The sequence below is a fragment of the Phocoena sinus genome, chromosome 17, assembly GCF_008692025.1.
Source record: "Phocoena sinus isolate mPhoSin1 chromosome 17, mPhoSin1.pri, whole genome shotgun sequence".
In the NCBI taxonomy this organism is placed as follows: Eukaryota; Metazoa; Chordata; class Mammalia; order Artiodactyla; family Phocoenidae; genus Phocoena; species Phocoena sinus.
In genome coordinates, this window is record NC_045779.1 from 60,079,798 (window position 1) to 60,567,384 (window position 487,587).

A 487,587-nucleotide genomic window follows, 5' to 3' on the forward strand; every position below is an offset into this window, starting at 1 on the left:
TCTTTGTTTGAATTACTTCACTTAGTATGATAATCTCTAAGTCCATCCATGTTGTTGCAAATGGCATTACTTCATTCTTTTTTATGGCTAATTCCATTATAGATATACACCACAGCTTCTTTATCCATTCATCTGTCTATGGACACTTAGCTTGCTTCCGTGTCTTGGCTATTGTAAATTGCGCTGCTATGAACATTGGGGTGCATGTATCTTTTCAAATTAGAGTTTTCATCCTTTTTGGATATATGCCCAAGAGCAGGATTGCTGGATCACATGGTAACTCTATTTTTAGTTTTTTAAGGAACCTTCTTACCACTCTCCATAGTGGCTGAATCCATGTATATCCCCACCAACAGTGTAGGAGTGTTCCCTTTGCTCCACACCCTCTCCAGCATTTATTGTTTGTAGACTTCTTGATGATGGCCATTCTGACTGGTGTGAGGTGATACCTCAATGTAGTTTTGCTTTGCATTTCTCTAATAATTAGTGATATTGAGCATCTTTTCATGTGCCTATTGGCTATCTGTATGTCTTCTTTGAAGAAATGTCTATTTAGGTCTTCTGCCCATTCTTTGTTTGGATTGTTTGTTTTTCTTCATATTGAGCTGTAAGAGCTGTTTGTACATTTTGGAAATTAAGCTCTTGTCAGTCACATCATTTGCAATTATTTTCTCCTATTCCGTAGGTTGTCTTTTCGTCTTTCAAAAGCTTTTGAATGTAACCCCTGTTGTATGTATTCTTTGTGGTGATAAGAAGGTGAAGCGTTCCATGATCAATGCCTCTCTCAATCCTGATTCAACTTAACAAGACAATATTTACTAAGTAAGTGGAGTACATAAGGGCATTCTCATGAAGATGATATGCAAAACACCCCACAATTTTGATGTCTGGAATCTCCAAATTTAGTTCCACGAAGACATGGTACATCATTATGTGAGAAATAATTCATCTAACATTTTCTGAGCACTTATGAAACTCACACTGCAAGATCCTTCTTTTCGACCACAGGAGATATTTATTGCTAGCTTATGAAGGGTACATAATCCAATTTTATTTTCTCTCCAGCCTGGTAGGAACAGTTCTGCTGCTATTTCCAGACTCTGGGTCTCTGACCTGCTGCCATCATCCCAATAATTGTAATAGCTTTATTTGATCATCTACAGTGGGGTAAGGGATAAGACAGGAGAAATCTGTTCTCCCAATTATATCACCACAAGAGTCCACAAGGTGAGTGGGAGACTAATACCTTCTCTTTCCTGAGAGCCACCTTACCTCTCTTCCTCATGCCAAATATCTACTGGACTATTATGGGAGCATATAAAGGGATAAGTAGGGTAGATCTCAAAACAACAGTACAGGGTAATAGGAGGAAAGATGAACTTTGTCCAACTTATGCATTCCTTTGTGCCTCAGTAGCAAAGGATATTCCTGAAAGAAGTGTGCTCCAGATGAATTCTCTATATTTCCTTAGCATTCTCTTTTTTATTTTTTCACAGCTCTCTCTCAAATCCTCTACTCCAACGTCCAATCTGATCTCTCAGCTAATTCTACCCCTTCCAAGTAAAGTTCCTCCATCTCTATTTAACTTTGACAAACTCAAGTGCCTGAGGTATTAGCCTGAGGCTAACGAAGGCTCTTCTCTACTTTTTCCTTTTTGACTTATGATGACAGGGCGGGATCAGAGTCCTGTGAATGAGGCAAAAAACGAATGTTCTGAGTTTCATTTTCCGTCATCAAGGGGTTCCACTGATGTCCTCATGAATTTACCTGAAAAAGGAGAGTACCTTGCGGGCAAGGACTGATTTTGCCTCAAAAACAAAACAAATCAAAACCAAAAAAAAAAAAAGCAAGTGTATTGTGATATCATGAAAATTGGTATGTCTCCTTTCAGCATGGCTTTAACCTCACCCTTTGTGGGAACAATGACCCTAGAATTGTGAAGGGAGGAGACTTTGACTCTTTCTTAGATCCAATTTATACTCCAGCATCTTAATGGAGTAGCTCCAGGTCTAATTAGATTGATTTCCTTTCCAAATAACCTTACACGCATTATCTCGTTCAATACTCGTAACTACCCACTGAGGTACTGGGTTGTTGCCCATTTTACTTGTGAAGTTCCCTTAGAGTGCTAGCACTCTCACATTTGCATTAATGAGTCTGGCATTTGGGAGAAAAATATGCAGTCTATAAATTCAAATGAAATAACGTGTAATAAGTTCATTTGAACCATCAGTCATGTTTCCCACAAATGATGTAAGCCTTTAATTGCCTAACTTTTCCAAGGGAATAGTAAAGCATCCCACAGGTTTTGTGGCTTTCAGTCTTCTCTAGATAGTTCTTAAGCAGTATCCATTAGGGAACTTGGAGAAGACAATCTTCACTAAGTGTACATCACCCCATCATCATAGACCGGGAGTTTCCTATTTCTCCGTATTGCAAGGCATAGCAAAATATGCTATAAGACACACTTTTATAGACTTTATAAATCATAACTCATTATGCAGATGACAGACCTACCCAAGAAAAACTGAAGAAAAATGTGAGCGAGATTTCTATTCTTCATAAATCATGCTTCATTCCAATGTATCCTATATCAGAGAAGGATAGCATTCTATTTGGATGAGCTCATCTAAACATGTCAAACTCTTTTCACAAAGATTAATTAAAATATGTCAGCTATGTTGGTGGCAAAGCCATCTTGTTTAAAATCTTCAAGAAGTAATATACAAAGCAGGATTACAACTGTTCAATCTTTAGCATGACATGCATAAAATCAATATTTAAGCTCTTTGGGGAGTTACAGCCCAACATGTTCCTTATGAATCGTCATAATGACCTCACCCAGCCCCTCCTGTCCAGTGGGAAATGGGATTACCCAGCATTCAAGGAGTGACTGAAAGACCAGGCAGCTCCTAGGAGTTGTGGATAGGCTGATGGTTTTCTAGAAGACAAATGTCAGATGTACAAGTTTCCTAGATGCCATGCCATAATCAGTCCCAGCTGCTCCAAACTCAGAGAGCCAAACTCAGTCACTGGAAAGGCTTTGAGGACAGCAGAGCAGGGGTATAATCAAAGCCCATCCCGAATGACTTCTCACTGTCCAAGAGTTCACAATAGCAGGACTTCTATATATTCCAGAAAGAAAGGGACCTCAAAATTTCTTCTGGGAGAGCTTTGTTTTTTGAGACCTTATCTTGTATCTCACTGAATGAAAGAAGTTCTTTTCTTGTTGATTGATCTCTCTGGGCTTATCATCAATGTTTTAATTTCTATATTTTTTAACTTTGTGAAAAACTGAGGTTCTCCTTTGCAGTTTGGATGATCTAAGATTTCTACCATTTTTTGCACTGCGTTTTGAAACTTCAGCTCTCCTTGAGGATGCTTTAAGGATAATCTAAGGAAGATGTGGTTGGAGTTACCAGCACAATGTTTTTAGCTGGGATGATTTTGCTCCCCAACTGGTAATATCTGAGGACATTTTTGATCCTGACAGCTGGGGAGCCGCTACTGGCATCTAATGGATAGAGACCAGGGTTACTTCTAAACATCCTACAATGTGCAACACAGCCCTCGCAACAAGGAATTATCCAGCCCAAGTTGCCAATGACACCACTGTGAAGAAGCCTTGTACTAGCATAATGGCAAAAGCTTAAGTTTAATCGGTGGAAACAGCTCAAGGTTAACCACAGATTAAATACTCTCTCTTACCATGTTTCAGGAGGCAAAGAAAATGGCAGGGCAATGATTCCAACGTTGATTAATAAGAAATCTCTGAGAAGAGATGTTGCACAAACCACTTCGGTGACAAGATAGGCAAGCCAGCAAAAATACGTGTGGCCTTATGGCTGGCCATTAGAACACAATTTGGAACAGTAAACTCCAGGGATAACTGGAAAAAAGAATTGATAACCAAAGAGATTTCCCTCTTGTGACATATTTTAGCTGACTTAAGGACCCTCAAAGTGTTAATTTCCAGAGAAACTGAAAGAGGAATTAAGATAAACATCATCTGTGAGTTGTTCTTAAGCCAGGGTTGAAGAGAGTTCGTGAAAAATATTTTTCATTCATGTTCTGTCTCTCCCCTATGTGAGAAACATGGCAGGCACAATTGGCGCCTATATTATCCTTTGACCAATACTTTATCCCAGTTGCCTTAGCAACTGTCAATATTTGTCTGGTATGTCACAGCCCCAAGTTGGCCGATGTCTGAGTCAACATTTACTTTTACAGTTTAGGGAAGAGCGACACCCAGTGGTCTAAATGAACTGAGCTGCAGAAAACCACCTCCTGCTTCATTTTACTTTCACTTGAGAATGTTTATCAACCTTTCAATCTGATCCTCTGTTAAAGATCAGCAATACCCACAGTTAAAATTATGAAAAAAGAGAAGAACAAGGGTTGGAACGCCTACTTTTTCTGTAAAGGAGCAAACAGCAAACATTTTAAGATTTGTGAGCCATATGGTCTCTGTTGCAACTTCTCAACTCTGCCATTATAGCACAAAAGCAGCATTAGACAATAGATAAACAAATGAGCATATCTGTATTGCAATAAAATTTTATTTACAAAAGGAAGCAGCAGACCAGATGTGTCCCACAGGCAATAGCTTGCCAACCTCTGCAAAAGAAAATAGAATCTGTACGCTCTTTCAAGCTACACAGGCAAATGCCCCTTCATTCTCCCGAATTTCCAGAGACCTGGAAGAATCGACATTCAGTCAATAAAATTTATATAACAACTATGTATTGTGTGTGTACTATGTTCCAGGCGCTCTTCTAAATACCAGCGTAACAACAAGGTACAAGACAGTTAAAACTCCCTGCCATATAGAGCTTATATTTACAGTCAGTAATATAGCATATAAATCAAGTGTCCTATGAGCCAAACAATAATAAGCGCTATGTGAAAATTTCAAAGTGGGAACAGGACAGGAAATATTGAGTCAAGGAAATGTTACAGGTTGAACTGTGTTCCCCAGAAAGATATGTTGAAGTCCTAACCTGGTCCTTGTGAATGTGATCTTATTTGGAAATAGGATCTTTGTAGATATAACCAAGTTAAGGTGAAGTCATTAGGGTGAGTCCTAATCCAACATGACTGATGTCCTTGTAAGAAGGGGAAATGCCACGTGAAGGCAGAGACACACCGGGAGGCCCCCAAATGCAACAGAGGAAGAGGTTGGAATGAGGCAGCTGCAAACTAAAGAATGCTAAGGATTGCTGGCCACAACCAGAGCTAAGAAGAAGCAAGAAAGGATTCTACCCAGACTTTCAGAGGGAGCATGACCCTGAAGACAACTTGATGTCAGACATCTAGGCTCCAGAACTGTGATAGAGTAAACTTCTATTGTTTTCAGCCACACAGCTTGTAGTCCTTTGTTCCAGCAGCCCTAAGAAACCAATACAAGAAGGAAGGGAATTGCCTTTGGAGAAAGGATGGTAAGGAAAACTTCAAAGAGAGGGTGAAGGAGGGGGGGACAGTGAAAGTAATCCAAGTAGTGGAAACAGCAAGTGTTAAAACCCTGGGGCACATAAAGCAACTACACTCCAGTAAAAATTGATTAAAAAAAAAAAAAGAAAGACCCTGGGGCAGGAGAGATCACAAGGGTGCCCGTGCACCTGGGGCACAGCGAACAATGGGAAGAAAAGGAGGTGAGAACATCAGAAAGGTAAATGGAGCAGGTTGACTGGCAGGCCTGTGGTCACTGCATGGAATGTGGATTTTATATTGAGTGGGATATGATATTAAAGGACTTTGAACAGAAGAGTGACATATAATGTGACTTATTTGTGAAAAGGATTGCTTTGACTACTCTATTGAGAATATAGCCTATGGAAGCAAAGATGGAAGTAGGAAGGTCTATGATGAGGCTACTGCAATCATCCAGGTGAGAGATACCTGTGGAAAGGGTGGGGATGGTGAGAAGTATAAAACTTGTTGTTAGAACAAACAGGATCTGATGACATGCTGGAGGTAAGAGCAACTGAAGGTCAAAGATAACATCAAGGTGTTTGCTTCCTACAAACTGTAGTTGGTACTTATGATGGAGAGGACTGGAATAAGAGAAAAATTTTGATGTGGGAGATGTCAAGTGTTCACTTTTGAATATGTTATGATTGGGATGCTATTAGACAGATAGTTTGGATATATGAGTCTGTACTTCAAGGGAAAATTTTAGGATAAAGCTTTAAATGTAGGTATAATTAGTAAATGAATGGTATTTAAAGTCATGAGACCAGAGATTAACAAAGGAATGAATACAGCTGGGGTAGAGAAGAAGAGAATTCAGTTGATTAAGCCCTCGGGCACTGCAACCCTCACTACTTGGGGACATGAGGAGGAACAAGGTGAAAAAACTGACAAGCTGCTAGAAAGATGATAGGAGAACCAGAATGTGAGATCCCAGAAGACAAGTGAAGAAAGAAAGATGTGATAAGATGTGTTAAATACTAGTAGCTCCAGTACGATGAGCACTGAGAGCTCATCTAGCTGGATTTCGTTGGATTTATCAATGTGGAGATCATAACCAATGTGAACATATAATTTATCATCCAAACCAAGACACTTTGAAAGCGAAAAAGCACTCCTGGAGAACAGGCAGAGGCCTGGACTATCTGTACAAACAGAGATGTGCTATCATCCTAGTCACGGAAATATTGACAAGAGCAGTTTCATGGGTGTGATGGGTGATTGCCTGAATGGCTTGGGTTCAACAGAGAGTGGGGTGGATATGAATTAGTGAGAGTGACTCCAGAGAACATTTCAAGGCATTTGCAATAAAAGGAAATAAAGAGAATGATATAGGGTAAAGAGGCTTTTTCTTTAGTTTTTAATATGGTGGGTGTTATAGAATTTTTGTGTAGTGATGGAAATGATCTAGGCAAAAAGGGAAAAAAAAATTTTCTTAGTCAAGGGGTGGAGAGAAGAGAATTGCTGGAGCCATGGGTTCTAAGGCACAAACAGAAAAATTGGTTTTAGATATGCATATAGGTATTTTTTCCATAATAACAGGAGGCAAGGCAGAGAAAATAAGCACAGATTCAGGTAGATGGATAGATGGTATGATGGCATCTTGTAGAACTTCTCTCATTACTTAAACTTTCTTATCCTAATGAGTGTGAGGAGGGGGGAAGAAGGAAGAGGAGGAGATGGACATATAGTCGATGGAGTTGGATAATACAACAGGACCTGTGGACAGCACCAACACTGGCTGGATTAGAGAGGGCATTGAGGCTGTGGTGGACTCCATGAATGACGTGTGGGAAAGCGCTGATTCCCTGAGGAAAATCTGAAATCGAAGTAATATTAAGTGAACGTGGAATGAATGTTGGCACAAGCTCAGTAGACCATAGGTTCTGGTTCCAGCTCTTCCATTTATCGTCTGTGCTACTTTGAACAAGTTCCTTAATGTCTTTGGGTCTCTGTACCTTCACACACAAAATGCAGATCATAATACCTACCTCACCATCTGTCCATGAGGACTGAATGAGACAGTGTGTGGAAACACAAGAAATACTGTTTTCAGTAAGGTCTTTTGAATTTGAAAGATCACCTAATTCTGTTGCTTCATAATGATAATAATAAATTAGGCGATCTTTTTGGGGGGCAATAAAGTATTCTGCTATTAATAAAGAAATCACCAACAATATATCTAAGAATCACTGAAAAATATCATTAACTTGTGAAGTCCACCATGATTTATAATGTAGTTACACATACGTTACTTCATTAGGTTCCCAGTAGGTGATCTTTTAGATTCGAAAGACCTTACTGAAAGCAGTATTTGATGTTATGATAATAACATCAACATGTGATTATTTCATAATCAAATTATGAAATTGTTATCATAACTATTATTATTATATTATTGTTATGCTTCCGAAATATTAGGCCACTATCTATAGACTGAGTCTTTGACCTCGAACTCCAGTTAGTATCAGATAAATGTGTGAGAAGTGTTCATAGAACGTTTCCATTCTGTAGGAAAGCTGAATTTTTAAGTAAACATAGAATATAAGTTTTCATTATTCTGAGGCCAGTGTGAGGAAAATGACTGACATTTCTACCAAGATGTGTTCACATTTACGGCCGAGGGCTAAAGTATATGACCTCTAAGAGTCCTTCCAGCTCTAAGCTTCTGTATTGACATCTACTCAGATTTCTTCAGATCAATGGCTTGTCAGTTCTGCACAAATTACTCCCTGGATCCAGCACTGCTGGAACTCAAAGTCACCAGATCCTTCTTGTCTGCAAATACAAATTAAGTGACTTTTACATCTATAAGTCAAAATTAAGTGACCTCTACATCTGCTGAATCCCTCACTGTCTCCCCAAATCCCCCCCTTAAGGATTTTGAGAATCCTATGAAGTAGAGGTTCATATATCCTCACATCCAGGCCGTTAGCTACTGACACCATGTACAAATCCTCTATATTCTTTGTGTCTGTTTCATTTTCCTAAGTCTATACTTGTCCATAAAATTGCTTGGGGTAGGTTTTCCATTGTCATTGTCAACCTCCCTCCTAAGAAGGCCAACATAACATCCAAGGGAGCTGTCTTCGGAAGTTCCCAAAGCTGGCCAGCTGGGAAGTGTCAGAGGTGCTGAGTTCTAAGCAGAGGCAGAGAGAGAGGGGCCAAAATTGTAATCCCTTGACTCATTCATTCATTTGTTCAACATTAATTGAGCACCGGCTGTATACGGTAACAGAGCTTAGGGGTTAAGAGGGAGAACTTTGGTGTTAGACACACATGGGTTCAAATCCTACTCTGACACTTACAAGCTTTGTGTCTTCGTCAAGTTCCTTGTTCCCTCTGAGCCTCAGTTTACTTCTCTGAAAGAAGACTCATGATGGACCTCTCTCATGGGTTGCAGTGAGAATTAAATGAGACAATACGTGTCATGTTGAAACCTGGATCAAACATAGCAGCTTTCATCCTCACTTAGGTTCCAGCCTTTGGTTTGGCTCTGGGGACACAAATTTGCATTACATCCGCTGCAACTGATTGCTTTAAGCACACCCAGCAGACCACTCAGATCAAAACAACCACGGAGGTCTGTGGGGAGATTTGAGAATCACTCTGGGCCAAGGTCTTTCCCGTTTGCCTTAAACCATTTCACACACTGTCTTCCAAAAGTCTTTGTCTTCATCCTTTGGCCTCTTCTCTTTGCCTAGGACACTTTCTGAGAATGGTGAAAAGTTTTAATCCTCTCTTTTGTTCTCTTATTGTTACTATTTCCAAAATCCAGTTTGAGTGTTCCCAAATCTGTCTCCCCATTGCCTTCACCCTGGTTCCCAACAAAAACAGCTCCTGCCTGAACTACTTCAAAAGCTTTCTAATGATCTTCCCATTTCCTCTCTAACTTTTCTCTCTGTTTTTGTAACAAAGCAATTGAATAATCCATTCCTCTGTCCACGCATCAGCTTCCCATGGTATTTTTAACAAAATCCAAACTAATTACCATAGGGTGGAGAAGATAACTTGCTTTCTACTGAAATCCATTCTCTCCTCCATAGCAGCCGAGTTATAGCAGAGAAGCAGCTGCCGAGCCAGGGAAGCCATCCTCCTTGTACTGAGGCAGGAGATAGGTGGGCCCCCCGAGGCAAACAGTTGGAATTTGTTCTCTGCGGACCGACATTCCAAGATGAAAATAGCAGGAAAATCGAGAGAGGAGGCTGGGCCCTGCTCAAATAGAAGATAAGAGAGCACGTATTTTTCATTCTCGAAGTCAGGAGACCTCCCCGACTACACATGCACAGAAAAGCTCTTTGGAGATCAAAAAAGGAGGAGGTACCATCCCATAGCTACCCATAGGCCTCTTTGGTACAATCCATCTTGGCTAAGAGATGCACACGCACACATGGGAGGATCCTGAGATATACCAAATATGGACTCTGAACCAGGCAAGTCAAAATGATTGGCCAAAGGAAACCCAGAAGAAATGCCCCATAAAAGTGATGCAAACTTCCACGAGGGCACGACTCACTCACTCTGAGCCTCCCATGGGTCTATCCAAATGTACTGTATTTGCTTTCCTCCTAATAAACCCTTTACTTGCTTCACTACTTTCCATCTTTGTGGGAATTCTTTTTCTGCAAAGCCGAAGAGCCAGGGCCTTGTCACTGACCAGTGGTCTAGTGGCTAGGATTTGGTGCTCTCACTGCCACGACCTGACCTCAGTCACTGGCCAGGAACTGAAAGCCTGTTTTAAGCCACTGCAAGGCTGAGGCCACCCGAGATCAGTACCTGTGTGTGGCCTTTTGTGTTGGTTATCTATTGCGCATAACACATTATCCCCAAACCTCGTAGCTTAAAACAATACATATTTATTACTGCACAGTTTCTGTGGATCAGGAATCCAGGGGCAGCTTAGCTGGGGGTTCTGTCTCAGGGTCTTTCATGAGCTTGCAGTCAAGATGTTGAACAGGGCTGCAATCATGTCAAAGTTTGATTGGGGCTGAAAGATCCTCTTCAGTCTCACTAGTGGGCTGTTGGCAGAAGGCTTCAGTTCCTTGCTGTCTGATGGCAGAGGATTTACTTCTTTCCCATGTGGATCTCTTTCTAGGTGAATGTCCTCGTCATATGGCAACTGGCTTCCCCCGAGAACAAGTGAACCAGAAGAGAAAGCAAGCAGGAATCCACAGCGCCTTTTATTTCTTTATTTTTTTTAAGATTTACATTTATTATATATTTATTTATTTTTGGCCACCCCACGGGGATACAGGATCTTAGTTCCCCAACCAGGGATCAAACCTGCACCCCCTGCAGTGGAAGCACTGAGTCTTAACCACTGGACTGCCAGGGAAGTCTCCACAGTGCCTTTTATAACCTAGTCCTCAAGTCATCTCTATCACTTCCATTCTTTTCTATTCATTAGATGTGAATCTCTAAATCAACCACACTCAAAGGGTGGGGAATTCCCTGAATATGTAGCATTATTCTAGAATTCTCTCTCTTGAGCTCCAGACTCATACTTCCAAATGCCTAGTAAAATCTCTCTCAATGTGTTGTATATATCTCATGCTGAACGTACCCCCAAATAAACTCAACCCCTGCCCCAGTCTGCTCCTCCTCTTATATTTTTTTCTCTTGGTTAATAGTATTCTATCCAGGCAGACAAGTAATATTTTTTACCCTCCTATTCTCCCCACTTGCTACATTCACTTGGTCACCAATTGTGTTCAAGTGTATCAGAAAGTCTCTCTGGAATTTTTCTCCCAATCTCCGTCTCCACTGGTACCTGGATAGGCACCTCCTGAATTCTTACAATAGACTTGAACCGTGAATGCCCCCTCCAGTCTCTCCTCCACACTATTACCAGAGATCTCTCACTTAAAATCTAATCACTCTCCAGATTAAAGTCTACCTGTGATCCCTCCTTTCCAACACACAAGCCCAAATTCCTTATATGATGCCCATGTCTTCACACTGTTTGACTCCTGTACTCGTCTCCTTTCAATTTTTTTATGCCAAGCCCCACATGTAGCCTATGACCAAGCCACTATCAGAAAGTACCTAATTAGGCCATGTCCTTCCCCCTCTAAGATTTTGTACCCTATTCTTCATCTGCCTGGAATGTCCTTCTCCTCCTACCCACCCAAAATATGTGTATCCACCCTCCAAAGCATAAATCAAAGGTCACTTCATCTCTATACTATCTTTGACTTACCTTCTCTTCTCCTTTTGGATTTTGTGTAAACCCATATTATTGAATTTATCTCAGTGAGGAATAGTTTTTGTCTGTATGTCTGTATCCTCATAATATTCTGAGCTCTTTGGGGCCAAGGATCATGAGTAAGTCAACTTTCTGACTGTCAAGCAGCAAATATCAATATTTTGGAGGGGAAAAAGACACGTTTTAGTATGTATAAATTTTTTTTTAAAGGGAATTGCTTTTATTTCTTCAGCCAATGTTATGTTCTTTTATGAGTGATTAGAATGTTTTCTGGAGAAAGGGAAACCTTTTTGGATTTCTGAGTGGATAACTTTGACTTAAAAAATACTGTAGTATCTGCATCTTAGAATATCCAGCCTATTGGTTGAATACCACCTCCATTCTGTTCTTTGAGCTGGCAGAAAATGGCCACTAGGGGGCATCACAGTTACGTATACTTTATACAATTTGAAGTGATTAACTTCAGGGCAAAGCTAGTTTTGAAAACAAAAAGCTCTTTATGCCTCACATTTGTTTAGCTCTGCATGATTTTTCAAAGAAAATTAACATGTAAACTTCCTACTCCTTATTTCTATTCTTCATACCACTCAGAAATCCTTCCACAAATGGTCATATTTGGAATATTTGCTAAGAAAACTCAACTCCCCACTTTCTCTCTACCTCCAGCAAATTCTTCATTAAACAAACACTATTTCCAAATCTCCAACTATGCGTAAACCACTTTGACAGAAAATATAGAAGATAGAAAATCTTCAACCAACAGTTACTAGGAGTCAGGCATTGTACTGGAGTGTACACAGGCACGGGAAAGTAGGAGGTGGTATATACTACTTACTGTTAGTATTTTATAACCTATGTTTTTGATAACTAACTTCTTACATTTTAAAGAGGCAACATAACAGAAGAATAAATATGAAAATAAAGCAGCAAAGAAGGAACTTGGAAACTGGTTTGAGTCCCTAGAGTTAGCTAGGCTTAAGAGAGAAGAAAGCCAATTTAGGAAGAGCTTATATAAAGAAATTTTTTTTAATTCTCAGACTACAGCAGAGAGAAAATGAGAGATCAATAACAGAAATTTTTGGATATTAACAAATAGATGAAAATTAAATAACACATGCTTTTTAAAATATTTTATTTTATTTATTTTTGGCTGTGTTGGGTCTTCGTTGCAACGTGCAGGCTTCTCATTTTGGTGGCTTCTCTTGTTGCGGAGCACAGGCTGTAGGCGTGTGGTCTTCAGTAATTGTGGCTCACAGGCTTAGTTAGTCTGCAACATGTGGGATCTTCCCGGACCAGGGCTCAAACCCGTGTCCCCTGCATTGGCAGGCAGATTCTTAACCACTGCGCCACCAGGCAAGCCCTAAACAACACATTTTTAAATATCCAGTGGGTCAAAAAAGAAACCACAAGGGAAATCAGAAAAATACTTCAAGATGAACGAAAATGAAGACACAACATAGCAAAAATTGTGGGATGCACTAAAACAATGCCTAGAGGAAAATGTCCTGCTGTAAATGCCTACCTTAAAAGAAAACAACAACAACTCATATCAAAACCCTAAATTTTACCTTAAGACACCGGAGAAAGAACTGCAAACAAAATTCAAATCGAGCAGAAAAAAAACCAATGAAGAGTAGAGTATAAATAATGAAATACAGAATAGATATAAGGGAATACAAACAACTGACTCAAGAATAAATAGAAACCATTAACAGACTTACAACAAATAAAGACATTAAATTATTAATTAAAGAAAAAAAATCTACATTCAAAGAAAAGCTCAGGCCCAGATGACCTCACTGGGAAATTCTATAAAACATTCAAAGAAAAATTAACACCAATTTCAAGGAATCTCCAAAAATCTCCTAGAATTAATGAGTTCAGTAAAGTTCTAGGATATAACACAAACATACAAAAATCAATTTCATTTCTATGTGCTAGCAATGAATACATGGAAACCAAAACTAAAAATGCAATGCTATTTACAATCTCTAGGAGAAAAAAATAAATACTAAGGTGTGAATCTAACAAAACATGTATAGAATCTATGTTATAAAATAAATGAAGAGACATATCATGTTCATGGATTGAAAGACTCGGCATAGTGAAGGTGTCAGTTCTCCCCAAACTGATACAAAGGCTTAATGTATTTGCTATCAAAATCCTAGCAAGATTTTTTTGTAGATATAGTCAACAGTACTCTAAAAGTTATATAGGGAGGCAAAGGAAATAGAGTAGCTAGAACAGTTTTTGAAAAACCAGAACATTATCTAGACTGTGTAGTACTGGCAGAGGAACAGACATATAAAAGTGATTTTTCACAAAGGTACAAAAGCAATTTAATGGGGGAAAGATAGCCTTTTTAACAATGGCACTGAACCAAGTGGACATCAGTGGACAAAAAATAAACCCCAACCCAAATTTCACACCTTACAAAAAAATTAGACCACAAACTAAGATGTAAATATAAAACTATAAAATTTTTAGAAAACTATAGGAGAACATCTTCAAGATCTAAGGCTAGACAGAGTTCTTAAACGTGACAGTAAAAGCATGACCCACAAAAGGAAAAACCAATAAATTGGACCTTTTCAAAATTACAGTTTGCTCTGCAAAAGATCCTGACAAGGGCTTCCCTGGTGGTGCAGTGGTTGAGAGTCCGCCTGCCGGTGCAGGGGACACGGGTTCATGCCCTGGTCCAGGAAGATCCCACATGCCCCAGAGCGGCTGGGCCTGTGAGCCATGGCCGCTGAGCCTGCGCGTCCGGAGCCTGTGCTCCGCAACGGGAGAGGCCACAACAGTGAGAGGCCTGCGTATCGCAAAAAACAAAAAACAAAAGATCCTGACAAGAGGATAAAAAGACAAGCTATAGAGTGAGTAAAATTTTAACAAACCACAAATCTGACAAAGAACTATTATCTGGAATATATAAAGAATTCTAAAAACTCAACATTAAAAAGCCAACAATTCAATTAGAAATTAGGCAAAAGATATGAAAAGACTTTTCACTAAAGAGAGCATACAGTTGGAAAATTAAGCACATGAAAAGATGCTCAACAACATTAACCATAAGGGAAATTTAAATTAAAACCATAATGGGATATTGCTACACACCTATCAGAATCACTCATAAAAAGTAGTGACAACACCAAATGCTGAAAAGATGTGGAGAAATGATCACTTGTACGTTGCTGGTAGAAATGTGATATGGTACGGTAACTCTGTAAAATAAGGTGGAAATTTTTCTTAACAATTAAATAGGTAACAACCATACAACCCAGTAATTGCACTCCTATTCATTTATCCCAGAGTAATGAAAACATGCTCGTATAGAAACCTGCACACAAATGTTTACAGATGCTTTATACATAATGGAAACTGGAAACAACCAAGATGTCCTTCAACAAGTGCATGGTTAACACACTCTGGTACATCCATACCATATATGATAATGGGCTCTCAAACACATCCATGCCCTAACTCCACAACAATATATGAATATGACAAGTGACTTTGCAGGTGTGGTTAAGGGTATGGGCTAATAGCCATGAAAGCATGTTCAACATCACTAGCCAGCAGGAAATGCAACTTAAAACCACATGAGATAGTCCTTTAATTTTAGAATGGCTAAAATTAAAAACGTATAGCACAAAATGATGATAATGTGGAGGAACTGGAATGCCCATTCATCGTCCCTAGTTAGCATAAAATTGTACAACCACATTGGAAAAGATTTTAGTAGGTCTTTTAAAAAAATAAACATTCTCTTTCCTTATGATCTGGCAACTCCACTTCTAGGTATCTAACCAAGATTAATAAAAACCTGTGTCCACAAAAAGGCTTGCATAAGAATTCCACTGCAGCCATATCTATAAGAGCCAAGCCTGGAAAGAATCCTAATATCTAGCAACAAGTAAATGAATAAATAAATTATGGTTTATTTTTTCAATGGAATACTGCTAAAAAATAATGAATTACTAGGATGATGTAACTGCTAGGATGAGGTTACTGTGGTGGTGGACACACAACTCTGCACTTTTTAAAACTCATAGGACTCGACCAACAAAGGGTGAATTTTACCATTCGCAAAATGTAAACACTCAACCAGGACAGCAGGGAGAAAGATTAAATGTAGACTATAACGAATGAATCTAAATTTATTACAAATTAATGACACAACCCAACTGGAGGGGATGGGGAAGAAATAAGCTGGCCTAAATATCTTTGTAAAAAAGTGTTTGGGGCTGGGAGGAATCACTTCTTGACACACCTGTAGAAAAAGAAAATGTTTTGACTATATACAGTACGGTTAAAGATAAAAACTGTATGCAAACTCTGTACTCTAGTTGGAAATGTTGTTTCTTACAGGGGTATGGATAACTATTCTGAAGTGACTTTACACATAGACTAGGATTGAACAATTTAGTAAATAAACTGTAGATTATGAGAACCAGGTTTCTCACTGTCAGAGAAAGAAGTTGCAAATTAACAAAGGGGAGATGTTAGAATGAACCCTGTGAGACTGCTGGATTGCAGTCAGAGACACCAATATGACCTCATGCTTCTTCTAATCTGTGTGTATATTAGACTCTGTATTTCTACCTATATTTATGTAAATACAGATTGATAGATACAGTAATAAATATAGAGATATGTGTATACATGGATTAGTAGAAATACATATATTTCCTAGATGTTAACATAAGGAGAAGCTGGATGTAATGTTTTGGCCAATTTTCAGTAAGTCTGAATTATTTCAAAATTTAAAAAATTTTAATAAATTATGTAAACTTTAAGTTATATTAGACTCACAGACATAGAGAATAAACTTGTGGTTGCTAAGGAGGAGGAGAGATAGGGGAGGGATCGAGTGGGAGTTTGGGGTTAACAGATGCAAACTCATATATAGAATGGATATACAACAAGGTCCTACTGTATAGCACAAGGAACTATATTCAATATCCTGTGATAAACCATAATGGAAAAGAATATTAAAAAAGAATGTATATATATGTTAACTGAAACACTTTGCTATAGAGCAGAAGCTAACACAACATTGTAAATCAACTATACTTCAATTTTTAAAATTGTTATATTAAAGACAGGAAAAGAATAATAATGAACTACTGACAGATGCAAAACTATGGATGGATCTCAGTAAAATTATGCTAAGCAAAAGAAACTAGACCTAAGAGTATATAACGTATGATTCTATTTACATCAACTCTTGAAAACAGGCAAAAGTAATGGTAATAGAAATTTTATCATTGAGTGCCCCTGGATAGGGAGGAAATGACTGCAAAAGAATATAAGAGAACTTTCTGGGCTAGTAGAAATATCCCGTATCTTAACTGACGTTATGGCTACATGGATGTTTACATTTCTAAAATCTCATCAAACTGCATTTTAAAGGTGCATTTATTGTATGTAAATTATACCCCAGTTAAGTTGCTTTTTAAAAAAGATTATAGAGTAGAAAAATGAATTGAAAACATTTATAAAATATATAAATGTTTTATAAACATTTATAAAATACACAAATGTTTTATAAACATTTATAAAATATACGAGACATAAATAAAATAACACTAATTTGATCAAGGAAAAGACCCAAGAACAAGCTCAGGTCTGTTTAAAGCTTTGAAAATAAGCATATACTCCAGGTTGACCCTAAACTTCTGAGCACTAAGACTGGGAAATGTTCTAACTTTCCAGGAAACAAGGGTGAAAGCAGGCTGTCCCCGCATCTCCAACTAGTCTTGGCCTCCATGTATGTCTGAGATTAATTGACAACTATTAAAGTACTAATAAACGATCAGTACACGTGGCACACGCACTATGCAAGAGCTCACTTTGAAGTTCATGCCATTTCCTCCCTTTGCTTGGAAGCACCTGAGGCCAAATACCGCTGTGTTATCCAAAGAGCCTGTTAAACTGACCTGGGCAGTACATCCAAAGAGTTAATCCAAGCACACCCTGGTGTTGCCATCACCCACACCTCTAGCTCCAAACAAGTGTGCCCTAGGGAGCTGCTGAGTCCAGTGAGCCACTGACAGGGGAAAAAAATGGAAAAAAGACATGAAAAAAACTGACTTTGAGACCTTTTTCTCGGGTCATTATAGGAGTAGGGGTATGGGGAAGAGATGAATCTGACATGGAGAAAGGAGCCTGGGTTTAGGTGTCAGAGGGGCCAGAAATCTGGAAAATGCATTCTTGGGAAGCTTATTTAAGCCATCTGGGGTTAAGTTTCCTCATCTAGAAAAAAATGAGCATATTCATGTCATAAGGTGAACCCACATTATGTTAGTAGCCTTGCCTGGAGGTCCGTTGAATATGACGAATCTAAGCAAAAGGCTAGGATTTTCACCTCTTAATTCATATGACGAATCTAAGAAAAGGCTAGGATTTTCATGCCTCCTAATTCATTCTGTGTGTAAATGGGTTTGATCTGCACATCTATCTCTGACTGATGGCTTCCTTTTTGTTTGCATTATTTATTCCACCATTTTTCAAAGTACTGCACTCTTGTTTGCATTAAACTTTTCCAGGAACTTATTAAAGTAGACAGTTCTTAGAAGCTCTTGTAGACTTCCTGAAGAATCTCTGTTGGTGACAGAGAGGAATGTTCTTTTTAAAAATCTATTATTTTAGCAACAATGAGATATCACTACACAGCCATTTGAGTGGCCAAAATCCAGAACACAGACAGCGCCAAATGCTGACAAGCACATGGAGCAACAGGAATTCCCATTCATTGTTGGTAGGAATGCAAAATGGTACAATCACTTTGGAAGACAGTTTGGTGATTTCTTACAAAAGTAAACATACTCTTGTCATACAATCCAGCAATCGTGCTCCTTGGTATTTACCCAAAGAAGTCGAAAACGTATGTCCACGCAAAAACCTGCACATGGATGTTTATAGCAGTTTTATTTATAATTGCCAAGACCTGGAAGCAACCAAGATGTCCTTCTGTAGGTGAATGGATAAAGTGTGGTACATCCAGATGATGAAATATTATGCCGCTAAAAAGAAATGGGCTATCAAGCCATAAAAAGACATAGGGGTAACTTAAATATATATTACTGAGTGAAAGAAGGCAATCTGAAAAGGGTACATACTATATGATTATAACTACATGACATTCTGGAAAAGGCAAAACTACGGAGGCAGTAAAAAGATTAGTAGTTGTCAAGGGTTGGAATGCGGAAAGGGATGAATAGGCAGAGGACAGAGAAATTTTAAGGTAGTGAAAATACTCTATATGATATCATAATGATGAATACACGTCATTATACATTTGTCCAAACCCATAGAATGTACAACACCAAGAGTGAACCATAATGTAAACCGTGAACCTCGGGTGATAATGATGTGTCTGTCAACGTAGGTTCATCTATTATAACAAATGTACCACTACGGTGGGGGATATTGATAACGGGGAAAACCGTGCATATGTGGGCGCAGGAGGTAAGTGGGAAATCTCTGTACCATCTCCTCAATCTTTCTGTGAACTGTAAACTGCCCTAAAAAATTATATATATATATATATATATATAGTCTTTATTTTGGAATAATCACAAATTTACAGAAAAATACAGTGCAAAGAACTCTTCGATGAACCATCTAAGATTCAGTTAGAAGCATGATTCTCCAACCTCCCAAGTGTCATGTCCTACAAACAAGGACATCTCCTGCAAAGCCACAAAGCAACCATCAAAATCTGGAAGTTAGCACCGATCCATACCTTCCATCAATCTTCAGGCTTCATTTAACTTTCATCGACTGTCCCAGTAATATCATTGCTGATCATAGTCACTTTGTCACTTATTTTAGATGGTGTCTTCTAGTTTTCTCTACTGCTAAGTAACTCTTTTCCCATTGAAATCAATAAATATTTGAGGGCAAGGTGGTTTGAAACTATGTAAATAATCCCATTCCTCACCAAACTTTCAATCTATTCATATATTAATTTATGTCTATATGAAATCTAGTTTTTTATTTTACACAAATGTATACATTACCACTTATTTATACAAATGTATACATTTCCACCTATTACTATCATTCCCATTTTCCCAGCAAGAGGCAATTCAAACTGGCTGCTCAGTCCCTTTGACAAGTCTCCATCCTTCTTTGAGCATTCCCTTGTTTCCTGGAGAAGATGTTCTGGGCTCCTGTTGCATTTTCCCTGCCCCAGACTTGGAATCAGCCATTTTTTCTGAGAAGCCCTGAGAGTTTTGGCACTTGTAGCAGTTGAAACTTTTTAGCATAAAATCAACCAAAACAGAGCTCCTGAGCTATGTGAATGCCAGCTATAAAAAATCAAGATGGAGGTTGGTGAATCAGCTCTCAATCCTTCACCAGATCATGAGCTTCTCTGCTTTCTTCCTTTAGAGAATCCTGGCCACTTAGAAAAATGGGGCACAAAATTTACAGTTCAATTTGCAAGTTAATTAAAGTAATAATGGCAGCCAAGGGGCACATGTACTGCTACACTTGCCAGGTTATCAGGAGCCAAGGACCACATCTCTAACTGCTTTTATTGACTTTGTCTCTGCAAAAATTAGAACGTTCTTAGTATTCTTTTATTAAAAGGTATAAAAATTAACTTTCTGTAGATCCTGTTTGTTCTTGGTTTATAAGTCACAGTCCCGTGTACAGAAATGTAAGAGTGGTGTCTGCCTTCCTGGTCCTTGTAAGCCACTCCCAGACACCACCACAACCAGAGAAATTGCCTGAAGATACCAGTAAACATGTCATGAGAACCAAAGAGGACAAGAACCAGAGGCTGAGAGAAAAGCACAAAGCAAGGTGACCAAAACACAAGAGGGACAATAGACTGAGGGTGAAACGTGGCACACGACAACCTGGTCACCCATCTTGCACTGCTCTCTGTACCAATCATCCATCTCTCTTCAGCAGCTGCGCTCCCCATTTGTATCAGCTCTTTTGTGTCGACACACAAGTATTTCTAAGCCTTTTTCATGTTTAAAAATTACTACTCCCTTTACCATATACAGTCCTTTCACTATCACCCTTTACTTCTCATCCCCTTTATAACCAAACTAGTTTACAAAGGGTATTCAATACTCACTGTTTCCACTGTTTCACCTCCATCGCCTTCTTCAGTTTACAGCCAGGTTCTTCCCCCACCACCCCTAACACTGCCATTGCCAAGATCAACTATGACCGTCCTAATGCTAAATTCAATAGACAAATATTTATCAACCTCTGTGTATCAGCCTTTTCAACAGCATTTGGCTGTGTACACCACTTCCTCCCTGAGTCTCTGTAGTCCATTAGCAGAGTATCACTCCCCCGGTTTTCCTACTACCTCTATGGCTGCTTCTTTTAGATGTCTCCACTTTGACCCACCATCCCCAGCTGAGGTGTTCACTAGGGTCCAACCCTCCATCTTCGGGGTGATCACACGCACTCACTCCCCTGCCTTTATTAATAAACGGAGCCGAGAAACCCAAACCTACATCACCTGCCAGGAGCTCCGGTCCAAAACGAAACTGCTTAGCTTCAAAGTCAAAACGTACTACTCCTCCTGCACCCCTCCCCTTCTTTTGGGCACCATCAACTCAGTCCCCCAAGCCAGAAGGTTGGGAGACTTTCTGGACTCATTACTCTCTCTCACTTTCCTCATCGAGTCCCATTGAAACTAACTCCTATACCTCCTAAATATTGCTCGAATCTCTCTTGTATATTTCTGTTGCCACTGTTATGATTCAAACACTCATTACTTCTCACTCAAACACTGAAAGAGCCTCTAAAGAAACACCAGACTTACCGTGCTTTTGTCCTTTTTCCATCAGCAGAGTCTTTCTACATCTCAAGTCTGATGATGTTAATCCTTTGCTTAAATTTACTCAAAAGCAACCTAATGCTACAGAACGCAAGGCAAAACCCTTAGCAGGACGTTCAAGGCTCTTTGTGATCTGGCACCAACTTAATTCTCAAGCTTCTTTCCTCAGCACTTCCTAGATGTGTGCGGTGCTTCAGTCCCTCTCAATAACTTCCAGTTACCCCAGCAACTCCTGCTTCATGCACATCCCTGCCTCTGGACATGTAGGCTCCTTAGCCAAGAACTCACCCTCTCCTACACATCCCTCTAACAGCCAGTACGGAGCAGACACAATTCACACACGTCACCTCCTCCAGAAAGCCTATTGTGACTTCCCTTATCTAGACTAGTGCCTTGCCTTTGCTTGCAAAGCCTCCAGACCTCCCCTGTCTGAACACCCACCAAATTGCTTTACGGCCACTCTTTCTCTTATCTGTCTCCTCCCCTGTCTTAACAACCCACCAAATTGCTTTACGGTCACTCTTTCTCTTATCTGTCTCCCCTTGGAAGTCACACAGTAATTTCCCACAGGCTGTATCCACCCCCTATGTGTCTTTTATTTTTACCCAAACAATGCTTTAAAATAACACTTTAGTTGACAAAAAAAAAAAAAAAAAAAAAACAACTGGAGATTTTTCCATAATAAAAAATAGTAATCCTGGATTTCTGGTATCTCTTGAAACATCAGGCCATACTGTTTCATCCTCCTGCAGAGCAAGAACTTTCCGGAATTGACTTGTGGATGCCCCTTTACAAAGAGGAATTGCTCTCCAAAATATACCACAGTTCCCATGTGGACTTCTTCCCTCACTGACCTCACCCGCCTGGTCCCCGTGTGGGCATTTGACTTTGTAGCTTCCCTCCCAGACTGCGTGCTCCCTAAGAAGAAGGACGGTATTTTGTCTAGTTTTCTATCCTTAGCGCACCTTCATAATTTCACTTCGTTTGCTCCCACTTGGTAGGCCCAACAGAGCACTCTGCATTCAGTGGGTACTAACAGACGTTGTTGATCCCTTCAACCACAACTCCGTGAGGTGACCAAGATGGCGGGGCCTGGGCCTCTGTACAGACCGGCCAAGTGGGAAAGAGGGTGGAGCTGGGACGTTTTGGAGGACCGTAAAGTAGAAAGTTGGTAAGCTAACGCATGCCTGCCACTGTGGCTCTGGCATCCTGCTCTGGTAACATTGGGTATTTGGTGAATGAAAGGTTGGCCCACACTTTCTAAACACAATCTGGAGGACAATACATCTCACGTCCCCCATTCCAAGGAGATGACATTTTTCTTTCTCTTTGGAGAACGGACCAAAATGCAAGATCAGTTTCCTCCAAGATCTGAAGTCTTTTTTGTAACTGTTTCATACTGAATCTGTAACAGCTGTCTGTCTTTTTCCATTGCCAAGTTGGTCTGTATTATTGAAGCAATACTCAAGGCTGTGGCTTTCTGGGAGAGAAAAGAACTCCGAAGAATAATAGAACAGCAGTTGAAGGGGAACAAATGTTATTTCAAAAGGGTTCCACAGGGCTTCCCTGGTGGCTCAGTGGTTGAGAGTCCGCCTGCCGATGCAGGGGACAACGGGTTCGTGCCCCGGTGCGGGAAGATCCCACATGCTGCGGAGCGGCTGGGCCCGTGAGCCATGGCGGCTGAGTCTGCGCGTCCGGAGCCTGTGCTCTGCAACGGGAGGGGCCACAGTAGTGAGAGGCCCGCGTACCGCATCACCAACCGCACAGCCCCGGTGAGCGTGTGGCTCTCTGGACCAGCCCTGGCATGAACAAGCCAGCATCCCTTCTTATTTGTCAAAGGGGATGCTCCCTAGATCTTGAGCTAAAGATGCCTGAAGACTTGATTCTAAAATGCAGCTGCGGAGGACCTTGAAGATGGCGGAAGAGTAAGACGCGGAGATCGCCTTCCTCCCCACGGATACACCAGAAATACATCCACACGTGGAACAACTCCTACAGAACTCCTACTGAAGGCTGGCAGAAGACCTCAGACCTCCCAAAAGGCAAGAAACTCCCCACGTAACTGGGTAGGGCAAAAGAAAAAAGAAAAAACAGAGACAAAAGAATAAGGACGGCACCTGCACCAGTGGGAGGGAGCTGTGAAGGAGGAAAAGTTTCCACACACGAGGAAGCCCCTCCGCGGGCGGAGACTGCGGGAGGCAGAGGGGGGAGTTTCGGGACCGCGGAGTAGTGCACAGCGACGGGTGCGGAGGGCAAAGCGGGGAGATTCCTGCACAGACGATCGGTGCCGACCAGCACTCACCAACCCGAGAGGCTTGTCTGCTCACCCGCCGGGGCGGGCGGGGCTGCGAGCTGAGGCTCGGGTTTTGGTTTTGGACGGAGCTCAGGGAGAGGACTGGGGTTGGCGGCTTGAACATAGCCTGAAGGGGTTAGTGCACCACGACTAGCCGGGAGGGAGTTCGGGGAAAAGCCTGCACCGGCCGAAGAGGCAAGAGACTTTTTCTTCCCTCTTTGTTTCCTGGTGCGCGAGGAGAGGGGTTTAAGAGCGCTGCTTAAAGGATCTCCAGAGACGGGCGCGAGCCGCGGCTAAAACCGCGGACCCCAGAGACGGGCGGGAGACGCTAAGGCTGCTGCTGCCGCCACCAAGGGGCCTGTGTGCGAGCACAGGTCACTCTCCACACCCCTCTTCCGCGGAGCCTGTGCAGCCCGCCACTGCCAGGTTCCCGGAATCCAGGGACAACTTCCCCGGGACAGCGCACGGCGGGCCTCAGGCTGGTGCAACGTCACGCCGGCCTCTGCCGCAACGTCACGCTGCCTCTGCCGCCGCAGGCCGGCCCCGCACGCAGTGCCCCTCCTTCCCCCATCCCCCAACCCCCGGCCTGAGTGAGCCGGAGGCCCCGAATCAGCGGCTCCTTTAACCCCGTCCTGTCTGAGCGAAAAAACAGACGCCCTCCAGCGACCTACACGCAGAGGCAGGGCCAAATCCAAAGCTGAGCTCCTGTGAGCTGTGAGAACAAAGAAGAGAAAGGGAAATCTCTACCAGCAGCCACAGAAGCAGCGGATTAAAGCTCCACAATCAACTTGATATACCCTGCATCTGTGGAATACCTGAATAGACAAGGAATGATCCCAAATTGAAGAGGTGGAATTTAGGAGCGAGATCTATGATTTTTTTCCCTTTTCCTCTTTTTGTGAAGGTGTACGTGTATGCTTCTGTGTGACATCTAGTCTGTATACTCTAGCTTCCACCATTTGTCCTAGGGCTCTATCCGTCCATGACTTTTTTTTAAAAAATTCTTTTTCTTAATAATTAAGTTTAATTGTAATAACTTTATTATACTTTACCTTCGTTCTTTCTTTCTTTCCTTCCTTCCCTCCCTCCTTTAGACAACGAATCACCCCAAATTGAGGAGGTGGTCTCAGGGAGCAGGATTTATGATTTTTCCCCCTTTACCTCTTTTTGTGAAGGTGTATGTGTATGCTTCTGTGTAAGATTTTCTCTGTATAGCTTTGCTTCCAACATTTGTCCTAAGGTTCTATCCGTCCCTTTTTTTTTTCTAAATATTTTTTAATTCAATAACTATATTATACTTTATTTTATTTTTACTGTATCATCTTTCTTTCTGTCTTTTTTTCCTTCTTTCCCTCCTTCCTTCCTTCCTCCCTCCCTCCCTCCTTTCTTTCCTTCTTTGCTTCTTTCTTCCTTCCTTCCTTTCCTCCTTTCCCTCTTTCTTTACTCATACTTCTACTAATTCTCCCTACTTTTTCTCCCTTTTATTCTGAGCTGTGTGGATGAAAGGCTCTTGGTGCTCCAGCCAGGAGTCAGGGCTCTGCCTCTGAGGTAGGAGAGCCAACTTCAGGACACTGGTCAACAAGAGACCTCCCAGCTCCACATAATATTAAACGGTGGAAATATCCCAGAGACCTCCATCTTAACACCAGCACCCAGCTTCACTCAACGACCAGCAAGCCACAGTGCTGGACAACCTATGCCAAACAACTAGCAAAACAGGAACACAACCCCACCCATTAGCAGAGAGGCTGCCTAAAATCATAATAAGGCCACAGACACCCCAAAACACATCACCAGACGTGAACCTGCCCACTAGAGAGACAAGATCCAGCCTCATCCAGCACAACACAGGCACTAGTCCCCTCCACCAGGAAGCCTACACAACCCACTGAAACAACCTTAGCCACTGGAGACAGACATCAAAAACAACGGGAACTACGAAAGTGCAGCCTGCAAAAAGGAGACCCCAAACACAGTAAGATAAGCAAAATGAGAAGACAGAAAAACACACAGCAGATGAAGGAGCAAGATAAAAACCCACCAGACCTAACAAATGAAGAGGAAATAGGCAATCTACCTGAAAAAGAATTCAGAATAATGATAGTAAGGATGATCCGAAATCTTGGAAGTAGAATGGACAAAATGCAAGAAACAGTTAACAAGGACCTACAAGAACTAAAGATGAAACAAGCAACGATGAACAATGCAATAAATGAAATTAAAATCACTCTAGATAGGATCAATAGCAGAATAACTGAGGCAGAAGAACGGATAAGTGACCTGGAAGATAAAGTAGTGGAAATAACTACTGCAGAGCAGAATAAAGAAAAAAGAATGAAAAGAACTGAGGACAGTCTCAGAGACCTCTGGGACAACATGAAACGCACCAACATTCGAATTATAGGGGTTCCAGAAGAAGAAGAAAGAAAGAAAGGGACTGAGAAAATATTTGAAGAGATTATAGTTGAAAACGTCCCTAATATGGGAAAGGAAATAGTTAATCAAGTCCAGGAAGCACAGAGGGTCCCATACAGGATAAATACAAGGAGAAACACGCCAAGACACATATTAATCAAACTGTCAAAAATTAAATACAAAGAAAGCATATTAAAAGCAGCAAGGGAAAAACAACAAATAACACACAAGGGAATCCCCATAAGGTTAACAGCTGATCTCTCAGCAGAAACCCTACAAGCCAGAAGGGAGTGGCAGGACATACTGAAAGTGATGAAGGAGAATAGCCTGAAACCAAGACTACTCTACCCAGCAAGGATCTCATTCACATTTGATGGAGAAATTAAAACCTTTACAGACAAGCAAAAGCTGAGAGAGTTCAGCACCACCAAACCAGCTTTACAACAAATGCTAAAGGAACTTCTCTAGACACGAAACACAAGAGAAGGAAATGACCTATAGTAGCGAACCCAAAACAATATATAAAATGGAAATAGGAACATACATATCAATAATTACCTTAAATGTAAATGGACTAAATGCTCCCACCAAAAGACACAGATTGGCTGAATGGATACAAAAACAAGACCCTTATATATGCTGTCTACAAGAGACCCACTTCAGAACTAGAGACACATACAGACTGAAAGTAAGGGGATGGAAAAAGATATTCCATGCAAATGGAAACCAAAAGAAAGCTGGAGTAGCAATTCTCATATCAGACAAAATAGACTTTAAAATAAGGACTATTAAAAGGGACAAAGAAGGACACTACATAATGATCAAGGGATCGATCCAAGAAGAAGATATAACAATTGTAAATATTTATGCACCCAACATAGGAGCACCTCAATACATAAGGCAAATACTAACAACCATAAAAGGGGAGATCAACAGTAACACATTCATAGTAGGGAACTTTAACACCCCACTTTCACCCATGGACAGATCATCCAAAATGAAAATAAATAAGGAAACACAAGCTTTAAATGATACATTAAACAAGATGGACTTAATTGATATTTATAGGACACTCCATCCAAAAACAACAGAATACACATTTTTCTCAAGTGCTCATGGAACATTCTCCAGGATAGATCATATCTTGGGTCACAAATCAAGCCTTGGTAAATTTAAGAAAACTGAAATTGTATCAAGTATCTTTTCCGACCACAACGCCATGAGACTAGATATCAATTACAGGAAAAGATCTGTAAAAAATACAAACACATGGAGGCTAAACAATACACTACTTAATAATGAAGTGATCACTGAAGAAATCAAAGAGGAAATAAAAAAATACCTAGAAACAAATGACAATGGAGACACAACGACCCAAAACCTATGGGATGCAGCAAAAGCAGTTCTAAGGGGGAAGTTTATAGCAATACAAGCCCACCTTAAGAAGCAGGAAACATCTCGAATAAACAACCTAACCTTGCACCTCAAGCAATTAGAGAAAGAAGAACAAAAAAACCCCAAAGCTAGCAGAAGGAAAGAAATCATAAAAATCAGATCAGAAATAAATGAAAAAGAAATGAAGGAAACAATAGCAAAGATCAATAAAACTAAAAGCTGGTTCTTTGAGAAGATAAACAAAATAGATAAACCACTAGCCAGACTCATCAAGAAAAAAAGGGAGAAGACTCAAATCAATAGAATTAGAAATGAAAAAGGAGAAGTAACAACTGACACTGCAGAAATAAAAAAAATCATGAGAGATTACTACAAGCAACTCTATGCCAATAAAATGGACAATCTGGAAGAAATGGACAAATTCTTAGAAATGCACAACCTGCCAAGACTGAATCAGGAAGAAATAGAAAATATGAACAGACCAATCACAAGCACTGAAATTGAAACTGTGATTAAAAACCTTCCAACAAACAAAAGCCCAGGACCAGATGGCTTCACAGGTGAATTCTATCAAACGTTTAGAGAAGAGCTAACACCTATCCTTCTCAAACTCTTCCAAAATATAGCAGAGGGAGGAACACTCCCAAATTCCTTCTACGAAGCCACCATCACCTTGATACCAAAACCAGACAAGGATGTCACAAAGAAAGAAAACTACAGGCCAATATCACTGATGAACATAGATGCAAAAATCCTCAACAAAATACTAGCAAACAGAATCCAACAGCACATTAAAAGGATCATACACCATGATCAAGTGGGGTTTATTCCAGGAATGCAAGGATTCTTCAATATACGCAAATCTATCAATGTGATAAACCATATTAACAAATTGAAGGAGAAAAACCATATGATCATCTCAATAGATGCAGAGAAAGCTTTCGACAAAATTCAACACCCATTTATGATAAAAACCCTCCAGAAAGTAGGTATAGAGGGAACTTTCCTAAACATAATAAAAGCCATATATGACAAGCCCACAGCAAACATCATCCTCAATGGTGAAAAACTGAAAGCATTTCCACTAAGATCAGGAACAAGACAAGGTTGCCCACTCTCACCACTCTTATTCAACATAGTTTTGGAAGTTTTAGCCACAGCAATCAGAGAAGAAAAGGAAATAAAAGGAATCCAAATTGGAAAAGAAGAAGTAAAGCTGTCACTGTTTGCAGATGACATGATACTATACATAGAGAATCCTAAAGATGCTACCAGAAAACTACTAGAGCTAATCAATGAATTTGGTAAAGTAGCAGGATACAAAATTAATGCACAGAAATCTCTGGCATTCCTATATACTAATGATGAAAAATCTGAAAGTGAAATCAAGAAAACACTCCCATTTACCATTGCAACAAAAAGAATAAAATATCTAGGAATAAACCTACCTAAGGATACGAAAGACCTGTATGCAGAAAATTATAAGACACTGATGAAAGAAATTAAAGATGATACAAATAGATGGAGAGATATACCATGTTCTTGGATGGGAAGAATCAACATTGTGAAAATGACTCTACTACCCAAAGCAATCTACAGATTCAATGCAATCCCTATCAAACTACCACTGGCATTTTTCACAGAACTAGAACAAAAAATTTCGCAATTTGTATGGAAACACAAAAGACCCCGAATAGCCAAAGCAATCTTTAGAACGAAAAAAGGAGCTGGAGGAATAAGGCTCCCTGACTTTAGACTATATTACAAAGCAACAGTAATCAAGACAGTATGGTACTGGCACAAAAACCGAAAGATAGATCAGTGGAACAGGATAGAAAGCCCAGAGATAAACCCACGCACATATGGACACCTTATCTTTGATAAAGGAGGCAGGAATGTACAGTGGAGAAAGGACAGCCTCTTCAATAAATGGTGCTGGGTAAACTGGACAGGTACATGTAAAAGTATGAGATTAGATCACTCCCTAACACCATACACAAAAATAAGCTCAAAATGGATTAAAGACCTAAATGTAAGGCCAGAAACTATCAAACTCTTAGAAGAAAACATAGGAAGAACACTCTATGACATAAATCACAGCAAGATCCTTTCTGACCCACCTCCTAGAGTAATGGAAATAAAAACAAAAATAAACAAATGGGACCTAATGAAACTTCAAAGCTTTTGCACAGCAAAGGAAACCATAACCAAGACCAAAAGACAACCCTCAGAATGGGAGAAAACATTTGCAAATGAAGCAACTGACAAAGGATTAATCTCCAAAATTTACAAGCAGCTCATGCAGCTCAATAACAAAAAAACAAACAACCCCATCCAAAAATGGGCAGAAGACCTAAATAGACATTTCTCCAAAGAAGATATACAGAATGCCAACAAACACATGAAAGAATGCTCAACATCATTAATCATTAGAGAAATGCAAATCAAAACTACAATGAGATATCATCTCACACCAGTCAGAATGGCCATCATCAAAAAATCTAGAAACAATAAATGCTGGAGAGGGTGTGGAGAAAAGGGGACACTCTTGCACTGCTGGTGGGAATGTGAATTGGTTCAGCCACTGTGGAGAACAGTATGGAGGTTCCTTAAAAAACTACAAATAGAATTACCATATGACCCAGCAATCCCACTACTTGGCATATACCCTGAGAAAACTAAAATTCAAAGAGAGTCATGTACCAAAATGTTCATTGCAGCTCTATTTACAATAGCCAGGACATGGAAACAACCTAAGCGCCCATCATCGGATGAATGGATAAAGAAGATGTGGCACATATACACAATGGAATATTACTCAGCCTTAAAAAGAAATGAAATTGAGCTATTTGTAATGAGATGGATAGACCTAGAATCTGTCATACAGAGTGAAGTAAGTCAGAAAGAAAAAGACAAATACCGTATGCTAACACATATATATGGAATTTAAGGGAAAAAAATGTCATGAAGAACCTAGGGGTAAGATAGGAATAAAGACGCAGACCTACTGGAGAACGGACTTAAGGATATGGGGAGGGGGAAGGGTGAGTTTTGACAGGGCGAGAGAGAGTCATGGACATATACACACTAACAAACGTAGTAAGGTAGATAGCTGGGGGGAAGCAGCCGCAAGGCACAGGGATATTAGCTCGGTGCTTTGTGACAGCCTGGAAGGGTGGGATGGGGAGAGTGGGAGGGAGGGAGACGCAAGAGGGAAGACATATGGGAACATATGTATATGTATAGCTGATTCACTTTGTTGTAAAGCAGAAACTAACACACCATTGTAAAGCAATTATACCCCAATAAAGATGTTTAAAAAAAAAAAATAAATAAAATGCAGCTGCACCTTGTCCCTTTTCCCTTGGGCATCTGGTCCAAGGAAGAACTTATGTTTATACTTTTAATTTTTTCCCATACACAATGCACACACACACACATACACACACTTACACAATCCTCCTTCTTTCCCTAGCTGAGAACGTTGAGAGTTTCAGATTTATGCCCTATCCTTGCAGAGTTATCTTTCATTCCTTATTTTCCTTATGAGGTTTTGAATAAATACAGCAGTTATTTCCATTTCTAGGGAATATTGTATTAATCACATAAACTTTGAGGTCAAAGAGAACTGTGTTCATATCGTGGTGCCAACACTTCCTGGGTGATCTAAGTCAAATCACTTAAATCCACATCCTGAATGACTTACAATACATCAGTTTGGTAGAATATTGGGCATTAGACAGAATAGCTATGAGAATTATGAAATAAAAAAAGAATTACAGTCTATATGAACACGGAATTTCTTCCATTATTAGTAAAACTAGCATTCGTGGTATGATTTTTAGTTTACAAAATTCTTTACACATATATTATCTAAATAAGATTAAAAAAATAATACCTCATAATGACCTTAATAGAATGATATTATCATAAGTCTTATTTTACAGATCAAGAAACCCAGACTGCCAACAGTTAGGTAACTTGCCAAGGGTCATACACTTAGTAAATAACAGAATTAAAACTTACTTTCTAGAACCCATATGATAGCTTTCATTTTAAGATAGTTCTAAAAGTCAGAAAATAATATAGCATCATTACAGAAAGTTTAGAAGTTTCAGAGAAATTATCTCAAGTTCTGCACTCTTAGAAACAATAAATGGTAGTTTCTCCCACTTACCTCCCCCCCACCCATCTTATTTCACGGAGTAGAAAGCAATTCTGCTATTCTCCCACCATTGCCTAACAACCCCACTATTGGTAAATTTATACCACCTTTCTGAACCGTTCTCTTTCTTCTGGGCATCAACCCCAGGATTTTATCTCATTTTCATTAGGGAATAAATCTTTATTGGAGCAAGTGATGATAATGTGATGAGAGATGAATAAATGCTGTGTAATTCTGGCTCCTGATTTTTTCATTACCTCATTATTTGCCCAGATATCACCATCTACAGATCAACAGGTTTTACATTTGTCCTTTTTTTCTAATTTTAGTGAGCTATGTGCCATTCCATTGTAGTTACGCACATACAAGACTGTTACTCCTTAAAATAAGTTCTCATTTGGAGCTGTTCCATTGTGGAGCAGCAGAAAACTCGGAGCCACAGAGTCTGGCAAATTTGAGTATTATCACTTGCTAATATTGTGACAGGGGCAAGTCAGCTAATAGCTGTGATCTTCAGTTTGCATATGCAAATTGGGAGGTGATTATAGGTAATATTTGATCCTCATGGGCCAATTTAAAGTTATATTCAATGATAGATCTTCTGTATCCTGAATAAATCTCAAGATTAATGTGACCCAGTCTCAACTAAATGTGGCAATCAAAGAAAGAATTCAGTTATAACAATCATTACTAAAATAATTCAGTGTATTACTTTTATCCCCTAGGAAAAATGTAGTCAATAATGCAGGGCAAAACTTTTTTAAATCCCCTTTTTCTTCTTTTCCATTCTCCCACCTTATAGTTGTTCCAAAAGAGATGTCCCCTTCCTTCTCTCTCTCTCTCTCTTTCTGTCATTTTGCCAGATTTTTTTTCTTTCATGTGTGTCTCTCTCAGCTCTTTAATATGTAGATTGTCCTAGCTTCACTGATATTTTCCTTTTTTTTAAAAACATCTTTATTGGAGTATAATTGCTTTACAATGGTGTGTTAGTTTCTGCTGTATAACAAAGTGAATCAGCCATGCATATATGTATATCCCCATATTTCCTCCCTCTTGCATCTCCCTCCCACCCTCCCTATCTCACCCCTCTAGGTGGACACAAAGCACAGCTGGAGCTGATCTCCCTGTGCTATGCGGCTGCTTCCCACTAGCTATCTATTTTACATTTGGTAGTGTATATATGGCCATGCCACTCTCACTTCATCCCAGCTTACCCTTCTCACTCCCCATGTCCTCAAGTCCATTCTCTACGTCTGCGTCTTTATTCCTGTCCTGCCCCTAGGCTCTTCAGAACCTTTTTTTTTTTTTTAGATTCCATATATATGTGTTAGTATACAGTATTTGTTTTCCTCTTTCTGACTTACTTCACTCTGTATGACAGACTCTAAGTCCATCCACCTCACTACAAATAACTCAATTTCGTTTCTTTTTATGGCTGAGTAATATTCAATTGTACATATGTGCCACATCTTCTTTATCCATTCATATGTCGATGGACACTTAGGTTGCTTCCATGTCCTGGCTATTGTAAATAGAGCTGCAATGAACATTGTGGTACATGACTCTTTTTGAATTATGGTTTTCTCAGGGTATATGCCCAGTAGTGGGATTGCTGGGTTGTATGGTAGTTCTATTTTTAGTTTTTTAAGGAAACTCTACAACATAAATCACAGCAAGATCCTTTTTGACCCACCTCCTAGAGAAATGGAAATAAAAACAAAAATAAACAAATGGGACCTAATGAAACTTAAAAGCTTCTGCACAGCAAAGGAAACCACAAACAAGACGAAAAGACAACCTTCAGAATGGGAGAAAATATTTGCAAATGAAGCAACTGACAAAGGATTAATCTCTAAAATATACAAGCAGCTCATCTGCTCAATATCAAAAAAAACAAACAACCCAATCCAAAAATGGGCAGAAGACTTACATAGCCATTTCTCTAAAGAAGATATACAGACTGCCAACAAACACATGAAAGGATGCTCAACATCACTAATCATTAGAGAAATGATCTTTTCTTTTGAGTTTCGCTCTCTGCCTTATCTAGTCCTCAGATTCTTGATAACAGTAGAGAGCGTGAAGAACGACTCTTTCCCATTTCCTCCCATGCCTCAAGTCCTCTCTCCCTTTTTTATTTTCCCAATTATGCTTTTAGAAAAAAAAAAAAATTAGATTGACCAGGATAGAGTGTAATGCCTACTGAGCAGGGGAGGGTGAAGTTGATCAGCGCATACAAAATTCTGTATGTATGGGGTAGAGGAAGAAAAAGTTTAAGAAAATACGTATTCCCCAAACGAGAGCTTCCTAAACTTTAATCATCCATGTTCAGGGCAGCAAACTGTGAAATCATCCTCTGTCCCTAACTCCCTCTATTGGCACCTCTCCCTGCTCTGTGCTCAGTGCGACTTACAACCCTCAGCTTCTTTTCATTTTCTCCATATTTTAACTTTCTCCTAGCTTCACAAGTTTTCTAACCCAAGCTCTTCCGAGAACCTTAGAATCCTTCTTCCCTCAAGTTTTCATTTAGCTTTCTTGTTAAATCCAAGATCAAGATGCTCCTGGGTTCCATTTTTCTTTTCAATTGTGGTAAGAATACATAACATGAGATCAAACCTCTTAACGAATTTTTAAGTGTAAGCACAGTATCGTTATCTACGAGCACAATGTTGTATGCAGATCCCTAGAATTTATTTTTCTTGCATAACTAAAACTTCACACCCATTAAACCACATCTCTCCATTTTTCCCAACCCCAGCCCCTGGCAACCATCATTCTGCTTTCTGCTTCTATGAGTCTGACTATTTTAGACACCTCACATAAGTGGAAACAACCTAAATGTCCACTGATGGATGAATGGGTAACAAAATGTGTGTATGCATAAATGGGATATTAATCAGCCATAAAAAAGGAGGGAAGTCCTGCCATATGTAACAACATGCATGAAGTCTGAGAACGTTATGCTAAGTGAAATAAGCCTGGATCCATTCTTATAGCTGGCCTTTGAGTGTGGAAACCTCCCTAAGGGTTATTACTCATCTTTGTGTACCCAGTACATAGAACACACTTAATATCGTTGAATGCATACATGACGGAATGAATGAATTTGGCTTTACTAAAATTCTTACCACCAGATTTCTACTAGATGCTACCTGCTTGCTGATAATCCCTGTATCTATCAGTAAACAGTTCCTTATGAAATGTCCACAGCAACTGCTCCAAATCTTTTACACATTCCTCACACCCTGTGCCATTTAAGTCCGCTTTTAGTCAACCTGTTCTCTCCTCTGAGGCTCCCCAGAGAGAACAATCCTTGCATGTAACCATTTAAGGTTATTCCTCACAACCTCCAGCTCCTCCCTGGAGTTTTCTGCTGACAGAAACCTTTTCCAAATCACACTATTATGATTAAGTCCACACTTTTTCTACCGAATGTCTAAAACATATTTTGAACCACATGGAGCCATTTTTAAACCCAATGTTTTTTCACAGAGGTCTTTATTCCCCTTCATTGTACCAGCCTCTAGAACTTGCTTTATGAAAAGCCAAAGAAAAAAGAAAAATCTATGTAGATATATCAACCAGTTTTAGTCTGAAAAGATTTGCTTCTAGAAGCCTATCAATTTCAAAACCAGGCTATCCCACATCAAGAAATCTCACACATTCTTTCCGGACTCTAGATAACCTCCACTTTCCTAACAAACTGTAGAAGGACAGAGGTAAGATGGCGTCCACAGAGAGACACAGGGGTATCAACCCTGCTGAGCTCAGGTCAAGTATAAGACTGGCTTTCTCTGGGTGAAGGATCTCTGGTAATCAAGCAAGTTCCCTGGGGCCGTGTCAGAATGGAGGCATTCTGAACTGACTTGAGATAGAAAAAGGCATTTTGTCAGTTTCTGTAGGAATTATTGTTGAAAGATTTTGAGGAGTATTATTTGAGCTTGGGCCCTTTGTTAAGTATCTCATGTCTGGTTCTCTAGAAACAGGAATTGGTGTGGTCAGTAAAGGTGATTTATTTATTTATTTTGCGGTACGCGGGCCTCTCACTGTTGTGGTCTCTCCCGTTGTGGAGCACAGGCTCCGGACGCGCAGGCCCAGCGGCCATGGCTCACGGGCCCAGCCGCTCCGCGGCATGTGGGATCTTCCCGGACCGGGGCACGAACCCGTGTCCCCTGCATCGGCAGGCGGACTCTCAACCACTGCGCCACCAGGGGAGCCCAAAGGTGACTTATTGAAGGAATGCTTTTCAGGAAGAACCTATAAGGAAACAAAGGAAGAAGGAAGGCACCAAGAAAGAATATTAAGGTAAAGTCTAGTCTTGGCTTTACCCACAGGGTCCCTCTGGAACATCAGAGAGATCCCACATTAAAGCCAAAGTCAGTCTTTTGTCCTCCTGTGTCAATTAGTCATTGGCTCCATGGTGTGTACCTTCCTGGGCTAGGTGTCTTTCCTTGCCTGAGACGGGGACAGGCAGCTGTGAGCTGCTAACAGTGAATGCTCACAGCAGCTGGGGACAGGTACACAGGAGAACAGAAGCTAATGTGTTCCGACAACCTTCTGCCAGGCACTCCCCTAGGTACTTTGCATATGTGGTCTTGTGGAATCTTTCTAAACCTATTATATCCCTATTCTATAAATAAGTTAAATGAGGCTCACATTTCTTCTATGTTCTGTAGTTGATGACCACAACCCAAATTTATGTTTTGTTATCTTTTACTGAGTGCAAAGCCATTTGTGTCAAAAATATAGTCAATATATTGAGAATATGTTCCCAACATATCATTAAAGATGCATCGGTAATCAAAAATCTAAAATCTGTAGATAGTATGTCTGCTTCTTCAGTTTTCAAATGATTCTTTCCCAAGTTCCTCCACAGGAGTCTTTCTTCAAACAAATTAACCTGCCAGCATATTGAAACTGTCTTCTATGTCTTGTCCTGCAAAAGAGCCCAGAGTTTACAAAAAGAAAAGCAAATGATTCCCCACACTAGTGGCACTCGGTCTCTCACGGCAGGTTGTAGCTTATTCCAAAGTCATGTTGATCTTTTTAGAACCTCAAGAAGTATTCATATATCACAATTAAAATAAGGTACTGTATCCTTTTGGGCAAAGTCTGAATCTGACTTTTAGATTTCAGTATAGATAAGTGAAGTCATCATCTAGGAAAATTTTATGAGAGAAAAAACTAAAACATAGAAAATTCTATCCATTAATTTTACCTTTTCTGGGATTTAGGAAACAACTATCATTTTTAATTATAGTGGTTGAAGCATATCTGGGTAAGGGGATCCCATTGCTTTTAGGAGCATGGCTCTTGAAACTCTGCTAAAGTGGGAGAAGAAAAATGTTAGGAACATTTTTGGGGGGGTGTGTGTGTAACATACAAAATACCTATGCATGGCCTCTCCCAGCGACTTGGGTTTCTCACAGTATGGTGCCTGGGTTTCCAAAAGAAGTGTCCCAAGAGTTGCAGAAAGCAAGATGGGGAATCTGCCAGACCAGATGAAACTGGGCTATATCTAAAGCTAGCTAGTTGAGAGTGTTACTCTCACCATATTCTGTTGCTTAAAGCAATCCCAGGATGTCCTCAAATTCAAGGGGGTAGTAAACTTAATTCCACCTTTGATGGGAGGAAGGGGAGACAAGGTCACATTGCATGTGGGATGGGCATTATGGCTGTGGCCGTTTTTGGAAGGTGTAATCCACCATGGTTATTATTATACATGTAAAGTTAAGTAACTTGCTTAAGGCCACAGAGGTAGTAGGTGGTGGAACCAGTCCGGAAACACAAGCCCTACACTCAAATGCCCATTTATGGCTCCAACACTCAATTCACACAACCGCAGTCACCTGCTTACCTGTCTCTTCCAGGAGATGGCTCTTCCTTGAGACCTCTGTCTAATTCCTCTTTGTGTTTTCCCCAGTGTCTGGTACAAGTCCTGTCACAGAGCGGTTACTTAATACATGCTTTGCTGACAAAATAAGTGAATCATACGTCACTCATCACTAGTTCCACCAAGCTCGGATGGAGTCATTTTCTGGAATGACTTGTTTTCTAGCCCCTCTGGACATAAATGATGCTGATGCCAAGGAAATTCCTGAAACAGATCAGCTCTGAACTAATCACTGCAGAGTGCAGACATGACCCTATACTGAAGAGTTATCATCGTTTTATTGTTTCTCATTGCAAGTGTTGATGGTAAAATTGAAGAGTTAAGAAAGGGGTGTCTGTGCTGGAGAACAGCCTTGCAAACTACTCTAGTCCGTGTGTATTAAATTTATACCTGAAATTACTATTTCCATTTTTTATTCACAAGTCCTGATCTCTTAAGAGGTGAATTATATGCTAGAGGACCGTGCTGCCTACTCTCCACTCTCTTTTTCCATCCTGCCCCGGGGGCCAAAAACATTGACCTTCATCAGCAGAATCACTGAGTCTTCTTTCTCTCCAGTTAGTTTTGGCCAATGGGAGTAACAACGGGAGATGCAAAAACAGGAGAAGAATGAGGTGGGGCATTTATCCTCCCAGAATTACTCCTCACAGATCATGCGTGGGTAGGGGCTAGGTTCCTCTAGTGAAGTCACTTCAGTTTTTGGGGCAGGCAGCCCTCTCACCCAGCTGGACCTCCCTTTCTAGATTCCAGTGTGACCCAGTCCTGTGCCTTCAGGCTTAGGGGTAAGATGAGGGCTCCTGCTAGCCTACTGCACTCTTCTACAGGATGGTTTCCAGTAATCAGCTCTTACCCTCATAATTAGTCCATTCATTAAACTCACCTCAATGACCTTGTTTGAGTGGATTTTCTGTCAGAACCTGACTGATAAAAATGGTATTAAGAACTTGAAGATTTGTAAATGCCTTGGAATAAACCCTCTCATGAATCGCTCATTACTTTGGTTAATGTTCTAAATCTGTGTTACAAAGAGAAATTAATTGAACAAATATTTTCTTAGTTGATACTATGTGCCAAGCATAGGATCAGGCTCTGAGGATGGATTTATTGATTAAACACACACACACACACACACACACACACACACACACACACACACGTTATAACAGCGTTATTGAAGTATAATTCACAGACCATACAATTCACCCATTTTAAGTGTAAAATACACCATAGTTTAGTCTAGTGAAAAAAAGCCTATTTTGCTGAGTTAAATAATGTGAAATAGCATTGCCTTCCACAGCAAAGAAAAGAGAATAATTTGAATGTCCATCAATAACAGAATAGAGTAATACAATAGTTGGAAAATTTTGAAGTGCATTCATATTTAGGGTCTACTGAAAAATAAGTTATATCTACAGCTCTTAATATGGAAATATATCAGTGATGTATTGTTAAGCGAGAAAGGACATTTGTAGAGTAATGTGCATGATATATTCTCACTTTTTATAAAAAGACACACAGCCAGGACAACTCTAGACATGTGTTTGTACTCTTTGTCTATAAACAAGAAAAAAAGTGTAGAAAACGTTGAAGTGTTAACATTATCTCTGGAGTAATTGGGATGGAGAAGAGATGTATTAATATTTACATAACTTTGGATTGATGCATTGAATGTGGTAGGAGCATTTTCTGTAGGGTGTTCTTTTTTTAACAAGAGAAAGAGAAATTTAGCAAGAAAAATTTAGAGGAAAAACAAGACACATCCCCAAATCTAGAGCTCCTCCTGAAATGTTTTGATCAGTAACAGTGACTCTACCAGCTTACATTACCTGCTTTGATGTTATACGGAACATGAGGGAAGAAACTCGAATCTATTTTCGTAAGTAGGGGAAGTCAGCATGCAAATAGGGTTCAATTGGTTTAAAAGAACGTAACCAACTTTCTCACATATAAACATTTCTCTTGATGAGCGAAAAATTAATAGCACTGACTGGATGACCGTATTTTGATCTTGCCTCCTGAAGAGGAAGGTGTAGCTGCATGTCCCTGTCCTCATCCATCACAAAACAACCACTGTTGCCAAAGATACCCATCTCCAGCTTGGCTTATGTACCAGCTGCATGTCCAATCCTGAACCAGTCACTATGGGAAGGGAGATGGAATTATGCTGATTGATGAAGCCAATCTGGAGCCACTCCTGGAGCTGCTGGAGTCAATCTCTTCTGATTCACGTGGCAACAACAGTGATTCATGGATGTATTCATGCCTAAGTTGGTCATAGTCAGGCAAAGGACTTCAGTGTGATGGTGAAGAGATTTCCTCTCTCTCTCTGGGATGTAAACAAGAAGACATTAGCTTGAGTTGCTGCCAGCAGGCATCTTAAACCATGAGGGGACTTTATAATGACGTTAAGCCCTTGGAAGGCAAAGCAGAGCAACAGAAAGAAACTGACGCCTTGGTTCCATCGTTGAGCCACTGGATCAAACCTAGCCTGAAGTACACAGTAACACTGGATTTATAGTTATGTAAATCAATACATTTTCTTTGTTGAGTACATCTGTTTGAGTTTATTTTTCTGCTTCGTGCAACCAAAACACCCTAAAAAGTATCCCCCCACACACACCATCTGCATAGGTCAGATCTGTAAAAAATGTCCAAGTTGTATTTCCCTCCCTATGTTTTGTTACTGAGAAAACTGGCATTTTCTAAAGCACCTTAATGAAAGCACTCCACTACAGGAAAGCAAAGAAACCCAGACCATCAAAAGACCATGATGGTTTTTCTTGGTGATGACCCCCACAGAGGGCATCAGAAGAGCCGGGACGTGCTCTACACCCGATTTTTTATTTTATTCACTCATATCCTGTTGCCTGGCGTTTGCTTTTCTCAGAAGTTGACCACAGACACAGTTCTTTGTATGTTGTAAAACTCTTCAGCAAAGCAGACCCTTGTCTCCACTGCTAATAAACATGATAGCCTTTAGCCAGCCACACCACTCAGAGGGAGGGAAAGTCTGTGTTGGTTAAAGTCATCTTCCTTTTGGCTTCCCAGTTCACTAAGCTTCACCCTATGTTTAGTCTCAAAAGAAGAGAGAGACCTACCCAGCTCTCCTGAGAGACATGGAGGTCACTGCTGCACAGCTGGAACTTGGAGATCATTTGGAAAGTTCTCCTCAGCAAGCAAGTACCTTCAGCAGCTTCTTGGTAAAGACAGTTTGGTTTAATGGTTAGAAGCGTGGTCTCTGGAGCCAGACACTCCTGGGTTTGAATACAGCCTTTGAGTCTTACGAGTTCTGGGACATTGGACACATTTCTTAACCCAGACATACTTCTACATCCTCCTGTGTAAAATGGAGATGATAACTAATACCCACCTCTCAGGGTTGTAAGGCTTGGCAGAGCTATCCCCATAAATCACTTAACACGGTGCCCAGCAGGCAGTGAGCACTAAAGAGATATTAGCTACAAAGAGGTAAGGCAAGCAACAGGAACAACTCAAGCAGCTCCACTGAAATGGTTAAAAATCTGGGTAAGGGTGATTTTCAGATGATGAATGAGGGAGCGGGGAGCACAGATGTCCAGGAAGTATTATCGGGACCTCCTCAGGCGTCTATACTGACTATTGCATTTTCTTGCCTAATGCTTTGCCAATTCTTCCACATTATCAATAATGAGTTTGCCTATCACATCTGTGAATAATCAGACCAGGGCAAAACCTTTCAGGCGCTTTGCTTCCCCATCAATAAGTTGAAATTGCTTTTCCAGTCCCCAAACACCACACACACACACAACACACACACAGCTTAGCAGCGTATTGAGGTATATTTTGTGTATGACAGTGGGCAAAAAGAAAAAAGAAAGTATTCCTTAAGATCAAACATTGTTTTCAAGTCTAGGTTAGCCTTCCTGGAAAATCCATCCACAGTAGTTTTCAGGCAGGTTAAAATGTCTGAGCTGTGATCACACGGTTTGCCAAGAACATGGTTGGCACATGAGGCTTGGAAAGACAGAGAGGCTTGGAAAACTGGAAAGGAAGATTTGTTTCCAAAAGAAAAGTGTAGCATAGTCACAGCTGGCATTCCGGCATGAAGGGCTCTTTGGGTAAGACCATGCTCTGGAGAGAAATAAAGGAGTTTTGAGCCTGGGGTCAGATCACTATCAGGGTGCAGCTTGCTTCTTCTCTTAAGAAGGACTCACTCCTCTCGCCTTCCTCCATTTTAAAGAAATAGCTTCATTATGGGACTTTTGCAATCACAGAAGTTTGTTAAATTTTTCAAATTTGAATCTGTAGAGGTAGCACATAAAAGCCTAAAAGCTTTGTGTTATTCGGTTTTGCTATTTCTCCCTTAGTTGACTGTTGGATTCACATGACAGATGTTGTCCCTAAAGCCTATGAATTGGATGTACCCTCCAAACGAATATAGGCTTCTATTTCATCCAGGAGTTCTTTCAGAAAAGGTTAGACAGCTAGACAGAGGGACTGAGGACCTTTTATCTTCCGAGAAGAGAGGACCTTTTCTCTTCCATCCCAGAAAGGAACGAGGGTTCAGATTCAGTAAACAGGTCAGGTCTTACCAACAAGAGGCATCAGCTAGAACTGGACCAATCCTCCCCGCTACCTGGCAAACCAAAGGAGCCTGAAATTCTAGGTTTTAACTTCAACAACATCAAATAAAAAATAGAGCGTGCCATTTACAACTAAACAAACAAGAATTCAACTCCTGGTTCTTCATTTACTAGCTGCGTATTTTTGGGTGGGAAGGTTACATTCCCTGAGTTTCAGTTCCATCGATTATAAATTGGAAATAATAGGACTGTATATATCAAACGAGATCATGTAGGTGGTTCTCCTTTGCAAAGCCAAACAAAATAAGCACAGTTAACATTAAAATGGTTATAATTAGTATTCACTACACCTCTACTTTGTATTACTGGTATCTGTTAAAACAGCTTTTCCCTTTGAGAATAACACTTCAGCCACACTGATTATTTACACTTAAATGTGAGTGAAAATAAAAGTCAGGAGGCAAGAGATGACTGAGGAAAGGCTCTAAGAAACAACAATGCTAGAATATACCACAAAAATAAAACAAGGGTCATCTAGGAGCCTTAGCATAAACCTTCTCTTCAAAACTTCTTCCACGTTGCTCCTGGTTTAACTCTTTTCCCCAACAGAAAAATGTAGAAGACATGGATTTTCAGTCAGTAAACTAGGATGTATTGAATGCCTGCTAAGTGCCAAGCACGGTGACAGGTGTTGGGAATGTAACAGACAAACAGACTTGTCAACCACCCTTCGGAGCCTCCAATCCATGTTGGTGGTTGACATCACCTAGAGAAGAAAGCCCAAGACAAAGCCTTGAGATACTCCCATGTCTAAGAATTGGGGTTACGTAAGAAACTTGGGAAAGAAGGAGAAGAAAGGTCTTTAGAGAAGCAAGAGGAGGTGAAAAGAGATGAGACCCAGAGCAGAAGTGGAGATCAATTTTAGGCAAAAGAAAGGTAGCCTTTCCATCTATAAAATATGTATAGATATATATTGGCACTTACTATTTCTTAGCAACTGGGCTAGGTCCCGACAATTCAGTTACCTAAAGGTTATTACAGATCGTGTTTCCCAGCAAGCAGACTCTGAGGTGGAGATCAACATGTAGGAGGTTTTATGAGGAATTTATCAAGATCAACACCTGATAAAGGGAGAGGATGGATGCAGGATTGGGCAGAGGGGGGAGTCAAGCTCCAATTCATGTTCAGTGTTGGCCTCAGCAAACGACATGGGGGCTCTGGAGCTAGATGGGCTCTTCAGAGTTGTCCCCAGTTGGGCTGAGACGGCCACATCCACCGTCAGTGGATGGGAACCATACTGGGTTGTGGCCTTGGGCAAGGCATCTCTCTACTGATGGGCAGCCACTGAGGGAACTGACAGCTAAAGGTTACTCCCAGCATCTGGGGAAACAAGTCCTTCGTGGGTGAGAGGTTTGGGGAGCACACAGAGTGCTCACTGCAAAGAATAGTACAGTTTCTGCTTCCTGGAAGTCATGGCGTCACTCAAGCTTACAAAAATGAAACAACTATCCAGCAGGTGGCAGCAGTATGATTCAGGTTGATGGGGCTAGATCAAAGGGTTTGTTGAGTCAAGGTTCTTGGATGCAAATAACCAAAACTGCGGTTAACTAAAGCACAAAAGGATTTATGGAAGGGCATGGATTAGCTCAGGGAATTGATGGGAAGTACCAAGAAACAAGCTCCAAAATGGAAAGGAATAGCAAAGAGAAGGTGGGAGTCTAGAATCTCAACCGAGGTCCTCTCATAGGAGCAGTGTGAATTGGGTGCCTCTTCTGTTGCCAGTGCGCATGGGTGCCACTACCTCTGCCTCTGGAATGAATTCTGAGTGTTCTCTGCTACTCTCCATCACTGGCTGCAAGTTCAGAGACTCAGCAGAAGCATCAGTTTGGCCAAGTCTAGACAGGTGCTCACATTCTAGCTGCAGGGGCTGAAGGTGAGGAAGCGTCTGGCTTTGCAGGCATCCTTAGCCAGAGGTAAGGACCCGTCTCCCACCTCAACTTGTGAACAAAACTATCCTCAGACATCAGAACCTCAGAGGGGCTTCAGACACTGGACTGATTTTTTAAAAAATTATAGATAGTGATAGATGATAGATCGATCGATAGAGAGATAGATAGATAAGCCATGCAAAGCACTGACCCATCAATTTAACTCTGCACTCATGAGAAGGGGTAAATAAGGGTTATGCAGATGTTAGGCCCCCCGAAACATATGATGGGGGCAGACAATGGACTGATGAAACAAAACAGAAAAACACTAAAGACTATTCCATCACTTGGGCTCAGTATTCGTGAGAAGGAGTTAGAGTGATGCAGATGTTGGGTCCAGCTGGATAGATGTAGTGTTGACAGAAGGCCTCAGTCTCAGCATAATGGAAATGCACTCAGGAAACCAAGGCCGAGTCACGGTCAGAAAACAGAGATTAGAGAGAACTGAAGCTCAGAGAATGGGCAGACACCCATGGCCCATCCCCAGCACAATACTGGCAACAAGACTCATTCCAGGTTCTTTCCAGTGGTAAGAGGAGGACCCTTAAAATATGGTCACATTTGGCCAGAACTGGCTCAGGCCCCAAGGCAAGGCTGAGAGTCTTTGAGTTGAAAGTTTTCTGTTGCAGAAAATGAGTGGGGCCGGAGAGGGCGATGCTAAGAAGAGAAATGACCCAGAAAGAGACTTGAATAGCTTTCGTCTCTTTATCTACTCCTCCAGAGCCCTCCCCCAAACAAAGGAAAGGCAAGTAAACTTATTTATTGCCAACTATACTAAGCCCGTGCTAAGGGTTTTCATAAACATTCTCTCTTGAAAACCTCACAAAGGCTGTTATCCTCATTTTTACCAATGCAGAAGCTGAATATTATAGATGTTAAATAACATGAACCAACTCTCAGAGATCAGGATTCATACTGTAGTCTACCCCAAAACAGAACACACCCATTTTCTATGAGCTACACGCTCTCTGACCCCTACTTTATTTTAGATCCTTCATTCCTCACCTGACCCTGATAGGCACTTTGTACTTCTTAGAGTCATGCTTCAAACGGGCATTTATATTCTCATTAATATAACACGTCTGAGGGTATCTGAGGTCACAGACTTAGAATGAGCACATTCCTACAATGACAATTTTACTTGAGGATTTTGCAGGGCTGGGATTACAGGTTGGGGGAGTGTGCAAAGTGGAATTTTTTTTTTTTCAAAGTGGAATATTTTAATTGGTTAGTGTTTAAAATATTTTTTATGAAAGCAAGCACAGATGCAGGTAAGATATGAATATTTAAGACAAAATAAGCCATGTTGAAGAAATCACAAGCCACTTCGGGTAGATCCCTCTGAGATATGCATTCACATTACTCTGTCATTAAAGATATATTAATAGCAACTTTTAAGAAACACTAGTTATGAGGTTAAGAATCCGCCTGCCAATGAAGGGGACACGGGTTCAAGCCCTCGTCCGGGAAGATCCCACATGCGATGGAGCAACTAAGCCCGTGCATCACAACTACTGAGCCTGCGCTCTAGAGCCCGTGAGCCACAATTACTGAGCCCATGCACCACAACTACTGAAGCCCACGTACCTAGAGCCCATGCGCCACGACAAGAGAAGCCACCGTGGTGAGAAGCCCGCGCACTGCGATGAAGAGCAGCCCCCGCTCGCCACAACCCGAGAAAGCTCGCACGCAGAAATGAAGACCCAAGGCAGCCAAAACAAAACAAATTTTTTTAAATAAATAAATTTTTTTTAAAATTAAAAAGAAACACTGGTTATGAGGAGAAGACCTGGGGGACACTCGGTTAAGCTCACCACCACCTCCCAAGCCCACCTGTGTGCAAACAATCTCCAGGTTTCATGCTGGAGTTTCCCTATATTGGGAGAAGGTAAAGAGCTGATGTCCATCTGGAGAAGCCAAGGCCCTGAGGAAACTCCCTGAGAGTGCCATGTCAGCCTCTGGAAAGCATGGAAACTTCTAGAAACAAAAGAATGAGTCAGAGGCCCATGAGTATAATGGAGGAACAATGAGATGAAATGAAACAAAGGCAAGCTTTGGCTTGGGGTCAGGACAATTTCCAAGCAGTAAGAACAGTTAGGTGGCCAACTCATAGAGGAAGAAAATGAGATTCCCCCAACACTTAACTCATCAAACCCAACAGGACTAACTCAGGCTGCCTTGTCTACAGGGAACCATCTGTACTGACTCCGGAAGGGCAGGATGGCCAAGCAGGTCATTTTCAGCTCCTATTTCTGTTACTCTATGGAACGGGGGTGATTCAAACCGTATGTCTTTTAAACCACTCTTCATTTTGGTGGTTTGGTTGTTTGGGTTCTTTTAAAGTACCACGTGACCAAGGCCCTTGTGACAAAACAAAGCACTTTCACAAACAAAGTTTGTTTCAAACCTAACTCACTTATCTTCTCTTCCCTGTGCATGTAAAGTAATGTGCTTTCTTTTAGAACTTGTTCCAGGCTAAACTGGATTGATGTTGTGCTTTATGTAAACCGTGAGGCCAAAGAACAGAAGAATATGAAAGATCCCACACTGGCTAGGATCAAATTTCAGGGCAGCCTGGGGTTCTGAATCTGTCAGTGGTACCCAGGGACATGTGGTTTAAAAAAAAAACAACAACAAAAAAAAACACGCTGGTTGTTGTTAACCTCAGAAAGACAGGGATGAGCCCTAAGCAGACAAACATGCCTATCTTGTGGGCAGATGTTTTATGACTGTCTTGTTCTAACTCTAGTCAAAACAGTAAAAACAGCCTGGCCTTCAGAATCAGATAAAACTGGATTCTGACATCCTGGCACACAGAGAAAGAGACTTTGAAGGGTGACTTTATCTTCTCTGAGCCTCATCTGTAAAATGGACACAATAAAAACTACCACAGAGCTGCTGAGAGAATAAAATGAGAAAATGTATGTGCCGTGGCTGGCATATAGCAGGTGCTCAATAAATTTTAACAAGTCATATGACGGAGGTTCTGTCTAAAACTCTCTTAAGACTATATGTTTTCTGAAATTGAGTTATTTGTAGTGAGGTGGATGGACCTAGAGTCTGTCATACAGAGTGAAGCAAGTCAGAAAGAAAAACAAATACCATATGCTAACACATATATATAGAATCTAAAAAAAAAAAAAAATTGGTCATGAAGAACCTAGGGGCAGGATGGGAATAAAGACACAGACCTACTAGAGAATGGACTTGAGGACACAGGGAGGGGGAAGGGTAAGCTGGGACGAAGTGAGAGAGTGGCATGGACATATATACACTACGAAATGTAAAACCGATAGCTAGTGGGAAGCAGCTGCATAGCACAGGGAGATCAGCTCAGTGTTTTGTGACCACCTAGAGGGGTGGGATAGGGAGGGTGGGAGGGAGGGAGACGCAAGAGGGAGGAGATATGGGGATATATGTATATGTATAACTAATTCACTTTGTTATAAAGCAGAAACTAACACACCATTGTAAAGCAATTATACTCCAATAAAGATGTTAAGAAAAAAAAAAGACTATATGTTTTCTCAATTTCTGGTGCATATGAGGCCCAAGCCATTATTATAATTACATTCCTCTAATGAATGATTTCCTACCTCACCGAGAGATACCAGCTGCCTTCCTAGCTGGAAATTGTCTTACTCTTTGTCTGCTCAGGCTGCTGTAACAGAATAACACAGACTGGACGATGTAATTAACAAACATTTATTTCTTACAGTTCTAGAGGCTAGAAAATCCAAGAGTGAGGTGCTGGCTAATTTGATTCTTGGTAAAAGCCCTTTTCCTGGTTTGCAGGTGACCATCTTCTGGCTGTCTCCTTACATGGCAAAGAGAGAGCAAGGTCTCTCAAGCCTAGGGCACTAATCTCATTTGTGAGGACTCCACCATCATGATCTGATTACCTTACAAGTTTCCCACCTCCACCTACCATCACATTGGGGATGAGGATATCAACATGTGAATCTGGAAAGGGCGGTGAAGGGGACACAAATCTTCAGTCCATCGCAGAAGGGAATGTTGGTATTTTGCTAACAGTGCCCCAAATTCAGACTACAGGGAGAGCTCTGCTCTGTTAATCCTTGGTCGCTAGGGTGGTCTTTACTGCTCAGACTTCCTTTCTCAGTCCCTTCCTGAATCCTAAGGGATTAACCTCTGCCTTACTTTCCAGATGCTGTGAGTTAACTTCCCCCTTTATAGGTTTACCTAAACGAATATAACGCTCTCTAACATGTGCCATTTAAATAAGAGGAGATTTATTACTTACTTGTTGCAATGAGAATGTCATAAGAGTCAAGAAGAAATCTGTAACAGCTTGTGGTTGCCTTGCAGCTTGACCGGGTTTACCAAGCAACCTCTTTTCTTGCCATTGTTATGGTAGCCACAGGTCAGGCATAGAGCTTTGAGAAAGCATCTGAATGAATGAATTAGGGGACCGCTCTGATGGGAGAAGGTCTACGTTCTAAAGTTTCTGACTGCAGGATCCAACACATTTCTTTGTTCCTGCCAGTTTTTTAGCTGCTACAGAACTAGAAAGGGGACCTTTAAGCTGGCCCCGGGCCACTTGCTCAGAGATCAGCCCAAGTCCATGAAACAGCTATTCTTCAATTTGCTGGTAATCACTTATAAATAAACTCAGCGTTTTGTTCATTTTTAGGCAGTGGGGGTATCTGAGATGTATCCTTGCCAATGCAAAATGCCCTAGTGTCATAGATAATCATGGAAAACAGAGAGCAAAGAGTACAAGGAACAGAGTCAAGGCCAGTAGGTCCCTCTTGCTTTTATTTTCTGGGTTATCGCAGAGTCATTTCCTTCACTGTACAGACCCAGGCTGCTTAGGGCAAAGAACAGGAAAGTTGTTTCATCCAAGGATGTCAGTAGTGGAGACGTGCTTGTTTTCCCCTATTCCCATCTACTTTGCACTGATTTGCAGTGCAGGTCAAGTGCCTGAACTCCTCAACTCCATTAGGTATCTGTGCTCCTAGGACTTATGAGTGCCCTGGGATATTCAGATACTAGTTAGAGTTTGGGATGTAAATTACAGAGACAGATTCTGGCTAAGTGACACAGAAAAGGAATTGACTGTACAGGTGTTGGACACCTTACAGAAATGGCAAGAAGATGAGAGAACCAGGTATGGCAAGAACCAAGGGAAACGGCCTAGAGATAGTCTGCCTATATTGCCACTGTTCTACATAGAATATCCCTCAGCCACCAAATTCTTGCTGTAGTGACACTGGACTCATGAATCTGCCACAGCCTGCAGGAATAATTGTGAACTGACCATGTTACTTGCTTGCATAGTTTCCTCGGCATTCAAAGTTGGATGCTGGAGAATCTGATTGGCTACACGTGGGTCACATAAAAATGCCCAGCGACTAGAGCAAAGCTAAGGAGAGAATAGCCCTTCCCTTTCAGTTCTGTGGGAGAATAACCTCCCACCTCTCTTAGGACTTTCCCCAAAATACAAAGGACATTTTAAGTTCTGGGGAGCCAAAATGACTAACATCCATCACAGTCCTCCACTCTGGCTAACATCTCCCTAGATCCTTTTTTGCTTCGTAATATTTTCAAAAGCAGTGCTCCTGTCTAAACACAATGAAATGCCCCCCAGGACAACCAAACTCTCAGTCTTCTGATGGGAGCAAAACAATGTCTCATTTGGTACTGTAGCAAGCCCCAGTTTCAGGACCTTGCTCCTTCCTGATATTCTTCCACTTTGACTAAACTAAAAGTCATTCCCCAATAATACATGATATGTATGTCCATATAAAATGGGATAGAAAAAGCAGAAAGGAAGGAAAGTATATGCACATACACACACACCAAGGAACGAAATATGGGTTGAGGCTATATTCCTCATTTTTGTAATTGAGGTGAGGCTATAGCTGATGTTTCAGATTGGGTTCTTTGGGAAGAAGACTCTGAGGTGGCATTTAAATTTCAGGATATTTATTTAGGAGAGCCCTTGGGATCAACGCCTCTGGAAAGGTGGGGAAGGAAGCCGCGTAGACAAAGGGCAGAGTTAAGCTGCAAAGTGGGCCATTTGGAAGACCATGGTTAAGCAATGAGTGGGTGAGTCATAATTAATCCATTTCAACCCTCCTATCTCAAAAGTCTTTGGTTTCTGTCTCTACAATGAAATTGGCATCTTTTTCATGTAGGTCCAGATTTCAGTCAGCCAAGTGAAAAAACAATTAGAACCACTCCCAGATGTTCAAATGTGTACAATGAATCCAAAATAACCTGAAAATATACCAATATCAATAAATTGGGCCTGAAATAAAATGATCTTCTTCCATCCTTAATCCAACACCCTCAGAATCCATTCCTGAACACATAGCTCAGATTTTTGTTCCCATAAATTAGTAAATTCTTGAAATATTTCTAGAGTACAAAATTTCTCTTCTCAGATTTAATTTTTTAAATGTCCCCAACCCACATTTTCTAGGAGCAAACTTTTTTTTATGGACAGAGAGTCAGTGAGGTTGGTGGAGAGAGGACAACAGGAGAACTGCCTTTCGCCTGCAAGACTTAGGGAGTTGGTTACAAAGACTTCCAGTAATCTTGGAAAGGGGTGAGCTATTTCAACTGGCCATGGAGGCTCACTGCAGTTGCAAGTGTAGACATTAAATTCTCTCACATGGTCCCATTCTAATTTATGGGGTCTCATCCTATTTCATTGTCTTTTTTTTTTTAAACATCTTTATTGGATTATAATTGCTCTACAATGGTGTGTTAGCTTCTGCTATATAACAAAGTGAATCTGCCATACATATACACATATCCCCGTAACCCCTCTCTCTTGTGTCTCCCTCCCACCCTCCTTATCCCAACCGTCTAGGTGGTCACAAAGCAGCTAGCTGATCTCCCTGTGCTATGTAGCTGCTTCCCACTAGCTATCTATTTTACATTTGGTAGTGTATATATGTCCATGCCACTCTCTCACTTCGTCCCAGCTTACCCTTCCCTCTCCCTGTGTCCTCAAGTCCATTCTCTATGTCTGCATCTTTATTCCTGCTCTGCCCCTTCATAGGTTCTTCATAACCATTTTTTAAAAAATATATATTCCATATATACATGTTAGCATACGGTATTTGTTTTTCTCTTTCTGACTTACTTCACTCTGTTGGACAGACTCTAGGTCCATCCCCCTCACTACAAATAACTCAGTTTCGTTCCTTTTTATAGCTGAGTAATATTCAATCATACATATGCACCACATCTTCTGTATCTATTCATCTATTGATGGACATTAAGATTGCTTCCAAGTCCTGGCTATTGTAAATAGTGCTGCAATGAACATTATGGTACATGTCTCTTTATGAATTATGGTTTTCTCAGGGTATCCTCATTGTAGTTTTGATTTGCATTTCTCTAATGATTAGTGATGCTGAGCATCCTTTCACGTGTTTGTTGGCAATCTGTATATCTTCTTTGGAGAAATGTCTATTTAGGTCTTCTGCCCATTTTTGGATTGGGTTGTTTGTTATTTTGATATTGAGCTGCATGGGCTGCTTGTATATTTTGGAGATTAATCCTTTATCAGTTGATTCATTTGAAAATATTTTCTCCCATTCTGAGACATGCCTTTTCATTTTGTTTATGGTTTCCTTTGCTGTGCAAAAGCTTTTAAGTTTCATTAGGTCCCATTTGTTTATATTTGTTTTTATTTCCCTTTCTCTAGGAGGTGGGTCAGAAAGGATCTTGCTGTGATTTATGTCATAGAGTGTGCTATCTATGTTTTCCTCCAAGAGTTTTATAGTGTCTGATGTTACATTTAGGTCTTTAATCCATTTCGAGTTTATTTTTGTGTATGGTGTTAGGAAGTGTTCTAATTTCATTCTTTTACATGTAGCTGTCCAGTTTTCCCAGCACTGCTTATTTCATGTCTTAACTTTAGAAAAAGTCTAATAAAACTTTGAATTGAACTGATTTTGTAATATGGCAAAGCCCAGAACCAAACTATTTGTTTGGTCTTGAGCCATCTCTGTCCTAAGCCTCCAAGAGATAAGATACTCTTTTTCCATAGTCATAGAAAATACCTCTCTTTCAGGCCATTCCTTGAGCCAAGAATGTTGTAGGAATTTGAGTTGGTCAATCTCTTGAAAGCTATCTAGTGTCATTAGAAGTAGCTGCCCTGTGAAAAATAGTCTCCATTTTCCCACCCTGACCTACACTCCATTATTTTTTTCCTTGCTTTTTGCCCCAAAAGAGTGATCTCCATGTACTGCATCAACAAGGTGAAATTAACCTTCCAGCTTCAGGTTGAGTCCAGCCAATGGGATGTGTGAGGGGGAGAATCAGATTGAAAAAGATAAGGGGAAATTTATTTCCTGGTCCCCAGACTGCCAGGCCATGAGATAGCAGTGGCTGGATTCTTTTACCAAAGTCCATAGTTCCTGTCGGAAAGCCTCATTATACAGCTACAGCTGCAACTACAGCTGTCTCTAGGTTCTGCTAACTACTCCTTCCCCTCGCTCTTTCAGGCATAGGGAGCAGTAAGGGATCTTGCAGTTCAAGTCCCTAAGCTGCTTCACCATCTTTTGTTGATTTCCCTTAGCCCTGCTCACAGTATTGTAAATAAACCCTTTGTTAAACTTTCCTCAAACACCCCATTCGATTGTACCATCACTTTCCTGCTGACACCCCAAGTAATACACACCCCAACCAATAGCTCTCAGATCCTAGGGGTCTTTATTCCATTCTAGGGCATTAAATGACTCAGTCCACCAAATCCTTGCCTTATATATGCATTTTATTCCAGACTGACAGGGGTGATAGCTTCATTAGCAGACTCTCAACCGTGTGCCATGAGCTTCTGGATTGTCAAGCCTGAAGTTGAGCTGCACTTCCATTGCTTTTCATTCTAATTGATTCAAGAAGCCTCACATTTCTCACATTTTCCTGAGATACACCTGCATATACTACAGCTCCCAGTATCTGCACTAGTCAAGTTCTTGTTTACAAATGACAGAAAGTAACACTGAATACATTAAGCAAAAACAGTGATTTCTTGGAAGAAAATTAGCAGCTCACAGAATTAACAGGAGAGCTGGAAAATGATGTTCCACGTGGAATAAAAGAAGATAAAATGTAATCAGAACACCACCACAGCTACCACTGAGGTCAAAGCCATAGAATTCTCACTGCCATCCTTGATGACACCAAAGCCACTGGACTTGAACCCCTCTGCCTTTGGCTACTCAACTCTACTGCAGCTGTCCCGATAAACTCTAACTTCATGGCAGTTCTTTCTTTAGTCCATTGGCTTCAACATTTTCACATCAGCCACAGTCCAACCCTGAAATTAGTGTCAGCGTGTAGTTTGGCTTTTTTATCCTTCTTGGACTCAGAGCTCTGCCACCTCGGCTTTGTCTGTTTCTCCTCCTATTATGCATTCTAATATAAGACATTTTCCTCCCTTTCTCTGAAAATAAACTGAAATGTAGCTTGAGTAGAGATTCACAAGTCAGATGTTCATAAATTTATTATTCCTATATAATTTCTTAGACTTCTTTCTTAGATCCATTCAGTATTCAAATGTCAGGGCAAAGTCCTGTTTCCGTACAGAAGGCTTATCTAAATATTTGTATCACACAAGGCTTTCAACTTTTTCAGTAGTCTGGGACACTTATATCAAGTTGCCTTGATAGGAAAACATGAATAAGTTCTTGGTTTCGCTGTGAAAATATGTTGAGGATATATCCTTTTGACTTCTCGTTTCCACAAAGAATCATTCAAAATGCCTCTCTTAAATATGTAAAGGTAAGGCAAGAGTTAATTGGAATCATTTTGGGGTATTTACTGAAACCCCCTCCTGAAACTCTTCGTTGTGGCAAAGACATTCCTGTGATTAGACGGCAAAGTTTGCATAGAGGTTAAGGAACTTTTGGATACCTAGGTGGTAGAGGCTTCAACAACTTCCATTCTGATATTCAACATTAAACCCTCTCTGATAGATTGGGATGATGTCAACATAAGTCCACCAAAGGCCTTCGAAAGGGGGCTCACAAAGTTGGAGCATAGACAGAATATCTAGTTTCAAGGCCAAGGTCTACTGTTTACAGGAAGAGAATGGATTCTAGCTGAGCTGGCCACTGATGTTGAAGTTCTTCCTGATCCAACAGCCATTGTGAGCACTTTGAGAATAATACCTTTACATGGGAAGAAACCAAAAAACTATAACAGTGGTAAGTTCTCTGGCAGCAGATCACAATGGGGAAGTCAGATTACTGTCCCTTGAAGAATCACTGTGGCAGGTGCAGAAATCTGGACCAGCAGTGTCTTCTACCAAAGCAACTTCAGATGCAATTAATTTGAATATCAAAAAAGTTAAAGTACCACTAAGCTGGTGATGCAGATCGTCATAGCTAAATGGAATTTCTACCCACAAAAGATTCCTGTTATAATCTCTCCCTATTCTTTGTAGAGCCTTCTTTGTATGTCTCAGGAGGAGGCACCTGGTATATGTATGATGATTTGGACTAGTGAATCAGCAAGACCACCATTGTGCTGACACAAAGATGCACCAAAGTCCAAGCCTTGAAGAGCAAAGCTATGGTCTTTAGTACCTTTTCTATCTTCATTATGCCTGCCTACCTAAACCTATGGTATGGACATTATCTGATGCAAAGACTGAATTATCACTCATTCATTGAGCGTGTTTAACAATCTTACCAAGTAAAACCACGTTGTTAAGTATATTAAGCACTAGACTGGGAATGAGCAGACAAGCTGATTCCAAGACCTCACAAACATTTAATTATCTGTGCAAATGTGAACAAACGAGTTACTCTCTTTTTTTTTTTTTTTTTTTTTTTGCGGTACGCAGGCCTTTCACTGCTGTGGCCTCTCCCGTTGCGGAGCACAGGCTCCGGACGCGCAGGCTCAGCGGCCATGGTCCACGGGCCCAGCCGTTCCACGGCACGTGGGATCTTCCCGGACCGGGGCACGAACCCGCGTCCCCTGCATCGGCAGGCGGACTCTCAACCACTGAGTCACCAGGGAAGCGCCACCAGAGAAGCCCAAGCTACTCTCTTTAAACCCAGTCCTCATCTGTAAAATCCATAAAACGGAAAAAAGTAAGACTGCTCTTGACTACAACCCAGAGTTAAAATGAAGATCCAGTGAGATAAAGTAGTGACACTGTATTGCAAATTGGATTAAACAATGCCGAAATGTGAGAGATGACTTAATTCATCTTCCAGTTTTAACTGGTACATTTGGAATTGGCAAGTACTCTTCTGAAACAACATTTCTCAGAGGAGTTCAGGGCCTCTCCATCATCAACTCCCCAAGGCTTTTAAAGAGAGGCTGAATCTCCACTGCCACATTCAGAGTATGAAAAGCCCATTTAGCTGTCATCCCCTGCTCTTGGCAAACTCTCAGGGAATGCCAGCAAAACGTCTGAAATTGGAATGGCAACCCACCAAGTACATCCAAATCTTTCATCAAACTGTGCCTAGTTTAGAAGCAATATTATATTAACATTACCCCCACTGTGGATTATTTCTAATGAAACCAATCTGCCAAGGTGAAATGAGAGTATGTGTCACAGAGAAGCATAATTGGATTGACCTGAAGACTGGCTTGAAAAGTAAATCTCCTTTCAATTAAAGATGAGCAAACAGATTCCAGAAAATATCAAGATTTCTGACCCCTTTAAATCTGTGGCCTGTCCCTTAGACCAAAATATAATCAAATCTTTTAAAGTTTCTGAATGGAATTAGAATAGAAATTTGTAATTCTGTTTATTGAGTCAGATTCTCCTGATGGCTAAACTCTCTTAATTGTAGCTTAGCAAACGTCAAAGGCAGAATCAACTCTTTCAAGCTGACATGGCACCATCCAGGATGCAGAAGGTACCAAAACAGTCTTTAAGTTCAACCTCTGCATGGTCATCATTTCCTTCTTCTCTTTCATGGCTTCATCATCGTCTACCTCCCTTTGTAGCCATCTCCTGCTACACCCCAGAATTCTGTGGTCGTTCTATTTTCTGGACACCATAATGGGCTCTAGGAATATAGAGATGAGTAAGACATGAGCCTTGACGTTGAATACTCTGTTTTCACCCCAATCACTTTCTTAGTTCATTCTTTCACTCTCAGATCAAAGACCTCCTTTATGATGTTTACTTATTCATCCAGGAAGACTTAAAAATTCCTTCTTTATGATTTCACTGCTCTTTGAACATATGTCCATTCTAATTTATATGGTATCCTTTATAATTATTAATTTATATATTTCCTTGAAATCAATGATCAAGTCTTTTCATCTTTGTACCCCAATACCCCACATTGTATCTGGCACAAAATAAGTGTGAAAATATTTATTGAATAAGTGATTCCCCAATCCAATCATTCCCCAGACACCAAACACTTTCATTTCTACCCTCTTAGTGGTTCTTCTCTCCAAGTCCCTTTTCTTCACTACTTTTATTGCCCAACTTTGGCCGTTCATCACCTTTTACTATATCTGTTTCAAATAAGTTTTTCATATACTATTCTTACACATCTCAGATGCATTTTAAGTTCCTACGAAAGTTATCTAAAGTCTGTGTCCTACCATCTTACTCCATTCATCAAATATTCTCTCCTGGGCTTCCCTGGTGGTGCAGTGGTTGAGAGTCCGCCTGCCAATGCAGGGGACACGGGTTCGTGCCCTGGTCCGGGAAGATCCCACATGCTGCGGAGCGGCTGGGCCTGTGAGCCATGGTCGCTGAGCCTGCGTGTCCAGAACCTGTGCTCTGCAACGGGAGAGGCCAATTCTTTCCTAGATATACAGTAAAAATGTACTGTTCTAATTCTGCCCTGTCCCACCAAGTTCCTTTTGCTCCTAAATAATTTATGTACTTTTGATATCTCTGTGACATTGCTCATGTATCCCTTAAGCTAAGAGGGCCCTGCTACTCATGTCTTCCCATTGAAAATTTAACCTATCTTTAATGTTTTAGCTTAAAGATCACACACAAAAAATCACAAAATCACAGGCTAATAAGAATCTAGCCCTTCAAACCTACTCAAGTAACTTGCAACAATCACATCTAAAGGCAGAACTAAAGCAAAAACCTAAACTCCTAATTCCAGACCTCTTTACACTGGCCCTGCTGCCTCACCTGTAAACAGGATGCTCAGATCATGTATGGATCAATGTGGAACACCTCTGAGAGTTAAAGAGGGTACTAGTAATAATTGCACCATTCATAATTACACCTTGACAAAAAGCGTGAATGAGGACATATGGTCAACCTGCGTAAATCGAATCCCCCTTAAACTATGGTCAAATTACATGGACCCTGTTCAACAAAGTGCTCAGCTAGATCTTTCTCCTAGTGACAGCTCATCGATAATTAAGACGATTTGAGCCTTTAACAAGTGATTTTGCACTCTGGTTCCCTATTTTAAAACAATAGCAACAATAAACACACACACACGCAGTGTGACTTGTGTTCTTTCCTTAGTAATTGCACAGCTGTTCTATACCAGGTATTTCTTGGATTCTAGAGTCAGACATACCTGTGAGAGCCACACAGCTCCATCCTTTATTGTATAGGCCTCATAGTGAAGACAAAATGAAGATAATGGGGCCTTTCTAATGGGATTTTTTTTTTTTTTTTTTTTTTTTTTTTTTTTGCTGTACGCGGGCCTCTCACCGTCGTGGCCTCTCCCGTTGCAGAGCACAGGCTCCGGACGCGCAGGCTCAGCGGCCATGGCTCACGGGCCCAGCCGCTCCGCGGCATGTGGGATCCTCCCGGACCGGGGCACGAACCCATGTCCCCTGCATCGGCAGGCGGACTCTCAACCACTGCGCCACCAGGGAAGCCCTCTAATGGGATTTTTGATTCATTCATTCAACAAATATTTGCTGAGTGCTTCCCAAGCATGAGATATCGTGCTGGATACTGGGGATACCATGAGCAGATCACTAATCTCCATTACAGTCTAGTCAGCTAGGAAGATATTAAGCCCAAATGAACATACTATCCCAAGCAAAGACGAGTGCTGTGAAACTACCCTACCACAAGACAACCCGAACTGCATTATGAAGCCATGAGATGCTTGAGGACGTGATGTTTATCTTGATACCTTAAGAGTATGTGCAAGGTAACTAGGCAGAAGAAGAAAGGAAGTTTATTCCAGGAATAGGGAATAGCATGTGAAAAAGCCTTGTGTCCATGTGGAACCCGGCCTAATCAAGGATCCCAAGAAGCGCCTGGGTGACAGGAGCAGACACAGTGAGGGAGAAAATGGTGGCAGATGAGCTGGAGAGGGAAGCAGGGACCAGGACAAGAAATGACTCCATCGGCTGTGTTAAGTAAGGGTCTCTGTTTCTTTGCAAAGAGCAATGGAGCGTTAAAAATCTTAAGTAGGTAGGTGACTGGTGGAAAAGATTGGTACCCACAATTAAATTTGCATTTGGAAAAGCCACTCTTATAGAATAAAGAGTGGATTAAAAAGAGGGTCCGAACTCATGCAGGGAGAACAAACAGGAAGCTCTTACCTTAGTGAGAAGCAAGAGTGGTTTAGACCAGGATGAAGACAGACAAGGTGTGAGAAGAAAAAAATAAAGAGTTGAAATTGAAAGATTTAGTGATGGTAAAGCAAATTGAAGATAACGGCCAAAAGTGTTAAATTTCTGGCTGGATGGTGATGCCATTCACTGAAACAGAGAACACTAGAAGAAAAGTGGGTTTAGGGCAAGTTTATACATTATCCTGGGTATGACGAGTCTGAGGTGGCCTTGCAACATGCAAGTGGTGACACTGAATAGAAATTTGGATACACAAGTGTGAGGCTCTCAGGGGAGATCTGGACTAGAGACTGAGTTTAAAGTCATCTTTGACTTGGTGGTAATGACAGCCATGTACATCAAAGGGATTCCTGAGATAAAATACAGAAAGGAAGAAAATGGAAGAGAAGGGGGTCTAACACCAAGCCTTGAGAAGCGTTACTATTTAATGGCAGGTTAGGGGGGAAATAACATTGCAAAGAGAAAGAAGACTTAGCCAAAGATGGAGGAAGAAATCCAAGAAGGTGTGGCATTTTGGAGTGATCATGAAGGAGGCAGGTATCGGTGGTATAAAATACTGCTGAGAGGTCGAGAACTAAAAAGTGGCCTTTAGATTAAGTGGCATGAAGGTCATGCGTGATCTTAGTGAGCGATTTTGGAGGAGTGAGAAGGCAGAAGCCAGTTAGGGGTGGAGAGGAAATAGAGGCCCCACGTGTAGACAGGTCTTTTGAGAATTGGCTCTGAAAATTGGAAAGGATGAGAAGACTGTTTGGAAGAAAAATAGTTAGAAGCAGCTATAAGAGGACACAGGTATAATGTAGGGGAATTTTTTTCACAGACTGAAGAGAGATTAAATATTTATGGAAAGATCCAGTTGAGGGGAGTCATTGATAATGGAAGGTCCCTGTGAAGACAGAAAAATGTAGAAACTAGAGCACAAGGAAGGAGAGGTTGATCTTAGGAGGAGAGACCTGCCAGCCCCCCAATAATGTAATAGGAGGTAAAGATGGGTTTTGCTATAGGGACAGGTATACACTTGCTAGTCTGCGTTTGAAGAACTTCTGGTCTGATGGCTTCATTTCCCTCAGCAAGAAAGAGGAGAAGTCAGCTGCTCACAGCAAGGGGACATGTACCATGATCAGATGTCGGGACAGAGTGATGGTTGTTACTGTGGAGGGTGGTGAGACAGCTGATGGGCCATATGGGTGTGACCATGAACTTATTGTGATACCACTGTGTCCTACTGTGTGGCTTTCTCCAGTATCACCACGCTATTCAGATAAAAATCTAGAAAAGCAGAAAATAAGGTTAGGGTTTTGCCATATGAATGTAAGAACGAGATAGACAGAGAAGCAAGTGGTAAGTAGAGATGAGCAGGTCTGAGGACTGACACCGAAGCTCTCTCTTCACAAGTAGGTGTTACAGGCTATGGAATGACCCTTTCCCTGGCATCCCGGAGTTGCAGCTGAGGCCAAAAGCTGACGGCCAAGTTGCCACGTACAAGCCACATTCTAAAGGGAGCCTCCAATGCTGGCTGCCTACAATTAAAGCCTGTGCTCACTCCCTTTCCCTTACTTCTACCACCAGGATTTACTAAGATGTAGAACAGGCCTTCTGACCACAGAACTTCACTCCAAAACCCCCATCACTACCATCAATTGTACACAAGCATCTACAAACACCTCATCATCATTTTAAAAAAGAAAAGACTGAACAGCAGGGGCATCTGGAGGATGCAGAAGTGGTCAGAGATATAGTCTTTGCTCAAGACCCGAAAGGGAAGGAAGAAGGGAAAGAGTCACTATGTGTTTCTTGCCCTGCGTGTTATCTCCGCCTTACACATCAGTTACTTTCACCTCACAGGTGACCTGTGACATGCAGTTACCATGAGTTCACATGGAGAAAGTGTTGTCTAAGGACCTGCGGCGTTCGCTGAACAGCTCCGTCCGTTGTTTTTTTTCCATCTCTGTGCTGGCACCCCTCTCTCATGCTTCTCAATCAATAATTGGGCTTTCTCACTTCCCAAACTCAGCAAGTGGAGGAGAGATAAGGGCCTAGGGTGGGAAAGTCTGGCCAGATTCCCTCTGACAGCTGCTTTTCTGCTCCAGCTCACATTTGCCCAGACTAATCAGGAGACAGACACTACTCCCACCTCACTCTTGCCAACGTCCTGGGACAGAAGGCCAGGCTTGTCTCCTCTCTGTCCTCAGGGAATCAAGACTTCACTTCAAGGGCACAGCACCCTGGTCCTTGGAGACACAGAAAGTGTTACCATGGGGAGGCTCAGGCTAAATATTTTCTGACTGCAAGTGCGTCACCCTGCCCCTGAAATCTGGGAGACATGGCACCTCTCCCAGGCTCAGAAAAGAGCAAGGGATTCCTGCCAACGTTTCAGTCCCACTGGTGCAATGAGATCTTACCTTGGTGCAAATCCATTCCTGAGCTCCAAAGCAGTGACTTCCTCTCCCTTTTCCAAAACCAACACTTGACTGTTTGATGAGTCATTGGTTCCCTGACATTTGTAGAATACGCTTGAAATGCTCCCAGAGGGAGGAAAATTATACTGTAATCAAACCACACGCTTTCTCTCCTTTGCCCTCTCCAGCCTCTACAAGTGAGGAACCCACAAGCTTAACAGTGGAGGCCTCTGGAATTATGTCCCTTTCTCATCTAGTTCAGCTGAATGAGCTGGTTTGTGGGTTTTCAAAAAAAGAAATAAACTAGGTCTCCCCAGCCTCACACAGGATCAGGACACTTGAATTTATCCTTGTAACTGAGAAAGCTCGGAAGGGATAAGACAGGAACAGCTGTGAGGTGAATATCGGTTATGTATTTGTTCTTTGCAGCACTTAAGAGGTGCTGGTAGCCAGCTTAGAGTCTGTCAAAGACCAGCAGACGTTAACAAGGGAGCCAGGCACTGGGAGGGAGCTAGTGAGGAGAGTGTGGGGACCAGGTGGGCAGGTAGGTTTGCGACCAGGTGGGACATAAAGGAGATGAATTAATGGAGGTGCTTGTGTGGCAAAAAGAAGTTGAAGCAAGACCTTTGAAACAATAAGGCTGATGATGGGAGGGGTGGGAGGGGTATGTGTGGCTAAGATTGTTTTCTAGGTTGTGAATGGGTTCATAGCCCTTAATCTGCAGAAGGAAGAAATGACCAGCTCTTGTGCAAGTCAGCATTCTGTCAATTATGTGCCAAATTCAAGCCCAAACTAACTGAAGCACAAAAGACATTTGCTGGCCCATGTTACCGAAAAGCTTGGTTGAAGTGTCTACCTACATGCTTGGCTGAGGCAGGGGACCCAATCTCTCTTTACCTTGTTCTGAGTCCACTGTAATACCCTAGACGTGGAGTAATTTTCCCTCCTGGAAGAAAGAAGAATATCATGGTCCAGCTTTACATCCTCCTGGGGTCCAGTCTAGTGGGAAGAAACATCTCCTTTCAGGACATTCCAGCCAAAGTCCCACTGTGTCTGGTTGGTCCTGATGAGGTCACATGCCATTCAGAGTCACTCACTACACCCAGGGAAAAGCAAGTCTATAATTGGTCAGATCTGAGTAGCCCTCCTGTAAAACTGGGGTGGATCTATATCACTCAGATTGCATGAACTCAGAGAAGGGTAAAGAAAGGTGACTTTTTTTTTTTTTGGCTGAGCCGTGCGGCATGAGGGACCTTAGTTCCCCAACCAGGGATCAAACCGTTGCCCCCTGCAGTGGAAGCTCTGAGTCTTAACCACTGGACCACCAAGGAAGTCCTGAAAGGTGATTTCTTAGAAGGAAATTGGAGTGCTGCTACCAAAAGAGGGGTGCAGTGAACCCCAGTGGCCAAACACACTGCAAATGTCCTTCACAGTTTACTGAGACTTTGTGATAATCTCTATATTCTGATGGCTTCAAAGAAGATCAACAAAATTAAATTAAATCTGATTTATGAAACAGTGTGAATTTTTCTGCAATAAACATTGCTAACCTTCATGCCAGGTTTATCTGAATTATCTTATATTATTCTCACAATGATTCTATGAAGTCCGTGCTTTATTACCATATTTTACAGACAGGAAAGTGAGACTCAGTGAAGTTATGTGACTTTTGCAAGGTGTCCTTTCTAATCAGCACATGAGTCAATAGTCACAGCCAGGCAGACTTAGGCCAGAGAGGCTGCTTGAAAGTTTTAAAGTATTATAAAAACTGGCAGAGAGTTTTCACTTTAGAGATGATTAAGAAAAAAAAAAAAATCCCTGATGAACAAAATATCTTGCCCATCGTCAGCTAGGGAAGATGCTTATAAGAATTTATATAAACTAAAATCACATACAGGAGCTGTGGTGCCCAGCTCACTTCTAAGAAGGCCTTAAATTTATTTTCTTTTGAAGTTAAATGAAAGCAAAGTTCAAAGGAAAATGTCACTGAGGTCTAGAATTCAGCCCATCTTGCTGGGTTATTCAAGTCTCTTCAAACAGCCAACCAGGGAAGGAGAAAGGCCAGAAGAGTAGAGATCAAGGGGAAGTGTGAAGAGAGATGGGTTTAGAAATGCCCAGCCATTGGCAATGGCCCTGGGCAGCATAAAACCCAAAAGCCGCTTATGTTATTTTTGGTTAAGTAAGGTAATTTGATGTTCCTTCCCTCCCTCCGAGAATCATTTAAAACTCCGTGTTCTTATATTCATCTAGTCTTCTGACATTATCAAATTCTTGGTAGACATTAGGAATACACCAATGCATAACAGAGATTATGGGCCAAATATTTTATAACCCAGCCAGAGAGGAACCAGTGGCAATCAACTAACTAAAGAATATAGAGATAAATGTTATCTCTTCCTTGGTTAGACAGCAATGGGAGTACAAAGATGGGAGTAAATAATCTTGACTTTGGAACAAACTATTGGTGAAGGGCACAAGAAGAATTCTGCGTTTGAACTGAGTAGACAGATTTAGAAATTAGGAGCAGAGTGGGAGGGAAAGTTTAGAAATTCAAAATTACAAGATTCTAATGATTGCATTAATCCAGAGATCATCCAACTCACTCTCATTTTGCATGTGAGAAAATTGAGGAACAAACTGAGCAAGGTCCCTCCAAAAATTATTGACAGTGCGAGACCAGAACCCTGATTTTCAAATTCCTGATTTTACCTGGAGCTCGTCTTGCCGCTTAGTCCAATACTACTCAGTTAGTATGCTCTGCGTATCTACTGAGGTTCAAACATGGTGTTGAGACCTGACGGTGGAAGTGTCAACTTAGAAGCGGTATCATATGCTATTTGTCTTTCTCTGTCTGGCTTACTTCATTTTGTATGATAATCTCTAGGTCCATCCATGTTGCTGCAAATGGCATTATTTCATTCTTTTTTATGGCTGAGTAATAGTCTATTGTATATATACCACACACCAAAAAATGAACTTGTTTACAAAACAGAAATAGACCCACAGACATAGAAAACAAACTTATGGTTACCAAAGGGGAAGGTGCAGGGGGGAGGGATAAATTAGGAGGATGGGATTAAAATAGACACACTACTATATATAAAATAAATAACCAACAAGGACCTACCATATAGCACAGGGAATTATACTCACTATTTTATAATAACCTATAAGGGAAAAGAATGTGAAAAAGAATATATATATATATATATATATATATATATGTATAACTGAATCACTGTGCTGTATACCCGAAACTAACAAGACATTGTAAACCAACTATACTTCAATTTTTTAAAAAAAGAACTTAAAAGTGTTGACTAAAGCACAGTCCATGTTCCTGAGGAGCTTTAGAGTAGAGGCTACCCCAGAAAAAGATCAGTAAATATAGCTACCAGGGGGTGAAGAGAACCTGAGAAGGGAGTAGCAGCCAGCTACCTCTAGAGGAGGTGCTCCATTGAAAATTAGCCTGGGAAAGAAGAGACATAAGGATACTCCATGGAGAGATCAAAGACACACCTTCATCGCTGGAAATTCTGCTCTACGTCCTCTGTTTGCCCCTGTGTCTCCACTCTCCACTATTCTTCCTGTTTGGTTCAACAGGAGCTGTGGACTTATCAACCGGCTCCCTCGTCCTCCAGTGTTCAGTAGGGTCTGACCAATGGGAGACAGCAGGAGAGATACAGATTCACTGCGTTTATCTCTTTGGTCTCTCCCTTCCAGGCAATGGTTTGACATGGCTGCATCCCTCTTCTAAAGGTCACAGCTACCACTCGAGGACCATCTCTACAACCACAGCTCTTTCTCCAGGTTCCAATAACCTCTTCTTTCCTTGGCTTGTCAGACCAAAAGGCAGTAATTCCCCTTTGCTACCACAAGAGAGCTTCACTACCTCTAGCTGGTTTGCCTCAACCCTTGCAAACTGTGCCTTCATTTAACTCTCTTCCATCACCCTCTTTGAACGTGCCTTCTGTTTCCTACCAGACGAATAACAGAAACGAGTAATCCCCTCCTCCTCCCCAGGGAGAAATCGCAAAGGAAGACCTCAAGAAGACAAGAAGAGAAAGAAAAGAATGCAAACCTGGAGGTGACTTTCTTCAGTTAAACAAAATGCTGGCTTTCCATTTAGAAGTCAGCAATGGTTTATTTTGACATGTGGAACGTAGTATGACAGCTCAGGTATCATAAAATAAAAGCAGTCCTGAATCTTCCTCATACATTCTTGACTACAAAGATCTTACTGGTCACCCCAAGTAGAAATCCACCTTGGGTGAGACAGGAAGGAGTGTTATTGCCCCATCACTTATGGAAACCAAGGCCTAACCTAAACTAACCCAAGTCCAGCTCAGCTTGTGGAAGGATGGGTTAATTGGAACAGAAGCAAGGATTTTCCTGTCAACACATTCTCAAACATAGTTTTTAATAATATTTTAAAGGTAATGTATTATAACCAACAAGGATCTACTGTATAGCACAGGGAACTGTACTCAATATCCTATGATAATCTATAAGGAAAAGATCCAGAAAAAGAATATATATATATATATATATATATATATATATATATATATATATGAATCACTTTGCTGTACACCTGAAATTAACACAACATTGTAAACCAACTATACTTCAATTAAAAAATTAATAAATTAAGGTAATGTATTGATGTAATTATTGGTAAAGACAACAGAAGAAGCAGTGTAAAAGCAAGACGTGGAGACATAGAAAATGTAATGGAAGAGAGCAGCTTTTTCATGAGAGATTTTACTTGATACCAAAGTATAGGCCACTGTCCCCCACCCAGCCACACTCCAGGCTCCGGTCCCCAGGTGGCTTTGCTTTTTGGTACTCTGGAGAAAACGCCATGAAGATTCGATCTGCTTCCTGCTTCTCCAGATGCTGCAACTCTTTGGAGCTCTCCCCAAAGTCACTCTTGTTTGGCCTGTCTCAGGTCCAACACATGAATGAAAGGCACATCTTATATTAGGGAATCCCAAGTATTACCCACCCATGGAGCATCTCCATTCACGGGCCTATGACAGCTGCCTTTTCATTAGTATTATTGTTAATAAATATTGCTCAGGAACAAAATACTGTTGAATTCAGGAAGGTTCATTTTACCCTCAAATACTTGGACTTTTGTCATGATGAGTGTGGATGCCACGTATACGTGTTGTCAGAGACGAACTGACATTTTTATATTCAGATCCTGTAAAACTATTTACATCTCTCTGGATAAGACTTCTGACTTGTAAATGAAGAGGAAAGTATTCTTTCCCCACATTTAGAGCAACAGAACTCCTTATTATGTCAGCAGATGTATGTGATGTGGATTTGTACAAGCCGCAGAGAGCTGTTTACTGTGACCTTGACAGAACGGAGCTTATTTTGCGCTTTTACTAAAAGTGTAAAAAAGAAAAGAGATCAGACTCCACCTCTGCTCTCACGCCCCACCCCCAGTTCAAAATGATTTCCCACCAGGAAAACAAATGTTTTCCTTTTGGTGTTAAATAAGGAATAGAACTCAAACCAGCCTTCCTTCAACCATCCCCCACCCCACCCCCCCAAAAAAAATCCCAGGCTTCTATGAAACCGAGTGCTCAGCCAAATTCCTACTGAGAACTGACAGCTTAACTCTCTTACATCCAGTAGAACTGGAGGAAAGGAGAAAGAGCCTTGGGTCACGATGGAGAACTCTGGACTGGACCTTGTACAGCTGTGGCTCAGGATCCCAGCTCTGCCACAGATGTACCATCTTCAGCAAGTTCCTTAAGCTTCAGCTTCTACATCTATAAAATGGGCCCACTAATACACTTAACTGATGGGCTTTTGGGTGACCGATTTGTCCCAGCGTGCCTGCGGCTGTTCCAAATGTTAGAGCTAAAAGTCCTGTGTCCCAGGAACACCATCATTCCCAGGACGGTAGATCATGTTATTTTTGTAAGGATTAAATACAATAAATCCTGTGAAATGCTGCACGCGGTGTCTGAAACACGGTACGTTTTCAATATATTAATATGATTAGTATAGATCCCCATTGTCACATCTCTGGGTTCTTCTTTTTTTTCCCATGGAGATACTAAATATTCATTGAACTAGACATAACGCTAGGGGTTGCACATTCATTATGTGGATGAAGAATATCACCTGCCATATCAGTAGAAAAAGGATCTACTGATAGATCCATCAAGCCAGCAGTCGCTGTGGCGGCCCCCAGCTGTGCACTCAGGAAATCTGGGATGAAAAAAAACCAAAACAAAACAGGATACCAGTCTTAGACTTAGATAGTTAAGGTGCATATCAAAGGAATGATTTCAATGAGCCAGACTCTTGAATCTTCCCATACATAGAAAAGCACTGAATTCCTTAACTTGAGATGCCTGGTTTTCTTTAATGAACAGTGATCTTTGATGTTCCCACTACCTGGTTTTTGTTGCAAAATCTCCTCTACATCCTGGCTCCTCCTGCCTCTTCAGAGCAGTCCCCCAGAGGGATCTGAGAGGCTGGCCTCTTGTCTTAAGTCCTCAGAAAATCCACCGAATAACACATAATTCTCAACGTTGAGGTTGTGCATTTTTTTTCAGTCCACAATTATCTCTGATTTTCTTAAATATCCAAAGAGGTACATATAAGCATTCTTATTTTACACGTGAGCTGGCCACAGGTGAGAAACATGACCAAGAACTAGTACATGACAGAGTCCATGCTTGAACCTACATCTGATTTCAATGCCCCAAGGTTTTTCCTTCATGTTGCAGATTCAAGCTCTTTATGTGAAAGGGCACAGCAGAGGGATGGGCGTCATTTGACCAGGTGGGCAACTGAGTTTTACCAAAGTGGAAAAACAGGACAAAAACTGTAAGTCTCTGGCTGGGGTGTTATCATAGCCCAGGGTGAATGCTATCAACACAGAGAAGAAACACAGTTTTCATCTCAGGAGATGTGGGCCTCCGGATTACCATTTTATCTTCATCTCGTCCTAGGGTTTCTCAGCCACAGTGACATTATCTCAGAGGGCTGAAGAGAGAGGAAGCCCCATCAGTCACTCAACTATCGCTTAATGATAATCAAATCTATATGAGGCACTAGGCAAATGTCTCTGAATATAATGATGAACAAGACAAGATCCCCTACTTTTGAGGTAGAGGAGATAAATATATTAAAGTACAACACTGGTTGGAGTTACTACTGAAATGGCAAACAAAGCCCTAGAGGAGAAAGAGATAAAAGATTATTAAGATTTTTAGATCAGTTAAGGAAACTGACAATGCATTTTCTGTGACAAAGTAGGTAATAGAAATGTAAAGTAATGTAAACATAGGGATATCTGACCAGCTCATCATGGTTTGCCCAAGGCTTTCAGGTTTTAGCACTAAGTCTGTCAGTCCAAGGCATCTGGTCACCCTACATGGGGGTCAAAATCAAATGCCTAAGGACAAGCAAAGTAAATCAATGCAGTAGGACAAGTACCAGCGCAATAAAACAAAATGGCAACTTGTACTACACCTGGGGTGGAAAGAAGGACAGTAAGAGAGGTATTAAAGAAAGTAGAGCCCATTCATTTATGTAGTGCCTATGGTTGCTTTCACTCTACAATGGCAGAATTGAGTAATTAGAGGCTGTATGGCAAAGCCTTTTACAGAGAACCTTTGCCAACCCTGTTCTAGAGAATGCTTGCCCTGTCTAAAGGCAACCAAATAGGCTTCCGCTGATGGTTGACAGGAACTATAGCCTATAAACAATGACTCAGTAAAAAACGCTTAATGTTTTAAGAGAGGTCAAAAATCTGCAATCCGTTGATTCTAAATTTTGGCATCTAATGTTTGTTTTTTTTTTTAAGAAGATGTTGGGGGAAGGAGTTTATTAATTAATTTATTTATTTATTTTTGCTGTGTTGGGTCTTCATTTCTGTGCGAGGGCTTTCTCTAGTTGTGACAAGCGGGGGCCCCTCTTCATCGCGGTGCGCGGGCCTCTCACTATCGCGGCCTCTCGTTGCGGAGCACAGGCTTCAGACGCGCAGGCTCAGTAGTTGTGGCTCACGGGCCTAGTTGCTCCGTGGCACGTGGGATCCTCCCAGACCAGGGTTCGAACCCGTGTCCCCTGCATTAGCAGGCAGATTCTCAACCACTGCACCACCAGGGAAGCCCCTAATGTATTTTTTAAATATCACGTGGGCACAACAAAGCAATCTGTGATCTGTATCCAGCCTGTAGGCCACCATTTTGCAAAGTACAATGTACACCATATGTTTTAAGCTAACACTTATCCCAAGAGGAAATTATATTAGTTCCTTAATTCGAAGGCAAATCTATGACAGAGGACTCTATTCATTCATTGCTTTCAATTTCAAATTTGTTTATAATTCAGTTGCTTTACCCATGAGGGCCTTTCTAGGGTTATCAAATCTTCTCAACAGCCTATAAAAGCTTTCTTCCACCCTAAATAGCATGAAGTCCTCCCTCAACTCTACCCACCTCTTGCAATTATTGTCTATTTCTCCTACTTCCTATCTTCAAAGGGCAGTCTCCACTCACTGCCTCTCGTGTGGTTTCCCATTCTCTCCTCGTCCCAGTACAGTTTGGCTCTTTCTCAGTACATTCATGGAAGGTGCTTCCAGGAAGGTCATGGATGACCACCTTATTGCAAAATTCAATGGATTCCTTCAAATTCCTGTCTAATTTAACTTCTTTCTGGCAGCTGACATCACTGACCACTTCCTCCATCTTGAAAGTGTCTCTATCCTTGCGCTTCACGATACTCACTCTTTCCCCGTTCTCTCCCTACCTCTCAAGCTGCTCCTTCTATTAAAAGGAAAAACTTTTTTCCTGGCTCATTTTTATTTAGACAATATTCTTAAACACCTGACATGTACCAGGCATGGTGCTAAGCATTTTCCAAATGTAGCTGGTATGTATCTCACTCCCTAACTTTATTTCCCTAAAATAAATTTCATTTCTAATCTAAGATCCCAGCTAACATGGCTTACATGATGTTTTTTGTTTTTGTTTTGTTTGTGGTATGCGGGTCTCTCACTGTCGTGACCTCTCCCGTTGCGGAGCACAGGCTCCGGACGCGCAGGCTCAGCGGCCATGGCTCACGGGCCCAGCCACTCCGCGGCATGTGGGATCTTCCTGGACCAGGGCACGAACCCGTGTCCCCTGCATCGGCAGGCAGACTCTCAACCATTGTGCCACCAGGGAAGTCCTACATGATGTTTTAATTCAGTCTTTACGGAGAGATCCATCTTCCCCTCCAGGTTACACCAGAATCTAGTAAATGGAGAACAACAGGAGAAATATTGGGTTGGCCAAATTGTTGGTTCAGGTTTTTCCGTAGGATGTTATGGAAAAAAACAAACAAATTGTTTGGCCAAACCAATACAACAGGCATGGATATCTTCACTGTGTATATCCCCAGGTCCCTTGAGGTTTGCCCATCTTCTGTTTCCAAGCCACAGCCAGGACCTCCAGGACCAAGGGCTCCACCGCCCTAAAAGGATCATACAGCACATCCTAGAGTGTAACCACCGCTCAGATCCACAGACTTCTCTCTGTCCTGAATCCCAGGAAAGTTCCCTTTCTCTCTTGGAACTCTAAAGACTATTTCTTTCCACATCTTCAGTGGGTTTAGGTTTTCACAAAAGAGTATACCTGCAAATCTCCAGCATTTATCCCACTGCCTAATATGGTCTTGTCTTCTCTCCTCTGCCCTGAAATGCTGGCATCCTTCCTCTATCTTGGTTTTTCTCACTCTGCATACCTTACAAGGATAGTGGGGCCCACATGTATTGTATTAACTGACACCTACATACCAGGTGTGCAGATTTTTCCTTATACTGAGTCTCCTACTTTGCTTGCTTCCTGGTCACTTTCGCCAAGATGACTTGTTCACACCTCCATTTCAGCCCTAATAAATGAATGACTTAATTTATTGTCTCCTTGTTACTCTAGCATCTTTCCACCTGTTCCTTTTCCTAGAATTTTTGGGTAATGGCCCCATCATTTCCCCAACTGCCCAAATTAAAAGCCTCTGAATTATGCTTATCCTCCCTCTTTCTGTCTATTGAACCTCCTATTTATCTGTCAGATTTTTCCCTGCTTCCCATCCCCCAAACTACTGAAACTGTCTGGGCCTTCACCCGTATACAGTAACAATAAGACTCTTTACTAGATGCCTACCCAAATTATGCTATGCGTTGAAGGAAGATGGAGCTTCCTAAGTCACAATCTTGAGTGGATTGGTCTTCACAGTAAACAGGTTCCATCAGGATGAAGCCTAAATCCTTTCAGCAAGCTCCTTTATTACTTGAACTCAGCCTTACCAGTCTAACTTTTAGTCTCCACACCCCAGTTCCAAAGCCAGCACAAGCGTATGCTCCATGAAACTAATTTCCACTCCCTGACAGGGTCACAATCGATCTTTCAGAATTCCTACTTTCGCAAATGTTTGCTAGAACTGCCTTCTTCCGTTTTCTCCCTGAAAGACATTTACTAATTCTTCAGGTGTCTTACTGCTTGAATGTCATCACTTCTCAATGTCTTTCCTGATCTGCTCTTCCCCTCTTCCTACCTGAAAGGCATTTTGGCATGCAGGAATAGCATGGCTCTTGGAGTGAGAGAGGGATTCAAACACTGCCTTTCTCCTCTTCACCTATGTGGCCATGGACAACTCGTTTTTCAGCAGTTAGCCTAATTTTTCTCAGCTATGAAATGTGGGGCTTTGTACGTACCTCAGGGCTGTTAATAGCAGTGAAAAACATAACATAGGTAAGATAACCAGCTCAGAGTCTGGCATATCGTAGGTGCTTAATAAATGCTAATTTCCACATCAAGGTAGAGTGATTCTTCCTTTCTGTTCTCACTAAATGTATGTTGCATTGTAACTATATTTTAACATATATATGATCCACTGTACTGTAAGACTTTTAAAGTTAAAACTATTTCTCATGCATTTTTGTATAAAGAACACTGCCAAGGGTCTCAAATGTTCGGCTGAACATTAATCAGCACCTGAGTTTCCACTGAAAGGCAGGAAAAGAACCACCTGGAGGAATTAGAGGGAACAGAGTCCAGGGGGAGTTAGAGGCAACAGAGTCCAGGCGGAATTAGAGGCAACAGGGATTGGAGTTTTGCCTGTTCCCAGGAACCAGAGTGCAAACTTTCATAGGACAGGGACACAATTTCCACTTTCATATTCCAGCCCAAACTGGACATCCCTGCCAGGAGTGGGGACAAGAGGGATCAAGGACATGCGCTTCCTAGAAGTGCAGCCCAAACAGGAACCACTGCCGCTCTTGGCTGAGCCTCTAGCGGCGCTCTGTTTACCCCAGCCTACAAACTCAAACAGCTAAATCTTGTTCCTCACCATCCCATACAATCCCTCTCCTCCTGGGAGAATTCCCGTTGCCTTTACCACTTCCCACCCGCAGGGCAGCCCCAGCCTGACTCGGCAAAGAGATAGGGAGAGACAGCTGAAGTCAGAGGAACACAAACAGGAGGGATGAAGACCTCATCCACAGCCCCCCTCTCCCCAGCCACCGCAAGGAGTAATGGGCACTGGAATCTGGGGCAAACCCGATTGACACCAAACACTGCTTTTGCTTAGATTTTTTTTTTTTTAAGTCAACACTCCTAAAAACAATTCAGAATGTTTTTACCCTTGAGAAACTATGTGGCTGCTTTCCTGATTTATTTACAATGAGCTCGTGTTAGAGAGTCACCTTCTGAATCCATCCACTAGAACAGGACCACCGTGCTAGCAAGCAGTTGGCAATGTGCTCAATGAAAGCATGAATGGACCAAGGTCTCAATTAAAAAAACAAAAAAACAACCCCAACTTAAAATAGTCTTCCAGACCTCATTTTAATAGAGTTCCTGTCCATTCAGAGACTTTCACGAATAACCCCACAATTAATGACATGTGTTTATCGGCAAAACCACTCACTTGAAATATACGGTGGTCGGTATGGAGTTTATTTATGAGAAAGAAAGACTTGACCTAAGGATTAAAAATAGAGTAACGGTACTCAACTAAAATTGCAGCTGCTTTCCCCAAAAGCCTCAGGTATAGCCTATTTTTAGAAGAGTTCAATCTGAGGTGATGTGCAAATCTAGCTAAGCAAGGAGCTTGCAAATATTTTTAAAAAGTAGAATTAACACTTCTCTCTTGTAATGCTACTTTTGGGAGTATTAGTGCAGAATTACTGCACCTAATAGGTGTACCCTCTCATATCAGACATATTTTATGTGGAATTACATTTAGAGCATACTATGTAATTATTGCATATCCATGCCAATACACTGAAATCTTAAACTGAATGTTGTCATACCTTGGCTTGAAACTTCTCAATTATTTTCCGCTGCAGTTAGAATAGGATCCTCAGCAGGGCCCATTAGTATCTGCTGACCTATTCCCAACCAACCCCACCTTTGTGTTTGGCCACACCTATTTTCTTTCAGACCCTCGCGCATCCCAAGATTTTTCCCCACCCCTAATCCTTGGCCCTGCTCTACCTTCTCATCCTTGTTCTTGAGGCCATTTCTTCTCATCCCTCAAGTGTTGGCTGTAACGTCGTCGAAGGCTCTTCTCTTTCCACCCCCTTGTCCCTCAGCACCTATTATCCTCTCACAGTACACATCACAACTAAACCCTGGGGTTTTTTAAGTGGTCTCGTTCTCCCGCTAAAGTGTAAGTTCTGCGACAGCAGGAACCATGTTTATCTTATTTAGTTTTAACCTCAACAGCAAGTATAGGTACTGGCATGCAGTAGATGCTCAATCAATCATTACTGAATATTAAATCAATGACGAGTGATATCCCAATTCATTTCTACCATACTTTTGTTACCAAACCAGGTTTGTTTTGCCTGACTTGCAGCAGACCAAAACACTGAGACGCTGAGTTTTGCAGCAGAGAGAGGATTTATTTGAAAGGCAGCCAAGTGAGGAGGCATCTCAGAGCCGCCTCCCAGATGGCAAGGAGCTCGGGGTATTTATGGGATTAAAAAATAAAGAAGCAGGGCGGTCTGAGGCTTGGGGAGCACAAGGATTGTAGGGAAAGGTGACTGGAAAAAGGTGCAGTAGTCAGTCATCATTCTGTGCAGGGGTAACTAAGCCACAGGCCTCTGCACATTAAAAAGTGGAGGCACTTAGCACGATCTGAAGGCGGAGTTTTTGGCCCTGTGATGTCAGAAGGTCGCCGAGAGTGGACACTCGCGCGTGCCCAGTTGGAGGCTTGGTGGTCCTATCCAGTCTTAACCAGCTCAGCTCAAACTAGACAAAGCTGACTCCAGGTTCCTGGAAAACAACTTGGGCAAGCATCCTATTGTTTAGGCTACATGCCACTTGGAGGACACGCAAGTATTTTTGATTCATGAAGGCAGGTGAAATGAATTTGACTAACGATCGCCCACGCTTTCACTTCCACACTACCTACCCCAAACTACAAAGCCCAGTTCAAGCCTTCTCCATTCCCAGCTTCATGCTTCCCCTTTCCATAAAATCTTCTCTGAGCTCCTCACTTTTCAATATTTACAGACAAAGCATATGAAGTGCCAGAGACATGCCTGGACTATAGCAGCTGCTGGATAAATACAGATGTCAACAGTATTACCATGTTCATTTCTTCCAGCGTATTCCCGTATCTGTGTTTCCCAAACATCGGTTTTTCTCATACCACCTTCATGATTTTTCGCATATCCCCAATACCATCTGTCCTACTTTTGTTATTATGTATTTTTTATTTAACACAATGTTTTCCCTCTTGTTTTAAAATAAAATTGTTTATTTATTTATTTTTGGCTGTGTTGGGTCTTCATTGCTGCGCACAGACTTTTCTCTAGTTGCGGTGAGCAGGGGCTACTCTTCGTTGCCGTGTGCAGGCTTCTCATTGTGGTGGCTTCTCTTGTCGAGGAGCATGGGCTCTAGGCACATGGGCTTCAGTAGTTGTGGTTCACGGACTCAGTAGTTGTGGCTTGCGGGCTCAGTAGTTGTGCCTCGTGGGCTCTAGAGCGCAGGTTCAGTAGTTATGACAAACGGGCTTAGTTGCTCCACGGCATGTGGGATCTTCCCGGACCAGGGCTCAAACCCGTGTCCCCTGCATTGGCAGGCAGATTCTCAACCGCTGTGCCACCAGGAAGTCCCCACAATGTCTTCCTTCTTACGCAGATTTACTTTTAAAGGAGAATTTATAGAAATTAAAAACCCATTTCACTGACCATAAAACGTGGCTACTGTAAAAATTAACATGATGAAAAAAAAGTGCTGTTCTTTTTTTTTCTTATGGGAGATTACTAACTGTTAAAGACATGGCAATACTAAGATGCAGCTTTCTCCCTGACACAATCAGAAGGACTGAAAATCTCTGAATGATTCCTCACTTTGTGCTTCATTATTACTTAAAGCCACAACTGGGTCAATCAAAAATCACCCCACCTATCATTCAGACCCTTCTGTCATATTGCATGATTACTAACACTTTTCACTTGGCATTTATTATGCTCAACTTTGATTGGTTAATTACACATTTATGTCTATATTTCATCCCAGTGTCTTATTTCTCTTTATATCCTCCCTGGTTTTTACATTGATACTTATACAGAATATAGCCTTAATATAGTCTCTTGTTGAGTCTAATAAAAGCTTTTTTTTTTTTTTTTTTTTTTTTTGCGGTACGGGGGCCTCTCACTATTGTGGCCTCTCCCCTTGCAGAGCACAGACTCTGGACGCGCAGGCTCAGCGGCCATGGCTCACGGGCCCAGCCGCTCTGCGGCATGTGAGATCTTCCCGGACCGGGGCACGAACCCGCGTCCCCTGCATCGGCAGGCAGACTCTCAACCACTGCGCCACCAGGGAAGCCCTAATAAAAGCTTTGAAACAACTTGATCAGAAGAACCTGTTCCTCCAGACTTCAAGATATTTTTAAAATAGATAGGTGAGAGAGGATATTCAGGAGTTCTTCTGGTTCCTCTTTTCCTCAGCCCTTCTGATTTCCCATAGATATGTACCTCATCTATCTCATCCAGGCCACCACAGCTGAATATTAAGGATGTCCTTTTTTCTATGTGAACTACATCCAACTAAGAAGAGGGCCCAATACAAGAAATGTGTACATTTTATGCATGAACTATACCAGAAGCAAACACTCTAATTTATGTGAAATAAAGACCAAATAAAACCAGAAGAAAACTGAATGTGTGATTTATTATATTTAAGATTGGTCTATAAGGCTTAAATATGTCTGTCATAATTAACAGTAAGTGAATGCAACTTTACAAAATCAGTATTTCAATACAGTACAGGACTAAATGTAGCAACTGTGCATTGAAAACTTGATATTTCCTCAATGCAAATATCAAATGTGCAGCACCATTTAGAAGCTTCCACTAAAAATGCAAAAGCCGCAGTAATTATTACAAGCTCTACTCAGAACACAAGACTACCTATATCAAGCGTTAGGGGAAAACAGTGGAGTCATTCAGGCGTAATATGTCGGATTTGGTACAGGATTAAAATACTAACTTTTTTTAATGTCCTGGTTTCAAATTAATAAATACAAAAATAATATAAAAATATACACCAGTTGATAAGCCTGCACCTCAGAGGATCAGAAGGTTAAATCTCGCTCTCATATGTGTGCAGGTATGTCTTTAGTGTCAGAATTTCTGGATAGCTGCGGCTGGTCTTGCGGAAGAAATCCAGACTGGTAAGATGTTCAATGTCCCGCACCCGAGCCGTGTGCATCTTTATAAGCTCTTCTACCCATTTTGACTCATCCTCTGAGCTCTGCAACGGAAAGGGAGTACAGAGTCAGAATTTTCCAAAGGAGTTTCTCTACACGGTCCGTTTGCTCCACGTCCACAAATGACCTCTACATACTCCTGCACCCAAAGCCAAGGCGTGTTATTCCTTCCTGGCCTCCCCGCCTCTCTCCCTCAGTGCTGCTGGCAATGGGCCACAAATACTGGCCCTTGGCTGTGAACATTTTCAACAGCAATTAGCTGTACCAAATAAACCAGATGTGTGGTACGAAACGGCATTTGATGCAATATGTTCTCCTAACATAAATCAAAATTGGGAAAACCAAAGGCCCCGGAGAATTCAGTGATGTGTTTCTTTCCCCTGCTGTCAAATTGCAATGAGAAGTACAGAGCATGAGGAATTAGGAATGCTCCTCTGCCTCCCAAGGAAAGGAAAGAGCTTGTGCCCAATGCACAAAATGATGTGTGTGAATTTCTAGTCCTTCAGAAGAATGTGCTAGATCAAGGACATCATCTGTTGGACGGCAGTGAATCGATATTTGAATGAGTTCGACTCTGCGCAGCTCAGCTGATACACCTGCACTTTGGGGCCCAAGAGGCCTGAGTTGGAATCACAACTCTTCCACTGCCTGGCTGTGAGACCTTGCTGAAGCTGCTTGACCTCTCTAGGCCTCAGTTTCTTCATTCGTTCATAAGAATAATAATGCTTACTTCAGCTCCCTGGGAAGGAGGAAGGAGAGGAAGGAAGAAGGGGAGAAAAATGAGTAAAGTAAGGAAACAACATCATGGGTTTTCCCATGATGGGAAGGAAGGAAATCACTTTCTGTCTTAACTACTTGCCAAAAATTGCCTCACTGGCACAAATTCGAGATGAAAGACATTTAAATGTCCCACACTAAGCAATTTATTTCACATCTAAGTAGAAACAAAAAGGCAGTGCAGATAAAGCAGTCCTTTACATTTAAAAAATACCTTCTTTCACTTTTGAGGGAACTTGAGAGAAGGAACGAGATCCGAGAACCTTGAGAATATGGAGAAACGTCTACCTTCGTCAGTAGACATGGGGCAGGAGGGTCTTGGCCAATAATTTTATTCCCAAATGCCTCCGGAATTGCAATGGCTTCCAAAAGTCTTTCTACAAGTCGAAGGGTAGCTGTGAGTCCCAGGGCTGAGAATGTTCAGGCATGCCCTTGCCCAAGTCTTTGACTGCAAGTGGTCTCAATGAACGACCCATCAAAGCCCAAGAACCTGCACTGGGTTTTCTCAGAAAGCTCCAACCCACACGGACCTGGACAGGGCGCTCCAGCAGCTTGTGCCAGTGCTAAATATGTACAGGAGGGTGTTGGTTCAGAAAACTGATGCCTGGCCATCCCAGGCAAAATGAAGAAACAGGAAGAAATTGCTTTGCAGGCTGGGGGAAATAAGGATTTTAACCCTCCACGCCCCACCCTCCTAACCCAAGCTAACCAAGATCTCTGCGAGTCATAGGAAAGAACAGGCCTAAATATAACTCTACCCACAACGGTACTGACCACTCCTCAGTGTGACCATATAATTAACGAAGTAGGAGGTCTCCAAATGGGTCGGGACCCCCTCAGAGTAAGCAGAGTAAGCATGAAGTGATATTTTCGGGAGAATTTTCATATTCGACTCATTTATTTGATTTTTCAATGGTCAGTAAATCTAATGTTTCCTTTGTAAATGTAAGTCATTTGAATGTGTGAACAAGAGATGAAAAGATTTTTCCTAATTTAAATAATGGCTAGCCGGGATTATACGAATTTGGGGGAAAATCTGTCTTTGGCTATTTCTTTCCTTGGGAAGTGATTTGCCAATTTCATTTGAGGGGCATTCTCTTCTGGTTCTCACAGGCTAAAATCCAGCCTCCAGTTAGTCAAAATACTGGGCTATGTTACACATGAAGAAAATGCCTTCTGCCTCTTGCTAGCAATCCACAGAAGTATTTGCGGCAGGAGACTCTAGTACAAAATGCAAAACTAATAAAAGTCGAATAAAAGTTCATGTGCTCCAAGAGAGGAAAAGAAAAACTTTAAAAATAAATTTAAAAAATAAATAACTTTACACATTAATGCAAACGAAAGCACAGTCCAGGAACTTGCTTAGTGTTTTTCTTGCTATGGACATTTATCCTTCACCTGCCTTTTCTCCCTAACTTCCTCCCAAGTGAATTTGTGAATTCAAGTCCCAGAAGTCTTAAGGTGGACTTTAAGGCAAGGACAGGTGTCTGCGTAGGCAGGGGGTTCTTCAATAAGAGGCATGCTGGCCTTGAACTCTATAAGAAATACCCCTAAGCTCTGTGCAAAGAGGAAGATGTATGAGGACATCAGTGGATTTCGTCAGCTGTAACATCGGGGTGAATAAAGAACTGCCTCTGAGCTGAGTTCAGAACAACGTTTTTCAAACTCCTGCATCACCAAATTCCCCTAATGACAGGGAAACGTGACCATACATCCCCCAGGAACTGAGGTGTCTCTTAAATGGCCTACTTTAAGTCTGAAATGTCTTTGTAGTCTCTGCCTTATCTTAAACATGTATGGCAATTTTGAATTTAACTCCATAAAATATGTGTTTCCTTTTTTACAAAAATTTTACCTCCCCACAACAAGATTTTAGTAAAACTGAAGTTCAAAAAAGTACATCATGCTATCCAGAGGCATTACATCCCTCTCGGGTATGCCATTACCTAGTCTCGTGGGCTGCGAACAATCAAAATTGAGAGAGTCGAGCCAATTAATTGAGGACAGCTCCTCTCTCACTTGAAGTTCCCTTGCTTCTCCACCTCCCATCCAATTATTTCTAAGATCTTATTTATCCTTCCAGTACAGTACTGCTGCCTTCCACCTTCCTTTAGAAATTTCCAAGACCACACCCAGTTCAAATTCTGTTCCCTCAATCCTGGGAATCTTGCCAAAGACCTTTGAGGACCATGCTTGATCCCCTCCAATTCAAATTTATGTCCCCAAAACAGAGTCTACAATGTTGTTCTTATGCGTAAACATTTTCCGTGGTTATCTAATGTCTGTGCAATGAGAAAAAAGTCTTAAGGCCCCAAGCTTCCACTATAGAAATCTGATAAATTTGAAAAAGGATGGGCTTTTGGAATCAGAGGCCTTGAATCTAAAGTTCTACTTTTCTACTGACGAACCAGTAACCGTGTTACATACTTTTTCTTTATGAGCTACAGGTTTCTCAAGAGTTAATAAAAGGGGAGGGGGAGGAACTCATATATATCTGCCTAATAGGGTAATGAGATGTTCAGAAGTAATGAATGAGAGGACCTGCACAGTACTTGGATAGTAACATGGACTCAATCAATGATAACTACTACTACTATGGCCACCATGACTACTACCACGACTACTTTTACTTTAAATCTGATTCCGTGCAAACTTGAAAACCTTACCTCCCACTATGATCCTCATTTCCAATATTCTAGCCAACTTAATTAGCTTTTTCAGCCATATTTCAATTTTTTGTCTGCACCTGTTATTTTGTTTTGGATGGTCATAGCTTCAATCTTCACCTGTAATTGAAGCCATAGCCCCAAAGCTGCCTTGTCCGCGAAGCTGAAAATCTCTGTTGAAGCTATTCTTAAGGGTCTTTGCCTTTTAGTGAAGCAATTTCTGTGCTTGTTTCATTTACTTTCCCCCTTGAAGGCTGCCTGGAGTGTGACTATGTTAAACACGCCATCATTCTTCCCAGGGTACCTTACATAATTAAGGAATTTGAGTACTGCTTCTTGACTAAAAATCTTCCTCTGTAGATTTTATCTCCTATTCTATTACATAAACAAAAGCATAGACACTATTACTTCTAAAATCAACCTTGGAGCACAGGATTTCCATCACATTAAAGAAACCTGGAGTAATCATGTGATTTGTCCCTGAGTGCAGCATTACTACAGAGCCAGGAGCACAGAGCACGGATCCTGTCTGCCTTCCTGAGGCTTTTTTGCCGCGCCATCCTCCTTTCACGTTGGAATAAGTGAATCAAGAGTCATCTGTGCTATTTAAGAATGGGGTGACCTGTTACATCTGCCCTCATAACTAGTAGCAAATGAAACTCTGATTTGTAAAGTATATATTCCTGTGTGTATGTCTTTTTTAAAAAGTTTTTATGAATGAAATTTTCAAACATCCACAAAAGTGGAGCGAATGATACAATGAGCTCCTGAGAACTCTTCCCTCATTTCAGTAATTACCAAAATTGTGTTACTTTTCACTTTTTACAAAATATCTATGTCTTTTGCAAATTGGAAAACATGTGGGCACTTCTATCATTTGCCAAAATCAAACACAGAAATAGAACAACATTAAATGCACACACATCCCACACACCCCTATGCTGAAAAATAAAAAGCCATTAGAGCACAAAGTTCCCAAGTGTTATGCAAAGTTTCCTTTGGGTCCTTTCTAAAGATCCAATTTGTATACCCATTTGTGTAGTGCAAATGTTTTATGATAAGTATGTCCTAGTTCAAGGCTGGGAATATAAATTAAGACACCAAGATGAATTCTGTCAGCAAATCCTAAAGGACACTGTTCTTGAACTCACATTGCAGCTTTCATCATTGTCTGGTCTGTGAGGAAGGATGAATGAGGAGACAGAGAGGGGGCCGTCACACTTGTCGGCGGGCTGGGTGAAATCCAGGCAGCTGGTGATGATGCTGTAGTAGTGAGTTGGAACAGGAATAGAACTGCCTTCCACATACCTGAAACAGGAAGGCAAAATCAAACTATAGCCGAGGTAGTAGCTTTCTTTTTTGAATGGTGGCCAGAGAATATTGCCCAAGTCACTAAAATTAAATTTCACTCAATGGAGTCATTTTTCACTTACAGGTGTTAACCCACTTCTGTATCTTTGAATACCATGTTTTCAATGCCTGGAATCTCCTCTTTCTCTCAACCTGGTAGACTGAAAAAGATACTCCAGACAAAGAAAACAGCTTGAACCAATTCTCAGAGGTGGGACATAATGCATAGGTCAGTGGAGTAGAAATGTAAGTCTGGAAGAGTCGATAAAAGCCAAAGTAAGGGGGGCTCTGAGTGCCAAAGTTGTAGAGTTTGGGCATTATTTTTCAGGCAGTAATGCTCCACTGAAGGTTTCTGTGCTAGGAAGTGCCATTATGAGATCCATGTTTCAGGAAAATAACTTTCATAGACTTGTATAAAATGGACCAGAGGCAGAAAACACAGGAGCTAGGAGAGTGATAGCCCTTCCAGCCACAGTGAGATCCTGAACTTGGTACGGTTGGTACAGAGAATTCATTTACTAAAGAAAATTCTAAGAACTGAGTGCTACTGATGAGTTACAAAAGTAGAAAAAGTTATTTTGAGTAGAGCATAGTATAGAAATTCATAATTCCTTACCTGGTTTTCTATTACCTTAATTTTAATCATTTCAAAAGATTGAAATTATAATTGAACTAACAGTATAACTTGGGCTAAAAACTATGACAATAGTCAGCAATAAAATAAATGTACAAGTAGGATAAAATTTCTCTTATGGATGACTGGAAAGGGGGTAGGATAACACCTATTTTATTAGTTATATATATGGAAAAAATTAGCATTTTATGTCTGTCGATCACAATGAAACCCTCTCATATTTTGTGTTGCTCTCTAATTGTTTCATGCATGTATAAAATTAAATGAAGAGGGCTTCCCTGGTGGTGCCGTGGTTAAGAATCTGCCTGCCAATGCAGGGGACACGGGTTGGAGTCCTGGTCCGGGAAGGTCCCACGTGCCGCAGAGCAACTAAGCCCATGTGCCACAACTACTGAGCCTGCGCTCTAGAGCCCGCAAGCCACAACTACTGAGCCCGTGTGCCACAACTACTGAAGCCCGCGTGCCTAGAGCCCGTGCTCCGCCACAAGAGAAGGCACCACAATGAGAAGCTCTCACACCGAAACGAAGAGTAGCTCCCGCTTGCCACAACTAGAGAAAGCCTGCATGCAGCAACGAAGATCCAACGCAGCCAAAAATAAAATTTTTTAAAAATTTTAAAAGAGTTCTTCAAATATTAGGTATATCAGCTCCTTTAAAAAAATTAAATGATGACCTATTATGAATTTGTTGTATTTATATCTTCTTACTTTCTCCACCAGACTGTAAGTTCCTTATAAACAGAGTATGCCTCATCCTTTTATATCCCTAATAGCACCACAGAGAGGGATAGAAATGAGATTTGACCAAAGTTTATATGTAATTTCCTATTGAAATGTACTGACTCAGAAAACCTAAGGAATGCTAAAAGTCCCCCCCAAATAGTGAACACAAGTGAAAATTATCATCTTCCCACTAAAGAGTTGTTGAAGAATAAAGTTAAAAAATTTCTAATCTTTTGATACATTTTCTTTCATGAAAATGAAAAGTGCATTTATTTATCACAAATCCTAATTCCTTTCCAACCACCAATGCCTCGTTTAATCACAGGTCCAAAAGAACTGAAGAAATCACAAGGAGATTCGAAGAGCAACAGGTTTAAGAGGTATCAGCTCTTCTCTAGTACGTGAATATTTGAAAAATATTCTTGAGTGAGATCTTGGAATTTAAAAGCACACGTTGCGTGGGAATGAAAAGCTTACTGTTTGATTTTGTCTTGTGTGTCATGTAAGCCATCGTAGTCATAGTCAAAAATTGGTCCACTTATCACATTAACTCCATTTCTTTCTGAAGCATATTTCTTCACCAGAACCCTTTGGAAATAATTCCAGACTCCTGTACAAAAACAAAATCAGTTCTCCGTAAACAAAACTCCTTGCTTTGGCCAAATTCTCTCTTGGATGCATTAAACAAGCCAAATGTCACAAGCCAAGAAACAGTAGATCTGTTGTGATTCTTAAGAGCAATCCATCCTAAAGCATTAGCTGTGGGTGTGTCATTTATGAACCGGCCAAGAGAAAGATACGGAGACAATGGTAGAGGAGTTTAACGTAGCCCAACCAGTCAGGGAAGGATTTACAGGTGAAATGGTTACTAGGCTGAGATCTGAAGGACAAGTGGGTGTTTCTGAGGCAAAGAGGTGGAGACAACATTCCAGGCAGAGAATAGTATGTGCAACAGGGGAAGTATGGTGTTTGTGGGAAATTGAAAAAAGGCTTTAATCTACTTTCTCTTCTTTCACATGTCATAGATGCGCTAATTCTCAAGTTTATGTCTCTAGCCCTAACCTTTCCAGGCAACTCCAGACATGCTACCCAACCAGCCCTCTCATGGTACATTTGAAAACCTAATAATCATATCTAACAAAAAATTATCCAAACAGAATTCTTGACTTTTCTTCCACTCCTGATCCAACTCTTGGCTTCTCCATCATAGCCAGTGGCACTCGCATTCACCCCGATGTTCAGGTCAAAATCTTAGGATTCATCCCTGACTTCTCTCCTTACTTCATATGCATGTGAACAAGTCCTGTTAGTGCTACCTCTAAAATACATCCCAGTCTTCCAAATCTGACCACTCCTCACAATTTTCACTGCATCCACCCTGGTCCAAGTCACTATCCTCTTTGCAATGAACTACCACAAAAGACTACTTGGCACCTTGGGAGAAACTCTTCCTTCCCCGTAGCCCATTCTCTTTGGAGTAGCCAAATGGATCCTTTTACACTATAAATGTGATTGTATCACATTTCCACAACACCCACCTCTAACACTCCAGATGATTTCTCACTGTAATTAAAATAAAATCCCAACTTTCCACCATGGCCCTTGCCTCCCTCCATGACTTTTCCTCCTATTCCTTTCCCCCTCAGGTACATGCCTTTCTTCCTGTCCCCCAACTCACTAAACTTGTTTCAGAGTAAGATTTTGCATATGCTTTTCCCTTCATCTGGAAAACACGTCCCCTGACTAGGCATGCCTAGTTTCTCCTCCGCTATTCATTTCTCACTTTCATGGTCATCCTCTAGAGAGGATTTCCTTGGCCTCGCTAGCTCCAATTTACACGATAGTCAATCACAGGGGAAGGAGAGGGGCAGAATGGAAAAGGGAAAAGGCAAAAGAAGGGAATAACAGAAGAGGACAGGAAAGGCAAACCAAAGAAGTTGGCTCTAACATGTTAGATTTAACTTACCATGCTCTATTCTACATCGGGGTTTTGAGGTTCAGGCTGTTATCATTTTTTACCTCCCCTTATTAGAAAATGCTTGGGCATTTTTCCCATAGTGCTTCAACTGCTGATCCTCTATTCTAAATGAGAAAGACAGAGCAGCCCACCAGAGCCAAAATACCATGGATAATTATTTGCAATAAAGAAATGAGGACAGTGGGGAAGAAGTTCAAATGTTAACTTAAGCGTAAAAATTGGAGAGCCATAGAGGGAAAGAAATAACAATGAGAACAGTCAAAAGGCCAAACCCGCAGAAATGTGGCATGCAAGAAAACCATTCCCCTAGTGAAGAAGGACAGTGGGCCCTCTGTGAAAGGCCTTTGGCCACACCAGCCTCAGGGTGGTACCGTGTGCTTCCTTCATTGCTGCTTGGTCAAAAAGGCATCAGTAAAGGATAAAGAAATCCAGGAAACCCTGATTTGTGGAAATTCAATGAAGCTGCATTCCATGTAATATTAGGACAAATGGATCTACGGGGGTTTGTGAAACCTTTCTCAGCTGGGGCTGAGAACAAACGAGGAAACCTCCTTTTAAAAGCATACTTTAATTTTTCACTCATAGGCAAGAGATTCTACCTTTGAATAAGCCTTTATTTACTAAATTAGGACATCAAATAAACATTTTTTTTTTCTCTAAACCGTGTTGGCCATTTCACCAATGTCAAGTTGAGGAGGCTCGGCTCTGTAGATGACATTCCACCATCTCGTGTCCTATTTTGAGACTTTATTTCAGCCCTGAGAGTCATGTAACACAGCCCAATACTCCTTTAGAAAGTGGAGTTATGTAGAAGTGTTTCCTTTTCCTACCTTTCCTATAAGCATATATGTCTGCTCACTGTAAATAAACTAAAGGGAGGTCAAAGCTACTCTATAATGCTTTCTCTGTCTTTGAATACATGGATGGTTGGATGGATGGAGGGATGCATGGATGGATGGAATATGGATGGATAGGCAAATGAATGAACTCTTTGTTAGCAGAAATAGAAAATGGATTGTTTTTGTCATTGGACAGTTAAGTTACAAATCCATATAAGCCATAGAAGTCATGCAATCAAATCTCATAATTTTATAAATGACAAGCTAAATGGCATTTCTATGATCACATAGCCAGTGTTCACACTCCAGAGATCAGAACTCAGTTTTGGGGCTGGGGCTCACTGTGCCTATACCATTCATTTCATCACTATCATCCACAAATATTTATGTCATATACAAAGAAATTATGAGTGTATATAATTTGCACAGCCCTAAAACCTACTGAACTTAATTCTCTGATGATTCAGGAGACCCTTTAAGCTCTTGCTGGGTTTCGGGGTCAACATTCAGAATACATCACCATCCCACTAAAGGAAAAAGGTGTTAGTGGCTTTTACTGTAACATTCTATAAATAAATACAGATGCTGTTAAATGTCAGGTAGCCTCCAAAATACAGAGAAGACTCTTTTAAACCACTGAGCATTGAAATAGAGAGAACACCGGATTAGAAGGAAAGCACAAACTTGGTTTAGCTCAGCTTCTGCCATTCATGGGTCACTTCTTGTGACTTCAATTTCTTAATTATAAACAAGGGATAAAAAAACCCTGCCAAGCTCCCTCACTCACAGATTCATATTTTGGCTTAGCAGTAGAGAATTTACATTAAAGTTCTTCAAAAATTATAAAGGCTAAACACATGAAAGGTATTATTATTATTAAAATGAATAGAGAGGTAGGAAAGGTAAGTGGTAAATTTAGAAACATTTCTTTCCACAAATAATAGTCTACTAGGTAAATATTAGACTTACGTTTGAAAGCAGGATACATTGGAACCATATTGGTTACGAGGAATGCATCATATTTAGTTTCTGGCAGAGAGCTCAGATCTAAACATTGGGAAAACAAATAGTGCCCATTACATAATAAAATCGACATCAATTAAAAAAAGGAATCTTCTAAAATGGTCCAAACAGCATGAAATGCGTGGATCTACCCTTTTATTCCTACTTATCCCATTCTTTATATACCATTTCCTACTTCCCTTCCCACTCAATCTCTTTTCTTCACTCAATAGTTCTCCTTAAAAACATTTTTATGATTCTTTTTCTTCCTACTTAGTCTTGCGTCTACTAAGTATTTTATAAAAGAATTCTTTGATTTTACTGGCATAATTTGGACTTTTAAAAAAATGTCATCAAGGTAATGAGAGAGAATTAAAGGGCTTCATGTATTCTTAAGAGATCACCTCTATAGTATTATGTAAAAGATTTATGTCAATAATTTCCTATTTCACTTTCAGATGCTCATTTAGTGATGTCAGGTGACACACAGAATATTCCCTTGCATTTTAGAATTCCCCGAGAATAGGATTTGTGAAAGCTGGTCTCTTTTCTGGCTGCTTTTGGAAGGCTCCCAGAGAAGTTCATCTCCTCAATCTCTTGAGCGCCCCTCTGGCTTTTAGGTTTTTTAGAAAACCTAAAAACCACTGAAATCCTAAATACCAAGTTGCACACGCCAGACTCCACAAAATAACATCCCTCTAGAATGGTCAGATCCTGCTATCTGTAACTTACAAGGAGGAAAGAGGAATCCATAGGACATCTGTTTATCATTTTTGTAGGCCAAACAGCTCTGACTGAAACTCGGAGAAACACGGACATCAGGCCGGACGCAATTGGTCAGGTGTTCAGGGATGCCAGAGACCTCAGCCTGTATGGTAGTCACAGGTAGTCAGCAATGCCATGGCAGAGACAACACCAAACCAACAGGGAAATGCTGAAGCCAGATTGTTTGGTTCCAGACAGCCAGAATCAAAGCCCCATTAGCTTTTACTATAGCTCATATTCTGATATTGACTCTTTTTTTTTTTTTTAAGGACCTCAGTTTTAAATGTAGTAAGCTAGTAACTTTTTAACTCTTATGTTTTTAGTAGCAGGACTCTCTTATCAGTCCTAGGTGAAACAATAATACGCAAGGCAGAAATCTCACTGTTGATATAACGAATGAGATTCCACATAAGACAGCTTAAAAAATAAAATTCTGAGAAATAATATAGACATATCTCCTATTTTTAAAAAAAAGACTATATATGTATTGTATGTGCCTGAGAACAAATTAATAAGAAGCTGTGTTTGGGGCAGTAGAAGTAGTCATTTGTATTCAGAGTTTAAAAACATAGTTCAACTGCCCAATGAATTTTTCTAATTCCTGAAATAAACTTTCTTACCTCATCTTTACCAAAACTGAAACCCCAACATAAAACCTTCATTAAAAAAGAACAGGATAAAAAAAAAAAAAAAAAAAAGAACAGGATGTTGATATGTGGGGCAGGCTATACATGTGTGGAGCCGTGGGTATATGGGAAATTTCTGTCTCTCCCATTCAGTTTTGCTCTGAACCTAAAACTGCTCTAAAAAATAAAGTCTATTAAAACAAATGGCCAGATACTGGTGGCTTCTGTAACTAGTGGACCATGTCGAGCAGAGTAAGAAAAACTAAAAGAATTAGTATGCTATGCTCTTCCACCTATTACCATGAAGTTTTTAGAACACTGCAGAAAGTCTAATTCAAAATATTTTACAACAGATCCAATATAGGATTTCTTTCATCAGGAAAACTTAAAATCTTGTCTAAGACAATTCTGTTCAGCAAACAATCATTATATTAAGGCAAGGAGCGTAATGACATGAAGAACATGAAACCCAGTTTTCTCAATGACCTGTTTGGAAACAGTGTACGATGTCCAGAGTGGCATTAGGAATATTTCACTATAACTGCTTTCAAAGTCAGTGTGGTACAAGATATCATATCTAGTCCGATAAAGCACCGCAGGCCGTCCATAGAGGAGGTGTCTCTCTAGGAAAGAAAAAAATAAACTGTCTTAAACACATATTAAACTGTACATCAAATGTTAAAGAAATATTGGAAGAGAGTCAAATTGTCCACAATTTGCTTGCTTACTTATTAATAATGTAGCTCCTTCTTCTTAATTTAATCAGGTTAGTTTTCCTAACACTTCTGTGGTTTATTTGATCACCTAAGCGTGGGTCAAGGCTTACAGTTATCAAAACTGTAAAGTAAATACCATATTTATTTTAATGGTTTTTTTCAGTTATAAAGAATTTTAATCTCTATGGGTAAGACAATTATTTATTAAATTTCGAAATGATTCAGCTGACTGGGAAGTCAAGACAATTAGATTTTTATAGAATTAATTCATTTGACCCTGGAAAGGCTCATCAAATTAACCAAAGATTTAATTAAGGGGAAGGTACTCTTTGATCATTATTTGTAAACTGCAACTCAAATATGCATTATTTCAGCATAAAAAGTGAGTACTAATGAGCATTTAAAGTAAGTAGCTTTGTGACATGGAGGAAAACTCTTTAGGTAAGAACTTAAAGGAACATGTATAGATAAAATAAGTGGCATTCAAGGGGGTCCTTTAAATACAAAAGGGAGGTCATCGGTTACCAAAGAACTCAGTTAAAACCCCAGAATGTAGATTCAGACCCCTAAGAGGAAGCTCTCCTCTTAGGAAAAAATAAAGGTTTGAAACTTTATTCTTCTAAGAAGAAGACATGGGAGATTAATGTGCAAACCTTCATTCTACGCCCACAATAAATGCCTCAAGCTTGATCTGCCCATTTTAGACAGGCTAAAGTCAGAACTGCCATAGATTCATAGAAATTGGGGTCCTGCAGACCAAAATATTGAGAGACTGAGGCTTTGGCAATTCACGATCCCCTAAGTGATGATCCAAAAAAATTGTTTTACTATGATTTCTATTAGAAAAAAGTCAGTTCTGGCACTTACTAAATTATGTATACATGTTGCTTTAATTAAAGTATTACCATTCTACACAAGTAACAGAGAAAACCCTTTGTAGATTACTTTGCAAGACCCTCCCAAGTAGAACTGCTGATTTGAGGCAAAACAGCCCACAGTTCACAGCACAAGCCTGTTCTGGGTAGCTGGGCTTTGTCAGCATTGCAGTAAATGTAGAAGTCTTGATAAAGCTACCAAATTTGGGGACCCACCCCTAAGAATTAGAACATAATATGCTAATATCGTATAAATGAAATATAATGAAAAGCCAGCAAATCATAACAGTAGTACTTGGGGGCAGTTTACCAGGTCAGACTTTCCTTCAAAACTCAAACCAAACCTTTTCTAGGTTCAAAATTTCCATTAACGTTTTCCTTGATTTCATTTTTGCTGCCTCTGAATTTCCTGGTTTCAGCTGGAAGCAGAAGTATCAAGATTCTTTGAGAAGCTATTCTCTTTTTATCATTCAAGTTTTAATGCTTACCCAACACATTCCTCCAAGCTCAGATGCAAACCTGGCATATTATCCAATCTATCCCATTAAGAGGACAACAAAACAGCAGCCATATTCCTCTATGCAACACCCCTCTTTAGAGCAGCCATCAATCAACACTCTTAGACAATTTATAGACTCCACCAACTCTGGTTCCTCCTTATTTCTCACCATTCCTCAACATAGCACTCCATTCCATGAAGGCTGATTGATTTGTAATACTGCTCATAATCATTGTCAACAACTCTATGCTATTATATATATGACTCCTTTTCTCTCTACTGGGAATGACTTCTCCACCAGTCCTGTCACTTATCTCCCTCCAAATTTTTCATTAATGTATTCCCCCCTCATCAAACATATACTGAGTACCTTCTTTGTGTCAGGCCTTGGGCTATGGAATAGAGATACTTGGTAAAGACAATTAAGATAGAGCTTTTGGGCTTCCCAGGTGGCGCATTGGTTGAGAGACCGTCTGCTGATGCAGGGGACACGGGTCCATGCCCCGGTCTGGGAAGATCCCACATGCCGCAGAGCGGCTGGGACCATGAGGCATGGCCACTGAGCCTGCGCGTCCGGAGCCTGTGCTCCACAATGGGAGAGGCCACGACAGTGAGAGGCCCGCATACCGCAAAAAAAAAAAGAGAGAGCTTTTACCCTCAAGAAGCTCACAGTTCAATGAGAGAGACAAACATGGCATAAATAACTAAAATGCAATATGCTGCTCACTATATCAGAGATATCTACATAGTGGAACAGGAAAACAGAGCATGAGGCATGCCACAGATGGGGATGAGGTGGCATCAGTATGGACCTTACAGAACTTATGAAGCTAAGCCAGAGTGACCCCACATCCCATTTATGCCTGTTGCCCTGGCATAATTGTCCTTCTCACCTTCAAAAGGGGATGACAAATAATATGGTCACATAGCTCAGCACCCATGAAAGAGACATGGGGGGAGAGGGAGGAAAGGACAAGAGGGGAAGAGACATCTTAAGAGTCACTTTCTCCTGAAAGATTTCTCCAGTTAAGCTTCTCCATCTCTACTCATACTTCTGCTCTGAGTTTCTGTAGAAACTCAATTTTCTTTTGAAATGTAGGTGTCATAGCTCCCAAGATATGCACAACTGCAGTTTTTGGCACACAGTTGGACCCCAAATATATCATTATCTGACTGACTTTTTCTCAATTGTTAACTGAGCATGTATGACATGAAGAAAAATAATGTAGTGGCTTTGGCAGTCTCCTAATATCCAACCAAGTCCCCCAACTGACCCAAAGAATCTACTTGGGTCTTCCTGTTGCATAATAGCTTCATCTAAGAAAGAGGTGAAATCATCTTTGCAGTAAGAAACATCTTAAGGTCCAGAAGCAAAATTTAGATTTCCCTTTTTCAGTTTATCAGGGTATCAAACAATCACAGGTTCTTGGTCACAGCCTGCTATCCCCTATGACATCTTAGACAAGTCACCCATTGCATTTCTGTTTAGCAAAAAGTCCCTTGTTGAGCCACAAGAGTGTACTTGAAGCTCACTCTTTGGACACATAAGTGCTTCATCTAGAGACCAGCCACCCTGGAGATGAGCCTGCAAGCTTCTGCTTTTGAAATATGTTCCTCGTGATTTCTTGATACGGATCTAGTATAGCTTGTGTCTTCCCAGGCTGGGTTCCTACTCCGTGAAATTCCAGACAGAGCCTCCATTCCACACCCTAGCTCCTTGTTTACAATAGTGGCTGGCATTTTTGGTACATGCCACGGTTCTCCTCCAGATACCACGTCGGCAAAATACTGTGAGGCAAATCTTTTTAAGTGGTGTGGACTTCCCCAGCGCTCATTCTTTTTGTCTTCCAAAACTTGGTCATCCAGACTTGAGTGTGTGTTTCTTTTCCCTCTTCAGCTTCCTGATTCATATTCCCACAGATTAGCTGGCTGACTTGAGAGCCACATGAAATCTCTCCTCTTTTTTGTTTTTGTTTTAAACATCTACTCCCAGAATAATATGCTCTTACATTTTACCACAAAGTCTCTACCCAAGTTCTTCCCTTTTCCTACATCCTTTCTCCTCCTTTGCCTTAGAAGTGTCTACTAGCATTTACTGCCATGTCAACCTCCTCTGGGATTAGATTTGATGCCTCTGGTAGGGTCCTGTTCTTTCTTACCTCAACCCTTAAAACACTACGCTGGGGCTTCCCTGGTGGCACAGTGGTTGAGAGTCCGCCTGCCGATGCAGGGGACGCGGGTTCATGCCCCGGTCTGGGAAGATCCCACATGCCGCGGAGCGTCTGGGCCCGTGAGCCATGGCCACTGAGCCTGCACGTCCGGATCCTGTGCTCCACAATGGGAGAGGCCACAACAGTGAGAGGCCCGAGTACCGCAAAAAAAAAAAAAAAGTATACCACAATAATCCCAGGGGGAGGTGATTATTCACCTTCTTTATCCTCAAGAGGTCCTTCAGAACAAAACTGAAGGTTATGCATTTCTGTACAAAATCTAAAATGGGTTTTCTTCTGCCCAAAAGAAAAAGATGTTGGTTTTGTTTTAAAGGTTACCCTTAAACCAAACTTGAAAACAGTATATCTACAATCTCTCATTTGGAGGCTATAAACAAAAGGTAAAGAGGATCTTAAAAGTCAGGCTGTAAAGTTTGATGTTATTTTGTGTAGTGAGGATTTTTTCCAAGGAGTTTCTGCATTCTAGGACCACAGCTACTAAGTAAGTGACTTTAAGAGAATCCAAGGGAAACCCTAAGGAACAATCAAAGATAATACCCGAAGATTGGGTGACTTGGGCAGATCTGTGAGTGTTATCACTAACAGACAAGAAATATTTACCAAATTGATGAATCACTGCAACAAGCATACTAACATGCATACTTAATTTTTAAAATAGACTAAGATTTTTAGAAACCATAACTTTCAGGTGGCAATGGTGTCAAGAAACAGCACTCTCGGGGCTTTCCTTGTGGCGCAGTGGTTGAGAGTCCGCCTGCCGATGCAGGGGACGCGGGTTCGTGCTCCGGCCCGGGAAGATCCCACATGCCGCGGAGCGGCTGGGCCCGTGAGCCATGGCCGCTGAGCCTGCATGTCCGGAGCCTGTGCTCCGCAACGGGAGAGACCACAACAGTGAGAGGCCTGCGTACTGGAAAAAAAAAAAAAAAAACACTACGCTGTAATTCATCAACTGGCTAAATCTCACAATAAAATAATAACTTAATGAGGACACGGATTTTATCTATTTTGTTTACCATTGTAACTCTACCTCCAACAATGCCAAATATCTATGTGGATAAATAAATGATTGTTTTATTTTATTTTATTTTATTTTATTTTGCGGTACGCGGGCCTCTCACTGTTGTGGCCTCTCCCATTGCGGAGCACAGGCTCCGGACGCGCAGGCCCAGCGGCCATGGCTCACGGGCCCAGCCGCTCCGCGCATGTGAGATCTTCCCGGACCGGGGCACGAACTCGTCTCCCCTGCACCGGCAGGCAGACTCTCAACCACTGCACCACCAGGGAAGCCCTGATTGTTTTATTTTTTAAAAAATACTGTTCTTTATGACTTTCAAGAACTGGCTTTCTATGTATAACCTGCCTAATATTCCCCCTCTAGCTATTCAGGACTGCTTTAAAGTTAACAAGAATTACTAGTGTTGAAGTCATTTTTCTAACCAAACTAATTTCTCATGGCGTGTGATAAGGAGCCAAACACATAGGTGTTAAGATGATGTTTAATTCCCTGTCTCACAAAGATGATAGTGAATGCCAACCTGACTAAGAAAATACAAAACATGGTTTAGCAATGCTAGTAGAGAAAAGACTAAAGTGAAAATAATAGTGCAATTATTCTCACAGTAAAAATTATACCTGGCTCAAGTGCCAGAATTGCTTGCTGTGAGAAATTTAAATATTTCCATTTCATTCATTCATTTATCCATTGATTCATGGATTACAAAATAAAAATTCAGTAAGTTTGCCAAGACATTACATACATGTGATCCAGAAAAGCAGCCATGCAATTAAGATCCGGAATTCACTACAAATGTAGAAATAGTAAAGCTTTAGCAAGCAGTTTAGATCCCAGTTTTTGAAGCTCATATCTGTTCTTCCCTTCATTTTAGTACAGGACTTGATTCTGTAAGTTTAGTATTCATAATAAAATAAAGCCTAAGATTAATTTAATATACCACTGTTTTGTTACCTCAAATTTACCCTGGGTTGTTTCACTGTTGGAATGCATAGCTTTTACATGTGTGTTTGGTACAGATGTATGAGTGGTTTTATGTCATATGACATTAAAACAGTTACATATGAATGTTACAAATGGAATGGGCAGGGCCTGTGGTTTATTCTGAAAAAATCAGCTACCTATAGGTGTATTTTTTTAAAAAACTAGGCAGGAAAATAATACAACTTTACATTTGTATAGAACTTTAGGTCTACAAAATGGTTTAAAAGCCTCAATATATATTAAAGATAGCCAGAAAGGGGAAGTGATTGCTCTGAGCATAACACATACAGCGCCTCGAATTCACGAGGTTCTACTCCAGCAGAGCAGACGTTGACTATTTCCAGTGGGGGACTAGACTTATGACCCAGGACTCACCATAAAGGCCTGAAAGAACTCAGACCAAGAAAATGTCACTTTGCAGCTGAAGAAATGACTGAGACAAGACGCTTAAGGAGACAGACACCAAGAGACAGAGAGAGAAAGAGACAGGAGAGAGAACACCGAGGCTTACACGTATCCTAGAATCTAAATGAGCAAATGCTTTGCACATAATAAGGCAATGATATATAATTATTTGAACTTCATGTAATAGTTTTAAAGTCTATCTTGTATCACTCCAGCTATTGGCAATTGCAAATAGCCATTATTATGCATACATACAAAACAATACTGTATAAACTTAAACAACCTTACCAAAAGCCTATTGAATATTAAACTGTTAATTATAATAAAAATAAATAAAGTCTCTCTTGTATCATTAGAGACTATCCCATCAGGCCATAAGCAGACCAAGAAGGTGTGCTACCATGATCCTCCCCTAACATTTTATGTTACCATTGTGAAGTTACATGCTGGAAACTATTGGTGACACAGCTGACAGAACCAGACGTCTCAGAGAAATCAGCTCCCAGCCCAGGGTAGGCGCTCAACAAAAACACGTGAGGGTCCATTTCCATGAAAGTATATAAACTTTAAGCCTCAGTGACATAAAATCATCTAGAGATAAGACACATATTCAACTCTGAGCAGAGCAATGGTGCGGTGAGGTCAATAACTATGGCTCTTTCCAGCCCTGAGAGTCAGTGATTCACCTAGAAGATGCCTCTTATTTTCAAGCTCAGAAGTTTGAGGCCACTGTCTACGCTGACTTGTGGGACTGGTTTTGTCCTATGAGCACACTGCCACGAAAAAACTAAATGAAAGATTTTTTTCCCAGATGGAAATGTTTTAGGACCACGAATAGTCAGAGCTTGAATCAGCAAAAACATTAGAGTCCATTCAAAGTTATCATAATTAACTATTTCATTAGTGACTTTTAGAAGAGAAACATCTCAGTAATATTTCTCTGCCTTGGTGAGTGAATATTTAAAAAACTCAAGTCATGAGACTCCATCCTCCTCGATCCTGGTGGCATTGTAATTTTTCCAATTCTAATGACACCGCAGTCCACTAGAGGTTTGATGTCAAACACTTCAAATCACTTCTAGATTTGTGAAGGATTTGTGTACCTTCCATCAACTAAGTCCTATCTCAAAAGCCGTGTTCATCCAATTACATGCCAAAGAGTCTGTGTGTTCTATCATCAAAGAGAGAAGCGGGAGGGTGGTGATGTAGGAAGAGAAGAAGAAAAAACATGAAGATCTTTATAAAGAGGGGAAATAAGTCAAGTAAATAAAATATTCCACTGGTTTCCTCAACCTTTACTTAATCAGATTGGAAATCGCACGTACGATAAATAGAACCATATGTAAGCTAATAACTCATGTAATGCTCTCCAGAGAATTTGACTACGTGCATCTTTACTGCATGACTTGGGCTGCTGTGCTTGATTTCTGTCTTCTTTTTAATACACTTTTGGTCATTCCCTTGCTGTTACAAGGTGCTATCCCACCTGCTGTAGTAACCTGTGTAGGAGCCTTTCCGTCTTCTTCTAATCTCTTCTAATTTTCCTGGGATTTCAAAACCAGAAGGAAGAGCTTATGTGGTAGATTGCATTATTGTTCCTAATTATTTACTGCTCTTTTGTAAAGGATTATATACTTCTACCCATTGCCCAGTGACTTGTAGGACAGTGTCCTTGTGGAAAGAATATACTTCCCTACTCCACTGGTTTCATGTGCCCTACTTTCACCAATGAACTGGGAATGGAAGTGACAGATGCCTCATCAAAGCAGAAGTGTTGAGACCCATTGCCTGGTTCTGCCATTCCTCTTTTCCCTCTGCCACGAGAAGGGCATGTCCCAGCTAGGGGCTGCTCCTTCAGCCTAGATTCCAGAATAAAAAGTACACATGGGGCAGAGCCACACTTGGCCTATAGTCAGCATCCTGAAACATGAACAAGAAATGCACAGCCCACTGAGATTCTCTTTTTTCATCACAAGCTTGCAAAAGTTGACTAATACAGGAGGGTTATTATTGTACATAAAATAAGAGGAGAATGAGTTAGGGCTCAAGATAATCCTTCTTTGAAGAGAGATATCTGATTTGGTTCCTTCTGTGCATCCCTTCCCGTAAAATACACACTGACTCTGCAGGTAAGCTTCAGTAGAGGAGCCAGCTGTTACCATTTATAATTGTGACTTCCATTCCCTTCATTGAAGTCCCCATAAGCACCTTAACTTATGACCCATCAGATGCACAATGGTATATTTAATCCCTCTGCTTTTCAGAGGGCTTAAAAGCTATTGAGGGAAAAAAAAAGGTAATGGAAATTTTCTGACTTATTACACAGCTGGCATCCTGTGTACATAGAATAAACTAATACCTTTTGCCAGATGGTATAAAAATCACTTTGCAATCCAAATTCGAATTTTAAAAAATATTGTGCTTACACTATGAAGTAAATAAGAAGTCTCTCCAATTTTTGGAAGCTAGAAAACAAAACTTATCTGGTTGTTTTTTCCATCAACTCCTTACCTTCTGTAGACCCTTTTATATGAAGGCGTTTGTTGAGTTCATCCAATTTGTTCTTCATGTGTGAAAACCAAAAAAAAAAAAAAAAAAAGAAAAAGAAAAGAGAAGAGAAAGCAAATCAGAAACGTTTTTTCTTTCCAGAACCCTTCTCTCTATTTAGTACCCAGCTAAATTCAAAACAGGATCCTAAACTTCATCAATACCATAAACTCTGCAGAGTATTTACTACTTTATCTCAAAATGAAATTTTGGGCTCCATTTCCTAGTGATTTATGGTCACGAATATGTTATTTAATTTCTCCATGATTTTGTTTCCTTTCCTTAAAAGTGTGGATAATCACGGTACCAACCTCCCATGTCGGCAACGATGATTAGGGCGTATATATGTAAATTAATTCGAATATTGCCTCAATATTTCAGATTAATCTCTAGGTACACTAAAGTGATTCCCAAACCAAGTTATGAAATTGCTTTTCCTAAAGTTAAAACATAATGACTCAGCAGTTCTGAAAAGTCACGGCTCAGCAACTCCATCTTCCACTATATATTCTAGAGACACTCTAGCATACGTGTACAAAAAGACATTTGCGGTAATGTCTACTGCAGCATTGTTTGGAAGAACTAACAATTGGAAATTACCAAATGTTCTCAAATAGGAAAATGAATAGAATCGTGATGGTATAATTATATAATTAAATATTAATTATTAGTGGTAAAAATGAATGAGCTAAAACTTCACATATTAATATGCATAAATCTCAAAAATACAAGAATGAACAACTAAATGCAGGATACATATAGTATAACAGCATTTACATAAAAATATAAGATATCCAAAGCTATCCCATAGGTTATTTTAGGGAACTATATACTAAAAATTAGTTAATACATTATTTAAGAGATACATATGTATGGAGTGAAAGTATAGAGGCCTACACGACAATTATATACACTATACTCAGGATATTAGTTACCTTTGGGGTAGAAAGGAAGTGGGATTGGGGTGTGGGATGTCACATGGAGCTTCCATTCAATCTGTACTGTTTTCTTTCTCACAATGTGTGTATTGAAGTATTCATTTTTTTAATCTCTATACCTTTTCAGTATGTCTGTATTTATTTTTTAAGAAAAGGAAAATAGTCTTTTGGAGAAACCCATTGAGAAAGTAAAGATGATCTAGAACCCCTCTAAAACGGTTTAAGATGAAATAACCAAAATACTTCTTGCTTCCCAGAAGAAACGTAATTCAGAAAACAAGATACAGCTAATAGATGCCTCTAAAAATATAACTAGAATTCACTTCAAAGACCACTTCCTGTTGACTTTGGCAACTCAACTCCTCCAGCTGAGGTCTTAGAATTACCTACTTTATACTAATAAGCCCTGTTAGTTCTTATCAGGAGCTAAAGTAGGAAGGATTAATAAAGGGAAGGAGGTAGGGAAGAAGAGCAAACTTCCTCCCATGGTGGGCCTCCCACACTGTGGCTCTGAGGCCCCAAGGAATCCTAGAAGGTAGCAAATGGTAGGGGAGGGGGATAGACCAGTGGGAAAATTATTTTCCATTTTTATGAGGTCTAATAGAAAGATCACACATTTGCCTGTAATAAAACCACACAGGCAGGGCTCCCCTGGTGGCGCAGTGGTTGAGAGTCCGCCTGCCGATGCAGGGGACACGGGTTCGTGCCCCAGTCTGGGAAGATCCCACATGCTGCAGAGCGGCTGGGCCCGTGAGCCATGGCCACTGAGCCTGTGCATCCGGAGCCTGTGCTCCGCAACGGGAGAGGCCACAGCAGTGAGAGAAAACCACACACGCAAAAATAAAATTGCCTTGCTTTGTGTTGGAACCCTCTCAACCACTAACCAGTGTTAGTGGTAACACTGGTTGTATCTTGCTGTCAGAAGCACTGATGGGCAACTCTAAAAGGTCTTTGATCAATATAAAATTCAGTAAGCAAACCATTACTGAACATGTGTAGTTTGCTTGTTTCAATAACTGTCCAAACACGAGGTGCTGGGTGGTCCCTATCTGCACCCCCAACGCCTGCCCTGCCACACCCTTCCTTACCCTGCTCTGTGCCCTGGGAGACTGATCTCTAGGGACTCATCAGAGAGCAAGCTTGCCCTCTAGCCGGGCTCCAACAATGAGAGGTACCAGCGGGGGATTGGGAGGGGTGGATTTACTCCCCCAGCTTCCCCTCTACCAGGTTGCGTTAGCTGCACCCATCTACCAAATTCCGTTGTTCCTTCCTATATAGCTCTTTCTCCATGTGCCAGTAACTGCTCCCTCCCTTTATTGCTGAGACCTAGAATTGGCACCCTATTAGCCCCAGGGTACTTCAGCATCCCTCACTGATTTCCCTCTACCCTGCCAGCCTTTGAAACAGTCTTCTCATTAAATGTGATTGAAACAATCTCTTTAAGCCTTCTTTAAAAACCTCTTCTGCATGGGCCATCTGTTTCTTATTGGGACCATGACTGATACACATGTGATCCAGGTTGAAAAAAAAAGAAAAAAACATTTTGGTTGGGAATTGTGATTCCACAGAATAGCATTATGAATTGTATTATTTTTTTTTTTTTCTTTTTGCGGTACGCGGGCCTCTCACTGTTGTGGCCTCTCCCGTTGCGGAGCACAGGCTCTGGACGCGCAGGCTCAGCGGCCATGGCTCACGGGCCCAGCCGCTCCGCAGCATGTGGGATCTTCGCGGACCGGGGCACGAACCCATGTCCCCTGCCTCGGCAGGCGGACTCTCAACCACTGCGCCACCAGGGAAGCCCTGCATTTTACTTTTTGTTCTTCATTATCTATCCCTGGGCTGTCCAACATGGTAGCCATGAGCCACATATGGCTCTTTAAATTTAAAGTCACTAAACGAAATTAAAAACTTAGTTCCAGTGTTCAAAAGCTCCATCTGACCAGTGACTACCATTCTGGACAGTACAGATATACCATTCATATCATCACAGAAAGTTCTATTGGACAGCACTGCCCTACACCCAATAGGCTCCTCCATGATAAACACTAAAAATTATTTCTACCTTTGGCTCTACCTTATCATCACAGGTACAGCCCAGGTCAAAATCAGACTGAAGGTACATAATCCCTGGGTAATTGGGTCTGGTAACTTCCTCTGGCATGGTTGGTCTGAAAGTGTTAGTACGCAGGAGATGGTTCAAACTTCCATGAGTCCCATTATTAGGAGCTGGTTTCAATCCCAGGAGATCTGACGAGAAGAAAGAAAGGAGCCAGGTACTTTGTAAATATTTTTGATGAGGTATAGGGAGAGTCAAAGCCATTCACCTTCCAAGGGCCTGAAAACTTGGAACACAAATTAGAATAGCATAAAACCAAATTTAGACTGTAGGCTCACTTCTTACTTCCAAAATCATTCTTGCCTGATCATGTCTTGGCAACAGCTTTCTGAAATAGTATGTTCATTGCTTGATTATAAAGAGAGACATTTCCAAAAAGACAGAGTGAAGAGATAGGGCCTTACTTAGCTACTGCGTATGTCTGTGATAGTTACAACCCCAGGACCATCAGCCTCAGTACCATTGCCTTTCTGCTTCTCTAGAAGTCTAAGGAGACTTTTCATCCCGAATTTTGAAGTGGGACTTATAATCAATAAATAACCTCTAGTCTGCCCTCTCATGCACTCCACAGAAGTACGGGGACAAGAGGAGGTTTTGGCCTTGTGCCCTAAAGTGCCGCTGTGAAATGAACAGGCTGATTTCACAGCAAGTGAAATGGTTGCCAAGCGAGCATACAGTGACTTGCCTAAGCTGGGAGGTGGGGCAGGGGAGAGCCAGCAGCCAAGATGGGAAAAGAACCCAGGAGACCCGACTTTCAGACTCCCCCTCTAACCACCAGACTGGCACTCCCTTACTAAATAGGAAAAGTTGTCCTCATTCAGCAACTAGAAACTCAAGGAAGAAAAATAATTAGGCGTACATAAATAGCTGGCCAGGATACAAGCTGGCGAAATTTTAACTGGGCGGCAATGGGAGAGATGGAGGTGGGAGAAAGCTCTGTGTCGAACTCTTGCTTTACCCAGCCTCTGACCATTGGTGTCAAACTGTAATGCTATGTTAGATCAGCCAGAGACTGCCAACAGCAACACTATGAAAACTCCCCGTTAGTCAACTGTTGAAGGAAGACAAAGAAGCCTTAGAAGGGGATGATATTCTGTCTCTTGAACCACTGGGCAAATTACAACATTTTTTGTGTGTGAAAAGATGAGGTGATCCCAGAAAACAGACACCTCATTTCTTTCTCCGACATTGAAAGAAGTTCATACGTTAACTCAAGATTGTTTTCTTGGTTTTGATGAAATAAATGACTTACCACACATAACATTGTAAAGTTCAATGTTTTCAAATGGAGGCACTTTAGTCTTGTACTTAAATGTTGGGCCATAACCTACGAAAACAGTCTTCGAAAAGAAAAGAAAACAAACAAAACAATTAGGCATTGCTAATATCCAGTAGCAACCCTTCCTTGATTTATAAATGCTTTGCAAGCTTCACTCACACCACCATTCCCATCCCTTCCTGGAGTCACTAAAACACACTTCCAGGAGCATACCTGCATACTGTTGACCTTGTTATCAAATCCATGGTCTCCCTGGAAAAAACATTTTCCCGATGGTTTCTTATAAACATCCAAAGGTTTCCTAGAGTGAAACAATTGTACAATCAGTCAGGATTTCTCATGAAATCATTCTGATTAAACAAAGAAAAACCAGAAAAACAATGCACAAAAAATATCTCTAAGGAGTGGATCTTACAAGTATCTTCTTCTCATTGTAATTGCATCACTCCTGTGGTGACGAAAACATGATGCTGTTCTTTTGCCCCAAGTGCTTTTGCTTTGACAATCAGCCCAGGACAAATTGGGACCTGAAGTCCTGGTCCCCTCCTCATGCCTCGTGCTTGCACTGAGCAAAGCCCTGGTCACAGGTATAGACACACCTTGTAGATACTGCACGTTCGATTCCAGACCACCACAATAAAGAGAACATCACAGTAAACTGAGTCACATGAAGTCTTTGGTTTCCCAGTGCATAGAAAATGTATGTTTACACTCTACTATATTAAGTATGCAATAGCATTATGTCTAAAACAACAACGCGCATACCTTAATTTAAAAATAGTGCTGTCAGAAAAATGTTACCTATAGACTCTCGATGCAGGGTTGCCACAAAGCTTCAACTGTCTGCCTATGTGCTTCACTAGCTCCAGGACTGTAAGACTCTCCACTCTGGGGCCGTGTTTGTCTGGTTCATTTCTACATACCCATCACTATGCTCCATGCTAAGCACACAGTTGGCACTTTAAAAATATGTGATTTTAATCAATGAATGGAGATCTGTATTCTATAAAAATGTTTGCATACAAATTTACCTGTCAACAGATTTACCTAGTAATACCACTAGAGAACATAACTGAGTCATAAGCTTAACATATGTAATAGTGGCATAGCTAAGAAGAGCCAAGCCTCACCTAGACAGTACCTCTATTTAGAAACAGAAAACGGAAACCCTGCTCTCTAGACATCAAAAGCATCTGAGCTTCCTTGTTGAGACAGGAAGATGCCTTTTGCCTAGAGTCGTGCTGCACTTTTCCAAAACACTTTCATGTGTATTAAGACAAATATTTCCTAAGTACCTATAGGTACATTGCACTGAAGTAAAGTGCTTGGGGGAAAACAAAGAAATTAAACTTTGGGGTCTTTGCTCTTAGGAAAAGTACTTTCCGCTTGGGATAATAAGATATGTGCATATAATAACTCAACGGTGCAAGACATAAGTTGAAAAAAATTACTGCTGATTAAAATGGCTGGCTTTGGTCTACACTAATTTGCTCAACTATCTTCATCTTTTACTTAACTCCTACTCAACTCCCAAGTTTTCTTCATTGAAACCTACAAACGGTACAAATTTGCTCATTCTTCCAAGCCATCCCATACTCAGCCAAGCCATTTTGGTCACAGTTTTGTAACTTTTCCTTGAAGACTCCCCATGTCTGTTCTAAATGATCTCAATAATTTCTAGTTTACATACATATCTCTTCACAATCCTACATATTTCACTTTATGCACCCCCTGACAATTACAGTAGGATATTCGTGTATTTGTCACATGTGTCTCTCTAGATGTTCCATACTGATGCAATCTCTTAGAGGACACACGTTTTCTTGTTATCTTCTCTCCCTTGTAAATTCATTCAAGTTCCAAGCCAGAGTACATCTAGTAGTTGTTCAATTATTACTAAGTTAATTAAGACTGAGTCTCAGCACTTTTTTTTTTTTTGCGGTACGTGGGCCCCTCACTGTTGTGGCCTCTCCTGTTGCGGAGCAAGCCTCCGGACACACAGGATCAGCGGCCTTGGCTCACGGGGCCAGCCGCTCTGCGGCATGTGGGATCCTCCCAGACCGGGGCACGAACCCATGTCTCCTGCATCAGCAGGCGGACTCTCAACCACTGTGCCACCAGGGAAGCCCTCAGCACTTTTTTAAAGGAGAAAGTCAGAGCAAGAGTGAGTGGGGGACTTCCCTGGTGGCACAATGGTTAAGAATCCGCCTGCCAGTTCAGGGGACACGGGTTCGATCCCTGGTCCGGGAAGATCCCACATGCCGCAGAGCAACTAAGCCCGTGCGCCACAACTACTGAGCCTGCGCTCTAGAGCCCGTGAGCCACAACTACTGAAGCCCACATGCCCTAGAGCCCGTGCCACAAATACTGAGCCCGTGTGCTGCAACCACTGAAGACCCCGCCTAGAGCCCGTGCTCCGCAACAAGAGAAGCCACCGCAATGAGAAGCCCGCGCACCGCAACAAAGAGTAGCCCCCGCTCACCTCAACTAGAGAAAGCGCAGGCGCAGCAACGAAGACCCAGCACAGCCAAAAGAAAGAAGAAAAAAAAAAGAGTGAGTAGGAAAGGGCTACCCCCAGGTCTGTGTGAAAGTGATTAAGCTTTGGATAATTAACTCTTTGGAACTGGTCAGAGCTTCCAGACACATCCTACATCAGATTCAAGAGCAAGGAATAGTCTCTTCCATATTGGAGAGTCTTTTGTAGTTCAAAACAAGGCAAACATCTGAAATATTTAAGGCAATGTAAAACACGCCTCTGTTCAGTAACAGAGTAACAGAGGTTTTAAGATTAACAACATTTTCTGAACTCTTCTATAAATGTCACTACAAGCTGAGTTTCATCAACGGAGGCCAAACCTGTCCAGTGTGGTAAGGCGATGTCCCAGGCGTATGTTTGATTTACTCAAGTAATAAGAATAGAATGTAAATTTGAAAAACAAAACAGAGAGACAAAGATGCACTGAGAGGCTACAAAGAGCCACCAAGATGCTGAGACCAGGAACACAGAGATGTATTGTCTCGGGGCTAATTGTTTATCCAGCACACAAACTCTTTGCAAACGATGAGATTTCCAACTGAGATTTCTTTTTATAATGGCTAAGGACCTTAAAGCACTCCAGCTGCCAGAGGGGTGGTTATGAAGATGAGAATCAGGGACAGCCTATCCCCAAGTTACCTTGCGACGTGCCATCTTCGGTCCACCAGTAAATGGATCTCCTCAATTCTTCTGTTGTTGGCATAGTGCAAACGTTTGGGAAGGTGCTGTTTCATGTAAGGCTTAAAGTGCTGATCTGGTTTTTTACACTGAAATAGAAATGGATATTGAACTTCAGATGGAGTGTCTTCTAGAAGAGTCCAAGACACTCTCTCTAGAAAGAGGAAGGAGGTTTTAAGTCAAACGAAAGGCTAATTACTGAATAAATGGCATCGGTCACCCCTATCAAATGACAAAAGCTGAAAACAAATAGATTCAAAGGGGATTAGATAATGTTGAAGAAGACATAGAAGGTTGTCAGAGGGGAGTTAGTAATTGTTAAGATACATTCCTGACTCGCGAGACCATCATGAAGAGCAACTCAAACTCCAAGGCTTTTCCCAAATGCTTCAAATCAAGGGATGGGGAGGTGGGGTGGGAAGGGAGGAGAAGGCATGTTCAGGACCATGTGATTACAGTCTCATGTGCCTTTAAGGTCTCTATCCCGGATGGGAAAACTATGGAACAGGGTGGTGGGCAGATCTGGTTCAGAAAGAGTAAGGATCTGTTTAATCATGAATGAATACTTTTCAGCCCTAATGGCAAAGGTCAAATACTCTCATTTTGTTTTGTTACCAAGACCATTAGGGAGCCTGCAGCTGTCCACGGGCCAGAAAGCTCTTAGGGAAACAAATATACAGGATGGCAGGGCAGTGAGGAAAATGTTCCTCTCAGCCTACGGGGGAGTTGAATACAGGAGATGAGTGTGTGGAAGCTACTCCAAGGGCAGAGGCCTGGTGACATGCAATACTTACCGTGAGATTAGCAATAATGACTTTAGGGTCATCTGTTCAAAGAGAGAAGGAGAAAGATTTCAAAAGAGTTGACAGTAATCACTGAGAGAAATCATTTTTGCAGCGAGAGACTCGATTCTTTTTTTTTTCTCCTAGAAGACCTATCACTTTAGATTTTGTGTAAAATATATGTAAAACTGTGTGTGGGTATTTAAAATTTCAGTAAGTGAAATGTATCTAAATGAGAGGAACAATTCCTATGGTAAATGTCCCTGCTAGGTCCAAGTCAACCTTTCCGGAAGGGAATTCCTCCTTCCAGAGCACCGGGGTATTGCTGGGTAAATTGCTTTTTTAAAATTCTCCCAAATGGTCCCTCTGGAACCTGGATTGAGTTTATTTGAAATTTAACATCAGGAACTACACTGGGCATTTGGGGCTTTTAATGTAACTTCCTATGTATCTGCAGATCTTTCAAACAAGCGATCAACCACTTTTAAGATGAATCTTCTAATCCATTATTTTTTCCTCAGTAATATCACAGGTCTAATTACATAGGTGGCTGCCCCTTTCCAGTTACAGACACACACATGTATGTACCTTCTTTACTTTCACTACCAGCAAACAAAGGATATTTTAGTCAATACCCTGAACTAGCTAAAAGCAAAACTATGTAAATGATGGCTGTGTATAAACTGTGGACAGGATTATATTATCTGAAGGTCCCTTTTTGGCGGGGGTGGGGGGAGAAAGAGGAGATTGTAGGTTGGTTGCATTTTGTTTTGTTTTCCAAAAATTTGCTTCAGCATGTCATTATAGAATCAGCAGAAAAGGAAAGCAGCGTTCAGAAGAGATACCGACAGCCATGAGGCAACCGTCCCTGGACTATAAACATCAGTGGAGCAGGTCATGTCTCTGTCATTTCCTGCTGCGTCCCCAGGGCCTGGTAAGCACTCAATAAACATTTGTTAATAAATATAAATAAATATTTGTTCATGTTTGGTGCAAATGCATGAATAAGCTTTCCTTGCAGCATAAATATACACTCTTCAAAGACAATGTTCAGCATCTTAGTTCTAAAGCTATGAAATTCGAAGATAAAAAAATGTGGATTCCCTTCTCCTTAAATTGGGGTTAAAACTGAGTTGCATCTTTCAATGACAAGAAAATAAGTAATAATGGTAGCGGTAATAATTAACCCAAATTGTGTCCATACCACGTTCGGTCTCTGTAAGGGCTTTGCAGGCACTGTCTCCCTGGTCATTCACAACTAGTCTGCTGGAATGTAGGTGCGATCAGAAACCTCACTGAGCCAATTGGCATTTAGAAGGTGGAGGCGGGGGACGAGGGGAACGTGCACACTGGGGCCCTGCTGGCAATCTGACTGAGCAAAGCCATGCTGTGAACCTCTACATTCAGTGACCTCATCAACCACAGTCCTCAAAGGGACCAAACAGAATGAGTTCATGTTCTTTGATAATGAAGAAAAATAAATAGGACAGGGCAGTCTTGTGCTCAGATAAATCCCGGAGAACTTCTAGGAAATAACAAATGCCTGAGTCCACGTGTGGGACACCAATCCTTCAATTCTGAAATACTCAGCCCTCTCATGCTAACAGCTCCCAGAGAGCAGGGGAGGCCCCCAGGACAGGGTAGTGGTTAAGAGTCAGTTAGGCATCTGGGTTTAAATCCCCGCTCTGCCGCTCACTGACTGTCGTCCTCTTAGCCGGTTACTTCACCTCTCTCTGAGCCTTGATTGCCACTGTTTATAAGAGGAGAGGATAATACCTAACACACAGGCCATTGGAAGGATTCAATAAAATGTGTATACATCTGGCTGAAAGAGTGATGTGACGAAAACATCATCGTCATAACTACCATTTATATAGCTTTGACTACGTGCTAAACACTCATCTAAGTGAGATGTAGAGAATCTCTCATTTAATCTTCCCCCAAATCCTTACGTTACAGATGGCAAATATTTGAACCCACACATCCTGCCACCGTTGTTTTTGCTCTTAAACACCTCGCTCTCCCATCTCTCATAAAATGTATGAACGTGTTTTTTAAAATACAAGACATTTAATTATTGGTAGTTATCATTTCATTAGCCTTAGGAAAGTTTTCTTTCCACCCCTAAAGCAACCTCCCCATTACTTTTACTGATGTTTTGAAATACTTTTCAAAATAGACAAAAACTTTCTTGCATAAGCCCTAGAATGCAAATACTAAATCAAGAGGTACCGTAGTGACTCTGCAGGCCACTCTGGCAAGGGCCTGCCTCGCTCAAGGGAACAGAGAAGACAGGACACGGAAGATAGAAAAGGCATGGAAAAGAGAAGGCAGAGACACCAACGTTTTGTTTATTTCACAGCGTTGCCTGGAGCTGACCTTGGAACAGTTCCCATTTCTGTTGACTCAGTAACATCGTTTGGGGAAAACTTAATTTTCCAAAGCTTTATGCTTGGTGCCAATGGTTTCTTATTCCCAAGGCTAAAAATGCGAAAGGATTTTTTTCTTCCCCAAAATGCAGCATGCCTCCGATAAAACTATACACTTCTCCAAAGCTAGGTGGTTGGGCAGCATGTAAAACATCTTAGCCCATAAATCAAAGTTCTCGTCAGTGGCATATCATAACCCAAATGTGTAAAACAGAAGTGATAAGATTATTCCTGTTTATTTCATTTCTAATCTTTCAAAACAGCTGCCACTTTCCAAGGACTTAAGAGTTTCTCCTGCTGCTTTCTGTCAATCACCTTTCTAAAGGTAAAGAGTTCCCTTCAACCAGGCTCCTAGGAAGGTTTAGGGTCTGAGGGCACTTTTGCCAACCCTGTCATGGACTCCCTCACTTGAGCTAAAGAGTAAACCTGAACCTCTTGTTGGAAAGTTTGTCTCTTGTAAGCAGAAGTTTATGGTTATACACGTGACTCAAATTAAGTGTATTTTTCACATGATAAAAACAAGAGCAAATATTTACATGATGCTACCAGGGGCCAGGAACTATTCTAAGTGATATACATAGATTCATTTTCACAACAACCCTATGAGCTCGTTGTTATTTATCATCCCTTTTTTCAGATGAAAAAAACTGAGGTTTAGAATTTCAGTGACTCATTCAAGTTCACTCAGCTGAGCAGCAGAGCTAGGATTTCCACCCAAGTAGTCTAGCTTCAGAAAATAAGCCCTTTCTCACTCCACTAAGTTACCCTTCTAACAATTTAGTATTTTAAGAGTCAACTTACATTTAGCATTATTGCTAAATTTGGGTCGAATTCTTCCTAGAGTTCCTGGCACTAAAGTAATGTCATCCACATTAGTTAGGTAATTGCTCAAGAATTCGGTTCTATCACATGTGACATCTTCCATTCCTATGGGGAGGGAAAAGAAAGTATTTTCAGGCAACTGTAAAATTAAAATCTCCACACAGACACTAAAGGTAACATTCAGGCCTCTCCTTAATTCGTTTTTCACAACTTAACATGAGGATCCCTCTCTTTTGAGGTTTCTTAACTTGACTTTGAATTGTTGAATGTTTCATTATATAATCTTTTCATCAGACATTGCTTTAGTCATATCATCTTGCAGCACTAGAAGGCTGAAAATGCATCATCTCAATTATACTTTAAGTCATTCAGCAAGACCAACAAGATAAAGGAAGTAACTGTGATCTTAAAAAAAAAATCTATTTACACTGTCATTATGTAAAAGAGCTATTCTTTAAAAAAAAAAAAAAAATCCCAGATTGCTTTAAACCCTTCCCAGCTAGGGGTGGTGTAAATAGCTGTGTCCCTTTTACAAAATGTCATTTTCCAACTCTCTAATGTATCTAGCGACTTGAGTACATAATCACCAGTCCTCACCCTGCCTTCACTGGTGGCCTTGGATGTTACTGACAAAACAATACTGGCAACAAGAGAGAGAAAGAAAAATGTCAGCCCCAGTGACCACCCAAACTGAAAAACAAAATAACGCTGAAAACAAGCTGTAAACAATATAATCAGTTAAAACTGAAAGCTAGCAACTAGAATATAAAAAGGGTCTTGGTAGGGAATTTTTTCACCAACAAATATTGCCCCCTCCCACCCATGATTTGTTTCCTGCCTCCCATCAAGGAGAATTTCTTGATCAATATTAAAAAAATAAATAAAAACAAACTCAAATCTTAGAATCACAAGTTATGGAGGCTGGAAGAGAACTTTATTGTCATTTCAGAATTTATGAGATGAGATGAAGCTATAAAGGTTTAATATATTGCTTTGTATAATCCAGTATCCAAATATTTTTTAAGTGGGGAAACTTAAATGATTCTGTAAAGGATTCCCTAAGGTTTTGGAACAAAGAAATATAACTCAGAGTGGCCCAGATATGGTGAAATTCAAATTATCACCTTCTGGGATCCCAGATTCAGACCCCTCTTTTTAAAATATAAATTGGAAGGAAGAGAGAGAAAAACATATCCCAACATAGCACAAGGGTTATAGATCTTGCCTTTTAACATTTAAAATCTCAGGAGGAGTAACTGAAGCAATAAACAGCTGTTACGTTCGAGTACAGTGTGAATCCAGGAAGGGGAAGTCTCTAAATACATGTTAATGGAAGACTAGAAGACTCTTCCATTTGCTGCCTTCCTAAGTCACTTAAGCCACCCCAGTGGTGAACCATCTCTTTTGCTTTCAAAGTGCTTCTCAAGCATCATCACCCTTCACCCTCCAGACCAACTCTGTGTTGGTGGTATTAGTGTTCTCATTCTACAGACCAGGAGGCTGAGACTTGGAGAGGCTTTTAAGTGGCACAGTGCAATTTGAACTCCATTGCAACTCATTCTTTCTCCCAAACCCAGGCTCTGGAACACTAGACAATGCTACCTTTTAAGAAAGAGATGCTGTGCCATCTATTCATCTCAGAAGCCTGTACACTGGCAAGACCAGACTGGAATCCAGCCAAGACTTTTACAGTGCTCCAGCATGTGAGTCACTGGAGCCCATCTACTTCTTAGACATATGGCTCCACCATGTAAGCAAGTGTTCTTGACACCTCTGGGCAACTTAAATCAAATCAGCTGTGTCACAGGCCCCCCATTCTCTGTCTTATCTGCAGCTCTCCACCAAGTCAAACTCATGGAACGTGATTTTGCAGATGGTTACATTTAGTCCCTGCAAAAGAGCATATTAGTTCTAGGGTTTTCTTTGTTTTGTTCTTGTTTTAATTTCTTATAGATCTTCTAGAAAATTCTATAAAGAAAACTTCAGGCCCAGAGCAGAGTTTTGATTAGGGAGAGTTATCTGCCCTTCTTAACAGAACTACCAAGTCAACTAATTTTCTTCTTCCAAACCCTCTCCTAGAAGGGAGCAGCCCCATATTCCAGAGCCATGATTTCAATTTGCTGGTTCTGGAAGGCAGAAGGCACTCTCAGTCTGCACACCTGTGAAATAAGAATGCTCTCTGCTGCACCCTCCCACCCCAGCTCTACAGACATATATGTTTATAATGCTCTTAATCCATACATTTTTCTACTTTATACAGTGATTTAGAAAACAGCTTCCTAAACTGCTTCTTCCTCTCTTAACAGTCTTCTCTACTGAACCAGGGTCCTCTGATTTGGGTCTTGAATTCGCTCAATGAACGCATGGAAATCACTTTTCTCATATGCCACTTCTTTGACAAGAAGCCCGTGTCTCCACCTTTTTTAAAATCATATTTAGATTTATTTTTTAGCCACATGAACTCTGTGGGCTCCTTTTGGGGATGTGGCTAGGAGGGATATGTCACATTCACAGAGGAAGCTCTTAATATCACAAGGGAATTGTCTGCAATCTTTTTTTTTTTTTTGTCATGCTGTACAGCATGAGGGATATCAGTTCCCCCGCCAGGGACTGAGCTCAGGCCCCAGCAGTGAAAGCGCCGAATCCTAACCACTGGACCGCCAGGGAATTCCCTGCAACTTTTTAATATGGGACAGATTTTTGTAGGAAGGCTTTTCCTGCGAAGAATAGGAAGATACAGGAATTCCCTGGTTTTGATCAAAATGTATGCAGGGTCATCTCAGGTCGTCTCATAATTTTGAGTCACGGCTCGATTTCTTTCTCCATCCTGAAGAAAGGCGGAAGGAGGAAGAAGAATACAACCTGGGATTCTGAGAGCAAGGGTTTCCCCAGCACATCAGAAACGTTATCTATCTGGATAAAGAAACAAAGCTTTACCATGGTCTCCAACAAAGATGACATTTACACAGCGATGCAGCTTTAGTTGTTTCAGTCCATCCATTAATTGCCCCACTGTTTTGTCAATATCCCTCAGAGGATTTGTCATCTGGAAAAAGGAGCAAATTAGTCCCTGAAGGTTTCTTTTTTTTTTTTTTCTTCCTTTCAGTATCTCATAGATCTTCTACCCCTAAAACATTCTGGAAAGAAAACTTCAGGCCCAGAGGCAGAGCTTTGTCTAGGGAGATTTTCCTGCCTTTCTAAATGGAAACATGGTCTAAGCATTTTTATTTATATTCTTTTAGGAATGTAAAACCTCTCCTCATTCAATCCCTTTCAAGATTCTTTGATATAAAAATAGAAAAATTAAGGGCACTTCTTTTTTTAGAGATAAAATGGCCTTTCTAAAATGTAACCATGTTCTTTAAGTCCAAGAATTTTGACAGTGAGTCAGATGGACAGTTTAAGCCTCTTGTTCCCTACGTGAAATCACCTAGGCTTTGAACCATGGCAAGAAGATGGAGGCTAAGTGAATCAAAAGCAGTTCTGAGGTTAAACGCTAACCTTCCACTGGATGCCAAATTAGAGCATCATTAATACAAAGAGATCCATCTAGTGTTCCAAAAAACTTACTGTCAATTTCTGACAACAATAGATTCTTAATAGAAGGACCACTGCTAAGAAGCAAGCTACTACTTCTCAGTTTAGTCCCTTTCAAGCTGATTTTGAGTAAAATAAAAATCTACAAGAGATCAAACTTCAATAGAAGTGAATCATTGAGCTTGTTCTAGAACGTTTCTTATTTAGCCTAACGAAAACTGAAAACTCAGTTCTCTGAAGAACATTTCCAAAGCATAAGAATCATAATCCATCTCTCATGTTCTTGTTTCAAATGGAAGTTTCTGATAGCAGGAATGCCACCACCTACTAGAGATTTCCTTCTCCCTCTCATCTCTGTGCAACGGAAAGATTTTCAAGAAACATCCCATCAGACAAACACTTGACAGAACTTTAGCTGAATTTGACAGCTTAGCTACAATCACACATATCCACTCAAAATGACAGAGATAAGAACGGAAGGGATCGGCATATCTTTTTCCCTCAGACACATAATCTTATCTTCCATTAGCATCTTCTCAGATGACTCTTGACCTTTCCTCATATCATGTCATCAGTAAAATCAGGTGTAAATTTGTTTTTCTTCATGACAGGAGTCAATATTTCAAATTCTGTCCCAAGGAGTAAGTCACAAGTGAAAGTTTCATAATGATGTGTGCGGCATAATCTGAAGAGACTAACAGAGGGCAGACTTAGCGGTATTTGCTTCTGAGTAAACTGTGCTCTCCTCTAAGACCTTCACCTGGACAAAGAAATACCAAATGCACAACCTATGTCAACCCTTGGCAACAAATTCATTCTCTTCAGTCAGAAAGATGACTCAGGTTAAAATCCAGAACCTATTTCTTAGTGATTAGTTCAAACAATCATAAATAAGATAGTCCCTCGGAGGTCTCCGGAGGTTTCAAGAAAAGTAACAACCTATAGGCTATTCTGAATGTAATGAAAAGAGTACACATTGCTCGTATCTCTATAAGAAAACACACCCAACTCTATCTACCCCTTGTTTTCTCTCTCCTTCTGTCTCGGCTCTTCCCTTGCCTATCATCTAAGACCTCTTCTGAACTTGGAAGGTACAGACCACTAATCTAGTCCAAAATACTATTGAGTTCTAATCTATACCGTCTCTCAGGATTTCCCCGACTACCTTGCTGGGTTGTTCTCAAGAACCAAGGCTACAAGAAACTGTGACAAATTCTGTGAAAAAGTGCAAGCAAAACCAATAGCTTTCTTAACACTCATTCAAGCCTAAATATTCATACTAGTCTGGGGCAACTAACTTTAAAGAAAGTAGAAGTTGTTTTTTGTTTTTTTTTTTCTGGCTGAAAGATCAAGAAGTCTTCACATCAGTGTTAACCTCTGAAGGAGCAGATTCTTCTGGACTCAAAGCCAAGGATGACACACCAGACTTTTTCTTTAACATATTCAGCTGATTTTCAAACCAAGGCACTGAAGGAAACCTTCAACTCAGACCTGCCCGCCACAAAGCTTTGGAACAACAGATAAACTTACTTTGTCCTGACGAGTCTCCGCAGCATAATGCTCCATCCTATGTAATTTTCTTCTTCTTTTCTTTGGAGGAGTAACTGGTCTTTCCTGTCTCCTCTTAGGGGTAACCTTCCTCTTAGGTCTCTTAGCCGGAGTAAAAGGTGAACCATAACTACTGTCCTGTACTGGCGGATAGAGATGTCTGGACTCAGAAGTCGTCTGTCCCTCTGGGTCAGATCATAAAGCTCACACTTTGCCATCTGGGGTCAGCAGAGTCTTAGTTAAAAAAAAAAAACTGACTCCTTAAGTGAGAAAAAGTTGGTATGAGGGATGATTTGGGGAACTCTACAGAGAGAAGCCTCCTAGATTGATCTTGATGTTGCTGTTACAGCTTCTTCACTGAGAACAAGAATATAATTTAAGAGAATCTGGTCGTGTGGGTCTCTTTTGGCTGAGGGGCCTACTGTGGATAGACCTGAAGGTGACACAGAATTCTGCATTCCATAACTCCTGCCTTACAGAGAGACTGGTCCTTGGCTATGAAAAGCTCTCCATGTATAAAGTACTAGCTGAAAACTAAATGGAATGCTAGTCACTTGGTCGTTTCAAGGTGCTAAAGGATTCACGGAGGTGGCTCCAATTCAGATTCTAACAGGTATGTGTTCAGAACACCAACTATATCCAAGCAACTGTCACCTTCATCGGAAAGGATCAGGAAAAGAAATTTTAAACCAGGGATGGAATGAAACATAAATACTAAGCAGTCCTCCTTGGTCATGAATGTACTTCCACAAATCAGCAGAGAGAACTTCCCACTGATAATTTAGGTTTCTGGTAGAGAAGAACTCGGAGCTAAGAGGTAACCATAAATAGAACTGTCTTTTTAAAAATCCTCTTGTAAAATTAGGTCAAATGTAAAAAGTCATCGAGACCTCTTCATCTTGGTATACATATATATATCAAGAAAGATTCTACTTATACTCTTTCTGTTAGACATTCCCCTTTTAGCGGTGGTTGGGGGGTAGTGGCTGTACTATGCATTTGTTTTGAAAATCTAACGAGCAGTAAAGGCTGACACGTAAACTGTAGATGAGGAAGGTAACCTTTTGGGACTTCCAAATGCTGGAGAAAAACAGGCCCCTGATTTGCTGATGGTGCAAAGGTGAATTAAAGCAGCAAGCCCTGCTGTCTACCTAGCTGATTTCTCTCGGTGGGACTGTTCCGAGACTCATTCAAACGCAAGAAGGGCCAGGAGGAGGAGCGATGTTAGTGTATCCAAAAAGGAGGCCATCTGCCATGCGATTTCACTGTTTCCAGAGCAAGCCACTGCAAAGGCATCGCCACAGCTGTCTCATCCTCTCTCTCCGGCAGAGCGATGGAAAGACAGCCCCACGGACTCTGGTTTGGTTTGGTTTTTTTTTAATGCCTCTAGTTTTAGCCAATTCCCCATGAGATGAGAAGCAAAAGGAAAAAGGAGGGTTTACCATTTCATGGTCACCAAATTCATTCAGCTAGTGCTCGAGTCTGCCCATCAGACACTCGGCCATTTGCAAGAGACCTCAACATTCCGAAGGCTCCAAAGGTAGCCCTTCTGATTGCAGCAGGTTAGAGGGGCGGCAGGAGAAACAGGATTTTAGTCAAAATGAGTTTTCATCCAGGGATTATATTGCATGGATTTCCTTCTTTGAATGTTAGAGGTTGACAATAGCTAAGTTTTCACTGACCAGCCATACTTTAGTCTGACTTTAGAAGATTTAGCCTGAGGTTATTAAAAGGATGGGAAGGAGAGGGGCAACTTTCCCTGCTTTTCAGGATACTTTGCCATCTGGAGGTAGTAACTAGCCAGCCAAAGCTCTGCCTCTAGGCCTGAAGAGCAGCTGAACGGAGAGTCACAGGGAAAGCATAGAAGCTCAGAGAGAAAAAGGTTGCGCCAGTAACCAAAAGCAAGCATATTTTCTGAACATTCACCATTACACTGTGAAACCAGGAGCAATACGCCATTTCTTGAAGCTATTAGCCCAATGTTTGCGAATCGTCCTGAAAAAAGTATACTCAGGTATCAAGCGGATACAGCACAGACTTCGAGTGTGTTGGAGCACACAACATTTTGCCAGATTGAATCATTTCGATTAAATTTCAAATGCAAGGTGTAAAAGATAACATGTTACCGATTTTAAAAATACTATTTCAGCTACATGCACAGTAAGTGTAGATGAGGGATATATAGGTAGATAAACCAATTTGTCTACCACAAAAAATAGGTTTTGCTGGCTTTGGATTCATGTTTTAAACTGTTTTGTTTTTCTTTCAGTAAAAAATAAGATTCCTAGAACCAAATGAGAAATCGTTGAAATCTGAAAACATCCCTTGCTTTTGCGGGAGAAAGTGACCAAGTTCTCAGGTTATCATAACTGAAGATACATCGTAAGTGTTTTACCCCGTAGATATATGAGAATATCCCAGTTATAAGAAGCATTAACACTAAAAAGAACATAGCACGAATACTTCCAACTCTTAATTCAAAAATACTCAGGAAAAAATGTTTGTATATTTATGAGAGTCCTGAACGTAGAACCATCATTACAGCAAATTAAAGTGTCCTATGTTATGCTTCCTTTATCACTGCTCAGGACTTTAAAAGAACCTTTTAGTTTATTTCTCGATCAAAAACACACTTTCAAGTAAGTAATTATAACTGACCTACACATATTAGAAATCCAGAGATGTTAATGAGTAAAGAAGATTCATTGCTAAGCCATATAACTTTTAAGGAAATGAAAATTATAAGAATTATACCTCCTCTGTGTTGTAAAAAGCCAACTTTTGACATAAAGAAAACGTTCTGTGTGGTTTGAACATAGTTATTAATGGACCGCTTTGCTTAACTCCTGGACTAAAGGAGAGTTAAATTATTTCCTAGTCTGGGAGTCAGAAGTTCTGTCTCCAAGGTCGCTTACCAGCTGAGCAACTGGAGTACCTCCTAACCTCTTAAAGTACCAGCCTCTGGCTTTTAAAAGAGCGGCTATAACAAGCGCTGTTGGCCTATGCCACAGGGTCTTTTAGGGGATACTATTATCCAAGCAAAATTGAACCTTTAAATAGGGTACATGGAACTGCTTAGGGTTTGGGTTTTTTTTTTTTAACACCTTAATAAAATGAGGTTCCTACTGTTCGCTTTAGATTAATCTCAAATAAAAACATCCTAAAGATAAAACAGCCACGCTTGCTCTGGCAAGAATAAGATTTGTGTTTCATGTATGCAGATGTCTATCTCATTTTATCATTTGTGTTTCATAATCATGCACCAGTGGTTAAACATCAAAGGAATAGGAAAAAGAGCATGAGACTTATATGACTTCAATGATTTAAGGTAAACTAGGAATGGGTTCACACAGCCTCTAGTTTCCAGTGCTTAAGGAAATCACCGCTGAATTGATGTTAAAGCATTCAGAAGTATTTATGTCTCCTTAGTATTTACTGTCTTTGTTTAAACATGCTGCATTTTGGTCAGAAATACTTAAACCAAGACACACTTATCTGGATTTCCTTAGCCATCCTTATGCTGAACATAACAAACTGAATTATAGCCAACAGTGTTGCCATCGGCTATCAGAGAATAAGAGGTAGTTCCCATCATCAAAGAGTTTATGAAACAATTTCTCATCCAAAATCAAGTTTTATTATGTTGATGTAGACCTCACCACCCTAGTAAGAAAGAGAGGTGGAAAACGTTTCACAGGTTAAAAGATTTAGATTTGCAAATCCCAGCATATTTTAAAATGATCTATGCTGAAGCACTGGGAAAATTTCCATCTCTCGATAAAAGAGGAACATAATAAAATATCTCCTTCCCTTTCCCACCTCCTGAATTTGAAGTTATACTGGATGCTACCTTATAGACAGATTGTTTTCTACTAAGATCCCCGAGTGATACAAGGCTGTCACATTGCTCTGCTAAACAGATTCATTCAACAGTGTATTTCTCCCAATTAAGAATTTGTTTCACTTCGGGGCGTGATGGATATGTTCATACTCTTGATCGTGGTGATGGTCTCACAGGTATATACCTATGTCAAGATTTATCAAATAAAAAATGTCCAATGCCATCAAATATTCCAGGTTGCTTGTACCTGCTAAGGTTAGTGAGCTGACCTACCCTCTCTGAACAGCATAACCATTTTAAGGGAGCTGAAATTCAGTTGCAATGTTTTATATTGCAGGTTTCATCTCCAGATTCTTTTCTACTCCTATCCCAGTGGTGGCAAATGCCAACCATTCCCGATCCTTCATCTTTTGACTGATGCCTGCAGGGCTGGAATACATTCCTTCCTATGAACACCAAGTTTAGGATATGTTTGAATGGCAAATCAATCTGAAATGAAGTTCCTGTAAGAAAACCAGGCATGTTTAAGATTCTTTTAAATGTTTTTACTCTTGTAGTTCTTTGACTCTGTATCCACTTGGCACATACAAACACCCTAAGAGACTTTGTACAAATCCTGAAATAAGGTCAGTAGATTAGGCGGCCCAGGGACACAGGTTCTTCTCAGGCAGAAGATAAGCTACTAACCTCAGGGCCAAAAGGGCCATATTTGTGTCCAGAGAAATCAGGTTGTTCGGAATAGAAGGCATAGACTGAAGGCCTACGGGAAAATTGGAAGGTTCAGAATCTCCCCCAAACCACACATGACAAAGAACATCAAATATCCCTACACATTACCAAAAAATCCTCTCAAATCAAGTTAATTCATCGCCCAACCACTGTTAGTCTTAGCATGAAAAAAAGTCTCTTTCTTGTTTTTTTCTACAAGAAATAAAACCACCCACCACCCCCTACACCATCCCCGCTGGGGTAACTGCCTGGTTACTACCTTCAGGAATAAAAAGTCATGAGGAAAATCTGAACGCAAACTCTGGTCTTGGATCCCCAAAATAATAGAGCCCAGTGATAATTCACAGGGGCCATGCAATCTGCAGCCTGAAAGAACAACTCCATTCAAGTGAAAAGTCAATCTTCTGGACTGGGAGCTTGGGATTAGCAGATGCAAACTATTATATATTGGGTTTATAAACAATAAGGTCCTACTGTATAGCACAGGGAACTATATTCCACACCCTGTGATACACCATAATGGAAAAGAATACGAAAAAGAATGTATATATACGCATAACTGAATCACTTTGCTGTACAGTAGAAACTAACACAACATTGTAAATCAACTGTACTTCAATAGAATAAAATCTTTTTTAAAAGTCAGTCTTCATGCTTCCCCAATCCTTGGGATGCTGCTGGTTTATTTATCAAAGCCGGGAACTCCCTCCAGCTCTGCTGCGGTGACCAGGATTGATAGCTGGAGTAATTCATGTAATTAAATGGTCCTCAATAACCTACGTCCATTGTAACCTAAGTCCTTCTTAGGGAAGCCACGTTTAAGGCTCAGAACCACAAAACTTGTAATAATACAAACAGTGGCTGTGCTTCTATTGCATAGTCCGTCTGGTTATTCACCCAATTCCGACCTAAAGTGGAAATGTACTAAAGAAAGAAGAGGGAGAGCCAGGTGGGATGGGGGGAAGCAAATACCTTTCGTTGTCTGGCAGAGTGAGCCACTGCAGGATGGTTAATATCCTCCGCTCATGAGGGATCATCCTGTAGGGTAGCAACCGGCAAAGCGTGAGGTTAGGTTGCATTTCTACCATCTCCAGCCTGATGAGCTCTTACTCCTGCACCCAGGCCAAGGGCTCTCTATTTACCACCATGTGTTTTCACTTTGTCGTAGTAAAAGATCCCTTTTCCAATTAGTGTTTAAACGTCCATTTCTATTTGCCACATGTCATGCTGCTCGGCCTCTGCTACAGAAGACAACACTGGAAACGCTGATTCACAGTCAAATGAAGAATCTGCCATGCGTATCAGAGGCTCAGCTACAGGCGGAAAGGACCCCACACTCAGAATCATTGCTATTTAGTGGGTAAAGCCATTCGTTGTAGCCACCGAGGGGCCAGGACTTATATCCCCAATCTGCCTCTTGCTGGTGTGACCTCTCTTGACCTCTATGCCTCTTGACCTCTCTCAGCTTCAGTTTGCTCATCAGTAAAATAAAGATGATAGCAAAGCACACTGAACAGCTTGCTTGTAAGGAGGAAATGAGACAAGAAAGGCAAAAGGCACGTACAGTGCCTAGCACATAGTGAGTGCTAAAAATAATCCCTATTTTCATTAACGATCATGATTAGTTATCATTCGATCTCTAAGTAGCTATATGACTTAAGAAACATTATTTAATCTGAAACTTTAAGTTCCTCGTGTATAAAATCAGGGTTTAGGAAAGGTATTCTTGAAATTCTCTTCTAGCTCTATAAAAATCTATCAAGAATAGGCACATATAATTATGAGACTGACAAAAAGGGTATAATCTTCATCCACAATGACTCTTGTGTTTAAGTCTCATTCCTCTGTTGAAATATAATTACCCTCAATCTGGCACTCATTTCAAGAGCTCTCGGCTAACATGATAGCCTTGTATCATGGGCTGAGTTACATTAAGATGCTCACAAGCTGAGTGATGTCTTTATTTGTGGGGAAATTTGCTTATTTTTTCCTAACAAGGAACACAACATACTTTTCTGCTTCCCCATCCAAGACCAAGTATTAGAGCATGTTTATGATGAACTTAAACTGAAGCAAGCCTAAGTTTATTTGTAGATAGTAAAAATTACTGTGGCCAAGAGTGAACCCTAATATAAACTATAAAAATTACTGTGGCCAAGAGTGAACCCTAATATAAACTATGGTCTCTGGGTGATAATGATGTGTCAATGGAGGGTCATCATTTGTAACAAAGGTACCACTCTGGTGGGGATGTTGATACTGGGAGAGGCTGTGCGTGTTTGGGGGCAGGAGGTAGACGGGAACTCTCTGTACCCACTGCTCAGTTTTGCTGTGAACCTAAAACTGCTCTAAAAAATCAACTACTAAAAATTTATTGTGGGATGTTGGGTGAGCCATTTCAGCTTTTACTTTTGGTAGACATGAGCATGAGAGAGGTAGGAGGAAAGACAAACCTTCAGAGCCATGGTAGATGGCTAGATTTGGCAGGGACTCTAATCAGGCAGCCTCCCCCTATTTCCAATAGGTAAGGGATTTGTCATTTTTCTCTCTGGGGCCTTCTCTGTCTAGAACTATCCTACCAGCCCCAAAAAAGTCATGTTTACCATAAAACAAGTTCTCATTTAAACAAATTCCAATGCTATTGAATAAATGCGATCCTGTCTATTATAACCTATAATTGAATTTGAAGTAGGCATAGCAAAGCCAGGTTAATCGCTGAAGGTATTTAATTCTTCAGCCTTAGAAATCCCCTGTATCTGAACAAAATAATTACATATTTTGAATTCTTTCCTAACTTAAAAAAAAGTGAATGTTGTAGCCTTTTCATTTTACCTTACTTCACTACCTACCTACAAGCTGCTTTATTTTATGTAATTGGTGTTAAGTCACAAGAATGGATTCTGATGGACTCACTTGACGCTAATGGAAAAATACAAATTAATAGAATTTGTTTCAAGCTCAAAATGTTCACCCTTTAATGCCTTCTTTGGATGGGGTACTTGACAAGTAGGGAGCAGGGAAAAAAAGCATCAGCTCTGAGGCCAGATGCCTGGGTTTGTGTTGGATGAGACTTTGACAAGTGACTTAACCTTTTAGTGCCTCTATAAAATGAGGAGAATAATCGTCCCTATCTCATAAGGTTGTTGTATGGATTAAAAGAGACAATACTTAGAATAGTGCCTGACAACATTGAAAAATGTTAGCTTTATGGGAGTTCCCTGGTGGCCTAGTGGTTAGGATTCCGGACTTTCACTGCTGTGGCCAGGGTTCCAACCCTGGTAAGGGAACTGAGATTCCACAAGCCACGTGGCATCCCCACCCCCCAAAAAAGTTAGCTTTTATCATTATGTACTGGATTCACAGGCCCACAGATATAGTACACTCATTCACGAAATATTTGTTAAAAGCGTATTACGCTCAAGGCATTTCTGTGAATACAAAAAAAGGTACAAGATACTCCTACCAAAAGAAAAAAAAAAGCTATTACGGGGAAGTCACCATTCTCTGCTTGGAACGAGAAGCAGGTAATTGCCATTTTCTGGGCAGGGGATGAATACGTGTGTGTGGTAAGAGCATGAGTACTTTGGAGGCCTGAGTATCCACTGTAACTGTGGCCTTGGGTACATTTTACCTCTCTAAGCCTTGGCACTCTGATCTCAAACGTGAGGAGTCAGACACAGTGGTCTCTAAGTTTCCTACTCATTTTAGATTATCTTTATGAAATAACCTCAGAGACCAAAAAAGACATGGCCCTTAGCCATTAATGTTTAAAATTTGAAGCAGACATGGCACAAACAGATCTGACAAAGGAAGAATGTATTCCAAACAGAAAGGGAAACGGGATTCATGCTGTTGCCTTTACCATTATTGATTGATATAGAATTTCTCATGACACCAAGTACATTAGACATGTTTTAGAAAAAGAAAAGGAAGTAGGAAAAATGGAAAATAAACTCGATGAGTTTCAATAAACCAGATGAGTGATTTAGTGCTAAAGGGGAACAAATTACCTTAGGTCATATATAGCCATTGTCTGGTCATTGTTGAAAGAGGTGATGTGAATAAGAAAACAGGTACCATTTATTGGCTGTTCTCTATGTACTAAGTACCCTACGAAGTACTTTAAAGAAGTTAACTCATTCTACCTTCACGATACCCTATGATGAAGACACTATCATTCCTATTTGAAGATAAGGACATTCATTTATCGAGAGATTAAATCACCTGTCCAAGGTCAGCACTCTACTACGTGACAGAGCTGGGATTGGACTCAATCTAGACACCCATATATAAAGGGAGTTACTGCCTTTGAACATGAATTGACGTAAAAGAATGTAATGGAGACTCAGCTGAGGATGATTTTGAAATGAAATGCTATCCTTTGAAAAGCTAGACTAATTCTAGGTTGCAATATGGAACCAGGTTAAAAAGATGACCTTTAAAGTCTAAGTCTATGGCTGAATCTGGTTTTAAATTTTAAAATTTTCACAATCTATGACGTGTAGATTTCCTTGACATATATTCCATTAAATACCTGGAAGTATGACAAGTTTTTTTAAGTTCTAAAGAGATTTTTAAAAAAGAAAGAAAGAAAATGAATCCAAGTCACTTCCGGGATATAGAAATAAAAGAATAGTCTGAGAAGCAAAGCAAACTATAGACATCTTTGGAGCAAAAAAGCTACCTTCTTATAAGGTTTGAAATGGGTGGAAAAAATTGCCATTCAAAACCGGAACACTAAGCCTTTTCAATGAAGCTCTGCGGCAGTTTCGGGGGGTAAGGGTGGGGACTAGGTATTAATTATGCTTTTGGCACCTCTCCATTCTACCAGCCAAATATGTTGTGGAGCAGAAGAAATCACTTCTATAAGCATCAATGACAATCAAAGGCTAAAAAATGTAATGCATAAGATTAAATTGGTAAATCTACATGGCATTTCTAACATATACTTATTTCTCAACAGAGAAAAATCTCTTTTTAAAAAGGGGGGGGAGACTTTTAAGGGACACTCTGTGTTAGCTTCAAATCACCAAACCCAATTTCAATTTAGCCCTTCAAATCTGAAGAAGCTACCTTTATTCCTGAATTTGGAGAATATACATGGTACCATTCTGTGTTAATCTGAACCTGTGATTGCTCTCAGCACACTACTATTACAGAATAGTCATATTTTTGTTACGGCATAAGAGGCAAATATGGAAACAGCTTTGGGTGGTTAAAAAAAATAAAGATGGAAAGAACATCTCAGTGGGAACAAAATCCCCATGAAAGTTGAAACAGATTCCTTTTCTTACTAAGGAGCCTCAAAAATAATCAGCATGTTGACACTTTTATTAGGTAAGTTTCATCTTAAGGCTATTTTATGAACATTAACTACTAATCCCCCCATCACCTCTGCGGGGAAGAGAAGTAGTTCCTTTTTTCTTATTAGGGAAATCCTGGAGCTCAGTGGGAAAATGGGGTGGAAACAGAGACTTCCTCTTGTCTCCTGTCTGGAGTTTCCAGTCTCTAGCCCACTACATCAGCTGTCTGAGACCATATTCGATTTTTAAAGTTGTAAACCAAAATAAATATAGAATATTGTAATATATTTATAGAAAATGATAATTCAAATCACAGCAATAAATAGCCTGAGAAATATACATTCCCTAGGTGCCAAGTTACCAAAAACCTATAAACAGGGACAGAAAATTCTAAAGGGTGACTAGATGTAGGAGAGAAAATCTTCCTTACATTCTATTAAGAAAAGATGGGGGAAAAGAGAGAGAGAAGAGGAAAAGACAATGGAGATGGAAAAAGACAGAGAGGATCTCTTAAAAAAAAATGGAGGGTTATTTTGAATCAGAAAATATTCATACGTTGGAGTATGTTAACATTTAACTGAAGTGAAATCAAATTGAATGAATGTTTCTTAAATGGAATCATAATTGTAATTTTACATTGACAAAATAGAGGTAACTTACACAGACCAGAAGAATGTCCCAGCTTTCACCCCTTGCTTGGTGGCTGTAATCCATAGCTAATGAGGAAAATATAAGAGGCTTAGAACATATTCTGGGTTTGGGTCAAAGAAGAAAAAGGTTTTAAAATATATTAGCTCAGATATGTTATACTTTACCATACCCCACCATAAATTTCCCAATATTTGCAACCTTTTTTTTTTCACATCTGGAAGTCAGAATTATTCTTTCCATAAATGTTATTCAATACATTCTCTGCAAAAGCTTTCAAGCTCTGCTATGATTATAGTGGCTCTTTTTAAAAAAACTTTTATTTCATCTCAAGAGTCTCTTCTGTACCTGTCTTTTCTGATCATTGTTTTGAACATTTCACTTACATGGCAGAATTCTGCTCATCAAAGGACCCCGAGTGACCATATGTTTCCTTGACTGTTGAAAGCCTACAGAGGAAAACCCCAATTTGGCACACAGATGCCAGGATCTCGGAACCTAGCTTTGTCTTGTTTTGTTTTAAATGAGGTGAATGAAATGGGGAAAAGGGGCTATTTTTTATTCTGGTTTTCCCCTTATACCTTTTACTTAGCTTTTTTGTAAGTGGAATTTTAGGAATAAATTCCTGGGATAAGTTAGGTGAACCAAGCATGTCATTAAGGCTTTTAAAATATTCTTTCCAGGGACTTCCCTGGCTGTCCAGTGGTTAAGACTCTGCGTTTCCACTGCAAGGGGCATGGGCTCGATCCCTGGTTGGGGAACTAAGATCCCCCATGCCCCGTGGCCAATATATGTATATTCTTTCCAGCTCATGCTGTTGGGAGGTAGAAGATACGGCAGTTAAGAACCTGAGCCCAGCGACCAGCTAGCTGCATTTTCAGCCTTGCCTCTGTCACTTACCAAGCCATGTGATCCTTCAGCTAGTTATTTAAGGTCTCTACATTCCTTTAAAATATAGATAATATTACCTAGCGCATAGGATTATTCTGAGCTTTAATGAGTTAATACATGTAAAGTCCTTAAAAACAGTGTTTTAGCATTTGGTAAACACTAGATCAATTTTCATCTTAATTATTATGCATTAATGGAAATAAATATCATCCAGTTATTTTCAGGACACTAAAAACAACTTAGAATGGCCAGTGTCCCATTGAATAGAAGTCCGTGAGAAGAAACCCCTTAGCTTTAGGAGGCAAACAGGAAAAAGAAGTGTAGCTTGGTTTTTTACAAAACAAAAATGGTCTACGAGTTGCAACCAACCTCCTTTCTGGTTTCTTTGTCTCCAGAATTTGATAGTGCTTTACTTACTCCAGTTAAAATCTTTGTTTTTTGAGGAAAGGGGCAATTTGGAGGTGTGGGGCATTCAGGAGCTTGGCCATGGCCTCAGAAAGGTCTGGAACGCCTGGCCTGGGAGAATTCTGCAAGGATTCCCAGGCCCCTGGGGAGGACTGGAAACCCCCAGCTCCAAAATCACAGCTGCTGCAGCTGGCAAGTGAGGGATGGGGCAGGAGAGCATACAGCACCTTCCCAGATTCCTGGAGGTCTGAGCTGCCAGCGGATGTCATTAGCATGGGAAAGGTGGAGTCCTTGTCCCATTAGGATGGACCAGAGAGATCAGGACCTCAGATTGCTCTAAGCATCCTACCAGGGTTTGGTCCAAAGTATCCTTCTGCTTTACAGATAAACTCTGGCATTTCTGGGTATCCTCAAGCCAAGGAGGACTCAAATGGGTCCTGGAGTTTCATACAGTCTTGTGTCAGCACCTCCTTTAGCAAGAAGGTGAACTCAAACCGAGCCCTGGATACCCTGCAGGTGCCTCAAAGCCACCTCAGATCTCAGAGAGATCAGTTTCTTATATTAAGTGATCTATTTGCATACTTATTTTAGTTTCAGAGACACAACCTTGGTGCATGCATAGCCAAACAACTTCCTAGAAACTGTGGTGCCTTGACATTTCCAAGCAAGTTGTATTAGGCAATATTTGGCAGATATGAAATGTAAAATCAATCTGGGGTTTTCTAATGGAAAAATTTTTAATACAATTTTGTCAAATGATGACCCTACATTTTCAAAAGTTATATTGTGGAATACATGCTGATGTTGGCATTATCAGAGCAACAGGAAGCCCTATAAGTAACTTTTAGCTTACTAACCCTCAGGGGGAATGATCACCAAAGGAGTCTTTGCAATGGTATAAGGAAAGAGCACTAGGGGATACGACAGATGTGAGGGTGCTAAAATTATCCCAGTGGCAAAATCAGAATCATTGTTTTTTTGTACTTGTCTGTACTTCCCCAAAATTTTGTAGTGACAATTAACATCTTGGTAATCAGAAAAAAAGAAAAATTAACCAGTTGTAAAAAGCAATGTGAACTATGAAGACAAACTAAAGGTAAAATTTTTTTATTTATTTCTTCCAAAAAAGATGCAAAAAATTTCTCCCTGCTTCTTGGTACAAGTCGTGTTGGCCGCATTTTCTAAAAGAAAATTGGGAGCATGGTCAGAAAAGTGCAAAGAATGAACAAATAAGAGAGAATACTTGGAATTAGAAAAAACATTTTAAAATCTCAAAGGAAAGGACCCTAGCAGTAATGAAACTGGTCAGTCAAAGGTTTGGCAAATGGTATGAAACTGAAGCATGAAGAAAGATTCTTAAGTTAAATCAGATCATGAGCAGTTATAAAAGTTCCTTTGCAAGTTATATATTATATTTCAGAACTCTAAAGTTAAATCTAGTAATTACAGAGAAAAAAAATGCAGTAAAATATTGGTCCAAAGGAAGATAAATGAAAAGGAGCATCTTGGTCTATAAAGTGGAGGAGGCGCAGGGGAGGGAGAATCATAAAACAGAAATCATAAAACTAGTTTCTTGTTAATTCAGAGAAATAGGAATTATAATTTCCCATTTCCCATTCTGAATTTGAATGTAATCTGTATTTCCTCAGCGATGGGCCAAACAACACAGCTAAAAAATAATTAGCTAAGAAGACACTGAGTCTGGCCTTCCCACCTTTAATCCCAGTATTTCGTCCATTGCTTTCCTTTATCTAGAGGCAGAGTTTTCAACATTTGTGTCCTAGATGCTACATTTTGAAAAGGGGACAAATGGAAATAATATTGTACCTTCTTGATATGTTATCAGGAATAAAAAAAAAAGAAAAGAAAACTCCCACTGGGACCAGGAACATTTAAATGCGAAATCCAACACTTTCTCAAATTCAGGAGAATGTGCAGCTGTGGGAGAAGGGGAGATGTTTTAAAAAGGAAAACATGCAAAAGAACATTTTTGAAAACCATGAACTACTATTGTAGTCTTCCTAGCAGTTCTCTGCAGGGAAATTATTCCTTTGCATTGTAAAGCACAGAGGTAGAAGAAATAGAATTCTGGGACACCAGAGGAATGCGCGGGGCCCTAGTATCAGCAGGAGTAAATCAATCACTGAGATTCAAGAGTAGGAACACACTAAAGATGTGAGGGTTCGGGGATGCAGCAGAATAGATCGTGAACCAGTGTGGCTCTTTCCAGGTGATTAGGGCCAGAAGAAAGTGAGTGATGAAATCCAGGAGGAAGTCCAGGCAAACACGCCTCAGATGGAGCTGTAGAACAGTTCAATCCAAAACATAATAAATGGACACCTAAATGTGTTAGGCTGTGGGTTAGGTCCTGAGAATAAAGAGATAAATAAATCAAGTCTCTACCCTCATGGGGCCCATAGACGAAAGCAGATTATGTGAATAATTTCAAATGACATGGTCACAATTATGATAGAAATAACAAGAAAACCCAAAAGTGGGTCCCTGAGCTTAGCGAGGGCTGAGGGAGCTTAGTGAAATCTACTTAGAAAAGGTTGCTTACAGTGAAATTTGAAAGAGAAGTGAGCCTGGCAGCAAAGGGACCAGGAGAGTAGAGTCTATCCTAAGTACACTATGATACAGTAAAATGAGAAAGAAATATAGATTTATCGCAGTATATGGAAAAGAAACACAATAAAGAAAAGGTAAAATTTTCCTGGGAAAAAAAAAAAGAAAGTCACCTGTTAGACAAAGTGGTAAGCAAAGACTAACATTTTCCATCAGGCCAATCCCTTTGGCCTGGAAGTTCACTCCTACTCTAATGTCATTCTTCTTCTCTTTGCTATCTCTTTCTTGAACCTGCCATCTTTCTTGTGTTCTTACACTACAGTAATTCACAGGGATGGTCTCAGGACCAACTCACTGCATCACCAATGCTGGCCGAAAACCACCATAGGCCCAGCAACTTGAGAAGTAATAGGAATGCAACAAACTAGTAAATAAAACAAAAAAGAAGCAGACTCACAGATATAAAGAACAAACTAGTGGTTACCAGTGAGGAGAGGGAAGGGGAAGGGGGCAATATAAAGGTACGGGAAAGAAGGGGGGTTATTATGGGATTATCTGATATCATGTGTGTGAAACTTTTGAAAATTGTAAAGCACTATAGAGTTTAAAGAATCTTTCATTCAATTAAAATTTTTTTTTAATTTTTAAAAAGAATCCTCCTTCCTCCAGAAACTATGGCTCCAGAGGACTTGCACCATGGTAGGGTGCTGGACTCATCTCTCAAATCGCCACACGTAGTGGGCCCTGTGGAGTCTCATTCGCTCTCCACCTCTCTGAGTCCAGCTTTGAACGGAACAGGTAATTTCCTCACTGAGTTATCTTAGTATTAGAAATTGCAGGATTAGAATGGAGAGATTTTTCAAAGAAACAAACACACTTATGGCACTCTGTTAAGAGTATGGAACATACTTTTGTAATGAGAAAAAAGTAAATAGCTTCAAAACAACAACATGAAAAGGAATCCCATTATAATATGTAGGAGAAATGTAGGGTCGCACAGTGAATTCTGAAGATTAACAAATTAAAAGCAGACTCAACTTTGCTAAAGTGGCTATATCAGGATTTTAAAAAATAAAATTAAATTATAGAAATTATTTTTGGAAGTTGAATGGTGCAATTCAAATTGAATGGACACTACAAATGCCTCATGTCATATATAAGATTTCAAACTAGAATAAGAATGGTTCTTTTTCACCACTTAATAGGACTCATATATTATTTAGCCAAATGTCTTTCATGGTTTAATCACTCAGTAAAAAATAAGTTGTTTGACTTAATTACCTGTTTAAGACTTTTATAAATATTTTCTCTACTCCAATTATTTTTTCACTGTGAATTATACAAGCCTCTTATGCTTAAGGAGTATTTATTAAGGCTCATCTTTTCTTATAGCACTTTTATAATTTCTTATACTCATACTGTAGTTTCTTATAGTTCCTGTCCATATATTATTCCTATGTGCCAAGTTTCTATAAAACATGTTTTTAAATGATATCTACTGTGCTCCTTGGATTTCTTATGGTGGCATCTCGTTCAAGAAGATAGACAGAAACACAAATCAGTTTCAGTGCAAATCTCCGTCAGCACTAGGGAATTACTAAACTTAGTGAAATGTGTCGACTTAGAGAGTTAGTGAGGAAACAGGCAAACAGGGTTAAAACAGACTTCACTTCATCGAGCAGGTTCACAGCTTTCCGTCTGCTCTGTTTCTGCAGGAGTTAATGAATATGTGGACTCATCTTCTGAGTCATGCCAACCCAGAGGAAGCCTAATAACCACACCCATTGGAAGTTGATCCAATTTGATAAAATTACTATTTATATCCTTTGTGGTTCTTCAAGCAAGTTTGCTTCCATGACAAAATTAATATAAAACACCAACTAGCAACAGCTCTTGACAGAACTCAAATTTCAATTATTTTATTTATACCTAAAATCTTCCTCTATCATAAACTTTGTTTGGGAAATCCACATTGTAAACAAATTTCACTTTGCTTACAATGTAAGACATCACAGACTTCTGGGAGTCTAGCCTGAATAAAGACGGCAGAATCAGAACCTCTGACAGAAAGAAACACTTCGACAGATATACAAGTCTTCCAACTTTTTTTTAAATGAAAAGCCCATATTTAACCATGCATACTGATTATGCAGTATGAATTTTTTTGTCATAGATGACCTTTTCTCAAAGAGCAATACCATTTTTTTCATACTTTATATTCTCTATTTAGCTCATAGACTGAAGCAAACATTTCCAGGTAGGAGATCATTTGGAGATGGTAGGTACATGGATATGTGCAGACTGCCCACTCTTCATGCCATGGCAGATTGCACAAAAGCCTCCCAGCCCCTCTTCCCACTGGTGTTCCAGGGAGCCGTGGCCCCCAGTCAGAGTAGACATGAGATGGAACCATTGGCCATCCTTCTTCTACGTGTTTCTGATTGACTGTGTGTACTGGGATGTGTTCCTACGGGGATTCGGATCCTTCTACCCAGGGTCACGTGCACTTAGTTCAGTTCTGCACATTAAACAGCTGTGGATTTATGTTGCTGCTTTGCTCACCTCTGACCGTACACATACACACAGTCACAGGAAAAATATTGTGCAGAAAGCCACCTATATCCCTTTTTACTTTCTGCCCAGCCATTTGATCTGAAGTAAATAGGATGATTTCTTTCAAAGTATCAATCTGCTGGTCCAGAACCAAGGTAGATTCCACTTATACGTAACTTCCAAGATTTTTTTAAAAATGGATTAAACAGAAGAATTCATAAATTTACTGTGGGTTTCATTGAGATTTTTTTTTTCCCAGCAAGTTTCCCTGTTCCTGATCATATGGCGCTTGGGCTAAATTTTTGTGGCAGTCATGTCATTCACTTCTTTTTCATTGTGTCCACAAATCTAGTAAATCAATAAGATCTGAGTATTCCTTCTTCAAAATATTTCTGAAAGTTACCCCTATGTCACCATTTCTACCACTGTCACCCTAATGGAGATCCTTATCATCGCACACTTTTATAATAATAACCTCACATACACATACACACATGTATAAACATAGACACATAAACATATGTATATACAGTATATATACATTGCATACACACATATGTTAACACATACGTATATATATACATAATACACATGCACATACATATTATATGCACATATAGATACACATACATTATGTACACACATACACACATATATATATACAATATCAAAAGACAGAAACATTGCCAAGTATGAGGAAATTAAATGCATCTTTTCAACAGGTAACAAATTTGGGGGTGGGTGAAATGTTTCAAGGCACAGACACACAAAAAAATGCAAAACTCACCGGTTGACCTCCCCACCACCTATGATTAAATTTCTCTCGCCCTCGAAGATGGAAAGTGGCATCAAATACAGGATCATACATTGAATTGCCAACAATTCCATGTGATTCTGGATATAGCCCCTTTGTGGAAAAGCAAATTTATTGTCAAAATAATCCACACATAATAGTTCTATCATAAATTTTCTTATCATAGAAGGTTTTATAACAATATTTAATTTCCAATTTTATATAAGACATATATAACCTCTATACGTGTCTGTCTTAGCAAACAGGAATATTATCTATGGACTAATTATAAGCCATCTGTGAAACTTGACATGATTATAAGAAATTTAATATTGGGATGTTTTTTAACTGTTGCATTTAATAAGATGACAATAATTTTTATTACAATAAATTACCCCTTAGAATGAAATTTACTTATGTGCCTCCAAAGTTTCTAAATACACTATTCCTTTTTCCTAGGTTCTATTTCTACTCCAAACCAAAAATAAATAAATAAATTATATTTTTTAAAGAAGAAAGCAAGGTAGAATTGGGAGTATCTGAAAATTTAAACACAGCAGCTCTGAAGTCAACATTTTTTATTTGAAAATTCAGAAAATAAAGAATAGCTCCTGTGGTATTTGAGAGGTTGAATGTATATATGCAGACAGAACTGCAGCTGAAAAAAAAAAAAGGTTTTAAAATTGCAAAGAAGTTCAGTCATCCACAAAGTTGTAAAAGGCATTTACTATAAACAACTGATACAGGTAAGATGAAAAAGAGAAAGATTTTCTTTGAACACTAAGGAACATGTTTTTTAAATCTCTCTAAGTCATTTCAGGATGAAATCAGCGCTTTGAATCTACACCACTTGAAAAAATACTTACAGTGGCCAAAGTGTATAAGTTAGGGAAAGTTTTTGTTGGGTACACGGGCCTCATGTAGGGAGAGTGAGTGCCACAAGACCCTAGAAACAGAATTCAGGTATTAGAGCAAGAGAACAACCAGGAATCACCTCATGTACGCAAATCCATTCTATAAATGAGCAAAGACATGTGCTACCTTCACTTTTGAACTTCAAATGGTAAAGTCATGTGTCCATACATCTCAAAAGCGACAGCTAAGTGGCTACTGGGCCGATCATGGATTACAGATAAGAACACAGTATGAAAATGACTTACTTAGTTTTTCAATGTTAGGCATGACCTTGCTGCCTTTCTTCATGTACGATGCACGGAAACCATCCACAGAGAAGATGATTAATGGAGGGCGAACAAACCTTAAACAGTAACACATTAAGCTTTAGAAAAATTATTGTCACAGCTTTGCTTCATGCCTAGTCATTCTCAATAATTGGAACCAAGGGTTTCCAAGATGAAACTTCAAGTGAGGATATCTGTACAAGCCTGGGCTTCTAGCCACATAACATTTGTGGCAACTTAAGTGCAGAGTTAAATGACCAGGGAACGGACTGGACTCCAGATTTCCCCTAATGTACTTTCTCCACTGCTGCCTCTTGCACTGCAAACAAGGTTTTTCACAATGTAAAAAGCTGCTGTATTTGCCTGGAATATTGATTCTCCCGTTTGCTACCTGAAAAACTCCTATTCATTCTTTAAAATTCAGCTTAAGATTTCCTCTTTCATAGTATTAGGTGTCATGCTTCTAAATCCTTTTAAGATATTAATTAATACCTCTTTTATCATTCGTATATACATTATACTATATTATATTGCTATATTAACATGTTTACCTTCCTCACTCGTTTCAAAGCACAGTTTGTGTCTTATTCATCTTTTTATTTTGTGGACCCATAGTAGGGCTTCAACAAATATTTATCACATACAAGAAAAAAGGAAGGAAGGAAGGGAGGGAGGGAGGGAGGGAGGGAGGAAGGGAGGGAGATGAAATTAATAGCAGTAGTACTCCTGTCACTAGAACTAAATACTTATACAAAAATTATTTTAAGTTTAATTACAAAATAATTTCAAAAATAATTAAAACTGTTGAAGATCTAAAAATCAATCAATAAAGGATTAGACTATCCACCTAACTAGGGCAGGACTGATGAAATAGGCCTTTTGTTATATTCTAAAGATACAGTTGTTTGATCAGACTTGAGAACGCTAAACTATGTGCAAAACTGTTTCTAATAGTTGGAAGATAATTCAGCAAGCACGGGCTTGAATTTACTTGAAGCTACATTTCTTATGAGGCATTTTAAAAACTATTTATTTATTTATTTGGCTGCGCTGGGTCCTAGCTGCGGCACGCAGGATCTTCATTGCGGCATGCGGGATCTTTTTAGTTGCGGCATGCAGAATCTTTAGTTGCAGCATGCGGGATCTAGTTCCCTGACCAGGGATCGAACCCAGGCCCCCTGCATTGGGAGCATAGAATCTTAACCACTGGACCACCAGGGAAGTCCCAAATGAGGCATATTTTAAACAACTCATTTAAAATAGAGTCACATATAAAGAACTTAGAACAATACTATATGAGTTCATTATTATCATAACTATTATAATTTAACGCTTCTACCACATAGACTGCTTTCACCTCCAAAATAACTGAACACATTTTAAACATTCAGAAACTATTGCCATCCCATTCTAAAAGTCCAAAGAAGTTCAAGTAGCTCATGAAAGTTAAAAAGGAGACAAAAATAAAAATATTTAAATTCTTAGATTTTGTGTCCCAGGCTGTGCTGCCTAAAACAAAAAGACACTCGATCAAATACATTCATGAAAACACATTTGTAGAACATTTTATTTTCTGCCAGGCATTTTAAGGGTCCATGAATTTGCAACAGTTTCCTGGAAGGCGTAATAAGTGTCTTATGCTGGTCCCACTTGAGCTGTGGGGTGTCACTCAAGTTTGGCTGTAGCCCAGCAAAGCAGGGCTGTAGTGGTTTGTCAAGTTTCTGTAGCATCTGGTAGGAGTTACCATCGTGGATAATATTTTCGAGACATTCTGTAGTCCTCCCCTCAGCCACCCCACCACCACTACCGTCACCAAAAAAAACAAAAAGCAAAAGCAGCACTTCAGGAAAAAGCACAGGAAAACAAACCAAATCACTGCCAGAAATGTTTCTTTTCTTCTTCAGCATTATTTATATATACTTCGTAAAATCTTCAGCTAAGGTGAGATACAGAGGATATTCAGTCTCTGATATGTGCAGGTGATAGGAGAAAAAAAATTTTTTTAATTCCCTACTTCAAGATGTACATTCCAGCATTCGACTGGTAAATTACTCAGAAGTACTCATAAGTTTGCCTATATAAGAGGATTTCAGTTTTACATTGTTTTTAACCATTTACCCATCCATAGCCTGTGATATTTTATCAATAAATATTTAAAACTGTATAATATTCATAAAATGCACTCACCCTGCAGGACATTCTGGGGCCTTTATTTCCTCACAGTCATCATCTACCCAATGTGACTCTCCTGTAAGGAAAAATGGGTAGACTTTTTGATGAATCTAATTATAAATATCATCCAGAGCCTTGAAGTGTCTAATTGCAGGACCTGTGTCCCGTTTGATACTCACTGTTTATGGGACGCCATCTAAAAAGAACTTCTGAAATAAAGCCTAGTGTCTGTTTTGGCTTACTAAACTACACCCATACATGATGGGAAAGTCTAGATTTAATAACCCCAAGTGGTGTTTATTTGAGCCTTCCGAGTCTAAATGGTTTGTAGATAAAAACACCAGTGGCGTCAGTGAACAAAATTCCATGTTTGTTTCCCTCCAGAAATAAACTGTTTGGTCATTAGACAGAACATTTTTTCCTAGGCCACCAAACATCTCATAGCCGTAGAAAACATGGCCCAACTTCCCTTTAGTTGGGGAAAAAGATTTAGGCTACTCAGAGATGATAGATGGAATATTGCAATAGAGAGGTTATTTGCCAATGGATCCGTGTACAGCCCTTGCACTTAGGAATAAAAACCAATGCTATCTTTCACTTTTATCTTCCACTAAGATCTGGAAGCATAAAGCTATGTCTTTCTTGAGTTACTCCCACCAAGAACAGAGAACAGAAAAGAGCTTAGATACAAAATGAAGCTTACTTTGCAGAAAATGAAAATTATCAAAAAGCATTTGCTTTAAGTTCTCCTAAAACAAAAAAAAGCATATGTCTTGGACATAAGTAACATTTGTGACCAAGACTTTGGAGAAATTGCTCCCATGTAAAGAGCACTGGAGATCTCCCTGGTCAATAAGAATCTAACTATTGACAATTGTTTAAGTACCATGCTCCTTAAAATAGGGAAGCTTTACCACACGTGTAATAACCCAGGCGTACACATGGGCCCTACAAAAGTACTGCAACTAGAATTTTAAACCAGCAAAAGCCAGCATTTCATGATTCAACGACCAGTGATACTTAGGACTTTATTTTCTCTTCTAATAGCCTTTGTGGCTTATTGGTACATTTACTAGGGAAATAAAAGGGAAAAGGAAATAAATTCTCAACGAGTTTTATGCTTTATCAACAGTTCGAATAATCATCTGGGGCAGGAAAAATTTTCAAACTCAGCATTCAAGCAGTATGTCTTGCCATAAATAAACACTATGCATATTTCAGAACTGATTTGCTTTTCCCTCAAAATATTTGAACAGAAACTCTATTTAAATGTTCCATGTCACAGCTAGGAAGAGGACTTAATTTAGACACTAAAAAATGACTTGCAAACTTTACACAAAGATCCTTGGATCCTTCCATTAACTTTAGAAGTGGGTGCCATGGTGACTTAAAAATCCTTAAAGACAGAAACTGCATATTTTTATATGTTTGGCAGTCCATTGAGTAGTATTTATTATTGGAATAAAACCATCATATTTGACACTCAGCCACACAAAGTCAGCACATATGCATGTATGGCTTTGGGGTATAGCAGGAGCCATTGGTGTCCCATCCCCTTTAGCAGCTAGTACCCCCATCCCCATGCTGCTGCTGGTGCTCTGCCTTACAGCTTACAGCCAGTGAGTACAAAAGCCATGCCCCTTGCCTCAAAGGTAAGGACTCTGGGATTTACTTTCCAGAGCCTGCAGTAGAGCAGACCAAGGTGAGACCTCCCCTGAGGCCACATCCTTGCTTGCTTTCCCCTCTCCCACATCCCCTGCTCCCTTATATGGTTTTCTTGCAGGGCACTCTTCCAATAAATTCCGTACACAGAATTCCTGTCTCAGGCTCTGCTTCTAGGAAACCTGACCTAGGACCAAGGCAGGAACTCTTTTAGAAATCTCCTCATTATTCCGGCTGTATCTAATTATGGAACTTGGGGTTATTTCCTTGTTATTTCAGATCAGTGAAATGCAGAGAAGCAAAACTAAGAAAGAAGCATGAGAAATTAGGAAGGACAACTCATTCCTGCCTCCCAAGCCCATATCCAAGGTGATATATCCGCAATATCCAAGGTCTCTTCAAACATCTCCAGTTTTTATTCTTTTAAAGATCAAGCCAACCCAAGGAAACATGTACCTTTGCAAACCACTTGGTAATTAGTACAGCAGTCTCCCCTGGCCAAGCAGTCCTCTGAGCAGTGACAAGCATTGTCTTCATTTCTTACTTCTCCGCATCTGTCCTTAGTACACTCCCAGCCGCCAGCTGAAATCGGCACAACAGAACACTCACTGCTTCACACAAACCAGATAAAAGAGGCCACAATTGCTTACAACATTTGCCAAGAAAAAGAGCTAAAATCCCACATCATTTAATCTGCTTGTGAAATTAGAGTTGGCCTGAGGCCTAGATGATATTTGGAGGACTTACAGATAGGATGGAGTTTTAATTTTTCAAATCAGAGTACAAAGCCAAATGCCACTGGGCTCCTTTGGAAAAATGAAACCCTTAACCATTTGCCAACTGTCCTAAATAACCCAGTACAATGTATAGTGCGTAAGGTATGTGATAGAGATACCTACCATTGTAGGCATAGTTGCTATAGCTGGACTCTTATTTTCCCAAGTAGCTTTATTTAAACTTTAATCAGCTTGATTTAAATACAAATGATAGTGCAACAAGGACCTACTGTAAAGCACAGGGAACTCTGCTCAAATTATGTGACAACCTAAATGGGAAAAGAATTTGAAAAAGAATAGATACATGCATATGTATAGTTGAATCACTTTGCTGTACACCTGAAACTAACACAACATTGTAAATCAACTACACTCTAATACAAAATTAAAAGGTTAAAAAAAAATAATAGTGCAACTAAATGGCCTCTACCTGCTATAAGATGCACTTGGGGGTTAAAGTCCTAAACAGATATGACGAGTATAAAGGTATACTAAAAACGTTCACAGCTCTAAGCATTGACCAAACTGTGGCCCTACCCACAATCAGAGGTCAGAGCCCTTTTTTCAAGGAGGTCAATCGCTAGGTTACAGATTTCTATCTGAGCATACTTGATTGGGAGCTCACACTCAACTCTACCAAGAAAATATCTTCGGAAAAGTAATATTTTTATTTTAAAGAGTGTGCTGTACTTTTTGTGTGACTTTTCACCTGCTAGACTGTAAGCCCCATGGAAGGAAAAATCACATCTCTCCTTTCACCGCTATATCCCCAGTACCTGAGTCTATCTACCTGGCACACGCCAGGTAGTCCATGAACATTTATTCAATCTAATTGAGAATTACCATGAAAATAAAATATGACTCTTTAAATTTGGGGTTGCTGTATTGAGAAAATTCAGAGTTAATTCATTTATTCAATAAATACATCTACTATATTTTCCGTGTTCTAGGTGCTGGGGAGGTAGTGAAGAACAAGGTCTTGTCTTCATGGAGCTTCCATTCCAATTGGGAAAGACAGACCATAAGCAAGTAAACTAGTCGATGAGATGATTTCAGCGTGTGCTAAGTGCTGTGAAGGAAATAACAGGATGGCGTGGATAGTGAGTGACAGGGGTGGGCCCGGTCTACTTGACATAGAATGGTCAAGAAATGCTTCTCTGAGCTAAAGGACACTTCAGGTCTTCACCTCTTAAAACATGTCATAAGTGGAAAGCAATGATTTTAGAAAGCAGTGCTGACTGACATCTATACACTAATATGTATAAAATAGATAACTAATAAGAACCTGCTGGGGCTTCCCTGGTGCTGCAGTGGTTGAGAGTCCGCCTGCCGATGCAGGGGACACGGGTTCGTGCCCCGGTCCGGGAAGATCCCACATGCCGCAGAGCGGCTGGGCCTGTGAGCCATGGCCGCTGAGCCTGCGTGTCCAGAGCCTGTGCTCCGCAACGGGAGAGGCCACAGCAGTGAGAGGCCCGTGTACCGCAAAAAAAAAAAAAAAAAAAAAGAACCTGCTGTATACAAAGTAAATTAAATTTAATTTAAAAAAAGAAAAGAAAGCAGTGCTGCTCCTTAATAATATTCTACCTAGAGATACTACAGCTATGTGAATAAATGGATAAGGGGATAATAGCTGCCATACTAGAAAACAACACAACTACTGTCTAGTTTCCATTCTTTTAGAATTACCTTTGCATCCTGATTCCATTCTCTGATCTTTTTTTAATATCCCCTATTTCCACTGCCTTCTCTTCCCAACCAGAATAAATGCTTGGAATTCTCTCGCCCAGGGTATGCTATTCCCAATGGTTAGCAATTTTCCAAGGTTACTTTGACTGATAGAGGTCATGCGAGTCCTTTTCCTCAATTCAGAGATAACTCTATCAAACAGTATTCCTCTCCTAGCTTATTCCTCCCTAGTTCCATAAGAAAATCCCTTTGCTCACAAAACAGCATCACTATTAACAAGCTAGGTTTATTGAGAAATTACTAACTTTGGATAAGAATGAAATTTTTAAAAATTCAGTGAACTACAAGTAAGGTATGATTCAGTCAGCTGTATAATTTTCAAAGCAAATATGGGAATAAACACAAAAAACACTGAACTTTATTGGATAACAAGAAAGCTACCTATCAGAAAAATATTATTTAAAATGAGAACATGCTGAAAAGGGAGTGCTGAAAAGCTCTTGTGCCCTTTGAGAGAAATATCAACTTTGAGAAGTGTAATTCTGTAATATATATTTAAATTTTAAAAATGCATATATGCTTTGATCCCCAAATCCCATTCCTCAGAATTTATCTCAAGGAAAATAGGCAAAAATACGAATATGTATGAAAAATATTCATTGATACATTGTTCATAATAGCAAAAATTACCAGACCATAAATGCTGATCAGTTACTCAATGAAGTAGGCTGCATCTGTCCAATAGAATACAATGTAGGCATTCAAAAGGGGGATGTGTACAAAGGTACACAAATACAGATACACCTCACACAGGCATAAATACACACATGTATAAATGTGTACACACATTCTAAACACACACCCAGTCTCAGAGTTTACATTGAAACATTGATTGTGCTTATCTCTAGAGAGTGCTGTGTCAGCATAGTAGAATCTCAGAGATTTCTGTTTGCTCCTTCAACCTTTTGTTATTATTTTATATTTTATTCTTCCACATTTGGCCTTGTTCATTTCCACAGGGAAACGAACTACTTTAAAGTGTTATTATAACCCATATTTATTAAACTTGGGAAGAAAGGCATGAGCTACATTCAGAGAGAGCTAACCTAAAGGCAGGAGATCCATTAAACTTTGCAAGGAGCTCCAAGATCAGGAATCTGGAGGGCTGAGATGACGTGTCGGGGACAAGATACTCAAGGTAGAGAGGAAACACACAACATTAGTTAGTTCCTCAGTGCCAAGCAAATACAGACCGCTTGTTTGAAATAACACTTTAGAGCCAAAAACTCTCCTGGAACATCTGTTCCATCCATATATTCAGGTTACAAGCTTCTCAGCATTTAAGTTTACAAACCCACAACTAAGGAAGCTGGGAGAAGTTCCAAAGGAAAGTAACCCAAAAAATGGCCAAATGTTTGGAAAATGTATTATGCAAAAAAACAGCCTAATAAAATTCTTATTATCTGGGGCGGAAAACAAACAAATCAGAACTAGTAAGGGGGTTGACGTAGGTTTTCATGTAAATCAGCGGCTATTTCTTTAGTAAAGGAGAGTAATGTCTCTGTTTCTCATGATGTCATTAGAAAACTCAGACTAATGTTAATGATAATATAAGTCAGATTTTTGAAAGAATCATCTAACCATAAATGTCTGCAAACAGGTAATAATTTATCAAGAGAGCTGTAGAATCATTGTATCTAATGGTGTTAAGAGCAGGGTTGCTCATCACCTTTCCCAGAAAGTTTGAACGTGATGTTGCCCAGAGGCATGATGGATAGCCTATAAGGTATCTCAAAAGTCCCCTCTAAAGTGTTAGGCTTCGGAAACAGAGCAGGTAGAATGGCAGGAGTCTCCAAAGTGCTTCTTCTCAACTCATGTACATTCACTCAGAGGCCTGTATATTCTACTGACTCTTCCAATAGGGAAGAAATGTAAAGAAAGGTCAGGAACCTGTAGAGGAAGATCTGAGAGCTGCCTTGAGCACGCGACCCTGAGTAGAATTCCATAACAATTTTCTACTTGCACTGAGAACAGGGAATGACATCAAAGTAGTATAGTAGTAGACTATAAGATGAAATAAAACAAACGTTAGAAACTGGGCAGGCAAACGAAAAAATTAAAGTTGAAACAACAACAACAAAAAAACCCCAACACTTTAAGAATGTGCACAGTTTCAGCCCAGGTATCCTCGCAGTGAATGAGGGAATTGACAGCAAGAGACAGAAATGATAAAGATGAAAAAAAAAAAAAGCCGGCCACAAATACTTCCAAAACTAGCAAATAATGACTGCAGCTGCAAAGAACCATCATTGGGTGGGCGTTATGTGGACACAACAGTCACATAGGGTGTGCTCATAATAAAACTGATAATCATTCAAGAAACAAAACTAAAACTCACGGTTTGGTTTGGCCAAAGCAGAATGGCAATGGCAGGGTGTACAACAGCAGGGGGTCTTAAGCCATCTAATCAAGGCTAGAGAAGACTCAAAAGTTACACACCTGTCTTCAGACAAAGCTCATCAAAGTCATGGCAGCAACTGCTGTAGCTCTTACACAGGTTGTCACACCGACAATCAGGGGGTCCAACCTCTTGAAGTTCAAAGCATCTGCCCTTGCAAGATCCAGAGGTGTTGGTCCAGGGGGAGTCTGATAACACTACAAGATACAAGAGACAAAGGCAATGGGATTAGGGAATGGGTTATGTTGCTATGGAGGGGTGACCCTGTGTAGCAATACAATGCGGTGATGCAGTCAGGCTCTGACTGAGCAGCCGGATCCATCACCTGCCGTCTATGTACCTTCAGCAGGTTCCTTGTTCCAGTTTCTTCATCTGTAGAGTGGAGGATTAATAGAAGCAACTCGAGGTTACAATGAGAATTAAATGAAACAAACCATGCAAAACACTGAGCAGGGTGTCAGCCATGTAGAAAGTAACAAATGTTGGCTATTGGTTTTACTACTGTTTACAATGATTATTACCACAAACATGAGGGTTAGTTTCTCTGTGGATGCTGTGATGCCAACAGAGAACAGAACTTTGAAGTATATACTTAGAAAGAAGAGTTCGTTCCCCTATTCAAATATCCATAGCTTTTGTAAGGAAAATTGAGCCTAAATGTTCTGAGAACAGTCTGAACAGATGGGATTGGAATAGAAGACTCTTAAGATCTCTTCCAGCCATAAAATCTACACCTATTACTAGGGTTACACAAACACAAACTCTACAGTCTCGGCTTTTCAAACATAAATCCTCCTACATTATCTTCATATGATATGATTGTATATCTAGAAATCTCAAGAACCGACTAAAAATTTTAGGAAAAAATAATTCAATGAGATAAAAATTCCACAAATTTGTAAAATACAGGCAATATAAGTTCAAAAATTAAATGGAAGTTCCATTCATCATAGTACCTAAAAGGTAAAATATCTAGGTATAAATTTAATAGGATGTTTAGAACCTACATGAAGAACACAGTAAAACTCTACAAAAAAAGATATTTTAAAAGATTTAATTAAATGGTAAAACATACCATCTTGGAGGTAAAAATATCAATATTACAAAAATGTCGGGAATTCCCTGGTGGTCCAGTGGTTAGGACTCTGTGCTTTCACTGCTGAGGACCCAGGTTCAATTCCTGCTCAGGGAACTAAGATCCCAGAAGCCATGGCACAGCCGAAAAAAACAAAAACAAAACAACAACAACAACAAAATGTCAGTTCTTCCTAAATAAACTTAAAGATTCAATGCAATCACAATAAAAATACAGAAAGGAATTCTTGAAACTTGAGAGGATATTAAATGCTTATCAAAAATAAATCTATGAAAACAAAAAACACTGAAAAGAAAGTAAAATATATTCTGAAGTTAAATAATTAAAACAGATTGGTTACAGAAAATAAGTAGATCAGTGCTGGGCACGAGGATGAGAAATAGGACCAAATATAAGAGAAGTGATTTTATAATGAAAATAACATTTTAAATCAGAGAAAGAAAGAAGGATTAATCAAGAAGTGAAAAAAAGATTTATCAGTAAGTAGTGCTGGGCTGACTGGAAAAATTAATCTGGATCCTCATCCTAGCTTACAAAATAATTAATTTCTGACGAATGGAAAGTATAAGCAGTGTCATACCTGTTGCTAGGAATGAAAATTTTTATTAAAAATTTTATACAATTTGGAAGTATCTATCAACACTATTAAATGCATATGAATCTTTCACCCAGAAATTCCACTACTAGGAATTTATCTCTCACATATATTTGCAAAAGTTTGCCAAGATACACGTACAAGAAAGAATCACTATCTCCATAAATGGAATATTGCCCAGCCCTTATAAAGAACGAGTCAGATCTGCATAGGCTAATATGGAAAGATCTACAAAACTGATAAACACATTTTTTTAACCAGCAAAGTACAGAAAACTGTTATAGTAGTAAATAGTACATATAATTGATATATTTTGTGTTAAAAATAGAGCCAATAAGGATAAAGATAAATATAAAATAAAAACAGAGGCCAGAGCTCGAGATGAGACAGAGGGTGAGAACAGAGGCATTGAGACACGGTGCCAGTATGAATAACCATGTTATCTTCACTGTAAGAAACTCCTACAGGAATTACCTTTGGGGAAAATGAGAAAGAGAGAAGAAGGAGACTTCTTACTTTTCTGCAGTTTGAAACGTCTAACATTTTACAAATGTCCTTTCGGGTTTTTGCTTGCTTACTTCTCTCTCTCATGTAGATATGTATACATGCATGTGAACATATGTGTATAAAGTATATGTTATATAATATTGATATATAAATATCCTAACAAATGTTATTTAAAACATGATATTTGTAATTTTATTTCCTTATTTACATTTACAAATTTTTCATTTTTTTATGATTAGTATTCATTACTTATAAAATCAAAACACCAGAGGCAGGGAGAGAACAGATGTTAAATGACATTTCTAGGTTCACCGAAGCCATTTATCTGAACATCCTGTTCATCCCTTAGTTCTTTGTCCTCTTTAAAGACAGAGTCACCCAATCCTCACCCGTATGGCATTAGATCAGTTCAACTAAAGCAAACAGATTCACTAGACCATGAGATGTGAAACGCTTTTGCATGGTTCATTCTGGGATCTTGAAATACATACAAAGCACACCAGTTCGGTTTAAGAAATAACGTCAGGTTTCCAATGCAATGCCTTACCTCTGGTTCCTAAACCACATTTTTCTATTGACTTTGGCCAACGAATCAACAGTGCATGCTGGACCCTAAGAAACTATGAGGGGAGGAGGGTTGAGAAGTGGAAAAAGGAAAAATAGAGAAATCCTATAGTAGAGATAAGAAAAAAGATAAAGATAAGAAAAATGCTTATAATTGAATTATTCCTTTTTTAAGGGTACTGCTTAGACAGAATCATTCCAACAGCCATCTAATAAATTCTGAGTAGTATTCATGCCTATGAGCTGCATACATAAATATGCTTGGCTACACTTATAGCTGAGATAATCAGAAGAGATCCAAAGGCACATTGTTTGTAGTTGTTTACTTGTCCTGGCTCCTCTTCTTCATAGCATCCCAGCCTGCATGTGAAATTTTCCTCCATTCATGCCCTTTGCTTTCCCCTCATCGTAATCTCTTTCTTCTTTCTTTCTTTCCTTTCAAAATATCTGTACAAAATTTTAGCCATTTTAAACCTTTCTTCATCCATTCTATCAACGTGATTTTTACTCTTTTCTTACAAAGTTGGTTATTCTCTAAGTTTATCCCTTACTTTGTCTTTGAAAATAATTGAATTTCCCTCAATAGCTTGCCCCTGTCAATTATAATCTTCCTTGCCAACCCTTAAACTGAAGACAGCTTTGTTAAGAAAGATTTGCCCTTACACTCATAATGCAAAGATACATCTCATAAAAGTACTCAAGATTGGGTTACCAACAGCTTTCAGATGAGAGTGAATTCCTGGGCCTATGTGGATTAGGGATACATATGACAAAATTCATTCTTGGCTGACTTGGATTCAGCTGACAATGGCAGGAAGAGAAATAGGAAGATAAACAATTGAGCCGTATACTTCTTCAAGTCCGATGAGCCCAAGAACTGAACTGCCGCAACTTTTCTAAGAAAATAAAGGGATAGAGTAGAACAAAGTTCGCTTTGCCTTTCCAGGGTCTATTCCGTCCCTGCCATCTTCTATCATAACAAGTTCTAGCGCTGCTTCTTTCTGTAGTTCTGTAATTCTTCCCCATGTGCTGGCTTTTTCATTTCATGCCGAGGTCCCATGTCCTTCTCCCACACCAGGCTAAGCACAGATTTTAGGACTTCTCTTTTTATTATACCTGATTGAATGATCAAATATGGAAAGATTCTCTGACTTACTTTGCCTGAATTCTAAAATCTGTAAAGCCTTCCTTTTCCAGACCTAATAAGCTCAAAACTAACAAGAAAGATAATGACAACATGAAACAAACAAACAAACAAAAAACTTGAAAACGATCAAGTCAGAAATCTGTGCTAGGTGCAATGGGGGTTTGAAATTTTGTATGAGGCATTTGCCAATTTAATAACATACTTAAATGGTGTTATTTTACTTCAAAGAAACTAGTCTGTTCCAGAATTTAAAAAATAAATGTTACAGATCTACACAGATGGAAGTTTTTTAAAAAATAGGGACTTTAAATTTTAAAATATGTGTGTAATGTACATGTATGATACGCATAAAACAATGTTATACATTTCTTTTTTTCACAGAAGCATAATTTCATGATTTAGGAAAAAAACACCAATATAAAACCTGATTTATTTCATTCAAATTCATAATTCTGAGAGAAACAAGTGAAATTATTTTTATTTCTTTAAGTAAAACCTTATTTCTAAACCATTCCATCTTACCGTATCAACACAGAGGTAGCATTGTGGAATTCTGGTGTCATTTATATACAGAAGAAATACTATTGATAATTTGATTAGACTATTGGAAAGAACCTAATTCATGACAAGAGTTGTGACCTAAACATTACTTCATCCTGGAGTCCCAATCATATTTCCCTTCTACTCTCTCTGCAAAATGGAAATTTTCAGATTTGGATGATGGCCAGTGAAGGAGGCTGTATTTAAGTTTGAAAACATTTAGCTCAGCATAAAGCTGGATGATTCTTCTAAGTTTTGTCTGCTCCTGCATTCAGAGTTTGTGATATGACACCCTCTCTGTTCCTCCCATCCTCCATGGTTCCCAGCCCTAGTATTTCCTGACAGTGAGAATAAAAGCTTGAAATGAAACAGACTGGTTATGTCGCCTCCTTTTCAAGGGCATTGAAACAGATCTGGTTCTCCTGTGTCTTCCTGCCCTGTCTGAAATATAAAATGCAAGGAAAGGAGGCAGACAACGTGAATGACACTCAAGATACCACCCAACTCCAGGATTTAATACTGTCTGATGCCTCTTCTGGAGTATATGATTCGTTCTTTCTGGTCATACCTTCCTGTACTGAAGTCATTTTTTCTTTTTGTTGTTTGTTTGTTTCTCTTTTTTTTTAATTTTTATTGGAGTATAGTTGCTTTACAATGTTGTGTTAGTTTCTGCCGTACAGCAAAGTGAACCAGCTATGTTATACATATATCCCCTCCTTTTTGTATTTCCTTCCCATTTAAGTCACCACAGAGCAGCGAGTAGAGTTCCCTGTGCTATACAGTAGGTTCTCATTAGTTATCTATTTTCTATGTAGTAGTGTATATAGGTCAATCCCAATCTTCCCAGTTCATCCCACCCACCCCTTCCCCCCTTGGTGTCCATACATTTTGACCTTATCCCTTAGAAAGCAGCACTTACAAACAGGCCTACATGTCTGCATCTCTTCTTCCTAAATACATCACTTTCTATAAATACCTATTACTTAGGCATCACTATTCTCTCCTCTTCACAGCTTCCGAACCAGATTTCATAGACAAGTTTTTAAATAAATAGGTCCACCTGGGAAGTTTTCAAACACCCGTACTTTCAATGTGTTTTTAAATACAACATCCTCATGTAGAAAGACCTCATAAACTACAAGAAGACAGATTTCTAGATGACTTGAATGAAATTTAAGACTTTAATTTCACTTATAAACCACTCAAATAGCATTTATGAGAGTAGTCAGTAGTGTAAGTCTGAATGATTTACAAATCTGCTACCAAACAATGAAACATCATTTTATATAGCAGGTATTGTCAACTTGATAGGGTAAAAATTTAGACACTGACCTTCAAACAAAAGTGGAGGTAAATTAAGTGTATCATCATATACTTAACACTTTATATTCTCATCAGTCTTAGCATGGCATTTTGTTCTAAAAAATCTTTTCGGATAAAGAGGCAACATTACCCCCATTTTCCTGGTTGGAAGAGAAGAGCTCTAGGCCTAACTTGAGTTAGCAAAGGCCTAGCTGCAATTTCAGATCATCTGACTATAACTACAATGCCATTTTCATTAACAAAGGATTTTTCAAATTATGTACATAAGTTCTGAATTGTAGATGTTCTTTTTAAGACATGATCTTGGAAGATATATTCTATTTGAATTCTATTGAAGATGGAGATTTCAGGTTAATGCAACAAGATAGAAGATTCCGTATCGTTTTTAAGATAAATGAAAAACCACTGCACCAAAGCACCAATTAACAATGAACTGAAAAATCCATGCCCTCCTTAAATTCTAATTCAAATTATTTCATTCCATTGACTTAAACTCCCTCTGATTTCTACACTAGATTTAACATAAAATCCCATGACGTGATAGTCCCCTTAATTTTCCTTGCAGAGTAATGACTGATATATCTGTCAGCTTTGCAGTTCCTACATGCTGCCACCCTATCATTTAAGTGACTTTTCATTGTAGAATGAGGACTGAGCTTCCCAGTCCGTATTAGCCAGTTATTCACAAGCTTATAAACTTCCCTTTGTCTTTCAAGTATTAACTTGCTTCTCTCAGAGGATATCCCATTTCCACCTGGAGACTGGAAGAGTACGTATCACCAACTTCAGTGAAATAGACTCTACCACCACACCACAAACATACACATATGCACATTACATGAGTGCGCACACACTTGTATACACATAAATTCGCTTGCAATTTTAAAGGTAAATCAAGCCGGCTACATCAGATGTATGTGACAAGGATGTCAAACTGAATTGTGCATATTCTTTACATTCTCTTTGAAAAGTTATTCCAGCCATCTCATTTACCTGATGGCCCATTACATTTACCCAACAGAATTATAATTACCTCTGCTCATTTCATATCTTCTAATAAATCTATAGATCTTCTATGATCTGGTAGAAGAAATCCTATTCTACCATGATTTCCAGTAGATCCCAACATCCTAACAAAAAATCCAGCTAACAAGTGTGCTAGTTAATTAATTATAACAGTTGGCACTGCCACAGCCTTGAAACTTAACACCTCAGTCTGTAGTACGGCAGCGAGGGTGTGTGTGAATGTAAAATATTCTCAGTTACGGCTGAGGATTCTGAGGACCTACATTTGCTCAACAAAAAACTGAACGCTTGTGAATGAGAGGTCTTGCTCCGGTCAGTCTGAAGCTGGCCGTATGTCAATACCCTTTATGTTCCTTCTTTTTGGTGGAAAGATCTCGAAGCATCTAGCTTCCCAGGATTTCTCTGGAACATGAAAGCATTGTTGAAGATAAGCGTAGCAGCCTTTCCTCCTAGTACCTTGTTCTAATACATAAGTAATCGTTCACCCAGTGTTTTCCGATGTGTAGGCTTTGCTGACAGAATAACCAACTATATGTGTCATTTCAGGCACATATAACATTTAAAAAGATGAAAATGCTTAAATTCTCTGCACTATGCTCTCACTCAGTTTCCAAAGTACATCTTGGTCTTTATTCAGGAGAAATCATCCACAGTGCCTAGACAGCCGGTAAGCTATATCAACAGAAAATTTAAAATAAAAAGTGTCAGGTACACCAAAATCCCAAAACTCAGACTTAAATGGCATTGTGTCCCAAGACTAATACTTCTTAGCCGTAGAATTTTCACTAATAAATTTTTTTAGAAGATACCATAAAGGCTGAAAATAATCAATGATTTAATTAAATAATTCAAGAAGCAAATATTTTGTAGTATGTTTAAGATCACTTCGATTTATAGATGATAATTTAGATTATATTATTTTTCCAGAAGTAGCATTGACTCATTAGTTCTTATAGTTGTTCTTAATACTATATGGAGATAATTTATTATACACAAAATATATTCAAGGATTAGTAAATCTGGTCTATATTTTTCAAGTTCTCCTGAAGAGAGCACACACATTCAAAAGGCAATGAAACAGAGTGGACAGAATCATGGGCTTTTTTTTTTTCAAATCCAGAATGAAAATTAAAAATCATCTAGGCCTGTGCCTTGTCGTACAACTAAGGAAGCAGAATTCATAAGTGACTTCCCCAAGACGGCCCAGCAAGTGATACAGATCCGGGGTGCCAGTCCAGGACTTTCATGACCATTTTCCAAAGAAGTCAACTTTGAAAATAATGGGTGACTTGATTTTACAACGTTCATCAGGGAAATCACTTTTAATATCAGTTTTAGCCAAAGTAATATATTAATGCAATACAGGAAAAAAGTTCCTTTAGGGTCCATTGGAAAGAACCAGCAGTGGGCTCTCAAGATGTTAGCTTGCCCACGTGACCAAACTAAGGATCCAGTTCCCCCCTTCCAGTCTGAACAGTTACAGTCAGTGTGAATGGGAGTTATACTTGTCTGGAAAAGAAGTCTTTGAAGAGAGCATTTGCTATCAATCAAAACAGAATTCTCCAGCCTAGTGATCTACTTTCCTCCCCTTCCCCAACAGAAGACAACTCATTCTGTCCATTTGGCTCCCTGGGGGTGCAAGTTTTTTTTTCCGGTACGTGGGCCTCTCACTGTTGTGGCCTCTCCCGTTGCGGAGCACAGGCTCCGGACGCGCAGGCTCAGCGGCCATGGCTCACGGGCCCAGCCGCTCCGCGGCATGTGGGATCTTCCCGGACCGGGGCACGAACCCGTGTCCCCTGCATCGGCAGGCGGACTCTCAACCACTGCGCCACCAGGGAAGCCCAGGGGTGCAATTTTTTATGATCTATTTTCTCACTTTTCACCCCAAGCACACCCCACTTGGACTCACTAAACTACTTCTAATATAATTTTTTCACCCTTACTCAAAAGTTACTTGCTTGATGTAAGGAAGACTCAGTATTCCATCAATGTATGGATCACGACTTGGCTAATAAGTGCTCATGCTGGCTAAACAGAGACAGGTGAGAGTCTCTTATGAGTCAGGTCAAGAAATACAGTGCAGAGAAACACAAAATGCACAGGAGGGCCGACGAACCTGCTGAGATGTCAGGAAGAGTCAAGAAAAGATTGCCCCATAGAGTACCCATGACTTCATATGTGATTTTTATTCATAAAACCATCGGCAGCTCCAACTTCCAGGAAATTAACCAACTCATTACTTAAGACCTGGTCAGTTGAGCCCCTCCATCTGCACAAGGAGCTCCGTCATAAGAATTCCCACACTGCTTATGGCACAGTGTATTGTGAAAGAGAACTCTCTCACTTCAGCTCTATTACTTAAGTCAAGGCACACTATTAAAACTTACCCCTCCTCAGTCCAAAAGAAAAATCAGTGAGTGCAACTCAATCTTGTAAGCTCTTCTAGGCACCTCCTCTCTTTTATATTTTTCCTGTTCTAGGTAAATCTTAATCTCATAGCCCTGAAGTTTCACAAAGAGAGTTCCCTGCCTTTTTTACTTCCATTCCTATTTTTCTCTAGGTTAGAACTTTCTGGAAGCAAATACTACATCTCATACCACATGACGATCAATCAAATTCCTGTATCTTTAATATTAAGCCAGCACCTGTTCTCACCACTTCTGTTTCAGCCTTGTCAATTCACAAGAGCTTTAATATTATCTCAACATTTAGAAATTTCAGAGGACAGAGATTTAAACAGCCAGTGATCTAGCATGAAGAGATCATAAGTGTTCTCTCATTGAACCACATTATCCTATCTGAATTACACACAGAGCTGCTTTTATTCCAGAGACATCTAGGACTAAAGTAGTTACACTTCAAGATCAGTTTAAAGATGAATTTCTTAATGAGCTGACATCGATGACCCAATGTATAAAATTTTTTAAAGACTGAAAATGGGAATAGTTGCTACACTTACCTGTAGGAGGGCCTTCATCCCATCCTTCTGCCCTCTTAATTCGATTTGCTGTGAATCCTAAGCAGAGATTGACCCCAACAGCAAAAGTGAACAGGGATATTGCCTAAGGGAATAAAGAGCTCAAATTGTCAATGCAGCCAGAGAAGCCTAAATCAGATTCCAGGAAGGCAAAATGCAAATGCCTTCAACATCACCACCCAATCTCACAACTTCCCAAAGGCACCATACAGCGCTGTCTTCATTTTAGAAACAAAAAGAAAATTCAAAATCAGGAAGCAGCTCTGAAAACCAAGGCTTGCCCGTGGCATTCTGTCATTCTCCTACCTGATACAGCTTGCAGGAGTTTCTCCTGGCCATGGCAGAGGGTTCTTGGAAAGCCTTTTGCAGTGTGTTCTGTTTGCCTACACTGAATGCACTGCTTTTTGGGGCTCTGAGTCCAGTCTATTAACTACAAGTAATCCCACCTGGGAGGTTGACAGGCTCCTCTGATTTGTCCACAGCTTGATTTCATCACAGTTTGTTCACAAATCGCAGCTCTGAGCATAAGAAGCTTGAAATATCCCTCTCCTTCTCTCCACCCCCTATCTGTCCCTCCCCTGACACACAGATACTTTCATGTGGTTTCCTCCGGTAACATAAGGGTTTCTTATGTCGCTGTAGCCAATAACACTGCATGTTCATTTTTCTTCCCTCCTAAAAGCATGGTTTTAAAAAAAGAAACCAAATGCATTTTATCCGATAAAAATGAAACAGAGCCATAAAAGGGTTTCTACACGCCGTAAGCTTTTAAGGTTTACAATGTAGTCAACCCCACGACTTCATTTTTTTAAGGAACGTTTTATAATTTATAAACCTAACTTCCTCTGTCTTGCCTATTTATTTATTTTTCTGGCCGTTTAAACGACCCTGTCCCTTTTGCCACATTCTCAGCTCCTCCCGACTCCTCAAATATTTCCCACGATGACATCTCCCACGATTGTAACTAAACACAAGAGATAGCACTGTTTCCCCATGCCGTTGTTAGAGTTTAGAGAAGTCACTTTTATCAAAATACTGGGAGTGTCAAACTAAGCAACACAGTTCTTCTGCCCGGTGAGGAGGGACAATATAACTTCACGTCTCTCTGCCTCTTCCTCCCGAAAAAACTGTCAGCTTGGGTTTGGGGTTTTTTTTTTTGGTTTTTCTGCTTTTGTTTTTGTGTGTTTGGAGGGGTGTGGGAGCAGCAGGGGTGGGATGGGAAAGCTTTATTAATGATTGAATTGAGGAAGGAAATCTCAATGGCAACAAGAATTTAGCTTTAAAGAATTGCTTCCCTAGGCTTTTCCCAGATAAATTATCATCTAGCCACCAAACACTGTGCCCTTTGATGCTATCGTGAGCATTAAAGTCTCTTTACTAACCTAGTTGGCAATCAGGAGACTCCTAAAAGAAATCAAGGCCTCAAAAGCTGAGAGCTCTTTAAATACTGTACACTTTTAGGATTCAAATGAGGGAGGAAAGCTTATCTTTGGATTTTCTCTGGCCGGACCCGGTGACCATGGTTCTTACACACAGCATATGTGCGTATGTAAACAAATACGGCGCTTACCATGCAACAAATTACTGAGGAAGCAGTGGCTCAGCTCAAATAAAACCTGATAGCACAAAAGCCAGAACTTGTTTATGGTGGATTGCACACTGGTCCTGGGTTTCATTAGATATTCTAGAATTTAGTAACAGCTAATTGAGCAAAAGAAAAAAAACACAGTGCCAAACTTTCAGCTGCCTTTCTAACGTCCTTTTCATTTCGCAGTCTTGCAGAGATGGCAGGCTTATGAATTTTTCTATAGAAGTCTCTTGCTTTGGTCTGTGTGCCATACTGAAATGATTTGGGGTCCTGCATTTAGCAAGGCTTATGAAAGATGTTAACCCCACGTAAGATGTTTTTTACTCCTTATGTTCAATTTCAAGATGCAGGCTTGCTTTTACAGAGGACAACTCTAAAGCTAAAAGGAAGATTTCAAGGCAGCCCTGTGACTGCGCTGTATGGCACAGCGTTCCAAAGGCGCTCCCCTGCCCTCGCCAATTTCCCCAGCCCTCACCGGAGTCCAGCAGATTTAGAATCTGTCTGACATTTGAGGGTAGAAATCCAGCATGAGGACAGTGAAGGCTCCCCTTGAAAAAAAAAATTAGACTCAGAAGCTGAACATTATCCATTAATTTTTTTTGACATGCAGAGTAGCTGTGCAGGGGGGGAAAAGTCTGAAGTGTAATAGCCAGGGTGATCCAGAATTGGCTTCTGTACAGCACTTGTTACCAATTATCTAAGAGGATTGAACTCAGCCATTATTTCTGTTAACCATCTGCCAAAGAACTTTATCTTCTACCAGGTCATTGTGTGCATGGAACACATTCACACAAACACGCACACACACACCCCATCTAACACAGTTACACAGGAGTTTCCTAAAAGACATCATTATAAATTAACTGTCAGTAGCATGACTAAAGTCCCCATCTTGGGCAACAAATCAAACACAAAATAAAATTACCCCTCATTATCTAAAATTGAGAAACCCCGAAAGACTGATAACGCATACTGCACGTCCAGAAACTCAACTAAAATGACTGAAATATAGTCTAAAGCCTTCTATAACAAAACCGAATCAAGAAAGTTCACCTGCTCTGGTATTTAAGATTTTTGGTATAAGGTCAACCATGGTTGGGGTCAGTAAACAAGAAAGTGTATGAGAAAGACTAAAATTAACTTTCAGCTTGGTTTATTAATCCAGCAATATCTCAGAGAACACTGCCCCCTGGCAGAAGAGAACCCAAACAAATCTGACAAGTCTCAGGCCCTAAAAATCATTCTGTGGTTCTCAAGTTTTATTGGGCATAAGAATGACGCTGGGGACTTGTTTAAAATGTTGATGCTTATGGTCTAAACCCCAAGATTCTGATTCATTAGTTCCAGGAGGTGGGGAGAAGAAAGGGGGTTTAGGAGCCAGACAAGAACTGACGCAATAGGCTATTCTGATGCAAGCAATGTAAGGACCACGTTCTGATACAAATCATGTAAGAACAGCAGAGCATTAGAATAAATTACTCTGAATCAGTTAATATCTGCCCTGAATGTTGACTTGCTTGATCTAATTCATAATGTAATTTTCATATAGCATTCACTACTAATTGGACATTAAAGTGTCAATCTCAATGACAAACCGTGGCTATTCCTCCATGGGGATCACCTCCAAACGGTAAGCAGCGGAATAGTATTTTATTTACTTTGCTGGTGGTACGAAGCAGCCGTGTGTGTATTGCTTAACTGCAATACAGTAGTTGCATTTATACAAATGCACAGGCCATCTTTTCATGAAACGCTTCTGTGAATCCTTGTTCCCAAGCCCTGATTACGGTAAGAGGGCTTGAGGTTAACAGTGAGATTTGAAAGATCTGTAATTGAGGGATGTCATTCTTGCCTCCTGCAGTAATTATGAAGCATTCATGAACGGATTCAAACTTTATCAATGTCCAGCTTCTCATTGTGCAAAATTAACTGCAATCATGGTGCCTTGACGACTTAATTCTAGTCCCAGGATACTTCTAAGACTATGGTGTTAGACGGTCACTGACCACCTTGATTTTCAGGGGTACCACTTAGCAGTCACTACAGCACACACACCAGGAAAGTAAGAAAACCGCACCCGTGTGTATTCTTCCTATCCTATTTTAAAACTCTTTAAGTCTTGTTTTTCAATTCTGCTGTGGTTGAGGACTATTAGAAAATTCAGAGTAAAAACCGGACAACAGTCTCTGCAAAAGGGACTTGCCAATCTAAATGGAGCAAAAACTCATGACAGCTAATAGAAAAACAAGCAGGCTCAATCGCTCCCACAACCCAGGACTGCCTGTATGTATAAAGTAGACACCACTTAAGAGTTTAAACCACAGAGGCAAAGTTTTATGGGTAATCTATGGTCCCAGGGGTTTCTCCAGTGGAGAAATAGCATACGCCGATTCAAATGAAAACAGTACTTGTGTTATTACTTATTACACAATTGAAAGCTGAAATCAACACTGTCACCTCTTTCAATGACATCAACTTATATCATACACTTCTATGCATTACATTTACTCCCAATGGTATCTAAGCATGAGCCCCTGCAACTGGAACACACTCTAAGAATATGCATTCATTGCACAAATGTTCATTAGCTCCTACTGTGTACCAAGCACTCTTCTGGGCACTAGTTCTACACGAGGAGCCAAACCAAACATAGTCCCCTGGCTGCATATCAATCAAATAGACACAGAAATAAATGTAAAACTGCAGCTGGGGCAAGCATAGACGTAAAGAAGTCTATGATGCTATGAGAACGTGTAATTCAGGTTTGATGGTCACGGAAGACTCTGAAAAGTGTCAGATGAGCCGTGATTTGAGGGATAGAGGGCAGTAACTAGATAAGAGAGGAGAAAAGGATTCTAGGTGGAGCGAACAGGAGCCGCAAAGGTTGTAGCCTGGAGACACCAGGCATCCACTAGAAGAGAAGACAGCCCGTTTGACTAGTTCAGGGAGATAAAAGGGAGCCTGCAGTGAAATAAGACTGGAGAGGTTAGTAGAGGTCAGTCCCTGTGGGGCCTCATCAGTCTTGTAGGGTGGTATAGTCTTTATCCTAAAAGCTTTGGAAAGCCTTTAAAGGGCTTAAGTCGGTGGAAGCTTAATTAGATATGAAGCATTAATCTCTGTACAGTGTGGTTATGAATTGGAGGGAGTCAAATGGATACAGTAGATTAGTTTGGAAACGACAGCAGTAATCCAGACAAAAGACACTGAGTGATATTTTGCACCAAGAAAATTATGGTGGTGGAGAGGCAGAAAACTGGGAGAGTTATAGGAAAAGGACTTGTTAGTGCATTGGGTATGGAGGTTGAGGGGCAGGCAGGCGTTAAATGTGATGACTCCTGAGTGAATGAATATGCAATGATCGTGATGACCAGTAAAGTCACTTCTTAAATTTTAATGGGATTATAAGAAAGACTTAGAGACATGTATCCACTTGCTAACACTCTAGAATTAAATAGTTAACATAAGGGATCTCGCTAATAGCTTTAAAACGTGTCAGTAGTCTTAAAAATCTTCTAAGGCAGTGGATTTAAAGTAAAGTTATAGTAGACTTGAAAACTTGAAAATACATTTATTCATAATTGAGGTTAAGAAGAATTACCCCCCAGGAAATAACTCAGCTTTGTTCCTAACCCTAGCTTATAATAAAACATTTTAAATCTCAAACTCAATTTAAGGCTTTTTTATTTTTTTTGGCTACTCTGAAACGTGCGTGTAAAAGTCCAGGTGAATGAAAGACGTTTGAGTCTACTTTGCCATGTGGACTGTGTAACATCTGAGCACGAATCGGTGGGTATGTGACTAGAGAAAATTGTTTTGCTAAAAGTATCAACACAAGGTTGAAAACGTTCAGCTTTTACCCTCCAGTCTCACACAAGCAGGCTGAGAAGCTGTTGCCAACTCCACTTGTAGATAAAGAGATGGAGGTAGGTGACATCTCAAAATGGTAGAATGAGTGACTGAGTTTCTAGAAACCACGCCTCCTAAGCCAGTTTGGTCCTCTTCCCCCTATAGCGTGATGTCTCTCTATGAGACCACACGAGGGCCTCAACTCGACACGTTCAAAACACAGTTACCTTAACAGCCACCCTGCTGTCCAACTTCTTTTCATGGAAACCTTAAAACCACTTTTTGTTCTACAATCCTTTCATCTCTTGTTTCTAATCAGAAACCATGTCTGCAGAGTCTCATTATTAATTACAATTATTACTATCCTTTATCAGAGCCTGCTGAGTGCCATTAATACCTAAATTATCTTTCTGTGTGATTACTTTTAGATTTATCTCTTCATCTTCATTCTTCTGGACACACATTAGAAGTTCATCTCATAACTATTCTTCCTGTGTGCCTTCTCTTCCCCCTCCAAACACCATTTCACTGAGGTCTCTCTTATCCAACTTGTAATTCACTTCCATTCCTTACCCAGAGAGCCCTGCATAAAATACAGGCAAATCTGATGATTTTCCCCCCAAGCTGAAAACCTTCCAGTAGCTTCCTATCACAGCAGTTCTCAAAGTGTGATCCCCAGGAGGGTCAGAATCACCTGGAAACTTGTTAGAAATGCAAATCCTTGGGTCTTACCTAAGAAACTCAGGGGTAGAGCCCAGAATCTATGTTTTAACAAGCCCATCTGGTGATTCTGCCGCAAATTTGAGAACCACTGACCTAGAGGATCAAATCCAAACTGCTTAGCAAGGTGCACAGGACCCTAAATCCAAAATTAAGCTCCCCGGACTCATATCCCAGCTCTACCACTGTTTAACTGTGAGACCTTACATGACCCTTAGGTGAATTACTTCCCCACCTTAAGACTCAGTTTTCTCATCTGTATCCAGCTCATAGGATTCTTAAGAACATTACATGAAATAATCCATGTAAATTGCCTAGCACAATGCCTGACACAGGAGAATGCTAAATAAAGGGTAAGTTTTCTTAATTTGAGAGCTATTTGCTATTCCCTGATTAAGCGGTGCTTTCCTACATCTTCGTTCTTTAATATACCTTGTTGTTTTAGCCTAGAATGCTCTTCTCCACCTACTCTCCCTGGCAAACTCCAACATATTCGTGAAGATTCAGGTCAGGTGTCACTCCTCTGTGGAGCACCCCCTGATTTTTCCCTTCCCGTGCGGAGCAATGGGCCTCCCATACTGTCTATAATCTCTTTTTAGGCATCTCTATCCCTTGTGGTCCTTCAAATGCAGGGACCAGTCATCCTTGCACTCCACAGAGCTTTGAATCTTTCCTGGGATATAACAAACAGACAATAAATGTTTGTCTAATGAAGCACTTGGCATCATGAAGTTTAAATTGGAACTTGAATTGAACTTGAATTCTTGCTCTCTTACTAACTAGCTGTGTCCCTTTAAGCCCATATTTATTCATCTGTAAAGCAGGATTATTGGGCTAACTCAGTGGTTTGAAACACTTTTTTAAGCATTAAAACCTTATTTTCAAATAAAATCTCAAAATGAATACCAACATCTAAATTTGGAGCTGCTCTAGTGCGAGTGGGAAGCCAGGATCCCATCTAAGCAGCCACCTCCCTTCTCTCTCTGGCACTTTCTCAGAAATGTGGAAATTCAAGGAGTACAGTTTGTAAAAACAAACAAAAACAATCAATAAGTAAGTTAATTCCACTACTTAAATACTTTTCTAAACCCTATCCTTTGTTGTAGTATTCACATACCTACACACACACCAAAATATGACCCAAATTACCCCCAAACCAGATCTTTCATTGATAAATGACAGAAACTTCACTCTAGTCAGACTCTTCTCCCCAGAAGTCCAAGCTAATTTCCACACTTCTCCTTATGCTACTTCTCAGCCCTGCTCCTCTTTCCATTGTGCTCATACAAATCTTAGTCAATCCATTCCTTTCCCTGAGGCTCAGCATCTTTACAAGAGCCCTCCTCACAACTGCAATACCCACTGTGCTATCCTCAAGAACCTATAGATTCTACCCAAAACATTTATCTCTTGTTCTTTAGTATTGCCTGCCTTATTTAAGTATTTCCTGTCTCAGCAATAAGAATATAAATCCCCAGAGAGTAGGGGAAAGAAACAAGAGTCTGGATTCTGGAGTCCATCCAACCTAGGTCTGCCACTTTTAAGCGTGAGACCTTGCTTAACTTCTCTAAAACTCAGATTTCTTTTAATAAAAAAAATAATAGTTCTCATCACACAGGGTTGATATGAAGACCAAATGATATAATGCATGTTAAGCAGGTAGGTCAGTACTTAACTTAGGAAACATACAAATATTAGCCATTATTAAATACAGGAGGATAAAGACTACATCATCTACTATCATGTTCATGTAACCAAAAGTGGGGTCTGGCTGCTCTCTGCTCAAAAGCCAATAAAGAGGCAAGGCTGGTGGAAAGGAAAGTTTGCTTTATTTTGGATGCCGGCACCCGGGAGGTGGGGGGAGGGCAGATGCCGGTCCAAAGGCTGACTCCTCCCTACTCCCCGACCATCAGGGGGCAAGAGCTTTTATAGACAGAGGGAAGGGGCTACATGCAGAAACAGCACAGTCAGCTCTGACAGTCATCTTGAAATTGGTCACTAGTGGTCTGACCAGCCTCATCTTGATGGTTTTAGGCATAGTTAATCTTCAGTTCCAGGGTCAGTTTGTTTCCATTTCTTTGAGGCCAATCCTCAGAATGGTGGCAGCTCATGTCATTGTTATAGTCATGGCATAATGGTCATCCTGGAGTTAACTTCTTCCACCTGGCGGGGGTTTCAGTATCTATAAGACAGCTCACAGGATATGGCTCAGAATATTATCTATAGCCCTTGAGAAGGAACTAAAGGTCCTTGACTATGCTTAATGACTAAACTATTATTATTTGGTCTCCTTTGACTGTTTTCCTTTGTTTCTGCATTTTCTCACCTCTCTGATTAAACTTATTCTTTGGCTAAAATCTTTCCACAGACAAAAGGCAGGCTGAGGATATGGGGGGAACAGACCATAGGGCCCTGCTCCATTTCATTCTCAGTAGGTAGCAAAAGGCTGGGCACATGATAGGTGCTTAGTAGTGACAAAAGTTCTAGGAGAATTCCCTTTACTTATGGAGGGATTACATGTAGGTTTAAGTGAGACATGTTATAAACAACTTTTTTTTCACATTCTCTCTAACCTCAAGAGAAAATGGGCAGCACTTATTTGGAAAAGGGTGCAGTGACTCTGGAGACAGCTTTGAAGGTGCACGTTTTAACTACAATAATAAAGACCTTCTATTTGAATTGGAAAGTCCCGAGAATTTGAGCTTCAACTCAAGAAAGTTGTTGAACTCAAACCTAAAAGGAAGTTTATACTTGCTAATGGAATGGCATCATCACATGCTTAGAGTACAATGGTACCCTCTCAGGGAGGAAGCAAAACTGCCATTTCTGTGATTCCCCTTGAAATCAAACAACAATTAGTGACATTCAGCAAAGTAGGAATAGAAACAAACTTCTTCTGCCTGATAAAAGATTTCTTCGAAAAACTCACAGCTAACATCATACTTAACAGTGAAAGACTGGATTCTTTCCCCCTAAGATCAGGAGCAAGACAAGGATGTCTTCTCTCACTAGTTCTATTCAACACTGAACTTCTAGCCAAAGCAATTAGGCAAGAAAAACAAACAAAAGGCATTTAACTTGGAAAGGAACAAATAAAACTATTTCTATTCACAAATGACATAAACTTGTACATAGAAAATCCTAATGAATCTGTTTAAAAAATATTAGAACTGGGCTTCCCTGGTGGCACAGTGGAAGTGTGCCACCAGGGAACACTTGGGAGTCCACCTGCCGATGCAGGGGACGCAGGTTCGTGCCCCGGTACAGGAGGTTCCCACATGCCGTGGAGCAGCTGGGCCCGTGAGCCATGGCCGGTGGGCCTGCACGTCCGGAGCCTGTGCTCCACAACAGGAGAGGCCGCAGCAGTGAGAGGCCCGCATACCGAAAAAAAAAAAAAAATAGAACTAATAAATGAATTCAGGAAGATGGCATGATACAAGCTAAATGTTAAAAATCAGTTGTATTTTTGTACACTAGCAATGGGCAATCTAAAATGAAATTGAGAAAGCAGTTGCATTTATAATAGTATCAAGAAGTCTAAAATACTTAGTCATCAATTTAACAAAGCAAGTGTGAGACTTGTATTCTGAAAACCAGACAGCATAATTGAAATATATTATAGAAGACCTAAACAAATGGGAAGACAATCATGTTCGTGGATTGAAAAACATTATTGTCAAGATGGCAAGAAAGTGAAAAGGTGGTCCACAGAATGGGGGAAAAAATGCAAATTATATATCCGACAGCAGTCTAGTATCCAGAATATGTAAAAAATTCTTACAACTCAGCAATAAAAAGACACATAGCCCAATTTTTTAAATGTTCAGAGGATTAGAATAGACATTTCTAGAAAGAAGATATATAAGGACATGAAAAGATGCTCAATATCATTAGTCATTTGGGAAATGCAAATCAAAACTACAATGAAATATATACTACTTCACACCCACCAGGATGGCTAAAATTAAAAAGACAGAAAAGAATAATTGTTAGGAAGGATGTGGAAAAATTGGAACCCTCATATATTATTGATAGGATTATAAGGTGGTGCAGCAGCTTTGGAAAACAATTTGGCAGGTCCTCAAAGTGTTAAACATAGTGTTACCATATGACCCAGTAATTCCACTCCTAGGTATATACCCAGGAGAATTGAAAACATAGTCCACACATAACCTTGTACACAAATGTCCATAGCAGAATTCTCAGCTGATGAGTGGAAAAACAAAATCTGGTATATCTATACAATTAAATGTTATTCAGCTATGAAAAAGAATCAAGTCCTGATACATGCTAAAACATGGATGAACCTTGGAAACATCATGCTAAGTGAAAAAAGCCAGACACAGAGGCCACATACTGTATGATTCCATTTATATGAACTACCTAGAATAGGCAAATCCATAGAGAAAGAAAGTAGATTAGTGGTTGTCAGGCAATGTGGAAGTGACTGCTTTTGGATATGAAGTTTTGTTTTGGAGTGTTGAAAATGTTCTAAAATTACATTATGGTGGTGTTTGCACATCTCTGTGAGTGTATTAAAAACCACCGAAATGTTCAGTTTAAAAGGATGGATTTTATGGTTTATAAATTATATCTCAAAAATTGCTGCTAAAATAAAAGAGAGCTAGTGAGATTATTCTCACAGTGAAGCAAATTCCAAAGCATCTGGACCCACAGAAAAGGAATATTAATTCTGATCTGCAGCTTGGGTCAGTGCCTTCAAAGCTGTCTCCAGAGTCACCTCAGTTACCCTCCAAACCTGATAATTAACAGGAAAACTGAAGCATTTTGAGTTGTGGTGTGGACCTATTTTAACTAGCCCCGATGTGTGATGAAACCCTCTACTTCCCTAAAAATAGGAGGATTTCCTGGGACTCCTTTAGAGCACTTCAGGGTCTCTGCCATTCTGCTTCATCAGTTTCCTGCTTCATTTTACTTTCAAATAAAGTAGCCTAAGAAGAAAACCTAGGGCATTGTAGCCCAGTCATTTCACCTACAGATCTCAAGGGGCTTGAATTTAATGGCAACAAACAGTAACCAGAGTCTGTGGGACAGTTGTGGGGATTTAAGAACAATGACTTTGAACAACATGGATGGTCCTTGAGGGCATTACGCTAAGTGAAATAAAGTCGGACAAAGAAAGACATATACTGTATGTTCTTACTTATAGGAGGAGCCTAAAAAAAAAAAAAAAAAGAGCTCAAAGATACAGAGAAAGACTGATGGTTTCCAGAGGCAGGGGGTTGGGGAGGGCAAAATGGATGAAGGGGGGTTAAAAGGTACAAGCTTCCTGTTATAAAATAAATAAGTCATGGGGATGTAATGTACAGCATGGTGACCATAGTTAATAATATTGCATCGCAGATTTGAAAGTTGCTAAGAGAGTAGATCTTAAAAGTTTTCATTATGAAAAAAAAATTTTTGTGACTATGTGTGGTGATGGATCTTAACTAGAGTTACTATGGTGATTTCTCAATATATACAAATATCGAATCGTTGTTATACGCCTGAAATGACTATAATGTGATATGTTGATTATATCTCATTTAAAAAAATTTGTCTTAACATTTAAAGAACATTTCTTTAAAAAAAAAAAAGAGGGCTATGAGTTAGAAGAATTAAGGCTTACTCAGTCTTCCCACTTTGCAATCAATAAAATTGAAATGCTGCTCGTAGGCAAGGTCACAGAGCTAAAGTAGCTCTGGTTGGGATATCAGGACAGCTCAGGACTGGGTGAAGGAAAAGGGAAAAGCAAGTATGCATGAGCAGTACCATACCTGGCATGGATCAGACACCCCCTAAGTGCTAGTATTTAGTAAGTGCCTGCCTTTTGCCCAGCAACATAACTAGAGATATTTTTATATATTGCCTTATTTAACCTCATAAAGCCCTTCAGATTATTATCACTGTCAACAAGCTCAAATTGGGCAACTTGCCCAAGTTCAAGTACATATTAAGTGGGGGAGTCCTCTTTTCTCCATGATTTCCCAATGAAAATTACAAAACTAGCAAGATCTAAAAGGAATGGGAATTTCAACTATTTTCTAGAAGAAACATGATTCTATTAAAAGCAGAGAATCTGATAAATGTCTGATAAGTCTTGATACTTGATAATGTTTCCTATTTCAGAACATATCAGAAGCCACAGATTAACTTCTATTCTAGACTGACCCCCAAAAAAGAATCAGTTGGTAATGAGGAAGTGATCAGAGCCATGGGCATCATAACCGTGTCATTTCTAAGGGATCAGAGAGAATGCAGGTCATTGTCAGACAATGGCTCTAAATTTTGGAGTGTGAGAGTTTTACAAATTCATATAGTGTTGATTCAACACAGATTTAGTAAGCATTCCCTATAATAGAAGCTAATGCTTAGTGAAAGCTTACTCTGTGCCAAGTACCATGTAGTATCAGGGATACTGACGTAAAAAGCACGTTTTCATCAGAAGAAATGGAAGTCAACTCTTTGTTAAACACACTCTGGTGAGTTCCATCGTAGAGGTATGCAAGGGTTATGTGTGGAAGAGACTGAGAACTGGCTCCTTCAATCTCTACTCCACCCCACTTCCAGGGAGCCCTCCTGTCTTGCAGGCTTTTTGTAGGATGAGTTATAGATACAGTTTATAGACTCTGCCAGTTATGCTGCTGAGATTGTCTTTATGTACATGAGATTTGGATAGCAGAATGAAGACAGGATCTCTCTTCCAGCCCCTTTCAGCTGCTTCTCTGTGCAAATAAGACTGTGGAAGTGGAAGGTTTTCTGAAACATTATTTCAGTGTCCATTCTCCAGCTTCCTATGCCCTAGGAGACATCTGCGGGGGTGACAGAGATGGTAACTTCTTGATTCCTGAATCATGGATACAGGGTATGTTCTTGAACACAGTATTCCAGCAACAGCTAGCTGCCACGTACTACGTACCATGGACTGAATCGAAATTCAAAAATATCTTGACAGGTTGAAGTCAAAAGATTTTAGAAGAAATAGAGAGAGAGCCAGATCAATCTGTCTGGGGTAAGATTCTTGAACTAGAATACAAAATTCAGCTATAAAACTTCACACTAGGAGAGACCAGAACTGAAAACAATCCTTATAAAAGAAAGCTGGGAATTTTTGTTACCTGCAAGTTCTATAGGAGCCTATGCTTGACCACAACTCTAAATGACCTCATTGTACCTTAGGCTCCTCTAATAGACAATTACCGCTCAGATCCAGGAGAGAAAAGTTCAGCTGAGCCTGGCACTGCATGGACTCCGTCTGGACTGTTTTCACTTCTGGATATCTCATTTAAGTGACCACTTGTTTTAGGTCACTACAGAACCAGACAGCACTGAGAGAGGCAGGACCAAGATGATGAGCAGTCCCTATTACCCAATCCATTTATTAATTCATTCATCTATTTGTTCATTTATTCAACAAACTTTTATTGAGCACTTTGTATGTATCTAGCACTGGAAATGCAAAGCGAACAAAACGAAACTTCTGCCTCATGGATCTCACATTCTAGTGGGCAAGAAATATAATAATGTCAGGTAATTAATAAATGATAAGGAAAACAGAGCAGAGCAGAGAACAGAGAGTAATGGGAGGAGTTATTTTCAATTGGGTGGCAACAAAGATCTCTCTGGAGAGATGACCTCTGAACAAAAATCTGGATGGAGTGAGGGAAGAACCAGGTGTCTCTTGGGAGAAATAGCAGGTGGGAAGGCTCTGAGGTAGGGACAGCTCAGTGTGTTCAGGAAGGCCCGTGTGGCTGAAGTGGAGCGCAAGATTGGGGAGCAATTTCAGAGGACATCAAAGACTGGATCAGGTGCTGGTTTATGTAGGACCACCCAGGTCACAGTGAGCCTCTATGTTTCATTTTGGGTGTGCTGAGAAGCTACTGGAGAGATCTGAGTCAGGCAGTGACATGATCTGATTTCTGTTTCAAAAGGCTCACTCTGACTAATATTTAGAGAATGGATATCTAATGGGCTCCCCTCATGGCCCATGGCTGAGGAACCTGTGACCATGCCTCCCGGGTGCCTTGCATGGATGATGGGAGAAGGTGGGTGTGGTTGTCTTTCTCAGATATTTGAAGGGCACTGCACTTCCTTGAGCAAAACTAGAAGGTACAGAGAAGCATGTTTCGTCTCATAATAAAATGAACTTTCTAGCCAGCCGTGCTGCCAGAGTTCTCTTATAAAAAATGAACTCATGGTTACGATTCAAGAAAAGGTTGGTCTTATAAAGTATCTAAATTCAAAGGAAGATTGGCTATACAACATTTATGGTCCTTTCCAACTCTAGGCATCTATTATTTTTCTCTCTTCTTACAACTCTCTTAGGGAGCTGAGTTCTCTCTCTATATATAATGACCAGCAAAGAGCTACTCAATTAAACTAAATAAACAGAACTTGGTTTTATTTTTCCTGAGTAAATCCAAAGGAAAGCTAAGGATCCTATACACACCTTGTTCTTACTATTTCATTTCCTGAAGGAAATATACATATAGATATAGATAGGTATAGATAGATATATAATACCTATGGCATGCACAATGTAATTTATGTTAATTAAAGGGAACACTGTCAGGAGTGGGCTAAGAAAAGGAGGAACACCTTTCACAAAATCATTTGATGGACTTAAGATATGAAGCAATCTACTTCTGGATGGATCTAGAAGACAGGCATAAGACAAGCTGACCTTATATCGCCTCTAGCAGCCTTATAGGTCTCTTACAATCCTTTGTAAACAGAGAGCCACTGAAAAGTTGAAATCCGATAACCCCAGCTTGCCACTAGAGTATTATGCAAGAGAATGCAGAAGTCCTGGACCTTCTGTCGTCCCGCTAAGCTTCTGCTGCTCTTATGAGAGATGTTATACAACTTGCTAATTACGAAAATCCTGGGCTCTCGGGCTTCGTTAGAGTCCTGACTCAGATGCTCACTAGCTGTGTAGCTTTGACTAAGTTAGAAAACCTCCCTAGACCTCCATCTCCTCATATGTAAAATGGGAAGATCCCCTTACCTTCTCATAGGGTTACTGCAGAATTAAGCAAAATAATCCACGTAGTGTTCATTGTTAATAATAACAGCTACCATCTATTGAGCCCCTAGAATTGCCGGACATTGTACAGGAATGAACTCACTGGATTCTCTCAATCTTGCAAAGTACATATTGGTTTCTCTTTTTGACAGAGGCTCACAGAAGTTTGAGTAATTTGCTCAAGTTCACACAAGTTCATTCAAACTCGGGTCTGCCTAACCAGAGTCCAGCTTCTAAGTATTTCTTGCTATAGTCCACTATGCTATATTTTGTTTTATTATTTTTAAAAGAAATTCCTCTGATCTCACACTTGAAGGGCAGTTGAGAGTTTCTTTTCCTAGCACCTTTAACAATTCAGAAACAGAACAGAATTTGTCAAGGACAGTTTCTCACTTTGGCACCAACTCCAGGCTGGGGCCATTTACCAGTGTACTATCTTCGTGTCATCTGACCGAAGCAGCTGCTTTGCATGCCTTCTAGGTTTGGAGCTGGGTAAGTCTCAGTCAGAGACTTATAGCCTATGGTCCCATGTGACAAAACATTTTGCTAAAGATGCTATTTTCTCCTTTTCCCAGACTTGCCTCCCTTGCTGCAGCTGTTTCCCCTTCTTCTTGAGAACTGATAAAAATTCTGAAACTCTTATTTTTACAATTAGTCTCATGTGACCTTACTATTGACAATGGCCCGGTTGCTTCTCCCAGCTACAACACAGTTGATAAGATGCCAGTGCTAAGAGCAAAGATCACCACCTGACAGGGCCGGGAGCAATCTTTCTGTATTGGGTCCTGGCCTGGCACGCACCATATTCCACCCCTAGTAATGACACTAAGCACAAGGACAGGTCCCGTGTGCTGGGAGCCGACAACTGGCTAAATATTTAACCTAGAAGTTAGCATTCATTCACTTGCTCATCCATTTACACAGTAAATATTTTATTGAGAGCATATTATGTTCCAGGCATTGTATTTAGGCACAAACGACACCGGCAATTAACAGAAGAAGCCAGATCCTTGCTGGAGCTTACATTGTTTTGGATGGAAAAAGACATAAAATATATAAATATGTCAACGAGTGATAAGAGCTACGAATAAAGAATAAAAAAGGATGGTAAGAGTGATGAGAGAATGCAGTTAGCTCTTGAACTACACACATAAGGCCATTAGAATTATCCTATTTTACAGACGAAGATTTGAATAGTTTGCCCAAAGTCACTCAGTGTTAGAGCAGAATTTGCCATATTCTGATACTAACAGTAACAAATACAGCAACAGTGATTAATAGTCACCATCTATTAAGGTAGTTACACAATGGCATGAAGTAGTTATAAAACCCCATTTTATGAATGAAGAAACCAAGACTCAGAAAGGTTAAATAATTTCCTCAAGACTACATGGTAATGGTGGAGAAAACCCAGACTGAATGGTTCAAATTCCTGATTTTTTTCACCACACCTTGCCTCCTGGGTTGAGTTTGTTTTGTCAGAAATTCTTCCTACTAAACTGAAAGTTCCTTGAGGACAGGGATTGCCTCTCCATCATCTCCTGAAAGTTCCACAACATCTGGCATAGAAAGTGTTGAACTTCCTCCATCTGGGCCAGCCACATTCCCCAAACAGAACTCTAAATACCCAAGAAATATGGCTGCCAATTCTAACATTCAGACCTCCTCAACCTCCCTTGGCAGTGAGTTGCAGTGTGTAATTAGCACTGCAGGCAATATCACCCTTGAACCCCAGAGTGCCAAATGACATTCAGAGTTCACAATGCAATGGCAACCTGCTAGCATTAGTCTAACCTCCCCAAAATACCCATCTTCCCAAGTGGACTTATGACCTGGACACACTTGTTTGCCTCTTTATTAGACTTGTGTTTGTCTAGGAATGAAAGGAATAAGCAAGTGGGATGCACATGCCTTGAATTTTAATGAGGGCCAGGATCCTTTGGAGCAAAGAGGGCATTGTGATGCATTCAAAGAGCATGCGGACTCTGGCCGCATCACCCCAAGTCCGGCTAACAATGCTTTCCTCAACATCCCTTGGTGTTGGTCACAGCTGTGCTTTGCACTTGCATACACATCGTGGCTAACCCATGGGAATGATCAGATTGGGTGAAGGATGAATGATTTCTCTCCTTACTGTTGTTCAAGTTGCTTCATGGGAGGACAACACAGCTAAATGTAAACGTTTTGGGAGCAAGTATAATTCTTTCTGGGTTAAGATTTAGTGAAGAGTGGAGAATTCTCAAAGTCAGGCAAACCTAGGTTCAAACTTCAGGGCTACTGCTCACTAGCTGGCTGTGTCTGGAAACAACTCATCAGACTTTCCTGCTCTGACTGAGCCTTCAGTTCTCAGCTCAGAGAGAGGCCTTCCTGACCCCATCCACACCCCTCACACACACACACACACACACACACGTCATCATTCTCTTTCTCCCCAATCTTTACGCCTTGCAATACTTACTCTAACTGTAATAGGGAAGAGCCTTCGTATTCTATTACAAGTTAATCACTAAAGGGATGTTGCCTATAAGCTTAAATTATAGATAATGGCCCATCTCTGGGAACCCCGCTTCCCAGGTAATGAGCATTAAGCTAAAATACCTTTGTTTAGCTCACAGGAAACATCCTGACCAGGTCCACCTGTGAGTGACTACAAGGAGGAAGAAATGAACACATCCCCTCCGGAGGCTGATGGGAACCAGGAAGTGTTTGACTTTACTCCCTCCCCTTTTAGTATAAAAGGAGCCTGGACTCTAATTCGGGCAAGTCGGTTCTTTGGGGCACGAGCTCACCATCTTCCTGGTTGGCTGGCTTTCTGAATAAAGTCATTCTTCCTTGCCCCAGCAACTCGTCTCTCAATTATCGGCCTGTTGTGTGGCGAGCGGTATGAGCTTAGACTCGGTAACAGCTTCTGGCACGTGTGCCTCTCCCACTAGACTGTAAACTCCATGAGATTAGAAACCCAGTCTACGCCTCTTCTCACTTATCCCCAGAGTCTGGCAAAGTGCCTGGCACACAGAGACATTCAATTAATGTTGGTTCAATGAATTAACAAAGGAAGAAGATTGTGAAGAGAGAGGAAGGGAAATGTAACCAGAGTGTGGAGGATCGAGACAGAGGAGAAAAGGGATGAGGCAACTGCCCTGCAGCTTTATTCTCTGTAAAATGGCGGCAGGGTTGCTGGAGGCTTCTCCCTCCACCTCCAAGGCTAGAGTTCTCAAGGATTTTCTAGGTCCTAGAGGATGGCTAAGCCAACCCTAGAAAAATAATGCTACTTACTTTGCTCCTGTTTCCGCGCACCCCAGGCACGCTAGGAAATTGCAAAACCCTGCTGATAATGGCCATGCATATGCTCACGCCGCTTCACTTTTGCAAAGCAAAGTCTCCAGGAGTCTTGGCCATGTTTTTAATTTCTACATATTGACTTAGCTCTTGAATGGTTTATACACAATATCGCAGATTTTTCCAGTCTTTTCAAGTCTTCCAATTCCGTCACTCTCAGGGAGCAACGTTTATCTCCTAATCTCCTCAAAAGATCAAGGCTATTCTAATATATTTAACAGGGTCTACATACAGATTTTATTCACAGTGACTCCATACACAAAATATGCTTTGGAGGGTGAGGAATACTGGTAAAAACTGATTTTTTTTTCTAGTTTTTGCCTAAGGATTAAATTATAGATTGAGGTGTTTCTGAGGACAATTGCCTGTCTTGTGCTATTTAAGAAGGTTATTCTCCAGCAGCCTGGCTATATTTTTAGTCAATTTGGAGCCACTGGGGGTGGATATTAGGGCTATAAATATCAGAGGTAATAGTAATAAGGGGTTTAAGGTCCAGTGAGCACTGGATGAACATCCTGTAACATCTCACAGCACGGCTTCCCAAGGCAAACACGGCCAACCAAGGACTAAAAGACACTCTCAGAACAAAGACATCTCTTACAAGCTCACCTCAGAGATATTACGGGTTTGGTCCCAGACCACTGCAATAAATCAAATACCACAATAAAGCAAGTCTCGCAAATGTTTTAGTTTCCCAGTGCGTATAAAAATGATGTTTACACTATCCTGTAGTCTGTTAAGTAGGCAATAGCATTGTGTCTAAAAATCAGTGCACATAACTTAATTTAAAAATACATTATTGCTAAAAAATGCTAACTGTTGTCTGAGCCATCAGCAAGTCGCAATCTTTTTGCAATAGTCACATCAAAGATCACTGATCACAGATCACATAACAAATATAATAGTAATTAAAAAGTCTGGACTATTGCAAGAATCACCAAAATGTGACAGAGACACAAAGTGAGCCATTGCTGCTGGAGAAGTGGTGCCCGTTCACTTGTTCCATGCAGGGTTGCTACAAACATTTAGTCTGTAAAGAAAAACGGAAGACAGTATCTGCGAAGCACAGTGAAGCAAATAAAATGAGATATGCCTGTATAAAGAAGCCAGACAAGCATCTTTCCGTGCTGTGATCTGACAAGTAGGGGCCACTGTGCTCTCTGAGCTTTTCCTGCCTGAACTGTTCTGTCAATCAACCACGGCAGACGTTCCCAACTTTTCCAAACTCTTTATTTTACCCTTGCTTTGAAATAGTCATTTGAAATAAAAATAACAAATGCCTAGTGGACCACTAGGCAAATGCTCTTCCTTTTTTTTTTTTTTTTTGCTCTTCCCGTGTTTTCAGACATTGTCTCACTTAACCCCAGTAACAATCACACATATAGGAATTATTATCATCTGCCATTCACAAGGGTGGAAACTGAGATATAGAGAAATTAAGCAGTAGAGCTGGGGCTTAAGCATTGTGGCTCCAGAGCCTGGGTGCCTAACCACGACCCCATTCCTTCTGCCTCATCTTTTGGATGGACAGTATTTAATCAGAAATCAGAAATCAGTTTCTCCATTATTAAACCCATTTAGGATAAATGTAATTGACCATCAGCCTTAGGGTCAGCTGTAGTCAGAAGTTTTGGAATTCAACAGACCTTAGTTTGAACTCTAAGAGCTGCGAGAACTTACCCAGTTTTTTAAACTGTGGGCCTTCATGTTTTCATTCTAAAAATGGGAATATAGGTAACTCCTTCAAAGAGTGGGTTTGAGCAAGTGTAGGCAAACTTTGCTTGCAAGGGGCCAAATAATAAGTATTTCAGGTCTTGTGAGCCATACAACAATCTCCTATCACAGCTACACACTTGCTGTTGGAGCATGAAAGCAGCCACAAACTATACAGAAACAAACGAGGTGGCTGTGTTTCAACAAAATTTTATTTACAAGATAGGCAGTGACCGGATCTGGCCTGCAGGCTATAGTCCTCCAACCTCTGATTTTGAGGATTACATGAGATAATGCATGTGCTTTGCATGATCCCTGGAACACAAGTCATCAAAAACGGTAATAAAGTTATGGTTTCAGCATGAGATGACAGTGCTTTCAAGTTGGGTCAAAAAAATCCCAACCAAAATCAAGGAAATTTAACATTTTCAGGAACCTCTGAAGTCTTACTTGTGTAAATGTATAATTTTCATAACTTTTGAAATATTGACAAATTATCAACACTCTACCCCCAATATAACCTTATAGGTAGGGTTGCCAGAGACAATACTTTTTTAGTATTTTCAATATTGGGGACATAATTATACTAAAAAAGTATTTCTTGTTTATTTGCCATTGAAGTTAAACTGGGGCATCCTGGAGGTTTTACTGTTGTTGTGTATTTTGGTTCCCTTGCCTGTTTTTTCCTAAATCTGACGACCCTACCTACAGATCTCTGTGATTCCACAATTTGGGAACCACTGGTTTTATCACATAACAAGAATAGCCCAACACAAGCAACATTTTGTTCTTTCAGGGAGGGAAAGAATTACATTCTTATGGAATTATCCCTAAGGTTCAAAACTAATAAGTCCCCTGGGTAGAAGCCACTGAAACGCTATGAGACAACCAGTGCTCTGTGTTCACGGGTGCCAAGAACAAGCTTAGGTCACCCAAGGAAAAAGTGCAATAATCTTGCATTTGTTCCTGCTGATTAAAGTCAAGCAGCTTCCTGGAAATTGCTTGGCGCCCCTCATGTCACTATGTTGAATTAATATCTGAGCAGAATTAATGATGGAAAAACTCAATTATATCCAACACATCCAAAGTTTCGCAGTTGGATTTGTCAGTAATCAAACTGTGTCCTGAGAAAGCCCATTTTGTCAGTAAACAAAGCGTCTGTGTGGAGAAGAAATAGTCTGTGCCCATAAACACGGTGCCTAAATTCCTGATAAATATTTGATAACGAGGACGTGGATGGAGTAGGTGCCTTCAGCCAATCAGAGATCTTCCAACAAGTAGGATTATAAAATCATTCTCAGGGGATTTAGGGGGAAAAAAAACACACGAAAATCTGGCTCAGCATGCCACAAACGTGTCTTTCAAATTTTAAAGAAGGAAGATGACATTTGACATGTCCATGAAGGTGAAAAGCATTGTGTTTTCGTTAAACTAGTGTGGTATTTAGTATCCAAAAGCCAATACTTGAGTTTCAGGTCTACCTCTTCCAAGCTTTGCAACTTTGAATAATTCACTTAGTCTCTCTGAGCCTGTTTCCTATCCCTAATGGGCATTCTTACAGAGATGTAAGAATGCCCATCTCTTAGGCTTTGATCAGGGTCAAAGGAGATCACGGTAATGAAAATATTTGCTAACTGAAACAGCAATATATCGTCAGCTGTCATTCCTAGGGACAACACCATAATCTCTGGTGACCAAAGAGCAAAATAATGTTGTATTGTTACCAGCTGAAGCCACGCTAAGGGAATTATGCTCTCATGAAATCTGTATTAATTCAAATCTGTATTAAGCCATAAGAAAGTATCACAAACTGGATGGCTTAAATAACAGAAATGTACTGTCTCTCAGTGCTGGAGGCTTAGATGTCCAAAATCAAGGTGTCAGAAGGGTTGGTTCCTTCTGAGGGCTGTGAGGGAGGGATCTGTTCCAGGCCCCTTTTCTTTGGCTTTGTAGATGGCCATCTTCTCTCTGTGTCTCTTCCCATCATCTTCCTCCATGTCTCTGTGTTGAATTTCCCCTTTTTATAAGGACACCAGTCCTATTGGATTAGGGCCCACCCTGATGACCTCACTCTACTTTGATTACCTCTGTAAAGACCCTATGATGGTTAATTGTTATGTGTCGATGTGTTTGGGCTAAGGGATGCCCCTATAGCTGCCAAAACATTTCTGGGGGTGTCTGTGGGGTGTTTCTGGAAGCGACTAGCATTTGAATTGATTGAGTAAAGAAGATCACCCTCGGGACTTCCCTGGTGGTCCAGTGGTAAACAATCCACCTTCCAATGCAGAGGATATGTGTTCCATCCCTGGTCGGGGAACTGAGATCCCACATGCCGCGGGGCAACTAAGCCTGCCCGCCACAACTATTGAGCTCACACACCTCAATGAGACAGCCCATGTGCCGCAAACTACAAGCCGCCACAACTAGAGAGAGAAAACCCGCACACCACTAGAGAGAAGCCTGTGCACCACAATGAAGAGACTGTGCGCCATAACGAAAGATCCCATATGCCTCAACAAAGATCCCATGTGCCGCAACTAAGTCCCGACGCATCCAAAAAAATAAGGAAAGTAAACAAAATAAATAAATTTTTTTTAAAAATCACCCTCAACGAGGCTGGTGAGCATCATCCATCCCACTGAGGGCTTGAATCGAACAAAAAGATGGAGGAAGAGTGAATTTTCTCTCTTTGCTTGAGTTGGGACATCCATCTCCTTCTGCCCTCAGTATCAGTGCTCCTGATTCTTAAACCTTTGGACTCAGACTGGGACTTACACCACTAACCCACAATTCTTTGGACTCAAAGTGAATTACACCACCAGTTTTCCTGGTTCTCCAGCTTACAGACAACACAGCAATGGTCTTCTCAGCCTCCATACTCGTGTGAGCCAATTCCTATTATAAATCTCTCTCTCTCTATCTCTCTCTCTCTCTCTCTCTCTCTCTCTATATATATATATATATATATATACATATATCTATATATAGATATATGTACATAGTTGACCCTTGGACAACTCAAGGTTGGGTGCTGACCCTCAGAGCAGTCGAAAACCCGTGTATAACTTGATAGTCGGCCTTCTGTACCCACAGTTCCGCACCTATGGATTCAACCAACCTCAGACTGAGTAGAAATGTAGTACATATTTATTGAAAAATCTACGTATAAGTGGACCCACACAGTTCAAACCTGTGCTGTTCAAGGGTCAAGTGTATATCCTATTGATCCTGTTTCTCTGGAGAACTCTGACTAATATGGAACTTATCTCCAAATAAGATCGCATTTAAAGGTATTGGGGGTTAGGACTTCAAGGAGTGGCAGATAGATACAAATCAACCCATGACAAGATCTTTCATTTATTTTGTTAAAAAGTCACCAAACTGATTCACAGTGTTTCCCAACCAAGGCCTGCTTCTCAGATGAAACATTTCACTCTACAGTGGAGACCTACCTGCTCCTTGAGTGTCTAAGAAGATGAATTATTTACTTTAGAATAAAGATCTAAGGCCATGGCCACATATCTCCTCCAGACACCAGAACATTAGGCAGTGTCTCTCTTTTCAGAGAATTCTCTTTATCCTGCAACATACATGTCATCACTTTTCCTTATATTTAGCTTGGAAACAAAAATTTTTCACCCTGATACAGTCACTGAAGTTTTTAGATTTCAAACTCAATTCATGCCTGGAGGGGTGCGATGAGGAGGGTGGGAGGGAGGGAGACGCAAGAGGGAAGAGATATGGGGACATATGTATATATATAACTGATTCACTTTGTTATAAAGCAGAAACGAATACAGCATTGTAAAGCAATTATACTCCAATAAAGATGTTAAAAAAAAAGAAATGTATTCACTTGTTATCTCTCACTTCTGCATCAAGCCCACAGATTGTTGATACCTTTTCAAATCAGATACCTTCATGAAATTAGAGAATTAATAAGTGGAGACACACACATACGCATGCACATAATATTCATATATAATAGATTTATATAACAGAATAATAGTGAAGTTTTTAAAGTAAAATTAGACCTTTTTTAAACTCATGCTTTCTTAGCAACTCAATATCAGATTTTGGTCAACTATCTTGCAATTTTAGAAAATGTAAATGTCCCATACAGATGGATATATGGGTACATGGATGTATGTCTCAGAGGGTCATCAAAGCATTATTTGTAACATCAAAAGATAGAAACAACCTGATGTCCACCAGAAGTTAGTTAAACAAAGCATGAGACAGCTACAGAATGGAACACAATTCACCACCCCCCAAAGACCACGTTTTTGAAAAATATATAATGACATGGGGTAACACACTTGGTATGTTTTAGTGAAAAGCAGGTTACAGAAGGATATGCATGGTTCCAATTTTAAGACTACATGTGCATAAAAGAATATAGAAGGGATATTCACATGCTTATCTATAGGTGCTACGATTGTAGACAATTCTTTGTTTCTTCCTGGTGCTTTCCTTAATTTAAACTTTTTCTACAAAATGCATGAATCACTTTAAAAATGAAAATGTGACTTTTTCTAATAAATGGGAATTTCCTTCTGAAACGTTACTGCCTTACACATTGTACCATTCATATCACTGGCTGACTATTTTTCACAGATCTTAGTACTGGGCTTCTAGGGGATAATAGAGGGAGATCAAATATTTATAAAAATAATTATGTACTTAGCACTTTAATGCGACCCACGGTGTTATAAAAAGGCCTTGATGAAAAAGTATATTCTCAATGAAGTATGCGGAATGCACAGAGGAGGAGTATTCCTGACATAGGAAACGGCCTAAGTAAACAAACATGCAGCAAAATGCCAGGTTTCCTCTGCGAGTAACAAAAACTTCAGTATGAGTTGTTTGTAAGGTTTCTAACAGAATGCCAGGGCATGAGGCAGGAACATTAAGTCAAGGGATGGATGATCATAAAATTTATTGTTCAAACTAGGACCTTTTGAGAGTGAACATTGAGTGCTCATAATAGCTACTAGGAGACACCAGGCATGCACTAGGATTATACAGGGAAACCAGGACCTAAGACTTCCCTACAAAGGGCTGGGTCACAGTGAGCCTTAAATGCCAGCTTAAGTAAGATATTTGAACTTCATACACAGTCTTGGAATCCTGGGGTTGAAAGGAAATGTCAATGCCCTCCAGCTTGGCCACCCCATCCCTGCCTGTCCAAATTTTCCAAGCATATTTATCAAGCCTTTGTTTAAATATCTCTGTGACAAAGAATGCATTGCCTTGGAACAGCTCTGTTAGAAAATTCTTCATTGTATTGAGCTGAAATTTATCTCCCTGTATCTCCCACCCATTTGGCCCAGCACTGCCATCTCAGAGAGAAAAGCACGATACTAATCTCTCTTCCCATGGAGATTGAAGGATGTAAAGACAGATACTATAGCTCTCTAGACCTTCTCCTTTGCAGGTTAAATGTCCTACAGACATCCTTCCTACAGCATCCCTGAGGTTTGTCACTATTTGCTTTTTTTTTTTTTTTTTTTTTTTTTTGGTGCAGTACGCGGGCCTCTCACTGCTGTGGTCTCTTCCGTTGCGGAGCACAGGCTCCTGACGCGCAGGCCCAGCGGCCATGGCTCACGGGCCCAGCCGCTCCGCGGCATGTGGGATCCTCCCGGACCGGGGCACAAACCCGTGTCTCCTGCATCGGCAGGCAGACCCGCAACCACTGCGCCACCAGGGAAGCCCTGTCACTATTTGCTTTGTATCTCCTAATTAGCTTTTAAAATGTTCCTCTCTTGTCATCTCCCTGCTACCATCTTTGTTGGAGCCACCATCCCTTCTTGTTTCTACTATAATAACTCCTCCTATGTCGTTTCTCTCCCTCTCTCTCTCTCTCTTTCTCTCTCCCTCATTGACCATCCCTCCAATGCTCTGTCCATATTGACCTTTCCAAAACACAAAACTGATTGTGACACTGCTTTGCTTACGACCTTCAATGGCTCCCTGTTCTTCTCAGGATCAATTACGGCTTCAGAGCATGAAGTTCTATCCCCGACCACCACTCAAGTCTCATCTCCCTCATCCCCTCTCCTCTGTGTGTGTATCCCTTCTCTCAGTTCCTTGCACAGGACTTCTGCCCTATGGAAGTTACTGTCACCTGCACTTGGAACCCTCTTCCCTATACCACCTGCGCCTTGATAAGCCCTACTCAGCTTTTGGGTTTCAATTTAAACATCACTGCCTCCGGAAAGTCTACCCCAATTCCATTAAGTCTGGATTAAAAACCCCTTCTTAAGGGGTTCCTCAGGGACCTAAGCTTCCGCTATTATACAAGTAAAACATTTAATTAAAATCACCTGCTAATTCATCTAACACCTTTGCTATATTGTGAACTCTGAGAGCAGGTCTGCTCTTTTCAGCACTGTTGTCATGTGTCTAGCACAGTGATTGGCAAATAGTATGCATGTGTGTGTGCGCACGTGTGTGTGCGCACGTGTGTGTGTGTATATATATATATATATATATATATATAAGATATATGTATGTGCTCAAAAAATGTGTTAATGTGTAGCACCCAGAACCAGGTACAATTGTTCTAAATGTGGTCTGCATAATACAGATTAGAAGGTCTATTGTTTTCCATGTGCTATACACCTTTTAATAAAACCTAACATTATTTTAGAAGAAATATCTCATGGTTGATTTATTGTCAGTTTAAATCCCTAAACCTTAACTATATGAAGCCACCACTTCTGTCTTTAACTTTCCCTCTCTGTCTTTTCTCTCTCTCTCTCTCTCTCTCTCTCTCTCTCTCTCTCTCTGTCACACACACCCAATAATTTGCAATTGATTTTTGGCTGCCATACATGATATATTTTATATCTATTTTTGCACACTGCTTCTAAAAATAAAAAGTCAAAGTATGCTACAACTAATTGATAACTTCTGGACTCCTAATCCTTATGCCTTTTCTCTGAGCAAATGTGATCAGTGTGCTATGCCTTCATGGATGTTAAGAATATTGAATAAAACAGTAATGAAGATGGACCCCAGTAGCATACCATCCTAAAGACGTCCATCTGTCAATCAGCTATTCTTTAGTAAACGCATCCAGTCATTAATCCGGCCCACGTGCATGCTTCTAATCCAGAAGAATATCACAGGATCTGGGCCCTTCCTAAAACCAAGGTTTTTGAATTGATTAATGTTAAGTGAGTATAACCATGTTCCAGGTATTTTCACAAACTTTATTTTAGTCACCACTTCCAACACTTATTATCCTTTTTAATAGATGATAAAACTATCATTCAGAGAGAAAGTCACACAACTAGCAAGTGCCAAAACAGGGACATGAGCCCAAGTCCTGTGACTCCAAACTCAATACCACACATTACACTGAGATCCTCTAAAAGAGAAAATATGCATTATTGGACTTATGTGGGCTCCTATTAATCACCACCTACTCTCCCAAATATCTGTTGAATGAATGAATTCTTTTTTTTTTTAAGATGTTGGGGGTAGGAGTTTATTAATTTATTTATTTTTGCTGTGTTGGGTCTTCGTTTCTGTACGAGGGCTTTCTCTTGTTGTGGCGAGCGGGGGCCACTCTTCATCGCGGTGCGGAGGCCTCTCACTGTCACGGCCTCTCCTGTCGCGGAGCACAGGCTCCAGACGCGCAGGCTCAGTAGTTGTGGCGCATGGGCTTAGTTGCTCCGTGGCATGTGGGATCTTCCCAGACCAGGGCTCGAACCCATGTCCCCTGCATTAGCAGGCAGATTCTCAACCACTAGGCCACCAGGGAAGCCCTGAATGAATTCTTTGATTCAAGGTTCTTAACCCGAGGTTCATGACAACACAAGGGGTTCCAAGAGTAGGCTTGTACGAACCTCCTGAAAGCTTATGGAAAGTGCCATGTTTGTATATTGTGCATTTTTTCTGAGAAGAGTAACGTACATTTGAGTATCACAAGGACTGTGGCTCCAAACAAGAATAATCTGAAGTTTAAATAACTCTCTTCATCATCATTCACCTCTGTCTAGAGTTTCAAGTGCACAAATTTCTTTAGAAAATCAAACTGAATGTTTTCATCTCCATCACTCTCTAGCAGCTCTTAGAGATCTCACGTGTTGGTCCCTTCTGAGCCTTCCTTCTGGTATCAGAAGATGCCAGCTTGTATCTTTGATATCAGCTTGTCAAAAGGCTCTCTTACAAGTCCACCTAGCTTGGTCTTCAACCTCTTCCTGGGCCAGGTACTATACTGAAAACGGTTCCTTCGCTTTCACAAAGCCAAAGCAGAATTGAAAACAGCTTTTTGTGCAGCTTTTCCCAGCCTTGGGCAAGGTTGGGATAGATGTGGACAGCAGTAGGAGAAAGCCACTGAGATGTGGATGGGAGAGGGAGCTGGTAGATCTGGAGAGTTGGGGGATTATCTTAAGTACCCAGAAAGTCTACACCCTTCTTCTGTTAAATAATTGGAAGACTACACCTTTTCCTGATAATCAGGGTTGACTTTCATTCTTTACCATGTTGTACTATACATTGTATCTCTTTCATCTTATTCAATGCCTGGAGATCATAGTCATTGACAAGAATTGTACAAGAATTCCCACAAATTTACTGAGCTTCCTCATTGGGTCCAGGCTATAGGCTCGAAGTATGCTCAGACAAATAGAGCTGACGCCAGCCCTCAAGGAGTCTACAGACCAGTGGAGGACAGACAAGTAAATAGATACTTGCAATAAAGAATGGTAAATGCTCTGATAGAAGGAACAGAGGAAGCTCTGGGAAAAAAGGGGAGAGCCACCCACCCATTCTGGAGGATGAGGGGCGGTCTCCAAGAGAAAGTGGCTCTCAGCTGAGTCCTTAGGGAAAAAGAGAAGTTAGATCTAAGGGAAGGACAAAGAGGAAAGTCATGGTTAGCAAATAGTTTGATATGCATAAATTTGCATACAACATGCATAAAGTGTGTATTAAAATGTGCATAATATGTGTAGAGGGAGTGACTGATGAGAGATAAAAGGGAAGAGAAAGGCAAGTCCCAGAGAACCTGTGTACATCAACATTATTCTCAAAAGGAAAAAAATAGAAATCCACGGCAGACTTTTCAAAAAAGATCGGCATCATCATATTGCATTTTAGGAAGACCATTTGATACAGTATGGTGACAAGACAGGGGGCATGGGGATGGGTAGTAGTGGCCTCAAATGAGACTAGCAGAAAGTTGTGACCAGAATCAAATTTGGGGTGGTACTGACTTACACTAAAACAGTGGAAGGTATGTGTATGAAATGCATTAAGCAGGGAGAGCAGATAGGACTAGGTGTCATGAATGAAAGAGAGGAATGATGATTCTGTCTAGGATGATTCTGTCATGTCTGGCTTGGACAACTAGGGATGCCATTTGAGCACTGGAGAACAGAAAAGGAGGAGCAGGCCTGGGAGAGAATGACAGAAGACAAATTCAATTCCAACATGTTGATTTTAAGGTGCTCCATGGAGATGCACCTTAAAGTGGAGATGCTCCTTAAAGTGGAGATCCTCTATAGAAAAGGTTGGTATTTAGGAGAAATATCTGGATAGGCTATAGATTTGTATGTAGTGGGTGAACCCATGGGGGTGGAAGAGGTTTCCTAGGGAGACTACTGGATGGAAAGGGAAGAGAGTCAAGGAACACAGGGGCACACCAATGCCGATGAAGGGAAGACCTTTAGAGGCATTAAATGAAACTCAGAAGGTCAGAGGGAAACCAGGGAAGTGTGGTATCAAAGAATCCAGGACAGAGTTTAAAAAAAAGAAAGAAAGAGAGGGATGGGGGCGGGGGGATGGCCAACAGTTCAAAATGACACAGAGAAGACTTGGGGGAGGTTGAACACAACACACTCTCTGGTTTAGCTCCCAAGAGGTCTCTGGTGGCCCTGGCCAAGGTTTGTCTTCAGAAGGGAGGGCAGAAGCCATTGACTGTGGATGAGCAAGTTACTGGGTAGTGGGGGCATTGAGATGGTGAATGTCACCCACTCGTTCAAGAAGTTTGGTGGGGCAGACTTCCCTGGTGGCTCAGTGGTTAAGAATCCGCCTGCCAAAGCAGGGGACACCGGTTCAAGCCCGGGTCCGCGAAGATCCCACATGCCGCAGAGCAACTATTGAGCCTGTGGTCTAGAGCCTGCGAACCACAGCTACTGAAGCCCGCATCGCGGGCACCGCGACAAAGAGTAGCCCCGGCTCGCTGCAACTAGAGAAATCCTGAGTGCAGCAACCAAGACCCAACGCAGCCAAAAATTAAATAAATTTATTTATTTAAATAAAAAACGTTTGGTGGGAAGGTAAAGGAGGAAAAAAAATTTCAGCTAGAGAGGAAGTGCAGAAACTCAACAAACATCGATTGACTGAAGTGAGGAAGACGTCCTATTCCCGGCAGACCCGGCTGGGTGAAAAATTCATAAACAAACGACAGAACCGGCTTCCCTCTCTGCGTCCTGCTGAGCGCTAGAAAGGCTTTTGTTTTCATTGTCTTTATCAGTGAGAAGCGGCTCGGTTCGGGGCTGAACCTGTTAAAATGAAACCAGAGTGTGTAGCAGGACAGCCATCGAAAGCCTTGGACCCACCGCTCGCACCTGAACGCCGGCTGTACACGCTGCCCCTTCCGACCCTCCCCACCTGCCGTATTTGCCCTGCGAGATTTCCGAGTCCGGATCAGAAGCACCCCTGCTCGGCTGAGACTCCGGGTTCCCTCAACTCTTCTCCAAAACCGAGCCAGATTCATCTGAAAGTCAGCTTGTTCAAATAGTGAAGTACAAAGGGCCGAGGGGGCTGGCTGTGCCGCCGCCGGCTGCGTGCACGCCGGGCAACACCTTCCCTTTGTGGAGCCCCCGAGGGGACCCGGCCATGTGGAACGGGCTCCCTCCATCTGCGATATGTCTGTTGCCTTTGGAGTCAAGTGTAGGATCCCACAGCACAATACAGAAGCAGATGACTTTAAAAATCCCTATCCTCCCCGCAAAGCCCTGGTCCAACAGGTAATCCACCAAACGCCGAGCCCTCTCGCGGCCCCGGAGGACAGAGCTCCCCGAACCCCGAGACCCGCTGCGCCCAGGGGAGCTCCCACTGGCACAGGTTCCAGCCGCGGTGACTGGAGACTCGTCCACGGCCCCTCTCTGCAGGGACTACCGGCTGGGTTTCCAGAAACGAGACACATATTTACAAACCCAAACATTCCCTGGCAACCAAAGCTCGAAATGAGTTCCGCTCTGCGTCTCGCGCGCCTGGAAATCGCTGCAGCTGAGTGCACGGGAACGCAGCCCAACGGGGACCGCTTTCCGGCACATCCGGAGGCCCTTTGCAAGGTTTCTCGGCTGACAGAACAGCAGCTGGGACCCGGGAGCCCAAGCAATGGAGGACGGGGAGAGGGAGGCGCCTACCGTACCCGCTCGGCGCGGCGGCTCATTGCTGCGGCCGTCTGGGCGCCTGCTCCGGCCCGGGCGCTGCGGACGCGGCCTCTGCTGTGAGCTCTGCCCCGGGACGGCTGCCTCGGGCTGCTCTTGTTTGCACTGGGCCGTTTGCTTTTGGGATTTCTCCAATGCAGATGTAGTCAGGGGGCCGCTGTCCCGGGGGACAATGATTCCATTGGAAGCTGGCCTTTGACAAGACTCACACATGACCTTTGACTAAAATGGCTTTGGGGAAGGAAAGTGACCGGAGGCTGAAGACCGGGCATCCAGGGCAGCCGTCCGCATTCCCACCCCCAACAGTGCCAAGTTAATTTTTCATCCCGTAATCTTTCAAGGAGAGTCTCTGTGAGGTTTGATTTGCCATTTCTCCCTCATTCTGCCGGATTCTTTATCCGGGGTTTCCGAAAGGATTTTGCTGCCGAAGTTTCCTGCCGTGTTGTTGATGAGTTCCCTGAATTAGCATTCCCAGGTTAAACGCGAGCAGTATATTGTATAAATTCCTCTAACACTCTGGAAAATAATACCCCCATTTTTCCCCCTAAAGCATGCTACAATTGACAAAGGGCTTGTGATCTCATGCTGTCACTTGGCCTCCCAAACAATGCCAGGAAGACTCTCCTATTACTACCATTTTACACATAAAGAAAAAAAGCTCCAGAAAAATAAGATCTTTGCCCAATCACCCAACCAGAAAGTGAAATCTGAGTCTTCTCAATCACATGCTGTCCGCACCCACAAACCACCCACCTCCCTGCTGGGTGACCCACCCCAGTAACTTAATTATAACACGTAAGCCCATGTCATAATGCATAATATACAGCAAGAGTAACTATAGAACATTTTAATGTTTGGATTATGAAAGTGTTTTAAAATAATAGCTGTTTTGGTTAAGGATATCCACAGATATCTTGAGTTCATTGAGCATGTTTCTTTACGGTCTAATTTTTTCTCTTTACCAGCTGCTAAAAGAATGCTATAGGAACCAGACTGGCAACTCTGAGGGGCTGGTACAAGCCTAGGGATTCCTGAAGCTGCTACGAGAGTCTGTCACTAGTCATGACCAGAGCCTTTTTCCCTCCTTTTTCTGGGTCCTTCCAGATGGCAAAATGCTAAATAGAAGGGGAAGAGGCTGTGGGATTGTAAAGAAAGCCCCCATGAACAAGGAGTCAGCGTCCCAGAATTTTAGTGTGAAGAGGAGAGCTGTGATGGGGGTCTGCGGAGATGCTCTAGAGATGTCTGGTCTGGCAAATGGCATCACCCACATTTTTTCATGATACTCACACTCAGCCTGGCAGGACTGGAAGGAGTCAGCCAGGAGGAGAAGAGGAAGAAGCACATCACTGACTCATACAACATCATGTCCAAAAGCTGTCCTGATGCCTTTGGCAAACTGAAAATAGTTCCTGCAGACAAGAGCAGAGGGTGTGGGAGGCTGTGTCTAGAGAGGAGGGTGTGGGTTTGGACTCTGACCAGCCTCCTGTGTCACCTGAGGGAATTTGGACTTCATCCTGCGGAGCCCAATGGGTTAATATAACTGGCTCCGGGTTACCAGCTCATAAGAAAAGGATGCAGGAGTCCTATGCTGTTCTACAGCAAGAAAAATATATCTATCAACCTGGCTTGGTGGTTATGGGAATCGGCTTCATCAGACAGATGCAGTTTCTTCTTCCTAGCTACAAAAATGTGACCGGGCTTCCCTGGTGGCGCAGTGGTTGAGAGTCCGCCTGCCGATGTAGGGGACACGGGTTCGTGCCCCGATCCGGGAAGATCCCACATGCCGCGGAGCAGCTGGGCCCGTGAGCTATGGCCGAAAAAAAAAAAAAAGCGAGCAATATATTTAACCTCAGTAAGCCTCAGTTTTCTCAACACTGAAATGGGGATTATGGTACATGCTATGAGAATTAAATGAAATTATGTAGGTAAAACCCCTTGCCTTTCTTCTGACATACAGTCGTGCTCAGCAACAGGTAGCTACTGTTGTCTTTTAAAGTATTGATGCTTTAATGTGTACAGCAGCTACCATGGAATAGGAACTCCCTTCCTTCCAGCTCATTCCCTTCTCCCATTATACATTTTTGGCTTTTGACTCATTAGAGCTTGTCCTTTATTCTTTCCACTTTGTTCCCCCTTCTCGACATTACTTCCTTCCTTTATGTCCCAGTCTAGACTTTAATGTCGGTTTCGATCTTACTCTCCTTCCACCTCAGTTTGTTCATTTCCTGGTCCAACCGCTGCCATATACCATCTGCAAAACCCTCAGCCGCGATGTAACGGTCTGCTAGAGCTACACAGCATCACACACCGTGTCCACTGGCACCACCACCTATGTGTGCTCTGCAGCCTAGGTGCCGGGTCCAGCACCACTGTATTCCTTATGAGTGTCCCTGGTCAGCCCACCTCTTCACTTCCACAAAGTCACTCTTCCCACCCCTGGAGAACCCGGACCCCACTCCCAGCTGACTTTCAGCAAACGACCTCCACTCCCCCAGCAAAGGGCACAAGGGCTATCAGGAGGGAACTCTGCTTCCTGTCCTTGCACCAGAAAACTTATTTCCAGTCTCCACACCTTGCCTCCCACTTTCGAAGTGGCCCTCCTTCTGTGTGCTATGGAATCCCTCTTTTCCCATGTCTTCTGGAACATTCTTTCATCAGCCATCCCTCTATCTTTCAGTTTCTTCTTTACTGATTTCACTAGTTCATTTATTCATCAGACATTTATACATTACATGTATAAATCACATGACAGTCAGCATCTTTGATTCTGGGAATACAAGAATAAATAAAATATCACAGGGGCTTCCCTGGTGGCGCAGTGGTTGAGAGTCCGCCTGCCAATGCAGGGGACACGGGTTCGTGTCCCGGTCTGGGAGGGTCCCACATGCCGCGGAGCAGCTGGGCCCATGAGCCATGGCCGCTGAGCCTGCGCGTCCGGAGCCTGTGCTCTGCAACAGGAGAGACCACAACAGTGAGAGGCCCGCATACCGCAAAAAAAAAAAAAAAAAAAATCACAGTCGCTAAACATATTCAACTGTCTCTCATACAATGTACTCCGTTTTTCCTAATATGGTCTGAATACATGCCTGTTCGTTTTAACAACAATAACAACACACACACACCACATGTATCCACTGTCTAGAACATACTTCTGTGGATCTTCCAAGGTCAGTTCCTTCCTTTAGAACCAGGCTTAAAGTCACCTCCTCAAAGAGACCTTCCCTGACAGCCAATCTAGGGAACCATCCTCTCCCTCATCATCAGCTACCTGTTAGCCTTCTTTATTTCCATCACATCATTTACCCCATGTTGTAATGAGAGATTCCCTTGTTCCCTTACTTGCCTATTTCCTGCTGCTTCCACTAGTCTGAACCTTCATGAGGGCTTGGACCCATCTTTTAGTCACTGCTGTATCCCCAGTGCCCAGGGTGTACTTAATAGGCTCTCAGAAAACATTTGTTGATTGTTAAACCCCCAAGTGCCACAACCATCTTCGCCTTAATCTTTTTTTAATTTTTTATCTCCATCAGACATCCTACTGGTTTTCAACATTGACTACAATTAGAATTCCCTGAGGAGTTTTGAAAAATCCTGATGCCCAGAGCACCCGCTGGGGTAAGACCTTGGTACCAGTTTTGGTAAGCTTTCCAGGCAATTGTAAAGCCAAGCTTGAGACCACTGACCTAACCTCTGCCTGACACATGGGTGATGCTTGAGAAGGAAATGAAGGGATGAATGAATGATTCAAGGGATGGGGCCATTTCACTCCAGCTTATCCCTTAATCCTCTTCCCCTGAGTCCTCCCATTCATCATGTTATCCAGGCATGCAAACCACAAAACAAGCCCTGCACTGTCCTTGCTCCAAGCTTTCATGTAATATCAGCTCTACCAAGAGCACCCATAGAGCATCTCAGCTGTCTAAGGAGTTTCCTTGCCTCTGGACTTGCTGGTAAAATCTGGATTGGGGCTCCATACCATCTCCTCTGCCAGATCTTTCCCAGTGTCCCCAAAGGGCTCACCTTTCTCTTGCACGTGTCCCCGTTAGAGCCGTTGTGCTGCCGCCAGCAGCTGTGTTATGATTGGTTTTGACCCGGTGATCCTTTCTCCTTGTACCCCCATGTCTTGCAGACCGCCCAACCAGAGATAAATTAATGGATTACCACATTAAACAAGTTTTTAAAGAGATGCTCTATGTTTTTTTTGTTTGTTTGTTTGGGGATTTTTAACAGCCTAATTGAGCTGTAAATCACGTAACATAAAATTCCTCAATTTAAATGGTACAAGTCATGGTTTTTAGGATTTTCACAGGGTTAACTATCACCACAATCAATTCTAGAACGTTTTCATCACTCCAGGAAGAAACATTGTACCCCTTAATTATCACTCCCCATGACTCCTCAGCCCCCCAGCCCTAGATAACCACTAATCTACTTTCTGTCTCTATAGATTTGCCTCTTCTGGACATTTCATATAAATGGAGTCATACACTACTTGTTTTCTGTGTGTGTGTGATAGGCATTTACTTCCACATTTGAAGACTTATTTGGCCGCAGGATCCCTCTCATTTTGAGTCGATGTGGCAGATTATGGACTCTGTAGAGAGATCTTGGAGGACAAACCAAAGCAGTATTTCTTAAACCACATTACACAGCAACCTGGTAAATTACCAAATTCCTGAGCTGGGGGAAGGAGGATACAGGGATTAGCTACACCTGCTACCGCAGAAGAAAGGGAGAGCGGATGGATTCCCGGATGGCTCAGCTCTGCCACACCAGTCCTGTCACAGCCAGGCCACTGGGACAGGACCTCCTGCACCAGAAGGACGCCACATCGAGGACAAACTGCCTGGATCAGACTCTAGCTTTGCCACATGTTAGCTGTTACTCTTCATTCCCAGCTACCTCATTTCTAAAAAGAGGATAAAAACAACCCTACCTTATAAGCACCCATCATAGGACCGTGATAAAGATTAAATGAGGGGATGCATAGCACAGCACTTGGGCCATTTTAGGTGCCTGAGAAATATTTATGGTGTGGTACTTGTCGATGTTTGACTACAGCTGTTTTCATATTGTTCTCCTAAGTAAAATTTAATATGGGAAGAGGGTTCTGCTGCTTTACAAAATAATTCAAACCGTTATTCTGGGGAAATTTCACACACCATGCAGATACCCACTGCCAGATGGTCGTCTGTGTTTTGCTTGATGACAGTAGGGACAGTGGCAAGATGTAGCTGAAGCCAAAGAGTACTTGTCAATGGAAAGTTGGAGGGAGGAGACGGATTAGGTCCATTCCTGGCATAAAAAGCCGATGGAGAGAACCTACTTCTTCCCACCAAATGCTCATCAGTGCCATTAGCAGGCAGAGGATGTAGGCTAAATGGACCCTGTGTCTTGTCTTGTTTATCTGCACTCCTCTCCAGCAATTTCTTTACTTTCCTTGTACTATTATGTGTCAGCCCTGCCTCTGGCATCCTCTGCTAAGCCCTCCTACGGTGTCTCTTAGGTACATCTTAATTCAACATGTAGGTAGCTACAAACAACAAATGCTGGAGAGGGTGTGGAGAAAAGAACCCGCTTGCACTGTTGGTGGGAATGTAAATTGATACAGCCACTATGGAGAACAGTATGGTTCTCCATAGGTTTTTTAAGTAGGTTCCTTAAAAAACTAAAAATAGAACTACCATAGGACCCAGCAATCCCACTACTGGGCATATACCCTGAGAAAACCGTAATTCAAAAAGACACATGCACCCCAATGTTCACTGCAGCACTATTTACAATAGCCAGGTCATGGAAGCAACCTAAATGCCCACCGAGAGACGAATGGATAAAGAAGATGTGGTACATATATACAATGGAATATTACTCAGCCATAAAAAGGAACGAAATCGGGCCATTTGTAGAGACGTCAATGGACCTAGAGACTGTCATACAGAGTGAAGTAAGTCAGAAAGAGAAAAACAAATATTGTACATTAACGCATATATGTGGAATCTAGAAAAATGGTACAAATGAACCAGTTTGCAAGGCAGAAATAGACACAGATGTAGAGAACAAACGTATGGACACCAAGGGGGGAAAGTGGGGTGGTGGTGGTGGGATGAATTGGGAGACTGGGATTGACATATATACACTAATATGTATAAAATAGATAACTAATCAGAACCTGCTGTATAAAAAATAAATTTAAAAAAAACCACGTAGGTGGCTGAGCCTTGGTAGGCAATCCAATGGTCAGACACATCCATCTGTAGCAAGTGGGCACAGGATCTACCCATTTTGCTATCAAGTGGTCAATTATCCTGCCAGCTCCAGGGGTGCTGTTCTTGCCTATAAGCATCCAGTGTCTATTTCGAGTTACAGAGGGTAATTCGCGGACCTTCATCTGACTTCTGCTGCTTTGAATGGCCTTTCCTGCACCTCTGGCAAACCTCAGTACAGATTCAGTTCAACTGTCTCTCTTTCTTGACTTCCTCCCCTCTGTGATCTCACAGCCCCTGTACATGCCTGTGGGGCAGAGCCTAGACAGTGTCCAGTCATCACCTGTGTGTATGACTGTGAACAACTAAAACACAAGGACCTTTTTCATTTATTTCTGTGTCTCCTATTAATAGCCCTGGGCCTAGCACACGAGGCTCGTTCCTCCAATTTTACAGATATATATTGAGAGCCTACTATGGGCTGACACTTCAAAATGCAAATATTTCAGAGAAGCACAGGAGTTTCACTTTGAAAGGAGTTTTGAGACAAGCAAATGAAGCCCAGAAAAGGTTGTGTCTTATCGTTTCTACAATGCCTGAGAAAGGAAAATATTGGGGATAGAATTCGACTCTCCTGACACCTTGTTCTTTTAAGGCAGGGATTTTTTTTTTCTCCTTTGGTTAAAATAACAGATTTTGGGGGACTTCCCTGGTGACCCAGTGGTTATGACTCCATGTTTCCACTGCAGGGGTCACAGGTCGATTCCTGGTCAGGGAACTAAGATCCCACACACCACGTGGTGAGGCCAAAAACTAAATAAATAAAATAAAAATAACAGATTTTTGAACATGGTTAGAAAACTGGAGAAAATATGAATGATTCTTTTGTTCATTAATGGTTTTTCCAGATCAAACACTAGCGCTCAAAGCACCCCTGAGTTGGTGAGGGAGGATATTAACACAGACCAGTGCAGATCTGCAGTGTGGCTAATTCCCTTACCGTCTGACTCCCTGTCCTTCTCCCACCCACCCCTGCTGGCTCACATCTCACCCACCCCAGGCCAACCAAGGGCCTGTAAAAATTTAACTTCGTGAGATTGCACAACCACGAAAGCGAAAATTGCTTTTCGGGGTAATGAATGAGATTCTTCAATTGCCTCGTGAAAATGTTTCCAATGGGAGGAAAAACAGAACAAGTTATCACAAACATCAATGTGCCCCTCAGGCTCAGGTGAGGTGATTATACAACAAAAGGTCATAGGCGATACTCATTTGGGCCAGCTTGGAGGGCAAACAGAATCTCCTGCTGTTTCTCTACCTGCTCCTTTGTTGAATGTCTATTGTTAAGAGCCCTTTTGGAGGTTATGGTTATGTTTGTTAACTTTGATTTGGTGTATGCATATGGCCATCAAATTATATCCATTAGATATGTGCAGGTTTTTTTATATCAATTACACCTCAGTAAATGTGTTTAAAAAGAAAGAAAAAGAAGCTATTTCCTCACTGAGTCAAAACCATGGTGCAGCAAATCCACTATTCTGTGTCTCTCACCAAGGTGGGCTTTTTGTAAGAAAGAGCAAGACTAGAATTCCTGCCTGGCTCCTTGAAGGCTGCTGCTGAGTTTCTCTTAACTCCTCATGTTGGCACTAACTCCAGTGAATGCCACTCCTTGAGGCCAGGCCACCATAACCTCTCACAGGGACCACTGAGAAAGTCACCTAACCACTCTCCTTGACTCCAATTTGAAGTCTTTTAACCTACCTCCATGCTGCAGCCGGATAGATCGTCCTAAAATTCCAACCTGACCTAATTCCTCTGCTTAATACACTGCAGGGTTTCCCATTGTCCCAAAGATAAAGTGTTAATTCCATAATCTAGTTTAGCGATAATCTGGTCAAGGTTGCTGCCTATAGACAAAAGTTTCTAGCTAAGGAGTCAAGTGAGCTAGAACCTGGTCCGTGTTCCACATGCCAAGCCATGAGCCCTAGCACTGGCCCATTCTGCCTAAGGCACAGGAAGGGCTGGAGATTCCCCCTGGATGACCTATCACTTCTTGCTGTAGGTGCACGTCTAATAGCCCCTATACCTGCTTCCATCCTAACCTCAGCGTTATAATCCCGCCATATTAGCATCTCAAAATTCCCCTCTGTCTTGCTTCTGTCTCTTTGCCCATGTTCTCCTCCACTTGAACTTTTCTTCAGCCTTCTCTTCACGTGGGTAAGTCACATTCTTCTTTCTTCTCTCCACTTACATATCGCCTTCCCTGACCCTCTTGGATTAGATTAGGAGCCCCCAGTATGTGTTCTCAAAGCACCATGTGTTTTTCATTACAGTGTGCTCATTCTATGGTTTTATAATTGCCTATTTATCTCTTTACTTGAGCACAGGGACTGTACCACGGTTCTTTGTAACTTTCTTGTCTAGGTATTCAATGGATATCTGTTGATTAAAGAAATGAATGAATAAATGGATGGAAGCATAAACATATTTTTAAAGAACCTTGAACTCATGTTTCCAATCAACATCACACTTTGACTAAAAGTGCTCCAAAATCTTATTACCTACTGTCCTATAATGGTCTTAAATGTATTTTTTTCTGCCTTCACAGAATGCATTTGAAAGGGTGGAACTCTAGGAATTGGGAACTCATCTTAGCTCATCCAAAATCACAGCTTTCCCATTTTACAGACTAAAAATGCCAGACTTCTTTCTTTGTAGCCTTGATGGATGTTTCCAAATGAAAAGATGCTGGTCTTTCCAAGGTGTCTTCAACTCATGGGCCTGTCCACCTTCCCCCAACATGGCACCCAGGGCAACACAGTGGAAGGCCTTGAATATTTTCATGAGGAGTTTTGCATTCATCCTGCGGGTAAGAGGGAGTTCATGAAGAGTTTTAAACAAGGGGGTGTCATATTCATTTTTGCGTCTTGAGCAATTGCTCTAGAAGGGGTAAGGAAGATGAGAGCCTGTGGGCAGGGAAGTGAGAATGAAAGCCACTGGAATATTCTGGCAAGAGATGATGAAAGCCTGGACCTTGATCATGGCAATGGAGATAAGGATGCAAATTTTTTTTTAGAAATTGAGGAGGAGAAAATCACTTGGACTTGATTAAATATGGTAATAAGAGAGGGAGAAGAATCAGGAAAGATCCTAGGATTTCTAGCTTCAGCAACTGGGTCACTGGTGGTATCATCACCTGAGCTCAGGTCTATGAAGATAGAGAGCTCACTAAGATGCATTCAGTTTAAGTTATGGACTTTCCTAAGAAGTAAAGGTAGGAATTATCTCTGCACACACAGTTTCAGACATACCTCATACATAATAGGTGCTCAAAATGCTTCTTAACCTGAATTGAAGGTGGAGTACATCCTACATATAGAATTTTCAATAACTAATTTCAACTGTGTCTTTTGTCAAATTCCATGCAAAGACTCATCCAACCAGGCTGCTCTAATATTAACATAAATGTAAGATTTATCCATATGACAAGCTAAGAAATTTCAACCCCCTGGAAAGTATGACTAAGAAATTTTACTGCAATAATAATTTTCACTAAGTGGTGGAAGGAGTCAGGGAAAGGGATAGTTATAATAGCAACCACAAATTGGTCCAAGGGCTACACTTGGCTTTCAATTTCACTACAAATTTCAGAGAAGCCATAAAAGATTCTAGTGAAATCTGGTTGGTTGATTAGAAACATGCGAAGGAACCCCAAACAGGCACGTGTTTCACATTTCCTCCTCCAAAGTTTGCCAAGTATTAATCATCATCTTCTCTGTGTTATTCCAGAAAACATAATCACTCCAGCTGGTCTTTTGGAAGGACAGGACTGGGGTCAGGAGAGTATCCACAAATCCAGAACTTCCACAGAGGATTAGAGAGTAAACGCCACGCAGAGGGAAAGCGGCCACACGTGACTTTCCCCATCTTCCCAGACCCTGTTTCCCCAACGTGGCCCTCCATATCCCTGCCCTCAGCCCCGCCCTTGGTCACCTCCACAGCAGAAGAGAAAAGAGAGTTTGGAGATGTAGCCTCTCAAGTGAGAATACTGTTGCTTCAGCCGAACATCTCCCTCCCCAGAACACAGATTCCAGAATTGAACAGGGACAGGCTTTGGAGCCAGAAAGTCCCAAATTTGAAACCAAACTCCACCATCTACTCTGGGTAAATTATTTAACCTCTTTGAGCCTCAGATTTCTTCATTTTCAAAACGAGGATAATAAGACCTACTTTGAAAGGTGAAGAATGAATGAGGTAATTTATGTAAAACACATACGTGTGTGATATTAGCAACTGTGTCCGGACCCTTCCTGTCCCCTTCCTCCTGTATGGTGACCTGCCCAAGCAAGCATGGTGCCCAAACTGGCATTCAACACAATCCCTAATCGCGGAAGTCCCACGGGAACGAGTCAATTTTCCCAGCAACTGGAGCCCTGATCAGGTGCTCTGAAGGGGGCTCAGATTCACCTGCTCTTCCTGGGACTCACAGAGCAGCTGAGAAGACAACAAACCTAGCCTCTCTCAGATTAAAGTGCTACCAGAGCAAGGATGATGAAAAAGCTAGTTTTGCCTGGAACAGTAGGGTCAGAGCTCATAAATGAGGCATCGTTTGAACTGGGCCTTAATGGATGACTAACAATTTTCTGGGAAGGAATCAGAGACATTCATGCAAAAGGGGGAAATAAATAAAGACAATGAAGTCATGACGTGCTCAAGAAACTATAACAAGATAGGTATGGTTAGAGGAGAGGCAATGTCAGGGGAGGGTGGGCAGACCCATGAGTGAAGACATCTTAGAGAAACCAGCATCTTTGCATTTGGAAATATCCATCAATACTACAAGGAAAGAACTCTGACACTTTTAGTCTGTAAAATGGGAAAGACGTGGTTATGGATGAGCTGAGTTCCCAGCTCCTAGAGCTTCACCCTTTCAAATGCATTCTGTGAAGGCAGAAAAAAAAATACTTAAGACAAATACAAGACAGTACACAGTAAGATTTCAGAGCTGTTTCAGTCAAAATGTGATGTTCATTGGAAACATGAGTGCAAGATTTTTTTTAAAAAAAGTTTATGCATCCATCCATTCATTCATTCATTTCTTTGATCAAGAGAAATGCTGGGGAAGAACAGTATGGAGGTTCCTTAAAAAACTAAAAATAGAACCACCATATGACCCAGCAATCCCACTACTGGGTGTATACCCTGAGAAAACCATAATTCAAAAAGAGTCATGTACCACGATGTTCTTTGCAGTACTATTTACAACAGCCAGGACATGGAAGCAACCTAAGTGTCCATCGACAGATGAATGGATAAAGATGTGGCACATATATACAATGGAATATTACTCAGCCATAAAAAGGAACAAAAATTGAGTCATTTGTAATGAGGTGGATGGACCTAGAGTCTGTCATACAGAGTGAAGTAAGTCAGAAAGAGAAAAACAAATACCGTCTGCTAACACACATACATGGAATCTAAAAAAACAGTATGGATGAACCTAGTGGCAGGGCAGGAATAAAGACGCAGATGTAGAGAATGGACCTGAGGACACGAGCAGGGGGAAAGGGAAGATGGGACGAAGTGAGAGAGTGGCATGGACATATATACACTACCAAACGTAAAATAGATAGCTAGTGGGAAGCAGCTGCATAGTACTTGGTGCTTTGTGACCACCTAGAGGGGTGGGATAGGGAGGGTGCGACAGAGATGCAAGAGGGAGGGGGTATGGAGATATATGTATACATAGAGCTGATTCACTTTGCTGTACAGCAGAAACTAATACAACATTGTAAAGCAATTATACTCCGACAAAGATCTTTAAATCAATAATTAATTAATTAAAAAAAAAGAATGACCGACCATCTCAAGCGCTGGCAAGGCAATGAAGCAACTGACCCTCTCATATGTTGCTGGTGGGGCACCAGTGATCCAAACACTTTGGGAAACTATTTGATAGTTTTTTATAAAGTTAAACATATACCCATCCTATGGCCCAGAAACCCCACTCCTAGGAATATGTCTACAGAAATGAATACATAGAGCCACAAAAATACAAGTACAAGAACATTGAATAACTTTATGCATAATAGCCAAAAAAGAAAAAAGAGAGAGAGAGAGACAAATGCTGGGAGCTGGTGTTCGCAAGGTCAGATGGGTTAGCTAACCATGAGAGGCAGAGCTTCTGGATTTATCCTACAAGTAATGCAGGATCATTAAAGAGATTTGAAATGTTCTCTTTTGAATTTGATTGTATTTAGCCTTTTTATTCTCATTATGAAAACCATACACATATTTGAAACATTATTCAAGCAGTACAAATGAAGGCCATAAACAATGAGTCCCTGTCTTCATCCCAGAGTATGGGGCTTATTCCTGCTTCTCAGTCTGGGCTCTGTCCAGTTCTTAGAAATGTCTCTTCCTTTCCAATATTATTTTAAAATCCACCCATTTTTTCTTTCATACTTTTATGACTTCCTATTTTATGTTTACAGTTTTAATCAATCAAGAGTTTGTTTTGCTATAAGGTGTCATATATAGATTTGATTTTAGTTTTTCATTCTTTGTGTCTTTCTTTTAAAAGATGATGTCACCCTCATTTCAATTTATTGACAGGATAGAGGTGTTTGTCCTTAGTTACATTCTCTTTGCTATGTTTTCTATTCTTAATGCTTCCTCTGTTTTCTAACTTTTGGTCCGTGGTCTGTTTTTATCTTCTTCGATATGTCTGCTTTTCTTTTTTTCACTTTTTTTTGGCTGCACTGCACAGCCTGTGGGATCTTAGTTCCCTGACCAGGGATTGAACCTGCAATGGAAGCCTGGATCCCTAACCACTGGACTGCCAGGGAATTTCCTTTCATTTCTTTAGAGAGAACTACCTGCTGGAAGAACAAGGAGTCTGCCGGGCATACAGCGAAGGCTCTTATGTCAGCACTGTTTGGTGTGTACACGTCTACCTGTATATGTCAGTTGGCCCTGATATGATTTTCACCTCTCTACTGTACACTCTCACTCTGAGAACTCTTGTAGAGATGGCATGTCTGCAGGATTCTCTTTTGATTCCACTTCCCATGACACTCCACAGTGGGGAACTGGAACTTGGATACATTCTTAGTCCATCCACAACCCCACACATTGCTGTTTCAGGCACAGTTGGCTCATTAATGACGTGTTGCCTCTTTTTAAAGACGACTGTGGAAATACAGATTTACTATTACCGTCCTTCCTCAATTAGATCCAAATTTTACTATGCTTAGCAATTATTCTTCACAATTTGAGGTTATAGGTATTTCCTAAGTTCTTTGAAAATAAAAATTCTCTTTTCTTTTTTTTTCAGTTGGTTTTAGAAGATATCAATAGAATTGGAGTAGAAACAGCTATCCACCCCTGTCTTAGCCAAAATTTCTCCTTTGAAAATAGTTAAGTAGAAGAGAATATGTTGATATAAGGCTAATTATGGTTTTGACAGATGGACTGGAGGGGAAAGATAATGGAGGCCGGGAAACCAATTAGGAGGCTAGTGTGCTCATTCAAAATAGAAGAGAGGTGAAGCAAACCCGAACTAGGGTGGTGGTGGCAGTGATGGGGAAGAGAAAAGTCTGCGAGAAATTCTGCAGGCCAAACTGACAGGACTTTGTAACCGATTAAAAGGGAAGATTAGGCCAAGTGGAAAAGAAAAACATAACTTGGTGGATGGCCATGTATTAGCTGAGAGAGGAAATATAGCAGAGGGAAAAGTTTATTTTTTAATCTGTTGAAGTTCCTGGGACATTCAGAGGAAGATAGAAAGCAAGCAGTTGGAAACACAGAACTGAGATTCAGGAAAGAGTCAGGGCAAAAGGTGTGGATTTAGAAGTCTCCAGCACATTGAAAGCTGTAGTGGCTAGAGCCATGAAATAGATTAATTTGCCAAGAAAAAGAGTATAAAGTAAGAGGAGGATGAAGATGGAAGCAGGAGAACACCAGTATTTAAGGGGTTGGTGGGGAGAGCTGAGCCCATGAAGGGTAGAATTGTAAAGGCCGGAAGAAAACAAGAAACAGCGGCATTATGAAAAACAACAGAGAGAGAAGCAAGAAAGGGTGTATAGTCAGCAGTGTCCAGTGCTGACAAGGGTTATAAAGCAAGCCCTGAAATTGTCCACAGAATTTGGCAATTGGTGAGAGCAATTTGGGCAGGAAGGAAGGAGAGTGAAGGGGAAAATGACAAACTAATAATAAGTATCTAATACCTACCAGGCAATACACTAGTGTTTTGCATATATCATTACAGTTAATCTCCACAAAAATCCCCCAGAAGAGGAAACAGAGGCTAACAGACGTTAGGTAACCCTTGTGCCATCACACAGAAGCTAAGGAGGCAGCTAGATTTACACACAAGCTTGTCCCGCATTCAAAGCACCATCCTGTTTCCACTATGCTAATTTCCAAGTCAGATTACAATAACTTAAAAAATGCCTGTAAACTAAAAAATGTAACATACTTCAGATCATAGTTTCCTAGTGATTGTCATGCAAAACATAATCACTGTACCCAGGGCTGTGTTGGTACAATGTTAGCCTATCAGCCTCCCTCCTGTAAACCCGCCAGACTGCATTGGCTTCATCCCTGTCAATAGTTAAGTGCCCAGGAAATGGTAACTAAACCAACAGAGGTCACAAAATTAGTGACAAAAGAAAGGCCACGATGCAAATAGCTTTATATTTTTCCTGCTCATTCTTTCATAGAAAGTTCTGTACACATATTCATTTCCAGCTATGTTGTACAGAGATGAATATGCAAACTTTCTTGACCTGAGAGCTTCTGTTATCATTATGCTTTATCTGGGTATCATCTCTTCCCTTGGATTCTGTCTCTGCCACAAGATATCAATGCTGTTCATTGCTCAATACGGTGCCTGCCACCATATTCAATGAATATTTGTTCTACTGAGTTGTTTTTTCTAGGCCGAGGTCACTGCAGGTGGTTCTATAACCTATTTGCCTCTGTTAAAAAGAGCCTGAAAACACCAAGGTTGGGGTAAATAACTGGTGCTCAACCTCATCGCTCAATTAATTCAAAACCAACCAACCAATGAAATTAGCTGAAAGGGGTACCAGCAACTTTGCAGCTTTCCTCAAAATGGGAAAAAGATATGTTTTATGGCCATATTTATAATGGGAACATATTTAAAGATTCTGGAATTCCTGTATGCCATTTCCATCCAGGACACCTGCCCTGCAAACACAGAGGATCCTACAAGTAATGGCATTTCCCATGGGGCTACACGACCAAGACCCATATATACAGAATATTCACAGCAATGATTCCCCAGACCAACTCAATCAGAAGGAAAAATACAACTCCTTATTTTGGCACTCTGATGACTGCAGCTTATAAGGTATGCATCCTCCAGCTGATGGATGGTATATCTTTTACTAGACGTGTTTTGAGGTATATATTTTCTCAACAGGGAAATTAGTAAGAAAAAAATGACAATAAACACCATCATTTATTGCACATTGCATCTGTGCCAAGACTGTGGCTTAGTTCTTCCAACAATCTTATGAGTTAAGTTCCTTAACCAAAGTCACACACATGCAGTAATCAGCAGAGCCAGAGTACAATCAGATGTTTATTATTAAATCTACAATCTTAGTCATAAGACTAGAGATGGCTGACCTTCCCCTGATTAAAAAAGAAAAAAATACTGAAATACTGCGGTGAAATACTTTTTTCAGGAGCTTGAAGTTGTGTCAGATCCTGCCAGTTTTCTCCCTGATCTTCCTTCTCCTCCAGTAATTGAATCCCTGATTTTTTTTTTTGCGGTACGCGGGCCTCTCACTGCTGTGGCCTCTCCTGTTGCGCAGCACAGGCTCCGGACGCGCAGGCTCAGCGGCCATGGCCCACGGGCCTAGCTGCTCCGCGGCATGTGGGATCTTCCCGGACCAGGGAACGAACCCGTGTGCCCTGCATCGGCAGACGGACTCTCAACCACTGCGCCACCAGAGAAACCCAAATCCCTAATATTTAACTGAATTCTTATGGTCCTGGGGGGGGGTGGGGAGACTACATTTCCCAGCTTCCTTTGCAGCTAGCTATGTCCATGACTAAATTTTGGTTAATGTGACATAAGCAGAAGTGGGGTATGCAATTTCTTGGAAGTATTCTTAAAAAAAGGGGGCATATCATTCTTCCTCACTTCCCTCCCTTCTGCTGGATAGGATTTACATGTCATCGCTATAGTTCTAGCAGCCATTTTGGAATGGAAGTCATACCCAGCAGTGCAATAAGAAAGAAGGTGTCTAGACCAGTTGCACTGTGAAGCGCTGGCTACTGCCTACAGACATCTTGAATGTGGGGTGGAAACATGTCTCTTTTTGTTTAAGCTACTGCTTTTCTTTCCTTTTTCCCACAGTTGAGTCTAGATGCCTTATGACATCTTGTGTATTATGAAATCTTTCTTGTATTGTTGTTAAATGCAAGTTCATTGAGTTAAACTGGTATTGGACATGATAAATATTGTAGATAGAAATGACTAAGATACAGTTTTACTTCAAGGAACTTTCCATTTAGAAGGGGAGAGGAGACGTGCCCTTGAGACTAAAAGAAAGGGAATACCTGGTATGCGAGTAGAAAAGTTTTATGCTTAGTGTATTTTTAGGTATATTTTGGAGTGTTTATATCTAGTTTCCCTACATGGATGATGGAGAAAGCATAGAAAGAGTGCATTTTTCTGGGGCTTTTTTGTTTTTTATCTTTGCATACCAGCAGGTACTCAGTAGTTTGACCAATTGATAAAAATATTCTTCAGTTGATCCACTGCACGTAAGTAAAACTGGAACTTTGGCTAGTTTCTTGTTGGAATCTCTGAGCCCTGTCTCATCATCCTTCTGTACAAAAGGAAGATAAAGATTCCAAGAAGAGTAGCCCCAAACCCCACGCTTCCTTCCCCTGTGAGATAAAGGGCCAGGGCCCCGTTAACTAGCTCTGTGCACAGCATACACTCAGAACATCCCGAGAGAAATCCTGGAGGAAGGCTCTCAGGGACTTGGAGAATAAAGATGTAGGTTCTAGATCCTGGCTCTGCCATCAATTCCCTGTGCCCTCAGCAGACTGTCTCACCTTTGTGGGCTGCAAGTCCCTTAATTAACAACAATGAATTAATCAATTATAACAAGAGGATTTGACTCAATGGCCTCCGAGGTCATTTAGCACAAATGCTCTGTGACTCTCTAGTTGGAACAAGCCCTAAATAGGGAGTTGAGGAACCTTGAATTCAATCCTGATTCTTTCACTAATTCACAGGATAATCTTAAGAGAAATATGCCACATCTGCTAACCTCAGGTTCTTCACCTGTAAGATAAGGGAGCTGAACAAAATGCCTTACAATACGTCATAGAGTTCAACTATTCTATAAAAGCATTATGAAAATTATTCTTTCTCGATGGAAAAAATCAAGTTAATAACATTACTAGATTTAAAATCCATATAAATTATACTATCTAAATAACCCCAATCTAATATTCCATGCACAAAATTAGGATTTTTTTTTAAGTTACCACCCTGTGATAATAACAAAATCGACTCAGAGATGGAATTTTGCATTATCTTTCATCTTTTTGCACAGGCTCTTATGTCATGACTAAGGTCATAAATGAAAATGACCTCTATGGGAACAGAAGTGCCTTTAATAAGCATAGCAGTTCCTGTTGATAAGCATAACCAACAATCTTAATGTCGCGTTGATCCCAAGTCAAAATGTTTCCTTTTATCCAAGTCCAAACAATTTGCCTATGTCCATTGGAAGAAAATGATTTAGCACCATCCATCCCATATTTTAACACCCTTGAAATCCTTTTTATAGCAAATAGCCTAAAGCCAGCAAAGCATCATGTTTTTTCTTCTTTTAGAGCTTGTACAATGTGTACACATTTCCAGAGTAAGATATTCTACATCAACTCTAGGCTGTAACTAAGGACTTAGTAAACAAAACAGTCAGGGCTGGTTAATGGAGTTTAGTGCCAAAAAAAATTTTTTAAATCACTATCTTTATCAAACAAAGAAACCCTGAGTGAATGGAAAATTTTAATGCTTTGGATTCTTCAAGCTGGTTTTCATTTTGTTAAAAGAACCTATATTTATTTACCTATTAAAGGTAAATTTTAATAAAATAAACACCCCCAAGCTTTTCCCCTTCCCGAATTGAGGCAGAGTGTTTGAAGCTTCATGTTATGGACTACAGTTTGTCCCCTCAAAATTCATATGTTGAAGTCTTAACCCCTAGTACCTTGGAATGTGACTATATTTGGAGATACAGGGACTTTAAAGAAGTAACGAAGGTCAAATGAGGACATCTGGTTGAGCCCTAATCCAATATGATTGGTGTCATTATAAGAACTGGAGGTTAGGACGCAGGCAACACACAGAGGAAAGACTGTGAGAAGACAGAAAGAGAAGATGGCCATCTGCAAGCCAAGGAGAAAGGTCTATGAAACAACCCTGCTGACCCCTTGATCTTGAACTTCTAACCTATAGAATGGTGAAAAAATAAAAGTCTCTTGTTTAAGCCACCCCAGTCTGTGGTGCTTTGTTATGGCAGCGCTAGTAAACTAATACACTTTGAATATTCTGTCACAGATTTACAGAAATGGTGAGTTTCTGGGGTCTCTCAGAGCTTAGCACATTGCCTTGGACATTATCAACACTCCATTTGTGGTTGTCAAATGAATGAATTAATTTAAAAACAGAACCACCACTCACCTAGACTTGCCATGCTTAATTCTCTGTGAGGTGATATATGGAAATTAAAAGACTAGCCTATTCTTTTTATTCTCCTCTCCTTTCCCCCTCAGTCTCAGGCCAGCATTTCCATCTGAGTTCTTATTCAGTCTGTGATAAGAATCAACACTTTTGTTATATTGTTTTCATACATGTTCTGGATTCTTCTAGAATTAGATACACTTCTGCCCACAAGTCAGGAAGTGATCTGAGTCTCTTGGATACAGCCTTACAAGATGCTGGAATAGTGGAGAAAACTTGAGTCAATATCCAAGGTCTAAGGGTACTAATCCATTTGAGAGTTGGGGAACTGATAGGACAAAGAAAATCACCTAGTTATTTGGGGCTATATTTTCCCATTCTATGTCTTCTCTTTAGGCCTTATTGAGTTGAAAACTTACTTGCACCCTTCCTTCTAGTCCATCCAAATTGGAAGGGTCTCGATTACAAAATTTCTCTTGAGGAATTCTTCCCTTCCTACTTTGCATTTATGAACACGTCTCCATGGGACTATGGAGATATGTGAGAGCAAGATCAATCTCACTTTAATCTTTGCACGTGGTGCCAGGCCCACAACGTGTTCAACTGAGGTACCGTTGTTGTTTAAATGGGTGAACAAACATCTCCAAAATATAACAACATTCATTCAACCAATTATTTGCTAAGTGCGTCGTTGCTGCACGCACTGTACCAGATATGATGATCTAGAAGTGTCATCTAGGAATTCCAGACCAACTGAAAGTGCCAAGAGTGAATGACAACGATGTGATGTGAAGTCAGTCACAATGTGTGTGAAGTGTTAAGGGGAACACAGCACAATGAAAAACCAAACTATACTAGAGCAAGGACTCCCATCTTTTTCCCTACCCATCCTGGCTACCTTTCAACTTCTGTACTCCTGTAGTATTTGACTCATTACAAAGAGCATATAGTCAATTTGTCAGTTTTTGCAAGTCCGATTGTCTGAACTTTTTATAAACCCAGCTTACGCTTTATCCTCTTGGGTAAATCTTTTCAGATGGCACCAGGGTGGAGTCATTTCTACACCTTCCTTACAATCTTCACCACTCATTTAGCAACGACTCCAAGACCACCTGAAAGAGACTTCAATCACTCACTTGAACTTCTGTTTACATCATGCATTGCTTGTATTTTTACACCTGCCCTAGAGGCTGCAAGCTTCTTCAAGGCAGGAACCATACATACAGAATGTTAGAAACTGAAGGAATTTAATGGTTATTTGATCCAGCTCCATCTTTTACAGATGAGAAAACCCAGAGTCAAGGACATTAGCACTTGCTAATAAGAACATAAAGAGTTAGTGAAAGAATAAAACTAAAATACCAAAATGATTTGAAAGAGTATCAGAAGGCTGACAGCCCTGACCTATTTTCCCAAGTGTCTGGGTTCTTTGTTTCAGCTTCTAATATCCTCTCTCTCTTTATTTTATTCTATTTTTGGTTATCTTGGGTCTTCATTGCTGCAGGCGGGCTTTCTCTAGTTGCGGAGACTGGGGGCTACTCTTCCTTGCAGTGCATGGGCTTCTCATTGTGGTGGTTTCTCTTGTTGCGGAGCACAGGCTCTAGGCACGCGGACTTCAGTAGTTGTGACTCACGGGCTCAGTAGTTGTGGCTCGCGGGCTCTAGAGCACAGGCTCAGGAATTGTGGTTCATGGACTTAGTTGCCCTGTGGCATGTGGGATCTTCCTTGACCAGGGATCAAACCCATGTCCCCTGCAATGGCAGGCAGATTCTTAACCACTGCACCACCAAGGAAGTCCCTCCTCTCTCTCTTGAACCTGGTCCCTTTAAAATGGAAGGCAGTTATGCTCACCACTATACCACCAATGCCAGTATAAAAAATGAAGTAAAGGAATAACTTGTCCCTAAGGAATAATCATCCATCTGTGTGTGTGTGTGTGTGTGTGTGTGTGTGTGTGCACGAGTGTGCATGCCCATAGCAAAGTACTATAGAAAACTACAAGCTTATGGTTGTACTTACTCCACACACTTTGGAACCAGATGGTCTAGTTTCAAGTTACAGATCTTCCACTACTTTTTGCTGGGAAGGGATTAACTTTGGTCATCTCCAAGTCTCAGTTTGCTTATCTGAAACATAAAAATTAGAATACTTAACTCTTTTGATTTCTTACAATATCAGACTTCTAAAGCAATATTATAATGCTTGGCATAAAGTAAATGCTCAATACATTTACAACTATTATGAAATTAAATGGCACAGCCTTTGCTATGACCTTGGTCTGACTAATATGAAAAGGAGAGGTAGAGCTTCCCTGGTGGCGCAGTGGTTGAGAATCCGCCTGCCGATGCAGGGGACACGGGTTTGTGCCCCAGTCCAGGAAGATCCCACATGCCGCGGAGTGGCTGGGCCCATGAGCCATGGCCGCTGAGCCTGCGCGTCCGGAGCCTGTGCTCTGCAACGGGAGAAGCCACAACAGTGAGAGGCCCACGTGCCGAAAAAAAAAAAAAAAAAAAAAAAAAAAGTAGAGGTAAAAACTGCAAGAAAATTTATGATGTATAGAGTCATGTAAACTATTTGTAAGCAGTTACACAATTCAAACCTCAGCATTCCTTTATTACTACTTTTCTTTAAAAAAAATTTAAGACACAAAAATCGTTCCTTGCATACTCTTCTATAAAAAAAGTTTTAAGCTACAAAAATCCTTCCTTTCCAACCAGAAATGAAGACCACCAGAGATGCCCCTTCACTCGGTTAAACTGGTTCTCTCAGAAAATACTTCTGAGAGAGAGCATTTATTTCTGTTTGCAAGTTTGGAGGACAGGCATCAAGGTAAAAGCACTATTCATAACTTCTAATGCTCTCTCCACCTGCGTACAAAAACAGGAATCAATTCATTTCCTTCAGACACCAACCAGTCAAGTCCTACTGGCAGCACTGAAGGGTTCTAAGGACTTTCCTTTGTAAATAATGTCATTAAAAGCCTTGTGAGTTTCCTTCCTCCTGCTTGTGTCTTTCTTAAGAGCAGAATATTCAATCTACTGCTTCTTTTCTTTCCTGCTGGATAAATAAAAATTTATGGTAAAAGTACGGAAAATAACCCCCATGATAGTTTTCCTTCAGCTCTGCCAAAACAAAACAAAATGCAAAAGATCACCACAGAACTTACGGAACATGCAAACCAGTCTTACAAAATTGGAATGGGGTTTAGCGTGTTTCTGTACAACAGATTGTGGCAACACTTGCTCCCTGGAGATTTTTTGTCATGGACTGCTGATCTTGTGGGGAGCTGCTAAACGCTTTTTCTCTCCTCCTTGAAGCTCCAAACAAAACAATTCAGATATGCTCACAGTGGTACTCCACTGAATACAACTGGGATCAAAGGACCTGTGTATTTCTACCTGGGAGTGATTTTGTTAGTGTAGAATAAGGAGTGAGTGTAGAGGGGATAAGGAAGATTATTCGCCCCCCCTGGTCCTCTCCATCTCAAGCCCGTTGGTACAGGCATCCCTTGCATGGCAGAGAAATAGTACCAGGATGTGCTCTACAAAGATGCTGAGGTACAGTAGATGGATTTTGTCTTAGGAGCAATTATGTAAGTAAATCTGTCATACATTTGACTGATTGAACCTTAATATAGTTCACCCCTGGGGATTCTCCATCAGGGCAGGGACTCTCGAAGCTGTGATCAAATCACTCAAGCGTTCATTAAATACGCAGATTCCCAGGTCTTGCCCCTGAAAGATTGATTTGGTAGGGCACAGAAATCTGAATTTTTAATAAGCAGTCTAGGTAGGATTTGTGATATAGGTGCTCAGACCACACTTATTAAAATACTTCCCAGAATAGTGCATAGGCACCACATCCTCCTCTTTCAAAATCACAAGCCCTGTGTTCTCAGCCCCACCCTTGGCAAGCTGTCTCACTGGAAAACAGCCATCTGACACACAGCAAAGTAGGTAATAACTGGAAAACTCTCCTGAAAAGATTTTTTTTTTATTTTAATGAGAGACAAAAGGGTGGTTGGTTTAGAAAAACACCTTCACATGAAAGGCAATTACGAGCATTTCAGCAGGTGAGGGAGGGATAAAATTGGGGACTGAGCTCAGGAGTTATGGAGGTACCGCTCAGAAATCACTGCAGGTGCAGCTCCATCAAGCAGAACGGATGAACACAGAACACCCATGCTCACACCTCTCGGCAGAGCCCGGGGATGGTGCTTCTCCAGGGCAGTCTGGGTTCCGGGAACCCTGAGGAAGCCACTATGCCTGGTCCTTTGGCCTTTCTACCTATCTCTCTGGGACTCTCAAACTTCCCTTTCCTAACTCTCAAATTTTCTCAGGAGACTTAAGCCCACACTGTAGTTGCCTCCCATCTCATGATCTACCTACTAGAACTGTGAATCAAGCCTGATTTGTTTGGCATCATCAGCTATTGCTTTCCTTTGTGGTTGCTTTTTTATTTTACACTTTTCCAATGCAGAACATCAGTGATCATTGGAAAGCCCAGGAAAGGGAAAAAGATGGCATCCTCTGCTGGACTTGCCTCCCAGAACTTGCCGTATGATAAGAAAACTACTGAAGATTGCTCCCCCTGAACTAAAGACACCTAAATGCATGATGTGCTAATTCAGACTGTACAGATGTGATTCATTATTTTTGCTCATTAAGGCTGTTAAGATAGTAGAGGGTGTTGATCTGGTGTTCAGAAGCACCCACTAATTCCCAGACACTGAGCTGAGTACTCAACACCCATTATGCAGTTTGAATCTCCTAACAGCCCTGTCCTGAGTAGGAGATGTTATTATGCCCATTTAAGGGATGAAGAAAGAGAAGTTCAGAGAGATGTAAGTGACTTGGTGAAGTCAGACACCTAGAAAGAAAGCAGAGAGCTGGGATTTGTCCTCCTGACTTTGATGCCCATACTCTTACTGTTATACCATGCTGCCTCTCCCCTTTAAGCACATTATAAATTATTTAATTATAAGAAGTTAACTTGCAAGTCTCAAGGTCCTGAATTGATGGAGTGGACCCTCTATAATAGCATTTCTTTTTCAGTACCGAAAACCTACACTACATGGATATGTCAGGGACATTTCTCCAGAAATGTGAATCTAATTTAATAAAAACCATACTGTACCCAAAGAGCCAACAGATATTCATAAAGTGTTTAACACTCTAGAGAAGGGTATACTGCAACATAAAGCCCATCCAAGCAACATGCTTAAAACCACATTTGCAAACTTCATTCTCTATTCAACCAGAGACAGGATGACTTTTTAATTCCAGGGCATCTGTTCTAGATTTGAACTGACGGAAAATTGTTCCCTCCTGACAGCCATTCAGCAGTCCATATTCATTCTCAGTAAATTGGTGCTCCCAGGAGGCAGTGTTGCCTGTGCAGAAACTCTGGATGCCACTGGCCTCTGTGGAACCACATGGCAGAGCTGGGAAAAACCTGAGGAAAAGATCAACTTCCTTTAAAAACATCCCCTAAAGGGACCCCATACTTAAGGCAAAACAGATGCTCCCGAGAAACAACATCAGGCTGAGAGAAGCTTGTGTCGTGCCACAAACTATCCCTTAATTCGTCCCCTTGCCCAGGTCTCCTCTTTCTCCAATCCTCTTCTTTGCTATGTCTTAGCAGCCATGTCCACGCACGCATGTGCATATGCGCACTCAGAGACCAGAAGTCAATCATAGACTTCCTCAAAGTAAAATCGCAGGATGATGGGGAATCTTCCAGCTTTGCACGAGACTAGTTGTGTGAGCACTTAATGTGCCTGGCCCTGGACCATGTGCTTTCTGTGGATGTGAGGATGAGGAAATGAAGGCTTGTGGAAGTCATTATTTCCAGGATAACACATCTAGCAAACAGTGGTCCTAGGATACAAACCAGGTCAGTCTGACTCTAAAATCCAAGCTGTAAGTCCCCAAACTACACAATCGCTCATGTCATGGCACCTTTATAAGACTCCTCCGAGGGACTTCCCTGCTGGTGCAGGGGTTAAGAATCCACCTGCCAATGCAGGGGACGCGGGTTCGAGCCCTCATCCAGGAAGATCCCACATGCCGCGGAGCAACTAAGCCCGTGTGCCACAACTACTGAGCCTGTGCTCTGGAGCCCACGAGCCACAACTACTGAGCCCACGTGCCACAACTACTGAAGCCCACGCGCCTAGAACCTGTGCTCCGCAACAAGAGAAGCCACCGCAATGAGAAGCCCGCGCACTGCAACGAAGAGTAGCCCCTGCTCGCCACAACTAGAGAAAGCACGCATGCAGCAATGAAGACCCAACGCAGCCAAAAATAAATAAATAAAATAAAATAAATTTATATATAAAAAAAAGACTCCTCCGAACAATGAGCAAGTTGAACCAATTTGAGATTCCAGAATTCCAGAGGGGGAAAAAAGCCCATAAGGCATTGTGGAATGTTTTTATTTGTTTTGTTGACTAATTGTCATTGTTTGCCGGAATTTTTAAAAATTCTGAATTTGACTGCCTTTTAGTCAAGACATCCACACTTCTGGGCCCATCTTCCCACTTGGTCTCTACTCTTTGCCTGCTGTCCACTTGTCCTCTGAAGGCATTTGAGTTTTCAACCCCTAAACACTCTATAAATATTCTTTTAGCTTGACCATTCTGTGATCTCTATGTGGATGACAGTTACACAGCCATGAGCGTAGGGTGGGTGTAAAGTAGAAACTAGTAAAGTCAGTGAGAGGCATTGAAATTTACTGATGGCTGTGTGATAAGACACCAAGTTTGGACTTACATGAGGAATGGCAAACATCATCCATCTAAAGTGCCAATTCTGACCTGTTATTCACAGATAAGTGGGATACTTCGTTGAGAAGAACTCTGAGGCTGCACCCTGACTGAGCAGAGGGCCCAACGGATTCACAGACGCTTGTTAGCCACAGAATGCTTTCCCTGGACAAATGACTTTTAAAGACTCTATTAATAAAACAGATAAAAGTGAAGTTGCTCAGGCTGAAACAGAGATGGGGGAGCCTAGTGCTACCCTACTGGTTTCCTTTAATTTCTATAATTACTGACATGGAATCTTCAAAGAGATCCTGTGACTCCTTAGAGAATAATTTAGAAATCACTGACAAAGACGCTCCTCAAGGTTCTTTTATGCTCTGACACACTTTGATTCCTTGAGGCATCAAGAGCCTTTGTAGATGATCAGAAGCATCACAAAGGAAAATAGAGGCTTCTGCTTAAATTCATTTAATCAACTTTCACACAGTGGCAAAATGACATTAGGTAAAGATAGGCTTCCATTTCTGTTGTTCCAGAGATATTCCAAGATGTCCTCTGTGTCCAAGCCACCGTCATCTCTCACCTGGATGATTGCAACTGCCTCCTAGCTGACCTCTCTGCTTCACCCTCGTCCTCTGTAGTCTGTTCTCCACAAACACAGAGAGTGAACTTCTGAGATGTTAGACCAACTTATTTCTCTGCTCAAGACCTTACGATGACTTCAAATTTTACTCAGAATAAATTTCCAAGTCCTCCTCACAACCTGCAAGTTCCTACATGGACTCTCTGAGGACACCTTCACCCACTATTTCCTCAATTACTATGCTCTAAAGCAATGGTTCTCAAAACATACATCCTGACACCCTTTTTGGGTCTGGAGATCAAGATTTCTTTTATCCTAATACTAAGATGTTGTTTTCATGTCTATTTTCTCATGTCTATGTCCCCAGAGAACAAATATTTTGTTGATACGGTTTCAGATCCCACTTTGCAACTACCCTGTGAAAGACTATCACTTGTTGAGTTTTTTTTTTTTTTTTTGGTGGTACGCGGGCCTCTCACTGTTGTGGCCTCTCCCGTTGCAGAGCACAGGCTCCGGACGCACAGGCTCAGCGGCCATGGCTCACCGGCCTAGCCGCTTCGCGGCATGTGGGATCTTCCTGGACCGGGACACGAACCCATGTCCCCTGCATCGGCAGGCAGACTCTCAACCACTGCACCACCAGGGAAGCCCACTTGTTGAGTTTTGATGCAGCATCAAAGGAGAATAACCACAAATATCTGAAAAGGCTATTATAATACCTTCCATTTTCCAACCACGTATCTGTGTGAGGCCAGATTATTTTCATATACTAAAACCAAAACAACACACTACAACTTATTGGATGCAGAAGCAGCTATGAGAATTCAGCTGTCCTCTAGCAAGCCAGACACTGAAGAGATTTGCAAAAAATGCAGAACAATGCTACCGTTCTCATTAAAATTTTTTGTTTTGGAAAATATAGTTATTTTTTATAAAAATATTACTTATATTAACATGTGTTATGTTTATTATTATAATTTTAAATGAATCAGTAAGTATTTTTAAATTTCCTCAATTTTAACTTCTAATATGACAAATATAGCTAGAATCCATATAAGCAAAGTTCTTTGGGATCCTCAGTAATTTTTAGGAGCACAACAGTGTCCTGGACCAAAATGTTTGAGAACCACTGCTCTAAACCTCTTGGCCTTCTTACTGTTCCTTCCCATGCCAAAAAGAGATCTATTCTAAGGAACTGGCACATGTGGTTATGGAGGCTGAGAAGTCCAAGATCTGGAGACCCAGGAAAGCTGATGGTGTACCTTCCATATACACACTACTGTATGTAAAATAGATAACTAATAAGAACGTACTGTATATAGCACAGGGAATTCTATTTAATACTCTGTAATAACCTATATGGGAATGGAATCTAAAAAAGAGTGGATATATGTATATGTATAACTGATTCACTTTGATGTACAGCAGAGACTAACAAAACATTGTAAATCAACTATACTCCAATAAAAATTAATTTAAAAAATAAAAATAAGATTTACAGTAAAGAAAAAAAAAAGAAATTCCTGACGGAACTGTGCATCACTTGCATGATTTCTTTAAAAATTGTTTTAATATGTTACTTGCTATTTAATAAAGATTAATTTCTGACGTGAAAAGGAGTGTATGTTTCTGCCTCAAACACATATTTTTGAAATTTCGCCTCCTTTGAAAATCTCCACCTGACCAAGCTGTCTTTTCCACTATCCCTGCCCACCTCTGCCTGTCTAGTGCCCTCATCTTTGTCACAGGGCACCCTGGCTGCCATCCAACATAATATTTCCCACATTGTATTGAAATTACTTGTTTCTAGGACAACCTGTCCCTTGAGATGAAAATTTCCTTGCAGAGAAGGGACTATTCTATCTCATTAACCTTCATATCTTCATACCTCCAGCACTTAACCTCACTACTTAGCATATAATAATGATTATATTAAACCTGGTGTTGTAAATACATACCCACCATTTTTTTTTATCACCACGTCATGATGAAGGGTTTAACTTACTCTTGCATTTCCTTTGGAACATATCAGTCAAATATGGAAGTGGAAACTACAATACTAAAGTAATTAATTATAGCACAATCACTGTTTAGCTGACTCAATTAGAATAAAATTCTCAAAAATGGAATTGCTGAAAGGTTTTTAAAGCAAAATCATCCCCAAATAGCAGGCCAATGCCTTTACTTTTAAATACACCTTAACAAAGATCAAATCATAGGAATATACTTTGACAGACAAGGCTTAATTTATCATTGTAAAATTCATATTGCATCAAAGGATTTTTTTTTTAATTTGGTTCATTTTTGCTGAAAATGGTTTGAGGTCAGTAATTTCCAGAAGTTTCTCTCCTTGAGATGAAAAGCAAGGTCTGGTGCAAACACAGAGCCTAAACAACCAGTTATTCCAACTGGCTGTGTTTCAGCATCAAAAAATAAGTTTGCCTTCTGGGACGTAAGTAGGTATTAAATCAAATATAAATTTTTCCAGTTTGAAAAGAGAAAAACATGCAACTTAAAGCATTGCAAGCAGGTGCCATTTGCAAGTACTGCAGGAGAATATTTTCATTTCCTCAAATCCCTAACATCCATGATTCTCCCTCCCACTCCTCAACTCTCTTTGCATGCATACTTGTGAAATTTCCAATTCCAAGTCTTCTCTAACAAAAGCCTCCCACCCTGCATACTACTAACCTTCTTCCTCTCCTACTTTATGATCCCACCTATTGACAAAGCCTTCTCTAGCTCTTCCTTATAATTATCTTTGCCATCTGACAGGCATGTTTCTCTTATCACCCCTCCCCTTTTAATAATGGCTTTATTGAAATATATTCATATACTTCACCCATTTAAAGAGTAAGATTCAATAGTTTTTAGTATATTCAGAATTGTGCAACCATCATCACCATCAGTTCTGAATATTTTCATCACTACAAAGGAAACCCTGCACCCATTAACAGTGACTCATCTCCCTCACTTCCCAACCCAGCCCTAGGCAACCACTAATCAACTTTCTTTATATATATAGATTTGCCTATTCTGGACATTTAATTTAAATGGCCTCTTTCATTTTGCATGATGTTTTCAATGTTCACAATCCTTTTCATTTCTGGAATCTTGGTAGTAATATCTCCTCTTTATATCTTATTTTAGTAATCTGAGTTTTTTCCCCCTTGGTCAGTCTAGCTAAAGACTTGTTAAATTTGTTGATGTTTTCAAAGAACCAACTTTTAATTTTGTTGATTTTCTCTATTGTTTTTCTATTTTCCACTTCATTTATTGATGCTCCAGTCTTTACTATTTCCTTCTTTATGCTTGATTTGGGTTTAGAAGGTGAGATTATTGATATGAGATCTTTCTTCTTTTTTATGTAGACATTTACAGATATAAATTTTCCCCGAAGCAATGTCTAGCTGTATCTCATAAGTTTTGGTATATGAGTCTCCATTTTCATTCATCTCACAGTATTTTCTGAATTTTGGTTATTTAGGAGTTTGTTAATTTCCACCTATTTGTGATTTTTCCAAATTTCTTTGTGTTTATTGATTTCTAATTTTACTTCACTGTGTTCAGAAAACAGTGTATGAATTCCATCCCTACAAATTTACAGTGACTGTTTCATGGTTGAACCTATGGTCTATCCTGGAAAATGTTCCATGTGCACTTGAGAAGAATATGTATTCTGCTTTTGTTGAGTGGAGTATTCCAAGGATGGCCATTAGATCTAGATGGTTTATAGCATTGTTCAAGTCTTTTTTTTTTTTTTAATTTTATTTTGCAGTACGCGGGCCTCTCACTGCTGTGGCATCTCCCGTTGTGGAGCACAGGCTCCTGACGTGCAGGCTCAGTGACCACGGCTCACGGGCCCAGCCACTCCACGGCATGTGGTATCTTCCCGGACCGGGGCACGAACCCGTGTCCCCTGCATTGGCAGGCGGACTCTCAACCACTGCGCCTTCTGGGAAGCCCCTGTTCAAGTCTTTTATTTACTTCCTGATCTTTTGCCTAGTGGCTCCATGCATTATTGAGAGTGGATATTTACATCTCCAGCTATTACCATTGAATTGTCTGTTTCTCCTTTCAGTTCTCCATCTTTGCTTCATGTATCTTGGAGCTCTGTTGTTAGGTACATATATAGTTATAACTGTTATATCTTCCTGATGGATTGAGCCCTTTATCGTTATAAAATGTCCCTCTCTATCTCTAATAACAGACTTTTGTTTTAAAATCTTTTTTACCTAATATTTGTATAGCCACTCAGCTTTTTAAATTGACTACAGCTTTTTCATCCTTTGCAGGATATATTTTTATCCATCCAGTTTGACATCTCTGCCTTTTGATTGGATTGTTTAATGCATTCACATTTAGTTTTGTTATTGATATAGTTGGATGTACATCTGCCATTTTACCTTGTGTTTTTTATATGTCTCATGTCTTTTTTTTCCTTCTTTATTCCTCCTTTATGGCTTTCTTTTGCATTAAGTGTAACATTTTATTTTCTTTAATTGTTTTCTCTATATTTTTATGAGTTATTTTCTTAGTGGTTGCTCTAGGGTTTACCATATACACCTTATCAAAACCTAGGTTAGATTTATATTAACTTAATTTCAATGAGATATAGAAACATTACTCTTACACATATCTATTTCCTATTCCCCTTTTTTGTGCTATTGTTGTTATACATATTACATCTCTATATATTACAAAACCAACAATATATTGTTAAAAATGTGGCATAATATAATCTTATGTCTATTAAAGAAATTGAGCAATGAAGGAAAATATTATTTATAGAGTTTGATATAGTAACATTTTTATATACCACTTCTGGTTCTCTTCATTTTTCTCCTGTGGATTCAAATTATGATCTGGTGTCATTTCCTTACTTCAATACAGCTTTATTTTCACCTATTTTCATTGTGCTGTTATGTTAGATGTATTACATTTCTACATGTTTTAGGTCCAACAATTGCTTTTTAAATCAGTTAAGAGTAGAAGGAGGGGAACTATGCATTTATATTGTCTTTTATAATTACACAATTACTTTTACCAGTGTTGTTTTTTCATGAGGGTTTATATTACCATCTGCAGTCACTTGCTTTCAGCCTTAAGAACTCCCTTTATTATTTCTAGTAAGGTGGGTCTGCTAGCAACAAAATCTCTCAGCTTTTATCGAGAACTGTCTTTATTTGCCTTCATCTGTGAAATATAGCTTTGGTGAATGTAAGATTACTGGCTGATAGTTTTTCTCTTCAACACTCCAAATATGTCATTCCACTGCCTTCTTGCCTCCATTGTTTCTGAGAAGTCAGATATTAGTCTTAGAGGGATTCCTTTATATGTGATGAGTCCTTTTTCTCCTGCTGCTTTCAGAATTTTCTCTTTGCCTTTGTATTTCAACATTTTTACTGTGATGTGTCTCTTTGTGGATCTCTTTGTGTTTTGCCTGCTTACAATTTATTGAATTTCTGAGATATGCAGATTGACTTTCATCAAATTTGGGGTGTTGTTTCTAGCCATTATTTCTTGTGATGTTATTTTCTGTTCCCTTCTCTCCTCTTCTTCTGGTACTCCCATTATGTGCATGTTTATGCATAAAGGTGTTGCACATTTCTCTGAGGCTCTGTTCATTTTTCTTCATCCTTTTTGTTTTCTGTCCTTTGGATTACAAAATCTCTATCAATCTAACTTCCACTTCACTGATTCTTTCAAATTTGTTGGTCCCTCTAGTGAATTTTTCATTTCAGTTATACTTTCAACTCTAGAGTTTCCATTTGCTTCTTTTTTATAATTTCTTTCTCTTTATTGATATTCTTTGTTTGATGAGATATTGTCATCATACCTTCAGTTATTCCTTAAGTATAGTTTCTTTAGTTCTTTGAATATATTTATAATGGCTGCTTAGAAGGCTTTGTCTTTTACATTTGAGATCTAGTCCCTCACAGTTTATATTGACTGCTTTTCTTCTATGTATGGGTCATACTTTCCTGTTTCTTTCCATGTCTTGTCTTTTTTTTTTTTTTTAATGGGACATTTTAGGTAACATATAGCAACAATTCTGGATACTGATTTTTCTCCTCTCCTTCTGGGGCTTCTTGTGTGTGCATGTGCGTGCACTTGTTTATTTGTTTAGTGGCTTGGCTATACTGCTTTAATGAAATCTAATTCTCCTTTCCCACCCCCCCCCCCCCCCATAATGTGAAGCCTTGGCATGAACACAGTCATCCTGGGATGACAATTTAGCAGGGCTCTCTTTGACCTTCTTTTCCTCTGATCTCTGTTTAGTTGTCTGTCTCTTTTGTACCACACTTGGCTGTTAGGCTCCACTAATTACATGAGATTGTCCTATTCTTTCTGACAATGCCCTGGGACATAAACTGCTCCTCACTTTTATCTAATTAAATTCAGCCATGGGTAGTTTGAGGCGAGTCTTTGAGGCTGTTTTTCTCAGATCAGGAAGGCTCTTAGAAGCTGTCTCTTTTCCTGATTCTAACAAACTAGCTGGCCTATGGTTTAACTTGATGCTCTCAGAGCTACCAGCCTCTCTTAATTTCTTACCACCAAGCCTCCATTGTTTCAGAGAATGCCTTTAGGCTTGAACTTCCCCTCACTCTGTTTCAAATAAAGTCAACTCTTTTCAGGGACAGGCTCAGAGCTCTTTGTTCTTATTGGCTGCATCTTCCCCCCTGGGCAAAATCTCTGAACCACTGTTCCAGGTGCTGGACAGTGACTGGCCTGCTTCTCTTGGAGTGACACCTCTGCTTTATGAGCAGAGATCTGGGGAGGGGTAGTAGCCACTGGCCTTCTCAGCTTGCCTCTTCTGGCATGGAATCTTCATCCTATGAGTTAGCTGGGGTGGCAATAATTGGTGCTGCATTATTCTCCTACTGCCATGCTTAGGGTAAGCTTCCACCCTTTACTCTGTGGGGGAGGGAGTGGGGAGGAAAGGCTGGCGGACAGAGGTAGCCAAATTTGTGGAGGCACTCACCAGGATCTTAGCCTCTGTGGCGTGAAGTTGGATGGGATTAGAAATGTTGTTGGCCTGTTCCTCCTGGTAAAATACTGCATCCCTTGAATGGGAACTAAGGGAATGGGAATTCTGTCTTTTTGGCCACACCTGCCTAGACTAGAGTTTTCTTCAAGCTCAGCTAATGGGGAGAGAGAGTGAGGGAGAGGGTTATGATTCAAGTGCCACTGATGCTCACTAGTCTTACATATTTGATAGATTTTGCCAAACAAATATTCCTCCATTTGCTATATGCTCCTAGGACAATTTCCAGAGACTTAAAAAAAATAAATTTATTTATCTATTTTTGGCTTCATTGGATCTTCATTGCTGTGCACGAGCTTTCTTTAGTTGTGGCGAGCTGGGGCTACTCTTCGTTGCGGTGCGCAGGCTTCTCGTTGCGGTGGCTTCTCTTGTTGCGGAGCATGGGCTCTAGGCATAGGGGCTTCAGTAGTTGTGGCTCACGGGGTCTAGAGCGCAGGCTCAGTAGTTGTGGCTCACGGGCTTAGTTGCTCCGCGGCACGTGGGATCTTCCCAGACCAGGGCTCGAACCCGTGTCCCCTGCATTGGCAGGCGGATTCTTAACCACTGTGCCACCAGGGAAGTCCCTCCAGAGACTTTAAATGGTTGTGGTTTTTTATCATTTTCACCAGCTATGGTTGTTTCAATAAAGAATGGGTCTGTAGATCTCTTCATATCTTTCCAGAAGTTTAGCCCTTTTTTAAAAATAGAATTCTGTAAGCTAACACTATAATTGCCAGTTTTTGTTGTCATTGACTGTTTCATTTTTAAGTTGTAATGATAATTGCTAGTAAGGTAGATGCTATTTTTTCCTGATCAAGTTGACTTGACTCCTCTCAAATAAACATATGCAAATTTGAAAACAGAAATGGGGGAGAGGAACCAAGTGGGAATGACATTTTATAATTTGTCAAGTTAAGAGTACACTTTTTTTTTCTTTGTAGTGTTAAAAGGCAAATACCAAGACTTAAAGTCAATTTATATTTTACAAAAGAAAGCAAGCATGTAGGAACTGGCTACCAAGCTAAGACTCCCAAGTTTTTATTCTGATCCTATTATATTTGAATGTGGGTACGTCACCATGAATCCACACTTAAATTTCTGCATCTACTACAGGAGAATCTTGTTTTCAACATGGCTTAATTAATTGGAGCCACTTTTGGCAGGGCACATATAGATTAATAAAAATAATTAATAGTTGTAAAAGCTAACATCTGTTGAGTGCATATACCAGGGCTTTACAAAAATTGTTTTAATTGTATTATTTCAATTAATTCTAACAACATTACTATGAGGCAATTTGGATTATTATTATCCCTTTCTTATAGATAAAGCAACTAAGGCACAGACAGATTAAGTGATTTACCTAAGGTCACACAGCTCATCAGTAGTAGTGGAGGCTGGATTTGAACCCAGGCAGACTTAAAACTTTCACTGAACTTTTGTACTATACTGATACCAAAAATGCATACAGTAACCTCCTAAGCATGGTACTTGAGAATTTTCTTAAAGAGAATTATTCATTCACTCATTCAACAAACTTACTGAGCATCTACTATAGTCATGAAACTAGATTGTTCAGTTAAGCATGGAAACAAAATACTGACCTTTCAGGATAAAAGCTGACTCCTCTCTGAATGGAAAATAACTTCATCAAAATCTAAACCTGAGGATTATGTTGTTAAGTGTTAACAAGGAGCTGTGGTTTGGGGAAAGGTCTTAACACTTTAATGAGCATGTACTACAAGCTGGGCACAACACTTTAATGAGCATGTACTACAAGCTGGGCACCACGCTAAGCTAAAATGCTTTATATAAGTAATGTCATTTCATTCCTCTGCAAACCATAAGGTAAGTGGTTAAGAGCTCAAGCTCTAAATTCAGCCTTGTGGGGTCTGAATTCCAGTTCCATCAATGACTAGCTATGTAAAGCAGACAAATTATTCAACATATCTGGGCCTCAGTTTCCTCTGAGATAAGAATGAAACTTCCTGTAGCAGTTAGGAATGTATTCAACTTCAAGCAAAGGACTATATGAACATCATGGCTTAAACAAATATCGGTTTATTCTTCTACATAATTGACAATCTGGAATATGGTGAATGCAGATGTTGGATTAGCTTTTCAACAATGTCAGGGGGCTGGTATCTGTGACTCTTTCAGCCTTTTCTGCAGGAGCACATGATAGCTGCTGCAGTTCCAGACATCATGTCAATGTTTAAGGCAGAAAGAGAGCAGAAGAGGGTATGAGCCATAAGGGTCCTCTCTTTATCAGGAAAGCTGTGACATAACCCCAGCAGATGGCCAGGGGGTTCTGTCATATACGGCCCCTCGAGCTGAAGTGAAGCTTGAAAGGAAAATAAGTAGGAGACACATTCTCACGCACACAAAATTAAGGTTCTGTAAGCAAGAGGACAGAACGAATACGACTGGGTGAGCACCTAACCAGTGTTTTACATCACAGAGGCAAGATTCAAAGGCAGCCTTGTGGACTCCAAAGCCTAAGCAGTAACAATGTAAAGAGTCATTAGGACAACTGGGTAGAGGTCTTTAACCGGTTCCATTGCTCCTGAATTACTTTTTGTACTCTACTTAAGATTCACATTTTTCCCCCCTTATAGACATGCTAAGGCACGCCTCAGCTGGAGCCCCTGCAGGAATAATTGGAAAAAGAAGTGAAGAAGTAGCCAGCTCTTGCGTTAAGTCTTCTGAAACACCAGGCAATCACCTAAGATGCAACAGAAGGACATCTGTTTTAACAACAACAAAAAAAAACCCCTCTGTATTTAATAGAAAAACTGTCATGAAGCTCGATTGCTTGATTAAGCATGGAAACCAAATACTGACCTTTTAGGATAATAGTTGGCTCCTCCTGGAATGGAAAACAACTGCATGGAAATGAAAACCTGATGTGTGAAGTGTCCCCTCAAAGCAAGATATTCAAAAGATGTTAGAAGTTTTCGCCAGGAAAATAGACATCTCCATTTTTCAGTTAAAAAACCCCCTTACCATTACTAATTAAAACCACAATATTTAGAGAATGATGCCTCCCTACCGCATGAAAGGACTTGGTCCCATATTTGCAAGGTGTAAGGGACATGTGAGGTCTGGTGACCTCATATATAACTCTATGCATATAATGACTATGTACAGAGGTGTCTGGAGAGCAGATTTTTAATCAATGCCAGGACAAGCCTGTATTACATTAATAGAAAATGTAGAACACATGGTTCCAACTCTGTTTGTTCAACCATAAAATGAGCAGAGTATTACTGGCTTTACTTCCTCAGATAGGGTGAAAGAGCAGAAGATAAGTTCCATGGAGACATAAGCTAAGTCTGCATAGCACTGACAGCAGTGGTTACTACACTTGGGGAATTCAAGGATTATCAACTTTGACCTTGCCAAGTAGGAACATTAAAACGACAATCATAACAATCTACCAGCCAACCAAACAAACCACCTACCACTGTCATCATTTCAGAAAAGGACTTTTTAACACAAACAACTAGGATGGACATACTTATCCTCCAAGTAAAAGCAATGAGTTTTATTAAAATTTAACTCCCTCATCCTATTTTTTTTACTTGATATGCACAGATTAACAGTTAAGAGTCATAGGATCTATCCTGGCATTGTTCTCTCAGTCCTGGATAGACTTCCTGGACACTGGATTTCAAGGGTAAGAGGGCTCTCTGGTATAGAATTACAGGCAGGGCCCAAGAATTTTAGAAAGTATGCAATTAAAAATCTTCACCAGGAATTTTTAGAGCATATCTGTAATTGGAGAAGAGAACTTGGCAAGGCTTCCCCTACTCCCTTCATGGCCTGCCTTGAAGTACTGAAGGTCCCCAACTTTCAATGGTTCACTCTATGATTTTTTGACTTTATTATGGTGCACAAGTCATATGTGGTCAGTAGAAATCGTACTTTGATTTTTGAATTTTGACCTTTTCTCGGGCTAGTGATATGCAGTATGATACTCTTGTGATACTGGGCAGCAGTAGGGAGCCCCAGCTCAGCCATGTGACCACAAGGGTAAAGAACCCATACATTTACAACCATTCTGGACCCAAACATTCTGTTTTTCACTTTCAGTTCAGTATTTAATAAATTATATGAGCTATTCAATACTTTATTATAAAATAGGGTTGTGTTAAGATGATTTTGCCCAACGGTAGGCTAATGTAAGTGTTCTGAGCATGTTTAAGGTAGGCTGGGCTATGATGTTTAGTAGGTTAAATTCATTTTCTATCTACAATATTTTCAACTTAATGATGGGTTTATTGGGACATAGCCCATAACAAATCGAGGAAGGTCTATCTATGTCTCAATAGTTGAAGCTTAGACTCCAGGTTCAAGTTCCTATTACTGCTACTTATGTATTGATTTTAAGTCTACTACTAGAACCTAGCCACCTTGAAGGCAGGGGCTTTATATTCTCCATGGAATCTCTCACTCAGCAGGCATTCAATGATACCTACTGACTTGGTGTGGGTTTGATGACTGTGGAGTCTGTAAAAGTTCTAAAAACGAATCATAGCAGCTGATGAGCATCATTGCGAGCTGGTCTTCGGAAAAAGATGAGTCTCCCCAAAAAGACAAGAAAAAGTAGTTTACAGTCATTTGAAAACTTTCATGTTCACATATCTAACTACAAAATGTCTTAGGCATATGCTCCTAGCATTTGCAGACAGTCTGAAGTGGAAATATAAGTCCTTTTTAGAAAGTTCAAATAAAACCCATCAAGGCTACCTATATTTAAAAATGGAAATAAGGACTCTACAACCTAGATTTCTTACCCAATGTGTAAATGTCCCTACGCATTTACTGTAGAGTGGTAACAGAATAATCACAGGATTTTGGAAACTTTGAGCCAATCTTATCCAGTCTTCTCATTTTTCAAGAAAACTGGCCCCAGTGAGGTTGGGTGATATATTTGAGGGCACAACACTAGATATTCCAGTTGGGACATAGAATCCAGGTTTCCTGTTTTCCAGAACCGTGATCTCTCCACAATATTATTCAGAAGGTGATGAAATCACCTTCTGCTCTCATAGTCAATTCAATACGATCTGAGCCCATGTGAAGTTCCAACAGTGACTTGCAGTGATACTAGATGGTTAAGGGAGAATAAGCATCATAAACAGGATAGTGACATGACCTCTACCCTCAGTGACTCATAATCAAATGGGAAGGACTTCACATAGCCAAGGAACATGTTTTAGGGGTAAAAATTTATCTTGAGAAATTAAAAAATTTTTTCAACCTTTCTGACCCATCCCGTTTGCCGAGTCCTTTCCTCTCTCTCTACTATATGCATAATAACTAATATGTGCATGTTACATAGAACATCTGATATAGGCAACTAGCTGAAAAAACAAAGCCCGCTAGAGCCTACTCCTCAATGTTTGAAAGTAAGAAAATGAAATAATATATTTTATGCAATTCTCCTTTGTACCAAACCCTGCACATCAGCCTATACACTGGCATACAAACTTGCAGCTATCATGCCAATCAAAATAAGAAAGTCACTTAAGTGAACGCCCATCAGTGTTACTCTAATCAATGTTCCAAACAAATGCCATCATAGTAAAGTACTGAAGGACACACTAGTACCTAATAAACTATGCAAGCACTGTGAGTTATACACACGATGAGAAAGGTGGGAGTGGAAAGACTAGTTCTGAGAGGTGTGATCTTTGAGGATAGGACTGTCTGTCTTATTGACACTATGATCACAGTGTAGTGGGCATTCAAAAATACTCATATGCATGAGTGAAAGGAAGGAAGGAAGGATGGATGGAAGGGAGGGAGAGAGGCAGGTTGGTTGATTAGAACATGAAAAACCTATGGGTCAGAGGAGGTATTTTAGTGGAGTCTCAATACCAGGTACAACTTCCTTAGTCAGGAAAGCATTGTATAGGAAAGGGGAAAGTATCCCAGGCAGAGATGTCTCTTGCTCATTTACAGCCATGCAGGCTGTACACTGCACTACCCTCAAGAGGGCTGTTCACATGGACCCCAGCAACCCTAAGGAGGAGAAAGAACGGAAAGCTTACTGCCAAGTGCTGTTTGTCACCTACATAGATTTACAATTCATCAGTTACAATGACTCTGGCTGACTAAATTCTTCTTCAGGAAGACAATTGGGGTAGAGGTAGTGGTAGAAATAGGAGACAGTTTTAGAAATGACAGATCTGGGTTAAAATCTTCATGCTTCTTATTGAGCTGTGTAAACTCAGGGCAAGTTCACTGAGGGCAAAATGTGTCTACCTTGTTCATGAATTTATCTCAGTGCTTAGTACGTAGAATGTACTTAACAAATATTGGATGATAAATTTTAATCACATATTATGCATTTAATAATGGTTTCCTCATCCATCTGTAAAATGAGAATACTGCCACTCATGTCTCATGTTACAATGAGTATGAAACAAGAAGACGCACATAAGGTATGTAGCACAGCGCCAGGCTCATGGCAGATGCTTAATGAGTAAGAGCTATTGTTAGAAATTATAAGGCTTTGTTTTGTTTTGTTTTTTATGAATGGAAATTTTTATTCAATTTTAACTAGAGATTTTTCATAATATTCTCTCCCTTAAGCTGAGAGACAGTAATGAGAGTCTGGAGAAGATACTGATAGCCAGACAGTCCACAACCCGAGCAGTACCCACTCCAGGGGAGGCATTTGAAGATAGGTAAGAAAGTTCTGACTGTTGCAATGACTGGGCCTGTTATCGGGCTGGGACCAGAGTGTTAAATGTCTAGTAACACGTGGGACAGTCCTTCACAAAATACCCCAGCTGCCTAATCGTGCTCCCATTGAGAAGCACAGTGTATTCTCAAGAGATAATGAAGTCTACTAGTTTCATGGCACCTTTCACTTTAAAATACCACACAGACAACTGTTTGACAAGTATTGGCAAAGCTCAACTACTGAGCCCGCATACTGCAACTACTGAAGCCGCACACCTAGAGCCCGTGTGCCGCAACAAGAGAAGCCACTGCAATGAGAAGCCCGCGCACTGCAACGAAGAGTAGCCCCTGCTCGTCGCAACTAGAGGAAGCCTGCGGGCAGCAACGAAGACCCAACACAGACCAAAAAAAAAAAGTATTGGCAAAGGAATTACATTAATCCCAATTCTATTGTCTCATACACATTAAAAAAACAAGTATCAGGCCCAATCAATTGTGAAATAAATTCAATTAAAATGTCATATTTTTTTATGATTGCATGGAGGAATTTCTAGTGAAATGGTAAATAAACAGAAAATGTGACACTAAGTTTAATACAAAGAAAGAAACAAGACTCAGACATAGAGAACAAATTAGTCATTATCAGCAGATAGAGGGAAGAGGGGAGAGGCAACATAGAGGTAGGGGATTAAGAGGTACAAGCTATTATGTATAAAAGTTACAAGGATATATTGTACAACACAGGGAAAATAGCCAATATTCTATAATAACTATAAATGGAGTATAACCTTTAAAAACTGTGAATCACTATATTGTACACCTGTAACATAAAATATTGTACATTAACTATACTTCAATTAAAAAGAAGTTCAAAAAAAATTATCCACCAAAAAAAAAGAAGTGGTGCTAAAAGAAGAAAATGTGTTTGCAAGAAATGTAAAGAAGAAAGGATTTTTATCTTGCCAAAGAAGCAACCACAATTTTTCTTAAAAGAATCAAAGAAAGCAACTTTGAAGAACTCTTATTTTTATCCTTTTATTTATTGTCTCCTTCTGGCCCTGTATCCCACATAGTAAACATCTGTGTCCTGTTAAGATTTCAGTTCCCCTGCTGAGCAAATCCTGCTGGTCTCAAGCCCTAAGGTTTGCTTATTCTTTTGCAAAGCACAGGCCAGAGGAACAATGATTTTGAAAGCGAGGCACTGAAGAAGAAGGATAAACAGGTCAAAACTGTAAGGTCAAAGATCTACAGTAGGGACCTTACAAGTAGGGTGCCTATGTACTACAAGGAGCATACAAGAGATCTAAGAAGACTGTTTAGAACATCTGCTTATATGGATCTATCTACATACAAATGACATTGAGATTCTCACTTGAATCCTATGTCAGACAATATGTGAGGTATTTCACAACAGCAAGGGGTTGGGGACAGTGGTATCCTCACTCGTTCCTGTATTTTGACATATTGCAGTTTATATGTGCCCAGTTAAATGGACTTATGGGTTATATCCTCTAGGTTTAACTAAACCAAACACAACAAAGTAGACAACTGTCTTGCAAAGATTCCTACCAAAAAAAAAACACAACACACTGGATTGAAGACAATACCAATCATATAAGCACAGACAAACAACTGAAGAAGAGCTACGCCCATGCTTGTTTCATAGCATGAGCTCTTCCAAAGCCACACTGCAAGATAAAAACATGGTGACCGATCGTGTAAGTCAGTGCTGTCCAATACAACTTACTGCGATGATGGAAATGCTCTCGATGGGCGCTGTCCAACATGGTAGTCACTAACATATGGTTATTGAACAGTTGAAATGCAGCTAGTGCAACTGAGGAACTACATTTTTATTTTTCAAATATAATTTAAATTTAAATAGCCACATGTGGCTAGTGGCTACTACATGGACAGTGCTAGTGTAAGAGATAACAACTCTTAGGTTTGAGTCCAAATGCTTTCCCTTACAAGGTGTGACCTTTGGCTTGATAACGTTTCTACGCCTCAATTTCTTTATCATAATCACAACGCCTATCTCATATGGTTGTTGTTAAGATTAAATTAGTTAATGCATAAAAAGTACTTAGACTAGTGCATAGTACACAGAAAATTTTTTATTATCTCCTAATCAAATCAGAGAAGAAAAAAATAAATTATTAGTTTGAAAGATGGAGGGACAAATACTTGTTACTAATGAAACTTGAACAAAGTTTATACTGGGCTTTGAGATATTAAGTAGTTAGTACAAGGCTATCACAAATTGCAGGACATATACAAAAAATTTATTTCATCTTTATCTGATGCTTTCTTGTATACTTTTTATAATGAATATGGTAGATATTAATACAGCTATATAAACTATATAATTACTTTAAATGTGAATGATATGAATACACTATTGAAAAGACGAAGCTTGTCAGCATGGATTAAAAAAGAAAACCACCACCCAGACTGAACTGTTATGTATTACTACATACTTATAAACAAATGTACGTACATCTGATTATATGCACTTAATTTCTTTTTAAACTAATGGAGTGAATAACAAAAATATTTGGAGATCACTGGGCTAAACCAGAGGAAATACATTTATTTTAGCAAAAAAATAAATAAATGTGGTGTGTATAGTCATTCAATTATTGTGCTTAAGTGACATAGATAATTATTAAGTTAAAAAATTAAAAAAATAAGAATGAAATAATGCCATTTGCAGCAACATGGATGGACCTAGAGATTATCATACTAAGTGAAGTGAGCCAGACAAAGACAGATATCATATCGTTATGTGGAATGTAAAAAAAAAAGACACAAATGAACTTATTTCCAGAAAGAGACTCACAGACACAGAAAACAAACTTATGGTTACCAAAGAGGAAAGGGGGGTGGGAAATAAATTAGAAGGCTGGGCTTAACATATACACACTACTATGTATAAAATAGGTAACCAACAAGGACCTACTATAGAGCACAGGGACCTATACTCAATATTTTGTAACAACCTGTAAGGGAAAAGAATCTGAAAAAATATATACTTATATATATGTATAACTGAATTGCTGTGCTGTGTACACCTGAAATTTATACAATATTGTAAATCAACTATACTTCAATAAAAATTTTTTTTTAATAAAAAATAAAATAAAAAATATAGACCAGGGCTTCCCTGGTGGCGCAGTGGTTGGGAGTCCACCTGCCGATGCAGGGGACACGGGTTCGTGCCCTGGTCCGGGAGGGTCCCGCGTGCCGCGGAGCGGCTGGGCCCGTGAGCCATGTCCGCTGGGCCTGTGTGTCCGGAGCCTGTGCTCTGCAGCGGGAGAGGCCACAGCAGTGAGAGGCCCGCGTACAACAAAAAAAAAAAAAAAAAAAAAAAAAAAAGAAAAATATAGACCACTGTTTGCCAAGAAACTTTAAAAGTCACAATACTCCACCAGTGTGATAAACAAAGAAGGATCTCAATAATTAGGTTTTGTTTTATTAAACAGTAAGGATATTTTTAAGTAAAACCTGATTATTCAATGACAATAAATTTTCTAGAATAGTTGGTTGAGAAATCCCTATTTTGGTGATAAAATAGTCAACACAGTATAAATATCAGGGTAACACTGAAAATCATACCTATGGAATAGAATTTTCCAAAATTCTAACAGGAAAAAGGTCCACAGTCCAGTAAGTTTGGGAAAATGTTGTGTTAAACAAGTTTCTTTACTACAAGAATTCTTGGAACTGAGACTCAGAATCAGAAAGTCCTCATTTTCTTACAGCATCTTAATTGGAAACTTTAAAATTCTTTTTTTTTTTAAAGCTCCTCAGCCTTTTCTTCTCTTCTTTAGAAGAAATTATTTTTTTAATATTTCTCCTCATAACTTTCACAATTTTCAACCTTCGGGTCTTTATCCTTTGACCTCTCTTCAAATATTCCTCCATTAAGTACATACATTTTCTTCTAAAATCATGAGGTGAGGAAAATGAATTTTTATATCTCTTCATGAAGTAAATAATTAAGGTTACAGAAATGATCAAAATACACTCATAGCTTAGAAGAATTACAACTGCATTAGTAAATTTTCCCTCTTAGCAAGTATTCCTATCTATCCTTCACCCGGTTACCCCTATTGTTAGCATCCTACGTTACCACCAAACATTGGTCAAAGCTAAGAAATCATCATTGGTACTTTAACAAAACTCCAGAATGTATTTAGATTTCACTAGCTTTTTCACTAATGTCCTTTTTCTGTTGCAGGATCCAATCCAGGAAAACCCATTATACTCTTGTCATACCTCCTTAGTCTTCTCTGATCTGTGACAGTCTCTCACATAATTGTTTTTCAGCACTCCAATCGTTTTGAGGAATAATAATCAGGTATTTTGTTATGTGTTCCTCAGTTTGGGTTTGTCTGATTTTTTCCCCTCATGATTAGACTGGGTAGACTAGGATTGTGGGTTTTTATACCCACAGAGAAGTATATCTATAGAGGTACCCTTCTCATCACATCAGAACATGATGTGGACATGACTTATCACTGGTGATGTTTACCATGATCACTTGGTTAAGGCAGTGTCCTACCACCTTTCTTTGCTGTAAAGCTACTATTGTCCCCTTTCCATACTCTATTCTTTAGAAGTGAGTCAGTAAGTCCGGTCCAGTCCTCAAGCGCTTGGGGCTTGGGCTGGAGCACATTTGACATGAAGAGTTGCATTTATTTACAGTAAGTTGGAAACAGAAGAAATGAGTCAGGAGAAGAGGATGGGAAAACTAAGAAGTTTCCAGCTATTTACCAGACAAGGATTTCAATAATTTTGATCAAAATGTCTTTTTAAGGAGTTTACAAGGCTTGTGTAATAAAGTAGCTTTTCCATTTTCTCCTTAAGAATCATCCAAAAGAAATAAGAACATGAAACAAAAATTGTAAACTTCGACTTCTAAGAAATTAGAAACGCAAACCCACAACACATGAGGAAGGGCTATCAAATGCAGAGTGAAGATGTTGAGGAAAGATGCCCATCCCTGCAGCTCTCAGGCAAACTTAGCAAGAAAAAGAAGTCAGACAAAAGAAGAAATCGGAAAATTAAATGCACAAACATTAGAAAAGAGGTAATAAAATTACCCATCATTTGGGCTTCCCTGGTGGTGCAGTGGTTGAGAGTCCGCCTGCCGATGCAGGGGACACGGGTTCGTGCCCCGGTCCGGGAAGATCCCACATGCCGCGGAGCGGCTGGGCCCGTGAGTCATGGCCGCTGAGCCTGTGCATCTGGAGCCTGTGCTCTGCAACGGGAGAGGCCACAACAGTGAGAGGCCCGTGTACCGTAAAAAAAAAAAAAAAAATTACCCATCATTTATAGATGTGATTATTTTCAAGTAAAACCCAAGAAACGCATTTAAAATACTGAGAATTTAGTAACGTGGCTGTGATGGTTAATTTTACATGTCAACTTGACTAGGTCAAGAGATGTGGGAATAGCTGGTTAAACATCATTTCTGGTTGTGTCTGGAGGGTGTTTCAGGAAGAGATTAGCATTTGAATTGCTGGACTAAGTAAAGCAGAAGGCCCTTCCCGACGTGGGTGGGCAATCGCCCAATCGCTGAGGGCCTGAACAGAACAAAAAGGTGGAGGAAGGTTAAATCCCCTCTCTGCCTGACTGTATGAAGGCTGGGACACTGATCTTCCTCTGCCCTCGCAGTCTTGGTTCTTAGGCCTTCAGACTGGACTGGACTCTACACTGCGGACTCTGTTGCTCTCAGGCCTTTGGACTACACCACTAGCTTTCCTGGGTCTCTAGCTTGCAGGTAACAGATTGTAGAACTTCTCAGCTTCCATAATCATCTGAGTCAATACTTTTTAACAAATATATATTACGTTTCTCTGGAATTAATGAATACAGTAACAAAAGCACAAAATTAGCATAAAGGACTAGATAACCTTATAATGAAAAGACATCATTTATAGAATACTAAATAAAAATAAGCTACTTTATAAAACTAAAAAGAAATATTATATTAATAGTTATACTGACATCCCTAATAAGAATAATCAACACCAAGATATCAATTCTAAGTTAACTCCTGACTTAACACACAGCCAATATCAACCTACAGATACAATTTCAGGGAAAGGCTAGAAAGATTGATTCTAATATTAATATAGAAAGATAAATCCATAAAAAATGGCAAAATAACAGGAGTGGAAAATCAATTAGTGGAAGTCAGGGGTTGGGTGTTGGGGGAGTTGACTACAAAAGAGCAACATGAGGGAGTTTTGGAGTGATGGACTGTGCTGGTTGGATACACAAGTTCAAGAATTTGCCAAAATCCAGAGAAATGTACCTCACAAGGAATAAGTTCTACTGTATATAAATAAGTGTGCCAGAAAAAGAATATAACCCACAAGAATAGTCAAAAAGTTCTGTAAGAGAAAAGTAACGAGGAGAAACTAGCTCTACCATATCAAAACATACCATAGTGCTAAAATAATCTAAACAGTGTGGTACTGGCAGATGAGTAGGCAGATCCATGAAACCGATGACAAAGTCCAGAAATGAACCCAAATATATAAGGGAATTTAGTACAGAACACTTGCAGTCAAGAGAGAAAAGATGGAGTTTTAAACACATTAGGTAGCATCTTGGAAGGAAAAAAAAACGTTGGATCCTTACCTCCTACCTTCTATCAAAATACGTTCCAGATGGATTCTAGTTAGATAAAGGATATAAATCTGAAACATAAAACTTTAAAACCAATAGAAAAAAAATGGCAGAATTATTTTACAATCATGGAATAAGAAAAACCTTTGTTGGTATGACACAAAATGTGGTAGTCAGAAATGAGTATTAAAAAATGACATAAAACTATACAAAAATAAAAAATTTCTGCAAGTATCATTTGTTAAAAAAATGCATACACTGTATAGATATATGTATAGACTAGATCTAAACATGTAATACTGGCAACAGTGACTACCTCTGGGGGAGGAGACTGAGAAAACTAACACTAGAGCTTGTATTACTTATGTGTAGTTATCTACAAAAATATGAATATTTTTCATTGTTTACTTCTATGCATCAACTTAAATAACCGAAAGCTCCCCATAAAAAATGTTCCTCATAAGAAACATCCAATATAAATATCCAATTTAGAAATACCATGCATAACATACATTTCCTAGTACAATGCTTGATATACAAGAGGTGCTTAAATTATGTAGGTAGCTATTATTCACCATTGTCTTCAGACAATACATAATTATTTTGAAATTCATCCTTACTATTTTCAAAGTTGAGAATTCTATAGATGGTATCACTAAACACTGTAATAAAAAAAATTCCTTTTTCCAGAAATAATTTCAGTTGGCCAACACTCAGTTAATGGGAATATTTAAATAACTGCCATTTAGGCTCTTCAACGTCTGATCACACACCCTTTGCACTTACACTCTCGGCCAACTGCACTGCTTTACAATTCCTGACTATGTCCTTGCTTTCCTCCATACTTTTGAAAATACTGTTTCTTCTGCTGAGAGAACTTTACCCCATCTGCCTACTGAAATCACTCTTCCTAACAGGGCCAGCTCAAATCCTGCTTATCCACAAAGCTCTCCTCAAACTTTGTGAACAGGTGTATTACATACACACACAAAGAGAAAGGCAACAAAAGATATAAGAAAATACAAAGGCAGAATGATCAATTTAAAAAGTTATTTATTAAACAAGTATATTCAAAAGTCCAACTTTACTGGATCCCTTTGAAACATCTATTCTGGGAAGAAGTATTTTGTCCAACTTTCTAATGATAAGAGAAATGATAAAAATAGAACAGGTATGAATAACATTTTAAAACAAACAAACAATAAAGCACATGGTAAATTTAGAAATAAAAATAAAAACACACAAACATACAAACTATTGAAGTATGAAAGCAAAACATTTCGTATGTTTTTAAATGCTTCTGGTATACTCACATGAGAGCCAAACTGTCTATGTCCAAGTTAATAAACAGTACATAAACACCTTTTTAAGGTACCATACTTAGAGAAATAATTTTAGAATATGTATTGGGCATATAAATTGTCCACATTTGGCAAACATATTCTACATATGAATGTATTCACTCATACTTAGTGAAAAAAGGAACTTAAAATTTAACCATCTTGAGAACTGTGGATTTGATAGTTCTGTTAAATTCCAACATCATAATCACCAAATGTGCTATCAAAAAAGTTATTCAAATTTCTTTTTAAAGCTGCTTCTGAAAATTTCAGTATTTTAGAGCAAAAGAAAACATCATGTATTCTTGCTTATGAATTCTGATGCTTAGTTTCTATGGCTAACACGCAAAAAAATATGTAATAGAGAAGATTCCTATAGAAAAGCCTCTGTCTTTCAGTAGTTCCAAATGGTGTTATACAATATTTCACTGGAAATAGTGGTTTTACCACAGATTTGGCTGTAGCTTCTGTTTAAAACATAACTTTGCCCCATAACATCCATCAAAGGCTTTAAAACATAATTGACTTTGGCAGTACACATGGAGATCATGATGTGAATGGGGACTGCCAGTGGATATGAGGGCCTTATGAAAGGGTTTGCTGTGTGTGTGCGTGTGTGTGTGTGTGTGTGTGTATTTTAAGGAGGAAACAGGATGAAATGGTTTATTCAGAACTATAAAACACATTTTCCTAATTAGATTTCAATTGTATAAATAATGTAAATCAAATGTTTAGAACTTGAATCTCTATGGGAGGCAACTATCTTTTTTTCCTTTTATCATTCTTTATAGCTGACAAAGCTTTAGTTACATATATTCTTCTGAACACTGAGGAAAAGGTCTCCTTTGCCCCTTCTCAGTCTGAAAGAGAAGGAGAACGAACAGACCTGCCACTGGCGGGGCTGGAGAAAGTGAAAGGCTCCTTGTCCTTTTCTTTGCTATCATGCTTATGCTTGTGCTTATGCTTATGTTTGTGCTTCTTCTTCTTTTTCTTGTGCTCATGGTGATGGTGGTGATGGTGGTCGCTGTGTTTGGAGGACGTAGATTCTTTAGTAAATACTGAGAGTGGAGCTGCTGCAACTGGATGCATACTCATCTCCAAAGGTGATTGTTCTTTACCTTCAAGATTAAAAACACCCAAATGAATTCCTGTTAATAACAAGGAAAGTGAAATGAAAGTAAGAGGGAGTTGGTGACAGTACAGAAAAGACAATGGATTCCCAAGTGTTTATATCACTTCCATGAAAAAAATCAGGAATGGGAGAAGTATCCAAGTAAGACATCCAATGAGTTACACAAAGGTAAGTTTTCAGCATTGTGACCAGGAAGTGAGTATTTCAATTCCTTGTAGTCTGTACAGATTATGATACATACCAGTGTGTTATCCAACCATCTTCTAAAAATTAATATTCAATATTTTAAAGTACTATGAAGTGACAATGACTAGATGTGTGTGTTACAGATTAAGACTGACATTGGTCAATGAAAACATAGCTCCTTAACCACAGTTCTGCTCTATGGTATTCGGGTGGGGGGGGGAGATTAGCACTACAGGCATAGTTCGTTTCATTGCACTTTGCAGATACTGCGTTATTTACAAATGAAGGTTTGTGGCAACCCTGCCTCGAGCAAATCTATTGGAACCATTTTTCCACCAGCATTTGCTCACCTCTAGTCACTCTGTCACATTTTGGTAATTTTTGCAATATTTCAAAATACTTCCACCAGCAAAAAGATTATGACTTGCTGAAGGTTCAGATGATGGTTAGCATTGTTTAACTGAGGTATGTACATTCTTTTAGACACAACACTATTGCACACTTAGTAGACTACAGTATAGTATAAATATAACTTAGATGCAATGTCAAACCAAAAACTTCAGCATGTATTTTATCTCACCTAGAAATGGATCAAATGTCTTTGAAGGTTCTTTCCATTTCCAATGTTCTATCAGCCTAGGAATCTATAATAGTGAGTAGTTCTCAGACTCTAGTGTACGGGAATTTCTTGCTTCCTCCATACCCTACAATTCTTGGGCCATACCCAGAGAATTCTCTCTCTGTATTACTCTAGGTTAATGGCACTGCTTTACATGCAGCCAAGTAAGAAAAAAACTTAAGAATCATCTCAGGTGCCCTTCCTTCCAGATCTAGCTGCTTACCAAATCTTGTTTATTCTTACTTACAAGAATCTCTTTAATCTGCCTCTCTATCCCCCCTGCAACTGTACTAATTCAGACCACCTCATCTCATTTGGATCACAGTACTAGTCTCCTATGAACTGGTTTCTTTGCCTGAAGTGTCTTACACTTGAATCCACACTTTACATAGCTTCACAGCAGCGGTTCTCAAACAGGGGCAATTTTTCTCCCCAGGGGTTGTTTGACAATGTCTGGAGACGTTTTTGTTGTCACGATTAGGGTGGGATGGGGGGAGGAAGTGTTAGCCTGACCGTGCATAGAGGCTAGGGATGCTGCCAAACATTCAAAACACAGGACAGCCTCCTAGAGCAAAGAATTCTCATGGCCAAAAATGTCAACAGTGTTGAAGTTCAGAGGCCCTGCTGCATAGTTATCTTCCTAAAAACAAAGCTATCATGATTACTTGTTTAAAAACTCAGGTAGTTCTACTGGCAGAACAAAATCCTTAGACTTCAGTGCAGCAATTTCTGAAAAAAAATATATTTTTTATTCAGAGTAGTCAAAAAACCAAGCTTTTCACTAAAATGGACTTTAATGTAGTAGTTTCTTTTCCTTTTTAAAATGTAAATTCTCAGTGCTGATTTTGATCCAATCCGGCTCCAAGCCATGTTTTTACCAAAACAAGCATCACCATAGAAGTTTTCTAAAAATCACTTTCACCACTAATTTTAAGGACAGTTTACAATCTGTCTTGAATTTATCTTATCTTCCACTATTCCTTTCTATATATTCCAGACTAGCCCTTTCGTAACTCTGTGTATTTGTAAATGCTATTCCTACGCTTGGAACGCCCTTCCCTTATTTCTTTTCTGACTTGCACATTCATTTACAAATATCAGGAACTACATGGGAACTGGAAAAACAGGGATAAACTGGACAGATCTCAGTTCTCCTGGAGCTTACAAAGTAGCAAAGAAGAACGAAATTGAATAAGTACTCCCGATTAATAAAAAGACAAAACACGGAGTGAAACTGGAGCACAACAGGAGACTTAAATTAGGGGGGCAATGGGAATCAAAAACAAACTTCTCCAAGGAAGTTATGTTTAAACTGTAACCTAAAGGAGGAGAAAGGAAAAGAAAAAAACATTTTAGGTTCTTATTAATTTAAAACAGCTTAAATGTCATTTTTGAGGGAAGTTTTCCCCAAACTGTCCAAAAACTTAGTTCCCACAACATAATACAGATGAGGAAATTAAGACACACAGAAATTAAGTGACTTGCCCAAGGTGGTACTGGCAAATCTGAGCTACGAAACCAAAGAGCCTGGACTCCAGAGTCTGTGGCCGCAGCCACTCTGCTCATCTGCACACGGCGTGGTGCACACTGTCGCACATCTTTTTATCTTGGGGTCTCTTTCATTAGACTCACAGCTCCTTGAGGACAGGGCATCATCTTTGTATGCCAGTGTATTGCACAGCATCTAGCATCCTCATACCTCCACCTCACCAAAACTTGCTAAATGAATGAATGAATATAACAGAATTATGCAATGTTGTGTTACTTTTTAAATAGGATGTCAGGTGAACTTAGTCAAACTAAATGCATTCTGAAGGTCACTGATTTTGAAGAGAGAGGAATAAAGTACAGAAACTATTACAGACCATTCGTTAAACTGGTATGGACTACTGTACCTTCTTTGTGTCGGGCACTGTTCCAATATTTTAGAACAAGCTAATGTGTTACAGTTCCTGTTCGCAAGAATTATTCACATTTTACTACCGCAAAATTACTTTTTTTTTTTTTTTTTTTTGCGGTACGCGGGCCTCTCACTGTTGTGGCCTCTCCCGTTGCGGAGCACAGGCTCCGGACGCGCAGGCTCAGCGGCCATGGTCCACCACTAGCATCACCACTAACCTTTAGCTCGTAAGTTTTCATTTATTATAGACAATATATATTTTTTATTTGTTTAATTTCTTTCCTGAACAATTTTTACCAGGTCTAATTCAAGGTGATAAGAAAGTACAATTTCCTACCCATGTGGACCTGTATAACAGTAAGATTTGGGACACATACAAGCTTACTTTCACACTAGCATAATGAGGTCAACTATAGAATCTCTATTGAGAAAAATGCGTACATTACCATCCCTGTGACACAATGCATAATCCCACATATCATTTTAGGGGTTTACAAGATGCCTGGGAACTTGAGGCCCACCCAAGGTTAGGTGCCACTCATTTTAAGGCTAATGAAAGCCCTTTTATAATTAAATCGCTTTGCTGTACACCTGAAACTAACACCGTAAATCAACTAAACTCCAATATAAAACAAAATTTTAAAAAAACTAAAAATAAAACTAATGAAAGAACTTTTAGTGACACAAAATATATGTCTCTATTGCAGATAGAAGATATACCAAGAAAAGGAGATAAAAATAATTCACAATATTATGATTTGCCTATTTCATGTTATAGGGAAAGAACAAAACATGTTCAGTTTTGTTGTTCTATCTAACATAAAATCTTTCCTAGAGACCTACTGAATTCACTATGGATAAGGGTTAGCTGCAGTCAATTTAACAAATGCAAAACAAACAGAAAGGGGTACTTAATACACACCTAAGGTGGAAGCTTTCGGGCCCATCTGATAAAAGTGCTGGTAACAGTGAGTAACCTGCTAATTCTATTAAATTTATCGCACTAGGTATACATTTAAATTTAACACAAAACCTGCAGTTTCTATTAGGAAATGTGTGAAGTCTGTTCTTCAGTTTCTTTAGATCAAAAAAAGTAAAGTGTAGAATTATATCATTATAATTTAAAGAAAAAAATCAAAGTCTTTTTCATGTTAGACTTTCAAAAGAAAGAACTCTAGCTTTTTTTTTTTTTTTTAAACAGATTTCTATACCAGAATAGTGCTTTTCTGACTTAGGCAAGAATTTGTCACATAGTACAGCAGCCCTGGCTAGGCAACTGCAGCAACTCTTCTTTTCTTCCCTACAGAAACCACCAGGGACTTCCCTCCGCTCCTCATCACTGCAATCCCCGCAGCAACCTGGGAGACAGACCAGCGGCCTCAGGCGCTGCAGCGGTGGGAGAGGAGAGGACGTGGTATGCTCAACCCATCACACCATGCGACCCACGCAGCCCTTTCTCCGGATTCCCTTCCTTAACTCAGGAGAAGGAGAAAGTTAAGCAATGAAGGAAAACATCCCTGCCGCTTCTCCTTTCTTACCCCAAATGGCTTAACCTACCAAACACATATCATCCCTACCCTAAAATATGCCCCTCACTATCATATGCAAGGAAAGAGAAAACTGGTGGGGTGCTAGAAAGTAAACCACGACCTATCCTCTACTTAACAGTGTCCACCCCTTCCAGATGACATCTGCAACACATTCCAGTTCTCAACTGCCATCTGGCACGCTGGCTCTCAGGCAGCCATCTCAGACTTCATCTCAGCACATGAAAAAAACACCAGGGGTCTCAAACTCAAAAGTCTTCAACCTAAGGAGACAGCATAAATGAGTAAGCAGACTACCGGGTGCAAAAACAGAAGGAATCAATGGAATGGAAAGCACATCCCTGCCTAAGAGGGCCTCTCAGTTAACTCTTTTTCAAGAGAAGCTGTTAATCCAAATCTTTATTTGCAGTCTCTTCATTTTTAGTCAACTACTTCAAAAATTTTTGTAAGAATTCTATAGCCAAATAAAAGATGCCTCAGTTGGATAAGCTTCAATAAGGCCCCTCAAACCCACCTGTTAACTTTAATCTAGAATCCCTAGAGATTAAGAGAGATCACAGCTTCCCTTACCACTATTCTATGCCTCTTCTCCAGAACCCCCAACTCTCAACCCCAGGCCAAGGTAGCTACCACAGTAGGAGATCCCAGCTTCTGTTCCTGTTTTACTGCCAACTTTACCTGGGTTAGGTTAAAGTTGTGCTTCCAACAGCCCAAAATATAGAGCTCTTAGTACCCTTTCTCTTAGAAATACTGTGACACACAGTGGTTAGGTTTGATACTTCTATTCTTCAGTATAGTATAAGTTAAAAAGGGTTTTTGTTGGCTAGTTCGGGAAAGCTACTTATCAAATATAACAATATGTCTATGGGAAAACTGTTTTTAGAATTCCAAAATAAATACATGTATAAATAAACTTTTGGAACACTATTGGTAAAACGAATGTTTTCTAAATTCTAATAATGACACTGTTGAATTTTAAGACTTGCTCAGTGGTCACAGGGTACTGGACAGCATAATTACATTTAAGGGAAATTACAAAGGCACATTAAAGAATATATTCAAAATTAAGTTTTATAGATCAGTCTATATAATATACTGGTATACAATTTACTTCGTGACATAAAAGGGCCCTACACTGAAGCAACCAAAGCTAAAATGTTAATGTTTTCCTATTCCCTACCACTACCCCTTTATCTCCTCTCCAGTCTTCCCATAAGATGCCATGAGAACTGTAAGACTGTAAAGAGATTCCAAAAAAAGTAAAAATGTAATTTTTAAAGCAATATGAAACAAAGGCACACTGGTGGGCACAAAAAGGTGTTAAGATTTGTTTCTATTCATATGTTAGCGTGCCACATCACTAGGATAAACCAAACAAACATACTCAGAATTTTTACTGGAACAAGAATTTATCTGACTGCTGGAATTTAGACAGAATTTACTTTTTTTTAAAGGCATGGAAGATAGGCAGAAGCATCACTCTCAAACTATATCAAGAGGTTTGAAATGCCCTACACTTCATAATTTTAAAAGATGTAGAAAACTTCCATGTCTGAAAAAGTTTTAATAAGTATAATGATAATAAAGCAAATTTACACCAAATCCCAAAACAAAAACAGAGAATACAAAATCGGGAAGGGCCGAGAAATGTCAAAATTCACTTATTAAAGTTAAGTGCTAAAGTCTCCAGCTGACTTCTTTCTGAAATATATTTCGTGAGAATCTGTTACAATAAATGCATAAAGCACACAAAGAGATACAAGCAACCAACAGTCTGGGGTCTCAATACCAAAATATTTTGAGGTGTTGCTTTTGTTCAGTCTCCTACTAACCACAGCTGATCCCTAAGCTCCTCAAATCATTAAACAGTTACTCTTTTGTTTATATGATAAAAACATGGTTTATATAAACAAAATCCATCAGCTGGAATTTTAAAGCCTGACTAATGACTTCTGGAAGAAGTATTCTTTAAAAATGATTTTGCTTATGTATCTTGTTTTTCACTCCCTGTCCCTCCAAAACTTGAAGACTGAATCTTTGTTCACCAGCATCACAAGTTTACTCTTTATTTGGATTATAGTCTTCTAAGCAAAAGAAGAACAGGGTAAGTAGAAGACAATGTACAATAGTAAAACAGGTAATAGCCACATCTGAACTGAATTATCTTTCATAAACTTAAGTCCAATTAGTATGAAATAAATTTAAAAGACAAAATATGTTAGTTTTCTAGGTATATATAGCATCAAGTTTTCATGATTGACCATGAATGACCAATTGTAAACCTGTCAGGGGGAGGCTGAGAGGGAAGTAAGTAGTTGATTTTTATATTTTATAAAAGTATGAAGGTATAGATTTCACACTTGCTACTGAGGCTGACATTTTTCATATTACAGTATTCTTAGAAAATGCACTGCAAGGAAAGATCAAAATGTTAATATAATGAGTATCTTTAAATGGCATTAAATAGGGGATGCTTTTTTTCTCTCCTTTCTACTTTTCTGTTATTTCAAAGTTTTATACAATAGGAGTATATTACTTTTGAAATAGCAAAACGCCTAATTTAAAAGTCTTTAAGCCAAAGCAATATTAAGAAAGAAAAACGAAGCTGGAGGAATCAGGCTCTGTGACTTCAGGCCACACTTCAAAGCTATAGTCATCAAAACAGTATGGTACTGACACAAAAACAGAAACATAGACCAGTGGAACAGGATAGAAAGCCCAGAAACAAACCCGTGCACCTATGGTCAATTAATCTATGACAAATGAGGAAAGAATACACAATGGAGAAAAGACAGTCTCTTCAATAAGTGGTGCTAGAAAAACTGGACAGCTACATGTAAAAGAATGAAATCAGAACATTCTCTAACACCATATACAAAAATAAACTCAAAATGGATTAAAGACCTAAATGTAAGACTGGATACTATAAAACTCCTAGAAGAAAGCATAGGCAGAACACTCTTTGACATAAATCGTAGCAATATCTTTTTGGATCTGTCTCCTAGAGTAATGGAAATAAAAACAAAAACAAACAAATGGGACCTAATGAAACTTAAAAGCTTTTGCACAGCAAAGGAAACCATAAACAAAATGAAAAGACAACCTACAGATTGGGAGAAAATATTTGCAAACTATGAGACTGACAAGGGATTAAGTTCCAAAATACACAAACAGCTCATACAGCTCAATATCAAAAAAGTAAACAACCCAATCAAAAAATGGGCAGAAGATCTAAATAGGCACTTCCCCCAAGAAACATACAGATGGCCAACAGGCACATGAAAAGATGCTCAACATCACTAATTATTAGAGAAATGTAAATCAAAACTACAATGAGGTATCACTTCACTCCAGTCAGAATGGCCATCATCAAAAAGTCTACAAATAATAAATGCTGGAGGGTGTGGAGAAAAAGGAACCCTCCTACACTGCTGATAAGAATGTAAATTGGTGCAGCCACTAAGGAATATACTATGAACATTCCTTAGAAAACTAAAAATATCAAGTTACCATATGATCCAGCCATCCCACTCCTGGGCATTTATCCGGAGAAAAACATAATTCGAAAAGATACATGCACTCCAATATTCATAGTGGCACTATTTAAATACAATAGCCAAGACATGGAAGCAACCTAAATGACCAGTGACAGATGAATGGATAAAGAAGGTGTGGTGTATATATACAATGGAATACTGTATATATTCAGCCATAAAAAAGAATGAAATGATGCCATTTGCAGCAACATGGATGGACCTAGAGATTATCATACTAAGTGAAGGAGGCCAGACAGAGAAAGACAAATATCATATGATATTTGTTTATATGTGGAATCTAAAAAAAACAACAAATTAACTTACTTACAAAACAGAAATAGACCCACAAAGAAAACAAACTTATAGTTACCAAAGGGGAAAAGGGGGGAAGGCATAAATTAGGAGTTTGGGATTAACATATACACACTATTATACATAAAGTAAATAACCGGCAAGGACCTACTGTATAGCACAGGGAACTATACTCAATATTTTGTAATAACCTATAAGGGAAAAGAATCTGAAAAAGAATATATATATACATATGTATAACTGAATCACTGTGTTGTATATCAGAAACTAACACACTGTAAATCAACTACACTTCAATAAAAAATAATAATATATGTAGCTTACATTTGAAAAAAAAGTCTTTATGTCAGATAATATAGAGTCAATGTGTTACAAGAAAAGCAAGTCCTGAGATCTGTCGTTTTTAATGTATTCTTTAAGTTGATAAAGAAACTTTATGAAGTTAATAGATTCGTTCTTGAGCAAAATAACAACAGCAATGATAATAATAATTTCACCTGTTCCCTTTCGTGCAAGTTCCATATTCCATTGGGGTTTTGTGGTGGGTGTGCCATCAGAACCTGATGAGTGCTGGGGGATTAACGCAGATCGGGAGCTGGCTGGCCGATATTTGGAGAGCCCTAAAATGCCAAAGAAGAGCGAAAACAGAGATTTATTTCTTTGTTTCCCCAAAGAAGAAAACAGTCTGAAGGTTTTTATAAGTTAACCTTAAAGCCAGAATCAGTTCAACAGTAAAATTCCAATAATAAAAAGAATACTACTTTTTTAAAGTACTGAAGATCCCCCATTTGATTTACTTCTTTGTCATGGTTCCAATATACTTAAGTCTGAGAAAAATACACATTCAAGAAAGACAGTATACCTGACTAGACTGCTGAACATATAAATTGGAGTCTACATTCTGGGGCAGAACCATGTCATGTTTTTTATTATTTATGTGGAACTTTGCATATAGTAAAGCATGCCTGCTCCCCCCAAAACTTATTAATAAATTCTATTATAATATTTACTCAACAAATAGATCAAAATAATTTACGGATTACAGAAGATATTTAAAACAGGGACGTTTTAATGGTATAATGTGAACAGCACTGTAGTTATCAGGAGACCCAGGTTCTAATTCCAAATTATCCACAAATTAGATATACAGTCCAGGTAAGACATTTATTTTTTTGTGCCTCAATTTCATTTGTCACATGGAAAAGTTCAAGGATTTGGGTCTAGCACTGAGTTGGCTATTACTTGGGTGTGTCATTTAGGGTAAATCATTTAATATCTCTCTGCTTAAATTTCCTTGTCTGTAAAATTCACAGAATAGATAAATAACTGTTAAGACCTCTTACAATTATAAAAGCCAAAGAATTCACGACCTGTCAGTTTTCAAAGATAATTAGGTTCACATTCTACCTGATGCCAGTTTTCTACTAGCTCATCCTAGATTACTAGATAGTAAAAAGTACCTTAGGTCTCACAAATAAAATTAAACAAAAAGCCAAACAAACAAAAAGCAGACCAAGGTAGGTAAGGGAGACTTGCACAAATACAGCATGTTAAAAAAAAAAAAAAAGAAAAACACCTCATTCAAATGTAAAGATCATATAATATAACCACAAGCAGCATGAAGTATAAATAGGATTTTCCAGTAAAAAGAAACAGGAACAGGACCTCCCGCACAAAAAAGAAAAATAGTCATATTCATAATAAAAGAAATGCATTATAAATTTAATGATCATTTTATAGTTAATAAATATCTTTTAAGTTATTACATTGACAATAAAATAGTACCATGAGATACAAAAATGATAAATATTAATGAATTACACCTATGGATCAAGATGGATGAATTTTGGCAGCAAAAGGTTGAGTGAAGAAGACCAAGTCATACTGAGCATCATACCATTTTCATATAATTCAAAAACTAAGGGCAAGTAAACATATAGATCATAATATATATATGTGGTATATTGTAAAGAAAAGCAACAGAATGATTAAGAAAAAGAAAAAAAAATTCAAGACAGTATTTACTTGTAATGCAAACACAGGTGAACAGAATCAGGGAAGAAGCATAAAGGGAATGGCCACGGCATGGAGTATAATATACATGTTAGGGTGGGTGGCAGGTTCACCGATATTTGTTTTATTACTGTATTTCACAACTTACATGCAAGTTACATCAAAGCTTTATTCCTGAAAATTTTAAAATGCTGATGACATGAACTAGGTATAATCTCTTCAAAGGGCATTATGGCAATAATATCAAGAGCTATGAAAATATTCTAAAGATAAGTATCTTACAATAAAGCTAAAAAATCACCAAAAATATATTTTGGGGAATTTATCCTAAGAGCATAATTTGACAAAAACAAAAGCTTTTGTATGAAGATATTCAGAGAGAATTATTTGCAAGAAATTAAAATTGGAAACAAATGCCTGCCCACAGGGAAATAATAAGGTAAATTCAATACTGCCTCAGGTAACATTTTCAAAAGAAATGATTATGATGTTTGAGAGATGCATGCAAAAATCTATGATATGATATAATATTATGTGGAGCAGGCAGTCAAGAAGAGAAAGTAGTTGTGTTACAGGCTGCATTTACTGTAGTCAAGAAGTTTTGTATAAAATTATGGTTACATTATTTATAAAAAAACAAATTTAGTCTTTTATTTTGAGGTTAAGCCTACTACAAAAAACAAAACAAAAAAAAGAAATGAAAGCTATTGGAAGGAATCTGATGAATGGATTTTTGAAAAAACAAATCTAGAAGTAAGCCTAATATTTTAAAAGGACCATAATAAAGTAAAAATCAAATGAAATACTTTGAAAAACTCTATTCCTTTGCTGACATGTGTTATAATCTGATACAATCTAGTATTTTATACTGGCTACTTCTAAACTTTATAGTTGTTCTCTTCAAAATAAAGCAACACACCTTAAAATAGTGATATCGCATGAACTTTCTCCATCAACCCAAGTGAATGCAATATATCTTACCTGGAGTTGACGGCCTTTCAAGCATGTTTAAATGATGGGAAATGAACGCCTGGCTATCATGAACAGTATCCATATCAATCTCCTCCTCATCTTGAGAGCTTGAAAACTAAAACACACACATATAAAACAAAGGAGCAAAAGAGCCATTATATCACTTTATGTTTGGATTTTTGCTCTTAAGAAAGGTAGCAGAAAGGCCACAGGATATACCCCCAAAAAATCTTAAAAGGAAAAGTAGTCTTTTTCTCAAAAAGTATTAAGAGAAAGAAAAGATTATTTGGTTCAGCCTCCAAAAGAAGCTGATTGGAAATTACAGGAAATATAATAGCAACTAAAATCTGTTCCTATGTTGTGGGAAGAAATAGTGAGCTGTGGTAGATTGTGCACACACAGTTCCTCCTCCAAACAGAGAAGAAGTATGTGACAATAGAAGTTTAACAATCGGCTGGAATGTCTTAGATGGACATTTGAGTTCTTTTATGGTTCAGTCTGTCCCAACTGTTCCTGCTAAGGAAAAACCATTGCAAGAATTCAAAAAGATTTACAAGAAGGTGAATATCCTACACTGTTAATACAGGTTTAACCTGTATTTCTTACTCTGATTTTGAGTTTGACTTTACTGCTATCCTCATTCTTCTCCAGTATTTGACCAGGTTCTAGTGGGGACCCCAGTGGTGTATCAGCCTTCCTCTTCACTCCCTGCTGATGAGCTGATATATTACATGATGCTTCCTTGGCAAGGTGATCATCTTCCTGTGGCAATATTCAAGATCAAAATTAGATTTCTGAAGACAAGTAGCTCATGTTATAGCTGAAAACTAATACCTATAGCAACCATGCAGATTAGAGCATGCCCAGTGCCTAAAAGTAATCAGCAATGGGCTTAAAATAAATCTCACCTTTTCCTATCTGCTGGTCTTTTTGGGGGGGAGAAGGGAGACAGTAAAGTGAACTTTTAAAGCTTTCCCCAAAGCATATATCTTTTGGTGTCATTTTCTTCTTTTATCCTAAAGACTCCAAGTATGAAAGTGGATAACTTAATATACATGGGCAAGAATTATAAACATCTTCATTTCCACTGGTTTCTAAATATTCAGATATAAAAGAGCTCTTTAATGAGACTCTTTTTTTTTCTATTAAAAGATGTGTCTTACTTCTTCATAACCCAAACTCTAGGATACATTTTAAATTTATAACAACTAAGTATGGTTATATTTCAGAAAATCTAGGTGGATAAGTACTTTTAAATGACTATTACTAACTAGCATAAAGAGAAATTTGAGTTTTAAAGTGTCAAAACACCAGTAGGGAATTGCCAGGCAAGTAATCTGGTCTAAATATTGGTGAAAAATGAAGCTTCAAGTACTGGGGACATTTTGTCATCAGTAAGAAAATCATTTCTGGAAAACTTTCTTTAAATTACAGTAAAATAATTGATATGACCCTAAAGGTCTTTCTACAAAAAGTCTGGTAATTTCATAATGCATAGTTGGAAATAAAAGCTTTTCTAAAAGCACACATACACATATATGTAAATTTAAAAATATAATGCATACTCTCCTCCCAAAATCAGCAGATTACGCTTTTACCTGACCATTCATTGTTATTTATTTGATTCAATAAGCATTTTCCAGGCACCCTTCATATGTTTAGAATTGTGCTATTATGCAAAGTAGCAAAAAAAAAAGTCAAGGCCCTGTGTTCAAACAGCTTGCCATTACAATATATGGACAAGATAGGTTAATATGTAATAGGTTAAATATTCATTTCAGTATTCTACTACTCAAAGTAGAAATTCTATGCTCAAGTACAAAAAAATCATTGTCATCACAAAAAAAGAAGTAAATGGACTAGCAGCACATCATTTGTTATGTGCAGCTCTGTATCAATAGCTGTCAGTAGCACTTTACAAATTGTGAGTGCTAAACTAATGCCAGCTAGCAGTTTTCTAAATGGCACAAGAAGCTGTTAGTGGCTTTAAAATTCACCAGTTCAAAAGAAACAATTCTCTTCTTCAGAGCTCTACATAATAAAACTACACCTTCTATAACACATGTGATTCTTACAGGGTTCTGAAATCCAACTAGCTGTGTGTGACTATTTGGATTAATCGCAGCTTCTTGGTTGCCTGCTATGGCCTCTGGAATTATGGTTGGATTCAAGACAGCTTTTTTCTCTTTCAGATTAAGGACCAAGCCAAGTTCTGGCAAGGGTAAGCAGGAAGGTCTACTGAGGCCAAACAGTGTGAAGTACAAGTCCACAGCACCACACCGTAACCGCCAGTCATGTGAAGTACCTAGGAAGTAAATAACAGTAATAATAAAAAGTCAACATACATGTTTATCCATACATTTTTCAAATGCTCCAGAACCTGTACAGAGGGAAGGGATGAGAGGGTTATGATACCTAAAGGAGCCACCTATTGACCTAGGCCCCGATGGCAAACCCTCCACTCTAAAGACGCTTCTTATAACATGGGAACCTACAACTGCTACAGAAACAATAAATGTTCAAATGCAATCATGAATCTTACAACTGGAAATATTTTATTCTTTCATTCTTCCTACAAAATAAAAATTAGACACCTAGCATAAATCTAATGTTCCCAAAACAGTGTTTTTTCTGGCTCTAAATCCTCCTTTTATTTATTTATTTATTTTTTGCTATATGCGGGCCTCTCACTGCTGTGGCCTCTCCCGTTGCGGAGCACAGGCTCCGGACGCGCAGGCTCAGCAGCCATGGCTCACGGGCCCAACCGCTCCACGGCATGTGGGATCTTCCAGGACCGGGGCACGAACCCGAGTCCCCTGCATCGGCAGGCAGACTCTCAACCATTTAGGGCCGCCAGGGAAGCCCTAAATCCTCCTTTTAGTTCCTCCTCGTTGGTAACTGCTCCACATTCATTCATTCTCTGTTTATCTTGTCTGATTTTCTTCTTGAATAGCTTGTTAGGAAGACGGCACACCAAAAGCCTTCATGAACCCTACCACTGGAAACAAATTCTCCTAACCCTCAAATTTATTACTTTCAGGTTTTAAATACAGTAAGAAACCCTACAACTATTTGAAATAACACAATTCTAAACTTTGACTTATTTTAGAGAAGGAAACTATTTTGCTAAACACCTTCATATTTGTGTTGTTCTAGTAGGTATTTATTTTAAAAAACCAAAAAAACAAAAATAAGCAAACACCGGAGATGGCAACAGGTCATAAAACATGTATTAACCAGAAGAAAACTGCATCTGCAGAAATTCAGTTTAAAGTAGAGACACTTTCCAAGTTCTCTGATGAGTCTCAGTGTCTTCATCTCCAAAATAAGGGTTTTGGTCTCAGATTATACCTTACCCTATAGCAACAAAAGACCAGAGCACAGTGACCTCAGAACTCTTCCTCACTTGCCTTCTTTTCCCCAGTGGAACACTCCAGGTAGATACTGCCACCAAACAGAACTGTCAAGGTGAAATTATCATCTAGGTTTAGATAATTTCTATGGTTTCTAGGCAGAATCTAAAATGACTTAGAGAATTTAAAACATGTGAGAATAAGAAATATTCTTCTGGATGAGAAAAATAAACCATATAAATACTTAATTTTGGCCAAGAAATGTGGTTTCAAACGGGTACCATAATGTTTTAAAAAGGAGAAACAAAAAGGAAAGAAGTTGCTACAGCAAACTTTAGACAGCATAAATATTAAGCTTTGTGGTTTTCAACAACAAATATGAGAATAAGTAAATACATTGTAAGCAAGTACGATTTTGATAAGATTTACTCTGACAGATAGGTAACTATTATATTAACTATGTGCAAAGAACATCCACATGGATTTATAATTTTAATTTACAGAGTTCTTACTATATACTACACACTTGCTTGGCAATATGCATGCCATTAAACAGCTATCAATCCCATTTGAGACATCTTCAGTTTTGCTACTGTGTGATAAGGTAACAGATACATAACACTGCTGGAAGCAAGAGAAAGAGGCAGGAGCTCGAGAAGTATGAGTTTTTATATCATAAAAACTACAGAGAAACCAGAAATCGGAAGAACAGTACAGAGTGAAGGTAAGGATTTTATACTGGAAATCCATTTCCTTCTCTGGAATATCCATATTTGGACACTTTAATGGACTGACATTGCCTAGTTTTTTGTAGGCACTCATTATTCTTCTCAAAGAATTTTACATATGTAAATGTTCCACAAAGGATAGGTATCAGATTCCTGGGCCTTTTATTACAAAGGCTGGAGGGGCTCAACCCTCTCAGGAAAGGGAGGGAATCCGGCCAGAGCAGCTAGCCCTGTATCTATCTATTTATTCATGGGTATAGCAAGAAAAGTGGTGAATCTCAGGCACTTTATCAGTAAAGAAGCTAGAATGGCTTAGGGTGCATTTACACTGGAATAAAACTTAACCTTGAAGAGCAGTATTGTCCAATTATGTCCACTGCAAATAATGATCCTGGAATCTTTATATAATGTAGATGACATTGAAACAAGTCAGGCAACTGAGTATGAATTACTAAAAGTTTCTTTAAAAATTAATTTTAAAAAGCAAGTAGATAATGTATATTTTGATGAGCTAGGGTGTTGTTTTGTTTTTTGAAAGTCAGCTAAGGATGGTTACGCAGCACAGTGAATGAAAGCTGCTAAAAGCACTGAACCTCTAGGATATGGTTTTTGTTACTTTTTATTTCTATGTGGGCTTTTTGGTTTTGGATTTGTAAAGGTTTTGGTAGACCTTCAATTTGTAGGGAGGAATGAGGATTATTCTTCTGTTCCTGGGGGAAGTCCTTTATTAAATGTTTTTTTTCCCGCAAAAAACTGACTTATAAATATTACAATTTAAGGCTGATAAGAGGGAGCTAAAAAAATAAGCAGCGCTTCTGTTAAAATTATAAGACAGAAGAAAAATGAGAACATCATGCTTCAAAATCATGGCATAAAATCTTAAAATGGTTGTCACTTTATAGTGGAATATAGTCAGAAAAAACACTTCTGCTTACTTACTAGTCAGCTCTGTGATTTTGGGCAATTCAGCTGCCCAGGCCATAAAATGAGAACAATTAACTTAATCTTTAAAGTCCTCTCAGGTCTAAAACTCCATCATTTCAAATCAACCAATTCTATGGGAAATAAGCCCTGAAAGAGCTCCTGATTTCTACCCTCAGTGATAGCATTCTGAAGACCCTTCTTTAATCTTCTAGCTACCCCTCCCAACACAATCACTTATATGGCAAGGAATGCCCATATATATGGAAAAACAAGTCATTATTTTTTCCTCTCAGGTAAAAATGTTGTCCATTCTGGTCTCATTAGCAGTTATACTTTGGGACAAGCCCTGCTTACCTGAATCAGAAGAACAATGCTCAGTGTTGATGTTCTCTATTCAAATCAGAAAGTATCTAAAGACAAATCCTCCAAATAACAAATCTGATCTTAAAAAAGATCATCACTTCATTTTCTGAAGTAATTGATGTTAAAGCTGATCAAGCCAAAAAGCTGCTAAGAAGAAAGCTCACTTTAAAAGCCACCATCTTCAGGACATTTTTCTTTTTTTGGCTGCACCCTGTGGCTTGTGGGATCCTAGTTCCCCAACCAGGGATCAAACCTGTGCCCCCTGCAGTGGAAGTGCAGAGTCCTAAGCATTGGACTGCCAGGGAATTCCCCAGGACATTTTTCAATAAACCCAGCACTCCTTACTGATGACAGAAGCTTAAAAATTTGTACAGCTAGGCCACACAAGTATGACTGCCATATGGTAGTTCTGTCCTGATCTTTCTGTCTATCTTACACTAAAGTAAAAAAACACAGCAAATTTCATATATATTCATGTGTACATTTACATATATAATTTCTGACAAAAAAATGAATTATGTCTAATAAAAATGTTTTAATTTTCTTCCACCATTCCTATTTCTAAGAGGAAGGGTTTTGGGGAGAGAGAAACAGAGGGGCGGAACTTTGAAATCTGATGTTAATATCAAAATTGTTTATTTTCTTATTCCGAAACCTGGCAAATCCTACCGAACTGAATTTTAAGTAGTCCTTCATTCTACCCTCTAGAGCGCAGCCTAAACTTTCAAACATTAAAAGTTATGATGTAAATAAACAGCCTTCAATGTTCTGAATAATTACATAAATGTTTTTATGTCATTCTTACAGTGAAGTGCCGAACAATGAAGAGCAGCTTGTGAGTAAGGGCTAAAATTTCCTTCATGATGATATAGTATCTCTTCAATGAATGCTTATTATCTTAAGGGGGAAAAAAAGCACTGTTAAGCAGGCAAGACCAGAGAAAGTAGTTACATTTTAAAATATAGTATTTTAGACATTGTGGGCCTTTTGGTCTCTGTTCAATTACTCAGCTCTGATGCTGTAGTGTAAAAGTTGCCATAGACAATACGTAAGCAAATGAGCAGGACTGTGTTCCAATAAAATTTTATTGGTGGATGCTGACATTTTAATTTCATAAAACTTTCAGGTGTCATGAGATACTATTAACATTTTTTCCAATCATTTAAAAATGCAAAAGCCATTCTTAACTTATGGGCTGTACAAAAACAGACGGTGGGTCAGATCTGGCCCTAGAGCCACTGTTAGCTGACCTCTACTCTAGATGACATATATACTTTGAAATCTGTAGAAATGAATTAGTACAAGTACATAAAAATTTACAACTGAAATTTACTGATGACCATGCTAATGAATAACATATTGATGGGACATCATCATGCAGCATTAATTTACTGCACACAGTTCCAAACACTTATCTGGTTGTCAGTTTATATGTAACTCTGTCAATATCAGCGCCAGTGGAGAATTTATTCTCAAACTGAAAATTTATTAAACATGATTTAAGGTCTACAGTATTACAAAAAATTTAGTCTAGTCCGGCGGCCATTTCTATAGAATGAGACACAGTTACAAATAAATACTGGAATTGCTGTAATAAATTTATTTGCCATGGAAAAATGATGTGTAATTATTTTAAACAAATTACTATATTATAATTAGTTAACATTTTTTATTACTGTGATTAAAATTTTGAATTTTGTATTTTATGTTCAGTAATTTGATTTGTGAATTTTATAAAGAATGACTTTACACCTGTTGCAGTTGTTATAACTGGGAAATAAACACTATACTGACTTAAAAAAAAGCACCAATAAAAATTTCTGATTCTTAGGTTTTTATTTTTTAAATGAATTTTTAAAATTACTGTCATGTTGAGCTATAATCCAGTACTTTACCTAAAAGCTACAAAAAGTAGTATCTCATATATTTTGAATTTTGAAACATTTTTCTTTGGGAAAGGAAAACGATTTCTTTCAGTGTGCAAAAAAATACATACGGCTAACAGAAGTCAGACAGGTCATAATTCCACCTGCTCCTCGCTGCCTAAAGGATAAAACACAAATTCCTGAGGCCCTTTGCTTTTGGATCCTAATCTATCTTTCCAGATAACACTCACTATTTTCCAAATACCCTTTCGGAACTCAAAGGTTTTACATATACTTAATTCTCTTACCTAAAATGTCTTTCTCCTGATAAACTCTTTTCCATTCCTCAAGAGCTGGCTCAAATATCACCACTCCATGAATAGTCCAGCATTCCAGGCAGGGCTCACGGTTCTGTTCTTCAGGTTACCAGGGTATTTTGCTCTTCTCTTTATTTTAGCAACTACCTGTTTGTATTATGGTCTATCTGTTCCTATGTCTCTCTTTCCATTATACTAAGTTAATGGAAAAGGCATCTTTGTATGCAAAAACATAGCACAGGGGCTTCCCTGGTGGCGCAGTGGTTGGGAGTCCGCCTGCCGATGCGGGGGATGCGGGTTCGTGCCCCAGTCCGGGAAGATCCCACATGCCGTGGAGCGGCTGGGCCCATGAGCCATGGCCGCTGAGCCTGCGCGTCCAGAACCTGTGCTCCGCAACGGGAGAGGCCACAGCAGTGAGAGGCCCGCGTACCGCACAAAAAAAACAAAAAACAAAAAACATAGCACAATGGCAAACAGGAGGTACTCAAGAAATAACTGATGAATAAATTAATCCATGAAACCCTTAAAAAGAATTGCCCCTGGACAATGTAATATTTTTAACTAAAAATAAAACTATTTAAGATTTTTAAGCAATGAGGGATGAAGACTATATAATGTGAAAGATGTTTCTCTTTAAAAATGTGTTACTTTCTGTGGAGGATTATTACTTTAAAAGCTGTATGGGAACTATAAGGACATTTTTGGGGACAACTGAGGAAACCTGAATATGGGATATATATGATAATGGTATTGTGTATATGCAGGAGAATGTCCTTATTCTTAGGAATATATACTTAGTATTTTGGGGAAAGTATCATGAGGCAACTTATTTTCAAATGATTCAGAAAAAGAGGGTTTGTAACATATACACAGAGAGTGAAAAGAGAGAAAGTAAATATGGTAAAATGTTAACAGCTAGTTAACAGCTGAAAATATTCAATATATGGTTATTCTTTATACCATTTTAAAATTTTTTCTAAGCTTTGAAAATTTTAGAAACAAAATGGTGGGGAGAAAATGTTATATGGGAAAATTAAACCAGTGAATGAGTTAAGATATCTAATATGAGTATGCATGTGTACATACATCTATAGTTGTGTGTGTGTGTGTGTGTGTGTGTGTGTATTTTCACAGCAAAAACTGTTAGGAAGATACCTGAGTAGCGCCCAAAACTCAAGGATAAGTGGAGCTACCACACAGCAGGCAGAGTGCAGATACCAGGCAGTCCTGGCTTCTTGAGAGTAGAAGTATGAGAACCCTCCTTCTGGCACAGAGCCATTAAAATCCCCCTGGTACATTTCTAAAAAGAGTATTACTAATAGTCATTGAATGATATATCAATTTTTTAAAAAGCACAAATGTGATTTCTTAGTTCATCTTACTTTCAAACTAATTTCAATTTTCTAAATCCTGTTTCTATGTATCCTACCGCAATTAATCTCTTATTGAAAAGTTTCTGAAACCAGCTAAGCAAAGAAACTTTGATTCCTCAAGAGTACCTGATGACCATCTCATAAGATGATCCTTCCTTAACTGCCATGATACGTCTCCATATATTTTAAATGAGTTCAAAAATTTTATAACTAAGTAAAGTCAACACCTCTCAAATCCACCTTGGAACAGGACAAAAATAAATGAATGAATATAATTAAATCCTTATCACCCACAATTTATTTGTTCTCTATGTAAATCAAGATAATGCTTATCTCAAGTGATGTGATAACCCAGGAACCCCAATAAAGAGTAAGGGGCAGGTAGAGTTCCAAAGGATTTAGGGACTTAGATGATGCTCTAGCTCCTTTTGTTACAAGTGAGTTCTCATTAACATTTCTTAAAACAGTAACTGTTAAGAAGATAATATAGCAATGTGAAAAATTCTCATGATAAAATGCAATTTAAAAACTTCACTACAACTATGTCCATACACATATACACAAAAAGCAATTTTTTTCCCCAAAGACCAAATACACTCAAATCTGAACAGTGGAGATATAATGAAATTATATAGTATTTTCCTTTTTTGTTATTTTGTGCAGACAAACTCTGCAACATGATACTACTTATTATTGGAAAAAAAAACTTTAAAGGAATTTCTTAGATCAGATTCATTTATGTATCCCAGAGGCCCAGGCTTGGAAGGGAAATGGGCAACCTTCTAAACAATCTTCCCTAATGCCCAATGTTCTCCAAAAACATTAAAAAGAAAAACAAAACCAAAAAACCCTCCCAATTATTTGTGCCACTCCCACTATTCATATTGCTCCCAGTTATTTATCTGAGGAACCAAGCAAAAAACTGTTTATGACCATGGCCTCACTGATCTGTTCTGTTTAGATTATTGGCACAGAGAATTCCAAACTGAAGCAGTAACTGTACTTTATACTGAACACTATCAAAAATAAATAGTAAACATCAATCAGACCTTGAGTTTGTATAACCACAATCTTCCAATGGGCTTCAAATGTTTTACAGAGATTGTCTCATTAATCTTAAACACACATTTATTTTGTCCATGAAATCTTCCCTAGAAGGCGATATGAGAATTCTTTGTACTTCATTATGCCTTCCTCAAAGTTGTAATCCATCACAACCATGGAATCATGCATTCTTATTAAGAATATATTCAACACAGTACAGAGTTTGTGCCACATATTAACTGCTGAATGATCCTTTACAAGTTTGTGAACTTGTGTGCTCATCCCCTGGATCTAAATGACAGTAATCACAACATTCTTTAAGGTAACCACAAGTAGCAAAATATAAAACATTATGTAAACAGTAGCACTTATTCTTCTAGGTATTAGGGAAAATATGAGAATAATAATTTGGCAAAATCGACATAAACTGGATTATGTGTTGTTTTCTGAATATTTTGAGGACAAGGGCCATTCTATTTTCAATTTTATTAAATTTCAATGAAATATCTACTATGGTGCCTTTCCTTGGGGTTATTGGACTATGATTATGAAACTGAGGGACAGAAGTTATACAACCACAACATCTCAGTGATAGTAAATTAAATAATTTTTGAAAAAGAATCAGAACTTGGTATTTAGTTGTGATTCAGTGAAGCAGTCACTAATAAGATAGGCAGGGCAAGTTATTTTCCAATATTCTAGAAAGAAGGTAAAGTGACATATTTATTAGAACGAGTACCCACTGCTCCCTCACCATCTATCTGTAACAACTTGTCTTTAAGCAAAACACTTTTCAGCCTAGCTTTTGATTGAATTTTAAATCAAAACCAGTATTACAATTCCAACATATCAGAGACATAAGGCAAATTTTCTTTACATATATACTACAGTTAGAAGTCAATAGGAAAAGACCAATAATTCAATTAAATAAAAATGGCAAAGAATATGAATGACTTACATGAAAGGAACTATAAATAGCTGACATATATGAGAAGTATAATGATATCATTACTATGTTAGTATAACAACATTTTTGAGCACATAATATGAAGTAGTTACTGTGTTTTACAAATATGAACTCATTTAATTTTCAGTTTGCAGAAGTAGGTACCATCATCACCTGCATTTTAAAAATGAAAAACGATAGGCTTAGACAAGTCACATTGAGAGTAAGTCATCCAGCTGAGACTTAACCCTCAGCAAACTAGTTCCAGAGCTCATGCTTGGGAGCACTAACCGCCTCTTGACTTCACTTAAATAATGGAAATTAAAACTGTGATGAGATACCATGATCTCCAAGGTACAGAACAGTAACAGTATGCACTGCTCTGAAAAGGATACACAAGAAATGAGTTACCTCTGGGAAAGGCCTCTAGGAGGCTAGGGAAAAGAGGTGAGAAGCCATTTTTTCAACCCTCTGTAACCTTCTGAAATAACAATAATATTTGCAAATTCATGTCTACAGCTCTTTAAACATTTGGGACACTTTCCCATAAATTAATATTTTTGTTTCCTCAACCACCCTGTGGGGCAAAGTGAGTATCTATGTCCTTAGCAAATATAATCACAGCCACTACTGTGAAGGTAAGTATTCTCCTTAAAAAAAAAAAAAAGGACAAAAATTAACCACAGTTCTTTAGTATGGATAACCTGTTATAAAATGAAAATACCCCAATAATAAAAAAAATTTTTTAAGCCATTGCTGTCTTACCAGAATTCATAAGTTTCCAAAGTTGATCTACCAAAGCTTCATTGCATAAGGGAGACTCCATGTTCTTGGTAAATGGTGGGTTCTTAGTTAACATGTTTAGAATCTTATGTCTGAAAGATAAAGAAAAATTAAATTTTTGCTAACCATTAAATAAAAACTTTTGAAAATTATCTGCAGTTCCTCCTTCCTATTTTATCCTCTCTCTTCTGAGATCTAGCTTTGTGTTTTAGTTCCATTTCAAAAGACATTATGTTGCATTCTAAACATTTACTATTGTTTTTTTACTAAAAAATTCTGGTGGATTTGTTCTCTCTAAAAGTGCCTTAGGGTACAATGAGGTCTTCTAAAACCTGACTCTATATATTCCTAACCAACATTTCCTATCCCACTTCTAAAATGAACATTTTACTCTTCTTAGAAAAGTTTACAAAAAGGACTGGTTAGTAAATATAAAAATCTTAAAATGAGGCAAAAAAAAAATCACATGTAGGCCAAAAAGTCTACATTTGAGACAATAAATATAAACTTTATTATTATAGTAACTTTGCAAAGCATAAAAATGTGCAGCACTATTTTAAATATGGAGATTGCAAAAAGGTTTCCTCAAAATAAGCTGAAGCTTAAGAGAGTCAATTAAGAAAAGTATCCTCACAGAGGGTAGGAGTTAAACTCCACTATTGGAAGTTTTTATCTTACATGAAAGGCTACCCAAACACATTATAGAGTCTTCTGAAAAATAGGACATGTGACCAATACAAAATTTGAAAAACAAATGCCCAAGGCTACGAGCAGGAGACACCATAAAAAAAGAATAGAGAAAGAAAAGGAGAAGCAAAGAAGCCACAGCAGTAGTCTAGCATTCAGGATAAAAGCCAGGTCTAGGACTAGGTCTGAGAAATTCAAGATCTCAGAATAATGGAAGGCTTGGGTATAACTAAGGAAGAAAGAAACTTAGGTCACTATATTTGTTGAGGTTAGCAAGACCTTAAAGAAGGTGAACCTGGGAAATTTTTACGTTTAGTGGCAAGAGATCAAATTGGAATTGTACTTGAAAAAAAGATGGGAGGAAAGTAGAACTGCAAGGCTGTAGTTTAAGTCACTTAACCCTTTTTGGCTTCAATATCTTGTCTGTAAAACTGAAAGATGTGACTTTCACTGTTAACATACTTCTGTGATTTGAAATTTTAAGACTGAAGACTATTGAAAGGCTACGAGAACCAAACGTGAAATGTGGTTATAGATGCAATTGATACATAGGTAATACGAAAGGGGATACATACCTTATGGATATTTCATATCCATATTTTCATATCTTTATGAGTAAAGGTATTTTCATATCTTTATGAGCAATTTCTGTTTGTAAGAATAGATCGGTATTACAGGTAAATAACACCGTTTGAAACGTGGATGGATTTTTCTTTAGAAGATGTTAATATTTTTAATTTGCATGAAGAAGAAAAGTTAAGTTTCTATCCGGCTGCTTCCCCAACTACCCCAAACACCAAAGTGGTAGGGCCCAACAAATAAAACTTTATGATATTTACTCAGATCATTACAAACTCTTTACAGCCATGCCAATGAATTGTAAATGGTACTCTGGGGATAGCTCTGAAATTATAATTAAAAGAGCAATAATGATTATTATGTGTACTACTTTTAGTAAATTAAGCATTTTTTCAAGTTATTTTTCTTTAAAGTTTAGATGATAGAAGAAAGGCTTTCACAAGGAAGTATTTATAACTGACTATACACTCAATGCAATACTCAGAGGAGATAAAGTTTAAGGGCAGAAAATGAGAATCTTATGCTTAATTTTTTAGAGATTAAACAAAATTCACAATAAGCATACACTTCAGATATACGAAACAGACCTGAAGCAAATCCTGAGAAAATCATGGGTTTATGCCACGTTCATGGTAGCAAAAACATCACATTATTTCCCTAAACAACTGACAAATTTCTTGGTGGACTAGTCCAATCCCATTGCCAATCATTATCTATAAGAAATGCAGTCAAATCAAAACCAGAAAAATGTTCAAAATCTCTCTGGAGAAAAGGCATTGAGTGTAAGTGTGTCCCTTGAGGAAATGATATATTGTGATCATATATGCATGCTTGATTCCAACATGAGAAGATAATTCCATGTCATCTTTAAAATAATCCTACCCAAATCTAAAGTATATTTAATAAGTTCTTCTTATTAATGTAAAAAGTAATATACATGCCTAGAAATGACCAGAAAGGAATAATCCAAAATGTTAAGAATTATTGCTCTGGTTGAAATAATTATACGCTATTTTTAAGTTGTCTTCTTAATGTGAGTTTATATTTTTCCAAATCTGAATGAGCATTTTAAGTTATTCCCATTGAAAGGAAACTGTAATTTTCAAAAATGTAAATTTCATTTGTTTTAAAAACAATGCACCAACGAAAGCACACTTACTTAAATTCTTAAGATATCCTAATAAAGAACTGATTTACAATCTGAAAATCTTTCATTTATTTATTTATTTTTGGCTGCATTGGGTCTTTGTTGCTGCGCTCAGGCTTTCTCTATTTGTGGTGAGCAGGGTCTACTCTTCATTGCAGTGCAAGGGATTCTCATTGCGGTGGCTCCTCTTGTTGTGGAGCACGGGCTCTAGAGCTCAGGGTCAGTAGTTGTGGCGCACGGGCTTAGTTGCTCCGCGGCATGTGGGATCTTCCCGGAGGAGGGCTCGAACCCGTGTCTCCCGCATTGGCAGGCGGATTCTTAACCACTGGCTACCAGGGAAGCCCTGAAAATCTTCTATTGAGAGAAGACTATACAAGGAAAGCCAACAACCCTATTATTACATTTAAAACATCAAACCCAAATAAAAGACCAAGAACTTTCCCAAACATTTAAAAATAATTAAACAGCTTAAGGTTTTTTTCTACATACAGTTGTCACTACAGAGATAAAAACCACTTTTTTTTAACATATGAATTAAGTTAAACATATATATGATTAGAGGGGAAAAAATTATATCCAACCACTTGTTTAACATGTATTTAATTACCTATATGCAAAGCATCATGCTATGTACCAGACATACAGTGGCAAAAGGAGACAAGGTCCCTGTCTTTTTAAAACTATACTCTCATGGGGGAGACAGCAGTAACAAAAAAAATCAAACTATCATAATACACATACATAGGAAGTATGTATGTACTTGAGTAAAGGAACAACTGTAGGATTTTATGGGCAATTATGACTTGAGGGACCTGACCTAGTGCAGGTAGTCAAGAAAGTATCCTTGTAGAAATGGTGTTCAAATTTAGCTTTAAAGCATAAAGGAGTAATTACAAGTAACTAATTTCTTTCCTCTAAATTTTAAGGTTTCAGCCCCCAAATTCTTCAGAGCTTTATCTAACTCTAAAAAAATCAGCAATTGTGATATACATAATAATACAGAAATTTTTAAAATCAACATCTAAAAAAATTTTAATTCTTATTAATGGCCATCTAACTATTAGGAGTTTAAAAATCAACCAAAAGCCATAAAAATAAAACGCTTTTTTGGGGGCAGGAAAGACGAATGTCACTGATTTTAAGACAGACAGAAACAGAAACGTTTACCTACATTTAAGATTAAGAATTCTATCCAATTAACACAGCAGAATATAGCAGTTCTATATGATGGCTACTCAACGAGTTTAAGAAAAAGTAACAGAACAGACTGGTGGTTGCCAGAAGCAGGAGCTGGGGGGTGGTGAAATGGGTGAATGGGGTCAAAGGGTACAAACTTCCAAGTTATAAGATAAATAAGTCATGGGGAGGTAATATATAGCATGGTGACTATGGTTAGTAATACTGTGTTGCATATTTGAAAGTTGCTAAGAGAACAGATCTTAGAAGTTCTTATCAAAAGAAAATAATCTGTAACTATGTATGGTAATGGATGTTAACCAAACTTATAGTGGTGATCATTTTCTAAAACATAGAAATATGGAATCAATATGCTACACACCTGAAACTAATATGTCAATTACACCTCAATATAAATAGATAGGAAGGGAGGAAGGAAAAGAAAAGGTAATGATGGGGACAAAGAGAAAAGGACAGAGCTCCTATTCAAAGCATAAAAAATAGAGAAAAAAAAAAACCCCCACAAAAATAGAGACAGATATCCCAAGACACTAAATAATACACACATACAATAACTGTTGATGTGGTAACACTCCTATCCTGTGATCATTCACTGCCATTAAAGACTTTTTTTAAGACGTGTTGAACTTTTTTTAACTATAACTATGGGCTAGATGATATTAAGTAAAGCCTAAGAGGTTCCCTATTCGTGATATAAATGAATCACATCACTTATGAAGTAAACACATCAAATATAATCATGAAATATATCTTTATACAGATTTTCAGTTTAGAATGTAAATAACAGTGCTCTTAAAATTTGAATGACATTAACAGCTCCACATTTCAAAAGCAATCATTTAGACTGTACAGTATATAATTTAGAAACATAACTACAAGTACTATATAATATTATAATCTGCTGAAAATGATCCTCAAATCACAATTTTAAGATCTCAGAAATATATGCCTTGGGGCTTCCCTGGTGGCGCAGTAGTTAAGAATCTGTCTGCCAATGCAGGGGACGCGGGTTTGAGCCCTGGTCCGGAAAGATCCCACATGCCACGGAGCAACTAACCCTGTGTGCCACAACTATTGAGCCTGCGCTCTAGAGCCCGTGAGTCACAACTACTGAGCCCACGCACCACAACTACAGAAGCCCGCGTGCCTAGAGCCTGTGTTCCACAGCAAGAAGCCTGTGCACCACAAGGAAGAGTAGCCCTTGCTCGCCTCAACTACAGAAAGCCCATGCATAGCAACAAAGACCCAATGCAACCAAAAATAAAAATAAAAGTAAATTAATTTAAAAAAAAGAGAAATATGTGCCTTGATGTTAGTTCTTGATGTGAATTGAAAACATAAATGAATACATGATAAGCTTTATTTATACTGTATTTATACTTTCTGTCCCTACTTGTCATCAGCAGCATCTTATTATAAACTTTCAAATGCATGAGCTCTGTCAGATAAAGAGATGAGGCTGGTTTCCTGCCTATTCTCTTTTATATGAATATTTACTTCAGAATGGGTGATTATGAGATTTTTGTCCATGTCAACCTTACCCCTGGTACACATCAATACAAGGACAAATTATCTAAAATACAATTCAGATCACAAATCAAGAACTATGAAATACAAAGAGAAGAACTTTGTACAAAGAATATTTATTTAATAAGCATCATTTAAAACACTTGAAATATAGATTTCAGTTAGCTGAAATCCCTTACATGGATTCTTCATGCTCAGATGCATTTCAGTGAAGTTAAAAGGCAGAGTTTATTTGTATGCTTTTTTAGATGAAAAATATCTGCCAACTGATGTGTAAAGTTGAAGAAGACAATGTCTCTAGATCTGTGTTCTTATTTCTAGTTGGAAAAGCTAAAATCTAAATTATCTTCCAGCTTTCAAATTTCATTTTATGAGACTGAATTATTACAACATATGAACACAAATTTGAGTCTACTAGATGTAAAGAAAGGACGGCAGAAATGGTAAAAATTTTAATCCTGCTCGAATACACTATAAATATCCTACTTTGCAAAAGAAAGCAGCAGAAATGAAGAAGAAAATACAAAAATGAAAATAGTTAACATGTCAGGACCAGGATTTTCTTTTATTATCCCTTATTTTCTAAATTTTTAACAATGTCATATTACATTTTTAAATCCTAAGTCCATTTATTAAAAATTAAGATTCTATATAAGATAGAAAGGAACAAATGGGATACATCAAAACACTGCTCTTGTTTACTTTTAAAATAGATTAAATCAATCGATACAGAGGTTTTAGGATAAGGGCTTTGTTCCTCCGTGTGCACTAAAAACGGATACACAAGCTTTTCTTTAAGTTACAATAGAAATCACATGTAAAATTCAGGGAATTACCCTTAGTAACGATGTATTTTTAAAAATGTCTTTCCAAAGGCAAATAAAATAAAAAAGGACATGAGTAAATGGATAACACATTCCTGTATTTTCAAAAATTATATACATGTTCCATATACATGGAACAAGTATAATGCTCTGAAATTATTTACTTTAGGACTTACAAAACCAAAATATTACAGCATAAAAAAACTAACCTTACATAGGGTACAGGGTCATTCTGAATCATATTAAGTAGCCATTGCAATTCTTCATAACTCCTGTCCACTGAAAATAAAAATAAAGAAATACTTTTGTTGTTAATTATAACAAATTTAAACAAGTGACAAATAGGGAATTTACACTTAATATTTAGGATTCTGCCTTTAATATTTAGGATTCTGCCTTAGCCGTATTTCCAATCAGAGTTCAAGGATGCAGGCGATTCCTTACATGTTTTAATGCAACAGGCCACTTGGCAAATTTTACAAGTACTGTGCTATATATGTAGCCAAAACATAAAACAGGACCAAGAATGTATTTTCCACTAAGGCGCAAATCAACAGTAAATACAACATAAAACAAATTGTAATTTATTAAGAGCTCTAAATTAGAGATGATTAACTCTAAATGGAAATGTGTTTAAATTGTTTTTCTAGATGCTTAAGTCAAATTATAGAGAGGTTCGATACTCAATGGTATCTCAACTATATCATACAGTATGGTAAACTGTTTCTGCCCAAGTGGTTTCTTTCATTTAAGACAAAAGAGTAGCCTTAACTTTTCACTATAACATAAGAAACAACTGCAAAACTAGTACTATAAATATAATTAACTTTAACAAAATAACTTATTAGCTATTTCCATTTACCTTTTCAAAAAGTATTACTTTTATGATTGAAAAGCTTTATTTTTAGAATTTTATTTCTAATATTTTCCACTTTTTCATTTTCTAATGAACAGGATTTATGGTTCACACTTAAACATCTCTCAATTAAATTACACTTATTAATTTAGTATTCTTTTTGGAAATCATAATATTAGCATTCTATTTGATTTCAGGTAGTACTAATTCATGAATTCTTCGTATTATATGATTTATGTGAGTGAACATCATTCATATACCTTGGCTGGGAATAATGGCATATTTGGTAGACCTCAAGATTTCCATATTTCACAAATTGGTAAAAGGCAAAATAAAACTGACATAGGATTACATTTTTTTTCTTGCCAAGAAATACGTGAAAAAACTTTCTTATTTTAACCCGCATTTTTTAAAAGAAAGACTACTTTAACCCTCAACAAAAAGGAAGAACAAATGACAGTCCTTTCTGAACTTGGGCCAACACATATAACACACACACTATATTGTTCTTACTCTTTTATAATGTCTTTCTAGAAGCAGTATTTCTATTGAAATTTACAAAAAATTATAAGGACTTGAGTATATTTTCCTCTACTTAACATGAGAAACTTAACCGATATCTCCTGAAGAATTTCCCTCACCCATTCCTCTCTTTCTACATTCAGATGAGAATGTTATCATAACTTCTTTATTCTTCCCATATTTTAGTATAATCTGGAATTTTAGATTTACATAGTTCTTATACTGACATGTTATTTTTTAAGAATTTCTTTGAAATTTGCATTACATTTTACAACCATGTTAACAAATACTTAAGCTTAGCTCTTTATTTTATAGGCATAGTTGCTTGTCACTGGGCCTTTCTTATCACACTTTCATCAATCTTGAGTTATTATTTTGATTCCTTTACAGGTCAGCTGAAAATTATCCTTCAGAATTTTGTTTTTTAAAATGTTACATAGGAAATGTACTTCTAAGTCTTCAAGGCTATAGGAACAACTTGGCAAAGTAGAAAATCTTAGGTCATAATTTTTCCTAAGCATTATGTTAGCCTGTGTTCACTGTCTTTTGAACTCTTCTTATTCTGAAGAAGTTACAGCCACAGTATTCTTTCACCTTGTACAATAACTGGGTTCTGATATTCCCAGGAACTTATACATTTTTTCCTTAACCTTAAAATTTTAAATTTCATCAGACTCTAGCTTAGGTCAGTCTCATTTACACTCTTTCAAAGTATTCTATTATTTCTGGGATTATTGCTTTTCTTCCACCTGCTCTATTCTTTATGAGAATTTTTTTTTTTTTTTTTTTTTTGCAGTACGAGGGCCTCTCACTGTTGTGGCCTCTCCCGTTGCGGAGCACAGGCTCCGGACGCGCAGGCTCAGTGGCCATGGCTCACGGGCCCAGCCGCCCCGCGGCATGTGGGATCTTCCTGGACCGGGGCACGAACCCGTGTCCCCTGCATCGGCAGGCGGACTCTCAACCACTGTGCCACCAGGGAAGCCTTTTATGACAATTTTTGAAAATATTTTCATCACCTTAACTTTCTTCTCTGTATTTCTGAAAATGTTTTGAATATGTAGTGTTCTCTTATTCATCTTTTTCCTTGTTTTTTTTCAACTTCACAAAGCCTTGCCTAATCCCCCTCCTGAAGTTCCTACTTGTATCTCTTGCTCTACTTTCACAGACAACAGTTTTGACAGGTACAAAATGTTTTCTTTTCTTTTCTTTTCTTTTTTTTTTTGCGGTACGAGGGCCTCTCACTGCCGTGGCCTCCCTCACTGCAGAGCACAGGCTCCGGACGCGCAGGCTCAGTGGCCATGGCTCACGGGCCCAGCCGCCCCGCGGCATGTGGGATCTTCCTGGACCGGGGCACGAACCCGTGTCCCCTGCATCGGCAGGCGGACTCTCAACCACTGTGCCACCAGGGAAGCCTTTTATGACAATTTTTGAAAATATTTTCATCACCTTAACTTTCTTCTCTGTATTTCTGAAAATGTTTTGAATATGTAGTGTTCTCTTATTCATCTTTTTCCTTGTTTTTTTTCAACTTCACAAAGCCTTGCCTAATCCCCCTCCTGAAGTTCCTACTTGTATCTCTTGCTCTACTTTCACAGACAACAGTTTTGACAGGTACAAAATGTTTTCTTTTCTTTTCTTTTCTTTTTTTTTTTGCGGTACGAGGGCCTCTCACTGCCGTGGCCTCCCTCACTGCAGAGCACAGGCTCCGGACGCACAGGGCCAGCGGCCATGGCTCACGGGCCCAGCCGCTCCACAGCATGTGGGATCCTCCCGGACCGGGGCACGAACCTGCGTCCCCTGCATTGGCAGGCGGACTCCCAACCACTGCGCCACCAGGGAAGCCCCAAAATGTTTTCTTGAAACCTTATGTAATTAGAAATTTCTCCCAAACCTTCTATTTCTTAAAATAACATGTAATTAAAGCTATAAAATGATACACTAACTTTTCAGAAAGACCAAAGATATCTATCTATAACTCTTTTATTTTCCCTCATTTACTAATTTTTATATGAATTCTACATTTACCAAAAACTCTCAATCAGTGAGTCAAGAATTTAAAATCAAAATATCTGTATTGTACATAATATGAAAACCCTAATAACTAAATAGTAAATGGTAAACAATTCTTTCTATTGATAAAATGACTATGGGCATATATTTCTAAAGCATTACCTTTAGTATAGTCAACAACTGCTTCCAAAGCTGCTATCCTGATGTCCACAAAGTGGCCATATTCTGCGTAAGATTTAAAAAGAGCTGGATCACTTGGCACATGGCCATTCTTCTGAAGCACTCGTATGGCTCTCAAACAACTAGGAAAATGTATTTATAGTTAAATACTCTTTTAAACTTGTTTCCAAGGCATTAGAAATTAATCCATAACAGTAAGCTGAAAAATGAATGTAATTTGAATCCACTTTTTAATTTTTTAACATTCAATTTTTGCAATGACAATAAAAAACCCTATTAAAAGAAAACTAATTTCAAAACTTTGGAAATTCAGTTTCAGGTATTTTAACTGGAACACACTTCAGAAAAATGTATTTAGCATAAAACATAACTTAAATAAAGTATTCTCTCCAAAAGTTTTAGTAATACATATATAGTTTATTCACTAGTATATATGGAAAGTTGAAACTGTTCATAATGTTGAATGGGTAAATCAACTTTTTTTTAGCGAACTCCTAATGAAATAGACAGAAATTGTCGACAGTCATACATACAAAGTTGACAGAAGCCTTAAAAGAAGCCTAACAATAAACTAATAATATAATAATATTATATAAGTATTATATAAGTATTATAATTACATAATAATAAACAATAAACTATGATAGAGTTTAAATTATATCCAATGGGATAAAAGATTATGCAGACATCAAATACAATGCTTATGAAGAATTTCTGATGACATGAGAAAGTGTTTATAATAGAAGCAGAATATAAAAACTATATATACAATATGGCAAATAATTTAAAATTTATATGTTACCAGAGGAAAATTTTAGAAGGCCATTCTCCAAAATAGCAATAATTTATCCATGGGTGGTAGAATCATACAGAATTTTATTTTCTTTTACTTTACTATATTTCCCAATTCTCTATGCAAATAAATTTCTCTTATAATTATGAAAGCAAATAACTTTAAGAAACAAATATGAAGAATCATCATACCTGACAGTGATGGTGTGTCTATAACTCGGAAGAAGTTTTTCCATATTCAAAAACCTAGTGATTTCTTCAAGAATGAGTCGCACATCTGGATTTAAATTATCCAAAGTTCGAACTTCATTATTCACACTGACTGCAGGCGTAACAGAGTTGGCAAGGGCATCAATCATTTCTGCACGATAATAGTTATCTGAAAACTGAGCCAAAAAATAATTACGAGAAGACAACAGAATTTACATTTCTATTCAAAAGTTAATAAAATAGAATATGATAACTTAAAAACATAATTCATCTGAAAACATAAGCAAGTTTTCAGGTTAGTATTCAATTCCGTCCTTTGTATAGAGTCACACAGTGGAAAAAAGAGTGAAAGAGGTCTACTAATTAGAAATACATTACTTTACTTGACAAGTGTTTACTACATGTAAGACACTCTCATAGTAATCTAGCCAGATTCCTCTAAAAGGAAGACCACAGTCCACAAATCCTGCTGGTAATACAGAGCTTCAAATCAGCTATTTCAGTGCTCTATTCTCATCTAAAACATCCAACCAAGGGTCACCAGATAGTTGAAGAAAGCATTAACATAAAGAGAGACCAGAACAAAGTGGGAAAAGCGACTTGGAGGAAATAAGAGTATACAAGGAAAAGAAAACCAGTAGAGGGAAAAAAATTCAAAAGTGACCATTAATATTGTCTGAGAAGTAACCAATGATATCCCTTCCAACAGGATAATACATTTTTTAAAAAAAGAAATATGCAGAGAATCAGAATAAAAATTAAATTGGAATATAAAATTGAAAAAAACTCCAAAAATTTTGAGCAAAAAAAAAAAAAGATAAAAAATAGGAAAGAAAGCACAAGGAAGTTGGAAGGCTGGTGTAGAACACATGACATACAAATAACAGGAGTTCTAGCAAAAGAAGCAGAGAAAAGGGAGGAAACCATCCAAAAAAACAAATAAAAATTCCTAAATCCATATCCCAGTCAATTCCCAGAGAAGCAATTTATTGAAAGCAATCTGAGTGTGGTTTGATTTAAACTCAGCAACTCAGATGCTCTAGCCTAGAAATCTGAACATGGAGCAAGCAAATTAATTACTTCTATCAGCAGTGTTGGGATTATGCTGTGGCAAAACAAACTGCTAGGAGACCCTTCTGACTTCCACCATGGAGCCAGAACCTCCAACTGACACACATAATGGCACAGTCCCTAAACATTCCTATGTTCGAATACCAGGTAGGAAAAAAAACAAGGCACATAAAAACAAACAAAAACAAAATACTCCACAAGTATTCACCATGGATGAGTTTTGTTTTCAAACTGTTCTAATGATTAAAAAAATTAATCTCTATAACTTCAGTCAACCTTTTCTCTACGGTTTCTAAGTTTTATTTCACACTCAGAAAGGCCATTTGCATTCAGAGATCATTTAAATAATGTTCATAGGTTTTCTCCAAGTATTTTTATAGTTTCATTGTTACCTCTGATAACTACTTTGCTAACAAAGCAAAAGACCATTTACTTAACCATTTCTGAACTAAGTATTCAGAGCACAGAATAAACTCAGAAATCAAAAATGAGACAGGGATGTGGATGAAGTACAAAAACCAAAATATTTAACATTTACCCCTCAGACCATATCCAATTCTCACAGACACTATACTCCTAATCAAACAGGCTAGATTATCTGATCACCCCAAAGTCAAGTGAAGAATAAATAATTTGTGAAACACAACTGGGGGGTGTGGGGGCATTTAGTACATACAGCAAAACTTCCCACAAAAAAAACCAACTGAAGGCATCAACGTCAACATACTGCAGCAAAGGCTGACTGAAGTTTTTAACAATGATCGTTTGGTATCAGGAATAGTTCAACCCATGTTCTGCATACTTATTTAAGAAGACAAATTTCATAAGTGTATATATGATTTATGAGAAATATATGTTAGAAATTCATGTGTATATATAAAAGATTTTCATATAAAATGACTAATAACCAGGCTTGAAAGGGATTTAATTTTAGTCTTCTTGAAAACTAAGTTATCTAGAATACTGAATTTAACGCTCCTGCCCAATTCATGAGATGTTAAAATTTAAAAAAATATCTCGCCACCCCCAAATCCCAACTTCTTTTTGGCATTTAGTGTTCTGTATTTCTAATTTAATCTTTTTTTTTTGGCCGCATTGTGTGGCATGTGGGATCTTAGTTCCCCGACCAGGGATCAAACCCGTGCCCCCTGCATTGGGAGCGCGGAATCTTAACCACTGGACCGCCAGGGAAGCCCCTCTAATTTAATCTTAATCCCAGAAAAATCTTTCATTTCTTCTCATGCACTTTATATAGTGAACCTTTTTTAAAAAACATGCTTAACCAAAGCCCTCAGAGACAAATCATTAGTGGTTGGAAGTGAAGTACTTTAAAAGCAAACATAAGAAAATCAATGAAGTATTCTTAGGCACCATCCAATCACATCTTTTCTTCCAGTTTTAATCCATTAATCTGCAAATCTTTAAATAACAACAAAATCTTTTTCTCTCAACAATAATTTTTAAGTTTTGACATCAGACAAATCTGGGTTTTGCCCCTGGCCCTACCGCATATATGACCTTGAGTAAATCTGTTAGCTTTTACTAGCTTCTATCTCCTCAAATGGAAACTGAGATAATTATAGTATCTATCTCAGAGGTCTGATGAAGATCATATTAATCAAGTTTTGGTACAGGCCATGGAACATACAAAAAACTAGCTAGTATTACGTGTTGTTATTATTTGCATTTATTCTGTCCTTAATATCTTCAGGGATTAAGATGTATGCTAGTCTTAATTGAAGACAATTATATCTTCAAAAAAAGAAATTCACGTGTAGGTGAAGAAGGCAATACTATAAGTGAAAGTCAAGACAAACCAGCAGATTAGGAAGGAAAGAATCTTACAAAACCTTTTTTAACAATATTCAAAAATGGAAAGAAAGTGTATCAGCTATAATGTATTCTTTAAAGAACTAATTTTTTTAAGGACTCTTAAATCATTTGAATGTTACTCTACTGACTTAAAGAGGAAAATTTTGCCTTCTTGATTTTTCACTATAAATCACCATTTGTAAATAAAACACTTGTGACTTTTTTAAAATTTATTTATTTATTTATTTATGGCTGCGTTGGTTCTTCGTTGCTGCGCATGGGCTTTCTCTAGTTGCAGCGAGTGGGGGCTACTCTTCGTCATGGTGAGTGGGCTTCTCACTGCAGTGGCTTCTCTTGTCATGGAGCACGGGCTCTAGGCACGCAGGCTCAGTAGTTGTAGCTCGCGGGCTCTAGAGCGCAGGCTCAGTAGTTGTGGTGCACAGGTTTAGTTGCTGCGCGGCATGTGGGATCTTCCTGGACCAGGGCTTGAACCCATGTCCCCTGCACTGGCAGGGAGATTCTTAACCACTGCGCCCCCAGGGAGGTCCACTTGTGACTTTTTTTTTTTACTGTTGTAATGTTTTATTGAACTTCTCATGAATTCAACTTATCCTACAAGTTACATGTGTCATTATATGTGCTGTTCCTTCTGCTCGGAGTAACCTTCCTAGACTGGCCCTACTCAGACTGGGAAAATCCTATTGTTTATGACTCAGTTCGAGGGTCACATCTTATGTACAAAACTTCCCTGAGTGTCTCTCTATACCCTTGGAAGAAGGCACTACTTCCTCCGAATCTCCCTAGAAATTTGTGTATACATACCTCCACTTTAGCAGTTATGAATAACCTGTTTACTTGTCTGATTTCCCCATTAGGCTGAATCCTTGAGGCCCCAGAATCAGACTGTGATATGCAGCAGTTCTTCAATAGACGTTTAATTTAAATGAAATTCCAGACGGCAACTACCATGCATTCTTTCTATGTAACGTGTTATACCGCCTAGCATAGCATATATTCTCAAAAACACTTGCTGATGGTTAGAATGATAACAAGTAAGGTGAAGTAACTTTTGAAGCATGGCATTCAATAGTAATTTACTAAATAAATGAATAAAACACACATAATGGTAAAAAAGAAAAAATCAAATTCATCAATGAACAAGTTATCCCAAGAGGAACTGTTTTCTGGGTATCACTTGATAAAAGAAAAAAGGAATAAAAATTAAACTGGGCTGTCAGACTTCACCAAAACAAAAGTTAGCTGAGTTCCCAAAATTTGATGTACTTCTATCTCCACGTTATAACAGTATACGGAACATTTAAAAACCAAGTAATCTTGGTTTTCATCTACTGATTATAATAAATCATGTTTGTATATTTCTTTCTCTATAAATTTCAAGTATAATGGACACAACAATGATTTCACAGTCTAAATATTTCTTTAAAAACAAAATATCACTGGCTACTTTTATAATACTAAGGTATCTTACCTTATTTTTTCTGTTGTCATTGTACTTGATTAAGTCTAAAATAAATGTTAAGACTTCTTTGGGACAAAGGTTATGAACATCTCTCAATAAAGCCATCGCAACTGGCATAGTCTACAAAAAAAATTTTTGTTTAATTTTCATTACTACAATTCAATGAAGTATATGCTGAAACAGGGTTACTCTGGGGCTGACACAGATATCTGGATGGACTCCAACCCCCACTGATTCCTACCCCCTCACACTGGGAACATGTCTCAAACATGCTAACAAAGGAGCTGAGTAGGAAACCAAGGGGAAAGCTGCATAACTGGATACACTCTGTAGCCCATTTGTCAGAAGAGGTATGTGTAATGTAAATTCAGTTCTGTGTTTTACAAGGGACAAGGTATGGGCTTTAACATTAGATAAGACCATTGTTCAACTTTTACACCACTATCTATTAAGATGGATTATTATAGCTAGTTGCTTACTGAGCAGGAGTCTAGTTTCCTCACAACCATTTTCAGGATTAATGGATACAGTGGCTGGAGGCATGTGGCAGGCAGACAGTAGAGTTCAATCACCAGTCTGAGAAGATACTGATTCTCCAGTACCACTGCCCCATTCTCAGCCTAAGGAAAAATGGTAAATTATCTAAAATCCAGCTTAACTTTCTCCTTTCCAAATTTTCATAGGCAACTTTTCTAAGGAAGTAGAAGCCTGACTCACAGTGGTAACCTCTACCAGTAAAACCAAGCTATTCAAACTCGAGGCAGAACTACAGACAAATAAACATCACAGTCCCCAGTACACAGAGAGATTTGGACTACCCCGTCTTCTGATTCAAAATAACTATTCTCTCTAAGCTGGGGGACAGAAAGTAGCAGGACTCCTTTGCTTGCTGGAAGGACCAGAAGCAAGGGGACGGTCAGTGCTATAATAGTTATTATTAATGCTGTAAGAACTGAGGGAAAGTTTTTTTTCCATAGAAATAGGACTTAAATTTGATTTAAGCACTAATCCTCTCTCTCTCTTTTCTGCCACTAGAAGTATTATGTGAAAGGTGAACTAGTCTAAAAGCACTGCTTTTCCAATTTTTTTGACTGTAACCCACAGTAAGAAATACATTTACATCCCAAACACACACACACGTCATGTATACAAAGTAACAAATAAAACAAAAAAAAACCTTACACCTACCCTTATTTCATGTGTCGCATTCTGATACTGCCTATTGTTTTCTTTTATTTTAAAAAAAAAACTTCCAAATTGATTTCATGACCCCCCTCATTAATGGATCACAACTCCCAATCTGAATATTGATCTCAGGTATATGGAAGTACAATGGCATAATGAAGGGGACACATTCGGTAGTCACAGAAATTAACTTGCTTTCAGACCATACATTAGTGAAATGGCAATAGAGAGCTGAGCAACCATGTTCAAGTACTATGAAATGCTCGGTTCTTTAAAATAACAGGATGCCTCAGACTTCTTTGATCACACCAATACTGGCTTTTCCCAAACCCGATCTCCTGAATCTGTTCTGCTGATGAAATTCACTATCAATATGTCATGACTTCCACTCTCAGCATGTGTCTCAGTGTGGCTGGGTAATTCTTTTCACATTTCTCTCCATCACATACAAATCTCACCTTGCTTAACATTCCCCTCAACATCTATCATTTCATTTACTTTTAATCTGCTTTCTACCTGCCTCAGAAAAAGGAATGTTCTTATCTTTTCTAAAATTAACCTCACAACTATGTCCCCACCCACTACTAATAACTTCAGAATTTGCTCTAATGTTTTTTATATTTACTTGCTCCCAAGAGATGAATATTTCATCTCTGCTTCTCCACTGGTTCCTTTCTCTGTGCCAAACACGCCTCAAGCTTTTTCTCCCTCTATACAAAACAAAACCTGAAATGTCCTTTCTCAGCCTTGCTTTATCCTCAACATGTCACCTTTCTCACACTCTTCAACACCAAATCATGAAAGAATAGGCTTCATTGGTTTTTCTCTACTTCAACTTTACTCCTCCTTCTAGTTAATCTAGTTAATCTAATCTGGGCCTTCATTACTAACTTACTCAAAATATTTTACAAATGATTTCCAAATTGCCCAAATGCTGACCACCCTGCCATTCCCACATCACTTCCTATAACAGTGGCTCTATCACACCACCACTTTCTAAATTACCATTTGTAAAAAACTTGCTATTTGATAAGAATATAGTGCGAAACACTTCACATGCTTGATATTATTTAATTTTTAAAAAAGCTAAATTTACAATTGAGTAAACTGAGGTTTAGAGAGTTAAGAAACTTGTCCTCTTGCAAACTGCTAGTGAGCAGCAGAGCTGGGACTGAAACTAGAGCTGTGTGCTGTATTGTCTCTGACTCAGAAATGCTGTCCACATCCTACAAGGATGGCCATCAGAAGGACTCACCCATACCTCCATCCCCCATGTAACCAACCAAAAAGTCAAATTATCCATTTCTACTTACTTTAGTATTAATATGGACAGTGACTTACTCGCACACAGTTCATAAATCAATGAACAACTGGAACTTTGGAAAACATTTTAGGAGCAAAAAGAGAACACATTATCATGTGTTCACATGTAACACATGTATACACATGTAACACAAAAAAAATCATTTATAAGAAAGTAAATAATATTTGAAGAGTCCCCAGGTTAAAATGAGATATACAGATATTGGCAAAAAACAATCATAAGAAAACTAGAAGGGAGACTGTACCTTCTGTAGAAAGTAACTTTGAAAGCTCATAAAGTTGTTTGTTTTCACAATGTTTGGACAAGTTTTACAACAAAACATCCTAGTAAAGAGTGACTTCATGGCTGGTGGTCCTGTCCATGTGCTCACCATTGAATTTGCAATCTGCAAGTAATTAGAAAATGAAGTAATTTGACCACCATGGAAAACATATTTTTAAATAAATAAAATAGCTTTCTAAAAGTTATCGATACAATCGGATTCATTTATAACAATTTCAGTTCTTAGAAATTTAATACATTTTAGCTTCTCATGATCATTTCCAAGAAAATGTACATAAATATATTTATATATTTATAAATATATATAAACTCTACCCCCCCTAAAATTCTTATGTACACTTGTAACTGTTTTCAACAAGTTAGTTTCTAAACTGGAGCACTCTTCTTATGTTTTAAGAAAACTTGTTTGCAAAGACTTTATTCTGAGTAAGTTTTGTCCATTTAGGCAGATGCAGTTCTAATGTTTTAAATTTATCAGATAGAAACACCACCATGGATTTTAAATAAGGCTTTTAAATCTACCCTAATTTAAAACTAAGCAAGTACAGTGCTACCACCTAAGTCTGTAAGAACACTTTACCAAAAAATGCACATCTTGCTATTGATACCTTAGTGTATATAAAAATCACATCTGAAAAGAATGAAATTATAATTAACTTTAAATAAGTCTATAATTTTACAGATCTGCTAAGAATTTTGCATGTGAGAATCACGAAGAACTTTATAGGAGCAATGAAATTACATCCTTAGCAGATGATTATCAAAGAAAATCACATTTTCCCTCATATATCTGAGTAGATGTAGGAATCAAACTGCTCACTAGTTACCATTAGAGATAAAACAAATCTAAACCATTATAATCTGTTGAAATGCTGGACAAGTGGATTTAGCAGGGAGGAAGGCAAGAGAGTTACTATATGGGAATGAACCTAGTACCAATATGCTTTTTAAATACCTGGAACCCAGTATTTCTGGCCAAATATTTGTCTGCATTTTCTGGCTTGCATTTGTTCTACCTTCAGGTTTTTTTTTTTGTATCTAAAGAAAAATATGTAGTTTTCTTAATAAATTAACTTTTCTATTACATTAAATAATAGAACCTATCATTTTAAATTCCATATCCCTAATATTGATTACTAAGCTCAAACCAACAAGAAATCACCACCACAGTGGGATAATTAAGATGAACTGATTTCATGTACTACAATATAAAATATCACTCAAACCAAGGAATTTCTTACATTCTTTGCATTAACAATTCTTTGGTTGGCAATTCAGTAAAATGGGAAAATTCTCTTTGGTTTTAAACTCTCAGTTTCAGTTTGACAATGATAAAATTTTAGTGCATTACTTATTTTCAGGTCAAAACGTGTTTCTTCAAATCAGCCTTGTTAAAAGCATGTGGCAAAAGCTTTCAAGAGACCAACCACCAAGTAAAATTAAAGACTACGGTGAATTTTAATTCACCTTCAGAGATAATTTTGTTTTCTTAAAATACACATCAGCCATCTTGTTTTCTTTCTACTGTACATAATCTCACCTTTGCAAGGCAGAAGCAAGCTGACATTCTCACGCGGTAGAAACACTGCTCCTGTTCTAATATGTCAGTAAGGGCAAGCCGAGATGCTGGAGTGGGGAACTTTTCCAAGGCCAAAATGGACTCTTGCTGTGCCACAACATCCCTCTCATAGCGGAGCTGATACTGCCACATAAAATCCGCTTGCTCAAATTCTACTTTCCTCAATACCGACATGTCTGGGTCTATCCTTATCCACAGCAAAGGAGAATCAGCACTGAAAGAAAATATAATTTTTTTAATTTATTTTTTCAATTTCATATATTTATAAAAACACAGCATTTATTAACCAGATTCCCTTCTCCATGCAGTTTTACTGCGTTCATGTTTTTAAAGATCATTTTGACAATTTTCTCATTATGTTTAATATGAATTTCAAGTTTCTCACAATGTCTAATCTATCTATATGGATCCTTTTTTTTATAAATTTATTTATATATTTGTTTATTTATTTTTGGCTGTGTTGGGTCTTCGGTGCTGCACGCGGGCTTTCTCTAGTTGCAGCAAGCGGGGGCTACCCTTCGTTACGGTGTGCAGGCTTCTCTTATCACGGTGGCTTCTCTTGTTGCAGAGCGCGGGCTCTAGGCGCGGGCTTCAGTAGTTGTGGCTCGCGGGCTCTAGGCGCGGGCTTAAGTAGTTGTGGCTCGCGGGCTCTAGAGCTCAGGCTCAGTAGTTGTGGCGCACAGGCTTAGTTGCTCCGCGGCATGTGGGATCTTCCTAGACCAGGGCTCGAACCCGTGTCCCTGCATTGGCAGGCGGATTCTTAACCACTGCGCTACCAGGGTAGCCCTATATTGATCTTGTTGAAACAAAAAAATCCATCTGAAAATATTAATTTGGGGATTTTGATTAGGGATTGTATGATGTGAAAAGGGGAAATTGGACCAAATTTCTTCATTTTATTTCCTAAAGTCTAATACTTGCCAATGGCTATAAATGCCACTCTTTATGAGACATCAATCTGTAACTAAAATAAACATTTCTTTTTTCTCTTAATTAACTAATTTATTTATTTGGCTGCATCCAGTCTTAGTTGTGGCACACGGGATCTTCATTGCGGCATGTGGGATCTTTACTTGCGGCATGCAAACTCTTAGTTGCAGCATGCGAACTCTTAGTTGTGGCATGTGGGATCTAGTTCTCTGACCAGGGATCGAATCCAGGCCTCCAGCATTGGAAGTGCAGAGTCTTAGCCACTGGACCACCAGGGAAGTCCCAGATAAACTTATTTCTTATTAATTTATTAAATTAATTTGCTTAGCTGACTTATTATTAAAAATATGCTAGACTCATGATCATTTTTATCAAACAGAAAGTTCTGAAATCATAGTTCAGAGGTATAGCATAAATTTATCCTCATGTACCTCTCAAAGTAACAAGAACAGTTTTAAAAATCTAGTCTAGAGACTTCCCTGGTGGTCCAGTGGTTAAGACTCCACACTTCCACTGCACAGGGCTCGGGTTTGATCCCTGGTTGGGGAACTAAGATTTCTCATGTCGCCTGGGGCATGGCCAAAAAAAGAGAAAAGCAACCCGCCTAAAAATCTAGTCTAACACTCTTATCAAAGAACACCACCTGAAATATAAACTCAATTCAACAAATACTACTGGGTACTTACTACAGGCAAGGACTTAATATGGAAAGATTATATAAACTGTGTAATAAATAGAAGTGATATTTGGTAACCAAGTTAGTAAATAATTACAGATGTTTTATAAAAACTACACAGGCACAATATGGATGGGCGAAATAAACTCTGAGCTACATTATATTTAAAAATAAAATGCCTGTCAATCAATAAATATTACCACAAAATTTTTACAATGATATTTAAATTGTTTTTTGCAAACACAGCAAGTCTTAAAGTGCCCTGGGGCTTTGTCCAAAGACAAAGAAAACCAATAACATCTGAGAACTCACTGGAAATGCAAACTATCACGACCCACTAGTGAAGAGCTGGGTCAGAAACTGAATTTTAAGAAGATTCCCCAAGTGACTTACACGCACTTCAGTTTGAGAAGCAATGCTCTAGAGGCCACGAGGGAAGCAAGAAAACTAATTCAAGGCTACTTCCTCTGAATTTCACCTGGGCCAGGCTAGATTTACTTTTCTCTCTTTGATTAATTATAATTTTATGTTAAAATTTGTTTTCAACATAAGGTTTTTATTGCCTTCTGAAAGTATTAAATGCACTAATTTCAGGACATTTACATACTTTTAGATGTAAATATATTACAAGACAAATGAGAATGCAGAAAATGTTATATCCTTAAACTTAAGTAACTAACTTACTCCATTGCAGAAAGATCCATGTCAACTTCTTCTCCATTCATCAGTGGAATTTTTTTCTTCTTATTCCTACATTTAAGGAAAAGTAAGTCTGAAAATTGTGACATTTCCAATTCTGAAAACAGATAAAGAGCAGCTGAAGTTCAAATTAAGAATTTCACATAGTGTTGAAAGATATCCTAAGGAGGAAGAGATAGAAAATGTAATGGAATTTAAACACCACAAAACCTGTCTATTTTGAAACTGAAGGGAATGAAGTAAATGATATTAAAATGTCTTCCTGATCAAAGTTTAACAAAAATCAGAAATATACAACTAAATGTTAACTTAAAACATATATATATTCCCAAAAACTGGTACCTGGAAGTCTTACACAGAAAGATAAGAGATCTACCAAATAAGGAAATCCTTTATAAAAAAACAAAAAAATAACCAGGCCTGAAATGAGACATGAATAATTCTGAACATGTTATGTACATGCAAGGTGCTGTCCTATATGAAATAAAGCAAGTGGTAAACTACAAAACATCTTAACAGTACTGATTAATATGTATAAATAATATGCACAAGATTTAAGATAAGCCAAAACAAAAGCAACTGCTTCCATGCAAATTACTCCTGAATCATAAAATCTACCGGACACTACACTAAATGCATGGTCACATGAGGACAAAATAGGAAAAGAGAGCACAGTCTTTTTATGTTCCTCACACCAAAGGATACATAAATGACATGCTATTACTACAGAGAAAACAAAACAAAGGAAATATTATGAAAAGGGTAGCAATCAGATGTTCTCGATTTCAAAGGTGCACAGGACAAAAAGAAGAAGAATTTCACTCTGAACTAAGAAAGAATTTTCACAGAGAATGATTACAGAGATTTCAGAATCAAGTTCTCTAAACGCCTTCAAATCAACTGACATTCTTGTCTGTGTGAGATAACCTAAGTGTAGTCATAAGTATAAGACTTCTGTCTCTGAAATTTTGATATTTCTACACATTCCTTTCACTATTCAGAGCATATGCTAATAGCTGAATTAAGAAACAAAAAAAGTGGTAAAGAAAAAATATATTAAACAAAAGATGAACCATTGGACATTTTTTAAGTAAACTGGTAACGTGCCTTTGAAAGACATCAAGAATGTTCTTTCAGGGCATGGTGATACAGAGAAAAGGGAGAGTAAAGGAGACGTAGTAAAGAAGATGCAGGGGCTTTTCGTGACATATGTATTCAGCTACTCTCCTTATAGTCAATGACCATTTCCCCAATATTTTCTATAGATATTAATCAAATGAGACTAATAAGAATGAACCTAAGCGATTTGTCTTGAAGTTTTCCTGGCTCCAAAAACTCAAACTTCCATTCCACTTCCCCCGTCCCTACAAAATAAGGATTCTCAAACCTAAATTTTAAAATTAATTATTTAATTCTAAGGATACGAATGTTGTCAAGAACAGAAAGCAAATAAAGAATGTTTGGGGACCTCCCTGGTGGCACAGCGGTTAAGAATCTGCCTGCCAATGCAGGGGACACAGGTTTAAGCCCTGGTCCGCGAAGATCCCACGTGCCACAGAGCAACTAAGCCCGTGCGCCACAACTATTGAGCCTGTGCTCTAGAGCCCACAAGCCACAACTACTGAGCCCGTGTGCTACAACTAATGAAGCCTGCACACCTAGAGTCCATGCTCCGCAACAAGAGAAGCCACCGCACAGCAACAAAGACCCAACGCAGCCAAAAATAAATAAATTAAAAAAAAAAAAAAAAAAAAGAACGTTCGGTAATACTAACTTGAAGTAAAAGGGGGGGAAAATATTAGATAACATGTTCTCTACTTAAAAATTAGGTATACATTAGGGTTTTTATTTTGGCATTTTAATCTGTGAGACTGAAGTTTATAGTTAAGATCCAATGCCTACCTTCTGCTTTTGGAATGGCAGGGTATATCATGTTTAAGACTGTTTTCTTCAATTTGCAATGTATGATTGAAGGATCCATCTAACTCCTGTACTGTCACTTTAAGTGGTCCCTTTAAAAAGAAACATACTGTTCAAAGATAGTACTAGAAAAAAAACCAATGTGTGTTCTTATGTGTACAGGTATATATATCAAGATATAACACTATACAAGACCTCCATGTGGAGACACAGAAAGGCGGCTGGTACCAGAGGTGGGGATAATTGGGAGAATTTGTTTCCTCCAAGATCTGTATCAGCAACCCTCTTCTCCCTTCCCTGACACTTGGTGCTTTCTCAATTTCATTCTTTGCAAAAAAAATCTCACTATGAAACTTCCAACCAGCTCCCCAACCATAAACCCTTCCTTTATTTAAACTGGCGAGAAAGCAGTGCAGGAGGCCATTTTGGAAAAAAAACTTACCACATATTTCTGAGTTCCAGGAGATGTATAATCTTGTTTTATTTCCAATTCCAAGACATTTCGTTTTCTATTAAAGGCAAAACTTCCATAAAATTTTACCACTCCGCTCTGGTCTCTGAAGAATTGTAAAGGAATTTTTGCATACTAAAATAAATACGTACTAAACAAAATAAATTATTCATTAGGGTAGTAATAATTTTCAAATGCATTCCCCCTGGTTCAAAGCTTAAGAGCGTACCCCACTCTAAACCAGGTGGCAAAGTATTCAAAATTCTTGTGAAAAATGTTTCCCCAGATTTAAAAAGAAATTCTGAAACATTAAGAAATTAGTTTTTTTGAAAGAAGCAAAACCACTCTACTGGGTTATTAATATACTGCCTTGAAATGAAAAAAATGTAACAATTGAAAAGTTCCAAGATACCACTCAAATTGTGCCAACCTCTAACCACATCTAGAAGTCACCAGACCACTGCATCTTACAAGTAATCCTACAGGCCTGTCTGGTGGATTATTTACCTCCCTCACCATCAAACCTATTGCTATACTCACACACTAAAAGGTACTTTATGCCAAATTTTACAAATACAGATGTGTATGTATGTGTGTCTCAATACTTAGTAGGCACCTTAGAGGAAATGATTTACAGTTCCTGGTTATTTCTACTATTACTTACCTCCTTTCATCCCGCAAAGCCCTTTTCTTCCTCCTTCCCCTTATACACATAACCTTCCCTCCTTTGCTGAACTGCTATTGAAAAGGATACACCCACTGCTTTATTAAAGGCTGGATGTCTTTGCCAGAGACATTCGAGATGGATTTCAAAAATCCAGATGTGGAAACCAACATCTGACTCCACATATGTGACTGGAACTTCTGAGATGAAGCAGTACTAGCCAAACTTAGCAGTTTATTGAAAACCTGCAAGAATCAAAGTATCATTTAGTTTGTATAAGATAATATACATTGCTTGCAATTCTGTACTATTCCCACTTTGCATTATAACTTTATTATAGACAATTACAGAAGACAATTTCACATCTTACTTCATTGATTGTTTTAGTTAAAGACTATTAGCAGTGAAAGCATGAAAAGATTTAAACAGCCAGACTATAAAATCATTCTTCCTCTAAATATAATTGAATTTTAATGACATCCTGGCCAGACAATGAATACTGTGTTTTTAAGAGCTATAATACTATACAACACCTATAACATATTGTGCTACGAGCTTTACATAGGAACTACACGTTCTTTAAGAAGTTGAGAACACTCATTTGCATTTATACCACTCTAAGAAGTGAACCGGCTCTTTACAGACCACATCTCATTTAATATTTCTGCTCTTTAAAGGCAAGATAAAGGACAGAAGGATTCAAGAAACTTAACTTTAAGGCAAATTTAAAATGCTTTTTAAAAAAAGATTACTAAAAAGTTATTTTCCACTTACCTCTAAGAATATTATCAATGGAAAAAGAATAGCTGAGCATTTATAATACAACTGGCTTTCTATTACCTCAACTAGTACATATCAACTATTTCCGCCAAAACTTGCTTAAAACATATGGCAGAATTTAGCGATAGCAAAAATAACCCTCTTTTAGATAAATGTGCTTTTTTCTATTGAAAATATTTGTAAATGGCACTTCATCCTCAATATTCTAAATAACGCCAGACACAAAATCATAGCATAAACAGGTTTTACTTTTAACCTCACATTTTAGTTTTATCTTCATAAAAATCCTGCATTAAGTGGGTCAAGTATTCATACCCACTCTACATCTGAGGAAACACAAACAAAAAGAACAGGTTACTTACTGGGCAAACAGCTAATTGGATGTCCTGACTCCTATTCTACAGAATAGTATTCAGATTATATACATATAGAACAGATCTTTCTTTACAATTGTTAAGTTCTTTAATACTTACTTGTAACATAAATTCCATACTGATCCTGTTTTCAATCAATCTCATCACAAGGTGAGCTTTACACTGAAACATAGTGTAGTATTCCCAGGAGAGCGTATGTGGATGCTTTATGGAAAAGTGTAGATGGGATGCTGGACTAAAAAAATAAACAGATTTGTTTAATATAACAAATTTGAATTAAATAAACAATAAATTTCATAGCTACATCAAGACAATAAATCAAAAACCTCATGGGAATACCTTAGCAATTTCCTTAGTATGAGAGCAACGAAGACTAGGAAACATCTAAAAATAACTTAACTAGACATAAAGGAAAATTTGAATGAACAGAAACACATGCCAACCTCCTGGTAGGAAGACACAATAGTGTACTATTTCAATGCTTTCCAAATTCATCCATACAATCAATGCAATTCCAATCAATATCCCCAGGTTAAAGCATATACAAAAAACATTCAAGATGGATTACATATCTTAAACAAAAACAATTATAAAAGTACTAGAAGAAAATAAAGGAAAAAAATATCTTTTCATAATTTTGGGGTGGGAAAAATCTTCACAAGGAAAAATATAAAATCCAGAGGACATAAAGACCAGACTATGTAAAAATTAAAAATTCTGACATGAGATCATCAGTAAATTAAAAGATAGGTACAGTCTGTAGAAAATATTTACAACATACATGAACATTTAAGGTGTTTATACTTTTTTATTATTTCAAATAATGCTACAGTGATTATCTTTTCATACATGTGCAGTATTTCTGTATGGCAAATATCTAGAAGAATAATTTCTATATGATAACATACTCAGAAGTTGAATTGCTCAATCTAAAAATTACCCATTTTAAAATTCTGATTGGTACTAACAAATTACCCTTCAAAATCAGTGTACCAAATTACACTCTCACAATCAATGTGTAAGAATAGTCATTACACTTCCTTAAAAAAGCATGGCATACTGAAATATAAAATTTTGTAATTTGATATTTGAAAAATTACTTTTATACTCCACTATTACTTCTGGGCTTATGGACAGCAATATGAAAAAGGTTAAATAAATTCCAAGGTATAACGGAATACTATATAGCATATAAATAGAACAAAGTAAATTCACGTACAGTCACATGGAATGCTTGCCAAAATACCGATACGGTTAATTTTTTAAAAAAAGAGAAGTACACAGTAACACGCATGACTAAATTGTATTTTGTAACTGTCATATACACATAAATAAAGACCAGAAAAAAAAGAGGTCTGGAAGACAATATACCAAATTTATAATCAGGTTATCTCCAAGAGAGGAAGTAATGGGAGTGAGAAGTGGAAAGAAGGCTAAAAAAGATCTTTTACTTTTTACTCCACATACTTCTGAACTGTCTTGTTTTGAATCTCTTCAAAGAGCATGCATTCATGTGTTGCTTTTATACATAAATTTTGAAAATCAAGCATACAAAAGGAACTAAATAAATGGACAGAACAAAGGTAAAAGCATTTAGTGTAAACAATTATTTACACACAATGGGAATGCTCTAATTATATGCTGGGAAACTGCCATATAGCAGGCAGTCAAGAGAAGAAAGGGAAAGGAACTAACATTTTAATGAGTGCATACTATGTAAAAGCTTTACCTCAAGTAATCCTGGCAACAAACATGGTTAAGATGGATAATCATTGTTGTTTTACACATTAAAACACACACTCACAAAGGTTATACAATTTTCTAGGCTCACAAAAATCAGTAACTACAAAAATCCAAGTCTGTCTAACTCCAAATTCCTATGCCTTGCCACTGACCTAATCTTGTCTCAGTGACCATACTTCCACCAAAGAAAAGACTACTGATTATACAACTTGCAGTTTCTTAACCTTTGTTGTACTTTAGACACTTGGGTAGTCTGGTTAATCCTATGGACCACAGAAAAAACTGCTTTTAAATGTGCACAATAAAATACACAGGTTTACAAAGGAAACCAATTATAATGAAATACAGTTATCAAAATATTTTTTATAACTATGACATTACCAACATATGTGCTAGTTTATTAATGCATTAAATAACAAGACCTAGCAGTGGTCTACTGTACTAATTTTAAGGTAATGAGTGCAAAGAATATTTCAAGATACTTGCTAACAATTAAAATGTGACAAGAAAACATCCATTTCTACTGTTGACAAAGTCACAGCACTGTCTGTTACCTACAGTCATAATTAAAAGAAATATAAAATTTCAGTTAATGGTGAGTAAAAAATACAGAAAAACTTTCCCACCCAATTCAATCCATATTCCCTTAGAGAATTCATGGACCCTAGAACAAATAAGAATCCCTGCTAGTACCATTATGTTGTTATAAGTGGTTGTCTCAGTGACTTGCTAAAAAATAGAAAGGGAAAGAAAAGAAGGAAAGTGAGAAAAAGGGAAATAAAAGAAAAGAGGGGGGGGCTTCCCTGGTGGCGCAGTGGTTGAGAGTCCGCCTGCCGATGCAGGGGACACGGGTTCGTGCCCTGGTCCGGGAAGATCCCACATGCCACGGAGCGGCTGGGCCCGTGAGCCATGGCCGCTGAGCCTGCGCGTCCGGAGCGTGTGCTCCGCAACGGGAGAGGCCACAGCAGTGAGAGGCCCGTGTACCGCCAAAAAAAAAAAAAAAAAAAAAAAAGGAAAGAGTAAATAAGTGTCTAGGTAGCTGACCATTCAGATAAACAGGTATAGGTAGGATGTGTTGATGCTGAAATCATCTACTTAGCCTTTTCTATTATTTTTAAACATTTATGAGAATAGTACAATATATTAGCATTAGGAAATTAACATGAAAAAGAAAAAAGCTTTATTATTTTTAGTCTTTTTTTAATGTTTAAATCCATTTACAGTCATCACATGCAAAAGTAATGAAAGGAGTAATTAGAATACTACCAATATCTATGGGCTCAGTATTATTACAGACCATTATTAACACTTCTTTGGCCTGTGTGGGCCTCGATACACATACAAGTGATCCTAAAAGACTAATCCCATAAAACAAGGTTTGTAGTATCTCTGAACAATAAACATACTTATCCTTCTCTTTTCCTCCACCAAATATGGGATGTAATAAAACGCCACCAGTTTTTAGTTCATACGCCACTATTTTGTCCAGCTCCTTAAAAAGACATAAAAATAGGGGTCAGTGAAAATTATTTTACATATCAAATTTTAGAATTCAACTGTGGTTTCCAATTTCCCGGAATCAGAATGGAAATTTCTGAAAATAAATGAAATGCATTTGAAGGGTAGTTTATGTTATAAACAAAGCAGACTACACAACTGGCCGAATGATAGAGCCAAAAAGCCTTCTCTACTTTATGACTTTAGGGCTGGCCAGTAGCCTGGCAAGTTTTCCTAATGGCTCTGCCCAACCTCTCTGACCTGTTCTCCAAGTTTATTTCTTCCTTCTCTGTATTTTGCTTCTGGTGGAGGATTTAAGCAAGTAAAAACAAATAGGGATAAAATTATGACAGGATCTATAATTTTAAAACTTCTCTAGTTTTCTTTAATATGACAGATCAAAATGAAAAAATAAAAGTTTAAGTGGAAAAAGACAACACAACTGTGCTGGAAATTCATGACTAGTGTAGGTAACATACAAGCAGTACAGAGAAGTGGGAAAAATCATAATGAAGTGGTTAAAAGTCAGGTTTGAATCCTGGCTCTACTACTTACTAGCTGTGTAACTTTAGCCAAATAACTTAACCTCTCTGTGCCTCAGTTTCCTTATCTGTAAAATGCAAATAATAAGAGTAGCTAGGAGGATTAAGATAGCTACTATTTATAAAATGTTTGTAACAGTGCCTGAAACACTTTAAGTTTTTGAAATTAAAAATGGACTCTTCAGTTCTAGATGTATGAATCTTTTATAGTTCTCGATATTTGAAATCTTTTGCAATTACTTTTTGGCTTACTTAAGTTTAGGTTTAGATGGTAAAAGTATATAAAATGAGAAAAGAAGGAGGATAGAGGGGGTCTATTTAATGAGGCTATTAAAGGCTGAAATTTTTCCCCCTGAGAGGTGAGAAGATAAACATGGTATGATTAAAATGTATATGAACAGAATGGGCTAGGTAAAATACAACTGACTTTCTCTTTTTGGCCAAATCTTTAAATAATGGGAAAAGATGTGAAAATGACAGAGAACATAAATACACTGAAGGACTAGCCAACATACAATAAGTACTTATTATGACCTAGGCATTATGCACATCACACGTATAACGTCTCACAATCCCTGTCCATACTAGTAGTAGCAGTAGATACTACTAGTAGTAGCAGATACTACTACTACTTACTCTCCTTATACAAAAGACACTTGGAAAGATTAAGCAAAATCATAAATAAAGCTTGTGAATGTATGAAGCAAAACGAAAAGCAAACTGACTCCAGAATCTAGGTTCTAAGCCTAAACAAATTTAGAAAGCACAAAATTACATTAAAAATGACTACTATGAGGAGCTGGAATATATCTAACAACTAACTTGATGTTTAAGGAGCCTAAATATTCTCGTTCTTAGCAAAAAAGTCTTTGGAGGCCAACACTGACAATGGAAAGCAGATAAAATAGACCATTAGTCTTTCTCTGTAAAATGATTCTCATTTTGCTGGAAAAACTCAAGGACTTTCAAATGACAATAAGTATTTTATAGTTACTAAAAAATAAAGGACACATGACTTGAAAATCTGGAGAACACTAACATGTCTTATTGACTTCTAAGTGGAAAATGGATCTAGTTGCTTTTACCTCTTTAATCCAATGGCGATATTCATTAACACCAAAAGTTTTTTTCATCCAGAGACCATAAATATAGCCTGAAATTCCCTTCAATACCCATTCATCAGACCTAAGCAAAAAGTCAAATAATAATATATCATTTTATATATTTTAATATAAATAAAATATAATAAATTTTATTATTTTAATAATAAAAATTCTTCAGATATTTTTGGCCAAAGGCCAAAGAGGGTAACAGAACAAGCATTAGCATGTACTTCTCTGCCTTCTTAAAGAAAATGAAAGTTATCAAACCATTTGGTTTTCCCACTTCCTCTGACTGAATTCTGCCTATCCATTCATTGTACCTTCTTCACATCTGGCATCAACTTAATTATAAGACCACTTTATACTCTTGGTTCAAGGTACCTATGTTTGTGCTTTGCTCTGGCAGTACTGCTTCCCTTATACCCAAGTCTGCCCATACTGTCTGCCTCTAAGGAAAGAGGTGCACATAGCCAGGACCATACTGCTCAATTCTTTCTTTTTTTTTTTTGATTGATTGATTGATTGATGGCTGCGTTGGGTCTTCATTGCTGTGCATGGGCTTTCTCTAGTTGCAGTGACCGAGGGCTACTCTTCATCGTGGTGCCCGGGCTACTCACTGTGGTGGCTTCTCTTGCTGCAGAGCACGGGCTCTAGGCACGCAGGCTTCAGCAGTTGTGGCTTGCGGGCTCTAGAGCGCAGGCTCAGAAGTTGTTGCGCACGGGCTCAGCTTCTCCGCGGCATGTGGGATCTTCCCAGACCAGGGCTCAAACCCGGGTCCCCTGCATTGGCAGGCGGATCCTTAACCACTGTGCCACCAGGGAAGCCCCAATACTGCTCAATTCTTAAAAGTCCACATTCTTTTATTACCAATCCCATGCATAATTATCAGTGAGATTCTAAGACCTCAAGTTTAATTACTTATTTTTTAGTTTCTTAAGTGGAAAGGCAATGACACCTTTCATTCATTTATTTATTCGTATGTTTATCCATTCATTCATTCGTTCATTAAAACATTTTGTCTATCATGTTCCAGATACTATCCTTTAATGAAACTATGTCTTAGGAAAATTACAAATCAAGAAGTCTTACCCTCCACCCTTTCCCCTCCAGAAAGAAAGAAAAAGACACCAAGACTTACATACTATAAATTATAATCATAAGTTATAATCTTAAGGGAATTTTGTCTATTTCTTCAAATGCATCTCAAGTTTAAAAAAGAAAATAAAAAGTGTTGTATTTCTCACATCTTTCAAGCAAATTAGCACAAATCTAGGAACTAACAGGAAAATCCCTATAGCAACATCACTATTGTAGAGGACCATTATTTTACCTTAAGTATTACCAATTGCACTGAATACTGACATCAGAATTCTAACTATAGTTCTCTGTACACTGAAGTCCTTGTATCTACAGTATTTATTTAGTTCTTTAAGAACTGATGTTATCAAAATTCTTACCTTATTCTTATTGCATATTACAAAATTAACTCTATTGATATACTGAGGACATGGCCAAAAATTTAGGATGAAATTTACACTGATTACTTTTCTTTAAATATATGTAATAGTGTCTGTTAATTATCTGCAGTTAGGACAAAGTTCAACTTACACTGCAGGAAAAGAAAATAAAAATAAACTTTCCTGATTCTTCTCAGTAGTTGTAAACTTTGAAATTACTCACCAAGACATTCTGGATATGAAACATCCAAAAAACTGCTGGGCTAAGGACTGGGCTAAACACCTTCTAGTCAAAGGTGTCTCATCTATAATCATGGCACTGTGTAACAGATTTGTGCTGGAATTTAAAAGAAGAGATAGCTCATTATAACCAAGAAATAAATAATTATTCAATCAAAATAAAATAATCACACTTTTAAAATAACAGAATTTAATTAATACATAAAAGAGAAAAACCAGAATACTGTCCCCAACAGCTTTTACAATTTTAGTTGAAATTCATAATCTTAATAACTTTTGTTTAAAGCAAGGACTGTAATGTTTCCCACTGATTTCCATGAAAAATATAAATACCCTTTTAGGAGGGTAGGGGGTTGCAGCATCAATCAGAAACTGGTATGTTAAGCAGAGACTGATCTTTTTATGAAGGGCTCTTCTAATTTCAAAAATCTTTTCCTAATAATACTTTAATGTTTTGTGCTATATTATTTACTTTCAAATGCACTGACCCATCAGATTGTCTAAACAACTCGGAAGAATGCAAGAACACTATTATTATATCCATTTTACAGAAGAGAAAATAGACCCCCCCAAAAAGATGACTGACCCTGAGACATATAACTTCTAAATTTGGCACTTTTCAAGGAATGAAAGAAGGGAGGGAGGTAAAGAGGGTAAAAGAAAAAAGAAATAAAACTTTCTTTTTTTTTTTTTTTTTGCATACAAATTTCTGATGATATCAGTAAATTTTTAAATAGTGCTAGGACAAAAACCTCACTAGATACCCATATAGTAACTTGTATCATTTTTGTTTTTAATGCATAAGCCAAAAAGAGACTAAAACACATATGTAAAAAATTAGTATCAGTTAATTCTGGATAAAGATACTATGAATCTTTGGGGTTATTTTGAAATGTTCTTCTTTATGCTTTTCTACATTTTTCAATTTTGAAAACTGGATTTTCTACAAAGCCAACCATAACTAAATTGAAGGGAAAAGGTTCAAACTGCATCTTAAAATTGATCACAGGGGCTTCCCTGGTGATGCAGTGGTTAAGGATCTGCCTGCCAATGCAGGGGACCCGGGTTCAAGCCCTGGTCTGGGAAGATCCTACATGTCACGGAGCAACTAAGCCCGTGTGCCACAACTACTGAGCCTACGCTCTAGAGCCCGCGAGCCACAACTACTGAAGCCCGTGCACCTAGAGCCCGTGCTCTGCAACAAGAGAAGCCACCGCAATGAGAAGCCTGCACACCACAACGAAGAGTAGCCTCCGCTCACCACAACTAGAGAAAGCCCGCACACAGCAACAAAGACCCAATGCAACCAAAAATAAATAAATAAATAAATTTAAAAATTGATCACAAAATAAATAACCTATCTTCACATCATTAACCTAATTTAGGCCTTTTGAATTTGGATACAAACCTAAAAATGCTCATGGAAGCATAAGCAGCCACTTCAACATAAGCCTCATCGATGAATACAGTCTTAAAACAAGAATATGGGTATCGACATGTAAGAATTTCTTCATAAAACTCAAAAACTTCATGAAGATACGACGTGGTATGTTTAAGCAATGGAAGAAGCTGAGGTAAACAAAAATGAGTAACCTAAAAATAAAAAGCAGGGAAGATCATTAAATAAAAGAGTTAACTGAAATCTTAAATTTCCTAAATATCTCAGTTATAAATGAAGTTGCATATAAATCCCTGCCCCCCACCTTTTTTTTTTTTTTAACAAATCCGTGGCACTGAGAGAAAATACTGGTATGAAATTAGTGACTATTTACTATGTTTACAAAATATTCATTACACTTAAGACTTAAATTCATGATGGATTATAAGTCTGAAATGCTTAGATCCAATGAAAATGATAACTTTGGTTCCAAATTAAAGTTTCTTTTGCATATGCATACAAAACAATCTAAATTTCCAAGGCTTATTGTAAACCTGCCTTTGATTCATAAATATCTAACCTAGTGAATACTGCACATCATAGTACTATCTTAAATAATTAACAGTCATTATACTATCTTCAGTACATATAAAAAACAATATGAAAACTGCAGGGAAGCTTACTGGTAGTGAGGAGATAAGAAATATCAGCAACAGAAATAATTACATCTTACATTAATCCCACTTTGGACACAGACACTCAAATATCACATACTGTCTCACTGTCTCTTATTATGATTCTGTGCCAAATGAACAACATCAATAACGACGTATCAGTCTGACTAGAATGACTCAGCAAAGTTTCATGAAGACTACATTTATGCTAAACTTTATGAATTGAACAAAAGTTTCACAGGTAAGGAGAGGGGGAAAAGAGGACATCCTAAACAGTCAAAGACGGGAAAAAATATGGTTTGGTCAGAAAAAAATCTAAGTAAACTATATTGAATATAACCACCATAAATAGAAAAGTAATGAGGAAAAAGCTAGAAAGGAATATTAGGGTCAAATTCTAGAAGCTCTTGAAAGCCATGCTAAAGAAATTTGATTACTGCAGGATATGGAGGCAAGGAAAGTTTTTAATATACAATAAAAAACTATTCTTCTGACAACACTATAAAAGAACAGATTAGAGACTACCATAAGTGAACGGTGAGCATTTATTTAACATTAGTGGTCAGGGCCCAAACTGCATGTCATTATATATTTCAGATAAAGAAACCTTTTCTCTCTAGTGATAGTTCTAACAGTTGAAAGAAGAATTAAGAAAAACTTAGTATTTAATTAATATTCTTCTGATTAGGCATGAAAGAGTGGGAGGGAAAGAAGCAAGAAGCTATGATTTACCTCATGCATATATGGATCTACAAGTATTTCAAAAGGTCCAATGGCCAAGGAGATATTCGACGCAGCTGTCGGAATGGTAAGCATGTAATGGAAGGTTTTCTTCCTCATATCATGGGTATACACTGTCTCCACCAAATCTCCATTGGAAACAGCCACCATTGCAGCATCCACTGTAAATTCTAATTTCCATGTACATAATTCAGAGTATGAATCAACACATGGGAACCAAAATCTAGAAAAAAGATCAACAGTGCAGAAAACATGTTGAAAGTATAACCTACATTGTTTCTGCCACATATAAGTTATTTTAACATTTACAGAATATGCACAAGAAGAAATTTTAGCTATTTGCCCACTGATGTTTTTTACTGAGCAACCTGAAAGAATGTGATTAAAGATAAAGTTCTGTCTCCAAATATTATTGGCAATATTGATAAAATATATCATGTAGTACCTCCAGTTTAAACCCTGAAAAGAGGTAAGCAATTCTTAGTTTCCAATTTTTTAATTAAAAATAATTTTTACTTGTATATTCATAGTCAGTTTTTATGTAGCATTCATTTTTGGAAACTAAAAATGCTTACAAGAAAGTTTTTAAAAGTACAATATTCAGAATCTATTCCATAACGTCAGGAAACTGCTTTTCTGGAGTATGTGATGCATTGCATAAATTCAAACAGTGCTGGTAAAGCCAGACATAAAATTTCTATTCAATGTTCTATTCAGATCAGGTTTTACTATGTGCCAGGGTCTGTACTTGCTACTGAAACACAGAGAAACATAAGACATCATCCCTGGCTTGGAGGAGTTAATAATCTGAGGAGACTACACATAACATAATATTTCAATAACATGGTTAACTGCAGAGCTATGAGAATGAACTACAATTACATGCAACAATAAAGGTACATCTCACTACCACAATGTTACACAAGAAAAGCAGATATAAAGAGCATAAGGCATATGCTTCCATTTACTGAAGTTCAAAGATAGGTGTAATCAATCTACAGTATTTTAGATATCAGGATGGTGGTTGCCCTATGGCAGGAGGCTATCAGGTGGGCAAGAGTGAACGGAAGTGGGTAGAAGGGGTACTCTGCGATGCTGGTAATGTTAATGTTCTCTTTCTTGATGTGAGTGTGAATTACACGAGTTTGTTCACTTGTGAAAGTGTATTGAGCTTTCTATTTACAATTTGTGTAATTTTCTGTATGTTTTACTTCAATACAAAAGTTTAAAAAATGAAAGAATTGAGACAACTTTAGAACAGTAGACTTGAAAAGGAAAGGAGGGAAGACAGGATTGAAGAGGAACACGATTCAGAAGAGGTTCAAGTAGTTGGGGATCAAGCTCATACTTCTCATTTTACACTAAATACATGTATTGCATATTCATAGAAAAAAATGCAATTGAAAAAATGAAATCAACTGAAATACATAAGAATTAGTAATCTACCTTGTGGAATTTTGATACCCACAAGAGAAAACATGAGCACCTCTCTCTGCCATACTTCCCTCTACACTGGGTACCACAAAATGAAGACCTCCTTTTGGCTGATCCAAAGAAAAATTGATGTGTATCTTTAGCACCTTTAATTCTGCAACAAATAAATACATACATACATTGATATATAAAAATATAATTAGGTAACAGTGGTCGATATAATAAGGGCAAAGACTTGCACTGAACATAAAGTGGGAATCAAAGGCTGAGCTTTACATAAAAGATCACACTACTTAACCTAGTTTAGGCTTTTACCATCTCTTTGCCTATAAGGAACTCAACAGTCTGCTTCCACTGGTGTTCTTACCTCCACTCAATTCTAGTCACTGCTACTTGTGTTCTCCCAAAATACTGGTCAGACCATATCCCCCTCTCAACATTTCTGACAATGCTATACTGCCTAAAGAAAATAGTTTAAAACTACCACATAGCTAAGGGCTTCCAGATCCAATTCAAAACTTACTTTTCAAGTTTGTTCTCTTAGTACATTCTCACACAGATTGTTAACCCTACTTGTCACTTTAAGGAGTAGGGAGTGGGGTAGGAGGGAAGGACTACCCAAAAATTTACATTATGCAGCATTATTTACTGTGTTTGATTTCTAAGTAATAAATACGTGTTGCTTCCGTAAGATTAAAGAAAGATGTTCCTTTTAATTTCCCTCAAAACATTACAACCATATGGACTTTCTCCAACCCGTGAACATGTAGTGATGACCTTCCACACCTGCACCCTAAACTAGGTAACCCCCCTGCAAGGTAAACCCCTCCCCCCACCATATACACATACAAACTATCCAAAAAGAGCAAAAACAAAACAAAGTCTTTTACTTCCTTATCTTGATTAATTTTATAAAGCAAAATAAAGGTAGGCAGAAGGTTATGTATGATAATTATAATGGCTATAACTTTATACAAGGAAATAAAGAAGATTCAGAAATAATAAGACAAAGTAAAAGTATGCAGAGTGGGTGTTAGCAGCCCTACATTCTAGCCTTGGCTCTACTACTAATTAGTGACATCCAGCAGGTCACTTACTCTCTTTAAACCTCAGATTAATCTTCCGTAAAAGGAAAGAATTGAATCAGATGACTTTTTAGGATCCTTCCTTTTATAAAATGCTATAATTCTAAACTGAGTTAATACTGTGTGGGTTCTCAAATCTTGACAAATTGTTCCAACCATCTAATTTTTGTTTTATAACTTTCGCTTTAAAAGCAACAGTGAAATGAGTTGCTTTTTGTCATAGCCCTTGATTGCTATTTTCCTGTTAGCCAATTATCTTTAAGAAAAAAAAGAGCTTCCAACTCCTGTATATTTCAACTGATTAATTTATAATTTAGGTACCATTAATTTTCATGAAAAGTTTCTAGTCACTGAATCCAACATGATTTTACTGTATACTCAACATGTTCCTGGTATTTTACCATCAACGTGTTTCCATAACTCTGATGGAACCTTAATGCAAAGTTCTCCATTTCCTGCATCAGGATCCACAGCACTAACCGCAGCTGCGTAAGCATTGGAAAAATAATTGAGATTTCTCCTGGGGAAAAAAAAAAAGAGAAAGCCAGCTTTAACAATAAGCCATATATTTCACCAAGCATTTTCTTAAATGCTTGGCACCATTTGTTTGTAACCATTATATCATCTTACATAACTCATAGGAATGCTCTTTAGCCAAGTAACTGTTGCTCTATTTCCCAAGACTAAAACTATTAAACTATAAATGCGGGCTTCCCTGGTGGCGCAGTGGTTGAGAGTCCGCCTGCCAATGCAGGGGACACAGGTTCGTGCCCCGGTCCGGGAAGATCCCACATGCCGCAGAGCGGCTGGGCCCATGAGCCATGGCCGCTGAGCCTGCGCGCCCAGAGCCTGTGCTCTGCAACAGGAGAGGCCACAACAGTGAGATGCCCGCATACTGCAAAAAAAGAAAAGAAAAACAAAAAAAAAACCCAAAAAAAACCTATAAATGCAATGGCATATATAGTCTACTCTCCAATGCTATGTGATTATTATGACTATCACATCCTTCATTAATTTTAGAATGCCAAAGCCACTACACTTTCCTAATACAAATGTAAAGAATATACATAGAATTGAAAAAATAATTATTCTTTATCAATCTGGCAAAAATTTGAATGGATTCAACAAGCTTTATAATCTGATAGAAATTAAGGTGTTTAAAACAAATCAGAATGGGAATTAATTCCTCAAAATTTAATACTGCTCCCCTCCACTCCCCAGTATATGACAATGTAACCTTAATGAAGGAGAGGAACTTTCGGATGGTTCACTGTTATATCCCCTAAATGCCACGGGACACTCAAAAAATATTTGTTCAACAGGTACCTGGCCTTATTTCCTATTGAATGAAAACAATACACAGAAGCCTTATGAAAATATGAAAATACTGTTCTCATCTGATTTTCTAATTTTATTCCATAAAAATAACTCATATATATATATATATATATATATGTATGTATATACATACACACACATATCGCATTTCCTCACTGAAATCAGTTAAAGTAATACGGAAGAAGTGGAAGAAAGAAAAAAGACAAGGAATGGCAAGAGCGAGAAAACAAGATTAGACACAATACTGTGAGCCATATTCTTGTTGTGCACCTTTATGTCTATCATCTTGCCATTAGATAACTCCATAAAGTCAAGTCAGTGATATTTCACTAGCTTAATAAATTTTTAACCTAGTTAAAAGACAAGTTTCATATACTCTACAGAGTAATTATAGGGAAAATAAAAGAGGAAAAGCCATGAAAGAAAACATTAAACTTACACACTCTCAATATGATGGAGGCCATTCCCCCCCCATCTCCAACTCTCTCCTAACTAGTAAGGATGTAATATTAACTATGACTTTTAACAACTACAAAACACAAGGTTCTAAAAGTAAAGCAGACTTCTCAATAATTTTAACACTTTCTTTCTCTTAAATATGTAAAATAAAGGTATTAAAAACTCCAGGACCACAATTAAAAAACAAATGACTGTTTTTTCACATACCATCTTTTTTTTTTTTAATTATCATACAGTAAAAGTAACTTTTTTCCTTTGGTATATAATTCTATAAATTTTAACATGTGCAACCATCACCACAATCAGGATATAGAACAGTTCTGCCATCCACAAAAGCCCCTTGTGCAATGCCCTGTGTCAAATAAATGGAATCATACAGAATGCAACCTTTTGAGGCTGGCTTATCTCACTCAGTATGTCTTTGAAATTCATCTAAGGTGTTACATGTATCTACTGTTTGTCCCTTTTTATAATGAATAGTATTACATTGAATAGACTGTACCACAGATTGTTTATTCATTCGTCCACTGAAAGACATCTGGGTTGCTTCCAGCTTTTGGCTATCAGGAATAAAGCTGCTATAAATAACTGTGTAACAGTTTTTATGTGAATTTAATGTTCATTTCTGTAGTACAAACACCCAAGAGTGGGACTGCTGAGTCATATGGTAAACATAAGTTTAGCTTTATAAGAATCTGCTAAACTGTTTTCCAGAATAGCTATACCATTCTGCATTCTCATCAGCAATATATGAACATACCAGTTGCTCTGCATCCTTACCAGTACTTAGTTAACATACTATCTAATTTAAAAAACTACTTTGTACATTTATAGGTTGCAAGTTCTTTTCAGTAAGATTTCAAAAACATGAAATCTGAAAGGTAGCTGAAGAACTTGTAATATCCCCCAGTTATCTGTGAAATTCAAAAATAAAAAAATCTTCGTTACACAAAAGGCCAAATTTAAACATTACATATTAAACCACTCATTTTTTTTAATGGAAAATTATTCTCAGTCTCCTTATTTCCTGAGAAAAGGTAAAGTGGTCCAAATAAAATGGTGAGTCATTATAAATGGAATCTATTGGAAAGTCAGTTATGAGGAACAATCTTCTCATGGCTTGGATTTCAGTGTTTCCTTTCATAATATGAATCAAAAATGTTTCCTTTCATAATAACCTAATAAAAGCCAAAAATTACAAGACAAGATTGTAAGTGTTTTCAATTTTCAGAATAATAATGATTGCAAAATATTAATATGCCCCTGCCCTATAACCACCACCCATTCTTCCTTAAGGAAACAAAGTTTAAAGATGAGTAATGTTGTAGGGGATACTTAAAAACTAGTAAATTAAGGTAATCAAAAGAATTTTCTCCAAGAACCTATTATAAACATCTATATTAAATTAAAAGAATCTCTTAATTCTTTGTCAGATAAAGAACGTGTGCTTCTTAAAACTGTGTGTGCAGATTTTGCAAAACTTAAGATTTAATTATTTGTAAACTTTTTCTCCGTTTAAAAACATTTCATGGAAGCACAATATACGTCAGAAATATATATATACACTCCAAGTATACAGTTCGATGAATTTTCACAAAACCAAAGTAACCAGCATGCAGAGCAAGAACAGAACTTTACCAGCCTCCCAGAAGCCCTCTTGTAATCACTAACCTAGGCCTGCTTCCTACCACCAAGGGTAACCTATTATTGTGACATCTAATGAGATAGATTAACAACTTAATACACATCCTTTTGTGTCTGACTTGTTTTATTCAACATTAAGTTTGTGAAATCCATCCATATCATTGCATCTAGCTGTTGGTCATTCAGTCTCATTACTTTTAGAATTCCAACAGTGTAAGAATATACCACAATCTACCATTCTACCATTGATGGGTTTTCAGGTAATTTACAGTTTTGACTATTACAAATGCTGCTGTGAACAGTTCTGCACTTTTTTCTTGGTGAACATATTGGATATACACGTAGGAGTGAGACCACCAATCATAGACTATGTATACATTCGATCTCAATTTACATTTCTATTAGCTGTGTTTGAGAGTTCTGCTCTATATCCTTGTCACACTCAGTTTTTTCTTCTGTCTTATAATTCACATACAGAATAAAATAAATAAATAAATAAGTAAAAACCAACAGAAAAATCCATTTTCCAGAAATGGAACCAATATCAAAATTAATAAAAATGACTTTTCAAAAATAATTGAAACAACATTTGATAATGATGCCATGAAATAAGGTTGCTTAGAGAAAACTCTACCTTAACAAGTTTTTCTATGAAAAAGCCTATGGTATTTCACTGATAACAAGCTCAAACTTGAATCAATTACTTTAAAGTAGCTATTTGTGAAAAGCTAATGAATTTCAAGCCACTAGAAACAATGAGTATAGACAAGAACAAAATGGCTTTACTGCTATGCATGTGTGATTACAAGTCCAAATAAGAAGAACCCTATCTAGTTCTAGGGTTACCACATTTAAGAAAACACAATGCCAAACCAGAGAGTATTCAGAGCAGGGCAAAGAGAATGGTTAACAAATTTGGAAAGAGTTTTAAATGAGGAATGGTTGAAAGTATTGAGATACTACAGACTGGAAAAGAGAAAACTTACAGGAAAACAATTTTTAACTAGCATAAGTTTGTGAACATTATAGTAAAACAGACTGTGGCTCGATGTAATAAAGAACTTCCTAGCATTCAGAAATGAAAGGGGTGCTTTAAAATATAATAAACTCTCCTGAGCTGGACATATTCAAGCAGAAGGTAGAATAATATAGGAAAAATTCCTGCTGAAGTTTTGACTAAACAAACCCCAAAGTTCTTCCAATTATGACAACTCAATTCCAAGCAATACTACTAAAACAACTGCCAGTGAGGCACTGTGGGCTGAGTTAAAATATAAAACTAGTATCCATATTACTTAACCAAAATCAAAAAAGGAATCAACCACTTCTACCATATGATATCAGTAAAATAACATTTAAAATCCCTTTGTAGACGTCTGTATTAAAATAAAGGACCTAGAAAATCTTTTTCTAAAAAAAGCAATTTAAAAAATCAATTCTAATCACTCTAAAAATTGCTCCAATCACTCAAAGTTACTTCATTTATATCTTAAGTTAGCTTCATTTCTACTGCCACTCCTTAATGGAAATGAAGACAGGAGACAGGAATTAAACTGATTCTTGAAACTCAGGAAAGTGGAGACTTTTCAAGTAAAATAAAAAAGGTCTTCTCAAAGCAGCAAAGCCTATCCAGGGAAGGAAAAGAAACAAGGAGGAAAGAGATGTCACTTTAGGCTGTAGGCTACTCATGCACAGAAACAGTCTCTCTGGTAAAATCTACATTTACTTTATTCTAAGAAGAGAGAAATGTAGCAAAAAAAAAAAAAAGAAAAACAGAAAAACCACCAAAGAGACATAGCTTCTATGGAGGCAAACTATACCTACAATATGTAAGATTCAAACAGAAAATATATTTAGAGAAACTTCAAGTGTTTAAATTATTTTCCTGGCAGACAATAAGCTAGAGAGGGAGACAGAGAGACAGAAACAGAGACACGGAGAGAAAGAGAAGCCTTTTAGATGTTACATAACCAACAGGTATTTTATTTGCTAGTACAGGTAATTTAACAACTCAGCTAACCTTTAGTTGGATCAAATAGGTAGAAATGCCTCTTAGTCTCTTATCTAAATGTTTCCCTTCCTTACATTCCCCCTGCAGTTTAAAGGTGCTGAATCTCAACCAAGGTAAGCACACTCTTGCCATTAAAAATAGGAGGGCCTGGCACCTTAACTTTAAAACAAATAAGGAGAAAATGTGATGAAGTAGCATATTACTTCTTTGAATGTTAGGACATTCTTGTACATATTCAAGACCAAATTTAACCACTGAGTTTTAAGTTTAACTTTCAAATCAAATCTGCTACATTTAATTTGTTTCAGCTTTAGCAGAAATTTTACTGCTTCATTAGAGAAAGAAAGTTACTTTAGAAACAAGAAAAGTAACAGAAGTATCTAGGGACATGCTAAAGACCTTAACTATCTGCCTTTGCCAAAGTTCTCTTTAAAAATAAATAACATCATTCACACGAGATACCTTTCATATCTAACTGCTAAGCAGCATTTCTTCTGAATAACTGGTAGGTTTCTGTCTTTTGCCTTACAAATCTTATAAACAATAGTGTTTCCCTCTTTCGTATGGCAACCAGAAATATCAAAACCAAATCTACAGTTTTCCTCTAGTAACTTAACAGTGTGGTACCCACCATCCTATACTTTTTTACCCTTTGTGCTAATTTCATTAGCTACTTTAAAAAACTGTTGTCTAATAAAATTCTAAAACCACTCTCAAATCCTCTTTTGAACAAGTCAGAGAATAAACAAACACTGGCAAAAATAACTGTCATCTCTCTTAAAAAGTAATCGGGATTCTAGAGCCAGGCAGAAAATACTAAGTGACCATGGCTAAGAGAGCTCTGGTGCTACCTGAAAAGTTTAAATATATTCTATTGTTCCCAATTTCCTAACCTAACCTTCGACACTATTCTCCTTTATGACTTCCTTTTCTTTCTTTATAATACTAAAAGTGATGAGGTATCTTCCCTATCACTAGAGAAAAGTTTTAGGGGATATCATCACCTCAAAATTAACATAGCAAAGCTTGCTTTCTCAACAGATTTGAAGTCCACTGTTGCTGTCATTGCACTGTCACAGATCATCTTCTTGGACACCTGAGCGGCAACAACTGGTAAAGCAGCTGTGCAAACATTGTTTTGTGACTGGCAGATGGAGAAGCTTCTTACCCTGTCATCAGTGCAGAGTTCTAGGCTCGACAGGGTGGCTATTTTGGCCTCCGGCAAGGTAATGGCTCCCCTACCTGCTCTTTTACACATGACTTTTCCATCCATTAGTGGCACATACTTACTGCTCCAAAGGCAAATGATTGCTTTTTTCTGGGGGAAAGAGGATGCAGATGATTTTGTAATAAATCTTTTCATGTCAGTTCCACAAGTGTGGCTGTAAAAGCATGTAATTTCAACCACTCACCTTTATAGAATGGGAAGTCACATGAGCAATTCAGAGACTCCCTGAATTTTCCCAACACCGTTTTCTCTTCTGAGTTTCAAAGATTTTAAACCAATGATTATTGGGATGATAAGTATGTCTATTGATAAGTGTCCTTTCTCAACCCTCCCAATCCCTTAAAGCAGTGGTTCCTGCTCAAGCTTTACCTTTTATCAGAATCACCTGGCAGGCTAGTTGAAACACAAATTGCAAGACCCTATCCCAAGTTTCTGAACCAGTAGGTGTGGGGTACTGCTTGGAAATCTGCATTTCTAACAAGTTCCCAGGTGATGTTGATGCTGCTTGTCTAGGTGTTACACTTTGAGAACTGCTGCCATAGTCAAATATTATACATACAGACTAGTTAAAATATCACCTTGACTAAACAGAGTTTACAGTTTGGGGCATTCTAACCCAAAATACTAAGAATCACAGAAATGATATAATGCAATGCTATCAAAACGGAAAAAACAAGTGCCTCCAAATGTAGTTGACAGTATTTAAATCAGTACAAATCTTCCCAGGGCACAATCAAGTGAAATGCTAAAAAGAGCCATAAAAGAATAATAAGTAATCCTACTTTCCTAAGGAAATAATTCCAAGTAAAAGAAAAAAAAAAAGATCTAGAAAATAATCATGTAATCCACAGTATACCGAATAAATGGAATATTACCTGACCATAAAAACAATAAAAAAACGAAGCCTATCATATTATACGTGGAAAGGTGAAAACAAAGTATTTAAATGAAAAATGCAGAACATAAAGCTGATCACAAAGATATAAGTTTACTGATAAAAATCAGAAGTAGCCTTAACAGATGCAATATTTAAGGTGAAGGAATGAGATATTTCAGACTATTTTTATATGATATTCGAAAGCTGTCAAATATTTTATAGAATATTTTAAAGTAGTTTCTGATGTACAGATTACAGTATCATCTAATTCACTGAAGATTACATTAATATCTATGAAACTAATATTTTTTTAAAACTTTAAAAGTAGAAAAATGGCTAAGAAAATGTATTTAAAGTTCTCTGATAGTACTTCTTTAAAACTGCAGTCTGAAGAAAGGAAACTTAATAACTTACTGTGTTGGCCAGAGATAGTAAAATTTTTTGAACCAAATGTGTGTAGTGGTAGAAGCAACAGAAATTATAATTAGAAAAAATAAATTGGGAACCAAAATCTAATAATAATCTAAGAAAAATCTGTTGAAAAAAATTAATCCAATCAATGAAAAAAAAAACCTGTTAGAAATATCGACTTTTAAAGTATGTAACTTACTGTTTTGATTCATTGTGACAAACTTCCAAGGTTGGATCATTATAAATAAAAGCTGCTTCCAAATCATTGATCCTTACTCGGTATATTCTGCACTGTTTGCTGTTCAACTTGATTCTATTTAAGTTGGCAACTGTGGGAAATATAGTCAGTTCCACAAATCCCTGTAAAGATAATAATAATTTCATTAAAATGAACACAGGTATGTTTTAGAACATATTTCTTTGATTTCTACTACTTATACACATACTACAATCCAGAGACAGAATCCCAAATAGCTACACACATACAATCTCTCCAAGGATCCTCACTTCAAGTATGGCTGTCCTAGTGACTGAATGGGTCTGAATTATGTTACTTTATCATCCTGGTGGTTCACATTCACTATCAGTGAAAAGTAGACCATCTGCTAGAAAAGAAAATAAAAGGACTACTCACAAATTTAAGAATTTATAGACAGACTGGAATCCAAACAGAGAGGAAGGGGGAAAAAAAAAAACAACAGAGCAAAAAGAGAATCAAAACCACTTCAGTGAGTAAAAGAACAAGGCCCCTCAAAATAGGGTAAAAAACCATACCACCAAAGCTAACAAGTATGAGTCTCTGCTCATGGGAGGTAAATCAGGATGTGAGGTGGCAAGAGTTACAAGAAACATTTAGGCAAGTAGGGAAAAATCTACTGCCACCTCCAAGAGCAGCGGACACTTCAAAGCGCTGCATGATTTCCTACCAAGCAGTCCCAAGGCCATATACAGTTCTACCAGCTTAGCTGTGTGGCGAGCCATCTATCTGAAGCAGGTACATAAGACATGAGAGACAGCTATACATACCGACTGTCCACCACCCTCTTGCATTGAATCAAATGGGAAAGATGGACCATTGAAACAATGAATGTATGTCCAGTGAGTTTAATATTCTGGGTTGGAAACATAAAATATGGAGGACATGAAATAGTAACATTTCAGGGGCTGCAACAGGAATACCTAAGATGAAATTCAGGGAATAACCATACAGAAGTAGATTATAACAACTGCAATGGCTACTATTTAATGAGCCCTACTATATGCCAGACATTACACTACTTTCGTATGTTCTAATCCCATTAACAACTTTAAGAGACAAGTACTACTTTATACTTTTTACAGATTAAGAGTTAAGAAAATCATACCAAAAAAAAAAGAAAATCATACTATTAATAAGTGGAGAATTGAGATTCAAACCCACATCTAAATGATCCCAACTGATTCCCATTATGCCATAATGTCTCTCAGTACAATGCTTTTAAATAACATGCAAGAACGTAAGAATATTTTTTAGAGAACATTCAGCCCAACTGCTCAAAAGCCTATTGATTCTACAGCCCTTTTTCCCCCAATTCCCAAATAAGAGAGTCATACATCCTTAAATTAAGACCATCCGGACAGATTTATGCGGAAGCAAATAAGAACAGAAAAAAGCAGAAGCAAAAATACTGCTGATGAAGTCTCTGAGTTGAAAGGTGTTAAACTGTGAGCAATTGTATGAAGATCCAAATTCCCTTAATTAGCATACCAGCAATCCAATGACCAATCTACATAAATGAGCTAGGATCAGCTGAAAGACAGCAAGGAGAACCAAGATAATGTCAAAAGTGAACTAGAAAAGATTATGTAAAGTGCTGTCATGAAGTGGTTACAGGAGTGAGACATAAGAATAGGCTTTTGCTTTCTAAACTAAGTTTAACAATAATAAAACAGTGAACGGAGTATACTTCATGAAGATAGGGAAAGCCCAGTCTCCTTGAATCATCAGGTCTCTGACATCACCTACAGCCCTAACCTACACCTGCCTGCAACATACAGACCCACTGACTGGCCTCCAATTCCTGTCAACCTTGGCTACTAGCATAACTGCAAGCCACCAGGTCACCTAACCTCTCACTTACTCTCTCTTCTTGCTCCTGCTCTTTCCCCACCACCTGACAGCGGACCATCCTCCTAGAGTCCCTACCCCATTTGAAGTAACTCCCCTGTGCTATTCAGCCCTTTCAAAAACTCCTCTACCTGTCAGCCTTAGATGAAACATCTCTTGAATCCCCTTTGAAAAGACACTACTTATTCTTTCACTCACTATAAATTAGAAGAAGGAAAAACAGGAAACCTCCTACTTTCCACTATTTCTAGATCATTTATAGGCTTTTATACAGCATATGCTATAAGAGCAAGGGCAGAATAGTGCCACTGTCTTCTTGAGGTAGACTGCCCGCATTCAAGTCCAGCTCCACTACTCAGTAAGTATATGATCTTGAGCTAAGTTACTCTAGCTCTCTGTACCTCAGTTTCCTCATCTGTAAAACAAGAATATTGACACTACCTACCTATTGGTGTTATTATAATTGAGCAATTTAATACAAGGAATGCACTTAAAATCATACCTGGCATCAGTAAATGTTTTTATTATTGTCCTTTTCTACTTCTTTTCCTATGTGTTCAAGCCATACAGGTACACCATCCTCTGTTCCTTTCATTAATGTTGCCCAAATTCCCCAATACTCATTGAAGGTTCATTCTTTACCTTTCTAACCCATCTCAGCCATCACTCTACATGACATGAATGCAGATATAGCTGATCCATGCAGTATCACTGCTTCAAAGTTCCTTGATTTCAATTCCTACAATCTTCACTGCCATTCCAGGATAGCAATCAAGACCACACTCTGAAAGACACCTCATCACTGCTCAGGACTGCTCTGACGTTGACATTTTAAACTGGAACGTCCACAATGCCTGTACTTCTCTGCCAGTCCTCCTGTTCAACCACATGAAATTCTCCTGTCCCTTGGCCTCCTCCAGTTTCTCACTACAATCCTCCCTGGTATTTTTAGCGCTACATTCTTCCTCATCCACCCAAGATCCTTAACTTGAACCACTCAACTGCCAACTATCAATTCTCTTGCCCTTCTGCTGCACATACCTATCTTTCCCTCCTGTTTAGGAATGATCCTTCCACTACTGCACTAGAGGCCATCCTCTGTAGTATTCTCAGAAATCCTGCTCTATTAATTACTCTCTCCTATAATTACAATCTCTCCTCTTTCTAAGACTTTTTTCTATGCCTACAAACATGTTCGACTCTCACTTATCTTTCTTTTAAAATCTTGACATTTATGTCACCTCAAATAAATTAATTTTTGCCCTTTTCCTGGGGTTACTATATCTTGGTTCTGAACTGACACTAATCCCTGGAGTCCCAAAACATTACAGTAGTCCACTAGTCAGACTGGAAGTCTTTGGGGTCTTTTTTGTTTGTTTGTTTGCTTTTGGCTGTGCAGTGCGGCTTGTGGGATCTTAGTTCCCCGACCAGGTACTGAACCCGGGCCCCTGGCAGTGAAAGAGTGAAGTCCTAACCACTGGACTGCCAGGGTATTCCCCAGACTGGCGGCCTTTGGAGGTCAAGTAATAAAGGGGTTCCCACGTCTAACGCAGAGTAGGGCTGGAGATTATCTCCCCAGTCCAGAACATACAGTATACATTTTAGTAATTGGCAAATCCCCATATTCATTCTCTGACCTCACTCTCTGAGTGAGGACTACAGTGGAAGGACTAAGTGGACCCCACTGGAACACCCATCCCCCTTCTCCAGGGTAGTAAATCAATGCAACTAGACATCTTTGGGGAATTGCAGAGATTAGTGCCACCACAGAGACTTGAATGATGCCTACTACGTCTTCATTTAACTCAATTATTTGGCGAGTGTAAAAGTCAAGTAGGTTTTCGAGAATGATAGTGATTTATCGCAAACTTGTCAATCACAACCATGTTTGCAGATGCAGTACTTTGACCGCAGCAAATCAGCACAGTTCTTGGTAGCTAATATTGCGACTAATTATCAGGCAAATTTTTTTCCCCCAATTCCTATCAGAAAAAAAAAAAACAATCAATCAGAAGCAGGTTGTCTTCCAGACGTCAGAAACCCCTCACTGTCATCTAGTAACTAATAACTATATCAACTCTCCTCCTCAGTCAAAATATAGTCCAAAAGTCCCCTGATAGCCCAGAGGACAGGATAGCCCAGAGAATCACACTGGTATGTTATATTGACAACATTATGCTATCTGGACCTGGTAAGAAAGGAAGAGTAAGTTCTCCAAATGCCTTAATAGAAAACACGTGGATAGCAGAGGCTGCGAGTTAAATCCCATGAAAGTTCAGGGGCCTGTCACATCAATAAAGCTTCTAAGGTTCCAGTGGTCTGAGGCACATAAAAATAAACCTTCTAAAGTGAAAGACAAGTTGCTTCACTTTGCACTGCCCACCACGAGGGGGGAAAAAAGGAGGTACAAAAATTGGTAGGCTTCTTTGGATTCTGAAAGCAATATACACATTTAGGCATACTACTTACTAAGCAACCTATAAGGCTATCAGCTTTGAGAGGGGTCCAGAGCAAGGAAGGGTTCTGCAGTAGGTCCAGGCTGTGGTTCAAGCTGCCCTGCCACTTGGGCATTATGACTCAGCATATCCAACTGTATTGGGAACGTCCACAGCAGACAAAGATACTTTACTGGCTCTGGCTTTCTTCAGCAGAATGACAGTACACCAACATTCCTGGGGTTTCAGAGGAAACCCAAGACTTCTTCTGCCAACAACTGTTTTCCATTTGCAAAGCAACTACTGGTTTGCTACAAGACCCTGCGGTAGAGACTGCACACATGATCACGGGACCCCCCAAAATTTCATGTAGTTTTTGTTACCTAAAATGGCCATTACGAACTCAGTATGTGCAGTAGCTTTCCATTTTTAAATGGAAACAACACCTCTGGACCAGGCCCAAGCAAGTTCACAGGCACAAAGAGCAGACAGCATGAGCAGGTGACTGAGAATCCAACGGGACTTGTTCCCATTGCATCTCCACCGCTCCCTCAATCCACACCCATGGCCTCATGGAGAGGTCCCCATGCTCACTTAAAAGAATAGGACAAAGCACAAGCCTGAATTATGAATAAGTCTGCACAGCATGCCAGCACAGTTGAAAGTGGATGGTAGCTGCCATCAGAACCCACTGAAGTGTGGTCCTGAAAGACAACGGAAGAAAAGCCTACTGTGGGCAGAACGTTGAATACAACTGACTGTACACTGTTTATAGAAGTAGAGATGACCTGAAGTATACATCTACACTGATGCATGGCAACTGCTGGGTTGGCCAGCTGGTTAGGAATATGGAAAGAACAAGACAAGAAAACTGAAAATAAGAGGACGGTGGGAGAAGTAAATGTAAAAATGAATTTCTCAGAGTAGCTATAATATGAAAATATTTATGTCATCACATAAATGACCAACAGAGGCATCCTCAGAGACTGCAGAGGGAGCCCTCAAAAATCAACTGGCAAGATTATCTATCCAGTAGATGTCCAGACTCTTTCCCTAGCCACCCTGCTCAATATACAAAGTAGTCATTGGGGCAAGACTCCAAGGCTATGCATGAACCCAGCAACAAGGTCTTCCCCCAACGAAGCTTGATCTGGCTACCACCAGTGCTGAGTGCTCACCTCCCAACAGCAGAGGATCAAAATGAGCTTCTAATATGGGACCTTCCCAGGAAGGATCAGTTAGTCACTCAGTAGTAAAATGACTACATTAGACAGCTGGTATCATGGAGGGAGACAGTAATTTGTCCTTATATAAAAATAGACACATATTCTAGATTTTCCTTCCCTAACTATAATATACGTGCAAAAAGCCATACATGTCGACATGCTATCCCATACATGCCTCCATCTGTATAGAAAAGTGTGGCAGTGGGCTCGTACACACAAAATTTACTCGTTTTACCTTTTGTCCTATCATCCAGAGCAGCTGACACGATCAACTACTGAAGGCTCAGTTACAGCACCAATTGAGACCTCCAACAGGATGCCATCTTAAACTAGTGGACAATATATCAGGTCATCTCTTCATAGCCAAAATAGATCTGGGAACCAAGGGACAAAAGTTGGAGTGACTATGTTCACCATTCCTTCAAAAAGCCACTGAACAATTTTTGCTTCTTGTCTTCATGACCTCAGGGTCAGTGTGTTTGGAGGTCTTAGTAGCTAAGGGAGGAATGCATCCACCTGGGCACAGAGTCATGGTTCTATTAAACTGGAAGCTGAGACTTGACCACTTTGGGCTCCTCATGCCACTGAACTAACAGGCAGAGAAAGCGGTCACTGTACTGGCTGGAATGACTAGCAGCAGCTGAGATTCTACTACACAGTAAAAGCAAGAATTCCATCTGCAATCCAGGGGATTCACTGGAATGCCTCTTAGGTCCACTTGACCAACAGTCCTAATCAATGGAAAACCGCAACAACTCAATGAAGTCAAAACAAGCAAGGATGTAGATCCTACAGGAATGAACGTCTAGGGCAGACCAAAAGAAATGCTGTCAAAAGGAAAGAGAAAAATGAATGGGTGGAGGAATAAGGAAGCTGTGTATATCAACCCTGACCTTGACACCAGCTAAAGAAAGCAGAGGCTGTAGCAATTAATTTTCACATCCTTTCAACCACTTTTCTTCTGCTGTCTTATATGAAAGATATTGGTGATAGCTAATATCTTAGATGGGAATAATGCTGAACTGCCATTTCTTCACACCAACAGATTAGTCCAGGGATCAGCAAACTTTTTCTTAAAGGGCCAGATAGTAAACAGACATAACGGGCCACACAGTTTCTGTCGCAGCTATTCCACTTTGCCATTGTAGCTCCAAAGCAACCATAGACAGTGTATAAATAAGTGGCTGTGGCTGTGATCAAATAAAACTTGACTCACAAAAACGGGAAGTTAGCTAATGCCAACGCCTACAATAGCTGATAGGGCTTCGTTAAGTTGGGAACACTTTCGTCATAACAAAAGACAAGAGAGGATGATCTGGGGCAAAAGGGGTAGACTGTTCTAGATATTCTCCTTTTGCCCCTCCTAATCTGCCCTCTCTGCTTTACTCTGCACCCCAGGAGTAGCATTAACTAGGCACTAGCCCTCTGGCTGCCTGTTGGGGTGATCAACTGGGAGGCACAAAGAGAAAACTGAAAGCTGAAAATCGAGCTCCGTATATTTATTCCCCCAGAATCCTCCCTGCCAGGCTGAAGGAGGCAGTAGCCCCACTCTTCTATCAAAGACCATAGCTCCTGTAAGCTAAGTCTTTCCTACGGTACAGTAGGTTCTTGTAACCTCTCCCTTCCTTTGTTCTTTCAGGTTTAGAAGTGATAACTGTTTGTCGTTGCTAACCTAGGGTGCTCCTCCAACTTTTGTTGGTTTCTCTTAACCGTAAGTAGTCCCTTCATTACTTCCCTCAATTAATCTGTAGAATGTGCCTTCTGGGACCCTAGCCCATAGGCCATCTAACCAATCTTTCCAACGGGGGACGTAAAAATCATCTACAACTCCTTTCTAGCATTCCTAGTTAAGAGTCATCTGCAATTCCTTTCTGCCTATCATTGTGCCAGGGGTAGAGGATGTGGAAAGGGGAACGTCTGATTAAAAATGGCTCAATCACTTGCTATCTTCATGCCCTTAAGAAATTTACTTATCCTCCATTCTTTCAGCTGCTTTACTTATAAAAATAAGGATGAAAATAGTATCCATTTAAAAAAAAATAGCATCTACCTCATGGGGTTACTGTGAAGATTAACTGAGGTCATACACACAAAACCTTAGAAGATGGTCTTACATGTAGTATGTATATAATAAATGTTCACTATCAGTCAATCATGTCAACTCTATTTCTATGCCATTTTACTAATGATACCTCCATTCAGGGCTAAATCATTTCTACCCTAGATTATTATAGTAACCTTTTAACGAGGCTCTTTAATCCTCATAACTTCCATACCCAATTCACACAACCCAACACACCTAAAGTATCCTTCCATGAAGTATAAGGTAAATAATCATATGTAAGGTATTTTGAAAGAGAAGTTCCTTAAATGAGGATACGGGACTTAATAAACCTTTAAGAATCATTATAAATCTAAGATTCTGTGATTCTAATGAAAAGGTTACATTTTTAAACAGCTCATCTTAAGTAAACAAGTTTGAGAGGGAAGTTGATGTCCTCACTCAAAGAAAACCGGCTCTCACTGAGATTTTGATCTAGTTAATACAGATCTCCCTGAAAGAATAAATTATTTGGGTTATCAAGAACTTTTCCTAGAACAGATATATCAACAATCCATACATCTAAACTGGGGCGGGCGGGCAGTTTGCTAGGTTTTAAACACCTTATCTAGAGCTTCAGTGTAAAGCACTGCCACCTCAACAAGGTCAGCCGAGAATCAGAAAACACAAGTAGCCTCTTAACAGCCAAGTTAAAAAGTCAGTGCACGTACCAACCTTAACTTTTTTCATAGAAAAAAAATCTCGCTGTGGACTTATTCTTCTTTCATACACGATTCTAAAATGTTTGGTAATACGGACTTTCATACTCCGCAACAGATTAAAAGAAATAAAACTTTAATCAGGAAACAGGAAAAAAAAGAAAAGAGAGAATTGAGGTGGCAGCCAATACAGCACAGCCATGGCCCTTAGAGTCATATAGGCTTTTCAGTTCTAATTATTACCTATTCTCGAAACACAGTTACCTGGACAGAAAAGTTTCTAAGTACTGTAAAGGATGGACTGTTATTGCTTATAACCGCTGAGGATATACTTACCACAACAGATTTTCTCTGGAAGTTTATGTTGTTGATGCAGACGACCTGATGAGTTGTACATTAAAGAATAAAGAAAATATTTCAGTTATTAAATAATGCATAACTCTATCCAAGTACAAACAAGAACTGTGTTCTAGGCAGCTCAGAATCACACTTATCTTTCATGCTAAAACCCTACAAATTAGGGTAACTTGCTCATTTTAAATTTAGCAACAGCCACGAAAATAAATTTCTTTGGGCAAAAATGCAACTTAGTACTTTAAGAAAAAGGTTTATTAACCTGCAAGAAGCAGTAGATCTGCTGAATTACACTGTCATTCAAACCATTTTCGCCCTACAAACACCATTCCCATCACCGTGAGTGGCTCCCAGTTTCCCACTAGGCCTCCCAGGCCCACGAAATCAGTTTCAAGCAATCACAAAATATAATTAATGAAAACCAAACGTAGAAGAAAGGGAGATGAAAAAATACTTATAATTTATAGGGCCTTGGGCTTTCAAAGCCCTTGTCTCCTTTCTTCCTGTTCATTCTGGCGGGCTCTAAACCAGTCGGCGGCATGAAGAGACCCCGCGGAGCTCGGCTTCCCGGCTTCCCGGAGGGCGGCGGGGCATTACCGGTCTCCGGCACCTGACACTCCCCGCTCCCCCGCGCACCCAACAGTCACACCCCGCGGCCGGGGCTCCCTCGGCACCCACTCCCGGCCCTGCCCGATCTGCCGCCGCCAACGCCTCCAACTCGCTCCCGCGATTCGGCTCCGTCAGCTGTCTCCGCCGAGCTTCTGTCACGGAGATGCTCCTCACATCAAGCACCGACTGCGCCAGGCAGCCGACATCTTGCCGCTCACCTCTGACCTGCGACGTCAGCGGAAGTGGGACAGCCGTGAGGGCAGGAGTCGGAAGTTCCGTGTCAGTGGGCGGGGCTTGCCCGAGTGCCGGAGTTTTTGTTTTCGTGTCTTCGTATACGGACGGTGGGTGAGACCTGTTAAAATTTCGGAAAGCGGCCAGAGATATTTTGTGGGTGAGGCGAACACAGCGAGAAGGAAAGAAGGAAACACTAAATTTTAGAGGACTAAAGATTTAGCGCAAACATATTGAACAGTATGGGGAAAAGGTTTTCGAAGAGCCAGGGGCTGGCGACTAGGAACCCGGGAAATAGGAAACTAGGAGAGGTGTGCCTCTGGTCCGCTGTGTGAAAAGACACCATAAATTCACTGGAGCTCAGTGATTTAGGCTGTAAAATACGTGATTAGACCTCAAGGAGTCTAAATCGAATTCCGGAGTCCTCCCTAGGCACTGCTGCCTCAGTGTTTATTGAGAAAAACCTAAAATTAGTGGATTATATAGATGCAGAATTTATTGAAAAACCGGACAAATATTTTAAAGCCATCGTATTTGCATTTTATGCATGAGAATAAGTTGTAAATTCCACTAAGTTAAATCTTGGTTAATTGTGGATTATGCAGTTAAAAAAAAAATTAACTTCGGACCAGATTTAACCTTGGCCTACCCCTTCCAACTGTCTTGGTGACAAGTTCATTAGCTAAGTTAAAATTTGAACTTTGGTCTAAACGAAAACACACTAGGAAAGTAAAGATGTAAAGGAACTTTATCAAGCATTCCAAAACCAGCCAGAGATTACTTGTAGTTTTCAAGAATTACCTGTGTCAGTGTCCTTTATTATAGGATTATAAACTACTGTTAGCATTCTTCATTTAGGATTAGTATTGAAATGGGTCTTCTTGAATTATAAACTTTAACACCATTTGGCATGGAAGATGGGGGGGATATTTAGGGAGATAGATGCAATTGGTTTAAAGAGAGGTCACTGGATTAAGGAAAGAATGGGAGACAAAGAAGCAGACAGGGAGTACGCAAACTTTCATCCCAGAGTGCATATCTGAGGTGGGAAGTAGATGGGCCCCTGGGCTGGACTCCTGGTGTCTGTCAAGTGAAGTAAAATTGAAGCTTTGTTTTCCCCCCTATAGGCCAAGCATAAAGCTAGTGGCAGAAGCTGACCTCTGCTGATGTAAAGAGATGAGGTGACCACTCCTGAGGTCAAGAAAATTCCCCTGACTGCACAGGCACAGGAAGGCTCCTTGGAGGTCAAAAAAGAGAGGGGTGCACCCATGATATGTGTGGACACATCCCCACAAGCCTCTGCGGTGGAATCCACCTTAGCAAAAAGTTGGGCACGCGTGTTAGGGAGTGTCCTAGAACAGGATAGATGTGGGAAAAGAAACAAGATAATTGGCCAAAGATAAACAAAGACCCAGAAAAACTGTCTTATGTAAGTGATTTAAATCACCTCTTTCCTGCGCTCCTCAGTAGGGAGGACACCCACACCCCATCTCTCTGAGTGTGTATTTCTGCCTTCTGTCTTAAACAATCTGTTTCTCTGTGTGCTCTCCCACTTGTGCCATGTCTCTAATAATAAACTTTGTACCTGTTTTTACAGTTTTTGCCTTCTAGAAACATTCTTGCTTTCAAACCGGGCAAGAGCCAGGGGAACTTTGCTTCTCGCCTCTAGCCCCTGGTGGACTAGTGGCTAGGATCCCTGGTTTTCATCCAGGTACCCAGGTTCAATTCCTGGGCAGGGAACTAAGATCTCTCTTTAGAACCGCTCACTGCTGTCTCTCTGAAATCATATCTACATCAGCCAGGTGAACAGGAGCAGCTGTCAAGCCAATTTCATCAATATAAATAACTAATTTAGATAAATGATATAGCATCATGTGACCTCCTGTTTGGGTACAAAGTCAAAAGTAGAGGGGAACTGACTTGAGAAATGACATTTAAGTGAATAAATAATTCTCTTCTAGGAAGCTATTTAGCTCTCTGAAAACTTTTAAATGTATTAATAATTAGAATGTCAAATCCTAATTAAAGAAATGCAATTTTAACTATAAAAAAAGCAAAACTGTTATTCTATAAATAAACCCACAAAGACTACTAAGAGACACTAAATATAGGAAATAACACTTTCTTTTGTCGTTGTTTTCACTGTGTACATAATACAAATATAACCTGAAAGATATACCCTATTACGTTTAAGGAAAAAAAGAGCAGTAGTTTTAAAATGCTTAAGATGAGGAGAAAAATGCCTCAAAAGGGCTTCCCTGGTGGCGCAGTGGTTGAGAGTCCGCCTGCCGATGCAGGGAACACGGGTTCGTGCCCTGGTCCGGGAAGATCACACATGCCGCGGAGCGGCTGGGCCCGTGAGCCATGGCCGCTGAGCCTGCGCGTCCAGAGCCTGTGCTCCGCAATGGGAGAGGCCACAGTGAGAGGCCCGCGTACTGCCAAAAAAAAAAATGCCTCAAAGAATTAGGTTTTTAAAAGTCTGGAATACAAATACATAAAAAGTCTTCTTATAACCAGCAACTTTACAATGCAACTTTAGTCGCAAAGACAAGACTGTTGTTCTTTTTAAGAAATGGGTCTTCTTGAGTTATAAACTTTAACACCGTTTTGAATCGAAGATCGAGAATATTTAGTGAGTAATGCACCAATGGTTTGCTTCTCTCCACACAAGTCTCTGTGGGAACAGTAAAAAAAAATTAATCAACATCATAAATATTCTAGGGAACATAACACAATTTTCACAGCACTAGCTATTTATATCTCTCTCCCCCAAATCCATCTTTCCAACAAACATAAGGGTGTGTATTTGTGGGAGAGATAGAGTAGGGAGAGATTACTAAGCCATAAGTGAACGAGGTACATCACATGCATGTATGATCTCCAACCTGCACGGTAAGAGTAATGTATTATTTAACCCCACGTTAGATATAAGGAAACTGAGGTTCAGGTGGTAAAGGATGGAGCCAAGTTTTGCAGCCGGCTCTGTAGGTCTCCAAAGTCTGGGTTTTTTCCATTGTATCACACAGGCTTCCAAATCAGACATAAAAGCAATGTGATACAGTGGGGTCTAGACTCAGAGAACCTGGATACCCGGTTACCTGTGTGAGCTTATCTAGGTTACCTACCCTACCTGAATTTTAGCTTCCTCTTCTGTACCTCAAAGGAGAGAAGACTTTTACTGGAACATCATGAGGGAAGGGAAGATATGGGAGGACCTGAGCTGGAGAAGGGATCAAGGAAAGATCACACAGGACCTTGAAGAACATGAGAGGGAGTTGTAATTTAATTGTACATATAATGGGAAGCCAGTGGAGGGTTTTATTTCGTAGAAAAGCATAATGTGATCTAAGTTTTACATAATGGAGGCAATGAGTTGATGATTATGGAAGCTAGGTAGTAAGTACATGGAGGGTTCCTTATATTTTACTGCTACTTTTGAATGTTTAAAATTTTCCAGAAGTTTAAAAGGGGGGAGAGGAGAAGGGAGCAAAAACTAAAATAGGGAGACCAATCAGAGGCAGGTATGAGATGATCCATCAGGATTTGCTCAAAGTTTGAAACAGGGGGCAAGAGAAAAAAAGGAAGATTTCTAGACATTTTGCTTGGGTAACTGGATTAATGGTAGTGCTGATAGCTGAGATGAGGGTGATGGGGTTAGGACAAGGGGAATCAACAGTTCCATTATGAGCATGTTTGAAATTCCTATTAGATATCCAAGCAGAAATTTAGATTAGGTAACTAGATGTAAGAATCTGGAGCTCAGGAAAAAGGTCAAGTACGAAGATAAAATTAGGAAGTCACTGGGCTTACATGAGGGCACCAAAAGAAAAAACACAAAATGAAAAGAAGATAGCCAATAATAGAATGCTAGAGCACTCCGACATTTAAAGATTGGGAAAACAAGGAGACATCAGCAAGAGATGGAAAAGGAGCTGCCTTGGGGGAGAAGGGAGAAGGCTGGTGTGTTTCAAGTAGGAAGTGGTCCACTGCATCAAATAGTGTTAAGAGGCCAAGTAAACAAGGACAGACAATTGACCACTGAATGTAAAAAAGATAGATGCCATTGGGCTAAGGATCTGTCATTGGGTTAAGGAAAGAATGGGAGACAAAGAAGCAGAGAGTGAGTACACAAACTTTTAAAGGGAGCTTTCTTGTGAAGGAGAGCAGAGGACGTGGGGTACCGTAGACTGTTATTTTTTTTTTTTAAGATGAACAGTACTGCAGAATACTGTTCATAGTGATACATGTGTTGCTGGCCATAATCCAGTTGGTGGGAGACGTTGATAACACAACACGGGAAGGGACAACTAGAGGATCCTTTTAACAAGGCCAGAGGGGATGGATCTAGCGCAGAAGGAGGGTTGGCCTTAGGAGCAAGGACAGTTCATGCATCACACAGGATGGACGGCAGAGCAAGTGTGTGCCCACACAGGAGGCTGGCAGACTAGGCCATGGGAAAGGAGGTAGTTGTCTTGACTTGTCTGCTTCTGTTTTCTCAAGAAATACGGTCGTGGGCTTCCCTGGTGGTAGAGTGGTTAAGAATCTGCTTGCCAATGCAGGGGACACAGGTTCGAGCTCTGGTCTAAGAAGATCCCACATGCCGCGGAGCAACTAAGCCGTGTGCCACAACTACCGAGCCTGCGTTCTAGAGCGCGAGCCACAACTACTGAGACCATGCGCCACAACTACTAAAGCCCACGCGCCTATAGCCCGTGCTCTGCAACTGCAACAAGGGAAGACACCGCAATGAGAAGCCCGCGCACTGCAATGAAGAGGAGACCCTGATCGCCTCAACTAGAGAAAGCCCATGCACGGCAATGAAGACCCAATGCAGCCAAAAAAGAAAATACGGTCATAAGCTGAGGATGAAGAGGAAACGGGGTATTGCTGCTATGAAAAGAGAAAAAAAGATGTAAAGTAAGTTCCAATGGTTGAAAAGTTTCATGAGGAAATGGTGCCTTGTCAGGGGCCCTGCTAATTACCACTTAAGTTTTTAAGTGAGACTAGCAAGTCACACTGTGTCATTTCTCTCCAGGAAATTTCAGCTGCCCTGGTGCAGGTACAGAGTAAACAGAAAGTTGGGTTTAATCTTTGCAGATTTTTGCCAATGAGGTATGACAAGACACAGAGATAGGGTGCAAAGAGTAGAGCGGGTACAGTAAGAGAAAGACTGACCCTGGAAAGCAAGCCGGGGAAAGAGAAGAGAGAGGCCCTGAAAGGCGGGAGATGCAGTGAGGAAGTGGTAGTGTTTATTAGTGGCTTTGAGATTGGTTCTACAAGCAGTGGCTTCAGGGCTAACTTGTTCTTCCACAGGCTGGCTTCTACCAGAATGTTAAAGTAAGGGCGTGGGAAAGAAAGAAGGTGGCCATCAGAGAGGGGTGCTTGCCTTAGAGTCATAGGAGGGTATATAGTTGACTGTCCCTCTATGAGTTGCAGTTTGAAAGGAGAAGAGCAACGAAGTGATTCTAGAAGCAGTAGTAAGGAAGAGAGATGACACATACCCCACCCTCCCAGATCAGCAGTTGTGAAGAATGATAGAGAAGACAGCCACCACTGGAGAAAGTTTGGAAGGAAGCAGTGTCTTCCAGGAATACTCAAAAAAAAAAATTCTGATAATCTAAAACCCTATGCCACTCATCATAAGAACAGTCAAAATCCATTTGTGGGTTTCCCTGGTGGCGCAGTGGTTGACAGTCCGCCTGCCGATGCAGGGGACACAAGGTTCGTGCCCCGGTCCAGGAAGATCCCACATGCTGCGGAGCGGCTGAGCCCGTGAGCCATGGCCGCTGAGCCTGCGTGTCCGGAGTCTGTGCTCTGCAGCGGGAGGGGCCACAGCGGTGAGAGGCCCGCGTACCGTTAAAAAAAAAAAAAAAAAAAAAAAAATCAATTTGTAAGAAATTACTTACTCAATATATGGAGCAATATCTTCTTCTGTCCACTTCTCCCTCAGAGAGAAGAGACTGTTAAACCGTTCCTGATTATCCTCAGGCAAATCATCTACTTTCAGCAAAAATATGATTTCTGGTCTTGAGTGTCTATCCACCAAGGCTAAACCCTGTAAGAAATGAGAAAAAGGACAGTTCAAGTAATGGTCTGACGTTTAAAAATGACTCATTTACCTTACGTTTAGCTTAGCCCAAGGTATTTTATTAAAACATCATCCACATGAAACTTACACAAACTACCCAGAAACTTACAATAGCCTTTTTCATAAAAGAGCTCCTCTAAGCAGTGACTTACTTGTAACCTGGCTTTTACTACCACCAATTTCTTGAGATGGCTCTAGTTCTAAAGGTCACTGATGACCTGTCGTTGCCAAATCCAGTGGGCCCTTTTCTTGGATTCATCTCGCTAGACCCGTTTATTTTGTTAGTGTTGGTCACTCCTTCCTCTAAGCCTTTAAGCCTGCATCACGATCTCATTGTTTTTCTCCTAACTTGATGTTGTAGTTCCCTGGCCCCCTACCCCATCCCGCTACTTGTTTCACCGTCACTGTCCTAGGTAACCTCTCTAAACCCGTAACTTCAACCACCACTTACTTACAAATATTACAGTCATCAGCAAGTATCTTCAACTCAAATCCCTCTTCCAAGCACCAGACCTCTATATCCAAACCTATATATGCACTCATTGTGTTTGTCATCCAAACCTGTTCTCATCCTGCTCATCCTAGGAAACCAAGGCATCATCCTAGATTCCATTATTCAAACCCCACATGTAAGTGGTCACTAAATCATATAGATTTTAAGGCCTTAACATTTCTCTATCCTTTCCCCATCACCTATTTCTTTGGCCAATACTCTCTTAGTTAGGAGTAAAGTGTTGGAAACCTAAATTTTTCATAATCTAGCTAACCTTCCATCAATCCATCCTCATTACTGTCATAGTGTTCTTTCCAAAAGGCAAAACTCATCAGGTAGCATTTCTAACTGATGCCACTCAATGGCCCCAAAGAGCTTTCTAGATAGAGTTGAAATTCCTTAGCACAGTCCATAGTGTCCTTCACCAACTCACCAGCACCCTTCTCTCCAGTCATGCATCCCTACTGTGTGTCCCAATTTTTATCTCTCCATGCTCTCCTGGAACCTTGTCTCTGCCCTTCCGTCTAGAGTAACACATGATCCTTTCATACTCGGCAGCTAAAACATTCATTCCTTCAGAAAATCATCCCTGATTGACCAGTCAGATGGATAAGCCCCTTCATTTGCTCCCATAATACCTTGTGCATGCTTTTCCCATGGCACAGATCACTCTACATTGTCAGAAGAGATATATACATGTAATGTGCACCCCCACTGCCGGACCCCAGGCTGAGGACCTAGACGGCACCTTGTGTGACGTTTTCTGCTCAGCATCTAGCAAGGTGTTTAGACATAAAAGGAACTCTGTAAATATTGAGCAAATACTTTCACTTATTTAATAAATTCTCTTTGAGCATATACTACATGCCAGGCAGTATGCTATATATTGGCAAGCAACAGTGAAAAAAATTCTATTAAAGTGGAGAGCAGGGAACCACATAATGAAACATTTTTCTGAAGCTAAGTGAGAGTACCATGAAGGAGAAATCCAGGGTGCCATGGAGAGTAAAACAGGAAGTATTTTTTTTTAGAGTAAAGGAAGGCCTCCTTGATGAAGTGACTCAAAGATGTGTAGGAGGTGGCCAGGTGAAACTGGGGAGAAGTTTATTCTACAACAAAAAGCTTTGTGTAAAAGTCCTAAGGTAGGAAAGAGCTTGATGATCTTAAATCCGAAAGAAGGCTGGTATGCAGTAGACAGGAGAGAAAGTATCAAGAGATGAAGCTTACAGGGGATGGTATGAAGAGCCTTGTAGACCAAGATTTTACATATTTTATTGTAAAATATTATTTTATATTAAAATACTCTGGATTTTATATCTTAAATGCAATGGGAAATCATTAAAGTGATTTAAGCGAAGTTCATCTAATCTGATGGACATTTTTGAAAGATCATTTTAGTAGCACCGCAGAGAATGGATTGGAGGTGGGCAGTTAAAAGTACAGAAGGCCCGCTTCGGGATGCTATTGTGAGCCAAACTTGATAGTTTCAGCTAAGACAATGCTGATGGAAATGGAGAGAAAAGGAACAAAATGAGATACACCAGGTGGGAACCAGGATAAACTGTAAATGGGCCCTGAGTGATCTCACTGAGTTGAACAAATGTTCTAAAACTAGACTGTGGTGGCTGGTAACTCATTAAATTTACTACAAATCACCCTTTTCAAAAGGGTGAACTGTGATATGTAAATTACACTTCAATAAAGTGGGATTTTGGGGGGTTTTTTAAGGATTTTTGTGATGTAGAATGCACTCCTAATGCGGGGCTAGGAAAATAAACAGGCTCCAAATTCAGTTCCAATACAGGCTTCATTTCACCTAGCAACCTGCTGAGTTATGGAGGTAATCACCATCGCTGCCTTACCTTAAGCTGATCGAGCCTAGTTATCACTCCTTCAGGAACACTCTGTTGCCACACTTCTTGAAACTCAGCGAGATTGAATTTCACTGCATTCTGAAGTAGCATTTCTGCTGTAGCTCTGCAGATTTTATCTGCACTCAATTCAAAATAAACTTCACCTAAGGAAAACGTATCAAAGAGAGTTTCATATGGTCCTCTGACAATTAATTATACTACTCATTTTTATACACAACTCATCTCCCATCACCCTATGGAGTTCTTATTTTTAACAGGAAGACACTTGAAAAAGGCATACCAATTTTAACACATAAGAGTTAAAATACCCATTAAAATACTTTCCCAATCTTACCTTCCTCCGTATATCTCTTTCCATAACATTTAAGACAGTGTCCGATCATTTCCCTGAAAAATTTTAAACACTTTTTTGAAAAGTTTTTCACATATTTATACATTATCCTTTAAACACCATTGCTAACTAGAAACTAAGATATAAATTTGAAATAACTAAAGGATTTTGGTTGCCAAGTATAAAACTTTACATTAGAAACTAACTAAAATACACTGGACAGTTACTATATACCAGGTCCCATGCTAAATATTTTTACACAAATTATATGAGCATACCTTTATTATAAAATAGCTTAAATTATTCCTTTATATTTTTTATGGCAGAGAAAAAAAAGATACACATTTATTCACCCCAATGACCAAAATTCCCAAGTCCTTCTTGGTTGTATATTCTTTAGATTTCTATAAGATATCAAAATATAAATAGTCTATGCCCTGGGTTTAGTCCTACCCTGAAAATAATTTTCTTCCCCTTAAGGAAATCTGGAAGGACAATGAATAACATACTTACTCTGTCTCTAATGGTCCAAGTTCCTGAAGGCATGTATTCAAGGGAACTTTACTAAAAGACCAAGATTCAGAATCCACAAGCTGAGTTATGTGATTCAGAAGTTTCATCTCATAATCAAATTCAAGAATCCTCCAATAACCTACAAATTCCAAAAGTTATATTTACCAAAGGACATTTTAAACAAATGAATTGGCTGATAGACCGATAAAGCAGCAGTAAACTCTTGCCCACTGCAAAAAAGAGACATGAAAAGCCTTAGCTTTCTTTATAAACAATGCTTCTGTTTATGCTTGTCTCCTGATCATTACAAATTGTGTCTTATGGGAGATCAGATGGTTTTTAAAGAGTACTTTTCATATGACTAACATTTTGATGTTTTTTCAAGTGCTTTAATACTCAATTATCTCACAATAATCTTGTCGTTCTAAATGGAAATGTGGAAACCTGTAGCTGGTACAGTCATTTCATTAGAACGTCATACAAATGAGGTGAAGGTCATAAGTTGGATATCCCACACAGTGATCTCTGCTATGGGGCACTGCCATGGTTACAACCCTCATCTCAGCGATCTTGGATGCTCATAACGAAGTCTAGATCATTTAAGAGATAACAGACTCAGAAGTACAATGTGGACCAGCGGCAAAATAAAAGCTGAGCCTCAAGACACATTTCCCTATTCCTGTGAAAGACTATGAAATGCCATCTTATAACCAAAGGCACTACCACCACCCCTGGAGAAACAAATCACATACACACCCACCAATTCAAGTACACTCACACCAAGGGAGAATGTTCCTATTCTTACTCTGAAAAAATAAAGGCAATGTTAAAAAATGGAACGCGTGATGTAAAACTGAAAAAGAAAACTAGGAAAAAATAATCTTTGCATCCCCACACACACATACCCCCCAAAATGTTATCCATTCCCATGCAATAAGTGAATAATACAGAGGGCTGCATTAAGCCCATTGGTTTTTTTTTTTTAACCTTAACATTCATGGTACCCCCTATACCATAGTAATTAGCAGCAGGCATCTACAATTAGAAACTTTATGCCCGATGATTAGGACCAAATGTGTCTCAAGGAACCACAACAAAGAGCTAAGTGTTTCCAGTTAGTTATAAAGTCATCTGCAGCTGCTTCACTCAGCAGAATTCACCACATTTGAGAGTTACAGTCTCACAAAAGCTTATCTTGCTTAAAAGATTTAGGAGTGCATCCACCAAACCATGCCAATTTCCTCCTTTCTAACACATGGGTGCAGAATTAAGCTGCTTCTCTGGGCAAGCTTAAGAGGGCTGAAAAAGGGCTTCCCTGGTGGCGCAGTGGTTGAGAGTCCACCTGCCAATGCAGGGGACACAGGTTCTTGCCCTGGTCCGGGAAGATCCCACATGCCGCGGAGCGGCTGGGCCCGTGAGCCATGGCCGCTGGGCCTGTGCATCCGGAGCCTGTGCTCCGCAACTGGAGAGGCCACAACAGTGAGAGGCCCGCGTACCACCAAAAAAAAAAAAAAAAAAAGAGGGCTGATAAATGCACACAAACATCTACTCAAGTATTACTGCAGGCCCAGATGCCGGAAAAAAAAAATAGCTCCTACTCTACCACTCCAGACCAGGAGATAATCAAAATACAAGATAGTACTGGGCTTCTCCATTAACCCCTGAGACCAACACATACCACTACAACTTTTATACAGGTTTCTTACATAAACTACTTAACACATTTAAAAGTATGTTGAGTTATCACAAGAAGAAACACATCTTCCAAGCAATTTGGAAATACAGTGAGTTAATTCTGAACCAGGAGTTCAAGTACCTGGGTTTTATGCCTTATCCTGTCACTAACTCAACATGGAACCCTGGACAGGTCCGTTTCCCTTCCTAGGCCTTAGTTTCCTCACCTATTGAAAACAATGAAGGGATTAGACTACCTGATATCTAAGACCTTTCCTGATCTAATATGGTTCTTCTATTACCACTCAGTCCAAAGAAAAAGGCCTGTAAGGAGTAGAAAAAGTCACTGGTCAGAGACTGTAAAGGTGATCACACGTAGTCTCTACCCCACACCCCAAAATACAAATATCATCTCTGAGCCCAAAAGAAGGTTAAATAAATAGCATGGAACAGCAACAAACAGGTGAAGATGTCCAAAAATGTCTCTCATATGATGCCCAATTCCATCATTATTAATAATAGTAAGTTATGCTACCTCCAATCTCACAGGCATTTAGAACTTGTAACTGGGCCATTATTTCTTCCTCACTTGCCTGAATTTGATCAAGCAAATCTTCAGTTGTATACTGAAACAAGAAAACAGGAAAAAAAAAAAAAAAGCAAGCACATTTTAAGGCCAAAGAATTTTTTTAGACTTATTGAATAAATGAATAGAAGAGATTAAGGCAAGGTACCCTAGTTTAATTTCTTTTATTAATCTGTAATGATTACTACATAAAATCAGTGGATTCTTAGAAGAAAACAGGATAACTGTGATGTTGGATGTGGCAATGGTTTTAGATATGATGCCAAAAACACAAGCAACAAAAGACAGATAATGTGGACTTCATCAAAATGAAAACTTGTGTATTTCAAAACATCATCAACACAAAAGGACAAATACTGTATGATTCCACTTACATGGGAGATTTGGCATAGACAAATTCACAGAGACATGAAGTGGAATAGTGGTTGCTGGAGGTTGAGAGGCAGGGGAAACTGGGGAGTTAGTGTTTAATAGGTACAGAGTTTCAGGTTGGGAAGATGAAAATTTTCTGTAGATGGATACTGGTGATGGTTGCAGAGCAATGTGAGTGTATGTAATGCCACAGAGCTGTACAGGTCAAAATGGTTAAAGTGGTAAATTTTATGTTCTGTTTATTTACCTCAATTTTAAAAAATCAAGAAAAGGCGACTCATAAAATAGGAGAAAATATTTGCATATCATCTATCTGTCAAGGAGCTTATATTTAGATTATATAAAGAACTCTCCTATAATTTAGTAATAAATAGATAAATAACCCAATTAAAAATTGGGCAAAGGGGTTTCTGTATAGGCATTCTCCAAAGATATAGAAATAGTCAACAAGCACATGAAAAGATGCTCAACATCATTAGTCATCAGGGAAGTGCACATCAAAACCACAGTGATACCACTTCAAACCCATTAGGATGGATACAGAAAAGACAGATAGAAACAATTGCTATCTAGGATGTGGAGAAACTGGAACCCTCATACAATGGAAATGTCAAATAGTGCAGCCACTTTGGAAAACAGTCCGGGAGTTCCCCAAAAGGTTATACAGAGTAAGCACAGGGCCCATCAATTTCACCCTTAGGTATGTATGTATGTATGTATGTGTGTGTGTGTGTGTGTGTGTATATATATATATATATATATATCCAAGAATAATGAAAACATAGGTTCCCTAGAAACTTGTACATGAACGTTCACAACAGTGTTATCCATAATTATTAAATAATCAATAATATTCAAAAAGTAGAAACTACCTAAATGTCCATCAACTGATGAATGGATGAATAAACTATGGTATATCCATAAGATGGGGTACTATTCAGCAGTAAAAAGGAACTACTGATGCATGCTACAACATGAACGAACCTTGAAAACAGCATGCTAAGTCAAAGAAGCCTGTCGGAAAAGGCCACTTACTGATTCTATTCATGTGAAAGGTCCAGAAGAGGCAAATCAATAGAGACAGAAAGTAGATTAGTGGCTGCCTAGGGTGGAGGTGGGAGAGAGAAGGAGGGAAAGGTAGGATTAGAAATTAACAGCTAAGGGGTACAGGGTTTCTTTTGGGGGTGGTGAAAATATTCTAAACTTCATTGTGATGACTGCACAACTCTGTTAATGTACTAAAAACCGGTGGATTATATACTTTAAAATGAGTAAATTGCTTGGTATATGAATTATATCTCAATAAAGCTGTTACAAAGAAAAAAATTCAATCAGTCAAACTTCTAATACAAATATGGTCTTCAGAATACCAGGAGAGTTCTATAACTTTGAATTACATTTAAAACTTAAATTTTTTTTTACCTGGTTTATAAATATTTTTCCATACTTCCAGGAATTAGTCCATTCTGACTTTCCATTTTCATAATGTCTTTTCTCAAGAGCCCCTAATTATAACTTTTAATTAAATAAATTATCTTAACCTCTAAAAAACTATTATTTCTTAGTTAGGGACATGAGAAGCTTTCAGCTACATAAATGTCACCGTGATATCTAGGACTTGCTTTAAAATACTCCAGAAAAAGACAAAAAACAAAAAAGGTGGAAGGCAGCAGGTGGACAGAATAAATAAGATTGACAAAATATTGACAGATGTTCGAGAGTGATGAATATATGGAGATCTTTCTGTTTTGGGGTATGTTTGAAATTTACATAATATGAACTTTAAAAAGAAGTCAGCATTAAGTGTCTCTATAGCTCTATTTTTTAAATTCCAAATTAAAAAATGAAAATACTAGTCTTACTTTTGAGTGATTTGAATCCTTTTCTTTTTGACTGTCAGGTCCTTCATAGGTATTTTCCATCAAAAGTTTCTTTAGCTTCTTTAATTTAGGTCTACATCTTCTTAATTCCCAGTAATTATTAGAAAAACCAAAGATCTAGAAATTACAAATACATCATAATCATTTAGGGGCCATTCTAAAAGAAATCTTCATATAAAATTTCAACCAACCCATCTGCCCTCCACAAGAAGCAAGAAAAGGGAGCCAAAGTATTCCTTCTGTTGAGAAGGCCCCCGTCCAGCCATCTCAAGCAGATGGATGGGTATCTTCAGGTAACATCTTTTCAATCCCCAGTTAAGGAGACTGCCAACATAGTGAGAATGGATAATTAAGCTCCATATCTCAAGTATACGCTGGAAACTAGAGTATGCCCAGAAAAGAATGACCAGGATGGTGAGAATTCTGCAAACCAGGTAGAAACACAGAAGAATATCTTTAGGCTGACAAACAGAAAACAAAGAAAAAGCATTATCACTCTCTTCAAACAATTAATATATGATAAAGGGAAGGGAGGGAACCCTTGTTCTGTGTTGCTCATTATGTTAAGGAAGAAAGACTCCTATTCAATACAAGAACTTCCCACTAGTTAGAATTGCAACTAATTCCTTATGGACTTGTGAAACAGTGAGAGGCTTATCACTTAAAGAAATCCAGGTGACAGTGGCTAAATGATGGATGAATATTTCTTATCTCTCTCTGTATCTCCAGGATTTGCCCAATGTCTAGCACTTAGTAGGTGCCCAATAACTGTTTCACATGAAAGAAGGGAAAAAGGCAGAAATGGATTGTCTCCTTCCAGCTCTAACATGCAAGGTCAGGGAATGCATCTACTCTAAAACTAGTAGAAGCCTTGATTGACAACACAAGGCCCAGAGCCTAATGCAGATGCTGCTGAATCTGAGAAAAGTTTAAGGACCAAAACACAAAGATTGATTTCATCCACAGTTCACAAATTGGCAGCCTGCTGGCTGTATCCAATGCACAAATGGTGTGTACTTTTGTGTTGGGGAAAAAGGGAGGTTTAGTATAGAGTTTTCATTAGTTGCCAACATCGAAAAATAAGATGTTGCCCCCCAAAATCTAAATTTTAAGCTTCACTTGGACAAAGGAAATCAGAAGATCTGGCAATGCTGGGCCTGCTTTCCCACAAGGCCAAGAAGTGCCCATGCACTTACTTGGGGCTTGTGTGCGCCAATCTACCATAGATCCCCCACTCCCTATTACTCCTGAGACTGGGTATCCACTACCATTTACCAACACCAGTCTGCTTTGCTCACGTGCATTCCTTACCCAGGCTTTTTAGGCATCTAAAATGCAACCACCCATTTAAAAACTCTAGTTAGTAGAGCTTTGTTAAGTTTTACTCAGTCTCAGAACACAGAATTCCCATAAGAGCTCAAAGATACTCACAGGTGTTGTTATACCCTCCCAAAACCCTACAAAAAAACAAAATACAATATTTACTGGCAGCTCTTCTGTTCTAGCAACATATATGAATCACTGAAATGTCCCAGTATTTTCCCTTATTTCTATTCCAATTCTGTTTTTAGGAAGTAGCTGGCCTAAAGTTTAATAGGTTTAAGGGCTGTGCTTTGATTGTATATATGTAACAATTTAGCCAGGATGGAAACTTTGGTTTGGTATCTGCCAACAGATACCAAACTGTTGCCAACTGCCAACAGCAGTCTCCAAAATAATTAAAAATTTGTTATACATGGCTATGAATAGTAATGAACTAAACTAATTTCAAAGGTGAAAAACACACTTCCCTCAGAAACAAATTTCTTCATTTCTCTACCTCATCTAATGCACTAGTTATGGTTTGAGGGAGTTCTTTCAAAACCTATCCATGGTAAAACTTTTTTTTTTTTTTTTTTTTTTTTTTTCGGTAACCGGGCCTCTCACTGTTGTGGCGTCTCCCGTTGCGGAGCACAGGCTCTGGACGCGCAGGCTCAGTGGCCATGGCTCACGGGCCCAGCCGCTCCGCGGCACGTGGGATCCTCCCAGACCGGGGCACGAACCCGTGTCCCCTGCATCAGCAGGCGGACTCTCAACCACTGCGTCACCAGGGAAGCCCCATGGTAAAACTTTTAAAATGAGTCACCTAATAGCAGATTTTCTATATTACAGAAAATGGTCAGCTTATCTGGGACTTAAAAATCAGATTGGGATAAGAAAGACAACTTTACGCGACTCTGAACAAACAAAAATAATGCTGAGAAATTTCAAATTTCATTAGGGAACTTTTCAGATTCTCTATGATTGTACATTCCACACCTCAAGTTTGTTTGTTTTGGCCATGCTGTGCGGCATGCAGGATCTTAGCTCCCCCGACCAGGGATCCAACCCTTGCCCCCTGTATTGGGAGCACGGAATTTTAACCACTGGTCCACCAGGGAAGTCCCACACCTCGGGTTTTTAATTAAACGCAAGATTGGCACATGTGTTGTCATTCTCACATAAATCAGGAGACAGAAGACAGTACCTCAGTGTGAATAATGTTACACTGTGTCTCTTCCATCTTCATCTGGTCTGGAGTTTTACAACCAGGAATAAAAAGCAACATATTGGAAGTGTCTGCTATTTTCAAGTCATATGTTTTGTCTTTACTGCACAGAACGGCCTTCTCATCCTTATCACCACGAATCACAAGACTGCAGGAAAGTGGGAAAAGAAAATACTTGGTTTACTGAGACACCAATGGACATCTTCATTATAAACAGTTCCAAAATCCCCTAGGCTTCTAGAATTTAAAGCTAAGTCTTAAGGCTGTGTCTGGCCCCTGCTCTCACAGCCCTCCCATGAGCTCCACAGAGCAAGGCCTGGGCCAATTGAGACCCAGAGGGGCAGCCGGTGGCCTCACTAAGGAAAAATAATTCCACATGGGCAAAAAAGATCCAAGGAGGCCAAGAGGCCAAATGTTTCCACGTGGCATCTTTGTGCAAACTGCTGGGAAAAGCTTCCAAAAGCTTCAGTCAAGATTTCACAACTTTCTAAAATTACTGAAGCAATACTTCTCAAACTTATGTGTAGGCACGTTAGGGACCCCTGTTAAAAAGCAGATCAGGATGCAGTATGCCTGGGATGGGACCTAGGACTCTGCAATACTAATAAGCTCCCAGATGATGACCATGCTGCTGGTCCTGGTACCCACCCAAGAGTTGTCCTTGTTTTGGCCTGAGTATCCCCTAACAATCAAAGGAGCACAACCTGGCCTAATCGTCACCTATGCTGCAAAGAAATCGGGACCCTGAGAAAAGAAAGCTGCAATGTTGAATGAAAAATATGAAAATGGTATGTTTACAAACTAAACTAAATGATGTCTCTGACAAAGGGTCACAGGTGGAAAAAAGCAAGAAGAAGGAAGAGGGGAAGGACAAAAGTGAGGAGGTGGAAGAAGAAAATGATAAAGATAATGGAGATGACAAAAAAGGAGCTGATTCTAGTAGTTTTCCTTGTCTATAAAGTATTTAAACCTTCTGTACACAATTCATTTCTTTTAAATAAATAATAAAAACCCTGAAATAGAAGACTGAAAATATTTTTTTAAAACCAATCCTTTGGGGCTTCCCTGGTGGCGCAACGGTTGAGAGTCCGCCTGCCAATGCAGGGGACGCGGGTTCGTTCCCCGTCCGGGAGGATCCCACATGCCGCGGAGCGGCTGGGCCTGTGAGCCATGGCCGCTGGGCCTGCGCGTCCGGACCCTGTGCTCTGCAACGGGAGAGGCCGCAACAGTGAGAGGCCCGCGTACCGCAAAAAAAAAAAAAAAAAAAAAAACACTAATCCTTAAGTGAAAATAAAAGGTTTTTTAAAGCTTCTTGGTGCTAACATTTAATAGTCCCAAGTACCTACTCTTTAACATTTATTTCCACGTGGCACTATCCCTGCTTTCAAATATTTCGTTTAAAACAACTACCCCTTCCTTCTACAAAAAAAAAAAAAAAAAAATTAAAACACACATTTTCATTCTGGTTTGTCAGCTAATTAACTATAGCTGGACAAAGAAGGTCCTCGCACCTGAAGTCTTTTCTCAAATTCCTGCCAACTCAGCTGGGATGAAAACCCATGAGTGACGTTCTCCTTCAGTTCCCTTAAAGATACATTATTGCTAGCATCTGAAGACTGGCCAGTTAACTATAACACGGCTAGATGAGTAAAGTAGGCAAAGTGAAAGCCTGAAGGATTCAATTAAAAAAGCATAAAAGAGAACAAACGATACCTAATAAAATACAGGTGTGGGAGGAACAACAGAGCAGAACAGAATTAAACCAGAGTCCCTAACTCCTCACTTCCCTCATTTCCAGGGACTGCACAAAGTTGAGAGAACGGACTTCTCCTGGTTTTGCTTTGTTTTGTTTTGTTTTTGCGGTACGCGGGTCTCTCACTGCCGTGGCCTCCCCCGTTGCAGAGCACAAGCTCCGGACGCGCAGGCCCAGCGGCCATGGCTCACGGGCCCAACCGCTCCGCGGCATGTGGGATCCTCCCGGACGGGGAACGAACCCGCGTCCCCTGCATCGGCAGGCGGACTCTCAACCACTGCGCCACCAGGGAAGCCCTCCTCTGTTTTTCAGCCCATGGTCTTGCAGCAAATGTGTAGCTGACCTAGAATTAGAAAACAGCTTCCGATCCCCACTGAGCGACCCCAAGCAAGTCTGTTTTTTGAGGGCCTTCCACAATTACCAAGTCTGTAAAAACAGCTTTACACTCATTCCCCCCAAGTCCTATCTACTGAGTAAAATACATATAAGTAGCAGGCAAGAGGGACTCCCTAAATACTGGTTATTACCATTGGACTTTCAGAATGGCAAAGCGTTCTGTGCAGTGCCTGGTCTCACTGTTAACATCTCCAAAACTTCCCCGAGGTTCTATTTCCGGACTTGTTTCCGCTGACAGAGGCCTCCAAGACCAGCCGGACTAGTCCAGCTAACTGGACGGATTAAAAGTGGCGCGGACTCCTCGGGAAAAGGCAGCCAGCTGGGGATCAGGTCACCGACCTGCTGCGAGGGACGTGGTCAAATCAATGCACCTCTCTGGCCCAGTTTCCCCATCCTGTGTTTCCCCGCAGGAAAATCAGAAGGTGGATGGCACGAGGCTGGAGGCGGCAGGTCCCGGCCCCGGCTCACCTGTGTCCTGCCTCAAGCTGCTGGCACAGCGAGGGCTCCAACTCGAGCAGGCAGAAGTCGCCGGCGGCTGCGCTGGCCCCGGGGCCGAAGCCCAGGCAGTGCACGGTGGGCAGCAGCTCGGCCGCGTTCAGCTTGGCGATCTGCAGGGTCGCGTCCACCTCGTCGCGGGTCCTCCTCATCGCTGCGCGGGGTCGGGGGGGGGTCCCGCGGTGCGCGAGGGGCCGCAGGTTTAAGACACGAGAATGAAGCTCCCCGAGAGGAAGCGACCCGGCGAAACAAGAAATAGAACTGCGCCTGTTTTAAAAGCGCGCCTAGGCGGCTGGGGGCGTGTTTCCGGGGCGGAGCGTGCCGCGGGGGCGTCCCCGAGAGAGTCCGAAATCTTCCCGGACTCGTGCCCCGCCGAGGACTGCCGGGTCATCCCAGGCCGAGCAGCGGCTGCTGGAAGAAAACCCGGCCTCCTCGGGGAGCTCTCGGCGGAAGCTGGCGGGAGATGAGCTGCGACCCCGCGGGGCGCCACGTGGAACCTTCCTCCACCGCTTCCGCTGCCATCCTCCCCGCCCTGTTTCCTGCCAATACCCCCATTTCCTCGCCATCAAAATAGTCGCGTTTTCCGCCAGTGGCGGATCTTGCAATAAGCAGTTTGCATGCATAATTTCATGAATCCTTCACCACAGCCCTGTGAAGTGGACCCTTTTAAATACCGTTCTGCAAATGAGGAAGCAAACTCCTTACCCCAGGTGGCACAGCCAGGAGGTAGTAAAGTCTGATTCCAGTCTCGTCTATTACGGCTCGAAAAATACCGCACCGAGTTTGTGCAAATACCTTGGACCGGGAGTGAGGTCCTGGTAGAATTGCGCAGGACATGACACTTCTTTGGGTCTGGGGACCACTCATTATATCTGGGAATCTATGGCTCGGACTAGATCCATCCATTCGTTGAGTACCTAGTCTGGGCTTGGTGGCAGGTGAGGGGCTGAGACCCCGTGTCAAGAGGAAATCACCTTCCTGAGGTAGGCAAGGCCCTGCAGTGTCCTGGGGAGACAAACTCACCACTACAGGATGTGTAAAGTGCTCCCTCGGCTTTCTCTAAGGTGTCTTCTAATACATCAAGATAAGATCTTCTACCAAACCTAGATCTTAGGCTGTGCCGAATGTAGCATTTTTCCCTGAGCAGATCTACACAGGCTCACATACACGGTATGCAAGTTTAGATGTAATATAAATATTTGACTGCTTCTCTTTTTTTTTCTCTATTTATTGAACATTTTTGGTTTTGTTGCTTCTTATTTTTTCACTGTCCCTCATTAAACTGATTTTGTTTGTTTTTTTTTCCCTCTGGCGATTTGGAAGGTCTATATCCCGCCTCATCTACTACTGCTTCCCTCTTCCTCTTCAAGGCTTCCTCCTAACATCAGGCACACAGACTTACAATAAGATCTTTCGGTGCCTCCCACCATTTGGGCCTCTGTATGTCTGGCATGTTCTTCGCTTGCTGAGCACGTGTCTTTTATTTATTTTACTTTTTTGCCATGTGGCTTGTGGGATGTTAGTTCCCTGACCAAGGACTGAACCCGGGCCCTCACAGTGAAAGCACAGAGTCCTTGCTGAGCACTGTCTGACAGAACTTCCTGAGATGTTGGAAATATTCTATATCTGCACAGTACAATTTGGTAGCTACTAACCACAGGTGGCTTTTGACTGCTTGGAATGTGGATAATATGAATGAGGAACTGCATTTTATTTTATTTTTAATACGTATTTATGTATTTATTTGGCTGCCCTGGGTCTTAGTTGTGACATGCAGGATCTTCGTTGCGGCATGCAGGATCTTTAGTTGCGGCATGCAGGCCCTTAGTTGCAGCATGCATGTGGGATCTAGTTCCCCGACCAGGGATCGAACCCAGGCCCCCTGCATTGGGAGCTCAGAGTGTTACCCACTGGACCACCAGGGAAGTCCCTGAATTTTAAATTCTACTTTAGTTAATTTAAATTTAAATAATCACAGGTGGCTAGTGGCTACTACACTGGATCATTCAACTCTGGGTCAATAGTCACTTCTCAGAAATCTTTCTCTGACCTCCCTGATCAGGTAGAGCCTGTCAAATATATATCTCATGCCAAAGGTACCTCTCATGCCTAGATTTTAAGTAAGTTGTAATTTTACATTTGTGTAATTACTTAATGTGGGGTTTTTTTTGTTTGTTTGGTTGGTTTTTTTTTCTCTAAGACTGTAAGCTATAAACTTCACTAGGATATGTTTTCAGTCATCATTAAGCAGAGTGCCCAGCACATAAATGGATCTTCATATATATTTGCTGAACAGTTGAATGAGTGAATAAATGAATGAGTTGTGATAATGTTTACCTCTAAGGAGGGGAGTGCAGGGGGACATCAAAAAGGATTTCTGGTTTTTCTTTACTGTATAAATTTTAACACTGAGAGCATATACGTGCATTAAACATGTGTGATAAAATATATTTAAAATATTTTCCCTCAGTATTACAAAACCTGACATATGGAGACTTTCTTGGCAGTCCAGTGGTTAAGACTCTGCACTTCCACTGCAGGGGGCACGGGTTCAATCCCTGGTCAGGGAACTGAGATACTGCATGCCTCATGGTGTGGCAAACAAAAAAAAAACCTGACATACAGACAAATAACTTCAACGGACAGGTAATAAATCATACATGAGTGAGGAAGGGTGGGAAAAGAGAGAAAAAGAGTTCCTGGCACAGATTGAAGGGAGACAAGTGTAGAAGGAGACTAGTAAGATCTTAAATGGTTGATGAGGGTGGCTGGGCTTGAGAAATAATTTTTGAGATTGAAAGGACAACAGTGGCTACTTGATTAGACATGGAGAGTAGTAAGAGAGGGAAAAGAATGAAGGATGAATTCTAGATTCCTGCATGAGCAACTGCATCCCCTCATTTACAACATATTGTAGGAAGGGTAGGAATAGGTTTGGAGTCAGATGAATTCTGGATTTGATACTTGGAGATTGAGTTGCTATGAGAATATACATGTGAGGATGTAGAACTTGGAGTTTGAAAAAAGGTTTGGCCAGGAGCTAAAAGATAAAGCTTTTAAATGCACATATATGGTAATTACAAGGGTGCCTGTGAATGAGATGGGAGCTGAGCAGGACCCTGTGGGACCTTTCCAAGGACAGACACCCCCCCCATCCCCTCTTCTCATTTATAGATGAACTTTAGCCTCCTAGGCCTTTACCTAGTTCCAAAGAGCAAAGTTAATCAGAGAAGTGAGATAATACAGAAACAAAGGAAAACAGTCAAGCAAGACAAAATAACAATGGTTTAGCCATAAAACAAAATCAAGGACCTTTAGTTCCTCCTCAAGGGCTACAGATAATATCCTGAACCATATCCTTGAGTTGTTTTGCCGATACTAAAACCCCCATCAGGTGGAAGGAGTTAACTGCTGACCACCAGCACATAGACCCCAGACCAGTCGGAACAAGGTTGATGATGTTGACTCCTGAAATACCACCCAGTTACCCCGCCACCACCCAATCAGAAGAGTTGTATGTGAGCTGATTACACATCCTATGACTCTCTTCCTCACATTGTCTTTAAAAACCATTTCCTGAAAAGCCGTCAGGGAGTTTGGTCATTTGAGCATGAGCTGCCGGTTCTTGTTTAGCCCCATGTTGAGCACCTTGCAATAAAGCTGTACTTTTGATGAAAACTCGGCCTCTGTGCACTGGTGCCAAATAGAATCTCAGAGACAGAGTTTTGGGTGAGGTAGAAAAGAATAGCATTATTGCTTTGCCAGGCAAAGGGGGACACAGTGGGCTTGTGCCCTGAAAAACTGTATGCCCCAACCTGGGAGGATTTGGCGAGGAGTTTTATAGCAGTGGCTCGAGGGTGGAGTTGCTGATAAGGATCAGGGTGTGTACAGGGCCTGCACTCCTTTAATCTGGCCTCAGTTGTTCTCCTGATGAGCTTCTCGAGGATATCAAACTGTGACCTTCTCTGGAATGAAGAATGCTAACATCTTCCATTTGTTGGGGATTTTAGTTCTGTAAAAGAGCTCAAAGATATTGTGTGTATTCCCTTGAAGGGGAGCCAGGACCCTGCCCCAAAGCTGCACTATTGTTTCTTGGCTCTCCTCCCTTGTCTCTGCATCCCTTCCCTTCCCTGATTAGCAACTGTTTGAAAGGCTTCTGTGCCCAGGAGTCCCACAGGGTCCTGCTTGGTTTCACTTTTCTTCACCACAACCTGGTGTCAGTAGATTGGCTTTGCTGCACATCAGGCAAGCAGACCCAAGTCTGGTGTGGTAACAAGATCACCCAGCAAGAGTGTTATGTACAACTAAAAACTGGACTAAAGATGAAATCTCACCAAACAGTGGAGGTGGAAGCCTTGAAAGAAATACCTCCCTGGAGGAAAGAATTGCACATGGTAGGAAAAACAGAATAGTGTCTTGGAAACCACATTACCTTGTATTTACTTAAAATCACTTCAGGTAAGGAAGTGCTGATTCACAGCAAGATTTATTTCATTCTGTGGGAAATACAGTAGTTTAGATTTTAACTTCATATCCTTTATTAATTAAACTTTTTAGGCTTTGCTTGTAGAACAGGATTTTCCCCACTAGATGGTGGTAGTGTTTCACGTTTCACAGAGTAGCCCGCTTTGCCGTTTTGTTCTCCATTGCCTTAGAAAAGAGAAGACATATCTATTAAATATTTACTGAGTCAAGCACTCAGGTGTGTATCCTGTATACATTATCTCTGCAGTCCTTGCAATAACGTAAGTCAGGTCACAGCGTTCCTCTGTTCAAAATCCACCAAAGGATTCTGATCACTTTCAGAATAAATTCTGACAACTTAAAGAAAAATACACAATGAAAGAGTTGTGAATTTCAGTTTTATTCAGGATCTTAATGAGAACTAGAGCCTGGAGACAACCACACAACTCTGAAGAGGTAGGGGAAAAACCAGTTTATACACGATTTTTGGCTAGGAAATATGTGCAGTCAATTATACATCTTGGTAAAAGATGACTGCTGATATCTCTAGTTAATGATTTTACTGCTTTTCTGTGTATGGGAAGATGCAATAATCTAGCATCATTGAAATTCTTACTGAGATATGCATCTATCTAAGGGCCTGCTCATCCAAAGCATAGAATGCCTCATCTTGTTTTTCATCCTGAATTCCTTTCAGGGTGCACTGGCGGTGGTCAATGGCAGTGGGTTATGACTTTACCCTTATAGAGCTGGGTGGTGAGCAATGCACTTTGTCTTATTGATCTTAATTTTTCTGTGTCCACAGCCTCAAAGTCCTTATCAAGGCCCATAAGACCTTATACAATCTTCATCCCCTCCCCACCCCCTCACCCAGGTGCCCCTGCTATTCCCTTAATTTACAGGAGGCACTGCTGCCTCAGGACTCCTTTGTTTTTAAATCAACTTTATTGAGATACGATTTAAGTAAAATAAATTGCATGCATTTAAATCGTACAATTTAAGGATTTAACAAATTTATACACTGGTGACACCACCACCACAATCAAAATGCAGAACATTCTCTGTACCCCCAAAAGTTTCCTTATGCCCACTGGAAAAAGGAGAAGGAATATTTATGAAATATTAACTTCTATTTACTTGGGGTTTGCTTTACTCTTCTTTTTCTAGGTTCTTATCATTGATTTTAGACCTTTCTTTTTTCTAATATAAACAGTTAAAAATGTGTTTATAAATTTTTCTCAAAGCTCTGCTTTAGCTGTATCACACAAATTTTGAAAAGTTATCTTTCATTATCACACAGCTTGAAATATTTTCTAATTTTCTTTGTGATTACTTCTTTGACCCATGAATTGTTTAGGAGTAGACTGTACTTCCAGATATTTGTGATTTCCTAGATATTTATTAATTTTTAACTTAATGTCATTCATTAGGGTATGGCTTATACATGGAGAACATACTCTATATGATTTCATTTATTTTAATTTTATTGAGACTTGTTTTGTGGCCTAGCACCTGGTCTTTCCTAGTGAAATTGCTACTTTTTTATTTGGGGTTTTTCCCCACCTTTTTAAAATTCTTTCCTTCCTTTTCTGCCCTCCTGTGTATTACTTGAATTTTTAAAAAAGAATGTCATTATAATTTATCAATTGATCTTTTAGTCCTTTCTCTTTGCAATTTTTAAGTAATTATCATAGGGATTAAAATATACATCCTTGAAAACGGAACCCTCCTACACTGTTGGTGGGAATGTAAGTTGGTGCAGCCACTGTGGAAATCAATATGGAGGTTCCTCAAAAAACTAAAAATAGACTTACCATATGATCCAGCAATCCCACTCTTAGGCATATATCTGGAGAAAAACATAATTCAATAAGATAAATGCACCCCAATGTTCATAGCAGCATTATTTATAATTGCCAAGACTTGGAAGCAACCTAAGTGTCCATCAACAAAAGAAGATGTGGTGTATATATACAATGAAATATTACTCCACAATTTAAAAAGTTTACAAATGAGCTTATTTACAAAATAGAAACAGACTCATAGACATAGAAAACAAACCTATTATTACCAAAAGGGAAGCGGGGGGGAGGGATAAATTAGGAGTTTGGGATTAGCAGATACAAACTACAATATATATCCAGAGAAAACTCTAATTTGAAAAGATACATGCACCCAAATGTTCATAGCAGCACTGTTTACAATAGCCAAGACATGGAAGCAACCATGGATAAAGAAGACATGGTGTATATATATATATATATATATATATATATATATATATATATACACAATGGAATACTACTCAGCCATAAGAAAGAATGAAATAATGTCATTTGCAGCAATGTGGATGGATCTAGAGATTATCATACTGAATGAAGTAAGTCAGAGAGAGAAAGACAAATATCATATGATATCACTTATATGTGGAATCTAAAAGGTGTTACAGGGAATTCCCTGGTGGTCCAGCGGTTAGGACTCTGTGCTCTCACTGCTGACGGCCCGGGTTAGATCCCTGGTTGGGGAACTGAGATCCCACAAGCTGCACGGCACAGCCGAAAAAACAGAAGTGATACAAATGAATATGTTTACAAAACAGAAACAGATCACAGACAGAGAATAAGAATTTATGGTTACGAAAGGGGAATTGGGGGAGGGATAAATTAGGAGTTTGTGATTAGCAGACACAAACTATTGATACTATACACAAAATAGATAAACAACAAGGTCCTACTGTATAGCACAGGGAGCTATATTCAATATCTTGTAACAAACTATAATGGAAAAGAATAGGAAAAAGAATATACACATGTATAACTGAATCACTTTGCTGTACACCAGAAACTAACACAATATTGTAAATTAACAATACTTCAACAACAACAACAAAAAAGAAAGAAAGAAAAAGTGGCCAACTCACAAGGTTATTTTGAGGAATAATTGTTTAACACATGTATAACCCTTTGGGCATGGCCAGTCACAGAGAAAGAGCTCAATAAATATAACATTGTTATTCCATTAAAAAATTCTCAATCCCATCTAACTCAATGTCCCCTTTAAAAATAATAGATAGTATGTGATGCTCACTTTATTTTCTTGTCATTAAATTCATAGAGAACATAAGCTTTCTAGGTGCATTATTTAAAAGAAAATCAATATGATGCCCTTATGCTGAAATATAGGGAAAAAATAGAAAAGGAAAATCACATATAACAAAATAATGTGGATTTTAATATTCAAATGAGTCTAGTAGAAGGCCTAGAGTGGTCATCAGATATTTATAACTAATGAATAATTTTAGAATAACAGAATTAAGACAATATTTAACTGAATATTGCCATCACTTCTTTTTTATATTTGGTATTTTACAATTTGGCTTAATATATTCCTATGCAAATACACACACAGGCATGCAATATCTAACAAATGCACTGAAAAAGGTGTGTTGTTCTCACGGTACCACACAAATGGTGGGTGAAGCAATGTTATACAATGATGAACCTTTTTTGGTAAAGTTCTGAACAGAACAAAATACAAATTTTTCTTGATGTACACAATAATTGCATCCATGGACAATTCAAGATTACATTTAAAAAATTTTTAAATATCTTGTGTTTCTATGTAAAACCAAATTAGGTTAAAGCTCAGTTAACTGCAAACAGGTTTTTCTTACACTTGAAGATCCCACAGGACATAGGAAAAACATTCAGGGTTTAGGACAATTCATTTCTTCTTTGTGAGGTGTTGTCTCAAGAAAATGAGAATACCTAGTATCCCTAGTCCATGCTCACTAAAAGCCAGGAACACGCCCAATAAGGAGACAAACTACACTCTCCTCCCCAACCCCATCCAAATTTCCCCGAAGCCTTCCTGAGCGTGGCCCTTTTCCTGCAGGAGACCCAGTATCATTTAGTGTCATTGCAAAATGGACCACTAGGTGGTAGCATATACCAAAGATTAAGTATTTTTGACACTACAGTATTAAGAACTTGGGAGTGAGCAGGGCTGGGACTGGAGGACCTCAAATTTATTTGTAATGTTTTATTTCTATCGCTACAAAAAGGTGACAAAAATGTTGAAAATGGGTGCAAGTAATGAACACGTGAATACTTAATTTTTCTCTATCTTTACATTTAATTTTTAAAGACAAGTTCCCTTCTTAAATGATCAACAGAAATATCTGGACAGGATGTTGCTAAACCATCAATCTGCTTCCATTCACAAAAGGAGAATAAAAATTATGGCAGCTGGAGATTCCAGACTTCCATTAATGGTTAAGAATAACGTACGTCTTCAAATACTATGAGAATGTGTAGACAAGAGCAACACGCCACTTTGGGGAGTGCAAGGAGATAGCACAGAGAAGGTGGGGTTTGAGTTGTCTTTAAGATCAGGTGGGAATAATACAGGTATGTACGAAGAGGCAATAACAGTGATGATAGCTAACATGCTATTAAGCTTCATAGTTGACAGTATTCTTTCACAGGTTTTAATCAAGTTCATCTTCTCACATTGCTGCTCACCCTTTTCCAGAACTATTCAAAGCGTGGTCGGCCAGCTGGTAACCATTACCTGTATTGAGAGACACTGAGACATACAGATATTGAGAGAAATCATTTATAAAGGTTTATAGAAATTTGACAATTTTCTGTCTGTTGACCACAACAATAAAAAATTGGGGCTTGTTCTTTGTATTTTTTTTAAATTTCTTTTTTACTGTATTTTACCAAAGTGTCAGTCTTCAGTGGATTGAAAACACACATAGGCACACACCTGTGCAAGCACACACATTTGATCCTTATCTACCAAGAGTTTGAGAAGCACTGGCTCCAGAACAACAAAATGGCCAGAAGGCGTGAAGCAGGTGAGTAGGGTGCGCTGGAGGAGAAGCCTCACATTTAATAGTTTCTACCTATGATAAGTGGGCTTATTCAATTTTATTTAATCCTCGCAACAACCCAATGGGATTGGTGGTATGATCCTGATTTTACAAAGAAGGGAAAAATCATAGAAAAGATAATGAACTTTCTCTAATGGAGCCAGGAGTCAAACCAAAATCTGCTAGAATTTTTAGCCCTTTGAAGATCTTGTATTAATTGCCATTTCAGCAGCCTTCTCTCATCTAGCAATACCTATAGATCCCACTTTATTCTGGGACCAGTTGCTCCAGAGCTCAGAGTCCTGGTATTTATGCTCACATGTCCTCAAGAGTCAGTTCACTAACGTTTCCCTAAGTTAGGAAAAAGGGGCTGTCTTCTAACCCAGTGGAACATGGTGTGTCTCATATGTCAAAAGAAAGGTTAAAACAATAATAGCATGCCAATTCCCCATTTCCTGTTCACATCTATACACACACACACACACACACACACACACACAACCTTCTCATCAAGCATGAAAAATAAATTCTGCACTATCTCTCACTGGAGTAGTTGTATCAGGTATGTTACTGACTTGATTTTTTTCCCCTTATGTTAAGGTGCTTTTTTTAATAGGCTTTTTTTTTATCATAAACTTGTATGATAAAAGTTTTTGATCTTGAACTTTTTATCAGAAACTATTAAACAAGAAAGTATTTTACAAAAAAAATTTTTTTCATTTTTATTTTTCAGGTAAAGGAATCTGTCTGAATTCAAACCACACATGACTAGATTTAAAGGGAGAAAAACCAGAACACAATCATAATAGTGATACGATTTACAATATGTAGATAGAGCTTTTGGATAAAACTAAATGTTGCTTGAACAATGGATAATTAGGAATAGGTAAAATTTTTTTCATTTTGCACTTTCAAAAAGCTTAAAACCATTAAATCAAAGAGATTTAGTGGGGCTAGGTCTGCACTTCTCTTTTCTTCATTCTGAAGGCCTATTAATAATAAAAAATTCATTAGAGATAACTCGAGGAAAAGTGTTTTGTCTAGCATCAAAAACTCATAATGCAAAGTATCTGGCAAGAATTTCTTTTTTTCCTTCTTTCTCTTCTTCTTCGTATTAAAAGCAGTAATGATATTAAAGAGAACATCTATTGAATACATAGCATGTACTTGGAAATTTTACGTAATGTTATTTCATTTAAGCCACACAACATCCCTATAAAGTAGGAATTATTCCTGTTTTATCGATAGGAAATTGAGGCCCAGAAAAGTAACTAGCATAAGTTTGCAAAGTTGGTAAAGGACAGAATCATGATAGAAACTTCATTTTTGAGCTTGAAGCCCATGCAAACTTTTTTTTTTTTGCGGTACGCGGGCCTCTCACTGCTGTGGCCTCTCCCGTTGCAGAGCACAGGCTCCGGATGCGCAGGCCCAGCGGCCATGGCTCACGGGCCCAGCCGCCCCGCGGCACGCGGGATCCTCCCGGACCGGGGCACGAACTTACGTCCCCTGCATCGGCAGGCGGACCCTCAACCACTGCGCCACCAGGGAAGCCCCCCCATGCAAACTTTTGATAGTCTATGTAATGATTACAGAATTAAAACATGAGCAACAGCCAGTTAATCTTGTTATCTCCGGGACCTCTACTTCTGTTAAACGATTTTCCTACTTTATGCAGAATTTGGATCAAGTTACCCCATCTCTCCGGGCCTGCTTCCTGAGTAAAACGAGGACAATACTCATTTTATAATTTGTTGCAGTTAAAGACGGTAACAGCTACCTGAAGCGTCTTTAATGCAGCAGAATGTCAACAGATGATAGCCACAATTATTTTTTTTTTGTAAAGGAAGAAACTGGGGATTAAGCACATTTAGTTACAAAATTATAGGTGTGGAGCTGGATCCCAGGTCTGTCTGATTCCCAGGCCAGCGTTCTTTATTGACTACACCGTAAGGTAAGTAAGCTGTCTTTGGTGAGGAGGTTGCTTTAATTTTTTTAAGCCCTGCGATGACATGTACAGCCTTCATTGTTCACTATTTAGCTAAATTATTATTTTCACTCTCTGGTAATTTGGGACATGGACAGTATCATAAAAACGCCTCCACACGTGTCTAGTAACCTCCCCGCCCGTCCCCAGGATCCCACAGCATGAGCTTTGTGGGTAATGGAAGAGGTCCACAACGAACTCGACCTCAAACAGCACAATTAGCGCAGAACCGCCCCCAGCCCAGATGTTGATATTTTTCTCTCTCGGCCCCGCCCCCGACCACGCGGGGCTCCAGCCACGCCCCCAAGCTGGAGTTACTGGGGCGGACTCGCCGAGCGCCTCAGCCTACCCACAAGGGATTCCCTCTCCAGCCAATCGCGTCTGAACTACGGGACGGCCCCTAACAAAGATGGCGGGGGAGGCCTCAGTGAGGGCAGGCTGATTTAATACCCGAACCCGCGGCGGACCGCGAAGACAGAGGTAGAGGCGCAGCCCCGACCATGGAGGAGGGCAACAGCGCTGGCAGCGGTGGCAGCGGCAGCAGCACCAGCGGGAGTGGCGGGGCGCAGCAAAGGGAGCTGGAGCGCATGGCTGAGGTCCTGGTCACCGGAGAGCAGCTACGGTAAGATGAGGGGCAGTGCCGGGGGAGGCTAGCGGTGGCACTGCCAGCCAGTGTCCGTGGCAGTCGCGCGCGCGCGCGTGCGCGCCGTGGCTCGTGGCTAGCGACTAGCGCGGCGCTCCGGGACGCCTGCGGACGCGTCGACCGTCCGCGCCGCGCCGCCGTTTAGCTGCTGCAGCCCGGCGCCCTGAGGACTCCGGACTGGCGCCGGGCTCCCGAGGCGGACGCGGGCGGGCGCGCGGTGCTTGCTGCGCCCTCGCCCAGCAGCTGCAGCCCTGCGCCCCGTAGACGCGTTGCTGCCGACCGCGCGCGCCCTCTTTGCCCGGGCACCCGGGAGCTGCCAGGCCTCCTGGCTGACAGCTAGCTCCTCCTCCGCTCAGAGAGCGAGAGCAGGTGAAGGGCCCCCCGCCGGCCCCAACCCCAGCCAGACCAAATCCCTTTCACTTAAGGTTTTACTTTTGGCTTGCAAATCTGGCTTCACTCCCCTGAGCCTCAGTATTTTCATCTGTAAAATGGGGCTGATCACGGCAACTTCCTTGAATGGTTGTGGTGGGGGCTAAACTGAGAACTTTTCTGAAACACTGTACCTATCACTTAATTGGCACATACTCACCCGTCATTATTTGGGTCCGCAAGGGGGCGTGGAGGCACCTTGTCCCGCTGCCCTGCTGCCAGCTCCCCCAGCGCGCACATTTTAGGCAGCAGGGTCCATTGGCCCCCGGCTGCTGCAAGAATTGGGACTTGATGTGTGTCACTGCGTCCAGGACAGGCAGTTACCCCCAGATTCAGGACCCCCTCCCGCCCACTTTATCATTTCCATCCCATTCTGGTCCTTCTTGGATTCATGTTTGAGAATTCTCCTTATGGTATGACCGGTTCCGCAGCTGCCCGTCTTGTGGTCATTAATCAGTTTGCCAGGGGGAAAAACCCCTTGGCTTTACAGTGGTTGAGCCAAAACTTGCATGCCGGCCCCTGTCCCATTGGAACGGTGCGCTTGTCTCTTACTTCTAGTTCTTGGCCTGAATCTCCAGGCTTGTTTTGGTTTCTAAAATGCTGTGTTTCAGGACCCGAAGGAGAGAGACTCTTGCAACGATCCCTAAAGGTTTGGTAACCACCCTGCTTGCTGCCCTTAGATTGAGAAAGTAAATATTGGAGGTCAGAATTAATTGAGTTTAAAGTTACAAGAGGCAAATTGCGCATTTCTATCCCTTGGTGATTTTTTTAATGTATAGTCAGAATTAAAGGGAATAAAAGATTTTCCATCAAGAGATTTTCTAACTGAAAAAAATCAAAATAAAGCTTTTCTGATTCACCTTGAAACACTTTAATAATTTATCTGCTCTTCAATTGGGTACGTTTCACTTCCTTTAAAATGATAAACTGCAGGGTGCCTCTGTTTGTCCAGAAAGCACTTTCTCCTTCGAGATGCTTAAATACCCCTTCCTTGGTTGGGGAAGTCCCCAGAGCACTTCTCCTCTTCCCAGGCACCCCTCTGCACGGCAGCAAGTTTGAGGACTAGGCTTAGTGTGTCGGTGAGAAGATAGTGGGCTGTCTCGCACTCGGGTTATATAGACCTGGGTTTGAATTTCTGCTCAGCCACTTTGTTGCCAAGAGTTAACATTAAGTTGTTTTGAGGAGGACTTTAAAACCAGAGTGAATCTGGGTTTGCTACTTACTAGTGTGGGACCTTGGGCAAGTTACTTAAGAACGATGGGTAATAATGGAGCCTACCTCTGTATTGTATGAGGATTAATTAGATGAGTTAGTGCTTAGATCAGTGCCTGGGATATAATATGCACCATGCCAGCCTTAGTTATTATAGTTCTGTGACTTTGGACAAGTTAATTCACTTCTCTGAGCCTGTTTCCTCATCTGTAGAAAGGCAATGAAGATAGCACTTCATATGGTTGTTGTGAGAGTTTTCCCCTGGGCTTCATGTATTGAAGAGCATTCAACAAATGGTTGTTGGAATTAACGAGTGTTATTGGTCTCTGTGTGTCACCACAGGTGACTTCCAGCTGAGCAAGATCTAGCAGAAAGGATTGGTTGGTGGTTAAGAACACGGGCTGCCTGGGTTCTTAGTCTGTCTCCACCATTTATTAGTCCTGTGACTTGCGGACAATTTACTTAACTTCTCTGTGCCTCCGTTTTACTTCTCTTGCAGGAATTTTGTGAGGATTAAATGAGGAGGTGCTACATGTAAAAGGCTTAGTAAATGTTAGTTAATTTTACTTTGGGGAACTGTCATCATTGCTTTTTTTTTTTTTCATCATTGCTTTTTAAAAATCTCTACCATCTTTGCACTGTGCTGACTACAGAGTACATAGTGATTACTCGAATATTTGAATAACTAGTGTATGTAATTAAATATACTGTTGTAAATACAGATGATGTAATATTCAGAATTTAGGGATTTAAGTGGCCATGTATGCCACTAGCTTCTTGGTTACTGGAAGAACCTCTCATAAAGGAGTAGGGATGCAGCCCTCCTGGCTGTCACTGTCACAACATGATTTCACATCCCTAACTGCTTTCTCACAGGTGGATTGTGGGGACTTTGTGATGTGCAGGCCTCCTGCCTCTAATTGCTATACACACACACACACTCACTCAGACACTCACAGACACACAGACAATTCCTCCTCTCTGCCTTCTCTTTCCTTTGCATTGCTTTCTGGGTCATCAAAGATGAGGTGAATGAAGGTGGTAAGGAAAGGAGATGCCAGGATTGGGATTTGAAATACAAAATTTGGCTTCCAGGTCCAGCTCTGTGAGTTTTATTAATTTAATATTTATTTATGGATGTATATATGGATGGATGTATTTGTTTTGAACTACTTTTGCTTGGGCAAGTCAGTTAGCCACTCTGGGCCTCAGCGACTGTGCCTGCAGAATGGGAATAATAATATCCTCCCATGTAGGATCTGTGGTGTTGGAGCAAGTGGGGTATAACATGGGAAGGAACTTTGTAACATAAATCAATAAATCAAGAGTAGTTGTTGCTATGATTATTATAAACTCCAGATGTGAAATTGGGGGTTGGCTCTGTAATCCTGACACTTTGGTAAGGGCAGCTGGTTGCATAAGGATATGAAATTGAGTAACATTTAAAAACATCTCTTGCTTTCTTCTCCAGCCTGACTGCAGGATCCTTTTCCTAATCTCTTTGTGCTTTCCCTTGTCGTAAAAGATTTTACTTCCTTGCTCAATGTATCTGAGTGTCTTTCTATCTTAAAACTGCATTTGGATACCACTTCACATCCCCAGGATGGCTATAATCAAAAAGACAGATAATGAGAACTGTTGGCAAGGATGCAGGGAAACTGGAACGCTTATACACTGCTGGTGGAAAGGTAAAATGATGCAGCCACTTTGGAAATCATTCTGGTATTTCCTCAAAGACTAAACATAGAATTACCATGCGACCCAGCAGTTTTACTCCTAGGTATGTATTCAAGAGAAACAAAAACATATGTCTACATAAAAATTCGTACACAAATTTTCACAGCAGCATTTTATATAATAGCCAAAACCAGAACCAACTCAAATGCCCACCAGCTGATGAATGGGTAAATAATGTGTGGTCTATTCATACAAGGGAGTATTATTCAGCAATAAAAAGGAATAAAGTACTGATATATACTACAACATGGATGCACCTTGAAAACATGATACTGAGTGAAAGAAGGCAGACACAAAAAGACATATATTAGGAGGTTGGCCAAAAAGTTCGTTCAGGTTTTCCATGTTATGGAAAAACCCGAACAACTTTTTGGCCAACCCAATATGACTCCATTTATATGAAACGTCCAGAATAGGCAAATCTGTGGAGACAGAAAGTGGTTGCCAGTGGCAGTGGGGAGGGGAATGGAGGGTGATTGCTGATGGGTGTAGAGTTTCTTTTGGGGATGATGAAAATGTTCTAAACTTGATTGTGGTGATGATATCATAATTCTGTGGATATGCTTAAAAACCATTGAATTATATACAGCAAATGGGTGAATTATGTGGTGTGTGAATTATATCTCAGTAAAACTACTACAAAAATGCATTTGGATGACACATTAGAGTGATGAAAGACAAAATAGTAAAACTTTTAAAATAAACTTTATGCTTTCTTTTTGGATTGGCCAAAGAATGTGATGAATTTTATCATTAACTTGATAACACATGACTACCACGCCAGATGGGACTGATATTTTATGTATATCTTTTTATAGTATCATTCTTGATACAGCACAGAGAAAATATACCATAAATAGTCCAGAAAATTGTCTCAGAACATTCCTGATTTGAAGATAATTAACCATATAATAATCCTTCGTATTAGTGAGGTTTCATACGATGACTTTTTAAATCATTATTTATTTTTATGTTTTATATATAAATCTTTTATCTTGAGATTTGTCATGCAATCATAACTGACATTCTAATTACAGCATCCAAAATCCACCTTCTGTTTCTTCTATAGATTAATCCCAGAGATACTTAGCAAGAAAGTGGTTTATAATAGAGCATTTAAATAAAGAAGGCCAATGAATATCACTGTTCTCTCTGTGGTAATGGTAGGCATGATAATAATAACAATAATACCTATATGGCATATATTACCTGCCAGAGACACTTCCAAGTGCTTATATATATTATTAGAAATATATATATTAATATATATTATCAAAAGCATATATATGCCTTTAAGCTTTGTAAGCTACTCTGTGTAGAAGATATACTTGTTATCCTCATTTTACAGATGGGAAAACTGAGGAACGAAGTATGTAAGCTAACTGGCCATAGATTTTTCAGCCAGAAAGTGCTAGGGCTGAGAGTTCTTGCTCTTAAGCAAAATGCTAGATTACAATTTAGAGGGTTAAGAAGTGTCAGGGTAAGACCAATGTAAAACAGGATCATATATATAAGACTGTGATATTCTGGTATGAGAACTTTTGCAAACAAGCAAGTAGACAAATGATTTTTCCCTTCTGTCGGAAAAAGCTAATTAATTTCTAGAGGTGTTTATGTTTTTGCAAGATAGAATGGTCAGTTTCTCCGTTAACTTTTAAAGTGGGTCTCCCTTGCCATATGGTTTTGAAAACTTAATTTGAACTCCACGCATTCTGAATTTGTAATCATTTTAATGGGAAGATAAATTACAGTTCACTATTTTGCCAGCTGTGAGGATGGGAGTGGGGTAGGGGGAGAATTAAGAATGTAATGAGGAATGCTTAATTAAGAGAGAAAACACCTCAAGCTTTTCAGTTATGCTCATCTACCTAGACTAAATATGCTAATTACAACAGTCTTATCCAGTCATTAAAGCTGGGTCCCTAAAAGCAATTTACGAGGCAATGAGTTTTAGCTAAGTTGTAGGAAATTGCAGTTCTTTCAAATTGTTTGATGTATTGCCTTTTTGCTACACCAGACTGCCTTTCCAGACTCTTACAGCCTTGCTATTGCCTTTTTCATAAAAACATGTTAAATCAATATTGAGTTGCTTTTCTGAATTTGCTTTGCCAATATTAATGCAGTATGCAGATAGAAGGTAAAAGTCAGCTTCTGGAACCAAAGGCCAATCTACAATAAAGTAAATATGAGATATGGAATTTAGAGATACAGAAAAGAACAAGGAGAAATACAACTGACCCCTGAACAATGCGCGGGTTACAGCACCCGCCCTCTGCACAGTTGAAGATCCGAGTATGACTTTATAGTCAGACGTTCTCTGTATCCCTGGTTCCCCATCCACAGATCCAACCAATCATGAAATATGTAGTACTGTAGTATTTATATTGAAAAAATCCAAGTATAAGTGGACCTGAGCAGTTCAAATCCCAGTTGTTCAAGGGTCAACTGTAGTTTGTTTTATTGCACTTTGAACTTAAGGAACTTCAAAATTGGCTTAGAGAATGCCTTAGGGGGTAGCCCCTACTGGTGTCCGTTAATATGGAAGTAACCATTGTAACCAAAGGGAATAGAGGGAAAGCTACTGCCCAGATGCTACTACTGAAATGTAGGGATCCAGGCAGGAGGAATATGCTTTTATTCTTCTAATAAGCAGAGAGGATATCCTGGCCTTGGGAAATTACCACCTGTTCAGATGAAAAAGGGAGAACTTTAGGAAATGGCAAATGGCTGTATTTGGAGTCAGTGCAGACAAGCCTCACGTAGAGTGATGAGCTGTCTTTACCCCAGAGGCTTTTCTCATATACAGACCCTGTTCCTACGAACATCTTTTCTGCTTCACACACTGGATGTGGGGACAGCAGGCACAGTCCTGGCACATAGCAAGCTCAGTAAAGACTCCTTTCTCCCCTGGAGAGAGAGCCTGGGAAAGTACTTTGTCACTTGCCAAAACCCTCATGCAATTGGAAGACACTGAGTAAGTGCTCAGTACACGATTGTGGAATTATTGTACACCTTCATGCACTTATCCTGACGTAAACCTGTTTTTGAAATGAGTGCAGTGTTAGTTGTTTCTGAGTAATATGTTTGCGGTTACTTTTCTAAAAGGCCAATCCTGATATTTAGGTTTTGGCTTCTGTCGACTTTGGAATCAATAAACCTGAAAGTAAGTTATTAAATAAACACACCTCAAAAGAAGAGAATGAGAGGTGGTGGATGATTGTTCTCCTCTCCTAGAATTTCTAGTATTTATTTGGATCAGGAACTCACGTCCCTTTATTAGGTGGCGGCTCTTAAATGGTTGGGGTCTATGAGTTTAGTGATTAGGAAAAGACAAAGGAAACAATGATCAACCCTCTTTCTACCTAGTAAGTCATCCCACTTTTCTCTCTTCCTCATTATCTACCAAGCAGAGATGGGTCCCAGATCTGGGATCCTTGTCCCCGTATTATCAGCTTTAACCAAACTTGGAAGCTTATGTCAGTGACCGTTTTTATGGATTATTAGATGCTGGGGGAACACCAGTGGAGACGGAGTGCGGGGAGAGAGCTTAGCGGATCAGACAGCCTGCTTGTAAACAGCTGTTCCCGTGGCAGTGCCAGCAGGGGCAACAGGAGCTATTTTCATCAGGGCTGGGATGGCCCCAAACTGGAAGAGTTCAGAGACAGCAGGAATTTACTCTCGTCTGCACAAAGAGTCACTTTTCTGTAGCTTTCCAAATATTTTTAAGGTTGAGTAGGAGAGGCGAGATGGAGAAAGAAAACACACCTGGGAGTGGGGGACAAGATATCCTTTCGTCTGTGCAGTTTTCTGATAACAGCTGTTGCTAGGGTGTGGCAAGAGGGGACAAATGCCAGGGCCTCCAGCTGGGGGAAGCCCATGGCAGCTGCAGAGGAGGTAGATAGCAGCTAGTGTCATCAGAGAAAGGCTCAAATCTTTCCTCTTGGAACCTTTAGCTGCTTCTGGTGATTTTGTTATTGTTGGTGGTATGTGTTTGTTATTTGTTTGAATCCTGATGACACTGTCTCCCTGCAACACTTGTACCTACAGATTTCTGATTCTGATATTTACCCAGAGGTTCCTTTCATTGAAGTAAACTGTGGCTCAGCACCCACTTAGGTCTTGGCCTTATTTTGATCATCCAGCTCTGTGAGGCTCTCCTTTGGGTGGTGAAACTGTTACAGCCCCAGAGAACTGAACCTTGTGCTTTGTGGCAGATCAGGTAGGCTTCAGAAGGACCAGTCCTAGTACAGAGTGCTCAGTAGCGTCTCTGATCATGACTTAAAGTGTGAGAAACAAAAGAAGATCAGAATGAACATTCTCTCGTTAAGAGAGAAAGGCTCGTTTCATGCTATCCTATTTTCATTACAGTTAGGTTAGTCCCTGTGCTTTTATTATGTGTGAAGTTGGCCATTTTCTAACAAGTTGTAAAATTCTGGAGGAATACACTATGAGTGGTGTGTCCACAAAACAAACGAAAAACAAGGGGGATTGGGAGGGGGTTAGTGTAGAGATATATAACGAGGTACTGGTTTAAGAACAACCAGTATATAAATGTGCAAATTTACAAAAAGGATATGTTAAGAAAGGATTGTTTTTTTCCATCTTAGAAAAGGATTTAGCACATTTTCTGTTGAGGATCCTGGGTTAGTTTTCTATTTAAAATGCAATTCTTGGGCTTCCCTGGTGGCGCAGTGGCTGAGAGTCCGCCTGCCGATGTTGGGGACACGGGTTCGTGCCCTGGTCCGGGAAGATCCCACATGCCGTGGAGTGGCTGGGCCTGTGAGCCATGGCCACTGGGCCTGCGCGTCCGGAGCCTGTGCTCCGCAACGGGAGAGGCCACAACAGTGAGAGGCCCGCTTACCACAAAAAAAAAAAAGGCAATTCTTTTTATACGGTTTGCACACTATTTTCAGGCACATATACTGAGTCCAGTAAAGCGTGAACTTTTGGATTGTAGAAGTACTGTTTTGCTTCCCGATTCCTTTCCTCTTCCCCAGGAGGAAAGGAGAATGGGGTAAACTTGCACCCTGTTTTCATTGAATATTTTTATAAAAGTTCTACTTACCTTTGGTCATTAACATTTCCATAAATGATAGTGACTTTCACAGAATGTATTCACTGCAAAAAGCAGTGGTGCTATATGACTGTATTTTACATCTAGGTGCCAAGTGCCTCATATCATCTTTAGTTAAGCTATAGGAAGGTTGATAAAATAAGACTTTACCAAAGCTCCTACTTGTACTACTTTCTTCTTAAAAACAGACAACAAAAATCAGTTTAGAGGTGAGGTTTTAAGGCAGTTATCTGATGCATAACCATGATTCATTTTCCTTCACATTTGTTAAAATTTACTTTCTAAGGAAACCATAATTCAGAAGGACACGTGTACCCCAATGTTCATTGCAGCACTATTTACAATAGCCAGGACATGGAAACAACCTAAATGTCCAAGGACAGATGAATGGATAAAGAAGGTGTGGTACATATATACAGTGGAATATTACTCAGCCATAAAAAAGAATGAAACTGGGTCATTTGTAGAGATGTGGATGGACCTGCAGTCTATCATACAGAGTGAAGTAGGCCAGAAAGAGAAAAACAGATATCGTATATTAACGCATATATGTGGAATCTAGAAAAATGGTACAGATGAACCTATTAGCAGGGCAGGAATAGAGACGTAGACGTAGAGAATGGACATGTGGACACAGAGAGGGGAAGGGGAGGGTGGGACAAATTGGGAGATTAGGACTGACATATATACACTACCATGCGTAAGACAGATAGCTCGTGGGAACATGCTATAACGCACAGGAAGCTCAGCTCGGTGCTCTGTGACCAGCTAGATGGTTGGGATGGCAGTGGGGTGAGAGGGAGGTCCAAGAGGGAGGGGATATAGGTATACATAGAGCTGATTCACTTGGTTGTACAGCAGAAACTAACACAACATTGTAAAGCAATTATCCTCCAATAAAAAAAATAAAATGACATTTTAAAAAGAAAAAAAAAGAAAACTAAGGAAAAGTGACTACAGTATGAACTTTAGTAAATAATATTGTATCAGTATTAACCAGCTGTATCAAATTTGCCATATTAGTGGTGTGTGGTATATCTTTACGATTTTTCTCTAAATCCGACGCTGTTCTAAAATAAGTTTATTAAGGAGTAAAACAATAAATGAAGCACACACATACACAACACAGATACAACAAATGAAGTGCTAAAAAGGTAACTATTAATACATTTAAAAAAATTTGCTCATTACTGGTCTGTACCAAATAGCATGACTTATTTGTGGTTTCTAAGGTTTTCTTGAAATAACCAGAGATCACAGATGAAGTTGCTGAAAAGGATCACATGTTGATTATATTGGATTGAAAGTACAGGGCTGAAGAGTGTATAGACTGGAATCAGAATGCCTCGGCTTAAACCCCGATTCTGTTATTTACCAGCTGGATGACCTTGGCTTACTTATTTCATGAATCTGTGTCTTAGTTTCTTAGTCTGTAAACTGGTGATGAAAATACACTTCAGTAAATTGGTCTTAGAATGATATGTTGATATTTGTATAGCACTTATAACTATGCCAGGCAATTAGTGTTATGTTTATTAATAAATAAATATTGGGGAAAAAAGAATTTACTTTATTAATGACTGTTTTGTAGACTCTGATATAACCTGTCTTCATGAGAGAGGATGAATAGACCTTAGTTGCCATGATAAAGTACACTTATCCTGCTACCATACTTACAAGAGCCAAAAGTTATCACAGAGTATTTAAGGACATTCAAATATAAGGAACAAGAGTGAACTAGAGCTTTTTCCTCCAACATTTTATTACAAAAAATTTCAAACATACAGAAAAGTGTAAAGCATTCTACAGTGAACGTCCTTTACTCCACCGCTTGGATTCCACAATTAACATTCCACCGTGCTTGCTTTAGCATGTGATACAAGATACTGATTATAGTTCCCTGTGCTATACAGTAGGTCCTTAATTATCTATTTTATATATAGTAGTGTGTATCTGTTAATCCCAAATTCCTAATTTATCGCTCTTCCCCACCTTCCCCTTTGGTAACCATGTTTTTTTCTATGTCTGAGTCTATTTCTGTTTTGTAAATACGTTTGTTTGTATCATGTTTTTAGATTCTATGTCTAAGTGAGATCATATGTTATTTGTCTTTCTCTGTCTGACTGACTTCACTTACTATGATATTCTCTAGGACCATTCATGTTGCTACAAGTTTCTTTTTTTTTTTTAAGAGATAAAACTTATGTGTAATGAAATGCACCATTTGATGAGTACTGACTAAGACATACATCTGTGAAACCCAAACCCCTATCTGGATATCTTTGAATGCTTTTGGCTGCAAGAAACAGAAAATCGACTCAAACAATGTATTCACCCCCGTAACTGGAAATCCAGGAGATGTGAATAACCAACTGATACCATGTGCATACGTAATTATATTTCTTCTGAAATAATACTGTATCCTTAGAATTATGATACTCTACTATAGAATTGTCATCTATGGAGTCCTTACCTCCCTTTCCTTTCCAGGACTCAGCAGAAGTGTTACAAAGCTGAAGGAAAGGTTGGATTTTACTTTTTGAAGCCGACACCTGTTTCAACAGCAGAATGAAGGGCTCTGCTGTCCTGCCATGTCCAGGCAGGGGTCCTCTCAGTGTCTCATCACTAGTTCTATGAATAATTTCCAAAGTCCATCTAGATGCCAGACACTGGGTTAGGTGCTGGGGACAAGAGGAGGACCTTCATTTTCCAGACTTCCCTCTGTCATCATCACTTGTATCTCTCAGAGTTTCAAGCCTGCTTTTGGCCTTTTGTGGATCAGAAACTTTATTTTCACTTTTATGATTTAAGATTTCCAAATCGTGAAATAAACCAAGTGCAAAATAATAAAAAGAATATTAATCTTAAGGTAACATTTCTGGACTTGCTTAAGGCAAGAGTCCTTTGTTCCATTTGTATTTGTCCTGAAGCAAAATTAATTTCATGAAGGGGTGGATACCTGAGGGGAGTGAAATCTACAAGGATGACAGGGTGGGAAAGGGCAAGTAACGTATATTACATGAATTTCCTGTCTCGTATATCTTTGTATAATAAATTTGTTTTAAAATATGGATACATAATAAATATAATTTAATAAATTCATATGTTAATGATGCAGTATAATTCAGTAAGTATAAAAATGGAGAGAAATAGAAAAGAAATTATTGCAAATCTAAGGACAGGGGAGTGTCGAAGATGCATTTATGGCAGAGAAGGACACTTAGAAACGGAAGCCATGCTTCTAGTACAGGGGAGATCACTGACTCAGAAATTCCTGCAGGGCAAGAGGGATCAATGACAAAAGAAAGACGTAGGCCAGAGACCTAGGACATGAGTCTGAGAGGTGATAAACAGCTTATATCATGGGAAACCTGGCCAGAAGCGGGTCTTCAGGTTCTGGGTTGCCCTGAATATCCTACTCTTCCCTAACAAGCATGGGGCAGTAGTTTGGTACAGTACAAAGATCTTCTCCTTACTTGTAGGGAAATTTGCTACAAAAGAGTTAGAGATGATGATAATCATTGTAGAGGAGGGTGATCAAGGTTTGTGTTTTTATATGTGGATTGTAAAGTGAGGGACAGTTGGACAGTTCAGGCATTTACTAAACAATAATAATAGCAAAATGTCAGGTTCTGTTCTGTGAGCTTGCATGTATATTGTTTTATTGAATTCTGATAATAATTCTGTCATCCCAATTTTTAACTGGAAGAAACTAAGGCATGAGCAGTTTGACCAAAGTCACATAAGTAGTAAGTATGGGAGCTTGATTTTGAAGCCAGGCCTCTCAGACTTCCTACTAGGTGCAGACAACTATGGAAATAACTCTGCAAACTAGCAAGCAGTAAGGCCCATCCTTGCCTTCAGGTCACAGCCTAAGCCAGGTAGAGAGGGGAAAAATACATATGCATTTAAATAATATATGGGGGCAGTATATAAAGGGCAACATGTAGAGTGGTTTAAACAATAAAGGGGATTTCTTGGCTTATGGCTTATGTAATGTTAAATTTCAGAGATATGTAGACTTCACATGAGGTTTGATCAGGATTCCAGGTCTATTTCTCTTAAGTTCTCTTGATTCTACTTTTCTCTGGGCATTAACTTTGCCTTCATGAAGGCTTCTTTTGCAGTCATATGACAGCCACTAGCACCAGTCAGACTGAAAAGAGAGGACTGGCTGCCATCAACCATCTACAGCAGTCTTGAGCTTTCATGTTTTTGGAACATCTTGACTTACAGACTCACAAGATATTAAAGCAGAACAAAGTCCTTCGCTGGTTGTCCTAGGCTTACCCATCTGCAATATTGAGGCAAGAAGAATGGTATTACCCTGACTGCCTTAAGTCAAGCAGGAGCCCCCTGCCTCCTCCTTAAGGGCACAGGTAGGATCGTAGCTGCTATACTCTGGTGAAGGGTTCATTGGGTGTTGCAGAGATAAGCCCAGTGTCCTCCACAAATGATAATTTGGGCTCAGTGATAAGAAACGAGTGGAAAAAAAATTGTACAGGGTATGGTGTAGTTAAGGCCAAATTTTAGGAGAAATAAAGTTGCAGGGGTGGGGAGCTTATACAGAGAAGAAGAAAGTGCTCACAGAAAAGCCACAAAGAAGATACAATTTGGGAGCGGTTAGGAAACATTGGTATACATCCTGGACCCTAGTGCTTTCGAAGTAATTTTCCCTGTAAACTTCCCCATCATGACGATCACCTGTTCACCATCCATATGCTCCCTCCCTCACCTTTCACCCCTCACTGCCCTCTGAAATGGAAGAGATGCCTCTGGTGTTCAGGGTTTGCTCAGTAATAGAAGTAAAATAGAACTCTCAACAGATGACTAAAATGGCAGGTGGCTCAGGTTCAAATTGCAAAGAATGATTTTTGCATCACTTGGGTTTTGATGTCTTTCCAAGTAACACCTCCACCCAGAAAGACTCCCAGCCAAAGCTGTATAAACGTTATCTCTTTGTTTAAGCAGGCTGCTTTAGGAATCATTAAGATGCAGACTTTCTGAGGAAGTCGCAAAATGTTCCTTACTTACATAACTAAGAAAGGTCTTTCAGGTCATGTGTTTTAATATATTTTGTCAATGTTTTCCCTCCCCTCTCCAGAAATTGGAAATAGGAGCTACCTTCGATTATCAAGTAGGCAGATTTTTCACCACTGTTAGTAAGATTTAAGCTGATATCTCATTGCACCATTGCATTGACTTTACAATAGCAACTTTGGCATTGATTTTGTACCGCATCTTACCATAAGGATAACTAATAGGAATAAATCCCAATTTATTCTTATGGTTTTATTCTTGGAGAACACTGCATGAGTTTAGCCTTTTATTCTTCAGAATGGGTGGTGTGTGTACAAATGCAATAAACCTTTTGTCCTCAAGTACTGACAAGAAACTGTGATTTAAAATCGTGATTTTTTTCTTATGCCTGTGTTGGCTACAAAAGAGAGAAGCTCCAGTTAAACCCATTGAGAAGCATCCATGAAAGCTAAGAAGCTGGGCTTGGAGCCAACGCATTTGTCTACACGTTCAACATTTGCTGACTTGACAGTAATCGGGGCTTTAAGCCAAGAAGAGCAGAGTCTGATTATTCAGGACTTTATCATAATTTGCAATTATGATACCTCAAGTGGAGGTGTAGTGGTTAGGGCCAGGAATTCCTTAGAAACCACAATTCCAATGCATCAGGGTTTGTCAGGCCATTTTGTTTAACAAGGGACAAAACCATTTGATTGTTTAAAAGCTTAATGAACCAGAGGGCATCTCTTCAGTTGTCTTCCTGTAGCTCCACTTCGGGTGGTTATTTTGCTGCTAGATAATTTTATTTCTGAAAGGGGAACACGGAGGAGGAGAGGAAGTTGGTTTGGCTATTTGTCAGCCATTCTGAAAGAATGTTTATTCAGGGAGGAGTTTGAACCCTGTGAGAATTGGGGGATTATCTGGACATTTTCAGTTCTTTGATGTTGTGCCTACCCAACTAACGCTCCTCAGCTGACCTTCTAGCCTCTGCCAGAGAAAACTTCTAGTGGCCAGGACTCAGTCACTTCTTTATGAGTGTCTACATGTATGGGTGGTGAGGGCATAGGCCACCCTTAGCACTGCAATCATAATTATGGAATCTAATATACATTTGGGGAAATCGTTGTAGTCCTTATTGGTGGCTTATGTGAAGAAAAAAATTTTACTGAAATGTAGCCTGGCATTCCTTAAAAGAACACCCATCTATAATAAAATATGACAGTTTGTTTTACTTTGTAGTCAGAAATGTTCTTCTTGATAAAGCATAGCAGTAGATACTAAATTATATTGCTTGGGGAATTCTGGGAGATAGGCCTTCATGGAGATTATAGTACAATAAGTAACAAAGAAAAAACACTTATTTAAAACTATTTGGTAGTCTATTCAGAGACGTGTTCAGAGGTTAAATTTGAGATACTCAGTGTGTCACTTAAAACTGCGTTTACTGGAATGTGGATATTTCAGTATTTCACCATAAGGCCTTGAGAATCGTATCTTATCTGTGTGACCTGCTCCGCCTCCCATAGGAGAAGGATTATTCAAGCGAAGTATGTGTTTTCACAGGGCAGATGTTTTCTTCTCTAAGAGCCCCTGCATCCAGCTTGATGATTCTCCTGGAAGAGGGTCAAGGTGATTGCAGGCCGGACCCCTTTTGCCCTTTAGACTTAGGAATGGGGGGTGTCAGCGAAAGGTAGCACCTTCTAAAAGGGAAGTCCAGCTCTCATTGCTGAACTTATTCTAGTGACTTAAAAGAATGGGTGCTTCTCTGGTTTTGAGCCTTCCAGTACCTTGTACAGACGTACATCAGGGCATCTACAACCCTTTCCATTTTTGTCCTTCTTGTGTAGCGAGGGAGGGTGAAGGTGAATACCATGGTTTATGGTATGGATTAAAGAACATATTTACTGGGGGCCCATCAACACAAAGGGTCAGCAAGAGGGGATATGTGGTCCTCCATTCTCTCATTATTCCACAGAGTTGGGCATAAGCATGAAGCTGCCTGACATACAGTGTGTTTGTGTTGACCCCCGGCTACACAACCTTCCTATAATGCAAGCATGAGCATGGCCTTATCTCTGGGTTACCAAATAATGTGAACTCAGGCGCCCAAGTGTCCGAGCTGGGAAATGCCAGATGCATCAGCACCTGGAGACCTCCGGGGCTTGTTCGAAGTCACAGCCCCTCCTGCTGGGGAAAGGCGGCCACCAGTCCTAGGGGAAGCTGGGTTCGGGTGCAGCCCCTCCTGCTGCGGAAAGACCAGGCTCCCAGTCCCAGCCAGCGCGCTGCCTGTGAAGTCAAGCTGGGCCTCTAAGGTCACAAATCTTGCTGTGTCCCCCCCCCCAGCAGCTGGCGGGTCTGTGCACTCTCCGAGGCAAGGTACGGCACCTTACTGATTCTTAGGTCCAGAACTTCTGTGTCTAAAATCCAGGAAGAGGCATACCGTGTTTCAACGCTACAAGTGCATTTTGACTTACTCTGAAGTTTTGAAACGAGGACTTTAAACTTTACCTTATTTTATAAATGAGGGTATTTACTTCAAAGGTCAAACTAGGTTATGTCTTTTAACCTCTGGCCTTGTTTTTAATACCTTAACACCAGGCTTCCTTCTGCCAAGATAGATGGATAAATCATCCCTTGGCTGTAGGTTCTAAGTTTTATAGCTATGTAATTTGTTGCGATATTCACTGGATTGGTGTTATTCTGATTTTCTTTTAGCCTTCTCAGTAAATAATAATTATAATAAACAGTATTTATTTATACTAAGCTTGGCACACTTACTGTATGCCAAGTAGCGTGATAAGTACTTTATGTGAATTATACCATTTAATCCTTGAGTGGGTATCATTAGTCCCATTTTAGAGATGGGCACACAAAGTCTTAGAGAAATTAAGAAACTTGTCCAGGGTCACAAGGCCAGCAAATAGAAGAGCTGGGCTTTGCAGCTTCACAGTGTCCTGCACAAGTCATGCTCTTAGCGTGTACACGTTGAGGATACAGCTGCGCTCAGCTCTAAGCCATTGGAGCCTGGAGGTCAGAAGCAAAGAACTCCCCAGCTACTATGGACATGGAGCCTGGACTTTTAAAATTTGTCTTGTCTCTGAATATTTATTCTGTGTTGGGCAAAAATTAAACTTACATATATAATAGTACTTGTGTCTACATACATGAAAAAGATGAATAGCACCACTAATATATTTTAAAACTTATTAAGAGTTATTTAAAAGCTACAAAAACTTGGGTTAGTTGTGTGACTAATTGGCTATTTACACTGCTATGTATGGCTGATTACCAGGAAGCATACTGATGCGCGTGTATACATGCCGTGTGTCAGATTAACTTGTGTGTTTCACTTGAAGATAATAGTAAATACTCTTCACCTACGGATTAACTAAATTAGAAGTTCTGGAATGTGAGTCCAGTGGGTCATATTTTAGGTTCTAGAAGGAAACTTATTTATTGCCGCTTCTCAGCAACATGAAAGGTGCATATCCTCAGACTTACGTTTTGCATGTGAGGAATAGATTAGTCAGTAGAATCTCATGCAAGAAACATTAAAAAATGTTCCAAATATTATTTTGGAGCTTTTCAAGGTATTGCTCAGCTTCTGTTTAGAGCTAGAATAAATTTTTAACTTAGTTAACTGTAGATCCGTACAATAGACTCTAATATAGAGCTTCTGACTCATTGTTCTCAAAGAGTGTACATTGAAATATAGCCAAATAAACACTGGGCGTTTAGTTCAAGATCCTCTTGTTTCCTTTGTAAGAATGCGTAAGGCAATCATTTTATGATTATAATTGAATTTTTCACACCAAGCCTTTAGATTTGCAGGAAAATAGGTCCTGTAGTCTAGGTGCTGATTTTAGGATTAGAAGAATGCAGGGTCTCAGGGTTGGGGAATTTTGGATTCAAAACAGAATAAGTATAAAAATTTTCTAAGATATCAGGATATTTGGGCATAATGCTAGAATTTTCAAGTATCCTGAGAGAAAAAAGTAAAGACTTTACTTATTTAGCCATATAGAATTTTAAACCGTTTGTTTTCTAATTATTTTTTCCCCAGCATGCATGCCTGATACCTGTTGCACTGATACAGAAGGTGACATTAATAATGTATACTTAACTATAGACTAATGTTCTCTGTGCGGTGTTGCCAAAAGCCCATATTCCTTTTGGTGAGAACCATGTCAAGACTACACGTTGCTGTTTTAACCAGATGTGAAATGCTGACTTTATTTTCTCCCATCTTTGTTTTTCCTTCACCCCAAACCCTCTGTCAGCCACTGTAGATATCAAAATAGTGTTGTAGGTATAAGGCCACATTTATTCTTTAATTTTTCCTTTTCCTGTGATATAATGCTTTCTTCATTTTGTCCCACGTTGAGTAGCTGCTTGTGCGTTTGTATGTTTCCAGGCTTCTTCACATCACTAGACAAGAAATTACACTAGAAATTATAGTTATTACTTAGCTGGTTTGCACTTTAACCACTTACAACTCCTCTCACCCCTGTTAATTCTTACTCTTGGTCTCAGGACCTAATCTAGGAACTGAATAAAGAAGGAATTATCTGCTCTTTTCATTCATTTCCATATCTCCTGTTAGTGGGAATAGTTGTCTATCAGATGGGTAAGAAGGCATGCACACATTCATTTAGACACTCAACATAAGCTTGTAGAAGTTAATGCTTTAAATCTATGCAGAAATCTGTATATATTTAAATTGTTAGTCAAGAATCTCAGTTCAACAAAGTATCTTCTTTCAGAGACAAGTCTTTTGTCGTCAGCAATTGGAATGGCTTTTGCTTTGTAAAACCTTTAAAAAAAAATCGCAACTCTGTTATGAAACAACAGCAGTTTGTACTCCCTGAATCACTATATAGCTCAGAGAAATTTGCTATCCTATTTCAAGATCTTGCAGTCTCCATCTTCTAGAAGGTCTTAAGACCTTCCCTGGAGGTCCAGTGGTTAAGACTCCGTGCTTCCACTGCAGGGGGTGTGAGTTCGATCCCTGGTCAGGGAACGGAGATCCGGCATGCTGGGCGACACGGCCAAAAAAAAAGTCACCAGGAAATTTCTTGCCTATCTAATTAGAAATCCTTCTAGCAGCCCCCCGTGCTTCCTTAGTGAGAGTCTTAAGCATATTCTCAGAGGAACACAGTTCCTGCGGTTTCTAAGCTTGCTTCTTCAGCCTTCTCTCAAATTTGTAAGAGCCTCTATATGCTTTCAGTAAAATTCCTTTTTGCTTAAACTAGCCAGAATTAGTTTCGGTTTCTCATAACCATCACTGACACAGAAATTAGTACCAGGAATGAGACATATGACTACTACGTGACAAAAATCACAGATACTTATTACACTCATATTTTTTTTAACCTTTTCTATTTTCTTTCTTTTTGTGTGTGTGTGTGCTGAAAGCAAAGAGTCAGGGATATTTATATAAAATATTGTCTGTTACAAAGTGTAAACAAAGACTAATTCTGCTTGGGATAGAATAATCATCTTACGATCCCTCACATTTGTATGAGCTTTACTTACATAAAAGTGTTTGACTTGTAACCACATTTGTTATATAGAGGGCTGAATGTTGTTCTAGTTTTGTAACTCGTGGCATTTCCACTGTTCTAGGAATAGGGTAGAATATAAATAAATGCTTGTTGATTGATCCTTTATGGAAAGTGAAATTGCTTTTGGTTTTCAAGTCATGAAATTTCATTCTTCTTTTTCCTCCTTAACAAATAGGGACACTGAGGTTTTAGGAATTGAACTTATCTATGCTTTAGAGTTGACGTTGGGCCTAAGAAGCAGAGTGTCCATGGCCAAGGACACTTAGGCAGTTCTATCGTGAGCCAGTTAACATTTTTTGGTCTTTTTATATTTTTAGTCTGTCACTTCATTGTGCTGTTAAAATTGCTAAATATTTAGGTACAAACATAAAATCCCACTTTAGAGTCAGCTGGTTATGCAATTGCAGGTAAGGTGACACACAAACACATTAATATTTTTAGCTTTCACAGATACTATTAGAAAGATACGATAATTACAGCCTTGTAGATCCACAGAACCTATTAGTTGATGGCTCGGATACCTTCAGAAAAAATGGGTGGAGGCCATACTGTGAGCCTTTGGTCTGTAAAAATCACAGAACACTTGCTGGGTGAGATGAATATATTCAAAAATTCCATTATAACAATTCTATAACAGTTTTTCTTTATCTTTGTTTTGTGATGAGTATTTGTGATACCAGTTACAAACACCAACTAACGTTTAAACAGCATCTTTTATTTTCGAAAGAGATTTTATATGTATCATTCTGTTGATCCTTAGCCTGTGAGCTAAGAGGAATCAGTGATTCTTTTTTTTATTTAATTGAAGTGTAGTTGATTTACAATGTTGTGTTAGTTTCAGGTGTGTAGGAACAGTGATTCAGATACACACACACACACACAGACACAGACACAGACACACACATATGCATATCTATATTCCTTTTCAGATTCGTTTCCCTTACAGCTTGTTATAAACTATTGAGTATAGTTCCCTGTGCTATACAGCAGGCCCTTGTTGGTTCTCCTGAGTGATTATTCTGATTCCAAACTTAGAGGGGAAGTGCTTTCCTGAAGTTCTGTCATACTTGGGTACATGGAATAAAAATTTGCTAAGTGACAAAAATAAATGCAGCTCAGAGAGATTAAGTGACTTGGCCAAGGACACACAGTTACTAAGTGATGGGGGCAGAACTCAGATTTAAGATTTTTGATTCCAAATCCCACATTTAGCTTTGTAGTGCTGATGCCCCAGCAAGGGCCACTGAAGTTGTGTTTCGTGGTAAGAGGTAAGATAAAGAAATATGTTTGAAATCTTAGAATGCATATCTCTTAAATTGAACAGGGATTATTTTACAGCTAATAGTAAGTTCTGTGGTTCTGATGCATGTGAATGGAATTAAAAAAAATCAATTGGAGAGGGAGTCTTGAGGGCCATGCTGCTTTGGAGTTCACACTGAATCATCACATTTCAGGGTTTTTAGACATGAAAGAAGCTTTACGTATTGGAGACAAGGAAAGTGAAGTTTACAAAAATGCATGCTCCGTGAAGGTAGAGTCAATATATATCTTGTTTACTTGTTACTTACAGTTCCCGATGGATACTAGATGTTCAATTAATGTTTGTTGACTGGGCAAGGTCCAGAAAACTAACGTAGCTGCTCTAAGTCACACCTTAGTGAAGGTCTTCCCAAAGGATCGATCGTAACATGGTTGATTGACATACCATCTCCATGTCATCAGCATAATCAAGTGGTTGAACTTTAGGCTGTTGGGACCTTAGTGATGATCTATCGAATCCAGCCTTTTAAATGACTCTTGCTTGGCCATCTGACTTGGTACCAGAGTAAGGATGGAACTGACCATCTTGGTTCCTCTCTACCCCTACTTTCATCATGTCAGCTCTGAAGTATTTATGAGGAATCAGGATGATCTCCTTCTGTGGAGACCAAGTGGCCCAAGGCAGTTAGGTGGTTAGCGTATGTAGAGCTGAGGCAGAACATGAACCTTGTGACACAGTCCTGAGTTCCTTTCCTCTCAGTCGCACAGGCATCTCCGCCAGACTGTTGCGTCTGAACTCAGCATCTCTCTGCGTTTCTGATTTGTTCTTCCCAGCTTTAGCAGTACTTAGTCTCTGCCTTTAATTCAGCATTGAAACTGGCCAGCCCTCACTGGTAAATTTTAAATGCATCACTTTCTCATAGCCCATCTCTAAATTTTCTACTTCACTGGGGAGTCAGGGGTTGTAGTCTAATACCGTGAGTATGAACACACTTCCTCACCTCCACACAATTAAAAGGAAAAAAAAAAGTTTTCTTGTGTTTGTTGTTCGTGTTTTTTTTTTTTTTTTTTTGGGCTGTGCAGCATGCGAGATCTCAGTTCCCCAATCTGGAATCGAACCCACGCCCCCTGCAGTGGAAGCACAGAGCCCTAACCACCAGACCGCTGGGGAAGTCCCAAAAAAGAAAAAAAAAAAGAATAAACTTCTCGTATGCATTGTGAGAGTCCCTTACGTGACAAGCACCGGGGCTAGCCTTTGAGAACAAAAGGTAAACCACAGGACCCCTGTCCTCAAGGAGCTCACAGACCAGAGATTCCAGCCAGTTAATGCCAGAGAGAAATGTGGACAATTACAATGCAGCATGATAATTTCTGTGGTAGAGGGATGTCCAAGGTACAACGGGAGCCGCGGATAGAATGGCTCGGCCTCTGAAGGCCTTCCCGAGCAGGTGACAGCTGAGCTGGGTTTTGCAGAAGTTTACTCAGGAAGGAGAACAGTAAGAGGAGGAGGTGCTTTTTAGACAGTGAAAATAGCAAGAAGAAAGACTTGAATATGTGAAATGTCATAGCATGTTCAGGAAAGTCCACATAGTCCTGCAGTCCATTGGTTTTCAAATGTCTTGCTTGCGCATCCATGTCTGTGCAAACATTTTGAGCATAGATTCCCCCAGTATAAGCATATTACCTGTTATACACAGGTACTACTGTACTGACGAATTATGTATATCATAAACACACCCACAAAATAGAAAGTTAAAAGATCCCTTTAGGGACTTCCCTGGAGGTCCAGTGGTTAGGACTCCATGCTTCCACTGCCAAGGGTGTGAATTAAGATCCAGCATGCCACCTGGTGCGGCCAAAACAAACAAAAAATCCCTTGAAAGGTGAGATAAAAGAAATACAGACATTCTGATATTTTCTAGCCACACCCCAAAGAATGGTCTTAGGTTCCTCCTTTGTAAGCCACTGTCTAGACCCTCAGCCCCATGAGGGAGGCCAGGTCTGTCAGATTCACTGCAGTTTCTCCCATGTCTAGCACTGTTTCTTGCATTACTAGGCATCCAGCAAGTATTTGTTGGATTGAGTTGATTTTTCAGTATTGCTGGAGGGTAAGCCTAAAGTGATGAGCTGATAGGACAAATGCTCCCCAGCTTTACTGAAGGAAGACCTTTGTGGATTTTCCCAAGACCCGAAGCAGAACACCAGAGCTTTGAGTTCAAGCTCTGACTCCCACTGTTTATCTTAGGGAGGGCAAGACCCTCACAGAATTTCTCTGTGTCTCCTGAGGGCATTTGCGCTGTTCAGCAGGGGGCAATAATGTTCCCGCATATCACGTGGCGCTTGTGGTGAGTGACTAATAAAAGTGATATTGTGAAGCACTTGGCACTGATGAAAGACCTATCAAAATGGTAAATAGCCCTTGTATAAGCAGGCAGAGAAAATGAGGGCCATTCTTCCTCCCACCATGGCTCTTATGGATAATGATAGCAACATCAAAAGCATACTTTTCTGTTTGACTTGTGAGAATAAGGGTCTATGATGTTCTAGCCACAGAACTGTCTTTTTCACATGGCAACAAACAAAACAGAAGGTCTATCACAGGCCTTGCAATTGTTAGATGAATATAAACAAGACTTAAGGCAGTGTATGTGAACCTTTTAGAAAGCGCAATTAACATTTTATTATAGATTAGTTAAGATTACAGGGTGGGGGAGGGATAAATTAGGAGTTTGGGATTAGCAGATACAAACTACTGTATATAAAATAGATGAACAACAAGGTCCTGCTGTATAGCACAGGCAACTATATTTAATATCTGTAATGAACCATAATGGAAAAGAATATGAAAAAGAATAGGTATATATATGTATAACTGAATCACTTCATTGTACACCAGAAACTAACACAACATTGTAAATCAACTATACTTCAATTAAAAGAAAAAAGATTATATACTTGTAGGTATATATAGAATATAGATTTCATCTGCATGTTTCAGAGAAACCTAGATATACCCTTTCTTATCTTTTCCTCCCAGAGAAATTTCTTATACACATGCCTGCTGATAATGTTTTATCTTTAGTTAATCAGCCTACAAATATTTATCAAGAGCCTGTGGGGCAGCTTTTGTTTGTACTGGAAAAGATATCCAGAAATAAACAGCATGGTTCCTGCCCCCAAGAAGATGACTTTTTAGGTAGAGAAATAGAATAGGAATCCATGAATAAATGGAGGGTAATTGAACAAAATATTGTGAAGAACCCTGGAGAATTAAAGCAACACAGTTTTAAAAAGGAGAACTCCCTGTGACCTAGAAAAGCAGGAGATGGCTTCATGGGACTTGAGGAAAGATGAGTAGGTTTCATAGAAGTGGAAGGGAAGAAGACGGAATTCCTGGCACTGGAAATGCCATGGCAAAGACACAGAAATGGGAGCTCTTCATCCAAGGTGCCTAAGAATATTGCCTGGGTGGCTGGAATATGTGGGGAATCATTCCTAGCAATCAGATGTTGGGGAAGAGGAACTAGTTTGGCAGGGAATGATGATGAGAGAGAATGTGTGTGTTTATGGGTAGAGGTGTGGAGGGAGGGAGGAAAGAAAAGTGGGAGCATTGAAATGATTGCAGATTTGTGTCCACCATGTTTTGTGTATGTTGAGTTTGGCGGGGGTCTGGATTTGATATTTTTCACTACATGTTTTTAACCCAGGATGTTCACCTTTCTTTTCATTCTAATGGTCACCTCCTGACCTTCAGCTCATGTATTCAAGAAATGCAGAATAAACATAATATTAAGTAAAAGTTCAGCGGATCTACTACAAGATAGGACTCAAACGTAGTGATATATTACAAAAACAAGCAGAATTTATTCTCAGCTCTGATAGCCACACTGCAAGCACATGTAAAGAAGTAATTGTGCATCCAATGTGATGCCTGGACTTTAGTCATTAGTGCAGATTCATTGTGGGAAGTTTCACTGGTTGAGTTTGGTTTGGGTAGGAGCTTCTCCTTTCTCTGTGTTAAATGTTCAGAGATTTAGAGAACTAGATATTTGTGGTCATTGCAGCAAATAAAAAAATAAAGAAAAACAGGAGAAAGACTAGAGGAAGAAAGATTCATTTTTGTGGAAAAGAGTTTATTGAATCAAATAGCAATCCAATCAAATCGCATATTTGTCCCTTCATTATGTATTCAGTGGGAAAGTTACAAGTCTGATAAATGGAGACTGAGTTGCAGGACATTGTAAGGTTTCTCAAGGAAAAAACCAGATAGTTTAACTTATCAGACACTCACAGGACAGATGTAACTATGATGTAAATCAGAGTCCCTGCGGAACAGACCCTACACTTAAACAGATGTCAGGGCCTCCTTTAAAAACCACCAATTCACAGAACATGAGTATCATTTGCTTCTCGGTACCTAGAGTGAGAGTTTATGTTGGCTTTGCTTCCTAGCACACAATAAGACAAGTACTGGGATGGAAAGATATTGGAAACAAATGCAGTAGCATGGTGACTTTAAATTAGGAAAGGCCTTTCCAAGCCCCTCTAGAATCTTAGTGATTTCCGAACAGTCCACTTTTGGTAGCTTTGCTACCATGCCTCGGGTAGTCTAATTAATAGTGTGACTTTTTAGTTGTGGAAATGCCACTGCAGGTCAAATGACAGCTGTCAGGAGAACGTGGCTGAGAGCCGACTAGAGCTTTAGGTATCTAGCTATCTTTAGAAGGTACTGTCTTTGGTTTAATGAGTGCTGTAGTTCATAAGTAGCCACAGGTGTTTGGAACCGTGTTCATATTTGAGCTTACCCTAGGGTTTGGTAAGTTTTTAGATTCCTTATATAATCATCAGTGGGGTTTAAATAGCTGCCTATCCACCATAGCAAACTAGAGAGTTGTAGAGAAGATGGAGTCTTTGGGGTGCTTATAAAGTAATGGAGGACCCTTGAAAAGCATAAATACGCAATTAACACTGCAGATACATCCACTAACGTAGCTAGCTGCAGCCATGCAGAAATATTCTTATTAATGAATGAGATTGGATATGTCCTTACAAGTGTGGAGTCTTGGTAGATGAGATATCTTAAGTTCAATATGTGGCTTCTCCACTTGTAAACTATTAGTGGCCAATTCCGACCTCCAGAGTAGACCTTCTGCTCATCTGTAGATAGGGGTTAATCACCTCTCCCCTAACTACCTCACATGGCTGTTTGCAAAGTCAAATGAGGTGAAGAGTATGGAAGTCATTTATAAGCCATAATGTGCTCATAAGCACATGGCTTTATTAGTATGTAGAACCCCATGGCGACTCAGACTCAGAGAAAACTGCATATGCTAGAATTACCACCCAGAGCTTTTCTCTCACAGGCAGCGTAGTTCCTTCTTGGCTGTTGTTGATGGTTTTTGCTTCTGCTTTGGCCGCTCTTCTCTCTGATCCTCAAACAGTTTGAGTAACCTGGAATCCAGATAAGTGTGGGTCTAGGTACATAAAGGTTATATGTACTAAAGCCTCATTAAATACAAAGAAACAGACACCAGGTGTATTCAGCGACCACAGCGGTACACAAGTAGCCTGAAAATTTAACTGTAAGTGTATCGAGTACCTGCAAGGGTCACTATGTTAAGAAAGGGAAAATGTAAACCTATTGAATAAGCCAATACCTAGATATCCAGGAACTTTTCTCACTAGCTGTGTCTGACTGTTGAGTCTGTGAAGATTTTCCTGAAGGTGATATCAGGAATAGCATTTTGTTATGTAGCCCTGATAAACCTCTTTTGCTTTCTTCATAGTCATAAGTGAAATACAGATTTTCAGGCTTTTTGAGTTTCTCCCAGGGTTTCTTTTTACTTGCATTCTGTTAGTCATGAAAAAAAAAATCATAATAACAAGTGTATTAGGGGTCCCCACGGAGTGCAAAAGGTGACCTAAAGGTTTGGATGGAAGTGTATTGAGTATTTATAAGGGACAGTTAACCTCCCAAGATGCTTATTTTTGAGTGGTTGGATGTTTCTCAACAGCCCTGCATGACCTTTTTTTTGTCATGAAAGTCCGTGACCTTTTTTTGTCCCCTAATATTTGTGTGTGTGTGTTTGCATCACAGCACCTGTGACTCTCAGTATTCCCTTTTTTTATGTCTGTGCTTTGTCACCTTTTCCCCACAGCAGAGCTGCCTCTGGCCCTTGGCGTCACAGAACTTGAGTGAACGCAGGACCTTCAGATTTGCCTCCTTGTCCTTGGGGCTGCCAGGCACTGTGGCCGTCTCCCCACTTTCCTCCTCTCTGGAGGTCTAGCTCCTCTGCCGGGCTGCCTGTGGACTCCTGGAGGGCCCCAGCCACTGGCCTGAGCTGTACCTGCCCAGAACCACCTGGATCCTGACAGTAGACAGACCCTGAGCTAAAGCCAGACCCCTGCTGTATACTCATTCTGTGGAGAATGGCGTGGGCTCTTCCTGAAGGAAGAATTACTTAACATTTCTTTTCCCGGGGGAACCAAACACCCACAGATGGTCCAAGTACTCCTTCATATTAATGTAAAGGCAATGGAGAAACACTTTGAAGTACTGCCCAGTAAGAGCAACCAGAGTAGGTCTACAGCCACCAAAGGGCCCAAGACTAGAGACTCAGTTTTATATTCTGTTCTGTGGTCAGATTTCTCTCTGTCCAGCTGAAAACAAAGATGAAAGCCCAGACTCTTATACTGAGTATCATTTACCATTAGCCTTGTCCTAGACGCTTAGGGAAATACAAAAGAAGGAGATAGTTCTTTCCTCATACAATTTGTACTATAGTTGGAGAGAATTAATGCAAATAAGAGTAAAGTAATACAAAATAATATATGGGTAAACATAGGCATTTATAGAAAATATATCATAGGGGGTCAGGAAACCACATCATATCTGGTTGGTTGTGAGAAGACATTATGGAAGAAGGTTGAGTTAAGCTAGACTTTAACAGATGGATAGGAAAAGAGGGGGAGCATATACTGAAAAGGGAAGAGCGTAAGTCTAGGGACAGAGGCAGAAAAGAAGGTGATGCATTTGCTAAAGCAGAGGAAATAGAGGAAAAGGAAAACAATGTTGGATAGAGTCAGTTTTAACTGAATTTGGAGTATTATGGAGACTTTGGTGTGTGTGTGTGTGTGTGTGTGTGTGTGTGTGTGTGTGTGTGTGTGTCCTATACACAGAGGACACAGCATTTTCATTTTGAAGAAACAAAACCTGTTTCAGTTATAGAAACTAGTCCACTCTGAGCAGTTGTTTAAGCTATGCCTGGTATGCAGTTGGAGCTCAATAAATGCATATTGGTTGAGAAATCTTTCACAAGCCCCTTAGCTGAAAGCAGCCTCCACTATAGCCACGGATGTCCCCGATAACACTTTTGAGGACTCGGAATATTTTTAACCCCGAAGAAACCTTTTCTATTCCCTGTGATAGACCCGCACACCCAAAGCCTGTAGCACTTGGGCAGCTTCAGCTTCTGTCCTGTGAGCTGAAAATAGATGATGGTAACCCTAGACGGTGTTTGGACAGCATGCTTAGCACAGGATTTGCTCTGATATGTTCATCCTTGCTTGGAAGCCCGAAGGAAATGAAATTTGCTGTTTCGTGCTCCCTGGCCTGTGGTTTGTGGCTGATCTTTTCAGTACAAAATGTGCCCCAAATGGCCTGTTCTATTTTGATCTCGTAAGTGAGGATTTACCCTGGAGGCTCTTCAGAATGTCCATAAAAAACAGAGAAGTTAGAGCTGAAAGAGAGTTTAGATAAATGTGGTTGGCTTCCTCATATTCCGGATTAGGAAATTGAGGTCCTAAGTCGTAAGGGCCCTCCTCCAGGTCACGTTTCCTAGACAGAGACTGTGCGCTACGGTTCAGGTGGCCTGACTTCTCCCAGAGACAGCACAGCACCTGGCTTCTGTGGGTCCACCTGCGCTGGGACGAGGCTGAAGTCCGCTTTCTGAGCCCAGCTTCTGCGTTGGGCATCCTTCCCCACCAGCGGGACCAGCTGTTTCCTCTTCTTCCCTCGAAATCGTGCATCTTCCTGTTTTAAAGCTCCCTTCCAATCAAAATGGGAACAGAGTCAATACTGTCATTTATACTTGCTGCTTAGCTGATTACATTTCATGTGAGTGAGCTTGTTCACTTGTTCCTCGGCCAAAGACCTGTCTTGAAGAAAAAAAAAAAGACTTTTGGGCTTCCCTGGTGGCGCCGTGGTTGAGAGTCCGCCTGCTGATGCAGGGAACACGGGTTCATGCCCCGGTCCGGGAAGATTCCCACATGGCCGCTGGGCCTGCGCGTCCGGAGCCTGTGCTCTGCAACGGGAGAGGCCACAGCAGTGAGAGGCCCGTGTACCGCAAAAAAAAAAAAAAAAAAAACTACTACTTGAAATGTCTATTACGATCCTTTCACATAAAAGTATACATATATAACCATACATATGGACATAATAGATTTTTGCAAGAATACGTAATCAGCTATTCGTACTGGGTTCCTTTGAAAAGTGGGGGTCAAGGAAAATTTCAAACCTATCCCAAAGTAATAAACACAATAGTGCAGCAAACTCCCATGCACCCATCTCCTAGCTTCAGCAAGTATCAGTTCATCACCAGTTACCCAGCTTTCGATTATACTTATTTGAAGTTTTTTAATCTACCAGGAGCATGCATTAGTTCAATAATTTGAAATTTTAATTATAAAATCCAAACATGAAAAGGAAATTCAGTGTGTTAGGTGTCATTTGTTCCTGTCTTTTTTCTCATCCTTTTAGATTCGGGGCCTTTCAAGGGTAGGTGATTTAGAGTGATTTTTCTGTTAAGTTCTCCGATCCCCAGGGACAGATATTGGCTGTTGCAGAACATCTGGAAGGGACAATAGCTTTGGTTTAAAGCACATCTATGTCAGTGCTGTTGCCCAAATCACAAGGCTCACACTGTCAGCCCCACTGTTCAGCATGCTGTGTTTTGTAATTAAACTGTTTACTTCAGCTGAGATTTATGACGCTGTTTTTAAATGAGAATGTGTGGTTTCTGTCCCCCTTTTGTTCCCTGAGTCCTGCAACCTGCTGCAGTTTTCTACCAGCTCTGTTTTCGAAAAGCAATTTCTGAGTTTCTTTTCCTATGGACAGTAATTTCTTAAGGATTATCAACACCCTGCACTCAGTAGTGTTTGTTCTCCTAGGGCTGGAAGAGGAAATTGTCGGATGCAATTTCAGCAGCTGGTTCGCTGGCCACGAATAGAATATTACAGAATCACCTTGACTCTAAAGCCTGTGAACCAGCTGTCTGAAATGAATGATGGGAAGGTGGTTTTTGTACTTAAATTCCTTAGCCAGTGGTGTCAAAAATGTAGCTAAAACAGAGATGATTATTTTTCCCAGGGGTTCAATGTGGATCGATTTGCACTATGTTATTCAGAAGAGTCTTCTGCCGTATGCACCTCAAGGCTGAGGACGTGGTATATGCACTAACTGATTTTTCACACCAGTGAGGATCTATCCCCTACTATGTGCTAGGCACTAGAATTGCAAAATCAGATAAGCACCTCTCCCTTAGCATCCTTCGCGTCGTCTAGTTGTAATACAGTGGGATGAATTCTTTACTAGTGTCTGTAAAATAGCCACTAGTATTTTAGAGAGCAGAGGAGTGAAGGTTGTTTTCTGCCTTTGGAAGGCTGAGAAAATGTTCACGAGCAGGTACCTTTTAAGCTGAAGAGCAAGTAGAATTTGTTTTTAATTATTGCAGGCAGGAGGAGGGAGCATTCTAAGCAGAGGGGTCTCTGTCTTGAGCAGGGGCATGGAGGGTGATGGAGAAGAATCCAGGACATCCAGACTATAAGACAGGCACGCTTGTGATTGGAGGTGAGAGAGGGCGAGGAAGCTTGGGAGGCGGCCGGGGGTCAAGGTGAAGGCCTCCCTAGACCCTGGGTAGGTGAAGTTATTTTGGATCCAGGTAGTCAAGGCTTTTACAGCCACATGAAAGGATTGGTCCTGTTCTGATTATTATTAGAGTGTATGTAGCTTGGAAGAAGAACTGGAAAAGTCTAATGAACCAAGGCGCTCCAGGGTCAGGTGTCTCTTGCTGTCTCTCATTTGTGGCTTCAGGGCTCTTTCTCCTGCCCTCTGGCTTCCTGGAGCTGGCCTGCCTCACCCCCGCTCCTTCCTGGTTGCCCAGTTTCCTCAGTGTCTTGTAATACTGAGGTTTTTTAACCTGTGTTCTAAAAACTCCATGTGGATGGTCTGGGGGATGTGGAGGGTATACATGGGAGAACCAAATGGGAAAACCAGGAAACATCCTGGACCTGGGAGCCCTACCCATTTTTAGCCAGGGCACTCCACATTGCTCTGTTTTGTACATTGACTCCTAGGTAAGTTCCACTTGAAGAAAGTGTCCCAGCACAAATAGGGTTTGAAAACTTCAGCTCTAGTTTAAATCTTGGATGGAGCCATTCTGCTTGGCTTAGCTAATTACTGTCACTTGAATTGGGTAGAATCTTGTGGCCTTGGTGCCCTCATTGAACTGCTGGTGAGCGTGTGCAGGGGCCTCTGTAAGTCAAGGGCTCTTCCAGGCAAGCGCCGCCCTGTGCAAAGAAAACAGGCATGGGGTGTTTGAACCCTGCCTGGTGTGGGGAAGGCTGTTTTGAATCGAAGGGGCTTGTTGAGCATGGCAGACAAGGTGACTGACTGACGTGTCCAGGCAGCACACCATGTTTAAAAGTATGGCTTTCAGCCCCAGTTCAGTATCTTTCAGAGTCTTTCTAGAGAATGCTATTCCATGAGAGGCTCAGCTACGCAAAATTTCTGTTTTTCCACAAGACTTATAAATATTGCCTATCCTTCTTGGTGATCTCCATGCATATTAGTGTATTAAGTGTTGTGGAAGTTTGTAAGCAGTAACTTGAGTTCAAATAAACAGAAATGCTTTTTTTAAAAAAAAACACATATACGTAGGAATTCCCTGGTGATCCAGTGGTTAGGACTCCACGCTTCCACTGCTGAGTCCCTGGTCGGGAAACTAAGACCCCACAAGCCACACAGCGCAGCCAAAACAGACCAACAGACCACATTTACATCCACACAACAGGGATTAAAACTTTGGAAATTGATTGCCCTAGAAGTGAAAGCATATAACTAGTTATTTTACAAAAGATGAATTCCATGATATTAGATGTTTACTAAGTTGTGGGGTGGGAACTCCCACTTTTTTAGTGAGAAGCCTCCCTACCTTTTAGAAAGGGGTGTCATTTCTCTTAGTGCCCCTGTATATTTATTTGTTCAACAAATATTTATTAAGTACCCACAGTGCTAGGCAAAACACTTGGTTATTTAGAGTATGAAAATTCTTACCTCTTTATGGGGATAGCTTTTCTGGAATATATAATTTTTAATGCTCATTTTTAGAATTCTGTGTCTCTATCAAAGAAAAACAGATGGTAGCACAGTTATTGAACATTTTTAACCCCTGGTAACATGTCTAAAAAGATCAAGTTCTATGCTATCTCCCAGATTCAAAGTTCTTTCCCCTCCATCATATTTCTGCTCAGTTTTCTAAACATGGAAATATACCAGGTCCTTGTGGGGCTGCAGGGGTAGTGACCGGTGCTGCTCCTTACCGTGCAGGGTGGGAATCAGAGGGAATCAAGTATGCTTAAGAATTAGCACCAAGCTCAAGGTTGACAGGATAGTAACTGAAAGGTTCTATTCTGTAGTAATTAAAGTTAAACATTACCTAATACATTTTTTTTTAAGTTGGAAAATTTACAGGAGCTGAAACTTGTCTCTCGGCTCATAACATATTCCTCCTCCACCAAATTATATGGTAGCTTATTCCACATTTCAATTTCTAAATAAATTGGTCTTCATTATTCTTAGATTCCTGACAGACATCTCGTCTAAAAATGTTTTGCATTCTGCCACTTTGAGCATGTTAAACAAATTACTCAGTGTCTTTGTCACTGAATTAATTAGAGGGATTCATGTGATGACTTTAGCACACCGATGTGAATGTGTTTTTTTTTTTTATTAGGGCTCATTTATTTTTTATTAATAATTACAACTCTACTTTGGTATCATCTGTGGCTGTAATATTACCATCCTCGGGGAATTTTCATGGGGGTTAATGCCAATAAAGCAGTCAAGGGCTTCCCTGGTGGCGCAGTGGTTGAGAGTCCGCCTGCCGATGCAGGGGACATGGGTTCGTGCCCTGGTCTGGGAAGATCCCACATTGTGCGGAGCGGCTGGGCCCGTGAGCCATGGCCGCTGAGCCTGCACGTCTGGAGCCTGTGCTCCGCGGCGGGAGAGGCCACAGCAGTGAGAGGCCCGCGTACCACCAATAAATAAATAAATAAATAAAGCAGTCAAAACTGTTGCTGGCACATAGCAAGGGCTCAAATGCTATCTTTATTCTTGTTAATGACCTTTGTGACAGTGTGACGAGGTAAGCAGGGGAGCTGCCGTTATCCTCATTTTACCGATGGAGATGCTGATGCTCAGAAGTTTGGTCATCTGGAATTACTGGCAGTGTCAAGATGAGAGCCAAGCCCTGTGTTCCTGACTGTTCTCATAAGTGACCTTTTAGGGTTTAGTATTTCAACGTGTGAATTTGTGCAAACATTCAGGCTATAGCAGTTAAGTCAGCTCATGTGAAAATGCTTAGTACAATACTGAGCATACAGCAACAACTCCATTAAAATGGTTCTTTTCTTCCTATGCAGTTTATACCTGTAAGGACTCTCATCTCTCTTCTCCTCTCCCTTCCCCCAGCTGGGCCCTTCATCCCCAGACCACTCAGGAGCCTCTTTGGCAATTGGTGGTTGTCTTAGCTCAGGCTCCCATAACCAAGTATCACTGACTGAGTGGCTTAAACAACAGAAATTTACTTTGTCACAGTTCTGGAGGCTACAAATCTGAGATCAAGGTGTTGGCAGGATTGGTTTTTCTGAGGCCTCTCTCCTTGCTTTGTAGACGGCGCTTTCCTCCTGTCTTCACATGAGCTTCCCTCTGCATGTCTGTGTCCTAATCTCCAGTTCTTTTTTTTTAAGATGTTCATTGCTTTTATCTTTTTTAAAAGAATTTATTTATTTTATTTTATTTTTGGCTGCGTTGGGTCTTCATTGCTGCACACAGGCTTTCTCTAGTTGTGGCGAGCGGGGTCTACCCTTCGCTGCGGTGTGCGGGCTTCTCATTGTGGTGGCTTCTCTTGTTGCGGAGCACGGGCTCTAGGTGCACAGGCTTCAGTAGTTGTGGTGTGCGGGCTCAGTAGCTGTGGTGCATGGGCTTAGTTGCTCCGCGGCATGTGGGATCTTCCCGGACCAGGGCTCGAACCCGTGTCCCCTGTATTGACAGGCGGATTCTCAACCACTGCGCCACCAGGGAAGCCCAATCTCCGCTTCTTATAAGGACACTACTCCTATTGGATGAGGGCCTACCCTAATGACCTCATTTTAAAGTAATTACCTTTTAAAAGACCCTATCTCCAATACAGTCACATTCTGAAGTACCAGGGAGTAGGGCCTCAACATATGAATTTCAGAGGAACCCACTTCAGCCTATAACAGTGGTCTAGAAATGAAGAGCATCTAGGCCTCAGAGTTCCAGCCCAGTATGCTCCCAACTCATAATCACAACCCTTGGGCTATCAAAACCCATTAAATTCCATTCAGTGCACTCTCTTCAAAAAATGGGCAGGGGGCTTCCCTGGTGGCACAGTGGTTGAGAGTCCGCCTCCCTATGCAGGGGATGCGGGTTCGTGCCCCGATCCGGGAAGATCCCATATGCCGCGGAGCGGCTGGGCCCGTGAGCCATGGCCGCTGAGCCTGCGTGTCCGGAGCCTGTGCTCCGCAACGGGAGAGGCCACAACAGTGAGAGGCCTGTGTACTACAAACAAAACAAAACAAAACAAAACAAACAGGCAGGGATAGGACCTAGTTCCTTCCTTAGGAAATGGAAGAAAGGTGGATGGGACCTGTTATGTGTCAGGTACTGTACTGTGTTGCTGGTACTTAACAGACATTATGCCCCAAATCTCAACATCGCCAAGGACAGGGTAGGCATAGTTGCCTCCATTTTACAGAGGAAAAAAGAGGCATTAAGTCACTTGCCCAGGTCGCATGGTTACTGTGTGTTTTACTCAGTCAATCCCATTTCTCAACAACATTGAGATGACGAGGTAAGAGGCATAGGAGTCACGTGGGTTGAATAGGAAGAAAACTTACCTCCTGTTTCACCCAACTCAATCCTTCCCTTGAGAATTAAAAAGTAAACATAGGGCTGATAAAAGAAAGGAAGACAAATGGAAGAAACTTTTTTTTTTTAAGGCAGGTTTAAGACTCTTTTGGGAAAAAGTCACTGGGCTCTGAAGAGAGCCAGGGAAGACTCTGTGTCACTTACTTTTCTCCAGGATAATCCGGCAGCCTGTAAAAAAGTTGTATTTGTCCAACAGCTTTTATCAATCTCTCCTGGATTCTTCAGTTATCCCTACTTAGCGAGAGGCAACATGATGTGGCAGTTGGAAAGCCAGGCTCTAAAGTGAGACCATCAGGGTTCAAATCTCACTTTCACTATTTGTTAGCTGTGGGACAAGTCACCTAATCTCTCTGAGGCCTCAGTTCTCTTTGCTGTTTAAAAAAAAAAAAAAAAAAAGGAGATAGTAATAATGACTTCTGGTGAGGTTGTTTTGAGCATTAGGTGATTTAATCTATGTAAAGAGCCCCACAAAAGGATTAGCTGTTGCCCCTAGGAAAACAAGGCCAGCAAGGGCAAGGATCTTGCCCATTTTCCGATGTATGTCTCTAGTGCTTGCAAGTGCCTGATGGGCAGATGGTAGACACTCATTCATATTTGTTATGTGACTGAATGAATTCAAATATGGTGGATCCTGAGCAATCTGTGATGAAGAGGAAGTACCTCGTTTCAGCAAGTTTCCAGAGTCTTGTTTGTTAGTTGGTTGAAACCATAAGCCCACTGGTGGAGAGAGAGAGAGAAGGGAGTGAGCCAGAGTAGGGGTGAGAAAGCTTTTCTCAGTCTCCTGAGTGACAGGAGAGGTCTAGGTTGTCCGTGGTTGGGTTTCCCTCCCCTTTACCTGTATCATCTCTAGGTCTGTGGGTGGAATCACTTCCTGGGGCCTCTGGGCTCTGACAGTATGGAAATCACCCACTGACATAAAGGTGTTTGGATGGCACTCTGATGCATCTCAGGCTTCCATTTTGTACTGTTCTCTGGGATTGGCTTAATGATCATGTGTTATCAGAATTCCTCAACTGATTGCCAAATTTTCTTTCCAGGCTCAGGCTGCATGAAGAAAAGGTTATTAAAGATAGGCGACATCATCTCAAAACCTACCCAAACTGTTTTGTTGCGAAAGAACTGATTGACTGGTTGATTGAACACAAAGAGGCTTCTGACAGAGAGACGGCAATTAAACTCATGCAGAAATTAGCAGACCGGGGCATTATTCATCACGGTGAGTGAGGTGGCGACAGTCAAGGTAACTCGAGACGAAACGAAGGACTATATCTTCTGTTTCAGATATGAACCCACCCATTTAAGAAATAGACATTTTACTTTGTCTCTTGTATACCTCTCCCCAATTACATTCCCTTCCTTCTTCCAAGACGCATTTGGCTTTATTTCCTTGGACTTCTTTATATTTTTTCCTTTCTGTAGATACGTCTCTTAGCAACGTAACATATCGTTTTAAATGTTTTAAGTCATCGTAGAGAGGCATGTTTATTCTTTTGCAACTTGATCAGTTCGCTGTTTGTGGGATTCACTCATGTTGATAGTGTATCTTGCTTGCTCATTTTCGCTGCAGTGTATGCCATCACACCTTTATGCATTCTACTCACAGACATTTAAGTTGTTTCCAAGTTCTTGCTGTTACTCTCAGTGGTTCAGTGAACATTCATGAACGTGTCTCCTTGAAATCTCTGATCCTGGCCAAGACCTTCGCATGCTGTTATTCTCTTGGGCTGGAATGCCCTCCGTCTGCGTTTCTGCTTGTTTTCTACTCATTCTTCAGGTCTCCACTTACATTCAGACTCTTCAGAGACGCGTACATTCCCCAAAGCTGGGGTACTGGGTGCTCCTTTGGGCTCCCACTGAATATCTCCTCAGCTCTTTCGTAGCCTGATCACGCCATATTTTAATGACATGTCGACATTTCTTTTAATCTCGCTAGATTTCATATTCTTTGAGGCTGATGCCTACCCCAATATCATGCTCAAGAAGAGTTTGTAGAAAGAATGATGAATTGAATTTCGTGACTCTTTTAACAGACGATGATGATGATAGCTAATAAAACTGAGCACTTTTCTGTGCCAGGTGCTGTGCTAAACAGTTTACTGTGTATTAAATCATAGAGTAGTGTGCTTGAGAAAGTAGGTAATAAAACAAATCTTAATTAGCATCCTCCTTCGTTTGAGTAATTAAATAAGAGGTGTTTTTTTTTTTCTTATTTGCCTCTCTGTGTATATTGCCTTTCAGTGTGTGATGAGCATAAGGAATTCAAGGACGTCAAACTCTTCTATCGCTTTAGAAAGGATGACGGCACCTTCCCATTGGACAACGAAGTGAAGGCCTTCGTGAGAGGACAGAGGCTGTATGAGAAGTATGTTCTGTAATCTTGTAGTGAGAAGCAGGGCTATTTCAGTCTTTTATCATTTTGACTTCAGCCTGGCTCTTCCATGTGGAATGATTACATAACTGTTCCTTTTTTTTTTTTTTTTTTTTTGCGTTACGCGGGCCTCTCACTGCTGTGGCCTCTCCCGTTGCGGAGCACAGGCTCTGGATGCGCAGGCTCACAGGCCCAGCCGCTCTGCGGCATGTGAGATCTTCCCGGACTGGGGCACGAACCCGCGTCCCCTGCATCGGCAGGCGGACTCTCAACCACTGCGCCACCAGGGAAGCCCATAGCTGTTCCTTTTAATATGATAAAACTCTATCACTCACTTGCTTTTCTCTTTACCAGAAATTAAGTTGAGTTCATAAGATTCTTAATAAAGAATTTATTTAAATAGTATTTTCTACATTTAAGTCGATTTAACAAAACTCCAGAAGTGAAAACAGAAGGTCAGCACTTAATGTTTGCCATCAAGTGATGCAGTTGCCAGTTCTCTTAAGTATTTTAAGTATCTTCTAGTATATAAACTTAGAAGTTTAGTCTTTTAAATGGCTAGAGAAGCAGTGTCAAGTACAGGGGAAGTTCAAGTTCAGGTCAAGAGACGAATAGTGAGAGAACTTCAGATAGCAGGGTGGTCGAAGAGGAATAATCTCTCAGCTCTTTGTAACAGATGAATATACTGTGGCCCAGGAGTATTTGGTTGGTGGACATGGAATCTCCCAGTTGGTTTGTCTCTGAGCTGGTCTGCTGTTTCCGTGGTCCCTTTCTCACCCTACCTTCCTTTTTTCAGGGCAACCATTCGAGAAAGGAGTGCAGGGGCAGTGGCACCCTTTCCTTAACTCTGACTGCCTTTCAAAACATGTATTTATAACATAAAAGAGCCTACTCTATAAGTGGGATGGTGCGTGAGGGAGCTGCACCTGGGTGGTCAGATTAAGTAGCGGATGGTTAAGAGCCAGACAGGGTTTGAGTTCTAGCCCCATTACCTTACCTTTGTAAACCTCAGTGTCCTCTTTTATGACATGGGAGTGGGTGATAGCACCTCCCTCCTAGGTGTTGAGTGCTGTCCTGGGAATTAAAAGAATACATTGTGTCGAGTACTTAAATAGTTGGTTCAGTAACTCTGCTATGTTGTCAGACCGCATGGAGGATAGTCATTTCAGATATTAACATGACACTGTTGATGATCCTTGATTCTGTCTGTCCTGTGTTCTACCTCTGTCCCAGTTCTGTTCACTTCGGTTTCTGGAGCTGGCATTAGCCAACCAATTAATGCCCAACATGTACCAGTTCTCCCAGTTCTCTTATTCCTTGCTTTCTATATCAAAGTACAGAAAATCCCTCATCTCCCTGACTCACATGAATTTGAATAGAAGGGGTCCATCAACACCTCCATTTGTTTGCTTGAGCGTGTATATATGTTTTGTTGCTGCTTTCATTTACTTTCTTAGTTCCTTTTGGAAAATTCTAGCAGATGTTAAGTATTTAGATTTCCCTGATGGTCTCTTCAAACTATAAGAATTTATGTTGTCAAAAACATACATGTCATTTCCATGGAAGGAAGCCGGGGGATTCTGTAATACTCTTCCCTAGCTACAGATTATCTCTTGGGATCTGGGTAACCACTTTATGGGAGCAGGGATTAGCAATAATTGAAACGTCTGATAGAGAACTATTCTTTTTTTTTTTTTTTAAAGATTTTTTGATGTGGACCATTTTTAAAGTCTTTATTGAATTTGTTACAATATTGCTTCTGTTTTGGTTTTTGGGCCCCGGGGCAGGTGGGATCTTAGCTCCCCGACCAGGGATCGAACCCACACCCCCTTGCATTGCAAGGCGAAGTCTTAACCACTAGACCGCCAGGGAAGTCCCTAGAGAACTGTTCTTACTAATGGGATGGATATGATAAGAAAAGTTGAAAAAAAGTTGTTCATACCCTCTAGAAAATACTTACTCCAGCCCTACCTTCTGTTTCTTCTCCCCTTACATCCTATGTGCCATTCACACTAAACTGTGTCTCTAGACCATCCAAGTCTCCTTTCTGCCTTCAGGGCATTTATTAATTCATTAATTATTCAACAAATATTTATTGAGCCCTCACCACCTGCCAGACACAGTTATAGTTATATACTGGAACTGTGCCCTGGACCAAAGATAGACAAAGCCTCTACCCTCATGGACCTTGCATTCTAGTATGTTGTTGTTGTTTGCTGTGCTGGGTCTTCGTTGCTGTGCGCGGGCTTTCTCTAGTTGCCACGAGCAGGGGCTACTCTTTGTTGTGGCACATGGGCTTCTTTTCACTGTGGCATGCGGGCTTCTCTTCATTGCAGTGGCTTCTCTTGTTGCTGAGCATGGGCTCTAGGCACACAGCCTTCAGTAGTTGCAGCATGTGGCCTCCGTAGTTGTGGCACACGGGCTTAGTTGCTCTGCGGCATGTGGGATCTTCCCAGACCAGGGATCGAACCCATGTCCCCTGCATTGGCAGGCGGATTCTTTTTTTTTTTTTTTTTTGCGGTACGCGGGCCTCTCACTGCTGTGGCCTCTCCCGCTGCGGAGCACAGGCTCCAGACGCGCAGGCTTAGCAGCCATGGCTCACGGGCCCAGCCGCTCCGCGGCATGTGGGATCTTCCCAGACCAGGGCACGAACCCATGTCCCCTGCATCGGCAGGCGGACTCTCAACCACTGCGCCACCAGGGAAGCCCGGCAGGCGGATTCTTAACCACTGTGCCACCAGGGAAGTCCTTGCATTCTAGTTGAAGAGGCAGACATTAAGAGGAATGTAGTTTAGTATGGGTGATTTTCAGTATAGAAGGAGAAATACACTCACTGAGGGTGACGAGGTGTTTTAGACGGGGAGACAGGGAAGACGTCCCTGAAGAGGTGGCATTTGAATAAAGTGAGCCTTGTATGTATCTGGTGGAACAGCGTCCAAGGCAGAGGACACAGCAAGGGTAAAAGCTTCGGGTGGGAACATGCTCTACGTAGTTTAGGACAGCAAGGAGGCCAGTGTGTCCAGAGGGCCGGAAGTAAGGGGGAGAGCAGGAGATGAGCTGGGACCAAATCGTGAAGGGCCCTTACCCCCATGATATCGAAAATGTTATTTTAAGTGTGATGGGAGGCCATCAGACAGTAAGGAGTGGTAAAGTGGTGATCTGATGTACATTTTGCATATGCTGTTCCCTCTGTCTAGAAGACTCTTCCTGCCACACTCAGCCCTTTCTCTAGCTCGCTCTGACTCTTCCTGGCTTCGTGTTCAATCTCACCTTTTCTGAGAATCCTTCAGCGTCCCCTTAAGACTGAGTTAGGTGCTGCTACTGTGTGTTTACCCCATGAAAGAACTGTGTTAAACTTTCATCTCGTTTTGTTTACGGCATTAGACTAAGAAACTTAAGGGGAGGGCCTGCTTTATCCTCCTTTGTATTTCTTATGGTTTCACATGTTCCCGGCCAATCGTAGATGGTGAATATTTGCTGAAAAGGATGACGAAACTTTCTGATCCCTGGACGAGTTGATCAATATTGCTGTACTTTTTCTGTGTGCAGTTGGCTTTCTAGTCATTAACGTTCAGTGTCTCAATTCCAAGTAAATTTATTTCTTCAAACTGCTTGTAAAATTAACACTAGGAGAAGTAATTTCGTAAGTACTGAACTTGCGTGACCTAACTGCCACCTCACAAATCTTGGCCCCTACCTTTGGTTGCTAGAACATGCGTGGAACAAACTTCAGGGCCTTTGGAATTGATAGTTCAGTTTACCTGTTTGATCAATTTTGTTTGGTATATACACTTATCTATATTTTTAATGCATTTTCCTTGTTTCTCTGGCCATTTTTCCCATGAATCTCAGCATGTACTATTATTTCGTAAGTCTTGGATACTTAAAAAAAATAACATTAAGAAATGAATAGCTGATTTTTTTCATAGCTCATCTTTTCAAGGACTTTATTTTAGAACTGACTTTCTTCCCCTCTATTATTTTAGCTGGAACCCTTGTTTAGGACAGCTCTAATATTAGTGAAAGAAGGTCTTACAAAAGATATATTATTCCTTTAGTTGTTTTCCTTTTAAGATAATAACAATAGATAATATTTGTCGATTGCTAGCTATATATCAGACATCCTGACTAATCTATTTTATTTAATCATCATATCAGCCCCTAGATAGATGCTTTCATTGTTCCCATTTTATGGATGAGAAAAAAGTTGCAAGGAGAGGTTCAATGTCTTACCCAAGGTCACCTCATTCGTTTAAAAAAAAAAACCAGCTGGGACTTGAACCTAGAGCCCAAACTTACTGTTACTAGGCTATGAATACATCTCTTCTGTTGCCTTCAATGGAGATTAAATGAATGAAACCAGTGTTTACTTCAAAAATGTAACATGGAGTTTGTGAATATCTGGGTATGAGATTTGCTATAAAAATTTACTGAAAATATTCCAGGATTATAAAGTAGACTTTGGAAAAAGGGGGTAAAATGATTCTCCTTCACAGTAAATCTATGTGGTGTTCTGTAAATATGATAAAAAAACAACAGGGACTTTTATTTGTACATTAAGCTTCTCAAAGCACTGCCATTAGATTATTTTATCTGAACCTCCTGAACAGAGTAATAATAGAGTAGTAAATAATAACAGTAATGATAATAGTGATAACGTAGTAAATAATTATGTAATATAGATGGGGCATTACGTTATTGTCCCAGAAGGAGGGGAATCTGGGATCCAGAACAGTTAAGTCACTTCTGCGTCCTGGTGCTACAGCTTGAGGCGGACAGGAGATGCCTGAACCCAGGGTGACAGGTGTGCAGGCCGTGCTTTCCCCAGCCTCCCATCCAGCCCTAAGGGCCTGGTTCTGTTGTCAGTATTTCCTTTTTGCTCTCCTCTGGCTTGTTTGTTCTGTGTTATTTATAGGCCTTTGTGAAACTTGGTGGTTTCTGGCTGGGGTTTTGCTGAGACGTACTAATTTGGGGGCACCTTGGCTTTCTAACCGCTGGTGGTGTTTCTCAGTCGGCTATTTTGTAGGACAAATCTGCGTCTCAGGACTAAAAGTCAGTGACTCTGTGTGTTGCCTTTTAGTGTCTACGTCACTTCCGTTACCTTAACTCAGAGGTACTCCAGCGAATGCTAGTTAAGGAGCAGAAGCTGACTTTTTCAAGTTGTCCCAATGCGAGGAACATTATAGGGGAGCTGGTGACATGAGGCCTCTCTCTCACAGTAAGTGGCAGAGGGTGTGGGTTTTGGACTTGCATGGTCCTGGTCGTCAATCCCAGCCTCACAACTTGCTCACTCCGTGACCTTGAGTAGGCTTTGAACCTCTCTGACCTGTAGTCTTAAATGGAGATAAGTGGGGGACCCACTTGGAAAGGCTGTTGGAAGGATTAAATGAAATCCAGTCTGTACAGTGCTTGGCATAGAGTTGAGAGCCCACGAAATCTGAGCTGCTATTAGACTAGTAAATCATAATATAAATAAATGACATTTGTTTTTCTTGTTTTATGATAGTATTTTAAGATACAGCCTTTATCAGGAGTTTCTCTCTCCAGCCACCAGCAGTCTGTTTCTGTTTCTGGAGTGTATACCTGGTTGAGGAATTAAAGTGCCTGTATGCCATTAGATCTCTTTGAGTTCCCACTGCTTCCTTTATATTCTGTATTTCATAGAACTGAAGAGAAATATTAGGGGAGAACTATATACAAAGGGGAAAAGCCCTTTTGTGTGTTTTATCTTATCAGAGGTTTCTCTACCATATACCCCTGGGAGCTTTTTCCTGTTCCCTCGGGGAGGCTGGCACAATAAATATTTGTTGAATAAACAAAGGATTCTACATGCTGTGATTGCTACAAGCTGCTGAGCTGGTACCATGAAAAAGCTAAAGAGAGCTTGCTTTTCATGGTAAGCGACAGGAGTCAGAGGTGTACCTTGTCTTGCCTTTTTAGAGTTTACAAAGCATCTTGTCCTTTAACCTGCTTGATGCTCTGTACAGCTCTGAGTTACACTCAGTAGGCACAATTAATCCCATTGCAGAGATGGGGCACCTGAGCTAGAAAGAGGCTTAATGGCTGGTGTAACCTGAGAACATGGAGCTGGAGTTTAAAAAAAAAAAAAAAGCCTTCAAGTTTTTGTCTCTGTCTTATTGCATTTGCAGTATAGAAGTGCTTTCCAAACCGGGATCCTGAGTTCTGCAAATTGATTCAAGTTTTATGTTCAAACTATATCTTAATTATTTTGCAAACTGTAATAAAAATACTTTCTAATATGTTATATACAGCTTTGCACAGTTTGCTTGTGCTTCCCAGTTAATTAGTGGTTTTACAGGAATCTTGGAGTAAATATTTCCTTCTTGGATGATTTGAAGGGCGTGCTAAAATTGCAGTGTAAGTAGAATAAAAGTTGTTACCTTTTGCAGCTATGTAGTCTGGGTGACAAGGCATGAGTTTTGATACTGTGTTAACTCACGTTGAGAACTGTCAAGAGTCTTGAGATTTTTATCTTACTTGCAAGCTAACGGGTTTGCCTGCCACCATTTCATGGACGCAGGTAGGAGACCCCTGGGTTGGGAGACAAAGAACAATTTGTTGCTCTCGGCAGTAGCCGTAGGCAGAGCATCACCATTTTCTTGACAGGTCCTCCAAGGCTTAGCTCCCAAAGAACAGCACAATGAGGTGCAGATGACACCTGCCAGGGTTGGGTTACGGAAGAGGAACCCCAGGCTCGAGGAACCTTTTGAAACGGTCTTCAAGCAAACCTGCTTTCTGACCCAGAAGGAGAAATTATCTTTATCTTCCCGGTCTGTTCATTACGCAGACATTCTTGAAAAGATGGTGAGAGGAGCTGAAGTTGACAGTGGAGGAGGCCTGAAGATGCCGATGATATTGGTGAAAGGAGCAACCACAGGACATTATTGATGCTTATTAGATACCATGCCCTTTACATGTGTTTTCTTATTCAAGCCTCATTCTACGCCAATGAGATAAAAAATGTGATTCTCCCTTTGGCAAATAAGGAAATCGAGGCTAGAGTGGTAAATGAACTTGCCTACCTTCACATAGCCAGAAATCAGCGGTGGGGTGTTGGGGGAGCATTTCAAACCGTGGTCTCCAGCTCCAGAGCACGTGAGCCCACGTGTAACTCCTTTTCAGTCTGCAGCTTCTAATTCACAAAGTTTCTACAGCTTCTATCCAAGGAGGCTGTAGCAGGAATGAATACCACTAAACAATATTAAACAATATGCAGCTTGTAGATTTTTAAATGGGCCTGAAAGGGACTTTGTGCTCCCAGTGCAGGGGGCACGGGTTCGATCCCTGGTCAGGGAACCAAGATCCCGCATGCCGCATGGTGTGGCCAAAAAATAAATAAATGAACAAATAAATAAATGGACCTGAAAAAAGTGTTCATCTCCTGGTTTCTACTAAGTCCTTGAGTCTGGTTTTGGAAATCACATCATTCTTTACTGCTTCTTGGCAATGCCACGCTTTCCCTCCGTATAATAAATATATGGTGATAATATTAGAGCTTTGTTAACATACAGCACAGGCAGCAGGCCAGCTGTGCTTGTCAGAAGTCCTCAGCCCTAGATTGTCATGTACAGATTTCTAGCTCTGGTTGATTTTTCAGAAATGACTTGATTTAGAGGTAGACACCTGTTGTTGCTTCAGCAGTAGACGTGATTCCTCGACAGGGATTGGTTGCCGGTCATTTCTGCCAAGTTCTCCTGATCTTGTGTAATTGCAGGGCGACGAACCAAGTCTCTGTAACATCGATTTTGCCGATCAATCTCTGTAGTTACTTTTCAACTTGGTAGAATGGAAAAACCATTTAAGATTTCTGCGGGTGGAGAAGCGTGTGTCAGAGTTCTTCTCCTGCCACTTATCGAGACATTCAACCTGTCCGAGTCTTGTTTTCATCCGTAAAATTGAAATTGGAAGAACAGACATAGCTCACAAACTTGTCATGAAGACTAAATGAGATAAAGTTCAGTGGAGTCTCACCTCATACAGGATGTGTTGTGTTTCCAATACGTGAGGAAAAATGCACATCGTCCAAGTATCCTTGTGTGACCCAGGTTGCATTAAAAAAAAAAAAAACACGTGCCTTTATATGCAAGAATTAGATTCTGCATGGTCAGATGCCCAGCCTGTATGCAGGACATTTCTGTTTGTCCTCCAGATCATTCTCTACCCTTTTCCCACCTTTCGTGTGCCCCAGGAGGCTGACTTACATGGCCTGAGTCAACAGGCTCCATTGCCATTGGCTGGGTCAGGGGGAGGCACTAGCAGGAAGTAGGTAGAAGGGAGGAGAGTAAGGTCAGAGTACTTATTTCTCTGCTTGCTCCCTGCTCTTGAAGGCCACAGGTCCCATCAGGCAGCCCTCTTCTTAACATCTATCCTCTTTAGGCTCTGGAAACTGCCCTCTCTCCATAATCCTGAGGCCTGGAGTTGTTAATGATCACAGACTGCTAGTCTGGACCTTTGCCATCTCTTTTAGTTTCCCTTAACCCTGCCCATAGCTCTAGTAGTTCTTTTATGCTAGACTACCTCTTATTAGCCCATTTGTACATTTTTGTAGTTTCCTGCTAGGGGACCCTGATTGACATAGCCTGTGAGACCCACCTGGGATCTGAAATGAGTTGTCTCCTATCTCCGTGAATGGACAGGCATGAGGAATTGCCCACATTCTATCAATGGAAAAGTCACTTGCTCTTTCTGTTTTTTTCTGAGTCTGTACCATGCATGATGTGATGGTTGGAATTAGCACAGGGTACTCTCACTGTTTATGAGTATGGAGTATGGTTGGATTATAATGAATTTCTTTGGCTCCCTTTCTGACCCTCATCAACCTGAGTTCTAGCCCGGCAACCACATTTCTCCAAGGTGATTGTACTTGATGTTTCAGTCTCTCTAGCTTGACTAGAAGCTCTTTGAGGTTATGGACCTTGGGGTCGCACACAACTTTAGAGCCTCGATGTCCAGTACATAGCATATACTGAATAAATGTTTGTTGAAGAGATGAATAGATAAATGAACGCATGGTCATCCTTACTTAGGAAAGAAGTCAGTGGACAGCCTCTTTCTTTCCTAACCTTGGCATGTTCAAATTGGACTAAAACCAGGAGTAGATATTTGCTATTCTAAGATCACTCTATTTGTATTTATTCATTGTAGGTTCTGATCACAGACATTCAAAGAGTAAGAATAATAATCATAGCCATCATTTCCTGAGGACTTCTATGCATTAGGCATCATTCTAAATATTTTCCACATATTATTTTATTTAATTCTTCCTGTACTTCTAAGAGGGAGAGATTTCCCCCATCAATTTATAGGGAAGGAAAGCAAATTTGAGGTGGGCTAAGTAACATGCTTTAAGCCTCCAGTTGAGTGAACCTGTAGAAATGGCATAATGTCTCTCTCCCGTATGCTTTGAATCCAACAACTCTAGTTCACATCAAGTGTCAGTTTATTCCATCTGGAAGAGATGAAGAACTCAGAGTCTTTCCTAGAGGAAATGGCTCTTGTGTGTTTTTAAGTGTTGAGATTCTAGAGTGAATGGATCTAAGGTGGGTGGGGCAGGGTGAGGCGATGCCAAACATTCTGCAACAAAGGGGAAGAAGAACACACGGGGAGTAGGAGAGAAGGAAGGACCTCCTGGGAGGAGAGACACTTATCGGAGCAAAATAAAAGTAGACCTTCTAGGAGCGATACCAGGGGAAGGCTTGACTCGTTGGGGTTTGTAAAGTTGGAGGTTATTCCTCCATTATTAGAAGCTTTGTGTGGAGGCTCCTTGGGTAGGTGGCTTTGTCTTTTAATGCAGAGATGATTCCAAGAGGTATACAATTAGTCCCCCACATATACAAACGAGTTCTGTCCCAAGAGCACGTTCGTAAGTCCAACAAAGTTAGCCTAGGTACCCAACTAACACAATCGGCTCTATAGTACTGTACTGTAATAGGTTTATAATACTTTTCACACTAGTAATACTTAAAAAACAAACACACACACAAAATAAAGAAAACATTTTTAATCTTATAGTACAGTACCTTGAAAAGTACTGCAGTACGGTAGAACAGCTGGCATACAGGGGCTGGCATCGAGTGAACAGGCAGGAAGAGTTACTGACTGGAGGAGGGAGAGGAGGTGGGAGATGGTAGAGCTGAAGGATCCTCAGCAATAGGAGACAGAGGGCAAGCTGCAACGTCACTCACGCCTGATGTTGATGGAACACACGTTCAGGTCTTTGAAAGTTCGCAGCTTGAAGGTTCGTATGCAGGGGACTTGCTGTAGTTGCTATGTTGTTTTTCTTTCTTTGTTTGCTAAATGAAAACGTCCTTGCTGAACCACAGTCTCTTCACACAGAGCTGGGAAGTGTAAACAATGGCCTTGTTCTACCAAATCTACAGAAAGCATTTATTAATTTTAGAGCCCCTAACAAAAGAGTCTTTCAGACCAGAAGGAAAGAAAATCAGATAACATTTTAAACTTTATTGAAGTTAAATATGTAGTCAAACTTTAACTATAAAGTTAAATGTACTGAAGTATATAGTATATCATTATATACAGCACACATATCATAAGTGTGCAGCTCTCTCAGTGTTCACAAACTGAACACACTTATGGAACAACCACCCAAATGATATTTTTTATAAAATTGTCCTCTGTGTTCTACCATGATTCAATCTCCTAAATAAAAGTAACTTTTGCCTCCGTGTTAGCATTCTCTAGAGTATAAAATTTCCTTTTAAGTGATTAAACTTTGGTTTTTCTATGTTTCACCTGTCACCTCCTCTCCCCAGGTGCTTGGAATTGGTTCTTCTGGCTGGTTGGGACTATCGTCCAACCTGACAAGGATTGATAAGAGTTGATAAGGGTCAATTCTCAGGGGTGTGTGTGTGTGTGTGTGTGTGTGTATATCATTTGTTCACTGCTGCTTTGTGCCAGACAGTACGGTAGATGCTTTACACAGATTGCCCCTAATTTTCACAACCCCACTGAGGTAAGCATTATTACCTTCATTACATAAGAGAAGAAACTCAGAGGATCATAGAGCCCAACCCCAGCTTGGAAGTCACAGTTCAGAGATTGAAAGCTAGGACTCCCTCCCCTTGCCACTGTCACCCTGGAACTGTTTGTACTGATGGGAAAGAGCAGAGGAGAAGAAAATCATCCAGATCAGTCCCAGATTGCTTTTGCGTGGCACGGGGATATTGTTTTGTATTCATTATATCAATATTTCCTACCTGCGCTAGGACAGATAGATTCAGAAAGACTGTGAAGTCTCTCCTTGCCATCACATTTCACTCTTCAGACCATGCCCTTCCCTCTAGTGCATGCTAAGAGATGGCTGAGAGGCTGTTAGCATCTCCGTGAGCACCAGTGGCTCCAGCTTGCTGAGTGTTTCTTTATCCCATTACTCCTAGACTGAGGTTAGTGATTGGTCCTTTGCCACCGATGACTCCCTGCCGGTTTCTAGCAGATGGGTGAAATCAGAGTGTACGAGAGCAGTTTCAAGCTTTCAAGAAGTTTGGTAACTTTGCTTCCTCCTGGGCTTCCAGAGAGTAGGAACTTTGACTTATTCTTTGTATTCTAGTGACCAGTGCAGGGTGGGGTATCCAGTAAGTGCTGATACATTTGTTGAGCTGAAAGCACGATTGTCATAATGGAAAGTGAAAAGGTGACCATCACACGAAAGGATCACTGTGCTGTCATCTTTGTTACCTCCATTGGCAATCCAGAGCTCAGAATTCATCCACTCTATCACCTATAGGATCAGAACCTTTCTGGCCTAATGGCGTCCCATTGCCCCTGCTTATCTCCTTCTGCTTTGCCACCTACTCCCACCACCACCCGCATCGTGCTGCTACTTAACATTGAACTGCTTGTCCTGATCTCTCTTCATACTGTGCATCTGTACTTGCTTCTCCTTGATCCTGTATCCTCTCACTGTCTCTTTTTTTTTTAATTTTTTAAAAATTTATTTTTATTTATTTGTTTTTGGCTGCGTTGGGTCTTCGTTGCTGCACAGGGGCTTTCTCTATTAGCATCGAGCAGGGGCGTCTCTTTGTTGTAGTGCCCGGGCTTCTCATTGTGGTGGCTTCTCTTGTTGTGGAGCACAGGCTCTAGGCGCACGGGATTCAGTAGTTGTGGCTTGCAGGCTCAGTAGTTGTGGCACACGGGCTTATTTGCTCCACGGCATGTGAGATCTTCCCAGACCAGGGCTTAAACCAGTGTCCCCTGCATTGGCAGGCAGATTCTTAACCACTTCGCGACCAGGGAAGTCCCCCTCTTACTGTCTGTTAAGGTCAACTCCTGTTTCGTCAAACAGGAGTTGACCTTAAGAGACTCAGGTAGACTTGGGTATTTTCTTCCTTACTTTCCTTTCATTCTATGGTAGACTTGTATATTTTCTTCCTTACTTTCCTTTCATTCTATATATACTTAGAGTTATAAGTATCGTAGCATTTATCTACCTTGCCCATAGGTTTTTTTTTTTAATATTTTATTTACTTATTTATTTGGCTGCGCCAGGTCTTGGTTGTGGCATGTGGGATCTTCATTGCAGCATGCGGGCTCTTAGTTGCAGCATGCATGCGGGCTCTAGTTCCCTGACCAGGGATCTAACCCGGGCCCCCTGCATTGGTAGCACGGAGTCTTAACCACTGGACCACCAGGGAAGTCCCACCCATAGGTTTTTGTTTTTTGGTTTTTGGGGTTTTTTTGGCGGTATGCGGGCCTCTCACTGTTGGGGCCTCTCCCGTTACGGAGCACAGTCTCTGGACACGCGGGCTCAGTGGCCATGGCTCACGGGGCCAGCCGCTCCGCGGTATGTGGGATCTTCCCGGACCGGGGCACGAACCCGCGTTGCCTGCATCGGCAGGTGGACTCTCAACCACTGCGCCACCAGGGAAGCCCTCACCCATAGGTTTTTAATGTTTGCTTCCCACTGGATGGTAAGCAAGTTAAGGACAAAGTCCATGTCTTTTCATTTCTGCATCTCCTAGGATAGAGAAGATGCTCAGTAAATATTTATTGAATTAATGAATGAATAAATGAAATGTCCAAAGTAGTGATTTTTTAATAGCTTTATTGAGATAGAATTGGGTCAATACCATACAATTGACCCATTTAAAGTGTACAATTTAATTCTTTTTAGTATATTCACAGACATTTGCAACCATCACCAGAATTTTAGAAAATTTTTGTCACCTTCAAAAGAAACCCTGTACCTCTTAGCTATCACTCTCTATTTTGCCATTCATCCCTAAGCAATCACTGATTTACTTTCTGTCTCCATAGATTTCCCTGTTTTGAACATTTCACGTGAATGGAATGATATAATTTATGGTCTTGTGTGATTGGCCTCTTTCGTTTAGTATAATGTTTCCAAGGGTTGTCCAGGTTGTAGTGTGTTTCAGTACTTCATTCCTTTTTATAGCCCAATATTGCTCCATTGTATGGATATATGACATTTTCAACTCCATCAGTTGATAGATATTTGGGTTATTTATACTTTTTGACAATAATGTATAATGCTGCCAGGACATTTGTGTACAAGTTTTTCTGTGGACATAGGCTGTCATTTCTCCTGGCCATATACCTAGGATTAGAATGGCTGGATCACATTGTAAGTTTGTGTTTAATGGTTTGAGGAACTGAGAGAGTATTTTCTGAATCGACTGTACCATGTTACATTCCCACCAACAAGCTTCCAGTTTCTCCACATCCTTACCTACAGTTGCTATTATCTGACTCTTTGATTTTAGCCAACTAGTAGGTGTGAAGTGGTATCTCAGTATGTTTTTTGTTTTTTTTTGTTTTTTTTGCGGTATGCGGGCCTCTCACTGTTGTGGCCTCTCCCGTTGCGGAGCACAGGCTCGGGACACGCAGGCTCAGTGGCCATGGCTCACGGGCCCAGCCGCTCCATGGCATGTGGGATCCTCGCAGACCGGGGCATGAACCCGTGTCCCCTGCATCGGCAGGTGGACTCTCAACCACTGCGCCACCAGGGAAGCCCCGGAGCACATTCTTCAGTGGCTTTCTGAGAAAGAATGTTTGGGAGGTAAATATGTGATAATATCTTTAATTTGTTTTCTCACTGGGTTGGTCCTTTGATTGTGGTGGTCTGAGGTAGCAGTCATTTTCCCTCAGCAGTTTTCAGGGTTGCTAGTGAGAAGTCTTAGGCCATTCTCGTTCGCTTTCTTTTATGTGTGAACTATTTCTTTTTGCTGGAAACTTTCTTTTTTTTTTTTTTTTTTTTGCGGTACGTGGGCCTCTCACCGTTGTGGCCTCTCCCGTTGCGGAGCACAGGCTCCGGACGCGCAGGCTCAGCGGCCATGGCTCACTGGCCCGGCCGCTCTGCGGCATGTGGGATCTTCCCAGACCGGGGCACGAACCCGTGTCCCCTGCATCGGCAGGCGGACTCTCAACCACTGCGCCACCAGGGAAGCCCCTCGGTGTGGTTTTGATTTGCAGTTGCTTGATGACTGATGATGCTTAGCATCTTTCCATGTGCTTATTGGCCGTTTGTATATCTTCTTTGATCTGTTGAGATCATTTGTCCACTTCTAAACTGGGTTGTCTTCTTATTTAAGTGTTCTTTATATATTCCAGATGCAAATCCATTATCAGACATATGATTTGCCTTTTCTCCCATTCATTGAGTTGTCTTTTCACTTTCTTGCTGGTGTCTTTGAAGCATAAAAGTTTTACATTTTAATGTAGTTTAATTTATCTATTTTTCCTTTTTTTTCTTGTGCTTTTGGTGTCATATCTAGGAATCCTTTGCCAAATTCAAGGTCACGAAGATTTATCCTTATGTTTTCTTGTCAAAGTTTTATGGCTTTAGCTCTTACATTTAGGTCTTTAATATATTATGAGTTATTTTTTTGTATAGGGTTTGAGGTAAGGGTCCAACTTCATTCTTTTACATGTGGTTCTCTAATTATCCCAGAACCATTTGTTGAAAAGACTATTATCTCCCCCATTAGATGGCCTTGGCACCCTTGTTAAAATCAGTTGGTCATAGATGTATCAAAGCAGTGGTTTTTAAATCTGTTTTAAGAGAGGGAGTCTTAGGATTGTACAATGTAAGACCTTGGTTGAAAAAAAAGAGGAAAGACTGTTTCCCATTCTTTTTCATGTAACTTCCACAAATACGCAGGATAAAGTGGTCCTTCTGTCACCTAGCCTGTTAACCTGCAGAAAAGTAGTCCCTACTTGTCACTGTGTTCAGTTTTTTATCATTTTTTCTTACCTCTTTAAAGTATGTTCATTTTATTTTCCCTTGTTGGTATCATCTTTAATTTTTCTTAATTACTTCATCTTACCCCTCCTAACCTTCTTTCTTTACCTCCTTTTTTTTTTCCCTTTGTTTTTGGCAGCAAATCCTTATATTTTCTAATAATTATGGAAGCATCCAAAATAAATAATAACCATTCCCTTAAAAGGAGCCTTTATAATGTTTGAGAACCCAGCTTCCCTTGACAGTTGTTTGAAAGGGTTCACAGAGGTTTGAATTGTTTTGAATTCAGTGCAGAAGTGCTTGGTTTCTCTCCTTCTTGTGTAATTTTATGGTTATGAAACCGTAGCTGAATGTAGCCTTTTAGGACAACCATGGCCTTGGAATCCACACTCAGCTTCTATCTAAAGCTGATTCAAGTTCAGTAACAACAGCTGAAATGTTTAATACAACCACACTAAAAAGCTGAAAATGTTTAGCACAACACTAAAAACTGTGGGCAATGTGAAAATTACAACTTAGGTTCCAGCATATCCGTCTCTTCAGAGCATAAAACCAGCACTAAAAAAGTTCTTGCTTTTTTTCCAGCAAATCTAAAATAGCAAGCAAAGAGGAAGGGATTTTAACTTCAAAGACAAATAACACTCTCCATTACTGTTGTTTGGTGTTCTTAGTTTCCAGTCAGTTGATTAACAAATATTTGTTAAGCACCTAATTTATACTGCCTCCCGGGGCTGTGTTTTCACCAGCATTGAAGGCATGGTGTCTATCCTTCAGAAGCTTCTAGTTTAGCTGAAGGGGTAAAGATAGTATGTTAAAAATTGAGAGAATATATACAAAACTATGGTACTGGCTCAGAGTTCAAAAAAAAAGGAGAGATCTGTATGAATTGCTTTTTAGTTGGGATATTTTCAAAGAGACGTTAGTACTTTAGCCCTTCAAAGCAGAACCCCACTATCTCACTTAGCACCTTTGTGCGAATGAGAAACAGACGCCCTTTTGCCCTTCCCTTCAAGCTCCTACAGTACCTCTCCTCCACAGGGACTGCTCTTGAGGAGTGGGCACTGGATTTTAGACTTCATTTGTCGCTGAAGCGAGGTTCCCTTGTGCAGTGAACAACCTGCACCAGTGTACAAGGAGCGCCTTTTTTTTTTTTTTGAAGAATAGTTTGGATTTCTCCAGGGAAGGGGAGGAGGGAGGATGTAAGGGAAGAAAACCAGTAAGGAAAAAAGATGAGAAAGAGTATGTTCTGTTCAGTGTATGATATGAAGACAACTGAAGGCAGGTGAAAGGTATTTGTTGGCAAAGGGTGTAAAATGCTGTTTTTCTTCCCTTTCCCTCACCTTTTTAAATATATAATAGTTTTACTGACAAATACTAACCAAACAGCTCTCTGTTTACTAGTTCCTAACCAAATTATTATGAAAATTGTATCAATTTATGCCTGTCACATCTATTCTATAGATAATAGCATAGTATTCAAAAATATCAATGCTCATATAAGCATTTCGCCATAATTCATACTTTCTTCCTAATCACACAAGTCAGTGTTACACATTCGAACTGTATTTTGGAAGCATACATCTATATGTATAATTTATACATTGGGAGCAACTTCATTATATTGGGCATTAATATAAGCATTTTGTCAGGGACAAGTCATCTGGTGAAATATAAACTTAACCTTAATATAACTTCTTTATTGAGAACGTTTTTCCCAGTTATAAACATAGTATACTCTCTCTGGGGAATAATTTGAGTAATAGAGAATTCTATTAAGGTGAAAAGAAAAATCATTCAGAAACTGCCCCCAGGGGTAAGTAACTCTTTTAATATTTGGATGAATGACTTTTTAATTTTTAATGGTTATCATGTATATAATTTTATGTTTTGCTTTTCAAAATAATTTATCATTACACTAACGCTTTTTATTTTTTTAAAGCTCTTTAATTTCTAAAGCATCTTTCCGGCCTAATAGCCCATGGGTCATTTTGGCTTCCTCCCTAGCTTGTGCCCTTGTATACCATTCACATATGTTCCCACGTTATATAGGGCCTTCTCAGTTCCTTTGAATGTTTTTTTCAATGCACAAGGAGATTGCTATCAGCTTATTTCTATTCCTGTACTGGCTCCTAAATGTAGCAGTTCCTTCTATTGTGATGCTGCCTTTCCCCTGGGTTAGAGTGAGTCTGGGAAATATGACTCAGATATATATCCAGGAAAGGTTGAACTCAGTCACATGTACAATCAAAATCTGGTGAGTACTTCCAGGAGACGAATATTGTTAATGCCTAACACCTTATAAGGTGTGTGGCTTTATATCATGGTTATAGGCCCACACAGGACCATTTTGACTGAAGATGAATTTGTTCTATAAAAATAAGACTTTCAGAGCATCATCCCCATTTCTCATTACTAATTAAAATGGAATTGTTATTCTTGTCTATAGAAATATGCACAGAATCTTAGTTCATTTTGCCATAAAGAAAGGGGTTTGATCTTATGGCTCCATCTAGAAAATTTTTATCATCATAATCGTTATCATCATCATTATGGCTAAAATGTATTCAGTGTTTAAGGTGTGTTCAACACCACGATTGAAGCGTTTCGTGCCTTATCACACTTAAACTGCATAGCAGCTCCCCAAGTAGGCACTGTCGTTATCTGCAGTTTACACTTGGGGAAGGAGCGTCATGTAGCTAACAGGTATGCAGAGTTAGGAATTGAAGCTACATTCGTCTTTAATTTCATGCTTTTAAACAAGTATAATTCAGGGCAATTGACATGCTGTGACTTCTGAGCCTAAGCAGTTTAAGAAGGCCTGGCATGGTTGATCGGTTTTGATAAGAGTCAAAAAGGTAATTCAATGGAGGATGAATAGTCTTTTCAACAAATGATGCTGGGATAACTGGATAGCCGCATACAAGCAAACAGAGTTTGACCCTTGCCTCGTGCCTTCTAGAAAATTTAACTCAAAGTGGATTACAGAGCTAAATGTGAGAACTAAAACTTTGAAACTCTTAGAAGACAACATTAAAGTGAATTTTCATGGGCTTGTGTCAGGCAGTGTTTCTGACATGTGACACCGAAACCACAAGCAGCAAAAGAGAAAAATGGATAAATTGAGTTACATAAAAATTAAAAAGTTTGGGGCTAGCAACAGTACCGTCAAGAAAGTGAGAAAACAGCCCATAGAATGGGAAAAAGTATCTGCAAATCATATGTCTGATTAAGGACTTGCATCAAAGAATATATCCAGAACACTTAAAAGTTCAATAGTAAAAAGACAAGTGATCTAGTTTTACAATGCGCAAAAGATCAGAATAGACACTTCTCCAAAGAAGATATATAAATGGACAATAAGCACATAAAAACATGCTCAGTATCATTAATCATCAGGGAAATGCAAATCAAAAACACACTCACATACCTCTTCACACCCACCAGGAGGATCCTAATAACAAAGAACAGATGACAAATGCTGGCAAGGATGTGGGGAAATTAGAACTCTCATACTGTACTGGTAGGAATGTAAAGTGGCACAGCCACTTTAGAAAACAGTCTGGCATTTTCGCAAAAGGTTACCATGTGACCCAACAATTCTACTTCTTGGTGTATATCCAAGAGTAAAAAAACATATGTCCACATAAAAAATTTGTATATAAATTTTCAAAGTAACATTACTCATAATAACCTAAAGGAAACAACGCAAATGCCCATCAGCTGATGAATGGATAAACCCAATGTGGAATATTCATACAGTGGAATATTATTTGACAATGAAAAGGAATGAAGTACCAATACATGCTGCAACATGATGAATGTTGAAAGCATTATACTAAATGAAAGAAACCAGTCACACAGGACCACATATTGTATGACTCTATTTATATGAACTGTCTATAAGAGGCAGATTCATAGATGTAGGAGGTAGATTAGTGTTTGCCTAGGGCAGGGGGAATGGGGAAGTGGGGGAAGATTATTAATGGTACAGCATTTCCTTTGGGGTGATAAAGTATTTTTTTTTTTTTTTCTTTTTTTGTGTTACGCGGGCCTCTCACTGCCGTGGCCCCTCCCGTTGCGGAGCACAGGCTCCCGACGCGCAGGCCCAGCGGCCATGGCTCACGGGCCCAGCCGCTCCGTGGCATGTGGGATCTTCCCAGACCGGGGCACGAACCCACGTCCTCTGCATCGGCAGGCGGACTCCCAACCACTGCGCCACCAGGGAAGCCCTGATAAAGTATTTTAACATGGATGGTAGTGATGGTTGTACAACTTGATGTATATACCAAAAACGATTGCATTTTACATGTTAAATGGGTTAGTTGTCTGGTAAGTGGATATATATTAATAATATTGTATTATTATTAATATCTTAATATATGCTAATAAAAGTGTAAAAAAAAAATTCTGGCAGCATCTGCTTCATTCTTCTTGAGCTCTGTATCTCAGTGTCCAGGCTGTCTCATGGGAAGGAAAGGCTGTACTGACTTAGGAGCACCGCAGGGCCAGACATCCAGCCCTGGCCCACTGTCTGCCTGCAATTGCATGAGTGATCCCAAGCAAAGGTGATGGGGGAACTGCCCAGTTGAGCCCCAGGCAACCCACAGAATACTAAGATATGATTAAATGGTGGTTGGGCTTTTTAAAAAAAAAAATTTTTATTAAAGTATAGTTGATTTACAGTGTTGTATTAGTTTCTGATGTAAAGCAAAGTGATTCAGTTATACAAACATATAATAGTTTGCATCTGCTCATCCCAAACTCCCAATCCATCCCTTCCACACTGCCTCCCCTACCCTTGGCAACCACAAGTCTGTTCTCTATGTTTGTGAAGTCTGTTTCTGTTTTGTAAATAAGTTCATTTGTATCATATTTTAGATTCCACATATAAGTGATATCATAAGGTGTTTGTCTTTCTCTTTCTGACTTACTTCACTTAGTATAATGATCTCTAGGTCCATCCATGTTGCTGCAAATGTTATTTCATTCTTTTTTTTTTTTTTTTTTGCGGTACGCGGGGCTTTCACTGCTGTGGCCTTTCCCGTTGCAGAGCACAGGCTCCGGACGCGCAGGCTCAGCACCATGGCTCACAGGCCCAGCCGCTCCGTGGCATGTGGGATCTTCCTGGACCGGGGCATGAACCCATGTCCCCTGCATCAGCAGGCGGACTCTCAACCACTGCACCACCAGGGAAGCCCCTATTTCATTCTTTTTTATGGCTGAGTAGTATTCCATTGCATATATATGTACCACATCTTCTTTATCCATTCATCTGTCACTGGACATTTAGATTGTTTCCTTGTCTTGGCTACTGTAATTAGTGCTGCTAAGAACATAGGGGTGGGACTTCCCTGGTGGTTTAGTGGTTAGGACTCTGTGCTTCCACTGCAGGGCACCAGGTTCGATCTGTGGTTGGGGAACTAGGATCCCACATGCTGCGCAGTGTGGCCAAAAAGAAAAAAAAAAAGAACATAAGGGTGCATGTATCTTTTTCAATTATACTTTTGTCTGAATATATGCCCAGGAGTTGGATTTCTGGATCTTATGGCAACTCTCTTTTTAGTCTTTTGAGGGATGTCCGTACTGTTTTCCATACTGGCTGCACCAATTTAAATACATTCCCATAAATGTTGGTTGTTTTAAGCCACCAAGTTTTGGGGCAACTTGTTACATAGCAAGAGATCATTGGACCGAGTAGTGAGTCAAATTATTGTTTTAACACTGTGACTACATATTGATACTAAAATCAATCCCAGGCAAGCCTTTGTCCTAAGGAGAAGAATCTGGATAGGAGTAGTATTATGCTTGATTTTAAGGGAAAGTGAAATAAGGAAGAGCTAAGGGTTGTGGAGCATGTTTTAAATAACTAGCTGGGCCGATCCAGGCAGGCCTGCCAACTGGTCTCTTGTCTAAAGCTCACATTGGCAGCAGCAGCTAACCAGCCATTTGTCCAGAGGCCAGGAGTTACTTAGCAGGAGCTCTAGAGGGCTGGCAGGTCATTTTTCTGGTTTCAAGAAGTGACACAAATAAACCGCTATCCACTTGTCCTCCCCACACCCTGAAAGGAAAATTGCTAAGCTGAAAGGGACAGAGTGGTTTGACAACAGAAGTGAAGGCCAGGCGTTTTTTTTTTTTTTTTTGCGGTTCGCGGGCCTCTCACTGTTGTGGCCTCTCCCGTTGCTGAGCACAGGCTCCGGACACGCAGGCTCAGCGGCCATGGCTCACGGGCCCAGCCGCTCTGCGGCATGTGATCCTCCCGGACCGGGACACGAACCCGCGTCCCCTCCATCGGCAGGCGGACTCTCAACCACTGCGCCACCAGGGAAGCCCCAGGGCAGAAACTCTTGATTCATCTCGTCTCCACACAGGGTCATTCTAAGGGGGCCTTTTTTTTTTTGGCCACTTTGCAGCATGTAGGATCTTAGTTCCCTGACCAGGGATCGAACTCATGCCTCCTGCAGTGGAAACATGGAGTCCTAATCACTGGACCACCAGGGAATTCTAAGGGGGTCATTTTTTATATACTCTTGGATAATGATGTGTAGCAGGGGAATCAGAGAAATGAGCTTCATTTATCATTCAGAAAATACTTTTCTCGGACCTACTGTACTAGGAAGCAGCTGTCAACCACATAGACAGGGATCCTGGTCTCAAAAAGCTTATAGTTAAGTGAGCAGGCCATTTCCCCAGGGCTCTGAGAAGGCCTTTCAGGGACTCTGGGAGCTCTTAGAAGTGGCACGTGGTCTAGATTTGTGGGATGGGAGATTTCTTAGAGAAATAACAACTAAAACTGGAAAACTGAGGAAGCTCGTCTTCACTCTAAAATACCTTATTTGGGGGCTTCCCTGGCCGTCCAGTGGTTAAGACTCTGTGCTTCCAATGCAGGGGGCATGGGTTCCATCCTTGGTCGGGGAACTAAGATCTCACATGCTGCTCGGAGCGACCCAAAAAAATAATAATAATAAATAAATAAGGTAAAATACCTTATTTGAGGGTGAAAAGAAATGAGGAAATGGTAGTATTCCTTATTTAGGCACTTTGTTTTCTAGATTCCTATCACTGATGCAGGCTCCCAGGTCTAACTCCATGTGGCTTTATTTTATACAGTTTATTTCCAGGACCTTCCAGTATTTATTCACTGTTCTTTCAGTACTTTCCAACTGATGTGACATGTTCTTCTTTGTGGGTTTCACATCTTTTTGCCATTTCTCATTGGTATGAATATATTCTAGTTATCTATTCCTACAAAACAAATCGCCTTAAAACTGACTAGTTTAAAACAACAGTGATATATTATTTCTCCTGATTCTGTGGCTTGCAAGGCGATTCCTGTACTGGTTTCACCTGGGCTCATTCATACGGTTGCCGGAGGGTCAGCTGAGCTGGAACATCCAAGATGGCCTCATTCTCATGTCTGAGAGTTGGTGCTAGCTATCGCCTGGGCCTGTGGCCTCTTCACCTCCAACAGGCTACACTTGCTTCCTTACACCGCGGTCTCAGTATGGCATTCCAAGGGGGCAACGGTGGAAGTTGCAAGGCCTCCTAAAGCCTTGCTTTGGGAGTCAAATAATGTTGCTTCTGTTGCATTTGGTTGGGTAGTGGAATTCACAAAGGCAGCCCAGGTTCAAGGGAAGGGGAAATAGACTCAACCTCTTGATGGGAGAAGCAGTGAAGTCAGTTGGAAAGAAGCCTCGGGAGCTGTTGCGGCCATCATGGCGCATAGTCTCCTATGGAACGTCAGGGTTCTGCCCCTTGTGTTGAGGTATATGTGGCAGTTGTCCCTTCCATCTTCTAAGAAAGGCCTGGTCATTATTATATTAAGTCTAATTCTTATGGCTCATACCAACTCAGCTGCTACTAAGCCTCTGAAAGCAGCCTAGTAGCTATTTCTAAGGATGGATTAAAGTACAGAAGAGGGTTTACTTAGGAAGAGGTCTAAATAATATTTTTTTTGCAGATTTAATTTGTTTAATTGAAGTATAGTTAATTTACAGTGCTATGTTGGTTTCAAGTGTACAGCAAAGTGATTCAGTCATACATGTATGTATATGTGTGTGTATATATATACATATATATATACATATATGTATATATATATATATATATACACATGTTCTTTTTCAGATTCTTTTCCATTATAGGTTATTACAAGATATTGAGTAGAGTTCCCTGTGCTATACAATAGGTCCTTGTTGTTTACCTATTTTATATATAATAGAGTGTATATGTTAATCCCAAATTCTAATTTATCACTCCCCTGCCAATAAGATTTTAAAGTGAGTTCTGTTACAAGCTGAATAAGGTTTTTTAATAAGTTCAGTTACATGCTAAAAGCTTTTATAAATACTCTTAATTACTTCTTGGACTTTTGACTAAGATCAAGTATGGTATCTGTTCTTATCAGTTTAGTGTAAATACTCTTAAATATAAAAGCATACACTTACGTTCTTAGAACTTTCTAACAAAAGTTTTTAATGATAGCAATCCAGCGAAGGCAGTAGAACATGTATTATCTTCCTCATTTAATATGAGTTTGGGGACACTTGGAGTAGTGAAAAATCATGTCATTAGTTTGTGGCAGAGTTGTATTTGAGTCCCAGGTGTCCTACTTCCCAAGGCTGTGCTCCTTCCATGGCTTCCAACTAGTAGAACTCTGAAGATTCTGGGAAGAGTGGAGGTGTCCCACTCCAGAGGAGTCCCTGTGTAGCTACTGGCACAAATTCATCACGCCCTGAGGAACGCACCATGATTAGTTAAGTTTAAGGCTTTGTATATACATTGTCTTTTGTATTGTTAAGTTGTTTCATTCACACTCACCCTATCATTCTCACAACAGATGGGTGAAGCTATCATTATACTCTTGAGAAAAAGGAAGGTTATAAAAAGAAAAGTGGCTTGCTTTTCATCTCACAGCTACCAAGTGACCCATTCTGAATAAAACTTAAATCTTCAAATTCCTACTTGAATATTCTTTCCACAGCAGGATTGGACTCTAAGTCTGAAAGCACTGAAAATGAACATCATATGAGTGGACATTGAGGTACGCAGGTTCAGTTACCCACAAATGATATGATTTATAAACGTGTAAAGTGCTCTCATTTGTATGACCCTGAGCAAGTTTCCTCCCCGCAACACTGAATGCTGTCATTCACTTTTTCTCCTTTGGATGAGAATTACATTTTTCTGTAATGTAATTACATATGGATGAAGAGGGGGTTGTATCATAATAATCTCTAAGGATTCTTCCTGCTCTAGAATGAAATGGTACAATTTGTGTTGCATACAGTTGTTAGTTTGAGAAGACCTGAAGGTTTTCAAAAGAGAGAAATGAACTTTCGTATAGAAGACAAGAACTCATCAGGAACAGTTCTAAAGGAAGATGATACAATGATTGTGACATTTTATGAGGTTCTGTTTTCATTGTACAAGGTTTTGTGGACAAACATGGACTCTATCTATCCTGTTGGAGCTTATAGTTGAGTAGGGAAGGTAGTCTTTAATCTGATAATTACGTAGACTGTATAGGGAGCAGTGGAGATCTGATAATGTTTGAAATGCAAAGGATAAGGAGTTAAGTAGGCTTGAGGAGTAGAGGAATAGTCCAGAGACGTGAGGAGGAATGTTCCAGGTTTGGGAATGACATATTCAAAGGCCCTGTGGTAGATGGGCATGATATGTTTGAACTGAAAGAAGCCCAGCATCTCTGGAGCACACAGGGGCCAGAGGTGAGAATGTTCCAAAGGGGATGGGGTCAGGGCCATGCATGCATTATAGGCCATATAAAGGGTTTTGGTCTTTAGCCTAAAAGCAACGAGAAGCCATTAAAGTGTATCTTCAACAGGGGCAGGACATTTTCAGGTTCAAATTTTTAAAAGATCATTTTAATTGCTGTGTCTGGTCCTGGGTGCTTGAGGTTGGGTTGAGAACAAGAGTGGGTGCATAGTATAGTCCAATTAAGAAACCAATGTAATTGTCTAGGTTAAAGGTGTTGGTATTTTGGGCCAAGGCAGTGGCAGTGCCAAAGATGGGAAGACTTAGACATATATGAGAGCTATCTGGGAGGTAAAAACCACAGTTCAGACTGATAGACTGGGTTGAGGAAGATGAAGGCATCATGGATGAAGCCTTGTTTTCAGGCTGCATGGTGGAAGCTCTCACAGGCACAGGACCTCAGGTTTGGAGGGAAGAACCTGAATTCAGTTTTGGGCTTGTTGATTTTGAGGTGTCTTTGGGATGTCCATGTGGATACAAAGGTCTGGGGTTGGGAATAGAGCCCTGGTCTAAGGATATAAATCTGAGAATCCTTGGGGCATGGATGGTAGTTGAAGCCATGGGGATATAAGAACTTGCCTGAGAGACGAGAGAAGAGAGATATTTGGGGAACTGAATCTCAAGGGATTCCAGCCTTCAAAGTCCATGGAGATGAAGTGGCGGTAACCCACAATGGTCACTGAGAAAAGGTAGGGACAGAGGGAAAGCAGTACAGTGTGTGACGTCCTTCTAACTGAGGGGAGTGCTCAGTAGCATCTGATGCTATTAATGTCAACCACATGGGGGACCTACAAGATGTCCATCGTATATGGACACAAGGGAGAATGCGTGTGCCCCTAGTAGTAAAGGCAGAAGCTAGAGGAGTGAAGAGTGCATGGGAAGGTAGGTGTGAGACAGGATACGTGGGGCTAGGGGGGTTGTAAAGGAATGACTTATGTAGTTGTCTTAGTTCAGGCTGCTTTAACAAAAATACTGTAGACTGGATGGCTTATACAATAGACCCTCATTTCTCACAGTCTGGAGGCTGGGGAGTCCAAGATCAAGGCGCCAGCAGACCTGGTGTATGGTAAGGCACCTTAGTTTGCAGAGGTCTGCTCATTGTATTATCATCACAAGAGAGAAACAGGAAGCAAGTTCTCTTCTGTCCCTTCTTATAAGGACAGTAATCTCATCGTGGGTCTGTAGGGGAACAAAGTTTGCCACCCCAAAATGTCTCTTTGGTGTGTGGATTACTTCGAGCTGAAAATAATCAAGGCCCGAAAGACTCTGGAAGAACCTTTGACCTGTGACTTAACTGCCTAAAAAATTTTAGATAGAGGACCTGTTCCAGGAAGGGAGCTATCAACTTAGATAACTATAGTATGAGCTAGGTGTGTAGGCAAGGAGAAACCTGGGAAGTCTGTTAAAATTCCCCTCTGTGTCCCATTGTCTCTGCATGACACAACAAACATTTATTTACCAAACAGTTGCCTTTACATCTCCATGTGAATTGCCTTCCTCCCCTTTGAAGTCCTGAACCACTACCCCAACATCCTCTTTTGTCTTTACCTGAAGGTAGTATTTAAAGTGAGGGTTTTGACTCTCTGACATACATCACAGCAAGATCCTTTTTGACCCACCTCCTGGAGAAAGGGAAATAAAAACAAAAATAAACAAATGGGACCTAATGAAACTTCAAAGCTTTTGCACAGCAAAGGAAACCTTAAACAAGACAAATCTGGGAGAAAATATTTGCAGACGAAGAAGCAACGGGAAGAAGCAACGGACAAAGGATTAATCTCCGAAATTTACAAGCAGCCCATGCAGCTCAATATCAAAAAAACAAACAACCCTAACCAAAAATGGGCAGAAGATCTAAGTAGACATTGCTCCAAAGAAGATATACAGACGGCCATCAAACACATGAAAGGATGCTCATCGCTAATCATTAGAGAAATGCAAGTCATAACTACAATGAGGTATCATCTCACACTGGTCAGAATGGCCATCATCAAAAAATCTACAAACAGTAAATACTGGAGAGGGTGTGGAGAAAAGGGAACTCTCTTGCACTGTTGGTGGGAATGTAAATTGATACAGCCACTATGGAGAACAGTATGGAGGTTCCTTAAAAAACTACAAATAGAACTACCATATGACCCAGCAATCCCACTACTGGGCATATACCTGGAGAAAACCATAATTCAAAAAGAGTCATGTACCACAATGTTCATTGCAGCTCTACTTACAATAGCCAGGACATGGAAGCAACCTAAGTGTCCATCAACAGACGAATGGATAAAGAAGATGTGGCACATATATACAATGGAATATTACTCAGCTGTAAAAAGAAATGAAATTGAGTTATTTGTAGTGAGGTGGATGGACTTAGAGTCTGTCATACAGAGTGAAGTAAGTCAGAAAGACAAAAACAAATACCATATGCTAACATATATATGGAATCTAAAATTTAAAAAAAGAAATCGTTCTGAAGAACCTAGGGGCAGGACAGGAATAAAGATGCAGACGTTGGGAATGGACTTGAGGACATGGCGAGAGGGAAGGGTAAGCTGGGAGGAAGTGAGAGAGTGTCATGGACATATATACACTACCAAATGTGAGATAGCTAGTGGGAAGAAGCTGCATAACACAGGGACATCAGCTCTATGCTTTGTGACCGCCTAGAGGGGTGGGATAGCGAGAGTGGGAGGGAGACGCAAGAAGGAGGAGATATGGGGATATATGTATGCATATAGCTGATTCACTTTGTTATACAGCAGAAAGTAGCACACCATTGTAAAGCAATTATACTCCAATAAAGATGTTAAAAAAATAAATAAAGTGAGGGTTTTGGCCATTTTGGTGAGTTACTCAGTTTTCCTGGGTCTCTCCCCTGTACATTTTATTAAACTTTTGTATGATTTTCTCCTGTTAATCAGTCTTATGTCAATCTACTTCTTAGACCAGCCAGAAGAAACTAAAAGGGTAGAGGAAAACTTCTTCCTCCCCAGTAGGGCTCCACCCGCATGAAATAATCACCTCTCAAAAGCCCCATCTCCAAATTCTATCACGTTGGTCTTTAGTGTTTCAATATGTTGCAGAAAGGGGGGCCCCTTCTAGGGCCCTAGAGAGCCTAATAGGTGGACCCTCTCATATCAGATGTATTTTACGTGGAAATACATTTAGAGCATACTATGTAGTTGTTGCCAATATACTGAACTCTTAAATCAGATCCTGTCATACTTCTGCTTGAGACTTCTCAATTATTTTCCATTGCACTTAGAATAGAATCCTCAGTGGGGCCCATGGGATCTGTTGACCTGTTCCCTACCAACCCCCCCATTATGTCAGGGCACACCTATTTCCTTTCACACCCTCACATATCCCAAGATCTTTCCCACCCCTAGTCCTTGTGTTGCAGGAAGGGACCCCTTCCAGGGCCCGAGAGTGGGCTCTTGTCTAACACCCGGAAATGAATTGTCCGAGGAGACACACGTGCTGACAATGCAAGAGACTGTATTGGGAAGGGGCGCCCGGGCGGAGAGCAGGAGGGTAAGGGAACCCAGGAGAACTGCTCTGCCATGTGGCTCGCAGTCTCGGGTTTTATGGGAATGGGGTTAGTTTCTGGGTTATCTCTGGCCAATCATTCTGACTCAGGGTCCTTCCTGGTAGTGCTTGCATCACTCAGCCAAGATGGATTCCAGCAAGGAGGATTCTGGGAGGTTGGGAGGACATATGGACTGGCGTCTCCTCTCTCCTTCAGACCTTTCCTGAATTCTTCCAGTTGGTGGTAGCTTGTTAGTTCCGCGTTCCTTACCAGGACCTCCTGTTGTAAGATGACTCATGCAAGTGGCTACTGTCCAGCCTGGCTAGGGTGGGTGGTTTCAATCAGTGGTTCCCCTAACAACTTTGTGAATTTTGGGAAGACACAAACATTCGGTCCATAGCAAGTCGTCTTCTTAGTAGCCCAATGACTTGGGAAAAGGAAAAATGCCTTTAGGAAAGAAATACAAGAGTTTTTTAGGAAAGTAGGGTGGGGTTTGGTCAGGAGCTCCCTTTCAAGATGGCTAAACTGAATACAGTTTGCTAAAGCTAGAGTTTTGGATTGCTTTTCCAGTTTTTTTCTAATCACCAGGAAAAAATGCATCTTATTCACTTCTGAAGCAGATCCTTCTCTTGACAGTTGCGTTTGGGGCAACACATGACAGCCACATCTGTCTGTCTGACAACCTTGCGGTGATACTTCACAGAAGCCTAGGATGTGGGATTTCAAATGAGTAATTTTCCCTTTGTGTAGGTTTCTTTTCCTTTCTTTCTTTTTTTTAAAGTTGAAGTATAGTTGACTTACAATATTAAAGTATACACCATAGTGATTCCAAATTTTTATAGATTATACTCTATTTAAAGTTATTATAAAATATTGTCTATATTCCCTGTGCTGGACAATATATCCTTGTAGCTTGTTTATTTTGTACGTGGTGATTTGTACCTCTTAACCCCCAACCCTATCTTTCCCCTCCTCTCTTCCCTCTCCCCACTGGTAAGTGTAGGTTTATTTATTTTTTCACTTTCTTCCTCCAGGCTGATGAGCCCTGAAAACACACTCCTGCAGCCCAGGGAAGAGGAAGGGGTCAAGTACGAGCGCACCTTCATGGCGTCTGAATTCCTGGATTGGCTGGTTCAGGAGGGTGAGGCCACCACAAGGAAAGAGGCGGAACAGCTCTGCCACCGGCTTATGGAGCACAGCATCATACAGCACGGTGAGTGTATGGGTCAGCTTTTGCTAAACCCTAAAATCTTGTGCTACAACTACAGGCTTTTATTTCTCAGTCATGGCTCTGTAAGTCAACTGTGCCTCTGCTTGGGCGCAGCTTGGCTTGTCTCCAAACTGGGGGTCACATTCAGCTATGTGTTTCATGCCTTCTCATTCTGGGACTCAGAGTAAAGGAGCATCCACTCTCTGGACTATATTGTTTTGACAGATGAGGGCAGAAGCTAGAGAAGGCAGGCAGATTCTTGCAGTGTCTCCAAACACTTCTGCTTGGGTGTGATTTAACATTACAGCTTCATGTCCAGCTGTCTATAGCAGGTCATCTGGTCAAGTCTGGATGGAAAGTAGATGGCTCTCGCAAGGTTGGTCGCATTGGGAGAATGAAAATTCGCTGAACCATGGTTCAAGCTGCCACACTGAAGAAGTATCCAAAGGCCTTCAGATTTTCACTTTTCTTTTTAGAGCTGAATCATAATGCAATATAGTGTACTGTTCAGGAACTCTATTCGTTATCTATTGCTACATAAGAAATTACTCTAAAACTTAATGGTATAAAATAATAATAAATGTTTATGATCTCACATAGTTTTTGTGGCTCAGGAATTTGGGAGGAGCTTAGTGGGTGGTTTGGCTTGGAGGTCTCTTATGAGGTTGCAGTCAAGACATTGGCTGGGGTTACAGTCATCTGACGGTTTGATAGCCTGGAGGATTTGCTTCCACAGTGGCTCACTTCTGTGCCTACCATAGAAGTGCTGGTGCGGGCTGTTGGCAGGAAGCTTCTGTCCGTTGCTCTGTGGACTTCTTCATAAGGCTGCCTGAGAATTCTCATGACATGGCAACCTGGCTTCTTGCAGAGGGAGTGATCCAAGAGAATGCAAGACAGAAGCTACAGTGTCTTTTAACTGAGCCTTGGGAGTCACACACTGTTGTGTCTTCAATACGCTATTGGTTACCAGGTCAGTCCTGTTGAGTATGAGAGAGGACTATGCGTGTGCTCACCAGGAGGCAAGGATCACTGGAGCCATCTCAGTTCTTATGAGGCTGGCTATTGCAAGAACATAGGCTCTGGAATCCCAACTCCACCAGTGATTAGCTACTTACCTTCTCTCATCTGTAAAATGGGCATACCTGCATAGGTTGGTTGTAGGAGTACAGGAGGTAGATATAAAGCACTTGGCTCAGTGCCTTGCTCTTAATAAGTGCTCAATCAATTTACTAATATAGCTGCAAGGTGTAGGCTTAGAACAGTGAGGAAAGGGCTGGGAACCAGATAAGCATTTCAGCCTAGGAGTCAATATGAAAGGTAATAACTTGAATCATTCTTACTGTAAACTCTCCTACCTCCACTTCTACACAGGCCTAGAATTTCTATCCCAGTGTTAGGGAGTAATAATGGAATTATTTGAAGAAACTTTTGAAATTATTGGGAGCAGTGTTTTACAAACTGCTGATTGCAACCCTTTAGTGGGTTTAGTGAAATAAGTTTAGGGAGTCATTCCCCCAGCATTAAAAACATTTTTTTTAGCACAGGGAACTATATTCAGTATCCTGTGATAAACCATAATGGAAAAGAATATGAAAAAGAATGTATAAATAACTGTCACTTTGCTGTACAGCAGAAAGTAATACAACATTGTAAATCAACCATACTTCAATAAAATTTTTTTTAAAAAACTAAGAAAAACATTTTTTTTTCATAGACTAGACTAGACTCTTAGTACTCAAAGTGTGGTCCATGGACCCACAGTGTCACCTGGGAACATGATAGAAATGCAGAATCTCTGATCCCACTGAATCTGATCTACATTTTTGCCTAACCCGAGTGATTCGAATGCACTTTAAAAGTTTGAGATGCAGTGAATTGGATTTAACTAGAATAGAAAATTTCAGAGCATAGTTTACGTAATAAGGTCAAGGATTGTTTTGCAAAACGTTTATTTCAGTTAGCTATACACTGTATAAACATATGACCATAGTCATGTGTGCACTGATTTGTAACATAAAAATTAGTACTCTGCATTGTGGTCAAATATTTTGAAGAGCCCCTGATCTAGAAGCATTGGTTTGCAAGGCACTCAAGCCACTCAGTATATTTTGGGGTGTTTTCTCCTAACTGATGTTGCCACAATGGCACTCACAGCTGTTTATTGACGGTCTGATATGTTTCCTGCTGGGCTATTGATTGAGGTTTGGAAGGTGGATAGAATTGTAAAATGCCAGTATGGTTCCTGGCCTTAAACAGCTTATAGTCTTGTAGGGATTATAAAACGGATATAGAAGCAATTAGAGAGCAATTGAAGTTGTAGGATTATAGTTTATTTATTGGTTATTTATTTTATACCATGTGCCAGGCACTGTCCTAGAGATTTTACACATTAACTTACTGAAACCTCTAAACTCTTTGAGTCAGATATTCTAATTTTTGTTGTTGTTAAATTTATCTTATTGTGGTAAGAACACCTAACATGAGATCAACTCTCTTAATAAAATTTTTTTAAGTGTACAAAATAGTAACCGTTAATTACAGGGCAGGTATTTTTATTATCTCCATTTTACAGATAAGGAAACCAAGGCACCAATAGGTTAAGTAATTTGTATGAGGCCACTCAGGTGGTAATGTCCAAATGGGTATTATCTCTAATAAGTGTGAACTCAGAATTGGTTGGAGTGACTGGAGCTTTCCACCATGAAAAATGGTGTGTTTGGGTTAGAGTTAATGCTGTCATCTTTGCTCCAGACAGAAAACTTGGTGATACCAAACTCTAGAGAAAACCAGAACTTTATACTACCGTTTACTGACTGGTAATGTACATCTCGACTTCAGAGAGAAGATAGAGGATGCTACAAAGTGTTTCCAAATGATTTCCGAAGAGTGAGTAATTATACCTCAATTACAGTGTAATTATTATTATTTTTTTGGCTGCGTTGGGTCTTCGTTGCTGTGCAGGCTTTCTCTAGTTGCGACGAGCGGGGGCTACTCTTCGTTGCGCTGTGTGGGCTTCTCATTGCGGTGGCTTCTCTTGTTGCGGAGTACAGGCTCTAGGCACACGGGCTTCAGTGGTTGTGGCACATGGGCTTTAGAGCGCAGGCTCAGTAGCTGTGACGCACAGGCGTAGTTGCTCCGCGACATGTGGGATCTTCCCGGACCAGGGCTTGAACCCGTGTCCCCTGCATTGACAGGCGGGTTCTTAACCACTGTGCCACCAGGGAAGCCCCTACAGTGTAATTTTATAATGCTATAAACATAAATGCCATAACGTTGTGATGTAAAGGATAAAATAAGGAATTATTGTTAGCAAATCTTATCCACGGAAATTTGTTTTCCATGGTTTTAGGAGGATTGAATATTCTCTATATACGGAGTCAGAGTTTCCAAGGGAGTTCCAGTTTCCCAGCAACTCATTGCTAGATCACAGATTCTAACTTTGAGTTATGAAAACATGGCTACCACATATGTGTACGTTAGAGTTAATGATAAATACCAGCTAGTATCTTAAGCAGAGCTCTGAATTGTCCAGCTAATAATTAATTTCATAAGTTAAACATTAAAGAAAGTCAGCCTCTAGGCTTTGAGCAAAAGGTTGCTGGATAAAAGTGGTTCCCTAGCTTGAAACCAGTAGGCATAAAAATCAAGCCCACTTATGAAATCCTAACCAGCTTTATTTATGAATGGTTAATGGTGCTCTGTAATCAGGACAGAACTTGTTAGCTGAGTAATTAACTTGCATGCAAATGTATATGTGTGTGTGTGTATATATATATATATATATAATGATATTATTATCATTATTACAGTTTTACAGTGAAGAATTCTTGAATTCAAAGCCTTTAAGATATTTTTCCAAGGTTGCATAGCTAACCGGTAGCTACTAGGCATTGTGCCTTAGAAAGGAGTTTCCGTTGGTCCAGGATGTATGTAATCGGGTGTGGCTTGCCGGGCACTGTGGAATGAACATGGTCTTTGGAGGGAAACAGGCAGGATTTACATCCCATCTCCTTCACCTACTGTGGGACCTTGTCGACATCTCAACTCTTCCATTCCTCAGGTTTTAAAATTTATTAAATTAAAGTCATATTATATACCTTTGAGAGTTGTTATGTTTGGTTGGTTCGTTGGGTTTTTGGTTTTGCTTTTTGAAATCCTAGGACTACCCACATGTACTAGAAAAACTCAACATATGATTGGACTCGTGGCTAAGGTTTTTTAATCTTAAAAAGACAGAGAGAAGGATCAGCAAGGGAAAAGACACATTGGGTGTTGTCTGGAGAAATCCAGGTGCGAGATTTCTCTGTTCTTCCTTCCAGGGCCGAGCAGAAACTGGTTCCTTCTTCCAGCAGGGACATGCAGTAACACGTGTACAATATCTCTGCCCAGGGAAACCCACTTGAAACTCAGAGGGCAAGATTTTTATTGGGGGCTGCTCATAGAGGCATACTCTGCCTGCCCAGACAGCCACACTCCCTGCCTTCCAGACTCTCAGAAGGAAAGCACGTATTCTCCATTAATTGCAGTGTTTGTGCAAACCATCTGGGCAGGCTGGTACAGCAGAATTCAGTGTCCCAGGTAAAGCAAAGTTGCCTTATCAGACGGTAACTCAGAGAACCTTTCAAAAGCCAAGTTCCCAGAAGCTAGCCACGGGCCAGCCCCACAAGCAGGCTTTTCTGTTTCAAGGCTGCTATGGTAACTCTTTCCTGCCCAGAGCTGCTGTGAGAATTAAACGATAAAGGTGGGCGAAAGCTGTTAGCAGAGTCTACCTCTTACGGCCCTCAAATGCCAGCTATTGTACTTGATCTGATCAATTCTAAATAACAGTTAAAATGTACAGAGTCCCTGCTATATGCCAGACACTGTTCTAATCCTCGTTTACTCCTTTAAATAACTCTATGAGTTAGGTATCGTAATAATTCTCATTCTTAAAATGAGGTTAAGTAACTTGCTGAAGACAAGAGCTAGTAAGATTCAAGATTCACATCAAGGTAATCTGGCTCTTAATCGGTAAAGAAGGTTGGGTGCTAATTATAAGCTTCCCTAGACTAGGAAAAAAATTCTCAACTTTTATTGCATCAGCTCACACAGCCTGTCAGATATTGCAACTATAATCATTGTTAGCTCATAAAATATTACAAGATTCCCTTTTCGCAAACAGTGACCGAGTACCTTGAGATTTTTGTGTGACCTTTGCCAACGCGATGAACGCATTTCTTTACTCACGTAAATATCTCCCTCAACTGCTGAGCTGCTCTCCAGCTATCTTTTCCTTAAATGGAGGGTAACAGACAGCAGAGTCACGTGGGTAAGTCGCTCACAGCTGCAGCAGCTGACCCTGGATAATCAGGCTACTGCTGCTATATCCAGGCGTATAATTTCCTCTTTTAAAGATTTAGTCAGAGCACTTTAACAATTTCAACACTTCATCAAGCCCTCTCTTTTCTTTTGTTTTTGAAAAATATAATTATATAAATTTTGCAACACACAAAGCAGTTTTCCATGTATTATATTTTTTAATCCTCCAGCTGCTCGAGGGTAGTTTTGGTGATCCCATTCTCCAGTGGAAGACAGTAGCTGAGACATTTTCCCTGGTAGCCATGAAGAGAGAATTTGGGATCTTCTGCAAAGGAAGTTAGATGCCAGATCCAGACAGGAATTAACCCCATCTTCTCAGTAATTAAGAGCACTTGACAGAGTTCGGCCCAGCCTGGAATAGCGTAGTCAAAGAAGAAGAGAGGGAGGGAAGGAAGGATGGGAGGAAGGAAGAACAAAGGCACTGATGATTGAGGAGTTTGCAACTTGCCCAAGACCATATGATATTACAGAAAAAAGTTATTCTGACACTTGTTAAAATGGTAAGGAAGACTTTAAGACTAGTGCAATAGGAGTATTGTAGCAAGGGAGGGAGATGGGGCTCAACTCCAAGAACAGCAAGGACAAGTGGGGATTTATAGCCATGGAACAGGGTGAGGGGGTCAGTGGATGGAAATTTATTAATGGGAGACACCAAGAGCAGGGGGATTTTGAGGCCAGGGACTTAGACGTCAAAGATGACGGATGAGGAGCTTGATAAAATAATAAGGGTGATCAGATATCACGATTTGGGGGAATCCTGACTTAGCAGGATTCTTTGCTAAGGCTGGGCCTGGGTAGGTCAAATCTGGCTGAGTCACATGCCTACCTCCTGACCCTGGATGAGCAGGGCCCTTTGACTGACAGACTCGCCAAGTCAGGGAGGGGCATTCTTCCACCAAAAAAAAATTTTTTTTGAAAGTTCTGTTACCACAGGATAGGGGCCAATGTCAAGGCTTTGTAGAAATGAGGGCTCAGGGACTTCCCTGGTGGTCCAGGGGTTAAGAATCTGCCTTCCAGTGCAGGGAACTTGGGTTCCACCCTGGTCGGGGAACTAAGATCCCACATGCCGAGGGGCAACTAGCCCGTGCTCTGCAACTACTGAGCCCGCGCACTCTAGAGCCCCAGCGCCACAACTGGAGAGAAGCCTACACACCTCAAGGAAGAGCCCAGCGCGCTGCAACGAAAGATCCCACGTGCCGTAACTAAGACCTAAGCAGCCAAATAAATAAATAAAAGTATTTTTTTTTTTTTTTTTTTTTTTTTTTTTTTTTTTTAATGCGTTACGCGGGCCTCTCACTGTTGTGGCCTCTCCCGTTGCGGAGGACAGGCTCCGGACGCGCAGGCTCAGCGGCCATGGCTCACGGGCCCAGCCGCTCCGCGGCATGTGGGATCCTCCCAGACCGGGGCACGAACCCGTGTCCCCTGCATCGGCAGGCGGACTCTCAACCACTGCGCCACCAGGGAAGCCCCAATAAAAGTATTTTTAAAAAGAAATGGAAATGAGGGCTCAGAGAAACCTGACTAAAGTCTGGAAAGGAGAGAGTCTTTGTCAATGGTACCGTACCCTTGCTTACCTGCCCTTTCTTCTTCCCTATCAAGACTATCCTCTCCTGCTTTTGCTTTTGGTAACTCCTCGTCACCAACAAAATGAAGATTTTTCCATTACAGGTGGTACCCAGTATCTTAGTGTTTCTTTACCCTTAACTGGAATATAAGTGCTTTGAAGACAGATAATTTGTTTTCTGGGAACTTCCTGGTGGTCCATTGGTGAGGACTCCATGCTTCAATGGCAGGGGCACTGGTACCATCCCTGGTTTGGGATCTAGATCCTGCATGCTGCTCCATGCAGCCAAAAAAAAAAAAAAAAAAAGGATTTGTTTTCTTGTCTCTGTATCCCCCATGGCTTGGCACTTATATATTAGCTATTCAGTAAAAAATGTGTAGAACAAATGAACGACAGTAGTGACCACTTTTTGAGGATTTGCCATTTGCCAGGCACACCGTTGGGTGTTTACACCAGCTAGAGTTCTTTGAATATAAGCAGCCTCAATCATCATTTGCTTCAAATATATGGCAGAGCGAACTAATAGTTAAAGCACTGGAAAGCCAAGCTGCCTGGAGAAGAACTGGAGCAGCTCTTGGGGATCCAGTTGTGAGGAACTAGTGATGAAGGGCAATCCCTCTCAGACACCTACAGCTAAGAAACCAGTGCTAGCTATTTTCTGCCTATGCTGGCCCTCTCTCTGGAGACTAAACTCTAGAGAACAACTCTGATTGGCTGAGTCTGGGTCACATGCCCACCTCTTGCCCCCTGGATAGGCAGGGCCCTTTGACTGACAGACTAACCAAGTGGTGGTGGGTCGTTGTTCCACCCAAAGAAAAAAAAATTTTTTTCTTGCAAGTTCTGTTACCACAAGGCAGGCTGGGCAGGCGAAAGCAACAGACAGGCTGTCCTTTACTGCTATCAGTTCATTTAATCCTCCCCCCAAATCAATTCACTTGATATTATTTTCCCTGTTGCTTTAGATGACAATATTTAAGCATTTGCCATGAGCCTAATCATTCTCAGCTCCTAAATTTTATACTCTGAATAGAAGAAAATAAAGATTGGGTAGGATATTTCCATAATCTGCTTTCAATAATTAATATTTCAAGTGTCATCTTTATCAGCAGCTGTTATCTACTGTAACTTTTTCCTTTCTCGATTTAAAATTTCTTGGAATTTTCCTACTGTGCCCTCTGATAGGCTTTGGCTCTGTTTTACTTTTTATTATAGCTGAATCCAAAGCAGGAAGAAAAACGGACACAGCCAGCCTGCTGTCACAATGCAAACAGAAGGAAACAGGTTTCCTTGGTAAAGTCACAGGCTAATACTTTGGCACACAGTATAGTATTGGTTTTGTTGAAGGACAGCAGGTCTGTAGCTACACAAAGGCATGACTTTTAGAAGGTATGAAAGGAGTGAGAGATGCCTCATCTTATGTAATCTTCCAAAAGAAGGGTGTTATGTGCAAAGAATAGAGGTCTTTTGTGAACAGTGTCATACCTGTAAATATTTCTTTCCTTAGTTGACATCAGTATAGCTTTTGTCAGGTGTCCAGAAACTGATCCTCTAGATACAGACTGTGGCTCTGTAGCCTGGGCCCCTACCGACTCCTGCCTTGCTTCTGACAGCTTGTGGGCCGGTGGCCGCTGCAGTACATGGTCTTCAGTTTGCCCAAACGTGACCTTGTTAAAGAGGCACAAGGAAACCTTAAAAACACATGCACACAATCTCTGTGCAGTTGAAGCTTATGAAAGTATGCAGTCTCCTGGCCTTACATGGTAATTTAAGGACTCAGCTGGGTTTCGGTGGTCATTTTTGGAGGGACCTGGAGGCTGGGGTCTCAAGTTTATTAAAAGAACAATATGTCAGGATCTCCTGGGTGGAATGGACAGTTCAGACTGCTGATTCTAATGTGCCCCTTCCCTCTCCTCCTGGTCAAGAAGCACAGTGGTGTTCACTCCTGGTTACTGATGGACATGAGCTTGACCACAGCCCTCAAGGGGAGATTGGGGGTGGGGGGGGGAGCAAAAAGTTAAGAGGTTCTCCTTTAAGGACAAACTGCCTCCATTCTCTTTTTTCTAGCTCTGACCCTGTGTCAATCTTGAGGGAGCTCCTCTCTCAGCTGGGAGGCTGGGAGTTTGGGCAGGGATTCCTGTGTGGGACCCAGGCTCTCCTTGAGCAGTTATGACGATTATTCTCACGGCCGTTTCATCTTCGCCACACTGAGGTCTCTCTTAGTTCTTCCTCTAGAAAATCTCCCACCTGCCACTTAGGGCTCTCAATTCTTAGCCACTCACTTTAACTCAGTTTTTCTTAGCTGATACGTTTGTCTCAGGCAGTGTGCCTGGGTTGTCTTTTGTGTTCTGACCTATAGTCCTTTGGAGACGCTCCTTCTTTCTAGCTGCCTCCGCCCTGCTCCCTCCTCCCCTCTTCTGCCAGAAATGGATCAACAAGCTGAAGTCTGTTGATACCATGGAGTGATTATCCGGTATAAAACTGACCATATGTAAAACTACAGTGAGGTATCACCTCACACTGGTCAGAATGTCCATCACCAAAGAGTCTACAAATAAGTGCTGGAGAGGGTGTGGAGAAAAGGGAACCCTCCTACACTGTTGGTGGGAATAAATTGGTGCAGCCACTATGGAGAACAGTATGGAGGTTCCTTAAAAAACTAAAAATAGAGTTACCATATGATCCAGCAATCCCACTCCTGAGCATATACCCAGAAAAGAGGAAAACTGTAATTTGAAAAGATACATGCACACTGATGTTCATAGCAGCACTATTTACAATAGCCAGGACATGGAAGCAACCTAAGTGTCCACTGACAGATGAATGGATAAAGAAGATGTGGTACACACACACATACACACACACACACACACACACACACACACACACAGGAATATTACTCAGTCATAAAAAAGGATGGAATATTGCCATTTACAGCAACATAGTTGGACCCAGAGATTATCATACTAAGCGAAGGAAGTCAGAGAAAAACAAAAATTATGTGATATCACTTATATGTGGAATCTAAAAAACAATACAAATTAAATTCTTTACAGAAAAGAAACAGACTCACAAATATAGAGAACAGACTTGTGGTTACCAAAGAGGAAAGAGGTAGGGAGGGTAAAGGATAAATTAGGAGTGTGGGATTAACAGACACACCAATATAAATATATAAAATAGATAAGCAATAAAGATTTTCTGTATAGCACAGAAAACTATATCTTGTAATAACCTATAATGGAAAAGAATCTGAAAAAAAATGTGTAACTGAATCACTTTGCTGTACACCTGAAACTAACACAATATTGTAAATCAACTGTACTTCAAGTAAAAAGCAAAACAGGACTTCCCTGGTGGCACAGTGGTTAAGAATTTGCCTGCCAATGCTGGGGACGCAGGTTCGGTCCCTGGTCCTGGAAGATCGCACTTGCCACGGAGCAGCTAAGCCCGTGAGCCACAACTACTGAAGCCCGCGCGCCTAGAGCCTGTGCTCCGCAGCAAGAGAAGCCACAGCAATGAGAAACACTCGCACCTCAACGAAGAGTAGCCCCCGCTCACCGCAACTAGAGGAAGCCTGCGTGCAGCAACGAAGACCCAATGCAGCCAAAAATATAAGTAAATTAATTTAAAAAATTTTTAAATGAATTTAAAAATTGTAAAAAAAAAAAAAACCTGACCATATGTAAACTCTGATCAATGTGACTATAGAACAGTATTAAGTTAAAATTTAAGAAGGGATTACACACACACACATCCTTATTACAGTTGGAAAAATACTTTTATTAATATCATAAGCAATTTTAATCTAAAATGGAGAGTAATCTTTTTGTAAAATTGCTTATATATATTATTTTTAACCTGACATAACATTTTAAAGACTCTAACATTTTATCTAGCTTTATTCTGAAAAGGTCCCCTTCACTTTCTTTCTCTCTGTCCCAGTAATGACATTTGACCCAACAAGGAGCCCAGCCCCTCTCCTTTCTCCTTTCCACCCGAGGAAAGCCTGCATATCAGAATCTATATTCCTTCCATTTTATTTTAGCCACTCCCTTAGCTGTGGCCTAGGTTTCAGTCTGATTGGAAATGACCAAAGCCACCAGGCCAAAGAAGGGGGTCTGGGTATTGGTTTTGGCCACTGGCAAAACCACTCCTGTCTCTCTGAAGTCCTCTTCCACAGTTGCTGGGAACTTAACCTCAAGCAAGGATTCCTGTCAAGTGGGAACATAATGTACTTCCTCATCAAAATGAAGGAAATAGGGCAGGGAGATAGTGTGTGTGGGGGGGAAGCAGACAGCAATACCAACAACTTTTGACCACTTGGCTGTCAAGAGCTCAGGATAAGAATTATCTTCTAGGACAAATGGCTCTCAAAGTGCTACACTTAAAGGGATGAACTTGTTTGTTAGCTGATCTGTTCCTATGAGGTACCAGCCCCTAGACTGATCCTATTTTCCATGGAAATAGGATGAAAGCCACAAATGCAATCCATATATGTAATTTTAAATTTTCTAGTAGCCGCAGGTGAAAGTAAAATGGAACAGATGAAATTAACCTTAATAATACATATTTAACTCATCATCTCCAAAATGTTATTTCAAAATATAATCGATATGGAAAATAGCGATCAGCTCTTTTATGTTCTTTTTTTTCATATTCAATTTTCCAAATCCAGTGTGTATTTTACACTTATAGCTCCTTGCCACATTTCTGGTGCTTGTCAGCCATTCTGGAGAGCAAAGCTCTAGACCTTTGAGCAAAGCACAGAGTATGGTGGTATCCCAGTGAGTGTGTATTCCACTTTTCAGCCCCTTAGCTCAGAGATCTTTGTTGAGATCTTTGTTCCCCGACAGCTGAAATGCCTATAAGTTTGTGTTGAGGAAGCACCTTGGTATCTCTATTTTGCTGTACCAGTTTGGACACCCAAGTAAACCTGGGGGCCAGCCACACAAGTTTCTGGAATGGCAACAATTCTTCTCTCTCTCTTTTTTACTTTTTTTCCTATTTTTTGCCGTGAGGCATGTGGGATCTTAGTTCCCCGACCAGGGATTGAACCTGTGCCTCCTGCAGTGGAAGTGAGGTGTCTTAACCACTGGACTGCCAGGGAAGTCCCTCTTCTCTCTTCTTTAGCTCAGTGATTTCACAGTCATGTTTTCTTTTTTCTCTGATTTTTTAAATATTTCCTTTGATTAAATATTTTTAATATTTCCACAAATCAGAAATTGTTGACTGAGATCATCTGGACTGGATCTGAACTCAGCAGTTCTCTCTTTTTTTTTATTTTGCGGTACACGGGCCTCTCACTGTTGTGGCCTCTCCCGTTGCGGAGCACAGGCTCTGGACGCGCAGGCTCAGTGGCCATGGCTCACGGGCCCAGCCGCTCTGCGGCATGTGGGATCTTCCTGGACCGGGGCACGAACCCGAGTCCCCTGCATCGGCAGGTGGACTCTCAACCACTGAGCCACCAGGGGAGCCCCAGCAGTTCTCTTTTTGCTCAGAATGGGCTTATCCAGTATATGAACCCAAATTCAGGAGCACTTTCTTAAATTCCTAGTCTTTGTCATGGGATCCTTTGGATTTTTGCTGACAGCAGAACAATATTATTTATTCACGGTGCACGGGCATCACTGCAGCCCTGTCTTCCAGAGAGCTGTGGCTTCCCATATATTTATTAATTTCACTTGCTTTGGTTAAAAGAAGTTACTGTAATTTATTTTCCGCAGATGGAAACACTGAGACCCAGGGGCTGTCCATAACCACTTCTGTCACCAGGGAATCAGAGCCGAGTTGCTGGAAGGCATATCTTATGCCTGTAAGACTTTCTGTCTAATTGCTCTTGGCTTCCGAGTAAAGCATAGCTTGTTACAAGGTGTGGGCTGCAGATAAACAGAAAGTGTTTGTTTTCTAAGCCTTTGATTTCTGTGTCCGGACCTGAGTTTGGAACAATAACAGAATTGTGTTTTGCTACAAATAAGAGAAAATGTAGTAATGCCTGCTTGAACAGAAAGGTTCCTCTTTATTTAGGAAGAGTCACCTTTCCCAGAGATTTCTACTGACATTACATGGGCCAGATCTGTGTCAACATGGACTCGTTCGCCGGATGGCAATCAGTGAATCTAATGCTGTTAGCTGGGCACACTGCTGCCCTGTACAAATAATAAAGGAGGAAGAAAGGGAAAATGGGTTTTGGACAAGCAGCTAGCATTGTCAGCCACAAGGACAAGTGTCTTTTTCATTAAGTAACTAAGTGACCTTCCCTCTGAAACATGGGCTTCCAAGGAACAGTTTGTTTCTTCTGTCCTCACTCTGAGCTCCTGGTAGCTCTAAGCTAGATTTAAAGCAGGTGGATGTACAAGTGTTAATGTCTTAGTTTTGACCTAGTTTTGTCTTAGTTTATATCATGGTTATATTAACGTCAGGGGGTGCTGGGTGAAGGATATATGGGAACTGTCTGTACGGTCTTTACAGCTTTTTTTATAAATCTAAAATTATTTTAAAACATAAAGTTTACTGGGAAAAAAAGTAGGTGAGGTGTTTCCTATTTTCCTTTTTTGTTTAAGATGAGTACAAGTATAAATAATATAGAAATATATGGAGACTTATTTTTTTAAAAGCTACTAAATCTCACCACTGTCATCCTCCTTTTCTGAACGTCTGCATCTTCCTCCTGCAAGGGTCCTAGTCTCTCCAGTTTCATATGGAATACCTGATAAATTACGCTAAAGCACGCACAGGTTATACGGTAACCTTTCTGGGAATGGTAAGCAGATATCATCTGGGAATAAGGCTTTGGTGGGCTTTCACAGCTAGTGGTTTTGAGTAGGATTTATTCTAATACCTCCAGCATCACATTGGATGTCCTTCTCTACGTTGCTGGCCGTGCTGAATTTATCTGGTTTAGGTAGGATGCCTTCTTTTCCCACAGACCACCTAGAGTTGCTGCCAGAAGGTTTGCTTACGTAGGTGAAGTCTGAAAAGGATTAGAAAGGTATCCTTTGGGCACTGACACCTGGGTGGGCCCTCAATTGGAAGCCCACACATGGCTAACATTAATTGAATGCTTCTATGTACCAGAAACTCTAATAAGCCTTTTACCTATGTTGTTTCATTACCTCTTCAACTCATTTTACAGATGAATAAAATTGAAGTTCAGGGGCGTTAAGTAACTTAGTAAAGAGTGAAGCCAGTGTTCAACCCAAGACCATCTGTAGGCAGAGGGGTGTTTACCATGCTGTCTCTTTGTCCTTTTAATAAGCAATTCCAAGGTAATCAACATTTTACCCTGGTGAAGAATTCTGTAGAAAACATGCCCAGCCAAGTTGTCTTCTGTTACCTGGCGACAGGAATAAATGAGGAAAAAGCAGACTGCTTTCTGGTGTTTGTAAGCTCATTGCCTCCTCATTTGGCATTATTATGGGATGGGAGACAGTCTAGGGAGGAGATTAAGGGATGGGGTTTCAGAGTTAATCTGTCAATGCTTCTGTCTTGGATCTTCCAGTTAATGACTATGGGACCTTGGGCAAGTTGACCTTGTGTAATCTCATCTGTAAAATACAAATAATTATAATAGCTCTCTCTGCTGCTTTGAGAACTGAATGATATAATCATGCCATGTGTACCACTTAGTAAATGTTAGCTGATTGCTACTCTTATTATTGTTATCATCAATATATCCTCATCATCAGATGCCTTGGTGGGTAGAGATTAATATACGTTTAATGGCCTCATCCATTGCTGGTCTTAATATCTTATACATACTCTATGCTGAATATATACTTTTAAAAATAAATCAACACTGAAGGCCCTTGGATTTATGCCAACAATTCCAAAGGCTCTAGAACAGAGTTACAGATTTCTTTCATTGAATTACGCATATGAAGGATTTCATTTGCCAGACAAAGTAAATTTGTTTTCAGACCTCTCTGCACTTACAATATGAATTAGTCTCTGAAAAACAACCTCATTTTTGAAAATCATGCTCTTTGTTCTGAATTTTATCACTAACAACATGAGGTTCTAGGCTTTGGAATGCACCCAGCTGTTATTTAAAGATGCATAGAGAAGAATAAAATATAATTTGACCTTGCATCTGTTTATTACCTTTACTTTTCTCGCAGTAAGACACAGAAGCAGCAGAAACCCGTACAATTACAATGTCATGTTTTGATTTTCATCTTTTCTGCAATCTTACTGAAGTTACTTGGATCCTTTTTCCTCTTTTCCATCTCCTTTCCTCCCTTCAGCCAATTAAATAAGTGTAATTGGGTTCTAACTTTGTGTCTATGAAGTGTTTTGTTTCAGTAATATCAATTCATAGAACTTTATGCCCTAAAATCAATTTTCTGCTTTCATATCCTCTTCTTAATATTGTCAGTACTCAGGAAGTAATTATTTTAGTTCTCTGACTGACTGTTGGTATCGCCTTTTGAAGAGTTTTGTATCCCAGGCACCTAACTGTCCTTGTGTGGCATAATTGCCTAACCTCGAATCAAGGACTTGCGCTGCTTTGGAAAACAGAGCTCTTTCAACTCCTGCATCCCTTTAGGATGGTTTGAGATGGGTAGTTATGGCTTTAAGTACAGTTTAGATTTTCTTGAAAGAATAGCTTTCATCTTCTGTTGTAATTAATGCTCAATTCATATTTTCCAACAGACACATGATTTAAAAAGCATAATATTTATGTATTTTAGTTCTGACAATTTTTTAAATGTGCAGCGTACTAAGTGACATAAAATGCTTGGACTCTGTAGGACTGTGATCTAGCAGGAGCAGGGAGGCAAAAGAGTGCAAATCCATACCTGGACATGTGAAACAACTGAAAGCTTTTGCTGGCAGGGAAGGTGCAGCAGTTTCATAGGCAGAATTTATTTGCCTTTTATTAACGCAAATGTCTGAGGACTAGATCTGCCACCTCTTAATCCTTAAAGTTTGTCAGTCCTCTTAAGCAATGTCTGTAGGTGCTAATGTCCTTTCAGGAGGAGCTATAAGGATCAGTGGGATATAAAAAAGAAAGCGAGAGGAAATGGAGCCAGTGGTAGGATAGAGTGACATCCTTGATGGCCCAGAAAGATCCTTCACCCACCGTTGCACACTGGGTGAAGTGGTGAGCCATGCCCACCTTTGCTGCTGTGCGATGTTCTGATGATAACGATGTTAATCACAGCCAGGGAGGGCCTTCTGCCTGGAAGGTGATGACCTTGAAGACGTTTTAGCGTTGACACCAGCTTGCAGGACTAGTCACAGCCCCCCCAGCCTCATCCTTTGCTGGTCTTTTTTCTTCCCCATTATAATAGTCATTATCCTTATTCCCCTGTCTAAGCCCTCTTTTGACTGTTCTAAATTCTAAAACTTTTTAAAAGTTCTGATGAAGTGCTATTCAGGGGACAGTTGATGTACACACATTCTTTCCCCCTCCCCCTTCCTCACCACCACCTTCTTACTTTCTTATCACACTGCTGGATTCAGTTACTTATTTCATGATGTCTGTTGTGTTATGTTATCTGCCAGCAAACATTTCAAGGATGGATGAAGGTATGTGATCTTCCTCTCTCCAGCTAGATAAGTAGCCTAAAATGTCTTATATTCAGCGGAACTTACAGGGCTTAAGATGATGAGTTTTTATATTCATCCTTAGAACATATGTGTGAATGGAATAGAAGCCAATTCTCCTTCTTTCAGATAATCAGCTTTTAAAAATTCCTTTCTTTGCTAACTCATCCTAATAATTTATAAGAGAAAAAATGTAGCCACATTATCCACCAAAAGAATATATCTGAACTGTGTCACTTTATGATTTTGGTAGACTCCATGACGTTCCCCTCATGCTTTCTGAAAAGTGAAGGCAGACTTCCCTGGTGGCGCAGTAGTTAGGAATCTGCCCGCCAATGCAGGGGACACGGGTTTGAGCCCTGGTCCGGGAAGATCCCACATGCCGTGGAGCAACTAAGCCCGTGCGCCACAACTACTGAGCCTGCACTCTAGAGCCCGTGAGCCACAACTACTGAGCCCGCGTGTCTCAACTACTGAAGCGCCTAGAGCCCGTGCTCCGCAACAAGAGAAGCCACCGCAATGAGAAGCCCGCGCACCGCAACGAAGAGTAGCCCCCGCTCGCCACAACTAGAGAAAGCCCGTGTGCAGCAACGAAGACCCAATGCAGCCAAAACTAAATACATAAATTAATTTTTTTGAAAAAGTGAAGGCATACAGTGAATAGGGATCTGTTTTCTTTTACCAAATATGAACATTGGGAGTTTAGTGCTTCTAAAGCCCCCATTTCCCTAAGCAATAAGATTGTCTTGTATTTACATTGCTTCAGCTTTCTGGCTGTTTCTGCTTTTCCTCTTGTTTTATGTCTCACTTAATACTAAGCCAAGCCAAGCCCCTAGAGAATTCCACCAATAAAAAGAGAATGCTTGGAAAGTCCCAGAAATTATAAATTGGATGAGTAAGAAGTTGTCAGTTTTCAATTACAGCTGTGATAAAAGCACAACTAGAACAGTAGATACTGAGCTGAACATTGTCTCTCCTTACTTCCTCCTGCTTAGAGATTAATCTTCTCCAGGAGCAATTCAGTCAACTATTCCTCTATTGCTAGACATCAATTTTGGTTCCAAATTTGTATAGCTGCAAACAGTGGTGATGTGCCCATTTAAAAAAATATATATATATATTCTCAAGGAGCAAAGAATGAAATTTGTTAAATTATATATGTCACAACATTTACTCTAATATATAGGTCCTGTATAGCATTGGGATCTAAGAAATGAAGAATTGGAATGACCTCAAGATTTAGAGGCACCAGTCACTGTTCTCCTCCTTGATTTTTCTTTCCTTCTGTTTAATTTTTTCCCCCTTAGCTCTTAGGGTATTTCTTCTGTGTTTAACAAAGAGCAACTTGCTTATGTAGCAAATGATTTTTGCATTTCATTTGGAGAGTGTCATGTTAAAGTGTAGAAAGAATCACTGCATCTCTCTCTGGAATATAAACTATATGCCCTTTAGCCATTTTTATTTCTTGAGACTCTACATATGTAATTTATGGCAAAACAAAAGAAATCTTTGGCTTCCTTAAACTAATTCTTAAAACTTCCTGTGTCTTAACTCACTCCTTTATTTCTCGCTTTTCTTTGACTTCTGAGATTTAATTATTTTCCAGTGGGATACTTGCCAAGCTTGAACTGGACATCTGGTTAAGATTTCATATTTTTCTCAAGTGAGAGATGACAGAACTGCTCGTGGGAGCTGGGCAAAGTGTTCTTAAAAGAAGGGCAGAAAAGACAGAAGAAATGGGTTCTGTGCAAGAACTTAAGTGACCAAAAGCTAAAGTCAATCTTTAGGAATCTGAGAAGAACACTTAAAACACTATATGTCAGATACCATTTCAAATCTCTTATGTAAATTATCCCATTTCTTCTTCACAGCAAAACTATGCAAAAAATTTGAGGCTTAAATTTAGTAAGTTGCCCTAATCACTCAGTTCGTAAAGGTGGCAGAACTGGGAGCAAAACCGAGCTTTTCTGACTCTAGAACCTTTGCTTTTCATTGCATGATACTGTTTTCTAAAAGTTATTTAGCATTAAGAGAGTTTTCAGAAAAATCCCAACTTAACTGCTTTCTTCTTATGTGAAACAATGTCTCTTTTAGAAGACTTTGGTATTGATGAGCTTGAAAGGATGAGCAGACGAAGGTGTCATTCCAATCAGCATGTTAGGATAGATGGCTGGGGTCCTGCGTGTCACTTACTAGGTACTCGGTTGAATAAATGAATGATGTCACGTGTGATTGATTGATGCTGTAATATAGCTGTCTACCTGCACTCTTAGCTTTTGTAGCTACGATTATCTTTGTTATACCTAGGGCTACACTCACAAACGAAGCAAATGTATGAAACTCTGTTCATGTTATTAAACTTTTAATGAGAGGGTAAAAAATAAAGAATCCTTTTAAAAGTCAAGTAATTCATTGAAAACAATGCAAGTAACACATGCAATTGTCACTTCTCTCTTCTGAGAGAAGAATTTGACTCCATCTGTGCCAGACACACAGCTGGAGGATGAACACATGGAGACCTTCATGTGGCTGCTCCCGAGGCCCTAACACCCAAATAAGTCCTTGAAAATTGAAGTGGGGCGTTAAATGTAGTGTCTCACAGAATTGAATTCCCATAAGTCACATGGCAGTATATCACCAGCAAATGATGATCACAGTAAAGACAACAGTAGTCGTTGTAAAATAACAAAAGTGCAATTTTTTAATTGAATGTTCTTATTTATTTATTTTTCATGTATATTTATTTATTTATTTATTTATTTATTTATTTTTGGCTGCGTTGGGTCTTCATTGCTGCGTGCAGGCTTTCTCTAGCTGCGCTGAGCAGGGGCTACCCTTCGTCGCGGTGCACGGGCTTCTCATTGTCGTGGCTTCTCTTGTTGCAGAGCACGGGCTCTAGGCCTGCGGACTTCAGTAGTCGTGGCACACGGGATCAGTAGTTGTGGCTCACGGGCTCCAGAGCGCAGGCTTCAGTAGTTGTGGCACGCGGGCTCAGTAGTTGTGGCTTGTGAGCTCTAGAGCGCAGGCTCAGTAGTTGTGGTGCAGGGGCTTAGTTGCTCCGCAGCATGTGGGATCTTCCCGGGCCAGGGCTCGAACCTGTGTCCCCTGCACTGGCAGGTGGATTCTTAACCACTGCGCCACCAGGGAAGCCCCAAAAGTGCAATTTATTGCCTTTCTTACAATCTGCTTGACATTATGCTTTACATGGATAGTCTACTATCTCATCCAGTCCTGGTTTTCCCTGATTTGGTCATGTTTAAGGTCATGTACACTACTGCAAAGAGAATGTGATGAGTAAAGCCTATTTAAACTTAGTCCTTGTATCTTATCTTAGATAGTATGTTTACCCTTTAAGATAGAGGTGGTACCATACTGGGGAGGTGGGGAATGGGGGTGAATTAATCTCTGACTCAGTAGTCAAAGCCTGAGGAGGTTAACTTGGTAGTCAAATTTCCACTTCAATTAAAAATATTTTTAAGGTACTTTTATCTGTTATGGAATTCGTTTAGAGTCAAATGCTTTTCTGGATTTATTTATACCAAAGCCAATGTTTTGTGTAATTCACTGTACAAAGACAAAACAATAGGTGTTAATAAGGCTATATACAGTACCATGTATTTTCAGGTTATAATTTAAGATACTGTTGCCAAAGTCACCTTGAGGATTTAAAAAATCATCCTAAACTCAGAACAGGTTGCCAGAAATAAATAACTTATCTATAAAATTATATTATAGCATTTTAAAAATTTTATTTATATTTCATTTATTTATTTATTTTGGCTGCATTGGGTCTTCGTTGCTGCACGGGCTTCTCATTGCAGTGGCTTCTCTTGCTGCAGAGCATGGGCTCTAGGGGGCACCGCCTTCAGTAGTTGTGACTCACAGGCTCTAGAGCTCAGGCTCAGTAGTTGTGGTGCACGGGCTTAGTTCCTCTGTGGCATGTGGGATCTTCCTGGACCAGGGATCGAACCCATGTCCCCTCCATTGGCAGGTGGATTCTTAACCACCGCACCACCAGGGAAGTCCCGTATTATAGTATTATTGAATGTAGTAATGTGCTAAATTTATGTAAAAACTTGACTATTGAAAGAGCTACTATTTGTAGATATCATATCAAAGTGTAATTGGCTTATCTTTTGGTTCAAGATGCATTTAGTATCTCCTGAATGCAAGAATGTATTGTTTACTGAGAACATGCAGAATTATCACTGAATTAGATGTGTTTGTCTTTGTGGCCGACATCATTCATTTAGCTGAAGTGAATAGTTTATCACCATTTAAAGATTGTGAAACACCTATATGAATCATTAAGTTAAATTTTAGCAGGGTGTACTCTCTTGATAGGGACCCACATTTCTGAGACTCTGATATTCGTGTAACCAGAAGAGTTATTGATTAGCAAATGTGGATGATAAATACAGTCGCAACCCTAGATTGCATTTGCTGGTGTTGACCTAGAAGCGATGTGATTCTGTTTGTGAAATACCCAAGGAGGCTGTTGAACCAGTAAACATTATTGATAAGAGGGTTAACGTGATTCTTAATACATTGTATTAGATTATTTTCCCAGTGGTTTATAGAATTTTTGAATTTCACAGTCCAAAAAAATTTTTTTGCCAAGAATGAATACTTAAAAAAGAGAACTTCTGTTTTTACCATAATTTCATAAAACACTGGGCAAGAAAAATACCTGGCATATAGTCATCCTGACTCAATAAATGTTAGTTGAATAAATGGGCGGGTGAATGAACAACAAAAAAGTTGTGATGATATAATTTTAGAATAAATGAAAGCCTTTAAATGGAATATACTTATTTTTAGGAAAAACTAAATCCATTGTCCTTAATGTTGCAATTTCCCCATGGCCCAACACACTCTTCATGACATACCATGAGCCCACAGGTTGACTGGTTACTACATAACTAGCCACTAGGTAGTTCAGGGTTAGCTGTATTCTGGGTGTGCTTCGTATCCCTTTGTCTACCCACCATGGACAATTCACTTCTAGCCATTTACAGAGCACCTACTCTGACCCAAACGTGTAGTAGTCTAGGGTTTGAGGTTGCCACAATGATTAAGACACAGCCCAGGCTCTCAAGCAGAGTGACTTAGTTGGGGAAAGAGATGTGCTCCCCCAAGCAAATAAACCCATATTACACTACAGTGTGGTGTCATGAAAAGACTGCCGATCGCTAGGTGTATGGGCGACAGAAAGAAAATTAAAATGTACTCTGTGATGAACATGGAAGTTGAGTGTTGGATAAGGCGGCATTTTACTATAACGTTAGAGTCTTTTCCAATCTCTTGTGGCCTGTGTTTCTAAGTAACCACGTTGCTTTTGGATCAGAAGCCAAAGTTGTGTGGCCTTGGGGAAGTTACTGAAGTAACTTCAGTCTCAATTCTTGCACTGTGAATCACGTACAGAGTGATTGTGAGGACGGTATTGTATGATATTTGTAAAGTTAGTACGGTGACATATAGCAGGTAAGCTACTAGCATAGCTAGTAGAGCCTGTTTGAACAGCAAAAAATAGTCTGCATGATACTATATACCGGAACATCTTACAGAAAAAACCTGAATGAACTTTTGTGGCCAACCCAATATAATGGTAGATACATCTGACAAAATCTGTGGAATGCTCAACATCAAGGTGAACCCTAATGTAAACTATGGACTCTGGATAACAATGATGTATTAGTGTACATTCATCAATTGTAACATCTGTTCCTTTCTCGATAATTGATGGTAGAGCAAAGTTGTGTGTTGGGGGGCAGAGAGTATATGAGAACTCTGCACTTTCTGCTGTTTTGCTGTGAACCTAAAACTGCTTTAAAAAATAAATCTCTTTTTTTTAAAGACAATCCAATTAAAAAATAGACAAAGGATTTGGATAGACAGTTCTCCAAAGAAGATAGGCACATAGACGATAAGCGCATAAAAATATGTTCAACATTATAAGCCATCATGGAAGTGTAAGTCAAAATCACAGTAAGATACCACTACACAGCCAGTAGGACAAGCGTAACAAAAAAGATAGAGAATAACAAGGGTTGCTAAGGGTGTGGAACAATTAGGACCCCCTACTCTGTTGGTGGGAATGTAAAATGGGGCAACCTTCTCTGGAGAAGAATCTGGCATACAATATAGGGTTACCATGTGATCCTGCCATTCTACTCCTAGTTGTAAACCTAAGAGAAATGAATACATACGTCCACACAAAAATTTGTATATGAATGTTAATAACATTATTCATTATAACCAGGAAGTGAAAACAACTCAAGTGTCCATCAACTGATGCATGGATAAACAAAATATAGTATGTCCATACAATGGAATATTATTTGGCAGTAAAAAGTAGTGAAGTACCGATACGTGGCATTACATGGATAAACCTTGTAAACATTATGCCAAACGAAAGAAGCAAGTCACAATGGACCATATCTTATATGACTCTATTTATATGAAATGCCCAACATAGACAAATCTACAGAGACAGAAAGTTGATTAGTGCTTGCCTAGGGGTTGCCTAGGGGTTATGGGCAGATCGGAAGTGATAGCTAAGGAGTGTTGGGTTTCTTTTGGGGGTGATGGACATGTTTTAAAATTGATTGTGAGGATGGGATGCACAACTCTGGGAATATATTATAGACTAGAATATATATAGAACTATGCACATTAAGTGGGTGAATTATACTATAATAGGACCACTCCTTTCTGAAACTGACCGTATGCCCAGTGGTTAATAGCCAAATGATTATTTGGGCATTAACATTATGTACCATCTTATATTGGCAATGTGGGTTTACAGTGTTAAGCTCTATTTTTTGTTTTTGTTTTTGTTTTTAATTAATTTATTATTTTTGTCTATGTCGGGTCTTAGTTGCGGCATGCGGGGTCTTCGTTGAGGTGCATGGCCTTCTTTCTAGTTGTGGCCCGCGGGCTCCAGGGCACGTGGGCTCTGTATCTGTGGCGCACGGACTTAGTTGCCTGCGGTATGTGGGATCTTAGTTCCCTGGCCAGGGATCGAACCCGTGCCCCCTGCATTGGAAGGCGGATTCTTTACCACTGGACCACCAGAGAAGTCCCTGTGAAGACTCTGTTGTTCCTAGTCTCCCAGTCCATTTATAAGATTTGTTGTTGTTGTTGTTTGTTTCCTTTTTATTAACATACATATACTTAACCTACAATGAAATATACATATCTTAAATGTTTAGTCTGGTGCATTTTAACAATGTATATATTCATGTAAAAACAAGATATAGAACATTTTCATCACCCCAGAAAGTTTCCTCCTACTCCTTTCCAGTCAATCCTCTCCCCTTCCCCTTTCTGATTTCTATCATTATATGTGAATTTCCTCTATTCTTGAACCTCATGTAAATTAAGTCACTCAGTGTATGTTTTTTGTGTCTGACTTTCCTCACTCAACTTAATGCTTTTGATATTAATCCACGTTGTTTTATGTGTCAGCAGCTCATTCCTTTTTATTGTCAAGTAGTGTTTCATTGTATCTACAATTTACTTATCCATTCTCCTGTTGATGGACAGGTTGTCCCCAGTTTTTGGCTATTATGAATAAGGCTGCAATGAACATTTTGGGCGATATATGTTTTCATTTGTTTTGGGTGGATCCCTAAGAATTGTGGGGACATAGGGTAGATATGTGTATAACTTTATAAGATCTGTCAGACTATTCTCCAACCTGGTTTTACCATTTATATTCCTGCCTGCAAAATGAGAGTTCTGGTTGCTCCATATCCTCACCGACATTTGATGCTGTCATTCTTTTTATTTTAGTGATTCTAGTGGGTGTGAAGTGGCATCTCATTGTGATTTCAATTTGCATTTCCATATTAACTAATGAGGTTGAGCTTCTCACGTGCTTATTATATATATATTTTTGTAAAATCTATTCAATTGTTTTCAGTTTTGGGGGGTTGGGACTTCAGCATGACGCTGGCCAGTTTGCAGGGTTCCTGGTTACTTCCCAGAGACAAAATGACCTAGGAACATGGCTTTTGGAGCTTGATGTCTTGCTTGTTTCACAACTCCACGATTAGAACTCAAAATATAAACTTGCGAATAGATCACAATAGATCCCCGAGATATAAATGGTAATGTAGAATTGGATGTAAATTTAGCCTGGTAGCCATACATTAGCAGTTTTATGTAACATTACTTCAGTTCTTTATGAGAACCTAAAGAAGCGCAGGAATTGTTTTTCAGAGAGGCGGTTGAGAGTAATAATTTGGAACTTGAACTCTGGAGTCAGATACTGTAGTTATATTTCTACCTCTGCCATTTACTGTGTCTTCTTTGGGTCTTACTCCTATCTCTGGGCTTCAGTTTCTTCATCAAAAAATAAGGAAGAAAGTAACAGTAACTATACCCCAGGCTGTTGTTAAAATTAAAGGAATTAATACAAATAAAGCATTTAAAATAATGCTGAATTCATAGAAAATGCTGTATGAAGGTTAGCTAGTGTTATTATTGATTTTGAGTTGATGGCCTGGAGCGATTAGGTGCTCAAAAGTGTAGATTTTCCTTGGGAAGTAACCAGCCTTTATCTGGATAGCCATTCATTCATTTAGCATCAATCTTAAACAGCTACATAATGTTTAATTCCATTTCTATAAAATTCTCTAAATGGTGACATTGCAGAGGTGGAGAACATACTAATGGTTGCCAGACATTAAGGATTTGGGGTGGGAGGCTATCAGGGGTTAGCATGAGGGAGTCCCTTTGTCATGATGGAACAGTCCTGTGCTTTGAGTATGGTGGTTACAGAGATCAGTACATGTGATAAAATTGCCTAAAAATACACACACACACACACACACACACACAAATGAGTGCATGTAAAAACTGGTGAAATCTGAATAAAGTCTATAGATTGCACTAATGTCAATGTCTTTGTCTGATATTGTACTTTAGTTATTTCTGTAAGATGAAACCATTGGGGGAATCTGGGTGAAGAGTACATGGGGACTCTACTATTTCTTGTTGCTGCTGATTTTTTCAGCAGCTTTGGTGAGATATAGTTCACGTACTATACCGTTCACTCATATTAAAGCATACCATTCATTGGTTTTTAGTATATTCACAGATATATGCAAGCATCACCACAGTCAATTTTAGACCATTTTTATCACCTCAAAAAGGAATCTCACACTTTAGTTAACATCCCCAACCCCCTAGATCCCCTCCATCCCCTGGCAACCACCCAGTCTACTCTGTGTCTGTACATTTCCTTGTTCTGGATATTTCATATGAATGGAATCATATACTATGTGGTCTCTATATTATTTTGCAACTCTCCATGAGTCTATAATTATCACAAGATAAAAAGTTTAAAAATGAATGGCCGTGCTGCTCTGGGACAAGCAGTGTGCTGGGCCCAGTGGACACATGACTAAGTGAAGCCATGATCACTGCCCCAAAGAGCCTAGAGGTTAGTGGGAAAGACAGAGAAGTTGAGGGACAATGAGAGCGTGTGCTCATTGAGACAAGTGCTCAGATGGAGGTAAAGTAGGAGCCTGCACAATACCAGGAGGAGTATAGCTTAGATTGGGGTGAGATCAGGCAGAGTTCCCCCAGAGGAATTGGTTAGCAGATTTTTTAAATGCATGACATGTGGAAAGAATCTGGGAGCATGTGTGGACTACAAGCTCCTGGGACATCTGTAGAACTAAACCCTTTCTCAAGACTTTTCCTCCTGTTGGCTGGAGTCTCCTGGCTACAGTGCTTAGTGGCCAGGCAGCCCTCATCTACTGTTTCTTCTCCCCAGTGTCCAACAAGCACCCGTTTGTGGACAGCAATCTTCTCTACCAGTTCAGAATGAACTTCCGGCGGAGGCGAAGACTGATGGAGCTGCTCAATGAAAAATCCCCCTCCTCCCAGGAAACTCATGACAGCCCCTTCTGCCTGAGGAAGCAGAGCCATGACAATCGGAAATCTACCAGTTTTATGTCAGGTATGTCAGTTCCCTTGTTTGTTTGATCATATATACCTGTCTTTTGAGAAATAGCATAGTTGTAACTCACCTTTGTGAAATTCTGTTCTCCAGCAAATTTGTATTTATTTATAACCAAAATTTTATTTAGTTATTTATTACTCCCCCCAAAAGAAACCATACACACATACAACCAGATCGTTCTGTGCAGCCAACATACATGCTAAGAAGTCTGTTTTTATAACACTATGTATTTGAATTATAGAAGGCCACTCAAGCTCTCACTCCTATCTTATTTACTTTCATTTACAAACAATCCTTGCATATCGTTAGTTATCCAGTTTTCTAAGTCACAGCATTGAGAAGCTATATATTTTAAGGATGAATAAAGTCTTCTTAGGGCATATACAACTAACAGGCAACTGATTATCAATCCATCACACAGAACAAGTTAAAACTGTGAAAGGTAGACACGGGTGCTCAGAAAGCACAGCCTGGGACATTATATGTTAGGTCAGACTGTCCCATGTTGACAATTAACCTGGACAGAAATGATGACTTATGTTCGCAAAGATAACCCCATTTAAACAAAATATAAAAATACCCATTCACCCAGAAAAGGTTAACTTGATGTGTCATTCTGTGTAAGTGTGTGAGGTGCTTAACAGGATATCTTCAACTCCTCTGAAAATTTGACATTGACTTGAGAAATGGATTGGCATAAGGTTTGGAAGTTATGGGCTTCACCCAAAACCCAGAGCAAAATGAAAATGTGTCTTGGTTATGAATAGGAGCGGACCGTGAGAACACTTACAACTAGATGTATTGAGAACTTTCTGTGCCCTTGGCACAGATCCAAGCTTAGTTGCATACATTTTCTCACTTAATTCTCACTATTACTCTTCGAGGAAAGACTTTTCTTGTCTCCATTTTACAGGTGAAGAAACTGAGGCATAGAGAAGTTGAGTGGCTTACCCAAGGTCACACAGCTAGAAAGTGATGGACAGGGCTGGGTCTTGCACCAGTTCTGTCTTATCCCAGTGCTTATATTATACTGGCTCCTACCCAACCTTCTACATCCCAGGTTCCTCAGACACAGCTGGGATGGAGCAGAGAAGGAGCCAATAGCCACTCCAGGAAAGTAAACACTAGCCAACGGTCAGGAGCCTAGGCCTGTGCTTAGATGCGCACCAGCCGTGTGTCCCTAAGGCTGCCGTCTCCTGCAGTTGCAGAGGAACCGTTCACGTCTTCGCTGGTACTGAGGTTTGCCTGTTTTTCAGTGGGCCCCGTAGACGTGAACAAGTGATGATGATGATAAGGATACAGTAACCGTGGTCACCATAAAAGCCAGCCTTGATTTTGTGCTTCCCATGTGCCGGGCACTGAGCAGAGCAATCTCCATGGTTTCTTTCATTGGATCATATGCCTTGCTGTCTTTCCCTCGTTGAGAGCCAGCCAACTCCATAGTGGAGAAAACGAGATCATATCACTGAAGCTGCTGCCTCACATACACCTTCAAAGCCTGAAGTTGTGCTCTGTGTTTTAATCTCCTTCTGTGGCTCTGGGTGATTAAAGATTTAATCTTCAACCGGGAGGCACTTATCATCACTGTTAACTCATTAAGCGTCTCGCCAGCACTTAATTTACATCCTCTCAGGGATGCTTAGCGTGGACTTGGTAGTTCTTAAAATAATATTTTACGTAACTGAGTACTTCTAAATACATAATCCACTCCTTGCACCAGTCCCATGAGATGGCATTCTGCCCACTTTACAGTTGGGGAAACTGTACGTTTAGAAAACCGGAGGGAATGGCCCCAGGCTGTGCTCTTCGTCAGGGGCAGAGCTGCCACTCAAACCCTTGCTTTTCCGACGCCAAGGCCAGAGTGCTTTATTCCGGCACACGTGACCTGCCTCACTGTACCTGGCAGCTGAAAGCCGGCGTGCGTGCTCTGGGGAGCCGAGACCATCACCGTCGGTGACTCTGTGTGTTCCCGGCCCACAGTCAGCCCCAGCAAGGAGGTCAAGATCGTGTCTGCCATGCGGAGGAGCAGCATGAGCAGCTGCGGCGGCAGCGGCTACTTCAGCGGCAGCCCCCCCGCCAGCGGCAGCCCCCCCGTGCTCTGCAACCCCAAGTCTGGTGAGTGGCTGACAAGCGGCCCCGTCTCTGACCGTGACTGTGGGGGACCTGGGCCTGCGTGCAGGCGGGGCTCCCCGGGAAGCGGATTCTCAGGCAGAGGGAGACTAGCGTGGGAGTATCTTGTTACATTGTGCTCTTGGGGGACAGCACCCCTTGGATGCAAGGGAAGGACGTGGGTTTGGGCCGAGGGAGAACTGGGCTGCAGTACAGTCCCCGTGAAGGCTGCGGCTCGCCCCAGGTGGAGCTCTGGAGTTGGGATGGTCTTTGAGAGTTGTCCCGATTCGGGGTGAGGGGGCCAGGCTTTTATACCCTCACCTTGATCAGTCATTGGATGTTGGCTGCCCCTGGGAGGAAGGCGTGACCTGGGCAAAGCGGCTGTCTTTGGAGAGAGAGTTCCAAGGACAGTTGAGAACACTGGCTGTCTGACGGCTGTCTGCTGTTAGCAGTCCCAGCCCTGGGAGGAAACACTCAGTCCTGAAGGAAGGTTTGAGCAGCAAACAGCAGGGGAGATAGCGCTGCCCCAGACTGCAACTGATGCAAAGATCTGTTGGGTCTCCGCACCCCTAAGGAAGAAGCTTGGATCTCTGCAAACCTAGCCACCCCTGCAGTGGACTCTTGGTGCCTTGGGGTTTCAAACTCTACTCATCAACCTCCATGGCTTTTACATTCCAGAAAAAAAACCTAGGCACAAAGATTGTTAATGAACTTGTACTTAGATCTAATCTGTTCTTCAAGCCCCACAGGAACCTGTAACCCATCGATACCACCACCTTCTCACTGTGCTCACCCACCTCCTTTCCAGGATTAGCTTGCCTGGTCCATCGTGATAACCATGGCCTTGAAAACACCTTCCACTCCATTTGTTTAGTGCCCTGTCCACCCTCAGTTCCCTGTATCACCTTCAGGAAAGGCACTTTGTTCCTTTGTTCATGCCGTTTCCTTATTACCAGATGTTGGGGATACAAAGATGAGAGGTCATGACCCCATCCCTCAGTGAGCACATCATCTCTTTGAGGAAAAAAAAAATGCACTCATGAGAATAAGGACAAATAGATGTTGTTAAAGGGCTTTAAGAGAAAACAGTCATCTAATGCTGTTGTCTAGGTATTTTTCTTCATCTAACTTTTTTTTTCTTTTTTTCTTCTTCTTTTGCTGTCTTTTGGAGGGTTAGCTCTAAGAATAAAGTTGTAACTTGCAAGTGAATGAAGAAACTTGCTTCCACACTGTCTCTGGCTGGAAAATCTTCCAGCACCCATATATTACCAGGTTTTTCAATTAATAGAGCACTGCTGATAAGGTAGAATGAGAAGAACTATTTTGTTTGAAGTAGCATGTTTGCAGCCCTGGTAGAAATCTGATACCTCCAAGTGAGAATCAGAAGCGTTCAATTTCAGGAAAGGGTTAATTGTGCTCAAGCCATTTTACATGTTTTTGATGCTTACCAGAGTAGAAGAAGGAACAAAGTGTTAGTTGCTTAAATTACACATTCATCTTCCCTGAGGTAGGTTTGCATTGTTTCCTCTTTCTCCTTATGCCCTTGACTCAAAGGGAAAATATTACTGATATGCAGGCATTAAAGAAAGGTCAGGTTGCCTTTTTTTGGGTCTCAAAGGACCAAAGCTGTCAGGTCTTCATTGTGGTTCATAAGTCCTACGTCTTACCTGTATTCTGACAAGCTTCTCTTTTACTCTAAGAGTGTTCCCAAGATGCAGGGAGCTCATCTGTGATTTTTTTTTTTCTCAAGCAGGTAAGCAGGCTTCACAGTAAGGCATTTAAAATTAATCATTAGAGGGCTTCCCTGGTGGCGCAGTGGTTGGGAGTCCGCCTGCCGATGTAGGGGACATGGGTTCGTGCCCCGGTCCGGGAGGATCCCACATGCCGCTGAGCGGCTGGGCCCGTGAACCATGGCTGCTGAGCCTGCGCGTCTGGAGCCTGTGCTCCGCAGCGGGAGCGGCCACGACGGTGAGAGGCCTGCGCACCGAAAAAAAAAAAAAAAAAAAAAAAAAAATTAATCATTAGATATCCATCAGGATATATTTTTTAACACTGTATATAAATGCCCTAATTCAGATAAAGAAAGTGCTACAGAAAGTAACATAATCAGTATCATTGTGATGAGTAAATAAGTTGCCAAGGATATGAAAAGAGTAAGCTAGAAATAATTCCCTAGGTTTCAAAGTTTCTACATTTTTTAACATGAGAGAAAGTGTATTAAGTGATCAGTATTGTTGCCAAATATTACAATATAGTGTGATTCAAAACCACAATGAGATATTACCTCATCCCTGTCAGAATGGCTGTCATCAAAAAGAACACATATAACAAATGCTGGAGAGGGTGTGGAGAAAAGGGAACCCTCTTGCACCGTTGACGGGAATGTAAATTGGTGTAGCCACTATGGGAAACAGTATGGAGGTTCCTTAAAAAAGAATTAAAAGTAGAACTACCATGTGATCCAGCAATTTCACTTCTGAGTATTTATCGAAAGGAAATGAAAACACTAATTTGAAAAGCTCTCTGTACCCCCATGTTTATTGCAGCATTATTTATAATAGCCAAGACATGGAAACAACCTAAGTGCCCATCAATGGATGAATGGATAAAGGAAATATCACACACACACACACACACACACACATACATATACACACGTACACAACGGAGTATTATTCAGCCATAAAAATGAAGGAAATCCTGCCATTTGCAACAAAATGAATGAACCTTGAGGGCATTGTGCTAAGTGAAGTACGTCAGGCAAAGAACGACAAATGTTATATGATCTCACTTGTATGTGGAATCTAACAAAAAACTCATATATACAGAGAACAAATTGGTGATTGGCAGAGGGGGGTTGGTCGGTGGGCGGGGATTGGTGGTTGGGTGGACCAGATGGGTGAAAGGGGTCAAAAGGTACAAATTTTCAGTTTATAGGTAAGTCCTGGGGAATGTAATGTACAGCAAGGTGACTATGGTTAATGATACTGGGTTGTATATTTGAAAGTTGCTAAGAGAGTAGATCTTAAAAGCTCTCATTTCAAGAAAAAGAAAAGTTTGTAGCCATGTGAGGTGATGATGTCAACTGGAGTAGTTGATCATTTCATAATATATGCACCATTATATTGTAACCTGAAACTTATATAATGTTATATGTCAATTATATCTCAATAAAAATAGGGAAAAAGTGTAATAAAAATAAATGGTCGATACTGTCAAATACCACAAGTACAGTGTGATTCCTACATCCACGTTCATAAACCCCAGAGGGGATTGTGTGGGTAGGGGCCTGGAGGCAGTTGAGTGACAGGGAATAAAAAGGTCAGAATCCTCAACCATGGACACCTTCTCTTTGCCTTGGCAGGCGGACTCTCAACCACTGCGCCACCAGGGCAGCCCGAGTTTAAATCTTAATTCTGCTTCCCGTTGACTCTGAGGCCTTGGACGCAAGCTATTTAACTTTTCTCAGCTTCTGTTTCCTCCCAAATAGAATAGGGATAAGGATGAAATGAACCCATTAGTTCTTGTGATGATTAAATAATAGAATATCTTTAAAGCGCCTAACATAGTACCTAGCACATGTTAATTATGCAGAAGAGTTCCCCAGTGTTACGATTCAAGGCAAAAGGCAGTGCATACCCGCAATCTGGGGTATTAATAAGGAAATCCGTGAGGCTTTGGTGAATGGGGTGTGTATGGTATGATGGGGGAGGGGTTTGTATGGGGTGGAAACGGTTATCAGATGGCCAGAGTCAGGATTTCTCTCTCTCTCTTTTTTTTTTAACATCTTTAAGGATTTCTCGTAATTTTGACATGTTGAATGCACATCAAGGTCTAAGAGAAAGAAATTCAGGAACTAGAAAATGTGGTCTTTTCCTTTATAGAAAAATGTCAAGCCACTCCTTACCCCACCCCTGGCACTCTTGCTTCCCCTCCCCCTGCTCCCGTCTGTGCTTTCTGTAGCTCTGTAAGTTAGGTTTAGGGTTATTTATGTTTGCTAATATTTTCTGCCGCTGTGCAGCTAGAATATAAACTGGGAGGCAGGGATCTTTGCCACTTTTGGTCACCGATGTCACACATGAGGCATTCAGTAAACATCTGCTGAATGAAAGAACAGAGGGCTCAGAAGGGTCTGTACCTTGACACTGTGTCTGTCTTACAGTGTTAAAAAGACCCGTCACTTCTGAGGAACTCCTGACTCCCGGGGCTCCGTATGCGAGGAAGACATTCACGGTAGGCTCATCATTTGGTTTTTCTCCCATGCTGCTCGTTTGTCTGGGCCGTGTCAACATGGCAGTGTGTCCATATGTAGCTTAGGGACGGAACTGAAAAGCTTCTCCCAATTTCCCTTTTGTTTTGAGCATGATTATAATAGTAGACTTTCTTGACCTTTAGGCACTAAAATGCATTAGGACTTGATATAATTCATTATTAATACAGCATTTAAAATTCCTTTTGATGTGTCCTTAAAAAAAAGATTTCCATTATGTACTTATTCTAATATAATGACAGATTCAAAGGCAGATGGTAGAACAAATAATGCTAATGATCCCTTCTGCATTATAGTTAATTCTAAAAATTATTTAAGACATGAGGGAAGTCTTAAGATAGAGAGAGAAAACTATGGCATAGATTGTTCTACCATAAGGAATGACGTTTTTGACAATGTTATCGTGCCTTGAGTTATACAAGCACCTGATTTGGGCGCACTGCATAACTGTGAGCACCTCCTGACCACCTGCTCTTTCTTGGAGGTCCTTCAGCCTTCCTTCTACTCCTACGGTCCCACTGGTATTCTTTTCTTTTCTTTTTTTTTGGCCGCACCCTGAGGCATATGGAACTTCCCTGACCGGGGATCGGACCCATGCCTCCTGCAGTGGAAGTACGGCGTCTAAACTGCTGGACCACTAGGGAAGTCCCCCACTGGTCTTCTTCAAACAGAATCCACGTTCTCTGCTTGACATCACCTCACCCACTTCCTGTCGACTTGACTCTGTCTCTTTGTCTCCTCACATCTACATTGACGTCTTCTTTAAAATACTTGTCATCTTTCCTGTAGTCTTATAATTTTTGTTTTAATACCCCAGGGTGGGGAAAAAGCTTTCCACGCTCATTTGTGCTAGGAACATTTGTCGAGGACAACTTCACGTTCTGAGCATTAAGGAATTAAAACAGGATGGGTCCAGTCCTAGCCAGTCAATATGAAAAAAGCACTGTTAATATGTCTGTATCAGGGAAAAGGTAAACTGGACATTTGAAAGTGCAATTAGGTATAATGAACTAAGAGCAGCAAACCCTAAAGCCAATGAAGTACCTAATAAAGAACTTCTCAGACAAGCAAAAACTAATAAGAGTTCATCGACACTAAAACCTGCCCTAAAAGTCTTTTTCAGAATGGTCACAAAAATTTCAGTTGCTTCCCTACTTTTCCTCAGTCTCCAGCATTCAAGAGACATTGGATTGTATTTTTTAGCTGTATTTCTTTTTGGTTTTAAATATCAATGCCAGCATTGCTAGTAATTGACTGTGAATGGCTGTCGTCTCTATTTCAGTTGGGGTATGTATTAGAGACATGTCTGGGAGCTGCCCAGAGAATGTAACTGGCAATTCTAATTATGATTCTATAAGGAAAGTCACCCTCCAGTTTCAAACAACTTATGGACCAGAGTGAACTGGTCAACTGGAAGTGAACTGGACCAAAGTGAACTTTATGTACTTTTTCACTGTCTTTTCTTGGTACAGAAAATCGGGTTTCAAGAGAGCCAAGACTCTTCATGGTTTCCCCCATTAGTAATTTAAATGGTTACTTTAAACTTCAATGATTGTAAAGCAAATATACTCCAATAAAAAAAAAAAGTTCAGTGACGTATCAAGATCATCAGGAAAGAATCCTTTGGATGCAGGGGAAGAGAAATTGGATCTGGAGGGAAATTTCAACCATATTTTTAAGATCTTCAGACTTCCCATTTGAGTCTGATGTTCAGCTGCGGCAGCCTAAGAAAGAGGCCATCTGCCAGTTATTGACTGAGTAGTGACCTCACAGAAGAAGCTTCTTTCTGCCAAACAGGTGTTTCTTGACCATGTTTTCCGCACAGAGATATAAGCCTGTGTTTGTGATAGAAGAGTCCCGTTCCCCTGACAGGGTAGAGATGAAGTGGAGAAGAGGTATATCTCATGGCATGCCTTTCGTCTTGGCTTTTCTCTGTCTTGGAAGGGCGGGCACACTGCCAGGGACCATCTGCTGATGGCTAATTGTGGTTTTCCTCTCTAGATTGTTGGTGACGCGGTAGGCTGGGGCTTTGTGGTGCGAGGCAGTAAGCCATGCCACATCCAGGCCGTGGATCCCAGTGGCCCAGCAGCCGCTGCAGGAATGAAGGTACCTGCAGTACAGCAGTGTCTAAATACTTCACGCTTTATTTCATTGTTTGGTGCCATCTGTACTTTCTCTCCCTGCGTGTTTTGGTCCCATCTTTGTTATTTCCTTTTCGCTTTCTGAATGGGGGTGAAATGAAGCCAAGAGCGTATGAGGTAGCAACTAAAAGGATAAGTTTTTCTATCGCTTGGACTATTGCCTTCTTGGTTTCCAAACTTCCCTCGGTATTTTACATTTCTCTCCTGAACCAATACTGAATTTGAAAAAAAGTTTCTTTTTGCTTAAATCTTATACAGTAATTCTACTGCTTTTGTTCAAAGTATATACTTGTGGCGTTAAGGCAGCCAAGACACAAGAAACAGTAAATAGTGAGAAAAAGAGAACAAAAGTTGTGGAGTTTGGAAGAGGAGATCTGGATTCTTTTATTGGTTTTTACTACTTACTAGCTCTTTGAACAAGTTCTGTAACATCTCAGAGCCTGTTTCCTCCTCTCTGAAATGATAATCATATTTCTTTCTGCTGTTTTATGGATTAAATATGTCGAAACACTTGATAAAGTACAAAGAACTACACAAACATCAAGAAACTGAGTGAATTGTGTAAGATTTTTGAAAATAATTTTTACACATTTTTAGTATTAAAGTAATGAATATAGAGTCAAGAAAATTTGGAAAACACACACAGGGAGAAAAAAATCATAACTGCCTATAATCTTTCCTAGCTTAGAGATAACCACTCTTTACATTTTTAAGCAGCTCTTTTGAAGTATAATTGACATACATTGAAGTGTATCACTGTTAACATTTTGATTTATATTCTTCCAGACTTCTATGTATGTGTGTATATATATATATATATATATATATATATACACATACATATATAAGTATATATATACACATTGTTTTTATTTGTAAAGAAATATGGTATAAGAGGATATTGAGAGCACTGGTTTTCTGCTTCAAAACACCTTTATCTAGCACAGTTTTGTTCTGTCATCTGTAAAATATTTCACAGAGGGTATTTATCTCTTGATTATCTTGGACCATGGGAGGATGCAGGAGACTTGAAAGCCACAGATTATTCCCCCCTTTATTTCTTCAATACTTTCACCCTATCCCCTCAGTCCTTTTCCTAGAGCAGTAAACCAGTGAAGCAATAGCATGGTTTGGATCTCCACAGCTCTGGTTTCCAGCACTTACCTTCTGGCAATGGTTTACCTACTAGAAAAGAGAGGTGGGCAGCCGAGACCAGCTCAAGGGAGCACAGAGCAGAGATTATGGCCAGTCCAGGTAACCGATGCTGGTAGGATTCAGGATTGACTCTGCCCCCTGATTTGAACACCTCCTTCACGCAGGGAGGCACAGGCTTCCTGTGTCTTGTGCTCTGGGTAGGTTACAGAAGCCTCGTTGGCTAAGTCCATCTGTATTAGAGGCCCTTCCTACATCCTCAGTATTGCAGTGGGCACAGCCCCAAAGAAACCCAGAGCAGGAAAGTTGGCCAGGAGCATTTGTATCTGCGCTGAGGCTGAATTTTTCATTTTCTAATGGAACTCTTGGCTGTGGGAAGAGTTTTATATTTTATTCCCACAGTAAAGTACCTCAGTATAAATTATTTCTGGCAGCGTGCTTTGGTTCTGAGCGTGCACTCACTCGCTTGGGGCTTGAAGCATACTTCCTTTGGGGAAAACAATGGGTTTACATTGCAGCTAAAGACGTTGTTTTGCTTAGCCAGGTGTCTTTCATTGATTCTAGTCCATCTTTATTGATTAACATGCATAACTGTTCTAGACATTGTCAGTTGATTTGTTAATTAACTTCTGAATGTACATACCCTGATAGATGGGTAACCTGATACACTTTTGTCAATTTCAGAAGCTAACACTTCATACGGTTTATATTCTTAGTTTCTCAGGGGGTTGTACAATGGTTTTCATATGTTATAGGGCAGTACAGCATTCAGTAGAACAGCGTTTCCAAAATTGTATTATACAGCTCTCTGGTCCAGCAAAACATCCTGTCCTGAGGTTCTGTGATCAAAACAGTTTTCAACTGCTGCACAGTTTATTCCCCTCTTGGAAATCTACAAAAAGCACATTAGCATACTAAAAATGCTGGGAAATCCATCTGGGGGAAAAAAATCTGTTTAAATTATCTAACACAACATTTATCACTGAAATGAAATCTTAAAATATAGCCCTGTTCTAAAAACCTGCTTTTGATGAAATTCAGTATTAGAATGACTGTATTGAGATATTTTTGAATTGTGCTATTGGTTAAATGAAAATGACAGGGAATAACATGCTCTTCCACGTAATCTACTTGTGTATGTTCATTTAAATCCATTACTTTGTTATAGAAAACACTGAATGAATTATTTCGTATATTTACCATATGTATTTGTTATAGAATAACTTATATAAAAAGCCCTTTGTATAACCCAGGGGTCCCCAACCCCCGGGCCGCAGACCGGTACTGGTCCGTGGCCCCTTAGGAACCGAGCCACACGGCAGGAGGTGAGCGGCGGGTGAGTACGCGAAGCTTCATCTGCCGCTCCCCGCCGCTCCCCATCGCTAGTGTTAACACCCCTGCCCCGGTCCAGGGAAAAATTGTCTTCCACGAAACCAGTCCCTGGCACCAAGAAAGTCAGGGACCGCTGGTATAACCCAGTCCTGGAGGATTGTTAACACCAACCTGTCACATCGCTGCTGCTCTTGAACTTCAGGGCAGCGTGTCTGGTTGTGTGGAGCTCGGCTGGGGGGAAGGGGGTGCGCAGCAAGGGTGACCGTACAAGAGCCTGTCCTGGGGAAGGATCTGGTGACCTGGGCAGTGACCAACCTGCTTGGTCTGGGTGGTAGAAATTGCCCATCTGGTCAGAAGCCTCCTTTCAGCACCTCTGACTGGCAAGAGCTGATCCAGGACAGTGAAAAGTGTCCCACTTTGCCTTCCATGGCAGTGTCTACACAGAAGACCAGGCTCACGTCTCAGGTCTCATCCCTCGTTTTCTCCTACTTTCCAATGTAGACAAAACTTTACATCTGGGCCTTTGTGACCTTTCCATCCAGCGGAATTTTTCTACTTTTACTGTGGCTGCTTAATTTCACTGCTTTCCTTGCCAAAACAGAAATCGTTTTGTAACTAGTTTCTGTATGTTTACCATTTCTCGCTTTTTAAAAAATTTTTTGAATTCTAATTTTTAATTTATTTATTTATATATATATTTTTCTTTCTCCAGTACGCGGGCCCCTCACTGCCGTGGCCTCTCCCGCTGCAGAGCACAGGCTCTGGACGCACAAGCTCAGCAGCCATGGCTCACGCTCCGCGGCATGTGGGATCTTCCCAGACCGGGGCATGAACCTGCGTCCCCTGCATTGGCAGGCGGACTTTCAACCACTGCGCCACCAGGGAAGCCCCTATTTTATTTACTTTTTTATATAGCAGGTTCTTATTAGTTATCCATTTTATACATATTAGTGTATATATGTCAATCCCAGTCTCCCAATTCATTCCACCACCAACAGCCCCCCCCCGCCCCCCCGCCGCTTTCCCCCCTTGGTGTCCATATGTTTGTTCTCTACATCTGTGTCTCTGTTTCTGCCCTGCAAAGTGTTTCATCTGACCATTTTTCTAGGTTCCACATATATGTGTTAATATACTATATTTGTTTTTCTCTTTCTGACTTACTTCACTCTGTATGACAGTCTCTAGATCCATCCACATCTCTACAAATGACCCAGTTTCATTCCTTTTTGTGGCTGAGTAATATTCCATTGTATATATGTACCACACCTTCTTTATCCATTCATCTGTCAATGGGCATTTAGGTTGCTTCCACGACCTGGCTATTGTAAATAGTGCTGTAATGAACATTGGGGTGCATGTGTCTTTTTGAATTATGGTTTTCTCTGGGTATATGCCCAGTAGTGGGATTACTGGGTCATATGGTAATTCTATTTTTAGTTTTTTAAGGAACCTCCATGCTGTTCTCCATAGTGGCTGTATCAATTTACATTCCCACCAACAGTGCAAGAGGGTTCCCTTTTCTCCACACTCTCTTCAGCATTTATTCAGCATTTAAACAAAAGTCCAGACTTTTGTTTGTTGGAAGATTTTTAATCACAGTTTCAATTTCATTACTTGTGATTGGTCTGTTCATATTTTCTATTTCTTCCTGGTTCAGCCTTGGAAGTTTATACCTTTCTAAGAATTTGTCCATTTCTCCTAGGTTGTCCATTTTATTGGCTTAGGGTTGCTTGTAGTAGTCCCTTATGATGCTTTGTATTTCTGTGGTCCATTGTAACTTCTCCTTTTTCATTTCTGACTTTATTGATTTGAGTCCTCTCCCTCTTTTTCTTGATGAGTCTGGCTAAAGGTTTATCAATTTTATTTTTTGTCTCAAAGAACCAGCTTTTAGTTTTATTGATCTTTGCTATTGTTTTCTTTGTTGCTATCTCATTTATTTCTGCTCTGATCTTTATGATTTCTTTCCTTCTACTAACTTTGGGTTTTCTTTGTTCTTCTTTTTCTAGTTCCTTTAGGTGTAAGGTTAGATTGTTTATTTGAGATTTTTCTTGTTTCTTGAGGTAGGCTTGTATAGCTATAAACTTCCCTCTTAGAACTGCTTTTGCTGCATCCCTTAGGTTTCGGATCATTGTGTTTTCGCTGCCATTTGTCTCTAGGTATTTTTTGATTTCTTCAGCGATCTCTTGGTTATTTAGTAACGTATTCTTTAGCCTCCATGTGTTTGTGTTTTTTACATTTCTTTCCCTGTAATTGATTTCTAATCTCATAGTGTGGTGGTCAGAAAAGATGCTTGATATGATTTCAATTTTCTTAAATTTACCGAGGCTTGATTTGTGACCCAAGATGTGATCTATCCTGGAGAATGTCCCATGTGCACTTGAGAAGGAAGTTTAATCTGCTGTTTTTGGATGGAATGTCCTATAAATGTCAATTTAATCTATCTGGTCTATTGTGTCATTTAAGGCTTGTGTTTCCTTATCAATTTTCTGTCTGGATGATCTGTCCATTGGTGTGAGTGAGGTGTTAAAGTCCCCCAGTCTTACTGTGTTACTGTCAATTTCCTCTTTTATAGCTGTTAGCAGTTGCCTTATGTATTGAGGTGCTCCTATGTTGGGTGCATATATATTTATAATTCTTATATCTTCTTCTTGGATTGATCCCTTGATCATTATGTAGTGTCCTTCCTTGTCTCTTGTAACATTCTTTATTTTAAAGTCTAGTTTATCTGATATGCGTATTGTTACTGCAGCTTTCTTTTGACTTCCATTTGCATGGAATATCTTTTTCCATCCCCTCACTTTCAGTCTGTATGTGTCCCTAGGTCTGAAGTGGGTCTCTTGTAGACAGCATATATTTGGTCTTCTTTTTGTATCCATTCAGCTAACCTGTGTCTTTTGCTTGGGGCATCTAATACATTCACGTTTAGGGTAATTATTGATATGTATGTTCCTATTACCATTTTCTTAATTGTTAATGTGTTTGTATTTTTAGGTCCTTTTCTTCTCTTGTGTTTCCCACTTAGAGAAGTTCCTTTAGCATTTGTTGTAGAGCTGGTTTGGTGGTGCTGAATTCTCTTAGCTTTTGCTTGTCTGTAAAGCTTTTGATTTTTCCATCGCATCTGATTGAGAGATCTTTGCTGGGTAGAGTAATCTTGGTTGTAGGCTTTTCCCTTTCATCCCTTTAAATATATCGTGCCACTCCCTTCTGGCTTGTAGAGTTTCTGCTGAGAAATCAGCTGTTAACCTTCTGGGAGTTCCCTTGTATGTTATTTGTCATTTTTCCCTTGTTGCTTTCAATAATTTTTCTTTGTCTTTAATTTTTGTCAAATTGATTGCTGTGTGTCTTGGCATGTTTTCCTTGGGTTTATCCTGCCTGGGATTCTCTGTGCTTCCTGGACTTGGGTGGCTATTTCTTTTCCCACGTTAGGGAAGTTTTCGACTCTAATCTCTTCAAATATTTTCTCGGGTCCTTTCTCTCTCTCTTCTCCTTCTGGGACCCCTATAATGTGAATGTTGGTGCCTTTAATGTTGTCCCAGAGGTCTCTTGGGCTGTCTTCATTTCTTTTCATTCTGTTTTCTTTATTCTGTTCCACGGCAGTGAATTCCACCATTCTGTCTCCCTGGTCACTTATCCGTTCTTCTGCCTCAGTTATTCTGCTATTGATTCCTTCTAGTGTATTTTTCATTTCAGTTATTATATTGTTCATCTCTGTTTGTTTATCCTTTAATTCTTCTAGGTCTTTGTTAAGCATTTCTTGCATCTTCTTGATCTTTGCCTCCATTCTTTTAACAAGGTCCTCAATCATCTTCACTATCATTATTCTGAATTCTTTTTCTGGAAGGTTGTCTATCTCCACTTCTTTAAGTTGTTTTTCTGGGGGTTTATCTTGTTCCTTCATCTGGTACATAGTCCTCTGCCTTTTCATCTTGTCTATCTTTCTGTGAATGTGGTTTTCCTTCCACAGGCTGCAGAATTGTAGTTCTTCTGCTTCTGCTCTCTGCCTCTGGTGGATGAGGCTATCTAAGTAGGCTTGTCCCATTTCTCGCTTTTATTTTACCATTTAATGAGGTTTGGAAAATTTTAAGAAGTGGGCCACCAGTGTGTGGACAGGTCAGGCCCCAGAGTGAAGAGACTGAGTTTCATATTCCCCTCCTAACACTTCTTGACCTTTCCAGACCCAGAGGAGAGCTCTTTGCCTGGTTTAAAGGGAACCCTTCCCCCATGATGAGGGGAGACTGTCACACCTGTATTAAAATTTCCTTCTCTAGAAGTTCTGGAAGAACTCCAGAGAAAATGTGTCCTTAGGGAGAGTGATAAGATCCACCTAACTCCTTTTCTGGATGGGATGGAGAAGTCTGTGATCTAGCCCCGATTCCCAGAACTCTTCGTACTCACAGCCTCCTCGTAGCTGACCCAGGCTGCTGGGGGTGGGTCAGGCAGCTAAGTTGCAGGAGAGGATTGCTGAGATGTAGGCCAGGGAAGGTTCCACCTTGACTTCAGTTGTAAACGGAATTGAGTTTTAAGTGTTCTGGTCAAAAGACTTTTGCATCATCTCCAGCTGGTTTGAAAATTTTATTTTTACTCTAGTCCATTTCCCTTCTTCCCTTCCAATTACCTTCTCCTCCTCATGCAGTAATAGCGTATTTGTCCCCAGAGACCAAAAAGGGAACAGATGTTACCAGAGGCCCCAAACTATAATCTTAGTTTTCAGTTTTGTCTCAATCGAGATGAACATAAAAAAGAGAACAATTAATTACACCTTTGCTGGTAAGTTTCTATATTCTTTCATATTCCTCTCCACCCCTTACGGCCTAGAGAACAACAGCAGTAGTATCATTAGAATTCTCACTTGATCCACCATTTCTTAATTTGGAGTTATTTTTATTTTGAAGGTTCTTTTACCTAAAAAATGAAATCTGTAAACCTCTGGCTTAGAAGACCTTTCCTTGGCATTGCAACTCTAGAATGGAACATGAAATACAGGACCCATCAAAGTTGAGTCAACCCATGCAATGCATTTTCATCTGAAAGAGGTTGTTCTGTACATTTTCCCTTTGGCCACCCTTCACTTATCCTTTAGCAATTCCATACCAGTAACTTCTGGTTCATTTCAACACAATGGGGAAAGGAGGAAAGAAGAGAAAAAACCAATAATTTATTGAGTGTCTTCTGTATGCCTGACCTTGCACCATGCTAGCCCCTTTCTGTACATGAGTCCACTTCATATCAGCAGCTAAATACTAAAATCCTGAAGGAAGAAGTATTTCCAGGAGGAATACTTCTATTTCTTACCTCTTTTTGTCTACTTTGAAAAGGAATAAAGTTCCTTCCCCAGAATAGTCTACTGGCTACAGTCTAGTGAATATCACTTAAACTTGGCTTCGTGTCGCAAACTTTAATGACATCCTCTTTTCTGATTTTATCACATCAAGTCTAAACCCATTTCTGGGTCACATTCTCTATCATAACTTCGTTTTCCCTGATCCTCTAGTAGCTATCTTTCACTCTAGTCAGGGCAGAATTTTTACATTTCACAGATACATCATGAGTGTGCCTAGGTCTGCCCCTCAAGTAAATCTAATTACTTGACTCTGATTGTTAAAACCTTATTGGCTTCCCATGACAATGAAAATAAATTCCAGATGCCTTCTATGGCCCTCAAAGTACATGATCTGGGCCCTTTTGATTAGAATATTATCTTTAACCCTGTTTTTCTTGCAACCCCATTGGCCTCAGGCTGAATGACTGGTTCCGTTGTTGTCATTCAAGTCTCAGATTCAATGTCAATTTTTCAGGGAAGACTTTCTTAAATACCCTGTCTTCCTCCAGTTACTCTTTATCATATTACCCTGTCTTATTTTTTCAAGACATAACATTTATCAGAATCAGATAATAGTACCTAACATTTATTATTTATCTGTCTCCAGTAGCTCCATAAATGTACGGACCTTGTCTGTCTTAACTACTATATTCCCAGTACTCAGCACAATTCCCGGCATTTAGTAAGCACTGGAAGCAAATTTGTTGAATGATCCAGTGAATCGGTGCTTCTATAGAAAGGCTAAGGAGTTCACTCATTGAACACCTGCATTGTGTTCCCATGCATTTCACACACATTATCTCTTTTATTGTTCTTATACCTTTTGAAGTGGGGGTGGGTCATGTTCTCCCTACCTTGCAAATGAGGAAACTGAGACCCAGTTAATCCTTTTCCCAAGGTCACCCAGCTTGTAAATGTTAGAGCTTGGTTAGAACCTGGTCTCTCCACCCCAAAGTCCTCATAATGCTTCCTGTTGCATTACTTCAAAAAATACAAACCCGTGAGGCAGAGCCCAGTAGATGATATAGTCCAATAAAACCTTAAACCCTTTGTGAACTGCTCATGGATGCATGACTTTTCATGTCTCTTGAGTGGAGAATTTGTATTCAATTCAAGACGAATTGTTGCGGTGGTCACACGTTCACCTGCCTTGGCTTGAAGAAGATCAAATAAATGATGTTTATTCTTAGCACCAGCCCCTCACCTAGGTCAGGGCTAGATCTTGCAGGGTCATCCAAGTGAAAGATATAACAAAAAATCCACTTCTGTTAGTTTAATCAAACACTTACCAGGGCAAACCATTCAGCCTTCAGACTGTGAAGGAATTTGAGCCATATTTACAAATAAGAAACAAAAGATATCCTTGCTCTTTTCTGGAAAGTTTATTTTTTTTCTGGTGGGAATAATTAAATCCTGTGAGAAACGGTATTCAAGTTCACGCAACCCTATGCCAACTCTCAGAGGGATTTCAAGACTCCTGGCTTCTTTTCTTGTTTCCTGCTGTGATGAATTGATGGATGTGGACGTATGAGGCCTTTTTGCCCTGTTTGTTTGTTTCTTTGTATGTTTATATGGAGACAAAACCATCTGAGTCAGAGTAAGGAATTAGTGGCCATTGTGTTCTTTTTTTCTCCTTTCAAAAATCCCTATTTCTCTTTTAGAAGAAAAATGTCAAAATCCTTCTTTTTGATCTTTCCTCCCCATGCCCACAAACCTGTATATTCCATGGAATTTTCCTCCTGAACCAAAAGAGGCCAGTTGGGCAAACCATCCCACGTCCCTAATTAATTTAGCCAGGACAGTTTGGGCACTGAAGTAGCAAATGGTGGGATGATAATCAACACGTATGAAAAATATTGCATACTGTGATATTTTAAAAGTAGTTCCTTTCCAGTTGAGTTCAGAAAAGTCATATGTGCGGATAAAAAGGGTTGTCTGGGGGGCTTCCCTGGTGGCGCGGTGGTTGAGAGTCCGCCTGCCGATGCAGCGGACACGGGTTCGTGCCCCGGTCCGGGAACATCCCACATGCCGCAGAGTGGCTAGGCCCGTGAGCCATGGCCGCTGAGTCCGCGCGTCCAGAGCCTGTGCTCCGCAAGGGGAGAGGCCACAACAGTGAGAGGCCCGCGTACCGCAAAAAAAAAAAAAAAAGCGTTGTCTGATGCACTGTGCTACATCTTATTCTAGCGGAGTTGTCAGTTTCTCAGTCAACAGGAAGTGGAAGCGTCAGTGTTCCTTTGCTCATCATTGGGCATGGTGGGCGGAGAGAGATGAGCAGTCTCTCTGTGGGGGGCCCTGCCAGCACCAGAGGCCACTTCTCAGGGCCTTAGCTCAGACCTCTTTTCTGCTCCATGCCCTTCCTTGGCGGAGAACCATCCCTCATGTCAAGCGCTGGCAGCCCTGGAGAAGACAGGGCAACTCTGCACAGTTCTTTGTTCACTTAGTATTTCTTGACCACCTACCATGAGCCAGACATCATGTTAGGCCTTCCTGGGATTTAAGGTCTAAAGAGGGAGAGAGACATTCATCACATAATTCACACACACACACACACACACACACACACACACACAGGGTTTATTCCATATAGAAGAAACCCAGAATGGAACATAGTTCCTTGGAAGAAAAGAATAACAGCTAAGACTTGACTGCAGTGTAAAGAAGATTTTGGAAGGAGAGGTAGCAGTGAGTTTGAGCAGTGTTTCTCAACCTATTTTTTATTATCTTTCCCTTAAGGAGCCTTTTCAAGACATTTTTTTTTTCCTTACTCATCTCTCCCCCATGAAATGTGGATACCACAGATAACTATATACCTGTTTATGGACTATATGTATGTGCGTATATGTATGTATATGTTTTATACATAAAAAGAGGAAGATTGTTTTTTCATCTGCTAAGAGGTAGGAAAAAAACTACCTAGGTCACCCCCAATGAAAATGCACAAGTTAGGGGAGGAAAGCTTAAGAGATTTATAAAATTGTGTTTTGAATTGAATCATAATTTTCGTATGACAGAATACACAGCTTTTTAAAATTTATTTATTCGTTCATTTATTTATTTTGGCTGCACCGCACAGCTTGCGGGATCCTATTTCCCTGACCAGGGATCAAACCTGCGCCCTCACCCCTGGACCACCAGGGAATTCCCAACACAGCTTTTAAGTATATAGTTTGATAGGTTTTGTCAAATGTATGCACCTGTGCAACTGCCAATCAGCACATAGAACATTTCCCGTATTCCAGAAAGTTCCCTCCTGCCTCTTTCCAGTCAGTCCCCTCCCACCAGAGGCAACCACTGTTATGAGTTCTGTCACCAGAAATTAGTTTAGACTTAGAGTCAGACAGAATCCTGGCTCCCCTCCTCATGGCTCTGTGATGTTTGGCACAGTATTTCTTTTCTCTGGGCTTTTTTCTCATCTGGTAAATGAGGACATATGTGGAGTCCTCCTTACAGGGCTGGTGAGGGAGGCGGGTTGCCCTTCATTCCCCGCAGCGTGACTGCAAGGAATACATCTCGAAGAGGTGTTCCTAGCTTGTGGAATAAGTCTGAGTATTTCTTCAATCCTGGAAATCCTTCTCAAATTCCCTGAGCCAGCCTTTCCACTTTAAGTTGCCATTTGCCTCGTGACCTGAGAATTCTGCCCAGTCCTCGCACCTCCCCCATGTTTCTGCTCCTAAGCTCATCTAGAAAGCCACACTCTGCTGCTTACTGAGGCTGCACGGTCCTTTCTGACGGATTTCATCCACTAGCACTTTCAGAAACCTCCCAGAAACTGACATATATACACCACTATGTATAAAATAGATAACTAATGAGAACCTACTGTATAGCACAAGGAACTCTACTCAATGCTCTGTGGTGACCTAAATGGAAAGGAAATCAAAGAAAGAGGGGATGTATGTATACGTATGACTGATTCACCTTCCTGTGCAGCAACAAACTAACGCAACATTGTAAAGCAACCGTACTCCAATAAAAATTAATTTTAATAAAATCTCCCAGAAAATTCCCAGAAGTCATGTCTGACTTCTCCTGGCCATTCTTCTTCCTTTCATCTGACCCATCACATTCCCTTTACTTGTGGCCCATCCCACATTCACTGAGGGCTTAAGTTTCTCATTTGTGTTTGGCACCAGGTCATGTCATAAAGAGCCCAGGCTTGGGTGTCAGATACCAGATGTTTGAGGCCCAAGTTCACCACTTCCATAGGACCCAGGATAACTACTTAAACTCTAGGCCTCAAATGCTTCACCTTCTTTTTCTAAATTGATGTATCGTTGATGGACAATATTATTTAAGTTTCAGGTGTACAACATAGTGATTAACAATTTTTAAAGGTTATTCTCCATTTATAGTTATTATAAAATTGGCTATATTCCCTGTGTTATACAATAGATTCTTGTAGCTTATGTATTTTATACATAATAGTTTGTACCTCTTCCAGGTTCCTTGTTTTGTTTTTTTTTTTTTTTTTTTGCGATACACGGGCCTCTCCCTGCTGTGGCCTCTCCCGTTGCGGAGCACAGGCTCCGGACGCGCAGGCTCAGTGGCCATGGCTCATGGGCCCAGCCGCTCCGCGGCATGTGGGATCTTCCCGGACCGGGGCACGAACCCGTGTCCCCTGCATCGGCAGGTGGACTCTCAACCACTGCGCCACCAGGGGAGCCCTAGTTTGTACCTCTTAATCCCCTACCCCATTTGCCCTCCCCCCTTAAATTCTTCACCTTTACAATGACACTTATAATAGTTACAATTAAATGAAATGTGTCCTAGCACAGTATCTGGCTCATAATAAGCAGTAAGCATTTGTAGGTGTCATGTATTATATTGCTTGTTAGAATCTTTGTGTTGGTCTTCTGGCTGACTCTCGCTTAAATAAATTTATGTTTACAAACACATAACGCAGAGTAACAAAACAGTAGCCAAAATGGGATATCATGGGAAGCCGAATCTATGTAATCATATGTTTCTGCCATATTGCAGCACGCCATTACAATTCTATCACTTTCTTAGAAATGCTAAATCTCTGTTTCTCATCTTAAAATGGCAGTGTTAATTGCTTCATGGCATGACTGTGAGAATAGATAAGGAAATGTGTATGAAGTATCAAGCCCCTGGCCTGTCACATAGTACCATTTAGTGAGCATCAGCTAACGTATTTCATCAAATATAAGGTGCATTGATCATAAGATGTGACCCGATTTCAGAGTTGTTAAAGGGTGCATCTGAAAATAAGTGATTATTGGCATTACATCAAATTTCAGCCCTACTGACTGCTATACACATATCAGTGGGTTTGTTTTCATGTCTTGCTAAGCTTTTTAACACTGAGGTGAAACTAAACACTTTTAATCAGAACTGTAGAAAAAGGAACCTTTTACAAAGCAAAGACACGGGAAGTGTTAGAAATATCTTGATATAATCCTGAGCTGTTCCTAAGTAGATCTGCTGTGGGATCTAATACTGGCTTTCTTTGTGCTGGATCCCTGGAGACAGGAAGAAGGGCAAGTACTGAGAAATGGACAGCCCTGGGACCCCTCGGGTCTTAATAGATTAGGTGGTAACTTTATTTTTCTGGGTCACAACTAAATAATTAGTGAGAGGCCAAATCCTGTCAACCCTCTGAAGGACTCTACAAAACCAGTTACCCCCAGACTGTCTCCAGGTGTAAAGTCAGGGACCTCCCCAAGACTGACTGTATCTGGAAGAAATTCAAAACTGTCCCAACCCAGGCAGGACATCTCTTTCCAAAGCTGTACTCCTGGATTTATCCATAAACAATCCAAGTATCATGGGAAGTAAAGATAAGTATAGTAATGTCTTTATTGTCTCCACTTGTATGTGACTTACAGAAGATTCCACAGTTTAAGGCTATATATCAGTTACAATTAGCTTCCTTTATGAACGAAGTGAAATCTTCATGAACAGTGGTTAAGACTAGTATTTCTTTTTTTTTTTAATTTATTTATTTCTTTATTTTTGGCTGCATTGGGTCTTTGTTGCTGTGCATGGGCTTTCTCCAGTTGCAGCAAGTGGTGGCTACTCTTCCATGCAGTGCACGGACTTATTGTGGTGGCTTCTCTTGTTGCAGAGCATGGGCTCTAGGGGCACGGGCTCAGTAGTTGTGGCACATGGGCTTAGTTGCTCCGTGGCATGTGGGATCTTCCCGGACCAGGGCTTGAACCCATGTCTCCTGCATTGGCAGGCAGATTCTTAACCACTGTGCCACCAGGGAAGTCCCTAGACTAGTATTTCTTTGCCATGTAAAAGCTGGAAAAAATTCAGTTCAAGGCTGAGATATGTCTCTGAGGTCTCTGATTTCCCACTTTATGTGTTTTCACTTTGCTCAGCTTCCATTCACAAGGCCACTTCATGGTCTAGGATGGCTGCTGTAACTCTAGCCATTAGGTTTACTTCCTGAAAGTTGCACACACTACTTCTGTTTATATTCCATTGACTAGAACGTAACCACACATGGCCACACTTAGCTGCAAGGGAATCTTGGAAACGTTGAGTTTATTCTGGGTGACTATTATGGGTTCAGTTGTATACTGGTCCCAAAAAGATATATTGAAGTCCTAACCCCCAGTACCTGAGAATGTGACCTTATTTGGAAATAGGGTCTTAACAGGGGTAATCAAGTTAAGATGGGGTCATTAGGACTTAATCCAATATGACTGGTGCACTTATAAAGAGGGTATATTTGGACATAGAGACAGATCCACACAGAATAAAGATAATGTGAAGGCATACATGGAGAAGATGGCCATGTGACTGGAGAGATGCATCTACAAGCCAAGGAATGCCGAGGATTGCCAGCCAACATCAGACGCTGGAAGGTACAGGGAAGGATTCTCCTCTAGAGCCATCAGAAAGAGCATGGCCCGCTGATACCTTAATTTCATACTCCCAGCCTCCAGAACTATGAGACAATGGATTTCTGTTGTTTTAATCCACCCTGTTTTTGGTATTTGTCATGGTAGCCCTAGGAAACTAATATAGCGACTGTGTCCAGGAAAAAAAAGGAGGTTCTATTAGTAAAGAGAGTGGGGACAATGGATATTGGAAGACAACTAAGAGTTTCTGTCATTGACCAGAAAGAGCTGTACCAACATCCTTCAACTAATACTTATTGAGTGCCTACTGCATATGGTGCCCTGTGGGGTCTGCTGGTGGGCAAAGCAAGTGAGGCTCCTGCCCTTGTGGAGCTTCAGGCCGAGTGATGAAGCAGATATTAATTATTCACTCAAGTAGTTAATTATAAACAGTAATATGTGTGTTTGACAGGAACATTACTGGGTGCAAGACTTGGGGTCTTAGATACACATTTTTGTAAGTTTGCATATTTCATTCATTTTGAGAATTCCACGCTGAAGACTACAGAGTCATATGCTGAGTCTGCCATTTTGCCTTTAGCTTCAGAGCCTCTTTATTTCACCCATCATTTCTTTTTCTGCCAGATAAAGTCAAATATTGTTGGTATTACAGTTACCACTTACAATTCTCAGAGGAGAGCCTATGAGAGAAAGTGAAATGATGGAGAGCGAGATGAGAAAACATTAGTTTGGCAGAGGTCAGGTCACTGGAGCGGGAATTATGGATGTTGAGTTGATTGAATGCTTTGTTTTGCACATTCCTGTTGCTCCTCCAGTCTCTTCTGTCTCAGTAAATATCATTACCATCCACCCAGTTGCTGGGGCCAGAGACCTAGAAGTCCTGCTTGCTTTTTTCTTTTCCCTCCAATTCAAGATGCTTCCAAAATGTATCCCAAATGCACCTGTTTTTCTTTATTTTCCCAAATCCAAACCACTGTCCTCTCTCACCAGGACTACTGTGGCTCTAACTGGGCTCCTTACATCTACTCTTTTTTCTTTATTACATCTTTATTGGAGTATAATTGGTTTACAGTGGTGTGTTACTTTCTGCTTTATAACAAAGTGAATCAGTTATACATATGTTCCCATATCCCTTCTCTCATAGCTTTATAATCCATTCCCCACCTATAGCAACTGAAAACAATCAGGTCTGCCATTCCCCTGCTTGAGAGCCTTAGTCGGTTTCACGTTGCAAATAGGGTAAAATCTAAAAGTGTTACCTTGGACTCACAGCCCCACGTGATCTGACCTCTACCTGTCTTTCAAATCTTCTCTCCTTGCCTCCTTCCTCTTTGCTCGCCTCCGTTACCACCTTTTAGTTCCTCAAACCAGTGATTGCTTTCTCTCCAGGAGGCATTTGCACCTTACACATCTCCTTTTTAGCTAGGATGGGAAGCCTTCATAGCATTTCTGACCACATTTCATTGGCTGGAATTGTGTTGTGCGGTCACTTCAAAGGGGCTGGGAATTTGAATATTTTATTTTCCAACTTTCATAGGGCGAGAGAAAGAGTGGATGGGATGAGGTGAGTCGAATCAAACTAACAGTATCTACCAGAGCCACTCACTTCTCTCCTTTATACCTTCATGTCTATTTTCTTCATAGATATGTATTTATTTTCTTTGAACCTCTCTAAGACGTAGGCTCTGTGAGGGCAGGGATAGTATCTAATCCTTTTTCCTTTTTTAAAAAAATATTTTATTTATTTATTTGGTTGTGCCAGGTCTTAGTTGTGGTAGGCGGGCTCCTTAGTTGCAGCTTGCCTGCTCTTTAGTTACGGCACATGTGCTCCTTAGTTGCGGCTTGCTGGCTCCTTAGTTGTGGCATGTGAACTCTTAGTTGTGGCCTGCATATGGGATCTAGTTCCCTGACCAGGCCCCCTGCATTGGGAGCCCAGAGTCTTAACCACTGCACCACCAGGGAAGTCCCTCTAAATCTTTTTCTTTTTTAACTACGTGCTCAGTGAATGTTTGTTGAGTCAATAAATGGACTTTGGTGAGTAGAGACAGTGGAGACTCAAGTCTAGGCACTATCTCTGCTTTACTAGAGTAAAATGGCTTGTTAGAGTAGCAGATAGCCAGTGGAACTTCATTCTAGCACCTACCACACCACATGACAATAGGTTCTCACTATTTGTAAAACTCTCAATTAATTGATTCCATTTATTCGTCTTAGATAATTGGAAGTCGATCCCCAAAGCTCTATCATCATATTCTAAGAGAGACAGACAAATATAAAATATACTGCAGACCAACAGCAAGCATATAGTTCATGTGAAAATCGCTAGCATCTTGCCTTGTACAAAGTTGGTACCCATTTTTGTTTTTTAAAAGAATTTGAGCATGTCCATGGACGTCCAGACAATATATTATTTAAGATAAGGAGGCAGATGGCATTGAATATAGTTGTATAAAAAGGTGGTTTTTCCATGTAACATTTTGGGGCACATGTCCGATCCTTTCAGTAGATTTAATGGAGAACTAGTGAAAACAGTTCTAAGACCAATTAAAGCAACATTTGTTGAGCGATATTACATGCTGGGCACTGTGCTAGGTACATTATCTCTGATCATTGATAATAACAATTCTGGACATAGGTGTTGTCTCCATTTTACAGATGGAAAAAAATGAGGTGCAGAAGTGTTAAGAACTTTGCCTAAGGTTAAGACGTATATGAATTCAGATATGCCTGGCTCTAGATTCTGTGCTTTGGAACCATTATTGTAAATGTGTGGAACTGATTATATCAAGAGAAGATATAAGCCAAAAATGCCCTTAATATATCATAGGGATTTAGATGATCCTGTGGACAGAAGGATAATATTGCATTTGGGTCTGCTCTGTATTGGCCCTTGTATAGCTATGTCCTCCAAGAACATGACACTGATAGGTGGCATTCTTGTGAGTTAAGAAATTCAAATCAATAAAATGTTTAAAAGTAAAGGATTGAGCTTTGAAAACTAGAAAGAGTATGTCGTTATCTCTGAGCTTTCTGTATCCCAGGATTTGAGCAGCCCGAATCTGTGTATCATTAGCTGTAATATGATACTTAGCATTTAAGCTGGGCTCCTGAATGAATATTTTCTGTTGGTCGGAAGCCTGAAAGCATGAATCTTAGTGTCTCGGGATACCAAGCGTAGATCCTGACGATGTGATCATAGAGAGCCTCAAGCAACATCCGTACTAAGCATTGTCAGACACTTTGTTCCGCTCAGGGCTTTAGTTGCACTCAGGGTTTTTCTTCATTCTGTGTTTTGTCTGACACTGGTTCAAGTTCTCATTCTGGCTTAGTCCTATCTTTAGACTTGTCCCCCTTTGCCCTAAGACTTCATTTTCTGCTTCATTTATCCTTCAGCCCCCATGCACATACATACTCTTTCCACCAGTCCTACTGTGCACCCAGAGTGCAGCATCTATAGAAGACCTCCAGATTGCCAGGGACCTAGGATGCTCTGATCCCCACAGGGCCTCTCTAGGCCAATATAGATTTTGCCCGTCTTTTGATATCACTTTCAAACTAGTTTGACTTCTGGGAGGTGAAAGAAGCCATTGACAATGTTTAATGGTTCTTGGCTAGATTTTATTCTTGGCTGTTATCCAGGATTTTTCATTGGGTAGATTTATAAATGTGTTTGAAATTCACCCATATAAAAATATCTGTCGAATTTCCAACACCAATAGTAGTGTTATTTCCACTACCAGTAATCAGAAACTTAGAGTTAAAAAGATTCCGCTGGTTCTTAACATTATTTAGGTCATAATTATGACCCCATTATTTAGGGGTCATGTGCCTCTTTGAGAATCCAGGGACAGCTATGGGCACTCTTCCTAGGAAAAAAGTGTGTGTGTGTGTGTGTGTGTGTGTGTGTGAGAGAGAGAGAGAGAGAGAGAGAGAGAGAGAGAGAGAGAGAGAACCACATTTGCACACAGTTTAATGCTGTTTGTGGATCATCTAAAACTTATCTTTGGACCCCAGGATAAAAATCTCCCAGTCTAATCTCATTTTACAGGTAAAAAAGGTAAAGCCCACAGAAGTGAAATGACTTATTCAGGGTTAAGGCAGATAAGCAGAACTGGGGTCTGAGCACTCCTGATCGTGCTGTGAAATTGTATGTGCGTAATATATCAGCTTTAATGTCTGGCCCAGGGGACACCCAGTTTATATTATTTCCATCCCTTCTCTACCCCACTCCTACCATCATATTCATTTCAGTGATTAATATGATATGGGCTGGTTTGAGTTTATATTATGTTCAACGGTTTTTAATAGTAATAATGAAGATGCCTTGCTTTGGTAAAACATGTGTCAGAGAATATTACATTTCTCACAACTTCCTGATACAGAGCTGAATAAGTACTGTTAACTCCATTTTACATGTAAGAAAATCAAAGACCCAAGTAAGTTGTTCAGGGCCAAGTGAAGAGTGAGTTCCAGCTCTTCTCATGCCGTGAATTACATTTTGGGGGTACTGGGCTGTCGTCTAATCCTCTTGTTTAAAATAAGCATAAGCAAGAACATGAAGGTCCTTGAACGAATGCCCAGACCAGTGTTTCTCAACCTTCACTATCCCTCAGAATCACCTGGGAATCTCCTACAAAATACCCAGAGGTAGGGACTCAGTTGGTCTGGGGTGAGGCTCAGACATCAGTACTTTTCAGAAACTCCCAGGTGATTTAAATGTGCAGCAGCCAAGAGTAAGGAATACCATCCCAGACCTCTTATTTTTTTATTTTTATTTTTTTGAACATTTAAAAAATTTTTTAAATTTATTTTTGGCTGCCCTGGGTCTTCGTTGCTGCGCACAGCCTTTCTCTAGTTGCAGCGAGCAGGGGCTACTCTTTGTTGCGGTGCGTGGGCTTCTCATTGCGGTGGCTTCTTTTGTTGTGGAGCACGGGCTCTAGGCGCATGGGCTTCAGTAGTTGCAGCACGCAGCTCAGTAGTTGCAGCATGCGGGCCCTAGGGCGCATGGGCTTCAGTAGTTGCGGCACGTGGGCTCTAGAGCATGCGGGCTTCAGCAGTTGTGGCACATGGGTTCAGTAGTTGTGGCTGGCAGGCTCTAGGGTTCCGGCTCAGTAGTTGTGGCACAAGGGCTTAGTTGCTCCACACCATGTGGGATCTTCCCGGACCGGGGCTCGAACCCGTGTCCCCTGCATTGGCAGGCAGATTCTTAACCACTGCGCCACCAGGGAAGTCCAAAGTGATTATTATTTTTTTTTTGGCCACACCACGAGGCTTGCGGGATCCTAGTTCCCCGACCATGGATTGAACCTGTGGAAGTGCAGATTCGTAACCACTGGACCGCCAGGGAAGCCCCCCCGACCTCTTAAAAAGATGGGTTCAGTGCTGCATCATCCCTTCTGGTTGTTGGATGAGAGGCTGTGCTGGTTTTCATGCCTCTGATCCAAACAGAAGGTGGTGTTCCATGGCTTGTCTTTGAAAGATATTGCAAAGGCATTTGCATGGTGTGCTTTGGGCATTGAGGTGTTTCCTTGCAGTGTATCAGTTACAAGCACGTTTAGAAATAGCTGAGCTCCAGTTGATGTCAGTATTCTCATGGAGCAAAACATGCAATGCAGCAGCCCCCAAAGCCCAGCAACACAGTGCTCGAGCCCATCTTGCTCCTGAGCTCATCTCAGCTGCTTTGAATCACTGCAGCCGTGCCACGTGGCATTCAAGAAACCTGGCTTCCCCAAACGGCCAGCATAAGACATAGCTCTTGTCGCGTGTCCCGTCAGAGGGATGGGGTTTTGGGATGGATTTTCAGCCACATTGGATGATGAGGCTGCCAGTGAACAGCTGTGGTCTTGTAGTCTGGGAAGGTTCCACTGTGTCCTGTTCTCTTTGAACAACAGAAGCTTTTTAAAAGAGAAGGAAAATACACTGCATACTGTCCCAAGGCAAGTTTAAGGCTGGTTTAAGGAGGTTAATTTCTTATTAATTCAAATGTGCTTTGGGTATTTCAGTTTAAAACATGGATGTTTCTCCGCTGAAGAGAAAATGTTTACTTCCCCCGCCCCTTTGCTTCATACTAGACCTGTAGCCACCCAGATCTGGCTACCGTTTGCGCTGAGTATGAAAAGTTCCCGGAGCAGGCTTTTAAATGGGACTCTCTTGCCGGAGGCGGGGAAAGGCAGCTCTCTGCTTAAGGAGGGCCCCCAGAGTCCCTCTGCGTCTTGGAGGAGAAAGCACCCTCTGTCTGGGGCCACGCGTGACCAGCTCTTTTACCACAGTAGGACCACAGTGCCCTAACTACACTGTGTTCTGCGCGGGGCAGCCGCCTGCATGTACCCACAGCTGGGGTTGATGAGATCAGGTTCTACTCCCCAGAGCCAGAATAATCAGGAAAAGGCACAGAGCATTTCTTTGTAGGCCCAGAGGTGGCATGACTGTCTCCCGCCTTGGCTAGGTCAGCGGAGGCGGAGGACCGCAGGGTACTCATGTCTGTGTAAGCTGGAATCCAGTGCTGTGGGTCCACGTGTGGGGCACGACTTATGCATCTCAGATGCTGTGGAAAGTCCAAAGTTATCCTCTCTAAGAGCTTCTGATCTTGTGGAAATAGGATATGTACAGAGGGAAATAGCTGGAAAAATAATTACATGTTTGTCTATAATTAGGTGTTCCATTTTGCAGTAAGGATTCCATGTCCATCCCCGACTGCTTCCCCCATCACCTCAATGTCATAGACTCCCAACGTGGACTTTTCGCCCCAAACTATCTCAGAGCTCCAGGCCACATTCCATGTCACCCAGGACACCAGTGCCAGCGTGTCTCATCAGCACGGCATGTGTCCCAAGTCCCTGCTCATCTTTGCCTTAAACTTGCTTTTCCCTCGAGTTCTGGCTCTTCCCTCCTCTGTCTCAAGCCTGGGTGACTAGTTCCTTTTTTACAATTCTTTTAGAGGGTCTGGTGGTGGGTGTGAGAGTCCTTCTTGTTGGCAGTTGGGAGAAAGAGATAGATAACAGAGTTGGGGGGAGCCAGGACAAGCTGGAAACTACCAGCCCTTCTGCATTTACCTCTCACCTCAAGGGCAACTGAGAACAAGTTGTAATCCCTTAACATCTCTGCATGTGTATTAATAACTTCTTTTTTCTACTACTCATTTCATATTCCCTGGACACTCAGCAAACCCCTCAGTTGTTTATGGTTTCCAAATCTTTATTCCTGGTTGGGTGACTTCTACTTTCTTTCCTGAAGGTTCTGGAATGGGATTATCAGGGAAGCTGGTGAAGAAATCTCTGGAAAGCTATGAGCTCATTGGCTGGTGGGGAGCTGGAAACCACGCTTGTTTGGCAGGGCTGTCAGTGGGGAGAAAAACTGGGTCTGGGGCAGCACAGAACAAGGACAGGCTGGAACTCTATGTCACCTCCATGTTGGCCTCTCACTGCATATAACCATGGCAGCCTTGAGGAATGTTTGCTCTCACTTCCACCTTCCAGATATTATGCTAATTTCTTCTGTGGCCAACTCCACTCTGAAACTGCCCTGGGAAGGGAATCTGGGAAATGTAGTTCTCGTTTGGCCAAGTTGACACCACAGAGCTCTACCCTCTTATTTATATTCATGTCCTTCCTACTAACTGACCCACAAAATGTCCTCGGTACAAGTATGAGGAAGGGGTGGGGAGAATGAATATGAGATCCAGCCAGTAAAGGAGAGTGAGGATGCCCTGAAAAAGGGGTAGATCTTCCCTTGGGTACGGTACCTTGTACACGCTACTGCATATGGAATTGTGTTACATTCGTCTAGGATGAGATTGCTTTCACTGTTGTCTCTGTAAGCAGAAACTACCTCTGTCTTGTTCCCTCTGGTTCCTTGAGGGGACCCAAAAAGGATGAAATGTTTAAGATAGAAGTCTTCAGTTTGGTCTTTTCTCTCCAAACTTCTAAAAAGAACTGGTTCTGGCAAACTAGAGTTGTATACACAACCTGGCTTATTTTCGCTGCTTTGTAAAAGACAGAAGAAATATGACCAGGCTGAATACGGCCATCTGGAAAGTGTTCCTGGAAGCATTTTTGAATGCCCAGATTGGAAGTCAGCTTTTCAGGGTTAGCCTATAATCACTTTCTTGCATACAGGCTTAGCAAAAAGAGTTTGGTCCTGGCTAAGAATGCAGTGGATTAGCATTAGAAGTAAACATTCACAGGCATGAGAGCTGACCTGGAGGGTAGACTGCTTAATGTAGCAATGTCTGGTATGTTCTATAGGGATGGCGGAAAGAAGGAGCCAGTTTTTGTTTGGGCACCAGGCTGGGTGCTATACTAGTCGTTTAATATGTATCATCTCCTCTCGTCTTTGTCACAACCCTATGAGCTAGTGAGTAGCTGTATTTTACAGTTGAGGCTGACAGAGTTTGAATCAGAGCCTCTGGTTTTACAACTAAATGACAGAACCAAAAGCCAGATTAGCCCAGGTCTGTCTAGCTCCAGGGTCCTTGATCTTTCCATTATATCGTGGTGCTCTTCAAATCTGTTCATATTATTTTACTTTTCTGGTCCTGAGTTTCTCCATCTGGCTAATCTTGGCGAGATACGTAATCAACTCTGCCAGGGGTTAGGTGTTTCTCTAGGAATGGAGTTACTGGAGGGAACCCCGGTCTTCAACTCCACACATTCTCTGGGACTGGTGTGAGAGGCTTCTAAAGTTGACATGATCCAGAATATGACACACTGGGCCATGCCCTCCGTTTATTTGTAGACTGTGGGAGTTGAGAGATAGCAGGCTTTACTCCTCCACGGGCTTCCCTGGTGGTCCAGTGGGTAAGACTCCACGCTCCCAATGCAAGGGGCCCGGGTTTGATCCCTGGTCAGGGAATTAGATCCCACATGCATGCCGCAACTAAGAATCCGCATGCCATAATGAAGATCCCACGTGCCGCAACTAAGACCTGAATAAGCCAAAAATAAATTAATTAATTTTAAAAAAAGAGAGAAAATCTTGGGTATATTAATATTACATTTTAGTATAATCCAGAAAAGAAAGCATAATGATTTCTGGGTGTCAAATGGCTAGTAATAAACATTCTAAGGGCAAACTACAAATTGAGTGAAAGTTTCTTGTGGAGGAAAGAATTTGGGGTCAGGGAGGAAGTCTGACCTTCTGGAGCCTTTTTCCTTTTGGCCGTCACTCCTGTGGGAGTTTAATACATGTGGTCAGAGCATGTCTCCTGCTGTTGGAAGCCCCAGTCTGCAAATACGGGCAATTCTAAGGAACTTTCTGTATCCACAAGGGGCAGCCAAGTCTGTGTGGGGGAATGGGTAGGAGTGATCTTTTGCATATCCCCTGTGGTATAAAGGCTCCCAGGTAACAGATTCCTTCAGTAGTAAAGGAAGTCCAAGGAATCTGTGGTTATAATGTGTCTGTGCTGCTTCTCTTCGGTGCCTGACCACTTCTTAGAACCTCGGGAAAGCACCAGATCAAGGGCATGCTGTCTGTCCTTAGCACAAGCAGACCTCGGACGCAGTCCCAGTGCAATCATGAACTGCTTGTAGGAAGGTGACAGAACCACCAGGGTAGGCTACAAATCCTCTATTCAGTCTAACACACGTCCCTAGAGAGAATCGCCAGGAAGGCAAACGTTCATCCTAACTTTGGGAATCCAAGTTCTCTGGACTGAACCTGAGTCCCTCCTATCGCCCGCCTCCTTTAAGTGCACCACAATCCCCCCTCCCCGTGACTGACCTGACACCACCACCACCCGCGACTGAGCAAAGTGGACCAAGGATGAGCCTGGATCTGAAACAGACCTTTGGTCGACTTGGGCTGGGAGCGAGCAGATTCTGTTTGAAACCAGCAGGCACTTTGATTTCTCAATTTGCAACAAAAATTCTTTAGAGTTGCTTTTTGTTGTTGCCGCTGTTTTGTTGTGAAAGAAAGTCATTCTTACACACAGTTGGCTTTCCTTCAAGGCTAATTGTGCAGTCTGTTCTTTGGGGACACCACATAGCACGCTTAAAATGCATAAAGTTTAGAGGAAGACGGTAATTCTCTGGAGAGCAAATCCTGTGTTTATCCAAGAACTGCATCTCTGCCTCCTCCCACACCAGTCACTCTCTAGCCAGTTGCATATTTGGTGGAGAGATTTATGGAACTGAACATACAGCTGCAAATTTTCTTTCTTTTTTCTTTTTTTCCCCAAGAACAGTGTTCTGCTGTCAGGGCTGTTATGCAATAAGCACACACACACAACTTGTTTACTCCAGGAATGTCCAAAACTCCTAAGTGGTATCCCTTGCTGAATCTGACTGTGTGGGTAAACATAAAGCCTTCTATGGAGGAAAGAAACTGATTCCATAGATGTAACTAACAAATCTTGACTCAGCTTATGTCTCTGTCTAATATTTTGTTCAAGGACCATCCATGAGTCTAGCTACACTCTACAACTACTTCAGTTCTGAAGCAACTTCGTTAAAGTGAGTATCTTAGGGACAGGAGCAGAGATTCTTTAACTGAATTCCACTGTTCTGTTTACTTTAAGATTATGCTGATTATTTACTGTGGCTCCTGGATGCTCTATCCTTATGGGGTTCTCTTGGATTGGGAAAAATTCTCTCTTATCACCCTGTATTGTTTTTCTATTTTTATGGGGTTTTTTTTAATTTTTAAAAAATTTTCTTTTGGGATTTCTGTGGCGGTCCAGTGGTTAAGACTGTGCTTCCACTGCAGGGGGCATGGGTTCAGTCCCTGGTTAGGGAACTAAGATCCCTCATCCCGCATGCCACATAGCCAAAAAAACAAAAAAAAGTTTAAAAATTTTTTTATTGAAGTATAGTTGATTCACAATAGCATGTTAGTTTCAGGAATACAGCGCAGCAGTTCTCTTCCCTTATAGGTCATTACAAAATATTGAGTAGAGTTCCTTGTGCTATACAGTAGGTCTGTTTTGGTATCTATTTTATATATGGTAGTGTGTATATGTTAATCCCAACCTCCTAATTTATCCTCCATTTAAATTTATCCATTTAAAATAAGTATGTTTATTTAAAATCACTTATCTGAATGAATAACTGCAACTTGACATCTATTTCCATTTCCCAAACCAGAACCCAAACTGGCTTCCTGGGTGTGGACCCATGCAATGGTTTGTCTCCCTTTCAACAATCTGCATCCATTGGGCTCTTTTGGAGGGAGAGATTGCGCAGGAAGAGGGACAGAAGAGAAAAACAAATACTTATTTAACATTCACTGGTATTAAACACTGGGCTTAGTACTTAATCAGATTTGATCCTCATAATAAACACGATCCCCATTTTACAGATGAGTAAAGTATAACTCAGAGAATTTGGAACTTGGCTAAAGTCACATAACTAGTAAATTATAAAAATGAGAGTTAACAAGTTTTTCTTGCACTATATAAAAAATGTACAAATCATTCATGCACATCTCAAACTATATTACAAAGTAAATTACTAGTGCAACTACTTCCTAGGAATTCTAAGACCATGGATTAGTTGTCTACTTCTGAAATTTATATAAATTTATCATATTGCAGTCATCATATTGGGTACACATCTAGGAGTGGAATTGCTAGGTCATAAGTTATGCGTATATGTTACATGTAACTAGAGTGATTGTTCTATCCTCTATTGAAAGTGGAGCAGAATAGTCTCCAACTGTTATTGAATTGTCTGTCCTTTGAATTCTGTGCATTTGGCTTCATGTATTTGGGGGCTTTTTTTGTTCGGCATATACATTTCGTGTTTGTGCTTGATATATATACTTGTTAGGAATATATGTTTATAATTTGTGTATCTTCCTGGTGGATTGAACCTTGTACATTATAAAATATCCTTTTCTTCAATGCTGACTTTGTCGTAAGCCCACGTGTAGGGGTCCAGTTTCTGGACTTTTGATTCTGTTGCGTTGGTCTATATACCTATACTAATACTACTACCACCATCTTATAGACTATAATAATAGGCCGTAGCTTTATAATATGTCTTTTAGACCTTTGTTGTTATTTACATATCTAAAACACTTAAGTGCCTGTGAGAGATTCATCTTACACTTCTTCATTTGTACTCTTCTGAACTTCAGTTTACATATCTAAAAATAATGTCTCCTTTGCAAATGTAATGTAAGCAAACTCCTGACCTAGTTCTTGGCACCTAAATAACCAGTTATTAATAGTAAATGTCGTTCAATCACTAATTAATAGAAGTTATTTTTTTCTCATTGAATTTTAGAGCTGAAAGGTGCTTTAAAGTCTCTAATAAATATACATTTTTTTGCAGCCCAGTTGATCAGATGACGAACTAATGCTTGGAGAAATGAAACAGCATGTTCAAAATGATTCAGCTGTTTGGGTGCAGAGCTGAGAGTAGAATTTCTCTCCTGACTCCTAATCCAGTGCTTTCTCCATTGCTCTGTGCTTAATTTACCCTTGGGGAGATCCTCACTGGGGAGGCAGGAAGGAAGGAGAGAATGAGTGTATCCCTGGAGATACACTTTTTAGGAAGTCTGTTTTTGCTGTGAATAAGCCAAGCTTTATAGACAAGTGTAGGGTGCCTCACATTGAACTTGGCAACACCCATGCTGTGTTGATCACCTGATACCAGCTTTCTCACCCACCAACAGAAGACAGATGGTATATTGAATCTTCTGCTGTCCTGTTTCTATTGTGAAGCAAAGATTGCAACAACAAAAAGGGAATGTGAGTGGAATCGGTAAGGCCAGTTAAAGGCACAGATTAGGTGATGTAATCACCATGACAAATGGTGTGCCTTGGGGGAGTTTGCTGGCTGAATTATACGCAGCATTGTTACCAAGGGTAATTATACAATCCTCTATTTGTGTTATGTCCTTCCTCCTGGAACCTTTAAAATCTTCATTCAGGAATCATTAACATTCACCTCACTCTAGCAGAAGAGTTATAAATAAACATGGTTTTTAAACTTTGGTTGAGGATAATAAGACCTGCCAGGTCTAGCCTGAGATGTAAAGATTAGCTTGAGTTATTCTTTTTTAAAAATTTATTTATTTATTTATTTATTTATTTAATTTTTGGCTGCATTGGGTCCTCGTTGCTGTGCGCGGGCTTTCTCCAGTTACAACAAGCAGGGACTACTCTTCGTTGCAGTGCACGGGCTTCTCATCACAGCGGCCTCTCTTGTTGCAGAGCACCGGCTCTAGGCGCTTGGGCTTCAGTAGTTGTGACACGCGGTCTCAGCAGCCATGGCTCGCGGGCTCCAGAGCGCAAACTCAGCAGCTGTGGTGTATGGGCTCAGTTGCTCCGTGGCACGTGGGATCCTCCTGGACCAGGGATCAAACCCGTGTACCCTGCGCTGGCAGGCGGACTCTCAACCACTGCGCCACCAGGGAAGCCCGGAGCCTGAGTTATTCTTAAAAGTAAAAAATGCCCCCTTACTATTCTCCATCGTTTTCTTCCCTGATAATGATTATGATGAAGTGAGCATTATTCCATTTTTCAAGCATCATAGAAGGAAAAATCAAATGCAGTGTTCTTAAGAAACTTCATTGTGTGTGAGAGGTGCTTAGATACCATACTGAGGTGTTTATCCATGTGGTGTCAGTGCCAATTTTAGGGGAGCTGATTATCACTTAGGAGGCAAGGTAGCCTAGGGCTTAAGTATACAAGTTTGGAGTCAAAATCTGGGCTCCACCGCTTACTAGCTTTGTGAACTTGAGCCAGTTACTTTATTTCTCTGTACCCTCGATTGTGAGATGTAAATAATAATAACAATAATCATCATACCTCCCTCATAGGGTATGCTGGGAATTTTAAATGAGATTACACATGTAAAGAACTTTGGAAAAATATTAGGTGGTCCCATTAGCAATTAGAGCACTGCCCATGCTGACTGGCAAGTTGTAACCTGAGAAGTGGTCCAGGTATATGGATCAAATGGCTAGGATTTCCCAGGGTGGATAACAAAGAAAAGAAATTAAAAATCATCCATAAAAAGATAGTTCTCTATTTAAATATTTATGCTGTTGCTTTCACAGCCTCTTATGTCAGATTATGAAAGCCATGGTGTATGATTTGGAGCAAGGTTTAAAGAAATAGGAACAATCAAAATATACCTTTTTTCTTTCTAAACTTCAGCAGCTTTCAGATGTTTCTTAATCTACTCACGACTTTTGTTAATCTGGTTCACCCACCTTTACTTTGGATACTTTGGCTGTCAAAAAGCCTCAAGCTTCATTCTCACCAGGTCTGGTTGTGGGCTGTGTTTGCCACATTAACAGTTGACATTGGTGGCTCACACATGGCTTTAAAAACATGTGTGGTAACATGGCAGCAGGTTTGGTTATTTGGGGTTTTGCATTTTGAGCAATTTGGATATTATCTCTGATAATAGTTCTAAACGTAAGCATTTTATACATTGTTATTATTAATTTTAAAGTATAGAAGATAGCAAAAGTTGGCTGTAAAAATGAAATAGACTTCAGGCAAGTAATAATTATAATAAAATCTGAAATGTCAGCCCCCTTCTTGTATTTGAGGTGGTTAAGTCTCAAACCATAGAATGTATTATCACAATACTAACAGGAATGGGATGAGCACATAAACTAACTTTTGGTACAAAAAATTCTGGTGGATACTTTATAGCATTGGTTTTTCAACATTGTGCTGTAGCAGAATCGCCTGATATGCTTAATGAAAGTGCAGATTCTTGGGCCCCACCCCCTGAAAAGTCATATTTGGTAGGTGTTGGGTAAGATCTGAGAATTCACATTTTCAACAAGCCCTCAAAGGTGACTTATATTTGCACTACAGTTTGAGAGCCACTGTTTTATATTTGGATATGCTTTTCACTTAGGCACTGAACAGTGACAAATGGTTTCAATAATGTTGACTGAATGTGTAGCTGAAACTTCGAACATGTAACTGGCTCAAAATAAGCTTCCTCATTTATTAGTGCATTTCCTGTCATACGTAGCATTCAGGTAAGATAGGTTGGTTGCCCAGCAGGGATTTGTAGAGGAGAGTTCTACTTTTAGTGGGAGCTCGATTAGGGTGATCTCTAGAATACATCTGAGGGTTCTACTTGATTAAGAATGTAAGTATTAACTTGCCCTTAATATCTTGGTTCTGCTTTCTGTATCATTTGATCGGACAAGCTTCTGTCCCCTACTCACCAGGACTCAGCCCTTCCTGATTATTTTCTGTATCTGTCTGGGTCTATCTTTTTTCTCCTTATGACTCTTTCTGTCTCCGAAATTTTATCTGCCTCGGTCTCTGTCTTGCTAAATGTTTTATTATTTTCAGGGAAAGCCTGAAGCAGCCTTACCTTCCAATCCTTCTTTCTCCTTCAAGATCAGAAAGAAAAAAAAAAAAAAATAGAGAAAAGCTAGAGTAGCTTTCACATGAATGCAGCCATTTCAGGGATGCAAGTGACTTAGTGAATACAGATCTCCATGGCAGTGAGAAGACACTTAGGTAATCATAGGTGTAGTGTTTCTCCTCAATCTCACTCCCACTTTGGTTGAAACAATCAGATGGTTGTGATGGAACTCCGGCCACACAAGAACTCACGTGCAATTGCGTCATCCCACAGGCGCTCAATCTGTTCAGAGGGTTGGTGTACGTCTGCCAGCACTGGCTCAGGGAGAGGAATTAGAGGCAAGATTATTTAGTCGCTCTGGCTCCTTATCAGGAAGAAGCCTGGAGTTCAGCCTAGGTGTTTATCCCAACGTGATCACACCCTGAAACGTATGAGTCCTGACTCCCTCTTCTTGTTAACTCTTATTGGACCTACTTTTAGGCCTTTTCTTCACTGCCCGGATGCTCAGAGACATCACTTACCCATGACTTATGAAGGCTTGGTTCTTCCCTTTCATTAAGGATAATGTCCTCTACATCTCTTCTTTCTAAAGTGAAGGTACCCTCGTTTTTGTAGGAGACGAGTTCAGAGCAGCTATAGGAGCTCATGACAGCTCTTTTCAGTGAACTGGGGACATGGGGGAATTGCATTCAAATCTTTGGAAACAAATCTGAGAAAGATAATTATAAGCAGAAGAAAAGCATCACAGCCTCGCTCGAATTCTCATCTAAGTCCCCCACCCCAGATAGGAGGTAATAGGTATCTAAGGTAGGTCTATTCAGAGGTCATCACGTGTTCTGTGTGTTTGTGCTTTTTAATATAGTAGAGAAATAATTTTCCCCCAGGCCGTGTGCTTCCTGTTGTTGCTTGTGTGTTGATTTTCAGAACATAGTGTACCATAGATGCGAATTCAAAGTCCATTAAAACTGAATACGTTACATAGTAATACCTGCATTTCTAGATCATTTTGCACATTTTTAGTAACAGGACATTGGAACTGCTGGAACCACAGCAGTTGTTGGGACCACTTAGGGAGAGATGACGTCTTTCCAACAGCCTGACTCTAAAATTACTACCTTGAATATAAGCATGATAAGTGTTTGAAAGACCTTTTTTTTTTTCTTGCCTCATTTAAGGAAAAAAATTTGAAATAAATGTCCAAATTTACATATTGTTGAGGATTTTAAGTGACACAAAAAGCAGCCCAACCTTAAATGAGTAAAAACCTTCTTAATGAAGTTGGAAGAGCCTAAACGTCAACATCACAAGGTATTTGAGCGAACCCAGTCTGTTTAATTAACAGTTAAAGCCAAGAGAGAAAGCACTTGTTTTCCACTATTCTCTGCATTCCTCAGAACTTGCATGTTGTACTTTATAAATTTGTATTTATGTCAGGCTGTAGAGTCATGGAGTTCAAATTCCAGATGAGGCACTTAGTTGTGTACCCTTGAGCAAATAACTTAACCTCTCTGATATTCAGTTTGTTCTTAAGGATTTTATTGATGAGCATGGGTTGCCAATGACAGAAACCAGCTATCATTAAAAAAAAAAAGAAAGTAAGAAAAAGAAATTGATTAGAAGGATATCAAGAATGTAAGAGACTCAAAGGCAGGTCTAGAGAACTAGATGACCTATGATGGGGTTCCATCCTGATAAACCCATCGTAAATTGAAAATATCTGTAAGTCAAAAATGCATTTAATACACTTAACCTAGGGAACATCATAGCTTAGTCTATCTTATTTTAAACATGCTCAGAACACTTATATTAGCCTACAGCTGGGCAAAATCATCTAACACAAATCCTGTTTTGTAATAGAGTGTTGACTATCTCTTATAATTTATGGAATACTGTATTGAAAGTAAAAAACAGAACGGTTGTAGGTGTATCTGTTGTTTACCTTGTGATCGCCTGGCTGAGTCAGAGCTGGGACTGGCTTCTTTCACTTAGCAGAATGTTTTCCAGGTTCAGCCATGTTGTAACATGTAATTGGTTCCATTTTATTGCTGAATAATATTCCATTGTATGGATATACCACATTTTATTTCCCCTTTCATCAGCTGTTAAACATTTGGGGCCCATCAGTTTTGAAGCACCAAGCCTTCCTCTCTTAAGCTCTCTCTCTGGTGGCCCCAGATCAGGGATCACAGACTCAAATGTCTCTCAGCTAGGTGTAAGAAAAATAGGAAGTGGTGAGGACCACAGCAAATGAGAGAATGTGTGCCCATCTAGAAGGGGCAGCCCCTATGGAGCCATTGCCAAGTGGCCATCCAGGCCTGGTATTGTCAGCTCTTCAGATTGTTCCAGAGAAGCCAGAATCTAGATTTTTATGTGAAAATTGTCTAATTTTTAAATGTTGGTCAATTGAAACCAACACTATGTGGGAGAGAGAGAATACAATTCTGGTCGAGACTAAATGCTGCAGGTGATCCCTGAGTGATGCAGAGACATGTCTCATCTTTGGGAGCCTATGAAGGGTTAGCTAGAGTGTGAGCTTGCCAGGCAACTCCTGCACTCTCCTTGGGCAACACAAAAAGGCTGTTCATCACTTTGGAGAAAAGAAGGACCCGGGTCTAAAGTCAACACGCTGGGTTGGGTGGGGGTGGAATTCCTCTCATTCTTTGGCTCAAAAGCATGCTGGAGTAGAAAACACAAAACTCCAGCAAATGTCTACATTGAATTCGTGCTGAATTGTCCTGCAAATTATACTTGTAGCCTGTTTCAGGATGCGTGACCTTGATTCTTACTACGACTTCAACCATGGTTGTGAACTGCTGATTCTGTACAAGATGTGCTCTGACGAAAAAAAAAAAAAGTGCCCTCAATTCATGGTGACAGATTTGTGGAAACGAAAAGAAAAACAGAGGTCGGTCTCCTTATGTAGAATGACACCATAGTATTTTATAAGTTGGGGAGTGGAAAATACTGAGGCTTACGGCAACAGCGAGTGTTTATTGAGTAAATAACCACTGTGCACTTTCCATTTTGTTTTGCGTGTGACCTTGAAAAAAGTGGGTATTTTTAAAGGGAAAGAAGTTCATTGAAGCTAGTGTTGGTGTAGGGCTTTGTATTTGCACAAAGGTTTTCAATTCATTAATTTGAACCTGTGAGGATAAGCATTTTTACCTAACTCTCTTTTGTAGATGATGTCATTGAGGCATAGAGGCAAATGACTTTATTAAGATCATTCAGGGAATTCCCTGGCAGTCCAGTGATTAGGACTCCTCGCTGTCACTGCGGAGGGCCTGGGTTCCATTCCTAGTCGGGGAACTAAGATGCCCACAAGCTATGCGGCCAAAAAAAAACAAAAAAAAAGATCATCCAGCTAAGGAGCCTAGGACTTAAATACATATCATTTGATTCCAAATCCTTCATCTTTTCCACAGATACACAGCTGCCCTTTTAATACGTTCCACTTTTGGTTTATCTAAGTAATAAGTATAGATGTCTTTAGACTTAATACAGTATTTTATGTATTTTATTTCATACTTACATTTAAAATATAACATGTAATTTCTGTTTCATATTTGTTATATTTCTTAATATGGTGTCTGAGTTTCTATGGATATTACCCACTCAGAAAACAATAAAAGGAAACAGTGACTTTCAAGTGTTTTAGTATTTTCACATTCTTTGTGTTGTCAACACTAAATTAATTTATTAATAAATAATTGGGAGCAGGTGTGCACCTTAATTCTTAAGACATTACACTTAAAGAAGTACGATAATGAGAACAACAGATATGGGACACATTGTTACCGAATTGGTTGGACGGACCCCGACTTGGGCCCTGGCCCTGGCCAGAACCCCCTGTCTCTGTGGGGAAGGTTCTTTGTCCGTTTGGATTCCACAGCCAATAACAAAGCCGACGCTGAGACAGAAACAGCACAAGCTTTATTCGGAGGCCAGAGAATGGAGAATCGGGAACTTAGTTTGCAAATCACCTTCTCACCAGACTTGGGCTGGGATACCTCTGATATAGAGGGGAGGGGTTGGGGGAGGGAATTCATTACTTCTCTGAGAACAGGCGTGTAGTTTGCTCAGAACTGGGGCAACATCCCTTTTCAGTCCTAATATGGATTCCTCTGGTTGTTGTCATGGCAATTGTCAACTGTCATGGTATTGGTGGGTGCGTCATTTAGCATGCTAATATATTACAATGAGCGTATAATGAGGTTCAGGGTCTCCTGAAGTTCAGGTCTTCTGCCATCTTGGATTTGGCTGGTTCTAACCAGTTCTGGTGGGTTCTTGTTTTTCTTTTCTGGTGCTTTCCTATAAGATAACGATAACACTTCTCCACAGCTGCAGCTTATGTTCCCTCAAGGAAGGGGGCGGGTTAGAGCTGGAAGCTAACAGCCATGAAAACAACTTCATTAACTTAATCAACCTCAGCCATCTCCTTTCCTCCCCCTCTCTCCAGCTTCCGTCCCTTCCCTTTTGTCTTCTTTTTCTTCTTTAATTAATTAATTAATTAAATTTTTGGCTGTGTTGGGTCTTCCTTGCTGCCCACGGGCTTTCTCTAGCTGCGGCGAGTGGGGGCTACTCTTCGTTGCGGTGCGCAGGCTTCTCATTGCGGTGGCTTCTCTTGTTGTGGGGCATGGGCTCTAGGTGCATGGGCTTCAGTAGTTGCAGCACACAGGCTCAGTAGTTGTGGCTCGCAGGCTCTCGAGCGCAGGCTCAGTAGTTGTGGCACATGGGCTCAGTTGCTCTGCAGCATGTGGGATCTTCCCAGGCCAGGGATCATGTCTCCTGCATTGGCAGGTGGATTCTTAACCACTGTGCCATCAGAGAAGTCCCTCTTTTTATTTTCTTATTTTCCCAATCAATGAAGAAATAATTTATAAGAAGCCAGAAATCCTTCAGGCTCAATCCTAATTGTGCTTTTTCTGCTTAATACATTATTCATTCAGTTCATTCAACAATGAATATGTATTGATTATTCATCTCCTATTGCTGCTGTAACAAATTAACAAACTTGGTAACTTAAACAACGCAAATTTATTATCTTATAGTTCTGGAGTAAAAGGTCTAAAATAAAGGTATCAGTAGGTCTGCATTCCTTCTGTAGGTTCTGAGGGGAGCATCCATTTCCTTACCTTTTTCAACTTCTTAGAGGCCACCTGCATCCCTCAGCTCCTAGCCCCTTCCTCATATCAGTCTTGCTTCTGTGGTCACATCTCCTAATTCTGCCTTTGACTTTTTTTTTTTTTTCAGTACGCTGGCCTCTCACTGTTTGGCCTCTCCTGTTGCAGAGCACAGGCTCCGGACGCGCAGGCTCAGCGGCCATGGCTCACGGGCCCAGCCGCTCCGCGGCATGTGGGATCCTCCCAGACTGGGGCACGAACCTGTGTCCCCTGCGTGGGCAGGCAGACTCTCAACCACTGCTCCACCTGGGAAGTCCCTCTGCCTTTGACTATTTGTCTCCTTCTTATAAGTACCCTTGTGATTACATTGGGCCCACCTGGATAATCCCCATGTTAAGATCAGCTGATTAGCAGTCCAGTTCCATCTGCAACCTTAATTCCTTGTCCCCATGTCAACTAATATATTCACAGGTTCTGGGGATTAGGACATGGAACTCTTTGGGGGTTAGGGGTATCATTCAGCTCACCACCAGTGCCTACTATATGCCAAGCACCTTATAGATTTATATTCTGTTTGATTCTGTTTTGCTGAGTAGAAGTACTTATCACCGACAGCTGGAGATCTGTCCATTTTTCTATTTGAGAGATATAAACAAATCATTCCTGTCCAGTGTGCACTGTTCAGACACACAACAGATATACCATCTGTTAATCTGTGTCAGCTAAATGGAAAGTACCCAGCATCTGATGCCACCACCAACCTCAAGAGAAGCCCCTCCGTTTGAGGCAGTAGCTGTGATCAGTATTATATTCAGTATGACACATCCAAAGTGGCCGCTCATTGCTCAATAATGCTTTTTAAATTTTTTTATTGTAATTATCTGTCCTATCCTAGGTAGACTAATACTCACTTAGTTTGAAAGCTGACCTTTGTTGGCCTCATCCATTTTCGTAAGGATGGGAAATAGGGAAATGGGTGAAATTTGTCATCTCAACTGGGACACCATGGCAGGTGAAAGGAGAAACTATTAATAATCATGCAGGAATAATAGGTATAAAAGAAGACTGTTTGGGGAACACGAGGACATAGAATCTCGCTATAAACTGAGTCCAAATGAATAGTAACAGCCACAAACACTGTGATTATGAATAAGTATCGAGTACCCCATAGGTTCAGAGCACTGGAGTAGAAGCTTTACGTCCTTGACCTCATTTAATTCTTACAACAATCTTATAAGGTAGATAGTATGATTATTAATCACCCCTATTTTAGAGCCGAGGGAACTGAAGCTCAGGAATTTAAATACCTAGCTTAAGCTAGTAAGTTGCTGAGTTAGGGTTTAAACCCATGTTGGTAAAACGCTAAACCAAATGCTTTTTCTATTATACCGCCTTCCAGGAAAAGTATAGTTTCTTGGAACTTCTTAAATTGCAGTTGCTGGCCGGGTACAGTTGGGTACCAACGTAGGAAGTTACCTGTTAAAGATACACAATGTCTTTATTCTAGGTCTATGAAAAACCAGGAGCTCTAAGAGATGCTTTTTTTTTCTTTTAACATGCATAGTTTATTTTTTTTATTTTTTTGGAGTCTAGTTGATTTACAATGTTGTGTTAGTTTCTGCTGTACAGCAAAGTGAATCAGTTATACATATACATATATCAACTCTTTCTTTAGATTCTTCCCCCGTATAGGTCATTACAGAGTACTGAGTAGAGTTCTCTGTGCCACATAGTAGGCCCTTTTCCTTAGATTCCACATGTAAGCGATATCTCATGATACTTGTCTTCCTCTGACTGACGTCACTCAGTAGGAGAATCTCTAGGTCCTTCCATGTTGCTGCAGATGGAAGCGGGGAGTCCTAACCACTGGACCGCTAGGGAATTCAAGAGATGCTTTTTCTTTGTCCTTCCTTTAGGTCTGTCAGTTCGTCGTCTCTGTAAATGGGCTTAACGTACTGCACGTTGACTACCGGACGGTGAGCAACCTGATTCTGACGGGCCCACGGACGATTGTGATGGAGGTCATGGAGGAGTTAGAGTGCTGAGAGGGCAGCCCTCCCAGCCCATCCCGTGGCCTGCGGAGGATCAAAGGCAGAACAACACAAAGCTCTGCAATGACAAGACTTCTGTATACCTGGATGGTTTTGGACATACAGATCTTTTCTCCGTACATACACATCTTAATTTGAGTTTCACACACTGTTTCCCTGTTGAATGTGGAAGAACCGGGTAATACACCTTTTTAAAAAAAAACAACAAAAAAAAACGACTTACGTCAGTGTAGAAAAAGTTTGAGAAACAGAATTTTTTTTTATATAGTAGCATTGCCTTACACAATTTCCGTTTGCAGTTCTCATCCATTGTTTTATATCTTAGTTTGCAGAAAGTTGTTGAAATCCTTCTCTTGCCAAAAGAGCGATGTGCTAAAACCCCTTTCACAGGAGTCAATAAAGTAGTTTTTACAGACTTTAAGTTGTACTGTCACCAAATGAGCACGGAACTGTTTATTAGAGGATCTAGATTTCACCAAATTTCAAATTAAAACAACATCCAAAAGAATAGTACTTGTTAATTAGCATTTTGAAGGTTCTAAATCATTCAGTGCTTAAAAGCCATCAAATTTTGGACTTTTTCTTAATTCCTGCCTTTAGTATCAACTTTTCACTTAACATGTGTTTTCAGTTATGGCGTTGGTAAAAAACCAAAAACTTTATGATGGTATGGGTGGGGTAGATAGGGAGATAACTACTTAAAACTATGTGCTCTGTTTTCTCTTTCTGAGCCTACATCATTTTGTTCTATCAGGCAGCAACAGCAGCTTTCTAGAAATAATCCTGAATATGTTGAATGTCGAAACAGACAAGTTTGTATATACACATGTGATTCAAAATCACGCCTCTGGCAAGATTTCACTTTGAAGTTCTCCCTTTTTAAGTGAAATATTCTAGAACTTGGCCCATATATGATAAAACTTGAAACTAAATTGCCTTATTGGCCTGAATTTTCACTAGCTTTCTAGTGTGACATATTCTAAGGACATGACATGTTGCTTATTTGGCAGGATTATTTTTCACCAAAAGCAACTTCTTGTGTTGTAACTCTTCAGCTCACTTGTATATATGCGTGTTTCTTTTTTTGGTCTCAAAGAGAATGCATTTTGGGGCTTGGTGTATAGAGGAAGCTCCTCAACGTGCCAAATTAGGGAATCAGGGAATGCTCAATTCTTCTTATTTTCATATAATACATTCTGAACGACAAGGTTACTTTCTTACCATGTAGTAACAAAATATGAATGTTGTACCTTGGCCATTTTTGGGTGATAGGTTATCATAATGTAATGGTACTGGTGGAGTGGACATACCGTGTTAAAGATACCACATATATATGTTTCTGGCAGTCCAACTTTTCTGATCTGTAGCTTTAGTCAGAGAATAGGGCTTTGAAGTAATATAAGATGGCTAACATTAATACTGTCGATCTACATTTGAGAAATATTATCATCTCCGTGTGTATGTGCGTTTAAACTATGTGCCAGGCTGTGTGCTATGGCACTTTACATACGTGCTCTCTTTTAATACTCATCACAACCCAGCAAGGTTGGTATTATGCCCCCCATTTTTCAGACTTGAGAACTAAGCCTGAGCAAGTTTTAAAATGGTCTCAAGTTCACACAGTTGCAAGAACTACTAAGTGATAGAGCCTGGATTCAAACACAAGTTTATCTAATGCTAAAGCCCATGTTACTCCCTCTCCTACATTCCCCAGCCTTTCCGCATTTAGGGACCTTCCGTTGAGGGCTTATCTTGTACCCAGTGCTGTGCTAAAACTATACATTGCCTATCCTTACTGACCTGTGAGGTCAGTGTTGTCATCATCTCCATTTTACAACTTAGGAAATGGACTCATAAAAAGGTTAGTCATATACCCAAGGCCACACAGCTAGTAAGTGGGAAGCCTTACCATTAGGCTTTAAAAAAATGTATAACATCTTTAAAAGATAAGTCCTAGGGCTTCCCTGGTGGCACAGTGGTTGAGAGTCCGCCTGCCGATGCAGGGGACACAGGTTCGTGCCCTGGTCCGGGAAGGTCCCACATGCCGTGCAGCGGCTGGGCCCATGAGCCATGGTTGCTCTGGAGCCTGTGCTCCGCAGCGGGAGAGGCCACAACAGTGAGAGGCCCGCGTACCGCAAAAAAAAAAAAAAAAAAAAAGATAAGTCCTAAATGCCTCCTGTCTGCATGTATTCATTAACAGATAAAAGAAAGAGGAATGCCTTTTGGGCGTGGCGTCTTCTTGCTGCTACCTGTCCTTTTTATGCATGTCCCAATGCCCATTGTCTTGGACCTTGGCATAATACTACTTCCCTTCAGCCAGTCTAAGCACCAGAGAGGCATCTGCCTTTATTGACTTCACACAGCCCCTGCCTGTGAAATTTCTTTGATTCAGAGAGTGGCATTGATATCTTTGCTCAAATGAACACTAAGGTGAAGGAAGGAGGGAAGGAGGGAGGGAGGGAAGGAAGGAAGAAGGAAGAAGGAAGGATGGATGAAGGGAGGGAGGGAGGGAAGGAGGGAGGGAGGGAAGGAAGAAGGAAGGAAGGAAGGGAGGGAGCGAAGGAGGGAGGGAGGGAGGGAAGGAGGGAGGGTGGAAGAAGGAAGGGAGGATGGAAGGAAGGGAGGGAGGGAAAGAGGGAGGGAGGGAAGGAGGGAGGGTGGAAGAAGGAAGGGAGGATGGAAGGAAGGGAGGGAGGGAAGGAGGGAGGGAGGGAGGGAGGAAGGGAATAAAAGCAGGAAGGGAGGGTGGAACTGATTCCTCCTTTGACTCCCATCACCCTTAAAGTGCAAATGCCAGAGAATTCTATTTAAGGCCAAGAGAGCTTCACCTTAGCTATAGTCCCAGCCCACCCCTGGCATCCTCACCCTGTAGTTAAAGTGAAAGCTCCAGTCCCAAAAGGGCCCCGGTCTAGCTCCCTGCAGCCTTTGCCCGTGCAGTTTCTCCTCCCTAGAATATTATTCTCTCTCCTTCTTTGCCTGGAAAAATCTGTCTTATTAATTCCCCTTAGGTATTCTTAGATATTACCTCTGAGAAATCTTTGCCAGCAATCTAGTTCTGGGATTGATGCCCTTCTCTAAATTCCCATGGACCCCTATACACCACCCTCTTGTGACGAGAGCACTGATGACATTTCCTTTGAAATTGTCCCATTACACGTCTGTCTCGCTGACTACACTCTAAGCAACTGCGGAGCAGGAACTATGTCTTGCTGCCCAGGTGGTCCCTTCACCTAGCACAGTTCCTAACACAGAGCAGCATGTCAGCTATCCATTGCTGTCTAGCAAATCAACCCAAAGCATACCTTATAACACTACTTATTTGCTCCTGATCCTGTGGGTTGGCCTTTTGGGCAAAGCTCTGCTAGGATGACCGGCCACAGCTTGATGTGGTACGGGTTGGGTTCAAACAAACATCTGTGGTCAGGGAGCGTGTCGATTGCGGGGCTGGCTGATTGTGGATGGCTTTGTGCATGTATCTCGCTGTTGGCTGGGGCTGTTGGCTGGGGTGCCTCAGTTCACTTCATGTGGCCTTTCCCCATAGCTAGCCCAGGCTTTCTCGTTAGGCCTCATGAGATCAAAGAGGGGGAGCATGGAAACTGCAAGACCTTTTGTGGACTTGCTTGGAAGTCACAGTGTCACCTCCACAGCATTTTGTTGGCCAAAGCAAGTCACAAAGCTAGCCCAGAATCAAGAGGCTGGGAAACAGACTTCCTTTTGATGGGAGGAGCTGCAAAGAATCTGGCCATTTTTAACCCACTAAGACTAGGTACTCACTTTTTTTGAATAAAGGACCAAAAACTTAACCTAGTTACTGAAAGGCTCCAGCTATCCAGATGTAAATTACCGACCAACCACTGGGTAGAAGTACAACAGTTGTGAATAAAGCCCCACGCCTAATGAAAACTAGAGTCAGAAAAATCCTGAAATAATAGCGCTGCATGGAGCCACGGAGAGCACGGTTTCTATTCTTTGCATTTTGCTGAGGTGTGGAGTGGTCAGGTGGCGCGCCCATACTCATGAGGCTTGTTGGGGCCAGAGCCTGGGCCAAACACCAGCCTCCCGCCCTCCAATCCTATGTCCTTATATAGCCTCCTGCAGTGGAGGGTAGTGGCGTGAAAACAGGCCTTTGGCTTTGGATTATTCATAAAATGCAGTTGTGCCGTGTACCTGTGCAGGTGAAGGATACATACTTTAATTAACTCAGGCCTTGAGTTGTTAAATCATATCATTAAAAAATAAATATTTTATGTGATATTTTGACAGTTGAACGGCTTTAAAATTTAGAAGCTCCATTCCTAAATGTAACACCAAGAATGATTCTAAATTAACAGTAAGCAGTATTTCTAAGAGCTTTTATTTCCTATGTATGTGTGTGTCTGTGTGTATTGTGTGTGAGAGTTCACTCATGGAGAATCCCTGAAATGGCTTACTTTGTTCCTAGAGAAAACACTTTTGGTTTTTCAGGTGTTTGTGTAATGTGTCTGTGTTTTTGTGATAGAGACAGAAATCATTTTTCGTTAATTCTTTAGCATAGGATTTGAAAGCCATGTTGGTTAATTCTGCTGTAGAGAGAAAAATGCAGCTGCCTTTTGGGTTGGTTCTGTTATCTGATGTTTTCTTACTAATATCTGATAAATAATTGTATAAATTGATACATTTCTAGTTGAGAAATGGTGGGTAACATGAAGAAGATATCCATGTTTGAGTAGATTAGATACTGTCAGCTTCACACTACCTTATAAAAGGTGAATGCATTGGAGTGGTAGCAATTAATAATTTAAAAATCATTGCTTTCGGGCCAGAATTGAGTCTCACGTTTCCAAATACTCGTTACTTTCAAATATGTTGTGAAAATAATCTGCTTTTAAGATCTACTTGAATGATGTTGACTATTCTCTCCCATTGAATATGAATCCTGTTTCATTTTGGTTATACATGATCAGAATAACTCTAGAACATTTCAGTTTTGCAAATTGGTTGGAGTCTATTGGTGTCATTGACCATGGCTTTACTCATTTAAGGCAGAATTTCAGGTGTAATGTTTGTCCTCAGTTCAATACCAAAAGGACAAATCTGCAGTGTACCGAAAGGAAGTTCATCATCAAAGTTAGCATATGGTATTGTCAAATGCATTAATATATGTACCTAATATATATGTTTATTTTTAAATTAGGTTAAAATTTATTTTCTCCATTTCTTAAACATTATAGCAAAATACTTAAAATTATAATATGAAAATACAGTATAGCATGAAATAAATGTTCAATTTTTAAAACAATGACTTTAGGGTTCCAGCCTTTTCTGTCTTTTAGAACAAATTAGCCATTTTTTTTACCCTAAGAAAGGGTTGCACTATAAAGCTGATCTACTACTAACGTATCAGAGAAAACACATGGGACTCATATCTAATTCTCTAGTGTAGCCAAAAGTGCCATTTGTAAAACTACTTAATGATGGATGTTTTCTGAAGCTCTTTTGCCTGGGGGAAAAAAAAAAGTGCATTAAAAAGCTTTTTCTGTAGTGTATTTGATTTGGAATCATTTCCTCACTACACAGTTACTGATGCGTGTTATGGAATAGTCTATGTGGAAATATGCTATGTCGTTGTTTACTATTTTGAGAGAATGCTATTTTTTTGCTTTTTGTTTTTTTTCAACTAATTAGGAAATCAGTTACACAATTCAGTATGTGTAGGGTAGAAGTATGGAGATGAGTGGTTATTCAGACTACACGCAGTATTAACCAAAAGGACTTTACATTTTTCTCTCATTTATTCACTTGCTCTTTCATTCATTCAAGAAACCTCACTGAGGACCCGTGTTTTGCTGGACAGTATATATAGGCCCTGGATGTATAAAACTGAGTAGACCGGACCCTGGATTCAGCTCATCCTTCAAGAGTCACCTCTAGGCCTGTCTCCTAGAAGACTTCTCTCCATGGAGAGGTGGGAATATGAAATCCTGGGTTGACACGGGTGTTTTAATATCACAAACCACCATCCAACCCCAGAACCAGAACACTGACAACTTATATTTAAACCGTTGTCTCCTTCCCAATCCTGTCCCGCACTTTCCCTTACCCAGGGAAAGCACAATGGCAAATGTTGAGTTTACCATTCATTCTCTTGTTCTTTTTTTTGGCTGTGCAGTGGTGAAAGCGCTGAGTCTTAACCACTGGACTGCCAGGGAGTTCCCCACTGTTCTTTTTGTTCTTAATCATTGTTTAGGTTTTTTAAAAAATGAACTTAATTAGAAGAACATCAAGTTTTATATAAACTTCTGGGACTCGCTTGTTTTCATTCAAGATTATATTACTAAGATTCTTCTAGATTTTTATATGTAGTTGTAATTAATTCATTTTTTACAGCTTCATAAATTTCCAGAGCACAAATTATTTGTCTGTTTTCTTGACAATGGGCATTTGGGTTGTTTCCATTGTTGTTGTTGTCATAAGTAGGATTACTATGAACATTCTGATATCATCTCCTGGGTTCAAGTGTAGGAGTTTCTCTTCGGTATCCACAAGAATCTGAGTCATAGGAAATGTGAATACTAAGTCTACAAGATCACATGTAACTAGTTTGCAAAGTGGTTTAACCAATGTAGTTGCCCATCTGAAATATAAAAGTGATATATGTTAATCAGTATCTTATCCAACACCTATATTCTGAAACTTCTTAATTTTTGTCAAATGTTTATTTGGTCAATGATATTGAGAATTCTAATTTGCTGCAAAGTTCATAAAGTTTAAAGCACAAAAAATGTAAGAAGTCATTTGTGATCCTAACTTAGTATATCAGTGTCTTCTTTACGCACAGGCTGTCTTTGAAACTTTTTACCCTACAACAACTCTGTGATTTTGATGAGACAAGGATTACTGGAAGCCATGTAACATCTTCAAAAACACCCAACAAAGAATTTATTAAGCACCTACTATGGGCCTGTCACTAAATCTTTCCCAAACAGCGGTAAATAAGAAAGGTTCCAGTCCTTATGAAGTTTATATATTCTTGGGGGACTAAAAGAAGTTCTGCACCCAGTTCCATTGTGGGGGGTTCCTCCAGCACTACCAAGCGATGCTCCAACACCAACGAGGTGTCCTATAATTCAACCTAATTCTGACACTACCCGGATACAGCATTAGATTCCACAGTTTAAGGGTTCACACCTACAAGACTGCCACTCCCCTTCACTTCAGCTGCCAATTGCAAGCCCAGGTTATCACCTGTGCTTCTGATTGAATGGATCAGAGGTTCTCATGACCCTTTCCTTGTGTTTGACTAATTTGCTAGAGCAGCTCACAGAAAGCAGAGAAATGTTTTACTTATTAGATTACTGCTTTATTATAAAAGGATATAACTCAGGAATGGACAGATGGAAGAGATGCACGGGGAATGGTATGGGGAAAGGGCATGAAGCTTCCATGTCTCCTCAGAACATGCCACTCTCCCTA

General features: G+C 40.1%; 4 protein-coding genes and 1 pseudogene across 30 annotated transcripts; 2 read left to right on the top strand and 3 right to left on the bottom strand.

The window, feature by feature from the left end:
• Window positions 1-76,304: 76,304 nt before the first annotated feature.
• Window positions 76,305-183,450, bottom strand: ENPP2 (ectonucleotide pyrophosphatase/phosphodiesterase 2). Of its 8 annotated transcripts, none has more exons than XM_032610575.1 (26): window positions 183,214-183,450; window positions 151,576-151,678; window positions 141,860-142,015; window positions 137,355-137,480; window positions 135,252-135,312; window positions 133,044-133,141; window positions 132,750-132,829; window positions 131,878-131,997; window positions 124,689-124,744; window positions 119,698-119,763; window positions 118,684-118,756; window positions 112,008-112,116; window positions 109,050-109,175; window positions 105,832-105,863; window positions 104,999-105,126; window positions 102,037-102,124; window positions 101,797-101,884; window positions 100,491-100,675; window positions 97,455-97,506; window positions 90,157-90,231; window positions 88,708-88,844; window positions 87,563-87,698; window positions 86,798-86,875; window positions 83,489-83,621; window positions 81,457-81,613; window positions 76,305-76,906 (listed from the first exon to the last, which is right to left on the bottom strand). In XM_032610575.1, the coding sequence occupies exons 1-26, from the start codon at window positions 183,232-183,234 to the stop codon at window positions 76,736-76,738; spliced, it is 2,655 nt and encodes an 884-aa protein (XP_032466466.1). In that variant the 5' UTR covers window positions 183,235-183,450; the 3' UTR covers window positions 76,305-76,735. The 8 variants fall into 8 exon arrangements, with proteins under 8 accessions (XP_032466466.1, XP_032466468.1, XP_032466464.1 ...); XM_032610577.1 differs by lacking the exon at window positions 183,214-183,450 and adding an exon at window positions 178,856-178,903; XM_032610573.1 differs by lacking the exon at window positions 183,214-183,450 and adding an exon at window positions 151,900-151,986.
• Window positions 183,451-230,921: 47,471 nt separating this feature from the next.
• On the bottom strand, window positions 230,922-310,925 carry TAF2 (TATA-box binding protein associated factor 2). 18 transcript variants are annotated; one of them, XM_032609791.1, is made up of 28 exons: window positions 310,471-310,925; window positions 309,626-309,670; window positions 306,765-306,903; window positions 300,961-301,121; window positions 293,195-293,313; window positions 291,721-291,862; window positions 290,266-290,497; window positions 288,890-289,074; window positions 287,465-287,578; window positions 285,767-285,866; window positions 284,049-284,134; window positions 280,999-281,134; window positions 279,836-279,990; window positions 279,073-279,187; window positions 278,613-278,722; window positions 276,696-276,761; window positions 274,367-274,619; window positions 272,789-272,929; window positions 270,045-270,155; window positions 265,655-265,848; window positions 264,653-264,792; window positions 261,312-261,381; window positions 255,124-255,233; window positions 245,521-245,750; window positions 244,052-244,207; window positions 243,455-243,560; window positions 240,958-241,080; window positions 230,924-232,346 (listed from the first exon to the last, which is right to left on the bottom strand). In XM_032609791.1, the coding sequence occupies exons 3-28, from the start codon at window positions 306,777-306,779 to the stop codon at window positions 232,084-232,086; spliced, it is 3,633 nt and encodes a 1,210-aa protein (XP_032465682.1). In that variant the 5' UTR covers window positions 306,780-306,903; window positions 309,626-309,670; window positions 310,471-310,925; the 3' UTR covers window positions 230,924-232,083. The 18 variants fall into 18 exon arrangements, 17 of the variants coding, with proteins under 17 accessions (XP_032465689.1, XP_032465682.1, XP_032465685.1 ...); XM_032609794.1 differs by lacking the exon at window positions 310,471-310,925 and adding an exon at window positions 310,322-310,462; XM_032609792.1 differs by lacking the exon at window positions 310,471-310,925 and adding an exon at window positions 310,098-310,128.
• A 177-nt stretch (window positions 310,926-311,102) lies between these two features.
• Window positions 311,103-329,844, bottom strand: DSCC1 (DNA replication and sister chromatid cohesion 1). Its single transcript, XM_032609807.1, has 9 exons — window positions 329,439-329,844; window positions 326,801-326,969; window positions 324,277-324,411; window positions 321,992-322,082; window positions 319,783-319,921; window positions 319,273-319,325; window positions 318,927-319,081; window positions 316,390-316,538; window positions 311,103-313,157 (listed from the first exon to the last, which is right to left on the bottom strand). Exons 1-9 carry the CDS (start codon window positions 329,615-329,617, stop codon window positions 313,049-313,051), a joined length of 1,179 nt encoding a protein of 392 aa, XP_032465698.1. The 5' UTR covers window positions 329,618-329,844; the 3' UTR covers window positions 311,103-313,048.
• Window positions 329,845-341,200: 11,356 nt separating this feature from the next.
• DEPTOR (DEP domain containing MTOR interacting protein) lies at window positions 341,201-487,126 on the top strand. Of its 3 annotated transcripts, XR_004346516.1 has the most exons (10): window positions 341,215-341,414; window positions 376,998-377,176; window positions 378,199-378,322; window positions 407,898-408,076; window positions 434,332-434,517; window positions 436,501-436,635; window positions 440,792-440,862; window positions 442,901-443,005; window positions 485,935-486,079; window positions 486,953-487,126. XR_004346516.1 is itself a non-coding variant. In XM_032610322.1 (9 exons), exons 1-9 carry the CDS (start codon window positions 341,293-341,295, stop codon window positions 480,127-480,129), a joined length of 1,230 nt encoding a protein of 409 aa, XP_032466213.1. In that variant the 5' UTR covers window positions 341,201-341,292; the 3' UTR covers window positions 480,130-481,480. The 3 variants fall into 3 exon arrangements, 2 of the variants coding, with proteins under 2 accessions (XP_032466213.1, XP_032466214.1); XM_032610322.1 differs by lacking the exons at window positions 485,935-486,079; window positions 486,953-487,126 and adding an exon at window positions 480,001-481,480 and having other exon boundaries at window positions 341,201-341,414; XM_032610323.1 differs by lacking the exon at window positions 486,953-487,126 and having other exon boundaries at window positions 485,935-486,243.
• Window positions 401,919-402,025, top strand: LOC116742789 (annotated as a pseudogene).
• Window positions 487,127-487,587: the final 461 nt, after the last annotated feature.

Excerpts from the sequence above, each read along its gene's own strand:
- DSCC1 (XM_032609807.1), bottom strand. The coding sequence starts at position 329,617 with ATGAGGAGGACCCGCGACGAGGTGGACGCGACCCTGCAGATCGCCAAG. Across the intron at positions 319,082-319,272 it reads AAAGAGATATACGGAGGAAG|GTGAAGTTTATTTTGAATTG; the intron begins GTAAGATTGGGA and ends CGTTTTCCTTAG. Across the intron at positions 316,539-318,926 it reads CTAGGCTCGATCAGCTTAAG|GGTTTAGCCTTGGTGGATAG; the intron begins GTAAGGCAGCGA and ends CATTTCTTACAG.
- DEPTOR (XM_032610322.1), top strand. The coding sequence starts at position 341,293 with ATGGAGGAGGGCAACAGCGCTGGCAGCGGTGGCAGCGGCAGCAGCACC. Across the intron at positions 341,415-376,997 it reads GTCACCGGAGAGCAGCTACG|GCTCAGGCTGCATGAAGAAA; the intron begins GTAAGATGAGGG and ends TTTTCTTTCCAG. Across the intron at positions 443,006-480,000 it reads CAGCCGCTGCAGGAATGAAG|GTCTGTCAGTTCGTCGTCTC; the intron begins GTACCTGCAGTA and ends TCCTTCCTTTAG.
- TAF2 (XM_032609789.1), bottom strand. The coding sequence starts at position 310,184 with ATGCCGCCGACTGGTTTAGAGCCCGCCAGAATGAACAGGAAGAAAGGA. Across the intron at positions 264,793-265,654 it reads AGACACACCATCACTGTCAG|TTGTTTGAGAGCCATACGAG; the intron begins GTATGATGATTC and ends ACATTTTCCTAG. Across the intron at positions 243,561-244,051 it reads AAGTCAAACTCAAAATCAGA|TTTTCAAGCTCTCAAGATGA; the intron begins GTAAGAAATACA and ends TGTGTGTTTTAG.
- ENPP2 (XM_032610573.1), bottom strand. The coding sequence starts at position 151,932 with ATGGCCAGGAGAAACTCCTGCAAGCTGTATCAG. Across the intron at positions 101,885-102,036 it reads ACAAGGTCAACAGTATGCAG|ACTGTTTTCGTAGGTTATGG; the intron begins GTATGCTCCTGG and ends TTCTTTTCGAAG. Across the intron at positions 88,845-90,156 it reads AAATTTTGAACCTAGAAAAG|AGAGACACCTCCTCTATGGA; the intron begins GTTTGGTTTGAG and ends TTTCTTTCCTAG.